General features: G+C 47.0%; 7 protein-coding genes and 3 non-coding genes across 21 annotated transcripts; 8 read left to right on the forward strand and 2 right to left on the reverse strand.

Moving 5' to 3' along the window:
• The first annotated feature begins 517 nt into the window (after positions 1-517).
• TUT7 (terminal uridylyl transferase 7) lies at positions 518-63,618 on the forward strand. Its single transcript, XM_038770115.1, has 30 exons — positions 518-604; positions 897-1,407; positions 7,151-7,329; positions 8,013-8,129; positions 8,393-8,570; positions 11,268-11,356; positions 13,752-13,803; positions 21,203-21,272; positions 22,394-22,520; positions 25,198-25,317; positions 33,122-33,271; positions 34,419-34,599; positions 38,356-39,137; positions 39,195-39,530; positions 39,675-39,825; positions 41,332-41,418; positions 42,152-42,252; positions 48,236-48,293; positions 51,596-51,699; positions 52,237-52,326; positions 52,598-52,711; positions 52,835-52,912; positions 54,182-54,359; positions 55,117-55,164; positions 55,272-55,363; positions 56,463-56,578; positions 58,402-58,715; positions 59,710-59,786; positions 60,243-60,300; positions 62,454-63,618. The coding sequence occupies exons 2-30, from the start codon at positions 930-932 to the stop codon at positions 62,519-62,521; spliced, it is 4,593 nt and encodes a 1,530-aa protein (XP_038626043.1). The 5' UTR covers positions 518-604; positions 897-929; the 3' UTR covers positions 62,522-63,618.
• Positions 63,619-75,987: 12,369 nt separating this feature from the next.
• On the forward strand, positions 75,988-97,675 carry ISCA1 (iron-sulfur cluster assembly 1). Its single transcript, XM_038770031.1, has 4 exons — positions 75,988-76,114; positions 87,727-87,780; positions 93,097-93,202; positions 95,945-97,675. The coding sequence occupies exons 1-4, from the start codon at positions 76,034-76,036 to the stop codon at positions 96,091-96,093; spliced, it is 390 nt and encodes a 129-aa protein (XP_038625959.1). The 5' UTR covers positions 75,988-76,033; the 3' UTR covers positions 96,094-97,675.
• A 2,568-nt stretch (positions 97,676-100,243) lies between these two features.
• LOC119948142 lies at positions 100,244-104,861 on the forward strand. 2 transcript variants are annotated; one of them, XM_038770056.1, is made up of 4 exons: positions 100,244-100,267; positions 101,667-101,744; positions 103,243-103,732; positions 104,609-104,861. In XM_038770056.1, the coding sequence occupies exons 2-4, from the start codon at positions 101,691-101,693 to the stop codon at positions 104,842-104,844; spliced, it is 780 nt and encodes a 259-aa protein (XP_038625984.1). In that variant the 5' UTR covers positions 100,244-100,267; positions 101,667-101,690; the 3' UTR covers positions 104,845-104,861. The 2 variants fall into 2 exon arrangements, with proteins under 2 accessions (XP_038625984.1, XP_038625985.1); XM_038770057.1 differs by lacking the exon at positions 100,244-100,267 and having other exon boundaries at positions 101,600-101,744; positions 104,613-104,733.
• A 32,402-nt stretch (positions 104,862-137,263) lies between these two features.
• Positions 137,264-207,934, forward strand: GOLM1 (golgi membrane protein 1). Its single transcript, XM_038769689.1, has 10 exons — positions 137,264-137,338; positions 159,365-159,514; positions 160,171-160,350; positions 186,871-186,925; positions 192,489-192,591; positions 200,308-200,437; positions 204,352-204,481; positions 205,014-205,259; positions 206,694-206,807; positions 207,740-207,934. The coding sequence occupies exons 2-10, from the start codon at positions 159,386-159,388 to the stop codon at positions 207,820-207,822; spliced, it is 1,170 nt and encodes a 389-aa protein (XP_038625617.1). The 5' UTR covers positions 137,264-137,338; positions 159,365-159,385; the 3' UTR covers positions 207,823-207,934.
• LOC119948504 lies at positions 169,598-169,735 on the reverse strand. The gene has a single exon (XR_005456895.1). It is a non-coding gene; the product is annotated as a small nucleolar RNA SNORA7 (small nucleolar RNA).
• LOC119948477 lies at positions 178,878-179,015 on the forward strand. The gene has a single exon (XR_005456870.1). It is a non-coding gene; the product is annotated as a small nucleolar RNA SNORA7 (small nucleolar RNA).
• A 2,519-nt stretch (positions 207,935-210,453) lies between the features above and the next one.
• Positions 210,454-232,447, forward strand: LOC119948017. The gene is made up of 3 exons (XM_038769812.1): positions 210,454-211,025; positions 231,412-231,554; positions 232,398-232,447. The coding sequence occupies exons 1-3, from the start codon at positions 210,550-210,552 to the stop codon at positions 232,412-232,414; spliced, it is 636 nt and encodes a 211-aa protein (XP_038625740.1). The 5' UTR covers positions 210,454-210,549; the 3' UTR covers positions 232,415-232,447.
• On the reverse strand, positions 212,156-260,311 carry NAA35 (N-alpha-acetyltransferase 35, NatC auxiliary subunit). 5 transcript variants are annotated; one of them, XM_038769808.1, is made up of 23 exons: positions 260,255-260,311; positions 259,458-259,586; positions 256,502-256,535; positions 254,607-254,721; positions 253,192-253,266; positions 252,548-252,715; positions 249,704-249,770; positions 249,559-249,602; positions 247,011-247,061; positions 245,669-245,752; positions 244,238-244,352; positions 233,385-233,563; positions 232,934-232,993; positions 231,573-231,679; positions 230,602-230,668; positions 229,037-229,135; positions 227,992-228,170; positions 224,839-224,975; positions 224,437-224,504; positions 217,897-218,037; positions 217,472-217,594; positions 214,466-214,546; positions 212,156-212,593 (listed from the first exon to the last, which is right to left on the reverse strand). In XM_038769808.1, the coding sequence occupies exons 2-23, from the start codon at positions 259,579-259,581 to the stop codon at positions 212,534-212,536; spliced, it is 2,178 nt and encodes a 725-aa protein (XP_038625736.1). In that variant the 5' UTR covers positions 259,582-259,586; positions 260,255-260,311; the 3' UTR covers positions 212,156-212,533. The 5 variants fall into 5 exon arrangements, with proteins under 5 accessions (XP_038625736.1, XP_038625735.1, XP_038625738.1 ...); XM_038769807.1 differs by having other exon boundaries at positions 259,458-259,797; positions 260,255-260,282; XM_038769810.1 differs by lacking the exon at positions 260,255-260,311 and adding an exon at positions 257,709-257,815 and having other exon boundaries at positions 259,458-259,517.
• Positions 260,312-262,300: 1,989 nt separating this feature from the next.
• Positions 262,301-469,016, forward strand: AGTPBP1 (ATP/GTP binding protein 1). 7 transcript variants are annotated; one of them, XR_005456615.1, is made up of 30 exons: positions 301,751-301,859; positions 303,046-303,119; positions 313,380-313,516; positions 318,039-318,113; positions 340,547-340,671; positions 354,801-354,868; positions 358,319-358,382; positions 359,829-359,975; positions 365,676-365,807; positions 367,431-367,524; positions 370,828-370,865; positions 374,508-374,716; positions 377,327-377,504; positions 380,069-380,151; positions 382,805-382,921; positions 386,058-386,135; positions 387,480-388,162; positions 397,272-397,355; positions 400,516-400,602; positions 400,690-400,838; positions 409,599-409,686; positions 411,211-411,355; positions 415,461-415,614; positions 417,572-417,752; positions 420,943-421,072; positions 422,069-422,200; positions 428,396-428,572; positions 433,770-433,930; positions 435,538-435,913; positions 467,720-467,799. XR_005456615.1 is itself a non-coding variant. In XM_038769831.1 (29 exons), exons 4-29 carry the CDS (start codon positions 318,082-318,084, stop codon positions 467,886-467,888), a joined length of 3,705 nt encoding a protein of 1,234 aa, XP_038625759.1. In that variant the 5' UTR covers positions 262,301-262,410; positions 303,046-303,119; positions 313,380-313,516; positions 318,039-318,081; the 3' UTR covers positions 467,889-469,016. The 7 variants fall into 7 exon arrangements, 6 of the variants coding, with proteins under 6 accessions (XP_038625759.1, XP_038625758.1, XP_038625760.1 ...); XM_038769831.1 differs by lacking the exons at positions 301,751-301,859; positions 435,538-435,913 and adding an exon at positions 262,301-262,410 and having other exon boundaries at positions 467,720-469,016; XM_038769830.1 differs by lacking the exon at positions 435,538-435,913 and having other exon boundaries at positions 301,752-301,859; positions 467,720-469,016.
• Positions 469,017-537,824: 68,808 nt separating this feature from the next.
• Positions 537,825-537,962, forward strand: LOC119948629. The gene has a single exon (XR_005457013.1). It is a non-coding gene; the product is annotated as a small nucleolar RNA SNORA7 (small nucleolar RNA).
• Positions 537,963-576,716: the final 38,754 nt, after the last annotated feature.

Raw genomic sequence — 576,716 nt, forward strand, 5'->3', positions numbered from 1 at the left:
CCCCCCGTGCGCGCCTTGTCACCGACCGATTGTGTTGTCACGAGTGTCGTGTGTGTGTGAGGGCCCCGAACACCCTGACGTTGTCATTGTCCCTCTTACCCCATTCTGCCTCCCCGGCCCTTTGGAAACGGGCCTTATCTGCCTCTGAGGCGTTTGGGGAGCTCGGTTGTAGGTAAGAAAGGGACGGGGGCGAGGAGGGTTGTTTTTCCCAGCTCCGTGGGGCTCTCGGCCATGTGCTTCAAGCGCTCTCCTTGGAAACAGAACGAGCTTTCAGGCAGCGCTCAGTCAAACGGCTCGTTCGCCCGAAAAACACACTTGGGGCTGTTGTGCCGCCGCCCCGCTTAAGTGGGTGGTGGCGTGAATAAGGCGGCTTCGGGGGAGGTGTTTATAGGGTAACCAGACAAACTGGGGTCGAGGATCGCGTGTAGTTGGGGGGGGGGGGGGGGGTTGCAGATCCGAGGGTGGTTTTCCCCAACAAGGTGTCCCTCTTGTCAGCTCCAAACGTAAATCAGAAACGACATAAACTCCCACCCGCTCCATCCGAACGACGCCTTCGGTGGCAAGTTAAGTGACCGAGGCTATTTTCGTTTACGTGCCTTGCGAGGTATGTTTTCGGTGCGAAACGATTTAGGGAAGATTTCCCCCGCTCCCCCCCCGGATGGTGGAGAGGTGGGACTAATGGTCAGCTGTCAGCGCTCCTAACTTTCAGTCCTCTGACCATTGTTCTCAAGTTTTTAAAAGAAGAGGGGGTGTGAGTGCCCGTGTGCGCGTGCCCTTGTTTTGGGGGGGCACTTGGTCGATCAACTTGCATTTTGTATGTGCAGCTCGATCGTCTGTTTCTTTCTTGAAATCAGGTGTTAATCAGAGTGCCCCTTTTCCCTCCCCCTTTCCCCTAGATGCAGGTTAAGGAAGCTTGAAGAGCAAATACAATGGGAGATGTAGTAAAACCTTGTCCGGTTAATCAAAATAAAGAACACGGAAATGTAGACGGTGGTGACGATGTTGAGTATGGAACAGTCCCCCCACGACAGAACTCTTTACGTCTGGACGACTGGGATGGCGGACAGAACGCTAAACCAGAGAAAGCCTCTCTGAAAAAAAAGGGAACCCCAGGGAACCATGGGAACAGCAGAGGACCACCCAATAGAGCGAGCAGCCCGGTCGCGTTGAAAAACGAGAGCCTCCACCTAGGAGCCAGGGTAAACGACAGCCCAAAAGATCGAGGTAGTGGAAGTTCGGACAACGGGAGAGACTTTAAAGGTGGAGTCGGGGTCCCCGCGGGAAGCCAGCCAAGAACAGATTCCGTTCACGAAGGCGAAGATGGCAGAGGATGCAAGAGCGGAAGGCGGCAGCTGCTGAAAGACCCAGCAACTATAGAATTGTCAGAAGTGCCAACAGGAGGGTCTGGTAAGACTGCTAAACTTCTGCTGTTTGAAGAAGGGACTGGGCGGGGGGGCAGGAGGGGAGGAAACAAAGTCCTCAAATGAAGGGTTTTGCTTTTTTTTTCCAATCAGCTTGCTGCTTTCGTGGGAATTTGAGCAAATAAGTTCTCTTTGTCGTAGCGCAGCGAATATTCTCCGTGAATAAGAGTAGTCATCTACCACTCTTATTCAGCGCGGCGATTCGCGGACTGCCGACTCTGTTGGATCATACTCACCCGAGTGCTTAGTGCAGTGCTCTGCACGCAGTAAGCGCGCCGTAAATACCGCCGACGGATGGATTGTGGGCTTACCTGGAAGATTATGATGAAGTTCAGAGTTGGTCCCATTTTAAAGTACAACTTGTCGTATTAGTCCTTTTGATTCCCTAAGTTAATCAGTTTAGAAAAGCAAATATACAAGTGGACTCAGTGTAAAGGTTCTTTCCAGGAGCGATTGGTTGTTCTAAAAGAATGATCGTCCCTTAACTTTTTTGTGTGTGTGCGTGGGGGGGTTAACCAGCGGTGAGATGCGGGTAATTTCTTTGGGTAGGAGAGGGGGAGATGGGGAACGGGGACATGTTTCGACTTAAGATCCACAAGGTAACTTTAGCCAGAGCGCTAAATATATGGGACAGATACACATTTCTCTTATCACCATAGCGACATTAAGTGCGACGTCAAGCCCTGCTAGTCGGAGAGTTATTTTGTGGAAGAAGTTGATTAGACGGAAAAAGCTCGCTTGGAAGGTGATTTATTGGCGGGCCGTGGTTTGGATGATTTTTCTAGGCGTGCGGCAGACCTCCTTCGAGAGCAGAGGAGGGCTGTGGGTGCATTGACTGGGTGGTTCCCCGGCTTCAGAAAGGTGTGGGTGCGTTTTTTCTTTTTTTGGTGTCCACTGGTAGCCGAAAGCAGAATAGTTCCAAATGACTTGAAGCAAGCGATCCACGGGAATGGGGGATTATTGGATTGCGGCAGACCGTGTGTGGAGCCAGTTCCCTTCCTGCCACGTTCAGGTCTGCTCTTGCTTCATTGACTCTCACTTGGGGAAACCCCGAGCGCTGGGAGGACGCCGTCCTTTCCATCTAAATGTATACCAGATGAATTTTTCCACAGTGGGCAATTCTCTGCTCTTTTCTCCACCCCCACCCCCCAACGCCAGGAGGCCCCCCACTAGAATCCTTCTCCCCCCTTCCCCTCCCCCCCTCGGGACCTATAATCTAAAGATTGGGCTGAGTAAAAACTCTTGGCCTAGGCTAGATGAATTGGTTCTGAGCCAAGCAAGGATTTTTGCCCCCCCCTCAGTTCCTAGACTGTTTTGGCTAAACTCTCCTGGAACAATCAATTCTTTGACAAGCTTTCGAAACTCCACTGCCTGCAAAGAACAAGGGATCCATTGGGCCCGTAGGAGCCGACCAACGGGGATTCGGGGTGAGGGGCGAAAAGCCTGGCCCAGCGTAGCCGGGGCCTCCCTTTCTCGGGGAACTCGGCTCCACTCCCGGCTCCGGCTCCTCCCCGCGGCGCCCCGAGAAGAAGCGGGAGAGAGGGCTTCTTTTTCCTGTTTCGTCGGGGAGGAAGTTGACGTAGAGAGGTCCAGGGCCAGGAACAAGGCGGCGAGTGTTAGCGGGAGAGTCTGACTCCAACCCCCAAATTCCTGGCTTTCAACCCACCCTGCCCGCAACTGACTCCCCTCCGGGGTCCGACGGCTCGTGAAATACGATCGGGGGCCGGTGGGGGGTGGGGAGGGACGGCGGCGGCCGCCACGCCGCCCAGCACACAGTCGGCTCCAGTCACTACCCCGGCTGCACGGATGGATGGATGGATGGATCGAAACTGGGCTACCAGTTGCCCGCTAGACATTACGGCTATTCATCCGCCGCCGGTGTCTCTGCGCCCAAGCCAAGTAGATGTTAGAGCCAGATTTAATCGTTGACCAAGGGTGGGACCGAGGCGAGACAGATGCGGGTTGTCAGTGCTTTATTAAGCAAAAACGTATTCCGGATCGAAAAGGCGTGTGTCTTAATGAACAAATTAGGCCACGCTAATGCACGAGTCATGTTTTGTGTTGGAGAAAATGTTACCCCAATTAAGCCATATTTCCCTGACAAATTGTGTTCTCCAATTCTCGAGTTCTGGCCCGTTTCCAACTGGAAGGCGATGTTTTTCGGAGGGCAAAGGAAAATGACAGATCGTCTTAATGTAAATGTTTCCAGTTTTCTTTGCAACGAGAAGACCCGAGGACCCCCCACCCCCCAAGCTGTATGGTAGCCCCTCCTTTTTCTGATCTCTTTTCGGCTGTCTGAGACGTTTAGGTGGCTTTTATTGTGATGGAAAATATTGATTGGTGCCTGGTCACAGCCTGGATCTGGAAACAGATGGCAGAGATGATGTCTCCTCCTGCCGATCCCGCTAATCAAACCTGAATTCTGGCGGTGACCCCCACTTGGAGAAAATGAAGAGCTCAATTTTGAAAATCACTCACCTGCCTGAGCCCTAAAACGCTTTTCGATCAGTCGTAGACCGAGCCCTAGGGGGAGTGCAGTGGAACGGAATCGGTAGACATGTTCCCTGACTGCCAGGAGCTTACAGTCTAGAGGGGGAGACGGGTCTTAAAATGAATGACGGACCCGGGTGCGAAGGCTGTGGGGCTGAGGGTGGGGTGAAGGAAGGGTGCGGATCTGAGGGCGGGGCGCCGTGGAAGGGAGAGGGAGTAGGGAAAATGAGGGCTTAGTCGGGGAAAGCCTCTTGGAGGAGATGGGATTTCAGCGAGACTTTGAAGGTGGGGAGGGCGATGGTCTGTGGGGGACGTGAAGGGGGAGGGAGTTAGAGGAGATCAAAGTACAGCGAGTAGGTCGGCGTTAGAGGAACGAAGTGAGCCTGCTGGGCTGCAGTGGGAGATCAGCGAGGTAAGATAGGAGGGGGCAAGGTGATTGCTTTAAAGCTGTTTTTCCTTCCCTGCGAGAAATATTTTCCTTCATTTTGAAAAGCATCTGACCTTGGGCTCCTTTCCCCTTCTACGTTGCTCCCTCCTCCTCTTTCTGTCCCTTAAGGTACTTTGTTCTCCTTGGACTCTCCCTTTCTACCTCTTTTCAACAGGGCTCGCTCTCCCCATACTTACTCGTCCTTGTGTTTCGAACCACCCGTTAGTTGGGTTTTTTTTTCTTCCCCCTAAATTCCATTTTTGTTAGCTTTGGGTCAGTGAGAAACCAATGCTTAGAACTCATGGCAACTGTTACTTCCATTTTTGGATTGGATCTGGGGGCCCCCTGACTCCCTCCCTCCCCTCTACCTACCGCAGACCTTTTCTTTGAAACCACCCACCCAACTCTAGTTATTGTAATAATGGTGGTGTCTTAATAACCGGGATATTTGTTAAGCGCCTACTCCCCGCCAAGCCCTGTACTAAGCGCCGGGGTGGATACGAGCTCATCAGGTCGGACGCAGTCCCGCTCCCGGTCCCACGCAGGGCTCACGGTCTGAGAGGGGGAGGGAGAAGAGGGATCGTAACCCCATTTTTCAGGCGAGGAAACTAAGGCACAGAGACTTAAGCGACTCGCCCAAGGTCTGGTGGCCGGCAGGGCCGGGATTAGAGGTCTGACCCCCAGGCCCCCGCCCGTCCCTCTAGGCTACACGTCTTCTCACGTAATGTACGTCTCTCCGCCAAAGGGTTCCTCCCGGCCAAGACTTGAAGGGGAAATGCCTTCTGGCTCTTGGGGAGCCATTGGACTGTTTTTGTTTTTAATAATAATAATGGTATTTGTTAAGTGCTTACTATGTGCCAAGCACTGTTCTAAGCACTGGGGTAGATACAAGGTAATCAGGTTGTCCCACGTGGGGCTCGCAGTCGTAATCTCAGATGAGGTAACTGAGGCACAGAGAAGTGAAGTGACTTGCCCGAAGTCACACAGCTGACAAGTGGCAGAGCTGAGATTAGAACCCACGACCTCTGACTCCCAAGCCCGGGCTCTTTCCACTAAGCTACGCTGCTTCTCAGCTACGCTGCTTCTTTTTAATTATCATTATTTAAAAACAACCCCCCCAAAAATGCCTTCCAGCTCTTGGGGAACCACTTGGACTTGTTGAGCCATTGGTATTTTTACTGAGCACTTAACCGTGTGCAGAGCGCTGTTTTTCACACTTGGGAGAGTGTGATAGAATAACTAGGTACAATCTCCGCACTCGAGCAGCTTACAGTCTAGAGGGGGAGATGGACATGAAAATAATCGACAGGTACAGACAGTGAGCAAATAGAAGGATGTGTACTTAAGTGCTGTGGAGGTGCAGACTAGGTGGGGAAAGGGCAGTAGGGTGGCGGGCTTGGGGGGTAAGGGAGAGATTAGCCAGGGAAGGCTTCCTGGAGGAGGTGGACTTTTAGTAGGGCTTTGAAGATGGGGAGAGTGGTGGACTGTTGAATGGATTCAGAACTTGATCTTTAAGAGCGAGAACCCAGTTTGGATCCCAGATTGCTCCCAGCGGCTCTATTTTCCCATCTGTTCCGCTTTTGGCCTCTCTGGGGTTTAAGTAAGATTCATGACTGCTTCAGGGCGATCATCACGGTTCCAGATCGACTCCCTATTCCGATCGGCCAACAATCGTTTGCCGGGCAGTGCTGTTTTCTAGGTGCGGAGGAGATAAGATGGAGTCGGTCGGTCAGTCGTATTTATTGAGCGTTGACTGTGTACAGAGCACTGTGCTAAGCGCTTGGGAGAGGACAGTCTAACAATAGAACAGTCACGTTCCCCACCCACAACGAGCTTACGGTCGACTGATGAAATTCGGACCCCTGTGCGTGTGCCCGAAAAGGCCGGCACGGGACGTGAACTCGTTATGGGCAGGGACCGCGCCCGCCGATTTGATCGTGTCGTCCTCTCCCAAGCGCCTAGTCCAGCGCTCTGCACAAAGTAAGAATTCTAGACCTACCTCCGATGGATCGAGTCACAGTCCCAGCCGCATGGAGCACAGAAAGATGTCGGGTTGCTGTATTTCACGTTTTCTCTTTTGCCCGCCTGTCTCTCTTTCTACGGGAAGCTCTCACTCAGAGAGAGCAGCCCCCTTCTTGACGGCATTGACTGGCAGTTTTCAGCTGGGACGCGGCCCCACCTGGGACTCTGACCGTGTCTCTAAACCGCTTCTTCTGCCCTCCTCGGTCAATCCGTACAGGAGAGAGGGGCGGCAGGTAGGTGTTGGGCTGGAGAGGGGGAGGGATTAACCAGGGCAGGGCTAGCATGAAAACCGTTTCTGGGGTAGACGGCCAAGAGCGCGGGCCGAGGGGCAGCGGGGACCCGAGGATCGGAAGCTCCTTCCTTGGCTCGCTCGGCTCTGGCCGCTCTCGGCTTTGAGTCCCCGAGCCGACAAGTCGCCCCTCGGCACCAGCCCTCCGGGATCCTCCCGGGATCCCCGGCGGTCAGTCCGGCCCTTCGGGGAGAGGGCGGGGAGGGGGACCCAGGGAAAAGCGGGGCCTCTCAGCTGCCCGGGGGATTTGGGTTTCGGGCTGATCTTTCAGAAGAGGAGAAGCGTTTTCCACCAACACAGGGCTGTCCTGGCCCGTAGTCTGCCAGGCTGGACTCGTGAGAGTGTCCCGCTCGTCCGGCAGCGAGGTGTGGACAGGGCTGTCGTCGAGTAGCTCACCCGAGGGGGAGCCTACTCCCCGCGGGTTCGGTCCGAGGGGTCACTTGGGTTCGGGCGGCTTGTCGGGGGATGGCGACTAACCGGGGTATCGGTTTTGATTCGAAGAAAACAAGAAGCAGAGGAAGGCTCGCAAGTCGAGACGAAGCCGAAAAGAAGAGTGTGATCCGGAGGAGGAGATGGAAGGGCCCGTCATAGATGAGTCCATGCTGTCCGTGAAGGAACTCCTGGGCTTACAACAGGCCGAAGAGAGGCTGAAACAAGATTGTATCGACAGGCTGAGAAGGGTAACGCCAGTGCGTTTTCTTCTGGGGGGGGGGAGCTTCGTTTCGAAGCCCGTCGATCGGAGGCGGTCAAAAAGAGAACGCTCCGCAGGTCCCCCGCCAGGCTCATCTGTAGATTTGACCATCTAATAATGATGATCATTTTGGTATTAGTTAAGTGCTTACTCTGTGCCAAGAACTGTACTAAGTGCTGGGGTGGAGACAAGCAAATCGGGTTGGAAACAGTCCCTGTCTCACATAGGGTTCACAGTCTCAATCCCCATTGTACCCATGAGGTTACTGAGACACGGAGAAATGCAATGACTCACCCGAGGCCACACAGCAGGAAAGCGTCGGAGCCGGGATTAGAACCCATGACCTGACTCCCAGGTCCGGGCTCTGTCAGCTATGCCAAGCCGCATTTGAGCTAAAAAGCGAGACTTGGTTCTCTTTGCTTAGGAACGAGGAGTTGTAAAAACCAGAATCGTGATTCCGTCCGTGAAATATTCCACTGGGAAATGTTTAGGCAGAGAGACTTTTAAGAATGGTGAAATGTTGAGGGATGGGCATGTGGAGTATCTTTTAGAGAGGAGAGAAGGGCTTCTTTATTTAAAAAAAAAAAAAAAGCCAAAAACCAGCAAACTCATTTTCAGGTGTCTAGAACAGTGTTACTGCGCTATGTCCCTAAAAATTTCTCCAAATTTCAGCGTCCGCGAAACTGCCCAACGGCCAAGTACACCTGCAAGCTCTGCGATGTCCTAGTCGAATCCATCGCTTACGCTCATAAGCATATTAAAGAGAAGAGGCACAAGAAGAACATTAAGGTAAGTTAAGATCATGTATATGTCCGGTCAGGTCCCTCTCCTCCTCGGCCGCTCGAGAGGAGCCAGGTCAGGCGACGAGTTGGTGGGAATCGATCAATCAGTCGTATTTGATCGAGCGCTTACCGCACACAGAGCACCATATTAAGCAATTGGGAGTGTCCTTTCCTGGCTCTCGGCCTCCTTGGAAGGGGAGGAGAAACCCGGCTCGGGTTTATCTCCTCTTGTTGAAAGTACTCTATGTAACTACCCTTCGTCTTTCCAAGGAGAAGCAAGAGGAACGACTGCTTACCACCTTACCTCCTCCAACACCATCCCAGATAAAAGCCATTGGGGTTGCGATTGACAAAGTAGTCGAGGAGTTTGGTTTAAGTGAAGAAGACTTGGAGCGAAGACTGGAAATCAAATGCGTCATGGAAAACCTGTTGAAGCAGAAGTTGCCAGGTATTCCCGGGATCTGCCTCGCGATTTTCCTGGTAGAGACCTCTTTCCCCGCTGGACTATTTATAAATGATGGATTTAAATTAATGTCTCTGTCCCCCTGGAGACTGGAAGCTCATTGTGGGCGGGGGTCGTGTCTAGCAACGCTGTTGTGTTGTGTTCCCCCAGGCGCTCAGTCTGAGTAAGCACTCAGGAGATACCACTGACAGTTATGATTTTTCGTCACATAGCTGAAGCGCTACGTTCTGCCCATGAGCTCCAGGGCCAAGGCGGTGTGGCATTTGGGCAAGCCCTAGTTAGGCGAGCGATTCGTTAATTATGGTCCACCGTGGCACCGTGCTCGCGGCTGGGATGGATCGGTTCGAACCCAGTTCCCGTCCCAAATGGGGCTCCCGGTTTAAGATGAGGAAATAGTGCCATACAGAGGTTCAGGGCCCGAGGTCGCCCAAGCAAGTCAGTGGCAAAGCCAGGAATTCAAACCCAGGTCTCCTGACTCCCAGCCTTGAGGTCTTTTTTTTTTCTTTTGTTTTATATAGTATTTATCAAGTGCTTACAATGTGTCAAGGTACTGACTAATCAGGTTGGACATTGTCCCCGCCCCACGTAGGGCTCACAGACTTAATCCCCATTTTTCTCCGATGAGGGAACCGAGGCCCAGAGAAGTGAAGTGACTTACCCAAGGTCACACAGCAGATGAGTGGCGGAGCTGGGATTAGAACCCAGGTCCTTCTGAGTCCTGGGCCTGGGCTCTATCCATACTGCCTCTCTTTCCACCGAGCATGCTTGTTTCTTCAGAGCGTTCGGTTTTCCAGGGTGGTGGAAAAAAACGTAGTAGGTGTTACTGTTTTCCATGTTTCTTTTTCACCCCAAGGCAGTCTTCCGGGTTTTTTTCTACCACTTTCATTTGGCGCCTAAATTAAGGCGACCGGTTTTGAGTCGAGCGTGTGGAGGAAAATCAGTTCTTTTTTAATTACCGGTGTGCAAAAAGACTTGAACAAAACCAGATTCATTCATTCATTCAGTTGTATTTATTGGGCGCTTACTGTGTGCAGAGCACTGTACTAAGCACTTGGGAAGTACAAGTTGGCAACATATAGAGACGGTCCCTACCCAACAGTGGGCTCACAGTCTAGAAGGGGGAGACAGAGAACAAAACAAAACATATTAATAAAATAAATAGAATAAATATGTACAAATAAAATAGAGTAATAAATACATACAAACATATATACATATATACAGGTGCTGTGGGGAGGGGAAGGAGGTAAGGATCAGCGTCACAAGTCTGAATGAGTTTGGAGAATAATTTGGAAGCAGTTGCAATTAAAAAAAAAAGACTTGTTTCTGTCGTAGGCACTTTTTCAGTTCTCAACAGTAGAGTCTCATCTGTCCCCCGCGGGGCTTTTTTTGTGTTCCTCTTGTGTGTTCGTGCGGGGTGTCCTACAGATGGCTGAAGGGTGGGCAGATAATGGGGTAGTTGAGCTCTCTTCCCCAGGAGAAGCAGAACCATCAAGCAGTATCCTTTCCCTCTCTTTCCCTTCCCCTCTCTTTCCCTTCCCCTCTCCTCTCTCCACTTCCTATCACCGCTGCCATCCTGTAGGCTCACGGAGGGAAGCGGGGGTCGGGGGCACCCACATTCCAGGGAAGACCAGAGGGGGAAATCGGGTTCTGTGGGGCTCATCCCAGCTCACTAGCACCTGAATGTGGCCCTGCAGCTGAGGCTGAGGGGAGCACGGAGACCCGGTGCATTTGGAGCGCTTAACAAATGCCATTATTATTATTATCATTATTTAAGCAGGAGTCCACACGACGCTTTTCTCTTTCTGGAACGTGGGCTTCTTAAGGGAGTTGGAAGGAAAAAGAACCGTTTCCGGAGTGGGTGGATCGTTCACGTTACGGTGGCAGATGGGGGTTGGGAAATGCCCGCGTAACGGTTCTCGGCATAATCCGTCTGAATCGTCTTCATTTTTTGAAACGTCGAGTTGCTGTTACTTTTTCGAACTCCGCCCAGGGAAAGGAGAGAATTTAAACAAAGAAGCACGGCTGGGCCATTGAAATTTACATGTTGGGGACGGAAGGAGGCTTGCTAGACTTCATCCCAAAACGAGGCAGCCCTCTGTTGAAAGTGGATCCGTGGGCAACCTGACCTAATCGGTCGTCCCTGTGTTCAGCCAATCGGTGGTCTTTATTGAGCGCTTACTAGGTGCAGAGCACTGTACTAAGCACTTGGGAGAGCACATCACAATAGTGTCAGTAGATACGATCCCTGCCCTCAAGGAGCATCCAGTCTGCTGTGCTGAGCACTTGGGAGAGTCCAGTAGAGCGAGTGGACCCGACCCCTGCCCTCAAGGAGCTTCTGGTCTAGTGGAGAAGACTGACATTAAAAGAAATGTCAGATGGGGGAAGCAGCAGAGGAGCAGTATCCTTTCCCTCTCTTTCCCTTCCCCTCTCCTCTCTCCAGCTCCTGTCACCATCGCTGTCCTGCAGGCTCACAGAGGGAAGCGGGGGTCGGGGGTACCCACACTCCAGGGAAGACCAGAGGGGGAAATCGGGTTCTGTGGGGCCCATCCCAGCTCACTAACGCCTGAATGTGGCCCTGCAGCTTGCTTTTTTAAAAATTTATGGTTCCTTTTTTTTTTTTTTTTTTTAACCCCCACAGCGCAATGTCCTCTTGACTGACCAGCGTGTTTTTGTTTGCAGGTTGTTCCTTAAGACTATATGGCTCCTCTTGCAGCAGATTTGGTTTCAAAGATTCGGACATAAACATCGATATCCAATATCCGGCTAGTGTAAGTATCCCATGTTTCTGAAATTGTAACACGGGGTGCTGGGCCGAATCCCTGCCGTACAAAAGCACGACGTCTGATACTACTGTACTGTTGGAAATTTTTTTTTTTTATTTGGTTTAGTTTTGTAGCAGAGGGGCTTCGCAGAGAGCCGAAGGAGCTAGGCCTGGATCTGAGTCTCCTGCAGAAATATCGGCTGTGGACAGTTGTGTTCGGGCCGCTGATAGTGTGGGCGTGGGCCTGGGAGACCCCATGCGCCCACTCGGTTAACAGATCCCATCCGTCGGGTGGGACGGGCCGCCCCTTCCCCCCGCCTAGGCTCAGAACAGCATATTGGGTTGAGATGAGAGAGCGAGCGACTACGGACCCTAAGGTCCCCCACATTCGGCTCTAATCCGGGGCACCATTTAGTTCCCTAGAAGAAGTCATGTTCTTGACCAAAGTACTTAGTCGCTGACTTGATCCCATGGTGCACCTCAAAGAAACTAGGCGGGGGGTGCCATCCTTTGAGCCCAGGCTCACCCCATGATAGAAGCTGCCCTTGAAAAATGCAGAGGCGTCGTGGGGTAAGTTTGCCAATAGATTTACACAAGGGTAGTTAGGTTCCACTCCTGATGGGGATGGTCAGGCTCGACTGGTAAGGGAAAATGTAAATCCATCCCTCCCTCTCCCCACGCACCTTCCCCTCCCCGGCTCCCACCAGCTGTGTGGTCCCGCTGCCCTCTCACGCTCCGGTTCAGTTTTTCCTCGGTTGGAATTTGTCGGAGCAGCGACCATAGCGACCTTGTGGAGAGGGACCGCTGGAGAGGTTGGATTGTCCTCTCCCGGGCACTCAGGCCAGCGCTCCGCACGCGGTAAGCACTCGATAAATGCCACCGAGTGATTGTCTCCGCATGCGCTCCCACCGGGGCCATGGTGTCCTCTTCTCTTCTCCCCCCCCCCCGCCCCCCTCTTTCCCCCAGCTGGTGCAGGGAGGCGGGGGGCGGGAGTGGACTGACTTGCGGTGATCAGTCACAACACCCCAGGCAGGGCTTTTTGATTCTGGGCTCGTTATGGGCAGGAATGTGTCCGTTTATTGTTATATTTTGCTCTCCCAAGCGCTTTGTACAGCGCTTTGCGCCCAGTAAATACAACCGAAGACAAAAGGAAGAGGAACCAACGGCGCCCAACGTATCTCCCACTTGCACTTACCCAGGGGGCGGGGTGGCCGGCAACCCTAGTGGAGCTTAGGCTGCATCAGCATTGATTTCATCATACGCTGTTCCGAGCGCTTAGCACAGCGCTCTACCTTCAGTAGGCACTCGATGATATCCAAAAAATGAGCAGCGGATTACAAATCCACGACCGAAAGGAATCTTGGGTTGACTTTTTTTCATGGTATTTAAGTGCCTACTATATGCCAGGCACTGTACCAGGTGCTGGGTTAGATCCAAGCTTCTCAGGTTGGTCACAATCCTTGTCCCACATGAGGCTCACAGTCTTAATCTTCATTTTAAGGATGAGGGAACTGAAGCAGAGAAAATAGTAATAATTGTGGTGTTTAAGTGCTTACTATGTGCCAGACACTGTACTAAGCGCTGGGATGGATACAGGCACATCGGGTTGGACGCAGTCCCTGTCCCAAGTGGGGCTCACCCTCTCAATCCCTATTTTCCAGACGAGGTAACTGAGGCCCAGAGAGGTGAAGTGACTTGCCCAAGGTCACACAGCAGACAGGTGGCGGAGCTGGGATTAGAACCCAGGTCCTTCTAACTCCCAGACCGGGGCTCTGTCCACTAGACCCTGCCGCTTCTCACGTACGGACCCGGCCTTCGTAACTTACGGTAAAATGGAGATTGGGTGATCATTAGTTCATGTGCTCCGAGGAGTCGGCCTAACTGGATTTATTCGCCACCACAGTATTCACTCGGAGGGGCCTGAAGATCTAGGGGAGTGAAATTAGCTTCAGGATGACCAGTTCTCTTCTCTTCCCACTGGTTATATGACCAAGATAGCCACCCCACCCTGCCAAAGCTTTTTCAGTCTACAGTTGAGGGTCCCCATTGCCTTTGAAACATTAAACTAAGCTTTCTCTCACTTGTTTGTGACTCTTTGGGTGGGCGGGTGGGGGGAAGGAGATGGGGAAGGGAAGAGGAGCCACCTGGTATTTAGTTACTGTTTTCCCCTGACCAGCCTCAGTCCCACTGAAAAAGGAGGGTTTGATTTTACTGCCTAACCAGGTAATGATACGGCCAATTAGCATCTGGGGAATTTTGGAGGTGGGCTAACGCTCAGCCATTTGGTTTTCAGAAAGCGGCGAATCCGCTAAACCCATGAGCATCGTCTTCCTTTCGCCTAAGCTGAAACTGTTTGCAAACCCGGCGGCTCCGTTGTTTCTCACACTTGGGTTATTTTACAGATGGCCCAGCCAGATGTTCTCTTACGTGTTCAAGAAAGTTTAAAGCACAGCGGTAAGCGACGCGTCCTCCCCGGTTCCGTGTCCCGCCCTGAGCCGTGTGGTGCCACACCCTGGTTTTCGGACCCTTCTTTCCCCGTCCCGTTGCCGAGTGTGGTCAAGTGTCTCTGTGGCAGAGCAGAAAAGAGGGAAGGTTTGAGGGGGTGGGGGAGAATTTAAAAAAAAAAAAGACAGTATCCCATCCTCCTCGGTGGGCCGTGACGTGAGCCAGTGTGGAGCTCACCTGATGCCAAGGTTGTCAAACTGCTTTTGGCGGTCCTTCCAGACTTGGCATGTCTGTCTTCCCAAAAGTGGTTCTCTTTATGAAATCAGGCTGTCCTACATTCAGTTCCACAGTCTGAACAGGAAACTGGCCAATCGAGTTAAATTCATTTAGTTTTACTAGATTCCTCCCCACCCCACCCAACCGCCCCCCTCACCCCCCCGGATGGCGCAGCAGTTTGAAAAGCTCCAATCTTTTTCTCCAGTGAATTCTGCCACCCGGGGTAATCAGGCCCCAGACAGGTGGCAGGAGGTAAATGGTATTACGGAAGCAGGGAACGGTACGTAATTGATTCCGGGCCTGGGCCAGCTGGATGGGGCTTCCGCCCGGGGTGATGTTCGTCCTGAAAGCGGAGCGGTTGCTCTTCCCCGGCGGCCAGAGGCTCCGCAGCGTCCGTTGCCCTCCCTGGCTGGGACAGGCCCACAGGAGAGGCCAGGGCATTTTGATGGCCAAGGCGGGGAGTGGCTTTTCTCCCACCGGCCCGTCATTTCCTGGCCGGTTGTGGCCATCTTTGCTCTTCACACCCGCATGCATGTATGTACGCTCGGTCTTCCTTGCTCTCTCCCTTTCTCTCGCCCTCCCTCTCCTTTTTCCTCCCTTTCCCCCTTCCCCTCTCCCCTTTCCCCTCCCCCCCATTCTCTCTCCCCCTCTCCTCTTTCCCCGCCGCCCCTTTCTCTCTCCACGTCCCCTCTCGCCCTCTCTTCCTCTCGCCCTCCTTCTCTCTCCCTTGGCCAGCTCAAGATCCAAGCCTTCTTCCTTTTGTACCATGAACACGCGATGCTCATGTGCCAAAGAGGCCGAAAATGAAGGTGACTTAAGGCCCTTCTCAGCACCCTACCCTAAGTGAGGGGTTTGTGTGTTTTGTTTTTGGTGGAGGTGGGGGGCGGGGGTTGGTATCTGTGTGTTCTCGTGTGTGGGGTTTTTTTGTTGTTTGGTTTTCTTAAATATCACTGGGCCTGGAGGTAGATAGAAGATGATTGGGTAGGAAATATTCCAGCGCTTAGAACAGTGCTTGGCACATAGTAAGCGCTTAACAAATACCATCATTATTATTATTCCCTCTCCCATGTGGGACTCAGTCTAGGAGGAAAAACGAGAATGTAATCCCCATTGTACATGAGAGGAAACCGGGCCCAGAGAAGTTAAGTGACTTGTCCAAGGTGACCCATTTGAGACCTGTGTAGACCTCTACCCAGGTTAGCACTTCAATAAGAATCTTTCTTTTAATATTAACAACAACAATAAGAAGAATTGTGGTGTTTAAGCGCTTTTGTACCAAGTGCTGGGGTAGAGATGAGATAATCAGGTTGAATGCAGTCCCACGTGGGACTCACGGTCTAAGGAAGACTGAACAGGTATTTGATCCTCATTTTGCAGAGAAGGAAACTGAGGCCCAGAGAAGCAAAGTGACTTGCCCAGGATCACGCTGCGGGCAAGCTGCTAGAGAAGCGGCGTGGCTCAGTGGAAAGAGCCCGGGCTTTGGAGTCAGAGGTCAGGGGTTCAAATCCCGGCTCTGCCAATTGTCAGCTGTGTGACTTGGGGCAAGTCACTTCACTTCTCTGGGCCTCAGTTCCCTCATCTGTAAAATGGGGATTAAGACTGTGAGCCCCACGTGGGACACCTGGATCACCTTGTATCTCCCCAGCGCTTAGAACAGTGCTTTGCACATAGTAAGTGCTTAACAAATACCATTATTATTATTATTATTATTGTTAAGTGGTGGAGCTGGGATTAGAACCCAGGTCCTCTGTTTTTCCAGGCCCGGGCTTTTGCCACAGGGTCCCGCAGCAAATCCCTAAGAGAGTAGAACGACTAAGAATGTATGGTGGCAGTGTTAAGCATTTGGTTCTCTCCTGAACACCTGGCGGAAGAGTGACTCTCTTCTGTAATATCCTGGGTGGAAATGTTTCACAGCAAGGCTTAATTGATCAAGATTCAGGAAACACAGAAGTTGGGAGGGAGAAGTGGGGGGGTTGCATCTGTGTTTGATGAAGCGGTGTGGTTTGTTTTGTTGTAGGGGAACCTGGGAGTGGCTGTTTGGTCTGGTGTGTTTTAGTCCTGTAATTATGGCCTCAGCGGATAAGGAGGAGTAGGTAAAGGGCTAATGGAAGTGATGTCAGTGGCCAAGTTGAGCAATCCTCACTGGATAGAGTAATCACTCCTTTTAGTTGGCATTTCCTTGGAATGTTCGGGACTCTTGCTATTTTTTGTTCATGGTATCTGTTCAGCGCTTATTAGGTGCCAGGCACTACTAAGTGCTGGGGTGGCTACAAGCTAATCAGTTTGGACCCAGTCCCTGCCCCGCATGGGGCTCACAACCTTAATCCCCATTTTGAGCACACAGTAAGCGCTCAGTAAATCCGACTGAATTTTGTGGGTGAGGAAACTGAGGCAGGGAAGTGAAGCGACTCTCTCACGGTCACACAGCAGACAAGCGGCAGAGCCAGGATTAGAACCCGTGACCTTCTGCCTTCAGGGCCTTATCCACTACACCGTGCTGCTTCCTGTCATCATTATCATCGTTAGAGGCAGCATCCATAAAGTCAGACACCGTCCATGCCCTCAGGACGTTACAGTTTAATGTCACCAGGACATAGGGGATTTATCTGAGCCTCTTCCAAGAAGCCTTCCTTGACGAATAAATACGGTTGATGATGATGATGAAGCCCTCATTTCCCCGACTCCCTCTCAATAAATCCACCAAGCATCCGTATTTTTGGAGCACTTACATGTGCAGAGCACTGCACTAAGCGCTTGGGAGAGTACAGTTTTATTAGAGAAGCAGCGTGGCTTAGTGGAAAGAGCCCTGGCTTGGGAGTCAGAGGTCATGGGTTCTTCCGCCACTTGTCTGCTGTGTGACCTGGGGCAAGCCACTTAACTTCTCTGGGCCTCGGTTACCTCGTCTGTAAAATGGGGATTAAGGCTGTGATCCCCACGTGGGCAATCTGATTACCTTGTGTCTGCCTTAGCACTTAGAACGGTGCTTGGCACATAGCGCTTAATAAATACCATCATTATTATTATTACAAGTAATAATAATTGTAATATTATTATACAAGTAGTAATATAGATTGTACAATTATATATATTATATATATTCAAATAATGATATATACTATTACTTGTATAATATATATATTTTACAAGTAATAATAGGCTGTGAAGTTGTCGTGAGCAGGGAATGTCATTGTTTATTGTTGTACTTTCCCAAGTGCTGCACACAGTAAGCACTTAATGAGTACAATTGAACAAATAAATACAATACGCCGATATTACGGACACATTCCCTGCCCGCAATCTTCCGCGTCTCCCGTGGACTGGGATCCGTCCCTTTGAACCACCTGGCGTTCACACCGCCCTCAGCCCCGCAGCACTTATGCCCTTTTCGGTGTCCGTCTCCCTCTCTGGACCGTTAGCTTGTCGTGGGCAGGGAACGGGTCAACCGCCTCTCCCAAGCTCTGTGCACAGCAAGCGCTCAGTAAATACCGTGGACTGATAGATCCCGTTTCGACTGCGGCGAATAGTTCCCGGGCAGCTAGGGGAGGTCCCCTAGTGTCAGAACTGGCCTTCTGCTGGGATGTGAAGTTTCTCAGCCCCTCATTCAGTCAGTTGTTTGAGCGCCCATGGTGTGCGGAGCACTGTACTGGGCCCTTGGAAGAGTACAATGGACTAAGAGGCTGATTCTTGTCGTCAAGGCAACGTGGGAGGCCAGCGGGCACAAGGGATTTACAAATTGGCGCAGGAGAACAAGAACGGGGAAGGATAAATGGATAAATAAGCGTAAGCTTATGCAAGTCAGGAAGGTGTCGAATAAATAAAGACTAAAATCTCCAGGGGCCACTCATCAGTCCATCTCCACATCAAGCAGAAACTCCTCACCGTCGGCTTTAAAGCGCTCCATCAACGTGTCTGTACTTCAGCCCAGCCCGCCCTCCTCGCTTCTCTAATGCCAACCAACATCCCGTGCCTCGAGCTCATCTCCCTCGCCCCTCGTTCTCACCCTCCCTCTTGCCGGGAGCTCCCTCCCCCTTCATATCTGACAGACCACCACTCTAAATGGGTCCAAAACGGAACTCCTCATTTTCCCACCCGAGCCCTGTCTCCCCACCCACCGCCCCCGACGGTTTTTCCATCACTGTAGACAACATCACTGATATCCCCGTCTCCCAAGCCCGTTACCTCGGCCTTATTTGTGACTCATCGCTCGCGTTCCACCCACACGTTCAACGTGTCACCTGATCCTGCCGGTTCTACCGTCACGACATTGCTAAAGTCTGCCATTTCCTCTCCATCCAAACTGCTACCACGTTAATCCAGAGCATTTATCCTGTCTTGCCTTGATGACTGCATCAGCCTCTTTGCCGATCTCCCCATCTCCTGTCTCTTCCCACTCCAGTCCCTACCGTACTCTGCCGCCTGGATCATTTTTCGACAGAAACGTTCAGTCCCCGTCTCCCCACTCCTCTGGAAACCTCCAGTGGTTGCCCATCCACCTTTCACAGCTAACTGGAACTCCTCACTCTCGGCTTTAAGACCCTCAAACCCCTCGCCCCCTCCTCTCTTACCTGGCTGATTTCCTACCGTTCACTTCACTCCTCTAATGCCCACCTCGCTCACGGTGCTCCAATTTCATCTATCTCACCGCCAACCCCTCGCCCACATCCTCCCTCTGGCTGGGAACTCCCTCCCCCTTCTTAGCCGACAGACCACCACTCTCCTTACCTTCATCGCCTTATGAAAATCACACCACTTCCAAGAGGGCTTCCCCTACTCCTTTTTGCTTCGGCATCACCTTCGCACTTGGATCTGTCCCCTTCAAGTGCTTGATATTCACCCCTTGGCCCTCTCGGAACTTAACCACATAACCATAGTTCATTTTAACATTCATTTGTTCATATTTGTCGTGCGCTTACTTTGTGCAGAGCACTGTACTAAGCGCTTGGAAAGCGCTTCTAGGCTGTGAGCCCGTTGTTGGGTAGGGACTGTCCGTTGCCGAATTGTACTTTCCAAGCGCTCAGTACAGTGTTCTGCGCACAGTAAGCGCTCGGTAAATATGATTGAATGAAAGCACAGTACAGCAATAAAATGGGGAACGTCTGTTCCGCACTCCAGACCGTTAGCTCCCGTTGGGCGGGGAGCGTATCTGCCACGTCAGTTGTATCGTCCTCTCCGAAGCACATAGGCCAGTGTCCTGCATCCAGTCAGCACTCGATAAATACCAGTAATTATTGATTAACAGGCTGAAGATGAGGGAGTCGAGAGCGGGGGCCGGTTAGGTGAACTTGGGAGCGGAGAAGGATAGTAATAATAATAATTAGTATTTGTTAAGCACTTACTACGTGCCAGCACTGGGATGAATACAAGCTAATCGGGTTGGACCCAATCCCTGTCCCTCTTGGGGCTCTCGGTCTTAATCTCAGTTTTACAGATGAGGTAAATGAGGCCCAGAGAAGTGAAGTGACCTGCCCAAAGTCACACAGCTGATAAATGGCGGAGCCGGGATTCGAACCCGTGACCTCTGACTCCCAAGCCTGGGCTCTTTCCACTGAGCCACGCTGCTTCTCTGCGAGTTGGGGTGAAGTGGCCCGAGGGAGAACAGGGGGAGAAGCTCCAGGGCCTCAGGTCTGAACCTTCTGCTTGATGTGGAGGGAAATGAGAAGGCGGTGGAGGTTTTCAAGGAGCGGGGCGTGAGGTTCTCCAAATGGCAGTTGGGGATGATGACCCGGGCAGCGGAGCAGTTGAGGCTAGATCGCGGAGGGGCGGGGCCAGTTGGGCAGTTGGGGGAGGTGTCGCCAACGAAGAAAAACGGCGGGATCTAGAATGCCAGGCTGGCTGCCAGAGGCCAAAGACAGAGGGGTCCCAGGTGACACCCTGGTTGGGAGGCGCCGGCAGGGGGGTCTTGCCCTTCTGCCCCCAAGAGCGGCCAGCCGGGGACTTGGCCTCATCAACACGCCATCGGTAGTTGAGTCCGTCCCATCCATCTCCAATTATCTGATTGGACTTTTCTGGCACTTCAGTCCGTATGCCTGGTTTCTGTTTTGGTTATTTTTTTATGGTATCTGTTAAGCGCTCAGTACGGTACTGAGCGCTGGAGTAGTTATTATTATGGTATTTGTTAAGCACTTATATGTGCAAGCACTGGGACAGATACAAGGTAATCAGGTTGTCCCACGTGGGGCTCACAGTCTCAGTCCTCATTTTACAGATGAGGTAACTGAGGCCCAGAGAAGTGAAGTGACTTGCCCAAGGTCACCCAGCAGGCAAGTGGCAGAGCCGGGATTAAAACCCAGGTCCTTCCGACGCCTAGGCCCGGGCTCTAGCCACTGGGCCGTGGTGAGATTTTTCTAGAAGTGCCTTCATCTCAGGAGGAGTTTTATAGTCCCCTTGTAGTTCGTTCGTTTTCACTCACTGTACTGAGTGTTTGGGAGAGTACAAGATGACGATATAACAGGCTCATTCCCTGCCCACAAAGCGGACAGGACAGGTTTCCGGTTCTCCGTGTCTGCAGGGGAGCTGGTCCCAATTTTTGCTTTCTTGCGGAAGTTAGGTAGCCCAGGTGAACTAACTCTCAAGCTGGGCGGCTCAGAATCCGCCTTCTGCACCGGTTAAACTTGCTTCTTGTGAGTATGGGGGAAAGGTTTATCAACAGGGATGGAGTGGCTTCCTCCAGTGCCCCCACTCCCCGCCCCCACCTCCCTCCAAGTGTTGAGGGGAGGGGGAGGCTCAGTTTGGCACCCCATTTCTCAGGACCCTCCAGGGGTCTGACCTGCGAGCTTTCCTAACCGACCTGTTCCTACGACACTTTTCCCAATTGGTTTTTGGCAAGGAGGGGAGCGGGACGCGTTATTGGATTTTTATGTTTGTCCAGTCATTTGAATGCTTATGTTCATCTCTGAATCCAGGGCTTGTTCTGTCTGGGGGCCTGTCAGTCGACAGCTCGCCTTACTGCTCTGCACACAGTAAGCACTCGGTGAATTCAACCGATCCACTCGACTGTTGGATTATTTTGACGGTGGCCCTTTTGCAAGCCAAACTGAGAGTCGTCTCCTAGTTACCACACTTGGTCAGGTTCCCCTTTACACTGAGCTTTCGGTATTAACGGGCTTCATTTTTTCCTCTTCTTTATCCACAGAGTCTTTTGTTGATGTGGATGCGGATTTCCATGCTAGGGTGCCAGTCGTGCTGTGCAGAGAAAAGCAAAGGTCTCCTGCTCCTTTCGAGGAATTAACCTCACCTTAGCAGTGGCTGCAGAGAAAGACCAGGGTTCTGGGGCATTGCAGCTTCCAGGATAGTAAAAACCGAGTGGCTCTGTAGCAGTTAGAGGAAACTGGGAAAGTCAACGTTGATGCAAGAGAACAGTCGCCTGGTCGAGTGACCAGCCAAGGCAGTCTGTAGGCCCAACTAAGAAACCTTAAAACCCTTGGAAGGAATGTCAGTTTTTTAAATCTTCATGGGGAGGAAATCAGCAAATGCCCTGGGCCGGTTGGAGCGCTGGGTTTGGAAGGGATTCCACTGTCTCTTTTCCTAGCTCTCTAACAACCTGCATCGGTTCACCTTTGTCCCGTTTCCTAGAAGCCCCGTGGGGCCGGGGGGAAGGCCAAAGAGCTAAGAGCAGAAGGCCAGCCACGTGTTTGCTCAGCGATCTCAGCCGCCCCGGTTGCTAAATCGAGCCGTCGGAAACTCCCATTTCCCTTTATCCTAAAGGCTCGAGTCCCTTTACGTTGCAGGCCCTGAAAACACAGGAGATCATGTAAATCAGAGTGGTTGATGATAATAATACTTGTGGCATTTGTTATGAGCTTACTGTGTGCCAAGCACTGTTCTAAGCAAATCAGGTTGGACACAGTCTCTGTCCCTCTTGGAGCTCACAGTCTTAATCCCCATTTTCCAGATGAGGGAACTGAGGCCCAGAGAAGTGAAGTGACTCACCCAAGGCCACACAACAGACAAGTGGTGGCGCCGGGATTAGAACTCATAATAATAATGATGGTATTTGTTAAGCGCTTACTATGTGCCAAGCACTGTTCTAAGCACTGGGGTAGATCCAAGGTAATCGGGTTGTCCCACGTGGGGCTCACAGTCTTGATCCCCATTTTCCAGATGAGGAAACTGAGGCCCAGAGAAGTGAAGTGACTTGCCCAAAGTCACACAGCTGACAAGGGGCGGAGGCGGGATTAGAACCCACGACCTTCTGACTCCCAAGCCCGTGCTCTCTCCGCTGTACCTTGCTCCTCGGACGGGGGAGGGGGTGGGTGGGAAGGAAACCCACAAGATGTTAGGTTTTTTCCCAACTTTTTATTCGTATTGATTTTTACCATTTTAGCACACTCCTCTGCACTGTGAGCGCGGGGAACGAAAGTGCTTATCTGACCACAAACCTCTTGACTCAACTCGGAAAGTTGGAACCTAACCTGGTCCCTTTGGTGATCGCCTTCAGACGCTGGGCAAAGGTGAGTTTGGGCACGTGCTAAGTAGGTCAATACTTGAAATAGCCACAACGTTTCTGCTCTGATAAATTGTAGGGCGGGGGGAGTTCAGTCGGTCAGTCGTGTTTATTGAGCGCTCACTGGGTGCAGAGCTCTGTGCTGAGCGCTCGGGAGAGTACAGTATATACTATTGTTCCCTGCCCACAACGAGCTTACGGTCTAGAGGAGGCGTTTCTACGTCTGGAAGTGTAAACCTGGCTCTGGTGCTGGGTAAGGGAAAGTGTTACAGTGAAAAGGAAAACTGGAAAATGGGAAAAAACAAACAAAAAACCCCATTGTGGTATTTAAGCGCTTACCATGTACCAAGCGCTGGGATAGATAGGAGATCATCAGGTCCCACATGGGAGGGAGAACAGTAGAAGCAGCATGGCTCAGTGGAAAGAGCACGGGCTTGGGAGTCAGAGGTCATGGGTTCAAATCCCGGCTCCGCCGCTTGTCAGCTGCGTGACTTTGGGCAAGTCACTTAACTTCTCTGTGCCTCAGTTACCTCATCTGTAAAATGAGGATTAAGACTGTGAGCCTCACGTGGGACAACCTGATCACCTTGTATCCTCCCCAGCGCTTAGTACAGTGCTTTGCACATAGTAAGCATTTAACAAATACCACAATTATTAACAGGGATCGAATCCCCATTTTGCAGGTGAGGGAACTGAGGCCCAGAGAATTGAAGTGACTCGCACAAGGTCACGCAGCAGGTTGGTGGAGGAGCCGGGATTAGAACACATGGACTCCCAGGCCTGGGTTCTCTCCTCTAGACTGTAAGCTCGTTGTGGGCAGGGAACGGGTCTACCGACTTGTAGATTGTATTCTCCCAAGCTTTAGTACGGTGCCTTGCATGCTGTAAACACTCAGTAAGTGCAACTGAGTGAGTGAATGTTTGATTTTCCCTTAGGCCAGGTTGTTTTCCAACCTGTAGTTGATGATAGTGGTAAGGGTTTTGATTGAGTACCCTCTCTCGCCCCCCACCCCGCACCAAGGTGAAAGGCACTGTTCTGAGTTCTTGGGACAGGAGGGAGAGTGGACAAGGAGGAGAAGCCGCGTGGCTCGGTGGAAAGAGCCCGGGCTTTGGAGTCAGTGGTCATGGGTTCAAATCCCGGCTCTGCCGCTTGTCAGCTGTGTGACTTTGGGCAAATCACTTAACTTCTCTGTGCCTCAGTTCCCTCATCTGTAAAATGGGGATTAAGACTGTGAGCCCTCTCTGGGACAACCTGATCACCTTGTAATCTCCCCAGCGCTTAGAACAGTGCTTTGCACATAGTAAGCGTGTAATAAATGCCATCATCATCATCATTATAGCTAGAAAGTAATCAGAAGCTCCCAAAGCACTCTAACTTACACAGTTCAAGTAGAGGGTACAATGTCTTCCCAATCTCACTACTTGACACATATTGTAATAATAATAATAATGGTATTTGTTGAGCGCTTACTCTATGCCAAGCACTGTTCTAAGCGCTGGGGTAAATACAAGGAAATCAGGTTGTCCAACGTGGGGCTTACAGTCTTAATTCCCATTTTCCAGATGAGGTAACTGAGGCACAGGGAAGTTAAGTGACTTGCCCTAAGTCACACAGCTGATAAGTGGTGGAGCCGGGATTGGAACCCACGACCTCTGACCCCCAAGCCCGGGCTTTTTCCACTGAGCCACACTGCTTCTCCAGCAACTCTCCCAAGGGCTTAGTATAGTGCTCTGCACACAGTAAGCACTCGGTAAATACAATTGATTGATTGATTGAGTGGGAAGAAAGCCACTCGGGCTTCTCCTTGGCTTTTAGATAATTACAAATCAGGGCATGATTGGACAATCCATTAGTCATATTTACTGAGTGCGTGCTATGTGCAGAGCACTGGATTAAGTGCTGGGGAGAATAGAATATAACGGAGTTGGTAGACACCTTCCCTGCCCACGGTAATAATAATAACTGTGGCATTTGTTAAGCGCTTACTGTGTGCCAAGCACTGTACTAAGCACTGGAGTGGGTCCAAGCAAATCGGGTTGGATGCAGTCCCTGTCCCACATGGGGCTCACGGTCTCTATCCCCATTTTACAGATGAGATAACTGAGGCCCAGAGAAGTACAGTGGCTTACCCCAGGTCACACAGCAGACAAGTGGCAGAGCCGGCATTCGAACCCATGACCTCTGACTCCCAGGCCCGGGCTCTATAATAATAATAATAATGGCATTTGTTAAGCGCTTACTATGTGCAAAGCACTGTTCTAAGCTCTATCTACTGTGCCGTGCTGCTTACTGTCTAGAGAGGATTCTACAGATATACATAAGTACTTCAATATGACCTAGCGGAGAGAACCCGGGAACCTGGAATCAGTAGATCTGGGTTCTAATCCCCTCCCTGCCACTGACCCGCTGTGTGACCTCGGGCGAGCCACTTAACAGACCTGCGCCTCGGTTTACTGATCTGCAAACCGGGGACCAAACGCCTTCTCTTCCCCACTCGTGAGCCCTGAGTCCACTCCGATTATCCCTCTTTCCCAGCACACAGCACGGCGCTTTGGTACAGAGGAACTGTTGAATCATTGCCATCAGTGGGAAATCCAGGTTCGACGAAAGTAACGTCAAGTCCGCACGGAAGTGTGAGGCAGAACTATCTGTTATTTTGTTGTCCTTTCGTTTGGCTCTTTTAGTTGTGTTCCACGGATCGGCCAGAAGAAGGAAGTTTACCGCCGTATGTGTTCGCTTTGATGGCCATTTTCTTCCTCCAGCAAAGAAGTGAGCCTGTGCTGCCGGTATACTTGGGATCTTCGGTATGATATATTTTTTTTCTTTCGATTGTGTTAAGTAAACATCGCAGGACTGTGGTAGGTTACGGCTTTGCTAGAAAATGCACCATCATTTACCTTTTCACCACCATCGCTTAAAAAAAAAAGGTATTTGTTAAGCGCTTACTATGTGCCAGGCACTGTTCTAAGCACTGGAGTGGTGACAAGCAAATTGGGTTGTTCACAGTCCCTGTCCCACGTAGGGCTCACGGTCTTAAGCCCCATTTTACAGATGAGGGCACTGAGGCACAGAGAAGCGAAGCGACTCGCCCAAGTTCACACAGCAGGCAAGTGGCGGAGCCGGGATTGGAACCTAGATCCTTCTGAGTCCCAGGCCCGGGCTCTGTGCAGTAGGTCACACTGCTTCCTGTCTTACCGTCTAGCAAGAGTACATCTCCTCCGGCTTTGTCCCAGAGGAAATGGTTCCCGACAAAAGTCCTGCCTATGCAGTCTGGAATTAGCTTCCCAGTGACCAGCTTGTTTCCTTATAGGCAAACTGCCCTTTGAGTAGATGAATGCTTTTCTAGCTCCTTGAACTATAAAGTATCAATTGATCAATCAGTCGTACTTATTGAACGCTTACTGTGTGCAGGGCACCGTACTAAGCACTTGGGAGAGTACGCCGCAAGTATGTAAAGATGCATTCCCTGCCCACAGCGAGCTTACAGTCTACAGGGGGAGACGAGCATTACTATAAGTACATAAGTTATGGCTACATATATAAAGGAGATCTGTGGGTCTTCATTTAAAGTCTCCCTCTGAAGAATCACTAGTGGCAAACCAAGAAATGATTTCACAAAGGGCTGTTTTCCCCATTCCGATCAATTCTGCATCATCTTCAAGACCGAATAAAGTAAAACAGCCTTTTCAGCGCTTTGAGGGGAGTATAAATTGAAGGAAATGAATGTGTTTTTATATCCGCTCTAAAATTGATGTGCAGTAATGTCAGTATTTTCTCTCTCGTTTCTGGTATATAGAGCCACCTCACAATAATGAGAAAATGAACTTAAATCACTGACATAACAGCATAGGAGGAAAACTATTTTGAGAGCCCTGGCAGACAAGAGATGTTATTAGCCTGGTGGCAAACCTAGAAGGTTCAAAACAAAGCCCAGATTGCAGTTTATAACGAAGCTTCTAGGACTAAGGGGCGGGTTGGATGAGGTCCCGGGGTGGTTTTGTGGGGAGTTTGGTTTTCAGAAGCCCCTCAATTTTTGTTCTGTTTTGGTTTTGTGTTGGTGTCATTTGACATTCGGCAGCCACACGTGCCATTTTGTAGCACCTCCAGCATACCTGGTGAGAGTGGAGGGGCTTTCTGTCTCGGAACAGGAAGTGTGGTGACGTTGGATTAAAAAAATAATACTAATGGTGGTATTTCTTAGGCTCACTATGTGCCGAGCACTGTTGTAGATGCAAGGTAATCAGGTTGCCCCACGTGGGGCTCACAGTCTTCATCCCCATTTTACAGATGAGGTAACAGGCTTAGAGAAGTGAAATGACTTGTCCAGTCACACAGCTGACAAGTGGCGGAGTTGGGATTAGAACCCACGACCTCTGACTCCCAAGCCCGGGCTCTTTCCACTAAGCCACGCTACTTCTCCCCTGCATCCAGACGTCTCCTTGGGGTGCCATTCCTTTGCTTCACGCATATTGTCCTTTCTCCCCGCTCCCCACCACAGCAGCACCACCGAACGTTCCAGAAGTGTATGTGGGAACAGGTGGCCTCAAATGAGTAGTAAGGCAAACCCATTGTTTTCTTATCTAGACTGTAAGCTCCTTATGGGCAAGAAATGTGTCTGCCAACTCTGTTGGACTCTCCCAAGCTCTCAGTTCAGTCCTCTGCACATAGTACGCGCTCAACAAATAGCGTAGGTTGAATGATTACCTTTTATTTTTTTCTCGAAAATTCGGTGTATTAAGATCAGTGGGCATTTAAAAGGGAAAGGAGACTCCCGGATTCGATCGATGGTATTTATTGAGCGCTTACCGTCTACAGAGCGATGTACTGAGGGAGAGGACAATCTAGCAGAATTGTAACATAAATATGAAATTTCACCTGACCTTTAAGTGCAGGGATTGGATTTAGCAGCTCTATTGTACCATACTCGCCCAAGCACTTAATAAATATTACTGATTGATCGAATGGAATTTTAATGCAATGGAAAATTGTATCCATGGTCCCACTCACTGAATAAGTTGCTCGTCCTATTTCGAGCCCTGGGGTAAACAGTCTGCCTTCCCAGCAGTCAATCAGATAGGCCACTAATTTTTCCAGCGAGCGTTCCTTAAATACTGCTGTGCCCCAATTTAGTTCTTAATTGATTCCTGGAAAATAGAAATCAGAAAAAGAGCACTAAACGGAATATTGTTCGCCCGAGGAGATGATGAGAAGTACATTCCGTGCGCCCTCAAGATTCCCCCAAATTGAACAAGTAATAGAAATATATTAAAGACACAACATAGTTTCCCAGCCTTCGCTCGGTGCTCTGCACACAGTAAGCTCTTAATATATTATTCCTACTAGATACTGTTCCTACTACTAGTTTAAATTAAATAAATAGCTGGGTGACTATGTACCAATGATAAAATGTCTTGAATTACGTGCGTTTTTTGGTGTACCTCCGTGAATGCAGCACTTCATTTTCAGTGTTATCTTTCTCCTCCTATTCCGTCATTCGGGAGTATTTATTGAGCACCATCTGGGTGCTGAGCACGTGGGAGAGGACAAAAGAAGCTAGACATGTGTTTCCTGCCCTCAACGAGTTTACCATTTAATGGAGGAGCCTGGCAGGCAAAAATGATCTACAGATTTTAAGAGCAGGGAAACAACACGGGAGAGCAGCTACAGTAGGCTAATAAATAATTGAATATACACAAGTAAATAACTGTTGAGGAGGAGAGTAAAATACAGTAGTCGATTGATCAGTGGTGTTTATTAGGCGCTTAATGGGTGCAGAGCACTGTCCTAACCAATTGGGAGAGTACAGTATAGTAATGACGGTATTTGTCAAGCGCTTAGTATATGCCAAGCACTGTTCTAAGGGCTGGGGTATATACAAGGTAATCAGGTTGTCCCATGTGGGGCTCACAGTCTTCATCCCCATTTCACAGATGCGGTAACTGAGGCACAGAGAAGTTAAGTGGCTTTCTCGAGGTCATACAGCAGACAGGCGACGGGCGGAATTAGAACTCACGTCCTCTGACTCCCAAGCCCGTGCTCTTTCCATTGTCACGCTGCTTCCCAGCCTAACAAGGCTAGGCGACACGCTCCCTGCCCACAAGGAGCTTACAATCTGGAGGGGGCGACAGACTTGAAAAGAAATTATGGATATGGTCATAATAATAATGGCATTTATTAAGCGCTTACTATGTGCAAAGCACTGTTCTAAGCGCTGGGGAGGTTACAAGGTGATCAGGTTGTCCCACGGGGGGCTCACAGTCTTAATCCCTTTTTACAGATGAGGGAACTGAGGCACAGAGAAGTGAAGTGACTTGCCCAAAGTCACCCAGCTGACAATTGGCGGAGCCGGGATTTGAACCCCTGACTTCTGACTCCAAAGCCCGGTCTCTTTCCACTGAGCCATGCTGCTTCATAAGTGCTGTGGGAATGAGAGTGGGGTGAATGAAGGGTGCAAATCCAAGTGCAAGGGTGACACAGAAGGGAGAAGGAGTAGGGGAAATGAGTCACCGTCCCTTCACCCCTACCATTCCTCTTGGCGAGAGTTGTCGAGACCCCCTGTCTCCACTTCCTCTCCTTCTCTTCTCTCCCTGGTCCCCTTCATTCTGGTTTCTGCTTCCCTTCACTCCACGGAAAACCCTCTCTGAGGTCACCAGTGATCATCTTCTCGCCAAATCCGACGGCCGCTACCAAATACTAATCCTCCTCTACCGCTCGGCTGTCTTCGCCACTGTGCTGATCCAAGGTCCTATCCTATTCATTCATTCAGTCGTATTTATTGAGCGCTTACTGTGTGCAGAGCACTGTATCCCACCTTGACTATTGCATCAACCTCCTCGCTGACCTCCCTGCCTCCTTTCTCTTCCCTGTGCCAGTCCATACTTCACTCTGCCGCTCGGATCGTTTTGCTAGAAAAAGTTTAGTCTGTGTTTTCCCCCTTCCTCAAGAATCTCCAGTTGGTTGCCCGTCCACCTCCATATAGAGAAGCAGCGTGGCTCAGTGGAAAGAGCACGGGCTTTGGAATCAGAGGCCATGGGTTCTAATCCGGCTCCGCCACTTGTCAGCTGTGTGACTTTGGGCAAGTCACTTCACTTCTCTGGGCCTCAGTTACCTCATCTGTAAAATGGGGATTAAGACTGTGAGCCCCCCGTGGGACAACCTGATCACCTTGTAACCTCCCCGGTGCGTAGAACAGTGCTTTGCACATAGTAAGCACTTAATAAATGCCATTTATTATTATCGAACAGAAACTTCTCACTGTTGGCTTTAAAGGACTCAGTCACCTTGCCCCTTCCTATCTTGCCTCGCTAATTTCCTTCTTACAAGCCAGCACTTTCACTTCATTCCTCTGATACCAACGTACTCAGTGTTGCGATCTCATTGCTCTCACCGCCAACCCCTTCTCCGTATCCTGCCTCTAGCCTGGAACGCCCTGACCCCTTCCTACCCAACAGATGATCCCTTTTCCCCCCCCCTCAAAGCATGGCTCAGTGGAAAGAGTCCGGGCTTGGGAGCCAGAGGTCCTGGGTTCTAATCCCGGCTCTGCCGCCTGTCTGCTGTGTGATTTTGGGTGAGTCACTTCATTCATTCATTCAATCGTATTTATTGAGCACTTACTGTGTGCAGAGCACTGTACTAAGCACTTAGGAAGTACAAGTCGGCAATGTATAGAGACGGTCCCTATCCAACAACGGGCTCACAGTCTAGAAGGGGGCTCAGTTCCCTCATCTGTAAAATAGTGATTGACTGTGAGCCCCATGTGGGACAACCTGATCACCTTGTATCCCCCCCCCCCCCCCCCCAGTACTTAGAACAGTGCTTGGCACTTAGTAAGCGCTTAACAAAAGCCATCATTATTATTATTATTAAAGTCACATAATAATAACAATTAATAATTATGGTATTTAAGCACTTACTATGTGCCAGGCACTGTGCTAAGCACTAAGAGGCCTTCCCCGACTTCCCTCTTTTCCCCTACTCGCTCTCCCTTCTGCATCATCCTTGCTCTTGGATTTGGACCCTTTAGTCGCCCCACCCTAAACCCCGTAGCACTTAGGTCTTTATCTGTAATCCATTTTAATGTCCATGTCCTCCTCTAGACTGTAAGCTCCTGGTGGGCTGGGAACATGTCTGCTAGCTCTGTAACATCCTACTCTCCCAAGCACTTAGTGCAGTGCTCTGTCCGCAGTAAGTACAAGTAAACAGGGAAGCAGTGTGGCTTAGTGGAAAGAGCCCAGACTTGGGAGTCAGAGGATATGGGTTCTAATCCCTTCTCCGCCACCTGTCTGCTGTGTGACCTTGGGCAAGCCACTTAACTTCTCTGGGCCTCAGCTCTTCTGTAAAATGGGGATTAAGACTGTGAGCCCTACATGGGACACGTGATTAACTTGTATCTACCCCAGTGCTTAGGACAGTGCTTGGCACATAGTAAGTGCTTTACAAATACCATTATTATTAAATACAATCGATTGGTTGATTGATTAAATAGATGCCGTTGCTAATTGCAGTGGGCTTTTTAAATCAGTAGTAGACTGTAAGCCCGTTGTGGGCAGGGGTTTGTCTCTCTTTATTGCTGTATTGTAGTTTCCAAGCGCTTAGTACAGTGCTCTGCACACAGTAAGTGCTCAGTAACTACAATTTAATGAATTGAATGAATGAATAGTTATGGCATGTGCCAAGCACTGTACTGAGCACTGGGGTTGTTAGAAGATACTCAGGTATCAGAGCACTGTACTAAGCACTTGGAAGAGTACAGTGTAATAGCATGTTCCCTGCCCAAATCAAGCCTGTGGCTAAAAGTCTCATTCTGACAGGTATAGATATAGATATATAGAGATATATATATTATTTAAGTGTTCACTATATGGCAGGCGCTGGGGTGGATACATTTGGGTTGAACACAGTCCCTGTCCCACATGGGGCTAACAATCTTGACCCCCATTTTACAGATGAGGTAACTGAGGCACAGAGGAAATGAAGTGACTTGCCCAGGGTCACACTGCTGACAAGTGGGAGCCGGGATTAGAACCCAGGTCTGATTCCCAGGCCTGTGTTCTAACCACTAGTCCACGCTATTTCCTCAACACAGTTGACGGTCTTATCTGGCAGGGACTGCTGAGCCCAGGGCTCCACAGTATTCATTCATTCAATCGTATTTATTGAGCGCTTACTGTGTGCAGAGCACTGTACTAAGCGCTTGGGAAGTACAGGTTGGCAACATATAGAGACAGTCCCTACCCAACAACGGGCTCACAGTCTAGCATTCCCAAAATGGCATTTGAAATGGCACTGTGTTGGCCTGCCGTCCTGTCTCCCCCTCCTGCAGTGGCCAGAGGAAATTTCTCCGCTGCAAAAGGAGTATGAAAATAAGCAATGGCATCGTCCTAACTGTGCTCTACGAAAGATCACTTGAAGTTACTTAAGGACTACTTTCTAGACTGTGAGCCCACTGTTGGGTAGGGACTATCTCTATATGTTGCCAACTTGTACTTCCCAAGCGCTTATTACGGTGCTCTGCACACAGTAAGCGCTCAATAAATACGATTGATTGATTGATTGACTAATGAATGGGTGAACAAACCTCATTCAAGTCTGGGAACCATTAGACACAGACCATAAAACAGCGTGGCTTAGCGGAAGGAACCCGGGCTTGGGAGTCAGAGGTCGTGGGTTCTAATTCCGGCTCCACCACTTGTCAGCTGTGTGATTTTGGGCAAGTCACTTCTCTGGGTCTCAGTTCCCTCATCTGTAAAATGGGGATGAAGATTGTGAGCCCCATGTGGGACAACGTGATTACCTTGTATCTACCCCAGCACTTAGAACAGTGCTTGGCACATAGTAAGCGCTTAATAAATGCCAGCATTATTATTATTATTAAAAAGTACCATTTCCACCGTTTCCAGTGCTCCCTCTTCAGCGATTATAGGTGAAAGGGAATATTTCATCCTGGGAATTGATGGTAAAGATTCACATAACTTGCTCATCTAGTCCTTAATTGAACTTGTATGTTGCTTGCAATGTAGAAGGCTCATGCAGTCCTCAGACACCTCGAGGGTGAGGATTGTGTCTACGAACTGTAGCGTCGTCCCCTCCCAAGTACTTAGTTCAGTGCTTTGCACACAGTATACAAGGGCCTCACACTCTAAGGGGGAGGAAGAATGGGTATTTCATCCCTATTTTGCAGATGAGGAAACTGAAGCCCAGAAAAGCTAAGTGACTTGCCCAAGGTCACACAGCAGGAAAGTGACCGAGTTGGAGTTATCATCATCATTATTATTATTTTTCTATTTGTTAAGCAATGACTGTGTCAAGTTCTGTTTAAGCTTGGGGGAAGATACGAGTGAATCAGTTGAGCGATTGCAAGCTCAGTGGATTTTGACTATTGGGTTTTTTAAGAACTCCATTTAAACTTGGGTCGGTGTTTCACGGAGATTGTGGATGTGATGCTTTGAGTCAACCTGGTGTTTCACGGAGATGCTTTTTGCCATGCTGTGGTCAGCATTTGTTTCTTTCAGATCAGCGAAACGTGGTTTGACAAAGCAGCGGAAGCTCTGAATTTGCAGAATTAAGATTACATTTGTCCTTTTCTTCCACCCCCTCACCCATCCCCAGATCGGAGGATTCTCAGTAAACAAATTAGTGGACTTTAACCTTCAGGAAGTTGAAAATAATGCTGTGATTTGGGAGCACACCATTGCAGTGGGCGATGCTGACTCTCCGAAGGAAGCTGCTCCAAAGGAAAACTTGCTTAAAAGGGGCAAGGTCTGAATCCTGTCCTATGTATGCTGGGGAAACTGAAATCGGCTAATTCTTGCTTTCCTCCGTAATGGAGGAGGCAATCTGTGGGTTGTTTGATTCATTATTTTTGATCTCTCACTCTGTGTCTCTCCCTTTCTCTGTTTTTGTCCCTCGTGCTGTGTCCATTTCTTTCTGTGTCTCTCCATTTCTCTTTGTCTCTCCCTCTCTCCCTCCCTCCCTCCCTCTTTCTCTCTCTCTCCCTCCCTCCCGCCCCCCCCCCCCCAAAAGAGAGCATCCATTTGGGGGCCTTTTTTGGCCCACATTTGTACCTCCCATCAAAGTTTGGATGGGGAGCGTGGGCGAAATGCCAGTTGGTTGACTCTGCTACTTTTAAACAGCCCTGCAAGAAAGTTTTAGGGTCAGGAGGCTAGGATTTAAGGATTATCTGTTCATTCAATTTACCCGGGGCCTCTTGGATCGGCCCCCATTGTGACGGGGCAGTGTGAGTTGGCCGTATGTGTTTATGGCTCAGAGAACATTTTCCTATCGATTCTCAAGCTGTTTCTACTTAGGTGGCCAGCAGCCTGAGAAAGCTTCATCCTAGCACAGTCATCTTTCTTCCATTCTTGGAGGGCTGCCCGGCCGGTCTGCTTTTTAGGTTCGATTTACCAGGAAGTCAGACCGGGCACAGACATTTTGATTACCAGACCGGAATAAGTATTTTATATTCTGAATTGTTGGAAGGCCCGGAGTGGAGGTGGTAATATAAACATTGGCGTGTTGGCGCTTGTGGGAGACTTTGGCGCGGCCACGCCTTCGCTTAGAACCGAGGTCGGCACACGGCGGCGACAACAGATACAGTGGTTCGGCCTTAGCGGATCAATTGAATTCTTCGCCCAAATATACTCCGTTAACTCTACCGACTCCTGTACGGTCCTCTGAGATTAGAACGTGGAGTAACTTGTTCACATCCAAACTAGATAACCAGCCGGGAATCCCGAGTCCCGAAGTAACGGCGACTGTCGTTTTTTGATTTGCCAAATGGAGCCGGATTCAGAATTGACCACAAAAACTCAGAGCTACAAATGGCAGATAGGAGAGTGTCGGGTCGGGCCTTTGGGGGTGGCGTGGACGGGAGGCTAACCCGTCCTTTCTCTTTGTCACCACTTAGGCTCCCTTGGTTTTTGAGGAAGAACGCCGGTGTGTGGTGCCAGTTGGCCAACTTTGGGTGGAAATGCTACGCTTCTACGCCCTGGAATTTAATTTGGCCGAATTGGTCATCAGTATCCGCGTGAAAGAAACGATATCCCGTGAATTGAAGGACTGGCCCAAGAAACGCATTGCTGTGGAAGGTATTTCAACTCATCTCCGGGTTCTGAAGAGCTGCAGAGTTGGCGGCGGGGATGGGTTTTGTTGGTTTTTCTTCCAGTGGTACCTGGTAAGCGCTTAGTATGTGCCAAGCACTGTTTCTAAGCTCTGGAGTAGGTAGGTTGGACAGAGTCCCTGTCCCACATAGGACTCACAGTCTAAGGGGAAGGGAGCTCATTGTGGGCAGGGAATCTGTCCGTTTACTGTTATTATTGTACTCTCCCAAGCGCCTAGTACAGTGCTCTGCACACAGTAAGCGCTCAATAAATACGATTGAACGAGGGAAAGCAGGAGTGCGAAGGCAGGTGTAAGTAAGTTCATAAGTGCTAGAGTTGATTGGAGAGATGATGCGACTCGGGGCTGGGGAATGAATCGGCCAAGCTTGTTGGAGGTGGGATTTTAGGAAGGGTTAGAAGGAAAGGAGAGCCCGGGGTCTGTCCATTGGAGGGAGGGAGGAGGTTCCAAGCCCGCAAAGGAATAATAATAATAGCATTTATTAAGCGCTTACTATGTGCAAAGCACTGTTCTAAGCACTGGGGAGGTTACAAGGTGATCAGGTTGTCCCACGGGGGGGCTCACAGTCTTAATCCCCATTTTACAGTTGAGATACTGAGGCACAGAGAAGTTAAGTGACTTGCCCAAAGTCACACAGTGACAATTGGCAGAGCCAGGGTTTGAACCCATGACCTCTGACTCCAAAGCCCGGGCTCTTTCCACTGAGCCACACTGCTTGAGTCGGGAGAGTCCAGAGCCAGGAGGTCATCTTGGGAAGAGCAAAGACGAAGAATTGAGAGAAAGGGTGGGGATGGTGTCTACCAATAATTATGGAATTTAGCACTTACTGTGTGCCAAGCACTATACTAAACACTGGGGTGGATACAAGCAAATCGGGTTGGACACAGTCCCAAGTCCGACGTGGGGCTCAGAGTCCCCATCCCCATTTTACAAATGAGGGAACCGAGGCCCAGAGATGTAAAGTGACTTGCCCAAGGTCAAACAGCAGGCAAGTGGTGGAGCCGGATTAGAACCCATGACCTAAATACCCTTGCAGGATTGGTAGAGTAGATAGGAAAGGAGGGGACAGAGGGTGGAGAGCCCCGAACCTGACCACCAGGAGTTTTTGTCTGATGCGGAGACACACGGGAAACCAGGTTTGGAGAAGGAAAAAGAGATGGGCCGAGCAACGATCAAGGATCTCCCCCTCCCCACCCCCTCCGCCTTACCTCCTTCCCCTCCCCACAGCACCTGTATATACGTATATATGTTTGTACGTATTTATTACTCTATTTTATTTGTACATATCTATTCTATTTATTTTACTTTGTTAATATGTTTTGTTTTGTTCTCTGTCTTCCCCTTCTAGACTGTGAGCCCGCTGTTGGGTAGGGACCGTCTCTATATGTTGCCAACTTGTACTTCTCAAGCGCTTAGTACAGTGCTCTGCACACAGTAAGCGCTCAATAAAGATGATTGAATGGATGAATTGAGAAGCAGCGTGGCTCAGTGGAAAAGAGCCTGGGCTTTGGAGTCAGAGGTCATGGGTTCAAATCCCGGCTCCGCCACCTAACAGCTGTGTGACCTTGGGCAAGTCACTTAATTTCTCTGGGCCTCAGTTCCCTCATCTGGAAAATGGGGATTAAGACTGTGAGCCCCATGTGGGACAACCTGATTACCTTGTTTTTTCCCCAGCGCTTAGAACAGTGCTTGGCACATAGTAAGCGCTTAACAAATACCAAAATTATTATTATTATTATTATGAATGAAAGGGTATTGGCACTGCTGAAATCGGCCATCTTGATGGCCACCCCCAACTCTTTCCATCTCCCCGTTCACTCCTGTTTCTTGTTAGAGAAAACGTGGAAACTAAATGCAAAGAAGTCCTATGGTCTGAAAAAAAATAATCAAGCTCAAGTCCCCACCCTCATGTGGTTGTTGGGGGCATCTTATATGGCATTTGGCATTGCCTGCCTTGCTGATTGATTTTTTTAAAATTATTATTATTATTTTTTAAACGTGTTGCATAGGATTTTTGGGGGTTTGTTTTGCGGGCAGTTCTGCGTTTAGTGGTGGGGCTCTCGCCTCTTTCTCTGGGCTGGCGCTGCAGGGAGCACCTCCCTCTCTCACCTCTGGAATTGGGGTCCGACCGGTTCCGCGATGTGGCGGGGTTGGGGAGGGGAGGCCTATCAGGAAGCAGCTCTTCCTTTCCTCAAAAGTCCAAGAGCCCAGTTGGTCTCTTATCAGTCCACAGTGAGTGAGCACTCACTGTGTGGCGACCGCTGTACTGAGCGCTTGGGCGAGTAAATTTGATCAGCGGCATACACCTTTGAGTTTCCATCATCATCGGTGTTATTCTTGAGAGCTTACGGTGCGTGGAGTGCTAAGCACTTGCAGGAGTCTAGTACAACAGAGTTAATAGACACGTTGCCTGCCCTCTAAGGAGCTTACAATCTCTTCTCTTCCGCATCTGCATCCCCCCACCCCAGACTGGTAGTAACAGCAGTGACAAAAACCACCACTACTAAAGGAGCCGCATAGCCTATTGGAAGGAGCCCGGGCCTGGGGGTCAGAAGTTGTGGGTTCTAATCCTGGCTCTGCCACGTGTCCACCATGTGACCTTCAGCAAGTCACTTCAGTTATCAGTGCCTCAGTTACCTCATCTGTAAAATGGAGATGAAGATGGTGAGCCCCACGAGGGACAAGGACTGTGTCCAACCTGATTACCTTGTATCTACCCCAGTGCTTAGAGCAGTGCTTGGCACATAGTAAGCGCTTAAGAAATAGGCATTAGCCAGTGGTGGATGAGACAGGTGGTGCTGCTAAGTGGTGCTAAGAACAGTGCTTTGCACATAGCAAGCACTTAACAAATGCTATTATTATTATTATTATTAATGGAAAGAGCCCCGGCCTGGGAACGATAAGGATCTGGGTTCTAGTCCCGGCTCTGCCACTTGTCTGCTGTGTGACCTTGGGAAAGTCACTTCTGTGCTTCAGTTCCCTCAGCTGTAAAATGAGGATTAAGACCAGGGGCCCTAAGGGGGATATGGGCTATGTCCAACCTGATTGTCTTACATAATAATAATAATAATAATAATAATGGTATTAAGTGCTTACTATGTGCAAAGCACTGTTCTAAATGCTGGGGAGGTTACAAGGTGATCAGGTTGTCCCATGGGGGGCTCACAGTTTTAATCCCCATTTTACAGATGAGGTAACTGAGGCCCAGAGAAGTGAAGTGACTTGCCCAAAGTCACACAGCTGACAGTTGGCAGAGCCGGGATTAGAACCCATGACCTCTGACTCCAAAGCCCGTGCTCTTTCCACTGAGCTTCTTTCCACGCTGCTTCTCTACTCTGCTTCTTATATCTACCCCAGCACTTCATACATTGCCTGGCACATAGTAAGGGCTTAACAAATACTGTTTAAAAAAGAGGGGATGGGGGAAGGTGAGTCTCTTGTCACCCTGTGTGTGCAACAGGAGACATTTCATATGTCTGTAATTTATATTAATGTCCATCTCTTCCTCTAGACCGTAAGCTTGTTGTGGGCAGGGAATGTGTCCGTTTATTGTTATATTGTCCTCTCCCAAGCGCTGAGTACGGTGCTCTGCTCCCAGTAAGTGCTCAATAAATACCACTGACTGACTGGCATTTTGCCCATCGTTGGCAAGAGGGATGGCAGGCTCCCCAATAGGGAGAAAAGGGAGGCGTGCCATGTTTCGGTTTCTTTCTGCTTTGTTTCAGACCCTTACTCCGTTAAGAGGAATGTGGCAAGAACTCTCAACAGTCAACTTGTGTATGAATACATCCTTCACTGTCTGAGGTCAACCTACAAATACTTCGCCCTCCCGCACAGAAGACCGACCAAAACCTCCCCCAGATCCCCCCTGAACGTGGATTCAGATGACCCTTCTCCAGCTCCGGAATACTCCCCGAGTGGCACGGAGCCCGACCCCTCCAGGAAAGCGAGATGTGAACTGCCGGCGTCCTTGGTTTGGAGCAACTGCTTCCAGCCTTTGGATCTGGCCGCGATGGAGCAGGATCGCAGAGATGGCTACGGAAGTCTGACCAAGGAGGAGCCGGGAGCCAGCCCGGAGGACTCCGACTGTGTCGTCGAAGAGGTCATCTCGGAGGAGGCTGTGGACACCAGACCACCCCACGAGACCCCCGCAAGATGGGATGGCGAAGAAGGGGAGAAGGACCAGGGAGCAGAGGAGCAGAAACAGCCGATGGCCGGCAATCCGGCTCTATCCAATGGCGGGGAGAGCCAGGAGCCGCTGGCTCCGCCCGAGGAGCCAGACCCGGAGGCGGACGGCATCTCCGACCCAGAGGGTTTTCAGAAGGTTCCGGCCCCGGCGGAGAACGACGAATTTGGCCCCCTGGACGACAAGGCTGACGGCGACGAGGAGAGCGCCGAGGAAACGGATGAACCGGACCATCCCCTCTGCGGAGGGGCCCCTCCCCCACGAGGCCAGGCCCGGGAAGTCACCAACTGGGAGGAGGAAGAGGAGGAGGAAGAGGAGGAGAGGGAGGAGGAGGAGGAAGAGGAAAGGGAGGAGGAGGAAGAGGAGAGGGAGGAGGAGGAGGAAGAGGAGAGGGAGGAGGAGGAGGAGGAAGAGGAGGAGGAGGAAGGAGAACCTCGCCTTGCCGGGAACCAGAGAGAGGCCGGGACTGACAGGACGGTAGCTGACAAGCTGGACGGTACTGACGCTGGATCTGGGATGGAGGATGCCCTGTTTGGACACGGAGATTTGGAAGAACTTAGAAAGGCTACAGATGAGTACCTGCAGTTGGAACTAGAGAACGACCTTTATTGGGAAAACGACTACTTCTGGGAGGACGGGTTTCTGCCGATCATTGAGGATGGAGACTACGATCTCTACTACGAGTTCAGTAAACTGGCCTTCACCAAGGGCAAGGTAAGAACCGCCTACCTCCCGGGGATGGCAACATACAGGGTTTCGCCATCTGAGCCTACTGTGTTTTTTCGGTTTCTCCGATTGGACACGATGGCCTGGCAGTCGATTTTATTTTTGCTGTCTTCCCCCCCCGGCCCTGTGCAGGTACCTACAGTTGTTTGCAGTTTATGCAAAAGGGAAGGTCACTTGAAGAAGGACTGTCCTGAGGACTTCAAAAAAGCCAAGCTGGATCCTTTACCGCCGCTAACACCCAAATTTTCCAACATCTTATCTCAAGTGTGCATCCAGTGTTTCAGTAAGTCGTCGGCGTTTTCTTCCCGATTGGTCCAAAAGAGACTCGCCTGGGCTTTACCGGTACTTGTGAAAATTGGCCTCATTAGTATAACTTAGTTTACTCCCTGGGGGTTGACGCGAACGTGCAGAGGCTTGATATCGAAAAGGAGTTCGTGTCATCCAGAGATAATGGTGTTGGGGGAGTGACAGCCTTCAGTGAGTCTTTTTTTTTCATCTCCAAACTGCACCTTGTCTCTCTGCTGGCTCTTACGAACGGGGCCGACCCCTTGGTCATAATGAAGCCGAGAGGTCCTGGCTCTGGGCTGTTGATGACGTGAGTGAAACAGTGGCTCCAAGTTGACCGTGAGCCGACCTCCCAGGCGATGACAGAAACAGAAGAGTCATGCGATGGCTCCATCTGAGAGATTTGGTTTAATGACATGCCCCCTCAGTCAACCAGTACCTCCTGGTGTCTTATCAGGGGAAGTCGCTTCCAAGGAATGGACACTGTGAAATTGGGGACAGACTCTCTCTTTGGGGGCAGGGCCAGCTGCCCTAGTTAGCCCATCCCACCCCTTGGAGCTGGAGGGGAATGGAAAGTGGATCCAAATAACAGTTGTGTTTCATGGTCCCCTTGCCTGCAGGGAGCCCCCCGACCCCCACAACCCACCTCTAAAATCTGGCAGGATTCCTAATAATAATAATGGCATTTATTAAGCGCTTACTATGTGCAAAGCACTGTTCTAAGCGCTGGGGAGGTTACAAGGTGATCAGGTTATCCCATGGGGGGCTCACAGTCTTCATCCCCATTTTACAGATGAGGTAACTGGGGCCCAGAGAAGTGAAGTGACTTGCCCAAAGTCACACAGCTGACAATTGGCGGAGCCGGGATTTGAACCCATGACCTCTGGCTCCAAATCCCGGGCTCCTTCCACTGAGCCATGCTGCTACACCATAATAATAATAATGGTTACGGTATTTAAGTGCTTATTATGTGCTAGGCACCGTTCTAATCCCTGGGGTGGATAAGAATAATAGCAACAACGTTGGTATTTGTTAAGCACTTACTATGTGCCGAGCACTGTTCTAAGCGCTGAGGGATATAGAAGGTCATCAGGTTGTCCCACGAGGGGCTCACAGTCTTCATCCCCATTTGACAGATGAGGTCACTGAGGCACAGAGAAATTAAGTGATTTGCCCAAGGTCGCGCAGCTGACAAGTGGCAGAGCCGGGATTAGAACCCACGACCTCTGACTCCCAAGCCCAGACTCTGTCCACTAAGCCACGCTGCTCCCATCCCCATGCCCGCGGCTTCTCTTGACCCCAGGCTGGACCTGGAGGCCAGTGGATGCTGGCCGGGAAGGGCTTGATGTCTGCTTTGCCCACAGCCCAGCGAGACTGTGAACACCTTGAGGGCGGGGACCTTGGCTAGTAACTTTGTCGCAAATGCTTAGTACAGTGCCCCGCACAGAGCCCGCGCTCAAAATATACTCAAGGTTTGGTTAAATTCTGTGTTTGTTTTAAACAGAGGACTTTGCTCCAGTTACTTTAGAAGATCAAGCCCGTGAAAATATCCGGCAGAACCTAGAATCTTTCATCAGACAGGAGTTTCCAGGTATATTTTATATTGCATATGGTTTCTTAAACTTGACTAGAATTTGGTTCAGAAATATCAAGGGTTTTCCAAACTCCCCAGTTTGGGGAAAGGTGGAACAAGTGTTTAAAAGAGAGCGACGTGCCCCTTCTCCCTCCCCCCCACCCCCCTGATTTTGAAGTCCGTCAGGAGAGAGAGAATGAGCAGCAACATAGGCTTGACGTTTGACGGCCCCATCTAGGTTGTATTTGAGCCGCCATTCAAAACCGTCTTCGAACCCACGTAGATCTCAGAGAGATGGTCCAGAACCTAACTTGGAGTTTTCTCCTCCTTTGAGGAATTGACAGAGAAGCCAAGACTGACATTACATCTTACACAGGGGCTGCGTTTTGTAAAAGAGCATTTTGGGGTGAACAAAGTAGATAATAGGAGGAACGATGGGGTTGGGAGGAGAAAAGAATGCTTCAGTGCAAAGACGGCGAGTTGCTAATGGGATAAGAGCCTAACTCGACTTTTCTGGTCTCTGAAAGCATCAATTCTCAATTGGAACTTGACTCTAACAGGTGGCCACTGAGTGGGACATCAGTTAAAAAACCAAAACTCCTCTGTTTTCAGAAGTCTCCCTACCACCCTCTCAAGAGACTCGCCGGTTTGCAAATTGAATTGGTTGCTCGCCGCATTTTGTGACTTCTTATATTATGAGACTTGGTCTAGCTCACTTATAGTGATCCGACTTATTATATATCCCTAACAGGAACTAAATTGAGCTTGTTTGGCTCCTCCAAAAATGGATTTGGGTTCAAACAAAGTGACCTTGACATCTGTATGACAATTGATGGACTTAAAACGGCTGAGGTACAGTGATTCCCGAAGACCTTTTCTTTTGATTTTGGCAATTTGCTAACTGTCGCCCATTCATTCATTCGTCCTTGGCCAGTCTCTGTGCCTTCCCCTAAGCTGATTCTCACACAGCAGGGAGCAACACCAAGACCTAGACGGTTTCCTAAACCAGGGGTTGGCAACATTTTTTGCTTTGGGGGGTTTTTTTTGAGAGGCGGGGGGAAGAGTCAAAGTGAAACCTTTGCACACTTGCTGTGCAAAGAGCTATGCACTTTCTGCCCCCCGCCCCCTCTCCCCTGGACGTCGTTACGTCACACTACACACGGCAAAATGCGATGATGTCACCGCGCTCGGCGGCTGCTTCGTAGCGATGACCGTCCGGCGGGGATGGGGAAGGAGATGATCTATCAGTGGTATTTATTGAGTGGCTACTGTGTGCAGAGCACTGTACTAAGTGCTTGGGAGAGTACATTGTAGCAGAGTCCGTAGGCACGTCCCCTTCCCGTGACGAGCTTGCAGTCCAGAGGGGGAGATGGGGCAAGAGAGGACAGGGGAGAGAGGAGAGTCTGGGGAGCCGAAGGCCACGCTCAAGAGCCACGTTTGGAGTTCCGAGAAGAGTCAGAATCGCCTCTAGGCCCGTCGGTTGCAGACCCCTTTCTTCGACCATACAGAACGCGCCCGAAGGCACCTGTAGAACAGGACTCGAGCGATCGGTACATTCCGCAGCCCCGAGAGGGTCCATCGAGATCACGAGGGAGATGGGGCAAGAGAGGATAGGGGAGAGAGTAGAGTCTGGGGAGCCGGAGGCCACGCTCAAGAGCCACGTTTGGAGTTCCGAGAAGAGTCAGAATCGCCTCTAGGCCCGTCGGTTGCAGACCCCTTTCTTCGACCATACAGAACGCGCCCGAAGGCGCCTGTAGAACAGGACTAGAGCGATCGGTACATTCCGCAGCCCCGAGAGGGTCCGTCGAGATCACGAGATGGCTCCGTGACGACACAGCTGATAGTGTCCGAGCTGGCAGTGCCCTCTCTGCGCCGTCTTCCCCGTCACCGAGGGAACGAACGAGGGCTGAGAAGCTGGTCTGCTCGGTCCATTTTCGGCAGTCGGGCTGGGGTCGGGGCAGATGTAGGAAAGGACCTTGGATGCGGCTGCCGTTAGACACCTTGGATCCTCTGGGGAACTCCTTCGACTCCGCAAGCCGCCGGCGTCATCCAGAGTCCCAGAGACGGCCGTTGGACAGTTGCAATCTGAAAATGACCGCACCCTGGAGACACGCTCCCAAGAAGATGTCCAGACGACCAGGAGCTGCTGCACGGGGTCTGCCTGGCTCCTCGTGGGCAGGAAACAGTAGCTTTTGCTTCTGTCGTACTTTTCCCGAGCATGTAGGCCGGTGCTTTTCACCCAGCAGGCCCTCGATAAATGGCGACGACCGCTACTACTACTGTGGACTGACCGACAGTTTGAAAAAACCAGAGACTGCATCAGCCTGCCCTTGGGAGAACCAACACCCACACCCAGGGAACTTCATTTGGCACCACAGAGTAAGTGCTGTCCGGGAATCCCGTTCTTAAGGCCACACCCTGGCCGGGGGGGCCCAGCCAGATCCAGGGAAATCGGAAGTCAGATCAAGAAGATCAACGTTTTCCCCCCTTCCCCCCGCCTTTGGGAGACCCGGCATGGTGGGTTGGCATCGTGGCATTGGGGTTCAGGCCCAAGCAAAGGTCTACCGAGCTGCGTGTGAAAGTCCAGGTCGCGTAGCGGAGGGCAACGCTGCTCAGAGCTGGGCTGTGGAAAAGAAGACCGTTAAAACGATCGGATTAGAACGCAGCGGTGGTTCATAGCTGAAGCTCTCCGCCGATCCTAGAAGATGACTCGTCGTAGAGTTTTTCCAGCTAACGGAGCTTGTGCCGAATAGAGTCATGAGACCCGGACCCCTCCCACCCCCACCCCCCACCCCCCGCGTCGGGGTCCTTGGGCAGTTCCGTCACCGGGCAGGCCGCGCGTGAAGCTGAAAGGCGACAGTGAGGTCACGGACGGACGGTGAAGTTCGATACGGCTACCCTAGATCCTAGGCTCGTCTCGACACCGCCTCTCTGGGCAGGAAGACCCGGGAAGCCGAGGCTGGGCGAGCTCAGACGGGGCACCCGAAAGCAAGGGGAACTGAGGGAATTCTCTCAGGATGCGGGGAAGCGCCGCTGCCTCAAAAGACCCGGTGGGATCACAGCAGCCGACAGCCCGCCCTGAGGCGCTGCGACGAAGGAAGGAGCAGCTCTTGGTGCGCCAGAGTTTCAAGAGGATTGTGAGGCAGAGGCAAAGGGGAAAACAGCGCCAGTCGCTGTCAGCAACAAACAACAAACAGCATGGCCAGGACCATCAGTCACACACGCACACACCATACACACACACTACGCACACAGAACGCCTTCCTCCCGCCACCTTCCCCCTCCCCTCACGTTCGAATTCAAGATGAGCTAGAGAACGCCCCTCCTGTCAACTCGAGCCCAGACCCATCTCCACCAGGAAGCGTACTCAGACTCGCGTCGGTCTGTGTACGAACCCTGCCGTGGCGGGGGTCTCTGGTGGGCCGGACTCGACACGGAGGCTTCATCTCCTGCCCGGCGCGTGCCTCGTGCAGGCGGCTCTCGGCGGAGCGGCGCCCGAGCCGACGCCTCAGCTGCCGGGGCCATCCCCCCCACTGGCGGGCACGCACCGCGGACATGGAGCCTCCCCCCCCACCCCGTGTCTCTCGAACCCTTTTAACTGTGTCTTGCCTGTGTTCTGTAACAGTAGTCGAAGCCCCCGTGGGTGGGGACCACATCTTGTTTTTGCTTTATACCTCCATCTATAGTGCCTCCACCTTGCAGCGCTAAGCGAAACTAGACTCCCGGATGAAGGACAGCTCACAGAGATAGGCGCTGCTGGATACACCCTTCTTTTGGAAAGACCTTCCCTCTTCAGAACGGCGGCCCTCAGGGGTCGGTCAGGCAATCAGACGATCACTAGTATCGGGCCTTCCCAATCTGCCCAGGGGTATAAGTGACAGTCTGATGATGCTCCGCCTGCCCCCGAAACAAAAATACTCGGGTTCTCCCACCCTCCCCACTGCCCCAGTGACGAGCAGCGGTGAAGTGAAAGAGCGTTTCTTCAAAGAGTCATGTAGGTCCATCCGCCCAGCTGATCGTAACGGGGATTTTTTTTATAAAGCTTGAGTTAGTAGCGATGCCCGGACGTGGAAATAAGTCATCGGACCTCCCCCCCACCCGCACGGTATTGGCAAACTCGACCACAGCGGTCTCGGCGGAGGTACTGACGCCATCGCAGGCTCGCCGAATACCGTCTTCCGCCAGCCCTCGCCAGGATGCTCCTGCCCTCGAAACGCTGGCGACTCACTGACCCGCGTGGAGTAGGACAGAGAGACCTTAAAGGACGTCCCGGTCGCAGCAACAAAGCGAGGAGCTTGCCGTGCAGCCACCGCATTGAAAAGCGTTCACCAGACTGACGGGGCAGCCGAGTGTTCGGTTCCTGGGAGATGAAGACCTCCGCCGAGAGCCCCACGCCAAAATGACACCCTCCCTGTTGGAAGATGAAAGCTAAACTCGAGGATCGCCGACAGATACAGCCGCTACCTACCAGGCGGCTGACGAGGTTTAGTGCAAGCGAGTCAAGAGAGATTGAAAAGGCCCCTTGCAGTGTGGAGATCTACAAGCCCGGGGGTTGAGGCGAGTGGGAGGAGGTCCGGGGGCGGGGGGCGAGGTGGGGGGGAGATGAATGGCCTGTTTACTTAGATAAGCTTTCCCTCGACTTACAATGACGGCTGAGGCGGTGCCATCATCACCTTCTTCACGAGGAAAGATGGAAGAACAGACTCCGGCATGTATCAAGGCATCTCGATGGGCAGACCACCCCTGGGTGGGGGCTCAGGGAGCAGCACCGAGGCCTGGCCATCATTTTCCTAGCCCTTAAATGACATTCGTCATCACCGGCAGGTGCGGACTCTCAGGAGGCATTCGGGAAGAGACCGCTGCTCCCCGACGGCGTGGTGCTGAGCTACTGGTGCCTCAGCTGATCCCTCCCTCGTCGCCCAGAGGCTAACGCGGGGACTTGTCGCGGGCCCGATCCCGTGCTTGAGGGTGCCCACGGGCAACCTGGAGCCGGAGGCTTGAGCCCTCCCCCGACCCGACAGGCCACGAGGATCATCCAACGGCCTGTCAGCTGAGACTCCGGAGTCACTCTAAGCAGGTGCCAGGTGCGGTGGGCCGGCAGGAAGGCCAGAACCAACTGAAGTAGTGAATCGGGCCACCCCAGGGAGAGCGCCCACCCAGCCGAGGATCTTCGTCGGCACCGGATGCAGGCGGTCAGCGCGGAGAGAGTCGGGGAGGGAGAAGACGCCCGTCGAGAAGGGTAGCACGGGGGATGGCAAGCGCCGGTGTTATAGGCTCCTGTCTCAACTGAAGGCCCCCGGAGCCGGCCCGCCTCCTCTCCTCCGAGTCCTAGATGCCCCGCAGAATCGGCCGGTCGCAGGGTGGTATTCGTCGAGCGCTTACTGTGGGCGATGCACTGTACTAAGCGCTTGGGAGAGTCCAGTCCAGCCGAGTTCCTGGGCCACACCGAGTCGAATCTGTGCATCGGTGACACTTTAGGGACCGTGCCCTCTGACTGCCCGGAAGGCGGGATCGCAGCCGACAACCAGTCACCTCGCGGCCCGAAACTGTCGTGGAGGGACGACGGGCAGAGGAGAGGCGCCAGCAGGGGACACCCAAACAGCTGCCACGTGGAGAGCTGAAATTGGAAAACCCAAAGCAAGGAGGGCAGAGCAGATGTCTTAGGGACACAGCGAGGCCAAGCCTCAGGCCACATTGTGGCCCGCGCTGGAGAAGGGAGCGGCTCTCTTTGGAGCAGAAGCCTCGAAAGGGTTGTGAGACAAAGAGACGGAGGGTGAAAACAAAGCAAGGCGCTGCAAAGAACAAACCCGACAGCACAACACAGGACAGTCTTTGAGTGTGCGTGGTGTGGTCGGGACCGTGGGTCCCCCGTTGGCCTTGTCAGCCCACACATGCACCTGTAGGTGAATCTCACCGTCAGTGGCCTCTTGGAGTACGAAGGACAACTATATAGTGCCTAATACAGCGGCAGGCACCAGGTGGGTGCTTAGTAAATGTGAATTGAACCAAGATGCTAATGAATTAATTCTCTTTTGGCGTTGTAGACGGCCAAGTTGAACAGCAGGCGATGTTGGTGGCCACTGATCCAATATGTTAGATTAACCTGGCTCGTTAAAGAGTTTTGTTTTTGTTTTCTTTAAAAATCCCGATTGGTAGAAAGAATGAAGAGAAAGCATCGTGTGTTCCCAGGTCAATAACCTAAGAAGAATGACGCTGTCCTCCGACGTCGGTTCTAATGTCTAGTTTTAGTCCGTAGAACCCAATCTGCTCGAGGCATCTTCCCCCTCCCCGCCCTTCCCTTCCCCAGTCCCCACATGGGTATATTTGGCTGCCTACATTGCGTGTCTCTCTCTCGTGTCCAAACTGGCTCATCAGCGTCTCGAAGAGAAGGATTGCGTTTTCTTTATCTCACAGCCCGCAACACTCAGTATAACGCTAGGCTAGCCCGGGTGGTCAGCGGTGATTTGAAATAAATGAAATGTTTCCGTGGGGGAACGTGGTCTCTTTTTAAGATAGGAAACGTAGACTGAGGAGATTTTGCTAGAGTTGTCTAGGAATGAAAGGGGTTGGTTGGGTTTTTTTCTGTGTCTAAAATTCATTAAGGCTCACTTAGTTTTAAAGTTTGCCCTAATGTTCAAAGTGTTTCAAAACTCTTAACAGAAGTGTACCTGAACAGAAGGGTTTGGGGGGGGTTGAACATTTCCTACTGGCGATAGAATAATTGGCGGAAAGGAGATCGAATGGCCGTTTCTGAATGTAAAGAAATAAGCTGTGCTAGAACATCAAGAGAGCGTCTCCATATTGGAGTCAACATCCTCTCCTATCTTCTTTGCAGACGCTGGATTGCATAAGAACTATTGAAGAGCTAGCAAGAGTCCTCAAGAAGCATTCAGGTACACTCTTCAGACCCTCTAGCTCTGGGGATTTTCTTCTCCTCTTTCCGCTAGCCCTTTGAAATAAATAGAGAAGAGAATCTCCAGGTCCCAAGCAGGCAGGACGGCATTTGTTGAGCACTTACTAGGTGCCAGGCACTGTTCTAAGTGCTGGGGTGGATACAAGCAAATCGAGTTGGACACAGTCCCTCTCCCAGTTACAGTCTCAACCTCAGAGAAGTGAAGTGATTTGCCCCAGGTCACACAGCAGACAAGTGGCAGAGTTGGGATTGGAACCCATGACCTTCCCAGGCCTGTGGTCTATCCTCTACCTCATGCTGCTTCTTACTAGTGTTAGGGTTTCGTCATGTTCGGGCGTCAGAATTCATCGGTGACCGCAGTGGTTTTAGAGGCCTGTGCTTTGACCTCGTCTCTGTTTTCCGTGGGCACGAAATGGCCTTCTCGTTGACCGCCGGAGAGTATTTACCAATTCGGCGGGATGATGTTTTCGAGTAGAACTGTAAGGTTTCCTCCATGCCAGGGGAAAGTGGTTTCTGGAGTCAGTCAAACCCTTGAGCACATAACGAGAACCATCAGTGGAGAAAGGCGGTTAGGAAATGTGTCGAGAGCGTCAGTCTCATTCGCGGGAGTTTTGAAGGGGGAGGAGGAAGGGGTTCAGCCACTAGACAGCATCGAGCTTACCGTTGGCGTCGTTTGGCCATAGTCTGGAACCTGTCGTTCCTCGAACAAACGGTGAATATTCCTAGTGGGATGGAAGCTGAATGGGCTATGGTCGTTATTCATGGCTACAGGATTCTGGAGGAAACCACAGGCGGTTGTATTCGCGTATCGTGTTCATGTCTGACGAGTGAGGTGCGGGACAAACTTGAGTGCAGACCTTGGGCTTCCTTTCTCTCACTCCCCACAGCACTGAACGTGGTAATGGAGTGGCAGAAACCACAGTGTGTTGACTGGCTAACCTCAAAGAGAGAGATTTTTATCTCTCTTTAGAGCCGGTTTTTCTTGGGTGGGGAAAATCTGGTGGCATCAAATAAAATCAAAGGAGGCAATCGATCAGTTGATCATATTGTTTTAGTGCTTACTGTGGGCACTGCGCTGAATTAAGTGTTTGGGAGAGCACAGTAGAACAGTCGGTAGACATGTTCCCTGCCCACAACGAGCTTACAGTCTAGAGAGGGAGACAGACATTAATGTGAAAAAATAAATTATGGGTATCAGTGATATTTATTGAGCACTCACTGTGTACAGAGCGCTGTACTCAGCGCTTGGGAGAGTCCCGTATAACAGTTGGTAGACACGTTCCCTGCCCCAAATGGGGAGAGACAGACATTAATATAAATAAATGATGGATACCAATCGTATTTATTGAGTGCTTACTGTGTGCAGAGCACTGTATTAAACGCTTGGGAGAGTACAGTATAACAGAGTCGATAGACACGTTCCCCGCCCACAACGGGCTTACATTCTGGAGGGGGAGACAGCTATTAATCTAAATAATAGAGAAGCAGCGTGGCCCAGTGGAAAGAGCCTGGGCTTTGGAGTCAGAGGTCATGGGTTCAAATCCCGGCTCCACCACTTGTCAGCTGTGTGACTTTGGGCAAAGTCACTTCACTTCTCTGTATCTCAGTTACCTCATCTGTAAAATGGGGATGAAGACTGTGAGCCCCATGTGGGACACCCTGATCACCTTGTAGCCTCCCCAGTGCTTTGCACATAGTAAGTGCTTAATAAATGCCATTATTATTATTAAATAAATATATGGTGGATAGGGACAAAAGTGCTGTGGGAAGGGGGATAAAAGGGTTCAGATCCAAAAGGCTGTTTTTGAAGGGGCCGTTGTCTGTGCTTAACAGAGCTTTGGTCTCTGTTCGCTAACAGACCTAATTAATGGGATCCACGCAGGGAAAATGAACGCCTTGAGGACCTCAAAGGATCTCCCCTCTGCAGGGTTTTGGTTCCTCAAAGTCATTCTCTGTTTGATGAGGTCGAAAAGGTGGGGCGAGGGTACGACGGCCAGCAAGGTTTCTCCACCTCAGGAGTTAGGATCCCAGGCGAGGGGGCTGGGAATTCTTGTAGGGCACCAGCACCGTGGAGCTCTGAGTGGTGGTTTGACCATGACGGCAGAGCCACTGGCTATTTAATAATAATAATAATAATGATGGTGATGATGATGGTATTTGTTAAGCACTTACTATGTGCCAAGCACTGTTCTAAGCTCTGGGATTTGATCAGGACTTGTCAGCCTTCTGTTCTCCCCCGCCACACGCTTTTTTGTGGAATTATTATTACTGTCTTCTAGACTGTGAGCCCGTTGTTGAGTAGGGACCGTCTCTATATGTTGCAAACATGTACTTCCCAAGCGCTTAGTACAGTGCTCTGTACACAGTAAGCGCTCAATAAATACGATTGAATGAATGAATGAATGAATTTGTTAAGCACTTATTAGGTGCCAGGTACTGTACTAAGCGCTGGAGTAGATAAAAATTTGTAAGGTTGGACAGGTTGGACTGTGAGCCCATTGTTGGGTAGGGACCATCTCTATATGTTGCCAACTTGTACTTCCCAAGCGCTTAGTACAGTGCTCTGCACACAGTAAGCACTCAATAAATACGATTGAATGAATGAATGAATTTGTTAAGCGCTTATTAGGTTCCAGGTACTATACTAATAATAATAATGATGGTATTTGTTAAGCGCTTACTATGTGTAAAGCACTGTTCTAAGTGCTGGGGGATACAAGGTGATCAGGTTGTCCCACGTGGGGCTCACAGTCTTAATCCTCATTTTACAGATGAGGGAACTGAGGCACAGAGAAGTTAAGTGACTTGCCCAAAGTCACACAGCTGACAATTGGCGGAGCCAGGATTTGAACCCATGACCACTGACTCCCAAGCCTGTGCTCTTTCCACTGAGCCATGCTGCTTAAACGCTGCAGTTGATGCAAATTTGTCAGGTTGGACACAGTCCCTGTCCCACATGGGGTTCACGGTCGTAATCCTCATTTTACAGATGAGGTAACTGAGGCCCAGAGAATAGAAGTGACTTCCCCAAGGTCACCCAGCAGACAAGTGACAGAGCCAGGATTAGACCCCAGGTCCTTGATGCCCAGGCTCTATCCACTAGGCCGTTCTGTGTCTCTGAGAGTCATGAGGGCCTCCGTTAGGGTTGCCGCGTAAAAAGCTGTGGGAACCACCGATGTTCGGCCACCCGGGTCTTTTCCATGAAATTCTAGACCGCCTGCCCGACATTCCCACTCTTGAAATGACCCTGTCAAATCACCCGGTTTTTCCCTCCCCGCACAGGCCTGAGGAACATACTACCCATTACAACAGCCAAGGTGCCGATTGTCAAGTTCTTCCACGTTCGAAGTGGCCTGGAAGTGGATATCAGTTTGTACAACACATTGGTAAGGTGATTTTCCAAGCTTTCCCCAAGCCACTTTGAGGGAAATCTGACTGGCTGAGACTTTGTCCCAGTTCGCTTTGGGAAAGGGGTGGTATTCCGAGCCATGATGTAACGCCAGGTCTCCGGGGATCTTGACTATCGCGTTCATTAGTTCATTCGATTGTATTTACTGAGCGCTTCCTTGTGCAGAGCACTGTACTAAGCAGTTGGGAGAGTGCAATAGAACAATAAACAGACACATTCCCTGCCCACAGCGAGCTTACAGTCTAGAGGGGGAGAGAGGTGTTAATATAAATAAATAATGTGGGTTCATGATTCTTACCATCGTTACTTGGGTCACTTGTAGTAGGATGCATTGGTTTGGGAATGGGTTGGAGGTTTTTTTGTTGTCGTTTGATTGGGTTTTTTTAAATCATGGGACAAAAACTGGCTAAATCCACGTGTTTACCGATCCCGCCGAAGGTAGACTTTAGTGTGTGGCTGTTCCCTGCCTTGTGATGCCAGCTTCCCTGAGACTGGTTTTTATTCTCTCTCCCAGGCCCTCCACAATACAAGACTTTTGTTTGCTTATTCGGCCATCGACCCCCGAGTGAGATATCTGTGCTACACCATGAAAGTATTTACCAAGGTGAGTAGTAGCTTCCACCGGGGGATGGGGCCAGCCGGCCCAGATCGGAACCTTGAATTAAAATCCTCTCCCCTAACAATCCCCCCCATCCCACCACCACCCCCGATCTCCTCCATGGCAGCAAGGGAGCCGCAGGTAGATTTGAGGGTACGGGAGCGGGTTCGTCGAACACCTAGAAGCTCCAGACTGCCAGCCCAGCTCGTAGACGCGATGAAGGTGTCGTGAGCCCGCACAAATACACGGATGCTAAACCTCACCTTCCTCCCTCCAGATGTGCGACATCGGCGATGCGTCTAGAGGCAGTTTGTCCTCCTATGCCTACACTCTTATGGTGCTATATTTTCTGCAGCAGAGAAAACCACCGGTTATTCCTGTTCTTCAAGAGGTAATACCGAAAGAAAAAAAAAATCCACCCTATTTAGCCTTTTCGGATCCACGATTCTGCAAGAGTTAATGGCAAATCACTGGCGTTTGACCATTCACACTCGTTTTTTCACAATGGTTTCAGATCAGCGACGAGGAAGAAAGCCCTGAAATCCTAGTAGATGGCTGGGACACTTACTTTTTTGACCAGATAGATAAACTGGTAGGTTGCTTGACACTCTTTTTCGCTCCCCCATTGAAAACTATCTCTGAACTTTGCCACCCATACCTGTAGTTTACTATTTCGCAGGTGGTCCGGCAGCTACTCGAGGGCAGGGACCGCGTCTTCTACTTTTTACGGCCACAATCAGTCAGTCGACGGTGATTTACTGAGCTCTTACCAGGTGTGCAGAGCGCTGAACTAGTCCTCGTGACTGTAAACTCGTTGTGGGCAGGGAATGTGTCTTATATTGTATTCTCCGAAGCGCTCAGTAAATACGATTGACTGACTGAACTAGGGCGAATACAGTCGAGTCGGTAAAAATAATGATGGTATTTGTTAAGTGCTTACTATATGCCAAGCACTGTTCTAAGCACTGAGCACAGTGAGAAGCAGCATGGCTCAGTGGAAAGAGCATGGGCTTTGGAGTCAGAGGCCATGGGTTCAAATCCTGGCTCCGCCAACTGTCAGCTGTGTGACTTTGGGCAAATCACTTCACTTCTCTGGGCCTCAGTTCCCTCATCTGTAAAATGGGGATTAAAATTGTGAGCCCCCCCATGGAACAACCTGATCACCTTGTAACCTCCCCAGCGCTTAGAACAGTGCTTTGCACATAGTAAGCGCTTAACAAATACCATCATTATTATTATTATTAAGCGGTAGACACGGTCCCTGCCCTCAAGGAGTTTACGGTGTAGCGTTCCCACCTGCTAGACCGTAATTTTAATTTTTAATTTTTTGCCTATGATATTAACTGTTAAGCACTTATGTGTTCTAAACCATGGGGTAGGTACAAGTGAATTACGTTGGACACAGTCCCTGTCCCGTACGGGGCTCCGCTCTCTAAGTAAGAGGAGGTAGGATTTAATCCTCATTTAACAGTCGAGGCAACTGAGGCCCAGAGAAGTGAAGCGACTTGCCCAAGGTCACACACGGCAAGCAATTGGCGGAGCGGGGATGAGAACCCAGGTCCTCCTATTCCCGGCCCCTTTTCAGTAGACCACAGTGCATCTCAGATGCCAGACTCAGGTTTGAGGCCCCGAAACTCCAGCCTGGGAGGGAGTTGAAGCGGGAAGGGTTATTTCCAGCTCTGTCTCTGGCAGGCCGTGGAACGAGAGGCAGAGATTGGACTGGAAGCATCCTGAAAGCAGGGAAAGGGGTGGTTCCCAAGCGTTGAGTTCCGTGCTCTGCTCTCTGTAGGTGCACGTAGTAAATGCCATGGGCCGATCGACTGACGTGCTGAGTTTTTGTTTTCCCCTCTTTGGCTTCCAGCCAGACTACTGGCCAGATTATGGAAAAAATACCGAGTCTGTTGGCGAGCTGTGGTTGGGCCTTCTTCGTTTCTACACCGAGGAATTCGATTTTAAAGAACATGTCATTTGCATCAGGACGAAAAGTCTCCTTACAACTTTCAAGAAGCAGTGGACCTCAAAGTACATCGTCATCGAGGGTGCGTACGAAAGCCGGGCCGCGGTTGCAGCGTAGCTCAGTGGAAAGAGCACGGGCTTTGGAGTCAGAGGTCATGGGTTCAAATCCCGGCCCCGCCAGCTGTCAGCTGTGTGACCTTGGGGGAGTCACTTCATTTCTCTGGGCCTCAGTTACCTCATCTGAAAAATGGGGATTAAAACTGTGAGCCCCCCGTGGGACAACCTGATCACCTTGTAACCTCCCCAGCGCTTAGAACAGTGCTTTGCACATAGTAAGCATTTAACAAATACCATCATTATTATTATTATTGTTATAGCCTTGGGGCCCGGCGTTTTCAGCCGCGCGACCGCCGTTATTTCCAAGTCCTCATCTCCCTCGGGGCTCCTAATAATAGTGACCGTGGTCCTTGTTAAGCGCTTCTGCCGAGCGCTGTACTAAGACGATGACCAGGTCAGACTCAGTCCCCGTCACACATGGGGCGCAGGTGGGAGGGAGAACGGGTATCAAATCCCCCATTTTGCAGCTGAGGAAACTGAGGCACAGAGCAGTGAGGTGACTTGCCCAAGGCTCCCAGGCCCGGGCTCTCTCTCCACTCGGCCTCCGCTGCCGTCCCCCATCTCCGACTCTCTGGGCCCACCCAGCCCCCTTCCCCTGGTTGACCAGCCACCTCTGGCCTCATCTCACGCTTGACTCGTGCGGCCCGAAGCCACCCCAGAGATCTTCATGCATGCACAGTCGTTCCCAGACTCCGGAGTCACCTTGACTTTCCTCGTTTTTAGATCCCTTTGATCTCAACCACAACCTTGGAGCTGGACTCTCCAGAAAAAGTAAGTTACCCTTTGGTTATCGATGCTGATATTGGCTATCGTCTTTCTATTTTTGTTTTTCTTCCTCCCGGCAAAGAGTCTGATGGATTATATTTTATTTTTACTAGTGACCAATTTTATAATGAAGGCTTTCATTAATGGTAGAAGACTGTTTGGTACTCCAGTCAAGGGATTTCCTAAAGACTATTACTCAAAAATGGTGAGTGTATTCTGGAGGTCTTCCAAAGATTGTTAATATTTGTTTAATTAGGACTAGATGAGCTAAAGGCTTAGGTTACTTCCCCCAAACTTTTCATTCATTCATTCAGTCGTATTTATTGAGTGCTTACTGTGTGCAAAGCACTGTTCTAAGCACTTGGGAGAATACAGTATAACAACAGACACATTCCTTCCCACAACGAGCTCACAGTCTAGCAGAGGAGACAGACATTAATATAAATAAATAACGAAATAAAGTACAGATATTAAATGTATATGTACACAAAATTTCCTGCTGTTGAGGATGGATGGGGTAGCCAGACCGTACCATACAATTGCAAATTTAACAAATACCATTTAAAAAAAATGACAAGTAATAATAATAATGGTATTTGCTAAGTGCTGTTATGTGCCAAGCACTGTTCTAAGTGTTGGGATAGATACAAGGTTATCAGGTTATCCCATTTGGGGCTCACAGTCTTGATCCCCGTTTTACAGATGAGGGAACTGAGGCCCAGAGAAGTTAAGTGACTTGCCCAAAGTCACACAGTTGACAAGTGGCGGAGTCGGGATTAGAACCCATGACCTCTGTCTCCCAAGCCCGGGTTCTTTCCACTAAGCCACGCTGCTTCTCTAAGAAGCATTAGCAGTGGAGTCCCCCGTTCATGCCGTGTGATTGTGCGATTTCTTTTGCCCCATGCAGACATGCTTACTTTGTCTTATGGTAAGAACAATAATAAGAATTGTGGCATGTCTTAAGAGCTTACTATGTGCCAGGCACTGTACTAAGTGCTTGGGATGGATACAGACAAATCAGGTTGGACACGGTCCCTGTCCCGCATGGGGCTTCCAGTCTTAATCCCCATTTTACAGATGAGATAACTGAGGCCCTTGCCCGAGGCTACACAGCAGACAGGTGGCGGAGCCGGAATTAGAACCCATGACTTTCTGACTCTCGGGCCTGTGCTCTATCCATTGCACCTTTGCGCTCACCTTAACGCTCCAAAGAAGCAAGCAACATGAGGCAGACCCAAAGGGCTTCAATTTCCAGGGCGGACTCTCTGACCCCTTGGGAATCTGACCACGCTTTGTCCTTCCAGGAGTATTTCTTCGATCCGGAAGTCCTGACCGAAGGGGAGCTGGCACCCAATGACAGGTGCTGCCGGATTTGCGGCAAAATCGGGCACTTTATGCGAGACTGCCCTCTGCGGAGAAAGTAAGTCAGCCCTGAAGACGGCTTTGACTCGGGTTGTCTTTCACCCCTCGTTGCCGGGGCTCATAGATGGGCTTTCGGTGTTTCCAGTCAAAGGAATTCAGCACTCAGAAGCAGGAGGATGGCTTTCGGAATTACCAAAGAGTTCGAGCTTGAAGCCCCAAGCCAGCTTTCCTTTTCAGTCTAGTCTCCCAAGCATATCGGCTCTGATTTGACACAGTCTGCCTATCTGCACAGGCCTTTGGACCCCCCTTCTTCCCATCCCCACTTTGGCTCTTTCACTGCCTGGTTGCATTTCCACCAGAGCTTGGGGAGAGATGGGAGGAAAGGGAGAAAGCTCGACTTTATTCCAAAAAACCACAGAGGTAATGACCCAAGGGCCAAGCCTTCAAAAGGAGAGCTCGGCTTCTCCGCGGAATGCCGCTAGGTGTTCTCCAAACAAACAAAACCACAAAAGCGCTCAATAAACACAATTGAAGGAAAAGCCAAGTGTGTTGTATCAGACTCTCCCAGGCACTTAGTCCGGTGCTCCGCACAAAGGGAGCGCTTAATACATACCACTAATTGATTGATTGACCGAGAGAAGGATCACTGTCTGAGAGACAATGGAAACATTTCATAGGGGAGAAAATCGTCTTCGGATTTGGCCTTATTTTCCTCCACCCAGTGTGGGAAAGGAGGTGTTCTCCCGTACGTGGTATTTTCACTCTCTCAGACGGTGATCGATCAATCCGTGGTGTTAATTGAGCGCTTACTGCATGCAGAGTATCAACTCAACGCTTGGGAGAGTCCAATACAACAGACTCGGCTCTTGTGGTTTCGGTCGTTTGGAAAAGCCGAGCTCTCCTTTTCAAGGTTTGGGGCTCAGGTGGCTTTCTCTGTGGTTTGGGGGTTTTCCACCCGGAGAGCTTTCAGAGTTGAATATCCAACACGGTTTGTGAGCCGGCCACATTGAAGTCACTGTCTGCCTACGGTCAGGTTCAGACATTGGGAAGTACAGAGCTCATTTGTCTTCGCTCAGCCTGACCCTGAATGCAGCCAGCAAGGGATGTGGGTGAGCCCCTCCCTGTCCACATTGTCTGCCTCCAGGGGTAGTGGTTTTTTTCGCCCTCCGTCTCCGAACCCCACTAGCCACACAACCGGGCACCCCCACCTAACAGCTCTTCAGTGGGATTCAGGGGGTCAGAGAGAGTCAGGAAGCAGAACTAGCCAAGTCTTCCAAGTGGAGGAACGAGACTCCTTTCTCTCTTCCCCCCTCGCCTGCCTCCAGCATCTTCCTCCTCCTCAGATCTTTTGAATCTCTCGGGTTTGTTTTGAGGGGGCGGTGCGACTCTTCATCTTAATGCCTTTTCAGGTTGATGTGTATTCATTCAGCCGTATTGATCTCTTACTGTGTGCAGAGCACTGTACTAAGCGCTTGGGAAGTACAATTCGGCAACAGATAGAGATAATCCCTACCCAACAACGGGCTCACAATCTAGAAGGGGGAGACAGACAACAGAACAAAACAAGTAGACAGGTGTCAGTACCATCAGAATAGATAAATAGAATTATAGCTATATGCACATCATTAATAAAATAGAGGAATAAATATGTACAAATATACACAAGTGCTGTGGGGAGGGGAAGGGGGTAGGGAGGGAGTGGGGACGATGGGGAGGAGGAGCAGAGGAAAAGGGGGGCTCAGTCTGGGCAGGCCTCCCGGAGGAGGTGAGCTCAGTAGGGCTTTGAAGGGAGGAAGAGAGGTAGTTTGGCGGGTGTGTGGAGGGCGTAGTCTCCTCCCCTCTAGAACGCCCTCTGAGCCCCAAACTTATATCCCGCTACAGGTTGAGGCGGCGGCGGGATCACGAAGACCCCAAAAGCCAGCGGTGCCCCGACAATAAAGAGAAGACGGTCCAAGAGGACCAAGAAGCTCAGAGCAAGATTGTTGAGAAAGAGCCGTCGGTGAAGGAGGGCCAGGCTCAGCAGAAACCCAGGCAGAGCCGGGGCGGGCCGGAAATGGGAAAGGACAAGATGCCCCGGCAGTTGACCGAGAAGTGGAAGCGACAGGAAGACAAAGAGCTGAGAGAGAAGCGCTGCTTCATCTGTGGGAGAGAAGGCCACATTAAGAAAGACTGCCACCTGTTAAAAGGCATCACAAGTACGGAGGGGTTGATTTTGAATCCGGGTTCGACGCTCTCTATGTGCCGAGCATGGTGCTTGGGGGCGATGGGAGCCGATTGGGTCGGACCCGGTCCCCGTCCCACGTCCCAGAGGGAGGGAGATGGGCGTTTTCAAGCCCCATTTCACACGTGAGAAAACCGAGGCCCAGAGAGGTTAAGTGACGAGCCCCAGGCCAGTGGCGAAGCCAGAATTGGAACCCAGGTCTCCTGACTACCATTCACTCGTTAATTCATTCAATCGTATTTATTGAGTACTTATTGTGTGCAGAGCACTGGACTAAGCGCTTGGGAAGTACAAGTTGGCAACATAAAGAGACGGTCCCTACCCAACAGCGGGCTCACAGTCTAGAAGGCCCGGGTCTCTCTCCACTCGGCACCCCTGCCACCCCGTTTATCAGGGGTCCGGAGCCCCTGGAGAGCTGAGAAAACTGAAAACGCTGCCGGGCGTCTGCGTTGCTGCCAGCTTGGTTTTGCTCCGGGGGCGAACGTAATGGAATCCTGCTAAGGGGAGAGAGGCCAGGGCCCAGCGCGTGGAACGTCCGTGAACGTTGCGACGGCTCCTGTCTCTTTCAGAAACTGAGGCCCAGAGAAGTGAGGTGACTCGCCCGAGTTCCCCCAGCGGGCCCAGGAAATGCTTGGCCCTCCTAACTGGGTCAGATTCGAAGGCGTTGGCTGAGGAGGCCTCCAGTGTATTTAGAAGCTCTCTCCCTCTAAAGCAGGATACTCTTCTTGTACCATGTAGTCTCCATGTGAGCCCCAGATTCTTAGTTCCTTAGGGGCAGGGATTGTGTCTCCAAACTCCATTGGGTTCTTCCTGGCGCCTAGTATGGTGCTCTGCACACAGTAGGCGCTCAATAAATGCCATCGATTGGTGTGCACTGTTACGGGTAGCCGTCACAGAGGCGTGCCGGGGGGGTGTTGGCGTTACCTTGGCTTAGTTTAAAAGCGTGGTGTCATTTTTCTTTTCTTCAGGTTTTTGCGCAGCAGATGGTCTTCAGGGACCCCTGCTCTCTTCTAGCCCTTTGAAACCAACTGGCAAATTCAGTCAGGTGAACTTTACAATTTCAGGGTATTTTTTTCTTTAAAAATGATGGTAAATGTTCAGCGCTTACTATGTGCCAAGCACTGTTCTAAGCCCTGGGGTAGATACAAGGTAATCAGGTTGTCCCCCGTGGGGCTCACAGTCTTCATCCCCATTTTTCAGGTGAGGTAACTGAGGCCCAGAGAAGTAAAGTGACTTGCCCAGAGTCACCCAGCAGACAAGTGGCAGAGCCGGGATTGGAACCCACGTCCTCTGACTTCCAAGCCCGGGCTCTTTCCCCTGAGCCACGCTGCTGCTTCTCTAAGTACCAACCGGAGCGTTTGACCCCGAACATAACGTCGCTTAAACTCTTTATTCCAACTCGGCGGCCGTCACCGCCGCCTGTGAATCGTTAGGCTCTGATAGTTCTGTTCCAAGGGGCTTTGTTCTTGTGGATTTTTTGATTTCTGGTTTGTTCTTTTAGGCAATGCAGGAAGACAAAAAGAAGCAAAAAGCCAAGTTGTCTGTGAGTCCCCAGTCAGGTGCGTACCTTTTGCAAAATGTCATTATAGTCCTCACCTTTCAAGTAAGTACAAACGTGCCAGTCTTAAGAGTTTTGACTTTGGGTGGCTTCTGTAATGGTAGAGGATTGGTCATGATTGACAAGTAGTCCATCGATGGATCGATCGTGTTTATTGAGCACCCCCTGTGTGCCGAGTACTGGGCTAAGCACTTGGGAGAGGACAGCCCTACAGAGTCGGTAGACACTCACCCTGCCTACAAGCACTTAGAGTCAACCAGGATATCAGCCAACTGCCCTAACTGCTGCTGTTGATGTGGCTGGCCAGTGAAAAATATTGTGTCGGCCAGCCCTAGTGCATTTTACTTTCCCAAGTGTTTAGCAGAGAGCTCTGCACACGGCAGTCTGTCATCGATACCGTTGATTGACTGGTAGAGTTTTTGAACCATGAGAAATATATTCCCAGAGGGCCAGCCCCCACCCCCACCCTACACACACACACTGTTCTAAGCGCTGGGGTAGATGTATGGTAATCAGGTTGTCCCACGCAGGGCTCGCAGTCTTAATCCCCATTTTACAGATGAGGGAACTGAGGCACAGAGAAGTTAAGTGACTTGCCCCAAGTCACACAGCTGATAAGTGGCGGAGCCGGGATTAGAACCCACGACCTCTGACTCCCAAGCCCGGGCTCTTGCCACTACTGATAGTGAGAACTATTATTATTCTTTGCATCAGTTGTCGTTCTTGACGTTCTGGTCAAGATTGTACTGAGCGCCAGGGTAGAGAGAAGATAACACAGCCCCGGTCCCATATAAGCTCATTGTAGGCAGAGAATGTGTCCATTTATTGCTATATTGTCTCCTCCCAAGTGCTTAGTACAGTGCTCTGCACACAGTAAGCGCTCAAGACATACGATTGAATGGATGACAAAATGAATGAATGAATGAATATGGGGCTCACAGTCTAAGTAGGAAGGAGGAGGATTTACTGCCCGTTTTACGGATGAAGAAACTGAAGCATAGAGAAGTCAAGTGACTCGAATAGAGTGTTTACTCCTCCCCCTTGCCCCCCATTCCTGCTCCCAAGCCTCAGAGGGGCCTGGCACTGGACCTTCTTGAGGCCCCCCCCTCCACCCTCTCTTGCCTTCCTGAATCGCCACACTGTCATTTCTGTCTAGTTTTCTGTCTCAGCAGCCCAGACGCGGCTTAATTATCCCAAGCCAGTTACGCCTTTGGAGAATAAGATGAGTGATGATGGTACTATTTGTTAGGCGCTTACTCTGTGCCAAACACTGTACAAAGCACCTGGGTAGGTACCAGTGCCTCAGGGCATTCATTCACTCATTCAATCGTATTTATTGAGCGCTTACTGTGTGCAGAGCACTGTACTAAGCGCTTGGGAAGTACAAGTTGGCAACATATGGAGACGGTCTCTACCCAACAACAGGCTCACAGTCTAGAAGGGGGAGGCAGACACTGTCCCCGTCCCACACGGAGCTCACAGAAAGAAGGAGATCAGGGATTGAACCCCCGTTTCACAGATGAGGAAACTGAGGCCCAGTTTCAAGGGCCCACTTCTCTGCTTGTCTCTGGGCCTCAGTTCCCTCGTCTGTGAAGAAGGGCTGAAGACTGTGGAGCCCCATGTGGGACAGGGGCCGTGTCCAACCCAAGTAGCTCAGGCTGACCCCAGCGCTTAGCCCAGTGCCTGGCACTTAGCTCTTGGACAGGGGGGCATGGCTACCAACTCTGTGCTCTTGTGGTCTCCCAAACGCTCAGTCCAGTGGTCTGCACAAAGTAAGCGCTCAATTGATACGATGGATTAACAAGTTCCATTTAAAAAAGGGTGGGGGGCACGACCTGGGATTAAAAGCCAGGTCCTCTGACTCTTGGGCCCGGGTTCTTTCCACTAGGGCCCCTCTGCTCTACCCAAGAAGCCGCTGCCCTCGGTTTACCTCGGTCAGAGCCCGAGCTTTTGCTCTCCACAGAGCGATCCCGGCGGAGGCCTTGGGCTTGCCTCAGCGAATCGCCTCTGCTTCTCTGCCGTCAGAGCAGGACAGTCGAGGAATCCCCCGATGCCAGATTGGGCCTTTGACCCCCAAGGGTGACTGTGTTCCATTGGAGCGCATCCGCGGGTTGGCTTGTTTGACGCCAAGTGGTTCTCTTTCTTCTCCCCCAGGAAGCCTTCCCAATAAATACATGACTCAGGGAAAAGCCTCACCGAAGAAGACGCAACTAGAATTCTGAGGGAGCCGGCACCCGCGTCGGATTTGGGATTGAAGCATCCGAGGTCCCCGGGCCGACAGCACATATCAGTATTTAACTTGTATTTCAAGAAAGTGGCTAGTTTTGCCTTTCGTGAACCATGTCTAAGAAAAGGTTATTTTTAATTAGGGACGTCTGCCTCACATACGCTCCCCTTACATGTGAACGTTTGAATAGAAAGCCATGATGTTTGAATTGGACGTTTAGCTACGGGTCAGAAGGAAAAATTACATTGTCATGGTTTTAACCCTTTCAAAATGCACTAAAAAAAAAAAAGCGGGTGTGCTTGCGCGTGTGTGTGTGTGCGTGCGTGGGTGCGCAATTTTCAATGAGGTTTTTCAAGAATTCGACCCCCTCATCGTGGAACAAGTGACTAGAGAATCAGCGGTTACCGGGAGGCCATTTTCACTTTGTTTTCTTCAAGATTTCAACCCCCACAGTACGGAACAGACGACTGACGAATCGGCGGTTACGGAGCTGCAGGCTTTTCGTCTCTTACCGCTCTTGCCGAAAGCAAGGTTTTTGAAGGGGGACACGGTATCTGTTGTTGTTTACCAAATCCTTGTGTAAAAGTCTTTCAAATATTTGTGAACTATTCCTACTGTATTTGCAAACATTATTTTCTTGTTATCTGTCAAAAGCTGATACCATTGGACAGTAGTGACCCTTTATGTTGAGTCTCTGTGGGGAGGGCAGTGCCATTGAGCTTTGCTTTCCCCTCCCTCCCCCGCCCCCCACCCCTGTGATTTTTAGAAGAGTTGATAATACTGCTGTGCTTGTGTACAAGACGAGACTGTGAAGCAGGTGATCCTGTTTGAGGCTGGAGAAAAACTCTCTACAAACCGCGACCGAGAAATGAAAGCACTTGACGGAAATGTTGGGCGAATCAGCTTGCAGGGGGGAGCGTGTTCCTCGCTCCCGAGGGACTTACTGCCCATCGGTGTCACCCTGGGTATCCCCCCCACGTCCATTAGGAATCGAAGCATCCGACTCCCCGTCTCGACTCCGCCGCTCGTATTCGTAACTGAAAAGAATTAAAGGTGGAAGTTCCAATTTTATTTTTTTTCCTCTCCCCCGCCCCCCCCCCCCCCCCCCGCCCCATTTTTCCTTCGATTGTACTCTAAGGAAACGCAATAGTGCGGAAACCGAACTGTCATTTGTGCCGATTGCACGATTTGGAGAGAACTCGATGGAGAACGAGGGAAGGCTCTTCCTACCGCAAGGGGCCATTCTCGTGAAACCCCGGGCCGCACATCGGCATGAGTCGATCTGGGCCAGGAAAAGGCAGTCATGCGCGTGCTTCAGCCTAACTGAACCGTTCCATACAGTTCTTTTATGTCCTTGCGACTTTCTGGTATTTAATACGGTAACCACAGTAAGCCGCCGGCATAAAAGCCTTCTGCCCAAAATAAGAAGCTTTGGATCCAAGAGATGCGAATCGGGGGGCTATTTTTAATGAGGTTTTTCAAGAATTCAGGCGCATATTGTGGAACAAGTGACTAGCGAATCGGTTTCCGAGATGTGGTCTCCGACGAGGTTTTTTGTGAATTTGACCTCCACATTATGGAATGAGTGACTAGCGAATCGGTGGTTTCCGCAGCGCGATTTTCAATGAGGTTTTTCCAGATTTTAACCCCCACGTTAATGGAGCGTTGGCCTAGCAGATCAGTGGTTACCGGGGTGCAATTTTCAATTAATTTGACCCCCATGTTGTGGAAAAAGTGACTAGCGAATTGGTGGTTAACTGGGATGCAATTATCAGTGAGGTTTTCGTGAATTTGACCCCCACATTACGGAACAAGTGACTAGATTGTAAGCCCTTTGAGGGCAGGGATCATGTTTACTTACTCTGTTGTACTCTCCCAGGCGTGTAGTGCAGTGCTCTGCACACAGCGTTCAATAAATACCATTGATTGATTAAAAAATCACCGTCCTTCATATCTGAAGATGCCGCTGACTCTGTGATTGTCATGAGTGCAGTCAGTCCGAGCCACGTTGGACACGTGCACGTAAACACGTACACACACACAGGTACACACACTGTTCCTCGCTTTGTCGTGTGTTGCAGTGTCTGTCATTGTTTTCACTTTTGCCTCCTTTGTCTTCTCTGAAGTGCACCATGCTGGTCTGTCTTGCCAGAATGATCTTCTGGGCTTTCAGCTGAGATGCCATATCGTCTGAGGTGGCACTTTAATAATAATAATAATTATTATTATGATGATGATATTTGTTAAATCCTTACTGTGTGCCAAGCACTGCACTGTACAGAGAGGCAGTGTTGCTTAGTGGAAAGAGCGTGCGCTTGAGAGTCAGAGGTCGTGGGTTCTAATCCCAGCTCTGCCACTTGTCAGCTGTGTGACTGGGCGAGTCACTTAACTTCTCTGGGCCTCAGTTACCTCCTCTGAAAAATGGGGATTAAGGCTGTGAGCCCCATGTGGGACAACCTGATTACCTTGTATCCCCTTCAGCGCTTAGAACAGTGCTTGGGACAGATACATGGTGATCAGGTTGTCCCACGTGGGGCTCACAGTCTTAATCCCCATTTTACAGAGGAGGTCACTGAGGCCCAGAGAAGAATAATGATGGTATTTGTTAAGCGCTTAATTATGTTTGCACTGAGCCACACAGTGACTTGCCCAAGGTCACACAGCAGACAAGTGGCAGAACGGGGATTAGAACCCACGTCCTGATTCCCAAGCCCGTGCTCTTGCCGCTAAGCCACGCCGCTTCTCAAGAAGCAGATAGAGCCCGGGCTGTGAGCCCGTTGTTGGGTACGGACCATCTCTATATGTTACCGACTTGTACTTCCCAAGCACTTAGTACAGTGCTGTGCACACAGTAAGCGCTCAATAAATACAATTGAATGAATGAGTCGGAGGACCTGGGACCTGGGTTCTTATCCCGGCTCCACCCCTTGGTTGCTGCGTGACCTTGGGCAAGTCACTTCACTTCTGGGCCTCGGTTCTCCTGTTTTCCTATTTAGACCGTGAGGCTTATGTGGGAAAAGGGACTGTGTCCAAACTGATTTACTTGCATCTACCCCAGTGCTTGGAACAGTGTTTGACACACAGTAAGCGCTCAACAAATACCATAAAAAAAGAATATTGGGAGGAGATTTTCCCCCTCCACAGCCCCAGCCCCATTCCTCTCCAGCCCGAAATGACCACCTCTCCTCAAAAGCCCCCAGCAACATTATTTTCTCAAGCTCTTAGTACAGTGTTCTGCACCCAGTAAGTGGCCTAGTGGAAAGAGCACGGGCCTGGGAGTCGGAGGATCTGGGTTCTAATTCTGGCTCCGCCGTGTACCTGCTGTGTGATCTTGGGCAAGTCACTTCTGTATCCCTTGGATCCCTTTATCTGCAAAATGGGGATCCATTCGCTGTTCTCCCTCCTGCTTAAGACTGTGAGCCCCTGGTGGGATGCAATTATGAGCATGTCTGCTAATTCTGTGGTTGTGTCCTCCCGTAAGTGCTTAGTACAGTGCTATGCACATAGCATTCAATAAATACCGTCGATCGACTGATTGACCTGTCTACCCCAGAGTTTAGTATAGCACTTGGCACCTAGTAAACACTTAACGAATACCAGTTATTATTAATAATAAATACCATTGTTTGATAACAATAATAACAATGACATTAAGCGCTTACTATGTGCAAAGCACTGTTCTAAGCGCTGGGGAGGTTACAAGGTGATCAGGTTGTCCCACGGGGGGCTCACAGTCTTCATCCCCATTTTCCAGATGAGGGAACTGAGGCCCAGAGAAGTTAAGTGACTTGCTCAAAGTCACACAGCTGACAAGTGGTGGAGTTGGGATTTCAATCAATCAATCAATCATATTTATTGAGCACTTACTGTGTGCAGAGCACTGTACTAAGCGCTTGGGAAGTACAAGTTGGCAACATGTAGAGACAGTCCCTACCCAACAGTGGGCTCACAGTCTAGAAGGGGGAGACAGAACAAAACCAAACATATTAACAAAATAAATAGAATAGATATGTACAAGTAAAATAAATAGAGTAATAAATATGTACAAACATATATACATATATACAAGTGCTGTGGGGAAGGGAAGGAGATAAGACGGGGGGGTGGAGAGGGGGACGAGGGGGAGAGGAAGGAGGGGGTCTGGGAAGGCCTCCTGGAGGAGGTGAGCTCTCAGTAGGGCCTTGAAGGGAGGAAGAGAGCTAGCTTGGCGGATGGGCAGAGGGAGGGCATTCCAGGCCAGGGGGATGACGTGGGCAGGGGGTCGACAGCGGGACAGGCGAGAACGAGGCACGGTGAGGAGATTAGCGGCAGAGGAGCAGAGGGTGCGGGGTGGGCTGGAGAAGGAGAGAAGGGAGGCGAGGTAGGAGGGGGCGAGGTGATGGAGAGCCTTGAAGCCCAGGGTGAGGAGTTTCTGCCTGATGCACAGATTGGTAGTCACTGGAGATTTTTGAGGAGGGGAGTAACATGCCCAGAGCGTTTCTGGACAAAGACAATCCGGGCAGCAGCATGAAGTATGGATTGAAGTGGGGAGAGACACGAGGATGGGAGATCAGAGAGAACCCATGACCTCTGACTCCAAAGCCCGGGCTCTTTCCACTGAGCCGCACTGCTTCTCTGCACATAGGGCACATAGGGGCTGCTTCTCGCCCCTATGTGCAATGTAGGGGCAAGACGGATGCTCCTTGTGGGCAAGGAACGTGTCTACCAACTCTGTTGTATTGAACTTTCCCATGCGCTTAGTACACTGCTCTGCACACAGTAAGTACTCAAATAAATACCATCGATTGATTAGCCCCATTTTAGAGAAGAGGAAACTGAGGTCCAGAGAGGTTAAGAAGTAATGATACTAGAAGCATTGACTGAGAAGCCATTGGGTGCAGTGCACCATACTAGGTGCTTGGAAAGTACAGAATAAAAAAGTTCCATGTTCCCTGCCCGCAAGGACCTTCCACTCCAGTGGGGGAGACAGACAGAAATAGAGTTGCAACTAGACTGGTCGATTGAAATAGAGTAGAAGTAATCACATCGCCCCAAGCCTTTTTATGCCCTCTCCACCCTTCCCTCTGCATAGATTGTTCTTTGCCACTCACTCCAGCCCCCCGTTACATTCTAGTATTTCCCCTATTCCTAATCTATTTTTAATGCCCGTTTCCCCCTGTAGACTGTAATAATAATAATGATGGCATTTATTAAGCACTTACTATGTGCAAAGCACTGTTCTAAGCACTGGGGAGGTAACAAGGTGATTGGGTTGTGTCACGGGGGGCTCCCAGTCTTAATCCCCATTTTACAGATGAAGTAACTGAGGCCCAGTGAAGTGACTTGCCCAAAGTCACACAGCTGACAATTGGAGTCAGGATTTGAACCCATGACCCCTGACTCCAAAGCCCAGGCTCTTTCCACTGAGCCACGCTGCTTCCCATAAGCTCCTTGTGGGCAGGAGTCGTGTCTATCAACTCTAATGTCTTGTACTGTCCCGAGTGCTTAGTCCAGTGCTCAGCACACAGTTCATTTATTCATTCAGTCATATTTATTGAGCACTTACTGTGTGCAAAGCACTGGACTAAGTGCTTGGAAAATACAATTCGGCAACAGAGATAATCCCTACCCAACAGGCTCACAGTCTAGAAGGGGGAGACAGACAACAAAACAAAACAAGTAGGCATCAATACCATCAAAATAGATAAATAGAATTATAGATATATACACAGTAAGGGTCTGACAGCTTCTCTCCCCTCTTCAAAGCCTTACTGAAGGCACGCCTCCTCCAAAAGGGCTTCCCTGACTAAGCCCTCCTTTCCTCTTCTCCCACTCCTTTCTGCATCACCCTGACTCGCTCCATTTCTTCATTTTCCCCCACAACTCTTATGTCCAGATGGGTCATTTATTTCTATGAATGTCTGTTGCTCCCTCTAAACTGTAAGCTCCTTGTGGGCAGGGAACCTGTCTGTTTATTGTTAAACTCTCCCAAGTGCTTAGTACAGTGCTCTGCACACAGTAAGAGCTCAATAAATACGATTGAATGAATGAATAAATGCGACTGATTGAATGAATGAAAGTGCTCAAGAAATCCCATTCATTGACTGATCGATGAATATACAGCAGTGCTAAAGAGGGGTAAATTAAGCCCATAAGTGTTAGAATTGACTAAAGTGATGATTTGGTTCAAGGCGCTGGAAAATTAAGCGAGAAAAGTTTTTTGGAAGAGGTGGGATTTTAGGAAGGATTTGACCTGGGGTCTGTCTGATGTGAGGAGGGAGTCCCAAGCCGGGAGAACGGCTCATACGAGGGCACGGAAGGGGGAGGGGGTTGAGAGGGAGGCACAGCTAGAAGGTTAAGGGTGACTAGCCCAAGGTGACAGCGGCAGGCCAGTGGCATTGCTGGACTAATAATAATAATAATAATAATAATAGTATTAAGCACTTACTATGTGCAAAGCACTGTTCTAAGCACTGGAGGTTCCAAGGTGATCAGGTTGTCCCATGGGGGGCTCACAGTTTTAATCCCCATTTTACAGATGAGGTACCTGAGGCCCAGAGAAGTTAAGTGACTTGCCCAAAGTCACACAGCTGACAGTTGGCGGAGCAGGGATTTGAACTCATGATCTCTGACTCCAAAGCCCGTGCTCTTTCCACTGAGCCACGCTGCTTCTCTTCTCTTCGAAGGGTATTTGCCAAGCATCATTCGAAGCACTGGGGTAGATACAAGGTCATCAGGTTGTCCCATGTGGGGCCCACAGTCTTAATCCTTATTTTACAGATGAGGTCGCTGAGGCACAGAGAAGTGAAGTGGCTTGCACAATGTCACAGCAGACAAGGGGCAGAGTCGGGACCCACGACCTCTGACTCCCAAGCCTGGGCTCTTGCCACCAAGCCACTCAGGCCTGTACCCTCTCTGAATTCAGAGTTATCTGAATTCACAAGGTCAAAATTCACATATGGGTGGTTGTTTTTTTTAAAAAAAAAATGTCTCAGAAAGATGGCTAGATGCTCTCCCGATTTGCTAGGAGAGAAATCACCTACATTTTCAAAATTCCAATAGGTTTTAGAAAAGGGTGTGGGTCCGTCCAGCTCATAGGACGTTGTCAATAATTTACAACCATCTAGCTAAAAAAAATAGGCTGTAGGTTTGGCATCCGACTGCGCGTGGAATGCTGAAATGCAATGTTGATTTTTTTCCCCCTCCCCGTCCCCCTTAAGCGCTTACCATTTCCAACAGCACATCTAGTCACAAGTACCTCACCACCAGGCTTACTCCACCCACCCCCACAGCAGCCTAACTCCAGCTGGGGCTCTGAGATAAAAGAGCCCTCTGTGAAGCTGGCTCCGGTTGATCCCAAGCCCACCATCTGGATAAATTTTGCACATCCTGGGCCATAATCTCTGAAGCTAATAACATAATTTGAGTGCTTTCTGTCTACAGAGCACCATCCCAGTGTCTTAGTAGAGTTATAAGGATGATGGTGTTTTATTTGTTGTTATAATAATAATAATGTTGGTATTTGTTAAGCGCTTACTATAATCATAATGATAATGATGACGGTATTTGTTAAGACTTACTATAATAATAATGATAATGATGGTATTTGTTAAGTGTTTACTATGTGCAAAGCACAGTTCTAAGCACTGGGGGGGATAGAAGGTGATCAGGTTGTCCCACGGGGGGCTCACAGTCTTCACCCCCATTTTACAGATGAGGGAACTGAGGCCCAGAGAAGTGAAGTGACTTGCCCGAAGTCACACAGCTGACAAGTGGCAGAATTGGGATTCAAACCCATGACCTCTGACTCCAAACCCCGGGCTCTTTCCACTGAGCCATGCTGCTTCTCTATGTGCCAAGCATAGTTCTAAGCGCTGGGGGAGGGGGGGGTGGGGGGGGAGATACAAGGTCATCAGGTTGTCCCACGTGGGGCTCACGGTCTTAATCCCCATTTTACAGATGAGGGAACTGAGGCCCAGAGAAGTTGTGATTTGCCCAAAGTCACACAGCTGACAAGTTATGGTATTTAACTGACAGTTATGACAGTTATGGTATTTAAGCGATGTGTCAGACACTGTACTAAGCGCGGGGTAGGTACAAGCTAATGAGATCGGACACAGTCCCTGTCCTACATGGGGCTTGCCATCTCGTGGTATTTGCTAAGCGCTATACTAAGTGCTGGCATAGGTAATAATAACAACAATAATGATATTTGTTAAGCGCTTACTACGTGCCAAGCACTGTCCTAAGCACCGGGGTGGATCCAAGCAAACGGGTTGGACACAGTCACTGACCCATATGGGGCTCACGGTCTTAATCCCCATTTTACAGGTGAGGTAACTGAGGCACAGAGAAGCGAAGTGACTTGCCCAGTGTCACACAGCAGGCACGGTGGAGCCGGATTATAACCCAAAATCCTTCCAACTCCCAGACACGCTCACTATCTGCTACTAGACCACGCTGCTTCTCATATGGACGTCATACCATTAGATCAGGCCCGGTCCCTGTTCCACACGGAGCTCACAGACCAAGTGGGGAGGAGACTAATAATAATAATGATGATGGCATTTGTTAAGCACTTACTATGTTCTAAGCGCTGAGGGGGATACAAGGTAATCAGGTTGTCCCACCTGAGGCTCACAGTCTTAATCCCCATTTTACAGATGAAGTAACTGAGGCCCAGAGAAGTTAAGTGACTTGTCCAAAGTCACACAGCTGACAAGTGGCAGAGCAGGGATTAGAACCCATGACCTCTGACTCCCAAACCTGTGCTCTTTCCACCGAGCCACATTGCTTCTCATCTAGGCATTTGATTTCCATTGTATGGATGAGGAAACCGAGGCATAGAAAAGCTAAATGACCTGGTTTCTAATCCCGGCTCTGCTGCTTGCTTGCTGTATGACCTTGGGCAATTCATTTCACTTCTCTGGGCCTCAGTTTGCTCTGTAAAATGGTGGTTCAATGCCTATACTCCTTCCTACTTAGACTGGGATCCCACTGTGGGACAGGGATCGTGACAGGCCTGATTATCTTGTATCTACCCCAGGGTTTAGAAGAGTGCTTGACAGATATCCGACAGATGATTACTCTGATGATTACAAGTTAATTAAGTTGGATGCAATCCCTGTCCCTGGCGGGGCTCACAGCCTCAGTAGGAGAGACAGCAGGTATTGAACGCTCATTTTGCAGTTGAGGAAAATTGAGGCCCGGAGAAGTGACGTGACTTGCCCAAGGTCACACAGCAAGCAACTGGCAGAGCCAAAAGTAGAACCCAGGTCCTGACTCTGACTTGCCTACTGTGTGACTTTCGACAACTGTGTACTTGTTTTGTCTGTCTCCCCCACTTCTAGACTGTGAGCCCATTGTTGGGTAGGGATTGTCTCTATTGGTTGCCGAATTGTACTTTCTAAGTGCTTAGTTCGGTGCTCTGCACACGGTAAGCACTCAATAAATACGACTGAATGACCTCTCTGGGCCTCATTTTTGTCCTCCATAAAATGGGGATTAAAGCACTACCTGTTCTTCTTTATTCTGGGAGTCCCATGGGGGACAGGGACTGTGTCCACTCTGATTGTACTGTATCTACCCCAGGGTAGCAGGCACATAGTAAGCGCTTAGTGAATACTATTATTATTATTATTTCTCCGAGCAGGTTTTTCAGGACTGTGGCCTGTCTGTCGTTCCCGATGAAGCAGAGTGGAGAGACACCAGGCCTGAGAATCAGAAGGACTTCATTCAATCGTATTTATTGGGTGCTTACTGTGTGCAGAGCAATGTATTAAGCGCTTGGGAAAGTACAATACAGCAATAAAGAGCTCACAGTCTAGAGGGGACCTGGGTTCTAATCCCAGCTCTGGCAGTTGTCTGTTATGTGACCTGTCCCATCACTTCTCTGGGCCTCAATTCCTTCATCTGTAAAATTCATTCGATCGTATTTACTGAGCACTTACTGTGTGCAGAGCAATGTACTAAGCGCTTGGGAAGTACAAGCCGGCAACAGAGACGGTCCCTACCCAACAACGGGCTCACAGTCTAGAAATGGGGGTTAAGACTGTGAGCCCCATGTGGGACAGGGATTGGGTCCAACCTGATTAGCCTGTATCTACCCCAGTGCTTAGTATAGTACCTGGCACATAGTAAACGCTTAAATACCATTGAAGAAAAGAAAAAAGAAGAAAAAGACTCAATCATGAGACAGTGTGCTGTGTCGCCTGCTCTATCACTAAGTAGCGTGGCTCAATGGAAAGAGCCTGGGCTTGGGGGTCTGAGGAAGTGGGTTCTAATCCCGACTCTGCCACTTGTCTGCTGTGTGACCTTGGGTAAGCCACTTCCCTTCTCTGTGCCCCAGTCTCCCATCCTCCTGTCTCTTCCCGCTTCAGTCTTTACTTCACTCTGCTGCCCGGATCATTTTTCTACAGAAACGCTCTGGGCATAATAATAATAATGATGGCATTTATTAAGCGCTTACTATGTGCAAAGCACTGTTCTAAGCGCTGGGGAGGTTACAAGGTGATCAGGTTGTCCTATGGGGGGCTCACAGTCTTAATCCCCATTTTACAGAGAGGTAACTGAGGCCCAGAGAAATGAAGTGATTTGCCCAAAGTCACACAGCTGACAATTGGTGGAGCCAATTGTCAGGGCGCATGCCACTCCCCTCCTCGAAAATCTCCAGTGGTTGCCTATCAACCTTCCAGTGAAGCAAAAACTCCTCACTCTGGGCTTCAAGGCTGTCCATCACCTCGCCCCCTCCTACCTCACCTCCCTTTTCTGTTGCCAATTTGTACTTCCCAAGCGCTTAGTACAGTGCTCTGCACATAGTATGCGCTCAATAAATACGATTGATTGATTGATTGATTCTCCAGCCCAGCCCGCACCCTCTGCTCCTCTGCCGCTAACCTCCTCACTGGGCCTCATCCTCTCCTGTCCCACCGTCCACCCCTGGCCCACATCCTCCCCCTGGCCCGGAATGGCCTCCCTCCACACATCCGCCAAGCTAGCTCTCTTTCTCCCTTCAAAGCCCTACTGAGAGCTCACCTCCTCCAGGAGGCCTTCCCAGACTGAGACCCCTTTCTCCTCTCCTCCTCCCCACCCCCCCCGCCCTACCTCCTTCCCCTCCCCACAGCACTTGTATATATTTGTACAGATTTATTACTCTATCTATTTTATTAATGATGTGTATATAGCTATAATTCAATTTATTCTGACGGTATTGACACCTGTCTACATGTTTTGTTGTCTGTCTCCCCCTTCTAGCCCGTGAGCCCATCGTTGGGTAGGGACCGTCTCTACATGTTACCGACTTGTACTTCCCAAGCGCTTAGTCCAGTGCTCTGCGCACAGTAAGCGCTCAATAAATACGATTGAATGAATGAATAGAATGGGGATGAAGACCAGGTGAGACAACCTGCTGACCCTGTATCTCCCCCAGCTCTTAGAACAGTGCTGGGCCCGCCATTGACGCCCGGGACTCCGTTCCTGAGAGGCCCGCCCGCCCGCCAGCCATCACACCGCGTGGCCCCCGCCGCTCCCGGAAGGCTCCTCTCCTCCGAGTGCCGCCATAGACGCCCCCTGCTTCCACCCCCTCGCCCCTTAAGCGACCTTCCTTATAGTGCCCCCCAAACCCCCTTCCCGGTCCGGTCCTGACTGACTCTCCTCCCCCACCCCGCACCCCGGGGAAAAGGCCCTTGTTATCACGAAGTTACATTAACGACAACCTCATTCGCACCTACTCAGCCTTCCTGTCCCGCCATCGACCCCCGGCCCACGTCCTCCCCCGGGCCTGGAATGCCCTCCCTCTGCCCATCCGCCAAGCTAGCTCTCTTCCTCCTTTCAAGGCCCTACTGAGAGCTCATCTCCTCCTGGAGGCCTTCCCAGACTGACCCCCTTCCTTCCTCTCCCCCTCGTCCCCCTCTCCATCCCCCCATCTTACCTCCTTCCCTTCCCCACAGCTCCTGTATATATGTATATATGTTTTTACATATTTATTACTCTATTTTACTTGTACCTATCTATTCTATTGATTTTATTTTGTTAGTATGTTTGGTTTTGTTCTCTGTCTCCCCCTTCTAGACTGTGAGCCCACTGTTGGGTAGGGACTGTCTCTATCTGTTGCTAGCTTGCACTTCCCAAGCACTTAGCACAGTGCTCTGCACACAGTAAGCGCTCAATAAATATGATTGATTGATTGGGCGCATAATAATAATAATAATAATGATGATGGCATTTGTTAAGCACTTACTATGTGCAAAGCACTGTTCCATATAGTAAGCAATTAACATATATCACAGTGTGAGCCCGTTGTTGGGTAGGGACCATCTCTCTCTGTTGCCGCCTGGTACTTCCCAAGTGCTTAGTCCAGTGCTGTGCAGCTGTATATATGTTTGTATGTATTTATTACTGTATTTATTTTATTTATACATATTTATTCTATTTTTTTAATATCATCATCAATCGTATTTATTGAGCGCTTACTATGTGCAGAGCACTGTACTAAGCGCTTGGGAAGTACAAGCTAGCAACATATAGAGACAGTCCCTACCCAATAGTGGGCTCACAGTCTAGAAGGGGGAGACAGAGAACAAAACCAAACATACTAACACAATAAAATAAATAGAATAGATAGGTACAAGTAAAATAAATATAGTAATAAATATGTACAAACATATATACATATATACAGGTGCTGTGTTTTGTTGTCTGTCTCCCCCTTCTAGACTGTGAGCCCACTGTTGGGTAGGGACCATCTCTCTATGTTGCCAACTTGGACTTCCCAAGCGCTTAGTACAGTGCTCTGCACACAATAAGCGCTCAATAAATACGATTGAATGAATGAATGAACGAACAGTAAGCGCTCAATACGAATGAATGATTCACCTCCTCCAGGAGGCCTTCCCAGACTGAGCCCCTTCCTTCCTCTCCCCCTCGTCCCCCTCTCCATCCCCTCCTTCTTACCTCCTTCCCTTCCCCACAGCACCTGTATATATGTATATATGTTAGTACATATTTATTACTCTATTTATTTATTTTACTTGTACATATCTATTCTATTTATTTTATTTTGTTAGTATGTTTGGTTTTGTTCCCTGTCTTCCCCTTTTAGACTGTGAGCCCTTTGGGTAGGGACTGTCTCTATATGTTGCCAATTTATACTTCCCAAGCGCTTAGTACAGTGCTCTGCACATAGTAAGCGCTCAATAAATGATGATGATGATTATTATTACGACCTCCTACAGGCCAAGCGTCTACCTCTCCGGCTCGCGCTCCCCCCCCGCCCCGCCCCCACTCCGCGCGCGACTGCGCATGCCCACGCGCCTCCCTCCCGCGGCCACGTCCCCGACCCTACGTCGTGCAACGGAATCGATCGAACGTCACGTCGGCTCCCCGCCCTCCCGCTGTCAATCAGCGGGTCTCACCCAATGGCAGGGGGCTTGGGGGCGCAAGGGGGCGGGGCCTGCGGCGGCCCGGGCGAGCGGCCGTTTGGGCCTGAGGCGGGGGAGCCGCGGCCGAGGTCGGGGCGGTGAGGGACAAGATGTCCGCCTCGTTGGTCCGAGCCACCGTCCGGGCTGTGAGCAAGAGAAAGCTGCAGCCCTCCCGGGCCGCCCTCACCCTGGTGAGTGTCTCCCGGCGGCGGGCCCGAGGAGGGAAAAGTCTCTAGCCTCCAGGGCCGGGCCCGTGACATTGGTTCACCTCAGTTAGGGCCCTCCTCCCCCGGCCCTGAGGCGGAGTCACCGTCCGGAGCTACGGAAAATAGGGGTTCGAGGGCGACGGGCTTCGCTCTTCCTTCCCCACTCACGACGATATGATAATAATAATGGCATTTGTTAAGCTCTTACTATGTGCCAAGCGCTGTTCTAAGCGCTGGGGAGGGTACAAGGTTGTCCCACGGGAGGCTCACAGTATTGTGTGCAGAACACTGTACTAAGCGCTTGGGAAGTCCAAGTTGGCAACATATAGAGACAGTCCCTACCCAACAGTGGGCTCACAGTCTAGAAGGGGGAGACAGAGAACAAAACCAAACATATTAACATATTAATTTTAGACTGTGAGCCCACTGTTGGGTAGGGACTGGCTCTGTGTGTTGCCAATTTGTACTTCCCAAGCGCTTAATACAGTGCTCTGCACATAGTAAGCGCTCAATAAATACGATTGATGATGATGATGATATTAACAAAATAAAATGAATAGATATGTACCAAGTAAAATAAATAGAGTAATAAATATGTACAAACATATAGACAGGTGCTGTGGGTAAGGGAAGGAGGTAAGACGTGGGGGGATGGAGAGGAAGGAGGGGGTTCAGTCTGGGAAGGCCTCCTGGAGGAGGTGAGCTCTCAGTAGGGCCTTGAAGGGAGGAAGAGAACTAGCTTGGTGGATGTTGGGAGGGAGGGCATTCCAGGCCAGGGGGAGGACGTGGGCCGGGGGTCGACGGCGGGACAGGCGAGAACGAGGCCTAACGGTGAGGAGATTAGCGGCAGAGGAGCGGAGGGTGCGGGCTGGGCTGTAGAAGGAGAGAAGACTTCATCCCCATTTTACAGAGGAGGGAACTGAGGCACAGAGAAGTGAAGCGACTTGCCCAAAGTCACACAGCTGACGAGTGGCGGAGGCGGGATGAGAACCCACGACCTCTGACTTCCAATAATAATGACATTTATTAAGCGCTTACTATGTGCAAAGCACTGTTCTAAGCACTGGGGAAGTTACGACGTGATCGGGTTATCCCACGGGGGGCTCTCAGTTTTAATCCTGCGAGCCCCCCGTGGGACAACCTGATCACCTTGTAACCTCCTCAGCGCTTAGAACAGTGCTTTGCACATAGTAAGTGTTTAATAAATGCCATCATTATTATTATTATTATTATTATTAATCCCCATTTTACAGATGAGGTTACTGAGGCACAGAGAATCAATGTCGTATTTATTGAGCGCTTACTGTGTGCAGAGCACTGTGCTAAGCGCCTGGGAAGTACAAGTTGGCAACATATAAGTGATGTGAAGTGACTTGCCCAAAGTCACACAGCTGACAATTGGCAGAGCTGGGATTTGAACTCATGACCTCAGACTCCAAAGCCCGGGCTCTTTCCACTGAGCCACGCTGCTTCTCATTGGCCAGTTGGTTGCAAACGGGCAGAGAAACAAGGTGGAGGGGAGAAGGGCTGTCAGCGACTACCTTTCCCAGCAGGCTGTGCGGTTCTGGGGGCCAACCCCCTCTTTTAATAATAATAATAATAATGGTATTTGTTAAGCGCTTACTATGTGCCAAGCATTGTAGTATTTATTAAGCGCTTACTATGTACCAGGCACTGTACAAAGCACTGGGGTGGATCCAAGCAAACTGGGTTGGACACAGCCCCTGTCCCACGTGGAGCTCAGAATCTCAATCCCCATTTCACGGGTGAGGTCACTGAGGCCCGGAGAATAATGATAATGGCCATGATGGTATTTGTTAAGCGCTTACTATGCACCAAGCACTGTTCTAACCACCGGGGTGGATACAAGGTGATCAGGTTATCCCACGTGGGGCGCACAGTCTTAATCCCCATTTTACAGATGAGGGAACTGAGGCACAGAGAAGTTAAGTGGCTTGCCCAAGGTCACATAGCAGACAAGCGGCAGAGTTGGGATTAGAGCCTGTGACCTTCTGACTCCCAGTCCTGGCCTGTATTCACTATGCCATGCTGCTTTCCTAGTTTACTTCCCTGTGTTTACTGGGCTGAGTTATTAATTACTAAGTGTTTTTCCCCACCCCTACTTCTGTTCTTAACAAAAACAGAATTATCCTGTTTTCAGCTGTGAGAAAAGGCAGAGCAGATGCGTGGCCTAAAGGACAAAGCACTGTTTCTGACACTGGTCTGCTGGTGACCTTGGGTAAGTCACTGCACTTCTGTGGGCTGCAGTGACTTCATCTGGAAAATGGGGATGGAGACTGTGAGCCCCACGTGTGACAGGGACTATCTGTCCACCCTGACATGCTTGTATCCACCCCAGCACTTAGAACAGTGCCTGGCACATAATAAATGCTTAACGAATACCATTATTATTATTGGAATAACTAGACATCTCCAAGCAACTCTTTTTTAGCCTAATTTGTCCAAGAGCATGACTCATCAGATGTTCTTGGAAGCTCCTTAATAATATTAGTAATAATTGTGGTATTTGTTATGCACTTACTATGTGCCAGGCACTGTACTAAGCACTGGGGTGGATACAAGCAAATCGGGTGGGACCTAGTCCCAGTTCCACATAGGGCTCACAGTTTTAGTCCCCATTTTACAGAGGAGGTAACTGAGGCACAGAGAAGTGAAGTGACTTGCCCAAGGCCACACAGCTGACAAGTGGCAGAGCCGGAATTAGAACCCATGACCTTCTGACTCCCAGGCCCGGGCTCTATCCACAACGCCACAAGTGAAAACCCATTCTCATTCAGTCGTATTTATTGAGTGCTTACTGTGTGCACAGCACTGGACTAACCACTTGGAAGAGGACAATACAACAATAAACAGATACATCCCCTGATCATAACGAGCTGGCTGGGCAAGATCAGTCAGTCAATTGGTGGTATTTATTGAGCTCCCAGTATGTACAGAGTGCGATACTAAACGTTCGGGAGATGACAGTAGCACAGAATTAGCAGACCCGTGCCCTGCCCAAAAAGAGTCTTTTGGGGGGCTGGGGGCTGGGGTGGAAGTATCGGGTGGGGACACGCTTCACCAGTGAAGCAGATGAACGATTTCAGGGCCAGGGAGCTGGTTCTGGAATTTTTGCTCTTTGTGGCAGTTTAATCAGCATGACAGGCCCACGGGGTACACAGCGTGCCCTTGAGTGCCCCAGAGTGCACATAACAGAGTAACAGACAACTTCCCTGCCCACAACAAGCTTTCAATCAATCAATCATATTTATTGAGCACTTACTGTGTGCAGAGCACTGTACTAAGCGCTTGGGAAGTACAAGTTGGCAACATATAGAGACGGTCCCTACCCAACAGTGGGCTCACAGTCTAGAAGAAATAAATAGAATAGCAATGCAGGTCCCGCCCCCGGGTGGGGCTCGAACCCGCGACCTTCGGGGTGGGCGGCCGAGCGCACTAATGGACAGAGCCACTGGGGCGGCGGTGGGACTCTCATAGTTTAGAGGGAGAGACAAACATTAATAGAAATAAATAAATGACAGATATGGACATAAATGTCGTGGGGCTGGGAGGGGGGAGGTATAAAGGGAGCAAATCAAGGCGATGCAGAAGGAAGGGGGAGAAGAGGAAAAGAGGGCTTAGGGAAGGCCTCTTGGAGGAGATGGGCCTAAAAGGAAGCTTTGAATAATAATGATCGCATTTATTAAGCACTTACGATGTGCAAAGCACTGTTCTAAGCGCTGGGGGGGTTATAAGGTGATCAGGTTGTCCCATGGGGGTTTACAGTTTTAATCCCCATTTTCCAGATGAGGGAACTGAGGCACAGAGAAGTGAAGTGACTTGCCCAAAGTCACACAGCTGACAATTGGCAGAGCCGGGATTTGAACCCACGACCTCTGACTCCAAAGCCCGTGCTCTTTCCACTGAGCTACACTGGGAGAGCGATCGTCTGTCAGCTATGAGAAGGGAGGGCGTTCCGGGGTGGAAGCAGGATGGGGGTGAGGTAGACGAGAGCCCCCCGGACAAGCTAACAGGCCCGCTGGAGAACATTGGCAGACTAGGCTTAAGGGTGGGGAGACTGACTGGCGATACTCATGAGCGTGGGAAAACCAACTCCCATTGGAAACGGTGGCTGTTGTGGGGACGCAGCAGGAAATCCAAAACATCCAGCTTTTTCTTTGGAATGGTCTCACCCATCTCCCTCTGCAGAGCCACAGGGGACCCTATCCGCAGAGGAGTCGCTGGAGGCGGGGGAAAAAGTTTTCCCCGCTGGAGATGCAGTCATTCATTCATTCAATCGTATTTATTGAGAGCTTACTGTGTGCAGAGCACTGTACTAAGCGCTTGGGAAGTACAAGTTGGCAACATATAGAGACGGTCCCTACCCAACAACGGGCTCACAGCCTTGAACAGGCGATGGCCTCATTGATAGTTGGAAGGAACAAGTCCTTGGGTGTCCTTGTGACCGATCTGCCAGTGCCAGACTCAGTTGAAAAAAGGCTAGTGTTTGGGCCACTCAGTCATTTTTTGTGAACATAATAATTTTGGTATTTTTTAAGCACTTACTATGTGCCAGGCACTGTACTAAGCACTGGAGTAGATACAAGAAATTGGGTTGGGCACAGCCCATGTGGGGCTCACAGTCTCAATCCCCATTTTACAGATGAGGGAACTGAGGCCCAGAGAAGTGCAGTGACTTGCCCAAGGTCACACAGCTGACAAGTGGCAGAGCTGGGACTAGAACCCATGACCATCTGACTCCCAGGCCCATGCTCTAACCACTAAGCCATGCTGCTTCCCTGAGCATCTACTGAGGGCAGAGCACAGTACTGTGTGCTTGGGAGAGTACAAGAAAATCAATAGACCTGATCCCTGCCCTCCACTAGTTTACAGTGGAGGGAGGGAGATGGGCCCCCGAATTTATTACAGTTAATAGGAGAGTGTTGCTGGTTGTTTTTTTTTAATACAACGTTTTTTTTAATGGAAAAGTGAATATATTTCTGTTGACAGTGAGTTTCCATCTTTAATGCTGAGTTGAATTACTCCTTCCTTGTGTGGTGTCCTTGTATGGGATCCATAATAGTGATAATTATGGATTATCTGTATATACCTGTATATGTGTATATATGTTTGTACATATTTATTACTCTATTTTACTTTTACATATCTATTCTATTTATTTAATTTTGTTAGTATGTTTGGTTTTGTTCTCTGTCTCCCCCTTCTAGACTGTGAGCCCACTGTTGGGTAGGGACTGTCTTTATATGTTGCCAACTTGTACTTCCCAAGCGCTTAGTACAGTGCTCTGCACACGTGCTCAATAAATACGATTGATTGATTGATAATAATAGTGGTATTTGTTAAGCGCTTACTCTGTGTCAAGCACTGTTCTAAGTGCTTCGATGGAAACAAAATAACTAGGTCCCACATGGGAGCTCACAAGTGTGAATAGGCTTAGAAGCAGTGTGGTTTAGTGGAAAGAGCATGGGCTTAGGAGTCAGAGGTCGTGGGTTCTAATCCTGACTCTGCCACTTAGCTGAGTGACTTTGGGCAAGTCACTTAATTTCTTGGGGCCTCAGTTCCCTCATCTGTAAAATGGGGATTAAGACTGTGAGCCCCACGTGGGACAACCCGATTACCCTGTATCTCCCCCAGCACTTAGAACAGTGCTCGGCACATAGTAAGCGCTTAACAAATACCAACATTATTATTGTTATTTTTTATTGTTATTAATAGGCGGGAGGGCAGGGATTGTCTCTCCATTTTGCAGTTGGGGAAACTGAGGCCCAGTGAAGTGACTTGCCCAAGGTGTCACAGCACGCCAGTGGCGGAGCTGGGATCGGAACCCAGGTCCTGACTCCCAGGCCCGTGCTCTTTCCACTGGGCCACACTGCTTCTCTGTCCCTTTTAAGCACTTGGTATTCACTCCACCCTCAGCCTTACAGCACCCCTGTCTGTGTGCGTAATTTATTTTGAAATCTGTCTCTCCCGCTAGACTGTAAGCTTCGGGCGAGCAGGGAACATGTCTACCAGCTCTGTTGGTTTGTACTCTCCCAGACACTGAGTACAGTGCTCTGCACAGTCAGCGCTCAATAAATACCATTGATGGAGTGATTGATGGGTTGAATTTGGAGTACATTCAGAATGGATCTTTCCAACAGTCAGCAGAAAGGAAGTATCCTGAGGAGTAGTTTGTAGAAAATACCGTGAGACACAGTGGGTAGAGCCCAGGCCTGGGTGTCCTAAGGTCATGGGTTCTAAACCTGGCTCTGCCACTTGTCTGCTGTGTGGCCTTGGGCAAGTCACTTCACTTCTCTGTGCCTCATTTACCTCATCTGTAAAATGGGGATCGAGACTGTGAGCCCCACATGGAGACAGGGATTGTGTCCAACCCAGTTTGCTGGTATCCACCCCAGTGCTTAGTACAGTGCCTGGTATATGGTAAGCGCTTAACAAATACCTCAATTATTATTATCATCATTAAGGAGCTTCCAAGAACCTCTAATGAGTCATGCTGTTGGATAAATTAGACTGAAAAGAGTTGCTTAGAGACAGTAGATAATGGAAGACTTCTAGTTACTGTACCTTTTCTCACAGTTGAAAAAATGATATTCTGCTTTGGCTAAGAATAGAAGTAGGCATGTGGAAAAATTCTTATTAGAATTGGGATCTTAGAAGGAGATCTTGAGAGTTCAAAGGTGCAGAATCAATGGTAGTTTCAGTTATGAAATGAAGAAAACGGGCTTCAACTGTTCCTCAGAAATCACTTCACAATATCTCTTCAACAATCTCCTGTTAAGGCTTTCCCTTCTAATGGCCTCTTCTATGTCTGTGTTCTCTCATTCAGCTTTTGTAAAGGCAAAAAAATAAAACTAATTGGGTCAAAAAATTGGGTCTTAGTCCCACAGTAGATTGCATCTTGATTCCCTTGAAAAGATTACCACGTTTATGCGTGACAAGGTGATGAGAAAACTGCGTTTGCTATTGCTTTTAACTTGTGTCTGAACCAAGTTTAGGCTGCCTTTAGAGCTATTATGCTGAATTTCCTCAGGTGTGTGGGGCTAAGAACCAATCCCCGCATTTTATTGTCAAAGACATGATTTGCATTTACATTCCTTGGTATAACACATTGATCTTTGTTTTTTGTTTGAAGTCAGTGAAAGGGAAAGAAACAAAACTCTTCTTCAGCTATTTAACTCGGCAGTTTGCTCCCAAGTCTGTAAACTTGGGCTGTTTTCTAAAGCTCAAGGAGCTTCCTGTGGTAGAAAATGGTCAGGGCCTGAAAATAGATTGCTAGCCAAAGTGACCCACTCCAGGTCTAAGTCCCAATTCTGCCTTAATGCTGTAATAAAGAAAGGGACCTGCAGCGATCAGAGTGTGGCCAAGAAAATATTCATCTTCTAATCTTCCTGCCCAACAAAACTTGTATTTTCAATCAATCAATTGTGATTATTGAGTGCTTACGGTGTACAGAGCACTCTACTAAGCACTTGGGAGAATACAATAGAACAGAGTTAATAGACATGTTCCCTGCCCTCAGTGAGCCTACAGTCTAGAGAAGGAGGCAGGCATTAATATAAAGAAATAAATTGCGGATGTAGACATAAGTGCTGTGGGGGCAATAAAGTGTGCAAATCCAAGTGCAAGGGTGAGGTAGAAGGGAGTGGGAGTATTTTGCAGGCAGGGAGCACACCATAAGTGCCCAAGAAATACCACTGATCAATCAATCAATCGTATTTATTGAGCGCTTACTATGTGCAGAGGACTGTACTAAGCGCTTGGGAAGTACAAATTGGCATCACATAGAGACAGTCCCTACCCAACAGTGGGCTCACAGTCTAAATTCTGATTCCTGATTCCTCCTGACCCCACTATTTTAGGCAAAGGGTGTCTGTGACCTGCTTTCAAGTGTAAGCTCCTCGAGGCCAGGTAGCCTGTGTCGGGTAGTGAACGTTTTACAGATATCGTCAGGTACATCCAGCAGCTTGGTAACTTGATTTAGGGGGCTGGGGAACCTAGAAAAGAATTATTTTGCCTTTACACATGTTTAGCACAGAAACAGAAGTAAACACAGAAATAGAAGAACACCCTTAGGGTGAAAAACAGCCTTATCTGGGGGTTTGGTGATGGGATGTTGTGAACCGATTTCTGAAGAGTTTGTTTCCATCCTCGCTGCAATTACCTCCATTTGTTTTGCCTCTTTGGCCTCTCAAGACCTCCTCCTCCGATTCTAATTCTATCAAGTGTTTTTCCCACAGCTACTTCTATTTTTAACGTGCCTGCAACTTCACTTTGAGGTATTGGGATCATTTGAGTTGAAAGGCGCCCGCGGTAACTAGGGCAGCCAAGATTTACAAGTGGAGAAGGATGCCTGATTCAAGCTCTTGGTTTTTGTGTAAAATCCTCTCAGTGAGGTGCGTGTTTTTTTACATAGGGCGATTTAGAGTAACTCGTGTTCCTTACGAACAGAAAAATCCAGAAGTTACGACGTTGGCCCTCCCTAGGATAAATGAAATCTATGTCCCGTTATCCTGTTCTTTTTACTCCTTGAGGGCAAGGACCATGTCTACTAATTCAGTTGCAACACAGACCCATCAGGCACACTCTGTTCTTCTACCGCCAGCCTATTCACTCTAACAAGGTTTCATCTGACCCACTGGCAACCCCTCACCCACGTCCTCCCTCTTTCATTCAACTCAATCAGCCGTATTTACCGAGTGCGTACTGTGTGCAGAGCACTGTACTAAGTGCTTCTCCGACAGCCCATCACCCTGCCCACCTTCAAAGCCCTCCTAAAATCACATCTCCAAAGGTCTTCCTTGACTCTCCGACAGCCCATCACCCTGCCCACCTTCAAAGCCCTCCTAAAATCACATCTCCAAAGGTCTTCCTTGACTAAGCCTGCATTTCCCCTTCTGCCTCACCTGTGCCCACAGATCTGTATACCCCTAAAGCACTTGATAGAGAAGCAGCGTGACTCAGTGGAAAGAGCCCGGGCATGGAAGTCAGAGGTCATGGGTTCTAATCCCAGCTCCGCCACTTGTCAGTTGTGTGGCTTTGGGCAAGTCACTTAACTTCTCTGGGCCTCAGCTACCTGATCTGGAAAATGGGGATTAAGACTGTGAGTCCCACGTGGGGCAACCTGATAACCTTGTATCTACCCCAGTGCTCAGAACAGTGCTTGGCACAGTGCTTAACAAATACCATTTTTTTTTGTATATTCAGCCCACAGCACACATCCTTGTACTCCGTCATTTCCTCTGTCTGTAATTTGTCTCCCCCTCTAGACTGGAAGCGCCTTGGGGGCAGGGATCGTGTCTACCAACTCTGTTGTATAGTCCTCTCCCAAGCGCTCAGTACAGCGCTCTGAGCAGTCAGTGTTTAGTAAATCCTATTCATCGATTGATGAGTACAGTTCTCTGCCCACAGTAAACATTTCAGGAATACTTTTGATAAATTCATTAAGAATCAAAAGCGGGCAGGTGTTATTACTATTATTGTTATTACTATTATTATGGTATTTGTTGAGCGCTTACTATGTGCCAGGCACTGTACTAAGCGCTGGAGTAGAGACAAGCAAATTGAGTTATTAGATTTTGAGCCCTCCAAGGGACAGGGGCCACCCCCAATTCCCACCTGTGTATTCTTTCCCAGTGCTTAGTACAGTGCTCTCTGCACTCAGTAAGGGCAGGTAGCCTGGTCTGATGGAGAGAACATGGATTCTAACCCTGGCTCTGTTGTGTACCTACTGTGTGATCTTGAGCAAGTCACTTTACTTAATAAATAATAGTAATGGTATTTGTTAAGTGCTTACTATGTGCCAAGCACTGTTCTAAGCGCTGGGGTAGATACAAGGTGATCAGGTTGTCTCGCATGGGGCTCACAGTCTTCATCCCCATTTTACAGGTAACTGAGGTAACTGAGACAACTGAGAAGAGAAGTGACTTGCCCAAAATCACACAGCAGACAAGTGGTGGAGTCGGGATTAGAACCCACGCTCTCTGACTCCCAAGCCCGGGCTCTTGCCACTAAGCCATGCTGCTTCACTTCTCCGTACCTCAGTTTCCTCAACTGCAAAATGGGGTTTCGATACCTGTTAATAATAATAATAATGGCATTTGTTAAGCGCTTACTATGTGCAAAGCACTGTTCTAAGTGCTGGGGGGATACAAGGTGATCAGGTTGTCCCACATGGGGCTCACAGTCTTAATCCTCATTTTACAGATGAGGTAGCTGAGGCTCAGAGAAGTTAAGTGACTTGCCCAAGGTCACACAGCAGACAGGTGGCGGGGCTGGGATTCGAACCCATGACCTCTGACTCCAAAGCCCGTGCTCTATCCACTGAGCCACACTGTTCTCCCGCCTGCTTAGACTGTGAGCCCCACGTGGGACCTGATGATCTTGTATCTACCCCAGCGTGCAGTACCATGCTTGCTACATAGTAAGCACTTAACAGATACCACAATTATTATTATTGTCAGTAATAATGGTAAAAATGATCTTACTGAGTGATCCACTTTTCCCTTCTGTCTCTAGGTAGTAACTCTTTCAGCTTGGGTGTGGATGTTGATGTGTGTGGGTGTTAGAACTAAATACACAATTCTTTTTGCTGTATCCATTTTAGTGTGGGTGTGGAGGAGGAGGAATGAGGATGTTTTCCGCAACTCTAAACTTGTAACAATTGTAACAAACTTGTAACTTGTAACAATTCCCTTCAAGGCCCTACTGAGAGCTCACCTCCTCCAGGAGGCCTTCCCAGACTGAGCCCCTTCCTTCCTCTCCCCCTCGTCCCCCTCTTCATCCCCCCCATCTTACCTCCTTCCCTTCCCCACAGCACCTGTATATGTGTATATATGTTTGTACATATTTATTACTCTATTTATTTATTTTACTTGTACATATCTATTCTATTTTATTTTGTAGTATGTTTGGTTTTGTCTCCCCCTTTTAGACTGTGAGCCCACTGTTGGGTAGGGACTGTCTCTATATGTTGCCAATTTGTACTTCCCAAGCGCTTAGTACAGTGCTCTGCACATAGTAAGCGCTCAATAAATACGATTGATGATGATGATGAATTTTCTGGACAACAGTGAATGCTTGTGACAAGCTGTAGTCTACTGAACAGCTACATTCTGAGACTTAACCAACTCTCGTTAATAGCCCGCGGACTGCAAGGTCCTTTTAGGCAGGAATCATGCCTCCTAACTTTACTGTAGTGTACTCGCCCAAGCGCTCAGTACAGTACTCTGCACACAGTAAGCATTCAAGAAATACCATTAACTGATTGAAGGGGTATCGTTGCCGACAGGCATTCAAAACAATGAAGACTCTAAGCTTTTAGCTCCTTACGGGCAGGGGACATGTTTGCTAAGTCTGTTGTATCATACTCTTCCAAGCACTTAGTACAGTGTTCTGTGCACAGTGAGTACTTAATAACTACCACTGATTGATAAAGAAGTGGAGTTGGAGCCCAAGGTGCAGTGTTTTTTCGCTAAGTATTGATTTTACGTGGCGCCTGGAAGCAGATGAGAGAAAAGCCTTGGCGAGTTTTCCCATCTTCTCTGAAGATCCACTCAACATTGCTTTTCCTCTTTCAGACTCCATCAGCCGTAAACAAGATAAAACAACTTCTGAAAGACAAACCTGAAAACGTAAGTACGACCGACGGCGTGACGTTTCTTCCCCAGCTTTAGAGGGAATTTTGGAAGCCACCGTACCCAGACGCTGCTAGGACAGACTGTAACGTAACCTGGGATTTTCCTGCCATCTGGGAGGCTCTCGTCTTAGTGGTGTAATGACAGGTTTGAACTCGAGCGTAGAAGGACTTGAAATGTCAGGGGTGCTTTCTAAAGTCCTGTGATCCAGACTAATGGGCACGACGACCCCGGGGCCTTCTTAGAGCAGCCGATGAACAGTGCTCCAGCGCTTAGAACGGTGCTTGGTACATAGCGCTTAAGCGCTTAACAAGTACCATAATTATTTACAAATGGTAACCTGGGATAGCATCGAGCTGTAGTTGGGGGGCTAGTCCCCACTCAGACACTGACATGGGACGTAGGACCTTGGGCCAACTCTGGGAACTCGAGACTTTAGTGGGTCCTCTCCAGATTGCTACCTACCGCTGCTACTTGAGAAGCAGTGTGGTTCAGTGGAAAGATCGTGGGCTTGGGAGTCAGGGGTCATGGGTTTGAATCCCGCCCGGCTCCGCCACTTATCAGGTGTGTGACTTGGGGCAAGTCACTTCACTTCTCTGTGCCTCAGTTGCTTCATCTGTCAAATGGGAATGAAGACGGTGAGCCCCACGTGGGACAACCTGATCACCTTGTATTCCCCCCCAGCACTTAAAACAGTGCTTGGCACATAGTAAGCACTTAACAAATACCAACATTATTATTATTATTATTAATAATCTATTTTGAGGTCCAACTATAGGCTCCTTGTGGGCAGGGATCAAGTCTACTGACTCTGTTAGACTTTCCCAAGTGCTTAGTCCAGTGCTCCGCACATAGTAAGCGCTCAGTAAATTCCATTGATTGGCTGGCGTTTACAAAGTGCCGGACCCCTTGATCGGGTGATGGGTGGGAGATTCCTCTAGAACAAACAGTGCCACGGTAATAGACACTCCCAATCCATGCCCTGGGTCGTAGAACTTCAGCGATTAGATTGATGGTGAGAACACGATGAATTTAGGCCACCTGATGTAACCAGTGCTGTCTTATCACCCCTCTGCACACTACAGTTTCCCTCTAGACTGTGAGCTCTTTGTGGGCAAGGACTGTCGCTGTTTATTGTTGTATCGTACTTTCCCAAGCACTTAGTACAGTGCTCTGCTCACGGTAAGCGCTTAATAAATACGATTGAATTGAAATTGAAAATACAGTTCTCTAATGTGCTTCTAGACTGTGAGCCTACTGTTGGGTAGGGACCGTCTCTATATGTTGCCAACTTGTACTTCCCAAACACTTAGTACAGTGCTCTGCACACAGTAAGTGCTCAATAAATACGATTGATTGATTGATGTCTGCTGTGTGACTTGGGACAATTCACTTCACTTCTCTGTGCCTCAGTAAAATGGGGATTGAGACTGAGCCCCACGTGGGACAGGGACTCCGTCCAACCCAGTTTGCTTGTATCCACCCCAGCGCTCAGTACAGTACCATTCCTTTCCAAACTCCTTGAACGAGTTGTCTACACGCGCTGCCTCGAATTCCTCAACACCAACTCTCTCCTCGACCCCCTCCAGTCTGGCTTCCGTCCCCTACATTCCACGGAAACTGCCCTCTCAAAGGTCACCGATGACCTCCTGCTTGCCAAATCCAACGGCTTATACTCTGTCCTAATCCTCCTCGACCTCTCAGCTGCCTTCGACACTGTGGACCACCCCCTTCTCCTCAACACGCTATCTGACCTTGGCTTCACAGACTCCGTCCTCTCCCGGTTCTCCTCTTATCTCTCCAGTCGTTCATTCTCAGTCTCTTTTGCAGGCTCCTCCTCCCCCTCCCATCCCCTTACTGTGAGGGTTCGCCAAGGTTCAGTGCTTGGTCCCCTTCTGTTCTCAATCTACACGCACTCCCTCGGTGACCTCATTCGCTCCCACAGCTTCAACTATCATCTCTACGCTGATGACACCCAGATCTACATCTCTGCCCCTGCTCTCTCCCCCTCTCTCCAGGCTCGCGTCTCCTCCTGCCTTCAGGACATCTCCACCCGGATGTCTGCCCGCCACCTAAAACTCAACATGTCCAAGACTGAACTCCTTGTCTTCCCTCCCAAACCCTGCCCTCTCCCTGACTTTCCCATCTCTGTTGACGGCACCACCATCCTTCCCGTCTCACAAGCCCGCAACCTTGGTGTCCTCCTCGACTCCACTCTCTCATTCACCCCTCACATCCAAGCCGTCACCAAAACCTGCCGGTCTCAGCTCTGCAACATCGCCAAGATCCGCCCTTTCCTCTCCATCCATACCACTACCCTGCTCGTTCAAGCTCTCATCCTATCCCGTCTGGACTACTGCATCAGCCTTCTCTCTGATCTCCCATCCTCGTGTCTCTCCCCACTTCAAGCCATACTTCATGCTGCTGCCTGGATTGTCTTTGTCCAGAAATGCTCTGGGCATGTTACTCCCCTCCTCAAAAATCTCCAGTGGCTACCAATCAATCTGCGCATCAGGCAGAAAGTCCTCACCCTGGGCTTCAAGGCTGTCCATCACCTCGCCCCCTCCTACCTCACCTCGCTTCTCTCCTTCTACAGCCCACCCCGCACCCTCCGCTCCTCTGCCGCTAATCTCCTCACCGTACCTCATTCTCGCCTGTCCAGCCATCGACCCCCGGCCCACGTCATCCCCCGGGCCTGGAATGCCCTCCCTCTGCCCATCCGCCAAGCTAGCTCTCTTCCTCCCTTCAAGGTCCTACTGAGAGCTCACCTCCTCCAGGAGGCCTTCCCAGACTGAGCCCCTTCCTTCCTCTCCCCCTCATTCCCCTTTCCATCCCCCCATCTTACCTCCTTCCCTTCCCCACAGCCCCTGTATATATGTATATATGCTTGTACATATTTATTACTCTATTTATTTTACTTGTACGTATCTATTCTATTTATTTTATTTTGTTAGTATGTTTGGTTTTGTTCTCTGTCTCCCCCTTTTAGACTGTGAGCCCACTGTTGGGTAGGGACTGTCTCTATATGTTGCCAACTTGTACTTCTCAAGCACTTAGTACAGTGCTCTGCACACAGTAAGCGCTCAATAAATACGATTGATTGATTGATTGATTGGCACAGAGTAAGCACTTAACAAATACCACAGTTATTATTATTACACTTTGGCTCTGCTTTGCCCAGAGCCTGATGTGGGTCAGATTGCCAGCTGGAGTAGGGTGGCTATGAGGCTTCATTCCCTTGGTATTTCTAATTTGTGACTGGAAAGGACTGTTCTCGGTAGCTCTGTCTCACAGCAGATGTCTCCCTGGAACTCACTTGAAAATCGAGGAGCTTGATAACATAGAAGGAGTTGGCAGGGACAGGAGTGGAAGGAGAGATGTTTGTTCTTACTACAGCTCTGGGATTTTCAAATTTCACCTTCACCTCAAGCATCCCAACTGCAGTTTTGTGCCCCCACCCCGGAGTGATTTTTCTTGGGGATTGGAAATAGGGGGTTATTCTTTTTCACTGTGGTGCCTGGAAATATGCTCTTTATCCCTCCAGCTCCTTTCGGGATCAATTTATCCAGGGCCCTTCGGGCCAGAGAAACAACTTTTAATGGAGAGGGAATGAGTCTGTTCTTGTATTGTCCTCTCCCAAGCGCTTAGTACAGTGTTCTGGGCACATAAGCACGCAATAAATACCATTGAATGAATGAATGAATGAATCTGGGCCACTACTGTAGGACTGACATTCCCACATACCTTTCAAAGCTTTATTAAAAACACATCTTCTCCAGGAGCCTTCCATGACTAAGCCCTCATTTCCTCTTCTCCCACTCCCTTCTGCGTTACTCTTGCACTTGGATTTGCTCCCTTTATTTACCCCTACCTCAGCCCCACTGCACTGGACTGTATATGTGTGTAATTCAGTTATTTATATCAGTGTCTGTCTCCCTCTCTAAACTGTAAGCTCACTGTGGGAACTCTGTTATATTGTACTCTCCCAAATGTTTAGTACAGTGCTCTGCACACAGTATGTGCCCAATAAGTACAGTTGATTGATTAAATGAATTGTCTACTCCTGCTAATTGACTATTTCAATCAATCATATTTAAATCGTATTTGTTGAGTGCTTACTATGTGCAGAGCACTATACTAAGCACTTGACAATGCTAAACCAAGCATATTATCATCAACAAAATATTCAGTTTAATAAATAAACAGATCAGAGGCCCCTCATTGAGTATATTATTTCCCAACAGCAAGAGCTGAAGTTCGTTCATATCACAGCTACTTCTTGTGGGACCAAGGACAGACTAATCATCATTTAATTATCTCCTTCAACCATCACTCTGGTTTAAGCACTTTTTTAAATGATATTTGTTAAGGGCTTACTCTGTGCCAGGCACTGTACTAAGTGCTGGGGTAGATACAAGCTAATCAGGTTGGGCATAGTCCATGTCTCACTTGGGGCTCATAGTCTTAATCCCCATTTTGCAGGTTGAGGTAACTGAGACATAGAGAAATAAAGTGACTTGCCCGGAATCACGCAGAGGACAAGTGACATAGCTGGGAATAGAACCCAGTGCCTTCTGACTCCTGGGCCCATGCTCTATCAACAAGGCCATGCTACTTCTCAAATTGCACATGAAGGCAATTACTTTAATTTTTCTTCAAAGGATCTTTTTGTTGAATTACGTACTCTACAAAGTGCTTACTGCAGTGCTCTGCACACAGTAAGCACTCAATAAATATAATTGATTTTGCCATTGTGTGCTTCATATCCATTGCAGACCTCTCTGCTTCCTCACCTTCCTTTATTTCTCACTTCACCTTGCTGCCTGGATCATTTTTCTGAAACATTACTCTCTGTCTAGACTGGGAGCCCGTTGTTGGGTAGGGACCGTCTCTATGTGTCGCCAACTTGTACTTCCCAAGCACTGAGTACAGTGCTCTGCACACAGTAAGCACTAAATAAATACGATTGAATGAATGAATGAACGAGTGAATTCCTGCAGCCCGGATGCAGCGTTCACTCTAAGCCCCCATTCCCTCTTCTCCCAGTGCCTTCCGTGTCACCCGTGTGCTTGGATTTTCACCCTGTATTCACCCCTCCCTCAGCCCAACAGCACTTATGTCTGTATCTTTCATTTATTTATATTAATGTCTCTATCCCCCTCTAGACTCTTAAGCTGATCGCAGGCAGGGAACGTGTCAGCCAGCTCTGTTAAATCGTATTCTCCCGAGTTCTCAGTACAGTTCTCCGCACACAGCGAGCGCTCCGTCGATACCACTGATTGATTGGTTTAAAGAAGACCTCTTATCTTTCAGGTGGGTGTGAAAGTTGGCGTCCGCACCCGGGGTTGTAATGGCCTATCTTACACTTTGGAGTACACAAAGACCAAAGGAGACTCTGATGAAGAAGTCGTCCAAGATGGTAAGTGTTTTCTCATTCTGGGTTCCGAAATAGCTTGCCGTGTGCCCTTTGTGTTGCTGGAGGTGAGATTTTTGTCCATTTTTGGGGGCACGTCAGGATGCCGAAGGGAAAAGAAGGTTGCATTTTTCCCCCCGCCCCCTCCCTCGGCAAGGTCCCCTTGGAGCAAACAACCTTTTGGGTTACAAGAGATTGCGAGTCAACCATGTCAACCCATGCCTCTAGAAAATTCTTGTCTTCCTTCATTGTCTCACCTCCAGTTTTTTGAGAATGGGAAAGATCGTGCTGCCCTATCCCGGCGGTTGGGTTGGCCAGCCATCCAACAGCTCTCAAAATTTGGGCCCCGTTAGACTGGTTCCAGAGTGGCTCCACAGCAGCCTGGCGGAAATCACTTCCTCTGGTGATTTGCGCTCGGCTTTCCGCATTTGCGGATTCTCCAGGTGAGTAAGTCCCTCCCCGCCCTTCACCCCCCATCCTCCTGAGGTCCAGGGATGGTTCCTGCCACCCCCCCACCCACCCTCCTCCCACCCTCATGGACTCCTTTTTTTTTTTTTTTTTTGCTATGTGCTTACTATGTGCCAGGCACTGTTCTAAGCACTGGAGTAGATACAAATTAATCAGGTTGCACAGAGTCCCTGTCCCACGTGGGGCTCACGGTCTTAATCCCCATTTGACAGATGAGGGAACTGAGGCCCAGAGAAGTGAAGTGACTTGCCCAGGGTCACACCGCAGACATGTGGCAGAGCTGGGATTAGAACCTGGGTCCTTCCGACGCCCGGGCTCTAGCCACTAGGCCACGCTGCTTCTCTGCTTCTTCTGGCCTTCCTGGGCCAGCCCATCTCTCTCTTCCCCCTTAACCAGCCTAGGCTTTTTAAACCTTTTTTTTTTTTCCTTTTTAACTTGAAGACCGTGCTTCCCCTACTGCCACCGCCTCAGTCCCGGCCCGGGCCAGAGAGCAAGGCGCTGCAAGCCAGGGAAGGGGAAAGCGGAGCATGGCGGGGCCGCGGCGACCATGCCGTTGAAAAACAAATGAAAAAAAAGCTGTGGGGAGCCGGTGGGGAGGGCAAGGAGTGGGGCGAGATCAGGGTATCGGGAGGGGGGATGCAGGAAAACCGTTGGAAAGTTGGGGGGGCAGGGGTTCTAAACTCGACAGGAAGCACCTCCGCCGCCTGTCTGCTGTGTGACCTTGGGCAAGTCGCTTCACTTCTCTGTGCCCCAGTTACCTCATCTGTAAAATGGGGATGAATACTGTGAGCCCCATGTGGGACAACCTGATTACCTTGTATCTACCCCAATTCTTAGAACAGTGCTTCGCACATAGTAAGCACTTAACAAATACCATCATTATTATTGTCATTATCCTCTGGGCCCCATTTACCTCATCTGTAAAATGAGGGTGAAGACAGTGAGTCCCTCGTGGATGTGGACTGTGTCCAACCTGATTAGCTCATAGCTACCCAAGCGCTTCAGTAAAGTGCCTGGCATATCGTAAGCGCTTAACAAATTCCATTTAAAAAAGAAAAAGAATGAAACACCACAGACTGAAGTAGTTTCAGTCCAGCTCTTCGGGGCCCAGACATTGTCCTTAGTGATGGCCCCGTAAGTCTGAACAGTACGGGCTTCACCTCCACAAGCCAGCAGGCTTGGTTTGGTCTGAGGTGTGCCTATCAATCAGTTGTATTTATTGAGCACTTATTGTGCACAGAGCACTGTACTAAGCACTTGGGAGAATACCACATAACAGACTTGGTAAACACATTCCCTGCCCACAACCAGCTCACTCTCTAGTCTTCATCCCTTCAAGTTTCAGCTTCAAATGCGACAAACTGGCATTGAGTCAGTCAGTCCGAGGGCATCCCGCCGGCCAGAATTCTCCAGTGAACCCCATCTGGTTAGAGAACAGGAGTGTCATTTAGAAAGAAAGGAAATGAGTGACCTAAAAGCTAGATTCACGGTTGAGAAACATTTTCGTGACTTGTAAGGAACTATCATTCATTTGGTGGTTACTTATTGAGCGTTTACTGTGTGCAGAGCACTGGACTAAGCGCTTGGGAGAGGATGCTACGACAGAGTTGGTAGACATGGTCCCTGCCCACAGGGAGCTTAGAGGCAAACTGTCTGAAAGCAGTTCAGCCTGGTTTCTTTTCTCCCAGTCAGCCTCTTCCTCAACCCAGTAGCCTACCTGCCTAGTTGCTGTCGAATTGCCTTACCGCTGATCTCGCCCAACACGAACCAGAACTGCCATACCTGAAGTTTTGGTGAAGGCGGTGAGGTAGCCTGTAATTTTTAACCACTGTGGGCCTCCCCCACTCCCCATATCTCTGCCCCCCCATCTCTAGACCGACGACTGCAGAAAATAGAAAATAGAAAAAGCTCCCGCCTTAATCTAACAGAAATTTCCAGTCTGGGCATCAGGTGGCAGATAAGAGTGCAGTTCTCTGTTTGGTCAATTGGAATTACTACCATGGGAAACTCAAGCCAAAGAGTGTGGTTTTGAAGCGTGTGTTTACAATGCCAAGATTGGGCGGGGGGAGGGAAAGGGAGAAGGGAGAAGAGGCCATTAGTTGAAAATCCAAGGAAGTGCTACAAGACATTCAAAGACTTCCTGTTTGACTTTTGTTTGTGACTGCTGTTTGAAGTTGTTTGTTTTTTTTTTTACTATGCCTTGGCAAGTTGAATGTAGGTTTTTTTCAGATTCCATGTAATGTTTGTTTTTTGTTTTGTTTTGTTTTTGTCTTCTTTAAGGAATTAGGGTGTTCATCGAAAAGAAGGCTCAGCTAACACTCTTAGGAACAGAAATGGACTATGTAGAAGACAAATTGTCCAGCGAATTTGTATTCAATAATCCAAACATCAAAGGAACATGTGGGTGTGGAGAAAGTTTTAACATTTGAGACTTCAGGACTGCTTGTTTGCCTTTAAGCCCCAGAAATACTCCTAGTGGCTTTCTAAACCGTCGTGTTTCTTTCAGGTTCTCGGCCTTTGTAATCTGGGGAAATAAAGTTCGTACCTTTGGAAATTGAAACCAGTGTGGTGAATTTCCGCACAGTGGCATTGAGTGACGGGAATAGTGAAGTGCTGGGCTGTTTATGCTGTTTGGTTCAGGACAAAAAAGAAAAAACAAATTTACCCTGCCTGAAAGATCCTTGTTGTTGGAATGATTTCCCCATCCTCTGCTTATTCCTGGGGGGTGGCTCTGGGTTTGTCAGCATCTGGGGGGCACCTCTTTAATGGGTAGTCCCCACGGTCCCACATTCATTGTCTTCCTGGAATGCGGGGGTTGAGTCCCGCTAAGGAAAACTCGTTGCTTCTGGCACTCGGTGCGGTATCCAGATAGGTGCGCGTTGGCGGAAGAACATTTCCGAATGTCGCCTTTGCCTTCTATCCAGAGACCATGTTCCGGCAGGATTGACTGTTCTGTCTCCCTGTTTTCGGCTTCAGTTTTCACAATCCAAAGGCCAGAAGATCCTCAGTCGGCCCCTCAGTCGTTGGTATTTTATTGGGTGTTTTCTGTGTGCAGGGCACTGTACTAAGCTCAACCAACCAAACGTGAAGAGCAGAAAGAAATGGGAGGCAGGGGGGATTTACAAAAGCATTTACTTAAGCTCTGCCAGGATGTCTCATCCCCATTTACCCCCTTAGAAACCCAGTCAAGGAAGAGGCAAGAACTCCTGCAGTGTGCCGGTTATTCTATTTTCAGGACCTCTCTCTGCTTCTGCTTCTTTGTCTCTGTCTTCACTCTGTCGTTTGCCTTTGGATAGCAGAGAGTTAGTTAGCTCCTAGCTCAAAGACTCCTGTTTGGTTGTATGCAGTGTCCCCAAAAAGGCTGTGGTTCGTTTCCCCCCGGCTCTTGAAGAGCAGGAGGTGGCCTTTATTGTGCCTCCCAAGTAGGCTGAGGCAAACCCTAGAGTTGGAGAGAACCTTATTTGTAAACATGTAAGCTGTCTTCTCTTATTCCCTTAGAGCCGGGGAGGAGGTCAGAGAAGTCCATATATTGGATTTGGCCTCAGCAGCGCTGCAATTGCCTTCCCTCAAGTTGGGTTGTCTTTTTTTTTTCCCCCTAAAACTTCCAAATTGAAGGACGTTTTCCAGATCCTGAATCAGAGTGCCAGAAGATTGAAGCGCCTAGCTGTTTTTATGAATGTAAGTGAGCCCTCTTTCCAGCAACTTTCCATAACAAGGCTGTATTTTTGACTTGTTTCTGTAGAGTTTTGCATAGTCAATGTTTGATTGCGTGTGGAGGGGCGTAGGCTTTGCGTTTGAAATCGGACACTGCCAGAAAACAAAGCAGCCCGAATTCTTTGAATATGGATGTTGTATTAACAAAACACACAAGCGCTGGGCTGGAAACGATGTAAATGCTAGCGCCTGCCTGTGTACAGTTGATTCTAATTTTGCTCTGTTCATAATTTGTGCAATACTGTATGTAGAGTTTTCAGTTGTTAATAAATTACAGCTTCTTGGTGATCATTCAAAACTACATTTTTCTTTGTGAAGGGGTGGGAGGAGCCGAAGAGTGAAACCTTCTGGTTTTTGCCAGTCGATTTTCTGTCTCACCAATAAAGCTGCTCAGTCAGATAGGAGGAGGAGGAGGAGGATTTATTGAGCACTGGATGTGATGTTCTACATTTCCCAAGCCAGGCAAAGATGTGACATTCCCTGCCCACTCTCTCTTCCCTTCCCCCCAACACATGATAGATCTAACGAAGGGTTATTAAGGAGAAACATTAGGGCTCAAAGCTAACTGTACAGGTAGATAATAATAATTATGGTATTTGTTAAGAACTTACTGTGTGCCAAGCACTGTTCTAAGCGCTGGGGTAGATACAAGGTAATCAGATTCTCCTGCGTGGGGCTCACAGTGTTTATCCCCATTTTTCAGATGAGGTACCTGAGGCACAGAGAAGTTAAGCCCTACTGAGAGCTCACCTCCTCCAGGAGGCCTTCCCAGACTGAGCCCCTTTTTCCTCTCCTGCTCCCCATCCCCCCCACCCTACCTCCTTCCCCTCCCCACAGCACTTATATATATTTGTACAGATTTATTACTCTATTTTACTTGTACATATTTACTATGCTATTTATTTCAATGATGTACATATAGCTATAATTCTATTTATTCTAACTGTTTTGACACATGTCTACAGGTTTTGTTGCCTGTCTCCCCCTTCTAGACTGTGAGCCCATTGTTCGGTAGGAACCGTCTCTATATGTTGCCAACTTGTACTTCCCAAGCGCTTAGTACAGTGCTCTGCACACAGTAAATGCTCAATAAATACGATTGAATGAATGAAGTTGTGACTTGCCCATGGTCACACAGCAGACGAGTCACTTGCTCAAGGCCATTGTCAGAGACAGATGGACCCTTGGGGTCTACCAACTCTGTTGTATTGTCTTTTTTTTTTAAATGGTATTTGTTAAGCGCTTACTATGTGCCAAGCACTGTTCTAAGCACTGGGGGAGATACAAGGTAAGCAGGTTGTCCCATGTGGGGCTCCCAGTCTTAACCCCCATTTTACAGATGAGGTAACTGAGGCACTGAGAAGTTGTGACATGCTTAAAGTCACACAGCAGACAAGTGGCAGAGGTGGAATTAGAACCCACTACCTCTGACTCCCAAGCCCGGGCTCTTTCCACTGAGCCACGCTGCTTCTCATTGTCCTCTCTCAAGTTGCTTAGTACTGTGCTCTGCACACACTAAGAGCTCAATAAGTGCAGTGGCCGAGCTGAGGGTAGAACCCAGGTCCTCTGACCCCCCAGGCCCATGGTTTATCTACTAGGCAAGAGAGGCAGCATAATTTAGTGGATTGAACACGGGCCTGGGACATATGTTCTAATGCCGGCTCTGCCGCTTGTCTGCTGTGTGACCTTGGGCTAGGCCATTTACTCCCCTGGGCCTCAGTTATCTCATCTGGAAAATGGGGGTTGAGTGAGCTCCATGTGGGTCATTGTTTAATTTTGTATTGTCCTCTCCCGAGCGCGCTTAGTACAGTGCTCTGCACACAAACAATACATATTTAGTGCTCAGTAAATATGATTAAATCAATGAGTGACAGGGACTGTACCCAACCTGATTGGCTGGGATCTCCCCCAGGGCTTAGTACAGTGCTTTACACATAGGCAATGTTTAGTAAGTAGCAGAGAAGCAGCATGGTGTAATGGATAGAACTTGGGCCTGGGAGTCAGAAGGTCGTGGGTTCTAGTCCTGCCTCCACCACTTGTCTGCTGTGTGACCTTGGACAAGTCACTTCTCTCTGCCTCAATTACCTCACGTGTAAAATGGGGGAGCCCATTGTTGGGTAGGGATTGCCTCTATTCGTTGCCGAATTGTACTTTCCAAGCGCTTAGTACAGTGCTCTGCACACAGTAAGCGCTCAATAAATATGATTGAATGAATGACGGACTGTGTCCATCCCGATTTGCTTGTATCTACCCCAGCACTTAGTACAGTGCCTTGCACATAGTAAGTGCTTAGCAAATGCCATTGATTCATTCATTCAATCGTATTTTGAGGGCTTACTGTGTGCAGAGCACTGGACTAAGCAGTTGGGAAGTACAAGTCGGCAACATATAATACGAGAATTATTATTCATTCAATCGTATTTATTGAGTGCTTACTGTGTGCAGAGCACTGTACTAAGTGCTTGGGAAGTACATTAATAATAATAATGGCATTTATTAAGCACTTACTATGTGCAAATAGCATACAAACAAAGCACTAGGCCACTCTGATTCCCATATATATTATTTATATCTTTATATTTTACACTTCGGTGTTGGGGGGGAGGGGTTCCTCCCCACAGTATGTAGGCAAGTGGGTCTGATCACGTGGTCCCTGATCCGTTGCCTCGAGGTGGGTAGAAATCCTGCCGTTGGGCACGCGCCCCCTCGGGGAGGGGGCGGGGCCCGGACGTCCGGAGGACCAATCAGAACAACGCCCGCTGCCGCTCCGTGAGCTAACAAAGGCTTCTATTGGCTAAGGCGGCGGTCACAGCGCATGCTGCTTTGAGGGGGAGGGGCTTCCGCTTCCCCCCGCCCCCCTGGCGCCTGAGGGAGGCGGGGGCGGGTTAGGTGAGTATGGAGTCTATTCCTACGCACTTGCGGGGGCTGGGAGCCTCTATAATAATACTGTGTGGTGTTTGTTAAGCACCTACTCTGTGTCAGGCACTGTACTAAGTGCTGGGGTGGATCCAAGCAAACTGGGTTGGACACAGTCCCTGTCCCACATGGGGCTCCACAGGCTCACTCCCCATTTTACAGATGAGGGAACTGATGTTTGGTTTTGTTCTCTGTCTTCCCCTTTTAGACTGTGAGCCCACTGTTGGGTAGAGACTGTCTCTATATGTTGCCAATTTGTACTTCCCAAGCGCTTAGTACAGTGCTCTGCACATAGTAAGCGCTCAATAAATACGATTGATGATGATGATGATTTACAGATGAGGGAACTGAGAAGTGAAGTGACTTGACCAAGGTCACACAGCACATGCGTGGCGGAGGAGGACTAGAACCCCCGACCTTCCGACTCCCAGGCCCGGACTCTATCCACTATGCCATGCTGCTTCAAATGCCTCGTCCTCCCCGGGACTGGGGTTGAGGGCCCAAATGTCTGGAAATAGGGTTAGGAAGGAAAAGACTACTTTTGGGGTCTTTTATAATAATGATAATAATATAATATAATAATAATAATAATAATGATTTGTTAAGCGCTTAGTATGTACAAAGCACTGTTTAAGCATCTTTTGCGCCCACCTAGGTGCCTCCCTTGCTCCGCCCTGCTCGCCAGCCCCAGAGCTGAGGGAACAAGGACTGGATCTCTGATTATCTGCTCAACGCCTTTCTTTTAATAATAATAATAATAATGATAGCATTTATTAAGCGCTTACTATTTGCAAAGCACTGTTCTAAGCGCTGGGGAAGTTACAAAGTGATCAGGTTGTCCCACGGGGGGCTCGCAGTCTTAATCCCTATTTAACAGATGAGGTAACTGAGGCCCAGAGAAGTGAAATGACTCGCCCAAAGTCAGCCAGCTGACAATTGGCCGAACCGGGGTTTGAACCCATGACCTCTGATTCCAAAGCCCAGGCTCTTTCCACTGAGCCACACTGCTTCTCACGCTGCTTTCTTGACCTTGAACACAGGGTATAGCGGGAGAAGCAGCATGGCGTAGTGGATAGAGCATGGGCCTGGGAGGCAGAAGATCATGGGTTCTAATCCCTGCACTTTTCTGGGCCTCAGTGACCTCATCTGGAAAATGGGGCTTGAGACTGTGAGCCCCATATGGGACAGGGACTGTGTTCGACACGATTAGCTTGGATCCACCCCAGCGCTTAGAACAATGCCTGACACATAATAAGCCCTTTAACAAATACCATAATTATTTTTATTATCCTTTTCATCAGGCCCGTCTACCTCTGCCAGTCCCGGAAAGGGCCCTTGAACATTAATTTCAGTTTCTCTTACCGATTGACAGTTTCCAGGTCCAATACAGCAAAAGATGGGGGATGAACCTCCCAAAGATGATGAGGCGGTGGAATTACCTCCTTGCACGGTGAGCCCTGAGACCCTAACACAATAATAATAATAATAAGAAGAATAATAAAGGTATTTGATAAGCACTTACTATGTGCCAAGCACTGTTCTAAGCGCTGGGGTAGGTACAAGGTAATCAAGTTGTCCCACGTGGGGCTCACAGTCTTCATCCCCATTTTCCAGATGAGGTAACTGAGGCACAGAGAAGTGAAGTGACTTGCCCAAGGTCGCACAGTAGACAAGTGGCGGAGCCAGGATTAGAACCTTTGACCTCTGACTCCCAAGCCTAGGCTCTTTCCACTCAGCCACGCTGCTTCTGATGTTGTTAGCTCCGAATACTTCTCCATTCTGCTTTCTGAGAGGACCTCTGATCTACCTCACCCCCATCTTGGCCTAGTGGAAAGATTAGGGGCATGAGAGTCAGGAGGCCTGGGTTCATTCATTCATTCATTCAATTGTATTTATTGAGCGCTTACCGTGTGCAGAGCACTGGACTACGTGCTTGGGAGAGGACAATACAACAACAAGCAGACACATTCTCCACCCCCAAGGAGCTCTGCTCTGCCCCTGTTCTGCCCATGGACTACTGGGTGACTTAGGGCAAGTCATTGAGCATCCATTTTCTCATCTGTATAATAGGAATAAGAGTCTGTATAAGGGGAATAAGATTCTCACTCTCTGTCTTCGACTTGGTGTGGGACAGTGATTGTGGCCAAACAGATTCTCTCTCTGTCCCAGCCCCTAGTACAGTACTGTGGCCCATAGGCAGCGCTTAATAAATACCATGATAATGATTACTGTTATCATTATCCCCCGGCCCCATGAAAGCTAAACCAGGCATGTTATCCTGGAAAGGAGCTCAGGAGAGGACAGTGAGGGGCTGAAAGGAGGGAGAGTTCTCCTTCATGCATCACCCTCTGGCTCTCCCAAGCTTCCCCAGAATGCAGTAGTACAATCAATCAATCATATTTATTGAGTACTTTCTGTGTGCAGAGCACTGCGCTAAGCGCTTGGGAGAGTACAATAAAAACGGAATTGGTGGATCCGTTCAATGAATGAATGAATGAATGTCTAGAGGGGGAGAGCTCCCAGAGGCAGCAAAGGAGAGGAAACAGGGTCGATCCCACCGCATCCATCACCATCCCTGCCACTTTCAATTCCTTCAGACCATCTAGAAAAGTTTGGACATGCAGTAGCAGTGGTGTGGGCTGGTCCTGTTTCCTATTCTCAAAATGTGAGCAGTTTCTGTGCAATGGGAACCTGGATTTCAGAGCTGTCCAGGTGTGGCCCTAAACATGGGGTGGGGGGAGAGAGGAGTGGGACCTCCCTCCCACCCTTCCTCCTTCCCTTCCTTCCTTCTCTTTCTCTCTCCTCATCCCACTGACGATCTTGTCAGCTGCTTCCTATTTCCATCCCACCTATTTCTGTTGTCCTTCATGGGTTTCCAGCTCATTTTTCCATGCCAGCCATGCTAGTTGTTCAATTCTCCTGCCCTTCCTCCGCCTTTTTTTCCCCAGGTGTCAGAACTGGTTTCCTCGGCTGAGAATTTTATCAAGCAGCAGAAGATGTCCCTCAAGGAAGCCCAGTACTCTCTCGCCCTCGCCCTAAATACCATAGATGCCAACTTGGAAATGGAAGCAAGTTCCCCAGAAGGCTCCATGGTCATCGAACCCAAAGATTCTACACTGTGGGATTCCAAAGACACAGACAGGACAGAGAGCGAAGCAAGCAAGGAGCCGCCCAGCGCCAGGCCACTGTCACCGGCCGACGAGGAAACGGAATGTTCAGATGAAGAATACTTCGAGGTCCCCGAGCCAACGAGAGTGGAGCCTTACCTGCTGCTCATCCGGAATCGGCTCCCTTACCTGTCGGCTGCCACCATAATGAGGAAAGTCGAGAACAACGAGATAAAGCTAAGGCTTCACCTCCTCTCCAACATGCCCATGGATGATGAACTGAAAAAATTTCTGGAGATGTTAGCTCGGGACGACCCCTGGGTGATTCCAGGTGGATAACCCATATGGAGGGCTTACTGTGGGCGGAGCACTGGACTAATAATAATTACGATGATGATGGTATTTATTAAGTGCTTACTATGTGTCCAGGCACTGTACTAAGCGCTGGGGTGGCTCCAAGCAAATCAAGTTGGGCACAGTCCCTGTCCCACGTGGGGCTCACAGTCTCAATCGATTTACAGATGTGGTAACTGAGACACAGAGAAGTGAAGTGACTCTCCCAAGGGTCACACGGCAGACAAGTGGCAGAGCCGGGATTAGAACCCATGACCTTCTGACTTCCAGGCCCGGGCTCTATCCACTATGCCATGCTGCTCCTCTGCACGTGGGAGAGGAGTTTCCTGCCCACAAGGGACTGGCAGTCTAGAGGAGCTCACAGCCTGCTGTGTGGCCTTGGACAAGTCTCTTAACTTGCATACCAATCGATCATATTTATCGAGTGCTTACTGTGTGCAATGTACTATACTAATCGCTCTATCTCTATCCTCGATCTCCTCATCTGGAAAATGGGTATTGAATACCCGTTCTTCCTCCTCCTTAGACTGTGTACCAACCTGATGATATTGTATCTACCCCAGTGCTTTAGAACAGTGCTAGGCACAGAATAAGCGCTTAACAGATACCACAATTATTATTATTCCGTGGGTGTATTAAAAAGACTCTTCTTCCTGGTGTGGATCAACAAAGTAGTTATGGAGGACAGGTAGCGACATCTGTTATGGTATTGTTTGATATTTTATATTCTACCCAAAGTGTCCCAGCCACCACAAGGGAACAATCAAGGCAGCAGATCTAGGTGGACCATTTCTGATTTGCTGCAGTTCTCTGAAATGGAAATTGTGATTTTAAAAAATGTAATTATTTTCAGAAAGACATTTCCCGTGTGAAGCTTGTCCGCCAGTGATATTGCCTGAAGAAACTGAGGAGCAGCGATCGAAGAAACCAGTTCAGTTGCGTGATGAAAGAGGCGTACCAGAGCCTGAAGAAGTTGAATATGAAATTCCATTAGTCTCTGTTCATGACGTGATTAAAGCCGTAGTACCAATTAATGTGGAGGGCTGGTGTGACAGGATGTGGAATGTAATAAAGGAAAAGCGTGGGTGATTGCCTTTTTCAGATGATAAAAATCCAATGCCCCATGCTTTTCAAAGTTTGTCAGCTGAAAGTGAAGATTCATTTTATAGTGTGAGTGATCGCTAGCTTTATTCATTCATTCAATCGTATTTATTGAGCGCTTACTGTGTGCAGAGCACTGTACTAAGCGCTTGGAAAGCTTATGAATCTAGGCGGTGGAAAGGAGGGCTATTCCTTGAATTAGACACTTTGAGAATTTGGATTGTACTAAAAAACACACCCAATAGCCCTTTATGTTCAAAGATCCATCAATCACTGGTATTTATTGAGCATTTGCTCTGTGCAGAGCACTGGCCTAAGTGCTTGGGAGAGTACAGTACACCAGAAATGGCAGACACGTTCCCTGCCCACAACGGGCTTACAATCTAGAAGGAGAGACAGACATTAATATAATTAATGATATAATATAATTTTAATAATAATGGTGATATTTGTTAAGCGCTTACTATGTGCCAGGCACTGTTCTAAGCACTGGAGAAGATGCAAGATCTTAGGGTTAGACACGGTCCTTGTTCCACATAGCATTCACAGACTTAATCCCCATGTTACAGATGAGAGAACTGAGGCCCAGAGAAGTGAAGTGACTCACCCAAGGTCACACAGCGGCCCAGCGGCAGAGTTGGGATTAGAACCCAGGTCCTCTGACTCCCAGGCACGGGCTCTAGCCACTAGGCCATGCTGCTTCTCTCAAGGCAGGCTTGACCTTTAATAGCAGTGAGGGTCACAGCAGAAGCAGCAGGCAGGGACAATGGATGTCTCAGCCCCATTTCCAGATGGGGAAACTGAGGCTCAGAGAGGTCAAGCGGCTTGTCAGAGCTCACATGGCAGGAACAGTCTCTGGAGAATGAATTCCACCAAACTCTCCAAGGAGAGAGAGATGGTGAAGCAGCATGCCTTATTGGCAAGAGCCCGGACTTGAAAGTCAAAGGTTGTGGGTTCTAAACCCAACTCCACCACTTGTCTGCTGGGTGACCTTGGGCAAGTCACTTCACTTTTCTGTGCCTCAGTTACCTCATCTGGAAAATGGGGATTAAGACTGTGAGCCCCACGTGGGTCAACCTGGTCACCTTGTAACTACCCCAGTGCTTAGAACAATGCTTGGCACCTAGTAAGCGTTTAACACATACCCTTATTATTATTATTATTATTATTATTATTATTACCTCATCTCCCTCAGCTCTAAGCACAGTGCTTGGCACATAGTAGGTATTTAACAAATACCGCAGAAAAGCTACAGACACCTATTAAGTGAAAAGCAAACTCAGAGACGCTCCTGAGGGAAGAGAACAGCCTAATGGGAAGAGGAGGGGCCTGGGAATCGGAGAACCTTGAGTCAGTTTGCGTCTCCCAGCCTCGGTTTCCTCATCTGTGGAATGGGGCTATGCTCCCTTTTCTTCCTCCTTTGTAGACTGTGAGCCCCCTGGTTGACCATGTCTGACCTGATTGATTTATATCTGCTCCAACGCTTAGTACAGTCCTTGGCGTATAGTAAGTGCTTAACAAATACCACAGTTACTATTATTATTATGATACTACTGATAGTTGTTACTGTCTGCAGATTCATTCATTCATTCAATCGTATTTATTGAGTGCTTACTGTGTGCAGAGCACTGTACCAAGCGCTTGGGAAGTACAAGTTGGCAACATATAGAGACAGTCCTTACCTGACAACGGGCTCACAGTCTAGAAGGGAGAGACAGACAACAAAACAAAACATGTGGACAGGTGTCAAGTCATCAGAACCAATATAAATAAAGCTAGATGTGCATCATTAACAAAATAAATACAATAGTAAATATGTACAAGTAAAATAGAGTAATAAATCTGTACAAACATATATACAGGTGCAGTGGGGCGGGGAAGGAGGTAGGGCGGTGGGGAGGAGGAGAGGAAAAGAGGGCTCAGTCTGGGAAGGCCTCTTGGAGGAGGTGAACTCTTAGTAGGGCTTTGAAGGGAGCAAGAGAGCTAGCTTGGTGGATGTTTGGAGGGAGGACATGGGCCAGGGGTCGACGGTGGGACAGGCGAGAACGAGGCCCAGTGAGGAGGTTAGCAGCAGAGGAGCAGAGGGTGCGGGCTGGGCTGGAGAAGGAGAGAAGGGAGGTGAGGTAGGAGGGGACGAGGTGATGGACAGCCTGGAAGCCGAGGGTGAGGAGTTTTTGCAAGGTAGCAGTTAGGATGTAGAGGAAAGGGTGGATCTTGGCGATATTACAGAGGTGAGACTGGCAGGTTTTGGTGACGGCTTGGATGTGAGGGGTGAACGAGAGAGCGGAGTCGAGGATGACACTAAGGTTGCGGGCTTGTGAGATGGGAAGGATGGTAGTGCCATCCACAGTGATGGGAATGTCAGGGAGAGGGCAGGGTTTGGGAGGGAAGATAAGGAGTTCAGTCTTGGACATACTGAGTTTTAGATGGCGGGCAGACATCCAGATGGAGATGTCCTGAAGGCAGGAGGAGATGTGAGCCTGGAGGGAGGGAGAGAGATCAGGAGCAGAGATGTAGATTTGGGTGTCATCAGCGTAGAGATGATAGTTGAAGCCGTGGGAGCGAATGAGTTCAGCAAGGGAATGAGTGTAGCTAGAGAACAGAAGGGGACCAAGAACTGACCCTTGAGGAACCCCTACAGTAAGGGGATGGGAGGGGGAGGAGAAGCCTGCGAAGGAGACCGAGAATGAACAGCCGGAGAGCCAAGATGCCAGTGTGACTGAGGCGACTGGTGTTTGACCAGTGAGAAGCAGCGTGGCCTGGTGGAAAGAACACGGGCCGGGAAGTCAGCAGGACCTGGGTTCTAATCCCAGCTCTGCCACTGGTCTGCTCTGTGACCTTGGGCGAGTCACTTCACTTCTCTGGGCCTCAGTTACCTCATCTGTAGAAAGGGGATAAAGACTGTGATCCCCATGTGAAACATGGACCGTGTCCAACCCGATTACTTTCTATCTATCTTTCATTCATTCAATCGTATTTGAGCGCTTATGTGTGCAGAGCACTATACTAAGCACTTAGAAGAGTACAATATAACAATAAACCAGCATATTCCCAGCACACAGTGAGCTTACATTCTAGAGGGGGAGACAGACATGAATATAAATAGATGACAGTAGTGGACATGTGAGAAGCAGTGTGGTTCAGTGGAAAGAGCACAGGCTTTGGAGTCAGAGGTCATGGGTTCAAATCCCAGCTCTGCCACTTAGCTGTGTGACTTTGGGCAAGTCACTTAACTTCTCTGGGCCTCAGTGACCTCATCTGTAAAATGGGGATTAAGACTGTGAGCCCCCCGTGGGACAACCTCATCACCTTGTAACCTCCCCAGTGCTTAGAACAGTGCTTTGCACATAGTAAGCGCTTAATAAATGCCATCATTATTATTATTAGATGCTGTGGGATTGGGGGGGAAGAATAAAGGGAGAAAGTCAGGGCGACGCAGAAGGGAGGGGGAGAAGAGGAAAGGAGAGCTTAGGGAAGGCCTCTTGGAGGAGATGGGCCTGCAATTCATTCATTCAATCGTATTTATTGAGTGCTTACTGTATGCAGAGCACTGTACTAAGCATTTGCAATAAGGCTTTGAAGGCAGGGAGAGTGATTGCCAGATTTGAGGAGGAAGAGCATTCCAGGCCAGAGGCAGGCTGTGGGTGGAGGTTGGCGGCGAGATTCCCCCACCTCTGGACTCTAAGCTCATTGTGGGCAGGGAATGTCACTGTTCATTGTTGTGTTGTACTTTAGAAGTGCTTAGTACAGTGCTCTGCACACAGTAAGTGCTCAATAAATATGATTGAATGAATGAATGAACATATGAACAAGGCAGATGAGGTTAAGGTACAGTGAGAAGGTAAGCATTAGAGGAGCAAGGTGTGCGGGCTGGGTCTTAGTAGCCTAGTGCTTAGTACAGTGCCTGGCACATAGTAAGTGTTTAACAATTACCATTTTAAAAAATGGCCCGGTCCCCCCTGTGCACCAATAATAATGGTGGCATTTATTAAGTACTTACTATGTGCAAAGCACTGTTCTAAGCGCTGGGGAGGTCATAAGGTGATCAGGTTGTCCCACGGGGGGCTCACAGTCTTAATCCCCATTTTACAGATGAGGTCACTGAGGCCCAGAGAAGTTAAGTGACTTGCCCAAAGTCACACAGCTGACAAGTGGCAGAGCTGGGATTTGAACCCATGACCTCTGACTCCAAAGCCCGTGCTCTTTCCACTGAGCCACACTGCTGTTGCTGCTAGCTCTCCTTCCTTGCCTACAGTCTTAAGTGGACATTTACCCCCCACAAAAGCCGCCTTCCACTTGAGGGCACGTTCCTGATGCCTTTAATCCGTCACTTCCCTTTTTTTTTTAAATGGTATTTAAGCGTTTACTTTGTGCCCGGCACTCTGTTAAGGGCAGGGGTAGATATAAGCTATTTGGGTTGGACACAGTCACCGTGCCACCTGGGGTATTTCTTAAGTGCATACTAAGTGCCAAGCACTGTTCTAAGCTCTGGGGTAGATGCAGGGTAATCAGGTTGGACATAGTCATTGACTCACCTGGGACTCACAGTCTTAATTCCCATTTTAGAGATGAGGTGTCTGAGGCCCAGAGAAGTGGAGTGACTTGCCCAAGGTCACACAGCAGACGAGTGTACTTTCTAAGCGCTTAGTACAGTGCTCTGCACTCAGTAAGCTCTCAATAAATACGATTGAATGAATGAATGAATGAAGTGGCAGAGCTGGGATTAAAACCCAGGTCTTCTGACTCCCAGATTTGGGCTCTTTCCACTAGGTCACGCTGCTCCCCACCCGCCTGTTCTGGTTCTGAGGTTAAATTAAAAAAGTACACTAGATCTAAGAAAAATGATGCCTAGTGGAATCCACCAATCAGTCAGTGGTATTTATTGAGCACTCAATGTATGCAGAGCACTGTACCAAATGCTTGGGAGAGTAAAGTGCAGCAGAGTTGGTAGACACATTCCCTGCCCACAAGGAGCTTACAAGTCTCGAGGCGGAGTGTACATGGGTTTTGGAGTCAGAGGACTTGGGTTCTAATCGTGGCTTTACCACCTGCCAACTGTGTTGACCTCGTGTAAGTCACTTAACTTCTCTGGGTTTCGTTTCTGCATCTGGAAAAATGGGGAGTCAATCAATACCCGCACTCCTTCACTGTTAGACTGTGCGCCACATGGGGTGCTTGGGAAAGTGGAGATTCCCGTTCTCCCTCTTCCTCCAAGGGTTCCCAGGGGCTCTGGGAGGGAAGGGATCTGGGCCTCTCCAAGATCCCTTCCCTCCGCTATTTACTACAAGTAGCACCTGCCTGTGGGACAATCAGCTCCTGTTTCGAAGATGGGATTTGCCTCTAAACAGGATGTCAGGAAGATAAAATGAGAGGACTTGTGTGAAAGTGATGATGATGATGATGATGATGGTATTTGTTAAGTGCTTACTATTTGCCAAGCACTGTTCTAAGCGCTGGAGGAGATACGAAGTAATGAGCTTGTCCCATGTAGGGCTCACAGTCTTCATCCCCATTTTACAGATGGGGTTACTGAGACATAGAGAAGTGAAGTGACTTGTCCAGAGTCACACAGCTGATGAGGTGCGAATCCGGGATTAGAACCCACGACCTCTGACTCCCAAGCCTGGGCTCTTTCCACTAAGCCACACTGCTTGGAAAACTTGAAAAGAGCGCTAAACATCCAAGGGATCATCATCATCTAGTACAGTGCTCTGCACACAGTAAGCGCTCAACAAATACGATTGAATGAATCAGGACAATTTTTTTTAAAGTGTTAGTTCTCGGGAACCCTTGTGCATTTTTCCTGCTCTTCAGGCTTCTCCCATTTTAGGGAGAAGTTGCTTTTCTCCAATATTCCAAGCTCCTGCACATTAGGAGTAATGTGCTCTTTGCGCCTCCTGCTGGTCATCTCGGGGAACTACCACCAGACAGATCCGTTTCCAACACCCTTTCTCATTCATTCATTCAATCGTATTTATTGAGCGCTTACTGTGTGCAGAGCACTGTACTAAACGCTTGGAAAGTACTAAGCGCTTACAAGGCCAATAATAATAATAATAATAGTATTTGTTGGGCTGTTATTATTTGCCAAGCACTATATTAAGCTCTGGGGGAGATGTAAGATAGTCAGGCCCCACATGGAGCTCACAGTCTTAAGTAGGAGGGAGAACGTTAAAAAAAAAAGCAAATAGTTGAATGAACGTGAGAGCTGAGAGGCAGTGAGGAGTCAATCGTGACTCCAAGGTGGTGGGCTTCGGGGGCCCTTCTAGACTGTGAGCCCGTTGTCGGGTAGGGACCGCCTCTATACGTTGCTGACTTGTACTTTCCAAGCGCTTAGTACAGTGCTCTGCACACTGTAAGCGCTCAATAAGTACGATTGAATGAATGAATGATAATGGCATTTGTTAATCGTTTACTATGTGCCAGGAGCTGTTCTAATCGCTGGGGTGGATACAGGCAGTTTGAGTTGGACATAGTCCCTGTCCCTGTTACAGTCTCAACCTCCCGTTTTACAGATGAGGGAACTCAGGTCCAGAGAAGTGAAGTGATTTGCCCCAGGTCACCCAGCAGACAAGTGGCAGAGTTGGAATTGGAACCCATGACCTTCTGACTCCCAGGCCCGTGGTCTATCCGCTAGGCCATGACGCTTCTCCTATAGTGATTGTCATCAATAGAGATGGGAAAGTTGGGAGGAGGAGTGGGATTAGAAGGGAAGAAGAGAAGTTCAGTTTTAGACCCGGTGAGCAGGAGAGGCAGGACAGAAGAGAGAAAGAGAGAGAAAGAGAGAGAGAGAGAGAGAGACAGAGACAGAGAGACAGAGACAGAGTGTGTTTGGTGCTCAGGGCTGGAGAGGCAGTTTGGGGAGTCGACTGCAAAGGGGTAGCTGAGACCGTGAGAGCAGATGCGCTCTAGTCTGTGAGCTCGTTGTGGGCAGGGAACGTACCTTTTTATTGTTGTAGTGTACTCTTCCAAGCGTTTAGTACAGTTCTCTGCACACAGTAAGCGCTTAATAAATACTACTGAATGAATGAATGAGCTCCCCGAGAGAGTGGGTGGGGGGAGGAGGGGGCGGGCAGAGCAGGGAGAGCCTTGGGGGACCCTCACAGTTAGAGAAGAAAGACCAGCGAATGAAACAGAGAAGGGAATAGTCTGAGTCAATATTTATTGAGTGCGTACTGTTGGCAGAGCATTGGAATGTGAGCTTGTTGTGGGCAGGGAATGTCACTGTTTATTGTTGTTTTGTACTTTTCCAAGTGCTGAGTACAGTGCTCTGCACTCAGTAAGTGCTTAATAAATACAATGAATCATAATAATGATGGGATTTGTTAAGCACTTACTATGCGCCAAACACTGTTCTAAGCACTGGGGTAGATACAAGCTTATCAGATTGTCCCACATGGAGCTCACAGTCTTCATCCCCATTTGACAGATGAGGTAACTGAGGCACAGAGGAGTGAAGTGACTTGCCCAAAGTCACACAGCTAACAAGTGGTGGAGCCGGAGTTAGAACCCACAGCCTCTGGCTCCCAAGCCCGGGGTCTTTCCACTAAGCCATGCCGAATTGAGTGAATAAGCACTTGGGAGAGTACAATACAACAATAAACAGACACATTCCATGCCCACAGTGAGCTTACAGTCTAGAGGGGGAGACAGACATGAGTATAAAGAAATAAACGACAGATATGGACGTAAGTTTTGTGGGGCTGGGAGGGTGGATGAATAAAGGGACAAGTCAGGGGCGACGCAGAAGGGAGTGGGAGAAGAGGAAAGGAGGACTTACTCAGAGAAGGCTTCTTGGAAGAGGTGTACCTTCAATAAAGCTTGGAAGGAAGACCAGGCTTTGAAGGAAGAGAAAGATCAGGACAGCACTGGCAAAACAAAGGTCTGGGAATGTTCCTACGAGGAGGACTTAGAGGAGCAGCGTTGCTTAAAGGATAGAGCCTGGGCCTGGGAATCACAAGGGCCTGGACTCTAGTCCTGGCTCTGCCACTTGTCTGCTGTGGGACTTTGGGCAAATCACTTCACTTCTCTAGGCCTCAGTTCCTTCATTTGTAGAATGGGGATTCATTCATTCATTCAATCGTATTTATTGAGCACTTACCGTGTGTAGAGCACTGTACTAAGCACTTGGGAAAGTACGATACAGCAATAAAGACAGACGATCCCTGCCCACAACTAGCTCACAGTGTGGGCGGGGGGTGGGGGGAGAAACAGACATCAATATAAATAGATAAAATGACAGATATATACATAAGTTCTGTGGGGTGGGGAGGGGGGGAAGAGCAAAGGGAGCAAGTCAGGGAGATGCAGAAGGGAGTGGGAAATGAGGAAAAGTGGGGCTTAGTCTGGGAAGGCCTCTTGGAGGAGATGTGCCTTCAGTAAGGCTTTGAAAAGGGGGAGAGTAATTGTCAGGTGGATTTGAGGAGGGAGGACGTTCCAGGCCAGAGGTAGGATGTGGGCCATGGATTTTTGAGGATTGGGGTGACATGTCCTGAATGTTTCTGTAGAAAGATGATCAGGGCAGCGGAGTGTAGTATGGACCGGAGTGGGGAGAGGCAGGAGGTTGGGAGGTCAGAAAGGATGCTGATGCGGTAAACCAGGCAGGAGAGGATGAGTGATTGTATTATCGTGGTAGTGGTTTGGATGGAGAGGAAAGGATGGATTTTAGCGATGTTGTGAAGGTGGGACCGACAAGATTTGGTGACTGATTGGATATGTAGGTGAGCACTGTGGGGAACAGGGACTGCATCCAGACATTAACTTGAACCTATCCCAGCACTTAATGCAGTCCCTGGCACCTAGTAAGTGCTTAACAAATACCATTAAAAAAAAAAGAGAGGAAATAGACAATAGGGCCAAAGGTGGTCATTCATTCATTCATTCATTCATTCAATCATATTTATTAAGTGCTTACTGTGTGCAGAGCACTGTACTAAGCACTTGGGAGAGGACATTACAACAATAAGCAGTGACATTCCCTGCCCCACAACGAACTCACAGTCTAGAGGAGGGGGAGACAGATATCAGTAAAAATAAATAAAATTACAGAAATGGGACGGTAGCCTGGTTCTGCGAATCAGGAGACCTGGGTTCCACTACCTCTACCCGCTTCTACCTCTTGAAGAAGCAGCATGGCTTAGTGGAAAGAGCACAGGCTTTGGAGTCAGAGGTCATGGGTTCAAATCCTGGCTCTGCTAATTGTCAGCTGTGTGACTTTGGGCAAGTCACTTCACTTCTCTGTGCCTCAGTTACCTCATCTGTAAAATGGGGATTAAGACTGTGAGCCCCCCATGGGACAACCTGATCACCTTGTAATCTCCCCAGTGCTTAGAACAGTGCTTTGCACATAGTAAGCGCTTAATAAATACCATCATTATTATTGTTATTATTATTATTATTGGGATGAAGACTCAGAGCCCCACGAGGGACAACCTGATTAGCTTGTATCTACCCCAGTGCTTAGAACAGCGCTTGGCACATAGTAAGCACTTAACAAATACTATTATTACTATTATTATTATTATTATTATTATTATTATTACCATTTGCTTGCTTTATGACTTTGGGCAAGTCACTTCACTTCTCTGAGCCTCAATTTCCTCATCTGTAGAAATTGGGGATAAAATATCTGTTCTCTTTCCCTCTGCTCTGATTATATCGAATTAATCCCAGTGCTTGGCCCATAATAAGCCTTCAGTACATATTATTAGTGCTAAACTGTCTTAGTACAGTGCTCTGCACAGAGTAAGTGCTCGAGAAATCCTACCAATCGATCGATTTAGAAGAGCCCAAACTCCAGCGCACTACCGTCAAGGCGTGGACCACTAGAGCAAGCTGTGGTACAGATCTGCTTCTAACGTTTGGCTTTGTTTCCTGCTAAAGGTCAGCGTTCTTGCCTCACTGTAGCATTCTGCAACCAGGATAACCCAACTATTATTCGGCAAAAACAAAATGACTGCAACCGATGACAGTGGATTCAAAACCGCTATTAAGGGAGTGATACACCAAGGAAACCAAAGAGATTTTCTAGTCAAATAATTCAAGAATAGAGCAGGTGGGCAGGAAAGGTGACCGTTTATTGTTGTATCGTGCTCTCCCAAAGGCTTAGTAGCAGAGAAGCAGTGTGACTCAGTGGAAAGAGCACGGGCTTTGGAGTCAGAGGTCATGGGTTCAAATCCCAGCTCTGCCAATTGCCAGCTGTGTGACTTTGGGCAAGTCACTTAACTTCTCTGGGCCTCAGCTACCTCATCTGGAAAATGGGGATTAAGACTATGAGCCCCTCCGTGGGACAACCTGATTACCTTGTAAACTCCCCAGCACTTAGAACAGTGCTTTGCACATAGTAAGAGCTTAATAAATGCCATTATTATTATTAGTAGTAGTATAGGGGTCTGCGCACAGTAAGCGCTCAATAAATATGATCGATTGAATGAATGACCTCGGCTGCCTCGGGGGAACGAGTCCTACAGTCGATGGGGAATGGATGAATGTAGAATGGAGGTAGAAACTCAATACCCTCCAATACCCCCAGATGTTTCTCTAGTGAGCTGGTTATTAGCAAAATGGGAATTTAAGAACTAATCAATCATATTTCATTCACTCAATCATATTTATCGAGTGCTCATTTTGTGCAAAGCTCTGTACTAAGTGCTTGGGAGAGGATGATGGAACAATAAACAGACACATTCATTCATTCATTCATTCAATTGTATTTATTCATTCATTCAATCGTATTTATTGAGCGCTTACTGTGTGCAGAGCACTGTACTATGTGCTTGGGAAGTACAAGTTGGCAACATATAGAAACAGTCCCTACCTAACAGCGGGCTAACAGTCTAGAAGGGGGAGACAAACAACAAAACAAAATGTATTAACAAAATAAAGTAAATAGAATAGTAAATATGTACAAGTAAAATAAATAGAGTAATAAATATGTACAAACATATATACAGGTGTTGTGGGGCCTGCAATGAGTATTTGTTGAGCAGTAATGGGTTCTAATTCCAGCTCCGCCACTTGTCTGTTGTGTCACCCTGGGCAAGTCACTTCACTTCCCTGGGCCTCAGTTACCTCATCTGGAAAATGGGGATTGAATCTGGTACAGTGCTCTGCCTACAGTAAGCACTCACTAAATACCACTGATTGATTGACTGAGGCACAGACTGGTCACAGAGAAGAAGCAAAGTTGCCAGCTGAACTTCCTATGCACAGTCAAGAGCGATAACCAAAAGACAGATGTCTTATTCACTGCCGGGTTGGATTATGCCACTGAAAATGTGCACGGGCCCAAGTCCTGACAGAAATCAATCCCGGAATGGATCTTTTGGAAAACAGATAGCAGGTCTCTTCTTTCTAGAGCAGGCAACCTGGTCTAATGGAGAGAGCCCAAGGCTGGAGTCGAGAGACCCATTTCTAATTAATCCCAGATCTGTCACTGACCTGCTGCGTGACCTTGGGCAAGTCACTGAACCTCGCTGGGCCTCAATCTTCTCCTCTGTAAAATGGGGAGAAGTTAGTTGCTCTTTCTTCTTATATTGTAAGCCCAGGTGGGATTCGTTTCATTGTAAATGCTCAAGAAGCAGCGAGGCCCAGTGGCTAGAGCCCGGGCTGGGGGGGAGGTCCGAAGGATCTGGGTTCTAATCCCAGCTCTGCCACTTGCCGGCTGTGTGACCCTGAGCAAGTCAATTCACTTCTCTGGGCCTCAGTTACCTCATCTGCAAAATGGGGATGAAGACTATGAGCCCCATGTGGAACAGGGACTGATTAGCTTGTATCAATAAATACGATTGATGATGATGATGATGATGATCTACCCCAGCAGTGCTTGGCACATAGCGAGTTGTTCTGGTCTCTGTGTTGTTTGCACTGTTTTCATCACTTGCTGCATAGATAGTGTGGTTAAACTCTCCAGGAAACTGTTACATAACTGCTCTTGTCTTGGTTGGCTACTTTTTAAATCATCCACTCTTTTGATCTATTAGTTCAAGTACTCAGAGAAACCAGCTTTTTAAGAGGCAAACAACTCAAACATACAGTATGTTGGGGCTTTGTGTTTCTTTTTTTTTTCCTTCCCATTTCCACCACCCAGCTATGACTATATGCCTTTGGCACGCTGTAATAAAAGGCTTTTTTTAAATAATGTAGGCAGCACTCTGTACTCAAAAGCCTTCAGGACACTAATTAAACATAGCTATAAACAAATCCAATTGAATAGGCCTAAGGCAACATGACCTAAATGAATACTTTCCCAAAGTCAGTGGAGGAACAGAACCGAAAAGCACTCTTCCAATCTTCTATGATACCCCTCCTCAACCTGCCGACTGAACCCCATCCCTTGAAGAACACCCACTTAGAATGGAAAATCCACCCTTCACGCCAAACTAGGAGCTAAGAGACTGTGCCTAGAGGGAAGTTGGCTTCTTGTGACCTCAATCAAGATATTACCTTTTTTATCTCTTCTTTCCATCTGTGAAAGACTTAGAGTAGCCAGTCATCTGTTTTCATACCAGACGGTCTAGTTTCCAGTTGGTAGATTTGGCACTGGGACAATCCATCGGTGATATTTATTGAGCTCTCACTGTGTGCAGAACACTGTAACAATAATAATAATAATAATGGCATTTATTAAGCACTTACTATGTGCAAAGCACTGTTCTAAGCACTGGGGAGGTTACAAGGTGATTAGGTTGTCCCACGGGGGGCTCACAGTCTTAATCCCCATTTTACAGATGAGGTAACTGAGGCACAGAGAAGTTAAGTGACTTGCCCAAAGTCACACAGCTGACAGCTGGTAGAGCCTGGATTTGAACCCATGACCTCTGACTCCAAAGCCTGTGCTCTTTCCACTGAGCCATGCTGCTTTTCTACTGTACTAAGCGCTCGGGAGAGGGCAATATACTAGAGTGGGTAGACATGATTCTTGCCCACAAGGAGATTCCAGTCTTTTCATGTCTGGTATTTTCATTTTCAGCATGCCGGTCTCCCTCCATCTCGGCTCCTGCCACCAAATTTCCCAGCTCAGAAATAGCGGCCGTGTTCACAGGAGCAAGTAGGTGTTGGTCAGAATGACCCGGAGAAATGCTTTACTTTGGAGCAGATTTCTGCAAAATGACATGATAAATAATTATAATTATGGTATTTGTTAAATGCTTACTATGTGCCAGGCACTGTTTTAAGCGCTGGGGTAGTTGCCGGATAATTGGGTTGGACACAATCCCTGTCCCAGTAGGGCTCACAGTCTTAATCCCCATTTTACAGATGAGGGAACTGAGGACTGGAAAAGTGAAGTGACTTGGCCAGGGTCACCCAGAAGACAAGTGGTGGATTTGGGATTAGAACCCATGACCTTCTGATTATTACTCTATTTATTTATTTATTTATTTATTTATTTTACTTGTACATTTCTATCCTATTTATTTAATTTTGTTGGTATGTTTGGTTCTGTTCTCTGTCTCCCCCTTTTAGACTGTGAGCCCACTGTTTGGTAGGGACTGTCTCTATGTGTTGCCAATCTGTACTTCCCAAGCGCTTAGTACAGTGCTCTGCACATAGTAAGCGCTCAATAAATACGATTGATTGATTGATTGATTGATTGATTCCCAGGCCCGTGCGCTGTCCGCTAGGCCAAGCTGTATGACATCATTTCTTCTGTTGCATGGTCCCTGCCCTCAAGGAGTTGACAGTCTCCGGTGTGTACGGTACTGTGCTGAGCACTTGGGAGAGTCCAATAGAGTTAGTAGACATGATCCCTGCCCTCGAGGAGTGCAGTCTACTGTGTGCAGAGCACTGTGCTGAGCTCTGGGGAGAGTCTGCTAGTAGACATGATCCTTGCCCTCAAAACCCTTTCAAACTAGAGGATGCTTCACTGGCATTCCTGCTGCCTGCAAGTTTTGGATGCGAGTCGATTACTAGGCCTTCCTACTCACCATCCAATTGATCAATCAATCAATCAGCTAATCAATGATCTGCAAAACAAAGAAACTGCCCAGGGTTAAGGTTGCAGCCCCGAATGAGAGAGGTTGATTAAAGACTTTAGCTAATTTTATCATTTGTTTTGTCTTGAAAGTTTCACGAGAACAACCTCCTTCATAATTAGGGTTCTGTTTGACTTTTGAAAACATTACTCGTGCAACGCCGAATCTGGTCGCATTTTTCCTGAAATTATTACTCTCTGGTATTTGTCGAGTCCTTCGGGGTCCTCGATAGCCATGCCAAGTCTGGGAGTCAGAGGACCTGGGTTCTAATTCCCGCTCTGCCATGTGACTTCTGTGTGACGGTAGGCAAGTCACTTCACTTCTTAAGTTACCTAATAATAATAATGACGATGATGGGATTTGCTAAGTGCTAGCTATGTGCCAAGCACTACTCTAAGCGCTGGGGTAGATACAAGGTAATCAGGTTATCCCACATGGGGCTCACAGTCTTCATCCCCATTTTAGAGATGAGGTAACTGGGGCACAGAGAAGTGGAGTGACTTGCTCAGGGTCACACAGCAGAAAAGGGGCAGAGCAGGATTGCAAAATGGGGATTCAACCCTACTCCCTCTTATTTAGACTGTGAGCCCCATGTGGGACAGGGACTGTGTCCAACCTGATTAACTCATATCTACATTTAGAAAAGTGCTTGGCACATAGTAAGCACTGAACAAGTACAATAATGGCAATAATAATAATAATAGTAATTATAGTACTATATATTACTAGTAATAATCGTAATTATTATTATTGTGTGGACATTCCTGATAACCTTCCAGCAGCCTACTTGCTTTCATAGCTCAACTCTTCCGACCTCCTGCTCCTTCCCACCACACCCGTCCACCAACCAAATTTGGGCACCCCCTTGATCTCATCATCTCTAGTCAGCAGCCAATCTCTAACTCGCCGATCACAGCCTCCCCACCTGGCTTCTCTCCCATATTCCCTTCCCACAAAACAGCCCAGCCCCCCGCAACAGAGATTTCCGGTCTCTCGACTCTCTCCGGTTATCTTGAGTCGTCATGCCCTGTTTGGTCTCCCTACCCTGCGTCCCCTCTCTCGACGCACAGATTCCCCACCCTCGGCACCGTCTTCTCCTCTGAACTGAACTCCCTCGCTCCCACCATCCCTCCTTCGACCCCAGATCACCGCCACGGTCCGCTCTTGTGCTCAAGCCGTGAGCGTGGCTGGCAGAAATCCAGACCCTGGGCCGACTCCGTCCATCTAGTCTGCTAGAACTCTGCCCTCTCCTCTGCCCAGAGACTCTCTTTTCCTCACTCGTGCCCTAGTGGATGGAGCCTGGCCCGGGGAGCCAGAAGGATCTGGGTTCTAGTTCTGATTCCACCACGTGCCTGCTGTGTGACCTTGGGCCAGTCACTTCACGAGAAGCGGCATGGTGTAGTGGATAGAGCACGGGCCTGGGAGGCAGAAGGTCATGGGTTCTAATCCCGGCTCCACCACTTGTCTTCTGTGTGACTTTGGGCAAGTCACTTAACTTCTCTGGGCCTCAGTTACCTCATCTGGAAAATGGGGATTAAGACTGTGAGCCCCATGTGGGACAACCTGAAAACGTCGTATCTACCACAGCACTTAGAACAGTGCTTGGCAGATAATAAGCACTTAACAAATACCATTATTATTATTAACCATAATAATAATAGTGTTATTATTATGATGATGATATAACGCTCATGCCGAATATCCATACCAACTGTTTCTGACTTTTAACTCCCTCCTTGAACTCTTGCCCCTGCTGACCTTGCCATTCCACTTCACTGACAAAGTTGAAACCAGATGTGAATTCCCCCTAAATCCCCCCTTCTCTTTCCCAGCTCCCTCTTATCCCACTCATCCTTCTTGCCGGTCTTTCAGGAGGAGATCTCCCACCTCCTTCTGAAATTTTGACCACTCTCTGAAGTATATACTCTCTCAAAACACTTGCCTCCCTTTTGCCTGGAACATCCATCCCCCTTCCGATTGGGCAGAACCCTGCTCTCCCCAACTTTAAGATCTTTCTGAAATCCGATCTCCTCCAGGAGACCTTTCCTGACTAATCTCTTATCTCGCTACCCTATTTGCTCTTAACTGCCACTTTGGCACATCTGCGTCACCTAAGCATGTATGTATTCATGCTCTGCACATCTGCGTCACCTAAGCATGTATGTATTCATGCTCTGCACACAGTAAGCACTCAATAAATGTGATTGAATGAATGTATTCATTCCCCCCATCCCCACCCCACACCAATGCCCACACACAATTGTATTTTGCACGTATTCTTATACTCTATTGTTTCCTCCTATCTGTAATTTCATTTCATGCCCATTTCCCCCAATAGGTCATAAACTCCTTGAGGGTAGGGATCGGGTCTCCTAACTATGGAATCATTGTGGCCGAGTGGATAGAGCCTGGGCCTGGGAATCAGAAGGACCTGGGTTCTCATCCTGGCTCCACCACGTCTGCTGTGTGACCTTGGGCAAGTTGCTTCACTTCTCTGGGCCTCAGTTTCCTCATCTGGAAAATGGGGTTGAAGAGTGTGAACCCCATGTGGGACAGGGACTGGGTCCAACCTGACGATCTTGGATCTACCCCAGTGCTTAGAACAGTGCTTGGCACATAGTAAACACATAACAAAAACCATTACTATTATTATTAAGTGCTTAGTATAGTACTCTGCACACAGTAAGTGCTCAATAAATATGATTGAATGAATCATTATTAGTACTGTTATCATTAAAGCATATGCCCCATGTGGGAAGGAACTGCGTCCAACCTGATTATCTTGTGTCTACCCCAGTGCTTAGTACAGTGCCTGGTACACAGCAAGTGCTTAGCAAATATAATAATAATAATAGTAAAAATAAAAAATGAGGTCTAAAAATCAACCTATGATAGACTCCTTGAGGGCAGAGATCATGCCTACCAACTCCGGTGTATTGTGCTCTCCCAAGCACTTAGCACAGTGCTCTGCACACAGTAAACACTCAATAAATACCACTGGGTGATGGAGAAAGAAGGCGCCCACACATGAGTTTTCTAGACAGGAAGCTCGCTGTGGGTAGGGAACGTGTCTACTAGCACTCTCTTGTATCAGATTCTCCTACTCTCCGAAACACTTAGTCCAGTGCTCTGCACCCAGAAAGCGCTCGTGATCGACTGATTGATTGGTGAGTCAATAGCTCCACCTCCAAAATCCCACACGTTAGTCACTGCCACAGTCCATGCATGTGTTTGCCGTCATCTGCCGACTAGAGGGGCAGTAGTGGCAATGAAGACATTGCACCCCAATCACAGATCATCTGGGACAGAATTAGACCCTGGCCATTAACGTTCCGGGTCACCTTCTAGGCCAGCAAGCTGACGACCTGGTCCTGAAGCCACCCGGGGCATTTCTGACCTAAGAAATCAGAACAGCAATTCCCCTCTTGAGATTACCAAGGGAAAATTAGGTTTGCCGTATTGCAGTTGCAGGGCAATAGGTCACTGCCTTCCTGACGGCGGTTGAGATAGAGGCGTTCCGCAGGGGACGGAGAAGTGTCTACGGTCTGAAAGGGAAATTAATGGTTAATATAGAGCTCCGATTCGCTCTGGAGCTTGTTCTTTGTTTCGAAAATGGGACCAAGAGCAAGGTGCATTTCCAGTTCAGTTCCCACTCTGGTTTTAAAAGGAAACAGTTTTAAAAGTTTTAACAGAGCAGCTGTTCTGGCTCTGGGTGGAGCCGGAACAGAATATAATCACATTGCACATATGGAAAGGCCCCTTGCAAATATGAATGAATGAATGAGTGTGTGTGTGTGTGTGTGTGTGTGTGTGAGACAGAGAGAGAGAGAGAGAGAGAGAGAGAGAGAGAGACAAAGAGAGCTAGAGAGAGTGAAGGAATTTCTACCTCTCTCAAAAGCACAATTCTATCAAAATGGTCCTGTTCTCAGGGGTAGGATCAGTTCATTCAATAATTCAATCATATTTCTTCAATACACTTGTATTTATTGAGCACTTACTGGGTGCAGAGCACTGTACTAAGTGCTTGGGAGAGTCCAATAGAACAATAAACAGACACATTCCCTGTTCACAACGAGCTTACAGTCTAAAGAGGGAGACTGACATTAATATCAATAAGTTTAAGTGAAATACCTCCTCACTTTCTCCAAGGGCTGGGGCTTTCAGTGACCAGGGGCCTTGTCATTTCCTCCCAGATTTCCTCTCAACCCTCCCTCTGGAGGCTCTTTTCCTTCTCCTCCCTGCTCCCCACCCCCAGTGGAACAGCACAGGGAAGCAGTGTGGCCCAGTGGATAGAGCACAGGCCTGGGAGTCAGAAGGTCATGGGTTCTAATCCCAGCTCTGCCACTTGTCTGCTTTGTGACCTTGGGCAAGTCACTTAACTCCTCTGTGCCTCAGTTCCCTCATCGGGAAAATGGGGATAAGCACTTAACAAGTACCATAAAAAACAAAACCAAAAATAAAACCCCCCAAAACCTGCAGTGTCCTACCAATAAGAAAATGAAACCCCCCAAATGCAGCTTACGCCAGCCATTGGGCACATGGGGTTCAGTGGATTGGCCTGCCAATGTTTGATGGCTGGTCAAAAATCACTTCACTTCTCTGTACCTCAGTTATCTCATCTGTAAAATGGGGATGAAGACTGTGAGCCCCATGTGGGGCAGGGACTGTGTCCAATCTGATCAGCTTGTATCTACCCCAGCACTTAGAACAGTGCTTGACATACAGTAAACACTTAATAAATATCATTATTATTATTACTATTTCAGGAACTCCCCTTTTCTGTCCGGGAATATGGTATTTGTTAAGCGCTTACTATGTGCCAAGCACTGTTCTAAGCAGCGGGGTAGATACAAGGTAATCAGGTTGTCCCACGTGGGGCTCACAGTCTTAATCCCCATTTTACAGATGAGGTCACTGAGGCACAGAGAAGTGAAGTGGCTTGTTCAAGGCCATATAGCAGACAAGTGGCGGAGCTGGGATTAGAACCCACGTCCTCTCAGGAAAGAACTGCAGCGATTGGAAATCAGGATTCCCTGTTGTGCGTGATCCTTCACTTCACTTCTCTGGGCCTCAGTTCCCTCATCTGTAAAATGGCGATGAAGACTGTGAGCCCCATCTGGGACAGGGACTGTGTCCAACCTGATCAGTTTCTATCTATCCCAGCACTTAGTACAGTCCCCACCACATAGTAAGTGCTGAACAATTCCATAAAAAAAAAGAGAGAGGGGCCCAGCTTGTCTAGCCTGTTAAAGAGATGGTTTCTCTGTGGACATAGCCTCTGTCTGTGACAGTGGAAGCTCTGTGAGAGTCTCTCTCCTATGGCATGGTAACAAGGCTTGTCTCCCCATCCTCAGTCAATCAATCAATCAATCAATGGTATTGATTGAGAGCTTACTGTGGCAGAGGCCTCCCCTGACTAAGCCCTCCTTTCCTCTTCTCCCACTCCCTTCTGTGTCACCCTGACTCCCTCCCTTTATTCATCCCCCCTCCCAGCCCCACAGCAATTATGTCCTGATCTGTCATTTTTATTTCTTTCTATTAATGTCTGTCTCCCCGCCAGACTGTAAACTTGTTACAAGCAGGGAATGTGTCTGTTATGCTGTCGTGTTGGACTCTCCCAAGCGCTTAGTACAGTGCTGTAAGTGCTCAGTAAATACGATTGATTAACTGACTGTGTGCAGAGCACGGTACTAAGCACTTGGTAGAGTACAACACGACAGTATATCTGACACATTCCCTGCTCATAACGAGTTCATAGTCTGGAGGGGGAGGCAGGCATTAATACAAATGAAGAAACAGCACGGTATCGTGGTTAGAGCACAGGCCTGGGAGTCAGAAGGTCATGGGTTCTAATCCCTGTTTCGCCACTTGTCTGCTGTGTGGCCTTGGGCAAGTCACTTAACTTCTCTGGGCCTCAGTGACCTCATCTGTAAAATGGGGATTAGGACTGTGACCCTCACGCAGGACAGGGATTGTGTCCAACCCTATTTGCTTGTATCCACCCCAGTGCTTAGTACAGTGCTGGTCAAATAGCACTTAACAAATACCACAATTATTATTATTAGAACAGAGTTGGTAGGCACGTTCTCTACCCACAAGGAGCTAACTGGATTTAGGGATGCATTTGCAAGATTTGGGGATTAAGGATTTTCTTTGCAGCCCCATTGTTCCACATTGATTCTTTGCCGGGCTGGATTAAAGCATGGGGCTATCAGGGCCCCCGGCTGAGGCCTTCCTGCTGCTGCAGACAAAATTCCACAATGAAATCTCTAGTCCATCGAGGCTATTCGATGCATTAATAGTTCGAATGGCAGAATTGTGATGATTTTGTTTTAAATTAGGAAAAAGACTTGAATTCAGGAGCCCCATGGTATGAAATAGCCCCGAGCCTTTAATTCAGTCCTGATTCTTTGATGTGCTTTTCTTTGCCTGCACTTGTGGCTCTTTCTTAACAAAGGTGTTATTAATATCAGTAATAATAATAATAATGGTACTTGTTAAACTCTTACTATGTGTCAAGAACTGTTCTAAGCACTGGGATAGATACAAGCTAATCAGGTTGCCCAGAGTCCCACATGGATTCACACGCTTAATCCCCATTTTACGGATGAGGGAACTGAGGCACAGAGAAGTTAAGTGACTTGCCCAAGGACACAAAGCAGACAAGTCGTGGAGTCGGGATTAGAACACAGGTCCTTCTGACTGCCAGGTCCGGGCTCTATCCACTAAGTCATGCTGCTTCCCAAACCTCTGCCAAAGGCCGATGCAGTAACAATGGGCTTCAGAATCAGCCAGCAAATATTGGTTTCTACATTTCTCGTTGCCTAGGTCGTTCCATCTGCAAATGAAAGGTGTTTCTTTTTTTGAAAGTAATTCTTCCAAAGATTGGTATTGCCCTTTAAATTTCTTTATTATTGTTTTATTTTATGGTATTTGTTCCCCACTTACTGTGTGCCAGGCACTGTACTTAAACACTGGGGTACTTAAGATGATTGGGTTGGACACAGTCCCTTGCCCACACAGGGGCTCATGGTCTTAATCCCCATTTTACCAATGAGGTAACTGAGGCTCAGAGGCAGTGAAGTGACTTGTCCAAGGTCACGTAGCAGACCTTTGGTGGTCCTTTGACTCTCTGGCCCGGGCTCTTTCTCCTCAGCCACACTGCCTCTCCGGTGAATGCCTCCTTTTTTGTTTGTTTGTTTCAGCCTTGAAAATGCTTTCCTTTATGGCCAGCTTGAAATGGTCCCATCACCCCAGCAATAGGACCACATTTTCTGAAAACAAAAGGGCAGGGGAAATCAGTGCCAGGAGAAGTAGGCAAAGTCACATGTTTTGATGTCATCTGGGTGAATATATGGGACGTTTCTCCAGAAATCAGAACAATCCCAACCGGTTCTGATAACCTAAAAGTTGCCGAGTTATTTTTGTTTCCTTTGAATGTGTAGCAATTCCTTCCGATGATTGCTAGTTTCCACTCTGCTCTTGGGAGGGAGACCTTGGTCGAAAGAACACTGCTTTTTTTCATAGATTCTCTTGCTCTGCACCCCTATCAAAACATTCTCACAACTTTCATATTCTGTGACCTTCTTAGTTCTTGTCATCTTGGTGAATTGTAGTTTTCTCAGAGCGCCTGCAAGGCTCCTTCTGTCTTTCACATCTTTGGCTTTCTCAGCCTGATTTTCTTGTATCTTCCCCAGCACTTAGTACAGTTCTGGGCACATAATAAGTGCTTAACAAAAACCGCAGTTGTTATTATTATTCACCTTCCTCTCCACCCAAGTGGCAGCCATCTTTGGTCTTGTCATGGCTAGACTATTGCATCAGCCTCCTCACTAGTCTCCCCTCCTCCAGCCTCTTCCCCCCGCTTCAATCTCTATTACCCACTCAGTCCACATCCCTCCTCTTAGAACCCATGACTTCTGACTCCCAAGCCTGGGCTCTTTACACTGAGCCATGCTTCATATCCGACAGATCACCACTCTCCCCACCTTCAGAGCCCTCTTGAAATCCCACCTCCTCCAAGAGGCCTTCGCTGACCAAGTCCTTATGTCCCCTATTCCCTCTCCTTTCTGTGTCACCTTGGATCTGTCCCCTTTAAGCTCTTGATATCCACCCATCCCTCAGCCCCTCAGTACTTAGGTACATATCTCAAATTGATTTTAATGTCTGTCTTCCCCTCTAGACTTAAAGGCAGGGAATGCGTCTACCAAGTGTATTGTGTTATACTCTCCCAAACACTTAGTATGGGCCCTGCACACAGTAATAATAATAATAATAATGGCATTTGTTAAGCACTTACTATGTGCAAAGCACTGTTCTAAGCGCTGGGGCGGTTACAAGGTGATCAGGTTGTCCCACATGGGGCTCACAGTCTTAATTCCCATTTTCCAGATGAGGGAACTGAGGCCCAGAGAAGTTAAGTGACTTGCCCAAAGTCACACAGCCGACAAGTGGAGGAGCCGGGATTTGAACCCATTACCTCTGACTCCAAAGACCACGCTCTTTCCACTGAGCCACGCTGCTTCTCCAAGTAAGCACTCTGTGCTTAGAGAAGCACTTAATGAATGAATGAATCAATCAATCAATCATATTTATTGAGCGCTTATTGTGTGCAGAGCACTGTACTAAGCGCTTGGGAAGTACAAGTTGGCAACATATAGAGACAGTCCCTACCCAACAGTGGGCAGAGCACTCAGAGAAGCAGCATGCCGAGCAGATAGAGCCCAGGCCGGGGAGTCAGAAGGACCTGGGTGCTAGTCCCAGCTCCGCCACTTGTCTGCCGTGTGACCTTGGGCAAGTCGTTTCACTTCTCTGGGCCTCAGTGACCTCATCTGGAAAATTGGGATGATGACTGTGAGCCCCATGTGGGACTAGCTTGTATCTACCCCAGCGCTTAGATCAGTGCCTGGCACTTAGTAAGCGCATAACAAATAACATTTTTTTAAAAAAGCATTCAATAAATACCAGTGATTGAGTGACTGATTGACTGTACTTCCCAGGTACCTAGTAGAGTGCACCAACCCAGTGGATGCTACTACTACTAACCTTAAATAATAATAACAATTGCGGTATTTGTTAAGTAATAATGATGACATTTGTTAAGCGCTTACTATGTGCAAAGCACTGTTCTAAGCGCTGGGGGGGTTACAAGGTGATCAGGTTGTCCCACGTGGGGCTCACAGTCTTAATCCCCATTTTACAGATGAGGTAACTGAGGCTCAGAGAAGTTAAGTGACTTGTCCAAGGTCACACAGCCAACAAGTGGTGGAGCCGGGATTAGAACCCATGACCTCTGACTCCCAAGCCCGGGCTCTTTCCACTGAGCCACACTGTTAAGTGCTTACTATGTCCAAGCACTGTGCTAAGCACTGGGATAGACGCAAGATAATCAGGTCCTACGTGAGGCTCACAGTCTAAGTAGGAGGGAGAACGGGATCATTCAAAAGGATTATCTTTTGGTTCTAAAATATTGCCTTCATTCATTCAATCATATTTATTGAGCACTTTGCACAGAGCACTGTACTAAGCACTTGGGAGAGACACATTCCTTACCCACAATGAGCTTACAGTCTAGAGTGGGGGAGACAGACATCAATACAAATAAATACAGATAGGTAAGTAAGTACCGTGGGGCTGGGAGAGGGGAAGAACTAAGGGAGCAAGTCAGGGTGACGCAGAAGGGAGTGGGAGAAGAGGAAAGGAGGGGCTTAATCTGGGAAGGCTTCTTGGAGGAGACGTGCCTTCAATAAGGCTTGTCATACTACAATCAGTCAATCAATCCGATGGTAAGGAGTTTCTGTTTGATGCGGAGGTGGATGGGCAACCACTGGAGATTCCTGAGGAGTGGGGAAACCTGGACTGAACGTTTCTGTAGGAAAATGATCTGGGCAACAGAGTGAAGGATGGACTGGAGTGGGGAGAGACAGGAGACAGGGAGGTCAGCAAGAAGGCTGATACAGTATTCGAGGTGGGATAAGGTAAGTGCTTGGATTAATGTGGTAACAGGTTGGATGGAGGAAAGGGCAGATTTTAGCGATACCGTGAAGGTTGAGCCGACAGGATTTAGTGATAGATTGAATGAGAGATGAGTCGAAGATAACGCCAAGGTTACAGGCAGAGGAGAGGTCGAGGCTGGAGAAATAGGTTTGGGAGTCATGTGAGCCGAAGAGCTCCCTGAGAGAGTGAGTGTAAACTCAGAAATCTTAGTTCTTGTTTAAGGGTGGATTTGTTCACCTTTTTGAACAGTAATTTTTTTATTAAACAGGGTATCGGATTCTAATGTTGTTGACGGTCCAATATCTTAGATGTCCATTTTAGATTCTCTGCCATTTGATTAGGGCAGTTTTATTCTTTTGCACTTAATCCAAAAAATGATTTCTAACTATTGTCCAAGGTGCTTAGCCCTTTTCCTTATCAATTAGTTTAAAGAAGTGCTAGCTTCGGGAATATTTTTCCTTTCTATTTGTAGGCCAGGAATGACGTGTAAATTGGGAGTATTATTTCCGTAGGTTTGATTGTAAATGCCTCGTGGGCAGGGATCATGTCGTCTTTCTCTATTGCCCTCTCCCGAGCGCTTAGCACAGTGCTGTGCTCAAAAAATACTATCATTCATTCATTCATTCATTCAATCGTATTTATTGAGCACTTACTGTGTGTAGAGCACTGTACTAAGTGCTTGGTAAGTACAAGTCGGCAACATATAGAGACGGTCCCTACCCAACAACAGGCTCACAGTCTAGAAGGGGGAGACAGACAACAAAACAAAGCATGTAGACAGGTGTCAAAATCGTCAGAACAAATAGAATTATAGCTATATGCACATCATTAACAAAATAAATAGAATAGTAAATATGTACAAGTAAATCAATCAATCAATCAATCGTATTTATTGAGTGCTTACTGTGTGCAGAGCACTGTACTAAGCGTTTGGGAAGTACAAGTTGGCAACATATAGAGACAGTCCCTACCCAACAGTGGGCTCACAGTCTAAAAGGGGGAGACAGAGAACAAAACCAAACATACTAACAAAATAAAATAAATAGAATAGATATGCACAAGTAAAATAAATAAATAAATAGAGTAATAAATATGTACAAACATATATACATATATACAGGTGCTGTGGGGAAGGGAAGGAGGTAAGATGGGGGGATGGAGAGGGGGATGAGGGGGAGAGAAAGGAAAGGTCTCAGTCTGGGAAGGCCTCCTGGAGGAGGTGAGCTGTCAGTAGGGCCTTGAAGGGAGGAAGAGAGCTAGCTTGGCGGATAGAGTAATAAATCTGTACAAATATATACAAGTACTGTGGGGAGGGGAAGGAGGTAGGGCGGGGGAGGATGGGGAGGAGGAGAGGAAAAAGGGGGTTCAGTCTGCGAAGGCCTCCTATCAATTTCTAGATTAGGAAAGAGAAGTTTCCCAAAAATTTTTCTCTGGGTGTCCTTGTTCAGAAGATTTGGAAAAAGAATGTCAACTTACACCGCTGATTAGAACCGATCTTTAAGAAAGAAAATAGTTGTTGTTGTCTTATGCTGTTGAAGCGTGTCCAACCCATAGCAATGCCACGGACACATGTCTCCCAGAACGCCCCGCCTCCATCTGCAATCGTTCTGGTAGTGTATCCAGAAGTTCTTTTGGCACGGTTTGGTCCTCTTAAAAAGCATCCTGCCCACACATGTCTAGAATGTCCAAGAAGCCTAGGTAATATCATTAATTAAAAAGACATCTAGCAGCCCCAATGCAGAAAAAATGAATGTTCTAATCTCATTCATTCATTCAATCGTATTTATTGAGCACTTACGGTGTGCAGAGCACTGTACTAAGCACTTATTACCATGACCCAGATTGAGATTGTACAATGATAAAGTGGTGACAAAATAATATGACACCAGTGGCAAGCAATTGGTCAAAAACACTTTAAAAACCAGTCTTAATTGAAATTTTTAAGGTTTGTAGCACTGAGACAATTCATTTCTCTCTGGTTCTCATGCACTCTTGATGGGGCATGTGCCAAAAGAAATCAAAGTTATGCAATAACCTTCATACGTGAACATTTTCTAGACTGTGAGCCCGCTGTTGGGTAGGGACCGTCTCTATATGTTGCCAACTTGTCCTTCCCAAGTGCTTAGTACAGTGCTCTGCACACAGTAAGCGCTCAATAAATATGATTGAATGAATGAATATTCAGAGAAGCAGCTTGATGCAATGGAGAGAGCACTGGCCTGGGAGTCAGAAGGTCATGGGTACTGATCCCGGCTCTGCCCCTTGTCTGCTGTGTGACCTTGGGCTAGTCACTTCTCTTCTCTGGGCCTCAGTTACCTCATCCGTAAAATGGAGATTGAGACTGTGAGCCCCATGTAGGACAGGGACTGTGTCCCACCCGCTTTGCATGTATCCACCCCAGCGCTTAGTACAGTGCTTGGCATGTAGTAAGCACTTAACAAATACTGTAATTATTATTATTGCCTCTATTCACGGGCATGTAAACCAAGTATGCAATAAAAGTAATAGAGGTTTGAGGAAATGCTCCCCTTAGCATATCAGTAAAAATTCCAAATTTGCTCGTAATTTGTGCCACCCCCAGTGTTAGCTAATTCCAACAAAACACTTTAACAGCTGGATCTTCTGAGCTTTCCTGTGTGCTTAAGAATCACAGTCTAAGCTACTGACAATTAGTAGCTAATAAATGAGACCTACTTAGAGGCAAATGAGATGAGATGAAAGTTATGGTCCACGAATCCAAGAATGAAAAGCTTAACTGGAAGAAATAAAAGAGCCATCATTAAGGGAGTCTACCAGGCATGGACAAATATCAATCCAGGTCTTAAGTCTAAAGAATGCTATAGAATTAGTGTTTGATTTACAGCATTCCTTGGAGACTTGTACATTTGTCGATAGTACATTTGTACAAATCTGGAATTCATGTATTTATACTGACGCCTGTCTCCCCCTCTAGCTTGTAAGCTCGTTGTGAGCAGGGAATGTGTCTGTTTATCGTTGTATTGTACTCTCCCCTGCGCTTAGTACAGTGCTCTGCCCACAGTAAATGCTCAAAAATAGGGTCGATTGATTTAACTCCCGTGTCTATGCAGCCGACTCCCAAACCTACCTCTCGCCTAATCTACATTCATTCATTCATTCATTCAATTGTATTTATTGAGCACTTACTGTGTGCAGGGCACTGTCCTAAATGCTATAGAGACGGTCCCTACCCAACAATGGGCTCACGGTCTACAAGGGAAGCGGCGTGGCTTAGTGGAAAGAGCACGGGCTTGGGAGTCAGAGGACGTGAGTTCTGATCCCAGCTCTGTCACTTGTCTGCTGTGTGATCTTGGGTAAGTCTCTTCACTGCTCTGTGCCTCAGTTACCTCAACTGTAAAATGGGGATGAAGACTGTGAGCCCTATGTGGGACAACCCGATTACCTTGTATCTATCTCAGCGCTGGGAACGGTGCTTGGCACCCAATAAGCTCTTAACAAATACCATGATTATTGTTATTACAAGCCCACATTTCTTCCTGCCTCCAGGACCTACCCATGTAACCAAGCACTGCTGTAAGCGCTGAAGCATGTTCTAGTTGGCCTGCGACGCCTCAAACTCAGCATGTCCAGAACCGGACTCCTGCTCATCCCTTGCACAATCAGTCCTCCTCCTAGCTTTCCCATCTCCGGTGATAACACCATTCAATCATATTTATGAGCACTTACTGTGTGCACAGCACTGTACTAAGTGCTTGGAAAGTACAGTTCGGCAACAAATAGAGACAATCCCTACCCAATAACGGGCTCACAGTCTAGAACGCTATCACTCTCCCTGTCCCAGAAGGCATCAAATCCTTGACTCATCACTGTCTTGTGGCCCTCGCAGCCATTCAACTGTTAAATCCATCTTGCCTGTTCTTTCACCTGAACATTTCCCAGCTCCACCCATTCCTCTCTGCTCAAACCACTACTGCCGGTTTTGGAAATCAGGTCACGACCTTTCCGTGATTAAAGTTCAGTCTCCCTTCTTCATATCCCCTCCCACATGTCACTTGGGCACTTTTGGGGCACATAAGCACTCCAGTGCAACAGGAGGTTGACAGCACTTATGTACACATCATGTATACCCTATTATTTAAGTCCCACTTCATGTAGTTTTGACACCTGTCTACATGTTTTGTTTTGTTGTCTGTCTCCCCCTTCTAGACTGTGAGCCCGTTGCTGGGTAGGGACTGTCTCTATATGTTGCTGACTTGTACTTCCTAAGCGCTTAGTACAGTGCTCTGCACACAGTAAATGCTCAATAAATACAATTGAATGAATGAATGAATGAATGTAGTTATATGGTTTTTTCCTTCTTCCTCCTAACTCCAATTTGTTTCAGTGCTTGATGCCAGCACTAGGTCGGAAACTCCTTGAGTATAAGAGTCATGTCTGCTAACTCTATTGTGCTTGCCTAAATGCTTAGTCCAGTGCTCTGCTTAGAGTAGGTGCTCCTTTAATACTCTCGATTGCTTGAAAGTCAGAGGCTCGGCTAAGCAGTGTGGCTCGGAGAAGCAGCGTGGCTCAGTGGAAAGAGCACGGGCTTGGGAGTCAGAGGTCATGGGTTCTAATCCCGGCTCCGCCACTTCTCAGCTGTGTGACTTTGGGCAAGTTGCTTAACTTTTCTGGGCCTCAGTTACTTCATCTGTAAAATGGGGATTAAGACTGTGAGCTCCTTGTGGGACAACCTGATTACCTTGTATCCCCCCCAGTGTTTAAAACAGTGCTTGGCACATAGTGAGTGCTTAACAAATGCCATCATTAGTATTATTATTATTTTATGTTTTTTTAACCATAACCTCCTCGAACGCCTCATAAACTCCCGCAGTTCTGCTTTCAGATCCTGCAGTATGAGTTAATCACTCGCCATTGGTCCAGAATCTAATCCCCACTTTACGTAAAACGGGTTCACTTTACACTTAATAGATTCCTACCCATTGTAAAGGGGGTGTTCTCAAAAATATACCCATAATTAGCATGAAATCTCTTAAAACGATAATTGAAAACATTTCAGCTCAACTTCTTTTATTCAGCGCCTCAGTAACCTTTTTCCCTTTTTGGAGGAAAGTAGTGTGCGTGTGAATAAGTGGAGGATATGGAAATGATTTACGCTGGGAGTCCTGATTGTATTTTGATGAAGTCACTATTTTTAAACCATTGAGGCCAGAAGCTTTTGAAAGTGCTTTCCGTGACCCTTTCTTTCCCACACCCATTTCCGCCCTTGTGAATAAAATAACAATCTCTAATATTTCATTTTGTAATCAAGGTAAGTCATTCAGGAAGGGAAGGGGTTCCGGGTGTTTGGTCGTGGAGATGAGAAGGATTCGCCCAGGCTTTTGGTGGGCCCCACAGGTATCTCTGGCTGGGTCCAGGGTTCTCTGAGAGGAAATGCTGATCTTGGTTTCTTTCCTTGGTGGAAAGAATGAGGGAATCCTCATTCCTCATTCCACCACCTATGCTGTCACTGGCAGACACCAGAAAGGAGGGAAGGCTTGAATGGGTTAATCAATCACTGGTATTTATTGAGCACTTACCATGTGCAGGGCACTGGACTAAGCACTTGGGAGAGGACAATCCAACAGAATCGGTAGACATGTTCCCTGCCCACAACGAACTGACAGTCTAGAGGGAGGGGCTAAGGCAAATGAGCTCTTCGAGGGCAGGGATCAGGTCTAGTTACTCTGATGGAATTCTCCCAAGTGCTTAGCACAGTGCTCTGCACAGAGTAAATACTCAAGAAATATCATTGATAGATTACTAGACAGGCAAGTCAGCTGGCTTATATAAGTGATACAACTGTAGTTCTTGCGGGTGGCATCTCCCACTCCCTTCTTCATCGCCCTTGCACTTGGATTTGCACAATCACAATCACATTTATTGAGCGCTTACTGTGCACAGAGCACTGTACCAAACACTTGGGAGAGTACTATTTAACAATATAACAGACAGGTACCCTGCCTAAAATGACTTTAGAGTCTACAGAGAGAGACAGACATTATATAAATAAATCAATTACAGATATGTACCTAAGTGCTGTGGGGCTGCAGCGGTGGGGTGGGGAGCAGGTGAATAAAGGCAACAAGTTAGGGAGATGTAGAAGGGAGTGGAATCAATCAATCAATCAATCAATCGTATTTATTGAGTGGTTACTGTGTGCAGAGCACTGTACTAAGCGCTTGGGAAGTACAAGTTGGCAACATATAGAGACGGTCCCTACCCAACAGTGGGCTCACAGTCTGGAAGAAAAGGAAAAGGGCTTAGGGAAGGCCTCTTGTAGAGATATGTCTTCAATAAGGCTTTGAAGGTGGGGAGAGTAATTGTCTGTCAGATATGGAGAAGGAGGGCTTTCCAGGCCAAAGGCAGGACGTAGGCGAGAGGTCGGCGACGAGATAGATGAGCTCAAGGTACGGTGAGGAGGTTAGCATCAGAGGAGCGATGTGTGCAGGCTGGGTTGGAGTAGGAGAGTAGTGATGTGAGGTAGGAGGGGGCAAGGGGATTGAGTGTTTTAAAGCTAATGGTGAGAATTTCTGTTTGAGGTGGAGGTGGATGGGCAACCACTGGAGGTTCTTGAGAAAAGGGGAAATATGGCCTGACTGTTTTTGTAGGAAAATGATCCGGGCAGCAGACTGAAGTATGGACTGGAGTGGGGAGAGACAGGAGGCTGGGAGGTCGGTCAGCGAGGAGGCTGATAGAGTACTCAAGGTGGGATAGGAGAAGTGATTGGATTAACATGGTAGCAGTTTGGATGGAGTGGAAAGGGCGGATTTTAGCGATGTTGTGAAAGTCGAACCGACAGGATAGATTGAATATGTGGGTTGAATGAGAGGGAGGAGTCAAGGATAACGCCAAGGTTACGGGCCTGTGAGACAGGAAGGATGGCGATGCCGTCTACAGTGATGGGAAAGTCAGGGGGAGGACGGGGTTTGGGTGGAAAGATAAGAAGCTCTATTTTGGACTTGTTAAGTTTGAGGTGACAGGAGGACATCCAAGTAGAGATGTCTTGAAGGCAGGAGGAGATGCGAGACTGCAGAGAGGGAGAGAGATCAGGGCTGGAGATGGAGGAGATTTGGGAATCATCCGCATAGAGGTAGTCATTGAAGCCACGGATGCGAATTACTTCTTCAGGGAAGTGGGTGTAGATGGAGAATAGAAGGGGGTCCAGACCTGAACCTTGAGGGACCCCCACTGTTAGGGGGTGGGAGGCAGAGGAGGAGCCCGTGAAAGAGACTGAGAATGAGCGGCCAGAGAGATAGAAGGAGAACGAGGAGAGGACGGCGTTGGTGCAGCCGAGGTTGGATAACGTTTCTGGGAGAAGGGGGTGGTCTCTGGTGTCGGAGGCAGCTGAGAGGCCGAGGACGATGGAGGAGAGGGCCTTGGATGTGGCAAGAAGGAGCTCATTGGTGACTTCTGAGGGGGCGGTTTCTGTGGCCTGAAGGGGATGGAAACCTCTCCCCCCCTAGACTGTAAGCTCTTTGTGGGTGGGGATTATGTCTACCAACACTGTTGCGTTGTCCTCTCCCTAGTGCTTAGTACAGTGCTCTGTGCACAGTGAGCGCTCAAGAAATACAATCGATTGTTTGATTGATCCACTGGGTGTCTGCAGCTGGAGAGGCCTATATTGCTGCCCCCTCGATGAGCATCTACTCAGAGCTGTGAATTGGGGGGGGGGGGGTCTTCCATTGTCCCCCATCCAAGAGGGGAACAGACATCAAAGAGAGGCCAAGCCCATTGCTCCCACGTCTCCTTCAGCACTTTTCCTCGTTGGAGGAATCTCTGGCCCTATCTTCCCCGGCCCCCTCCCGCCGTTTTTTCCCTGGCTTCCTCACACTCTGCTGGAGTGGAAGGCAGCTGAGGAGTTTGAGAGACTGGGGTGGCCCTTGGGGTTTTAGACTGTGAGCCCACTGTTGGGTAGGGACTGTCTCTATATGTTGCCAACTTGTACTTCCCAAGCGCTTAGTACAGTGCTCTGCACACAGTAAGCGCTCAATAAATACGATTGATGATGATGAGGGTGGGGACCGCCTGAGGTCGGTTGGTCCGCCCAAGACCTGGGGGCCCGGGCATGGCTACCAGCTACCCCTCCTCTCCCTCCCCCTCCTCTTCTCTCCCTCCTCCTTCTCCCCTCCCTCTCCCCCTTCTCTTCTCTCCCTCCTTTTCCCTCCCTCCCCCTCCTCTTCTCTCCTTCCTCCTTCTCCCCTCCTTTCCCTCCCGCCCCCTCCTCTTCCCTCCTTCCTCCTCCTCCCTTCCAGCCTCCTCTCTCTAACCGTCCTCCCTTCCCTCTTCGTCCTCCTCCTCCTCCCCTCCCTCGGCGTTCCTCGCGCGCGGCCCAGCGAGGGGGCGGGGCCCGGGCTGAGGCGGCCGCCGGGGCCGAAGGGAGCGCGAGCGCGAGCCCGAGGGCGAGGGGCGGGGCCCGGCCGCCGCCCCCTCCACTCAGTCCGCGGGGAAGGCGAGCGAGAGGAGCAGCCCACGGCGGCCGTTGGGGCCCCGCGGAGGTGAGTCCACCCACGGGGAGGAGGGCGGGAAGCGGGGAGACGCGCCCCCCCCCCCCGAAAGCCCAACTCGGAAAGTCCGGACTGACCCGCCGGGGCGGGAAAAAGAGACCTAACCCCCGGCCCGACCAGCGAGGCCCGGGGATTCTCTCCTCCGCCAGCTGCGGCTTCCCTCCACTTCCCACCGTCATTCCCGCGAACCTCCAAAGGAATGCCCCGGCCCCGTTCCCACCCTTCCTTTCATTCATTCATTCATTGAACGCTTACTGTGTGCAGAGCACTGTACTAAGCGCTCGGAAAGTACAAGTCGGCAACAGAAAGAGACGGTCCCTACCCAACGACGGGCTCACGGTCTAGAAGGGGGAGACGGACAGCAATAGCATCAAAATTGCTTCCTCCCCGCCCCCTGTCCCTCATGGCCTTCGGGCAGGTGAAGCCTTCTGGGTGTGTGGCCGCGGGGGATGCCTTTCTGCGACCCCTTGCTTTCGGTTGGGGAGTCCTTCCCTCTCGCATCCCCGTCTCCTCCCTCCAGCAGATCTCGACCAACATAAAGAACCTCTCTCAGGTGACATCTTAACGCCGCTCTGTGGGTGAGGCTGCCTTTTTGTTTTCCGACTTCAGGCAGATCCAAAGTTTCACCTAAACCCCACCCCCCCCGGGGTTGAAAAAAAATCTGCCGGTTTGAGAGTGGGGCTATCATAAGAATTACGGTATTCGTTCGGCGCTCACTATGGGCCAGGCACTGTCCTAAGCGCCGGGGTAGATACCAGGTGACCGGGTTGGCCACAGGCCCTGTCCCGCGTGGGGCTCGCAGTCTCCATCCCCATCTGACAGAAGAGGTAAATGAGGCCCAGAGAAGTGAAATGACTCGCCCAAGGTCTCATAGTAAGTGGCGGAGCCGGGATTAGAACCCAGGACCTTCTGACTCCCAGGCCCGGGCTGTAGCCACTACGCCGCATTCCTTCTCGGTATCCTCATTAGTGCACGCAGAATTTTGATTCGAGTTAAAGGAGTCGCACGTCTTCATTTGAACCATAATGCCCTGTCGTTGATGGACTGCAATCTGAGGACCGTGGCAAAGTAGACTAAAGAATGGAAGTGCTATCGTTATTGTTGTTGTTATTATTGTTTTAAGTGCCGTATTACAATATTAATGTGTCTGTTGTATTATCCCCAGCACTTAGTACAGTGCCCCGCGTTCATTTCATTCATTCGATCGTATTGGTCGAAATGGGGTTTAAGTCCATGAGCCCCAGGCAGGACAGGGACAGGCGTTAATATAAGTCGATCGATAAATAAATTACAGATATGTGCAGATATCTGTATGGCACACAGTAAGTGCTCAATAAATGTGATTGATTATTAATGAGGTGGCCATTTAAAGCATTACCATTTCAGCCTTTCCAGATTCTCTTACGAGACTTCTGGCAGTTCCTAGATTTGTAAAGACAGCCCGCGTGGGCGTATATGTTGAGCATTCCTTTGTCTGTTCCTTTGGTAAATGGGGCCTTGGAGCCGTACATTATGCAAATGTTGAAGAAAAATGCACGCGAATTGGTTTGAATAAATTACTTAGGTTCAATCCCTTTCTAATATGCTCAGCAGTTCAAGCTTTGCATTCTGTTGTGTTTCCTCGTTTACTTCCATCACTTGCGGTGCCGCCAACCTAAGGCTTTCCAATATTTACATGTTTTTCTGCTACAGTGAATGCATACCCATAGAGTATATGGCTATTACTTCACATTTGGGCAATTGTCTCCCCCTAGATTTCTTCACAGGTCATCCCATCTTTCCATTCCCAATCTCTTCTCTTATCGCTTATGTCCGCTGTATTTAAGAAGCAGAACCTTTTGTAGTATTAACCAAGCATGGGTAAAACAAAACAAAAAAATCATTCAGAGAAAGGAGTGGATTGGATGGTTTGGAGAGGACCGTTCAAGAGGGAAAACTTGAGTCCAAAGAGTAGGAACTGGAGTCCTTGTGCATCCTCCTCAGGTTTTGCATGGGCACGAGAAGCAGTGTGGCTCAGTGGAAAGAGCCCGGTCTTTGGAGTCAGAGGTCATGGGTTCAAATCCTGGCTCCGCCAATTGTCAGCTGTGTGACTTTGGGCAGTTGCTTAACTTCTCTGTGCCTCAGTTCACTCATCTGTAAAATGGGGCTTAAGACTGTGAGCCCCCCGTGGGACAACCTGATCACCTTGTAACCTCCCCAGTGCTTAGAACAGTGCTTTGCACATAGTAAGTGCTTAATAAATGCCATTATTATTATTATTATTATTATTATTATTATTAACTAGGAAGCAAGAGAGACCGTTTATTGTGGCTGTTTTCGGTGGGGAATGAACGCTAACTTTGATTCTAGGATCAAGCTGCTGTGAGATATTTAAAGGTAATAAGCTACCCTTTTCACATATTTATTTTTGGAGGTCAAGGAGAGTAAAACAGCATGAGGGTGATTTGGATTGACAGGGCTCAGTTTTATAAGTGTAAGCTTGTTCTGGGCAGGGAATGTGAATATGTCTGCTTATTGTTGTATTGCACTCTCCCAAGTGCTTAGTAATAATAATAATAATAATGTTGGCATTTATTAAGTGCTTACTGTGTGCAAAGCACTAGTACAGTACTCTGCACACAGTAAGCGCTCAGTGAATATGATTGAGTGAATAAATGAATGTCAGTCCGTAAATATCTCATACATGTCTCTTCTCCAGAGCCGGGAGCTAGTAATACTGACCTCATTGAAGAGCCATATGATAGGAAGTTAAAACGTGAGATAAAAGTTTGCTGTGGTGGGTTTTACTTGCATGAGAAGCCAAGGAAAACAAGTAAAATAAAAGAAAATTCATTTGGACCCAGTAGAAGCTAGTGATAACAACCGGAAAGATTATTTCCCTTCTTAAAGTTTTGACCAAATAGAAGCCGATGATGACAACTGAGAGCATAGTATCCCTTTTAGAGTAGATTTTGCTCAGATCAAGAGCGATAATGATAAAGCAACAGGGAAGATGAGGGACACTAGAGACTCTGATGGGGCATTTGGGACGGATGGGAAAGCATTCTTTCCTTGTGGTACCTAGGAAAAGAATCGTACATGGCATTTGTTGAATATGAGGTGCAAAGATCTCCCACTCCCTCTGTCATCAGTAAAGCTGTAGAGGTGTCATTCATTCATTCGGTCGTATTTCATTCATTCATTCAATCGTATTTATTGAGCGCTTACTGTGTGCAGAGGACTGTAGTAAACGCTTGGGAGAGGACAATACAGCAATAAACAGTCACATTCCCTGCCCACAATGGGCTTAAGGTCTAGAGTATCACTCCTCCTTTCTCTAATTTTAGACTTTCCTATTCTCCACTCACTATGTAGACCTTAGGGAAGCTTTTTTTTTTGGCTGGAGGGGGAGAAAGCGTTTCCTGAAACTCTGTTTTCTCCCCCCTCCCCTGCCCACCATCCAAAAATCTCTCCCATTTTTAGGGGAAAAACCCTGAAACCCTCTCTGTGGTTTGCATTTTTTAAAAGGAAATAAAGTTGATTGTCAAACAAGGATAAGTATTACATTTATTTCAGGTAAATAATAATGACGATATCTGTTAACCGCTTACTATGTGCCAAGCACTGTACTAAGCGCTGGAGGTGGATACAGGAGAATCAGGTCAGACACAGACCCTGTTCCACGTGGGGCCCACAGTCCAGAGGGGAGGGCGAAAAGGGAATCTCCATTTTACCGACGAGGAAACTGAAGCCCCATGAAGCGACTTGCCCAAGGTCACAGAGCAGGCACGTGGCAGAACCAGGATTAGAACCCAGGCCCTCTGACTCCTAGGCCTGTGCTCTTCCCGCTAGGACACGCTGCTTGTCCATTTTTTTCGTGAAGACATTGCTCCACCGCTTTTCCCCATTCCTGGGGGAGTACCTCTCCTTCCCCATCCTTGACTTTTACCAGGAGTTTGCTGTTGCTGCCAATACCAGAACAAACCCGTGTATTGCCCTTAGGAGAGACTATCAGGCTGACAGTTGGACTGCCAACCAAGTTTCTGGGCTGGGTGTGGTCTATCAGTATTTCTAATAGTGGTAACACTCATGGTTTGGGCCTGTTGGCCCGTTTTCAGAGACGGGTCTCCCACCCATTGCAGTTGGAAGCGTGATCTGCTTGGTAACGAGATGAGAGAACTGCCGTGGTGGACAGTTCAGCGGCCCCCCGGTGAAATTGGGCCGCAGGCCCCCCTTTTAACATGGATTTGCTCCGTGTCAGAGCCCGGCAGGAAGACTTTTCCCGATTTTGATGATTTGAATTCAGTCTGACTCGTTAATATTACTGTAGGTCTTTTTTGACCAGTGTGTGCTATCCTCCTTTCACTTGACAAGCTCTTTCAGGGTCACAAATAAGGATATAATTTTCTCTTATAAATGCTGCCGACAGACTGTCTGACCCGTTTAATTTTCCAAGACTGCCCACTAGTTTTAGGAAATAGCCGAACTGACCTTCTGAATGCTATTTAGGAATTTGCGTATCTTAATTTCTTTTTTTTTTTTTGCCTGATTCCCCATCCTTTGTCGACTCAGCACATTAAGTTCTTCTGAAACCCAAACAAGGCAACTATTATCTTTCCTTTTGGTAAATGATGCCTACTTTTTTTTAAGAGAATATAAAATGGGAAACTAGCGATAGAAACAAAAACCACCCCGCATCGGTCAGAGGTGTCCAAGGAGAGGTGAAAATGAAAGAGAAAAGCTGACTTGATTCTTCTGCCCCTGTGGGTTAGAGTGACAGTCACTTTCATTTTCTTACTTGCTTCAACACAGGGAGAGGATGGACCCATTGAAGTGGGGGTGGGGGGGAGAGAGGAAGAAACCAATGAATCTGCAGACCCAAAAGAGCAGAAGGCCTGAGATACCTAAAAGCCCAAAGAGGGAAATAGGTCCATAGAGGGTATTCAAGTTGAATAAGAGTAATAATTAATCATTGTGGTGTTTGTTGAGCGCTTACTCTGTGCCAGGCACTGTACTCAGCGCCGGGGTAGATACAAGCAATTCGGGCTGGACACAGACTCTTCCTTCGACACCAGCTACGCCTCAGATTAAGACAAGAGGAGAGGTTATGTCGGTGAGAGGCCTGGGGCAGGTTTCTTCTCAGACTTTGAGAAAGAGCGGGAGTCTGGAAAATCGGGAGGAAAAGTTAGGTCCTTCAATCAGGACCAGTCAATCAGTCCTCTGTATCGAGGGCTTACTTTGTGCAGAGCACTGTACTCAGTGCTTGGGAGAGGACAATCAAACAGAGTTGGTAGACACGTTCTCTGCCCACAACAGGCTGACAGTCTAGAGGCAGGGGAAGATAGGAACCCCATTTCCGTGCTGGGATCCAACCAGCGGGTGTTTGGCTGTACTCCTGGATCGGGGTAAATTAAATGGGGCATTTGAAGGGGATGTCCTTTCTCCCTCCGAGTCCCAGTCCTTCGAGATTCAGTCATGTGGCTTGATTGTGGTCAGCAAATGCACCAAATGCAAGAAGATTTCACCAGAGAGAGAGGTGTCCATATTTGTGTGTATGTGTGTGTGGAGGATGGGAGGAGCAGGGGGAAGTAGACGATGAGGACGTCCATTGCAAGCAACTCCCAATGGAAGTGTGCCATTTATTCTCTTTGAAGTTTTAACAGCCAGCTTTAGATAGGGCAGAGCCCAGTCTCGAGTCTTGAAAGAAAATGAAGAGCTCTGTCTCCAGTACTTAAAAGCCTCTAGAACCTTGAAGTTAGGGTGTCACCATTTTTCTTTGCTTATTGATTTGGCCTTTGCGCTTCCTCTTGAGCAACTGGCTTTTCTCAGTTGTCAGAAATGGAGTTCATGGACCCAATTCCTGATAGGAGGTAACAGGGGAGAGATTGGCCAGCCTGGTTTAGTTTCCTTTGTCCTCCTTGGAGTTTGGAGAGAATATTTTCTTTGGAATGCTTCTCCTTTGGCAAACAAGGTCATGTTCCTCTTTGATTCGTCAGTGTTTGAACAGTCTACAATTTGTTTAACAAGTTCTATAGCATAAGATAGGAAAGAAGGACAAAAGTGAAATTATTTCAACAAAACTGGATGCTTCAAGCGAAGCAGTGTGGCCTAGTGGAAAGAGCATGGGCCTGGGAGTGGGAGGATCTGGGTTCTAATCTTGGCTGTGTCATTCGTCTGCTGGGTGACCTTGGACGAGACACTTCCCTTCTCAGTGCTGCAGTTTGCTCATCTGTAAAAGGGGGACTAAATCCTACTCCCTCCTACTCAGGCTGCGAGATTTATACAGCACAGGGACCGTGTCCAATTTGATGATATTGTGTCTACTCTCAGCACTCAATACAGTGCTTGGCACACAGTAAGTGCTTAACAAGTACTATGGTAGAAGAGAAGTACCAGGAGGAGTACCAGAAAAGCTGTGTGGCTTAATGGATAGAGCATGGGCCTGGGAGTCAGAGGGGCCTGGGTTTTAATCCTGGCTCTGCCACAAGTCCGCTGGGTGGCCTTGCGCAAGTCACTTAACTTCTCTGAGCCTCAGTTACCTCATCTGTAAAATGGGTATTAAGAATGTGAGCCCCATATGGGACAGGGACTGCGTCCAACCGGATTAACTTGTATGTACCCCAGTGCTTAGAACAGTGCTTGGCACGTAGTGCTTAACAAGTACCATAATAATGATGATGATAATTATTATTACATAATGCTATATTATTATAATAATGTCCTATGGCCCAGCTCACACAGATCGAGCTATTAGAGGTCCTGACTTCAGAGTAACTATTTCTCTTTCTTCCGGAGCCGAAAGTTTGTATCCTAGATGCACAGTCTGTTCTCCCAAAGTCTCTTCTTGTAGTGGGTTGATTTACGTTGGGTAATGCTGTTTGAGCCAACTCAATTTTCCCAAACATTTTTTAGAAATTTGCTTGCATAATCTTGGTCATTCGTATGAAAGCAAAATGCAGCACACCCTGTTGTCTGTCATGCGGGGGTGGTATTCTCTCAGAATCCCGTGCTAAGGAAAACTCACGTTTTGGCATGGGTAGGGGGATTTCTTCATCTTGGGCTACTTCACTTGCAGTGGCATTTACAGTGGCATTTATCTCCAAAGCACTTTCTTGTCTTGTCTTATGCTGTCGAGTCCTCTCTGACCCATAGCGACGCCATGGACACATCTCTCCCAGAGTGTCCCACCTCCATCTGCAATCGTTCTGGTAGTGGATCCGTAGAGTTTTCCTAGTAAAAATCCGGAAGTGGTTTGCCATCGCCTCCTTCCGCGCAGTAAACTTGAGTCTCCACCCTCTACCCTCTCCCGTGCCGCTGCCACGCAGCACGGGTGACTTTTGACTTGTAGCAGATGGCCTTCCACTTGCAAGCCATTGCCCAAGATGAGAATGGAATGGATATGCCTCTACTTGACTCTCCCTCCCATAATCGAGACTGGTAGAGACTGGAAACTCTCCAGGTGTGACCCTGAGGGGAGCCAAAATACTTTACAGCTGGTACTCTCTCTGCCATCAGTGAAATGGTCAATAGTGTCCCAGTGGGCACGTGGGAAAAGTGAAGCTCAGAGTAGTTCTTAAACTATCCTCAAGTCACTGTGGGGATTGTTCTGGAACATCCTAAACCAATAGTAAATCTGGTCCTTTTCGTGTGGTACTAACCCCAAATGTCATTTTGTCTCTTGAAATTCCTTCCTCTCTATTCAAGCTTCTAGCATCCTTCCTCTGAGCCCACCCTTTTCTAACAAAGGCTTTTTCCAGATCCCTTTTTTAAATTAAGATTTGATTTCTTTTGCTTCTCTTCCTGTCCCTCATAAATTTGATCTCAAAAGCCAATTCTTATCAAATTTCTTTCCCCAAGAGGAGGTGCCGTGTCAGGCCATTATTGTGGGATGAGATTGGGATGGGACCCAATCACAGAGAGGCCTGGGGAGGAAGTCGGTTGCCTTGAGTGAGGTAAGTGCCACCTCCCTGGGAGATCAGGCTGTGTACTTTTACAGGTGTGACTGTGTGTTTAGACAAGTCTGCAGCTAAGCTATTTGGTTTCCAAAGGGTTTGTGATATTTACAATAGACGCAAAAGTTCTGGGAGTGGGTGTAATTGCAGGAAGTTCATATTATAGGCACAAAATTAGAGTGCCCACAAAGTATTCCATTCCCCCATTGGGTGTGTGTGTGTGTGTGTGGGTGTGTGGGTGTGTGTGTGGGGGGGGGTTTGGGGTTTTTTTTTGTTTTTTTTATAGAATTTATAGTTTTTTTGGGGGGTTTTAATGGCATTTACTAAGTGCTTACTATGTGCAAAGCACTGTTATAAGCGCTTGGGGAGGTTACAAGGTGATCAGGTTTTCCCACGTGGGGCTCACAGTCTTAATCCCCATTTTACAGGTGAGGTAACTGAGGCACAGAGAAGTTAAGTGACTTGCCCAAAGTCACACAGCTGACAAGTGGCGGAGCCGGGATTTGAACCCATGACCTCTGACTCCAAAGCCATTGCTCTTTCCACTGAGCCACGCTGCTTCTCTGTTTGCATTATTATTAACAACTAATGCATTATTACCTCATGGTCAGTTTTCCAATAGATAACACCGTTAAGCACACAGTACTTTTAATAAATTCAAAATTTATTGAAGGAAATCTTGATCAGTAGGGACAAAACATAAAATCCAAGCGGACTATTGGCTTGATGCTTTAAAACTGTGTACTTTTGAACCTTTCACGTTTTCCAGATGGGAAGGTGTGACCGGAATTTAATGTGTTTCCTTTTGCCATGTAAATGTCTTTATAGCTTTAGCCTCTTTAAGCTTTCTTTTTTTCTTAAAGGGAACCGAGTACCTTAACACTGAGACTTTTCTGAGCAAGTTTTAACTTCCACAAGTTGAGTATTGCACCTGTCTCTGGGGATGCTATCACAAATGAGACTGGGCCGATACTCCCAGGATTCCCCCACTATCACTTGGGGCCTCACCTGGAAAGTCAGGGCCCCCCCAGTTGCCTTGGGGTGCTGGGGCAGGGGGCAGCATGTGTCGGTTGCGGGGAGGAACACAGTCCACTCCTTGGGATGTCAGGCTAGCTAATAATAATAACAGTAATAATGATGGTATTTGTTAAGTGCTTACTACGTGCCAGGCACTGCACTAAGCGCTGGGGTGGGTACAAGCAAATCGGGTTGGACACAGTCCCTGTCCCACATGGGGCTCACAGTCTCAATCCCCGTTTGACAGATGAGGTAACTGAGGCCCAGAGAAATGAAGGGACTTGCCCAAGATCACCCAGCAGCGGCGGAGCCGGGATAAGAGCCCATGACCTTCTGACTCCCAGGCCCGGACTCCATCTGCTACGCTGGGACTTGTGCTCCAGTTGGGGCCTTTCCCGGTTTTTTTTTTTATGGTATTAAATGCTTACTATGTGTCAAACACTTTTCTAAGCGCCAGGGTAGATTCAAGTTAATTAGGTTGGACACGGTTCCTGCCCGCACAACGTTCTCAGTCTGAGTAGGAAGCAACAGTCTAAGAAGGATTTTCTTGGACTCTCACCCCCTACCTCCGTGCCCCAATCAAAGTCACCCCCATCAGCCTCTGCTCCCTCTCCCGCCTCTTCCATCGCACTCTCCTGCTGCCACTGACTTCCCCTGGCTCGCTCCCATTTATTCAGTCGTATTTATTGAATGCTTACTGCTTGCAGAGCACTGTACTAAGCACCTGGGAGAGTACAGTAGAACAATAAACAGACACATTCCCTGCCCACAACGAGCTTACAGTCTAGAGGGGGAGTCAGATATTAATAGAAAGAAATAAATGACAGATGTGGGCATAAAGTGGCGTGGGGCTGGAAGGGGGATTGAATAAAGGGAGCAAGTCAGGGCCATGCAGAAGGGAGTGGGAGATGAGGAAAGGGGGGCTTAGTCAGGGAAGGCCTCTTTGAGGAGATGGGCCTGCAATAAGGCTTTGAAGGTGGGGAGAGTCATTGTCTGTCCCCAGACACGGCCATCAAGTCTCCGCTGAGGTGGCCCAGGTGGGCATGGGCCCAGTTTGCCCGGCTCCGGTCTTCTCCGTCCAGGAAACGCAGCTCCGAGGCTTCAGACCGGGCCCCCGGAACAGGGCGGCGAGCAGGTAAAGCGGGCGTGTTCTCGGAGCGTTGGCACGAAAGGAACGGACGAAACTAAGTGGGATCTTTGCACTGTCCCTGGTGGAAGTCTTCTACCTTGGGCACCGCTGGCTCAGATATGGTTCTGGTGCCCCGACAACCCCTGTGAAGATTTCAGGTACAGCATGGCGTAGTGGATGGAGCAAGGGTCTGGGAGTCAGAAGGTCATGGGTTCTAATCCCCGCCCTGCTGCTTGTCTGCTCTGTGACCTTGGGCAAGTCACTTTACTTCTCTGGGCCTCAGTGTCCTCATCTGTAAAATCAATCAATCAATCAATCAATCGTATTTATTGAGCGCTTACTATGTGCAGAGCACTGTACTAAGCGCTTGGGAAGTACAAATTGGCAACACATAGAGACAGTCCCTACCCAGCAGTGGGCTCACAGTCTAAAAGGGGGAGACAGAGAACAGAACCAAACATACCAACAAAATTAAATAAATAGGATAGAAATGTACAAGTAAAATAAATAAATAAATAAATAAATAGAGTAATAAATATGTACAACCATATATACATATATACAGGTGCTGTGGGGAAGGGAAGGAGGTAAGATGGGGGGACGGAGAGGGGGACGAGGGGGAGAGGAAGGAAGGGGCTCAGTCTGGGAAGGCCTCCTGGAGGAGGTGAGCTCTCAGCAGGGCCTTGAAGGGAGGAAGAGAGCTAGCTTGGCGGAGGGGCAGAGGGAGGGCATTCCAGGCCCGGGGGATGATGTGGGCCGGGGGTCGACGGCGGGACAGGCGAGAACGAGGTACAGTGAGGAGATTAGCGGCAGAGGAGCGGAGGGTGCGGGCTGGGCAGTAGAAGGAGAGAAGGGAGGTGAGGTAGGAGGGGGCGAGGTGATGGAGAGCCTTGAAGCCCAGGGTGAGGAGTTTCTGCCTGATGCGCAGATTGATTGGTAGCCACTGGAGATTTTTGAGGAGGGGAGTAATATGCCCAGAGCGTTTCTGGACAAAGATAATCTGGGCAGCAGCATGAAGTATGGATTGAAGTGGAGAGAGACACGAGGATGGGAGATCAGAGAGAAGGCTGGTGCAGTAGTCCAGACGGGATAGGATGAGAGCTTGAATGAGCAGGGTAGCAGTTTGGATGGAGAGGAAAGGGCGGATCTTGGCAATGTTGCGGAGCTGAAACCGGCAGGTTTTGGTGACGGCTTGGATGTGAGGGGTGAATGAGAGAGCGGAGTCGAGGATGACACCAAGGTTGCGGGCTTGTGAGACAGGAAGGATGGTAGTGCCGTCAACAGAGATGGGAAAGTCAGGGAGAGGACAAGGTTTGGGAGGGAAGACAAGGAGCTCAGTCTTCGACATGTTGAGCTTTAGGTGGCGGGCGGACATCCAGATGGAGATGTCCTGAAGGCAGGAGGAGATGCGAGCCTGGAGGGAGGGGGAGAGAGCAGGGGCAGAGATGTAGATCTGGGTGTCATCAGCGTAGAGGTGATAGTTGAAGCCGTGGAAGCGAATGAGGTCACCAAGGGAGTGAGTGTAGATTGAGAACAGAAGGGGACCAAGCACTGAACCTTGGGGAACCCCCACAGTGAGAGGATGGGAGGGGGAGGAGGAGCCTGCAAAAGAGACTGAGAAAGAACGACCGGAGAGAGACTGAGAAAGAACGACCGGAGAACCAGGAGAGGACAGAGTCTGTGAAGCCAAGGTCAGATAGCGTGTTGAGGAGAAGGGGGTGGTCCACAGTGTCAAAGGCAGCTGAGAGGTCGAGGAGGATTAGGACAGAATATGAGCCGTTGGATTTGGCAAGCAGGAGGTCATTGGTGACCTTTGAGAGGGCAGTTTCCGTGGAATGAAGGGGACGGAAGCCAGACTGGAGGGGGTCGAGGAGAGAGTTGTCGTTGAGGAATTCTAGGCAGCGCGTGTAGACAACTCGTTCAAGGAGTTTGGAAAGGAATGGTAGGAGGGATATGGGACGATAACTAGAAGGTGAGGTGGGGTCAAGAGAGGGTTTTTTTAGGATGGGAGAGACATGGGCATGTTTGAAGGCAGAGGGGAAGGAACCAGTGGAGAGTGAGCGGTTGAAGATGGAAGTTAAGGAGGGGAGAAGGGATGGAGCGAGAGATTTCATAAGATGAGAGGGAATGGGGTCAGAAGCACAGGTGGCCGGAGTAGCACTTGAGAGGAGGGAGGAGAGTTCCTCTGAGGATACCGCTGGGAAGGATGGGAGAGTAGCAGAGAGTGTTGAGAGCCGGGGGGATGGAGAAAGGGAGGAAGAGACTTTGGGGAGGTCGGGCCTGATGGATTTAATTTTGTTAATGAAGTAGGAGGCCAGATCGCTGGGGGTGAGGGAAGGAGGAGGGGGAGGAACCGGGGGCCTGAGAAGGGAGTTGAATGTATGGAAGAGCTGGCGGGGGTGATGGGCATGGGTGTCAATAAGGGAGGAGAAATAGTTTTGTCTGGCAGAAGAGAGGGCTGAGTTAAGGCAGGAAAGGATAAACTTGAAGTGAACGAGGTTGGCATGGTGTTTAGACTTTCGCCAGCAGCGTTCGGCAGCTCGAGCATAAAATGGGGATTGAGACTGTGAGCCCCACATGGGACAGGGACTGTGTCCAACCCGATTTGCTTATATCTACCTCAGCGCTCAGTACAGTGCCTGGCACATAGTAAGCACTTTATAAATGCCATAATTACTATTATTAGCATGTGGACTGGGGAAGGGTTAGGGGGCAGTCACCTGACACCATACAAAACAAAGTCATCTCTCTGGGCCTCTAACATCTCTGAGCTTGCTTTTTCTCCTCTGGAAAAATCGGAACCATGTTTTTCACGGGATGGTCTTTCGATAGTCATCAGGAATAATATTTCCTCCAGGATGACCTCGTAAAGCATCTTGCTACTCATTTGTTCAGTCGTATTTATGGAGTGCTCACTGTGTGCAGAGCACTGTACTAAGCGCTTGGGAGAGTACAATACAGCAATAAACAGACACATTCCCTGCCTCGTATTCCCAGTTGAGAGTCACTAAAATTCCGACGGAATCTAGTGGAGCCAGAGCTTTTTCTGTCTAAGCACCGACTGCCGAGTTGACATTGCTAGATAGTTCAAAGTCCCATAGGGACCATAAGAACGATGGTCAACATTAACTTCATACTGATTAGTAACTTAGTGCTGAAAGTCTGATTTACGTGCCATTTCCCAAGTTCAGAGACATAGAGAAGCAGCATGGCTCAGTGGAAAGAGCCCGGGCTTGGGAGTCAGAGGTCATGAGTTCTAATCCCAGCTCCGCCACTTGTCAGCTGTGTGACTTTGGGCAAGTCGCTTAACTTCTCTACGCCTCAGTTACCTCAACTGTAAAATGGGGATTAAGATTGAGAGTCCCGCATGGGACACCTGATTACCTTGTATCTCTCCCCCCACCCCCGGCGCTTAGAACAGTGCTTGGCACATAGTAAGCGCTTAACAAATACCATTGTTATTAGAAAAAGCTAGTTCTTGGTGCTCTGAAAAGACAAAATGTTAGGTCTGTAGAAGAGTGTCTCACCCTTGAAGTCATGGCAACAGAGCCCCTCCAAAATCCCAGCTATTAGGCTTACCCCACGATCCAACTGGCTTATGGTTCTTGAAAATGTGGTTGTATCGTGGGGTAGGTTTTCCCGTGGACTAGATGATATAAAAATCAGTATCCCAGAACCTCTGGAAAAGAAAATATGAAATTTATGTTATATAGTATGGTGATGTGTCACTGAACTGTGGGTTGAATTTTTAGTCAATACATAAATGGAGTTGTAATTATTGTTGAGTCTCTGCTGTGAGATTAGAAACTTGTGCTGCTGAGCCTGGTAGTCGTTTTTCAACTTTAGTGGAGAATCTGTCCAGCTTTGATTGATCAACAATCTTCATGGGCAGGGAACATGTCAACCTACTCTGTTGAACTGAACTCTACCCAGTGCTTAGTACAGTGCTATGCATGTGGTAAGCGCTCAATAAATACCATCGACTGCTTCTTTTTCGAGCATCTTGTAGCTGGCTAACTCCTTCTGAACACCTTTGAACCCCTCTCTCCATTAGCGTCATCATCTTCAATCAATCAATCAATCGTATTTATTGAGCGCTTACTATGTGCAGAGCACTGTACTAAGCGCTTGGGAAGCACAAATTGGCATCACATAGAGACAGTCCCTACCCGATAGTGGGCTCACAGTCTAAAAGGGGGAGACAGAGAACAGAACCAAACATACCAACAAAATAAAATAAGTAGGATAGAAATGTACAAGTAAAATAAATAAATAAATAAATAAACAGAGTAATAAATATGTACAACCATATATACATATATACAGGTGCTGTGGGGAGGGGAAGGCGGTAAGGCGGGGGGATGGAGAGGGGGACGAGGGGGAGAGGAAAGAAGGGGCTCAATCTGGGAAGGCCTCCTGGAGGAGGTGAGCTCTCAGCAGGGCCTTGAAGGGAGGAAGAGAGCTAGCTTGGCGGATGGGCAGAGGGAGGGCATTCCAGGCCCGGGGGATGACGTGGGCCGGGGGTCGATGGCGGGACAGGCGAGAGCGAGGTACAGTGAGGAGATTAGTGGTGGAGGAGCGGAGGGTGCGGGCTGGGCAGTAGAAGGAGAGAAGGGAGGTGAGGTAGGAGGGGGCGAGGTGATGGAGAGCCTTGAAGCCCAGGGTGAGGAGTTTCTGCCTGATGCGCAGATTGATCGGTAGCCATTGGAGGTTTTTGAGGAGGGGAGTGATATGTCCAGAGCGTTTCTGGACAAAGATAATCCGGGCAGCAGCATGAAGTATGGATTGAAGTGGAGAGAGACACGAGGATGGGAGATCAGAGAGAAGGCTAGTGCAGTAGTCCAGACGGGATAGGATGAGAGCTTGAATTAGCAGGGTAGCGGTTTGGATGGAGAGGAAAGGGCGGATCTTGGCAATGTTGCGGAGCTGAGACCGGCAGGGTTTGGTGACGGCTTGGATGTGAGGGGTGAATGAGAGAGCGGAGTCGAGGATGACACCAAGGTTGCGGGCTTGTGAGACGGGAAGGATGGTAGTGCCGTCAACAGAGATGGGAAAGTCAGGGAGAGGACAAGGTTTGGGAGGGAAGACAAGGAGCTCAGTCTTCGACATGTTGAGCTTTAGGTGGCGGGCGGACATCCAGATGGAGATGTCCTGAAGGCAGGAGGAGATGCGAGCCTGGAGGGAGGGGGAGAGAGCAGGGGCAGAGATGTAGATCTGGGTGTCATCAGCGTAGAGGTGATAGTTGAAGCCGTGGGAGCGAATGAGGTCACCAAGGGAGTGAGTGTAGATTGAGAACAGAAGGGGACCAAGCACTGAACCTTGGGGAACTCCCACAGTAAGAGGATGGGAGGGGGAGGAGGAGCCTGCAAAAGAGACTGAGAAAGAACGACCGGAGAGATAAGAGGAGAACCAGGAGAGGACGGAGTCTGTGAAGCCAAGGTCAGATAACATGTTGAGGAGAAGGGGGTGGTCCACAGTGTCAAAGGCAGCTGAGAGGTCGAGGAGGATTAGGACAGAGTATGAGCCGTTGGATTTGGCAAGCAGGAGGTCATTGGTGACCTTTGAGAGCGCAGTTTCCGTGGAATGAAGGGGACGGAAGCCAGACTGGAGGGGGTCGAGGAGAGAGTTGTTGTTGAGGAATTCTAGGCAGCGCGTGTAGACAACTCGTTCAAGGAGTTTGGAAAGGAATGGTAGGAGGGATATGGGACGATAACTAGAAGGTGAGGTGGGGTCAAGAGAGGGTTTTTTTAGGATGGGAGAGACATGGGCATGTCTTCAGTTATCTTTATAAATTCATCTGCTTTCTTGACAATTTTTGCAAGGTGTTTTCTTAATCGATGGTGAAGAAGCCACTTCATCTGTTCCGCCACCTTGCTGTGATGCAGAGGATTGATCCTTACTGGACAAAGATTCTTGCAAATTCATTCATTCATTCAATCGTATTTATTGAGCGCTTACTGTGTGCAGAGCACTGTACTAAGCACTTGGGAAGTACAAGTTGGTAACATATAGAGACAGTCCCTACCCAACAGTGGGCTCACAGTCTATAAGGGGGAGACAGAAAACAAAACATATTAACAAAATAAAATAAATAGAATAAATATGTGCAAGTAAAATAAATAGAGTAATGAATACGTACAAACATATATACATATATACAGGTGCTGTGGGGAGGGGAAGGAGGTAAGGCCGGGGGATGGGGAGGGGAAGGAGGGGGGAGAGGGAGGAGGTGGCTCAGTCTGGGAAGGCCTCCTGGAGGAGGTGAGCTCTCAGTAGGGCTTTGAAGGGAGGAAGAGAGCTAGTTTGGCGGATGTGCGGAGGGAGGGCATTCCAGGCCAGGGGGAGGACTTGGGCCGGGGGTCGACGGCGGGACAGGCGAGAACGAGGCACAGTGAGGAGGTTAGCGGCAGAGGAGCCAAATGATCATCCATTTCTAAATCATTGCCTCCCCAGTTCTACAACTTCTTGGGTGACCTCCTCTGGGGTCTCCAACTCCTTGAGAAACTGGGACAAATGGTATTTTTTTATGGTGTTTGTTAAGTGCTTACTGTCTACCCCATACTGTCCTAAGCGCTGTGGTAGATCCAAGCTCATCAGGCTGGACGCAGTCCATGTGCCTCATGGGGCTCACGGTCTTCACCCCTATTTTACAGATGTGGGAACTGAGGCATATCGGGTTGGACATAGTCCCTGTCCCGCCTGGGGCTCGCAGTCTCAATCCCCATTATACAGATGAGGTAACTGAGGCCCAGAGAAGTGAAGCGACATGCCTGAAGTCACACAGCAGACAAGTGGCAGAGCCGGAATTAGAACCCATGACCTTCTGACTCCCAGGCCCGGGCTCTGTCCACTGTACCGTGTGCGTAAATGCTGTGGGGCTGAGGGTGGGGTATTGTCTCTCTTGCCTTTAGTCCCTCTTAAAATGTTTGCCTTAAAATGCAAACCATTAGAGTTCTGGCACTTCTGGAATTGAAATTGCCATGGCTTGTACCACTCAGATTTCATGAAGAATTGTCGCTATTGAGATTTGGGATCTTATTTCATTACATAGGTGCCCAACTCCATGGGCATAGCGGCACCTATAGCTTTTTGAACTAGACGGTCAAACCTGCTTATCCTAGAGCTCTTAGGAGATTCTTATTATTATTATGGTATTTATTAAGCACTTACTGTGTGTCAAGAGCTGGAGTAATAATAATAGTAATAATTACAGTATTTGTTTAAGCGCTTACTATGTGCCAAGCACTGTTCTAAGCTCTGGGGTAGATACAAGGTAATCAGTTGGTCCCACGTGGGGCTCACAGTCTTAACCCCCATTTTCCAGATGAGGTAACAGGCACAGAGAAGTCAAGTGGCTTGCCCAAGTTCACACAGCACACAAGTGGCGGAGCTGGGATTAGAACTCACGCCCTCCGACTCCCAAGCCCGTGCTTTTGCTACTGAGCCACGCTGCTTCCCTAATTTATCTGAGCTTTTCCCATTGGAGCAGAAAAGACCCCAAAGAGTGGCCCTCTGGCCGCATAAACTCTTCAAAGTTCGCTCTCTCCTCATCCCTCATGAGCTCATACCTCATGAGCCCTCTGCTCATCAGAGAAGCAGCGTGGATCAGTGGAAAGAGCCCGGGCTTTGGAGTCAGAGGTCATGGGTTCAAATCCCAGCTCTGCCAATTGTCAGCTGTGTGACTTTGGGCAAGTCACTTCACTTCTCTGTGCCTCAGTTTCCTCATCTGTAAAATGGGGATTAAGACTGTAAGTCCCAAGTGGGACAACCTGATCACCCTGTAACCTCCCCAGCGCTTAGAACAGTGCTTTGCACATAGTAAGTGCTTAATAAATGCCATTATTATTATTATTTTTATTATTAATATCCCCTGCCTGCCACCTTTTCACCCTCATGCTTAAAATAAGAAGTTGGCACTTAGGTTTCGTTGTGTCTTTTAAAGCATTTTTCTGCTCCGCTTTTTACAGCTTCCTCATTTCAGCTCACCACAGAAAACTTGCTTGGTTTTTTTTTTAATACCATGATTATTTTTTTCCAGCGCTTAGAACAGTGCTTGGCATATAGAAAGCACGTAACAAATACCATAATTATTACCTTGCTTTTTTCCATCCTCTCCTCCTGTCCTGACATCTAGATGTCAACTGAAAGAAGCAGTTCCCATGCCTCTAGACTGTAAACTCATTGTGTGCAGGGAATGTGTCTACCAACTCTGTTGTAGTGTCCTCGCCTGAGTGCTTAGTACAGTGCTCTGCCCACAGTGCTCAGTAAATACCAGAAATGATGAAAAGCAGACTTAGAGCTGTCCAGCCTCCCCACCCCATTCTCCCCGGGCCTGCATTCGGGTTGGTTGAATGTGAAGAGACATTGGGGTTCATCCTCATTAAAACCATTCCCAAGAGTCCTGCCTGGCGAGGGACAGGGTTGAGATTTTTTCTTCACCCTTTGAGTAGAGTAGAAATTTAAAAGCCCCGAAGAAACTTTATATGTATGAGTTTTATAATGAATATAAAAGGCATCTTTCTATGGAAAACCCCAAAGAGCCCATATGGAATCCCATTCCAGGATTATAGATGTCTGCTCTTTTACATTCCAGTCAAATTATGTGGCTTTCTTCTGCACTGCTCTCAGCAAAATGATCCGATAGATATTTCCTAAAAGCTGGGCTATGCATGAATGCTCAGATTCAAGTATGTCAGTCATAACTTTGAGTCATTGAAAAATTTCACAGAAAATGAGGAGCATGGTATTTTCGTCTGATTTTCTATCTATCGTACCAATAAATAGCATTGTTTTGCCTCCCTCAGCTCATCAAAGTTCGAAAAGACCAGGTGGTGAATGAAGCCTCGTTATCGGCATCACCTGAACTGAGCATCTGCAGAGCACTGTACTGAGTGTCCATTGTGCCCAGAACATCGCTATAGGCATCAGGCGTACATATAAAAGGGACTGGAGGTGCTCACTATGCCTCATTCTCATTTCTCCCTCTGCCAGCCTTCAGCTAGCCCTCTAGGCTTGGAAGAGGGCAATCCAACAGAGTTGGTAGTCCACAACGAGGTTATGGTCTAGAAGGGGAGACGGACGTTCATAGAAATAAATACATCATGGATACGGACATAAGTGCTGTGGGGCTGAGGGAAGGGTGAATAGAGGTCGCAGATCCAAGTGCGAGGGCAACGCGGAAGGGAGGGGAGAAGAGGCTCCCCAGTGGCTACCAGTCAACCTACACATCAGGCAAAAACTCCTCACCCTCGGCTTCAAGGCTCTCCATCACCTCGCCCTCTCCTACCTCACCTCCCTTCTCTCCTTCTACAACCCAGCCCGCACCCTCCGCTCCTCTGCCGCTAATCTCCTCACAGTGCCTCGTTCTCGCCTGTCCCGCCTTCGACCCCCGGCCCATGTCATCCCCCTGGCCTGGAATGCCCTCCCTCCGCACATCTGCCAAGCTAGCTCTCTTCCTCCCTTCAAGGCCCTACTGAGAGCTCACCTCCTCCAGGAGGCCTTCCCAGGCTGAGCCCCCTCCTTCCTCTCCCTCTCCTCCCCCTCCCCATCCCCCCGCCTTACCTCCTTTCCCTCCCCACAGCACCTGTATATATGTATATATGTTTGTACATATTTATTACTCTATTTTATTTGTGCATGTTTATTCTATTTTGTTTTGATAATATGTTTTGTTTTGTTGTCTGTCTCCCCCTTCTAGACTGTGAGCCTGCTGTTGGGTAGGGACCGTCTCTATATGTTGCCAACTTGTACTTCCCAAGTGCTTAGTACAGTGCTCTGCACACAGTAAGTGCTCAATAAATACGATTGAATGAATGAATGAATGAAGAGGAAATGAGGGCTTAGTCAGGGAAAGCCTCTTGGAAGAGATGCGCTTTCAATAAGGCTTTGAAGGTGGGGAGAGTGATTGCCTGTCGGATATGAAGACAGTGAATAGGTTGGCATTAGATGAGTGAAGTGTGCAGGCTGGGTTGGAAGAGAGTAACGAGTTGAGGTAGGAGGGGCAAGGGGATTGAGAGCTTTAAAGCCGACGACGAGGAATTTCCGTTTGACGGGGAGGAGGATGGGCAACTGCTGGAGGGTCTTGAGGAGTGGGGAAATGTGTAGAAAAAGGATCCGGGTGGTCTCTACCCTTAGGCTGCGGAGCCCAATTCGGGGATTTGTTCTTTTAAAAGACCGTGTGAGGTAGCTATCGCACTCTAGCTCTGGATTCCATCAAAGTCTGTTCTAAACCTTAGTTAGGAGACACACCATGTTATTACACACCGCAGAAGTACAATCTTCCACGGGGAGAGTACTGAATGTTAAAAAGAAATTTCTGCCATCTGGCTTGGCAGGGAGTGAATGCAATCTAGTGGTTAAAGCATAGGATGAGCGACATAATGCACCAATTGTGTTCCTGCTCCTGGAGCTGGATAACTTTCCCTGGGACTTAAGCCAATACCTCTTCCATTTTCCTACATCTCAGTGACCCCTGCCTTCCCTCTGTGATTGAAGCGTGGATTCCCAGGAGAGGTTTCATGCTAGAAACATTTTTAAAGGGCCACTGACGAGGGGCCCAAAGTAATTCGGCAAGAACAGTTTGCACAGTGAAATGCACTTCTGCTAGATAGCGTTTCCCCCCACCCCCAACCTGATCCCTTGGGAAAATGTAGTTTCATTGGTGTGGTCTCTTTGGCTGGCAAAAGGCCAAACTCCGAAAGTCCACTCTGAAAGTCCACAGTGAGCTGGGGAGGCAGCATGGATAGAGCCTGGGGCCTGGGAGTCAGAAGGCCATGGTTTCTAATCCTGGCTCCACCACTGGTCTGCTGTGTGGCCTTGGACAAATTGCTTCACTTCTCTGGGCCTCAGTGACCTCATCTGTAAAATGGGGATGAAGACCGTGAGCCCCATGCGGGACAGGGACTGTGTCCAACCCGATTTGCTGGTATCCACCCCAGGGCTTAGTATAGTGCCTGGCACTTAGTAAGCGCTTAACAAATACGACAGATACCACAGTTACTCTGAGGCCCTGGGCATTTCCAGTCAGGGAATTACCCAAGGATAAAGGGTGGGTCTAGCAGAAAGGTCCCGGGCCCGGGAGTCAAGATCAATCAATCGATCAGTCATATTTATTGAGCACTTACAGTGTGCAGAGCACTGTACTGAGCTCTTACAGTCCTCGAGCTGTGAGCTTGTTACAAGCAGGGAATATGGCCACTCAGTCTGTGGTATTGTCCCCTCCCAAGCACTTAGTACAGTGCTCTACACCCAATAAGTGCTCATCAAATGCCATTGATTGATTGATAATGTGTGTCTCCCCCTCTATAGTACTTGTTAAGCGCTTACTATGTGCCGAGCACTGTTCTAAGCGCTGGGGTGCATACAAGTTACAGGTTGGACACAGTTCCTGTCCCACATGGGACTCACACTTAATCCCCAGTTTACTGATGAGGTAACTGAGGCCCAGAGAAGTGAAGTGACTTGGCCAAGGTCATGCAGCAGACGCGTGGTGGAGCCAGGATTAGAACCCAGGTCCTTCTGACTTGCAGGCCCATGCTCTCTCTGCTGTGCCACGCCGCCTCACCAGTCAGTCAGTGGTATTTATTGAGCACTTTCTGTGTGCGTGGAACACTGTGCTGAGCGGTTGGGAGAGGACGCCACAACAGAGACCAGGGAGGGGGCTTATGTGCTTGTCTAATTCTGCTACATGACCTTTTATAAAGCACCATATCCCGGAATTATTAATATTATTGTTGTTATTACCATCCTTCCTCAATAGCAGGAAGTGGAGCAGGCCTCCTGAAAGATACACTCTTTCCATCTCTCTTCCTCCCTCCCTCTCCCCCCCACCCCATGACCACGTTGGCAGAGTCCAAGCCAGTTTCAGGATCAACGAAGCTGCCATTCCCCACTCTTCCTTTAAGCCGAGGGTGAAGGAGGACTTTTCATTTTATCTTGCAGATTCCCTGATCGGTTTCTGAGATGATGGGACTAGGGAACGGGCGTCGAGGGATGAAATCGCCGCCTCTCCTCGTAGCCGCCTTGGTGGCTTGTGTGATCGTCCTGGGTTTCAACTACTGGATCGCAAGTTCCCGCAGCTTGGACCTTCAGGTAGGGTTTGGGATGACTTTCCAGCTTCTAGTTAGGTCCCTCTAGACTGTTAGCTCCTTGTAAGCAGGGAAGGCGTCTGTTGTATCAGATGCTCCCAAGTGCTTAGTACAGTGCCCCAGTAAGCACTCAATAAATACCGTTGATTGATTGATAGTCAGTACAGCGGAGTGGGTAGATACGTTCCAAGCCCACGGCCAGCTTACAGTCAAGAGTTGGAAGATCGCTCTATCATGAAGGCCAATAAGAGCAGGGATCTTCTGCCTGGCTGGCTCAGTCAGTAGTATTCACTGAGCGTTTACTATGTGCAGAGCACTGTACTAAGCGCTTGGGAGAGTCCAATAGAATGGAGTTGGTAGACATGGTCCCTGCCTACAAGGAGCTTACAGTCTAGAGGGGGAGACAGCCATTAATGTATAGTAATAAATGAGGGATGTGGACGTAAATGCTGCGGGCTGAGGTGTGGGGGTGAAGAAAGGGTGAAAATCCAAGTAGAAGGGTGACGCAGAGGGGAGTGAGAGAAGAGGAAATGGCCTAGTCGGGGAAGGCCGCTATTCAATGGTACGGTCTCCCTAATATTGCACCTTTGGGCCCAAAGACCCAGACTCCTCTTCAGTGACGGTCTGGCATTTAACCCTAATTTGCTCGCTCCATTTTAGAGCCGTATAATGGACCTGGAAGGGCGAGTCCGCAGGGCAGCAGCAGAGAGGGGGGCTGTGGAGCTGAAAAAGAACGAATTCCAAGGAGAACTAGAGAAGCAGCGCGAGCAGATCGACAAAATCCAGTCCACGCACAACTTTCAGATGGAGAACGTCAACAGGCTGTACCGGGATGAGAAGGCAAGACCAGTTTTGTTCCCCTGTGCTCTGTCAAAAGCGTGCCGTTGAAGCGGGGAGCTTAGACACTGTGCTTGGATTCTTGTCCTTCTACAACGGTTCAGTATCCGTGCCTTCGTGCCTTCGTCAGCCTTGGTTTCTCTTCTCTCCCTCCCAGCACTCTCCTCTCTTTGCGCCTCTAGCCACAGTACCCTGCTGCGGGTGTTGATTTTCTCGCTAGGTGTTATTGTTTCATCTCGCCTGTAGCCAAGCTCCTCTCCACCCTCTGCTCTTAGGTGTGTCCATATCTGTAATTTATTTATTTTGATTAATTTCTGTCTCCCCCTAGACTGTAAGCTCTGTGTGGGCCGGGAATGTGTCTGTTTATTGTTCTGTCATACTCTCCCAACTGCTTAGTACAGTGCCCTGCACACAGTAAGTGCTCAGTAAATACGATTGAAGGAATGAATGAATTAGATTGTGAGCCCTGTCGGGGCCAGATACCAGGTGTAATTCCTACTGTGTGTTCTTTCCCAGCGCTTGGGACAGTGCATTGCACACAATCAGAGTTAGATACATTTTTTTAATGGTATTTAAATGCTTACTATGTGTCAAATGCTGTCCTAAGCGCTGGGTCAGGTGCAAGTGAATTAGGTCAGACATGGTCCCTGTCCTGCATGGGGCTCACAGTAATAATAACAATACTGATGGTATTTGTTAAGCGCTTACTATGTACCAAGCACTCTTCTAAGCGCTGGAGGAGATACAAGGTCATCAGGTTGTCCCATGTGGGGCTCAGAGTCTTAATTCCCATTTTACAGACGAGGTCACTGAGGCACAGAGAAGTTAAGTGGCTTGCCCAAGGTCACACAGCAAACAAGTGGCAGAGCCGGGATTAGAACCCTCGTCCTCTGACTCCCAAGCCCAGGCTCTTGCCACTAAGCCACGCTGCTTCTCTAAGTAGGAGGGAGAACAGGTATCCCTATTTTAAAGTTGAGGAAATGGAGGCACAGAGAAGTGCCTTCCTCTCCCCCTCGCCCCCCTCTCCATCCCCCCATCTTACCTCCCTCCCTTCCCCACAGCACCTGTATATATGTATATATGTTTGTACATATTTTTTTGACTCTATTTATTTAATTTATTTGTACATATCTATTCTATTTATTTTATTTTGTTAGTATGTTTGGTCTCTGTCTCCCCCTTTTAGACTGTGAGCCCACTGTTGGGTAGGGACTGTCTCTATATGTTGCCAATTTGTACTTCCCAAGTGCTTAGTACAGTGCTCTGCACATAGTAAGCGCTCAATAAATACGATTGATGAGGATGATGATGATTTGCCCAAAGTCAAGCAGCAAGGAATTGGCAGAGCTGGGACTGGAACTCAGGTCCTGCTGAGTCCCAGGCCCGGGCTCTTTCCACTAGGCCATGCTGCTTATTATTACTACTGCTACTAAGCTTGTTGTGGGCAGGGAATGTCGCTGTTTATTGTTGCATTGTACTTTCCCAAGCACTTAGTACAGTGCTCTGCACACAGTAAGCGCTCAATAAATACGATTGAATAAGGAAGGCCAAAATATAACCCTAGGCCTCCCTGTCCCCCTTCGCAACCCCCACTCCATGTAGTTTTACAGTGGATCCCTCAAAATATTGATCTGAGGCGGAGATGGAAGAGAACCAATCTCCCATGGAATCTCTCCTATCGGTCTTGAGTTGAGGATTTTGCATTTGCTATTAGTTGAAGAAAATGCTAATGGTTTATCCTGAAATTTCAACAGTCAATCCTGCTTCCTTTTTCATACACGTTTAGTAGATATTTTCTATTGTATATTCAATGATTTCCATTCAGTCATGGGAATCACGGGAAGCAGCGTGGCTTAGTGGAGAGAGCACGGGCCTGGGAGTCCGAAGGACCTGGGTTCTAATCCCCACCCCGCCACTTGTCTGCCATGCGGCCTTGGGCAGATCACTTCACTTCCCTGGGCCTCAGTCAGCTATGCTGTAAGCATTGGTTGATAGTAGTCTCTACTTTCCAACAGCGTATGAGAATAATTCCTACGGCTCGACTGGCTTTCTCCTTTACCTTTCCCCCTGACTGCCTTCTTCCTTTTCACTGGAAAGTTCAGGAGCGGCTTCTATTGAATCTGTTGAAGGTGGATGGGGCGGGTCAAGGAATCGTCAAGCCTGGTCAGTTGTGTTTTTTTCCAGCGTATCATAGTTTTGGTTTCCCCTTAAATTGTTGTTTGTTCTGAGCATTGGCTACTCACCGTTCCCTTTCTTCCTCCCTCCCGTGCCAAATCACTTGTGTTCATATCTTGATATTTTATTAGTTCTTCCTAGCTAGAACTTTATTTAACGCTTGTCTTCCCTGCTTGTTTGTAAGCTGCTTGAGGGCAGGGATCATGTCTGTTAGTATGGTCAAGTGAAAAGATAGGGGACTTGGTTGTCAGGGGACTTGATTTTTTGGGTTTTTTTTAAATGGTATTGGTTAAGCACTTACTATGCCAGGTGCTGTACTAAGTGCTGGGATCGATACAAGTCTACGTGCTGAGCACTGTACTGAACACTTGGGAAGACGAGTTAGTAAACACAGTCCCTGTCTTCAAGGAGCTCACAGTCACGGTCTCTGCCCTCAAGTAGCTTACCGTCTAGAGGGGGAGACAGACATTAACATAAAGTAAGAAATTATGGCTAGATGCATATGTTCTGTGGGGCCGAGGTTGGGGTGAATAGCAAGTGTTTAAAGGGTGACACAGAAGGGAGCGGGAGAAGAAGAAATGATGGTTTAATTGGGGAAGGCCTCTTGGAGGAGATGTGCCTTCACTAAGGCTTCGATGGTGGGGAGAGGGATCGTCTGTCGGATGTGAAGAGGGAGGGCATTCTAGATCAGAGGCGGGACGTGGGCGAGAGGGCAGCGGTGGCGGTGAGATAGATGAGAACGAGGCATGGCGAGCAAGATGGCTCTAGGGGAGTGTGCAGGCTGGACTGTAGTAGGAGATCAACGCTCTGCACACAGTAAGTGCTCAATAAATATGATTGATTGAATGAATGAATGAATCAGCGAGATAGAGTAGGATGTGGGGGTGAGCTGATTAAGCTCGTGGCGTGCAGGGATTGTGTCAACCAATTCTTTCATTCAGTCGTATTTATTGAGCGCTTACTGTGTGCAGAGCACTGTACTGAGCGCTTGGGAAGTACAAGTCGGCAACATATAGAGACGGTCCCTACCCAGCAATGGGCTCACAGTCTAGAAGGGGGAGACAGACAACAAAACATGTAGACAGGTGTCAAAATCATCAGAACAAAAAGAATTAAAGAATTAAAGCTATATGCACTTATCTGTCTGATATGAAGAGGGAGGGCATTCCAGGCCAGAGGTAGGATGTGAGCGAGAGGTCGGCGGAAAGATAGATGACATCGAGGCACAGTGAGAAGGTTAGCATTAGAGGAGCAAAGTGCGTGGGCTGGGTTGGAGTAATAGAGTAGTGAGGTGAGGTAGGAGGGGGCAAGGTGATTGAGTGCTTTAAAGTCAATGGTGAGGAGTTTCTGTTTGGTGTGGAGGTGGATGGGCAACCACGGAGGTTCTTGAAGAGAGGGGAAACACGGACTGAATGTTTTATACTATTTAGAAACCTAGCAGCAAAGAAGACAGGTTGAAATATTTTGATTTCCAACAAAAAATCACTTTATTAGGCAAGAATCTGCTTTAACGTGCAACCCTAAACTAGCCACACAGTCAGGGTGCCTGGAAAGATTGCCATGGAGCAGTAAGGCGTGTTTCGGAATATAAATTCCCTAGATAAAAAAAAAAAAATCAATCAATCAGTGGTGCTGAATGAGTGCTTACAGTGTGCAGAGCATGGTACTAAGCGCTTGTAAAAGTACAATACGAGTTCCTAGATGCAAAGAACAAAAGTAGCTTACAGTCTTCAAGGGGAAACAGACATTAAAATAAATTCCGGCTAGGGGAAATAGTAAAGTGTAAGGATATTTACATGAGTGCTGTGGGACTAGAGTGAGTATCAAAGTACTCTGCTAACTCTGTTGTCTTGTACTCTCCTCTAGACTGTACACTCGTTGTGGGCACGGAATGTGTCTGTTTATTGCTGTACTGTACTCTCCCAAGTGCCTAGTACAGTGCTCTCCACACAGTAAACGCTCCAATAAGATTGAATGAATACTCCTCCAAAGCTGCTGTGTGACTTTGGGCAAGCCATTTCCCTTCTCTGTGCCTCAGTTCCCTCATCTGTAAAATGGGGATTGATTATTATTATTATTAATAGTAATAATAATAATAATGGTATTTGTTTAGTGCTTACTATGTGCCAAACACTGTTTAAGACTTGAGCCCCACATGGGACAGCCTGATTACCTTGTATCTACCCCAGCACTTAGTACAGTGTTTGGCACATAGTACGTGCTTAAAAAATACCATAATAATTATTACAGTGCTTTGCACATAGTAAGCGTTCAGTAAACTCCAATGATGAATGGATTAATAAGTACAGCGTATTGTACACTCCCAAGCACTTAGTACAGTGCCCTGTCCATGGTAAGTACTCAATAAATACCATTGGTTGTTGGGTGGTAAGGAATAATGCCCATGTTCTTCCCCTCTCACCTCAGGCTTTCCTACAGCTTCTAGAGACAAAGCTCATTTCAGGGGTCCTTTCAAGCCTCCCCTAAGCACCCATTGTGGCATTCAATATGTTTCTTCACTTTCATCATAATAATGGTGATAATGATGGTATTTGTTAAGCGCTTAATATGTGGCAAGCACTTTTCTGAGCGCCGGGGTAGATACAAGCTAATCAGGTTGGACACAGTCCCTGTCCCCCGTGGGGTTCATAGTCTCAATCCCTGTTTTACAGATGAGGTAACTGAGGCACAGAGAAGTGAAGTGACTTGCACGTGGTCACACAGCAGACCGTGGTGGAGCCGGGATAAGAACCCAGGTCCTTCAAACTCCCATGTCCATACTCTATCCACTAGGCCATAGGAGAAACAGAAGCCCTCAAAGGGCGTATGTTCGGCACCAATCGATCAAACCATCACTTGTATTTATTGAGCTCTTACTGTGTACAGAACACTATACTAAGCACTTGGGAGAGTCCAATACAACAGAGTTGGGAGACAAGTTCCCTGCCCACAACAAACTGACAGTCTAGAAGACGAGTTTATTCTCTAGAATGGGGAAAGTTATAGAGTCCTGTTCTCCTCGCATATGATTTGATCTCTAGACTGTAAGCTTGTTGTGGGCAGGGAAACACATCCACTAATTCTGTTGTATTGTCCTCTTCCAAGCGCTCAGTACAGTGCTCTGCACCTAGTAAGCAGTGTATCTCAGTGGAAAGAGCATGGGCTTGGGAGTCAGAGGTCATGGGCTCAAATCCTGGCTCTGCCACTTGTCAGCTGTGTGACTTTGGGCAAGTCACTTAACTTCTCTGTGCCTCAGTTACCTCATCTGTAAAACGGGGATTAAGACTGTGAGCCCCACGTGGGACAACCTGATCACCTTGTATCCTCCCCAGCGCTTAGAAGTGCTTTGCACGTAGTAAGCGCTTAACAAATACCAAAATTATTATTATTATTATAGTAAGTGCTTAGTAAATGCCATTGATCGATCGATTGAAAGATCAGGCCAGTGTTTCCAAGCCAAAGGGAACTTGAGTTTCCCCTAGAGCTGCTGCAGAGTTACACGTTTTGTTGATTTGGCTCACAGGGTAAACCTCTTTGTCGGAAAGAAGCCAAAGAAGCCGGGCTTAGAACTGGGCGATTCCTCGAGGAATGCAGTAAATAGTAGTTGATGAGCAGGAAGCTGTGCCCTTCTCTCGACCTCCTGTGCCTGGGGAGGGTCGAAGGTAGCGGGAACCACTCACTAGGTTTAGTGCAGAGATTGAACCCAGGACACCGAATCTCGACAGACCAAAATTCCCCAAGGACATGTTGCCAGATGAAGCCATACAAGCAGGTTGCTGTGGTTCGGGTGTGCGGGCAAACCAGAAAGTTGCTCACTGTGCTGGGTTTTTTTCCGCCGTGAACGAGAAGAGGACAGAAACGAGGCACCGAAGTGTGCGACGAAAGAAAGAACTGCCACGTGAGCTGGGGCGGTTTGCCGTAGGCGTGGTAGAGTATGTAGAGAAGCAGCGTGGCTCAGTGGAAAGAGCCCGGGCTTTGGAGTCAGAGGTCATGGGTTCAAATCCCAGCTCCGCCAATTGTCAGCTTTGTGACTTTAGGCAACTCACTTCACTTCTCTGGGCCTCAGTGACTTCATCTATCAAATGGGGATGAAGACTGTGAGCCCCCCAGGGGACAACCTGATCACCTTGTAACCTCCCCAGCACTTAGAACATTGCTTTGCACATAGTAAATGCTTAATAAATACCATAATTATTATTATTATTACAGGAGAGATGCATTTAGAGGAGAGGGCGGTGAGGAGGTTGGAAACGCCTAACGCCTGCACCGACTTGGTTGGGATTGTATCCACTTAAGAAATCAAGTTTCAGACTCCTCCTCTCTGTCCTTTCTGTTCCCCCCCAAATTACAGGATCGCTGCCTCTCAGAGAGGGGCAAGGAGTGAGTCTCCAGATAAGAAAAATCTGGAGGAGGCTTGCTCTCCTCGAGAAATCTGGAAACAACACAAACGTTCCCTTTTAAATTCTTTAGAGCATTTAGCGGGTGGGGGAAGAGGGGCAAATCTTTGGGTTTCATTTGCTGGTGACATTCCAGGCCAGAGGCGGGACTTGGGCTAGAGGTCGGCGGCGAGATTGAGGTACGGTGAGAAGGTTGCCATTAGAGGAGTAAAGCCTGCCGGCTGGGTTGTAGTAAGAGAGCAGCAAGGTGAGGTAGGAGGGGGCAAGGTGGTTGAGTGCTTTAAAACCAACAGTGAGGAGCTTCTGTTTGATGCGGTTTGTTTCTGTACATTCAATACAAACCAAAAATGGTTTTCGATTCCTCCCCCAAGGCCTGGGGCCTGAAAAAATAGCAAGGACCCAATATTCATAGTTTGGAGCCCAAACTGTTGTGTCCACTGGAGTAGTTAGTGTTTAAAAAAAAATAGAAGAGCCAAAAGGAAAGTGATACCAGACCACAGAATGCCATTGTTTCTGACAAAGGGCTGGTTTTTAATGCAATAGACTGTTTGGCAAAGGGGAAAGAGGGCTTTTCAGCTACAGAACTGAAATCTCTAAAAACTATTTTTGGGTGCAAGGAATTAAAGCAAGAAAGGACTTGATTTTCAGACTCTGAATTCATGGCAAATTCAAAATAGCTCCCAGCAAACCACCAAGAATTGGCACCACCATAGCGCCTGCTGTGTGCACATCTCATCTTTTCTCTCCTCTCTACCTTTTTTCTGCCTTTTTTCAGCTTTCCCCACCCCAGTTCTTGGCTTCCCTGCTAATTCCACTAATTCTGTTTTATTGTCCTCTCCCCAGTGCTTAATACAGTGCTCTACACATAGTAAATGCTCAATAAGTACGATTGACTGACTGACTGACTGACTGACTGACCGACCGACCTCTGGCTCCGCACCGCTACCTATCTGATCCAACCAGACAGAAGCAGCGTGGCTTAGTGGAAAGAGCCTGGGCTTGGGAGTCGGAGGTTGTGGGTTCTAATCCTGGCTCCGCCACTTGTCAGCTGTGTGACTTTGAGCAAGTCACTTCACTTCTCTGTGCCTCAGTTACCTCATCTGTAAAAGGGAAATTAAGACTGAGCCCTACGTGGCACAACCTGATTACCTTGTCTCTACCCCAGCACTTAGAACAGTGCTTGGCACATAGTAAGCACTTAACAAATACCTTCATCATCATCAACCATGCAACTTGTCTTGGACTGTGGGAGTCCAAGATCAGATCAGCCGCAAGGAGCCGGAAACAGAATGTGCCTTCGCCCGGGTTTGGCATCAAAATCCAAATGAGGATCCTGACGTTCAGTAATTGAGAGCTTACAGCATAGCTAACTGAGGCCCAGGGAAGTGAAGTGACTTACCTAAGGCACACAGCAGACAAGTGGCAGAGTCAGGATTAGTTCTCTGGGGGAATGCTAGAGGATAAGGGTCTGGACAGAAGTGCTGTGGGGGCCAGGCCTTCTTCCAAGCCTCCACAACGTGGCCTGGTGGATGGAGCCTGGGCATCAGGAGGGCCTGGGTTCTAATCCCGGCTCTGCCACTTGTTCGCTGGGTGATCTTGGGCAAGTCGCTTCACTTGTCTGGGGCTCAGTTCCCTCATCTCTACAGTGGGGATGAAGACCGTGAGCCCCATGTAGGACAGGGACGGATTAGCTTGTAATCGCTTAGTACAGTGCCTGGCATATGGTGGGTGCTTAACAAAAAAAGGCAGTCAGGCCTGGTCTCTGGCAGCCAAACAGCCCCAGCCACTTGGCAACACCCTGCTAGTGTTTGACATCAATGCCAACCCAAACACTGTATTTCTGCTTCTGGGTCATCTGATGAAATTAAAGGTTCTGCTTCTTGGAGTTTTTCTTCCCCCCTGGGGTTTTTTTTTGTGTGTGTGAAACGCTAACATGCCTGGTAATGGAGACGAGCATAGTCTTCACTTAAGGGCAGGGTAAAATTAGCCCTTGTTCTAATTTTAAAAGATGCAGAACAACTGGCAAGAGAAGGGAATGGCACGCCCAGCCAAGCGCAGTTATGGTGCTCCAGTGACTTCTTTCAGGGTGGCTGTCTGTTGCTGGAGGGAAAGCGAGAGGCGTTTCCTCAGGTGAAGGTTTTCTAGCACAGAGAACGTTGGGCGGAAGGAGACAGCAGAGTCCAAAGAAGCCTTCCCTGACTAAGCCCTCATTTCCCCTCCTCCCTTTCCCTCCTGTATCACCCTTGCTCTTGGTTCTGTCCCCTTGAAGCACTTGGTATTCACCCCACCCTGAACCCACAACGCTTGTCCTGTCCTGTGCTATTGCATCTGCCCCCTCGCTGATCTCCCTGCCTCCTGTCTCTCCCCACTCCAGTCCAGACTTCACACTGCTGCCCGGATTGCTTTTTCTACAAAAACGTTCAGCCTATGTCTTCCAAGTCCTCAAGACTCCTCTTGTCTTGTGCCCTTGAGTCATCTCTGACCCATAGCGACGCCATGGATGCATTTCTCCTAGAACACCCCACCTCCATCTGCAATCGTTCTGGTTAGTGGATCCAGAGAGTTTTCTTGGTAAAAATCTGGAAGTGATTTACCATTGCCTCCTCCTGTGCAGTAAACTTGAGTATCCACCCTCGACTCTGACCCATGCTGCTGCTGCCCAGCACAGGTGGCTTTTAACTTGTAGCAGATTGCCTTCCACTCATTAGCCACTGCCCAAGCTAGGAACGGAATGGGTCTGCCTCTGCTTGATTCTCCCTCCCATAGTCGAGACTGGTAGAGGACTGGAAACTCTCCAGGTGCGACCCTGAGTGGGGCAAGACTCCTCAGTGGTTGCCCATCCACAGACATGATCTCTACGTTCTTTATATTCATATATCTCCCCCGCCAGACTGTAAGCTCTTTATATTCATATGTCTCCCCCGCCAGACTGTAAGCTCTTTGTGGGCAGGAAATGTGCCTACCGGCTCTGTCGTATTATCCTCTCCCAAGCACTCAGTCTAGTGCTCTGTACACAGAAAGCACTCAATAAATAATAATAATATTACAATATATATAATATAATATATAATATAATATATTAATATATTATTATTATGGTATATTTGTGGGTTCTAATCCCAGCTCCGCCAATTGTCTGCTGTGTGACCTTGGGCAAGTCACTTAACTTCTCTATGCCTCAGTGCCCTCATCTGTAAAATGGGTATTGAGACTGTGAGCCCCATGTGGGACAGACTGTGTCCAACCTGGTTACCTTGTATCTACCCCAGCACTTAGAACAGTGCTTGGTACATAGTAAGCGATTAACAAATACCATAATAATAATAATAATAATACTCTAGAATCTCTTCAATCTATGCTCAGTTCAGCTCCAGGGTAGGGAGGGAAACTGGATTTAAAGGTCTCACTTCCCCACTCCTTTGAACTTCCCTATATTCAGAGAATGCTTGCTTGGAGGGATTGTAATTGCTCTATCCTGCAGAAGGACTTGGGGATTTAAAAGAACCCAACAATCATGTACAAATTACGGACCCAGGCAACTTGTCCAATGGATTTACCCTCTCCTCCGAGGCTCACAAAACAGTAAACAACACCAAAGAAGAAAACCTGAGATGAGATTTCTATATCCTGCCAGATCACAGTTTGGTCATTCTCTCCAGTTCTATTTCTGATTCATTCTCTCTGGAATATCAGTGACCCAGAACAGAAAATTCTCTTTCATTCCTTCAGTTGTATTTATTTTATTTTACTTTAATGGCATTTTTATTAAGCGCTTACTATGTGCAAAGCGCTGTTCTAAGTGCTGGGGAGGTTACAAGGTGATCAGGTTGTCCCACCTGGGGCTCACAGTTTTAATCCCCATTTTACAGATGAGGTAACTGAGGCCCAGAGAAGTTAAGTACTTGTCCAAAGTCACACAGCGTGACAATTGGCATAGTCAGGATTTGAACCTATGACCTCTGACTCCAAAGCCCGTGCTCTTTCCACTGAGCCATGCTGCTTCTTGAGTGCTTACTGTGTGCAGAGCACTGTACTAAGCGCTCTACTTTGCACTGTACTAAGTTGGAATCTCTTGTGATACAATTTGTGCAAGTGCCCCATCTTGTCTGGGGTGTGGATTTTGCCACACACTCAAGAAATACCATTGATTTGATTAATTGATTGGGTTACGACAAAGACGAAAAAGGTCCTTTGGGTGTCTACCACCTGACCTAGCAGCGTGACTTAGTGGGCAGAAGCGCAGGCCTGGGAGTCAGAAGGACCTGGGTTCTAATCGCGGCTCCGCCACGCATCTGCTCTGTGACCTTGGTGAGTCACTAAGCTCAGTGCGGACAGGGAATGTCACTGTTTATTGTTGTATTGTCCTTTCCAAGTGCTTAATACAGTGCTCTGCACACAGTAAGTGCTCAGTAAATAGTCGAATGAATGAACTTCACTAATCTGGGCCTCAGTTACCTCATCTGGAAAAGGGGGTTAAGACTTTGAGCCCTATGTAGGACAGGGATTGGGTCCAACCCATTTAACTTGTAACTACCCCAGCACTTAGTACAGTGCCTGGTGCATTGGAAGCACTTAACAAATACCACAGTTATTATTATTAATAATAATTAGCCCTGAACCGGAGGGACCAAGCCCTTTTTTTCTGCATCTCAGTTGTCAACCTCCCGCTGTACTGTCACTCGCCCTGCTGACCTCACCATGAACTTTCAATTCCCTTGCTCCCAACTGCCATTCCCATTCCTCACCTTCCCCTTCCCCTCTCCCACCCAGCTTTTTCCCTCTCTCTCCCCTACCAAGACCCCTCCCCCTCACCCCCTACCAAGGATCCCTCTGTACCAGCTCCAATCCTCCCCTCCTCCCTCCCTCCCCTCCTCCCTGCCCCCACCCCATCCCAGTTCTCCTTTCCCATCACCACCCCACTTCCCACTCTCCCCGCCTAGGCCCCTGCCAACTCATCCCAATCCAAACCCTCCCCACCCCTCGCAGCCTTCCCCCTCCCTCCCCTCCCTCGACAGCTACTGCCAAGTGTGGCCTCTGGAGCCCCCTGCTCCATTTTAAGTAAGATCCCTTTCATCCTGGACCTATTCCTTTCCAGCTCTCTACTCCTCCTCGCCCTAACTGAAACATGGTTCTCTCCGGACGGCATGGTCTCTTCTGCTGCTCTCTCCAGTGGAGGCCTCTTCTTCTCCCACTCCCCCAGACTCACCGGAAAAAGGAGGAGGTGTCGGTTTCCTTCTCGCCCCCCAATGTCGCTTTCGCACTATCCCTCCTCCCCCTTCCCTTTCCTTCCCTTCCTTTGAAGCCCACATTTTTCGCCTCTACCACCCCCTCCAGATTCTTGTAGCCGTCATCTACCGCTCCCTCAGCCCCACCTCCAACTTCTTTAACGATTTTGACCCCTTCCTCACCTTCCTTCTCTCCTTTTCCATGCCCACTCTGATCCTCGGAGACTTCAACATCCACATGGATGTCCCTGATGACTCCTCTGCCGCCCGCCTTCCATCTCTCCTTGATGCTGCCAACCTCTTGCTCCACCCCACCTCGCCCACTCACCAATTTGGTCATACCCTCGACCTCATCATCTCCTACTGCTGCACTGTGTCCACCCTCACCAACTCTGAAATCCCTGTCTCTGATCATAATCTTCTTACCTGCCTCCTCACTCACACTCCTTTCCCCTGTAAATCCATATTACTCCCTCACAGAGATCTCTGCTCTCTTGACCCCATCCATCTTTCTGAGCGCCTCACACCCCACCTCGCCTCCCTCTCCTCTCTACCCAGTCTTGATGATCAGATTACTGCTTTCAACTCTACCCTTTCTACTCAGCTAGACTCACTTGCTCCCCTTTCCCTTCGCTGCTCTTGTACCACTTACCCACAGCCCTGGATCACTGTCACTGTCCGGCTCCTTCGCTCTTATGCTCGAGCTGCCGAACGCTGCTGGCGAAAGTCTAAACACCATGCCAACCTCGTTCACTTCAAGTTTATCCTTTCCTGCCTTAACTCAGCCCTCTCCTCTGCCAGACAAAACTATTTCTCCTCCCTTATTGACACCCATGCCCATCATCCCCGTCAGCTCTTCCGTACATTCAACTCCCTTCTCAGGCCCCCGGTTCCTCCCCCTCCTCCTTCCCTCACCCCCAACGGTCTGGCCTCCTACTTCATTAATAAAATTAAATCCATCAGGCCCGACCTCCCCAAAGTCACTCCCCCCACTTCTCCAACCCCCTGGCTTTCAACACTCTCTGCTACTCTCCCATCCTTCCCAGCCGTATCCTCAGAGGAGCTCTCCTCCCTCCTCTCAAGTGCTACTCCAGCCACCTGTGCTACTGACCCCATTCCCTCTCATCTCATGAAATCTCTCACTCCATCCCTTTTCCCCTCGTTAACTTCCATCTTCAACCGCTCACTCTCCACTGGTTCCTTCCCCTCTGCCTTCAAACATGCCCATGTCTCTCCCAACCTAAAAAAAACCCTCTCTTGACCCCACCTCACCTTCTAGTTATCGCCCCTACCATTCCTTTCCAAACTCCTTGAACGAGTCGTCTACACGCGCTGCCTCGAATTCCTCAACACCAACTCTCTCCTCGACCCCCTCCAGTCTGGCTTCCGTCCCCTACATTCCACGGAAACTGCCCTCTCAAAGGTCACCAATGACCTCCTGCTTGCCGAATCCAGCGGCTCATACTCTATCCTAATCCTCCTCGACCTCTCAGCTGCCTTCGACACTGTGGACCACCCCCTTCTCCTCAACACGCTATCTGACCTTGGCTTCACAGACTCCGTCCTCTCCCGGTTCTCCTCTTATCTCTCCGGTCGTTCATTCTCAGTCGCTTTTGCAGGCTCCTCCTCCCCCTCCCATCCCTTTACTGTGGGGGTTCCCCAAGGTTCAGTTCTTGGTCCCCTTCTGTTCTCGATCTACACTCACTCCCTTGGTGACCTCATTCGCTCCCACGGCTTCAACTATCATCTCTACGCTGATGACACCCAGATCTACATCTCTGCCCCTGCTCTCACCCCCTCCCCCAGGCTCGCATCTCCTCCTGCCTTCAGGACATCTCCAGCTGGATGTCTGCCCACCACCTAAAACTCAACACGTCCAAGACTGAACTCCTTGTCTTCCCTCCCAAACCCTGCCCTCTCCCTGACTTTCCCATCACTGTTAACGGCACTACCATCCTTCCCGTCTCACAAGCCCGCAACCTTGGTGTCATCCTCGACTCCGCTCTCTCATTCACCCCTCACATCCAACCCGTCACCCTCCACTTCTCTGCCGCTAATCAGTCAATCAATCAATCGTATTTATTGAGCGCTTACTGTGTGCAGAGCACTGTACTAAGCGCTTGGGAAGTACAAGATGGCAACATATAGAAACAGTCCCTACCCAACAGTGGGCTCACAGTCTAGAAGGGGGAGACAGAGAACAAAACCAAACATACTAACAAAATAAAATAAATAGAATAGATATGTACAAGTAAAATAAATAGAGTAATAAATATGTACAAACATATATACATATATACAGGTGCTGTGGGGAAGGGAAGGAGGTAAGATGGGGGGATGGAGAGGGGGACAAGGGGGAGAGGAAGGAAGAGGGTCAGTCTGGGAAGGCCTCCTGGAGAAGGTGAGCTCTCAGTAGGGCCTTGAAGGGAGGAAGAGAGCTAGCTTGGCAGATGGGCATAGGGAGGGCATTCCAGGCCCGGGGGATGACGTGGGCCGGGGGTTGATGGCGGGACAGGCGAGAACGAGGCACGGTGAGGAGATTAGTGGCAGAGGAGCGGAGGGTGCGGGCTGGGCTGTAGAAGGAGAGAAGGGAGGTGAGGTAGGATGGGGCGAGGTGATGGACAGCCATGAAGCCCAGGCTGAGGAGTTTCTGCCTGATGCGCAGATTGACTGGTAGCCACTGGAGATTTTTGAGGAGGGGAGTAACATGCCCAGAGCGTTTCTGGACAAAGACAATCCGGGCAGTGGCGTGAAGTATGGATTGAAGTGGGGAGAGACATGAGGATGGGAGATCAGAGAGAAGGCTGATACAGTAGTCCAGACGGGATAGGATGAGAGCTTGAATGAGCAGGGTAGCGGTTTGGATGGAGAGGAAAGGGCGGATCTTGGCAATGTTGCGGAGCTGAGACAGGCAGGTTTTGGTCACGGCTTGGATGTGAGGGGTGAATGAGAGAGCGGAGTCGAGGATGACACCAAGGTTGCGGGCTTGTGATACGGGAAGGATGGTAGTGCCGTCAACAGTGATGGGAAAGTCAGGGAGAGGGTAGGGTTTGGGAGGGAAGACAAGGAGTTCAGTCTTGGACATGTTGAGTTTTAGGTGGCGGGCAGACATCCAGATGGAGATGTCCTGAAGGCAGGAGGAGATGCTAATCTCCTCACCGTGCCTTGTTCTCGCCTGTCCCGCTGTCGACCCCTGGCCCACATCATCCCCCTGGCCTGGAATGCCCTCCCTCCCCACATCCGCCAAGCTAGCTCTCTTCCTCCCTTCAAGGCCCTACTGGAGAGCTCACCTCCTCCAGGAGGCCTTCCCAGACTGAGCCCCCTCCTTCTTCTCCCCCTTGTCCCCCCTCCATCCCCACCGTCTTACCTCCTTCCCTTCCCCACAACACCTGTATATATGTATATACGTTTGTACATATTTATTACTCTATTTTACTTGTACACATCTATTCTATTTATTTTATTTTGTTAGTATGTTTGGTTTTGTTCTTTGTCTCCCCCTTCTAGACTGTGGGCCCACTGTTGGGTAGGGACTGTCTCTATATGTTGCCAACTTGTACTTCCCAAGCACTTAGTACAGTGCTCTGCACACAGTAAGCGCTCAATAAATACGATTGATTGAATGATTGGGGTGTTCAAACATTTTCTTTTAAAGTCACATTCCCATTCCACCTATGGGTCAAATTCAGAGAGCTTTTCTTGAGGTTTTTTTTTTATTTTCAACCGAAGAAACACAGTAGCGCCTAAGGTAGCATCTAAAGATGGACAGCTCGGTTTTGAGTGGTTTTAAGTGGACAGCAGCTTTTAGAGGAAGAGGGTTATATGGTGTATCTAGAGATTTTTCTCGAGTGAGAGTATGGCACTCCACACCAAGTAGGCACTTGGGCACATTTTCTTTTTTAATGGTATTTGTTAAGTGCTTAGTATGTGTCAAGCACTGTTGGAGGTGTTGGGGTGTACAAGTTAAGGATGAGCTAATTTTGAAGGGCTCTTTAAAGGTTTTCTTTTTTTCCCCCTTCTTGTGAAGCTAACTGTTGCCTCTTCACTCAGTGTTGGAAAATGGTTTGTTGTGTCGCTGGAGCCAGAAGCAGCCTGGCTTAGTGGAAAGAGTCTGGGCTTGGGAGTCAGAGGACGGGGATTCTAATCCTGCCTCCGCCACTTGTCTGCTGTGTGACCTTGGGCAAGCCACTTAACTTCTCTGTGCCTCAGTTACCTCATCTGGAAAATGGGGATGAAGACTCTGAGCCCCACGTGGGACAACCTGATTACTTTGTATCTACCCCAGTGCCTAGAACAGTGCTTGGCACATAGTAAGTGCTTAACAAATACCATTATTATTATTATTTTTCAACCCTGAAATTGCCCTGCCCTCCTCTTTCTCTTTCTCTCTTTCTTCCTTTCTCTCTCTCTCTCTCTCTCTCTCCCTCCCTCCTCCCTCTCCATTTCTCTCTATCTCTCACCCCCTCTGTCTCTCCTCCAGTTTCTCTCTCTTTTTCGCCCACCCCTTTCTTTCTCTCCCTCCCTCCCTCTCTAGAGCACAGGGCTGGGAGTCAGAAGAAACTGGGTTCCAGTCCTGGCTCTGCCACTTGCCTGAGGGGTGACCTTGGGCAAGTCACTTCACTTCTCTGGGCTTCAGTGACCTCCTCAGTAAAATGGGGATTAAGACTGTGAGCCCCATATGAGACAGGGACTGTGTCCAACCCAATTTGCCTGTAGCCACCCCAGCACTTAGTATAGTGCCTGGCACATAGTAAGTGCTTAACAAATACCACAGTTATCATTATTATCATTATTATAATCTTGATCTGTCTTTCCCCTTAGATTATAAACTCCGGGAGGGCAGGGAATGTGCGTCTTGCTACTGGGTTACTCTCCCAAATTCTAGCACTCGGTGGCTTCTCAATCCATGCATTTGGTTGATTGATGGTGTAGATCAGGCATGCTAGGTTCTGATCCTGGCTCCCACTTGCCTGCTGTGTGACCTTGGGCAAGTCACTTAACTTCTCAGTGTCTCAGTTTCCTCATCGACAAAATAGGGATTCAATACCTCTTCTCTGGCCCATTTAGATCTTGAGGTCCAGGTGGGACAGGGACCATGTCCAACCTAATTATTGTGTATCTACAACAGTATTTAGTACAGTGCTAATCGATGCTATTTATTGAGTGCTTATTGTGTGCAGAGCACTGTACTAAGCTATTAGGAGAGGACGATATGGTAGAGTTGGTAGACACGTTCCCTGCCCACAAGGAACCTACAGTCTCGAGTCTACTTAGAGTCTACAGTGAAGCAGTGTTGCCTAGTGGATAGATCCCGGGCCTGGGTGTCCAAAGACCTGGGTTCTAATTCTTGCTCTGCCACTTGTCTGCTGCGTGACCTTGGGCAACTCACTATACTTCTCTGGGCCTCGGTTACCTTATCTGTCAAACGGGGGTGAAGACTGTGAGCCCCATGTTGGACAGAGACTGTGTCCAATCCGATTTGCTTGTATCCACCCCAGCGCTAAGTGCAGTGCCTGGCATGTAGTGAGCACTTAACAAATACCATAAAACAAGCAGTCTATTATGTACCAAGCGGTGCAGTCTAGCGCTTGGCTAATTGCACTTCATATGTACTGTTATTATTATTATTATTAGAGAAGCAGTGTGGCTTAGTGGAAAGAGCCCGGGCTTGGGTGTCAGAGTTCATGGGTTCAAATCCTGGCTCTGCCACTTGTCTTCTGTGTGACTTTGGGCAAATCACTTAACTTCTCTGTGCCTGTTACTTCATCTGGGAAATGGGGATAAGACTGTGAGCCCGACTTGGGACAACCTGATTCCCTTGTATGTACCCCAGCATTTAGAATAGTGCTTGGCACACAATGAGTGCTTAACAAATACCATTATTATTATTATTATTATTATTATTATTATTATTGTATTCAGGCAGGTGCTAGGTAGTGAGTGGCAATGACACCTAGGCAAACGCATGCTTTAAGATTTAATGATGATGTCTCACCCCCCTTCCCTCCCCCAAAAAAGTAAATGCTATAACAGAGGTCTTTGGGGAGATGACAGCATCAGCCTGGCAGGTGGCCATCGGGGAAGGATGACACATCTGGAAGACGAGGTGTTTGTTAGCACTTACTATGTGCCAGACACGCTTCTAAGCACTGAGGTAGATACAAGCTAATCGGGTTGGACGGAGTCCCTGTTCCTCCTAGGGCTCACAGTCTCAATCCTCGTTTTCCAGACGAAGGGACTGAGGCTCAGAGGAGTGAAGTGACTCGCTCGAGGTCACTGAGCAGACAAGTGGTGGAGCCGGGATGAGAACCCAGGTCCTTCTGACTCCCGGGCCTGGGATCTAGCCATTAGGCCAAGCTGCTTCTCTAAGTGGCCAACACATCAACCCACTGGCAATAACGATGGTATTCATTAGATGCTTCCAGGCACTGTACTAAGCGCCGGGGCGGTGCTTCCGGGCACTGTACCAAGCGCCGGGGTGGGTACAAGTTCATCGGATCTGATGCAGTCCCTAACCCACACGGGATTCATGGTCTAGAGCACCATGTTCATTCATTCATTCGTATTTATTGAGCGCTTACTGTGTGCAGAGTGCTGTGCTAAGCACTTGGGAGAGTACGGTACAACAATAAACACATTCCCTGCCCACAACGAGCTCACAGTCCGGGGCAGGGAAGAGACAGACATCGATATAAATAAATGAGCACCCCCTCCCCAACCCCCACCCACACTGGCCCTCTCAGGGTCGCACCTGGAGAGTTTCCAGAACTCTACCAGTCACAGCTATGGGAGGGAGAGTCAAGCAGAGGCCGGTCCATTCCATTCCTAGCTTGGGCAGTGGCTACCGAGTGGAAGGCCATTTGCTACAAGTCAAAACTCACCCACGCTGGGCAGCAGCAGCATGGGAGAAAGTCGAGGGCGGAGACTTTGTTAAATGCACGGAAGGTGGCTATGGTAAACCATTTCCATATTTTCACCAAGAAAACTGGATCCACCACCAGAACAATTGTAGGTGGAGAGCGGGGCGTTCTGGGAGAGATGTGTCCGTGGTGTCTCTGTGGGTCGGAAACCACTCGACGGCATAAGACAAGACCCGCAGTGGAGAGTAGAAGATCGATTGTGGGATGGTTCTTTAAAGCCCCACTCCTGCAGGGCCAGGACTCTTCCCGTCAGTACGAGGGATAGATGGATCGGACAAGATCTCTGATGAATGGGAGCCCTTAATTAAAATGCCAGAATGATGGCAGGAGGCCTGAAACCCAACCCCCAAGTGTCTCGGCTCTTTTCTTGAAGCAGGTCAGGTGGGTTTGGGCCAGCGATCACCGCCACAACTGCCTTCTTTAGTTTCAGCTGACGACCACGTCTCAGGTATCGGTGCAGGGCCCTGGCAGTCATTTCTCGTCTCGAGCGTTCGCTCCGATTGATCTCCAGGTAGGGAACCTGCAGGCCCGTAGCTGCAGCTCACTTTTAATGCTGCAGTTCAATTAGAGGTCAAAATAATAATAATAATAATTATGGTATTTGTTAAGCGCCAGGCACTGGGCTAAGCGCTGGGGTGGATACAAGCAAATGGGGCTGGACACAGTTCCTGTCCCGTGTGAGGCTCAGTCTCCATCCCCATTTTACAGATGAAGTAACTGAGGCACAGAGGAGTGAAGTGACTTGACCGAGGTCACACGGCAGACAAGTGGTGGGGTCAGGATTAGAACCCATGACCTTCTGATTCCCAGGCCCCAGGCTCTATCCACTATGCCATGCTGCTTCTCAAGTTACCCATCCTCACCACATCCAGCAGGAAGAAACTGTGGTTTGAAGGCACCCGATCAGCTCTCTCCCACCTACCTGTCTATTCTCTTCTCCCATTTACACCACAGCTAACAAGAATAATAATAATAATAATATAATGATGGTACTTGTTAAGTGTTTACTGTTACACTTCTTACCATTCTAAGTACCAGGGTAGATACAAGTTCATCAGGTTGGACACGGTCCCTGTCCCCCATGGGGCTCACATTCTCCTCTGCCCCTTTGTAGCTAGCCTATGCGATGGGCCTTGTTCTTATCTCTCCTCCTGGAGATCCCTTGCCCCCAACCCTCCCTCAATCCCAGAATTTGCTTCCCCTTCAAATCCAACAGACCGTAGCTCTCCCCTATCTTCAGAGCCCTTCCGAAAGCACATCTCCTCCAAGAAGTCTTCCCTGATTAATCTCTCCTCCCCTCATCCATATCCTCCGCATCTGCCACATCAGCACGCCTGTCCTGGCTCCTCACAACTGGTATTACAGTATTCGTTAAGCGTTTACCATTTACTGTGCACTGTCCTGAGTGCTGGGCATCAACAAAATTGAAACCATCAGGTGTGATCTCCCTAAAATCTCCCCTGCTCCTCTTTAGTCCCCGCCCCTCCACCCTCTTTGACTCTGTTCCCTGCAGTAACTCAAGATGAAATCTCTCGCCTCCTCTCTAAATTTATCTGTGCTTCTGATCCCATCCCATCACACCTTTTTGAAGCACTCGCCCCCGCCTTCTTCCCTCCTCGACCGACATCTTCAACTGTTCACTTTATAACGGCTACTTCCCCACTGCTTTCAAACATGCTCGTGTCTCCCCATCCTAAAAAAAAAGACCAGCAAACCTTCCCTTGACCCCACGGCTCACTCCAGGTTTGGCTCCATCTCCCTCCTACCATTCCTCTCCAGACTTCTCTAGAGAGTCGTCTACACCCGCTGTTTGGCCCAAGTTCTCGGGAAAGAAACACTGCCAGGAAGATGTTTTCATCCTTTGAGCGGCCTTGGATTGTTCAGTGGAAAGGGTGACAACCCACCTCTTTCCAGCTGGACAGAGCTGTAGATGCCCTAATTGTTGTTAATGAGATTCCCCACCTTTCCCCCTCTCCCTAACTCTTTATGCAGGCCCTCAGCAAAAGGCTCATCTTTTACATCTAGTGTATTTGTTTATTGTTTCTTTTGTCATGACCATAGAAGTTGGCCAGCCAAAATGAATGCTGCCAGATCTCCTCTCACCCAAGGAGAGACATGAGAAGTATTTATCAATAATATAATAATTACGGTACTTGTTAAGCATTTACTATGTGCCAAGCACCGTTCCGTTCACTAGGGTAGGTACAGGTTAGTCAGGTTGGACACATAAAGCTCACACTCTTAATCCCCAGTTTAGAGATGAGGTAACTGAGGCCCTGAGAAGTGAAGTGACTTCTTCTCCGGATGCTGCATCCTCCCCTTCTGGCTTGGCTCCCTACTCCGGTAGTAATAATGGTAATCGATCAATCAGTCGTGTTGATTGAACACTTACTGTTGCGCAAAGCACTGGACTAAGCATTTGGGAGAGGACAATATAACAGCACGGGTAGACACGTTCCCTGCTCACAAGGAGCTTACGGTCTAGAGGGGGTAATGATAATGATGGTATTATTAATAATAATGACAAAAATGATAATAATTGTATTTAAGTGCTTAATATATGCCAGGCACTGTTCTGAGCACCAGGGTCGGTACAAGCAAATTGGGTTGGACACAGTCCCTGTCCCAAATGGGGCTCCCAATCATAATCCCCATTTTGCAGATGAGGTAACTAAGGCGCCCCACTCTGGGGACGGCACCTGGAGAATTTCCAGTCCTCTAATAGTCTCGGCTCCAGGAGGGATAGTCAAGCAGAGGCCTACCCACTCCATTCCTAGTTCGGGCAGTGGCTAGCGAGTGGAAGGCCATCTGCTACAAGTCAAAACTCACGCATACTGGGCAGCAGCGGCATGGGAGAGAGTCGAGGGCGGAGACGTGAGTTCACTGCGCAGGATGGAGGTGACGGTAAACAACTTCTGGATTTTTACCAAGAAAACTCTCTGGATACATTACCAGAACGCTGGCACATGGAGGTGGGGAATTCTGGGAGAGATATGTCCCTGGAGTCGTGATGGGTCGGAGACGACCCGACAGCATAAGACGGGACGACTGAGGCCCGGAGATGTAAAGCGACTTGCCCAAGGTCACACAGCAGACAAGTGGCGGAGCAGGGATTAGAACCCAGATCCTTCCGACTCCCAGACCCGTGCTCGATCCGCTGGGGCATGCTGCTTTCCTAAGCACTATGGGCCAAGCACTGGAGTCTTCCAATCTCCCTTCTCACCCAGAGCACCGAAGCAGCGGGTGAGTAGGCAGAGAGTGGGCTGGTCTTCTGGTCTTGTGCAGATCACAGGTGATTTTGATGCACCATCCTAGTATACGACATCCCTAGATTATTATTGTTATTATTTTTTTAACTGAAGACGCAGAAGTTGCGAATCAATGGAGGCCTTCCTGGAAAGCCACTATCTTCACCAACAGGAAAGCGCATTTGGCCGTTAGCTTTTCAAACAAATGTCAAAGCTTTCATCTGCCCTCCCCGCCCACACTTCCTGTATCAAAACACATGTACGTGGTCTTTTAAGCACTGCACTCTCAACAGACACAGTTTGTCCGTTTGCAGCCAGAGCTGCTGAAAGCAAATAAATGGAGTCCGAACCTGCAACCTGCTTTGATTAATGCTGGGTTCTGAAGAAATCCAGAGAGAGCCCTTTGATCACACCAGAGTTCTGATCTTGGAGGCTGGGCTCCATGGCTGAGCGCAGTTTCCCCCCCCCCACCCCACCCCGCAATGTTCCAAATGGTTGGATGATTTTGCAGGGGTGGGGAGCCCTCAAAGATGGACTGCCCCACGTGCAGGGGATGGGAATTCTCCCGTGCCCCAGTTTTCCCATCTGTAAATTGGGGGTAGTAATACCTGAACCCTACCTCGCAGGGGTGTTGCGAGGAGTAAATAACTAAATAAGGTAAGGTGTTTTGGTAATAAAAGCACCACCTAGAAACACCGGTATTATTATTTCCAGCAGGTAGCACAGTGCCTGGCACACAGTAAGCGCTTAACAAATACCATCGTTATTATTAATTCTGAGGCCCAACCTGTGCTCACCTCCCAGAAAAAGGGTAGCCCGAACCCTCCAACTTGAACCTCCAACATGCTCACAACCCCAGGGGCTGGGGAGTGGGGAGAGTAGGCAACAGGAAGAGGCCGCTAGGGTTTATGGGTGAGTTACTTTTAAAAAAAAAAATAGTATTTGTTAAGTGCTTACTAGATGCCAGGCACTGTGCCAAGTGCTGGGGTAGATACGAGCTAATCAGGTTGGACACAGTCCCTGTCCCACATGGGGCTCACCCCCGTTTTACAGATGAGGAAATTGAGGCACAGAGAAGCGAAGTAATAATGATAATAATTGTGGTATTTATTAAGCGCTTACTATGTGCCAGGCACTGTACTAAGCCCTGGGGTGGATACAAGCAAATTAGGTTGCACCCAGCCCCTGTCCCACGTGGGGCTCACAATCCCCACAGATGAAGTTACTGAGGCCCAGAGAAGTGAAGTGATCTGCCCAAGGTCTCCCAGCAGACAAGTGGCAGAGCCGGGATGAGAACACGGGTCCTTCTGACTCCCGGGCCCGGGCTCCATCCACTAGGCTGCGCTGCTTCTCGTCAAGCGCTTAGTGCAGTGCTCTGCACACAGTAAGCGCTCAATAAATACGATTGAATGAATTTTTAGGGTAGCTGCCTGATCTCTTCCTGTAGACTTTCAGAGTGTGGTTTCCCTCGCCTCATGGGGAGCACAGTCTTCTCCCAGTCAATCAGTTGATCAGTGGCATTTATTGGGCGCTTACTGAGTGCTGAGCGCTTGGGAGAGTACAGTTCAGCAGAGTTGGGAGACACATGCCCTGCCCACATGCAGCTGACAGTCTAGAGGGAGAGACAAACGTGAAAACGAATAATGGATACGGACATAAGTACTGTTTGGGGCTGAGAGTGAGGTGAAGAAAGGGTGTAATTCCAAGTGCAAAGTGAGTTAATAATATTAATAACGATGATATTTAAGCTCCTACTATGTGCCAAGCACTGTTCTAAACACTGGGGTGGATACAAGCAGATCGGATTATTCATTTATTCATTCATTCAATTGTATTTTTTGAGTGCTTACAGTGTGCAGAGCACTGTACTAAGCACTTGGGAAGTACAAGTTGGCAACATATAGAGATGGTCCGTACCCAACAATGGGCTCACAGTCTAGAAGGGGGATTAGACACAGTCCCTGTCCCACACAGGGCCCACAGTCTCAATCCCCATTTTCCAGATGAGGGAACTGAGGCTCAGAGAATAATAATAATAATGGCATTTGTTAAGCGCTTACTATGTGCCAAGCACTGTTTTATGCACTGGGGTAGATGCAAGTAATCAGGTTATCCCACATGGGGCTCACAGTCTCGATCCCAATTTTCCAGATGAGGGAACTGAGGCCCAGAGAAGGGAAGTGACTTACCCAAGGCCACACAGCAGACAAGTGGTGGAGTCAGGATTAGAACCCGTGACCTTCGGACTCCCAGGCCCGGGCTCTAACCACTATGCCGTGCTGCTTCTGTGTTAGCTCCTTTGGGCCGGGAAACAACAGCTAGTGGTTTGAAGCCCTGTCCGTCCCTCAGCTCGGCAAACCATTTCTTTATTTACCCACCTAGTTCCGGGAAGCTTGGAGCAACATTCAGTCGTATTTATTGAGGGCTTACTGTGTGCAGAGCATTGTACTAAGCGCTTGGGAAATACGAGTCGGCAGCATATAGAGACGGTCCCTACCCAACAACGGGCTCACAGTCTAGAAGGGGGAGACAGACAACAAAACAAAACATGTAGACAGGTGTCAAAACCATCAGAATAAATAGAATTATAGCTATATGCACATCATTAATAAAATAGAGTAGTAAATATGTATAAGGAAAATGAATAGAGTAATAAATATGTACAAATATATACAAGTGCTGTTCAGAGCGGAAGGAGGTAGGGTGGAGGGATGGGGAGGAGGAGAGGGAAAAGGGGGCTTAGTCTGGGAAGACCTCATTCCGCCCTTTAGAGGCAGGTCAGGGTAGAGAAATCAGCCAAATGACAGAGTAGAAAACTTGGGCGAATGTGTCTGTTCTATTGTTCTAGTGTCCTCTCCCAAGTGCTAAGTACAGCGCTCTGCACACAGTAAGCGCTCAGTAAATACGATGATTGATTGATTAAATAGCATCGACCAGCCGAGAAGCGTGGTCACTCACTCAAGGTCACCTAGCAAGTCGGCATCAGAGGCCAGCAGCTAAGCTCATGGTTGGGACGGGGGGACACGTTATTTCAGACTCGCCCAAGTACTTAGAACATTCATTCATTCAATTGTATTTATTGAGCACTTACTGTGTGCAGAGCACTGTACTAAGTGCTGGGGAAGTACAAATCGGCAACATATAGAGACGGTCCCTACCCAGCAATGGGCTCACAGTCTAGAACAGTGCTCTGCACCCAGTCGGCGCTCAATAATCTCACCGATGGATTGATTGACTCCCCATGCAGTTGGCAAAATGGTCTGTTTATCATGTTCTGTTGGTGGGACACGTCAGTCTAGTCAGGCAGATTTTTTTTTTTTACCAGCCCCAGGTATTTGAAAGCAGCTTTTGTCAATGCTGTACTTTGCTTTCTTTGCGGAAGGAACATTTTGTGATCGTTCATATAATGTATAATTATATTTAATACATAATAGTGATATCAATCTATAAGGGAAGCAGCATGGCCTAGTGGAAAGAGCCCCGGGCCTGGAAGTCAGAAGACCCAGGTTCTAATCCTGGCTCTGCCACAATAATAATAATAATAATAATAATAATAATAATAATAGCATTTGTTAAGCGCTTACTATGTGCAAAGCACTGTTCTAAGCGCTGGGGGGGATACAAGGTGATCAGATTGTCCCACGTGGGGCTCACAGTCTTAATCCCCATTTTACAGATGAGGTAACTGAGGCTCAGAGAAGTTAAGTGACTTGCCCGGGGTCACACAGCAGACATGTGGCGAAGCTGGGATTTGAACCCATGACCTCTGACTCCAAAGCCCGTGCTCTTTCCACTGAGCCACGCTGCTTCTGCCACTTGCCTGCTCTGTGACCTTGGGTAAGTCACTTCACTTCTCTGGGCCTCGGTTCCCTCATCTACCGAATGAGGATTCAGTATATGTTGCTAGCTTGTACTTCCCAAGCGCTTAGTACAGTGCTCTGCACACAGTAAGCGCTCAATAAATACGATTGATGATGAGGATTCGAAACCTGTTCTCCCTCCTACTTAGACTGCGAGCCCCATGTTCACTAGCAGTTTTCTCTCCTAATAATAATTATTATGGTGCTTGTTAAGATCTTATTATGTGTCAAGTACTGTTCTAAGCACTGGGGTAGATACACGGTACTCAGGTTGGGCACAGTCCCTGTCCCACGAGGGTCTCAGAGTCTAAAGTGGAGGGAGAGGAATTTAATCCCCATTTTCCAGATGAGGTAACTGAGCCCCCGAGAAGTGAAGTGACTTGCCCCAGGTCAGACAGCAGACAAGTGGCAGAGCCGGGATGAGAGCCCAGGTCCTCTGACTTCCGTGCCTGGGCTCTTTCCACTAGGCCACCCTGCTTCCCTCCTCCCGATGATGACGGTATTTGCGAAAGTGAAGTGACTTGCCCGGAGTCCCACCGCAAGCAATTGGCAGAACCGGGATTGAATCCCCATTTTGCAGCTCCTCCTGAGCTGTGATGGTTCCCTACTCTCGACTCTTTTGCCTCTAATCCATTGCTCACGGGGTTTTCTCTGAGTGGAACTTCCTTCTCTTTATTTTGTGTTTCTCTTTGTCACAGGCCAGTTTAATGAACAATATCACGACCAGTGAGAGACTCATCCAGAATCTACAAGGTACCTTTTATGGCTTTTATACCTTTTATACCTTTTATGGCATATAGAGACGGTCCCTACCCAACGGTGGGCTAGCAGTCTAGAAGGGGGAGACAGAGAACAAAGCCGAACATATTAACAGAATAAAATAAATAGAATAGATATGTACAAGTAAAATAAATAAATAAAACATATTGTGGGGATTGAGTCGAACGAGCAGAAGTGCTTTAAGGAGAAAGAACCATTCCCTGGCGTGACGAAGTTCAGAACAGCAGAGGGCCAGTGTTCCCCACCTCCCCACCCCCTCTTCTTTCTCAGCTTCTCTTTGTTTAGAGCATCACCAATCAGCGTGAAAGACTTCAAGGGATTCTAAACTTCCAACACCATCCCGTCTTCCTGGGAAGAGTGTCCGGGAGGCTCCGTCTGTTCTAGCCATCAGATTTCAAGGGCTGGGGACCTTTTGGGGTCCCTGCCCTCCTGGAAAGTGCGGGGGAGGAAGGCAGCTGGCCTGACACAGCAAAGTGATCAATCGATCAATCAACGGTAACGACAGTAAGAAAGAGCCCAGGATGGGTTAGCCCACGAATGTCCACTGTACTGAGATCACCAAAGCAAAATTGATTGAGGGGCCAGAATGGGAAATGCTCAATTGATTGATGAGAATTTATTGAGCACCTACTGTGTGCACAGCACTGTACAGAGCACTGGGAACGGTACATTAAGAGTTGGCAGACTTGGTCTCTGCCCCCACCGACCCCAAGGAATTTATAATCAGTGGGAGGAAACAGATACTAAAATAAATTGCACCCAGGGACACCCGCCTGATCGAGTTCTGAACTGTCAGTTCAGAACTGGGCCAGAATCATGAAGAACTGATTTGCCTGGAATTCAGGGAGGAAATAAAAGCCTGCTCCCCAGCCTCTCTCTCCTCTGACTCAAAGAACCCCCCAAGGTGGCAGAAACACCAAGTACCCATCAGAACCCAAACTGCCCCACATATGGACATAACATACTCTTTTCAGATCCCATGCTTTCATCCATTTACGCTACCAACAGGGGAGGAACTCAAGAAGAAGTCACAGAGTGGCCAATGAAATTTCTCAAGTTAACTGTTTCCCATGACTCCTCAATCCTTTTTTCCTCCCCTCATAAAGAGCCGTCCACATTCTCCCCTTTCTAGACTGTGAGCCTGTTGTTGGGTAGGGATTTTCTCTATCTGTTGCTGAACTGTACTTTCCAAGTGCTTAGTACAGTGCCCTGCACACAGTAAGTGCTCAATAAATACGACTGAATGAATGAATGAATGAATGGATGGCTGCTTCTTTCAGGAACCCACCTTGCGGTCAATTAGTCAGTTGCCTTGATTGAGTGCTATGTTCAGAGCACTGTGCTAAGCGCTTGGGAGAGCATGATATAACAGAGTTGATAGATGTGTTCCCTGCCCAGTCATTCATCAGAGACTAACTTGTAAGGGGAGGAAGGAGGCGGAATTAGGGGCTTGTCCTCTAAATCAGTGAGTATTATGGTATTTATTAAGGGCTTACTATGTGCCGAGCACTGTTCTGAACACTGAGGTAGGTACAGCCTGATTACCTTGTATCCCCCAGCGCTTAGAACAGTGCTTAGCACATAGTAAGTGCTTAACAAATGCCATCATTATTATTATTACTATTACAAAGTAATCAGGTCAGAAAGAATCTGTCCCACATGGAGCTCATGGTCTAAGTAGTATTATCATCATTATGGAATTTGTTAAGCGCTTACTGTGGGTCAAACGCTGTTCTAAGTGCTGGGGTAGATACAAGTTAAGCAGGTTGGACACAGTCCCTGTCCCACATGGGGCTCACTGTCTAATAATAATAATAATTATGGCATTTAAGTGCTTACTATGTGCCAGGCACTGAACTAAACGCTGGGGTGGATACAAGCAAATAGGGTTGTACACGGTCCCTGTCCCATAGAGGGCTCACGATCTTCATCCCCATTTTTGCAGATGAGGTAACTGAGGCCCAGAGAAGTGAAGTGATTTGCCCAAGGCCACACAACAGACAAGTGGCAGAGCCAGGATTAGAACCCATGACCTTCTGACTCCCAGGCCCAGGCTCTTTTCATTAGGCCACATAGCACTGATTGAGGAGGAAGAATCCAGAGACTCCTTCAAGGCCACTTTTCACTAAGTGGAGTCCATTAAATGGGCCACCCTGCAAATGAAAAAGTAGCCTAACTGTCTTTCTCCTGACTTCCCCCAAGAAGCAGCCATCTCCACCTAGCACTCACCCCCTTCTGCCATTTGGAACTTCATTTAACAATAATAATATTAATAATAATAATAATAATAATGATAGTATTTGTTAAGCACTTATTATGTGCCAAACACTATTCTAAGTGCTGGGGTAGATACAAGGTAATCAGGTTGTCCCACGTGGGGCTCAGAGTCTTGATCCCCATTTTCCAGATGAAGTCACTGAGGCACAGAGAAGTTAAGCGACTTACCCAAAGTCACACAGCTGACAAGTGGCACAGCCAGGATTAGAACCCACGACCTCTGACTCCCAAGCCCGTGCTCTTTCCACTAAGCCGCACTGCTTCCCATGAGTCCTCTGTAAAGGCATGAAATTCTGTGAGTCCGAGCTGGCTCGGGGAGGCAGCGGGGTTTAGCAGATAAAGCCCAGACCTGAGAGTCAGAAGACCTGGGTTCTAATCCTGGCTCTGTCCCCTGTCTGCTGTGTGACCTTGGGCAGATCGCTTCACATCTCTGGGTCTCAGTTCTCTCATCTATAAAATAGGGATAAAGACTGGGAGTCCTATGTGGAACATGGATTGTGTCCAATCTGATGAGCTTGTATCTACCCCAGTGCTTAACAGTGCCTGGCACATGGTTAAGTGCTTAATAAATGCCATTAAAAAAATATGTCCCCCATCTGAGTGGCAGGCACCGCTCCTGAACTGTTAATAATAATAATAATAGTAATGGTATTTGTTAAGTGCTTACTATGTGCCGAGCACTGTTCTAAACAGTTTTGAGGGTTTTGTGTCACAAAACCCCACAAACTCTGCTCCTCCTTTTGCATGCCTGGTCGGGCTGCCCTTTCTGCTTAAACCGAAATTGGGTTTGGTGAGTGAGAAGATAGCAGATTAAGCCAGGGAATGAAATTAGCCCAGGCTCCTCATTCATTCATTCATTCATTCATTCATTCAATCATATTTATTGAGCACTTACTGTGTGCAGAGCACTGTACTAAGCACTTGGGAAGTACAAGTTGGCAACATATAGAAACGGTCCCTACCCAACAGTGGGCTCACAGTCTAGAACGGGGAGACAGAGAACAAAACATATTAACAAAATAAAATAAATAGAATAAATATGTACAAATAAAATAAATAAATAGAGTAATAAATATGTACAAACATATATACATATATACAGGTGCTGTGGGGAGGGGAAGGAGGTAAGGTGGGGGGATTGGGAGGGGGAGAGGAAGGAGGGAGAAGTTGGAATAGAAGTGGGAGAAGGATGATGATGATGGCATTTGTTAAGCACTTACTATGTGCAAAGCACTGTTCTAAGCGCTGATAATAATGGTATTTGTTAAGCACTTACTATGTGCCAAGCACTGTTCTAAGCGCTGGGGTAGATACAAGGTAATCAGGTTGTCCCACGTGGAGCTCACAGTCTTAATCTCACAGTGTTATTACAGATGAGGTAACTGAGGCCCAGAGAAGTGAAGTGACTTGCCCACAGTCACACAGCAGACAAGTGGCGGAGGCTGGATTAGAACCCACAACTTCTGACTCCCAAGCCCGTGCTCTTTCTGCTAAGTAAGGGATGCGGTGTAGTGTAGCTCGCTCCCACCAGCTCTGCGAGGGAAGATAGTGGGAAGGTAAAATGTCTGCACTGACCATACATATATGTGGTTCGTATGACCGTTTGCCGTGCTGTTCGGGTCACGGTCCACCTTAAAGGCCAGGCATTCTGCTGGGTCCGATGCCTCCCTCTGCTGGTGGCACAAGGGAAATGCACCTTCCGGGCTTTGCAGGGAAAAATTCGGGGCGCCTTCCAAGTCAATCAATCGATGGCATTTATTGAGCGCTTACTGTGTGCAGAGCACTGTGTCTAAGTGCTTAGGAGAATCGTACTGTATTGAAAGAGAATTGTAAGAGAATAGAGAAGCAGCCTGGCCTAATGGCTAGAGCCCGGGCCTGGGAGTCAGAAGGACCTGGGTTCTAATCCCGGCTCTGCCACTTGGCTGCTGGGTGACCTTGGGCCAGTCACTTCGCTTCTCTGGGGCTGTTTCCTCATCTGGAAAATGGAGATCAAGACTGTGAGCCCTAAGCGGGATGGCGGCAGAGAAGCAGCATGGCTTAGTGGATAGAGCACGGGCCTGGGAGTCAGAAGGACCTGGGTTCTAATTCCGGCTATGCCACTTGTCTGCTGGGTGGCCTTAGGCAGGTCACTTTACTTCTCTGGGCCTCAGTTGCCTCATCTGTAAAATGGGGATTGAGACTGTGAGCCCCACATGGGAACTCAATTTGTAACCACCCCAGTGCTTAGTACAGTGCCCGGCATATAGTAAGGGCTTAACAAATACCACAGTTATTATTTAAGCACTTAGTACAATGCTCTGCACACAGTAAGCGCTCAATAAATACGATTGAATGACAGGGACTGTGTCCAACCTGGTTATTTTGTATCTACCCCAGCGTTTAGTACAGTCCCTGGCATATCGTAAGCGCTTAATAATAATGGTATTTATTAATGACTTACTTAACAAATAACACAATACCACAACAATTAACATTTGCTTAACAATGACCACAATTATTATTATTATTGTTATTAGAATAAACAGGCACATTCCCTGCCCATAATGAGCTTACAGTCTAAGCCAACACTTTTGTAAATCGGGGTGCCTGTGAGGAGAACGAGTAGTGATGAGTGGAGGAGAATGATTTGAGGACTGAGAACCTTTCATGCACCAGGCACAGTACGAAGCGCCAGGGTAGATACCAGCCAATCAGGTTGGACGTAGTTCATGCCCCATTTTGGGGGAGGGGGAGCTCAGTCTTCCTCTCCATTTTCTAGATAAGGTAACTGAGGCCCAGAGAAGTGAAGCGACTTTCCCTAGATCACCCATCAGACAAGTGGAGGAGCTGGGAGGACCCAGCTCCTCTGAATCCCAGGCCCGAGCTGTTTCCACTAGGCCACTCTGCCCTTTTTCCTTCCTCTTCCCTTATAATAATCATAATAATAATAATGATGGTATTTGTTAAACACTTACTATGTGCCAAACACTGTTCTAAGTGCTGGGATAGATACAAGGTGATCAGGTTGTCCCACGTGGGGCTCACAGTCTTCATCCCCATTTTACAGATGAGGTCATTGAGGCACAGAGAAGTTAAGTGACTTGCCCAGTGTCACACAGCTGACAAGTGGCGGAGCAGGGATTAGAACCCACGACCTCTGACTCCTAAGCCCGGGCTTTTTCCACTCAGCCACGCTGCTTATGTGTTCCTTCTCTCAGGTCTTGCTATTTGAATTTTGAATTTTTTATCCTCAACTGACTCTTCCATCATTTGCATCCAGAACATTTTAAAGACCTGCAGAAGAATTACAGCAAAATCCAGCAGGAGGTGCTTCAGTTTCAGAAGAATCAGACCAACCTGGAGAGGAAATTTTCCTATGATCTGTAAGTTTGGTCATTTTAATTTTTCCCTTTCTCACCCTTTTCACCTGACTGGTCCGCTAAAGATGCTTTATGCTTAGTCGCTTATCAGTATTCATCCAGCGTTTAGAACAGTGCTTTGCACATAGTAAGCGCTTAATAAATGCCATTATTATTATTATTCTTTCATTCACTCAGTCGTATTTATTGAGCACTTACTGGGTACAGAGCACTGTACTAAGCGTTTGGGAAAGTACAATACAACAATAAACAGTGACATTCCCTGCCCACAGCGAGCTCACAGTGTGTGTTGTGGCGGGGAGGCCAGGGGGAGGTGGCGGTCGTGGGGAGAAGACAGACATCAATACAAATAAATAAAATGGCAGATGGTGATGATGATGGCATTTGTTAAGCGCTTACTATGTGCCAAGTACTGTTCTAAGTGTTGGGGTAGATACAGGGTAATCAGGTTGCCCCACGTGGGGCTCACAGTTTTAAACTCCATTTTACAGATGAGGGAACTGAGGCACAGAGAAGTGAAGTGACTTGCTCAGTCACCCAGCTGACAAGTGGCGGAGCCTGGATTAGAACTCACGACCTCTGACTCCCAAGCCCGGACTCTTTCCACTAAGCCATGCTGCTTCTCTAATGACATGATGATGATGTGATCTGGTGTGAGCTTAGTGCAGTGCTCTGCGCACAGTAAGCGCTCAATAAATACGATTGAATGAATGAATCTGAGTAGAGAAGTGGGGATTAGTCGGGGAGAGCCTTCCTGAGACATGGCTTTTGGGGAGGCTTAGAACCAGCATGGCCTAGTGGATAGAACCCGAGCCTGGGAGTCGGAGGACCTGGGTTCTAATCCCGGCTCCGCGACGTGTCGCTGGGTGACCTCGGGCAAGTCACTTCACTTCTCTGGGCCTCAGTTCCCTCATCTGTAAAACAGGGATGATGACGGGGAGCCCCTTGTGGGATTGTGTCCAAACTGATTTGCTTGTATACACCCCAGCGCTTAGTACAGTGCCTGGCACACAGTAAGCACTTAACCAATACCACAATTATTATTGATATTACTACTGAGCGGTGGGGGAGACACGAGTTGATCGGGACCCACGTGGAGCTCACGGTCCAAATAGGAGGGAGAACAGGGATTGAATCCCCATTTTGTATGTGAGGGAACCGAGGCCCAGAGAAGTTGGGACCTGCCCAACGTCACTTGGCAGACAAGTGGCGGAGTTGGGATTAGAACCCAGGTCCTCCGACTTCCAGGCCCGTGGTCTTTCCACTGGGCCACATTACTTCTCTCATTTCATTCATTCAATCGTATTTATTGAGCGCTTCCTGTGTGCAAAGCACTGTACTAAGCACTTAGCACTTATTTCTTCTCTTGTTCTTTCTCTGACCTTAAAATGTCACAACCATCCCACACTGGTCAGGCCAAAGACTCACCAGACCATGGTTTGGTCTCCAAGAACGAATGAATGAATGAATGAATTAATTAATTAATTAATTAATTAATTATGGTACTTGTTAAGCGTGTACTACGTGCCAAGCACTGTACTAAGCACTGGGGTCAGTGCAAGACAATCAGGTTGGACACAGTCCGTGTCCCACATGGGACTTACAGTCTAAGTGGGATGGAGAACAGGTATCAAATCCCTATTTTTTAGTTGAGGAAACTGAAGCACAGAGAAGGTAAATGACTTGCCCAGGGTCACACAGCAGGCAAGTGGCAGAGCCCAGAATAGGACCCAAATCCTCTGACTCCCCAAATCCAATGACTCCAGAGGTCCTCTCACCTCCAGCATGGGGCTCTCTGCACCCAGTAGGTGTTCAGTAAATACTATTGATGATCATTTTCCTCTTCACAACCTAAGTAAATGACCTAGCTGAGGTCACACAGCGGGCAAGTGGCAGAGTCAGGATTAGAACCCAGGTCCTCCGACTTCCAGGCCCGGGCTCTTTCCGTTTAGACCACGCTGTTTCCCACGGAAGGGCGTCCCTTCCTTGAGCTTCTCCTTTGTTTTGCCCAGGGATCAAAGTAAACGTAAGGATTCACTTGAGCAGATCTCCACCATGGGAATGTTTTTTTCCAGATACCGTCTTGATAATCTCTCAAGAGCATCCTCAATCCAATTCTCCTGGCTCACCAGTAATGACTCTCTTCCCTTCTGATCCCCTTGGTGACCTCATTCACTCCCACGGCTTCAACTATCATCTCTACGCTGATGACACCCAAATCTACATCTCTGCCCCTGCTCTCTCCCCCTCCCTCCAGGCCCACATCTCCTTCTGCCTTCAGGACATCTCCATCTGGATGTCTGCCCGCCACCTAAAACTCAACATGTCCAAGACTGAACTCCTTGTCTTCCCTCCCAAACCCTGCCCTCTCCCTGACTTTCCCATCACTGTTGACGGCACTACCATCCTTCCCGTCTCACAAGCCCGCAACCTTGGTGTCATCCTCGACTCTGCTCTCTCATTCACCCTTCACGTCCAAGACGTTACCAAAACCTGCCGGTCTCAGCTCCGCAACATTGCCAATATCCGCCCTTTCCTCTCCATCCAAACCGGTACCCTGCTCGTTCAAGCTCTCATCCTATCCCGTCTGGACTACTGCATCAGCCTCCTCTCTGATCTCCCATCCTCTTGTCCCTCCCCACTTCAATCCATACTTCACGCCGCTGCCCGGATTGTCTTTGTCCAGAAACGCTCTGGGCATGTTACTCCCCTCCTCAAAAATCTCCAGAGGCTACCAATCAACCTACACATCAGGCAGAAACTCCTCACCCTCGGCTTCAAGGCTCTCCATCACCTCGCCCCCTCCTACCTCACCTCCCTTCTCTCCTTCTACAGCCCAGCCCACACCCTCTGCTCCTCTGCCGCTAATCTCCTCACCGTGCCTCGTTCTCGCCTGTCCCGCCGTCGACCCCCGGCCCACATCGTCCCCCTGGCCTGGAATGCCCTCCCTCCCCACATCCGCCAAGCTAGCTCTCTTCCTCCCTTCAAGGCCCTACTGAGAGCTCACCTCCTCCAGGAGGCCTTCCCAGACTGAGCCCCCTCCTTCCTCTCCCCCTCCTCCCCCCTCTCCATTCCCCCGCCTTACCTCCTTCCCTTCCCCACAGCACCTGTATGTATGTATATATGTTTGTACGTATTTATTGCTCTATTTATTTATTTATTTTACTTGTACATATCTATTCTATTTATTTTATTTTGTTAATATGTTTGGTTTTGTTCTCTGTCTCCCCCTTCTAGACTGTGAGCCCACTGTTGGGTAGGGACTGTCTCTATATGTTGCCAACTTGTACTTCCCAAGCGCCTAGTACAGTGCTCTGCACACAGTAAGCGCTCAATAAATACGATTGATTGATTGATTGATCCTCCCTCCCCTTTCAAAAAGGACAGATCTCAGTCTGTTCTTTCTCCCTCCCGAGCAAGAGTCATTCTTTCTCCATTCAGTTTTGATTGGCTGGAAACTGGCCCGGCTGAGTCTGGCAAGTTCCGGGTTGAAATTAGATTCATTCGGTCATATTTATGGAGCGCATACTGTGTGGAGAGCACTGTACTGAGCACTTGGACAGTACAATGCAGCAAGAGAGACAATCCCTGCCCACAACGGGCTTACAGTCTGGGGGCGGGGGGGCGGAGACAGACATCAAAACAAGTAAACAGGCATCAATATAAATAAATAGAATTATATGCATATATTCACAAGTGCCGTGGGGCAGGGAGAGAAGGGGAAGGGCAGAAGGGAGGGGGAGCTGAGGGAAAGGGGGCTTAGTCTGGGAAGGCCTCTTGGAGGAGGCGTGCCTTCAGTAGGGCTTTGAAGGGGGAAGAGTGATTGGCAGATTTGAGGAGGGAGGGCATTCCTTTGCACTGTGTTGTTCAAACATCACCAGGGGGTAATAACTGTCCTTGGTGTTTAGATGGTGAACCCCTGAAGGGCTGAAGTGGGTCTAGATTTCTAATCCTGCTTGCCACTTGTCTGCCGTGTGACCACGGGCAAGTCACTTCACTTCTCTGGGCCTCAGTTCCCTCATCTGTCAAATGGGGATTGAGACTGTGAGCCCCACGTGGGACAAGGACGGTGTCCAACCCAATTTGCTTGGATCCACCCCAGCGCTCAGTACAGTGCTTGGCACACAGTAAGCTTTCAACAAACACAACAATTATTATTATTATTATTATGCAAGCAATAGAAGCAAATGCTTGGAATTCATAAATAAATGAGGGCAGGGAGCTGTGGAGAATAGATTGCATTAAGATGGAAGGAATCTTAGACTCCCTTGCCCGCCAAAGGAAGTGGGGATGTAACAGAATTATAGGAAGGGAAGGGTGATTAGATGGAAAGAAATAATTTGAGCCAGAACCGAACCTTCCGTGCTTTGTAAATGCAATTTGGTCACGGCAAAATCATCTGAGCTAAATTGTTGTTGATGCCCTGTTCAGCAGGCACCTAAAAGAATTATCAGTCAGTCAGTCTAGGTGCAGAGTTCTGTACCAAGCACTTGGGAGAGTTCCCTGTGCTGAGTACTGCCCTAAGCAGTAGGGCAGGTACAGGATCATTGGACCAGATTTAGCTCCTGTCGCAGGTGGGGCTCCTTGTCTCATAGGGACAGGCGAGAGCCCCATTTTGTGGATGAGGAGATTGAGGCGCAGAGAGCTTAAGCCAAAAGAACCAGGACCGGGGTACGAGTGATGGGAAAGTGACTTGGAGCCCGTTGCCCCGGGGACTGCTGGGAAGCCCAGGCTTTTCACCCTTGGCCTTGGAACTTTGGGGATTATAAGGCTGATAAACCATCCAAATTCTTTCCAAGAATTGGAGCCAAGGCATTGCAGGGATTCCTCTGTTTGTTTGGGAGGCAGAAACTTTGTGGCTTTGACAGAGCCAGCTGGGCCATAAAAGGCTCTTTTGTTCTCTGCTGTGCAGGAGGTCGGCAGTAGGTGGAAAAAGGTCTTTATTTCACACTGGGTTTGGTTTCCCTTTGGAAAGCGGCTAAGGCAGCTGTTCATTTTGTAACCCGGAGATGGCAGAGCGGGTCTTCTGAAGCTGGGAAGCAATGGCGCCTGGATCTGCAGTGGTTCTGTGGGGGTTGGTTAATAATAATAATAATAGTAATAAAAGATGGTATTTGTTAAGTGCTTACTATGCACCAAGCACTGTACTAAGCTCTAGGGCAGACACAAGCTAATCAGCGTGGCTCAGTGGAAAGAGCATGGGCTTGGGAGTCAGAGGTCGTGGGTTCAAATCCCGCCTCCGCCAACTGTCAGCTGTGTGACCTTGGACAAGTCACTTAACTTCTGTCATGACTCAGTGAAAGAGCACGGGCTTTGGAGTTGGAGGTCATGGGTTCAAATCCCAGCTCTGCCAATTGTCAGCTGTGTGACTTTGGGCAAATCACTTAACTTCTCTGGGCCTCAGTTATCCCATCTGTAAAATGGGGATGAAGACTGTGAGCCCCCCGTGGGACAACCTGATCACCTTGTAACCTCCCCAGCGCTTAGAACAGTGCTTTGCACATAGTAAGCACTTAATAAGTTTCATAATTATTATTCTCTGTGCCTCAGTTACCTCATCTGTAAAGTGGGGATTAAGACTGTGAGCCCCACGAGGGACAACCTGATTACCTTGTATCTCCCCCAGCGCTTAGAACAGTGCTTTGCACGTAGTAAGTGCTTAACAAATGCCATCATCATCATCATCAGTTTGGACACAGTCCCTGTCCTACATAAGGCTCACCATCTTAATTGTGACTGTGATTAAGAGAAGCAGCGTGGCTTAATGGAAAGAGCCCAGGCTTAGGAGTCAGAGGTTGTGAGTTCTAATTCCAGCTGTGCCACTTGTCAGCTGTGTGACTTTGGACAAGTCACTTCACTTCTCTGGGCCTCAGTTACCTCATCTGTAAAATGGGGATTAAAATTGTGAGCCCCACCTGGGACAGCCTGATAACCTTGTATCTCCCCCAGTGCTTAGAACAGTAATTGGCAAATAGTAAGTGCTTAACAAGTACCATCATCATTATTATCGTGATTATTATTATTATTAATCAAGCCTAAGCTCCTCTGTGACTCTATTCCCCAAAAAGGGTAGCAGGGGACCTATGGAGAGGTGGGATGGTTGTGTGTCTGCTTGATTGTAAAACTATTCAAGGGCAGTAGTCGATTGTATCAACTCCGTCCGACTCTTCCAAGCGCTCAGCACAGTGCTTCACCTGCAGTAGACCAGAAGCTCCTTGAGGGCAGGGGTCGTATCTGCTCACCCTGTTAAACTCTCCCAAGCGCTGGGACGTGGGAAAGCGGTCGTTGACGAGATAGAGGAGGTCGGGGCACAGTGCTAGAGGAGCAGAGCTTGTGGGCTGGGCTGGAGTAGGATTATTTTCCTCTTCTCCCACACCTTTCTGCATCATCCTGACTCGCTCCCTTTACTCCTGTCTCTTCCCAGCCCCGCAGCACATAGGCACAGATCTGTCATTTTATTCGTTTGTATTCATGTCTGTCTCCCCACCTCTCGACTGTGAGCCCATTGTGGACAGGGAACGCCACTGTTTATTGTTGTATTGTACTTTCCCGAGTGCTTAGTACAGGGCTCTGCACACAGTAAGCACTCAATAAATATGATTGATTGAATGAATTAATGAATTAGGAGTCACCCGTTTCGAAGTGCTCGCTGAAACCGAGGGTGGGGATGGGCCCCGAGAGAGCGAGTGCAGAGAGAGAAGAGGACCCAGAAGGAAGGCTCATGGGGTCCCCACGGCTAGGGGATGGGAGGTGGGAAGGACCCAGAGAATAGGAAAGAACTGGGAAGTGGCTTTTCCTAGTGGCTAGAGCCCGGGCATGGGCGTCAGAAGGACCTGGGTTGTAGTCCCAACTCTGCCCCTTGTCTGCTGTGCAACTTTGGACAAGTCACTTCACTTCTAGACTGTGAGCCCGTTGTTGGGTAGGGATTGTCTCTATTTATTGCTGAATTGTAATAATAATAATGATGATGGTATTTGTTAAGTGCTTACTATGTGTCAAGCACTGTTCTAAGCACTGGAGTAGATTATAAGGTAATCAAGTTGTCCCACATGGGGCTCACAGTCTTAATCCCTATTTTCCAGATGAGGTAGCTGAGGCACAGAGAAGTGAAGTGTCTTGCCCAAGGTCACACAGCTGACCAGTGGTGGAGACGGGATTAGAACTCATGTCTTCTGACTCCCAAGCCCGTGCTCTTTCCACTGAGCCACACTGCTTCTCTTGCACTTTCCAAGCGCTTAGTACAGTGCTTTGTGCACAGTAAGCATTCAATAAATACGATTGAATGAATTCTCTAGGCCTCAGTTCTCTCATCTGTAAAATGAGGATGAAGACTGTGACCCCCATGCGGGACAGGGATTGGGTCCAACCTGCTTATAACTTGGATCTGCCCCAGCGCTTAGAACAGTGCTCAGCACATAGTAAGTGCTTAATAAATGCCATTATTATTATTCTCTTTTTTTAAAAAGGTATTTGTTAAGCACTTACTATGTGCCAGGCACGGTAGATACAAGTTAATCAGGTTGTCCCACATGGGGCTCGCAGTCTTAATCCCCATTTTCGAGATGAGGTCACTGAGGCACAGAGAAGTCAACTGACTTGCCCAAAGTCACACAGCTGACCAGTGGCAGAGCTGGGATTAGAACCCATAACCTCTGACTCCCAGAAGAAGTTCCTGTAGTGGGGACTGACTGGTGTCGTTCTGTGCCGTTTCCCCCCTAGGAGCCAGTGCATCAGCCAGATGAAGGAGTTGAAGGAGCAGTGTGAAGAAAGAATAGAAGAAGTGACCAAAAAAGGCGGTGATGCTCCTGGGACCAAAGTCCCCAAGGAAAAAGAACAGCAAAATATTCAGGTAATTCTGGAGTCTGCCCTCCCCCGCAATGTGCGGTCATCCCTCTCTCCCTCCCTCCATCCTCTCTCTCTTCCCGCCAGCCTTTTGGTCTGTCCCGTCCCGCTGGCCACAGGGTCGGTGTGACCGCCTGACCCTGGTGCTCGGCAGTTCGTCCTCCCTGCCCGCCGGAGGAACGGGGACTTCGGTTCAGGGCCTGGACGACGGGATCGGTGCCTCACTCCTCCCCAGCCATGGCCCTCAGATTTTGGACCCTTCCTGCCTCCTGCTGCTGGCCGCAGCTCGCCCACCAGATTTGGGCGAGAAGCCTCTTTCTGCAGAAATGTCCCTTTCTCCTCTCTTCTTTTCTCTACTCTTTCTCTCGCTTCTCTCTCCTCCCTCTCTCTCCATCCTAATAATAACAGTAACAATTGTGGTATTTGTTAAGTGCTTACTGTGTGCCAGGCACTGGACTAAAGTGCAGGGATAGATACAAGTTTATCAGGTTGGATGCAGTCCCTGTCCCTCCTGGGGCACTCAGTCTCGATCCCTGTTTTACAGATGAGGTAACTGAGGCCCAGAGAAGTTCATTCATTCTTTCAATCATATTTATTGAGCACTTCCTGTGTGCAGAGCACTGTACTAATCACTTGGAAAATACAAATCGGCAACATATAGAGACGGTCCCTACCCAGCAACGGGCTCACGGTCTAGAAGGGGGAGACAGACTGCGAACAAAACAAGTAGACCGGTGTCAATACCATCAGAAGTGAAGTTACACAGCAGACAAATGGTAGAGCTGGGATTTCCTCTCCTCCCTCTCTCCTATCTCTCCATCCCAGGAAGGTGCCAGACTTTTCAGTGGGCAGGATGAAAGGGCTGTGGCCAAGCAGAAGGGACAGTGGCTTGTAAAAGGCACATTTCTATGGCCCCGCTATCAGGGGATGGGATTTGTGGTGAAGGACCAGCCAGTCTTCTCTCTCCTGGAGGGCTCTCAACTCAGGCGACTCAGGGGGAGGGGTGAGAGCCTAGGGGAAGCAGCATGGCTCAGTGGAAAGAGCCTGGGCTTTGGAGTCAATGGTCATGGGTTCAAATCCCGGCTCCACCAATTGTCAGCTCTGTGACTTTGGGCAAGTCACTTAACCTCTCTGTGCCTCAGTTACCTCATCTATAAAATGGGGATTGACTGAGCCCCCTGTGGGACAACCTGATCACCTTGTAACCTCCCCAGCGCTTAGAACAGTGCTTTGCATATAGTAAGTGCTTAATAAGTGGCATTATTATTATTATTATTATCCACCTGGGAGCAGGGGCAGAAGGGCGGGAGGGACCCAGGAAAGGGAGATGAGAAGACAAGCAGTCGCTCTGCTGCTGAAATGGCAGAGCTCCAGTATCAATAACAATAATAATAATAATTCCGGTATTTGTTAAGCGCTTACTATGTGCCAGGCACTGTTCTAAGCACCGGGGTGGATATAAGTAAATCGGGTTGGGCACAGTCCCTGTTCCACATGGGGCTCACAGTCTCAAGCCCCATTTTCCAGATGAGGGAACTGAGACTCAGACTAGTGAAGTGACTTGCCCCAGGTTACAAAGCAGACAAGTACAGTATGGCTTAGTGGAAAGGGCACGGGCTTAGGAGCCTTCTTGCCAAATCCAATGGCTCCTACTGTATCCTAATCCTCCCCGATGTCTCAGCTGCCTTCGACACTGAGGACCATCCCCTTCTTATCACGCTATCCAACCTTGGCTTCACAGACTCCGTCCTCTCCTGGTTCTCCTTTTATCTTTCCGGCTGTTCATTCTCGGTCTCCTTCACGGGGCTCCTCCTCCCCCTCCCATCCCCTTACTGTAGGGGTTCCTCAAGGGTCAGTTCTTGGTCCCCTTCTGTTTTCCATCTATACTCACTCCCTTGGTGAACTTATTCCCTTTCAAGGCTTCAACTATCATCTCTACGCTGATGACACCCAAATCTACATCTCCACCCCTACTCTCTCTCCCTCCCGGCTCGTATCTCCTCCTGCCTTCAGGACTTCTCCATCTGGATGTCTGCCCGCCATCTAAAACTCAACATGTCCAAGACTGAGCTCCTTATCTTCCCTCCCAAACCCTGCCCTCTCCCTGACTTTCCCGTCACTGTAGATGGCACTACCATCCTTCCCGTCTCACAAGCCCGCAACCTTGGTGTCATCCTCGACTCCACTCTCTCGTTCACCCCTCACATCCGATCCGTCACCAAAACCTGCCGGTCTCACCTCCGCAACATCGCCAAGATCCGCCCTTTCCTCTCCATCCAAACCGCTACTTTGCTGGTTCAATCTCTCGTCCTATCCCTACTGGATTACTGCATTGGCCTCCTTACTGATCTCCCATCCTCCTCTCTCTCCCTGCTTCAGTCTGTACCTCACTCTGCTGCCCGGATTATCTTTGTACAGAAACACTCTGGGCATGTCACTCCCCTCCTCAAAAATCTCCAGTAGTTGCCTGTCAACCTTCGAATCAAACAAAAACTCCTGACTCTCGGCTTCAAGGCTCTCCATCACCTCGCCCCCTCCTACCTCACCTCCCTTCTCTCCTTCTCCAGCCCAGACTGCACCCTCTGCTCCTCTGCCACCGCTAACCTCCCCATCGGGCCTCGTTATCGCCTGTCCCACCGTTGACCCCCGGCCCGCATCCTTCCCCTGGCCCAGAATGCCCTCCCTCCACACATCAGCCAAACTAGCTCTCTTCCTCCCTTCAAAGCCCTACTGAGAACTCACCTCCTCCAAGAGGCCTTCCCAGACTGGGCCCCCCCCTTTTTCCTCTCCTCCTCCTCCCCTCCCCATTACCCCCCCTTCTGTCCTACCCCCTCCCCTCCCCACAGCACTTGTGTATATTTGTACGTATTTATAACTCTATTTATTTTATTAATGGTATATATATATAGCCCCTTCCTTCCTCTCCCCCTCGTCCCCCTCTCCATCCCCCCATCTTACCTCCCTCCCTTCCCCACAGCACCTGTATATATGTTTGTACATATTTTTTTTACTCTATTTATGTATTTAATTTATTTGTACATATTTATTCTATTTATTTTATTTTGTTAGTATGTTTGGTCTCTGTCTCCCCCTTTTAGACTGTGAGCCCACTGTTGGGTAGGGACTGTCTCTATATGTTGCCAATTTGTACTTCCCAAGCGCTTAGTACAGTGCTCTGCACATAGTAAGCGCTCAATAAATACGATTGATGATGATGATGATAGCTATAATTCTATTTATTCTGATGGTATTGACACCTGTTTACTTGTTTTGTTTTGTTGTCTGTCTCCCCCTTCTAGACTGGGAGCCCATTGTTGGGTAGGGACTGTATATGTTGCCGATTTGTACTTCCCAAGCGCTTAGTACAGTGCTTTGCACACAGTAAGCACTCAATAAATATGATTGAATGAATGAGAGGATGTGGGTTCTAATCCCGGCTCTGCTGCCCATCTGCTGAGTGACCTGGGCAAGCCACTTCACTTCTCTGTGCCTCAGTTACCTCATCTGGAAAATGGGGATGAAGACTGTGAGCCCCATGTGGGACAACCTGATTACCTTGTATCTACCCCAACTCTTAGAACAGTGCTTGGAACATAGCGCTTATTAAAACCATAATAATTATCATTATTATTATTAAGTGGCGGAGCCAGGATTAGAACCCAGGACCTTCTGATTCCCAGGCCCGGGCTCTAGCCAGTATCCCTCCGAGGGCCCCGCCGGGCCAGGCATTTTGGACATCTGGAGGTTGCCCTCCCGCCGAGTCTGCCTTCTCTGAGCGGGTCCTGGGCGCCTTTGCTCTCGTTTGATTGCCCGAGCGGCCGCAGGCCAGTGAACTGTGGGGGCTCTTCCTGGCCAGCTAAGGCGGGAAAGCGGCAGGCTGTATGCCACCCGGTGTCTGGGTCAGCTCCTCTTCTTATTCAGTCAGAGCCCGGACCGCATGATCCCGTACTCCCGAAAGGAGAGAAGAGCCTGGGAATTCCAGCCGAAGGATCCCGGCCCTCAGTTCCCGGGACGGAGAAAGCCCCTGTCATCAGGAGTCTGGGAGATGGAGGTAAGGGGAGGGCTTAGACCTCCCGGCCTCACCCACCGTGACCACTAGAAATGGCGGAGATTGGGCATCGGGCATGCTCTCTCAAGCTTTCGGTGCAGCGTCCTGCATCCAGAAGGCACCTGGACCTTGCCCTCGATCGATTGATTGATTGGTGGAGAGGCAACAGAAAAGAATGCAGTTTTCCCCCACTGGCAGGTTCAGGGTTCGCTGGGGGCGGTAGAGAAGGTCGATTCCGGCAGACGCATCAGTGCCAAGGTGGGGGTGGTGAAGGGATGACCATGGAGAGAGAAGGGGTGCTTGACCGCTGAAGGCCTCCTGGAGGAGGTGGCTTTTCATGGAAGGGCCTGAAGGTGTGCCTGGCCAAGGCGGAGGTTGGTGGGGAGATGGGAGGGAGCGGTGAGAGGAAAGCCGGCCCCACCGGGCATCATCCCGTCCTCTCTGCTTCCCAGAGAGTTACTCTGCGCTGCCTTGAGCGGGGTTCACTTGCGGGCCTGGGGCGGCCTCCACTGCCTTGTCCCATTTCCACTTGCAGAAGGGACCCACAGCGTCCTGACCGTCAGCCGGGAGGGGAATCAGGAGGCCCCTCTGCCCCTGGACCCTCAAGAGCTGGGCCGCGAGCAGGCCTCCTACAAAGAAGAGAAAAATGGAGGGGAGCCAGGAGGCCTGGCCCCCGGGCTGCCCGACAAGGCTCCGGTGGGGCCGGAAAGTCCCGGAGACGAGGAGCCGGAGAGGGAGCAGCTCATCAATGATGAAGGGCAGCAGGATGGTGCCGGGGAAGGTCTGTACCGAGGTGCCCTTGCTGGGATGGATAGATATGTGGAGGAGGAGGAGGACGAACATGGTGACAATCCATTTACTCTAGAGAGGCCTCCTTCTCCCTCCCCCCCCCTTCTCCCTCTTTCCCCCTTCTTCCTCTCTCTCCCTCTCTTCCCCCCTCTGCTTTTTCTGAGCTCAGACACCAGCCCTTCAAATGCAGACCCAGAGATCAGCGTTCTTCCATTTAGCATCCATCTCCCCCACCCAGGCTGCCAGCTCCTAGAGGGCAGTTCATTCATTCATTCATTGAGCACTTACTCTTGTGCAGAGCCTGATACTAAGCGCTTGGGAGAGGACGATAGAACAATAATCGGGTCTACTGACTCTATTGTTTTGGACTCTCCCCGGCTCTCAGTACAGTGCTCTGCTCTCAGTAAGCGCTCAGTCAATACCGTTATTGATTGATTCCATTCGCACACACACCCATCCTCTCAGGATTCTACCCATGGGCCATGGAGTGGGGGTGGGGTAGGGGTGGGGGAAGCCACCAGTGGGAGCAAAGGCGTTGAGAGGGTAGTATTGTCCTGGCTTTCCCCCTTTAGAGAATGTTTCCTGCATGTTTAACAAGGATTCTTACAGTAACAAATGCAATCTGGGGAGAAGGGGCCACAGTAACAGTAATAGTGGCATTCATTAAGCGCTTACTCTGTGCCAAGCACCGGACCAAGTGCCTAGGGAGGTAGCACACAATCAGGTTGTTTCTCTTCTCTTGCTCCCTTCTGTGTCCCCCTTGCAGTTGGATTTGCACCCAGTCTTCATCCCCTCCCCTCCCAGCCAGGTGGCAGAGCCAGATTTAGAACCCAGGTCTTTCAGACTCCCGGGCCTGGGATCTTATCCGCTCAGCCACGTTGCTTCTCTGCGGGAGAATGAAGGAGTGCAAGCCCTTTCTGGAGGTCATGGTGATGATCAATCGATTGATTGAGCGTCCGGTCGAGTCCAGCGTTTGGAATACAGATGCCAGATGAGGCCTCGCTCTCTGCCTCTTGGGGCTCAGGCTACAGCCGACTTCATTCTGATCGAAAGCTAGACGGGAAGCTCCCCTTGGCCAGGGAAGGGGGTCTACTGACTCCGTTGCATCGTGCTCAGTCTGGTGCCCCCCCCATGGTGAGCGTTCAGTACATAGTGTGGAGCGGTACGGCAGCACATGAGAGGATGCAGTTAGTGGCGGGTAGGCCTTGTCAACCGGCCTCGCTCTTCAACCGAGTGGCTTCTTCCCCACCTGTCATCCAATCGTCCGTTCAGTCGTTATTTATTGAGCGGTTACTGGGTGCACTGTACTAGCCAGACAGGACCGAGTGGCATCTCAACCAGCACTTCTACTTCCCCTCCTGCCTCCAATCTCCCTGCCCGGGGCGGATGCTCAAATAACCGCTCCACGACTTCTCTGCCGCGACAGGATATAATCCACACAAGCGGGAAGCGGACGCAGACTACAACATGGACGGAAACGAGGCTGAATCCGAAACGGAAAAGCAGGCGGCTCTCGCCGACCCCGAAGACGCGGGCAAAGGTAAGAACGTTGAATGGGGGCCTCGCCCTCTTCTCTCTTGGTATTCCCAGGGCCAGGTCCCAGCTGGGAGTCCACTTGGGGGTCTTGCCTGCCTGAGATACTCGTCTTCTCTGGCCCGGCCAGGATTTTTGACAGGAGAGAGGATGGCGAACAGTGTTTCCCTCTCAAGGCGACACCGAGACCACCCCCCACTGCCAGTGCTGAAGAGCGCCTTCCAAAATAGAAAAACTTAAATCGGCACAATTCCACTCCAATTTCTTTCAGAAATTCTACATGCTGCCTGCTCCCTGACACACCCCTCTACCCCCCGGTCTTTGGAAATGCTTTGCGGCTTTTAATGCCGACCGAAGACTCGTTGAATGGGGGAGCCGTTTTTAAAGGCCTCTGAGGGAAAATCTGTTGAAAATCCAGGGCTAGGATTTTCAAAGATCACCCGCTGGGTCTTCTGGGTGGAGGACCTGGCTCTGGGACACCACGGTTTTATAAACTCGGGGTAGCCAGCGGGCTCCTCTCGACGTCCCCCATTGGGGTCGCTTCCCTCGTCGGGTCTGACCCGCAGCACACCCCTACCCAGGCCCTGCCCTGGTTACCGCACTTCCTCCAGCAGCCCTTATTAATAATAACTGCGGTATTTGTTAAGCGCTTACCGTGTATCAAGCACTTTCTAAGCGCTGGGGTGAATACAAACAAATCGGGTTGGACATAGTCCCTCTCCCACATGGGGCTCACAGTCTTAATCCCCATTTTACAGATGAGGGAACTGAGGCACAGAGAAGTGAAGTGACTTGCTCAGGGTCACATAGCAGTGGTTCATGCACTTTGACTCAAAGAGATTTGGCATGTTTTGGGGGAAAGAATTTGTGGTTGCTTAAAACAGTGTCTTAAAACTCAGTGACATTTTTAGTTAATATTAAACTTGGTTTTCCCCTTAGATCCAAACCCTGAAGATCAGAACAGAGACAACACAGACAATAACTTATTTGACCTCCATGACAAAGAAAATCCCACCCTGTGAATCAGACCTGAACTGACCCACCACCAGAAAAGATCCATGAGAACTGGAATGTTGGCAATTAAGGCCACTGACTTCTAGCTACAGGAAGGTCCCCCCCCCCCCCAAAAAAAAAAGCAAAGAAACAAAATCCGATAATCGAAGATCTCTGTTGTGCTGAACGTCAAATAGTAGGGAGATGTCAGGCACGTCCACCATAAGCCCTTTCCTGGAATAGTGTTGGAGAGACTTGATTGTGTAACATTTTTCCAGGCTTCCCTTTTAAAGCTAAAACGTGAAAGTGTAAATATTGTGTGAAAAGAAAGCCTCTCCCAAGGACACAGAAGTCAAGCGTCAAGTATGATTGTCTGTAACCGTGGGTTTTGACTGTTCTTGACTGTCGTAAGCAAAGTGTTGTCTAGAGCGGGCTTCTGGGCCATTAGTGTGGAAACCAGTTCACTCCTGTGTAACCACCTTTGTATGTCTTGTCTTCACTTGAGGGTAGGTTTTTATTTTCCCCCTCTTCCCTACCTCCTGCTGCTCAAAACTATTAAAACACACACACACACACACACACACACACACTCTCTCTCTCTCTCTCTCTCTCTCTCTCTCTCTCTCTCTCTCTCTCTCTCTCTCTCTCTCACTCTCTCACTGTCTCACATATAGTTTAGATATTTGCTCGAGTAGTCGACGAGTTGAGCCCTGCTCCACTAAGGGCTAGGGTGGAAGAAGGCACCATCTTGAAACATGGACCCCTGGCCGATCCCTCCGCACAAGTTTAGAGGGAAAGGCTTTTGTCAGAATTCTTGAGGGTTCTGAGCACCCTGCCCAGAATAGAAAATGCAGCTTTCCCTTTCCGGGGCACCTAACTTTAGGGAAAGGTGTTGGGTGTACTTCCTGTCCAGGTGGGCTTGGGGAGAACAGGGGAACCCAAAGCCCTGAAGTGTTCTTGGCTGCCTTTGTCTTGGTGTATCCGGGCCCACCTTTGTTTGCCATTCAGCTTCAGGGTTCAAGGACTCCTGATTTTGGTCTGGAAGATTAGAGGGGGGAGGGAGGCAACCTAGGGGCGGGTCAATGGCTGCTTTTGTTCCACAAGTCCCATAAAATCGGAGTGTGTTTTATTGGTAACGGAAAGGAACATTTTGGCTGTGGAACAGACAAGTGGCTGCCGAGTGACTTGCTTGACTGTAAACTAGACTGGGAAAGAAGAGCTGAAATTTGATGCCCCAGTACCCGTAGTGCTCCTCTGCAGTAGTGGGTGATCACTTTAGCTCACCCAGAATTGGAGAACTCAGTTTATGCTGTGGACACTGACGTCTCACCCTCCCACCCACCCCCACCACCCTTGCAATGCTCACTTTAAGTGACTTTAATGCAGCTGCTAAAAAGCAGAGCGCTCAACTGAGGCTGTTGTCTGTCACTCGGGCTCACAAGCGGATGCCGCGGCCCCTCACGGTCCAGCCTCAGAACCAGAAGTGCAAGGTCTCTCACCGATGACTAAGTGTAAAAAAAAAAAAAAAAAAAGGCAGAAAAGCGGGCAGGTGGGTTGGGCTGCCTGATCTGCTGTGAGAGAGAGCATGTGTGGATGAGGCCTGTCCGTCCGTTCCCCCCCCCCCCCCAACTCCAATGGATTTTCATGAGGAATGGGTTCAGGTTACTCTAGGGGATGGGGAATGAGGTTTCTGCCTCTTTCAAAGGAAACTCTGAACCCCCCCGCCCCCAAACAAAAGCAACTTCATTTGATTGAGGCCAGAAATTCAAGCAAAAAGTCCACAGCTGGAGTGGTAGTGTGGGGTTAAAAGAAACCATCATTCCCTGTGGAAGTAAATCCGCAATGGACCGTGGGTTGCTCAGCTGGAGACTGCCAAATCCCATAGAGCTTTATAATGACCGTGTTTTCGCATTAGTGATGTCCCTATGACCTGTAGTAACTAGCAACTGGAAATCAAGTGTACCAGAGTAGAATGTGGAAAAGTAAAATGCAACTGTGAAAAAAAACCCGTTTGAAAATGCAGGGTCATTAGTGGTAGAGGGATTAGATGCTGTCTCATATGGATTAATTTATACTTATAGCTTTAATCAAGGGTGGGGGCGGGAGGGTGACGTGTGATCTGGACAAGCATTTTGAAGGTGCGCCTGAATATTTTTTGTTTGAAATGAAGGTTGATTAACTTTAGAAAAGATATTTAATACCTTAAAATAAAGCAAAAATCAATTCCACTTGGAATGTATATGTTTGTTTTTTGTTCTTTTTTCCCCTCATCAGTATGAGGCGTACGGGGTTGCTGGAAGGCGGGGGAAAATAGGGTATCTGTTTTCTCTTAACGACGTCGATTCGACCTGACCTTGGCGCTCGGGCACCAGAGGAAACGCCTGCGTGTTTCTCCGGTCGGCTGGGAAACATGCACACGGGGGGGGCGGCTTTAGCTCCCACCGTGTTAGGCCGTCTTCATTTCACCGCGGCCTGCAACTAGTAATTCACTCTTGGTGAGTAGCCGTTTGTAAAGATCATGATTTTCCTTCATGTCAATCCGCGTGAAGGAGGGGGCGGGGCGGAGGTGGGGAGAGGAGGAGGAAGGAGCTTGGCCACAACAAAAAAAAAGCGGGTCAGTTTAAGCTGCGAACAACTTATTTCACTTCATTTTACGCTTTTCAAGGAGTTTCTTCACACCTCCTTTGGTCTTCTCCAGCGTTCCTACTGTCGCCCTTCCCTCTCTGAAGTGGCACCCTTTCAGTCCTAATTTAGTCATGCTGGAATGCATCAGCTTTTCTCATCACCACCCCAGAGGGGAAAGCAAACCCCATTGTCCAGGTCCCATTGAAAAGATTTTCTTTGTTTTTGTTTTTTCCAGCCGCACAGCCCAGCATGGTGAAGGAGGCAGAACCCAAGGCACTTTCACCGTGCTCCTCGCGGCTTTGGGTGCTGCAGAGGAGGAGGGGCGCCCCAGCTACCCCCAATTTCCTCAGACACATAGTGGTCAGCTTCCTTCAAACCGTCTTCTTCCCCATCGCCGTGCTGTTGGGGCGCGAGAAGACAGCGGGAGAAAGGCGGTCCTGGGGCTCCACTGCACAGTTGCCGTGGAGATGAGCAAAGGTCGGCACTTGGAGGATGGACGGAAGCCGGGGGGAGCACCCCTCCATTCTCCTGCCACCCATCGGAGAGGAACGTCCTCCTTTTGGGAATTTCTAAGCAGCTGCAGGATCAACCAGCCCAGGCCATTTAAGTAAGTTTTCATTCATTAATTGATACCCACCTGATAACACTTCCTTTCATCTCACACCCTCCAGGATGCCTCTCTTGTCCAGTTCATACACTGCATTGGTTTGTGGTGCAAGTGACGAAACCCGTCAAAACCCTCTAGACTTCAAATCGATTTAAATCACTTTACTTGTGCACTGAAACCCAAGTTCCAGTTTCCCAGTTTGGTCCCCAAGGAGGCAGACCTTCAAAATCACTCAAACCTCCAAGCTGCCTTTAAAGCAGAGATGGTAGGGGCTGATCTCCACCCGGAGGTGTCCATCTCTAGATCTAGAAAGTCACATCTCCTCCAGGAGGCCTTCCCTCCTAAGGCCCTTCTGCTTTGTCCCTTATGCATTTGGATTTGTGACCTTTGGGCATTTGGTATCTGCCCCCACCCTCAGCCCCGCAGCACTTAAATGCATATCCGTAATTTGTTTATATTAACGTCTGTCTCTCCCTCTAGACTGGGTTTGTTGTGGGTAGGGATGGTGTCTACCAGCTTTGTAGTGTCCTCTGCCAAGTGCGTAGTTCACTGCTCTGCACACAGTAAGTGCTCAATAATACCACTTATCCACAGAAGTATGTCACACACACACACACACACACACCCCACCCCCATTCAAAGACAAGGCCGGTTCAGCGCTTACTGCATGTCTGTGAGGCGTTTGCAATGCCCCGCCCTGTTTCTGATCGTGATCGTCATGAAATTTCTGCTCCCCAGGGAGAGGCCTCCTCCTTTCTCGATGACGTTGCTCTTCTGTGGCAACAAAATACCAGCTTTCAGCTGGGGTGAAACTCAAGTCTTTAAAGGCCCCGAGCAGATGGCTCAGTGGAAAGAGCACAGGCTTGGGAGTCAGAGGTTATGGGTTCTAATCCCAACTCTGCCGCTTGTCAGCTGTGTGACTTTGGGCAAGTCACTTAACTTCTCTGTGCCTCAGTTACCACACCTGTAAAATGGGGATTAAGACTCTGAGCCCCATGTGGAACAACCTGATCACCTTGTATCCCCCCAGCGCTTAGAACAGTGCTTTGCACATAGTAAACCCTTAACAAATATCATCATTATTATCATCATCATCTCGGACAGCAATCAACTGCACACCAACACAGTTCTGGGGTATTCTGGCATAATCAGCACATTGCCCATCATTAGTTTTATTAATCATGACCGTCATTTTTTTTCATTCAGCAGTTATTTAAAAAAAAATTCACTCATTTAAATCTGTAACAAACCAAATAAAATAATGTTGTTCAGAATGCATTCCATAAAATCACTTTTACCCATGGAACCATAGCACAAACCACTTTAAAAGAGCAGCTTCATTCAGGTCCTATTACATGATGAGGTTAAAAATACTCCACAGAATGGCTGGATCTGTGTCTAGATGTCCATTGCAAGTGGGGTACGCTTGAGAGTCGAATGAATGCCTGCTTGGAGTGGGGTCCGGAGTACAAGTTCTACCCCTCTTCAGGATCAGTTTTTGAGTCCTTTCAAAGCAACTTCACCACGGGAAAGTACTTGTGGGCGGAGAAGTCAAATTCTGGCGGTACCTGGAGGGAAACCAAAACGAAGGATTTCATCAGCTCTATGGCCCAAAGCGGCAGGGTGAGGGAAGACTTTTATCCATTGTGAGGGCCTCCAGGGGGTTTCCGGCCAGACTCGGACAGCTGAGTGGCGGGGAGGGAGCGGAAAGGACCTCTAAACCACCTCAGCCGCAGAGCGGCATAGTTCCGCTCGGTGTGTGTGGTTCCGGGGCAGTCCGCTGACTGGCTGCCTCCCCGTCACCAGGGTCGGCCCAGAGTTGAAGCCTGACAGGAGCGATCCCGTCTCTGTTACCCCGGGGGCTTGGCTAGCGGTTTGGCTTCCCGCCTCAGAGTCAGCAGAGTGGAAGGATGCCCACTCCCGGGGGCCTGGCTCTTGAATGGGCCCAGATGAATGAAACGTCCTCCACAAGCTGGAGGGAAGCAACTTTATAAAGACAGGAGGGTGCTCCCTTGGCATCCCGAACCCTAAGGTGGTGGATTTCAGGGCCCCCAAGAAACCCTGGCCCTCTGAAACCCATGGAAAGGGTGTGTTTCTTTCATGAGTCGCAGTGGATTTCACTTGCCTTCACTCAGAATCGGGTCAGACCGGAGAAATGTGCTCAGGGAGAAACTCTTCCACAGGGCTAAGATTGCTGCAGATTTTAACTCTGGCCTCACAGCCCAACAAAGGCACGTGTTTACACGCACACGCACACTTTATTTTCCCATCTCATTTATATTGTTCAAGTCATTCACACATGCCAAAATGGCAAACGATCCCCACTTTGCTTTTGCAGACATGAGGGAAAGCCAGAGTTTCTGTGAGGTGAAGTGTGGGCGTTCCTTAAAAGCAGGGATCACGTTTACTGACTCTACTGGCCTCTCCCACATGCCCAGCAGTGTTCGACCCATAGTAGACTGTAATCTTACTGAAAACGGGGATCGTGTCTACTAACTCTATTGGGCTCTCCCAGGTGTTCAATACAGTGCTCCCCAGAGTATTCATTCATTCATTCATTCAATCGTATTTATTGAGCGCTTACTGTGTGCAGAGCACTGTACTATTATTATTATTATTATTACAAGTTGGCAACATATAGAGACAGTCCCTACCCAACAGCGGGCTCACAGTCTAGAAGAGTAGACTGGAAGCCCCTTGTGGGCAGGGATCGTGACTACTATCAAATTCTCTCATTCGCCCGATCCAGTGCTCTGCACAGGAGGCAGTCACTAAATACTTTTGATCGACAGCAGGGGAATTCCTCTGGGCCTGAGGAGCTAGACGAGGGTGGAGGGGAGACAGAATAGCCAAGGTCAGCAGGTTTTACTGTTAGCCAGGCTTTGTGTCATCCAAGGACCTACTAGTCTCCCCCTCTAGAGTGTAAGCTTGTTGTGGGCAGGGAACGTGTCTACCAACTCGGTTGTACTGGACCCTCCCGTGCGTTTAGTTCAGTGCTCTTCACACAGTAAATGCTCAAAACATGCTACTGAGAGTGAGAATCTCTTGCGCGTCTGGGGCTCTACTGTATGTTTCTGTTTTCCGACTTTCCATTTTCACTTCCCTCCTTTCTATCTTCCTCTGTGTTTTCTTTCCTTTTTTTCCTCCCTCCCCATCACACACTCATTCTCTTCCTCTCCAACGCTCAGCTTTCTCACCACGGGGCTCATAGGCTCCTCTGATGTTCACCTCCTGCTCAATTCCACTCTGCCTTTCCAGCCCTTCCTTGAACTTTCCCCCCATGCCCCTTCCAACAATGCAAGTTCCCCCACCCGACTATTTCCACTCCCCACTTGGCCAATTTGTTATAGGGGAAGGCAAAAGGAACCGGCCACTATTAAAAGATGAAAATCAGCAGGCCTGGTTTAGGCCAATTCAGCTTGTCAGTCATTGATTTTTACCTTGGATTCCTTCTTGTGTCCTCCAGCCAACAACTTCATGACCACAATGTTGGGTTTGGCAACTTTTAAAATTCGATTGATCTAGACAAGTAAAGTGGAGAAAAAGCGATCAAACCCCCAAACTTTCCGTCAATGAAGATTATTTCGAGTTGCTAAAACAAAATGGCACCTGTTTCCAAACCTGTCTCTCCCTGTAGACTGTTAGCTATGGGGGAGACAGCAGCAGCATGGCAGAGTAGATACAGCAATGGGCCTGGGGATTAGAAAGTCATAGTTTTTAATCCCAGCTCCACTACTTGTCTGCTTGAGCAAATCATTTCACTTCTCTGGGCTTGAGTTCCCTCATCTGTACAATGGGGATCGAGACTGTGAGCCCCATAGAGAACAGGGACTGTGTCTGACTCAGTTTGCTTGTATCTACCCCCGCGCTTAGTATGGTGCCGGGCACATAGTAAGCGCTTAAAAGATACCGCAACGAAACAGCCCGAGTTTGGGAGTCAGAGGTCGTGGGTTCAAATCCCTGCTCCGCCACTTGTCAGCTGTGTTACTTTGGGCAAGCCACTTAACTTCTCTGTGCCTCAGTTACCTCATCTAGAAAATGGGGATTAAAACTGTGAGCCCCATGTGGGGCAACCTAATAGATGACCTAGTATCTTGCACAGTGCTTGGCACATAGTAAGTGCTTAACAAATATCATTATTATTATTATTATTATTACTAGCTCTTTGTGGGCAGAGAACATGCCTACCCACTCTGTTCTGTCAGACTCTCCAGTTCAATACAATGTCACCGTGGCGTGCCCCCCCACCCCCACCCCCCCCATTTCCAGCCAACAGCCTGAATCCCCGACCGTTAGAACACTGGAAGACGGGAGCCGTTTGGAAGCAAAGCCTCATGGGTACACACCCGTAATCTATTTTAATGTCCGTCTCTCCCTCTAGACTGTGAGCTCCTTGTGGACGGGGAATGTGTCGACCAACTCTGTTCTACTGTACTCTCCTCAAGCGCTTAGTACGGTGTTCTGCACAGAGTAAGCGCTCAATAAATACCGCCGATTGATTGGTTGGCACTGCTCCCTCCCAGTACCATTCAGCTATCGTTTTGGATTCTTGGGTTTTTGAATACTCGTTTTGTCTCTAATTTATCGATCTCTTCCACGTGCCTCTCCTCCCGCTGCCCCATGCGGGACGGGGTCTGTGTCAGAACTGTTCATCTTTCCTTCATTCCAGCACTTAGCACAGTCCTCAGCACATAATAAGCACTTAAGGAGCAGCATCGTGATTGATCAATCAATGGTATTTATTGAGCGCTTACCATGTGCAGAGCACTGTACTGAGCATTTGGGAGAGTACGATATAACAGAATTGCAGAAGAAGCAGTGCAGCCTAGCCGATACGGCATGGGTCTGGGAGTCGAAAGGACCTGGGTTCTAATCCCGGCTCCACCACATATCTGCTGTGTGATCTTGGACAAGTCACTTCACTTACCTGGGCCTCAGTTCCCTCATCGACGAAATGGGGATTGAGACTGTGGGCCCCATGTGGGACATGGATTGAGTCCGACCTGATTACCTAGTATCTACCTCAGTGCTCAGAAGAGTGCCTGGCACATAGAAAGCACTTAACAAATGCCATAAGAAAAAATAGAGAAGGAATTGGCAGACAGGTTCCCTGCCAGTAACGAGCTGACTCCTGCAGTGTCGTCTGAGGCTAGGTTTTTGCCGTATCCTTAAAAATGTTTCCTCGGCCTCGTTGCCTGTGGTTTCCCGATCGGTTCGCCCGAGAGCAACCGCGTGGATGTTCTTGCTGTTGTCTGTTCTCCTTACGGGTCCCGCCCAGCACAACTGTGTGGCGGTGAGCAGAGTGTCAAATACCGGGTGCCTGACTTTGTTTGAGGACATAATTGTTTGGCACCCCATCCCACAGCCTAATGTTGAGAAAGGCCTGGAGGTGGTACTGGCTGGAACAGGTCGTGGAGCCAAAGGTGGCGTCTACGGGGAAGCCAGTTCTCGTAGAGGGTGTGGTGGCACTTGGGCTTGAGGCCTTGGCTTTCGCCCGGAGCCCAGACTAATTCCATCACATGGGCTCCCAGGAGATGGGCCCAGCGTCCCCATTTGGTTTTTGGCTTCCTTGCCTAGTCGCTGTGTCGTCGTTCGGCATACTGCCCAGGGAAACGGATTTCTTGGGCGGCATTGAGCTCCGGGTGGACAGTTGAGATTTTCAGTTACACGTGCGGTTTCCCAGATGCCGGCTGATCCGTCACCTCGGTTTCCTTCAGATTCGTCGCCAGCCCGGGGCACCTGGCTGATTCGATGACGCACGGTCTTCATCCCCATTTTCCGGTTGAGGGTACTGAGGCCCAGAGAAGTAAAGCGAGTTTGCCCACGGTCTTCTGGCAGACAAGTGGCGGAGTCAGGGTCGGAACCCAGGTCGTTCTGACTCTCAAGCCCGGGCTCTATCTGCTTGACCGCGCCGCTTCCCTTGGCGTCCCCTGGCCCGTGCCAGAATGAATCCAACAGGACCGGGCCCGCTACACATCCCTGCTTCCTCCTGTCGGCAGTGGGCAGATGGGTCAGGCTGGGCCCCTTGGCTCTGATCCAGCCAGCTCTGCTGGCATCTCTGAACCGTGACCAACTTTTCTGTTGGGGCCGGGAAAACCACGCTGGCATTCTCGGGGCCGCTCCCTGCACCTGACGTGCTGTGTCCGCCAGGTCTGCGCCATGACTCCAGGGGCCTTTGGGCAACGGTGTTCTTGAGCCGCCCACCCGGGATGGGTGCGGCCGCCATCTTGCCGGCAGTTGAGAACGCTTTTTCAAAATAACCGTACAGCTTCACTGGGAGGGGCCGACGGGGTAACGTTGGCGCTGAGATTCCCCCGGGGGGAAAGTTAAGCTGAAACGAGCCTCGACATCCCTGCTTAGGAGTGCGTGTTCCCTTTCTGGCTAACGAGAGAGAAAAACGGTTTCTGCAAAGTGCTTTCGAACGTCGCTGAGTGGCCAAGCCTCACCTCATTGTCCGGGCTCGGAATGTTCTCCAGTATCATCTTGGCCTGCTGGAAGTGCTTGCTGGCGGCCATATACAGATCGGCAGATTGAGGAGGAGGACTGTACTTATTGAGGTCAGACATTTCCTAAACAGAAAAACAACAGAAAACATGCATCACCCCACCAGATGGGCACAGCGAGCCATGAATCCCCATCCTCTGTAAAATTATCTCTATGATGTTGAAGGCCAGAAGAAGCCTGATCGTTTTCAGGCCACTCAACTGGACAGGGCCATTCAGTTTTAGGATCTTGGCACTGTATTCCCACAAGAATGGGGGAGGGCAAGGGGGGCTCATTGCGGGGCTGGGGGGGGGGGGGGAGGGTCTCCACTCTAAAAGTGCTTGGGAATAAGTGCGGCCAAGGAATCAAAGCAGGTGCAGAGGTTCACCTTGAACTGCAAGTAGTGTACCGGGGGTGGGGTGATGACACTGTTGAACGGAGCAAATCTGTGTTCGTATCGGACTTGCTCGCTGTCCAGTTCAAACTTGGGTTTTCTCACTTTGCCATCCATGTCAAAAGCTATCATGGTCTAGAGAAAAAAAAAAAATTGATGCTTTGTGCCAAGCGATAAGCAGTCCAATCCCATCGACGGCAAGCAATATTATAAAAAAAAAAGTGCGGGCTCTGATGTCCATCTGTCACCTTATACCGTTAGCTTGCACATCCTCAAATGACACCGTACCAAAAGATTTTCCCCCAAATCCCATCAGGAGATAGATTCTCACATCTCACTTTGCTGCTGAAACTATCCTAAGTTTGTGTCCTGTGCCAAAGGAAGATCATTCTAACACGATCCTTGGGTAAGATAAATCCTTGGGGCCCAAGGTATTCATTCCCCGCCCCCTGCCCCCGCCCCCCTCCCCGGCAGTTAGGACAATCAGTCAATCCATCAATGGGTACTTTTTGAGTGCTTGTGAGCAGAGCACTGTACTAAGTGCTATAGGGAGAGGACAGTGAAATGGAGTTGGTGGACAAGTTCCCTGCCCTTGAGGAGCTTCTGGCCTAGTGGGGGAGACAGACATTAAAATCAATTAGAGGTAGGGAAAGGAAAGCAGGAAAGCGTATGGAGATATGTCGGAGTGCTCTGGGGCTGCAGCCAGACCCAAGTGCATATATAGTGCCATAGGAAGGGCGAATAGGGTGGGGAAATGAGAGGTTAGTCAGGGAAGGCTTCTTGGAGGAGATGGGATTTTAGAAAGGCTTTGAAGATAAGAGCGGTGGTCTGCCAGCTATGAAGGGAGAGAGGGTCCCCAGGTAGAGGGAAGCAGTGTGGCTTAGTGGCTAGAGCATGTGTCTGGGAGTCAGAAGGACCTGGGTTCTAATCCTGGCTCCACCACCTGTCTGCTGTGTGACCTTGGGCAAGTCACTTTACTTCTCAGGGGCCTCGGTTCCCTCATCTAGAAAATGGGAATTAAGAGTATGAGCCCCATGTGGGACAGGGACTGTGTCCAACTGATTAACTTTTATCTACCCCAGCACTTAGAACAGTGCTTCATTCATTCATTCATTCATTCATTAATCCAATCTTATTTATTGAGCACTTACTGTGTGGAAAGCATAGTAAGTGCTTAACAAGTACCATAACTATTATTATTAGAGGGAAGACGTGAGTGAGGGGTTGACAGCGAAAGAGACAAGATCAAGGAACACTGAGCAGATGAGGTTGGCATCAGGGGTGAAGCAAGTGGGCTGGGTTGGAGGGGGTGATGAGTGAGGCTACATAAGCGAAGGAGAACGGATTGCGTGCCTTAAAGCCCATGGTAAAGAGTCTGTCTGAGGCAGAGATGAATAGGCAACGATTGGAGATTTTGGAGGAGTGGGGAGATGTGCAGAGAAGAATCTTTAGAAATCAATTATCTGGGCAGTGGGGTGAAGGGCACTGACTGGACCAGGGAGAGACAGGAGGCAGGAAGGCCAGCGAGGAGGCAGATGCAGCAGGGTGTGACGAGCGCTTGGATCAGCGTGGTAGCAGTTTGGATGTGTTGTGCGGAGTCTAGATGTGTTGTCAAGGTAGAACCGACAGGATTTGGGGACCGACTGAATAGGCGGGTTGCATAAGCGAGACGAGGATTTGGGGACCGACTGAATAGGCAGGTTGCATAAGTGAGACGAGCTGAAGAAGATGCCCGCATTCCGGGCTTGTGAGACAGGGAGGAAGGTGGCGTTGTCTACGGTGATGGGAAAGTCGGAAGAAGGAGAGGGTTCGGGTGGGAAGGTGAGGAGTTTCCATTTCGGACGTGTTAAGGTTGAGGTGCCAGGGGACATCCGGGCAGAGATGTCCTGAGGGCAGGAGGAAACAGGAGACCGCAGAGGAGGGAGGTCAGGGCTGGAGAGGGAGATTTGGGGACCGATCCTCAAAGAGGTGGGAGTTGAAGCCATGGGAGCAAATGAGTTTTCAGTGGGTGTAAATGGAGAATAGAAGGAGACCCATAATTGAACCTTGAGGGACCCCCAGAGTTAGGGGGTGGGAGGCAGAGGAGGAGCCCACGAAAGAGACCGAGGAGTGGCCAGAGAGATAGGAGAAGCGCTAGTATGAACACGATCGCAACTTAATAAATACTATTACTACTAGGGAGTAAAGTCCAGCTATATTTTTTTCCAAGTCAAACAGACCTTGTCTATAATTTGCTCATCAAAAGCCAGTCAGAAGATGCTGAGAAAGAGGTTAGAAAGAGATGTCTTTGAGGGCAAAGCCCATTCAGATGCTATACCATTCCATATTTATGGGTCAGAGGTTCCCACTATGTTACTTCTCCAGACGAACGGAGGGAATGAGAGGAAGAGCTTCATCTCTCTCTCTTTTTTTTGGTCTGAATGACACTCTTCTGCATCCATATTATTAACTATGAAAACCGTCCTAATTTCAGTCACCCTCATCTAGCTCTCAGCCGATACCAAAGGCAGGCAGGTGCTGACCTACAGAGGCAGCATTTGATTTCCACTGGGTTTAATAATCCCTAGTTAAGTAAGAGGTCACGGGGAGTTAAAGCTCTCCTAGTTCCCCTAGGCAGTTTGTCAACTACAAGGTCCTAACCTTGGTGCACAAATGCAGATTCACAGAAAGAAATGCATAAAATTGTGGTAAAAATCACATTTAAAAAAAAACAACCAAAAAAACCCTCTCTCAATTCCCTTGTCACTCCTCCACAGTCCAAGTCAGTGAACGTAATCAATCGATGGCATTTACTGAGTGCTTACTGTGTGCAGAGCACTGGACTAAGCGTTTGGGAGAGTCCAATAGAGCAGAGTTGGTAGACATGTTCCCCTGTCCACAACAAGCTCCTGGGCTAGAGGAGCTGACAGTCTATAAATTCATTTAACCTTGTAGCTTTCGATCTAAGCAGTTGGTACACATCCGTAATTAATTTAAATCAATGACTTTCTCCCCCCCGTAGACTGTAAGCTCCTTGTGGGCAGGGAACAGGTCTAACCCTCTCTGTTGGACTGCCTTCCCCCAGGCGCTTGGACCAGTGCTCTGCACCCAGTAAGCGCTCGATAAATACCACCGATTGCTTGACTGATGGAAAGGAGGCGCCGAGCCAAAAACACATTTCGAGGTTAACTGAAACAGATCTGTGCTCACCAGTTGCACCGCTTCACGAGAAGCAGCATGGCTTAGTGGATAGAGCACGGGCCTGAGAGTTAGAGGTCATAGGTTCTAATCCTGGCTCCACCACACGTGTGCTGTGTGACCTTAGGCAAGTCACTACACTTCTCTGTGCCCCAGTTACCTCTTCTGTAAAAAGAGGGTTAAGAGTGTGAGTCCTGTGTGGGACAGGGACTGTGTCCAATCTGACTAACCTGTATCTATCCCAGTGCTTAGAACAGTGCTTGGCACATAGCAGGTGCTTAACAAGTACCATAATTGTTATTATTATTATTCATGAATAAGAAAGGAAGGAAAAAAAGAAAGGCTGGCAGACCAGCAGGCACTCAGACTTGGCCTCTCTCTGCCAAAGAGGTGAGGGTTTGGCAGACCCAAAGAGCCCATTTGGCTGGTTGTGATTAGAGTCTATTTAAGGAGCAAGTGGTGGTTAGAAAAAGAGGTATTCATTCATTTATTCAATCGTAGTTTTTGAGCGCTTACTGTGTGCAGAACACTGTACTAAGCGCTTAGAAAGTACAATTCAGCACACAACGGGCTTACAGTCTAGAAGGGGGGAGATGACATCAAAACAAGCAAACAGGCATCAATAGCATCAATATAAACAGAATTGTAGCTATGTACATATATACACAAGTGCTGCGGGGGGAGTTAGAGCAAAGGGAGCAAGTTGGGGCGATGGGGAGGGGAGGAGGGAGCTCAGTCTGGGAAGACCACTTGGCAGCGAGCCTTCAGTAGGACTTTGAAGTGGGGAAGTGTAATTGTTTGGCGGATTTGAGGAGGAAAGGCGTTCCAGGCCAGAGGTAGGACGTGAGCCAGGGGTCGACGGCGGGACAGAAGAGAACGGCGGGACAGAAGAGAACGGGGCCCAGTGAGAAGGCTAGCACCAGCGGAGCGGAGTGTGCGGGCTGGGCTGTAGAAGGAGAGAAGGGAGGTGAGGTAGGAGGAGGCAAGGGGATGGAGAGCTTTGAAGCCAATACTGAGGATTAAGGGTTACAACAAAATGGCATCCAGGGGGGCAGCAGGAAGCAGCGTGGCTCAGTGGAAAGAGCCTGGGCTTTGAAGTCAGGGGTCATGGGTTCAAATCCCAGCTCTGCCAATTGCCAGCTATGTGACTTTGGGCAAGTCACTTCACTTTTCTGGGCCTCAGTTACCTCATCTGTAAAATGGTGATTAAGACTGTGAGCCCCCCGAGGGACAACCTGATCTCCTTGTAACCTCCCCAGCGCTTCGTATAGTGCTTTGCACATAGTAAGCGCTTAATAAATGCTATCATTATTATTACCAGTGTGGGTCCATCCGAAGACGGGGTCCCTGGAGTCCCCCCGGTTAGTCACAGAGTGACCTTTGAGAGTTGGTTTCTAGGTCGCACCGACTTCTGATGTGGCGGTGCTAGTGGTGAGCCCGGAGACCTTGCTGCACTGCAATATGGCTGGCCAGCGTGCCACCAGGAATGGCTAACGGCCCCTGAAACAGTCCGTCCGTCAGTCGTATTTAATGAATGCTTACTGTGTGCAGAGCTCTGTACTGAGAGCTTGGGAGACTGCAATAGAACAATCAACGGACACATTCCCTGCTCACAACAAGCTTAATCTAGAGGGGGATAAATAAATGGGAGATATGGATATAAATGCCGTGGGGCTGGGAGGGGGGGCGATGAATAAAGGGAGCAAGTCAGGGTGACACAGAATGGAGCAGGAGAAAAGGAAAGGAGGGCCTAGGCAGGGAAGGCCTCTTGGAGGTGTGCCTTCAATAAGGCTTCAAAAGCGGGGGAGAGTCGTCTGTTGGATATGAGGGAGGGCGGGCGTTCCGGGCCAGAGGTAGGATATGGGCCAGAGGTCGGCGCTGAGGTAGACGAGATGGAAGTCCAGTGAGGTTAGCATTAGAGGAGTGATGTGTGTGGGCTGGGCTGTAGTAGGAAAGTAATGAGGTGAGGTAGGAGGGGGTGAGGAGATTGAAGGCTTTAAAGCCAACAGTGAGGAATTTCCGTCTGATGCGGAGGTGGATGGGCAACCACTGGAGGTTCTTGAGGAGAGGGGAAACAATGGCCTGAACATTTTTGTAGAACAACAATCCGGGCAGCAGAGTGAAATATGGACTGGAGTGGGGCGAGAGAGAGGAAGCTGATGCAGTACTCAAGGTGGGATAAGAGAAATGACTGGATTAATGTGGTCGCAGTTTGGATGGAGAGAAAGGGCAGATTTTAGCCAGGCTGTGAAGGTCGAACCGACAGGATTTAGTGATAGGTTGAATATGTGGGTTGAATGAGAGAGAGGAGCCAGGGATAACGCCAAGGTTGAGGGCTTGTGAGATGGGAAGGATGGCAGTGCCGTTTACAGTGATGGGAAAGTCAGGGGGAGGACGGGGCTTGGGTGGGAAAATGAGAAGCTCTGTTTTGGGCATGTTAAGTTTGAGGTGACGGGAGGACATCCAAGTAGAGATGTCTTGAAGGCAGGAGGAGATGCGAGATGGCAGAGAGGGAGAGAGAGGGAGGCCCCATTGCTCCGGCTCCACTGGCAACACATTAACTAGGGATAACTTCTAATAATGATAGCAATAATGGTGCCACTTGTTAAGCATACTAAGCACTGGGGAAGATGTGAAATAATCAAGTCGGACACAGTCCTTGTCCCACAGGGGGCTCACAGTCTAAGTAGGAGGGAGCCCGGGTAGCAAATCCCCTTTTTACCGAGGAGGAAACTGAGACCCAGAGAAGTGAAGTGACTTGCCTGTGGTCACACAGCGGATGAGAGGCGGAGCGGGGACTAGAACCCGGGTCCGCTGACTCCCAGGCCCGGGCTCTTTCCATCGGGCCACACCACTGCTTCCCTCCTAGGCTGTGCTCCGTGTGAGGGTACAACCCCATTGGACTCCAGAAGCCAGAGGAGCTCCACAAACAGAAGGGAAAACAAGGACCCCTCAGGACCCCCAAGAGCACTAGTAAAGTGGAAAGCAGCGTGGCTTAGTGGAAAGAACCCAGGTCCTCATCCCAGCTCTGCCAACGTGTGTGCCATGTGACCTTGGGTGAGTCGCTTCACTTCTCTGGGCCTATTTCTTCCTCTGTAAAATGGGATCCAATCCTCCTCCTTCCTACTTAGACTGGGAGCCCCATGAGGGACTGAGTCCAACCCCAGTGCTTAGCGCATAGTAAGTGCTTCCCAAGTACAATAATACAAACAAAAAAGGACAGACCAAAATTGACATCCTGAATCATGATGGTACTTGAGTTTTAATTACAAGCTCCTAGTCAGTCAAAACATAGCAATTACATAACCTGTGCTTTAAAAATGAGAAGAGCATACAACTTTAGAGACACCCAATTACCTTGTACATCCCAGCGCACATGTTCTGATAGGCCTGGCTCATGGTGATTTCTCGGCTCAGTGGGCGAACTGTTTGTAAGGGAAAAACAAAAAGCAAAAAATCAAACAAGACAAAAAAAATTGGACTCCTTTCTCCCTTATCTTAAGGGAGAAAAGTCAACGTTAAATCATAAACCTAGGTAAATGCAGTAATCTTCCTAAGGGTGTTGGAAAGATGGTTCTAGTCTCCCCGGGGTCCAAAGCTGAACGGAGACCCGATGAAAGGCTAATCGGACGACACAAGCTCTACACGTTAAGACTCTAAAGCACATCTCCGTTGAACGGCTGAATCTGAGGAAAAGTCCCCTGCCCCACCACAACATACCCTTCTGCTTGCTTAATTTGGCTCATACCCCTACTGTACCTTTCTTCTTTTTCTTGGTTTTTTTACTACTTCGACCTTTCTGCTGCTCTTCCATTATCCTTTCTTCCGCCATTTGAGAGCTATCAGCACGACTCAAAGTTGACATCAGCCAGGCATAAAGAAACTCGGACAGATACCTAGAGTCGACAGTGCTTAGTTATTACGAGATCCAAAAAGGCAAGGCCAGTCAACCGGAGGGACTCGAGGGGGCTCGGTTCGAAAAGATTCGAAAGTCCAATTTGAAATCATTTTTCAGTTGTAGCCAAATTGACACCCCTGAAGTCAATTCATTCAATAGTACTTATTGAGCGCTTACTGTGTGCAGAGCACTGTAATAAGCGCTTATGTCCGAATAGCTTCAATTCACGAAATGTCTCAGAGGTTGAAAAAGGTGAATCGAGCGTCCAGTGACATACGATTTCAAAACATCAATCGATTGGTGGCATTAATCGCGCGCTTACCGCATGCAGAGCACTGGACTGAGCGCTTGGGAGAGGACGACAGAACTGGGAGACATGATCCCTGCCCCGACGGGTCTTACAGTCACGTAGTGGGGAGACAGACAGTAAAATCCATTACAGAGAAGGAAAGCAGCAGAGCCTGAGGAGCTGTGCATAAGTGCTGTGGGGATGGGGTGAGGAGTAAAGTGCCTTAGCGGCTTCGGACTTAAGGGCAGAAGTGATGCCAAAGGGAGGGAGAATAGGATGGGGGAGGCGAGCAGTTAGTCAGGGAAGGCTTCCTGGAGCAGACAGATTTCAGTACGGCTTTGAGGAGCAGCCATGGCTTGGGCCTGGGAGACAGAGGACCTGGGTTCTAATCCTGACTCGGCCGGTTGCTTGCTGCGTGACCTTGGGCAAGTCACTTTGCTTCTCTGGGCCTCAGTTTCCTCATCTGTAAAATGGGGATTCACTTAGCCTATTCTCCCTCCAACTTAGACTTGCGAGCCCCACGTGGGCCAGGGACCGTGTCCGGCTTGATTAACTTGTACCTACCCTGGCTCTTAGGTGTTTGACACATAGGGAGTGCCTAACAGATACTATAATAATAACAATAACAGTAATAACGATAATAATAATATGGGGAGAGTGGTGGTCTGGCAAACGTGACTACTGCACTAGAGTAGTGAATAAAACTAGTTCTGAGCTGGCCACTCGGGAAGAAAGCTTGACCCACCAGTTTGGTGCTTGACTTATTGTGGCGCACTTAATCCTTCACTGGGATGCAAGGTTACAGTGAAAGCCATGATTTTTATTTACAATATGGCAAAGACGTATTCTGAAACTGAGACCTTTCAGGCTTGAGTACAAAGCATCGGTTTTACCCTACGTTCAGTCTCCGGCCGAATGAACAAGTCAACTTATCCTACTGTGCTGAAAAAAACCTCAAACCAGAGACAGAGTCCTCTGTGAAGCCAAAGAGCATCATTTTTAAGGACATGAGCCCTCGGAATTGAGATCCGCCACAAGTCAATCAATCAATCAATCGTATTTATTGAGCGCTTACTGTGTGCAGAGCACTGTACTAAGCACTTGGGAAGTACAAGTTGGCAACATATAGAGACAGTCCCTACCCAACAGTGGGCTCACAGTCTAAAAGGGGGAGTCTAAAAGGGGAGTCTAAAAGGGAAGTCCTTCAGTCTTTCAAATGCAATCCTTTTTTTTCCCTCTAGTCATGCCTCTTTTTAAATGGTATTCTCCGGGCTCCCTGTTAAAGAAGATATATTTTCATTTTTACACCAACGGAAAGGAGCCACCAACAAAATGGAAACCTTTAACGAATCATGGCTGGGGGCTGGAAACGGTCACTTCCACAGCATTGGTGTGAAAGTTTAATAATTCAATAGAATGCAATGGGCTTCATAGCAAGAACTTGGTAACAGGGAGAGAAGTCAAAGGCCCCCGGGATGGTCGCGTAATGATCTCAGGCTTACAGAGTGTATTTTTTTGCTGGTTTGTTCGGCATTTGATGAGCCCGGATCGAATCGAAGCCTTGACTCAGGGTGCCACAAGATGGCACTCTTGCCCACGGTATTTTTGTTTCGCCCCCATCTCACCCTTCAGACAGCAGAACTGACCCCAATATATTCCCGGAAATGTCTTTTACACTTCACCTGACCACTAAATAGAATAAACAGGGCCAAATTCATTAGCTCCCAGGGCGCTCCCTAAATTACAGTCGACCTCCTCTGACTACGCTGCTGACCTACTTCGCCGAGCTCCCCAAATGGAATGGAAACATCCGCCCAAGGCAACATCTTCTAGACGTCCCCCCGGTTTCTGCTGGGGGTGAGGGCTAGCGATAGGAGATGGGTGCATGGGGGAGGGGGCCGAGGGAAGTGAACCACCCGGCCACTTGGTCTCTCTTTTCCCTGGTCTCCAGAGCCCCTGGCGGGCTTCGGTCGTGCTGTGTTTTCATTAAGCAGTCGGATTCCTCCGTTCCGAGTCAGCCACTGGGCATCTGGAAATAGATTTGCTTGCCCAGCTAAATTCAGGCGCTACCACCTGGGGACCCATCAAAACTTGCCAGGGAGCGCAAACCTCTTCACCAGGCTTCCCTGCGTCGATCGCCCGGAGAAGCTGGAAGCCAAAGCGGGGTTTGTGTACGAACGAGCCGACCCGAGTCTGGGCCTTCCCTCTCAGGGAACGGCTCCACTCCTAACTTGGGGATGGCCGAGGCCGTATCTCACTAGCCCCCTAAGGTCAAGAGAGGAGGCCGGGGAGGAGTTCCGGACCTGAACGTTCTCGTGGCCTCCCGGACGGGTTTCTCCCCTACCTAAAGCCTTCTCTGTGAATATACTGGGCCAGATGTGCGGGGGGAGCAAACGAGCGTCTCGTGACCGCCCGCTGCCCACGTGGCACTAAGAGATTCATCCAGGCCCTGCCTCCAGGGGTTGCCTAGGCTCCAGAGCTGCTCGCTCAGAAAGCCGAGCGACGGCCAGACGGCCGGTGAAGACCATCGGGAGCGACTCTCAATCGGCACCGGAAGGAATTCACCAAATCCACGCCAGCTCGTACCTTGCCTGCTCGCCTTGTCGAGGCTCTAAGGGACGATGGAGAGGAAAAGCAATCGGAGACCACCTGGAGAGCATCCTCCGCCCTTGACGCCACTTCTCTCTAGCCCTCACCCTGCATTTAGAACAATGTGTCCTCTTACCAATAGATGTAGTAGTATTCGTGCATGCTGTAGAGCTCCAATTCAAAGCCACTCAGAAGGTATTGTATCATGATGCGGAGGTTATGATAAAGAACCCAAGTACCTAAGCAAGCCAAATGTTGCCTTTGGGGTTCTTGTTTCAACAGCATACTGTGAAGGGCTGCATCTACCTTCTCTGCCTATCAGAACACATGAACACATTAGCTCGTAAAGTGGACTTTCCTTACAGCAACGGAGGTATCTCTCCCCGGACGTCGCCTCTATCCCCATGGCCAGGGGTGCTGGCTGGTCGGGAGATGGTTCTAAACCCAGCCCCGCCAACTGGTCGCTTTCTCGGCCCGAGGTGTGGGGCGGAGCGACAGGCGAGTCGGTTAAGGGGAAGGGGGAGCGGGGGAGGGGTCGCTCTCCGGCTGACCCACCTCTCTACCCCATGGCTCCCCCGGCCCCTCCCCAAGGCCCCCCACCCCACCCCGCCCTCCACCCACCCCTCACCATGCAACAAAGCCCCGGGCTACTTTTGCACAGAGCAGTTATCCCCTTTAGGCTCTCCTGGGTTTAGGCCGGTCCGACTGCCACCAGGGAGAGGTATGATAAGTTTGGAAGCAGTCACCCTCGCTCCCTGCTCAACCTCCCTGCTATCCAACTTACAGAGGCACCTGCGTGAATATTCCCCATTTTTAAACACTAAGACAGCTCAAACCACCACCCCATCTTCACCCTTCACTAGCCCCGGTGTGGTGGTGTAAAAACGATAGGACGTTCTGATGTTTACTTGCACTGTGAGTTTTTCCATCTCCTATGGTTTTTGTTAACTTTATCTTCCTGGGAAGAAGGTACATTGTATTGCCAATGACAGCATTGTATTTAATCAAACGTCTCTCCTGATTTACTGTCTACAGTCTCAGTACTCCATCAGAAAGACTGAATTAAGAGGGCCGATCCTTTGGAATAGGATCGCAACAAATGGAAGAGAACACTGGCACAGAAATATTTCTACTATCGCCTGGATCGACTCGTTTTAGATAAAAAGTCAGCTGCCTCTTACCTCATCCTGCAAAGTAGCAAATTCCTCAAGTATATGGCCCAGTTTATCTCTCTGTCGAGCCCGGTTATGTCCGTGGATCTGAATGAGGCTGCAGAACGGCTAAAAAAAACCAAAAAAAACCTACGGCGGTTAACTGTCAATTGGACATGCCCTGTGGATTTCAGTCCCGGCTCTGACGCCCCCGGTGAACTGCCAAGGGGCAAATCTTGGACGTTATGTAGCTACCGTGTTTATAACTTTACCTAACGCACACGAGGTGCAGTACTCATCTGAACCACTTAAGCTTGCTCTGCCGTCCGGATCATTTCTCTAAAACAATGCTCAGTCCACGTCTCCCCGCTCCTCAAGAACCTCCAGCGGTCATCCATCCACCTCCGCAGCCAAGAGAAACGCCTCATCGCCGGCTCCAAGGCGTTTAATCGGCCAGCCCCCTCCGATCTTACCCTGCAGATCTCCTTCTCTGCCCCAGCCCACGCCCTTCACTCCTCTGGTGCCGACCTCCTCGCCGTCCCTCGACCACGTCTACCTCTCGCCCACGTCTACCTCTCGCCCACGTCCTCCCTCCGGCCTGGAGCTCCCTCCCCCTTCACATCCGACAGACTGCCACCCTCCCCGCCTTCAAAGCCCTCCTAAAATCCCTTCTCTTCCAAGAGGTCTTCCCCTCCTCCCTCTCCCCTCCCCTCCTCCCTCTCCCTTCCGCGTTGCCCCAGCACTCGGATCTGTCCCCTCCAAACACCTGCCATTCGCCACACCCTCGGCACTCATGTTCTACTCGTAATTTCTTCGAATGTCTGTCTCCCCCCATTAGACCGTCAGCTCCCCATGGGCAGGGATCGTGCCTACCAACGCTACTGTGCCATCCTTGCCCAAGTGCCGAGGACAGTGCCCCGTGCACTGCAGGTGCTCAATAAGTTCCGTTGGTAATGGCTGACTGCTTAGCGTGGGTGGGATTTTCGGTTTAAATGGCATCGAAAGCGGCAAGGCAGTGGTCCTCGGGCTCTAATTCCTCTCTTTCCGCTTCCCTCTGGGGAAAACTCCATCCACCTTTCGGCATCTGCTCAGGCTGGAGCATCGACTGCCCCCACTGCCAACCACTTTAGCGACGCATCCCCCGTTCTGGTCTGCTGTCAGTCAGTCACTCGATGGGATCCACTGAGCGCTCGACTGAGTGTCGAGCAGCGTCCTAAAGCACGTGGGGGAGTACGATGCACCTTCCCCGCCCACAAGCAGCTGACTCTCTCAAAAACAGTTATTGAGGGAGAAAGAAAACTCAAATCTAGGAGCTATGGGGAGTTTGGGAGAAAAAACTACTTCCATCGGCGGGCCCATCCTGTCATTAAAAAGGGCTTCCTCCACCGCAGGGCCAGAGGGGGTTTTCAGGATGGGAAGAGGAGCATGTGGTTGCCCCCGCCTTCTCTTTCACCCTACCTTACCTGGGCTTCTCCAAGCCAGAGAACCAGGGCTTAAGGGGCAACATTTATCAAATCGGTGGGCCCAGAGGATCGTAGCTCTTGGGAGCCAAATCCCAGCCCCGTCATCTACGTGTTCATGTTGCCGACTCTTACCCGAACACAGTGAGTAACAAAGGAGTCGATGCAGTCCTTAGCCTGGTGATTATTGTATAGACAACACCTGGAAAGAGATAAATTGGGAGAGGAAATGACACAGTAAGAGGTGGGACAAGCTGGCCCAAGAGAGCACACCACTGTCCTGGGAAACAGACGTAGACTGCGCCATGATCCACCTCCTGGGGCCGAGCTTGGCTCTTTGGACGTGGCCTCTCTGTCCGCTCTCATTTTGCGGGGAGGGCCTCGACGGGAGTGAAACCCAAAATCGTCAAGGCTGGGCAATCCAAACTTAGTGGAATAAATGGATCGGCCCCCCATTTCGTGGGCTCCGTGTAGTAGCAGCATCCATGGAGTGGCAGAGTGACACTTGACGGTGGCGGAGAGAAACGGTCCCCTCCGTCTAACAGTGCAGGGCGGGGAGGGAAGAGATGGGACTTGGGAGGAGTGGAATCTAACCCCATTTTCTTTCCTCTTTGTGGCAGATCTGAACAGGTCGGTCTTCCGGCTATGACTAAGCAGCGACGGGGCACACACCCTTACTGGGCAATGTTTCAAAGTTCAGGGCTCTTTCTGGGTCCCGCCAGAGTCAGGGCAATTGAAATGTGGTAGCACCATGCAAGCGGGACCCCGAGGTTCCGATTTCCCCACCCTATGAAACTCCCCTCCGACTCCGCTCCCTAAAATACCCCCAAGCAAGCAGGCGAATCCCCTTTGCCAGTATCAGAAGAGAGATTTCAAAGGGACGCTGGCAGGGAGGACTCTGAAGACCAAACGAGGGCTTGCATTTTCTCTTCCCATGCGATCCAGACACGGAACGATGCTCTTCGTGCTCTCCACCCACCCAACCACCCAGCTCCCAAAACGTCCGTCGTTCTCGGAGACCGGTTTGCCTGCAGCTCCCGCCCCGCCTCCCAGAAAAACGGTCGACTGCCTGGGAGCGCCTTCGCCAGGTATCTTGAGATACTTACTTAGGAGACAGCACTGGGGGGCTGACGAAAGACCGCAGTGCATCTCTGACCATGTCTTGCATGAGGTGAGTCCCAAAGACCTTTTTGTTATCCACAAGGAAAGTCGTCTTAAAGGAAGAGATACTTAGCAGTAAGACCTGTCCAATTAGTCCACTGTCCGGGGCGGGCGGGCAGGGGTCAGGGGTCTACAGAGGGGCCCGCTAATGGCTTCTCCCACCAACCGCCATGGGGAGATTGGGGCTGTTTAGTTTAGGGAAGTCTGAGGACCATTCTCTCGAACCAGTAATGAGCTATTATTGTAGAATGGTGGCGTCTTGTTTTTTAAATTTTATTTGTGCTCATTTTCTCCTGCCTCCAGTCCCTATCTGTCTGTCCTTCGTTCCTCTCATCCCCTCCCTCTGGATACCGTTGGCCCTTAGTGGGCCAGGACAGGATGGCGTGGCCTGGTGGAAAGGGCCCGGGCCTGGGAGTCAGATGACTAGGGTTCTAATCCTGGCTCCACCACTTGTCTGCTGAGTGACCTTGGGCGAGTCACCTCACCTCTCTTAGAGAAGCAGCATGGCCTAGTGGAAAGAGCCCAGGAGTCCGAAGGACCTGGGTTCTCATCCCGGCTTCACTGCTTGTCCGCTGGGTAACTCTGGGCAAGTCACTTTGCTTCTCTGGGCCTCGGTTTCCTTGGCTGTAAAACGTGAGCCCCACTTGGGACAGGGACTGTGCCCAACCTGATCATCTTGGATCTATCCCAGCGCTTAGTTCAGTGCCTGGCACTTAAATACCGTAAACAACAAAACCAACAAAAAACTAATGTCCATGTATTTTCCTCAGGGCTCAATCGACACTAGGGCTGGCTGGTCACCAGGGGCCCATGTTGACACTCGTCTCAGGAAATCTATTCCAGACCGTCAGGGAGTCAAGGTACCCGATTGCAGCCACATCTTGCTTTTAAGCGGTCGCTGCCAGGAAGCGGTACATGATTGCCCTTCTGTTTAGACAGACTACCACATCCAGATGACAAATAGCTCATGCCAACAGAGCTGGGACATGAGACTAGATGGAGTGGAGCGCATTCTGCCCTGCCTCAATCTTGGATTATTTTGGTACCAACAGCAACATGGCAATTCTCTCGACCGGGTCGAACGTAAGTTTTCGAATGGGACCCGATATTTTGCATGGACACTGACATTAACAAAGCGTCTGGGGACTTTCTTGAGCCTTTCTAAGTCAACCCTTGTATTCTAATTGCTTTCCTATCAATAGTCACGGAATTGCAACACTTTAAATGTCTTCCTGGCTTTACTTAGTACTCAGACAAAAGTACGACAGTGATTAGGGGAGACTTTGCATTAAGAACTGAGACATACCTGTAATAGCGATCTAGACAGGACACAGGGTGATTGTTCGCTAAATTCGCAGAAAAAATCCTAATTCATATTAAAGAAAAAAGAAGTAGAGTTATTGTCAGTTTTAGGCTCAAGTGCAAAAACCACCTGACAAAAAACACAGTCCTTCAAAACGCATGGACATCTGAGTTTATAATGCGCCTCCCCAGATGATTTTAAAATTAGCTACCGTGCTGCAAAATTATAGAAGCCAAACTATAAACACCAGAAGTACTTCAGCAAAGTCAAGGATAGGTTGATTTTCAAGAGGAAAATGACATAGAAAGGACAGATCCAAAGAACCAACTACAAGCCAAGGACAACTGAAGGGAAATCGTCCATTTGTTTCCGAAATGTCCTCTCTTCAATAAAAGCGGTGCCCAGCATTGCCTAGGCTTGCCCTATTTTCCAAACCTGCGGTTTGTATACTTACCAGTATGCAGTGTAAATTAATTAGGTTGACCACTTCACAGACTGTTTTTATCCTGTCTATAAGTTTGGCAAAATAGTGGACCATTTCTTCCCGTTTAATGATCTTTGCATATCGAGGGAAGGTCGGAGGAAGCAGCCTCTGGTTGACGAGAGGTTCGAACCCCATCATGATCGGATGATCTGAAAACAAAGATTTCATAAAAAGACCACTGGGTCAAACATTTGGGACTTTCGCCTCTCCTCTGTTTACCCCCCACCTTGTCATTAAAGGGTCTGAAACGTAGTCCACATACTCCCGTAGAGCAGAACAAGAGGCCACATTCAAAGATTCCCAATATACGTTCAGCTACATAATAGGCTCTTCACAGTTGAGGTCATTTCCTCTTATTAAAGTGAAGCTGAAAATTTGATATATGTAGGATTATTACTACGACTCGGGCGTGGCCACCGAGCTATTCTCTGGAAGTACATTTCCTCCTGAAAGGGGCATAATAAGCTCTCACTTCAGGAAACAGCCGGCCCCAAAGAAGATACAGAATGCCTGTGTTTACACAGCACAAAGTGAAGTGGAGATTTGGCCATTATTTGTTATTTTGGTCCATTTGAAGAGCCAAACTGGATTACTAAGACCGTAAAGTGCACTTGGAATTACCCAATTTAGTGGTCCAAATTGGCCAAATTAGCTGGATAATTTACAAATTTCCACTTCCCTTTGTGCTGGGCAGACAAAGCCTAGGGGTTCTTTTGGGACAGGACAGTTATTTTTGCTTTGTTCACATCATTACATGAAAAGCAAACAACATAAAAGGATGATCTTATAAGCATGTATTCACCACTGCTGCTGAAAGCTTCATTCGAATAGCCTCTTGAAAATGTCAGGTGCTTAACCATTAATGCATAGGAAACCGATATCCTCGGACAGACATTTTTCTAAAGCATTTTCCAGACCTTTGCCTCTAAAGAACCGTTGACCTGAACTGTTTATTTTCATCTTCGTTCCACCATTTTTAAGACTGGAACTACTAGGAATGAACCACCATTTTCCTCAACTGGACAGAAAAATCAGAGAAAGCAGCACCTTTTAATAGTGACAAGAGAAACCCACTGTCCTTTTGACGCAGGATCCGCATTAAATGCCCGGCCTGCAATCAATATGCAATTTTCAAAAGCAATGCCTTAAAAGTATAAAACGAGTCATTCTGCTTTCCCTACTAGAAATGCAGGTCACACCAACAAAACGAGTCTGGTTTCTTATGTGTACTGCTTCGCTCACAGAGTTCTGGTTCTGATTAGTCCTCCTCTACCCCAATTATATAAATTCACCTCAGCCCAAACGTTGGCAAATAATTAGGTAGAGAAAGGTCAAATGTTTGGATTCCAATTACGTCTGGGAGAGTTCTGGAGGGGAAAAAAAACAAACCACAAAAACATTTTTGCTGCACTCAACTTTCTAATTCTCCGTCTCTGTGGAAACTTGGTTTTTCAATCCAAGATTTAGTTGTTTTCTTATCTGAAATGACATCTCAGTCACTTTGCCAAGCTAATGTTCTTTCCTAATTGGAGTTTAAATACTAACCTCTTTCCTCCTTCCTTAACTGAGAGATCCGTCACACCTACATAAATCCAAAGTCCAGGATACTCAACTAGCCAATTATCTGATTGAACTCTAACGTCTTAATGTCCCTCATCCTCCGTTTGCCAGAGGTTGAGTTTCTCAACCCCTGGGTGCTGGGAAGACCTTTTTTAATAAAAGTTAAAAAACTGAAAAAAAAATGGCATTTGTTAAGCGCTTACTAGGTGGCAGGCACTGTACTAAGCACTTGGGTAGATATAAGATCAACAGGTTGGACACAGTCCATGTCCCACATGGAGCTCAGTCTTAATCCCCATTTTACAGATAACAACAATAATCAAGGTACTCATTAAGCACTTACTATGTGCCAAGCACTGTTCTAACCGTTGGGGTAGATATGAGATGATAATAACAATAATAATAATAATAATAATTGTATTTGTGAATTGCTCACAATGTGCCAAACACTGTTCTAAGCGCTGGGGTAATAATAATAATAATAATAGTAATGATGGTATACAGGGTAGGGGTAGATACAGGGCAATCAGGTGGGGCTCAGTTTTAATCCCCATTTTCCAGATGAGGTAATTGAGGCCCAGAGAAATGAAGTGGCTTGCCCAAGGTCACAAAGTAGACAACCAGCGGAGCTGGAATTAGAACCCATGTCCTCTGACTCCCAAGCCCGTGCTCTTTCCACTAAGCCACACTAATTGGGTTGGACACAGTCCCTGTCCCACGGGAGGCTCACAGTCTTCATCCCTATTTTCCAGATGAGGGAACTGAGGCCCAGAGGAGTGAAGTGACTTGCCCGCTGTCCCACCGCAGACAAGTGGCAGAGCTGGGATTAGAACCCAGCTCCTTCTGCCTCCGAGGCCCAGGCTCTAGCCATTAGGCCACGCTGCTGGTCAGGCTGGAATGGAGATTGAAAACCGGGGTAAGACCTATGAGGGATCAGGTCAGTCGAGGGCCCTTTCTTTGCCCCGACCCCCAATTTGGGCCGCAACCTGGTAGCTCGACCACTGCAGTGCGTGTATGACGCACGCCCTGAGTACTCTCCGTGGGCGGCCGAACCACCATCCCCCCTCTCCCCGGGAAAGTCAAGCCTTCCCAGTCCCAACTGAACCTCGATCGGAACGGCTGCCCCAGTTCCGGGCCCAGCTCAGACTAAGCCAAAGATGTTTAGCCTGGGCAGGACTCTAGGTTGGGGGTGGGGGCCAAGCAAGAGAAGGGGGATTGTTATATTGGACTCTCCCCAGTGCTTAGTACAGTGCTATGCACACAGTAAGCACTCAATAAATATGACTGACTGACTGGAGGGCTATGAGGGAATTTGCATTTGATTTAGACGGGAGCGGGAGAGATTCAAGCAAGGGCTTCGAATCAAGTCAGTTGTTACAGGTCTAAAAGCAGCATGAGAAGCGGCATGGCAGAGCGGATACAGCACAGGTCTAGGAGTCAGAAGGTCATGTGTTCTAATCCCTGCTCCGCCGCTTGGCTGCTGTGTGACCTTGGGCAAGTCATTTTACTTCTTCGTGCCTCACTTACCTCATCTGCAAAATGGGGATTAGACCATGAGCCCCAGATGGGACAGAGACTGTGTCCAACCCGATCTGATTGTATCTACCCCAGCGCTAAGTACAGTGCCTGGCACATAACGCTTAATGAATATCACCATCATTATTATTAAGACACTGGAAGATGATCAGAGCGGCAAAATGCAGGATCCAATGGAGGCTCAGATATGAAGGAAGCCGGGTTAATCGAAGGGCAGGAGGACAAGGAGACGGAAAGAAGCAGCTTCACATTGATGCTGTCAAAAACCAAAGGCCTTTCCTTCCCCTGGAAAAATCATCACTACTATCACGGTTTATTGGGCGTCCACTAGGACCTCTGAAACGTTCACTAAGAGTAGAAAACAAGGTCCCTAGTATCCTCAAGGAGCTGACAATCTAAAGTGGGAGATAGGGAGAAAGGGGAAACAGAATTGGCAACAACAAAAGTAGTCAAAAAAATGAAACAGATACACTCAGGAGTTCTAAGGGTGACCGAGTGGGAGATGGATAATACCTCTGGGGGGAGAATGGGGAAAATGATTCCAAAAGGCACAGGAAGCCAGGAGATAATAATATGATAATGGTGGCATTTGTTAAGTGCTTACCATATGGCAAGCACTGTACTAAGCACCGGGGTAGATACGAGATAATTGGGTTGGACACAGTTCCTGTCCACATGGGGCTCACAGTTAAAGTGGAGGGAATAGGCTTTATAATTCCCATTTTACAGATGGGAAACTGAGGCCAAGAGAAGTGACTTTTCCAAGATCCCATAGCAGACAAGGGGCGGAACAGGGATCAGAACCCAGGTCCTCTGCCTTCCGGGCTTTTTGCTAGGCCATGCTGCTTCTCTAACAAGTAGGATTCTGGGCTGATGCTGCATAGAGAAGTACCGTGGCTTAGTGGAAAGAGCCCGGGCTTCGGAGTCAAAGGTCATGGGTTCTAATCCCCGCTCCGCCACTTATCAGCTGTGTGACTTTGGGCAAGTCATTTAACTTCTCTGTGCCTCAGTTCCCTCATCTGTAAAATGGAGATGAAGACTGTGAGCCCCACATGGGACAACCTGATTACCTTGTATCTAACCCAGCGCTTAGAATCTATCAATCAATCAATCGTATTTATTGAGCGCTTACTGTGTGCAGAGCACTGTACTAAGCACTTGGGAAGTACAAGTTGGCAACATATAGAGACGGTCCCTACCCAACAGTGGGCTCACAGTCTAGAAGGGGGAGACAGAAAACAAAACCAAACATATTAACAAAATAAAATAAATAGAATAGATATGTACAAGTAAAATAGAGTAATAAATATGTACAAACATATATACATATATACAGGTGCTGTGGGGAAGGGAAGGCGGTGGGGATGGAGAGGGGGACGAGGGGGAGAGGAAGGAGGGGGCTCAGTCTGGGAAGGCCTCCTGGAGGAGGTGAGCTCTCAGTAGGGCCTTGAAGGGAGGAAGAGAGCTAAGTTGGCGGAGGTGGGGAGGGAGGGCATTCCAGGCCAGGGGGATGACGTGGGCCGGGGGTCGACGGCGGGACAGGCGAGAACGAGGCACGGCGAGGAGACCAGCGCCAGAGGAGTGGAGGGTGGGGGCTGGGCTGGAGAAGGAGAGAAGGGAGGTGAGGTAGGAGGGGGCAAGGTGATGGAGATCCTTGAAGCTGAGGGTGAGGAGTTTCTGCCTGATGCGTAGGTTGATTGGTAGCCACTGGAGATTTTTGAGGAGGGGAGTAACATGCCCAGAGCGTTTCTGGACAAAGACAATCCGGGCAGCGGCGTGAAGTATGGATTGAAGTGGGGAGAGACACGAGGATGGGAGATCGGAGAGGAGGCTGATACAGTAGTCCAGACAGGATAGGATGAGAGCTTGAACGAGCAGGGTAGCGGTTTGGATGGAGAGGAAAGGGCGGATCTTGGCAATGTTGCAAAGCTGAGACCGGCAGGTTTTGGTGACGGCTTGGATGTGAGGGGTGAACAAGAGAGCGGAGTTGAGGATGACACCAAGGTTGCGGGCTTGTGAGACGGGAAGGATGGTAGTGCCGTCAACAGTGATGGGAAACTCAGGGAGAGGGCAGGGGTTGGGAGGGAAGATAAGGAGTTCAGTCTTGGACATGTCATTTAACATGTCATTTAACTTAACTTAGAACAGTGCTTGGCACATAGTAAGTGCTTAACAATAACGTTCTTGATTTTCTGCTGATGGTTTTGTTTGCTTGCGACCATCTCAATCCTACATAAAAGATGCACTAATGAAGTGCAGGTTTTCCTCGCCGAAAAAATGAGGGGACAGTTTTCAAAAATTACATCTGGCATATACAAGAAGCCAATTTTTAATCTTCCAACGCAGGAAACCATGATAAAATGTACCAGAAAACACAGTGTTGCAAACCTGATGCAGCACAGTACCACACACTTTAGAACTAGTTGACACATATTCAGTCATCACAAAACCCTGCCAGTTCCATCCTCACTCCACCTCCAGCATCCATCCAGCATCCAGCACTTGCCCGGACTTCACTAGCATATCAGCCTCTTCCCGGACCTTCCCGCCTCCAGCCTCTCACCTCTCCAGTCCCTACTTCATCCTGCTGCCCAATCGATCAATGGTATTGAATGAGCGCTTTTTGTGTGCAGAGCATTGTACTAAGCGCTTGGAAGAGTACGCTACAATAGAGTTGGCAGACACGTTCCCTGCCCACAATGAGTTTACAGTCTAGAGGTGGAGACGGACGTTAATATAAATAATCTGTCATCTATAAATTAAATACTAACCTACTCACTGTACCTCATTCTCATCTCTCTTGTCGTCAACCCTTTGCTCATGCCATCACCCCCCCACCTGCCCTACTGCTCTTGATCAATCAATCAATTGTATTTACTGAGCGCTTACTGTGTGCAGAGCACTGTACTAAGCGCTTGGGAAGTACAAGTTGGCAACATATAGAGACAGTCCCTACCCAACAGTGGGCTCACAGTCTAAAAGAGGGAGACAGAGAACAAAACCAAACATACTAACAAAATAAATAGAATAGATATGTAAATAAATAGAGTAATAAATATGTACAAACATATATACAGGTGCTGTGGGGAAGGGAAGGAGGTAAGATGGGGGGATGGAGAGGGGGGCGAGGGGGAGAGGAAGGAAGGGGCTCAGTCTGGGAAAGCCTCCTGGAGGAGGTGAGCTCTCAGTAGGGCCTTGAAGGGAGGAAGAGAGCTAGCTTGGTGGATGGGCAGAGGGAGGGCATTCCAGGCCCGGGGGATAACGTGGGCCGGGGGTCGCTGGCGGGACGGGCGAGAACGAGGTACGGTGAGGAGATTAGCGGCAGAGGAGCAGAGGGTGTGGGGTGGGCTGTAGAAGGAGAGAAGGGAGGTGAGGTAGGAGGGGGCGAGGTGATGGACAGCCTTGAAGCCCAGGGTGAGGAGTTTCTGCCTGATGAGCAGATTGATTGGTAGCCACTGGAGATTTTTGAGGAGGGGAGTAACAAGCCCAGAGCGTTTCTGGACAAAGACAATCCGGGCAGCAGCATCAAGTATGGATTGAAGTGGGGAGAGACACGAGGATGGGAGATCAGAGAGAAGGCTGATGCAGTAATCCAGATGGGATAGGATGACAGCTTGAACAAGCAGGGTAGCGGTATGGATGGAGAGGAAAGGGCGCATGTTGGCAATGTTGTGGAGCTGAGTCCGGCAGGTTTTGGTCACGGCTTAGATGTGAGGGGTGAATGAGAGCAGAGTCGAGGATGACACCAAGGTTGCGGGCCTGTGAGACGGGAAGGATGGTAGTGCCGTCAACAGAGATGGGAAAGTCAGGGAGAGGGCAGGGTTTGGGAGGGAAGACAAGGAGTTCAGTCTTGGACATGTTGAGTTTTAGGTGGCGGGCAGACATCCAGATGGAGATGTCCTGAAGGCAGGAGGAGATGCGAGCCTGGAGAGAGGGGGAGAGAGCAGGGGCAGAGATGTAGATCTGGGTGTCATCAGCGTAGAGATGATAGTTGAAGCCGTGGAAGCGAATGAGGTCGCCAAGGGAGTGCGTGTAGATCGAGAACAGAAGGGGACCAAGAACTGAACCTTGGGGAACCTCCACAGTAAGGGGATGGGAGGGGGAGGAGGAGCCTGCAAAAAAGACTGAGAATGAATGACCGGAGAGATAAGAGGAGAACCAGGAGAGGACGGAGTCTGTGAAACCAAGGTTGGATAGCATGTTGAGGAGAAGGGGGTGGTCCACAGTGTCAAAGGCAGCTGAGAGGTCGAGGAGGATTAGGATGGAGTATGAGCCGTTGGATTTGGCAAGCAGGAGGTCATTGGTGACCTTTGAGAGGGCAGTTTCCGTGGATTGTAGGGGACGGAAGCCAGACTGGAGGGGATCGAGGAGAGAGTTGGTGTTGAGGAATTCGAGGAAGCGCGTGTAGACAACTCGTTCAAGGAGTTTGGAAAGGAATGGTAGGAGGGATATGGGGCGATAACTAGAAGGTGAGGTGGGGTCAAGAGAGGGGTTTTTTAGGATGGGAGAGACATGGGCATGTTTGAAGGCAGAGGGGAAGGAACCAGTGGAGAGTGAGTGGTTGAAGATGGAATTTAAGGAGGGGAGAAGGGACGGAGCGAGAGATTTCATGAGATGAGAGGGAATGGGGTCAGAAGCACAGGTGGCCGGAGTAGCACTTGAGAGGAGGGAGGGGAGCTCCTCTGAGGATACTGCTGGGAAGGATGGGAGAGTAGCAGAGAGTGTTGAGAGGCGGGGACAGACCGCCAGTTCCCCATCTTCAAAGTCCTACTAAAACCACATCTCCTCTGGGAAGTCTCCCCTGACTATGAGAAGCAGCTTGGTTTAGTGCAAAGACCGCAGACTTGGGAGTCAGAGGGTATGGGTTCTAATCCCGACTCCGCCACTTGTCAGCTGTGTGATTTTGGGCAAGTCACTTAACCTCTCTGTGCCTCAGTCACCTCATCTGGAAAATGGGGATGAAGACTGAGCCCCATGTGGGATAACCTGATACCTTGTATCTACCCCAGGGCTTAGAATGGTGCTTGGCACATAGTAAGTGCTTAACAAACACCATCATTATTATTATTATTCTCTTTCTCCCCACCCAATTTTTCCTCCCTACTGTGTCACCTTTGTGGACAGGGAATATGTCTGTTTATTATTATACTGTACTCTCCCAAGCGCTTAGTACAGTGCTGTACACACAGTAAGCACTCAATAAATATGTTTGACCGACCTTTGCCCTTGAGTGGGTGTCCCATCCCCGCACCCCCCTCCCCACCCTCCCACTTTGGTAGTCATCCCACCTCCACAGCCCTTATGCATGTACCCTTATACTTAGTCACTCCCCCTTTCATTTATTTTAATATTTGTCTCCCCAGCTAGATTGTAAACTCTTTGAGAACAGGAATCATGAATGTCCTCAGTCTGTTCTACTCTCCCAAGCGCTGAGTACAGTGCTCTGCACACAGTAAGCGCTCAATAAATACTGCTGATTGAGCTTCCAAATCAAGGACAGATATTTCACCAGAAATGTGAAAACCAAAAAACACAAATGAAAACAGACCCTTTAAAAGCAAAATGGAACAAGAGTCAGCAGAGAGGCAGCATGGCCTAGTGGAAAGAGCGTAGATCTTGGTTCTTATTCCGGCTCCACCATTTGTCTGCTGAGTGACCCTGGGCAAGTCACTATGGGCCTCAGTTACCCCAGCTGTAAAATGGGGATTAAGACTGTGAGCCCCATGTGGCACAGAGACTGTGTCCAACCCAATTATCTGGTATCTACCCCAGTGCTCAGTACACTAAGCACTAAACAAATACCACAGTGAATTAATAATTAATTGAAAAGCGACCAGCATGATTTCAAATGATAAAGGAGTCTCTTGGAGCCAAAGCTCTACCCGACCCTGACAGGGGCTCCAAATGATGATCAAAATAAAACACAAAGGGGGATGATGGTTCAATTATGACCACTTAAATGCCCAGTTTTTAAGCACATCACAAAGTCAGGCAGACAGTAGCATCTGTTGATAACCTTCCAGGTTTCATCGCCCCTCTTCCTCGAAAAAACCATTAACGGAACTTTTGTCATCCATTAACTCTAGGGTTTGTTGTTTACGAGTCAGTGTTCAGGCCCAAACCCACTGATGACCACAAGAAATTGTCTAGTCTACAAAAACGGTTTGAGCAATTTAACTAACCAACCAACCAAAGTGAAAGACACCGGATCAAGAGTACAGTCAGCACTCTTTTCTCTTGGCTGGGCAATTAATAATAATAATAATAATAATAATAACAACAACAACAGTATTTGTTAAGCGCTTACTATATGTCAAGCACTGTCAATTGTTTCCCATTCCTAACAAGTGTCTATGAGCAAGATTCCAGCTTAAATCAGAGCTTTCCAGAGGCCTTGCTACTTCAAGAGGTTTCAGTTAGGATGCTGGCCTTCAGTTAAAAGTACCAAAGATGAAGCACCACAAAGAGACTCCCCGTGCAAACAACAGGTGGATTTACAACAAAATATTCCCATTACACCTGAACAAAACAAGACATTGACATCCGAAGTTAAGTCCTCCAAATTGACGCTCTGGCCACTTCCTTCCTAAAATGGAGTTATGATTTATCCTCAGGTATGAGAAAGGAAAAAACCCAAATCTTATGATGCTCCATCTTCAGGTGAGTGATTTATCCAAGTTAGGCCTGCAATGAAAAACAACGACCCGGAATTTCTCCAGAGACTACACTGGAAAGAATTTGGGGCAAACAGTTCACAGGTCGCCAACACCTCATTAGCCTGCCAGTTCCTGTCTGTTTGATTGCAACCAGAGATTTCCTTGATGAAAACATTTGTGCACGGGACACTGATTGTAACTAAATATGATCATAAAGACAAGGCCAGAACAATATGCTGCAAAGGGCCAAATTCTGCACAGATTGCTCAACCATTCTCAGAGGGTGACCAACGCCTCCGGGCGCCTAATTTCCCTCCCAGCCTGTGGAAGCCACATGAACTAGAATGAACTTTCTCTTGCAGTTTCAAGAGGAACGGTCGTTAGGGCCTGAAATGGATATCTGATGATTTCATGCTTCGCTCGGCTACACTTTCATTTTTAATTTCAACAGAACTGGAAGCAACAGGATTTACAGGTAAACCAGAAGTAAACCACAGGACTATATTCTCCCTTTTGCACATCAGTGGGGGTAAAAAAAAAAATCCAGCTTTCTCTGCATCATAAAAGTTGTTTGATTATAAGAGTTGTGTCATTTTGCTGATACTCTTAAGCCCAGTGGTTGATAGAAAAGGAAGAATGAGGAGGATGTGAAGTTGGCCTCCTAATGGCTGGTTTATTTCAACCGTTAACTCTCATATAACTGGAGTTAAAATTTGCTGAAGAGTCACTCAAGAGGACCACTTCTCCCTCACCGCCCAGACAGAGCCGAGAAAGCATTTAAAGACCGCCTATTTGGACTGTGATTTTGCTGAAGAGAGGCCTGGCCTAATTTGATACCAATCCCCCGTTGAATGGCTCTGCCTATTTTGGTGTTTTGTACCAGTTCCTATGCATACATAGGCATACCGTTAGCACTCAAACGCTTCAGAACAGTAATTCTTGAAGTCAAATGGATCTGGTGTTGGGGCTTTCGACCTAGTTCTGAACTGCAGAGCGTTAAACCTATCTGCAAAGACATTAACTTTATCCTGGGGAAATCATAGGGGTGGTTAAAAAAAAAAAGAGGATTACCTCCTTTTGTGGTATCATTCTGAGCCTGGATGCCGTGATGTAATGAGTTGTGAACCGCACAAAGAAGATCTGCTGCTTGATTCATCAGTTTCTGGGCCTCTGAGACAGCACTCGCCTGGGGGGAACAACCCCGCAAGAAATATTTATGCCTGATGTGCTTTAAAATCCCCAATCTTTCAATGGTCTACACAAACGAGGAGGGTTCCAAAACTTCGGCCGTTCTAGGAAATCTGACGACACCAACAGCCCAACCCTAGCTTGACCAGGGGCTTAATTTCTAGTCGCATCTATCTCTCGGGCTTTATCTACCTCCTCCTCCTGCCACATAAAACCAAGCCCAAATAAGAATATGAAATGGTGGCCAACGCCAGTTGGAATTGGAGGACTTGGGCTTTGTTTCTGCTTTCAGAGATGGGAGTCAGACTGCGGAGGTTGAGCGAAGTGCGGTTGGTACTCTCCGCTGTCTGTCCGGGCCAGGTTTAGTATGGGGCTACTTCCTTAGGAGCGGCTTGGGGGGTGGGGAGAGGGTAGGATCATTTCTAACCCCAGCAAATCGGGGGGGTGGGGGGGGCCTAAATGGAAGAGTTCAAAATAGCCTGGCTCAGTCCGGCCATTGCTTTGCCGCTCCACCAGTCCGAGGACATGGGGTAGACTGTAAACTCATTGTGGATGGGGAATGTGTCTGTTTATTGTTCTACTGGCCTCTCCCGAGGGTTTAGTACAGTAAGCGCTCAATAAATACGACTGAACAAATGAATTTTTAAAATCCAAGCTAGCTCTAAAGCAGAGGCTGGGTTAGAGTATTTGTTAAGTGCTTAGTATGTGCAAGGCACTGCACTCAGTGCTGGGGTAGATACAAGTGCATCAGATTGGACACAGTCCCTGTCCCATATAGGGCTCCCAGTCTTAATCCCCATTTTCCAGATGAGGTAACTGAGGCCCAGAGAAGTAAAGTGACTTGTCCACAGTCACAAAGCAGGCATGTGGCAGAGCCAAAATTAGAACTCAAGTCTGACTCCCAAGCCCGGGCTCTATCTACCAAACCACACTGTTTCTACGATTCCCAGAAGGTACCTGATAATCAGGCCCTTCAGGACCCTTCATCTGAGGCCCAAGTCAACGCCCAATCTTGAATTGCACTGAAGCCTCGGGCATGCTCAAAGAAATGTTCGGCTTGACCACAACTCTAATCTGAACTCCTGAACAGTAGAATTTTACAACTTCTTCCATATACTCTGAGCCATGAGAAATACACATAATTTTTGGGGGGATGTAGTTCCGCTGTGCTGAAAAATTGTTTTGAATATCGCCAATGATACACAGCATAATTATGCAATCTTTCAGAGCTAAATAATGAATCTGAATAAAATAAACAAACCAAGGTATTTGGGAAAACAATAAAGCTAAGGCCAAACCAGGAAAACTTCTTACCTCTTTTTTAGTAAAAGCTATGAGAACTGTCAACAATACCCGGGTAAATTTCATTCTGCTGAAAACTGCCAGACACTGCTGATGCTAGAAGAAAAGAAAGACCTTGAAGTTAACACATACACTGCCTTCCGAAACCGAGGTTTTATTATATGCAATATTTCTACACTGGTCTCTAATAGAGAGCATCTACTTCCTTCCAACAGGAGAAACCCAGCCAAATTCATTACTAGAAAATGTATTAATTACTCAGCGATCTTTGATCCTGAACTACTTAGCAATACAGCAGCACTAAAAATCCACAAGAGAAAAGAAGGAAAAAAAAAACCCAAAACCCCAGAGCTCCCAATTATAAAACTGATCTTTTTCTTGTGCTCGAAAGTGGTACAGTCTCAGAATCTAGTTCACACAAGAACAAGGAGGAGTATCTGATGGAAGGCCCACTGTCCGAGCCCTTGGCTTTAAATCCGGTTCTGCTACCGACTGTGTAACTCCGGGGAAGTCCTCGAAAGAAAATGGCCCAAATCCAACTTCTCCCTCCCTCACATGGCCTTTGGTCTACTTGACCCTATGGCTAATACCAGCCAGTGTATTCCAGTGGGGTCAATTTTTCATCTTAGCCTGGCAGGGAATTTCAGGCAGGATAAAAGGGGAGAGGGGAAACACAGGGATGGGGGAGGAGGAGAGAACAGGGAAAAGAAGGGAGAGGAGGAGGAGAGACTGGGGAAGAGAAGGAAAGGCAAAGGGAGGGGGAGGAAGGGGAGGAGACAATAACAAGGAAGGGGGGGAAAAGAAGGAGAAGGAAGAGGGGGAGGAGGAGAGAACAGAGAAAGGAAGGGAGAGGAGGAGAGACAGGGAGGAGAAAGAAAGGCATGAACAGTAGAACCTCCTCCAAGCGGGATCCTGAGCTGACATTGCTGCAGTTCAGCAGGGTCTTAAAAGTTGCCATAGTGGCTCCAATCGATCAATGGTATTTACTGAGCACAGGGCACTGAACTAAGCACCTGGAGAGCGCAATACGATGGAGTCGGCCGGCCCGATCCCTGCCCTACGTACGACGCTGGGCTCGGGATGGCTGTTGATCAATGGCACCTCTCGAGTGCTCGCTGTGAGCAGAGACCCGCACCAAGCGCTTGGAGAGTACAAGAGAGTCAGTAGACCCGATCCCCGCCACAGCCAACATCTTGGCTCTACCTCCAGCCCCTTTCTGCCCAAAACACTTCTCCCCATCTTTGAAGAGTTCCTTTACAACAGCTTCCCTATACGAGCCCCCGTTCACATTACGATGTCAGCATTAAAAGGAAAGCCACTCGGATAGTCTCTCCCGAAAATTAAGTTCAATTACTTCCAGTTCAACATCCGGATCTCTCTCTTCTCCTTGCCGACTTCGAGTGCTCTAAAATGAAAGGATTTGGAATTACGACCAAAAAGTAATAGTATTACGCAGAAATACGGAGGAATCTCCTGCAAGTTTTGGTCAAAAGAACTAGGCTAGATGAGCATTCACTTTAAAATTCTAAATGAAACCACTCTGCCTAAAATGCACAAAACTAGATGTCGGCGTGGACCAGATAACGTGAAATCTATTCCCGCTCTTCTCTTTTTGATTTACCTTGGGTAGTCGTCAGAAAAGCCAAGGACAGTGGCTGATTTTTCACCTAGTAGCCTAGGAAGTTTTTGTTTCCTAATAGTTTTGTCCCTTTGGGGCTCTCTGTACCTTTTTTAAGTACCTCTGTACCTGGTTCCATAGGCAAGTGGTTTTAATGTGCCAAAAGCACAAAACTATCAGGAAGTCAAAACATCAAAGGCTAGTAGGTTCAAATTCACAGTCATTCACAGCCGCTTCCTGATGCGGCTAGCCGACAGATGTCGAAAATAGATTCTGTAATGAACGTTCAAGTGTTCAAATAAATTTCAAATGATCTGATGTCTCAAACAGATGGAGGAGCTCAAAAGACTGCCCTTGGTTAAAAAACAAAACAAAGCAAAACAAACAACCAACAAGCAATCCACGTGGTGTGGATTGTAAACTCTCTGGGTCAGCAATCAACAGAGCTTTCAATTAACCTCAGCATCTACTTTGCAAAGCTCCCTCTCCCTGCCAACCCACCTTCTGCACAGAGACATGTCAGTCGTCTTTCGCACCAATGGTGAAATTCACCTGCCGGGCATATGGGTGACCGAAGAACCCGACGCGGGATCCGCGGTCCTGACTGTACCTGGCACGCCAAAAGGCCGCCTCCTTTTGTGTTGTCATGTTGGATGTCCGTGGCGGCCGGCGTCTATTTTCGCCTTGGCCTCCTTCTTACCTCACTCTCCTCGCGCTCCTTTTCTGACCGTCCTGCGCCACGCCGCTCTATTCATTCATTCAATTGTATTTACTGAGCGCTTACTGTGTGCAGAGCACTGCACTAAGCGCTTAAGCTCTATCTGCGCATGTGGCGATCACTTGGAGGCGGGGCTAGAGTGGCCACTCCTCACTGACGGTAATTCTGTCCTCGCCCGGCAGCTGGGCAATACACCTTAGCCCACTGCTAGCAGGCCTTCTCTGCCGCCTTTCTGAGGTCCAGGGGTCCCAAGCTGCATGGTGACCTGGGGGGTGGTGTCTCTCCCGTACCCAGTGCCTGAAAGGAGCTTGGGTCTTCCCTGGGGAACTTGCAGAACTTGCATTAGATGACAAATAATAATAATAATAATAATAATAGTACTTGTTAAGTGCTTATTATGTGTTCTAAGCATTGGGGTAGATAATAGTTAATCGGGTTGGACACGGTCCCTGTCCCACACGGGGGCTCACACTCTTCAACGCCATTTTCCAGATGAGGGAACTGGGGCCCAGAGAAGTGACTCGCCCAAGGTCACACAGCAGAAACGAGGTGGAGTCGGGCTGAGAACCCAGGTCCTTTGGACTCGCGGGCCAGGGCTCTAGCCACTGAGCCACTCTGCTTCTCTTTCACAGATCGCCCAAAGGGGCTAAGACCATTCTTCAGCATCATCCCAGTACTGTACTCTGGGCCTCCCCTCCCCCTGTGCCCCCAGCTTCTTGGGGCAGGGTCCTCCTCTGGGGGAGCCCAGGGCCTAGTAGACACCCCAAGGAGATACCCTAAACCCTGACAATTGGGGACCCCTGGCCAGACTGGCACAGGCACACTGTCTTTCTCCACCAGCAAGGCAGGACGGAGAGTGCCCTCGCCAGTTCCACCATTCTACTCTTAAAGCAGTTTTGTGCCAGTGGCAGAAACGATGAGTTCCTTATAGATGCCTAGGGGATTCTAGATGCACAGAAGCACCTACCAGACACTGAAACTAGAAAAATCGGGCTTACTATTAATAAGGTTATCTAATGAGTCACCGGTTTGGTGACGGTGGAGGTTTGAGTTTTTGGAACAGTTTTTGCTCTTGACTTATAAAGAAAATTCAGTCATCACTGCTCCCCGATTTGCTGGGAAATTTTAAGCTACACTCAGGGATGCCTAGACTTGCTACCCTGAATGTAGTCGCACACATGTGTGTCTGTGTGCGCGCACATACAGAAATAACATAGCACCTATCAATGAGGAGTACAGAAAAAATATTAGACTGTAAATTAATTCATTTGGTCAGACCTTCTAAGAGTACAGAAGGGATAGGAGGGTTCAACATTTCACTAACGAACAGAAATGAAATTCTCTATGTGGCTATCGGCAATCAGTTTACCAGAAGCATTCAGTACTAACATCCTTCATGTTTAAAGAAAAAGGCGTAGCGTGTGAATTCTACCTCTTTGTACGAAATCAAGTGAAAGACAAAGTCAGATTTCCAAAATGGATGATGAAAATTTGCACGGTGGAAAAAATGGGGATACTGTAAGGAAAAAACAACCTCCAACAACCAGGAAAAAAATATATATGTACCTTTACTCTTCTTTGCATGTCATCTTCTACATCTTTTAGCATGCCTATAATTGAGACATCAAGTTTAAAAGGTGACAGAACTACTCTCCCAAAGAAAACACACAAAATGCAGAGCACAAAGTAGGATTCTTGGAGCAGGTTTTACCTGTTACTCGCAGATCTGTTACATTGTTAGCCATTTTAAACCCATAAGTCATGGACTGGAAATCTTCCTGAAGAGAAAAGGAATAAAATGAGAGGGTCAACTCAAACCACCTGAGCAGGAGGTAAGAGCCAAACTAGTCAATTATCTTTTTTAGAGAGTCACTGCTTATTGAGGGGGAGGCTCGGCCCATTTATCCGAAGCCAGAATTGGAAGTCTCAGCTTGTCTCGATGCCCTTATCACATTAATATCCACGAGGCATCCGCCTGAAATACAGACTGCTGATTCAAACTGTGCCCTGTCCTTGGGTCAGCTATTTTAAACACATCTGCCATTTAATGTCGTCTTTTTTGGTGAGGCTACTTACGGTGCCGAGAAAATTCGTATTTATATCGAAGCACTCAGACCCATGGATGCAAGGAGACTCTAATGATCCACTGCTGCTCAAGTTAGGGCAAGATGCCTTAGGGACAATCTGCAAATACCTCACTGCGCCCTGAGCTTTGTGAAAGGGTATGCCACCTCATAGCCAAGGCTCATGACCCGAGGAGCCACAAACCAAAAAACACAATCTGACCAAAAGCCGCAGGCCCCCTACCCCCCAGCCCTGCCAAAGAACAGTGGGCAGGCATTCTTGGGGAGAGGAGGCAAATGGCAGACAGAATTGGGCAAGGGGGGAGAGTGGCAGCGACAGCAAGCAAGAGCCAGTCGGGGCACGGGTGCAACAGTGAGAGTGGAAGAATGATAGTAAACTGTGAGCCTCCCGGCAGCTGAGGCTTAACTACCTCCGCCACAGAGCAACAACAGCATCCGTTCCAAAAGCCATGGCCCGGAATAGTACCGGGTATCTCGTAGCAGGTGCCAGAGTTTGTTTGGAGTTTCTCCCTGTGTTTTCGCGATCCTCCTTTCGATAACTATCCCCTGGTTCCGTTTTCAAAGTTAAATGCTGGCTTGGGCACCAGACTGCAAACCTGATCCATTTAAAATGGTCATGTGACATACTGAATTCCTGATTTATGACATTCCAAATGGTGGCTTTGATTTCCCAGATCTAAACAGGGTGGACCTTGGTTACTTCTCTCCCCACAAAACCCCAGGATAAATCAACTAGACCTCTCCGGGGAATGGCCGGTTTCCAGCTCTAGGTATTCAGGAGAAAGGTGATGGTTGCTTATAGTGCCACTAGAGTCATTCCAGGCAACCCCATCATCAGGATGCTGTGCAGAAGGAGGGATTTCTGCCATCCTGTTGCTGACGTTGGGATGACGTGAGATAATTCTGTCGCCTCTGGGTCCAAAATAGCCTTTATGTAAAAACCATGGTTCCTACTAAACTGGATAGTCTGGATGATTGGGTTTCATCTTCCTAAGTTGCATCCCTGCTTAAACTATGAGCTGTATCATTTTGAAAATGGCCGGGACTTTTAAATGTCTGAGAGTGACCAGGATTTTTTGGGGATAAGACCTCCGTGAGTTGCTAAGAGATGAATTTTGTTTCACCCGAAAAAAGAACATCACCTCTGATTCACCCAAACACTCCTTTCTCGCCTGGACTCTCCTTAAACCCTCTTGCCCAAATACCAAAGGGATAACATTTCTTGATACAAAGAGGGCAAGATGCAGGGGTGTAGATTTCACTTCAAGCGTGGAGGCTTAGCACAGTGTTCTGCACATAAGAAGTGCTCAATAAATCCTACTGTTTGGAGGCACACTTGGAGCAGGACTCTGAGGGGACAGGGTGGGGTGAGGGAGTGAGAGTCAGGTAGATGGACACACACACAAACATGGAAAGCAATCAGGGCTTGGCAGGGGGTGGGTGGGTGAAGGGGATCTCAACTTTGGTCCCTTTCTTACTGAAGCCCACAGACCCAATTCCGTGGGGGCGATGGCTCCATCACCTTTGTGGAGTTGAGACCCCAGGCATGAGGTAAAACCCAAAGTCCTTTCTTAAAAGGTTGCAAGTAAACGACTCCCTTAAAAGAAAAAAAAAACACTCCTCTAATTTTGCCCTGCTCTTCACCTTCGATTTCTTTTGTCTACTTATTGATTAGCTGTTCTTCCACAAAAAGAATGAAAACAACATTTGCATTAAAAGGAATAAAGTAGCAGCAGGAGTGCCGACTTTTTGTTTTGAGCTGGGGGAGGGGGGTATGGACTGGAGGCATGGTTTTGGAGGGGGGAAAGGGGAGGAAGAGGAACAAAAGCCAATGAGAGAAGTGGGGGATGGAAGGAGTAGAGTAAGCTCACCAACAACTACGCTGGGGTGTGCTGGGAGTCACCCCATGTCCTGGGCAGCTCCCCCCACCCCTACCAACTCCATGGGATTGCAGACCCTGTCCCCTGCAGAAGTGTGTAGGGGGAGGGAGGAGGTGGAGGGAGGAGAGAGACACCTGAAGTGACCTGGAGCAGTTTAGACTGTCCCCTCCAAATACTGTTTAACACTCAAGTGCTCCCATCATCAGTTATCCCCTACCTAGATTGTGAGCCTCTTATGGGACAGGAATTGGGTCTGAACTGGGTATTTTTGATTTAACAAAGTGCTTAAATATACCATTTCTAAATAACTAAGGTGCAGGGAGGAGGGAGGGGGGAAGAGGAAGAAAGGAGAGAGGGAGGAGGAAGAAAGGAGAGAGAGAAAGGAAGAAAGGAGAGGAAGAAAAGAAAGGGAGGGAGGAAGAAAGGAGAGAGAGAGGGAGGAGGAAAGGGGAGAGAGACAGGAAGGAAGGAGGAAGAAATGAGAGAGGGGGGGCGGGGGGAGGGTGGAGAAAGAGAGGAAGATCAAGGTACTAATTCCTCAGCCATACTGGCTCCTTGGCCAAACCACTGTAACAGGCTACAGAGACTTACCTCTTCAAAAACAGCAGCTTTGTTTACTTTTTCCCTTGCAATATCACAGATTTTTAAGACTCCCAGAGCAAAGGCTTTCATGGCAGGATCATCTATGACGTCTGGATTGTGGATGTAAAGACATGTGAACACCGTCTGGGCCAAGGAATGACCTTCTAACCACGTAATCTATGAAGAGATGAAAACTTGTTCATTGTTTCTGTGGGGGCGGGAAGCCAGGGAAAGATGTGTAGTTCATGAAGCCCAAATTGCCCCAATATTATACCTCAATAGGGATTTTACCCTAGGGAAAAAATACAGGCTTCCCTTGAGGACCCATGTTCAATTTTCTTGGTTTTTGTGTGTGGCAAGCAGTTTTGAGGTACCATGGTTTTCCATGGCTGTGGAAAACATACAGTCATTTCACTGCAAGCAGGTGGCCAGGTGATAGCATCATGCTTCTCCATTACTGACTATATCAGTATATCGTTAGCTTTACATGGGGAGCTTAAGTGAAACGGTAAAGTTACGGTAACAGTGAACTTTAGACAGTTGCATTACATTTAATTTAATCCCCACAATTGACAAGGGAAGCCTGCACATATGTATTTTTAAAATAGAGTTTTGAGAATGAACAATCACTTGTAAATAGACCAGATTCTTACCAAGCAGCAAAAACACGTATCCATTATCCCTATTAACTCGGGCAAGGTTAGGTCTTTAATTTTAATTGTACCATCCTAAAAATGTTAAAGAAAAAGAAAGAGGTTGGAAAACTTAGAAACATCAGAACAACCTTCTCCACCGCCCCCCACTCCTTTGCCGCCCCCACAAACTGAAACCAAAGTGTTTTTTCCTAGATTCAATCCCAAGGGAGACAGCTGAATTTTGGACTTTGCATTTAGTGGATTCTGTTCATCGTTGGTACCAACAATCACTCGAACAATTGTATTTATTGAGCACTTCCTGTGGGCAGAGCACTGTACTAAGAGCTTGCTACAATGAGAAGTAGCATGGCTCAGTGGAAAGAACACAGGCTTGGGAATCAGAGGTCGTGGGTTCTAATCCTGGCTCTGCCACTTGTCAGCTGTGTGACTTTGGGCAAGTGACAACTTCTCTGTGCCTCAGTTACCTCATCTGGAAAATGGAAAATGGTGATTAAGACTGTGAGCCCCATGTGGGATAACCTGATTATCTTTTATTTCCCCCCCCCCCCCCCGCCCCGTGCTTAGAACAGTGCTTGGCACATAGTAAGCACTTAACAAATGCCATTATTATTATTATTATTATTACAATATAACAGAGTTGGTAGACACGTTCCCTGCCCATGACAAGCTTACTGTACCCAAATCTACGGAAAACGAGTATTATGTAGCAATTTTAACCATTAAGAGAAACATCATCATCGTGATATTTATTAAATGCTTACTAGGGGCCAAGCACTGAGCTAGGATACAAAAGAATCAGATCGGACACAGCTCCTGTCCCTCCTGGGGCTTAACGACCCAAGAGGTGAGTGGGTAAAATGACTGATCTTTCCTAATATCTGACACAATTGTGAGCCCGCTGTTGGGTAGGGACTGTCTCTACGTGTTCCCGACTTGTACTTCCCAAGCGCTTAGTACAGTGCTCTGCACACAGTAAGCGCTCAATAAATACGATTGATTGACTAAAAAGACTTTTATCCCTAGAAATGGCCAGCCCAGGATAGAAATATCATCAAAGCTAACGGAAAAACTTCTATACAACTTATATTACTATACATTTTGTACCAACAACGGGCTTCAATCAATGGTTTTGGGTTTCTTTTGTTTTGGGTTTTTTTTTCCCCCAATAATCTATTGATGTACATATATTATGAAAGAATGTTCACGTGTTGATAAACGGGGCAAACGTTCAGGTTTCAAAATGCAACACAAAGCAATATCCGAAGACCTTTTGACCAGCTCACTGAAATACTCTGGAGCTCCTGGGCTGAAAACGATTTTCCCGAGTAAGTGCATGATTAATCTATTTCCTCCTCAGATTTGCTTTGTGTTTAAAATGTGGAATTGGCCGAAATAAAAGCAGGTGACTTTACCTTGACTGCCTGTTCAAAATTGAGAACTTTTCTATTGACCTGATTTCCGATCATACCAGCATCCATCTTGGGATCCATCATTTCAATAGCAGACATGGCTTCAAAAAGTCCAAAGCTGGGGAAAGGGAAGTGACATATCACTAAATAATCCCCTTTCACCATGACCACGCCTTTTTATTGTTGGCACTGCTCTCTGACACTTCATTTGAAATGCATTTCCCTTCTCTGTATAGACATAAGCATGCATGTGCATAAGATAAATACGTATCAGTAAATGCCCTTTCCAAACCATAAGATCCTTCCATTTAGTGGCTTTCCTTGATTATTCCACAAACGGGGGAAAGAAAAGAATTTTTTAAAAAGGATGCACTATTACATTCTCTCAAAACCCTGGCTATGTCAGAGAAAGAATATATTTTCTGCCAAAAGGAGACAATGTATGAATATTTCCATTCAAGAATGCAGAACTAATTTTATTAATTTTCCAAAAGAAAATGCACTGACCTATATCTGACTCCACTCTGTCATCCTTCCCCATTCAATAATTCCTAGAACTGTTCCATGGTCCAAATTGCCTTTCGTTTTGATTAATGTTTATGTTGAGCGTACCCATTTTTATGCAAAAATATAACATACTTTAACGGCTGACAAAGGCATTCCTTTCATTTTCTTTGCTCAAGCACGGCATGCTCATAAAAATATGTCCTCAACATATGAATGGAAAGGTGAGAAGCATTAAAACAATATATTGGCTCCATTTTAATGTAATAATATTGAGACAGCAGTCCTGCACAATTACGGAAATAGGCAAAGATTTCTAAAAGCATTTCATCTGAAATACATATCTTCCTACAGCATAAACAGCCTATATATATATATATATATATATTTATACATTCAGAATATATGTGTTCTTCTTCTCTCTCTGTCTCTCTCTCTCTCTCTCTCTATATATATATACACACATACACACATATGAAACCCGAGCCGCCAACACGGCTCGGCTAGCATACCCTCCGCCTTCTTCCATCTCTAGGCCCAGCAGGGGAAAGGATGGAGGAGACAGAGGGGCAATATGTTTATGTGATCAGAAATGGTTCCTCAGCACTTGAAATTCCCTGGCAACCTTTTGGGGTTGCCGGTGGCTATGAGGAGCTCTCAGATGGAGCTAGGAGTTGAGTTGGGCTGAATCCCCCCCCCCCCCCCACCCTGCCTAAAGGATATTAAGTGGCCCCAGCCAGGGGGCATGAGACTCAATAACAGGAGAGATGCTGGTTTCTCCAGTCACTCGGTCAATCAATTGAACAATGCTATTGCCCGCTGACTGGGTGCAGAGCACTGCACTAGGGCCTTTGGAGAGTCTGGCCCAATCCAGTAAGTGGACACGTGCTCCCAGCTCACAAAGAGTCAGAGAATCATGCCCACTCTGCTTTGCCCCCCCAGTTTTTCACCCAGTCCCCTGCTACCCAGGCCACAGCCAGGTAGGACCGGGGGGAGGGGAGGAGGGGGAGAACGGGACCTGGGGAGACCCAAATACCTCCCTTCCTCTTTCCCCTCCTCACTCCGACCCCCCTCTTCTGGAGTCTCCACTTTGGGCCTTCAGGGTAGGACAGAGAAATAGATACTGATCAAATGGCCAGTGCCCCCTCCAAACAGCTGCACCACTGAAACTGGCTCATCTCTAACACCCCACCCCCTCCGGGGGGTCGATATATGGGGGCTTTTAGTAAAACAAACAAAACAGGAAAATGAATTTACGGTGTACAATGCCTACCCCAGTGCTTGGCCCATAGTAAGTGCTTCACAGATACCAAAATTATCATTATTCTTGTATACAATTAAATGACTCGGATCAGCACTCGAGGCGTTAGCTAATCGCTCGGCGATATACTCACAGTTTGTCATGAAGCAGTTCACCCAACTTCAATTCTAAAACAGACAAGATATACCATTACTGGAAATAGCCAAAAGCAAACGGGCATTTGCAGAGCACCTTTGTAGAGTGCCTCTCGCTGATTTCACCCAACAGTTACAGCACCAGATCCTCGGATGAGTGCCTAGCTGTTTAATATAGATTTGGGAAAAAGCAATTGCAAGGAAGCAGCATGGCCTACTGGAGAGGGCACGGGCCTGCAGTCAGAAGGTCTAATCCCGGCTCCTCCATGCCTGCTTTGTGACCTTGGGCAAGTCACTTCAATTCCTCCAGGCTTCTGTTCCCTCACCTGTAAAATGGGGAATAAGACTGTGAACCCAATGCAGGACAGGGACTGTGTCCAACCTGATTTACTTGTATCCAGCCCAGTGCTTAGTGCAGTGCCTGGCACATAGTAAGCACTTAATAAATACCATTATTATTATTATTCTACCAAGTGCCAGAATCCCCACACAAAGTAGGGCCTCAATACACCTTCTGGACATATGACTGTGACTCTTCTTGCTGCACGCAGGAAGCTCCCTTAAATTAAGAGCATTTGGTGGGGGAGGGTGACGCCTACTCCAGCACCTGGCCTTATTATCTGAACCCCAACCAACAGTCAAAAAAGAAACATCACCCATTAAAAAAAATAAAATAAAAACGGCCCTTCCGGGCAGACCTCTCCACCGAAACTCCCACTCTGCCGATTACAGTGCTTCGAAAACATTTGCTGCTCCATGTAATCGCTTTTTTAAAATAGCAGTAACAAAGCCACTTGAACCTTACAAAATGGTTGATCTATGTACTGTTTGTCTCACATCACCGTGAATTGGCCTTAAAGAGAGAAACGTGTACACATTTATTAAAGGTGTGGACGCTTTTATCTAAGCAGGAATGGTGGCTGGTTATCAGAGACCCCCGCCTCCCCCCTCCCCAGGTCGGGGGTTTCTGACCAATCCTCTCCCATCCACATCCCCCCCTCCCCTTCACATCCCCTCCCGCATACAAAGCAGCAGAAAGGCCATCTAAAACAGAGGGGCAATCCTCACATGGCACATATATAGGTACAGTTCGGCATGTATCTCAAGCCACATACACACGAACATACACACCCCCACACACCACAGACTCCACGAAAAAACTAGCCGTAGAAACCTAAGACCCAGCACAAAGTGACGTCATCTTACCGTGCATCAAAGGCAGATTCAAATGTTCTTTCAGAACAGTATAAAATCGCTTTAGATATTAAAGCAGGCAGATGGAGGATTGGCAGCACATTACAAATCCAGAAGTACTGCAACAAGGCAGAAGAGGATGTGCACTACTATCCACGCTAGTATCAGAGACTACTGTTACATTCAAAACCTGAATGCCAAATACTTTCAACCGGCTTAAAAATAAAACAAACGGCGGCAGGCACTACTTAGAATCCTGACTGTTCTTATAAATTGGATCTCATCGAGAAATTGGAGAGGATCAAAAACAAATGAATTTTCTATGACATTTATTACTGGGGCTTACCTTTTTAATAAATACATTAAAACTGCACCCACTGCTTAAACGTTCTGGGCACACACGGAACACTGCAAATTTCATTGGACGCTTAAAAACAGGCAGGCAAACACCACGGTAGAAAAAAGGAAACCACCAATGCTGGGCAATGATTGGGATCCATTAGACACAGTGGGCTGTGCACCTTCTACTGAAGGCAGGATTCTGCTGGATCACACCAAAGAGGAGATTATAGACAATCAACCAAAAAATACTCTGTGTTCAGTGCTCAACTCAAATCTCGGTGGGCCCGGCTCACATGTTTTTACTTAGTTGCTAACAAACAGAAGGAAGATGACACAACGTAACATCCTCAAACAAGACTAACTTCAATACTCCACGCTGGTACCGTCCTCAAGCAGCTAAACTAGGCCAATTTTCCCGGCCTGGCCAACTCATCAAATCTTTTTGGCCCTGGTTCCGGCCCCGACTCCAGGACTCTGTTGCTACAGAGTCTGGCCTTCGGCTGGAACCAAAAGTGTGTGCATGTTGGGCAACTGTGTTTTTTTTTTTAAACGATTGTGCTTTTGAAATTTGCCAACCTGTACAAGACACTAAGCTGGGCAGTATCTTGATCTTCCTGGTCACTTCCTGGGAGTCAGACGGGCGCTGGGAGAGGGGACGGGGATGTGATCAGGCCTCTAGGATACCACTTAATTGTCCGGGGACTGTTTGGAGGTATTAAACGAAGTCAAATCTGACAACACTGGAGGAACCGCAGAATCAGGAAGGTGAACCATAGACAGCCGCGGGAGACAAACTGCCATTTCCTCGGTTTTTTTTTTTTTAAGAGTCCTGCATTGGTTTAGGCCAGCCTGCAGGCCAGGTTACGTAGCAAAGCCAAAAACCACCCCCAAAATCAAAATGCACAATCAAATCCAGATACCTTCACCAAACCAGTGACTGCTTAGGTCACAATGATCATTAGTTAAATAAAATGGGAGGGGGGGAAGGAGGCAACCCCTCCTAGCAGTTAAAATCAACATACGGTCATAGATCACATGGAAAACTCCACAATGACCGTGTGTTTATCGTTCTATGGGTGTTTATCGTTCTATGGGCTTTAGTGTTTTTACGGTTCTCACATCCGTGTGTTATCCATGCTTTTTTAATTATGAAACCACGGGGCGGGGGGAGCAGGGGAGAAGGGAAACCGGCTTAATAATCCTCACTTCTCCTGAAAGACCACTCGCTTTATTTTTTTCCAATGGTGTCGAGTCCGGTTTTGCACGCAAGCTAAATCACAAGTGGCCGACAAATCATCGTTCCACAGCCCTCTTGGGGAGAAAATCCTCCCCCGATCCGCGGGTTTCCGAGTCGCGCTCCAATTTTCCCGTATTCTCTTGAGGAATTTTGGATCCCCAGCCCCGAGAGCTCCGACCTACCTCGACAAGCCTCTTCGAAATCCTGGGTGATGTCTACCCAACTTGCATCGTTTTTTTCCAGCTTTTCGGGAATGCTGAGCTCCCATTCCGAATCGTCCTCTTCCAATGATGCCTTCATGACCATGATACCTGGGAATCCCGCGATGAAGAGGATGAACCCGAGGGCTAAACGCCGCCTCTGCCTTTCGATTCTTTCGGGGGCGTTTTAGGAAGAAGGGATTCAAGCGCACGCCTTAGCGCTGACAAAGGGCTGCTTTTTTTGCTTGTATTTTTGGAGATCGGAAGCCCCACGGAGGGAAATGGCCCTTTTCCTGGACTGACCCGGGTTGCGATCTGCACGCTTTGGCCAAAAATGGAAAAAAAAAAACATAAAAAGTCCTGGAAGGCTCATTGGGAAAAGCTCTTCTCCATTGCGCCTTTGTTGGCTCTGAAGGACGGAGGAACCTTCCTCATGGTGCGGGTCGGTCCGGGATTGGGGGGGGCGGGGGAGAGGGGAGGGGGAAAGGCGCCTCCCAAAAGGACAAGGTGCCTTTCACCAGGGGGGCTAACGAGAGATCGTGGAGCCGGCCCTTTCCAGGGCCGGGCAAGCCGAGCTCGCTCGCCCCGCACCGAGCCCCCAAGCCGGCGGGGGCCACGGGGTGGGAGATCCCCCTCGGCCGGGGCAGCTTCGGGGGCCCCGCGGGGGGTCCCAGGGGGCCGGGGATTTAGAAAAAGGGTGCGGGGGAGGCGGAGCACACCCGCACGGCTTCAACTACAGGGTGCAATCCCCCCCGACCCCCGTCTTTGCCAGCACCTACCAATTCGGCTCCCGCCGCCTGCCACCGTCCCAGCTCCGGAAACAACACGCCTCCGCCGTCCCCTTCCCCCCTTCCCTCCCCACTTTCCTCCCCCTCCCCACTCTCCTCCCCCTCCCTCTTCCCCCGCCCAGCCGGGGCCGGGCCGGCCAGGAGCGCGCATGCGTACGCACTGCTCACGGGGGCTCCGCCCCTCCGCTCCCCCCCGCCCGCTCGGCCGCCGCGCTCGCCTACTCCAAGGAGCTTCGCTTGCGCGCTAACTCGCTTGGCTCGTTCGTCCGCTCGTTCCGTCGCCCACCCCGTCCGCCCGGTCTTCTGCGTCTTCGCTTCAGCTCTCGCGGGAACAGTCGCGCGGAGCCGGCCGCTGACCACACGGCTGGACGAGGCGCCGGCCCGCTTTGCGTTCCTCCACACTCCCACAGAATTGCCCTCAAAGAAAGGGAGAAAAAGGAACCCCGTCCGTCGATTGGCTTTTTAAAATAATAATAATAATAATGATGATGGTATTTGTTAAGCGCTTACTCTGTGCGAAGCACTGTTCTAACTTTGGGAGTCGCTCGTATGTGAGGCGTCTTTCGTGGTGGTTATCGTGGGCCGACGGGGCCATCCGGCCGGTTTTCAGCAGGAGCCGAATAAAGGGCTGGACTCTGGTTGGAACATTTTGGGGGATTCACCGGAGCTCTCCCGGATCGAGAAAGGGAGGGGGGCTAGGATGACTCCGAGGTGGACTGGTCCAGTTGGGACTTTATCGGCCAAAATGGCTTGTGTGATGTCATCGCGGCCCATAATGTGGCTGTGACTTAAACGGGGTCTCCTCGGCCCTGGACTCCTGTACTAAGCGCTTTGGAGAGTACAATAGAACAATGAATGTAACAGACAAATTCCTTATCCACAAGGTTGCTTTGGGCAGCATCTAATCAGTTGGTAAATCAATCTATATTCATTCAATTGTATTGAGCGCTTACTGGGTGCAAAGCACCGTACTAAGCACGTGGGAGAGTACAGTGTAACAGTAATAATAATGATGGTATTTGTTAAGTGCTTACTACATGCCAAGCACTGGGGGAGATACAACTTTATCAGGTTGGCCCAAGTGGGGCTCACTGTCTTAATCCCCATTATATAGATGAGGTAACTGAGACACAGAGAAGTGAATTGACTTGCCCAAGGTCACACAGCTGACAAGTGTGACAAGAGGCAGGATTAGAACCCACAACCTCCAATTCCCAAGTCCGGGCTCTTTCCACTAAGCCACGCTACTTCTCTAGAAATAATAATAGTGGTATTTGTTAAGTGCTTACGCTGTGCCAAGTACCGTTCAAAGCGCTGGGATAGTTACAAGGCAATCAGGTGTCCCACGTGGAGCTCACAGTCTTAATTTCCATTTTACAGATGAGATAACAGGCTCAGAGAATACCTATGGTATTTGTTAAGCGCTTACTGTGTATCAAGCACTGTTCTAAGTGCTGGGATAGATACAGGGTATTCAGGTTGTCCCACGTGGGGCTCACAGTCTTAAACCCCATTTTATAGAGGAGGCAACTGAGGCCCAGAGAAGTTAAGTGGCTTGCCCAAAATCACACAGCCGACAAGTGGCAGAGCCGGGATTAGAACCAACTCCCAAGCCCAGGCTCTTGCCCCTAGACCATGCTGCTTCTCCAACAGCAAACAGACACGTTCCATGCTCACGATGAGCTCACGGTCTAGAGACGAGCTCACAGTTTATAGAGGGCTCTCTGTGTGCAGGGCACCGAACTAGGCACTTGAGGAACATACAGTAGATGTGAAAGTAATCCTTTGCCCCTGAGTAGCTTACAGTGCATTGGGTGATGGGATGGGAACATCATAATAACAATAATAATAATAGTAACAATGGTATTTATGGTGTCATGGACATGCCCCGCAATAGCAGTAGTGGCACAGCTAGAAGCAGAAGTGGAGGAGGAGAGGCCAAAGTATCTAGCTTCAGCTCATCCTGGACTGTTACCTGGAGATTCCAGCAAGCATTAGAATGACGTTTCCAACAGCTCCATAAGGTTCTGCCAAGTTCCATAAAAAGGGCCAGGAATGAACAGCACAGTTGGGCCCGTAACATTCCAGCGGCAACGTTTCTGTCCGGACGGCAGCATCCGTCAACAGCAGCTAGAAACCACCTTTTGGTGAGTTGTCCCTCAATCTCCTCTTTCTCCTAGTCTCTTTCTTCTTCTCTCTCTGTCCCTCCCTCTTTACCTCTCTCTCTGTCTTCTATCTTTCTCCTTGGGGGTTTATCCTTCTCACTCTCCTATTTCTCCCAGTCTGTCTACTTCTCTCTCAAAAAGTCTCTCCCCCACCTTCAATAAGGTTTTCCTTCTCCTGCAAGAAGCCTTCCCCGACTAAGCCCTCCTCTCCTTCCACTCCCTTCTGTGCCACTCTTACTTGCTCCTTCATTCATCCTCCCTCCCATAACCACAGCAAATATGTATAGATCTGTATATATCTACAATCTAATAATTTATAATAAGGTCTGTTTCCCCCTCTAGGCCGTGAGCTTGTCACAGGCAGGGAATGTGTCTGTTGTTATACTGTACTGTCCCAAGTGCTTAGCCCAGTATTTTGCACACAGTAAGAGCTCAATAAGTACGATTGAATGAATGAGTCTCTCTGTCCCTCCCTCCCTGCCCTCTCTCTCTCTCTCATCTCTCATTCGCTCCCACGACTTCAACTATCATCTCTATGCTGATGACACCCAAATCTACATATCTGTCCCTGCTCTCCCTCCCTTCAGGCTCGTGTCTCCTTCTGCCTTCAGGACATCTCCATATGGATGTCTGCCCACCATCTAAAACTCAGTATGTCCAAGACTGAACTCCTTATCTTCCCTCCCAAACCCTGCCCTCTCCCTGACTTTCTCATCACGGTAGACGGCACTGCCATCCTTCCCGCCTCACAAGCCCGCAACCTTGGTGTCATCCTCGACTCCGCTCTCTCGTTCACCCCTCACATCCGATCCGTCACCAAAGCCTGCCGGTCTCACCTCCGCCACATCGCCGAGATCCGCCCGTTCCTCTCCATCCAAACCACTACCCTGCTGGTTCAGTCTCTCATCCTATCCCGACTGGATTACTGCATCAGCCTTCTCTCTGATATCCCATCCTCCTGTCTCTCCCCACTTCAGTCTATACTTCATGCTGCTGCCCGGATCATCTTTGAGCAGAAACGCTCTGGGCATGTTACTCCCCTCCTCAAAAATCTCCAGTGGCTACCAGTCAACCTACGCATCAGGCAAAAACTCCTCACTCTCGTCTTCAAGGCTTTCCATCACCTCGCCCCCTCCTACCTCACCTCCCTTCTTTCCTTCTACAGCCCAGCCCGCACCCTCCACTCCTCTACCGCTAACCTCCTCACTGTACCTCGTTCTCGTCAGTCCCGCCGTCGACCCCCGAGCCCCGTCCTCCCCCTGGCCCGGAATGCCCTCCCTCCGCACATCCGCCAAGCTAGCTCTCTTCCTCCCTCCAAAGCCCTACTGAGAGCTCACCTCCTCCAGGAGGCCTTCCCATACTGAGCCCCCTCCTTCCTCTCCCCCTCCCCATCCCCCCCACCCTACTTCCTTCCCCTCCCCACAGCACCTGTATATATGTTTGTACAGTTTTTTTACTCTATTTTACTTGTACATATTCATTATTCTATTTATTTTGTTAATGATGTGCATCTAGCTTTACTTCTATTTATTCTGATGACTTGACACCTGTCCACATGTTTTGTTTTGTTGTCTGTTTCCCCCTTCTAGACTGTGAGCCGGTTGTTGGGTAGTGACCGTCTCTATATGTTGCCAACTTGTACTTCCCAAGCGCTTAGTACAGTGCTCTGCACACAGTAGGCGCTCAATAAATATGATTGAATGAATCTCTCTGTCTCTTCAGTGGGTTGTCCTTCTCATTCACCAGTTTCTCCTAATCTCTTTCCACTTCTCTCTCTGTCCCACCCTCTTTGCCTTCTCTCTGCTCTCTCTCTTTCTCTTTGCCTCTGTCGCTGTCCCATCCCCCTTCTTTTAGTCCCTCCCTCCTCACCTCCTCCTCATCATAATGATTAATTTTTTATGGTAATTGTTAAGTGCTTACTAGGTGCCGAGCATTGTCCTAAACCCTGGAGTAAATACAAGATGAGCAGATCAGACACAGTGTCTGTTCCACATGGGACTTGTGGTCTAGGGGAGAGAAAACCGGTACATTATCCCCATTTTACAGGTGAGGAAACTGAGGCCCAGACAAGTTAAGTGACTTGTCTGAGATCCCACAGCTGGCAAGTGGTAGAAGTGGGATTGGAACCCATGTCTCCTGACTCCCAGTCCTGTGCTCTTTCCACTAGACCACAGTGTTTCTCTTTATTCAGTTGTGAATTATTTATTTCAACTACTCTCATTGTAAATATTTTATGTCTGTCTCCCCATTATAGTTTAAGCTTCCTCATGGGCAGGAAATGTGCAACTTCTTTGTTTTTTGGAGCTCCCAAACTCTTAGCACAGACCATTGCCCTCAGTAAATGCTCAAAAAATACTACTGCTGCAACTACTTCTAATACGACTACTAGTGCTACTACTTCTGGTACTACTACTTCTAGTACTACTTCTGCTACTGTTACTGCTACTGCTTCTAGTACTACTTCTACTATTATGCTGCTCCTTCTACTATTTGTATTACTACTTCTACTACCACAACTTCTAGTACAATTACTGATATTACTTCTAGTAGTGCTTCTGCTATTACTACTACTACTACTAATAATAATAATGATGGAATTTATTAAGTGCTTACTATGTGCAAAGCACTGTTCTAAGCACTGGGGAGGTTATAAGGTAATCAGGTTGTCCCACAGGGGGCTCACAGTCTTCAACCCCTTTTTTTTTACAGATGAGGTAACAGGCACAAAGAAGTGAAGTGACTTGCCTAAAGTCACACAGCTGACAAATGGCGGAGCCGGCATTTGAACCCATGACCTCTAACTCCAAAGCCTGGGCTCTTTTCACTGAGCCACGCTGCTTTTCTAAAATTTTGGTATTTGTTAAGCATTTACTATGTGCCAAGCACTGTTCTAAGTGTTGGGTAGATACAAGGTAAACAGGTTGTCCCCCTTGGGGCTCACAGACTTAATCCCCTTTTTACAGATGAGGGAACTGAGGCTCAGAGAAGTTAAGTGACTTGCCCAAGGTCATACAGCTGATAAGTGGTGGAGTGGGGATTAGAACCCATGACCTCTGACTTCCAAGCCCGTGCTCTTGCCACTGAGCCATGCTGCTTCTCTACTACTTCCACTACCACCACCCCTACTACTACCACTAGTGCTACTATCACTTCTGCTGTTACTTCTACTACCACTACTGCTACTACTTCTGGTACTATTTCTGTTACCACTACTGCTACTACTTCGTGGCTTAGTGGAAAGAGCACAGGCTTGGGAGTCAGAGGACATATGTTCTAATCCCAGCTCCGCCATTTGTCTACTGTGTGACCATGGGCCAGTCACTTAACTTCTCTGTGCCTCAGTTACCTCAACTGGAAAATGGGGATTAAAAGTGTGAGTCCCACGTGGGACAGCCTGATTACTCTGTATTTACCCCAGTATGTAGAACAGTGCTTGGCACATAGTAAGCCAAGCTGAGCCCCTTCCTTCCTCTCCCCCTCGTCCCCCTCTCCATCCCCCCATCTTACCTCCTTCCCTTCCCCACAGCACCTGTATATATGTATATATGTTTGTACATATTTATTACTCTATTTTACTTGTGCATATCTATTCTATTTATTTTATTTTGTTGGTATGTTTGGTTTTGTTCTCTGTCTCCCCCTTTTAGACTGTGAGCCCACTGTTGGGTAGGGACTGTCTCTATATGTTGCCAATTTGTACTTCCCAAGCGCTTAGTACAGTGCTCTGCACATAGTAAGTGCTCAATAAATACGATTGATGGTGATAGTAAGCGCTTAACAAATACCATAATTATTATTACTTCTGCTACTACTATTTCTGCTACCACTACTGCTACTACTTCTAGTACTATTACTACTGCTGCTATGACTGAAAGGAGCAGTCCTTGAGCTACTTGCTGCACAAAGCAGGGTCATCTTTGGTCTAAACAGTTACAACCTTTCCAGTGCGCAAAGAGCCACAGGACAGGACTTCTCCCAGGGGGTGGAAAATAGAAAGGGAGAGGGAGGCACTGCAGTTGTAGGTGCCACCCTATGACCCCCAGAACTCTGTTGGGCGGGGGGTGGGAGGGGGAGAGTAGCAGACTCCATATGGCTGGATCTAGGTTTCCCCGGTTGACGTTTTAAAATCCATCTTTTGTGAATGGTCAGCTTTTGTCTGAGACCTAGTGAGCCTAGAATTGGACTTCACACAGAGAGGGGCGAAGCGGGTGGTGGTGGAGAAGGGTACTGGAAATCTAGACAATTCTGGGAGCACAGATCAGCCCAGGAATGGGGAAAGTTGCATGTTTTTTTAAGGGGAAAGGGAAACACGTAACACCGTATGAATCAGTGAGGGAGGGCAGCAAGAGTGTTTGCACAGCAGACTCACTGTCTAGTTTCCGTTCTGGACAGCGTCCTAGAATTGCCCCGATGCCATTCCACCCAGATAGCGAGCGTAGCTCACTGCCCTATGGGGGAATCACAAGTGTAGATACAGCGGCTCCTCAACGTTTTATTTGTGTTGTTTAATAAATAAAGGAGCAGAAAGAGACTTTGTGGCAAGCAAGCAACTGTAATGAGTTCTCACATGATCCCGTAGCCCCAGTACTGGTTAAGCATTTATAACTTTCTGAGTAACAGAGAACAGCACTTCTGGTGTTTCTGGATTTTTATGCCATTCCAGATTTTTTGTTTTGTTTTTTATGACACCAGGCTCATGAGGTCAGAAATCCCTTGTCCTCCCTCTCCCATCTCCGGTTCCTAACCTGTATCCTCAGCTCCCAGTTTTCCCTCTCCTCCTCCCCCAGCTCGTACCCCCCTCCCATCTTTCCTTCCCCCTTCACCCACCCACATTCAGTTTCTGTTCTTTTGATTGTACTGGATTTGTCAGTGATGGAGGAGGAGGAGATTGCCACTTTAGACCTTCTGATTTCCTCTTCCCCCTCTGCTGCCTCCCCCACCCGATCCATCCCCCTCAAAGCCCTGCCTGGATCTTCTCCCCCCACTCCCCGGATATTAGGAGTTGTGGCGGAAATGGTCACAGAAAAGCTCAGAAACAAAATAGGCTGGGGGAGAAGGGAAAAGGTGGGAGGGAAGGGGAAAGTGAGGTGGGGGTCATGTTATGTGGGGAGGAAAGGGCTAAGGGGGATACTGAGTAAGGGCTGAATAAAGGAGAAGCAGCATGGTTTAGTGGAAAGAGCCCGGGCTTGGGAATCAGTAGTCGTGGGTTCTAATCCCGTTCCTGCCACCTGTCAGCAGTGTGACTTCGGGCAAGTCACTTTCTCTGGGCCTCATTTAACTCATCTGTAAAATGGGGATGAAGACTGTGAGCCCCACGTGGGACAACCTGATTACCTTGTAGCCACATCATCCCCCTGGCCTGGAATGCCCTCCCTCCCCACATCCGCCAAGCTAGCTCTCTTCCTCCCTTCAAGGCCCTGCTGAGAGCTCACCTCCTCCAGGAGGCCTTCCCAGCCTGAGCCCCCTCCTTCCTCTCCCCCTCCTTCCCCTCTCCATCCCCCCGCTTTACCTCCTTCCCTTCCCCACAGCACCTGTATATATGTATATATGTTTGTACATATTTATTACTCTATTTATCTTGTACATATCTATTCTATTTATTTTATTTTGTTAATATGTTTGGTTTTGTTCTCTGTCTCCCCTTCTAGACTGTGAGCCCACTGTTGGGTAGGGACCATCTCTATATGTTGCCAACTTGTACTTCCCATGTGCTTAGTACAGTGCTGTGCACACAGTAAGTGCTCAATAAATACGATTGATTGATTGATTGCTTAGAACAGTGCTTGGCACATAGTGAGCACTTAAATACCGTTACATCTGGCTTTCATTCAGGAAGCAGTCTGCCATTTAGAACACTGTTTCTATGTACAACGTTTCCATTTAAGACACAGTTGTCAGGAACTAATGATGTCTTATGCCTGAGGACTGCATGTTGTCTTCCTTTAGAAGTCAGTGACTCTTCCCCTGTAGACACCACCACCACCACCATCCCCTCTTGGCGTCACCTTCGACTCGCCTCTCTTTCCCAACCGGCATATTCGGTCTGTCACCAAGTCCCGTAGGTTCTTCCTTCACAGCATCTCTCCATCACGGCCGCTTCCTCTTCATCCAAACTGCAACCTCGCCGATCCCTGATGCCGCCCTGACGACTGTATCGGCTTCCTCGCTGACCTCCCTGCCTCCTGTCTCTCCCCTCTCTGGCCCCTACTTCACTCTGCTGCCCGGATCGTTTTACGAATTGTTCAGTTCACGTCCCCCATCTCCTTAAGAATTGCCAGGGGTAGACCATCTATCTCCACCACCTAGTGGAGAGAGTCTGGGCCTTGGAGTCAGAGGTCGTGGGTTCTAATCCCGGCTCTGCCACGTGTCTGCTGTGTGACCTTGGGTGAGCCGCTTCGCTTCTCTGGGCTTCGGTTGCCTCATCTGGGAAATGGGGATTAATAATAATAATAATAATGGCATTTGTTAAGCGCTTACTATGTGCAAAGCACTGTTCGAAGCACTGGGGGGATACAAGGTGATCAGGTTGTCCCACCTGGGGCTCACAGTCTTAATCCCCATTTTACAGATGAGGGAACTGAGGCCCAGAGAAATTAAGTGACTTGCCCAAAGTCACAAAGCTGACAAGTGATTAAGCGATCACTAGTGATCACACAGCTGATTAAGACTGTGATCCCCACATGGGACAGGGACCATGTCCAACCTGATGACCTCACATCTACCCCAGTGCTTAGAACAGTGCTTGGCACATAGTAAGTGCTTAAGAAATACCACAATTATTGTTATTATTAAGGAGCTGGCCCTTAACATCCCTCCCTCGGACCATAAACTCGCTTCATGTCTATCAACTCTGTTATATCATCGTATTGAACTCCCCCAGGAGCTTGGTGAAGGGCTCTGCACACAGTAAGTACTCAAGTACTCGCTAAACACGACCGATTGATTGATTGTTCAGCCGTAATGGATGATTGAGCGGTAGCATTGGCGGCTGTCACTTTCGAGACCATGAAATTACCCGCATTGGATTCGACGTTTGTATTCAAGAGAATGCGGTAATCCGGTGATGTTTTTCAGCAGGAGTCCTCCTCAGTCAAGGTGGCAGTCTCCTCTTGGATGAATTATTCTTTCTGTATTTAGAACGCATACAATTGTTTTTAGTGATTTATCCTTCCAGACCAATCTCATTAGTTAACCTCAATTAGGAAATGAACCAGGTTCATGTGCAGAATTAAAGGAGGGTAAATGATGAACAGTTAGGTGCGTGGAGATGGCTATTAATCTTCTCCGGCCTCTAGGACACCATTTAGTGCATTGCAATAGAAATGTCTTCTGTCTTCCTAGTCCTTCTGGTTTTCTGTGCCATTCTTCTGTTGGAGTCTCCCAAGCGCTTAGTCCAGTGCTGTGCAACACAGTAAGTTCTCACTAATAATAGTAGTAATGGTATTTGTCAAGCGCTTACTATGAGCCGGGCACTGTACTAAACTCTTGGATAGATACAAGCTAATCAGGTTGGACAGAGTCCGTCGCACATGGGGCTCACAGTCTTAGTACAGTGCTCTGCACACAGTAAGCGCTCAATAAATACGATTGATTGATTAATCCCCATTTTACAGGTAAGGGAATTGAAGCCCAGAGAAGTGAAGCGACTTGCCCAACGTCACACAGCAGATGAGTGGCAGAGCCGGGATTAGAACCCAGGTCCTCTCACTCCCAGGCACATTCCACTAGGCCACGCTGCTTATGATCGGTTGACTGATTGATTCCGGGTGCCATATCTTGAGGATAGAATAGCGGAGCCCAAGAAGAATTGACCGTAAATTCTTCCTCCTTGTGAGCAGGGAACGTGTCTATGAACCCTGTTGTAATGGACTCTCCCAAGAACTTACCAGTGCTCTGCGCATAGTACATGCTCAATAAATAGTATTGATCGATTGATTGAAGGAGGGATTGTGGGGAAGACTGATTCTCCCACCCTTGGCCTGTTACACAGAGTGTCCGCACTCAGCTTGGAGGATGCGGGCGAGGGAGGTCAGATTTGAGGGGTGAGTCGGGAAACTAAGGGAAGAGCACCTTTCATCGGACTCAGACCCAAATCCACAAAGCACGTAGTAAGTAGGTAATAATGAGCATAATAATTATTGTGGTATTTGTTAAGCGCTTACTATGTGCCAGCCACTGTACTAAGTGCTGAGGTGGTACAAGCAAGTTGGATTGTACACATTCCCTGTCCCACGTGGGGCTCACAGTCTCAATCCCCATTTTACAGACAAGGTAACTAAGGAACAGAGAAGTGAAGTAACTTGCCCAAGGTCACACAGCAGACAAGTGAAGGAGCCAGGATTAGAACCCATGACCTTCTGACTCCTGGGCCTGTGCTCTATCCACTACACCATGCTGCTTCCCCAGCCATGCTGCTTCCCGTCGTTTGTCTGTGCCTCAGTTTTCTCAACTGGAAAATGGGGATTGAATCCCTATTCTCCCACCTACTTGGACTGTGAGCCCTAGGCAGGACAGGGATTGTGTCTGACCTAATTGACCCGTATCTACCCCAGCGCTTAGGACAGTGTTGGACATATAGTAAGAGCTTAACAAATACCCTAAAGTAAAATTTGCTTTGCATCAATTCTAAGGAATCTGGAGACACAGAGCTCCTGTTAAAGCTTAAAAGGCCAGCCAACTGAAACGAAAATACAGGAAATGCTATTTATAGCCGGTTACATTTCCATCTTGCTGTGCTGGGCTCACTCATTCTTAAAACACATCCCAAGAAACAGAAATGAAAGAACGCAGCCTAATTGGGGATGCTAAAGGGAATCCTGCAATGGGAATGCAAGGCTTAGAGGAAAGATGAACAAAGAAATGCCAAAACAGGACTACGTTTTACTTACAGAAGAGTTCCCGAGAAGTTTACCAGTTACCACGTGGAAAAAAAGCAGTCCAGTAGTAGGGTTTTTGACCTGCTCCTCTCCTGACAGACAAGCTTCCCTCGTGTCAGGAAGTAGCATTATTTTTCCATGTCGTGGTTGGCCATTCCATTTTCAGAAGGCAGCCAAAATAACACTTAGGAAAATCCTGTTTATGGGGCCCGACCTGAAGAAAACAAGTTGCCAGAGAACCATATATGTCAAGGTTGAAGTGGCCAACAGGCAATTCACTGTTTCTCCATAAGTTAGGCTAATTTGCACGGCGACAATGTTTTCCCTATAAGGGCCTCAGAATCCTTTCCGCATTATTAGCCAATTTGTCCTCGAATCACCCCTGAAGAGATGTTCACTGAGATGAACTCAGTGTTCGTCGGTGGAGAAACGAAGCATGGCCAAGTTGAATGAGTTAAGTGAATATTCACAATGCCCTACTTGCAACCACCCTTTTCTCAGCACTCTTCGGGACCAAACAGCGAACGAATGATAGCGTATGCAGAAGTATATGTGAATAATATCTAAATAAATAAGAACATGCAGAAAGGTGAACTTCAAATATGTAAGTGCTAAGAGTTGGGTTTACTTACCTGGCTCTGGGGTATTGTGATTCAGTGGGGAAGACTTCCTGGAGGAGGTGGCTTTTGGGGAGGGATTTGAGGATGGGGCAGGCTGGGAGCTGGTGGATTTTTGTGGGAGAGGGAGTTCCGGTCTGGGGAAGCAGCAGGATTGGGGAGTGAGAAGCAGAGACTCAAGAGAAACAGCCTGGCTTCGTGAAAATGGCTTCCTTAAAACACCAGTTCTAATTCTGGCTCTGCCATTGGGAGAAGCAGTGTGGCTCAGTGGAAAGAGCACGGGCTTAGGAGTCAGAGGTCATGGGTTCTAATCCCGGCTCTGCCACATCAATCAATCAATCGTATTTATTGAGCGCTTACTGTGTGCAGAGCACTATACTAAGCGCTTGGGAAGTACAAGTTGGCAACATATAGAGACAGTCCCTACCCAACAGTGGGCTCACAGTCTAAAAGGGGGAGACAGAGAACAAAACCAAACATACTAACAAAATAAAATAAATAGAATGTCTGCTGTGTGACCTTGGGCAAGTCACTTAACTTCTCTGAGCCTCAGTTAACTCATCTGTATAATGGGGATGAAGACTGTGAGCCCCACGTGGGACAACCTGATCACCTTGGATCCCCCCCAGCGCTTAGAACAGTGCTTTGCACATAGTAACCGCTTAACAAATGCCACTGTTATTATTATTATTTGCCTGCTGTGCAACTCTGGGAAAGTCCCTTAACTTCTCTGGGCCTCAGTTTCCTCATCTGTAAAATGGGGATTCAATACCTGTAATCTCTCCCCCTCATATTGTGACCCCCATGTGTACAACCTGTTAAACCTGCATCTATCCCAGCACTAAGTACAGTCCTTGGCACATAGTAAGTCCTTAATGACTACAACAATTATTACTCAGATTGAGGTAATAATAATAATTGTGGAATTTGTTAGGTGTTTACCATGTGCCAGGCACTGTACTAAGCACTGGGGTAGATAATAATAATAATAATAATGATGGTATTTGTTAAGCACTTACTATGTGTAAAGCACTGTTCTAAGCACTGGGGAGGTTACAAGGCGATGAGGTTGTCCCACAGGGGGCTCACAGTTTTAATCCGCATTTTACAGATGAGGTAACTGAGGCCCAGAGAAGTTGTGACTTGCCCAAAATCACACAGCTGACAGTTGGTGGAGTCGGAATTTGAACCCATGACCTCTGACTCCAAAGCCCGTGCTCTTTCCATTGAGCCATGCTGCTTCTCACAGTCTTCTAGACTGTGAGCCCACTGTTGGGTAGGGACCGTCTCTATATGTTGCAAACTTGTACTTCCCAAGTGCTTAGTACAGTGCTCTGCAAACAGTAAGTGCTCAATAAATACGATTGATTGATTGATTGATTCTCCAAGATGCAAGGTAATTGCAAGGTAGATGCAAGGTAATTGGGTTGGACACAGTCCTTGTCCCACATAGGGCTCACAGTCTTAATCCCCATTTTCCAGATGAGGTAACTGAGGCCCAGAGAAGTGAAGTGACTTGCCCGAGGTCACACAGCAGACATTTGGCGGGGCCGGGATGAGAACCCAGGTCCTTCTGACTCCCGGACCTGTGCTCTACCCACTAGGCCACGCTGCTTCTCTACAGTTAAGTGGTATGTTAAGAGGTATGTTTGGGAGGAGAGAAGAGTATAAACTGGGGAGTAGCAGGATGTAAAATGGTAGAGAGCAGGGAATAATAATGATAATAATAATGATAATAATATTTGTTAAGTGCCACTATGTGCCAAGCACTGTCCTAAGTGCTGGGATAGATATAAGACATTCAGGTTGGACACAGTCCCTGTCCCATGTGGGGCTGATAGCTTCACGTTTACCCCTCCTTTACTTGAATAGCTTCATCACATCAAAGTCACCGAAGCAATGTAATAATAATAATAATAATAATAATAATTATGGTACTTGTTAAGCGCTTACTATGTGCCAAGCAGTGTTCTAAGTGCTGGGGTAGCTACAAGTTCATTCATTCATTCAATCGTATTTATTGAGCGCTTACTGTGTGCAGAGCACTGTACTAAGCGCTTGGAAATTACAATTCAGCATCATCATCAATCGTATTTATTGAGCTCTTACTGTGTGCAGAGCACTGTACTAAGCGCTTGGGAAGTACAAGTTGGCAGTATATAGAGACAATCCCTACCCAACAACGGGCCCACAGTCTAGAAGGGGGAGACAGACAACAGAACAAAACAAGTAGGTGTCAATACCATAAAAATAGAATTATAGATATATATATATATACATATTAATAAAATAGAGTAATAAATATGTACAGATATACACAAGTGCTTTGGGGAGGGGAGGGGAAGGCGGTAGGGCAGAGGGAGGGAGTGGGTGCGATGGAGAGGGGAGGGGCAGAGGAAAAGGGGGGGCTCAGTCTGGGAAGGCCTCCTGGAGGAGATGAGCTCTCAGTAGGACTTTGAAGGGAGGAAGAGAGCTAGCTTGGTGGATATGTGGAGGGAGGGCATTCCAGGCCAGAGATAGCCTCACCCTCGGCTTCAAGGCTCTCCATCACCTCGCCCCCTCCTACCTCACCTCCCTTCTCTCCTTCTACAGCCCAGCCTGCACCCTCCGCACCTCTGCTGCTAATCTCCTCACCGTGCCTCGTTCTCACCTGTCCTGCCCGTCGACCCCCGGCCCATGTCAACCCCCTGGCCTGGAATGCCCTCCCTCCCCACATTCGCCAAGCTAGCGCTCTTCCTCCCTTCAGGGCCCTACTGAGAGCTCACCTCCTCCTGGAGGCCTTCCCAGACTGAACCCCCTCCTTCCTCTCCCCCTCCTCCCCCTCTCCATCCCCCCGTCTTACCTCCTTCCATTCCCCACAGCACCTGTGTATATGTATATATGTTTGTATGTATTTGTTACTCTATTTTACTTGTACATTTTTATTCTACTTATTTTATTTTGTTAATATGTTTTGTTTTGTTCTCTGTCTCCCCCTTCTAGACTGTGAGCCCACTGTTGGGTAGAGACCGTCTCTATATGTATGTTGCCAACTTGTACTTCCCAAGCGCTTAGTACAGTGCTCTGCACACAGTAAGCACTCAATAAATACGATTGAATGAATGAATGATGTGGGCCGGGGGTCGACGGCGGGACAGGTAGGAACGAGGCCCAGTGAGGAGGTTAGCGGCAGAGGAGTGGAGGGTGCGGGCTGGGCTGGAGAAGGAGAGATGGGAGGTGAGGTAGGAGGGGGCCAGGTGATGGAGAGCCTTGAAGCCGAGAGTGAGGGTTTTTTGCTTGATTCATAGGATGACAGGCACCACTGGAGATTTTTGAGGAGGGGAGTGACATGGCCAGAGCGTTTCTGTACAAAAATAATCCGGGCAGCCGAGTGAAGTATAGACTGAAGTGGGGAGAGACAGGAAAATGGGAGATCAGAGAGGAGGCTGATGCAGTAATCCAGTCGGGATAGGATGAGAGATTGAACCAGCAAGGTAGCGGTTTGGATGGAGAGGAAAGGGTGGATCTTGGCGATGTTGTGAAGGTGGGGTAGATACAAGGCAATCAGGATGGACTCAGTCCCTGTCCCACATGGGGCTCATAACTTCACGATTACCCCTTCTTCACTTGAATAGCCGCATCTCATCAAAGTCACCGAAGCCATGTAATAATAATAATTATGGTACTTGTTAGCACTTACTATGTGCCAAGCAGTGTTCTAAGTGCTGGGTTAGCTATAAGTTAATCAGGTTGGACACAGTCCTTGTCCCAAATGGGGCTCACAGTCTGAATCCCCAATTTCCATATGAGGGACTCATATGTGGAATTTGTTAGGTGTTTACCATGTGCCAGGCACTGTACTAAGCACTGGGGTAGATAATAATAATAATAATAATGATGGTATTTGTTAAGCACTTACTATGTGTAAAGCACTGTTCTAAGCACTGGGGAGGTTACAAGGCGATGAGGTTGTCCCACAGGGGGCTCACAGTTTTAATCCGCATTTTACAGATGAGGTAACTGAGGCCCAGAGAAGTTGTGACTTGCCCAAAATCACACAGCTGACAGTTGGTGGAGTCGGAAGAGAAGTGAAGTGACTTGCCCAGGGTCACACAGCAAATAATGTGTTAGAGCTGTGATTAGAACCCTGGTCCTTCTGACTCCCGGGCCCGGGCTCTATCCATTAAACCATGCTGCTTCTCTAGAGAACTTTTGTTTTACGCTGTCACTAAATGACTTTGTTCTTTGAGGGCAGGGAAGACATCTAATTGAGCACGGCTGGTGGAAATCTGGACACCAGACTGATTTCTGTCCTTTCAATCCCCTAGACTAAGCTCCTTGTCAGCTGGGAATGTATCTGCCAACTCTGTTTCATTCTCCTCTCCCAAACGCTTAGTAATAATTATGGTATTTGTTAAGAAGTCACTATTTGCCAGGCACTGTTCTAACCACTTAGTACAGTGCTCTGCACATAGTAAACACTCTATAAGCACCATTGATTGATTGATTGACTTCAAATTCACCCTTGTTTGCTACACCTCTCCTGTTTCTTCTGCTCAATCACACACCCTTTCCTTCTTCATTGTCTTCCAGACCTTTAAGATCCCAGGGCCCACCTCTCCTTGTCTTTTCCCTGGTAATAATAACAATAATAATAATAATGGTATTCGTTAACCGCTTAGAATGTGCCAAGCACTGTTCTAAGTACTGGGGGAGATATAGAGGAATCAGGCTGTCCCACGTGGGGCTCACAGTCTTGAGCCCCATTTGACAGATGAGGTAACTGAGGCACAGAGAAGTTAAGTGTCTTGCCCGAGGTCACACAGTAGACAAGTGGCGGAGCCGGGATTAGAACCTACGCCCTCTGAATCCCAAACCCGGGCTCTTTCCACTAAACCAAGCTGCCTCTCTTGACTTTGCCGACTATTTAGTTGGTCAACCAATCAATCGGTGGTGCAGAGCACTGTATTAAACGCTTGGGAGAGGACAATACAACAGAATTAGCAGCTTGTTCTCGGCCCATAATGAGGTTACAGTCTAGAGGGATGTTGATAAAATTGAAAAAGTCAGGCAGGAATTTCCCCAACTCCTCCTCCTCCTCTAGACTGTGAACTCGTGGGCAGGAAATGTGTCTGTTTCTTGTTCTATTGTCCCCTCCCAAACGCTTAGTACAGTGCTCTGCACAAAGTAAGCGCTCAATAAATACAACTGACTGACTTGCACCCTTTTACTCTCTTCAGGCACATCTCCAAAAGTGGTCTCTCATCTGAATTCAATTTTCCCTCTCACCGGTCTAAAGACGTTTGCTTCCCCCCACTTTCTTCTCTACCATCTTAAACCACTTACTTTCACTTGTATATATCTGTACATATTTACTACTCTATTTTATTAATATTGTGTATATAGCTATGATTCTATTTATTCTGATGGTATTGTCACCTATCTACTTGTTTTGTTTTGTCATCTGTCTCCCCTTTCTAGACTGTGAACCCGTTGTTGGGTAGGGACTGTCTCTATATGTTGCTGACTTGGACTTCCCAAGCGCTTAGTACAGTACTCTGCACACAGTAAGCGCTCAATAAATATGATTAAATGAATGAATGAATGAACATTCCAATGTCTTTCCAATGTCTCCTTCTTTCTGCCTTTAAATGCAGTCAACTCTCCTCTTTATTATTATTATTAATAATTATTATTATAGTATTTTGTTAAGCGCTTACTATGTGTCAGGCACTGTACTAACTGCTGGAATGGATACAAGCAAATCGGGTTGGATTCCTTCCTCTCCCCCGCCCCATCCCCCCTGCCTTACCTCCTTCCCCTCCCCACAGCACCTGTATATATGTATATATGTTTGTACGTATTTGTTACTCTTTATTTTACTCGTACATATTTATTCTATTTATTTTATTTTGTTAATATGTTCTGTTTTGTTGTCTGTCTCCCCCTTCTAGACTGTGAGCCCGGTGTTGGGTAGGGACCGTCTCTATATGTTGCCGCCTTGTACTTCCCAAGCGCTTAGTACAGTGCTCTGCACACAGTAAGCGCTCAATAAATACGATTGAATGAATGAATGAATGCTGCCCCTGTCCCACATGGGGCCCGCAGTCTCATTATCCCCATTTTCCAGATGAGGTAACTGAGACCAGAGAAGTGACTTGCCCAAGGTCATACAACAGACAAGTGGCAGAATTAGAACTCATGAGAAGCAGCGTGCTCAGTGGAAAGAGCGCGGGCTTGGGAGTCAGAGGTCATGGGTTCTAATCCTGCCTCCGCCACTTCTCAGATGTGTGACTTTGGGCAAGTCACTTAACTTCTCTGGGCCTCAGTTACCTCATCTGGAAAATGGGGATTAAGTGTGAGCCCCATGTGCGACAACCTGATTACCTTGTATCTCCCCCAGCACTTAGAACAGTGCTTGGCACATAGTAAGCACTTAACAAATACCAAAATAATAATAATAATTATTATTATTATCATTCTGACTCCCAGGCCCGTGCTCTGTCCACTACGCCATGCTGCTTCTCATTATTATTAAATGCCGTCGAGTTGTTTCTTATTCATAGCAGCTCTATGGATATATATTCTCCAGAACATCCTATATCTTCTGCCATACTCCTCTTTATACAAAACAATAAAACAAAAGGCTTCTCTGGATCCATGCAAATTCCAGTGCAAATTTCGACCCATTATATCCTAGTTTCCACCTCATTAACGCCTTGTCTATTGTGTGACCTTACCTTCTCTGTGCCTCAGTTACCTCCTCTATAAAATGACTGTTGAGTCCAGTGTGGGGCAGCAACTGTGTCCAACCTGATTAACTTGTATAATAGTGATGGTATTTGTTAAGTGCTTACTATGTGCCAAGTACGTTTTGTATCTTTCCCAGCGCTTAGTATAGTGCCTGACAAATACCTTTAAAAAAAAGGGTAGGGTTATTGTCCTGTTCTCATGAAGGAAGTGGTTTATGTTCTAGGTCTTCATCCTTGGGAGTTTTTTCAAAAGTAATGAGGAACATATTAGCAAATTGTGTTGGGGGGCATTGAATAAGAGCAGCAGCATGGCTTAGTGGAAAGAGTGTGGGCTTTGGAGTCAGAGGTTGTGGGTTCTAATTCTGCCTCCACCACTTGTCAGCTGTGTGACTTTGGGCAAGTCACTTAACTTCTCTGTGTCTGTTACCTCATCTGTAAAATGAGGGTTAAGACTGTGAGTCCCACGTGGGACAAGCTGATTACCTTGTATCTACCCCGGTGCTTAAACAGTGCTTGGCACAGAGTAAGCATTTAAGAAATAACATCATCATCAATAAAGATAATAATGATAATGATAAAAAGAAGAATGAAGCCTTGCTTGACTATGCCCCTCATTTCCCCTAACCATCCTCCCCTCTGCATCGCCTCTGCACTCCAGTCTGTAAGAGAATTGAAGTGACTTGCCCAGGGTCACCCAGCAGACAAGTGGCAGAGCTGGGATTAGCACCCAGGTCCACTGACTCCCAGGCCCGGCCTCTTTCCACTAGGCCACGCTGCTTCCTACCCAAGAAGAGCAATTTTGTTCCAGTGGCCTGGGTTTTGACCAAGTCTGTATTACTGAGATAAAAACCAGCCAGCAGGCCTTGCCTTTGCCATTTCTGGGACATTTTCATGATCTGTTCCGACATGATAACGCTATCTACTGCCCTCATGTACCACCGAATTAGAGCCAGCATTAACAGGCCTAAACAATGGGACCCTATCATTCCAAGAAAAGTTTCTTCAAGTCTCCCCACACCCCCAGAGAGGGTACTGCCTGATTGGATCCAGATCCTGTGTCTTTTTAATAAGTTTTTTTAATGGGATTTGTTAAGCATTTATTATAATAATTATGGTATTATTATGTGCCAGGCACTGTATGAAGCGCTGGCTGGGTGGGGGGGGTTCATACAAGATCATCAGGTCACACATAGTACCTGTCCCACATGGGGCTCACACTCTTAATCCCCATTTTCCAGATGAGGGAACTGAGGCCCGGAGAAGTGAAGTGACTTGCCCAAGGTTACCCAGCAGACAAGTAAAGGAGCCAGGATGAGAACCCAGGTCCTCTGACTCCCAGACCCACGTTCACTCCACTAGGCCACACTGCTTCTCTTAGGGGAATAGAGCTGGACAGGAAATGAGGGCAAGTGTCCAGTCAACATTCAACATACACTTACTATGTGCCAGGCACTGTACTAAATGCTGGGGTAGATACAGGCTAATCCAGGTCCCACTTGGGGCTCACAGTCTTAATCCCCATTTTACAGATGAGGGAGCTGAGGCCCAGAGAAGTTACACTGTTTGCCCAAGATCACGCAGCAGACAAGTGACGGAGCCAGGTTTAGAACCTAGGTCCTTCTGACTCCCAGGCCCGGGCTCTATCCACTAGGCCTTGACTTCTTCCAGTTCAGCAAGAGTCGATTCCTATCTGGCAGCCTTCTAGCGAACACAAACTGGATCCTTTTCCAAAATGGGAATGGCAGAAGGTAAGGGATGAATTGGGTCTATGGCTGATCCAAACCTGGCCCAGGGCCTTAGAGTCGTGAAGAAGCTTGAAGCCCCAGCACCATCTCCTTGCCAACTTTAAGTATGCTTGCAAGGCTGTGGTCGGTGATGGTGGCTTTTAGACCCCCGGCCTGGGAGTCAGAAGGACCTGAGTTCTAATACCAGCTCTGTTGCATGTCTGCTGTGTGACCTTGGTGCTGCAGGAGCAGCGTGGCTCAGTGGAAAGAGCACGGGCTTGGGAGTCAGAGGTCATGGGTTCTACTCCCAGCCCTGCCATTTTCCATTGTGTGACTTTGGCTAAGTCACTTAACTTCTCTGAGCCTGTTACCTCATCTGTAAAATGGGGATTAAGCCTGTGAGCCCCATGTGGGACAACCTGATCAGCTTGGATCCCCCCAGCTTTTAGAACAGTGCTTTGCACATAGTAAGCACTTAAATGCCATCATTATTATTATAGCTATAATTCTATTTATTCTGATGGTATTGACACCTGTCTACTTGTTTTGTTTTATTGTCTGTCTCCCCCTTCTAGACTGTGCCCGTAGTTGGGTAGGGACTGTCTCTTTATTTTGCCGATTTGTACTTCCCAAGAGCTTAGTACAGTGCTCTGCACACAGTAAGTGCTCAATAAATACAGTTGAATGAATGAATGAAAGTCACTTCACTTCTTTGGTCCTCAGTGACCTCATATAGAAAACGGGGATTAAGAGTGGGAGCGCATGTGGGACAGGGACTCTGCCCAACCTGATGAACTTGTATCTGCCCCAGGGCTTAGAACAGTGCTTGGCACATAGTAAATGCTTAACAAGTACCATTATTATTATCATTATTATTATTATAAAACAGAGTTGGGAATCCCATTTTACAGATGAGGAAACTGAGGAATACGGGACTGTGGCTGAGCTGATTATCTTGTATCTACCCCAGATCTAAGCATATGGTAAGGCACTTAATATATCTTGTCTTATGCTGTCGAGTCTTTTCTGACCCGGAGCAATGCCACGGACAAATCTCTCCCAGAAAGTCCCACCTCCATCTGCATACTTCTGGTAGTGTCTCCAGAGAGTTTTGTTGGTAAAAATCCAGAAGTGGTTTACCATCACCTTCTCTGCCCTTTGACTCTCTCCCGTGCCGCTGCTGCCCAGCACAGGTGAGCTTTGACTTATAGCGGATGGCCTTCCACTCGCTAGCCACTGGCCAAACTAGGAATGGAATGGGTGGCCTCTTCCTAACTCCCCCTCTCGTAGTCGAGACTGGTAGAGGACTGGAAATTCTCCAGGTGCCGTCCTGAGAGGTGGGGAGCGATCCTGAAAGGTGGACTTAATATATACTATAAATAAATAATAGCTGTTGAACTGCAGGACAACTCTATCGCTCTCCCAAGCACTTAGTACAACATTCTCCACATAGTAGGGGCTCAAAAAATACTATTGATTTTATTAGGATGGCAAGAGTGTAAGCTCTTCCACTAGACTGTAAACTCCTTGAGGGTAGGGGTTGGGTCTACCAACTCTGTTGTACTCTCCCAAGTGCTTAGAACAGTGCTCTGCACACAGTAGACTATAAGCTCTTTTGAGGGCAGGGATCACGTCTACTAACTCTATCGCATAGTACTTCCCCAGGTGCTTAGTACAGTGCCCTATCATTATTATTAAGTCCCATCAAGTTGTTTCCAACTCATAGCGACCCTATGGATGTATTTTCTCCTGAACATCCTGTCTCTTGCTATGATCCGCATAACGGATCACAACTGTAACGGAAAAACCATTAGAAAAGTTACGGATAATAATAATAATGGCATTTATTAAGTGCTTACTATGTGCAAAGCACTGTTCTAAGCACTGGGGGGGGGGGCGGTACAAGGTAATCAGTTTGTCCCCCGTGGGGCTCACAGGTTTCATCCCCATTTTACAGATGAGGGAACTGAGGCCCGGAGAAGTGAAGTGACTTGCCCAAAGTCACACAGCTGACAATTGGCAGAGGCGGAATTTGAACCCATGACCTCTGACTCCAAAGCCCGGGCTCTTTCCACTGAGCCATGCTGCTTCCTCCTTCTCTGCTCCTGACTGTTGCCAGGGACCAGGCGGAGAAGCTGAGAGTCACCAAGGGAAAGGATAGATGAGGCCAATCCAATTCTGGTTCTTTGAGTCAACAGGAAAAAAATAGAATCTTTCTTCTTTTCCAAATGTAATTTTCCTCTTTTCTTTTCAACATCATTACCTCGGCTAAAACTCACTTGGGGTGCCCGGCACTAATGCGGGAACCAAAGAAAATTGCATCAGGGGTAATATCCTATTTGAAATTATACCAGTAAAAATCACTGTTCTATTCTCAACTGTTTGCCTTATTGTATTTTTGTCATGTGTCCTGTAATGGGCAATGAGGCGTGAGTGGTGTATGTCCTTTTTAGGTTTTCTTTGAGTGAGCCGCAGTAAAACAGGATCTGCAATCATAAGGGAAGAAAAATGTCTCCATCGTCTACCCCAATGGATAAATGAAATCCGCAGATAATCCCTCAAACCCATTTTAGTCATCAGTTTCAACCTCCTACCCTACCAAACCTGTCACCTAAACGGCAAATAAACAACAAAATATCCTCTCTCCTTCCCTCTCTCCATCTCCATCCTGTGGAAGAGATGCTAGCTAGCAGAAGAAATCTATCAGCCCCACAGGAACCATTTTATTAATGATGTGTATATATCTATAATTCTATTGATTTATATTGATGCTATTGATGCCTGTCTTCTTGTTTTGCTGTCTGTCTCCCCCCTTCTAGACTGTGAGCCCGTTGTTGGGTAGGGATTGTCTCTATTTATTGCCGAATTGTACTTTCCAAGAGCTTAGTACAGTGCTCTGCACACAGTAAGCATTCAGTAAATACGATTGAATGAATGAATGAATGAATGAACTGGGGGTTAAGCATCAATTTACACAATTTACGCAACATCAATTACAGGTGGTAGGAGGCGATTCACCACCTGTATAAGGAGCAGTGAAATGCCTAGTGCTCTGCACATAGTAAGTGCTTAGTAAATACGATTGAATGAATAGTGGAAAGATCCCAGGCCTGGAAGTTCAGACGAACTGAGTTCTAATCCTGGCTCTGCTACTTGCCTGCTGTGCAACCTTGGGAAGGTCACTTCACTTCTCTGTGCTTCAGTTCCCTCCTCAATAAAATGGGGATTCAATATCTGTGTCCCTTCTACTTACAATGTGAGCCCCATGTGGGACCTGATGATGTTGTATCTATCCCGGAGCTTAGTAAAGGATTTGAGCACTTAAAACATGCCTCAATTATTATTGTTATTAAAAGAGGAGGAGAAGCAAAGGGCCTGGATAATTCAGAAACTGGATAAATACCACCAGAAAAACTGTCCATATTTCTTTTTTATTCACTGAGAGTAGTCAAATTTCAATAAGAAATGCATGGTTCAAACACTCCCTGGGACTGTGGAGGGCCAAGGTAGGCCTCAGAGAGTAAATGAGGTAGGCCACCGCCTCAGAGGACTGATGCGGTGGAGTGGGGCCAGTCAGTCAGTCAATCGTATTTATTGAGCGCTTACTGTGTGCAGCGTACTGTACTAGGCGCTTGGGAGAGTACAATAGAACAAGAGACACATTCCCTCCCCACAACAAGTTTACAGTCTAGAGGGGGAGATGGACTTTAATGGAAATGAATCGATTACAGATGTGGACATAAGTGCTGAGGGGCTGGGGGGGATTAGAACCCAGGTCCTTGGACTCCAAGGCCCGGGCTTTTTCCAAGAGAAGCAGCGTGGCCTAGCAGATGGAGCCTGGGCCTGGAAATCAGAAGGACCTGGGTTCTCAGCCCAGCTCCACCGCTTGTCTGTTGGGGGTGGAACGGATTCTTCCCAAAATGGTGGCGGGATGGACGCGATCAGGCTCTTGGCCAAAAAGTGGTGTGGGATGGTGTGGTCCAGAAACACGCTTCCACAAAATATTGCATGTATTATGTTTTTGTGTTTCCACGTGCACTCAGTTTGACGCGAGGACATCATACAGTCTGCAGGGAGAGACCTATTAACTCCTGTCTCAGGACAGCTGATCAATCCATTAATCCATCAGTTGTATTTATTGAGTGCTTCCTGTGTGCAGCGCACTGTACTAAGTGCTTGAGAGAGGACAATAGAACGGAGTCAATCAATCAATCAATCGTATTGAGCGCTTACTGTGTGCAGAGCACTGTACCAAGCGCTTGGGAAGTACAAGTTGGCAACATATAGAGATGGTCCCTACCCAACAGTGGGCTCACAGTCTAGAAGGGGGAGACAGAGAACAAAACCAAACATATTAACAAAATAAAATAAATAGAATAGATATGTACAAGTAAAATAAATAGAGTAATAAATACGTACAAACATATATACATATATACAGGTGCTGTGGGGAAGGGAAGGAGGTAAGGCAGGGGGGTGAAGAGGGGGAGGAGGGAGAGAGAAAGGAGGGGGCTCAGTCTGGGAAGGCCTACTGGAGGAGGTGAGCTCTCAGTAGGGCCTTGAAGGGAGGAAGAGAGCTAGCTTGGCCGATGTGGGGAGGGAGGGCATTCCAGGCCAGGGGGATGACGTGGGCCCGGGGTTGACGGCGGGACAGGTGAGAACGAGGCACGGTGAGGAGATTAGTGGCAGAGGAGCAGAGGGTGTGGGCTGGGCTGTAGAAGGAGAGAAGGGAGGTGAGGTAGGAGGGGGCGAGGTGATGGAGAGTCTTGAAGCCGAGGGTGAGGAGTTTCTACCTGATGCATAGGTTGATTGGTAGCCACTGGAGATTTTTGAGGAGGGGAGTAACATGCCCAGAGCGTTTCTGGACAAAGACAATCCGGGCAGCGGTGTGAAGTATGGATTGAAGTGGGGAGAGACAAGAGGATGGGAGATCGGAGAGGAGGCTGATACAGTAGTCCAGATGGGATAGGATGAGAGCTTGAACGAGCAGGGTAGTGGTTTGGATGGAGAGGAAAGGGCGGATCTTGGCAATGTTGTGGAGCTGAGACCCGCAGGTTTTGGTGACGGCTTGGATGTGAGGGGTGAACGAGAGAGCAGAGTCGAGGATGACAACTAAGGTTGTGGGCCTGTGAGACGGGAAGGATGGTAGTGCCGTCAACAGTGATGGGAAAGTCAGGGAGAGGGCAGGGTTTGGGAGGGAAGACAAGGAGTTCAGTCTTGGACATGTTGAGTTTTAGATGGCGGGCAGACATCCAGCTGGAGATGTCCTGAAGGCAGGAGGAGATGCGAGCCTGGAGGGAGAGGGAGAGAGCAGGGGCAGAGATGTAGATTTAGGTGTCATCAGCGTAGAGATGATAGTTGAATCCATGGGAGCAAATAAGGTCACCAAGGGAGTGAGTGTAGATCGAGAACAGAAAGGGACCAAGAACTGAACCTTGAGGAACCCCCACAGTAAGGGGATGGGAGGGGGAGGAGGAGCCTGCAAAGAGACTGAGAATGAACGACCGGAGAGATGAGGAGAACCAGGAGAGGACGGAGTCTGTGAAGCCAAGGTTGGATAGCGTGTTGAGGAGAAGGGGGTGGTCCACAGTGTCGAAGGCAGCTGAGAGGTCGAGGAGGATTAGGATAGAGTATGAGCCGTTGGATTTGTCAAGGAGGAGGTCATTGATGACCTTTGAGAGGGCAGCTTCCGTGGAATGTAGGGGACGGAAGCCAGACTGGAGGGGGTCGAGGAGAGAGTTGGTGTTGAGGAATTCGAGGCAGCGCGTGTAGACAACTCGTTCAAGGAGTTTGGAAAGGAATGGTAGGAGGGAGATGGGGCGATAACTAGAAGGTGAGGTTGATCATCATCATCATCAATCGTATTTATTGAGCGCTTACTATGTGCAGAGCACTGTACTAAGCGCTTGGGAAGTACAAATTGGCAACATATAGAGACAGTCCCTACCCAACAGTGGGCTCACAGTCTAAAAGGGGGAGACAGAGAACAAAACCAAACATACTAACAAAATAAAATAAATAGAATAGATATGTACAAATAAATTAAAAAAATAAACAGAGTAAAAAAATATGTACAAACATATATACATATATACAGGTGCTGTGGGGAAGGGAGGGAGGTAAGATGGGAGGATGGAGGGGGGACGAGGGGGAGAGGAAGGAAGGGGGATGAAGACTGTGAGCCCCCCGTGGGACAACCTGATCACCTTGTAACCTCCCCAGCGCTTAGGACAGTGCTTTGCACACAGTAAGCGCTTAATAAATGCTATCGTTATAATTCTGTTGCACTGTACCCTCCCAAGCGCTTAGTACACTGCTCTGCAAACTGAAAGCACTTACGAAATACCCTTGTTTGATTGAGTTCTCCCTTTCTCCCCCCATCAGACTGTAAACTCCTTGAGAGTAGGGAACAAGACACTGTACTAAGCACTGGGGTGGATACAAGCAAATCGGGTTGGACAAAAAGTCCATGTCCCACTTTTGAGGCTCACAGTCTTAATCCCCATTTTACAGATGAGGTAACTGAGGCACAGGGAACTTAAGTGAGTCGCCCAAGGCCACACAGCAGACAAGTGGCAGTCAGAGTTAGAACCCATTCTAATGGGTTCTAATAGAGAAGCAGCGTGGCTCAGTGGAAAGAGCAAGGGCTTTGGAGTCAGAGGTCATGGGTTCAAATCCCGGCTCCGCCAACTGTCAGCTGGGTGACTTTGGGCAAGTCACTTCACTTCTCTGGGCCTCAGTTTCCTCATCTGTAAAATGGGGATTAAAACTGTGAGCCCCCGGGGGACAACCTGATCACCTTGTCACCTCCCCAGTGCTTAGAACAGTGCTTTGCACATAGTAAGAGCTTAACAAATGCCATCATCATCATCATCATTATTATTATTATTAACCCATGACCTTCTGAGCTCTATCCACTACCCCTGTTGATACGTTCCCTCTCCGTAAGGAGTTTACAGTCTACAGTCTTCTAGACTGTGAGCCCGTTGTTGGGTAGGGACCATCTCTATATATTACCAACTTGTACTTCCCAAGCACTTAATACAGTGCTCTGCACACAGTAAGCACTCAATAAATATGGCTGAATGAATGAATACAGAGGAACTTATGGTCACAGCCAAATTCTAAAGCCGACCTATCAGCCCATCAGTCAGTCAATCGGTTGTACTTATTGAGCGCTTGCTGTGTGCAAAGCACTGTACTCAGCACTTGGGAGAGTCCACTAGAAAAGAATTGGTAGAAACGTACCCTGCCCACGACGAGCTTACAATCTAGTAAGCGCTTAATGCCATCATCATTATTATTAGTGGGGGAAACAGACAGATAGAAATAAGTAAATGATGATTAATGGGCATGAGTGCTGTGCGGCTGAGAGGGGTGAAGGAAGGGAGGAAATCCAAGTGCAGGGGGCGACACAGAAGGGAGTGGGAGAAGAGGAAATGAGGGTTTCGTTGGGGAAGGCCTCTTGGAGGAGATGGGCTTCTAGGAAGGTTTTGAAGGTGGGAAAAGTTAACGTCTGGGACACATGAAGAGGGAGGGCGTTCTATGACCTAGGGTCAGGAAGAGGGCCTTCAATAATAGTAATAATAATAAAATAATAATGATAGTATTTGTTAAGCGCTTATTATGTGCGAAGCACTCTTCTAAGTGCTGGGGGGACCCAAGGTGATCAGGTTGTCCCACATGGGACTCACATCTTAATCCCCATTTTACAGATGAGGTAACTGAGGCACAGAGAAGTGAAGTGACTTGCCCAAAGTCACACAGCTGACAAATGGCGGAGCTGGGATTAGAACCCATGACCTCTGACTCCCAAGCCCGTGTTCTTTCCACTGAGCCATGCTGCTTCTCTGACTGTACACTGTAAACTCATTGTGGGCAGGGAATGTCACTGTTTAGACTTTCCTAAGCGCTTAGTACAGTGCTCTGCACACAGTAAGTGTTCAATAAATGCGATTGAATGAATGAATATGGTAGGACATTGTTAATGAGTGAAGAAAAGCAAGAATAGAAGCCCTTTCCAGCTGGCATTTGCATAGGGCACCTGCTCTGAGTGTACAGTTTGGCAGTCACCCAACCTAAATTTAGAAATTCTAAGTACACAAAACATCCTGATTCTCATGCATAACCTCCAACTCCTCTCGCCCTTGAAACTCTTTTGGAGTCGGAAGTCCTGGTGACTTTAAGGAGAACACTCCTGGTGAAAAGAGAATGTGGAGTTTAGACAATATTTCACCTTGCTTCACTGAATCTTAATGAATTTTAAATATCTTCTCTGAACATGTAGCCACGGCATTTTCACTTCCTTTATCCATTGGCCCTGAAGATCGATTGAATCATGTTAGACTGGTTTTGCAGAATCTGTTTCTGTGAAACTACGATGCTTATTATTACCAATGTTATTTGTGCCAAAGAAACTTATTGGTAGATATAGTCCACTGCTCTGCACACAGTAAACACTCAGTAAATACCATTGATGATATACATTTTTGGTAGTATTTAATCTTGTGGCTGGCCAGTCATTTTCTTGATTTCCTTCCTTAGCATTATAGCCATAATCAAATATTTTACCAAGGAAATAATACTGCTAATAAAAGTGGCATTTGTTAAGTGCTTACTTTGTGCCAGGAACTGTTCCAAGCTCTGGGGTAGATACAAGATAATAGGGTTGGACACAGTCCCTGTCCCACAGAGGGTTCAGAGTCTTATCCCCATTTTACAGATAAGGTAACTGAGGCAGAGGGAAATGAGGTGACTTGCCCAAAGTCACACAGCAGACAAGTGACAGAGCCAGGATTAAAACCCAAGTCCTTCTGACTTCCAGGCCTGTGCTCTATCCACTAGGCCATGCCAAAATACTCTCCCAAGGGCTTAGTACCATGCACTGCATTCGTTCATTCATTCATTCAATCGTATTATTTGAGCACGTACTGTGTACAGGGCACTGTACTAAGCGCTTGGGAAGTACAAATCGTCAACATATAGAGACGGTCCCTACCCAACAACAGGCTCACAGTCTGCACACATTAAGCGCTCAAAAAATACTATCGATCGATCGATTGGTTGATAAATTTGCTTATAAAGGGGTTTGCAGGAAGGTAATATTTAAATTAATACATGCAAGAGTATAGTATTTTAGTCCAAAAGAGTTTATATTCTATTTTTTGGCTGTGTTTTCTACCAAACATCCCCTCAAGGAGAGGACGAAAGTGTTTGACTTAGAATCCTCCTCAAAGAGACAACGTTCCTAAATAGAAATTTGAAATAGAAAGGCCTCCTACAAAAATGACTTTTTCTGAAAGACTCAGAGCTATTTCCTTAGGCAAGGATCAGAAATAGCAAGATAATACGGAGAAAAACTTTCTGGGTTTGTGCTGCTGTCTTGGTTTCATGCTGCTGCCTTTGTCCCTGAGAAAAGGCCTTTAATAGTACCATTGGTATTTGTTAAGCGCTTACTATGTGTCAGACACTATACTAAGCGCTGGGAGGATGCAAGCATATCTGGTAGGACAAAGTCCCTGTCCCACATGGGACTCACAGTCTTCATTCCCATTTTCCAGATGAGGGAACTGAGGCACAGAGAAGTGAAGTGACTTGCCCATGGTCACACAGCAGACGTGGTGGAGCTGGGATTAGAACCCAGGTCCTTCTTATTCCCAGGCCTGTGCTCTATCCACTAGGCCATGCTGCTTCTCACAGTAGTGGTGGGAGTAGGAGATCATCAGGTCCCACATGGGGCTCAGAGTCAAAGTAGAGGGAGAACAGGGATTGAATTCCCATTTTGCAGATGAGAGAACCGAGGCACAAAGAAGGGAAGTGATTTGCCCACGATCACCCACAGAAAGGTGGTGGATCCAAGATTAGAACTCAGGTCCTCTGACTCCCGGGCCTGCGCTCTTTCCACTAGGCCATACTGCTTCCAGTAGTAGTGGTAGTAGTAGAAGCAGCGAGGCCTAGTGGTTAGAGCATGGGCCTGGGAGTCAGAAGGACCTGGATTCTAATCTCGGCTCCACCAGTTGCCTGCTGTGTGACCTTGGGCAAGTCGCTTCACTTCTCCATGCCTCAGTGACCTCATCTGTAAAATGGGGAATGAGACTGTGAGCCCCAGCGGGGACAGGGACTATGTCCAACCCGATTTTCTTGTATCCACCCCAGTGCTTAGTAAAGTGCCTGGCACTAGTAAGTGCTTAACAAATACCACAGTTATTATTATTATCCATGCTTTTGAGCACCTACTTGGTGCAGTGCAAGAATAACGAGTTCCCATGTTTCCTGTCCATAAGGAGCTTACACTCTAATGGGATAACGAAACTGAGTCCAAATGCTTAGCTTATGCTAAATTCATAAGCGCTTGCGTTGACTGAAGGGATGAGAGGGCTCAGGATGCTGGGAAAGCAGCATGGCCTAGTGGACAGAGCCCGGGTCTGGGAGTCAGAAGGTCATGGGTTCTTATCCCAGCTCTGCCACCTGTTTGCTGGGTGACCTTGGGCAAATCACTTCACCTCTCTGGGCCTCAGTTACCTCATCCGTCAAATGGGGATCGACACTCTGAGCCCCATGTGGGACAGGGACCGTGTCCAACCTGATTACCCCATATCTACCCCAGCACTTAGAACAGTGCTTGACACATAGTAACGTGCTTAACGAATGCCACGATCATTATTATCATTATTATTGAATTGTCAGGAGCTTGTTGGAGGAAGTGGGATTTTAGGAGGGATTTGACCGCGGGGTGAGCCGCGGTCTGCCCGCCATGGGGAGGGAGGGGGTTCCGAGCTGAGGAAGACAGAGGCGGAGGAGTCGAGAGTGAGGTACAGCTGGAAGGTTGGCTTGCTACCGTGGTCATTTCCCAGTGGGCAGTCCCTTAATGCCGTTGATGGTGATAGCTGTTCATTTCTGAGAAAAGCCACTGGCTGGATCCCAAATTTGCACTTAAAGACAAAAATAATGGGTCCGAGCTTTTCAGTGATGACTTCAAAGAAGAGACTGATTCTTGTTCACTTCTGACTTGCATAGGAGGTAATTTGGAAATGAAAGGGATAATGGAAAAACTGTACTGTGAAAGCAGGAGACAAAAATCAAGCCAGCAGTTAAATTCGTATTCCTCTTTGTGACCTTTGGTGGAAATTTAAAACAAACTCCCCAGATGTGAGGCATTTAGATCCATCGTGTGCTCCAAAATCGATGCAAAAATGGAACACTCTCTCATGTATTCATTCTCTGCTGCTTTCAGTCCTCTGTCCTCTAACCTTGTCCCGTCGGATATCTTCTCTTTGAGCTAGAAATGCTATGAACATCAGACGGAGAACCCTGACAAGACTGTCATTCATCTGAGGAACAATTTTCGTTACATGTACTAAGTTTGAAAACAAGGATTCATGCCTCTCCCACTCATCATTATTATTATCATGTTTTTAAAGCACTTATTATGTGCAAGCACTGTTCTAAGCACTGGGGTAGATATAAGGTTATGAGGTTGGACACAGTCCCTGTCCCACCTGGGACTCACAGTGTAGGTAGGAGGGAGTAGAGTTTTAATCCCCATTTTACAGATGAGGAAACTGAGGCACAGAGAAGTCAGGTGATTTGCCCAAGGTCACGCAACAGATGAGTGATGGAGCCGGGATTAGTACCCAGGTCCTCTGACTCCCAGGCCCGGGCTCTTTCCACTAGGCCACGCTTCCCTTTGATTAAAAATGAATTCATTCATTCATTTGTATTTATTGAACACTTACTGTGTGCGGAGCACTGTACTAAGAGTTTGGAAAGTACGCTACAGCAATAGACACAATCCCTGCCCACAACAGGCTTACAGTCTAAAAATCATACACAATCCCTGCCCACAACAGGCTTACAGTCTAAAAATCATCCTCATCAGTGCCAAATTTCAAATTCTAGAGTTAAAAGCAACAGCGGTTAATGGGAAAGCCTTTCTGAACCTGTGGAGACCCAAATTTCTTTCATTATTCTGGTATTCGTTAAGCACTTACTATGTGTCAAGCACTGTGCTAAACACTGGGGAGCGATACAAGTTAATCAGGTTGGACATAGTCCCTGCCGCACATGGGACTCACAGTCTAGACTGTGAGTCCAAGTAGGAGGGACAACAGCATTGAACCCCCATTTTGCAGATGACGAAACTGAGGGCCAGAGAAGTGAAGTGACTTGCCCAAGGTCTCACAGCAGGCAACTGGCAGAGCCGGGATGAGAACTCAGGACTTCTAGCTCCCAGGCCTGGACTGTTTCCACTAGGCCACACTGCTCCAAAACCCAGCTCACTGCTCCTAGAATGCAGCTGTTCAGATGCATTGAGAAGCAGCATGGCTTAGTGGAAAGAGCCCGGGCTTGGGAGTCAGAGGTCGTGGTTTCTAATCCCGCCCCTGCCACTTAGCTGTATGACTTTGGGCAAGTCACTTGACTTCTCGGGCCCTCCGTTACCTCATCTGGAAAATGGGAATCAAGACTGTGAGACCCAAGTGGGACAACCTAATAACCTGGTATCTATCCCAGCTCTTAGAACAGTGCTTGGCACATAGCAAGCCTTTAAATACCATCATCATTATTATTATTATCCTTGGCAGTGGCTCCTAGTTCTGCTGGTCTGCAAGTCATGTATGGTATTCATAATTTCCAAATGAAAATCAATATTTTTCTCTTTGTGGTTAAAATTCCTCAGGTAGGGTTTATTGGTTCCTGGAGCAACAGACTATATACCTTTATCATTTTTTTAATGGCATTTATTAAGCGCTTACTCTGTGCAAAGCACTGTTCTAACACCATCATGCATCCAAGCTGGTTCCTTGTGGTTATGAAAATTTTCAGGCTGTACTGTGGTTTTATCGTCCATGGGACTGTGTTTGCCTGATATACAGAGAGCAAAGTACAAAATGTAAAAGCTTTATGTAAAACAAATTTGAAAATTAAGAATTTCAGGTGGGGAAATGTGGATTCCTAAGAAAAGTAATTTATTTATGTTAATGTCTGCCTCCCTCTCTAGTGTGTTTATTTTGTTACGGGCAGGGAATGTCTGTTTATTGTTATTTTGTACTGTCCTAAGCACTTAGTACAGTGCTCTGCACACAGTAAGCGCTCAATAAATACAACTGAATGAAGGAAGGAAGGAAGGAATGAAAAGAGTCTTGAAAAGCCCAATTCATAGCACTTAGTGAATGAAGAAGTGGAGACAAGTCATTCATTTTTATAGCTCATTTCAAATGATCTGCAATCAATGGTAATAACAATAATAATAATAATAATTGTGGTATTTGTTAAGTGCTTACTATGTGCCAAACACTATAGTGAGCGCTGGGGTAGATACAAAATAATTACGTCCCAAGAGGGGCTCACAATCTACGTAGGAGGAAGCACCGGTATTGAGTCCCCATTTTGCAGATGAGGGAACTGAAGCACAGAGAAGGTAAGTAACTTGCCTAAGGTCACCGAGCAGTTAAGTGGCAGAGCCAGGCTTAGAACCCAGATCCTCTGACTCCCAGGCCTGTATCCTTTTCACTAGGCCCTGCTGCTTCTTAGCAGTACTAAGCGCTCCTCTAGACTGTAAACTCATCATGGATAGGGAATGTCACTGTTCATTGTTGTATTGTACTTTCCCAAGTGCTCAGTACAGCGCTCTGCAAACAGGAAGTGCTCAATAAATATGATTGAATGAATGAATGAATAGCCCAGTACAACAGAGTTGGTAGACACGTTCCCTGCCCATCAGGAGCTTACTTATAGTCTGGAGGGGGAGACAGACCATGGGTATCGTGCACAAGTGCTGTACGGCTGAGGGTGAGCTGAATATCAAGTGCTTAAAGGGTAAGCAGCGTGGCTCAGTGGAAAGAGCCCGGACTTTGGAGTCAGAGGTCATCGGTTCAAATCCCGGCTCCTCCACTTGTCAGCTGGGTGACTTTGGGCAAGTCACTTCATTTCTCTGGGCCTCAGTTCCCTCATCTGTAAAATGGGGATTAAGACTGTGAGCCCCACATGGGACAACTTGATCACCTTGTAAACTCCCCAGCGCTTAGAACAGTGCTTTGCACATAGTAAGTGCTTAATAAATTCATTATTAAACAGTGCTTTGCACATAGTAAGTGCTTAATAAATGCCATCATTATTAAAGGGTACAGATCACAGTGAAGTGGGAGAAGAGGAAATGAGGACTTAGGGAAGGCCTCTTGGAAGATGTGCCCTCAATAAGGCTTTGAGAGGGGGGAGCATCATCGTCTGTTGGATATGTAAAGGGAGATCGTTCCAGGCCAGAGGCGGGACGTGGGCAAGAGGTCGGCAACAAGATAGACGAGATGGAGGTACAGTGAGTAGGTCGGCATTAGAGGAGCGAAGTGTGCGGGCCGGGTTGGAGTAGGAGAGGAGCAAGGTGAGGTAGGAGGGGGCGAGCTGATTGAGGATTTTAAAGCTGATGGTGAGGAGTTTCTGTTTGATGCGGAGGTGGATGGGCAACCACTGGAGGTTTTTTTGAGGAGTGGGAAGACATGGACTGAGTGTTTTCTTAGAAAAATAATCCGGTCAGCCGAGTGAAGTAAGAGCATGAAGTGAGAAGTGAGTGGAACATGAGTTTATATATTTTTAAGTACCTCAGTTCTGAAAAGGTTTATGGGGCACAGATGTTTTCAAATAGAAGTCATTTTTCATTTGTAAGTAATATTTCAATTCGGGGGTGGATTTGTTGTTTTTCCAGAAGTTATGGAAGAATTGGAAAGGGGCAAAATCAGGTTACATTATGGAAGCAGAGCGGTTTAGGGGATGAAGCCTGGGCCTGGGAGCCAGAGAACCTGGGTTCTAATTCATTCAACTGTATTTATTGAGCGCTTACTGTGTGCAGAGCACTGTACTAAGCGCTTGGGAAGTACAAGTTTGCAACATATATAAATGGTCCCTACCCAACAGCGGGCTCACAGTCTAGAAGACTGCTCTACCACTTCAAGCAATCAAATCAATCATATTTAAAAAGCGCTTACTACATGCAGAGCACTTTATTAAGCGCTTGGGAGAGTACTTGCCTGATGAGTGGCTTGGACAGCTTGTCTCTAGATTGTACATTCATTGTGGGCAGGGAATGTGACTGTTTACTGTTGTATTGTACTCTCCCAAGTGCTTAGTACTGGTGGTCATCAGACAGTAAGTGCCCAATAAATACGATGAAGTCACTTGGCTTCTCCGTGCCTCTGGTTCCTCATCTGTAAAATGGGAATTTCATACCTGTTCTCCCTCCTTCTTAGACCTAGAGCACCATGTGGTAAAGGCACTCTGATTAACCTAGAACAGTGCTTTGCACATAGTAAACGCTTACTAAATGCCATTATTATTATTATTAGGAAGTGGGCAGTGGGGAGGTAGATGAGATGGAGGCACAGTGAGTAGGTTGGCATTAGAGGAGCAAAGTGTGTGGGCTGGATTGGAGTACTAATAATAATTATGGTATTTGTTAAGGTCTTGCTATGTGCCAGATGCTTTGTACAGTGCCTGGCACAAGTAAGTGCTTAACAAATACCATTAAAAAATGCATCATTCAGGAAAGGGGTTGCTCTTCAATGAAGCCATGTCTGTTCTTGAAATGATGGATCCCAAGATGGATGCTGGTATGTTTGGCAATCAGGTTAATAGAAAAGTTCTCAATTTTGAATAAGCAATCAAGGTAAAATCACCAGATTTTATTTTTGCCAGTTCCAAATTTTAAACGCAAAGGAAATCCAAATAGAAGATGGATTAATCATGCACTTTCGCGGGAGAATCATTTTCATCCTAGGAGCTTCAAAGTATTACAATGCTCTGGTAAAATGTTCTTTGGATATTTCTTGTTGTTGCATTTTGAAACCTGATTGTTTGCCCTGTTTATCAATATGTGAGCGTTCTTTCATAACTTATGTAAGTCAATAGAGACTTGTAGACAAACAACCCCAAACCATTGGTTGGGGTTGATTGGAGTAACACATACATGTGTAGCAATGTTGGTGGAATAGAAGTGTAATAGTTTTCCCATAAGCCTTCACAAGGTACCACTGTCTTGGGCTGGCCATTTCTAGGGATAAAGTTCAATCAATCAATCAATCAATGGCATTCATTGAGTACTTACTATGTGCAGAGTGCTGTACCAAGCACTTGGGAGCGTTTAATACAACAGAATGAGCAGACATGATCCCTGCCTATAATGAGCTTACAGTCTAGATGGGGAAACAGAAAATAAAATGAATAAATAAGTACTTTATAAATATAATTTAAAGATATGTTCATAAGTGCTGTGGGGTTGGGGATGGGGGGAATACTAAGTATCCAAAGGTCACAGAAGTGCCTAGACAACGCAGAAGGGAGAGTGAGACGGGGAAAAGATGGCTTAATCGGGGAAGGTTTCTAGGAGTACAGTGCTCAAGCACTTGGTACAGTGCTTAGTAAGTGCTCAATAAATACAATTGATTGATCGATTGATTACCCGCCCTCCCCACCTCCTGGGTTGTTGAGCCCAATGAGGGGCTGATTTTCTTGTATCCTAGCCTCATGCTTGGCACCTAGTAAGTGCCTAATAAATACCACGATGATGATGATGTTTCTTTTAACGGTTAGAGTTGCTATGTAATGCTTGTTTACCATAGATTTGGGGATAGTAAGCTCGTTGTGGGCGGGGAACGTGTCTACCAACTCTGGTATATCGAACTCTCTCAAGGGTTTTGTACAGCACTCTGCTTGCAGTAAGCACTCAATAACACCATTGATTGATTCATGAGCAGAGAGTTTGGCAAGATTGAGGGATCAAGAAGTAGATTTCAATACAGCAGAAGTTGCTGTACAGGACAATCTTTTTATGTTCAGTGTGGAATGAGTTGTCAGTCAAATCAATCAATCAGTGGTATTTACAAAGTGCAAGAGGATCAAGAAATTTACAATCTAGCAGAGGAGACAGGTCCTAGGATCATTTACAGATAGGAGGACCAAGGAAAAGGGGAGCGCTATGTGAGGCAGTTCTTAAATGATAGGGTATGTGAGATATGTACAAAAATGACACGGGAGGTTTTTGAGTACAGAACCTTAAGTGCTTAGGTGGCTCAAAAGTGCTGAAGTGGGAGTTGAAGAGATTAGAAATTAATTGGTGAAGGTCTGTTGGAGGAGATATGATTTCAGGAGGGGTTTGATATGGAGAGAGGTGTGGGTCAGTCAGATTTGCAGGGAGGAAGGTCAGGAGCAAAAGATCGACAGCCGGAGAAACGAGAACGAAACCTGAGAGGAGTGAAGAGTGAGAGCTGAGGTGAGGTGGGGGCCCTCCTTTCCTCTTCTCCCTCTCCCTTCTGTGTCGCCCTGATTTGCTCCCTCTATTCATCTCCTCTCCCAGCCTCACAGCACTTCTGTCCACATCTGTCATTTATTTATTTCTATTAATGTCCATCTCCCCCTTTAGAATGTAAGCTCGTTGTGGGCAGGGAATGTGTTTGTTTATTGTACTATCATACTCTCTCAAGTGCTTAGTACAGTGCCCTGCACACTGTAAGTGCTTAATAAATATGATTGAATGAATGAATGAGGGAGAGAACTGACTGAGTGCCTTAAAGACAAAAGTAAAAGTTTCTGTTTGATTAGGATGGGGTGGCGGGGCATTACTAAGGGCACTAATAATAATAATAATAATAATAATAATAATAATGTTGGTATTTGTTAAGCACTTACTATGTGCAAAGCACTGTTCTAAGTGCTGGGGAGGATACAAGGTGATCAGGTTGTCCCACGGGGGACTCACAGTTTTAATCCCCATTTTACAGATGAGGTCACTGAGGCATAGAGAAGTTAAGTGACTTGCCCAAAGGCACACAGCTGACAGTTTTTGGAGCCGGGATTTGAACCCATGACCTCTGACTCCAAAGCCCGTGCTCTGTCCGGGACACCTGCTTTCTGACTCCCCCAGTATTTGTATTTGAGAGAACAGCCACTACCCATAAACATGGATCAACGCTTGCTGTCAGTACTGTGGATTTGAAGGATTTTATATTTGTGATATGGATTGAGAGTATACGTATTTCTTTTCCATTTAATTCTTTAAGTTCCTTTTGGGCAGAGACTGTTTTCTAATCTTTATGAACACCCCACCCATGCACTTAATCTAGGCCTTCTGGAAATTTCTAAAATTTGTTGGATTGTATGTCTTTACCTAGGTTGGCCACTGATGGCCATTGTGAATACTGGGCAAAGAGACACATCAATCAATTAAAGATAGTTATTAAGCTCTTATATTGTGCAGAGCACTGCACTAGTGCTTGTAATATGTGACATCATCCACATTGTGCTGGGCATGCACTGTAATGGGATCAATCAATCAATCAGTAAATCAATGGTATTTATTGAGTGCCTACTGTGTGCTGAACACCGTACTAAGCGCTTGGGAGAGTACGATGTAACAGAGCTGGTAGACACATTCCCTTCCCACAACGTAGCGTGGCTGAGTGGATAGAGCATGGGCCTGGGAGGCAGAAGGTCATGGGTTCTATTCTCTGCTCTGCCACTTGTCTGCTGTGTGACCTTGAGCAAGTCACTTCACTTCTCTGGGCCTCAGTTATCTGTAAAATGGGGATTAAAACTGGGAGAGGGACGGTGTCCAACCTGATTAGCTTGTATCTACTCCTGTGCTTTGAACAGTGCTTGACACATAGCGCTTAACATGCCATCATTATTATTATTATTATTTTTATCCCCCTTCAAAGCCTTATTGAAGACACACCTCTTCCAAGAGGCCTTCCCTGACTAAACCTTCCTTTTCTCCTCTCCCTCTCCCTTCTGCGTCACCTTGACTTGCTCCATTTATTCATCCCTCCCTCCCAGCCCCACAGCACTTATATTGATGTCTGTTTATTTGTATCCATGTCTGTCTCCCCCCACCCCCCCACACTGATTGTGAGGCTCATTGTGAGCAGGGATTGTCACTATTGTTGTATTGTACTTTCCCAAGTGTTTAGTACAGTGCTCTGCACCTAGTAAGCCATCAGTAAATACAATTGAATGAATGAATGTACATATCTCATTCATTCATTCAATTGTATTTATTGAGTGCTTACAGAGAAGCAGCATGGCTAGAGAAGCAGCGTGGCTCAGTGGAAAGAGCATGGGCTTGGGAGTCAGAGGTCATGGGTTCTAATCCCGGCTCTGCCACTTATTGGCTGTGTGACTTTGGGCAAATCACTTAACTTCTCTGTGTCTGTTACCTCATCTGTAAAATGGGGATTAAGATTGTGAGCCCCACGTGGGACAACCTGATCACCTTGTATCCCCCAGCACTTAGAACAGTGTTTTGCACATAGTAAGCACTTAACAAATGCCATTATTATTATTATTATTATCATAACTAAGTGCTTGGAAAGTGCAATTCAGGAACAAATAGAGACAATCCCTACCCAACAACGGGCTTTATTTCTATTCATATCTGTCTCCCCCTCTAGACTGTAAGCTCACTGTGGGCTGGGAATGTGTCTGTTTATTACCATAGTGGGCTCTCCCAAGCGCTTAGTCCAGTGCTGTGCACCCAGTAAGCTCTCAATAAATATGATTGAATGCATGAATGAATGTCAATATCTATCATTTATTTCTTTCTATTCATGTCTGTCTCCCCCTCTAGACTGTGAGCTCACTGTGGGCAGGGAATGTGTCTGTTTATTGTTGTATTGTTCTCTCCCAAGGGCTTAGTCCAGTGCTCTGCACCCAGTAAGCACTCAATAAATACGTTTGAATGAATGAATGAATGTCCATATCTGTCATTTATTTTTTTTCTATTCATGTCTGTCTCCCCCTCTAGACTGTGAGCTTGCTGTGGAAAGGGAATGTGCCTGTTTATTGGTATAGTGGGCTATCCCAAGTGCTTAGTCCAGTGCTCTGCATCCAGTAATAGCTCACTAAATAATAATAACAATAATGGCATTTGTTAAGCCAAACAAGAAGCATTTGGGAAGCAACGTGGCTCACTGGAAAGAGCCCGGGGTTGGGAGTCATAGGTCATGGGTTCTAATCCCGACTCTGCCACTGTCAGCTGTGTGACTTTGGAACAGTCACTTCACTTCTCTGGGCCTCAGTGACCTCATCCGTCAAATGGGGATGGAGACTGTGAGCCCCACGGGGGACAACCTGATCACCGTGTAACCTCCCCAGCGCTTAGAACAGTGCTTGGCACATAGTAAGCGCTTAAATTCCATTATTATTATTATTATTATTATTATTATTATTATTATTATTATCATTAACTTCTCTGGGCCTCAGTGACCTCATCTGTCAAATGGGGATGAAGACTGTGAGCCCCACGGGGGACAACATGATCACCTTGAATCCCCTCCAGTGCTGAGAACAGTGGTTGGAACAAATACCATCATCATTATTATTATTAAGCACTTACTAGGTGCCAAGCACTGTCCTAAGCGCTGGAATCCGAATGAATGAATGAATGAATGAATGAGGGTCTTCTTCACTGTGAGCCAGTTGTTGGGTAGGGACCGTCTATATGTTGCCGAATTGTTTCCTAAGCGCATAGCACAGTGCTCTGCACACAGTAACGCAGAAGCAGTGTGGCTCAGTGGAAAGGGCCCGGGCTTTGGAGTCAGAGGCCATGGGTTCGAATCCTGGCTCTGCCACTTGTCAGCTGTGTGACTTTAGGCAAGTCACTTAACTTCTCTGTGCCTCCGTTACCTCATCTGGAAAATGGGGGTGAAGACTGTGAGCCCCCTGTGGGACAACCTGATCACCCTGTAACCCCCCAGCGCTTAGAACAGTGCTTTGCACATAGTAAGTGCTTAGTAAATGCCATCAGTAATAAATACTGATAAACACTGAGCAGCGTGGCTCAGTGGAAAGAGCGTGGGCTTGGGAGGCAGAGGTCATGGGTTCGAATCCCACCTCCCCCACATGTCTGCTGTGTGACCTTGGGCAAGTCACTTCACTTCTCTGTGCCTCAGTCCCCTCATCTGTAAAATGGGGATTAAGACTGTGGGCCCCACACGGGACAACCTCATCTCCTTGCGTTCCCCCCAGCGCTTAGAACAGTGCTTTGCACATAGTAAGCGCTTAACAAATACCAACATTATTATTATTATTAAATACGATTGAATGAATGAGGGTCAAGGGAGCCGGTGTGCATGCGCGAGGCGTTCGCTCGCCAATTCGCGCTCGGCGCCGAGGACCACGGGACCGCTGGGCCGTCCAATCATCTGCCCCTCCGGCCTCGCTCCGCCCCGCGCGCGCCTCGCCTTCAGTCTGCCGGTGCGGCCGGCGCGCGCTCCTCCGCGCGCCAGCGGGGAGGCCGGTCGGTTGGGCGGCGTTGTGACGTGGTGGGGATGCGGACAGGTTCCGCCGTCGCCGCCGCCACCACCAGTACTACCACCGCCGCCGCGGCGGCCGCCACCACCACCGTCACCGCCGGCTTGGGATTTGGGTGGAAAACACCGGCCGGATAACGCCGGGGGACCGGCAAGTGTGGTGGGCCAGTGCCAATGCGGCGGCTCCGTCCCGGTAAGAGGCTCAGGGACGGGGAGCGGGGATGAGGAACCGAGGCCCCGGGCCGGAGGGCGGTCAAAGGGAGGTTTCGGGGTCTCCCGCTCCCTCCCCAGCCCGAAGCTCCGAGCTCTCCCGCGATCTGTGTGTGTGTATGTGTATGGATGTATTTTCGTGTATATGCATCTATGCATGGATGTGGGGAGGGAAAGCAGGTCCAAACCGTCTGTCCTTCCCCGCCGGCCCCTCCCGCCAAGAGCTGGTTGTCAACGTCACCCCTTCTTCCAGCGACGGGCTCCCCCGGGATCTGGGCCCGTGTGTGTGTATGCATGGATGCATATACGTGGACATGGATAGATTCATGGATGTGTGTAGGGAAGGCAGATCTAAGTGGGCTTTCTTCCCTCCCCCTCCCGCCAAGAGCTGATGGTCAGCGCCCCGCCCTTCCCTCCAGCGATGAGCTCCCCTGGGATCCAGGCCGTGTGTGTGTGTATGCATGGATGTGTGTAGGGAAGGCAGTGCTAAGTGATCTTTCCTCCCTCCCCCTCTGCCGGCCTCACCTGTCAAGAGCCGATCGTTTACGTTCTCCCTCCCTCCAGCTACGAGTTCCCCTGGTATCCGGGCCTTGTGTGTATGTATGCATGTATGTAGGGAAGGCAGGTGTAAGTGTCCCCCCCACCAAAAAGCTGGTTGGCAGCGTCCCCCCTCCCCTGGACACCCCTGGACAGCTCAGGGTCAGAGAAGGACTCTGCCCGCTCCCTTTCTTGAATGTCCTTTGTGAACCTGCTGGTGAGACCGTGGCACAGGCCGGAGGGGAGTGGGGACACGTGGAGGCAAGTTGGGTGGCTTCCCAGGGTGGCTCTGACTTTCCCTAGTGGGGCAGGACCGGGTGGGTGCAGATATGCCGCTTACCCAGTTTGAGCAATGATCCGATGCCTGTACATGACAGGGCAGAGTCTCCCCTCCTTCCCACCCCGGCCACGAATCATCTGTTGAAAATGGCAAGTACAGAAGAGCATTCCAGTAATGAGCTCCTCACCCTATAATGACAGTGCAGAGCTTCCCCAACTCTGGGACTGCGTCCAACCCAGTTTGCTTGTAGCCACCCCAGTGCTTAGTACAGTGCCTGGCTCATAGTAAGCACTTAACAAATACCTCAGTTATTGTTATTTAGAGATGATAAGACCCAATTTCTGCCCTCCAGGAGCTTCCAGGCTTGGAGAGGAACATCTCAGCTCCCTGTGACACCTCAAGCGGTTCTGTTTTAAGGTAACCATGGTGAGTGATCACTACCTTCACTGTGCCTCAGTTACCTCATCTGTAAAATGGGGATTGAGGCTGTGAGCCCCATGTGGGACAACCCGATCACCGTTTATCTACCCCAGCGCTTAGAATAGTACTTAATGAATACCATAAAAAACAGCATTGTACCTCTCCTAACTGCATGCAGATCTGTTTGCAGCCCCCTGGAACAGCTGGAATTTTTTGATCCGGGAGCAGTTCGGATGCCACAGGAATGCCCGCAATCCCCCTTTCGATGTTCTTAGCATCATACTTGGGCAGTCTCTCTGATCACTCAGTGGTATTTATTGAGCGCTTACTGCATGCAGAGCATTGGTCGAAGCGCTTGGGAGAGGACAGTGCGGCTAGAGAAGTAGCGTGACTGAGTGGGTAGAGCCCGGGCCTGGGAGTCAGAAGGTCGTGGGTTCTAATCCTGGCTCCAGCACTTGTGAAGTGACCTTGGGCAAGTCTCTTCACTTCTCTGGGCCTTTGGTGAACTTTGCTGTGTTTAGCATTCTTTAGCTTAACATTTATTTTCACGGAACTATTTCTTTTAAGGTTGATTGGTTTAAAAAAGATCAGTAAATTTCAAGAACTGAAAACCTCCTATGTCTTAATGTTTACCATCTCTGGATGAGTTAATGAAGGGGAAACTAGATGGGGAAACTAAGGCATGGAGTGACAGAGTGATTCAGTGGCAGTGGAAGAACTCTTTGGTTGAGGGGGCTTAATGTGGTACAGGGACCATGTCCAACCCAATTCGCCTGTATCCACCCCAGTTCTCAGTACAGTGTTTGACACATAGTAACAAACCCCATAATTACTATTATAAGGTTATTTACACTTTTAAATGTTAACATAGTATAGATTTTTATTACACAAGTGTCCTCGTCAAAAGTTTTAGAAACATTAGTTAACTTACCTGAGTCCAGACACTTCAGCACATCTTGGCCAAACTGGTTAACTCTTTCAGTGTCTGTTACTTGTAGCACCTCTCTGTCTTCCAACAGTCATCTGATTCCTGCCAACCAGGCAATAGAGCCCTGTTGCTTCACAGCAGAATGTTATTATGTTGTATTATTCTAAATCAAAATATACTACACTGTACCCTGTCTCTCTGAGGGGTAACTTTAAAGCAAAACAGCAGCCGTGCACTTGCCCAACCCAAGAACGCACCTAAGAGGCTCACAGCATTTGATATCGGGCTTAGCCCATAAGAAGTACTTGAACAGATGCAGTAATAATGCTAATAAAGATTCCTGTCTGTATTTACCTGGTTAAAAAAAAAAAACCCTAGGACTTAAAAAAGGCTGATTTCCCTGACAGAAGAGACAGACAAATCATGGACCGCGTCCAAATTGATTAGCCCATATCTACCCCAGTGCTTGGAACTGTGCCTGACACATAATAAGCGCTTAACAAATATCAATAAAAAACAAAAAAGACGGATGCGGAGTCCTCAAAAGTGGGAGAACGGTGCAAACGTGCTTCCAAAAAAATCAGTCTGCGTGACATTTCTTCTTGTCCTTTCCAGAGTTGGGGCTTAATGGGTTTGGTTGGCCACCGTCTGCTACTGTAGAGTTTCCTCTCACAGACTCTTCTGGTTCTTCCTTAAAGTGTCATTGGCCTTTCACGTTCAGTGATCTCGGAGCCATCGTTTGAAATGCCTCAGGAACCGTAAACTTAAAATTGCTGCTTCACCATCAGTTCACACAAAATGGACAGGCAGCTGTATTTTTTCTTGGCTCCTTTATAATTAGCAAATGTAGGAAGGCCTGGGAGTCAGAGGACCTGGGTTCTAATCCCTGCTCCACCACTTGTCTGCTTTGTGACCTCGGGCAAGTCACTTCTCTTCGCTGGGCCTCAGTCACTTCATCTGTAAAATGGGGAATTAAGATTTTGAGCTCTGTGTGGGACAGGGACCGGAACCTGATTCTTTTGTATCTACCCCAGTGCTTAGTACAGTGCTTGCCACCTAGTAAATGCTTAACAAAAAAACATAGAAAACGGTAAACGCTTGGTTTTAAATATTGGTGAGAGTTTCACGTTGTAGAAACAATTGCTTCAAAAACACAGACCGTTGATTTATTCAGTTGTATTTATTGAGTGCTGTGTGCAGAGCGCTGCGCTGAGCACTTGGAAAGTACAATTTGGCAACAGAGACAACCCCTACCCAACAATGGGCTCACAGTCTAGAAGGGGGAGACAGACAACAATGAGTGTCTAGTTAAATAAAAGGTTATTAACAGGGCCATCTGAAGACATTGCACTGCTGGAGGCAGAAGGCAGTTGAGCCATGAGGTGAGAAGCAGAAATCAGTAACCAAGACGGGGTTCTACCCTTTAGGCAAACTCATGCCTGCATTCTGGGCCTTTGTTGCATCCTTGAGCGTCAATTGGTCAATGGTATTTACTGAGCACTTACAGTATGCAGAGCGCTGGACTAAGCACTTGTGAAAGTAGGATGCAACAGAGGGTTGATTGTCATGATCCCTACCCTCAAGAAGCTTACCTTCTTCAGGGGGAGACAGGAAAAATGGGGATAGGAAAAAATAGGAGAGTTTAAGAATATTTACGGAACATTCTGAGATGGCTCCACGACACTGTGGCTGTGCCGTTTCCCATCACTGATGGGGTAAAGCAGCCCCCTTACTTGTTGTGAAGCCGTCTCAGAATATTAATGTCTCTGGGCAGCCAAACGTACTAATAATTTCCTGAGCCCGGATCTCCTGATGGTGTCAAATGCTTTCTTAAAGTCTACGGAAGCTGAATCAAGGTCTAATTTTGCTGCAGGCCTCCCCACAGGTGGCTTCGTTCTCCAGGAGCCGAGCACGTAGCCGTGAGCAGCTCACTTCTCTATGCAATGGCCATGTAATCGGTGGCAGCTTCGCTCTTATCAGATGGCCCTCTACACCGTAAGCTCGTTGTGGGCAGGGAACGGGTCCACTAACTCTGTCGTGTTGCACTGTCCCGTGTGCTTAGTACGGTGCTCGGCACGCTGTAAGCGCTCGGTAAATATCATTGATCGATGACCATCTGCCCTGGATTCTGCCGCATGCAAGGCTCTTGTGGGGGATACATCCCTAAAGTCCCTCTGATTCATTCAGTCGTATTTATTGAGCGCTTGCTGGGTGCAGAGAACTGCACTAAATGCTTGGGAGAGTACGATGCCACAATAAACAGACACGTTCCCTGCCCACAATGAGCTTACAGCCTAAAGATGTACTGTGATGTAACAGCAGGTGGAAGTTGGCGTTGATGATTGATTTCTATTAATGTCTGTCCCACCCTCTAGACTGCATGCTCGTTGTGGGTAGGGAACGTGTCTGTTATATCGTACGTTCCCAAGCGCTTAGTACAGTGCTCAGCACACAGTAAATGCTCAAGGAATAGGACTGATTGACTGATGAGATGGTGTTCAGAATATTCACTGAGCCTAAGTGGCCATGGAGTTGTTTAATCCTTTTTGAGCCTTTTTACATTCCTAACATTTTCCTCTAACCAATGCATCAGGGACCTCTCAGTCGTGGTCTTATCCCAACCCTGACAGGATTTTCTGGGTGCTAGAATTCCATATGCTTGCTGCTTGTTTTTCCTGGTGGAAACAAATCCACCACCTCAAACTACAGTGGTTGCTGTCTGGTCTTGGAGGTGTAAGATCTTGTCAACAGCCATACCACATCCTTCATCATCAGTCAGTCACTCAGTGGTATTTGTTGAGCACTTACTGTGTGCAGAGCACTGTACTGAACACTTGGAATGTAAAATACAGCAATAGAGAGAGACAATCCAGTGACCAGAACTGCAGGACCCGGGTTGTCGGCCCAAATCCGCCACGTGTCTGCTGCGTGACCTTGGGCCAGTCACTTCACTTTCTCTGTGCTTCAGTTACCGCCTCTGTAAAATGGGGACTGTGAGCCCCATGTGGGACAGGAACCACGTCCAACCCGAGTAGTTTGTATCCACCCCAGAGCTTGGTACAGTGCCCGGCACATAGTAAGCGCTTAACAGACACCCTAAAAAACAAACGAAACACTGCAGCTGAGATGAAGACCGTGCATTTATATAATGGCAGAACTGTGCCTTTTATTTCCTATCCCCTTTTGGATGCTGCCCGCACGGCGATAGGTTATCAGTCAACCCTTTGGTGTTGGTATTCATTTGGAATGTCTCACCCTCCTGCCCTGATTCTTCATCACTCTCCAAGGGCCGCGCCCGCATTTTCTGGCCACCCCCATTGACTGGAATCCAGGAATGGAGTAGCAGTAGCTTGACCCCTCACTGCCTCCAAAAGGGGTCTTTCTTATTAGACAGGGGAGCTCAGTTAACTTATTTAACAAGGAGGGAGGAGGAGTGCTCTGCACACGGTAAGCGCTCAATAAATACAATTGAACGAATGAATTGAAAGAATGAGTGGCATCTCTTGAGGGGTCACTGGTGTTTCCAGCATAGCCCCCCGCCCCTCCCCGACGCTTTCGCGAACCTTACGGCTTAAGCCACGTGTAGCTTAGAGCTGGACAGTGCAATAAATGTTGCCCTGTGGCCGGGCTTTGGCTGTTGCCAAATTGTTGTCGAGTTGGCTTGTGTTTTGACCCTCTCCTAACTGCATGCAGATCTGTTTACAGCCCCCTGAAACAGCTGGAATTTTTTGATCCGGGAGCAGTTCGGATGCCACAGGAATGCCCGCAATCCCCCTTTCGATGTTCTTAGCATCATACTTGGGCAGTCTTTCTGATCACTCAGTGGTATTTATTGAGCGCTTACTGCATACAGAGCATTGGTCGAAGCGCTTGGGAGAGGACAGTGTGGCTAGAGAAGTAGCGTGACTGAGTGGGTAGAGCCCGGGCCTGGGAGTCAGAAGGTCGTGGGTTCTAATCCTGGCTCCGGCACTTGTGAAGTGACCTTGGGCAAGTCTCTTCACTTCTCTGGGCCTCAGTTCCCTCATCTGGGAAATGGGGATTGAGACTGTGAGCCCCATGCGGGACAGGGACTGTGTCCAACCCAGTTTGCTTGTAGCCACCCCAGTGCTTAGTACAGTGCCTGGCTCATAATAAGCACTTAACAAATACCTCAGTTATTGTTATTTAGAGATGATAAGACCCAATCCCTGCCCTCCAGGAGCTTCCAGGCTTGGAGAGGAACATCTCAGCTCCCTGTGACACCTCCCTGCGGTTCTGTTTTAAGGTAACCATGGTGAGTGATCACTACCTTCACTGTGCCTCAGTTACCTCATCCGTAAAATGGGGATTGAGGCTGTGAGCCCCATGTGGGACAACCCGATCACCTTTTATCTACCCCAGCGCTTAGAATAGTACTTAATGAATACCATAAAAAACAGCATTGTACTAAGTGCTTGGGAGAGTACAATACAACAGAGTTGGTAACCACGTTCTCCATCCTCAATAATAATAATAATAGTGGCATTTGTTAAGCGCTTACTATGGGCCAGACAAGGACCTTACAGTTTAGAGGAGGAGATGATGACTTCTGTTGTCCTCTCCCAAGAGCATAGTAGAGTGCTCTGCCCAAAGTTAGCACTCAATAAATACCAATGATTAGATATGATGGAGCTCAGTTTCTGGTTTCAAGCAACTGTGGTAAAGTTGATCTGTAGAGGTTGCTACCATTTGATTTAAAGAGGATATTTGAGTGGGCTGGGGTCATTGCTTTCTCTTTTGCAGTCAATAAGAGCCCTGAGCTGTGGCATGAAAAAAAAATAAGCTTCTTGCTCATCGGGCAAGCCCATCTCCTCTTGGGTGTTGTGCTTTGATTCTCCGCTTGCCTTGCCCTCCTGAGAACATGCAATACTCTTTTGTTCTCTCATAAGCGCTCAGTACAGTGCTCTGCACATAGTAAGCACTCAATAAATACCACTTATGGATTGATTCATTCATTCAATCGTATTTATTGAGTGCTTACTGTGTGCAGAGCACTGTACTAAGCGCTTGGGCAGTACAAGTCGGCAACATATAGAGACGGTCCCTACCCAACAACGGGCTCGCAGTCTAGAAGGGAGAGACAGACAACAAAACAAAACATGTAGACAGGTGTCAAAATCGTCAGAACAAATAGAATTATAGCTATAGTCACATCATTAACAAAATAAATAGAATAGTAAATATGTACAAGCAAAATAAGAGATCTGTCTGCTGGTGCAGTAAGGAAGGAGGGGACCCCATGTTCTTTAAAACAAAGGCAAAAAAAAGTGAGGTCTCCCGCCCCCGACTTGCCTAGGGACCCTGATTTCTGTACCCTCTGTGAGACTCCTTTCAGCTGGTCCACCCTCCCCATCTTAATTCCACCATCAGTGTTAATGTCGGGCTATTATTTTTTCCCTTTTGTCTGCTCTGAGAGGGAATAAGGTAGCTGCCCTGGTAGGTTTTAGATGTCTGAGGGAGGCAGCTAGCGGCCTCAATTGCCGTGGCTGGGTTGACACCCTGCATCTTCCTGCTGTGTGTTCTGTACTAGTTGGCTGGAAGGCCGTTTCGGTTAAGACTATCAAGCTGCCCCTAAAGGCCAAGTAAAATCAACGTCAGGATATTCAGGAGGACTTAGACTAACCCATCTGGTTGGAATGACAATGAATTCCATTTGAGCCAACTATGCTTTAGACATAGCAGTTGGTCAAGTGGTAAATTAATGAGACTGAAAATTGGTGTGTCCAAAGAAAGGCTTGAGAAGGATATTTTTTAGGCGTTATTGAGAAGCCGTTCTACTAAGATGGACTTTGTTTAGAGAAGCAGTAGTAATGATTGTGGTATTTGTTAAGTGTCTGCTATGTGGACAGGGACTGTATCCAACCCGATTTGCTAGTACTCATCTCTGTGGTTATTATAGTGCCTGGCAAATGCATTCAGTCGTATTTATTGAGCACTTACTGTGTGCGGAGCACCGTACTAAGCACTTGGGAGAGTACGATACAATAAACAGACACATTCTCTGCCCACAACGAGCTTACAGTCTAGAGGGGGAGGAGACAGACATTAATAGAAATATATAAATGAGGGATGTGGACATAAGTGCCATGTGGCTGGGAGCGGGGAATGAATGAAGCGAGTCAGGATGACGCAGAAGAGAGTGGGAGATGAGGAAAGGGGAGACTTAGTCTGGGAAGGCCTCTTGGAGGAGATGGGCCTTCAGTAAGACTTTAGTGGGGGGAGAGTCATTGTCTGTCAGATTAGAGGAGGGAGGGCATTCCAGACCAGAGGCGGGCTACGGGCCAGGGGTTGGTGGCGAGACAGATGAGATGGAGGCATAGTGAGAAGGTTAGCACTAGAGGAGCGGAGTGTGCTGGCTGGGTTGGAGAAGGAGAGAAACGAGTTGAGGTAGGAGGGTGGACTGCTTTAAAGCCTCAAAAATCTCCAGTGGCTACCAATCAACCTACGCATCAGGCAGAAACTCCTCACACTCGGCTTCAAGGCTGTCCATCACCTCGCCCCCTCCTACCTCACCTCCCTTCTCTCCATCTCCAGCCCAGCCCGCACCCTCCGCTCCTCTGCTGCTAATCCCCTCACCATGCCTCGTTCTTGCCTGTCCCGCCATCGACCCCCGGCCCACATCATCCCCCTGGCCTGGAATGCCTTCCCTCGCCACATCCGCCAAGCTAGCTCTCTTCTTCCCTTCAAGGCCCTACTGAGAGCTCACCTCCTCCAGGAGGCCTTCCCAGACTGAGCCCCTTCCTTCCTCTCCCCCTCCTCCCCCCTCTCCATCCCCCCGCCTTACCTCCTTCCCTTCCCCACAGCACCTGTATATATGTATATATGTTTGTACGTATTTATTACTCTATTTTACTTGTACATATTTATTCTACTTATTTTATTTTGTTAATATGTTTTGTTTTGTTCTCTGTTTCCCCCTTCTAGACTGTGAGCCCACTGTTGGGTAGGGACCGTCTCTATATGTTGCCAACTTGTACTTCCCAAGCGCTTAGTACAGTGCTCTGCACACAGTAAGCGCACAATAAATACGATTGAATGAATGAATGAATAAAGCCAATAGTGAAGAGTTTTTGTTTAGTGAAGAGTTTTTGTTTAATGCAGAGGTGGATGGGCAACCACTGGAGTTTTTTTTGAGGAGCGGGGGTGACACGTCCTGAATGTTTTTATAGAAAATTGATCCAGGCAGCAGAGCGAAGTATGGCATGCAGTCGGCACTTAATGAATACCACAGTTGTTATTATTAGCCCGTGCGCACGTCCCTCGCTGATTTCCTGGTAAACGGAGCCCAGCAGCCTCTGGCGGCTTTGCCTTCTGCCGAGCGGCCGGCCACTTTGCCATCAGGAAGCGTGGTGGTGCCCATCCCGAGCTGTTTGCAGTGACTGCAGAGAGGGGGATGACAGGGCTGGGAACCGGAGTTTATGAGACACCCAGTCTGGGAGCTACCACAGCTTCCCCAGAGGAGCCTGGGAGGGCCAGGTTGTATTTGGTTTGGCACCCGTTACTCGCCCATCCCGCAGTTCCACAGCACTTATGTCCAGATCTGTCATTTATGTAAAGAAGCAGCGTGGCTTAGTGTAAAAAGCCCGGGCTTGGAAGTCAGAGGACGTGGTTTCTAATCCCGGCTCCTCCACCTGTCTGCTGTGTCACCTTGGACAAGCCACTTAATTTCTCCATGCCTCAGTGACCTCATCTGTAAAATGGGGACTAAGACTTTGAGCCCATGTGGGACAACCTGATTACCCGGTATCTACCCCGGTGCTTAGAACAGTGCTTAGCACATAGTAAGCACTTAACAAATACCATCATTATTATTTATTGAGCACTTATTATGTGCAAAGCACTGGACTGAACCCTTGGGAGAGGGCAAGCCTACAGAGTTGGCAGGAAAATAGCTGGGAAAAACCACAACAAACCGTGTTAAGACTTGACTAGGGCATTAAGGAATTTGACCCAAAATATCAGACTCTTTGCTAGCTAAAAATGGCCAGGGCTTGTAATTTGCAGATTTCAGAGGACGGCACTTGGAAAGCCAGCACCACATGAGGCCATTGGCTAAACAAAAATTGTAGTTTCGCATAGAAAATTAGGGAAAGTGCATTCGTGGGTTCCCAAGATCCATAAAATTGACCCAAGCTGTATAGATTGTTTTTTTAACAGGATAAACACAATACAGCGCTTACCATTAACCTGTATGATCAAATAGCAATGTCAGTATGTACTAATAATAATAATCAACTAAAGCAATTAAATAACATGTATATGTAAAAAACAAAATCGTCTATCCTGTTGACCCGCCAAACCAAAAGTTTTACTTATGTCGATTGAACCGCCAAACTTAAAACTCTTAGCCCCATTACGCTTAGGTACATATCCACAATTTATTTTAATGTCTCTCCCCATCTCTAGACTGGAAGCTCCCCCGTGGGCAGGGAATGTGTCTAACTCTTTTTTGCAATCTCCCAACTGCTTAGTACAGTGCTCTGCTCTAGTAAACGCTCAATAAATACCACTGATTGACTGATGTTTTTCCCCGCCCTGGGTACCTTACCATATTTATTTCAGGGCTAGCTTCAATGGAAAACACAGCATTTGTGTGTGTTGGCGCCCGGTAACTGTGCAGTGGGCCGGTGTATGCCCAACACTCCTGCACCTGTATGTTTGTACGTATTTATTACTCTATTTATTTTATTTGTATATATTTATTCTATTTATTTTATTTTGTTAATATGTTTTGTTGTCTGTCTCCCCCTTCTAGACTGTGAGCCCGTTGTTGGGTAGGGACCGTCTCTATATGTTGCCAACTTGTACTTCCCAAGCACTTAGTACAGTGCTCTGCACACAGTAAGTGCTCAATAAATACGATTGAATGAATGAATGAATAAATACGAATGAATGAATGAACACTCAGAACACATGTAGCCTGCTCAGAGCCCATACATGACAAAACCCATGCTATTGTGACGTGTGAGAACGCTTGAAGAAAGAGCAACATGAAAACTCAACAGCACTGTTCCAGAAAGGAGACACTTTATAACTTCAGTGAATGAATGACTGAATAGAATGGTGCCTACATAGAATCCCTGATTTGTGAGGTCATTTTTTTTTTAATTAGAAGTGTTTTATTTGTTGTCATTTCACATACGGACAGTGTTTCGTCAGAGTTTTGGATCCTGAAAGTTGCATTTCTTCTTAGAGGTGGTTAGTAAAGAAATTCTGTTGCTTAATAAAACCGATCCTGTAACAACTTCCTCTTCAAAAATGTCAAACACTGCTGTGTTGTCTTCCCTCCCCTCTTCCCCCATCCCATCCCTCCATTTCAGAAAGCATTGGTGAATGCGAAGCACCTCTGGCTTGCAGTGATGTGAAGAAATACCAATGGGGAACCCCAGTCAGTTGGCAGATATCTCTGTTCCAGGACGAAAGAATCCTTTCAGACGAGATTCGGCACTGGAATAAAGTAAGTGTACAGCTTTTCAAGGAGAAAATGTTTTGGGGACCCTAATGAATGGCTTAGGCTGTCTTCAGCCTGTTGTTGCTTGGCAGTGGGTTTCTGCTTTTAAAGCTATTTGATAAACTCACAGAGTGCTTCCGGGCTAAATATTTATAGAAGCTGTTTACTTGTTAGGTGACAGGTAAGAGCTCTTGACCCTCTATTTTTCTGTGGGGAATTTGGTTTTATCCAGCAGTCTTTTTCTGGGTTTGTTACCCTCTAGCTTTTGGAGTGTTCTAGGTTATGAGCACCTAAAATGCTTTTCAACTTCCTTCATTTTCCTATTTCAGTGCTCTATAATCAAACATAAGTGGAAGTCCATTAGGAGAAATGAAGTGCTGTAGGATATAGCATTAGTGATTCAATAAAGGATGCTCTTTCTGTGTTTGTATTAAAGCCAGTGGCCTCTTGTGTTGTTCGCTTTCAAAGCGCTAGCCTTTGAAGTCTGTAAATTTCAAGCCCTGGATATTTGTGGCCAATAAAGAGCCCGATATTTATTTTTCTCAAATGTATTAGTGCCCTAGACAAGTCATAGCTTTGGGTAGTTGCATTTTTCTCGCCCATTTGCCTCTTGGGTTTCTGGTAGATAAGGAATCCTGTAGTTGGGTAGTGAGGGCGAGGAGGGAGATGTTAATTGGACAGATTCTCAGGCAGTACACAGGAGAAGTAAAGTACAGAAAGAATGCCATGTCGAATCTACCAACCCCATTATATTGTGCTTTCCCAAACATTTAATACAGTGCTCTGCATGCAGAAAGCACTCGGTAAATTCCATCGACTGATTGCACTAGCTCAGGCTAACACTCGGGTCCTACTGTGATGAGCTGCGACATTATTATTATTATATTTAAGTGCCTACTATGTGACAAGCACTGTACTAAGTGTGGGAGTAGGTACAAGATAATCAGTTCCTACATGGGACTCACATTCTAAGTAGGAGGGAGAACAGGGATTGAATTCCCATTTTGCAGATGAGGGAACTGAGGCACAGGGAAATGAAGTGACTTGCCCAAGGTCACACAGCAGGTAAATGCAGAGCTGAGATTAGAACCCAGTTCCTTTGACTCCCAGGCCCAGGCTCTCTCCACGCTGCTTCTCTTTATCCTTTGACATAAAGGACCAGTATCAAATCCTCCTTATATTAATTGGGTGACGTGGGACGTAATTGGGCAATTAAAATCTATGCCGGGATTCTGTGTAAGTACCATTCTATTCAGTCATTCGTTCATTGAATAGTTATAAAGTGCTTCTTTTCTGGAGCAGTGCTGTTGAGTTTTCATGTTGCTCTTTCTTCAAGTGCTCTCACACGTCACAATAGCGTGGGTTTTGTCATGTATGGGCTCTGAGCAGGCTACATGTGTTCTCAGTGTTGGGTATACACGAGCCCACTGCCCGGTTGCCAGGCGCCAACACTCACAAATGCTGTGTTTTGCATTGAAGTTACCCCTGAAATAAATACGGTAAGGTACCCAGGGCGGGGGAAAACATCAGTCAATCAGTGGTATTTATTGAATGTTTACTAGAGCAGAGCATTCGTATTTATTGAGTGCTTACTGTGTGCAGAGCACTGTACTAAATGCTTGGGAACATATATATCTCTATATTGGCAACATATAGAGATGGTCCCTACCCAACAGCAGGCTCACAGTCTAGAGCACTGTACTAAGCAGTTGGGAGATTGTGATACAGAGTTGGTAGACACATTCCCTTCCCACGGGGGAGCTTGCAGTCTAGACATGGGGAGAGAGAGACATTAAAATAAATTGTGGATATGTCTGGAAGCAGCGTGGCTCAGTGGAAAGAGCACGGGCTTGGGAGTCAGAGGTCATAGGTTCTAATTCCGGCTCTGCCACATGTCTGCTGTGTGACCTTGGGCAAGTCACTTAACTTCTGAGCCTCAGTTACCTCATCTGTAAAATGGGGATTAAGACTGTGAGCCCCACGTGGGACAACATGATCACCTTGTGTCCCCCCAGTGCTTAGAACAGTACTTTGCACACAGTAAGTGCTTAACAAATGCCATCATTGTTATTATTATTATTACCTAAGCGTTATAAGTGTTATAATAATTATAGTACTTGTTAAAGGCTTACTATGTGCCTAGCACTCTTCTAAGCATTGGGGTAGATTGGATTGATATCTGTTTCCCCCCACCCCCACTCTAGGCTGTGAGCCCATTGTGGGCAGCTGTTGTCTCTCTTTATTGCTGTATTGTGCTTTCCAAGTACTTAGTACAGTGCTTTGCACACAGTAAGCACTCAATAAATACGATTGAATGAATGAATGAAGCTAATCAGGTTGGACACCGTCAGTGTCCCCCTTAGGGCTCACACTCTTAATCCCCATTTTCTGGGTGAGAGAACTGAGGCCCAGAGAAGTGAGGTGACTTGCCCAAGGTCACACAGCAGACCCGTGGCAGAGGTGGGAAGAGAACCCAGGTTCTTCTGACTCCCAGGCCCGGGCTCTACCCGCTAAGCCACGCTGCTTCAGAGATCCTGGGCCCAAAAGCAGGTAAGATGTTCATTTATTAGTGACCACTGATTTATCGATGAGGGTAATAATAATGATGGCATTCGTTAAGCGCTTACAATGTGAGGAGCACTGTTCTAAGCACTGGGAGGAATACAAGGTGATCAGGTTGTCCCCCGTGGGGTTCACAGTCTTAATCCCCATTTTACAGATGAGGTAACTGAGGCCCAGAGAAGTAAAGTGACTTGCCCAAAGTCACACAGCTAAGTGGTGGAGCCGGGATTAGAACCCATGACCTCTGACTCCCAGGCTTGGGCTCTTTCCACTGAGCCACACTGCTTCTCAGTATTTGTTAAGCGCTTACTATGTGCCAAGCACTGTTCTAAGTGTCGGGGGAGATACAAGGTAATCAGGTTGTCCCACGTGGGGCTCACAGTCTTAATCCCCATTTTACAGATGAGGGAACTGAGGCCCAGAGAAGTGAAGTGACTTGCCCAAAGTCACACAGCTGACCAATGGCGGAGCCGGGATTAGAACCCGTGACCTCTGACTCCCAAACCCGGGCTCTTTCCACTGGGCTACACTGCTTCTCCAAGAGAGGCTGCCCCCAAGAAGCTGGCAGTCTAGAGGGGGAGAGAGACCTCGGTGTAGATTCAGGAGAATGAGACAGGGACTTAACCCAGACAGAACAAGGGCAGAAGTAATAGCAGTGGTATTTGTTAAGCGCTTATGATGTGCCAAGCACCGTTCTAAGCACTGGGTTAGATACAAGCTAATCAGGTTGGATGCAGTCCCTGTCTCACATGGGGCTCACGGTCTTCACACCCATTTTACAGGTGAGGTAACTGAGGCTCAGAGAAGTGAAGTGTGAGCCCCATGAGGCACAAGGACTGTGTCCAACCTGATTAACTTGTATCGTCCCCAATGGTTAGAACAGTGTAAGTGCTCAACAAGTACCATTATTATTATAGAACAGTACTCAGCATTTAGAACAGTGCTTTGCACATAGTAAGCGCTTAATAAATGCCATTATTATTATTATTATTATTATTAGGCATCCTCAGAATCCAGCATGGGCCCTGCCCAGAGTCTTTAAACTTGTTTACTCCCCCACTGAACAGAAGCAGTGTAGCCTAATGGGTAGAGCACGGGCCTGGGAGTCAGAAGGATCTGGGTTCTAATGATGATGATGATGGCATTTGTTAAGCACTTACTATGTGCAAAGCACTGTTCTAAGTGCTGAGTCCCAGCTCTGCCACAAGTCTGCTGTGTGACCCTGAGCAAGTCACTTCACTGGACCTCGGTTCCCTCATCTGGAAAATGGGGATGAAGACCATGAGCCCCGTGTGGGAGAGGGACTGTGTCCAATTCAATTTGTTTTTGTCATTGCTTGTATGCTTAGTATAGTGCATGTCACATAGTAAGGCACATCTCTTCCAGGAAGACTTCCCTGACTAAAAGCTCTCCTCACCTCTTCTCCCACTCCCTTCTGCGCCACTCTGACTTGCTCCTTCATCCTCCCTCCCACCCCCACAGCACATAGGTATAGATCTGTCTTTAGCTGTAGTTTATTGATTTATCTATTTATTTATATTAATGTCTGTCTCTCCCTCTAGACTGTGAGCTCGTTGTGGGCAGGAATGTGTCTGTTATATTGTCTTCTCCCAAGTGCTTAGTACAGTGCTTAGCACACAGTAAGCACTCAATAAATAGTTGAATGAATGAATAGTAAGCACTTAACAAATACCACAATTTTTATATTTAGGAAGGAGAAAATGTTGTTAATGTCTGGTCTAGAAGTTTGCCACTTAAATTGGCAGATGCAGGAATGAATGTGAAAGGCCTTATTATTTTGGGTTCAGTGTTTTGCTTTGTAATTTCACACCTGAAATGCACTATTCAGAACTTTAGAATGTTTCCTTGAAAATGCGACAAGCCCTATGCAGCCTGATACAGAGAAAATGAGTATAACAATACCTTTATTTAAAGGTATTTAAAATACCTTTTTTCCCCCCTTTAGATTGTTTCCAACAAATGTTGAAATAAAGAAGTAACTTCTCAAGATGAGCAAATTGAAAGTGGTATCAGACAAAAGGTACAGTAAGTGAAGTTCTTATGCAAGCTACACAGCAAACTGTTGGCAGAGAAAACTGGAATGAGACCAGTGATTTCTTACATATTGAGAGCAATTCAGCAAAAGCATAAAATAATATAGCAATGTTATAATATAGCAATAAAACATAAAATTGCTATAAGTATAAGAAAAATAACCTTACCATTTTCAAATTTTTGGAAATCACCTCATTTTAGTTTTTCACTGGCTTTCACATGTTTGATTTCTTTTTTGTGGGGGGGGATTTTTTGTGTTGCTTTTCCCCTTGGCTTTTAAATATTCCACTGTATATCTGTCTCTCTTGCAGTTGTTTATTGTTAATTGTAGCCCAACTTAATATGTTTAGAGTATACATTTTAAATCAATCATGTAGTTAGTAAGTGCTAAATAAATGATTGAGCAGACATTAGATTGTGCAACATGTTTGTCATCACAAATTCTACCTTTGACTCATGTAGAATTTCCTTATGAGAGAATAATTTGGCACTAAATGTGTTCTTTTTATAAGAAGTTAAATCAATTCGTTTCAAGCCAAAATTGTTGCTGAGGAAGGCAAGCCGTGTAGGTCTCAAGGGAAACTTGTCTAAGAGGCCATCTATGGAATCACAGGAGAGTTAAAGCCTGTCTCTTGTTTTTAAATAGCTTGGAAAAAAGGGTTATGAGAGAAATTATTCTTTGACCCAAGTTCACAGTACCTCGTTTTTTCAGTTACTTCCCAAATCATAACACATTAGGAAAAGGAAGATTCCTCCCCCTTTAAATAAAACAATAACCTTCCTCCGCCTGACAACTCTTTTATTCTTTCCTCATCGACTCTCATGCTTATAACTCCCATCAACTATTCTGGACATTTAAATCTCTGCCGAAGTCCTCTGGACTGTAAGCTTGTTGTGGGCAGGGGATGTGTCTGCAACTTTGTTGTATTGCACTCTCCCAAGCGCTTAGTACAATGCTCCACACATAGTAAGTGCTCAATTAATACAATTGATTGACTGAAGCGCCCTGTGCCCTTCTTACCTCCCCCTCTATTCCCCACTGACCTCACCAACTACTTTGTTAGTTACACAAACACCATTAGGTGTGAATCCTGGTTCTGCCACTTGTCTGCTGTTTGCCCTTGGGCAAGTCACTTCACTTTTCTGAGCCTCAGTTACCTCATCTGGAAAATGGGGATTGAGACTGTGAACCCCACATGGGACAGAGACTGTGACCAACCCAATTTGCTTGTATCCACCCCAGCACTTACTACAGTGCCTGGCACATAGTAAGTGTTTAACAAATACCGTAATAATAATAATTATTATTATTAATAATAATTTACCAAAGTCACTCTTACCTCTTCACCACTCTCATTGCCCCAGCTTTCTCTTTTTCCTCCTTCCCAGCTCTCTCTCAAGCAGTTTCCCCTTTTCACTCTCTAAAGGCCACGTCCTCCCTCTGGCCTGGAATGCCCTCCCTCCGCACATCTGCCAAACTAGCTGTCTTACTCCCTTCAAAGCCCTACTGAGAGCTCACCTCCTCCAGGAGGCCTTCCCAGACTGAGCCCCCTCCTTCCTCTCCCCCTCCCCATCCTCCCCGCCCTACCTCCTTCCCCTCCCCACAGCACCTGTATATATGTTGGTACAGATTTATTACTCTATTTTACTTGTACATATTTACTATTCTATTTATTTTATTTTGCTAATATGTTTTGTTTTCTGTCTCCCCCTTCTAGACTGTGAGCCCACTGTTCGGTAGGGACCGTCTCTATATGTTGCCAACTTGTACTTCCCAAGCGCTTAGTACAGTGCTCTGCACACAGTAAGCGCTCAATAAATATGATTGAATGAATGAATGAATGAATAAATCTAACCCCTCAACGTGGCCTAATGGAAAGGGCACGGACCTGGGAGTCAGAGGGCCTGGGTTTCAATCCCAGCTCTGCCACTTGCTCTCTGTGTGACCTTGGACACGTCACTTCCCTTCACTATTGAGAAACAATGTTCTAGCAGATAGAGCATGGGCCTGGGAGTCAGAAGTTCATGGGTTCTAATCCTGACTCTGCCCCTTGTCTGCTTTGTGACCTTGAGCAAGTCACTTCACGTCTCTGGGCCTCAGTTCCCTCATCTGTAAAAAATGGGGATTAAGCCCGTGAGCCCTATCTGGGACAGGGGTTGGGTCCAACCTGATTATCTTCTATCTACCCCAGCGCTTAGAACAGTGCCTGGTGCCTAGTAAGTGCTTCACAAATACCATGATTATTATAATTATTATATTCTCTGGGCCTCAATTATTTTGTCTCTAAAATGGGGATTAAAACTGCGAGCCCCATGTGGGACAGGACTGTGCCCAACCTGATTAGCTTGTATCTACCCCAGCGCTTAGTACAGTGCCTGGCACATAGTGAGTGCTTTACAAATACCATAAAAAACCCCCAAAATCTTCTCACCTCCTAAAAATTCCTATTCTCCTCCTCTCCCTTACGTTTTTTACTTCTTCTCAGATTCATCTTTTCCCTCTGCCCTCAGAGGGCCCTATATCGAAAAGCTCCATCCTCCTCATCCTTGACGTATTGATGTATCTCTCTGTAGCCGTTCATGCTGCGGGCCATTACCTACTCTCGAATGCGACCGACACAGTCCTCATCTGGCCCGCCTTCTCTCTCCCGCCATCTTTTCAGTTTCATCTGCTGACTCCTCTTCTACCTCCTCTCTAACTGGGGGGTGGGGGTGGGGGGTCTCACAGAGCTCCATTCTGAGTCTTCTACTCTCTTCATTTTACCCTCTCTCGGGGAGCTAATCTACTCACCTGGTTTTAACTACCACAGCTCTAGGGGCATGCAGGTGACTCCCAAATCTACTCTAGCTCTGAACTCTCACGTTATCTACAGTTCCGCATTTCCATCTACCTCCAGGAAATATCTCCACGTGGCTATCCTCATTGGGTCCCAAACGGAACTTCTTTCCTCCCCAAACCTACCCGCCCAACTTTTCTTTCTCTCTGTCAAGTCCACCTAGTCCAGGAAGCCTTCCCTGATTGATTCCTAAACATCCCCTGCTGCCTCAGATAGATGCTCACTCTTGGCACTGGTGTACTTTAATTGTTGGTGATACTCTCTCAGTTGCTTAGCCCTCACTGGTACCTAATGTCATTGACGGAGAAGACGATGACTGAATTCAGCTATACCCTGCAGACTTTGGCTGGCGTCACGGATGGTGGATTGTGATGTCGAGTAGGAATTTTGTGGTGATGATGCAAAAGCAGAACATCTAGGCTATGTAAGCTCCACTTCTGAACAGTCTGTGGACGCTGGCAACCATTAGACAAGGTATTTGGATCCCTGCTTTTTAGAGCCTGATGACCTTATAAAATCTGGTCAGAAAGGGAGGTAGACTAGAATGTTATTGTTCTCCTTTATCGATAGTTTTTACATGTAGACGTCAGTTTGGGAAATTTCAGTGTGGTTTCCAACTGTTTGGTTCGGCTATGTTTTAGGTTAAAGTATTCGGGGGATGAGTTGGGCACTTCAAGAAAAAAGTAGAACAAGACATTTTTCGGCCCAACAGATCTGCCCATGACTTTGTGTGGCAACGTTGGTAGTTGTTAGCCTTCGAATAGGTGAATTCTCGTTGCTATTTGTAGAACATGACAATTTTGTTTTTGTATTTTATTTCTCAGAACAGACAAGTGTTCAGTCTCCCGTGATGGGTGGCTTTTACTTGTAATTTTAACAACAGAAAAGTGTTTGTTGTCTGTTAAAAGGGTATCCATTAAAGTGACTAATTCAAATAGAGCCAGGCTTAGGAAATTGAATGCTTAGTTGATTCCCACAGCAGGTAAAAAACTCAACTTGATTGAAATACGTACGTGGCTCTGTAAATATTATGCTGGCGTTTATGCCCTTCCAAGTTATGCGTTAATTTGGCATCAGCCTAGAGAATACAATAAATGAGTATCAACAGGAGGTACATTAGGATAAACTACTTATCCTAACAAAGATTCAACATTCCTGTTGCCCCCAACTTTTATTCTTCTTTGTTGGGAAGCAGCACGGCCTAGTGGAAAGAGCATGGGCTCGGGAGTCGGAGGACCTGGGTTCTAATCCCAGCTCTGCCAATTGCTTGCTGTATGACCTTGGGCAAGTCACTGAATTTGACTGGGCCTCAGTTCTCCTGTTCTCCCTCCTATTTATACTGGGAGCCCCATGCGGGCCGGGGACTATGTCCAACCTAATTCACTTGTAGCTACCCCAACCCTTAGAACAGTGTTTGACACATAGTAAGTGCTTAAGAAATACTGTTAAAAAAGCCAAAAAAGAAACAAATTTTATTTTGATTTTGGCATAGGGACTGCAGTCACCCAGAACCACAGTGTGAAGAGAAAAGAGATAGCTATATTTCATTGTCGCATTTATTGAGCACTTACTGTGGGCAGAGCACTGTACTAAGCACTTGGAAAGTACAATTCAGGAAGAGAGAAACAAACTGTGCCCACCATGGGCTCAGAGTTACAGTGCTATCTATTATTTTCAGATCCAGCTAGGGTTATTTTGGCAGTGACAGGAAGGTCTAGTTGCAAAGACAAATCTTCCCTTCACTGCAAGAATAATCCTTGAGGTGGGGGGAGTAGTTGAACGATAATTATGTTATTTGTTAAGTTCTTACCATGTGCCAAGCACTGTTCTAAGTCCTGGGGTAGGTACAAGATTACATAAATTCCCACATGGGGCTCACAGATTAAGTAGTGGAAAAAGCCCCAGCCTGGGAGTTAGAGGACCTGGGTTCTGCTCTCAGCTCTGCCACTTACCTGCTGTGTGACCTTGGGCAGGTCACTTCATTTCTCTGGGCCTCAGTTCTCTCATCTACAAAATGGGGATTAAGACTGTGAGCCCCATGTGGGACATGGACTGTGTCCAACTTGATTATCTCGTATCTACCCCAGTGCTTAATACAGTTCCTGGCCCAAAGTAAGCGCTTAACAAATGCCATTAAAAAAAAAGGGAAAGTGTGGATTCAGGAGATATTTGTAGATGTGTTAGGACTTCATAATTGTACCAATAGATTAAGGGATAGTGTTGGAATGAAAATGATTCCAAGATTTCTTATTTGGGAATTAAGTGGTGTAACGGTGCTTGTTCCTAGGTGGGGAAACTAGGGTTTTTTTTTTCATTTAATATGGTATTTGTTAGGTGTTTACTATGTACCAGGCACTGTACTAATCAATCGCTGGACTAAATACAAGGTTGGACACAGTCCCTGTCCCACATGGGGCTCACAGTCTTAATCCCCATTTTGCAGATGAGGTAACTGTGGCACAGAGAAGCGAAGTGACTTGCCCCAGGGTCACACAACAGACAAGTGGTGGAGTCAGGGTTAGAACCCAGGTCCTTCTGGCTCCCAAGCCCGGGCTCTTTCCACTGGGCCCCGCTGCTTCTCTAGGTTGAAGGAGTGTAGAGGGGAAAGGGGGAATTCTGTCTTCACATCCTATAGTTCGAGTTGACTGACACAATTAAATGGGGGATTTGACTGAGATTGTTGGTAGATTGTGTGCACTATGTAAATGTATCTATGATGGTTGAACTCATGGGAGCTGATCAGTCATTTATTGAGCGCTTACTGTGAGCAGAGCACTGTACTAAGCGCTTGGGTGAGTACAATATAACAGACACATTCCCTGCCCACAGCCAGTTTATGGTCTAGAGAGAACCACAACTCAGAGTCTTGGTATGCCAAAAAGGATATTTTTTGACTTTATGAGTACTAAGGCAGTTAATCAGTTGTATTTATTGAGCCCTTACAGTGTGCAGAGCACAGTACTAAGCGCTTGGGCGAGTCAATATACCAATAGAACAAACACATTCCCTGCCCACAGCTTACAGTCTAGAGGATGTGTGCCAATCATATTTTAAATTTAAGCAAGTGTGCAGTGCAAGGGAAGCAGCATGGCGTAGCGGGTAGAGCCCGGGCCTGGGAGTCAGAACGTCATGGGCTCTAATCCCGGCTCTGCCACTTCTCTACTGTGTGGTCTTGGACAAGTCACTTCACTTCTCTGGGCCTCAGTTACCTCATCTGTCAAATGGGGGTGAAGACTGTGAGCCCCATGTGGGACAGGGACTGTGTCCAACCTGATTTCCTCATACCCACCCCAGTGCTTAGGATGGTGCCTGGCACACAGAGCTTAACAAATACCACTATTATTATTATTAATAGGTAGGCCTAAGGAGAAGCAGCATGGCTCAATGGAAAGAACTCGGGCTTGGGAGCCAGAGGTCATGGGTTCTAATCCCGGCTCCGCCACATGTCTGCTGTGTGACTTTGGGCGAGTCACTTCACTTCTCTGAGCCTCAGTTACCTTATCTGTAAAATGGGGATTAAGATTGTGAGTCCCCCGTGGGACAACCTGATCACCTTGTAACCTCCCCAGCGCTTAGAACAGTGCTTGGCACATAGTAAGTGCTTAACAAATGCCATAATTGTTATTATTATTGTTACCTTTGTTATTTTCCCCCCTTTAATAAAGGGTTTTGCAAGGGGGTTTTTGCTGCCACCTAGTGACTACAGTGAGTCCTCACCCGATTCATTCATTCAGTCGTATTTATTGAGCTCTTACTGTGTGCAGAGCACTGTACTAAGCACTTGGAAAGTACAATTTGGCAACAGAGACAATCCCTACCCAGCAACGGGCTCACAGTCTAGAAGGGGGAGACAGACAACAAAATAAAACAAGTAGACAGGCGTCAATACCATCAAAATAGAATTATGGATATATATGCATCATTAATAAAATAGAGTAATAAATATGTACAAATATACACAATATATTGAGTGTTTGACCTGGCCTTTAAATGCAGCTACTGATTTCTGCCCCCCATACCTGGGTCAAGAATAATAATTATAATTGTGATATTTGTTAAGCGCTTACTAGGTGCCAGACACTATATTAAGCGCTGGAGTGGACACAGTCCCTGTCCCACGTGGGGCTTACAGCCTGAATCCTCATTTTACAAATGAGGTAACTGAGGCATGGAGACGTGAAGCGGCTTGCCCTAGGTCACACAGCAGACAGATGGTGGAGCCGGAATTAGAACCCAAGTCCTTCTAAACTTCTAGGCCCGAGCTCTGTCCACTAGACCATGCTGCTGACACCTCTGGGAGGGTTAAAGGGTATTCCTTCATTCAGTTGTATTTATTGAGCACTTCTTGTAGGCAAAGCACTCTACTAAGCGCTTGGGAGAGTACAATACAACATATAGATACATTCACATTTATTTATATTGATGCCTGCGTACTTGTTTTGATGTCTGTCTCCCCTCCACCCCAGACTGTAAACCCATTGTGGGAAGGGATTGTCTCTCTTTATTGCTGTATTATGCTTTCCAATTGCTTAGTACGGTACACTGCACACAGTAAGCGCTCAATAAATATGATTGAATGAATGAATTCCCTGCCCACAATGAGCTTACAGTTTAGAATCTGGGATAGTGGTTCCAGTGAAAGATGGACTAAGAACTGGGATTGGACTGGATGTAATCCCCCCCACCCCTTGGGCGGTGCCCTCTTAATAATTTTGTTTTTTATTTCTAAATGATATTTAAGCACTTACTATGTGTCAGCAATATACTAAGCCCTGGGGTGGATTGAAGCAAATTGGGTCAGACACAGTAACCATCCCCATTTTCCAGTTGAGGTAACTGAGGCCCAGAGAACTGAAGTGACCAGTCCAAGGTCACACAGCAGACAAGTGGCAGAGTCGGGATTAGAACCCAGGTCCTTCTGACTCCCAGGCCCGGGCTTCAGCCACTAGCTGCTTCTCTTTGTTCTTTGCTGGAGCCCTTCCAGCTCTTCCTCCACCTCTCTGCAGCAACGGCCCCACTGCCTCTCACTGGCCCGGCTAAGGTGGGGTGATTTGGCCTCTGGTTGGTTTCAGGGTGTTTGTTCCTGTCCCTGAGCCACGCCCAAACCAGCAGCCCCAGTTTAAAAATGCAAATCCACCTTCTTTTTTTTTTTTGGTAGTTTAGTTTGCATCCCAGTTTTTCATTGATTTTTCTCCCAGACCCTGATCAGTATGGTTTTTTTTTTTTTGCTGCTTCACAATAATAATAATAATAATAGCATTTATTAAGCGCTTACTATGTGCAAAGCACTGTTCTAAGCGCTGGGGAGGTTACAAGGTGATCAGGTTGTCCCCTGGGGGGCTCACAGTCTTCATCCCCATTTTACAGATGAGGTCACTGAGGCACAGAGAAGTTAGGTGAGTTGCCCAGAGTCACACAGCTGACAATTGGCGGAGCTGGCATTTGAGCCCATGACCTCTGACTCCACAGTCTGTGCCCTTTCCATTGAGCCACGCTTCTCCACCTAGAGGGATGTATCTGCTCCACTGAGGGATTTTGAGGGAGTTTTGAAGGGGTCATGGAGTTTCTGCAGGACCCCTTTAGATGCCGATTCCCAACAGTGCTTCCCAACCTTTACAACATCACTAAAATCTGCCCTTTTGTCTCCATCCAAACTGCTATCACGTTAATCCAAGCACTTATCCTGTCCCGCCTTGATTACTGCAACAGCTCCTCACTGACCTCCCCGCCCCGTCTCTCTCCACTCCAGTCCATACTTCACTTAACTTCCCTGTGCCTCAGTTCCCTCACCTGCAAAATGGGGATTAAGACTGCAGTCCCTTCCCAACTTTTGCACTGGAATGATAATAATAATAATAATAATAATAATGATGTCATTTGTTAGTGCCAGGTACTGTACTAAGTGCTGGGGTGGATAAAAGCAAATTGAGTTGAACACAGTCCCTGTCCCACGTGGGGCTCACAATCTCAATTCCCATTTACCAGATGAGGGAACTGCGGCCCAGAGAAGTGAAGTGGCTTGCCCAAGGTCACACAGCAGACAAGTAGCAGAGCAGGGAATAGAACCCATGACCTTCTGCCCCTCAGGGCTGGGCTGTATCCACTATGCTATGCTTCTACTTTACTGGAAGTACAGAGACTCATTCAGAGTACTTATCCAGCAAATTTCCAAATCCTCTTTCAGTATGTGTGGAAGATATAATTATGAACTCAAGCTCTAGGCATGAACAATACTCGGTTTAGTTTTATGAGTCAGATTTCATTGCCATGCTGCTGTCTTTGCATTAGCATAGGAGAACAGAAGATTTACCCTCCTGGGTTTGACATTGGCAGTCATTCAATCAGTAATATTTATTATTGAGCGCTTCATCAATCAGTGGCTTTTATTGAGGGCTTACTGTGTGCAGAGCACTGTACTAAGTGCTTGGGAGAGGGCAATAGAGTTAGTAGATGTGATTCCCTACCCTCAGGTAGCTCACCATGTAGCCAGGAAGACTACCACTAAAATCCTTTAAGGGTAGGGAGAATAATAACAATAATTATGGCATTTGTTAAGTGCTTACTATGTGCCAGGCACTTTACTAAGCTCTGGGAGAAGCAAGAGAGTTTAAAGATTTGTAAATATGTGCTGAGAGGGAGAGGGGTGGAGGAGCTTTGAAGGCTTGGACTCAAGTGCATAGACAATAGGGTGGGGAGATGGGAGATTAGTCAGGGAAGGCCTCTTGGAAAGAGATGTGATTTTAGAAGGGCTTTGGAGCCGGGGAGAGAGGTGGTGTGCCAGAGGTGAAGGGGAGGGAGTTTTTGGTAGGAGGGAGGGCGTTAACAAGAAGTCGGTGGTGGTGGGAGAGACAGTGTGAGGTGCAGTGAGTATGGTAGCATTATTCATTCATTCATTCATTCATTCAATCGTATTTATTGAACACTTACTGTGTGCAGAGCACTGTACTAAGCCCATGGAAAGTACAGTTCGGCAACAGATTCATTCATTCATTCAGTCGTATTTATTGAGCGCTTACTGTGTGCAGAGCATTGTACCAAGTGCTTGGAAAGTACAAATTGGCAACATATAGAGATGGTCCCTACCCAACAGCGGGCTCACAGTCTAGAAGGGGGAGACAGACAACAAAACAAAACTTATTAACAAAATAAAATAAATAGAATAAATATGTACAAGTAAAATAAATAGCGTAATAAATATGCACAAACATACATATATACAGGTGCTGTGGGGAGGAGAAGGAGGTAAGGCGGGGGGGATGGGGAGGGAGAGAAGGGGGAGAGGAAGGAGGGGGCTCAGTCTGGGAATTAACTTGTATCTACCCCAGAACGTAGAACAGTGTTTGGTACTTAGTAAGGGCTTAACAAGTACAATTATTATTGTAATATTACTACTCTCCTCCATGGTAAACATGCGGAACCCATTCTCACAGGAAGACAGGCCTAAGAATAAGAAGCCGCGGGGTCTAGTGGTAAGAACCCGAGCCCAGGAGTCAGAGGACCTGGGTTCTGACCCTTTCTCTACCACTTGTCCGCCGTGCGACATTGGGCAAGTCACCTACGTTTGCTATGCCTCAGTCACCTCATCTGTAAAATGGGGATCAAACAGAAACTCCTTACCATCAGTTTTAACGCTCTCCCTCAACTCGCCCTATCCTACCTCACCTCACTGATTTCCTACTACAACCCAGTCTGCACGCTTCTCTCTTCTAGCACTACCTCGCTCACTGCTTCAATCTCGTCTAGCTTGCTGCCAACCCCCTTCCCATATCCTCGCAACCTTGGTGTCATCCTCGAATCCGCTCTCTCATTCACCCCTCACATCCAAGCCATCACCAAAACCTGCCTGTCGCAGCTCCGCAACATTGCCAAGATCTGCCCTTTCCTCTCCATTCAAACCGCTACCCTGCTCATTCAAGCTCTCATCCTATCCCGTCTGGACTACTGCATCAGCCTCCTCTCTGATCTCCCATCCTTGTGTCTCTCCCCACTTCAATCCATACTTCACGCCACTGCCCGGATTGTCTTTGTCCAGAAATGCTCTGGGCATGTTACTCCCCTCCTCAAAAATCTCCAGTGGCTACCAATCAATCTGCGCATCAGGCAGAAACTCCTCACCCTTGGCTTCAAGGCTCTCCATCACCTCTCCCCTTCCTACCTAACCTCCCTTCTCTCCTTCTACAGCCCAGCCCGCACCCTCCGCTCCTCTGCTGCTAATCTCCTCACCGTGCCTTGTTCTCGCCTGTCCTGCCATCGACCCCCAGCCCACGTCATCCCCCTGGCCTGGAATGCCCTCCCTCCGCACATCCGCCAAGCTAGCTGTCTTCCTCCTTTCAAGGCCCTACTGAGAGCTCACCTCCTCCAGAAGGCCTTCCCTCCTTCCTCTCCCCCTCGTCCCCCTCTCCATCCCCCCGTCTTACCTCCTTCCCTTCCCCACAGCACCTGTATATATGTATATATGTTTGTACATATTTATTACTCTATTTATTTTACTTGTACATATCTATTCTATTTATTTTATTTTGTTAATATGTTTTGTTTTGTTCTCTGTCTCCCCCTTCTAGACTGTGAGCCCACTGTTGGGTAGGGACTGTCTCTATATGTTGCCAACTTGTGCTTCCCAAGTGCTTAGCACAGTGCTCTGCACACAGTAAGCGCTCACTAAATACGATTGATTGATTGATCCTCCCTCTGGCCTGGAACTCCTCCCTGCTCCATCTACACCAGACAGCTACACTCCCCACCTTCCAAAGTCAGTCTCCTCCAAGAGACCTTCCCCAATTGAGCCCTCTTTTCCCCAGCTTGCTCTCCATTCTGCGACATCTCTGCACTTGGACCTGTGAAGAATGTGCGCCTAAGATCCTACCTGGAGGTGAAATAGGACCAATGTCTGCTGTAGGGTGAGGGAAAATAGTGCAAGTATTTGGTTGAGGAGGATGGAGGAGAATCGAGGGGAAGGGAATAGGGTCGGTGTCTGGTGTGGTCCAGGATTATGAGCCCATTATTGTTAATAATAATAATAATTATTATTATGGTATTTGTTAAGCGCTTCCTATGTGCAAGGCACTATACTAACTGGATTGGATACAAGCAAATAGGCTTGGACACAGTCCCCATCCTGCATAGGGCCCACGGTCCCAACCCCCACTCTACAGATGAAGGAACTGAGGCACAGAGAAGCAAAGTGACCTGCCCAAGTCCACGCAGGAATCGAGTGGCAGAGCCCGGATTAGACCACACAACCTTCTGACTCCCAGGCTCGTGCTCCATGTGCTACAACCAGCCAAACTCCCATCCCTTCAGGATAGGATAAGTGCTTGGATTGTCTGCCCGCCACCTAAAGCTCAACATGTCGAAGACTGAACTCCTTGTCTTCCCTCCCAAACCTTGCCCTCTCCCTGACTTTCCCATCTCTGTTGACGGCACTACCATCCTTCCTGTCTCACAAGCCCGCAACCTTGGTGTCATCCTCGACTCCGCTCGCTCATTCACCCCTCACATCCAAGCCGTGACCAAAACCTGCCGGTCTCAGCTCCACAACATTGCCAAGATCCGCCCTTTCCTCTCCATCCCAACTGCTACCCTGCTCATTCAAGCTCTCATCCTATCCCGTCTGGACTACTGCATCAGCCTTCTCTCTGATCTCCCATCCTCGTGTCTCTCTCCACTTCAATCCATACTTCATGCTGCTGCCCGGATTATCTTTGTCCAGAAACGCTCTGGGCATATCACTCCCCTCCTCAAAAATCTCCAGTGGCTACCAATCAATCTGCGCCTCAGGCAGAAACTCCTCACCCTTGGCTTCAAGGCTCTCCATCACCTCGCCCCCTCCTACCTCACCTCCCTTCTCTCCTTCTACAGCCCCTCCCGCACCCTCCGCTCCTCCACCGCTGATCTCCTCACCGTACCTCGCTCTCGCCTGTCCCGCCATCGACCCCCGGCCCACATCATCCCCTGGGCCTGGAATGCCCTCCCTCTGCCCATCTGCCAAGCTAGCTCTCTTCCTCCCTTCAAGGCCCTGCTGAGAGCTCACCTCCTCCAGGAGGCCTTCCCAGACTGAGCCCCTTCCTTCCTCTCCCCCCTCGTCCCCCTCTCCAACCCCCCCACCTTACCTCCTTCCCTTCCCCGCAGCACCTGTATATATGTATATATGTTTGTACATATTTATTACTCTATTTTATTTGTACATATCTATTCTATTTATTTTATTTTGTTAGTATGTTTGGTTTTGTTCTCTGTCTCCCCCTTTTAGACTGTGAGCCCACTGTTGGGTAGGGACTGTCTCTATATGTTGCCAATTTGTACTTCCCAAGCGCTTAGTACAGTGCTCTGCACATAGTAAGCGCTCAATAAATACGATTGATGATGATGTGGGGTAGCAGTTTGGATGGAGAGGAAAGGATGGATTTTAGAAATGTGAAGATGGAACCTCCAGGATTTGGTGATAAGTTGAATATGCAGGTTGAATGAAAGATGAGCTGAGGATAATGCCAAGGTTACCAAATGAGGGATAAGCTGAGCACCATGTCAAGGTGACAGGCTTGAGAAGCAGCATGGCTCAGTGGAAAGAGCACGGGTTTGGTAGTCAGAGGTCATGGGTTCTAATCCCGGCTCCGCCACTTGTCAGCTGTGCCTCAGTTCCCTCATATGCAGAATGGGGATTAAGACTGAGCCCCACATGGGACAACCTTAATTACCTTGTATTTCCCCAGAACTTAGAACACTGCTTGGCACATAGTAAGCGCTTAACAAATACAAACATTATTATTATTATTATTATTAATAATAATAAGGGGCAGGGAGGATGGTGGCATTGTCTACAGATGGGAAAGCAATTGGAAGAGGAGTGTTTGGGTGGAAATAAGGAATGTTTGGGTGGGAATGCAAGGAGTTCTATTTTGGACATGTTAAGTTTGAGGTGTTGGCAGCACATCCGAGTAGAGATGTCATTCAGATAGAGGCAATCCCTACCCAACAACGGGCTCACATTAGTACAGTGCCCTGCACACAGTAAGCGCTCAATAAATACGACTGAATGAATGAATAGAAGGGGGAGACAGACAACAAAATAATAACATCAATAACATCAAAATAGATAAATAGAATTATAGATATATACACATCATTAATAAAGTAAATAGAATAATAAATATGTACAAATACACACAAGTGCTTTGGGGCGGGGGGGTAGAGCAGAGGGAGGGAGTCGGGGCGATGAGGGGGAGAGGAGCAGAGAAAAGGGGGCTCAGTCTGGGAAGGCCCCCTGGAGGAGGTGAGCTCTCATTAGGGCTTTGAAGGGGGGGAAGAGAGCTAGTTTAACATGTGGCTTGGGTCATAGTGGGAGAGAAGTGAGGAGAACTAGGTGGGGAGAGAGCTAATTGAGAGCTCTGTAGCTTATGATGAGGGGTTTTTGCTTGTTATGAAGTGGGAAAATACTAATAAGAGCTGTGGTATCTGTTAAGCACTTACTATGTGCTAAGCACAGTACAAAGCTCTGGGACAGGAAGTAGATGGTCAGGTCCCACATGGGGCTCACATTCTAAGTAGGTGAAGAACAGGGATTGAATCCCCGTTTTGCAGATGAGGGAACTGAGGCACAGCAAAGTGATTTGCCTAAGGTCACACAGCAGGCAAGTGATGGAGTCGGAATTAGAACCCGGGCCCGGGTTCTTTCTCATAGGCCACACTGCTTCTCTGCTCCTTCAGTGAGCAACCGATGAAGGATTTTGAAGAGTGGGGAGATGAACAGCATTTTAGAAAAGCGATCTGGACAGCAGGGTGAAGTGTGGATTGGACAGGGGAAAGGCTGGTGGCAGGGAGGTCAGTGAGGAGGCCGATGCGATAGTTAAGACCATATATGACAAGCTCTTGGACCAGTGAGGTGGTGGTTTGGATAGAGAAGAAGGGGTGGGTTTTGAACCTGTGAAGAAAGAATTGACAGGATTTGGTGAATGATTTCAAATGGTGGTTGAAAGAAAAGTCAAGGACAGTGCCAAGGTTACAGGCTTGTGAGACAGGAAGGATTGACAACAAAGAATGCCTGGTGCAGCAGGGTGACCATTGCTGCCTTTAATTCTTATCCTCAAGTTTAGGGATGACTCATCTAACATTGCTAGCTTCTAATTCATTTATTGTCGTATTTATTGAGCACTTACTGGGTGCAGAGAAGCAGCATGGCTCAGTGGAAAAGAGCCCGGGCTTTGGAGTCAGACGTCATGGGTTCAAATCCCAGCTCCGCCAGTTGTCAGCTGTGTGACTTTGGGCAAGTCACTTAACTTCTGTGGGCCTCAGTTACCTCATCTGTAAAATGGGGATTGACTGTGAGCCCCCCTGGGACAGCCTGATCACCTTGTAACCTCCCCAGCGCTTAGAACAGTGCTTTGCACATAGTAAGTACTTAATCATTATTATTATTATTATTATTATTATTATTATTATTATTAAGCTCTTGGGGGAGTATAATGCAACAATAACCAGACACATTCCCTGCCCACAATGAGCTTCCATCCGTCTTCTAGACTGTCTACTCTGTTATATTGTACTTTTCCAAGCACTTAGTATAGCACTAGGCACACAGTAAGTGCTCAGTAAATACCATTGATCTATCCATCTTTGGCTTATTGCCTTTATATCTGCAGATACTGAACTCTCCATGAGCCTCGTAACCTCCCTAACTTTTCTTTCTACATCCTTAAAACTTCTCTAATAACCTAGGAAGATGGTTCAAATAGTGATCAGTGAAGACTTTTACAAGCATTTCCTTAAAGTACTTTTGTTATAGGATTGATAAATAATAGAAATAATCAACTCTACAAATCGGGGGCTAATGATGAGAACATGACACTGCCCCTACCATCAATCAATCAGTCATATTTATTGAGCATCTACTGTTTGCAGAGCGCAGTACTAAGCACTTGGGAGAGACAGGGAACATGTCTACCAACTCCCTTATATTGTCCACTCCCAAGCGCTTAGGACAGTGCTCCGCACACAGGAAGCACGCAATAAATACGATTGATTAATAAAATATTACAGAGTTGGTAGAGATGTGCCCTGCCCCCAGATGAGCTTACAGTCTAACTGTTCATTCAGTCGTGTTTATTGAATGCTTACTGTGTGTGGATCACTGTACTAAGTGCTTGGGAGAGTACAAGAGACCAATAAACAGACATATTCCCTGCCCACAATGAGCTGACAGTCTAGCTGTTGAACAATCTTGTTGAAGAATCTTTGGTTGAAATTTCTATGAGCCTCACTCATTGGAAAAGAAGATGGTAATAGGTCATTTTATATAGTAACAGTCCGGCCTGTAGGCAGAGCTAATGACTTTGGAGCCAGATACCTTGAGTACTGGCTCAGGGGTCATCCCTGAAACTCTGACATCAGCCCACCTGACTGATTGACTTACTGCATGTCAAGATTCCTCATCCAGCGCTTTGAACAGTGCTTGGCACATATTAAGTGCTCAACAGATACCATCATCATCATCACCCATAGCCTTTCCTGGTTGCCATCCTGGAACTTCTCTGAGAAAGGAAAGACCCAGTCAAATTATTATTAGTAGTAATAATGATAATTATCTTAAGCGCTTACTATGTGCCAGGCACTGTACAAAGTGCTGGGATGGATGCAAGCAAATGGGGTTGGACACAGTCCCTGTCCCTCATGGGGCTCACAGTTTCAATCCCCATTTTACAGATGAGGGAACTGAGGCACAGAGAAGTGAGGTGACTTGCCCAAGGTCACACAGCAAACACGGGGCCGTGTCAGGATTAGAACCCATGATTTTCTGACTCCCAGGCCCTGGCTCTATCCACTGCGCCATGATAATGCTTTTGGGCAGGGTAACAAGGTGAGCTATCTGTAAACCTTTGCGATTTGGCAATGTTTAGTACATTGGTAAAACTAGTAAAATTGGGAGGGAATGTGTCTATTGTAGCGTGCCCTCCCAAGCGCTTAATACAGCGCTCTGCACACAGTAAGCGCTCAGTAAATCCGATGGAATGAGTGAGTGAATGAATACTTTTCATACCTTCCTTTCAATCAATCAATCAATTGTATTTATTGAGCGCTTACTGTGTGCAGAGCACTGTACTAAGCGCTTGGGAAGTACAAGTTGGCAACATATAAAGACAGTCCCTACCCAACAGTGGGCTCACAGTCTAAAAGGGGGAGACAGAGAACAAAACCAAGCATACTAACAAAATAAAATAAATAGAATAGATATGTACAAGTAAAATAAATAAATAGAGTAATAAATATGTACAAACATATATACATATATACAGGTGCTGTGGGGAAGGGAAGGAGATAAGATGGGGGGATGGAGAGGGAGATGGAGAGGAGAGGAAGGAAGGGGCTCAGTCTGGGAAGGCCTCCTGGAGGAGGTGAGCTCTCAGTAGGGCCTTGAAGGGAGGAAGAGAGCTAGCTTGGCGGATGGGCAGAGGGAGGGCATTCCAGGCCCGGGGGGTGACGTGCGCTGGGGGTCGATGGCGGGACAGGCGAGAACGAGGTACGGTGAGGAGATTAGCGGCAGAGGAGCGGAGGGTGCGGGGTGGGCTGTAGAAGGAGAGAAAGGAGGTGAGGTAGGAGGGGGCGAGGTGATGGAGAGCCTTGAAGCCCAGGGTGAGGAGTTTCTGCCTGATGGGCAGATTGATTGGTAGCCATTGGAGATTTTTGAGGAGGGGAGTAACACGCCCAGAGTGTTTCTGGACAAAGACAATCCGGGCAGCAGCATGAAGTATGGATTGAAGTGGGGAGAGACACAAGGATGGGAGATCAGAGAGAAGGCTGATACAGTAGTCCAGACGGGATAGGATGAGAGCTTGAACGAGCAGGGTAGCGGTATGGATGGAGAGGAAAGGGTGGATCTTGGCAACGTTGCGGAGCTGAGACCGGGAGGTTTTGGTGACAGCTTGGATGTGAGGGGTGAATGAGAGAGCGGAGTCGAGGATAACACCAAGGTTGCGGGCTTGTGAGACGGGAAGGGTGGTAGTGCCGTCAACAGAGATGGGAAAGTCAGGGAGAGGGCAAGGTTTGGGAGGGAAGACAAGGAGTTCAGTCTTGGACATGTTGAGTTTTAGGTGGTGGGCAGACATCCAGATGGAGATGTCCTGAAGGCAGGAGGAGATGCAAGCCTGGAGAGAGGGGGAGAGAGCAGGGGCAGAGATGTAGATCTGGGTGTCATCAGCGTAGAGATGATAGTTGAAGCCATGGGAGCGAATGAGGTCACTAAGGGAGTGCGTGTAGATCATTTCTTTCAAACAGCAGTGTGGAGCTGGCTATATTAAAACAGCAGAAAAGCAGTCTCATATGTCTTAAAACCTTCTCACCCTTAGTTCTATAATGAGGATTCACAGATAAGGTAGAATTAGTAGAGTAGCATATTAGCACATCAGAAGTAAAATCTCAAGTCCATCAGCAGTCAGGCAGTCAAGCCTGGGGATGCAATCTTACGCAGAAACAAAAGCCAGAAAAATTCTGACAGAAAGATCTTGTTTGCTTGACAGTAAAACTCAAGCATTTAGGCTGTTAGGGAACCTGTCACTTTGAGAGGTTTCTTTGTTTTTTGTTTTTTTTTTCCCCTTTCCCTATTGGATCTGCCCCGTTCAGAATCAGCTATCATCTTGAAAGTGCTTTCTGCTGCTTAAAAAGATGTTCTAAGTGGACGAGAGCAGAAGAGTTGAAATGGTTTGTTTTTTTTTGAAGGCCAGGCTGCTGCAGACTTAATATGAGAGTGTTTTTAGATAGGGTACATCCCTTTGATAATTTGAAATTACTGAGGATGATGACGTCTCCTGTCGGGAGCGACCAGTGGAGCCCCAAGACTTCAGGGCAGTGAACTTGTGTGGAGACCTGTGATAACGCGACAATAATAATAATAATTGTGATATTTGATCAGCGATTACTATGTGTCAAGCACTGAGTTAAGCACTAAGGTAGATACACGATCATCATTTTGGACACAGTCCCTGCCCCATGTGGAGCTCACTGTCTAACTAGGAGGGAGAATGGGTAATAGTAGTATTTGTTAAGCGTTTACAATGTTTCAGACACTGTACTAAGCACTGAGGTAGATACAAGGTAATTGGTTTGGACACAGTCCCTGTCCCACGCGGGGCTTGCAGTCTCAATCCCCATTTTACAGATGAGGTAACCGAGGCCTGGAGAAGTGAAGTGACTTTCCCCCTCTGTAGTTAATCTCTGTTTTGCAGTTGAGGAAACCGAGGCCCAGACCAGTGAAGGTGACTTGCCCAAGGTCACATAGCAGGCAAGTGGTGGAGATGGGATTAGAACCCAGGTCCTCAGGCTCTGATTATAGTGATAGCGATTTGTGCAGCCCCATTCACGTTCTCCCATCCAGGCCAGTTGCATTAGAAACGGGGCAGACATGTGGGTTTTTTATGCGCAAGACCCATTCGTGGCCAAAGCAACCACTGCTGTGCCATAGCATGGGATCTGGCAAGTGGTGGCCTTGGTAGCCCCTAAGATCTCTGCTGTCACGTGAGCCTGCCATTTTTCAGACTATGTCCAGGATAGCTGCAGGTGGTTCTTTGGTCAGAAACGTTCCCCAGTCGCGACATAGCCCCAACAGGGAGAGTCGTTTTTCTACAAAACCATTCAGTCCATGTTTTCCCACGCCTCAAGAACCTCCGGTGGTTACCCAGTCACCTCTGCATCAAACAGAAGCTCCTCACCATCGGCTTGAAAACGCTCAGCCCCTCCTACCTCACCTCACTACTCTTCCACTACAACCCAGCCCACACACTTCGCTCCCGAATGCTAACCTTTTCATCATTCCTCGATCTCTTCTGTCTTGCCGCTGACCTCTTGCCCGTGTCCTGCTGCTGGGCTAGAATGCGCTCCCTCCGACAGACAATGACTCTTCCTGCCTTCAAAGCCGTATTAAAAGTACATCTCCTTCACGTGGCCTTCTTTGACTAAGCCCTTCTTTCTTCTTCTCCCACGCCCTTCTGCATCGTCCTCGGCTTTGCTCCCTATATTCGCCCTTCCCTCAGCCCCACGGCACTTGCATACATATCGGTATTTTATTTACATTAATGTCTGTCTCTCCCTCTGGACTGCAAGCTCATTATGGGTAAGGATCACGTTTACCAGTCCTGTTATATGAGACTCTCCCAAGTGCTTTGCACACAGGAAGTGCTCAATAAATACGATCGATCGAAGATAATATAAATTCATCCACATTGTTTTCTTGATGTGTTCATATGTACCCAATTCTCTTGGTAAAAGACTTTGGAGAGTCTTTTGTTCTCCAGTTTCAGAGTAGAAGTGTTGTCTAAAAAACTCTCAGAACTTTGGCTGTAGCTTAATGGTCCTAAAATGGGATGATTCTGTACGTGAGCCAGCTGTTGCTACTTCTTTGCTTCTTTGCCTTTAATTTTAGATTCACGGCCTAAATTGTATTTGCATCATGATGCATTCACTGCTTTCTAAAATCTTTTCAAAGACAGTGCTGCCCTCCAGTGTTCTTAGGATAGCTGTCTTGACACTCATTTAGCGGTGGAAAGGAAAATATTTTACGATACCAATTCGGAAGGAAGAAGATTCCTTTTTTACAAATCAATCTATCAATCAATCGTATTTATTGAGCGCTTAGTGTGCAGAGCACTGTATTAAGCGCTTGGGAAGCACAAGTTGGCAACACATAGAGACGGTCCCTACCCAACAGTGGGCTCACAGTCTAGAAGGGGGAGACAGAGAACAAAACATATTAACAAAATAAAATAAATAGAATAGATATGTACAAGTAAAATAGAGTAACAAATATGTGCAAACATATATACATATATACAGGTGCTGTGGGGAAGGGAAGGAGGTAAGGCAGGGGGGATGGAGAGGGGGAGAAGGGGGAGAGGAAGGAGGGGGCTCAGTCTGGGAAGGCCTCCTGGAGGAGGTGAGCTCTCAGTAGGGCCTTGAAGGGAGGAAGAGAGCTAACTTGGTGAATGTGTGGGGGGAGGGCATTCCAGGCCCGGGGGATGATGTGGGCCGGGGGTTGACGGCGGGACAAGCGAGAACGAGGCACGGTGAGGAGATTAGTGGCAGAGGAGCGGCAGGTGCGGGTTGGGCTGTAGAAGGAAATCTATCTTGTATAAAGTTACTCTGTGAGTTGGTTTTCTTTTATTACTTTTGGAACATTGAACTGTTTTTGTTTGAAACCAATATTCCCAGGTTTTGAAGAGTGGGTAAATTCTTCTAGACTGTCAGCCCGTTGTTGGGTAGGGATCGTCTCTCTATGTTGCCGACTTGTACTTCTCAAGCGCTTAGTACAGTGCTCTGCACACAGTAAGCGCTCAATAAATACGATTGAATGAATTTGTGGGGATCAGATGGGGAAAAGATTTTTTAAATCCGGGCAAGTCGCCACTCTGCTCCTGTTTGGGAGACTTCAGTTTGTTGTTTAAATAGATGAACCTGTGGGATATGGACTGTGTCCAACCTGATGAACTTGTATCTACCCCAGTGCTTAGTACAGTGCCTGGCATGTAGCTAGCACCTAACAATCCCATAAAAATAAAAAAGAACAAAACCTGGCACAAATCAGTGAGCAGAAACTTTCCTCAATAATAATAATAATAGCGCTTGTTAAGTGTTTACAATGTGCCAAGCACTGTTCTAAGCATGGGGTAGATCCTAATCAATCAGGTTGGGCACAGTCCCTGTCCCTCGTGGGGCGCATACTTTTAATCCCCATTTTACAGATGAGGGAACTGAGAACCAGAGATGTGAAATGACTTGCCCAAGGTCACACAGCAGACAAGTGGCGGAGCTGGGATTAGAACTCAGGACCGTCTGACTCCCAGGCCCGTGCTCTATCCACTAGGCCACCCTGCTTTTCACTAAGCCATACTTGCTTCTCAATGAAATGAAAGTATGAAAAGACTGTTTTCAAAACAATTTCAATTTTTTAGAGCATTTTAGTGGCACAGCAAATACATCCGTTTGTACACAGTAGCGTTTTAAGATAGTATTTGAGTTCTTCTTCCCTGCCACATAACACTGCTTTTTCCAGACTCATCTCCCTTCACCAGATTAGTTCTTATATATAACAGGTACCAGATGTGAAATCCTACGATTTAAGATTTGCCTCTAGAAACCTGACTTTCCTTTTAGCCTGAATACTAACACTGAAACTAATAAAGTACAATACTTCTTTAACAGTGTTGTTTAAGTGTCAGTAATAGAATCAGATGGCCACTCAAGTCTGAATAATTAACTTGTGTGCAAACTCCTAAGAGACCAGAGAATAATTAGTAATACGTAAAAATTATTTTTTGTACTAACAGGTTAGTGATGGAATTTTCAAAGCCTCCGTTTTCATCCAGTGTTTTTATATTGGTTACTAGAGAGGAGTCTCTTCTCATACTCTTGAGTATGTACACCGAGAAATCTAGTGTAAGGAAACTTGAGAAATGTCAGATGATGACAGGAAAACTGCTAATTGATGTTCTTTGATAACAGTAAAGTTTTGGACGTTCTTACCTGATATGTTTTTTTTTTTTTAAAGTAATTAAAATGGACAAGTACAGCGTCAAGCCTAAACACAAAATGATATTCTTTCCAGTGTCACTAACAGTTCGCGGATTGTGAGTCTTCTGGCTCAATTGGAGAAGTTTAATTCAGGTTCTTTGGAGACGGATAATGCCAGAAATGTTACAGCAAAGATTCTTCAATTGACACAAAGTCAAGGTAAGTGGCATTTTCTTTTTATTTTAAACCCACGCATTTTGTATAACAATTGGATTGGCCTATCACTGTCCTCGTTATTTCTGTTAGTGCTTGATATAATTATCTTGATGAGGAGAGTTTTGCCAGGTATGCATGCTGATTAAAAATACTCTAGTTAAAAAATAAAGATTTGAATAATCCTTTTTTTGTTACACAGAAAAGTCAAAATACCTCAGGAAAAGTGGTTTAACATGGGACACGATTTCATCCCTGCGAATTGTGTATCAGTATCGATTTATAAGCAAGGAGGACTGAGGAAACAGTTTTAATATTTGTTCTCCCAGCTACTTAGACTCTGAACCCCAGGCCGGACGGGGACTTTGTCCAACCCAATTAAGTTATATCTTCCCCAGCGCTAAGAATAGTGCTTGTCACAGAGTAAGTGCTTAACAAATAGCATTCAAACAAAAAAGACACAGTAATACAGAACCTCAGTGTTCCATCCTGTGAACATGAATGAGAAGCAGCGTGGCTTAGTGGAAAGAGACCGGGCTTGGGAGTCAGAGAACGTGGGTTCTAATCCTGGCTCTGCCACTTGTCTGCTGTGTGACATTGGGCAAGTCACTTCACTTCTCTATGCCAGTTACCTCATCTGGAAAATGGGGATTAAAAGTGTGAGCCCCACGTGGGGCAACATGATTACCTTGTATCTACTCCAGAGCTTAGAACAGTGCTTGGCACATAGTAAGTGCTTAACAAATGCCATTATTATTATTATTATTATTATTTGAAAACTGGGGGTCATTTGCCAAAGATAGACCAGCGTGGCATACTGCTACCAAGGAAGGAGCAGCTATTTTTGAGCCTAAGTGTCGTAAGGATCGAAAGGCAAGGAGGCAAAAGGGAGAAGTAGTGTGGTCTAGTGGCTAGAGCACGGGCCTGGGAGTCAGAAGGATCTGGATTCTAATCCTGGCTCTGCCACATGTCTGCTGCGTGACCTTGGGCAAGTCACCCAACTTCTCTGGACCTCAGTTACCTCATCTGGAAAATGGGGATTAAGATTGTGAACCCTGTGGGGGGCAGGGACTGTGTCCAAGCTGATGAGCTTTTGTCTACCCCAGCCCTTAGTAATAATAATAATAATGATGGCATTTATTAAGCGCTACTATGTGCAAAGCACTGTTCTGAGTGCTGGGGAGGTTACAAGGTGACAGCTTGTCCCACGGGGGGGCTCACAGTCTTCAACCCCATTTTACAGATGAGGTAACTGAGGCACAGAGAAGTGAAGTGACTTGCCCAAAGTCACACAACTGATAGTTGGTGGAGCCAGTATTAGAACCCATGACCTCTGACTCCAAAGCCCAGGTTCTTTCCACTGAGCCACGCTGCTTCTCTGCTGCTTCCTATGTGCCCAGCACTGTTCTAAGCGCTGGGTTAGATACAAGTTAATCAGGTTAGACACAGTCCCTGTCCCACATGGGCATCCCAGTCTTAATCATGACAACGCAACTCTGGACATCTTTTTTGTGGGCATGATGTGTTCAGGACTATGTGTCCAACATTTGCCTTTTCAGTCACCCATAGACTCATGGGTAAATTTCACTCCTGCTCATCAAAAGCAAAGGAAAACTATCATCTTAAGTGATAAAATCATAGGGCTAGAGGGTCTGCAAGGTCAGGTAGCACCACACGTCTACAAAAATGATGATGATGGCATTTGTTAAGCGCTTACTATGTGCCAAGCACTGTTCTAAGCACTGGGGTAGATACAAGGCAATCAGGTTGTCCCCTGGGGGGCTCACAGTCATCATCCCCATTTTACAGATGAGGTAACTGAGGCACAGAGAAGTGATGTGACTTGCCCAAAGTCACACAGCTGACAAGTGGCGGAGCCGGGATTTGAACCCCTGACCTCTGCCTCCAAAGCCTGTGCTCTTTCCACTAAGCCACGCTGCTTCTAAAAATAAAAAAGAAGTTATGGTATTTGTAAAGCACTAGGTACTCTGTGCCAGGCACTGTACTAAGCACCGAAGTGGATACAGGCAAATAAGGTTGGACGCAGTCCCTGTCCTGCGTGCGCTCACAGTCTTAATCCCCATTTTCCAGATGAGGTAACTGAGGCACAGAGAGTGATGTGACTTGCCCAAAGCCATACAGCAGACAAATTCATTCATTCAATCGTATTTATTGAGCGCTTACTGTGTGCAGAGCACTGTACTAAGCACTTGGGAAGTACAAGTTGGCAACATATAGAGACGATCCCTACCCAACAGCGGGCTTACAGTCTAGAAGGTAGACAAATGGTAGAGCTGGGACTAGAACCCATGACCTTCTGGCTCCCAGGCCCGTGCTCTATCCACTATGCCATGCTGCTGTACCTATGTGCCAAGTACTGAACTAAACTCTGTGGTAGAGACGTGATAATCTGGTGGGACATCGACCTTGTCCTCGTGGGGCTCACAGGCTTAGAGGGAGAGAGAGCCAGGGATCTGATCCCCATTTTCCAGATGAGGGAACTGAGGCCCAGAGTGGTTTAGTGACTGGCCCAAGGTCACACAACAGGCAAATTGCGGAGCCAGGCCAAGAATCCTGGTCTCCTGACTCCCAGTTCACTGCTTCTCAACCTGCTACCTCCCCTGGGACCTAAACCGTTGAAGAGCTTTAGAAATCTAAAATGGTTTTCTCACACAAAGCAATAGACACTTGGGGGCTCCCAGACTGAGCCCCCTTCTTCCTCTCCCCCTCCTTCCTCTCCCCCTCCTCCCCCTCCCCGTCCCCCCCACCTTACCTCCTTCCCCTCCCCACAGCACTTGTATATATGTTTGTACATATTTATTACTGTATTTTACTTGTACATATTTACTATTCTATTTATATTATTTTGTTAATATGTTTTGTTTTGTTGTCTGTCTCCCCCTTCTAGACTCTGAGCCCACTGTTGGGTAGGGACCGTCTCTATATGTTGCCAACTTGTACTTCCCAATCGCTTAGTACAGTGCTCTGCACACAGTAAGCGCTCAATAAAAACGATTGAATGAATGAATGAATTATATAATGATAATAATAATGATGATGGTATTTGTTAAGCGCTTACTCTATGCCAGGCACTGTACCAAGCACTAGGGTGGATTCAAGCAAATCGGGTTAGACACAGTCCCTGTCCCACGTGGGGCTCACAGTCTCAAACCCCATTTTCCAGATGAGGTCACTGAGGCCCAGAGAAGTGAAGTGACTCACCCAAAGTCCCACAGCAGACAAGTGGCGGAGCCGGGATTGGAACCCATGACACCACTTGTAAGCTCCTTGTGGGCAAGGAACATGGCTATTGACTGTGTTCTAATGTCTCCCAAGCACTTAGTACAGTGCTCTGCACACAAGAAGTGCTCAATAAATTAAGTACTCGAGAAGCAGTGTGGCCTTGTGGCACAGATTACTGGGGAAGCAGCAGCTACTTTCCTCCTTTGCCAGCTCATAGATCTTTAATCAGATGAGAGAAAAACAGACCTATCTTTGCAGCATGGAGCTGTAGCCATTAGGAGCCGGGTTGAGCTCTAAAAATAATAATAATTAATAATAATAATTATGGTATTTGTTATGTGCTTAACTCTGTGTCAGGCACTGTACTAAGCGTTGGGGTGTATACAAGCAGATCGGGTTGGACACAGTCCCTGTCCCATGTGGGGCTCACAGTCTCAATCCCCATTTTCCAGATGAGGTAACTGAGGCCCAGAGAAGTGAAGTGACTTGCCCCAGGTCACACAGCAGATAAGTGGCAGAGCCTTGTGTCCTTCGTGTCTTGGAAGAATGGGGGATTAGGGGCCTAAAGGAGTACTCCCAGGCCTGGGCTCTAGCCACTAGGCAACGCTGCCTCTCGGGCCAGGAAACGTCTACCAACTCCGTCATATTGTCCTCTCCCAAGTACTTAGTGCTGTGCCCTGCACACAGTAAGTGCTCAATAAATACTGTGGACTGATTATGTGAGACAAAATTTATTCATTCAATCATTTATTGAATGCTTACTGCGTGCAGAACACTGTACTAAGCGCTTGGAAAGTCAATTCAGCAATAAAGAGAGACAATCCCTCTGCCTCTGAATCCCAAGGAGGTGGAAAGGGGCAAAGGTTTAGGTATCTGGGGATTTTTCAGTCCCCAAGAAAACAAAGAGGGGCAATCCTGAGATGCATAGAGAAGCAGCGTGGTTTAGTGGAAAGAGGATGGGCTTGGTTGTCAGAGGTCGTGGGTTCTAATCCTGGCTCTGTCACTTATCAGCTGTGTTACTTTGGACAAGTCACTTCACTTCTCTGGGCCTCAGTTACCTCATCTGTCAAATGGGGATTAAGACTGTGAGCCCCACGTGGGACAACCTGATTACCTTGTATCTACCCCAGTGCTTAGAACAGTGCTTGGCACATAGTAAGTGCTTAACAAATACCATCATCATTATTATTATGCTGGGCTGCTCCCCAACTGCATTTATTCAGTCATATTTATTGAGCGCTTACTATGTGCAAAGCACTGTACTAAGCGCTTGGGAGAGTACACTATAACAACAGACACATTCCTGCCCACAGTGAGCTCACAGTCTAGAGAGGGAGACAGACATCAATATACGTGAATGAATAAATAGATAAATAAGTAAATAAATAAAGACCCAACTGTTACCTGCCTGGATTTGAGAGGAGATGGAGAACCCTCCTCAGCAAAGACTTTTGGGCTCCCTTCTCTCCTTCTACTGCCCAGCCCGCAACCTCCGCTCCTCCACCGCTAATCTCCTCACTGTACCTCGTTCTCGCCTGTCCCGCCGTCGACCCCCGGCCCACATCATCCCCCGGGCCTGGAATGCCCTCCCTCTGCCCCTCCGCCAAGCTAGCTCTCTTCCTCCCTTCAAGGCCCTGCTGAGAGCTCACCTCCTCCAGGAGGCCTTCCCAGACTGAGCCCCTTCCTTCCTCTCCCCCTCGTCCCCCTCTCCATCCCCCCATCTTACCTCCTTCCCTTCCCCACAGCACCTGTATATATGTATATATGGTTGTACATATTTATTACTCTATTTATTTATTTATTTATTTATTTTTTTACTTGTACATTTCTATCCTATTTATTTTATTTTTTTGGTATGTTTGGTTCTGTTCTCTGTCTCCCCCTTTTAGACTGTGAGCCCACTGTTGGGTAGGGACTGTCTCTATGTGTTGCCAATTTGTACTTCCCAAGCGCTTAGTACAGTGCTCTGCACATAGTAAGCGCTCAATAAATACGATTGATTGATTGATTGATTTTAGGTAAATAGTATAATAATTATAGTATTTGTTAAGACCTTACTTTGTGCCAAGCACTGTATGTTCTAGTGGAAAGAGCCCAGGCCTGGGTGCCAGAGGACTTGGGTTCTAATCCCAGCTCCACCCACTTATCTGCCGGGCAACCTTGGGATATCACTTTGTTCATTCATTCATTTTAATTACATTTATTGAGCACTTACTGTGTGCAGAGCACTGTACTAAGCGCTTGGGAAGTACAAATCAGCAACATATAGAGATGGTCCCTACCCAAAAACGGGCTCACTTTACTTCTCTGGATCTCAGTTCCCTCACCTGCAAAATGGCGATTCATTCATGCGTTCATTGTCGTGTTTATTGAGCGCTTACTGTGTGCAGAGCACTGTACTAAGCGCTTGGGAAGTATAAGTCGGTAACATAGAGACGGTCCCTACCCAGCAACGGGTTCACAGTCTAGAAGGGGGAGACAGACAACAAAACATGATTCAGTCCCTGTTTCCTCCTACTTAGACCATGAAGCCCCATATAGGACCTGATGATTTTGTATCTAGGTCAGAGCTTAGTACAGTGCTTGGCATGTTGTAAGCGTTTAGCAAATACCACAGTTATTATTTTCATTGATTTGGGGTGGAAGGCAGCTTGGTGCAATGGAAAGAGCCCAGGGCAGGGACCTGGGGGACTGGGTTCTAGTACCAGAAACAGCGTGGCTCATTGGAAAGAGCACGGGCTTTGGAGTCAGAAGTCATGGGTTCAAATCCCAGCTCCTCCAGTTGTCAGCTGTGTGACTTTGGGCGAGTCACTTAACTTCTCTGGGCCTCATTTACCTCATCTGGAAAATGGGGATGAAGACTGTGAGCCCCCTGTGGGACAACCTGATCACCTTGTAATCTCCCCAGCGCTTAGAACAGTGCTTTGCACATAGTAAGTGCTTAATAAATGCTATCATTATTACCAGTTCTGCCCACTGCTTGCTGAGTGGTCTTGGGCAAGTCACTTAACCTTTCTGGGCCTCAGTTTCCTCATCTGCAAAATGGAGTCAATAATTCTCTTGCCTCTGCCTTGTTTTCCTCACAAGGATGCTGTGAAGATAAAATGAGATAGTTAATGTGAAAGCAGGGAATGAAGAGATGCCTGTATATCAACCAAATAACACAGAATTTCAGTGAAATTTTAGGGTTCATGTCCCACTAAATACAACAGATTTATAATACTTTTCTCTTTTCCCCATACCTTCCTATGGGGGCATTTTTGAAGATTTATTTGGCAGCTGTATTGATGTTGAATGTAATCTTTTTTTTTCCTCCAAGAAACTTAGGTGAGCTCCATTTCTTAAAGATGTTAGTGTGTAGTGTTAAATTTGAAGAAGGAATAGCCCTTGAGGATCGAGTGCCAGTTGCATTTAAATTTGTTTTAAATTATCCTTTGTGGTAGATACTGACAACATTTTCCATTAGGTTTTCGCTCATGGTTTACTGTTCATTTAAGCGTGAAAAATATAACCCATTTTCTTTTAAGTGACAATTTTGCTATTAATGATTTTTGCTTTCATTTGTGAAAATCATTTCCAATTTCAATTCTCCTAAGCATTAGCAAGATGGCAGCAAAGAGCAGAGATTTGCAGTTTTGCGGTTCCGCGATTCTACCAAGGGTGAATGCTTTCTGTAAAATTAAATTAATTGGCCCGCCACACATGGATATATGCCGAAGAGGGAGTTTTGACATTTTCTCATCTCCTAGGAGATGCTAGAAACGACCCGTAGCTTTGCCCTAAGACATTAGCCCCAGCAAATGGCTACAGGCCGTTAGATGCAGCAACTAATCGTAGCAACTGGTTAAAACCTCCAGGCTGCGGCATCACCCCTTACATCCTATAATTATTATAATTGTGGAATTTGAGCACTTACTGTGTTCCAATCACTGTACCAAGTCCTGGGGTAGATGCGAGGTATTCGTGTAGATTCCCTGTCCCACATGGGGCTCTTAGTCTAAAGGGGAGTGAAAACAGGGTTTGGACCCCCGTTTTGCAGTTGAGGAAACTGCGGCCCAGAAAAGTGAAGTGACTTGCCCAAGGTCACACAGCAGGCAAGCGATAGAGCTGGGATTAGAACTCAAGTCCCCCAAGGCCCAGGCCTATGCTCTTTCCACTAGGCCATATGGCTTCTCTGTTCTGGCCTGTGGCAGTTGTGAGAATCTTTGGCTCTCCAGGGCCTTAGCCTTGACTTAACCTTTCTGGGCTTCAGTTTCCTTATCTGGAAAATGGGGTTTCAATACCTGTTCTCTCTCCCATTTTGAATGTGAGCCCCATGTGGGACAGGGACTCTGTCTGACCTGATTAACTTGTATCTACCCTAGTGCTTAGAACAGGGCTTGACACATAGTTAGTCCTTCACCAATACCCCAGGTATTATTATAATTATTACTACCTTGCTTGATACTCCTCACCCATTGCCCAGAAGCAGCAGGGTGTAGTGGATAGAGCCATGGGCCTGGGAGTCATAAGGTCATGGGTGCTAATCCCGGATCCACTACATATCTGCAGTGTGGCCTTGGGCAAGTCACTTCACTTCTCTGATCCTCAGTTACCTCATCAGTAAAATGGGGATTGAGACTGTGAGCCCGTTGTTGGGTAGGGACCATCTCTATGTTGCCAATTTGTACTTCCGAAGCGCTTAGTACAGTGCTCTGCACAGTAAGCGCTCAATAAATACGATTGAATGAATGAATGACAGGGACTGTGTCCAACCTTGTCCTCCACTTGTCAGCCGTGTGACTTTGGGCAAGTCACTCAACTTCTCTATGCCTCAGTTATCTCATCTGTAAAATGGGGATTAAGACTGTGAGCCCCAAGTGGGACAATCTGGTAACCTTGTATCTACCCCAGCGCTTAGAACAGTGCTTGGCATATGGTAAGCTCTTGACAAATACCATTATTATTATTAATAACCTGATTTGTTTGTACCCACCCCAGCGCTTAGTACAGTGCTTGGCACATAGTAAGCACTTAACAAATACCGCAAGTTGTTATTATTATTATTTTTATTATTATTACCCTTGCCTGTCCCACTGCATGGCATGACCCACTACACCCCTCACTCTTCTGAACTAACAGTTCTAACCATGAAAATGCGACCATCACCCTCGCAGTCTATTCAATTCATAAGGCGCATGATCCGAACATGGGGAAAAGACTGGAAAACAGGTGGAAGTGAAGTGACTTGCCTAAAGTCACATAGCAGACAGGTGGCAGAGCTGGGATCAGAACCCAGGCCCTCTGACTCCCAGGCCTGGGCTCCTTCCAGTAGAGCTTAGTCAGTGAGACGTGCAGGTGTGCAGGCAAATGCTGCCATAAGCACTTTCTCCTCCGTGCCTTTCAGAGGGCTCTGATAGTGCCTTCCCAGTTCTGTTTTTTGATTTAGTTTTTCCCCCCTCCCACCATGTCAACCAATCAATCAATGGTATTTATCGAACTCTTACTGGAGAGTCCAATCCAAGAGTATCGAGTGGTTCGATGGATTGATTGAGTGCTGAGGGAGGTGGGACTTGCTGTGAAGCTCCACAGGCAGGAGGACGTTGCCTGCGGGGAGAGGACAGGGGATGTGAGCGAGCGCTTTCCTTCAAAATGGCGGCGGGTGTGGCTTAATCTGGAGCCGACCCCGCAGCAGGGGTGGGGAGGGGCTGGAAACCCAGCCTGAGCACCTGTTGCCAGGCCTCTCCTTACCTTCCCACCCAAACCCTGTCCTCCCCCTGACCTTCCCATCCCTGTAGATGGCACCATTCATTTGTTCATTCAATCATATTTATTTTGCGCTTACTGTGTGCAGAGCACTGTACTAAGCACTTGGAAAGTACAATTCGGCAACAGATAGAGGCAATTCCTACCCAACAACGGGCTCACAGTCTAGAAGCGGGGAGACAGACAACAAAATAAAACAAAGCAAGGAAACAGGCACCACCCTCCTTCCCATCTTACAAGCCCGGAACCTTGGCGTTATCCTTGACTTCTCTCTCTTATTCAACCCACATAGTCAATCCATTACTAAATCCTGTTGGTCCCACCTTCACAACATGGCTAAAATCCACCGTCTCCTCTCCATCCAAACTGCTACCATTTTAATCCCGTCACTCATCCTCTCCCACCTGGATTACTGCATCGGCCTCCTTGCTGACCTCCCAGCCTCCTGTCTTTCCCCTCTCCAGTCCATATTTCACTCTGCTGCCCCAATCATTTTCCTACAGAAACGTTCAGGGCATGTTTCCCCACTCCTCAAGAAACTCCAGTGGTTGCCTATCCACCTCTGCATCAAACAAAAATTCCTCACCATCGGCTTTAAAGCACTCCATCAACTTGCCCCCTTCTCCCTCATTACTCTCCTACTACAACCAGCTTGCAAACTTCTCTCCTAATGCTAACCTTCTCACCGGGACTTCATCTCATCTCTCTCACCGCTGACCCCTCTCCCACGTCCTGCCTCTGGCCTGTAACGCCCTTCCTCCTCAACTCTGACAGACAATTACTCCCCCCCCCCCCCCCCCCCCCCCACAAAGCCTTATTGAGGGCATGTCTCCTTCAGGAGGCCTTTCTTGACTAAACCCCCCTTTCCTCTTCTCCCACTCCTTTTTTCATTGCCCTGACTTGCTCCCTGTATTCATCGCCCCACAGCACTCTTGTACGTATCTGTAAAAAAAAATGGGGATTAAGATTGTGAACCTGTTGTGGGACAGGGACTGTTGTCCAACCCGATTAGCTTATATCTACCCCAGCTCTTAGCCTGGCACATAGTAAGCGCTTAACGGATACCACAGTGATTATTTTTGTCAGCCCAGGTTCTGGAGCGAGGAAGTGCTTTTTCCCTCCACTTAAAGTAGAGAAGAGATGCAAACTCGATGTAGGGTAGGGATTGTCTCTATTTGTTGCTGAATTGTACTTTCCAAGCGCTTAGTACAGTGCTCTGCACACAGTAAGCGCTCAATAAATACGATTGAATGAATGAATGAACAAATACCCCAGCTCCTCGGGAGGTTTCGTGCCGCCCGAGGTCCGTCTCCCCATGGGAGGGCTGAGGAGATGAAACGAGAAGCCTCCTCGTTGTTTTCTTTTTCTTTCCGAAACCGATAAAAAATAAATCCCCCGAGGCCAGCAGCAGTCTGAGGCACGGGAGACTACAAGACAGGGGAGCACTTTGGCCACTGCCCCCCACGCTGGGGGTGGGCACTCTGCACTTAGTAAGAGCTCGATAAATCCAATCCACTGACCTCCCCTCACCCCCAACCCCCAGACCAATTCGTAAATTCCTCTTAGGCCAATCACACCCTCTGCAATGGTCCTAATCGACATATCAAGATGGCTTCCTGAATTGGTGGTTTTTATTGAGCGCTTACCACGCCATATAGCAGGCACAATTTGATTTCTTGATAGAAATCTAGAGTCGTTTTTATTTTTCCAGCGTTTGATTGGAAAAATTGGTAACACTGCAGGCTGTAGAACCCTTTGCTCTGTTAATCTCCCTTCCTTCTTTGGGATTCAGAATGCATGGCCAAGGTTTTGCCTTCTTGCCAGCTGAGATTGGCTGCAATTTAGGGGTACGGGAAAAATGAGAGGCAACCACAAGAAGAGAGGAAATACAATTGTCATTTTTTTTCCATATAGATGAGACCCAGATTTGATTTTAAACTTGAGGTGGTGCAGGGGGTGGGGTGGGAAGCAAGTGAAGCAGAAGCATTTTGGGGGTTTCAAAGTCAATTTCAAGGACCTTTGCCAACCATCCCTCCAAATCCCCCAAATGACTTCTTATGTTTGCTATAGATCTTTCAAAGGATCTGCTAAGCAAGCAGATATTTCAGACACTTATCTTCTATTTTTAACTAAAGAATTTGAATCAAGCCTTCTTTCCTGCAAAGTTTTACTGCCATTTGGCCCTGCACCAAGTGGAAATTGCAACTTTTCAAATGAGCAAGCATCTGTACTATACATAGAAAATCAAGCTGTATTCTTGCCTTCTCTACTTCATTGTTTTGAAGTGCTGTGATTGAACATTCATAACATAAATATTCGTGCTTTCATTCAACGCCAAAATAATAAGAGCCTGATTGTCTTGAGCTGCAATAAACATGCATTTTAAGGGCAGTAAACTTTTTATTTTCTGGTGTGTCGAGGTAACATAATATGGAGAGCGGTACTGCTCTACATACTGAAATAGATTCTTATGTCAGAACTGCTTCCCTTAGCCTTTGTCCTTGGCTGCTTCCCTTCTGGGCCCAGAACTATTTCCAGAGGTAGGAGATTGCCGATATAGTCCCTCCCTCACCCCTCCATGGTATTTGTTAAGCGCTTTCTATGTGCCAAGCACTCTCCTGAGTGCTGTGGTAGATACAAGAAAATCAGATGCTGCCTAGGTCATTTTTTTACAAAACAGTTCGTTCCCGGTTTCCCTGCTCCTCTAGAATCTCCAGTGATTGTCCATCCACATCCTGCCTCTGACCTGGAACACCCTCCCTCTTCATATTTGACAGATGATCACTCTCCCCATCTTCCAAGCCTTATTAAAAGCACCTCTCCTCCAAGAGGCCTTCCCTGACTTAGCCCTCATCTCCTCTTTAATGTCTGTCTCCCCCTCTAGACCGTAAGCTCATCCTGGGCAGGGAACATGTCTACCAGCTCTGTTATATTGTATTTTCCCAAGCCCTTAGTACAGTTCTCTGCACACAGCAAGTATTCAATAAATATGATAGGGTGGAACGAATTTGTCCGGAAATAATCAACTTAGTAATGCAATGTACAAATATATGTATATTCATGTATATATAGATAGCAGCGAGATTTAGTGGAACGAGCACGGGCTTTGGAGTCAGAGGTCATGGGTTCAAACCCCGGCTCCACCACATGTCTGCTGTGTGACATTGAGCAAGTCACTTAATTTCTCTGAGCCTCAGTTACCTCATCTGTAAAATGGGGATTAAGACTGTGAGCCCCATGTGGGACAACCTGATCACCTTGTATTCCCTCCCAGCACTTAGAACAGTGCTTTGCACATAGTAAGCACTTAACAAATGCTATTATTATTATTATTATTATTGTTATTATAGGCAATTATATAGAAATAAATATGTACCAAATGTGGCTATAGGGTTGGTATGATCGGCAGTATTGGGATTTATTCATGGAAGATTTCCCGAATGAGATGGGATTTTAGGCGTGCTTTGCCGGTGAGGTCCAGCAGATTTGGGGAGAGAGGAAGATGGTCTAGCATGAAGCAGTGTTGCCTAGTGGGTAGAGCACCGACCTGGGCGTCAGAGGACTTGCCTTCTAATCCTGGCTCCACCACTTGTCTGCTGTGTGGCCTTGGGCAAGTCACTTTACTTCTCTGGGCCTAGTTCCCTCATATGTAACATAGAGATGACGACAGTGAGCCCCATGTGGGTCAATGTCTGTGCTCAACCTCATTATCTTGTATCTACCCCAGTGCCTGGCACACAGTGAGCGCTTAATAAATACTTTCATTCTTCTTCTCCTCCTCCTCCTCTTTCTCCTCCTCCTCCTCCTCTTTCTCCTCCTCCTCCTCCTCCTCCTCTTCTTTGCAGGGGGATGGAGGTGGGTGAATAGAGAGAGGTGTGCACATAGAGGGTGAGCTTGGGAAGAGCAAAGTGTGAGCTAGTGAGTAGTGGCTGAAGAGACCAAGTATGTGAGGTGGAAAGAGTTGTAAGGGAGACCTGTAAGATAGGTCTTTCAGCAAATGAATCAGTCATATTTATCGAGTGCTTACTGTGTGCAGGGAACTGTACTAAGCACTTGGGAGAGTACAATAGAATAATATAACAGATACATTCCCTGCCCACAACGAGCTTAATAATAGAATAATAGTGGTGGCACTTGTTAAGCGCTTACCGTGTGCCAGGCACTGTACTAAGCGCTGGGGAAGATACAAACAAATCAGGTTGGACACAGTCCCAGTCCCACATGGGGCTCATAATCATCATCATGAGAAGCAGCATGGCTCAGTGGAAAGAGCACGGGCTTGGGAGTCAGAGGTCATGGGTTCAAATTCCTGCTCTGCCATTTGTCAGCTGTGTGACTTTGGGCAAGTCACTTCACTTCTCTGGGCCTCAGTTACCTCATCTGTAAAATGGGGATTAAGACTGTGAGCCCCACGTGGGACAACCTGATCACCTTGTATCCTCCCCAGCGCTTAGAACAGTGCTTTGCACATACTAAGCGCTTAACAAATGCCATTATTATTATTATCATCCCAGAGAGGGAACTGAGGCCCAGAGAAGTGAAGTGACTTGCCCAAGGTCAAACAGTAGACAGGTGGCAGAACCAGGATTCGAACCCAGGTCCTTCTGGCTCCCGGGCCCGGGCTCGATCCACTAGGCCACACTGCTAGAGGGCGCTTAAGGTCTAGAGGGAATGAGAGTTGGGTACAACAACGATGGTATTTGTTAAGTGCTTACTATGTGCCAAATACTGTTCTAAGCACTGAACAGGGTACCAGGATGGAGTGTGAGTAAAGGTGGAAAGAAACAGCGGGGGCAGGGAAGAGGCGCCGTGTAAAATTGTATCGAAAGTAATAGACTGAACATGGAAGGTAAATGACAGAGGGAATCAAAGATAACACCGAGTTTGTGAACTGGTGGGACAGGACAGTGGGGTTGACAACAGCGTTGGGAAAGTTGAGGAAACGCTTTAGGAAAAAAGATGAGACAGAGGCCTACAAAATAGCATTATTCCAAATACTTACACAGAGGTATCACTTTCCCCTTAGTCCAAGGAAAATTTGACATGTTCCCTGAGTGTTCAGGAGAAAATGAATGCTTCCATTTCAGGAAACTGAAGCAAAATATTGTTCTCAAGTTGTAAGAAAAATATTATTCTCTAACTTGCAGAAAAAACAAGAAAAGAAATGACTGCCAAAGGATCTAATGGTGTGGAAGTACTTCTAGCAACATTAGAGGTAAAGAATTTTAATTTGGGAGTGATATTTTGAAGGTAGTATTTAGTGTATTTGCATATACGTATGTATATATATCCACTAGACCATAAGAAATAGTAAGTAGAGTATACAGAACAATTAAGTGCTGCATAATATTTCCTCTTATTTTTTTTTGTTCCCCAAGTAAGAAAATAATTCTTTTTTGGTCTGCGATCTTGACCTAGAGGTGAAATGAAAAAAGGATAAGTTTAACTTAAGCCTTTTAGGCCATTATTAGAACTGCATGGTGCAAGGACCATATTAAGTTGTAAATGAATCCTCTGCCTTTTTGTTATTGTATAACTCTGAATGATTGAAGCCATAACATTTAAATGTGGCATGACTGCAATTCTAATCAAGGAGTAAAATGAAACCATATCTTGAAAAAATAAATGGAGCATTTAAAAAGTCATGAAGATTCAAAACAGTGCTCATTAAAGTGCTGTGTTATGAAGTGGTTCTGTTCGGGAGTGACTTGCCTTAAATCTAGATTATTAATCACATTTATTAAGAGCTTACTGTGTGCCAAGCACTGTACTAAGTGCTTGGATTATTATGAATACATAATTGGTTTTCTATATTCATGGAAGTAATTTAGGAAAGTCAGCAGAGGGTGCGTCCAGAATTAGGGTTGTGTAATAATAGTGTAATAATAATAATAATAATATGTGTAATAATAGTATGTCAATGATCATGACATTAGGTGCTGGATCTCTTCTTGTGGAAAAAAAACAAACTCAAAAACTATGTGTGTGTATCTATATCACCTATATCTATATCATCTATATCTAACTATATCTCTATCTATATGATATCTCTATATATGATATATATATCTCAACCACATATATATCTACACTTGCTCTAAACTTTGTAAACTTCCTCTCTTATAACTTGCTAGAAAGAGCAGTAGGGATGTAGATTGTAAGCTTGTTGTGGGCAGGGAACATATCTACCAACTCTGTTATATTGGACTGTCCCAAGCGCTTAGTACAGTGCTCTGCACACACTAAGTGCTCAGTAAATAGGATTGATTGAACTCTGTTGTACTCTCCCAAGCACTTAGTACAGTGCTCTGCACACAGTAAGTGCTCAGTAAATACGATTGACTCATTGATGGATGGGGAAAGTTTTGGGTCCAGTCCAGTGTTACATCTTCGACAGTGGCACAGGATGCTTAGAAAAACCTTGTGATCATTGCCCTCCCTGACGTCCATTTTCATGCTTATGTGTGGACCCTTTAACATCCCTAATTTTCCCCTTCTGTATGTCTAATTCCCCATCGAGGAACCCTCTTCGGACTGTTTGTCCGTGAAATTGTCCAAGCCCTCCCCTTCCTCTCCCTTTACCCTCTGCCTTGAACCTGCTGATATTTTCAGACTTCTTGGGGAAACATTTCATATGTAGAATTGCTTCCTTAGGTTTGTTTTGGGATTTAGTGAACTGGAATTCTGTCTTGTCACTGTCTAAACAGTTAATAATAATAATAATAATAATAATAATGGCATTTATTAAGCGCTTACTATATGCAAAGCACTGTTCTAAGCGCTGGGAAGTTTACAAGGTGATCAGGTTGTCCCATGTGGGGCTCACAGTCTTAATCCCCATTTTACAGATGAGGTAACTGAGGCCCAGAGAAGTGAAGTGACTTGCCCAAAGTCACACAGCTGACAAGTGGCAGAGCCGGAATTTGAACCCATGACCTCTGACTCCCAAGCCCGTGCTCTTTCTACTGAGCCACGCTGCTTTTGTTCTGTTCTGTTCCTCTACACCATAAGCTCATTGTGGACAGGGAATGTGTCTGTTATAGTGCACTCTCCCATGCGCTTAGTACAGTGCTCTGCACATAAGCGCTCAGTGTATGCAATTGATTGATTAATTCATGATTTTGGATGAAGGCATTTGGTGTCTGATTCCTAACCCTTCCTAAGATACCAGTTGAACCACCCCTACCTTTTCTTTTCATATAATTGCTCTTGGAATAATGCAGTTGGGTCAGTGGTATTTATTAAACACTTACTGTGTACAGGCAATGGTAAAATTTGACCAAAAATTGTCCTGAATCCCCTGAAGTTAATTTGAACAAGAGTTGACTGGAATGAAATGAAGAACTTATTGATGATCGGATACCATCTTTATTAGTGATCTTAAGACTGTGAGCCCTGTGTGGGACAGGGACTGTGTCCAATCCGATTATCTTGTATCTACCCTGGCGCTTAGAACAGTGCCTGGCACATAGTAAGCACTTAACAAGTGCCATAATAATAATAATTATTATTATCATCATCATCTTAAGAGGTAGTGACACCCTTGGAGAACTCTTTCATTCCTATGGCTTCAACTATCAACTCTATGCAGATGATTCCCAAATCTACATCTCCAGCCCTGACCTCTCTTTTTCTCTGAGTCTCTTATTTCCTCCTGCCTTCAGGACATTCCAGCGCTTAGAACAGTGCTCCAGCACTGTTGCCCATTCATCTCCGTGTCAAACAGAAACTTCTCACCATTGGTTTAAAAGCACTCAATCTCTCTGCCCCCTCCTACCTCACCTCGCTGATTTCCTATTCCAGCCTGGCCCGCACGCTTCCCTCCTCTAATGCCAACCTGCTCTCTGTACCTTGATCTAGTCTATCTGACCGCCAACCCCTCGCCCACCTCCTGTGTCTGGCCTGGACTCCCTCCCCCTTCATATCTGGCAGACTATCATTCTCCCCATCTTCAAAGTTGTAATAAAGTCCCATCTCCCCAAAGAGGCCTTCCCCTAATAAGCCAAGACAGATACAATAATAATAATAATAGCATATAATATACGATATTATAATAATATAGTATACAGTAAATAATATAGTAAAGTAATATTATTATATATAATAATACAATAATTATAATTATTAAACATTATTATTATTACTATTAAGCCCTCATTTCCCCTACTTCCTGTCCCTCTGCATTGGCCTTGCACTTTGATTTGTACCCTTTAGGCACTTACTATTCACCCCACCCTTAGCTCTCCAACAGTTTTGTTCGTATCTGTCTTTTATTTCAGTGTCTGTCTCCCCGTCTAGACTGCAAGCTCCTTGTGGGCAGGGAACATGTCTAACAACTCTGTTATAGTCACTCAAACGCTTAGTACAGTGCTGTGGGTGCAGTAAGCGCTCAATAAATACCATTGATTGATTGATTGCTAGGTGTTCTGGGAAAGGAAAGGAACAGGGGATGGGAATTGATTGGGTGGGTTAAGGGTGGGAGAAGCTGGACAGCTTTTAGGGTTTTAATACAGGTATAAAAATGTATAAACAAGTGTATAAAAAGTGGGCATGGGCAGGCCTGAAAATGCTGTAAAATTTACTAAATACCAAAAGAATAAAACATTTGCTGGGGGGGGGCATGATATGGTATTTTAAATTCAGAAAATATAACATTGTATTTCAGAGTACGAAAGATCTTCAGACCACTCTAAATGTCATAGGCACTCTTGATGAATTGGTGTCTGTCGGTAAGTTTCCCCATCAGCCACAGCGATTCTCATCACTCTATGAGTACAGCCTCTATACTCCATGCCTTCATTGCTTTGAGTCAGAAATTCAACTGGGGGATTTTGCCAGCACTATTTAAGAACTTTTGACCTCCCGAGCCTGAACTTGGAGCACCCTCCCTCGTCCCCTTCTGGCATCTGTAGTTATGTTGAGGGAGGGAGGGAGGGAGGGATGGATGGATGAAGAGAGAACTCACCTGGGAGTGAATTGCTGGCCCAGAAGGGAAGTGGCAGCAAAAGTAATAATAATAATAGTAGTTGTTAAGCTCTTACTATGTGTCAAGCACTGTTCTAAGCGCTGGGGTAGATACAAGGTAATCAGGTTGGACACAGTCCCCGTTCCACGTGGGGCTCACAGTCTTAATCCCTATTTTACGGATGAGATAACTGAGGCCCAGAGAAGTGAAGTCACTTGCCCAGGGGCACACAGGAAACAAGTGGCAGGTTAGCTTGGGTCTGCCCCAGTGCTTAGTAGAGTGCCTGGCACATAGTGAGCACTTACCAAATATCATAAGAAAAAACAATAAAAACAACTAGATTTCCAGTCCATGCAGATGTGGTTCATTCCCTAGTGAATCAGAAATTCACTTCAATTCAATCATATTTATTGAGCGCTTACTGTGTGCAGAGCAATGTACTAAGTACTTGGAAAGTACGTTTCAGCAACAAAGAGAGACACTCCCTGCCCACGACGGGCTCACAGTCTAGAAATGGCCCTCCATCTCTGAGATTCATTCGTTTGTTCATTGTCGTATTTATTGTGTTTACTATGTGCAGTGCACTGTACTGAGCACTTGGGAGAATACAATATAACAGTAAACAGACCCATTCCCTGCCCACAATGAGCTTACAGTCTAGAGGGGGAGACGAACATTAATATAATTAAATAAATGACAGATATGGACATAAGTGCTGTGGGGCTGGGAAGGGAGAAGAGGAAAGGGAACACTTAATAAATAAGAATGAATGAATGAACTCTCTTGTGCCCACCCTTCAGGGCAATGTAAAGCACCCTAGGGCCCAGACCAGGTGACATCCTAAGGCCTGCTAGCTCTCCTATTGGCCATTAGTTTCATTGTCCATCAGACTTCCTTCTGACAGCATGCCTCATGTTAAAATGTTTCAGAGTTCCCTGGGGAATTTTTGGGAAAGTCTATGCCTTCCTCCAGCCACTCCCAGGGCTTTGCCCCAAAATGCAGTGAGGTAGAAAAACGAACTTAATGCCTGGTTGCCTCCATGTCAGTCGATAATAAGTAGGTATTGGAAGCATTTGGAGTTGTATTTGAATGTCGACACACATCACCTGCAATTTTATCCACCCTCTCCCCCTGAGAGAGCGTGTGTGCCGGGTAACGGAAGCTATGGGCCGAGGGTACTGTTTCTCTCTGACTCTTTCTCAATGTCTAGGTGGAGGTCGAAAAGCCAGCTTCCTCGTCACCAAAGGTGGGACTCAGATCTTGCTTCAGTTGCTTTTAAGTGCCAGCAAAGACAGTCATCGCAACGAGGAGCTTCTGGTTCAGGTTCACTCCCTGCTTGCCAAGATTGGACCAAAAGGTAGGCGTTCTAAATGGGTCTATATTTTAAGTGACTCATTGGGATGGAGGGGACCTGAGAAGCATAAGAGCCAGGGCCTGGGCGTCAGAAGGACCTGGGTTCTAATCCCAGCTCCACCACATGTCTGCTGTATGACCTCGAGCAAGTCACCGAACTTCTCTAGACCTTGGTTCCCTCATCTGTAAAATGGGGATGATGATGGTGAGCCCTGTGAGGGACAGTGACTGTGTCCAACCCGATTTGCTTGTATCCACCCCAACGCTTAGGACAGTGCCGGGCACATAGTGAGTTCTTAGCAAATGCCACAATTATTATTATGATTACTACCTTGATGGAATGGAGGCACAGCCTCCTCAGTCACAACTGCAGCCATGGCAGCCCTGCCCTTGTGTGAAGGCACTTTCTCGTTCAAGTATTTTGGTTTGACTGATGACAAAAAGAAGAAAGAAAATCCCACCATTTTTGTGTGTTGTTTTTTTTCAAATGGTGTTTGTTAAAGGCATTTACTAGGTGCCAGGCTCTGTACTAACCGCTGGGGTAGATGCAAGCTCATCAGGTTGGACACAGTCCACACCCCACATGGGGCTCTCAGTCTTTAATCCCCCTTTTCCAGATGAGGGAACTGAGGCCTCCCCCTCCCCATCCCCCCGCCTTACCTCCTTCCCCTCCCCACAGCACCTGTATATATGTATACATGTTTGTACATATTTATTACTCTATTTTACTTGTACATATTTATTCTATTTATTTTATTTTAATATGTTTTGTTTTGTTGTCTGTCTCCCCCTTCTAGACTGTGAGCCCCGCTGTTGGGTAGGGACCGTCTCTATATATTGCCAACTTGTACTTCCCAAGTGCTTAGTACAGTGCTCTGCACACAGTAAGTGCTCAATAAATACGATTGAATGAATGAGGCCCAGTGAAGTGACTTGCCCGAGGTCACACAGCAGACAAACGGCAGAGCCGGGATTAGAAACCAGGTCCTTCTGACTCCCAGGCCTATGCTCTATCCACGAGGTCACACTGCTTTCTGTGGTTTAATTTTCCATTCAGTCTTGGCATGTTTTCTGCACTCTCTTCGTACCTTGCACCTTTATCCCTTTTGTTTTTCATCATTATTGATCACTCGATTCTCTGTAGATGGTTGATTTTGACACCTCAGTTGAGAAAATGATTCTCAGCCTTGCAAGCAGCTGTTAATTGAGGATTTTCGTATTTTCTTGCCGTGTACAGTAAGTTCAAGACTTAAAGGAAAATTAACCTCAAATGGCTACATCCTGTTCCAGGAGGAGGCTGGTAGACTGGGTCTTTCTTTTCTTTGGAAAAAAGGTTATATAAATATTTGTATGCTTCGTACAGGTGGGTAGTAGCTTTTGAGTCAGAGCAATTTCAACTGCAGTCAGGCTGAAGCTGACATTGTATTGTCACCTAATAGTGTGGAAGCAGAGCAGACTTAAATCACTGACAGATTGGACCTAACTGTTGCAGTGAAACTCCGGGTAGTTTTGAACACATTGAAGGTGTCATTTTGGATCCCTAATGCAAACCTTACCGTTACTGTTTTATGGGACAGCGGACACTCTGCTGTGTCGTGTGATTCTCGCTTTCTGACGCTTGAAAGTGTCCAAGTTTGGACATAAAGAAGCATAACTTGTTCGGTGGGCAAGTCTCTTCACCTCTCTGGGCTTCAGTTCCCTCATCTGGAAAATGGGAATTAAGACTGTGAGCCCCATGTGGGACAGGGACTGTGTCTGACTTGATTAGCTTGTATTCATTCAATCGTATTTATTGAGCGCTTACTGTGTGCAGAGCACTGTACTAAGCACGCTTAAATACAGTGCCTGGCACATAATAAGCTCTCGACAAAGACTGTAAAAAATCAAGATAGGCTTTTCTAGTAATGTGATGCCATTGGTAGTCATTTTCACAGAGACCTAAATGTTTGACAGAAATTATGTGGTGTCTGAATTTTGACTATTGTGTGTTCTTGCTCTAGGAAGTTCTCTAGGAGATCCTCCGCCTCCATCCCCATTTAGAGATTTCTTTATCACTTGCCAATTGGCTTATCTAAGAAAGCTTTCACCACTTTATTCCCTATTTATCTCTGACTTTCTCCCCTACCACCCCAGGCATCTCTGAGTTTAATTTTCAGGTCCTAACAGTCCTTCTTTGTGGGGACTCCTTGAACGAGTTGTCTACACTTGCTGCCTAGAATTCCTCAACAACAACTCTCTCCTCGACCCCCTCCAGTCTGGCTTTCGTCCCCTACATTCCACGGAAACTGCCCTCTCAAAGGTCACCAATGACCTCCTGCTTGCCAAATCCAAAGGCTCCTACTCTGTCCTAATCGTCCTCGACCTCTCAGCTGCCTTTGACACTGTGGACCACCCCCTTCTTCTCAACACGCTATCTGACCTTGGCTTCACAGACTCCGTCCTCTCCTGGTTCTCCTCTTACCTCTCCGGTCGTTCTTTCTCAGTCTCTTTTGCAGGCTCTTCCTCCCCCTCCCATTCTCTCACTGTGGGGGTTCCCCAAGGTTCAGTGCTTGGTCCCCTTCTGTTCTCGATATACATGCACTCCCTTGGTGACCTCATTTGCTCCCACGGCTTCAACTATCATCTCTACGCTGATGACACCCAGATCTACATCTCTGCCCCTGCTCTCTCCCCCTCTCTCCAGGCTCGCATCTCCTCCTGCCTTCAGGACATCTCCATTTGGATGTCTGCCCGCCACCTAAAGCTCAACATGTCGAAGACTGAACTCCTTGTCTTCCCTCCCAAACCTTGCCCTCTCCCTGACTTTCCCATCTCTGTGGACGGCACTACTATCCTTCCCGTCTCACAAGCCCGCAACCTTGGTGTCATCCTCGACTCCGCTCTCTCATTCACCCCTCACATCCAAGCCGTGACCAAAACCTGCCGGTCTCAGCTCCACAACATTGCCAAGATCCACCCTTTCCTCTCCATCCCTACCGCTACCCTGCTCATTCAAGCTCTCATCCTATCCCGTCTGGACTACTGCATCAGCCTTCTCTCTGATCTCCCATCCTCGTGTCTGTCTCCACTTCAATCCATACTTCATGCTGCTGCCCGGATTATCTTTGTCCAGAAATGCTCTGGGCATATCACTCCCCTCCTCAAAAATCTCCAGTGGCTACCAATCAATCTGCTCATCAGGCAGAAACTCCTCACCCTGGGCATCAAGGCTCTCCATCACCTCGCCCCCTCCTACCTCACCTCCCTTCTCTCCTTCTACAGCCCAGTCCGCACCCTCCGCTCCTCCACTGCTGATCTCCTCACTGTACCTCGCTCTCGCCTGTCCCGCCATTGACCCCCGGCCCACGTCATCCCCCGGGCCTGGAATGCCCTCCCTCTGCCCATCCGCCAAGCTAGCTCTCTTCCTCCCTTCAAGGCCCTGCTGAGAGCTCACCTCCTCCAGGAGGCCTTCCCAGACTGAGCCCCTTCCTTCCTCTCCCCCTCGTCCCCCTCTCCAATCCCCCCATCTTACCTCCTTCCCTTCCCCACAGCACCTGTATATATGTATATATGTTTGTACATATTTTTTACTCTATTTTATTTGTACATATCTATTCTATTTATTTTATTTTGTTAGTATGTTTGGTTTTGTTCTCTGTCTCCCCCTTTTAGACTGTGAGCCCACTGTTGGGTAGGGACTGTCTCTATATGTTGCCAATTTGTACTTCCCAAGCGCTTAGTACAGTGCTCTGCACATAGTAAGCGCTCAATAAATACGATTGATGATGATGATGATGATGATATAGGTAAAAAAAACCAAACACACAAAAAACCCATTTCCCCCAAATGACCTTCCATTTTGAAGCATGTCTACCAACTCTGTTCTATTTAGTGCCCTCTCCCAAGTGCTTAGTGCAGTGCTCTGCACTCAGTAAGCACTCCGTAAATATGACTGATCAATGTATTTACCTCCCACCATTGATTTAGCATTCACATCTTGGTACAAGGGGGAGCCTCGGTCTTACGGCTACCAGGCCTGAAAATCTGCACGCGGCAATTGCTCGCTAGCGGTGGTGTTTTCCCCAACACCAACTTGCACCCTCTCTCGTTCTTGGTAAGTGGGAAGAGGGGGCAAGTACAGCACGTCGTGAAGGGTATGCCAAGATTTGTTTAATCACAGAGAAGCAGTGTGGCTCAGTGGAAAGAGCCCGGGCTTGGGAGCCAGAGGTCGTGGGTTCTAATCCCAGCTCCGCCACTTCGTTCATTCAGTCGTATTTATTGAGCGCTTACTGTGTGCAGAGCACTGTACGAAGTGCTTAGGAAGTACAAGTTGGCAACGTATAGAGATGGTCCCTACCCAAGAACGGGCTCACAGTCTAGAATGGGGAGACAGACAACAAAACGAAACAAGTGGACAGGTGTCAAGTCATCACTTGTCAGCTGTGTGACTTTGGGCAAGTCACTTAACTTCTCTAGGCCTCAGTTCCCTCATCTGTAAAATGGGGATTAAGACTGGGAGCCCCACGAGGGACAACCTGATCACCTTGTATCCCCCCAGCACTTTGAACAGTGCTTTGCACGTAATAAGCACTTAACAAATGCCATCATTATTTATTATTTATTTATTCTTCGCTCCGTGCAGGCCTCGTTTACAGCTTAAGTGACCACAGCATGGCGCTGTAGCACCATATTCCGGCAAGGCCTTTTTTTTTTTTTAAGTGGTATTTGGTCAGCACTTACTCTTTGCCAAGTACTGTACTAAATACTGGGGCAGATGCAAAGTAATCAGGTCGGACACAGTCCGTGCCCCATGTGGGGCTCCCAGGCTTCACCCCCCTGTTTCAGATGAGGGAACTGAGGCCCAGAGAAATCAAGTGACTTGCCCAAGGTCACACAGCAGGCAAGTGGAGGAGCTGGGATAAGAACCCAGGTCCTCTGAATCCTGGGTAAGGATTATGTCTACTGACTCTTTTATAGCTGTAATTCATTTATTTATATTAATGTCTGTCTCCTCCTCTAGACGGTAAGCTCATTGTGGGCAGGGAATGTGTCTGTTATAGTGTACTCTCCCAAGCGCTTAGTACAATGCTCTGCACACAAGTAAGCACTCGATCAATATGATTTACTGACTGACTGCACTCTCCCAAATGCTGTGCTCTGCTCTCCCTCCCCCATCTGCATTTCCCTCTTCCATTTGCGTCTCCCTCTCCCTTCTGCATCATCTCTCCACATGGATCTGTGACCTTTGGGCATTTGGTATTTGCCCCACCCTCAACCCCACAGAGCGACTGTCCATATTTATAAATTACATATTGTAAACGATCTATCTTAATGTCTGTCTTCCCCTGTCGACTGTAAACTCATTGTGGGCGGGAATCGTGTATTGTATGCTTCCATGTGCTTAATACAGTGCTCTGCACATAGTAAGGGCTCAATAAATCGATTGATCGATTTATGTTCCTGAAGTGAGCACAAACTCTCATTTTCTTAAGACTCTAAGTGTTCTCTTTATCTCATCAGAGACCTCATTTGGTTTAATGAAAATGTTATTAGAAGGCATCTCAAGGAATTTTTAATTTCTTTTTTTTAAAGGCTTTGTCCTTCAAGTAGTTGCTATAATTCTTTTGGGGTGGGATGAGTTTGGTTTAATATAGAATGATTACAAAACTTTCTCCGAACTTATTCTCACATTCCTTCTGAACACCATTGTTCTCTTTTGTTGCAGATAGGAAATTTGGAGTAAAAGCCAGAATTAATGGAGCCTTAAATGTAACATTGAATTTAGTGAAACAGAATTTGTCAAATCAGCGGCTACTACTACCTTGCCTAGAGCTATTAAGAGTCTATTCTACCAACCGTAAGTAGTCCAAAAGGCTTTATTTAAAAAGCAGGGCTGTTTTATGTAATTATTTCCCGTGAAACTCTGAAGTTATCAAAGTTGAAAATTTTTTCACAGTGCTTTAAAAGATTTTAAAAAGCTGCACAGTGGTTTTTATTCGTATTTCTTGAATGCTCATTCTTTGGAAGCTATACTTCCTTTGTCTCCTTGCTGTCAAAATAGCAGCGGTGGTATTTGTATATATTATCTCTAATTAGATGTTGGAGGGCCTAATGAGAAAATGCTCTATATTAAAATTGGATTATGGAAGTCAGTTTGTGAAGGGTTTATCATTATTGAAAGTCCTTATGTTTAATTATTCTTGATAAATGCACCAATATGCGCTCCCCCCCCTCCTTTCCCAAATGATTTAGAGTTTTGTTTTTTAAGAATTGACTCCTTCCGAGGTGGTAGAGATTAGCATTTCCATAGCTCAGTTAGCATTTTCAGAGCACCAGTGCTTTGCCGTAAGTTACGTTAATAATCATTGCTATATTTTTAGGAATCTAAAAATATACAGTCACCAAAGAGTTTGGGAGTTGTGGTTCACTCCAGCATAGATAGTTGTGTTTTCATTGCTTTAAAATTGCACTTCATTTATTTGAGTCCTTTCATAAAAGACACTCGTCAATCACCAAATCACTGATTTGGCCGTGGCACCAAACCTATGTAGAAAGGCATCTGTTTGAAGAGACCGCCTTTTAAAAAGTCTGTTTCGAGCCATTCATATAGCTTGGAATCAAATTCTAGAAAACCGTCGAGAATAATGGTATCTCGAGAGCAAAGGTAGCCAGATATTCCAAGACGCATCTTCCCATTTCTGCATTCAGGTTGACCCTTTGGTTCTTTGTGCCCCTGCAAAAAGAAGAGACCGAGTCTAGCCATTCTTGATGGCAGTTTTTACATGAAGTATGCGGTCCTAAATTGGAGAAGGCTGAGCTAGTTTTGGATTCCCATTGCCTCCAACTAAGAGAGATTTGTGTCTCAGCTTGTAGCCCTACTAGGCACTTTAGCTCTTTTCAAAATCTCTTTGGGGGATGTTATTATTTTTAGGCTTGCAGTTGGCATTCTTGATTATTTGTGAAAGGGCTGACACCCGCTCCGTAGGGTAGAGAATGAGTGGGTACGTCTGGTTCTGATTTCCTGCATGAGAAAAGAGATGAGTCTTTTGGCTTGAACAAATGCAAGGAAAAGGGATGTGTTCCTTATTGACTGCTCAAGGGCAGGTGGCTTTTTCTGTGGGCTTATGTGCCAGTTGTTTTTCTGTAAACACGTGGGCTTACTCTCAGTGGCATTTCAGGTTATCTCATAGCCTGAAATGGGTCCTGCTTTGGCATCTTAGTGCCTGATTCTTCTCCATAAACTTGCCTTCAAGTTATTGCACTGAACTTGAGTACTTGCCATCCTATGAACAGTAGGGTGCCCAGCTAAATTGATTGTTTCTAGTAATGATGACTGAACCCATGAAGTGCTCCTCTCTGACAAGTGGCTTTATTCCTAGCCCCAGTTCAGTCCGTCCAGCTTTCATTTGTAAATTCATTTAGCTGGCCATCAGCAAGTAAGGGGAATTAAGCCTCTCATCTGCCTCTCTGATTCTTTCAGCCGTGAATGCAGTTTCCTTGGGGAAAAGTGGAGTTGTCGAACTGTTGTTTAAGATTATCGGTCCTTTTGGTGGGACGAGTACAAGCACCATAAAGTAAGTAGCTGTTGAAAGTATAAGTAAAAGGGAGGAGAATTTTCAGATTGACCATAACCTTCCCCGATTCAGCCCTCTTTTCCCTGGCTCACTCTCCCTCGGGCAGTGTCTATGCACTTGGATCTGTGACCTTTGGACACTTGATAGTCACCCCACCCCGGACTCCCGTGGTGCTCATGTACATATCTTTATATTTTATATCATACATTACATATTCATTCATATATTCATATTCATAATTATATTCATAAATGGGGATTGAGTGTGAGACCCACCTGGGACAACCTGATTACCTTGCATCTCCCCCAGGGCTTAGAACAGTGCTTGGCACATAGTAAGCGCTTAACAAATGCCATCATTATTGTTATTCATATTCATATCATTATTGTCGCCCTGTGTAGACTGTCAGCTTGGTATGGTCAGTTGTATTGTACTCTCCCGAGTGCTTAGTACAGTGCATATAGTAAGCACTCAATACGATTGAAACAAGTTTAAAAAATTGGAAGAAAACCCCACCCGGTGATCAAATGAGAGATTATAGTTCAAATTTTACTCAACCTGGACTAAAAAATACAAAGCAAGACAAAGCAGCAGCAGAATACCTCAGCTCTGAAATCCGTTGATATTATTAAATTGTTATAAAAGTTCATTCGTTGATCAAACCAAACGTCAGAATGGGAAGAAGGCTAAGTCACACCCAGTCCAAAAGAACTGTCGATCAATCACAGCGGCATTTACTGGGCACTTACACTGTACAAAGCTGTAGTAAGCGCTTGGGAGAGCGCAGTACAGCAGATTTGGTCGACACGATCTCTGCCCTCAAGGAGCTCTCAGTCTAGATGGGGAGACAGACGTTAAAGGAAATTACAGATAGGGGATGAAGCAGAGTATACGGATAGGAGGCCTTCCCAGACTGAGCCCCCTTTTTCCTCTCCTCCTCCCCATGCCCCCTGCCCTACCTCCTTCCCCTCCACAGCACTTGTGTATATTTGTACAGAATTATTACTCTATTTATTTTACTTGTACATGTTTACTATTCTATTTATTTTGTTAGTGATGTGCATATAGCTATAATTCTATTTGTTCCGACGATTCTGACACCTATGTACATGTTTTGTTTTGTTGTCTGTCTCCCCCTTCCAGAGTGTGAGCCCATTGTTGGGTAGGGGCCGTCTCTATATGTTGCCGACTTGTACTTCCCAAGTGCTTAGTACAGTGCTCTGCACCCAGGAAGCGCTCAATAAATACGATTGAATGAATGAAATGAATGTATGGGTCAGCATGCCTTCCCAGAGATAAGTCAAACCCTGCTAGTCTTAGGGGCTATCAATCAGTCAATCAGTGGTATTTATTAAGCGCTTACTATGTGCAGAGCAGTGCTTAGTACAGCGCTTTTGCACACAGTAAATGCTTAATAAATATGAATGAACGAATGAATGGCCTAAGCGCTTGCCACTTCTTCCGGAGATAACACCAATAATTATGGTACTTGTTAAACGCTAACTATGGGCCAAGCACTGGTCTAAGCACTCGGGTAGATACAAGTTAATCAGGTTGGACGCAGTCCCTGTCCCACATGGGGCTCACACTCTTAATCCCCATTTTACAGAAGAGGGAACTGAGGTCCAGAGAAGTGAAGTGATTTGCCCGAGGTCACACAACAGACATATGGTGGAGCCGGGATTAGAATTCAGGTCCTTCTGACTCGCAGGCCCGGGCTGTTATGCTTTAGAGGGGGCTCTTGGGCAAGAGTCCTGTGAAATGCAGTACAGATGAGAAGGGTGGAAGAAACGTGATCAGAAGCTGCTACCTCCAGAAAAGGCTAAGCACTGCTTCTAGTAGAAGCAGTAGCAGTGGTATTTACTGAGCACCCACTGGGTACAACAGACTGTACTAAGCACTTGGGAAAGTATGACAGGAGCATGAGCCATATTTCTTGCCCTGGCGGTGCTTGCACTCTAGTGGGGGAAACAGACCTAACTAATTCCAGATGTTGTAATTGGGATAAATAGATTGACTATCATTGATATTCAGAAGTGCCGAAAAAGGTAAAAAATAAATAAGTGCTGGAGATGGCTGTTGATAGGACGCAGGGTGTTGGAAGTTAATCAGGGAAGGCTTATTGGAAGAGGTGGGATTTTTAGGAGGGCTTTGAACATAGGGAGAACTCTCAGTTCTTGTGTTTTCTCAGGAGTTCCTAAATATCAGTTCATTGACCAAACTAATAAAGCCTGGATATTTTGGACTTGGCAAGCCAGTGAAATTTTGACAGTCTTCCTCTATTTCGATCAGTTCACTTTAGAGAAGCAGCGTGGCCTAGTGAAAAGAGCCCTGGCCTGGGAGTCAGAGGACCTGAGTTGTAATTCCCACTCTGACAAATGCTTGCTGTGTGATCTTGGGCAAGTCACTTCACGTCTCCGTACCTCAGTTCTCCTGTTCTCCCTCCTACTTAGACTGTGAGCCTTCTGCAGGACAGGGACTGTTCTACCTAATTTACTTGTATCTACTCTAGCACTTAGACCAATACTTGACACATAGTAAGCACTTACAAGATACCGTAAAGAAACACCAAAACCCAAAATGCATGACTTGCCTTGCTCCTAAAAAGAATTTAGGAGTCGTTCTAATAGGCACAGAAGACTGTTGAAGTTCCAAAGCTTGCGTTTCCTCTTTGGGAACCAGGGATTATTTTTTTTTTTTCTTCGTATGGTATTTGTAAAGCACCTACTACTTGTTAAGCACTATTCTAAGCTCTGGGGTAGATACCAGTTAATCAGGCCGGACCCAGTCCCTACCCCACATGCGGCTCGCGGACTGAGAGGGAGGGAGAACATGTTTTGAATCCTTTTTTTACAGTTGAGGAAACTGAGGCCCAGTGAAGTGACTTGCCCAAGGTCACACAGCAGGCAAGTGGCAGAGCAGGGATTAGAACCCAGGTTCCCTGACTCCCGGGCCCAGGTCTTTTCCACAAGACCATGCCGCCCTCCCAGATTGTTGGCAATAAGGCTTCGTGGAAGACTCTTGCAGACCCGGTGACCTGCAGAGGGAGAATCCACCACTTGTTAGAAACATTATACATTGCCATTTTCTTTTCTGGCCATTGTCTTGTTGGCATTCCTATCTGAGGCTGTCAGAGTTCTGAACCAAAGGGATGCATGTTGGGAAAAAGAATGTTCAATTGAAAATCTCAGATAATGATTCCTTCAAATAACACAAATACTTGGTGTAAAAACTTTTCAATTGACCATGTTTTCAATGACTTTTACTAGTTTTCATGTTGTTTTTGTTTTCTTGTGTTGACAGGGTGGCCTTAGACGCTCTTGCCGCATTGCTAAAGTCAAGTAAGTTTTTAAATTATAGACATTTCTCCTAGAATATTCCAGTAAATGGGAAAATAGAATCACTTCATGTGTCTAAGCTTTGGCTAATGGAAAATCAATTTATCACATTATTGTAAACCGGTATAAAAGCCCTGTCAAATTAGAAGCCAAAGTAGGGAAGCCATAGCAACGATCACAGGAGCTGTGATACAATAATGGTGGCATTTTTTAAGTGCTGATCTAAGCACTGCAGTGGATATGTGTTAATCGGGTCTGACACACTCACCCTTACTGAGCTCGCAATCCAAGTAGGAAGGAGAATGGGTTAGTATGCTTAGTACAGTGCCTGGCACATAGTGAGCACTTAATAAATACCATAATTACTGCCCAGTTTGATGAGACCATCTATCCAACACTGAGTAGAATTGATATGGGGAAGCAGCGAAGCTCAGTGAAAAGAGCACGGGCTTGGGAATCAGAGGTCATGGGTTCTAATCCCAGCTCCGTCACCTGTCAGCTGTGTGACTGGCCAAGTAACTTAACTTCTCTGTGCCTCATTTCCCTCATCTGGAAAATGGGGATTAAGACTGTGAGCCCCACGTGGGACAATCTGATTACCCTGTATATCCCCCAGCGCTTAGAACAGTGCTTGACACATAGTAAGTGCTTAATGCCATCATCATTATCATTATTATTATCTAAGCAGAGGAGCCTAAATCAAGACTACATTTCCCAAGTGAGGCCAGAATGAATCATTTTGATTGAGTTCACCTCTAAAAACTTATGTGATTGGATAGCGTTATGTGGCACGGAAAGCAAACAAATGGAATGGTGGGTCTGTTGGCTATTTAAAAAAAAAGCTAACTGACATTGCAATCACCTCATGCTGGATTTTCTTACTAGCACATAAAAATGTATCTAAAAGTATATAGATGCTGTCTATAAAATCCACATAAAGCTCACCACAGACCTTGAAAGTTACTGTATTAAATAGGCCATCTGATGAGGATGTGAAAGATCTGTCTGGGTTCTCTTTCTGTCCCTTTCCTATTAAATCCAAAGTAATGGAATTATTCAAATAAAATAAGCTAATGGCCTGCATCTTTTCATGTGGATGAATCTCAAAGCCACATCTGAGGAGAAAATAATCGCTAATCCTAGCTACCCAGATGATAAAAGGAAATTTCAGGTGGCAAGGTTAACAGCTGAAGAGAGGCTCTCTGGCTCCTCCCCTCTGAAGCTTCTCCGTCTAGCTCTCTTCTCAGCCTTTTGTCAGGAGGGATACCATTTGGAAAGAAAGTCCGGGGTAGAAACTCCTGTCGTCTCCACAGCAGTTTCTGATCACCGGTTGTATTAATGTAATAAATGAAAATTGATCTTGACTCTCCTGGATGAAATCAGTTGCAGGACCTGTGATAACTGATATCAAGGGATAACATGTGTTCATTCAATCGTATTTATTGAGCACTTACTGTGTGCAGAGCACTGTACTAAGCATTTGAGAAGTACAAGTCGGCAACATATAGAGACGGTCCCTACCCAACAACGGGCTCACACTCTAGAAGGGGGAGACAGACAACAAAACAGAACAGAATGGATTTTATTATAGTTTAATAGACTTTTAATTTTCTGTGGGAAGGGCATCAGAGCTGAAGTACCAACAGAGGAGATTTTAAAAAGGAAACTTTCCATTGTTCAAAAAAAATTGTCTGAATGAGGCCATCCTTTTTTAAAAAATGATATTTGTTATGTGCTTACTCTGTGACAGGCACTGTCCTAAGCGCAGGGGTAGATACAAGCTAATCAGGTTGGACACAGTCCCCGTCCCACACGGGGCTCACAGTCTTAATCCCTGTTTTATAGATGAGGAGCTGAGACCCGGAGAAGTGAAGTTACTTGCCTAAGGTCAAACAGCAGACAAGTGGCAGAGCTGGGATTAGAACCCAGGTCCTTCTGATGCCCAGGCTTTATCCACTAGACCATACTGCTTTATCTCTAGATATTAGTAGTACAGCGTCATCACTCAGAAGCCATTTACTTGAAGTCCAGTGATTCTTTTCAAAAACTAAAATCTTCACTAATTGGAAAGAATACAACAGGCAAAACTGTTGGAAGAAAATGGTGTGTACTATTCATTTACATAGAAAATCGCACTCTCCACCATTTTCCTCCTGATTTTTCAAATGGAAGGAGGCTCAGTTTGTCCTCCCATCCAGGATAAGGACTTCTACCAGGATCGGCTGCCTGACTCCATGGCATCCTGTTGGCCCCTGTCAAAGACAGAATCCTGGGCCTGGATCTGGGCCACCTCCCCCAGCAGTGGCACATGGTGTGGGCTCGTGCCCCTGTGTTCTCAAAGAGCCACTTCAGCTCCTGGCTCCTGGCAACCCACATGGCCCCTCCTTGAGGAGTTTTTGGTGCAGGGTGGTATTTGGTGGCTCCAAAGTGAAAACACATGGACAGATTTGGGAGGGCTTAAGGGGAGGAGCTCATGGGATTGAGGGGCAAAATTTCGGCCCCCCCCCCCCCCCTTTACCCTCCCAAAATTGGCTCCAAGCCAAAGAGCTGCTCTGCCACCTGACTCCAGTGGCCTAAAAGGAAATCTGGAGACCATTCGGCCAGATGTGGCCGACACCGGTGCTTTTAAGCACCTGCTTCGGGGTCCCTAGAGAAGCAAGTCAATCCTGAATGTTATTTCTCAAACTGCTAATTTCCCACTGGGGAGCAGTTTCTTCTCTGGAAGAATCCGGCTTGATGTCCGGGGAGAAGCGACTTCACTGAATTCTATCTATCATTTGTAGCAAAACACATGCAAACAGGAGGGGCTGTTCAGGGTCAAGAATAATCTTGAATTTCTGGGCCTCTTCAGACATCAAAATCAAGTTGTGATAGGAATGTATCATTGACTAAATTCCCTTTGAAAGGTTCACACTCAAATTTTCTGTTTCAGTTTAGGGAGATTTGTTTTAAGCAATCTAATATTTGGGAAGTAGCATTATTCCAACTTTTCTGGTTCTTGGATTTCAGTTCTTCAAGCATTTTTCTGTCCTGGAAGTTTATAATTTTTTGGAACCAAAGATCAGTCTGGCATAAATATTTATAGAATAATTAAAAACCTTAGAAGGATTAGGGTTTTAGTGGAAATATGCTCACAAAGTCAATCGTAGAAGTGCCAACTGCATCTATAACAGTCAGTTTGGATAAACTGTGAAGGGTATTGACATCTAGGAAATTAATGGTTGTCGATACATTCCGATTCACTGCAACTGAAGTAGGTGAGGTACAGTATTTTCACATTCCTAATACACAGAACTTTTACCTATGTAAATATTTTTGGAGACCTAGCCCTTATTTCAATAAGGAGACTCCAATGCTTATAAACAACTGAATAGCCTCTGAGGAGATTTCTGGGAAATGTAGAAATGTGCTTATTGGAACCTGTCAAATTTACTTTCAAGGATCAAAAAAAAAAATTTAAAAATGGGGTTGAGATACACTTTTGGGTTGTTGTGGTTTTTTTTTTTTTTAGAAAAAAATGCAACTGGAAATGTGCCACATGATTCTGACTAGGCTTGGCAGAATAAAAGTGCAATCTATTTAGCTTGGGTTTTCTTCCACCTCTTTTCGTCACTTTTAATGATCTTTAATTTTCTTTTGTTAAAGAAACAAATGCCAGGAAAGCCGTAGACAAAGGCTATGTCCATGTGCTTCTAACAATCTATATAGATTGGCACCGTCATGATAGTCGCCATAGTAACATGCTCATCCGAAAAGGAATTTTACAAAGCATAAAAAGTGTTACCAACATCAAGCTGGGAAGGAAAGCATTCGTTGAGGCAAATGGGATGAACATTTTGTACAGTACTTCGCAAGTGAGTTGTTTTTTTTTCTTTCCTCTTTTTGCTGTAATTTTATACTAAAGATATTAGTTTTAAGAGATGAAGGAGAGGGGGCGGGGGACTGGGAATGGGGAATGAATTTGGGGAGGGATTTGTGGAATAGCCAATTGCTAAGGTTTGGTTAAAAAAAAAAAAATAATAATAATGTTGGTATTTGTTAAGCGCTTACTAAGCGCTGGGGGGATACAAGGTAATCAACGTTGTCCCACGTGGGGCTCACAGTCTTCATCCCCATTTTACATATGAGGGAACTGAGGCACAGAGAAGTTAAGTGACTTGTCCAAAGTCACACAGCTAAGTTGACAAACTGACAAGCTGACAAAAAGCATCCAAGAATGAAACTCCAAAACAGTTGAATGACTTAGTCTGACACGATGATTTTTGTTGAAAACTGGGACAACGGGGCATGTATGCACCCCTCCCCCTTCCCTCTTGGTCATTAAAGCAAAGGAGGAAGGGAAAAGATGGGGTTAGCATCCACAAGTATTCTTCGATCTCTGTACCACAAGTGCCAGAAACCCGAGTTGGCATTGAGCAGGCTCCAGCTTGTGTGGGAATGGCTAAGTTTTGAAAGAAGAGCATGATCATGGAGCATTGTTGCAAGTATAGTTGGGATAACCCTGTTTCTGAGACATTTGGATCCTTCTTTTTTATTTTCAAATTGCCCCAGATCATTTACAGATATTGGGAACTGTTTTGGTTCAGTCAGGCTCTCCTGCCAGCTAAATCGCATGCCCCCAGAATAATATTCCCTTAAATTGGAATTTCATTGTACTGTCAATATTGGCCGTAAAATGTCCCCTGCTGAGTAAATATCTGATGAAAAAATATTGGTAAATGGACCCATCCACATTTCAGGAAAATACCTGAAACAAGATGGCAAGCAGCCTGGCGTAGTGGGTGGAACCCGGGCCTGGGAGTCAGAAGGCCATGGATTCTAATTCTGGCTCTGCCACTTGTCTGCTGTGTGACTTAACTTCTCTTTGCCTCAGTGATCTCATCTGTAAAATGAGGATTGAGACTGAGCCCCACAAGGGACAGGGTCCAACTAAGTCCAACCCGATTTGCTTGTATCCACCCCAGCGCGCAGTATGGTGCCTGACACATAGTAAGCGCTTAACAAGTACCATCATCATTATTATTATTATGCTTTGGAAGATTTTTATACAACATTTTAGAAAGCTTGAAAGAAATGTACCTCTCCTTTCAAAGTGCTTTCAGAAACACATTATTTAAAAGAACTGATGTGCTCTGCCCCATCTCCCCCAGCAGCCAAAGTGTGCACCAGAATTTTCTCCTGTCTATATTGCAAAATGAATGTAAGTTCACCAAAGGAGTCATAATTCCACTACCATTTCACTAGTGAAAAGTTATTAGAGAAATTGTTCCAATATTTTCAAAAGGCTATGTAAACAGTCACAATTTGGAACATTTACCGTTTAAATGACAAAAGTAGTTCATGCAGCCGTTTGATAACCACACCTAAACAATAATAATTATGGTATTTGCTAAGCATTTATTATGTGCCAAGCACTGTTCTAAGCACTGAGGTAAATACAAGTTAATCAGGTTGGATGCAGTCCCTGTCCCACATGGAGTTCACACTCTTAATCCCCATTTTGCAGATGTGGTAACTGAGGCCCAGAGAAGTTAAGCAGCTTGCCCAAGGTCACACAGCAGATTTTTGGTGAAGCTGGGATTAAAATGCAGGTCCTTCTGACTGCCAGGCCTGTGCTCTATCCACGAAGCTGCATTGCTTCTAACAATGTGCACATTATTATTTTAGTTAAGTCTAAAAATAAAAAATCTATTTAACCTACTACTTGCTATATTTTAGCAGACCTGCCAATTGTTTTCAAGCATTATTGAAAAGACCTCAAATTTTTATAGTGTCTTTATTTTTCCCTATCACCATTATATTAATGATCCCATTGTCATCCTCCCAATCACCCCCGTGGGGTAGGGAGAGGCGGGTATTATCACCATTACAGGTGAAAAAACTGAGGTCCAGAGAGTCGAGCGCTGGTGAAGATACAGTATGATCAGGTCAGAGACAGTCCATGTCCCACACAGGGCTCACTCCTAAGTAGGGAGGAGAACCGGTATTGAACCCCCATTTTACAGATGTGGTCATTGAGACACAGAGAAATGAGGTGACTTGTCCAAGGTCACACAGCAAGTACGTGGCAGAAGTGGGATTAGAACCCAAATCTCCTGGCTCTCAGACCTGCCCACTCCCCCCAGGAGATCAGATAGCCTAGACTCACACATGTTCTCTCAAGCCATATCCCTCTTCAGTTCCCTGAATCACCAGGCCAAGAGAAACTTCAGAGTTCCCTCCCAAATCTAAATTCTTTGCATTGATATTAAGGAACGTCTCCATCGGAAACTGTCAAAGGTATTTAAGATAAAAGATGGATTTAACATCAAACTGAAAGCACATTTTAAAAAGTGAAAATTTGGTTTTAAAAATCTAGCCTCCTGCCTTGGAGGCAGATTGATAAGTGTGATTATTCCTAGGGATGACAGAGTTTGTGTTTTGTCTTTTTTTTCTTCCTTTTCTTCTTCTCCTCTTTGCAATAGGATTGTTTGCCAGTAAGGGCACTTGATTCTTTAGTCAACACATCTAGCCTGATCATGCGGAAGTGTTTTCCAAAAAATCGCCTTCCATTACCGACTATTAAAAGTGCATTTCACTTCAAGCTGCCAGTTATTCCTGTGACCGGGGCTGTAGCCCAACTCTACAGTTTACCCCCTGATGGTATGATGAATCTCTTTGGCTTCTGGAAACATAATTGATCTGCGGGTTTTCCTTGGGACCGACCAACTAGCCGCTGAAAGCCCGAATGAACAAACAGCGAGCACCCCGTCTTCTTGAGTTTAATCTCTAAAATGTCATGATCATCATCATCATCGTCAGTGGTATTGATTGAGCACTTCCCGTGTGCAGAGCACTGGACTTCTAGACTGTGAACCCGTTGTTGGGTAGGGGCTGTCTCTGTCTGTTGCCAAATTGTACTTTCCAAGTACTTAGTACAGTGCTCTGCACACAGTAAACGCTCAATAAATACGATTGAATGAATGAATGACCAAGCTCTTGGGAGAGTCGAATGCAACAGACTTGTTCCCTGCCCGCGACGAGCTTACGGTCTAGAGTAATTTTAAGAGAAGCTGGGATTCTAATCCCGGGTTTGAATGGGCCATTGAGAATTGTTTGGAGCGTCACTGAGGTGTTTTGGAACCCAGATACTCTCCCTAATAAGCGTTTTTGAAAGCCCTCACAATAATTAGTCTACAGTACATACCTGATTAAATACAAAAAAACCCCACCTAAATCCTTGAATTTCCAGATAATTAGATTCATACTTCATGTTTTTAGCTATTTTATGAATCACCAGAAGCGATGTGACTTATGCTGCCCCCTCCAAGGCTTGTATTTCTTGAATCGCATTCAACTCGATCTGACGAAAATACAAAAATATCTGTTCTTGGTCTAGGCATAAATGAATTGCCGAAAGTGGGTTAGCAATTTCGAGCCATTCTTTTTGTGTGGTGCAGCATATGGGCAACATTTGTTTTCAAATACTCACAGAATCCCTGGAATACTTAAGGCCAAGAAGAAAAATCTTTGGCTACAGAAGGTAGTTTGCTGCTGAGCTTCCCGATTAGGGGTTACAAATGAGAGAGCCTGTGGAGAGAAGTGATAGCCGATATCCACAAAAAACCTAAGGCTGCTTAGCAGGGCTTTCAGCCAACAGGAGTGTTCAGTCCATTCAGCTCTCAAATTGTGGGTTCCTTTGTATTCGCTTCTGGGTTTGTGAGAACTTGGAGTTTTGAAGTGCAGAACAATCTCAAAGGATGATGGGGGCGTGATTAAACTTTCTCCTGCACAGTCCAGGTTCTTAGGGGATTTGTCTCGATAGCCCTCTGATTCCAGTCAAGCTTGTTTCCCTGTGAGCAGGGAACGTGACTGCTGATTCTGTTGGACTCTTCCAAGTGCTTAGTACAGTGCTCTGCACATAGGAAGCGCTCAATAAATACCATTGGTTGATTGGGTGTAAACTTTTGACCATGGCTTATTGTTGAAGAAATGATAATTGATGGCCATTATAGAGCAGGAATGTGCATTTTTTTTCTTCCCCTTGATACTGGTCCCTTGGAAACATATCATGAGAAGCAGTGTTGCCCAGTGGAAAGAGCAGAGGCCTGGGAATCCGAGGACCTGCATTTTAAGCCCGGCTCTTGCCACTTGTCAGCTGTGACCCTGGGCAAGTCACTTATTTCTCTGGGCCTCAGTTCCCTCATCTGCAAAATGGGGATTCAATCCCTGGTCTCCCTCTTACCTAGACAGTGAGTCCCATTTGGGACCAGATGATCTTATGTCTATCCCAGTGCTTAGTCCAGGGCTTGGCACATAGTAAGTGCTTAAGAAATACCATTCATTCATTCAATCGTATTTTTTGAGTGCTTACTGTGTGCAGAGCACTGTTCTAAGTGCTTGGAAAGTACAATTCGGCAACAGAGACAATCCCTACCCAACAGTGAGCTCACAGTTTAGAAGGGGAAGATAGACAACAAAACAAGTAGACAGGCGAGCACACTACCATATGCAGAGCACTGTACTAAGCGTTTGGGAGAGTATATTACAACAATAAACAGTCACATTCCCTGCCCACAATGACCAGAATTAGTATTATCATGACTTGATTTTACCCAATCTTTTTCATTTGTCATTCTTCCCTGTCCTTAGTGCTGCAACTTGGGTAACTTTATCTGTAAAATGCCAAGCTCCAGTTTTTTCCTCTTCCTCCTTGTAAGAAAAAAAACCAACTTCCAGCCCCTCTATCCCTGATTTCTCCTTGAACAACTTCCAGATTTGTGGATCCTCCCAGGATCCATGGAAAAACCCCGTGGTGAAGACGTCATTAAGGTTCAAATTAAGCATTTTTGGACTGTCCCTCGTAGGCCATGGTTTGAAGGCCTCGAGCAAAAGCCTTGGGGTTGGGAACTCTTGGCATTCTAGAGAAGCAGCGTAGTGGTGGATAGAGCCTTCTAAGCTCCTCCTAAGCAGCATGGGTGTGGCTAGTCAGGCTGACCCTTCCATATTGTGTATAAATCAATTGTCCACGTGATTGCATTTGGTAGGTCCAATGTATACCAGAAGCATATTGCTAAAAGTTAATACTTCAAGTTTGTATTTGCTAAGTTGAAAAAAATGAAGGTGATTAATTGAAAGTCTTTCTGGGTAGTATTTTTTTTCTCCCTGGCACGTACGTGTTATAGAAAGGTTACTGGCTGCCCTACTAATAGAGAATTTTGTTGCAGTGGATGATGTAGTGGATGAAAGTGACGATAATGAAGAGAACGACGTAGAAGCCGAACACGAGGATGAGAAGCAACCATTTAAGGTTTGTGTGGATTCCCATTAAAGTCGGTCATATTTTCGCCTTGCGCCTTCCAGTTTGCAGAACCAGTTACGCAGTGCAGGTTCGGTTGGGAGGTCAACTTTGTCTCCCCCCCTGGACTGGCAGCTCGTCGTGGGCAGGGAATGTTTCTATTTATTTTTATATGGTAGTCTCTCAAGCGCTCCGTAGAGTGCTGTGCACACAGTTAGTGCTCAATAAATACGATTGAGTGAATGAATGAATGAATGACAAAGTGAACTTTATCCTTCTGGGTAAATGGCAAGAGGAAACTGTGGGAGAGGTAATTCCATTGTAGGACCATGTCAGAGATCCGGAAGTAATCCAGTGTAAATCTCTTACTCCTTTCCCACACCTCCCAGGTCAGGCTTGTGAAACGGTCTAATCTTAAAGGTCTCGATGAAAATCCATCCCTAGTTTCCTTTGGCAACTTGACGAGTGTGCTCCACCACTTGTCTGCTGTGTGACCTTGGGCTAGTCACTTCACTTCTTTGGGCTTCAGTTACCTCAGCTGAAAAATGGGGATGATAATAATAATGATGATGGTATTTGTTAAGTGCTTACTATGTGTCAAGCACTGTTCTAAGCACTGGGGTAGATACAAGGTTGTCAGGTTGCCCCACGTGGGGCTCACAATCTTAATCCCCATTTTACAGATGAGGTAACTGAGGCCCAGAGAAGTGAAGTGACTTACCCAAGGTCACACAGCAGACAAGTGGTGGAGCTGGGATTAGAACCCACGACCTCTGACTCCCAAGACCGGGCTCTTTCCACTAAGCCATGCTGCTTCTCATGCTGATTGAGACTGTGATCCTCATGTGTGTTTACCCCAGTGTTTAGTGCAGTGCCTGGCACATTATTATTATTATTAGCCCCAAATGGCCAGGATGGTTTTCTTGGGATTGCTTCTTGAAGTGTTGTTCAGTCAGTCAGTGGTATTTATTGAGCACTGTACTAAGAGCTTGGGAGAGGACAATATAAGAATAAACAGATTTATTAGTCTGACCTAGTCAGATTTATTAGTCACTAGTCCTCTGGTTGTCCCACCTGAGGCTTCAGGCCCTCTCCCTTGGCAAAGCTTAATAGGAGGGCCAGGAGCCAGGGTGCTTAACCTGAGAAGCACCTGAGAAGCAGCAGGGTGGCTTAGTGGCAAAAGCCCGGGCTTGGGAGTCAGAGGTCGTGGGTTCTAATCCCAGCTCTGCCACTTGTCTGCTGTGTGACCTTGGGCAAGCCACTTCACTTCTGTACCTCATTTCCCTCATCTATAAAATGGGGATGAAGACTGTGAGCCTCATGTGGGACAAGCTGATGACCTTGTGTCTACCCCAGTGCTTAGAACCATGCTTGGCACATAGTAATCGCTTAACAGATACCATAATTATTATTAACGTGGTGGCCCAGAAGGGACTGACCAGGAACCAGAATTCCTGTCAACTGCCCTGGCCCTTTTCTCCAACAATAATAATAATATTGATAATTATGGTTCTTGTTATGTGCTTACTATGTGCCAAGTACTCTTCTGAACACTGGGGTAGATACAAGCTAATCAGGTTGGACACAGTCTCTGTCCCACTTGGGGCTCACACTCTTAATCCTCATTTTACACACATGGTAACTCTGAGGCCCAGTGAAGTGACTTGCCCAAGGTCACATAGTGCCCATTTATGGTAATGAGATAATTTTATGTATTTACTCTGTGCCAAACACTGTTCTAAGCACTTGGGGAAATACAAGATCTTCAGGTCCCACGTGGGGCTCACAGTCTAAGTAGGAGGGAGAACAGGGATTGAATCCCCATTTTACAGGTGAGAGAGCTGAGGCCCAGAGAAGTGAAGTGGCTTGCCCTGGGTCACACAGCAGGTACATGATGGAGCTGGGAATAGAACCCAGGTCCTCTGACTCCCAGGCTCCTTCCACCAGGCCATGTTGCCACTGCTTGCTTATATATTACCACCTCTCACTTATTCACCAACTAATTCAGGGCAATAACAGAAAGCTTGAGGGACCCCAAGGCGTACATAATGGACCGAATCTGCTAATTGGATACCAATTCATAGCATTCGTTTGCTTCCCATTCACCCGCTGTCAGAGGTCTATCCAACTGTAAATGTAGAGATCAAATTGGGTAAATTAATTTTTAAACTGGACTTTTGAGAATGTTTTCACTTTAGTGAAACTGGAATAGATGAAAGGACAATTTTGTGTTGCTCTAAGTAGGCCAGTAAAATCCCTAAATACTTGACGGACGTGGTGTGACTGATCCAAGATTCAGAAGGACTACCTTAACAACTTGAATCATATCTCTTCTCCTGCCGGCTCTTGGTTAGATGCTGAAATTAGGTTAATCAGATTTTTAAAAATCCTGAGCAATATGTGTGGAGGGGGGAACTTCTAACCTGTTGCCATGCTTATCTTAATGCATCTTTTCTCTGTATTTAAAATATGAAACTAAAAGTGCTTGGGAAAACAAAACAAAAAAACCCCATCACCCTTGAGTCCTAGGAATCAGTCACGGCAGGTCTGTCTTGTGATTCTAACTCCAACAATGTAAAACCGTGGGCAGATGGAAAATGAGAAGGCATTTTGTCATTACTTCCTGTTCCTAACAGTTCTGTTGGATACACTCTTGTTCTTACAGAATGATGATCTCGAGACTGATATCAACAAATTGAAACCCAAACAAGAATTGGGGAGACCAGTAAATGAATTAAAAATGTATGAACGTTTTTTCCCTGAACTTGGGGATGACTTTCAGGTAAATTACATGAAACAGATAAGGTCCAAACAACTCCTTTATCTTACTCAGAGTAGCTTCTCTGCTTAATGAAAAAGACTTCTCTTCTCTTGGAACAAACTTTATTGCCTAGGTTTTTCACTTCTAACAATAATAATGACAATGAGGATAATTGTGGTATTTAAGTGCTTACTATGTGCCAGGCACTGTACTAAGGGCTGGGATTGCTAATATTATAGCTAATCAGGTTGGACACTGTCCATATCCCACTTGGGGCTCACAGTCTTAATCCCTATTTTCCAGATGAGGTAACTGAGGCCCAGAGAAGCGAAGCGACTTGCCCAAGGTCACCCAGCAGACAAGTGGTGGAGCTGGGATTGTGATTCCCAGGCCTCTGTTCTTTCCACTAGGGCACACACTTGTAGATGATATTACTCCTTTCATTTTTTATTAAAATCGTAAAGAAATACAATGCATGAGTAATCTCTTCCTCCCCAGCCCCTTTCTTTGAAAATGTTTTAATAATCATCATAGTATTCATTAAGCCCTTTCAATGTGTCAAGCACTGTATTAAGTCCTGGGGTAGATACAGCGTGAGTAGCTGATCTGCGACTATCTCTTTCACATCAGCTTCAGTTCAAAGAGCTGGAAAAGGTCACTCTTATGATAGAGAGCAATCATTGGTATTTATTGAGTGCTTACTGTGTGCAAGGCACTGTACTAAGTGCTTGGGTGAGTACAGTATAGCAGAGTTGGTAGACCTGTTCCCTGCTTACAGTCTGGAGAAAGAAATGAGATTAACCAAAATGTATTTTAAAGAACTGTTAGTATTGTAATGGGGGAGACAATTGTAGCCAAAAAGCGCAGCCAAAGTTGGAAAAGATAGTCATTAAAACAGTATTTGAATTTCTGCTCTGACAGTGTCCTTCTTTATGGAAATCTGTATGTTTGGATATTTTTTCAAGAATCCACAGAGATAGTATAGGGGTAGTAAGGAGGAGCAAAATTCTTCCCGTGCCTCTGATTCTGTTGGTTCCTAACCAACATGTGTGACTTTGATTGAGAAGCAGCCAGATTTGTGAAGATTGTGACTCATGGTGAGACATCGGGCAAAGAAATAAAGAAGCAGCTTGGCTCAGTGGTTAGAACCCAGGCCTGGGAGTCAGAAGGATCTGGGTTCTAATCCCAGCTCTGCCACTTGCCTGCCATGTGACCTTGGGCAAGTCACTTGACTTCTGTGTGCCCCACTTACTTCATCTGTAAAATGGGGATTAAAACTGTAAGCCTCATGTGGAATGGGAACCATGTCCAACCTGATTAAGCGCTTAGTACAGTGCTCTGCACACAGTAAGTGCTCAATAAATACGATTGAATTGGCTTGTACCTGCCCCAATGCTTAGGATAGTACCTGGTGCCTATCAGATACCATTTTTTAAAGAAAACAAAAGAAAATAGGTTTAGTTGCCCATTTTGAAAATCAGGGCCGAAAATGATTCGGGATAGGGGCAGAATTAGTTGTTCAGCTTCTTCAGGCAGAAAATCAGGTACTCTGGTTCTTGTAAATTCCACTGTGTCCAACTCGTTTTGCTTGTATCCACCCCAGCGCTTAGTACAGTTCCTGGCACTTAGTAAGCACTTAACGAATACCATAATTATTATTATTATTGTTGTTGTTGTTATTCACAGTTGTTTCCTCTTGCCAAGCGGGTGGTGATGGTAAAAGGAGAGCATTACATAGCATCTGAAAAAAACAAAACAAAAGGTCTTAGTCCCTTTTAGGAACAACAGTCAAAATATATATGTTTGGTGTTCACCCAGTCTAACCCCGAGCGATTTATTAATGAGATACTTGCCTGCAGGATTTATTAAAATTCTTAAAAACAAATCAAAAATGGTCAGTGCTAGCCCGAATTCAGGTGGGCAGCCATACTTTTCATAAAAAGAGAAGGGGACTTGGTTGCATATTTTCCTGCTCCACATTTCTGATTGTAATAATGATGATGATGATGATGATTAGAATGGTATTAAGCATTTACTATGTGCCGGGTGCCTTAATAGCCACGAGATAATCAGATCAAGTCATGGTCCCTGTCCCTCATGGGGCTCACAGCCTTAATTCCCATTTGACAGATGAGGGAATTGAGGCCCAGAGAAGTGAAGCGGCTTGCCCGAGGTCACACAGCAAACAGGTAACAGAGCCGGGATTTAGGACCCAGGGCCTCTGACTCCCAGGCCTGGCTTCTAGCCACTGGGGCCACGCTGCTTCCCCCACAGTGAAGTTCTGTTCCTCATCTACCGCTAAGTGTCCTGAGCAGGAATAATGACCGTAAGCTCCCAGTAGGCAGGGGACGTACTCTGTTGTATTGGACTCTCCCAAGTGCTTAGTACAGTGTTCTGCCCACAGGTTAGGCCTCAATAAATATCAGTGATGATCGATTATAAAAATAACCATGGTATCTGTTAAGCGCTTACTCTGTGCCAAGGCCCAGGTGGGACAGGTACTGCGTCCAACCTAATTCGCATGTATCTACCCCAGTGCTTAGGACAGTGTTTGACACGTAGTAAGCACTTAACAAATACCATTGAAAAAAGGTGCCCATCTGAGCATTGGGGTAGATACAGGTTAATCAGGTCGGACACAGCCCCTGTCCCACAAGAGGCTCGCAGTCCAAGTTGGGAGGGAGGACGTTTTGCGGAAGAGGAAGCCGAGGTACAGAAGAATGAAATGACTTGCCCAAGGTCACCCAGAAGGCAGTTGGCAATGCCGGGATTGCAGCCCAGGTTCTCTAACTCCCAGAAAGGATGTAGTCTGAAAAGTCGAGGGCTGATGGAGAGAGATCATTAAGTCTTTTTGTCGACAATCCATGCACATATTAATGTAACCTACTTTGTGCCATAAAAAAATCTTCTTTTAGGTGATCAGCTTTCTCCTGTGACAGGTGTTATTTGAAAACAGTTGATCATCATTTAATTGCCAAACTGGAAAAATATTTCCAATATGAAGCAGATGTGCTGGCGCCTGGCTAACTTTCTCAATTTTGAATCTCAAGAGGCTCCCTCTCCTAATGTAGCAATTAGTAAGCATTTGATGTGTTTGCAGAATGGGCCGTGACGCCACCATGATGTTTTTCAGTGATATTTTTTATCTTCCATCCAGCTTTCAGAAGAGTCCTTTGGAAAAGTTTCCTGGCCTGCAAAGAAGGATGCTGGCTCGGCTCAAGAACTCGTACATCAAGTAAATTAATTTTGACCGCCCTTTCCTCCCTTACGTTTGCCTGTCTCCCACTGGAGACCGTAAGCTCACTGTGGGCAGGTAACATGTCGACCGACTCTGTTGGATTGTCCTCTTCCAGGCGCTGAGTATAGTGCTCTGCACATAGTAAGATGCTCAGTAAATGCCATTGATGGACAATGTCAGTCTCCCCTCTAGAATGTAAGCTTGTTGTGGGCAGGAAATGTTTCTACCCTCTCTGTTTTATTGTCCTCTCCCAAGCGCTTAGTCCAGTGCTCTGCACACAGTAAGCGCTCAATCAGCACCAATGATTGATTAATTTCTAACACCAGGGATGCGGGTTAGAAACTGCTTAAGTCTCTTTGACCCTTAGCAGTCCATTCAGCTTCCCGAAGATGAGAAGCTGACTGGCCTGAAAAATATAATACCTTTTCCAAGGCAAAATAGGGTGGCCCAATAATAGTGAACAACCTTTTTGGGGCGGTTCCCCCAAATTGCAAAGGTGTAACCTAGTGAAAGGAGCCCAGAATCGGAACCAGAACATGATTGGGCCACGGCAAATAGTATGCTGTATAATATAATTGGACTTTCCCAAGCGCTCAGTACAGTGCTCTGCACCTAGTAAGCGCTCAATAAATAAGATTGAATGAATGAATGAATGAATAAACAGAACCTCACACAGATTAGTTGGGGATGGCAAAATGTTTGTTCATGCAGGGCCTTCTGATGCCTTTATAGTGTGGCCTAGTGGACAGAGCCCGGGCCTGGGAGTCAGAAGGACTTGGGTTCTAATCCTGGCTCTGCCACCTGTCTGCTGTATGACCTTGGGCAAGTCACTTCACTTCTCTGGGCCTCAGGTACCTCATCTGGAAAATGGAGATGAAGACTGAGAGCTCCATGTGCAGGGACTGTGTCCAACCCGGTTATTCTGTATCTCCCCCAGAGCTTAGAACAGTGCCTGGCACAAAGTAAGCGCTTAACAAATATCATATTAAAAAAAAATTCTCTGAAGCCTAAATCAGTTGGGAATAGCAAACCTTGAATGAGAAAAGTTCCAGGGCTGGACTATGTTGGTCTGAGCCCGCCTCAGATGGATCCCAACTCTGTCCTATCTTGTAGTCTCCCGAGTGCTCAGTACAATGCTCTGCACACTGTAAGCACCCCAAAGATACGATCAATCGACTGATCTTTTATCATGCCCCAGTCTGACGGTGGCTAAAGGAAAACACTTCCCTCCTCTTTCTCCCCCGGACGAAACTCAGATTCCCCAAAATGTGGTGTTTACTGTCTCAAGAGCCTTTCGATTTTTGCCGACTGCATGTTTTCTCATGACGTTTCTTTCCGAAGGACTGCGACTCAATCTCTAAAGAACCGAAGCCGTTCGGCGCGGAGGACAGGCCGGGCGCGCCCATCGTCGTGCCCACGGCGGAAGCGGGGAAGCCATGGGAAGGCAGCAGGTCGACAAAGGGCCCGGCCCCGAAGCAGAGAGCCGCCCCGGGAGGAGCCCGGGACAAGCGACCGGCCTTTCTCGAGCTGACCAAGAGAGAGTCAAAAGAGATCCCCAGCTCATCCCGCCAGGTGCGGGACGAGAAGAGGAAGATGGTGTCCTGCCAGTGCCTCGACAGCGACGTGATGAAGGGGTTGGAGAGCCTCACCCTCCAGAGCGCCTCCAAAGTCTCCCAGAGTTACACCGAGGGGAACAGAGTCAAGAAAGAGAGCAAGAAGAGCCTGCCAGGTCCTAAGACCAGCCCCCAGGTGACCCCCTGTGGCCACCTCCTGTGGGAGGAGCCCTCCGTCCAGCTGGGCCAGGTCTGCTCCTCCAGGGCCGACCCCGACGAGGCCGACAGCCCCGACTCCCCGCCGGAGCAGACATTCACCGAGGCGCTCCACGATTCCGACCTCTACGTGACGCTCATGAAGGAAACCAAGTCAGTGCCCCGGTATTCGGAGGTGGCCTACCCCGACTACTTCGGTCATACGCCGCCCCCTTTTAAAGAGCCCATCTTAGAAAGGCCCTATGGAGTCCAAAGGTGAGGTGATTTGCTTGTTCCTTTCCTTTGAGAGAGAGCACTGGTACCTCTCTGTGCCTCAGTTACTGCGTCTGGAAAATAGGGATTAAGACTGTGAGCCCAGTGGGGGACAAGGGACTGTGTCCAACCCGATTACTTTGTATCTACCTCAGCGCTTAGTACAGTGCCTGTCACATAGTAAATGCTTAACAGATACCACGGTTGTCATTACCGTTATTATTATTATCGAAGCAGCATGGCCTAGTGGCAAGAGCCTGGGCTTGGGAGTCAGAGGTCGTGGGTTCTAATCCCAGCTCTGCCACTTGTCGGCTGTGTGACCTTGGGCAAGTCACTTCACTTCTCTGGGCCTCAGTTACCTCATCGGTCAAATGGGGATTGAGACTGTGAGCCCCATGTGGGACAAGGGGCTGCGTCCAACCTGATGAGCTTGTATCTACCCCAGTGCTTAGAACAGTGCTTGACACATAGTAAGCGCTTAAGAAATACCATAATTGTTATTATTATTTATTATGTTTAGTCTGTTTGGAAAGAAAGTCACTCAGGAGGTAAGTCCTTTTTCCCCCCGAACTTGACATAACTGAACATTTTCTGGATTCTAAACCTAGAAGTAGGCGCTGGTCAATTTTTGTCTAAAAGTCAGAATCATGACTTTTTCCATGTGGTACTAACTATTTGATAAGGGGCAGAAAAATCTCCATGTCGAACTTGTCGCAAAATCGATTAATCGGTGGACGTAGCTAAATTCCTCTAAAGCTGGATTTGCAGTAAATTGTCTCCATCTGGATTTCAGCCTCAGGTGTGTGCTTTGGAAACAGGCTCAGGCAAAGTGACATGAACTGTATTTAGTCGCCTCATTTTTAACTCTGAACTCCGTCAGCTAATAATGCAGAAGGCAATTTTGGGGGAATATAAGCAGTACTAGGTGTGCTTTGACAGTCGCCATCAGAAAAAGATTGTGATTTGGTTGGTTTTGCAAGGAGCTGGCCCATGAAGCTGTGGGATTGTTTTATTGAGACTTCTGGGGATATGATTTGGGGTGGTGGAGGGTTAGAGAGGAGGGTAGGAGGTTTGAATCATTTTCATTAGTGGGAGTGTTGTGCATAAGGGAAACGTAGTCTGACACCTAATCACAGGCCAGTAGATACTGGAGAATACATTTGCTACAGTTCCCTAGACTTTAAGCTTAGAACAGTGCTTCAAACAGTCACTGATTGATATTAATGTCTGTTTCCCTCTCTAGACTGTAAGCTCATTATGCCCAGTCAATTGTAGTAATAATAATAATAATGGCATTTGCTAAGCGCTTATGTGCCAAGTTACAAGCAAATAGGGTTGGACACAATCCCTATCCCGCATGGGGCTCACAGTCTTAATCCCCATTTTACAGAGGAGGTAACTGAGGCCCAGAGAAGTGAAGTGACTTGCCCAGGGTCACACAAGCAGACAAGTGGCCGAGCTGGGATTGGAACCCAGGTCCTTCGGGCTCCCAGGCTTGTGCTCTATCCACTAGGCCATACATCGTAGTTAGAGTGCTTACTGTGTGCAGAGTCCTGTACTAAGTGCTTGGGGAGAGTCCAGTATAGCAGTATAACAGACTCGGTCCCTTGCCCATGAGGAGGCTCTCTATTATGCCCTAGGGCTGACCCAGTAGCCCAGAGGTATTCACTGTGACACTTGTTAGAAACACAAATCACTAGACCACTTTTGAAGTCCCTTATATCGTCCTCCCCCAAGTGCTTCGTACAGTGGCCTGTACACAATAAGTGCTCAATAAATAGCATTGTTGGGAGTGATTTGGGGGAGGAATCGTGGGTGTCCATCCCCTGCTTTACCAAATACCTTTCTCACTGACGTGGAGGCTTGAACCAGAATACACTGGACACATTTTAGGCTTTTTGACAGAATAACTTGCTAGCCTTCCCTAAAAAGATACTTCTGTTACCTCATGTTTTATATTTTTCAGGCCTTCATTAACACCTTTATTTTTTACACACATGACCAGAAAGCAGCCCGACCTAGTGAAAAACAAGTCGACCGACTCGATTTGTATTGTGCTCTCCCAGGCACTTAACGCAGTGCTCTGCACGCAGTAAGCGCTCAGTAAATCCCATTGATTGATTGAGAAGAGCATGGGTGTCCATATCCTTACATTCTGCACATAGTAAGCGCTTAACAAATACCACAATTATTATTACTATTTCCCCTAGCTGTAATTTCTTTGAAAATCTGTCTCCACTGTGGATTGTAAGTTCCTTGTGGGCAGGGATCCTGTCTCCCAACTCTATTAATAATGGCATTTGTTAAGCGCTTACTATGTGCAAAGCACTGTTCTAAGCACTGGGGAGGATACAATCAATCAATCAGTCAATCATTCATATTTATTGAGCGCTTACTGTGTGCAGAGCACTGTACTAAGCGCTTGGAAAGTACAAATTGGCAACATATAGAGACAGTCCCTACCCAACAGTAGGCTCACGGTCTAGAAGGGGGAGACAGAGAACAAAACCAAACATATTAACAAAATAAAATAAATAGAATAGATATGTACAAGTAAAATAGAGTAATAAATATGTACAAACATATATACATATATACAGGTGCTGTGGGGAAGGGAAGGAGGTAAGACGGGGGGATGGAGAGGGGGACGAGGGAGAGGTGGCTCACAGTCTTAATCCCCCTTTTACAGATAAGGTAATGGAGGCCCAGAGAAGTTAAGTGACTTGCCCAAAGTCACACAGCTGATAAGTGGTGGAGCCGGGATTAGAACCCATGACCTCTGACTCCCAAGCCTGCGCTCTTTCCACTGAGCCATGCTGCTTCCCAACTCTATTGGATTGTACATTCCCAAGCGCTTAGTTCAGTGCTCTGCACGCAGTCAGCGCTCAGCAGATTTCATTGATTGATGGCTTCCTCACCTTGGCTTCCTCATTTGTCAGCTAACGGGGATAAGCGCTCCACTCTCCCGAACTGTCTGTTCCGTGTAGGTCAGGGACTGTGTTCAATCCGATTGTCTCGTATCCACCCAGGTGCCTAGCACATAGTGAGCACTTAATAGAAACCATAACTATAGCGAGAGGTTAGAGGCTATTTCCGACTTCTGGTAGCAGCTGCATGAAAAAAAAATCAATCAACATTTTTTTAAAGCATTTCGGCATTCAAGTATTGTACTAAGCCCTAGGAAGAATACACGGATGTTCGATTCAGACACAAATCATTATCTAAGCAGGGAGAGGAGGGGAAATATACCTAAGGAAAGGTCAATAATTAGAATAAATCAGGTCTAAAGGAAAAAAAGGGTAAAATTCAACTGGTGGAAAATTTCAGCATCCAACAGCAGTACAGTTTATTCATCGGTCAGTGGTATTTAGTGAGCACTGACTGTAAGTGGAGCACTGTACTAAGTGCCTGGGAAGAGTAGCGGCTAGTGGTGGAAAGCCATCTGCTACAAGTCAAAACTCCCCTGTGCTGAGCAGCAGCGGCACTGGAGAGAGTCGAGGGCAGAGACTCAAGTTGACTGTGTGGAAGGAGGCGATGGTAAATCACTTCCAGATTTTGACCAAGGAAACTCTGTGGATCCACTACCAGAGTGATTGCGGGTGGAGGTGGGGCGTTCTGGGAGAGATGTGTCCACGATGTCGCTATGGGTCGGAGATGACTCGACAGCATAAGACAAAGGAAGCAACAGAGTGTTTGGGAAATGCGCACCATGACTCAAGTTCCCTCATCTGTAAAATGGGGATGAAGACTGTGAGTCCCATGTGGGACATAGACTGTGTCCAGCCCGATTAGCTTATATCTACCCCAGAGGTTAGTATGGTGCCTGGTACATAGTAAGTAAGGGCTGGATAGAGCATGGGCCTAGGAGTCAGAAGTTCCTAGGTTCTAATCCTTGGCTCTACCACTTGTTTGCTGTAGGACCTTGGGGAAGTCACTTCACTTCTCTGTGCCTCAGTTACCTCATCTGTAAAGTGGAGATTGGGACTACGAGCCCCACGTGGGACAGGGACTGTGTCCAACCTGATTTGTTTGTATCCATGCCAGTGCTTAGTACAGTGCCTGGCACATAGTAAGCACTTAACAAACACTACAGTTATTATTATTATTATTATCAACAAGTACCATCAAAAGCAAGCAGTCTTGGGTGTTAAAGAAGGTCGCTTCCTCCCAGGAACTCTGCTACTGCTTAGTGTGAGCAGAGGTGATAGTAATGATAATTATTGTGGTATTTGTTAAGTGCTTACTTTATGCTAAGCCTTGTACTAACAAGTACCATCAAAAGCAAGCAGTCTTGGGTGTTAAAGAAGGCCGCTTCCTCCCAGGAACTCTGCTACTGCTTAGTGTGAGCAGAGGTGATAGTAATGATAATTATTGTGGTATTTGTTAAGTGCTTACTTTATGCTAAGCCTTGTACTAAGCTCTGGGGTAGTTTTGGGTAGAGAATGCATCTGTTTATCGTTATATTGTACTCTCTCAAGCGCTCAGTACTGCGCTCTGCACACAGTAATCACTCAGTAAATACTATTGAATGAATTGACTGAATACAAGATAATCCGGTCCCACGTCGGGGGCACAGTCTGAGGAGAGAGGACAGGTATTGACTCTCCATTTTGCAGGTCAGGGGACTGAGGCACAGAGAAATGAAGTGACTTGCCCAAGGTCACGCAGCAGGTCTGTAACGGATCTGGGATTAGAGCTCAGGCCATCCGACTCCCAGGCCTGGGCTCTTTCTGCTAGGCTGCACTGCTTCCCCTAGGTGCAAGCAGTCACACTAAGAGACTACTGGCCTATATCGGGTTTTTTGTTAAGCGCTTTCTACGAGCTAAGCACCGTATTAAGTGCTGAAGTCCTTTTAGACTGTGAGCCCACTGTTGGGTAGGGACTGTCTCGATATGTTGCCAACTTGTACTTCCCAAGTGCTTAGTACAGTGCTCTGCACACAGTAAGTGCTCAATAAATACGATTGATTGATTGATTGATTGAAGTAGATAGAAGTTCATTAGGTCCCACATGGAGCTCACAGTCTAAGTAGGAGGGAGATTAGGGGTTGAATCCCTATTTTGCAGATGAGGGAACTGAGGCCCAGAGAAGTGATTTCCCAAGGCCACAACAGGCAGGTGGCAGCGCTGGCATTAGAACCCAGGTTCTCTGACTTCCAGGCCCGGGCTCTGACCGTGAAGCCACGCTGCTTCTCGCTATCTGCCACTGAGCCACTGTGCTTCTGAATTTTAATCCCTTTACTTCATCTTCTCAAACCTGAGATTCCCTCTTCATTCAAGTCGTATTTCTATGTAAGTTGATTTTTTTTTACATTTTTTTATAAGTTGATTCCGTATGCACTCCTCCACCGAGCAGAGTTTTTCTTCTCCCTACTTGTGTCCTGCGCATTTCAAAATTTTCCGATAGAATGAGAAAACATCCGGGTGAGGAACCGAAACATTATTCCCTTCTTGGTGCTATTTTGTCTTGGTTTTCGTTCCTTTTTGGGTCACTTCAATATCTGAAGCTCTTTGGAGGGTCCAACACACACACATCTATCCTTTGGTTTGAAGCTATGGATGGCGAGGATTTTCTTTGTGTCGGAAGAAGCTGTGCCAATCCCTTCCGCCTTGTGCACTTGCAAAAATTGTTCTTTTTCAGTTGTGTTGCCTTGATAATTGCAGGGCCTGGCCTCCCTATCTTTCCTAAGCCACCCCGTTCCGGATTATTGCCACACGCTTGCCTCCTTTGTCTCTGGCTGTTGTTTCACAGGGTTCCATGGCTAGCAGCGTGGCTTAGTGGCTGGGAGTCAGAAGGACCTGGGTTCTAATCCCTAACTCTGCCATGTGTCTGCTGTGTGACCTTGGAAGCAGCGTGGCTCAGTGGAAAGAACACGGGCTTGGGAGTCAGAGGTCATGGGTTCTATTCCCGGCTCCACCACTTGTCGGCTGTGTGACTTTGGGCAAGTCACTTGACTTTTCTGGGCCTCAGTTACCTCATCTAGAAAATGGGAAATAAGATTGTGAGCTCCTCGTGGGACAACCTGATCACCTTGTATCCCCCTGCGCTTAGAACAGTGCTTTGCACATAGTAAGTGCTTAACAAATACTATTATTATTATTATTATTATTCTCCAGGCCTCAGTAGCCTCATCTGGAAAATGGGGGTTAAGAGTGTGAGCCCTATGCGGGACAGAGACTGTGTCCAACCTACTTAACTTGTATCTACCCCAGCACTTAGAACGGTGCTTGGCACATAGTAAGCGCTTAACAAATACCATTATTATTATTATTATTTTTATTATTATTATTATTACTTAACTTCTCCTGACCTCAGTTGCGTCATCTGGAAAACGGGGATTAAGACTGTGAACTCCTTGCGGGACAGGGACTGTGTCTAACCTGCTTAACTTGTATCTACCCAGTGCTTCGAACAGTGCATGGCACATAGTAAGCACTGAAAAAGTACCATTATTATTATTATTATTATTATTATTATCATCATCATCATCATCATTGGAGCATACTGGCCTCCTCAATTGAGTTTTCTCTTTTATTGTCCATTAATCCATCAGAAGTATTTATTGAGTGCTCAGTGGGGAAAGAGAACTGTACTAAGTTCTTGGAAGAGTCCAGTATCACAGAGTGGACATGTTCCCTGCCCACAAGGAGCTGACAGTCTAGAGGAGGAGACAGACATTAATCTAAAGAAATAAATTATTCATATATTCATTCATTCAATCTAACAATACAATAGAGTCGGTAGACACGTTCCCTGCTCACAACGAACTTACAATCTAGAGGGGGCCCCGGGGATAGGGTTGGTCTCTTGGAAGACCTGATAAGGAGGCTAACCCTAGTTTTTATAAGACTCCCTCCCTCTTCAACCCTGGGACACGAGTATTATACAACCTTCGATAGGATAAGCTTCTTTTCTGAAGAGTGCTTCTGAATCCTGTTCCTCTTGTCTTGTGAATTGATACGGTTTGAATGAGTGTTTATGAAGTTCTCTGGAGACTGTAGTCACCCTCATGATTTATAATTCCCCTCTGGAGAAGAAAGCAATTATTTCTACATAGTTCATGTTTCCTAAAGGTAGTAATTAAGTCCATATTTCACCCTTTCCTTGAGATGTGTGGATCATGGGGTTGGTTTTTTTTTTTTTTTAACCTGCTGGATTTTCTTCCATTAAAGCGCTTCTCTCTGGGCCCAATAGCCCCATGATCTATAATGTTATCCAGAAGTTTGAAATAATTTTGCTTGTAAGTCAGTTTCCAACTGTCATGCCTGAGGCTGAAATCTAGGATGTTCTTGTAATGCCTTCCTTTCCAGAACCAAAATTAAAGGTAATTTTCTCCTTTTTGTTTCTCTCTTGAGTTTTTTTTTGTGTCAGACTTATTTCCTTTTTCTACCCTATTAGTAAATTTAATAATGAGGTTATGTCTGGCATTACCTCTTTCCTGCTTTTTTTCCTCATAGCTTTTCCTCTTTGTACATATTTCTGTTTCTCTACCAGATCTTCCAGCCGCATCCCTCACGATTTTTATTAATGGATAGAGAAGGGTTTTGTCTCCCTTTGAAGCCAAGGTTATGATACTAGCTAACACCCCACTGTCCTCTCCATCCTGAAACCACAAGGACTGTGCCAGCCTCAGTGATTCATTGATTCATTCAATCAATCATATTTATTGAGCGCTTACTGTGTGCAGAGCACTGTACTAAGTGCTTGGAAAGTACAATTTGGCAACAGATAAAGACAATCCGTACCCAACAACGGGCTCACAGTCTAGAAGGGGGAGACAGACAACAAAACAAGTAGATAGATATCAGTAGCATCAAAATAGCTAAGTAGAATTATGGATATATGCATATTAATAAAATAAATAGAATAATAAATATGTACAAATTATGCACCAGTGCTGTGGGGCAGGGAAGGGGGTAGAGCAGAGGGAGGGAGTTAGGGGCGATGGGGAGGGGAGGAGGAACAGAGGAAAAGGGGGGGCTCAGTCTGGGAAGGCCTCCTGGAGGAGGTGAGCTCTCAGTAGGGCTTTGAAGGGGGGAAGAGAGCCAGTTTGGCAGATGTGAGGAGGGAGGGTGTTACAAACCAGAGGTAGGACCTGGGCTCAGTCATTCCCAGTCATGCTGGTGGTTCCCCCAAATACCAGTTGGCTCCTTCTGTTTAACGTGGCTTCTTCCGTTTCCATTCCAGGTGTCAGGCGAGGTTTCTCACGTAGCTTTGTCAATCCGTCTCAGTCCCGAGACGTTCTCCCACCTGGGTTTTGCCGATCCCGGGCTTTGCCAAACCCAAACGCCGCCCGTTATGTAACTCTTGGGACTGGGGTGACGGAAATCATCACACTCATTCCTGTTTGTGAGCGAACCAAGTTAGGAGCATTACGTCTCCAGCAGTGAAAACCCAGTGCGTTAAACCCTGCTCCCTGGATGTTAAGGCTTATCCCGTCGCTTCTTAGAGGGGGCGTGGCATAGTGGAAAGAGCATGGGCTTGGGAGTCAGAGGTCATGGGTTCTAATCCTGGCTCCGCCACTTGTCTGCTTTGTGACCTTGGGCAAGCCACTTAACTTCTCTGTGCCTCAGTTACCTCATCTGGAAAATGGGGATGAAGACTGTGAGCCCCACGTGGGGCAACCTGATGACTTTGTATCTACCCCAGTGCTTAGAACAGTGCTTGGCATCTAGTAAGCGCTTAACAAATACCATTATTATTATTATTATTGCTATTCTTAACAAGGAAGTTCCACTGGGCTGCTTAAATTAGTTTTGATTATAATCAAAATGTATAAATTGCCTCTTCTAGGCGCTAATGTAAAATGTTTCTTAGCAATGGGAAATCTTATCGCCTGCTGCTAAAACTAATTGTTTACTTAGAGGAAATCACTCTTATTGGTAGTAAATGTTCTCTAAATTCTCTGGATTGCAATTTGCATACAATCTACATTCCACACCAGACAAGTTAGTGTCTGGAAAAAAAAAGGCAAACAGATTAGGAGGGATTTTATAGTCGTTGACATTTCGTTTTTGTGCTTTATTTTGAAAATGAGAATTTACTTCTTTCAAAGCAAGATTTTGACGTGTACTTTTCAGTTTTAATCAAAGATTCCTCTCTGTGATCACAGGACCAAAATTTGTCAGGATATTGAGAGACTGATTCATCAAAATGACATTATAGACAGAGTTCTGTACGATCTGGATAATCCCAGGTAAATATATTATTGTAGTAGCCTCTAACTGGATATTTTTATTTTTGCTTTTATAAATTGTCTTTTTATTGACTGCATTTCACATTGCAATTTTCAATCGAGAAATGTAGCCGTGAATCTTGATAATTGGAAGAAATGTATTCCAACATCATCAGCTTCCAATATCTTGTTCTAAATTGTATGTTTTAATTGCACTAGTGTTAAGTTATTAATGTACTGAGACAATTTTGAAGCACTTGAAAATTTTAAAATATGCAATATATTCTTTTGTCGACGTTGTTTGTTTTTGATTAAGAGATGATGAAGTACCCTGTCAAGAATAGTGGAAGATCCCAGGTGCAGTGTGGCCTAGTGGAAAGAACCTGGGCCTGGGAGCCAAAGTACCTGGGTTCTAATCCCGGTTCCCCACCATATTCCTTCCCTCTTTCTCCATCTCTGCAGTAATACTACTCTGCACTCCTCCACTCCTCTAGACTGTGAGCTTGTTGTGGGCAGGGATAGTCTCTCTTTATTGCTGTATTGTACTTTACCAAGCACTTAGTACAGTGCTCTGCACACAGTAAGCGCTCAATAAATATGACTGAATGAATAATCCTCGGGGACTTCAAGATCCACGTGACTGTTCCCGATGACCTTGACATTACCCGCTTCCTCTTACTCTACTTCACCCATTCACCAACTCGACCAAGTGCTCGATCTCAGTTATTTTTCATTTTTTTCATTTAATTGTAATTTATTGAGCACTTACTGTGTGCAGAGCACTGTACTAACCTCTACTCAACTCAACAATCTCCACCCTCCACTGACTCTGAAATCCCACTCTCCGGCCACAACCTGCTTCCTCTCTCATACTCCCCTTCCCCGCAGATCTGTCTTTTGAGGATTCAATCCCTATTCTCCCTTGTGAGCCTCACATTCATTCATTGTCATATTTATTGAGCGCTTACTCTGAGCAGAGCACTGCACTAAGCCCTTGGAAAGTACAATTCGGCAACAAATAGAGACAATCCATACCCAACAATGGGCTTACAGTCTAGAAGGGGGGAGACAGACAACAAAACAAAACAAACAGACAGGCATCAATAGCATTGATATAAATAGAATAATAGATATATGCACATCATTAATAAAATAAATAGAATAAGGAGCATGGCTCAGTGGAAAGAGCACAGGCTTTGGAGTCAGAGGTCATGGGTTCAAATCCTGGCTCTGCCAATTGTCAGCTGTGTGACTTTGGGCAAATCACTTAATTTCTCTGGGCCTCAGTTACCTCATCTGTAAAATGGGGATTAAGACTGTGAGCCCACCGTGGGACAATCTGATCACCTTGTAACCTCCCTAGCACTTAGAACAGTGCTTTGCACATAGTAAGCGCTTAATAAATGCCATCATCATTATTATTATTATTATATGTACATATATATACAAGTGCTATGGGGCGGGGGGTAGAGCAGAGGGAGAGATTTGGGGTGATGGGGAGGGGAGGCAGAACAGAGGAAAAGGGGGTGCTCAGTCTGGGAGATTCCGTGTCTCACACGAGGTAGGGCTGTGTCTCACCTGATTGTCTTGTTTCTATACAAGTGTTTAGTATGGTGCTTGATGTAGAGTAAGCACTTAAATATGACTAGTAATAATAATAATAATAGTAAGAAGAAGAACCCGCACGAAGGAATTGATTCTAGTGATAGTAGTTTGAGCGGTGCCAGTTACATGCTCTTCTCCCTGCCATCTGTGTTCCCCCTGGAACACAGCCAATCAATCCGTGCTGTTCATTGAGCGCTTACTATCTGCAGAGCACTGTCCTAAGTGCTTGGGAGAGGACAATACAACAGAACTAGCAGACATGCAGTGTGGCTCAGTGGAAAGAGCACGGGCTTTGGAGTCAGAGGTCATGGGTTCAAATCCTAGCTCTGCCCCTTGTCTGCTGTGTGACTTTGGGCAAGTCACTTCTCTGGGCCTCAGTTTCCTCATCTGTAAAATGGGGATTAAGACTGAGCCCCCCGTCGGACAACCTGATCACCTTGTAACCACCCCAGTACTTAGAACAGTGCTTTGCACATAGTAAGTGCTTAATAAATGCCATTATTATTATTAGACATGTTACCTGCCCATGAAGGCAAAAGTGAATTGATGCGCAAGGAATGCTTGAGCCTGGATTCTGCTTCTGTAGCAATGGGTTCAGACTGTGGCCTAGTGGAGAGAGCCTGGGAGTCAGAAGGACTTGGGTTCTAATGCTGGCTCTGCCACATGTCTGCTGTGTGACCTTGGGAGAGTCTCTTCACATCTCTGTGCCTCAGTTACCTGATCTGGAAAATGGGGATTAAGACTGTAAGCCCTAGGTGGGACTTTAAGCCCTAGCCTCTAGACTGTAAACTCGTTGCGGGCAGGGAATGGGTCTGTTTATTGTTGTACTGCCTTTTCCCAAGAGCTTAGCATAGTGCTCTGCACGCAGTAAGTGTTCAATAAATGCTGTCGAATGAATGAATGACAGGGACTATGTCCAACCTGACTAGTTTATATCTACTCCAGCCCTTAGTACAGTGTGTGACACATAGTAAGCTCTTAACAAATATCCCCCCCCCCAAAAAAAATACCACACAAAGACCTCTTCTTTGGTTCCAACAACCAAAAAAAAAGAATACCACACAAAGATTTCATCTTTGGCTCCAACAGCCATGTTGGAAATGGAGTGGAGACAGCAGGGAGTCAAAGTAAGTGGACTGTAAGCTCGTCGTGGGCAGGAAAAGTGTCTGTTTATTGTTATATTGTCCTCTCCCAAACGCTTAGTACAGTGCTTTGCATACAGTAAGCAACCAATAAATATGACTGACTGACCGACTGGACTGCTCCCCTGTTTCAGCCTCCGCTTCCCCTCATTTCACCTTGTGAAGAAGTCTGAATGAACGGACATGAGTAAATGCTCTCCTGAGTTTAATTTTTACAGTAGAAGTTTGTCTCTCTAAAGTTGAGGGAAATCGTCATATTTTGGGAGAGGGAGCAAAAAAGAAGGGAGCAAAAAAGAAGGTTTTGTTATTTTCCTGGAATGCGTACCCACTCTGTGAAATAAATATGTGCATAATTTATTTGCAAGTCTTCGATTAGTTTTGTTTACCGCTTTAAGTCTGAAAGTGTCTTTGACGTATTGCTTGTTTTCTTAAAGCTTTTCAGTTCCAAAAGAGGGAGATGTTTTGAAGTTTAATTCCAAATTTGAGTCCGGGAATCTGCGCAAAGTTATTCAGATTAGAAAGTAAGCTATTTTTCCGTTGCTCATTCAGCGTTTGCGTGGGACATTAATTCCTCTTCAAGAAATTGATTTATCTCTGTTCATCCTCAGAAACGAGTACGATCTTATTCTGAACTCCGACATTAACAGCAATCATTATCATCAATGGTTTTACTTTGAAGTCAGTGGCATGAGAACAGGTGTTGGATACAGGTTTAATATCATCAACTGTGAAAAATCCAACAGCCAATTTAATTACGGTAAGACCATTTTCCTCCCCCTCCTGATTCAATCAGTCAATCCGTGATTTTGATTGAGCACATACTTTGCGCAGAGTGCTGTGCTAGGTGCTTGGGAAACTACAGCAGAGTAGGCAGAGGGGATCGTTTTTTTCTAATTGGATTAAGCATTTACTATGTGTCCAAGATTTTTCTAAGCACTGAGGTAGGTACAAGTTAATTGTCGGACAGACACAGGCCCCGTCCCTCATGGGGAGAAGCTCCGTGGTGTAGTGGAAAGAGCAGGGGCTTGGGAGTCAGAGGTCATGGGTTCTAATCCCAGCTCCGCCACTTCTCTGCTGTGTGAACTTGGGCAAGCCACTTAACTCCTCTGGGCCTCAGTTACTTCATCTGTAAAATGGGGGTGAAGATTGTGAGCTCCATGTGGGACAACCTGATTACAGTGTATGTACCTCAGTGCTTAGAACAGTGCTTGGCACATAGTAAGTGCTCAACAAATACCATGATTATTATTATTATTATTTCAGCTCTGCGTTTTCACATCCAAACCCTGTGACCAAAATAAAATTACTTCGATTCCCAAATTGGGTCTGTGTACTGAAGTCGGGGAATGATCTACCTTCGAAGGGGACATCTAATAACAATCATCTTAATTATGGTATTTGTTAAACACCTGTTATTTGCCAGGCACTATACTAAGTGCTGGGGTGGAGACAAGCAAATGGGGTTGGACACAGTCCTTGCCCCACGTGGGGCTCACAGTCTCAATCCCCATTTTCCAGGTGAGGTAACTGAGGCCCAGAGAAATGAAGTGACTTTCCCAAGGTCACACAGCAGATGAGTGGCGAGGCCGGGATTAGAACCCATATCCTTCAGGCTCCCAGGCCTGGGCTCTAACCACTATGCCATGCTGCTTCCCCACTGAACTCGGGAAACAAACCCCGTGGAATGTAACAGGGGTTAAAGTGATGCTGCTTGACACCATTAACTTGAGGTCATCCTGGGGCTCCTGGGATTTTAAGAGATCTCTTTTATTGAAGGAAAGAGTGAAGCTCTCACATTTGTTGTCAGGCAGCGTCTAAATAGTATCTGGGCTTTAAAAAGCCAAATGACAGGTCACTGGGAGATAAACTCAAATGGAAAATGAGCTGCCAATATTTCGTGAAATGAAAACCTCAAGTCTCAAGCATTTGCTACACCGTCCTCTCCTGGTTCTCCTCTTATCTCTCCAGTCGTTCATTCTCAGTCTCTTTTGCAGGCTCCTCCTCCCCCTCCCATCCCCTTACTGTGGGGGTTCCCCAAGGTTCAGTTCTTGGTCCCTTTCTGTTCTCGATCTACACTCACTCCCTTGGTGACCTCATTCGCTCCCATGGCTTCAACTATCATCTCTACGCTGATGACACCCAAATCTACATCTCTGCCCCTGCTCTCTCCCCCTCCCTCCAGGCTTGCATCTCCTCCTGCCTTCAGGACATCTCCATTTGGATGTCTGCCCGCCACCTAAAACTCAACATGTCCAAGACTGAACTCCTTGTCTTCCCTCCCAAACCCTGCCCTCTCCCTGACTTTCCCATCACCATTGACGGCACTACCATCCTTCCCGTCTCACTAGCCTGCAACCTTGGTGTCATCCTCGACTCCGCTCTCTCATTCACCCCTCACATCCAAGCCATCACCAAAACCTGCGGGTCTCAGCTCCGCAACATTGCCAAGATCCGCCCTTTCCTCTCCATCCAAATCACTACCCTGCTCGTTCAAGCTCTTATCCTATCCTGTCTGGACTACTGCATCAGCCTCCTCTCTGATCTCCCATCCTCGTGTCTCTCCCCACTTCAATCCATACTTCATGCCGCTGCCCGGATTGTCTTTGTCCAGAAGCGCTCTGGGCATGTTACTCCCCTCCTCAAAAATCTCCAGTGGCTACCAATCAATCTGCGCATCAGGCAGGAACTCCTCACCCTTGGCTTCAAGGCTCTCCATCACCTCGCCCCCTCCTACCTCACCTCCCTTCTCTCCTTCTACAGCCCAGCCCGCACCCTCCGCTCCTCTGCCGCTAATCTCCTTACCGTGCCTCGTTCTCGCCCGTCCCGCCGTCGACACCCAGCCCACGTCATCCCCCTGGCCTGGAATGCCCTCCCTCTGCCCATGCGCCAAGCTAGCTCTCTTCCTCCCTTCAAGGCCCTACTGAGAGCTCACCTCCTCCAGGAGGCCTTCCCAGACTGAGCCCCCTCCTTCCTCTCCCCCTCCTCCCCCTTTCATCCCCCCAGTTTTACCTCCTTCCCTTCCCCACAGCACCTGTATATATATATGTTTGTACATATTTATTACTCCATTTATTTTACTTGTACATATCTATTTTATTTTATTTTGTTAATATGTTTAGTTTTGTTCTCTGTCTCCTCCTTCTAGACTGTGAGTCCACTGTTGGGTAGGGACTGTCTCTATATGTTGCCAACTTGTACTTCCCAAGTGCTTAGTACAGTGCTCTGCACACAGTAAGCGCTCAATAAATACGATTGATTGATTGATTGCTACCACTGCAGCTCCCTGCAATGGAAATTGGCCCCAAAGAAACAAATCATTTGCTTTCCAGGATACATAAACTTGCATCTTTGGAAAATTCTTATCCTAGCCAGCTGGAAGTTGTCCATTGGCAACTTCAGGCAAACTGAGAGGTCTCAATCGGCGCATACCAAAGTTCACTTGACCGGACAAGCTTTTTATGTATCAAGTAATACTGCAAGCTGCTGAAAGCAAACAAACTGCTGATGGTCTTTGCCTTCATGAGGTGAAGAGGTTATAACTTGCTCCCAATTGTCAGAAGCTTGACAGTCTTGCACAGAAAATGTGAAACTGACACTCTAAAATTTGTTTATGAATAATCGAAGACTCCTTAAGTTAATGTAATAATAGCACATAGATGGATTTGGAAAGGTTAATGGGATGCATTTGGTTCAGCCGCATAAACAGAATTTTCCAGCACATTTGAAAATGTTCAATAAGCTTTTTTGTTACTATAAAAACATTTTGCCTTCCAAAAGGCATCTTTTTTTTTAAAAAAACCCCATAGTTATCTTTAAATGGGTTGATAAAAGAGCTTAATAAGTGTATTTTTGTATGCTTTTATGTTTGACTAGAATTAGACGGTATTGCACGCAATGTTCCACATTAATGGAAATTTGTAGTTGAGCCAAAATATTCAGGGGCTTGAAAAGAATCAGTTGTCAGTTAAAAGTGCTAGAAAAAATAAGTTAACATAAGCTGTGTTTTATCTTTTGGTTTGGCTTTTTTCGAAAATGAAATTCTGTCAATCTACAGTATTTGAGATTTTTCTGAACTGCTGTAACCAGGTCAAAAATGGCACCTTCCTTAAGATTTAAGTGTAGCTCTCCCCACAGAACGGTTTTAAAGTGAAGCCGACAGATTCATTAAGTCTAATTTTGGACATGAGGATCCAAGCCGAGGAAAATGTCAAAATGCCTCAATTTTCCTCGCTCAGACATTTAAAAAAGTGAGTCGGGTTCCATGCACATGAATATTGCCAGCCGTTCCTTCATTTTAGTCACAGTGCTGCATTAATTTAATGTAAATCTACGCAGGACTTACTGACTACTTAGGAAGCTAGAGGCAAACAATCCAGTTTTTAGTGACCTAAAGCACACCCGCAGCAGGTTGAAAGCTGCCTGGAAAATTAATACTGATTTTTGAACCGAGAGTTTGCTCCTTAGGGAGGTTTCATTTGGAAGTACTGTTGTCACTTGCATTACATTAGTTTTATTTACAGTGATTTGAACTTGCCCAGGTTTTGGGGGTTTTGGGTGTCTGTGTGTGTTTGTTTTCTCCCCAGAGGGAGAAGGCGTCAGCGAAAGGATGGCATCTGAGACCTTACTCCTAAAACTGGGGTTTTTTTACCCAGATTCACTGGATCCGACCAGTGATGTGAAGCAGCGTGGCGTAGTGGCCACAGTCCGGGCCTGGGAGTGAGCAGGTCATGGGTTCTAATGCCCGGCCCTCCCCCAGCTTGCCTGCTGTGGGACCTTGGGCAAGTCACCTTTCTGTGCCTCGGTTATCACATCTGTAAAATGGGGATTGAGATCGTGAGCCCTATGTGGGACAAGTCCAACCCAATTAGCTTGTATCTCCCCCGGTGCTTAGAATAGTGCCTAGCACGTAGTAAGTGCTGAGCAAATTCATTCATTCATTCATTCAATTGTATTTATGGACTGCTTACTGTGTACAGAGCACTGTACTAAGCTCTTGGGAAGTACAAGTCGGCAACATATAGAGACAGTCCCTACCCAACAACAGCTCAAAGTCTAGAAGGGGGATACTGACAACAAAACAAAACATGTAGACAGATCATTCATTCATTCAATTGTATTTATTGAGTGCTTACTTGTGCAGAGCATTGTACTAAGTGCTTGGGAAGTCCAAGTTGGCAACATACAGAGACGGTCCCTACCCAAAAGTGGGCTCACAGTCTAGAAGGGGGAGACAGAGAACAAAACAAGACATATTAACAAAATAAAATAAATAGAATAAACATGTACAAATAAAATGAATAGAGTAATAATAAATAGAGTAATAATAGATAAATAGAGTAATAGTAGAGTAATAATAAATAAATAAATAGAGTAATAATAAATAGAGTAATAAATAAGTAGAGTAATAATAGAGTAATGATAAATAGAGTAATAATAAATAAGTAGAGTAATAATAAATAAATAGAGTAATCATAAATAAATAGACCCATCAGACTCCATGAGTGTGTGTTTGGGTGTTTATAATGTTTGTGTCTGCATCTTTGCATCCCCCTCTAGACTACAAGCTCGTGTGGGCAGGGAACACCAACTCTGTTACACTGTACTCTCCCAAGTGCTTAGTTCAGTGCTCTGCACACAGGAAGTGCTCAATAAAGATGATTGATTGCTTGATCAATCATGTTCAAGACTGTCCACGACTGAACTCCTTGTCTTCCCTCCCAAACCCTGCCCTCTCCCTGACTTTCCCATCTCTGTTGATGGCACTACCATCCTTCCTGTCTCACAAGCCCGCAACCTTGGTGTCATCCTCGACTGCGCTCTCTCATTTACCGTGCACATCCAAGCCGTCACCAAAACCTGCCAGTCTCAGCTCCGCAACATTGCCAAGATCTGCCCTTTCCTCTCCATCCAAACTGCTACCCTGCTCGTTCAAGCTCTCATCCTATCCCGTCTGGACTACTGTATCAGCCTTCTCTCTGATCTCCCATCCTCATGTCTCTCTCCACTTCAATCCATACTTCATGCTGCTGCCCGGATTGTCTTTGTCCAGAAACGCTCTGGGCACGTTACTCCCCTCCTCAAAAATCTCCAGTGGCTACCAATCAATCTGCGTATCAGGCAGAAACTCCTCACCCTCGGCTTCAAGGCTCTCCATCACCTCGCCCCCTCCTACCTCACCTCCCTTCTCTCCTCCTACAGCCCAGCCCGCACCCTCCGCTCCTCTGCTGCTAATCTCCTCACCGTGCCTCGTTCTCGCCTGTCCCGCCATCGACCCCTGGCCCACGTCATATCCCGGGCCTGGAATGCCCTCCCTCTGCCCATTCGCCAAGCTAGCTCTCTTCCTCCCTTCAAGGCCCTACTGAGAGCTCACCTCCTCCAGGAGGCCTTCCCAGACTGAGCCCCTTCCTTCCTCTCCCCCTCGTCCCCCTCTCCATCTCCCCCATCTTACCTCCTTCCCTTCCCCACAGCACCTGTATATATGTATATATGTCTGTACATATTTATTACTCTATTTATTTATTTTACTTGTACATAGCTATTCTATTTATTTTATTTTGTTAGTATGTATGTTTGGTTTTGTTCTCTGTCTCCCCCTTTTAGACTGTGAGCCCACTGTTGGGTAGGGACTGTCTCTATATGTTGCCAACTTGTACTTCCCAAGCGTTTAGTACAGTACTCTGCACACAGTAAGCGCTCAATAAATACGATTGATTGATTGTGTGAGGCTTTGTGGCTGACTGATCTGTTTACAACTGTGTGGGTTTTAAGTAATAAAAACAATAATAATAATAATGGAATTTGTTAAGCGTTTACTATGTGCCAAGCACTGTTCTAAGCGCTGGGGGAGATACAAGTTTATCAGGTTGTTCCAGGGCTCACAGTCTTAATCCCCATTTTATAGATGCAGTGACTGGGGCACAGAGAAGTTAAGTGACTTGCCCAAAGTCACACAGCTGACAAGTGGCAGAGCTGGGATTAGAAACCACGACCTCTGACTCCCAAGACCATGCTTTTTCATTCATTCAGTCAGTCGTATTTACTGAGCACTTACTGTGTGCAGAGCACTGTACTAAACGCTTGGGAAGTACAAGTTGGCAACATATAGAGACGGTCTCTATGCAACAGCAGGTTTCCACTAAGCCATGCTGCCCAGGTCTTTCTTGCCATGCCTCTGCCAGAAAATTCTGGTAATTTTTCTATAAACCAGTCCCTAGGGAGTGTCATGCATTTAGACAACTTTCTTATACGGACCCACTTTATCTCTAAAGTACAGCACGTTCAAACTACAATTTTAAGATTAGTGCAAATATGCGTTCTTTTCCAGCCTTGACATGCTGCTTATCAACTTCCTCTATGATAAGACAAAATGTAGCTCTGCTTAAGTCCTTACTGACAAAAACAGCTCCCCTCCTGCCACAATCCCCAGAACCAAATCCCATGTTCCTCCTGCTACTGCACTGGACAACCTCGGGGAAATTGATAAAGTCCAGGCTAGTAGACTGGTAACAGGTCTAAGAGCTGTAGTAATCCTTGGTACACACGATGTAATCTCACAGAAAATATACCTTCCATCTACAGAACCTTAATCTAGTATGCCTCATCTGATTTGTGACAAAACTACTGTTTTGTCAGAAAATAAATGCTATTATCAAATCTTCTTAATGCTAACTCATTTTAACAGATAGCTGCACTAATCCTAAGCACTAAGCACTGAGGTTTATAGAATAAGTGATTTAGTTGGTCTGGACTCACGAGAAGATAGCTCTATCAGGACAAAGCCAAGTCTATTTAGGTACCTGAATAACTTCCTGGAGAAGCATAAATATTTGTGGTGAATCCGGATGCATAACCTAATCTTTAGATACTGAGAACAAACTTACAGAATAATGTCATATGACAAAACATGTAGACAGGTGACAAAACATGTAGACAGGTAGACATGTAGCAAATGCCACAGTTACTATTATTATTATTAGACTGTAAGCTTGTTGTTTTGTCTTCTCCCAAGCGCTTAGTGTAGCTCTCTGCAGCAGGTAAGCGCGTAGTAAGTACGACTGACTGATTGCAAAGTACCTCTGTATTCATGAGCCGTGGAGTGCTTTGCAGATACTCAAGAGCCAGAGGCATTTGAAGGCCTGAGACTTGGATTTTGGGACCTGACATTGTAATTTAGATCCACTAGTAATAATGATAATGAATTAATGATTGTGTGTGACCTCTCTGGACCTCAGTTTCCTCATCTGTACAATGGGGACTCAGTATTCTGCATGGCTTAGTGAATAGAGCACAGGCTTGGGAGTCAAGGTTATGGGTTCTAATTCCGGCTCTGCCACTTGTCAGCTGTGTGACCCTGGGCAAGTCACTTCACTTCGCTGTGCCTCAGTTCTCTCATCTGTAAAATGAGGATTAAGACTGTGAGCCCCACGTGGGACAGGGACTGTGTCCAACCCAATTTGCTTGTATCCATCCTGGCGCTTAGTACAGTGCCTAGCAAATGCTTAACAAATACCATTATTATTATTATTATTATTATTCAGTTCAATATAATGGAGAAGATGTCACTGAGACCTTAACCCTTACTCCTCAAACTGGGCTTCTTTACCCAGTTTGCCTGGATCTCACCTTTGCTCCTGTTCATCAGTCACATAATTTTCCCTAAAAATTTCCTATTTCAAAGCAAATGGAGATGGTCGCTTTATTGGCAATGAATTCTGCCAGTTATATTGATGCCTGTTGTACTTGTTTTGATGTCTGTCTTCCCCCTTCTAGACTAAGCCCGGTATGGGCAGGGATTGTCTCTGTTGCTGAATTGTACTTTCCAATCACTTAGTACAGTGCTCAGCACACAGTAAGCGCTCAATAAATATGATCTAATGAATGAATTGAATGAATGAATCGCTGCTGTATCCTTCAGATACTTCTGCGGTCAAAAGGGATCCCCCAGCTGAGTCCGACGGAGAGAAACTTCCTTGTATCTACCCCAGTGCTTGACACATAGTAAGCTTAACAAATACCGTTATGAATAATAAATGAAGCTCCTTGTGGTCAGGAAATGTGTCAACTCATTATTCGGTACTGCCCTAGTGTAGTTCACTGCACCAAATGGGCGCTCAGTCAGTTCTGCTCCTCTTCCTCCTCCTCTTCTTCCTTCTCCTCCTCCTGCTACTACCGCTCCCAATCAATCATACTACTGTTACTAATGATTAGTAATAATAGTCATGGCATTTGTTAAGCGCTTAACCCTGTGCCAGGCACTGGCTTGGATCCAAGTGAATCAGGTCGGGCACAGACCGTCCCACGTGGGGCTCACAATCTCAATCCCCATTTTGCAGATGAGGTAACTGAGGGCCAAAGAAGTGAAGTGACTCTCCCAAGGCCACCCAGCAGACAAATGGCAGAGCCGGAATTACCACTCCTCTTAGTACTACCATTTTTATGGTTAAATGGAGGCATAATCATTTCCTGATTTTGGTATTGGGAATTTTATTTCTAATAATGGCATATTTTTCTCTTAAAGGTATGCAGCCCCTGATGTATTCAGTCCAGGAGGCATTAAAGTCCAGACCATGGTGGAGTCGTGTGGGTGTCGATATCTGTTATTACAAGTAAGTCATTTAAGAATATGTAGGTGCGCTAATGTTTGTAGTTGCTATCGGAAGAGATGAAAGGAACACTGTGCTCATACTTTTCACTCATCATTAAAGGATTATGCACACACATTTGAAGGGTTACTATAGTATGTTTGAAAATCAATGACTGTCTTCAAACTCTTCATTATTATCTATCAGGGTTTTTAGGGGAAGGCTGCTGACTGACCATTTTTCACGTCCACCATGGATCGAGCCTGAGGATCTTAAAGCCATAGCAATTTTGGTTGGATATTCGAAAGAATTTCTGACTGTGAAGGGGCTAAAACCCTGGAATAGGATAGCAGAGATGGTAGTGGAGTGGCCAGCCCTGGAGGGGCTCCCCCTCTCCATCCCCCCCCGCCTTACCTCCTTCCCTTCCCCACAGCACCTGTATATATGTATATATGTTTGTACGTATTTATTACTCTATTTATTTTACTTGTACATATCTATTCTATTTATTTTACTTTGTTAATATGTTTTATTTCGTTCTCTGTCTCCCCCTTCTAGACTGTGAGCCCACTGTTGGGTAGGGACCGTCTCTATATGTTGCCAACTTGTACTTCCCAAGCGCTTAGTACAGTGCTCTGCACACAGTAAGCGCTCAATAAATACGATTGATTGATTGGAGGGGTTTAGGCAAAGAGGGTCTCTCTGGGATAATAATAATAATAATAATAATTGTGGTATTGAAGCACTTACGATGCTCCAGGCACTGTACTAAGCTCTGGGGTGGGTACAAGGTAATTGAGTTGGACACTGTCCTTGTCTCACACAGGGCTCACAGTCTTAATCCCCATTTTATGGATGAGGGAACTGAGGCCCAGAGAAGTGAAGTGACTTGTCCAAGGTCACACAGCAGACAAGTGGTGGAACCGGGATTAGAACCCAGGTCCTTCCGACTCCCAGACCCGTGATGTATCCACTAGGCCAGGCTGCTTCTCATGCTGGGTTCCCTCCGGGGCTATTTTTCTCTGACCGTGTGATACGGAAGCCACTTATAACAAAAGGAAGACCCTAAAATCTGTTGAAGAAATGGACACATTTCCATTGTGAGGCTTGTGTAGATGGGCGAAGTTTGAAAAGAGATTGCTTCTTCAATGTAAGTCAGAAGCATGACGAGCTTATTAAGGGAGCTCGTTATTCACTCATTCATTCATTCAATTGTATTTACTGAGTGCTTACTGTGTGCAGAGCACTGTACTAAGCGCTTGGGAAGTACAAGTCGGCAACATATAGAGACGGTCCCTACCCAACAACGGGCTTACAGTCTTGCGGCATCGACGTATGCCATAGAAATGTGAAAATGTTGATCCCTGTTACTTTGGTCTTTGGGTGTACCTGGTGGATTCTCTGTTAGAAGTGCATTTTGGTCTGTTAAAATTGGTTAAGGAGTCTTGACTTTTCTCTTTTGGGCTTTTCAGCGTTTTGGCCGTAGTAAAAAGAGCACAGAAGATGAAAAATGTTGGAAATCAAATTTCTTGTTCTCTCTCCTTGCAGGAATCATTTCTCAAGAAGTTCCATTGCGGCTGGCGGGCAGAAAGGAAAATCTTACTATACAATTACATTCACAGTCAATTTCCCTCACAAAGATGATGTTTGCTACTTTGCTTACCACTATCCATATACATACTCAACTTTGAGGGTGAGATAATCATTGATCTGGGTTACTTTAATTTGCATATATAGCAATATATTATATACATGAGCATCCCATAATTTAAGCATCATTTTTCCTTGTAAGGTAACATTTGTTCCCAAATAATCACCTAAAAGAATCATGAAAAAAAAACCACTCGTGTAAAAAATCAACTAGATAATATTGGAAACTAGTAAAAACATTCAGTGAAAAAAAATTAAGGAAGGAAATACGGGTGATTGAAAATTCAATGCAGCTGTTTTCATTTTTCTCATAGAAAATTCTTTAAAGAACTTGATACAGTGTTCTCCGTTTCCTACTATTTTTTTCATCAGCACCCAATAGGAGTCCCACCTATAATTTATTTGATTTCCCCATATTTGGTATAATGTATTGCTTGGCTTTGAGGTTGGGTATGGGGTTGGATAGAAAGCCAAGGGTGCAGGAGAGAACTTTCCTCTCGTTAGTTATGATATGTCACTGTATTCAGTAATACCTTATACTACGTAGAATATAGGGTGTTCTGGGCCTTTTTGATAGTTCTGAAAGTGTCTAAGAGTAATTTCTGTGAAGAAAGCATGCATTAGTTAAATATATGAATACACACAGACTTTCTCTCCATATACAGAGAGAATGTGTGAATATGTGTGTGTGTGTATAATTATTCATAATTATCAGATTTGTTAAGGACTTAAAGTACATGCCAATCACTCTTTTAGGGGTGGATACAAGGTAATCAGGTTGGACACAGTCCCTGTCCCACTTGGGGCTCACAGTCTAAATTGGAGGGAGAACAGGGATTGGATTCCCATTTGACTGATGAGGAAACTGAGGCTTAGAGAAATGAAGTGACTTGCCCAAGGTCATACAGCAGACAAGTGGGAGAGCCAGAATAGAACCCAGGTGCCCCAACACTCAGCCCTGTACTCTTTCCACTAAGCCACGCTTCTTCAAAATTGTCAGATGAAATTGTGAGCTCCAGAGCGTGGAGGAAGTGGGAAAGCTTCCCGAAGGAGGCAGGGTTTCAGAAAGGCTCTGGAGCTGGAGAGGGCTCCAGGTCTGGCTGAGGGGAGGGGAGAGGTTGAGGTCAGGTGGGACGGTTGAGAACGAGTTCACAATGGGAAGGGAGAAATGGTGCGTACCAGCTGGGGAAGGAGAGAGGAGGGTGGATAGGTTAAAGGGAGAAAGTTGAAACTTGAAAGTTTCTGCTTGATGCGGAGAGGAATGTCTACTCTAGGGCCTGGCTTCTAATCCCAGATCCACCACTGGTCTGCTGGGTAACCTTGGGCAAGTCACTTCACTTCTCTGGGCCTCAGTTCCCTCAGCTGGAAAATGGGGATGAAGATTGGGAGCCCCATGTAGGACAGGGACTGTGCCTACCCTGCTTAGTTTGTATTTACCCTAGCGCTTAGTACAGTGGCTGGCACATAGTGCTGAACAAATACCCTAACAAAAGTCATTAAATGCGTTTGAGGACTGGAAGATGAGTGTAGAATGGCAGTCTTGGAAGATGACCCAAGCAGCAGTTTGAAATCTAGAATGAAGAAGGGAGAAGGTTTTGTATGGTACTTGTTTAGCGCTTACTATGTGTCAAACACTGTTCTAAACACTGGGGTAGGTACAGGTTAATCAGGCCAGATACAGTCCCTGTCCCACATGGGGCTCCCAGGCATGTAGGATGGAGAACAGGAATTGAATTCCCATTTTGCAGGTGAGGAAACTGAGGCACCGAGAAGTTAGGTGACTTGTCCGAGTTCACACAGCAGGCAAATGGTGGAGCCAGGATTAGTCGCAGAATCCTCTGTTGTATTGCACACTTCCAAGAGCCTGGATCAGAGTGGTGGCCATTTGAATGGAATGGAAGGAGCGGATTTGGGAAATGCAAAACCGAAAGGATTTTGCGACAGACCAAATGTAAGAGTTGAGAGAGAGCGGGGAGTGGAGGATAATGGCAGGTTAGTGAGCATGGAAGATAGGGAGGATGACGACGTGATCAACTGAAAAGCAGCATGGACTAGCAGTAAGAGCCCAGGCTTGGGAGTCAAAGGATGTGGGTTCTGTTTCCGGCTCCGCCACCTGTCTGCTGAGTGACCTTGGGCAAGTCACTTCACTTCTCTGGGCTTCAGTTACCTCATCTATAGAATGGGGATTAAGACTGTGAGCCCCACGTGGGACAACCTCATTACCTTGTGTCTACCCCAGCGCTTAGAATGGTTCTTGGCACATAGTAAGCACTTAACAAGTGCTTACTCACAAGCCCGCAACCTTGGTGTCATCCTCGACTCCGCTCTCTCATTCACCCCTCACATCCATGCCATCACCAAAACCTGCCGGTCTCAGCTCCGCAACATTGCCAAGATCCGCCCTTTCCTCTCCATCCAAACGGCTACCCTGCTCGTTCAAGCTCTCATCCTATCCCATCTGGACTACTGCATCAGCCTCCTCTCTGATCTCCTATCCTCGTGTCTCTCCCCACTTCAATCCATACTTCATGCCACTGCCCGGATTGTCTTTGTCCAGAAACGCTCTGGGCATGTTACTCCCCTCCTCAAAAATCTCCAGTGGCTACCAATCAATCTGCGCATCAGGCAGAAACTCCTCACCCTGGGCTTCAAGGCTGTCCATCACCTCGCCCCCTCCTACCTCACCTCCCTTCTCTCCTTCTCCAGCCCAGCCCGCACCCTCCACTCCTCGGCCGCTAATCTCCTCACCGTGCCTCGTTCTCGCCTGTCCCGCCATCGACCCCCAGCCCACGTCATCCCCCTGGCCTGGGATGCCCTCCCTCCCCACATCCGCCAAGCTAGCCCTCTTCCTCCCTTCAAGTCCCTACTGAGAGCACACCTCCTCCAGGAGGCCTTCCCGGACTGAGCCCCCTCCTTCCTCTCCCCCTCGCCCCCTTCTCCATCCCCCCCATCTTACCTCCTTCCCTTCCCCACAGCACCTGTATATATGTTTGTCCATATTTATTACTCTATTTTGCTTGTACATATCTATTCTATTTATTTTATTTTGTTAATATGTTTGGTTTTGTTCTCTGTCTCCCCCTTTTAGACTGTGAGCCCACTGTTGGGTAGGGACTGTCTCTATATGTTGCCAACTTGTACTTCCCAAGTGCTTAGTACAGTGCTCTGCACACACTAAGAGCTCAATAAATACGATTGATTGATTGATAAACAAGTGCCATTATTATTATTATTATTATTATTATTAGTGAGCTTGGGAGATAGGGAGGATGATGATGTGGTCAACTGAAAACATCATGGACTAGTGGCAAGAGCCTGGGTTTGGGAGTCAGAGGAGGTGGGTTCTGTTTCCGGCTCCGCCACCTGTCTGCTGTTTGACCTTGGGCAAGTCACTTTGCTTCTCTGGACCTCAGTTACCTCATCTGGATAATGGGGATTAAGCCTGTGAGTCCCACGTGGGACAACCCGATTAGCTTGTGTCTACCCCAGCGCTTAGAGCAATGCTTGGCACGGAGTAAGCATTTAACAAATACCATAATAATAATAATTATTATTAACTGTGTTGAGTAATTTAGGTGGAGGTGAGGATTTGGGAGGGAGGGGGAGAAGTTCAGTTTTAGATTTTGTTCGCTTAAGGTGCCATTAGGACATTCACGGGGAGTGGTCCTGAAGATTAGAGGTAAAAAGAGATTGCAGAGGAGGTGAGCAAAAATCTTGCTTTAAAGAAATGTGATGTTTAAACCAGGCTGCAGGTTGAAGTGGAGTACAATGGTGAACACCAACTTGAATTAATCACCTCCCCTACTGGTCCTCCAGGGGGAAAGGTCTTATTCATGCCTCGAAATGATGTGTGGGAAAATCGTGAAGGAGCATCCTCACCATTCATTCATTCAGTTGTATTTATTGAGCACTTACTGTGTGCAAAGCACTGTAGTACGCGCTTTGTGAACCACGAGCTGTTGGAACAGTGCTTTGCACATAGTAAGCGCTTAACAAATACCAACATTATTATTATTATTATTATTGGAACCCAATTGCATCTGATGATGCGTCCATCCACCATTTCGAGGCCTTGATACTTAGCTTTTTGTGGTACTCAAAAACTGTCCCTTATCGGTTACTCTCCTCTTTTTATTCTTCATTTCAAGATGCATCTTCAAAAATTGGAATCAGCTCATAACCCTCAGCAAATCTATTTTCGCCAAGATGCATTGTGTGAAACTCTATCCGGAAACATCTGTCCGTTAGTGACTATAACAGCCATGCCGGAGTCAAATTATTATGAACATATTTGTCAATTCAGTAAGTATGACTTCTTCAACGCACAATTTTTATAAAAGTTTGCTCAACCCATAAAAATGTCCACTCCCTATCTGCATTGGCCATATTATAGTCTTTAGTAATGGCAAGGTTAAATTGTGTTAATTCGTGCTTTGAGTGTGCATTGTTTTTAAGAGTGCAAAAGCATTGCCTTGGGATTGTTAAAGTGATTTTGCACATTGCTAAGGAAGCAAAAAGCCATCCAAGTGTTGCGTTGAGAGCAAGACGTATTTGGAAGACAGGAGGTGTAATGGAAGAAATTACAGTTTTAAAGGTTATTCACCACACAATTTGAACACATTTCCCTTGTGACCCTCCTTTGTGAGTCATTATGTTTGAACAGAGGGGAGAAGAGTAGTGGTGGTCATAGCATTTATTGTCTACCGGATGCTCGAGAAGCAGCGAGGCCAAGCAGACAGAACCCGGGCCTAGGTGTCAAAAGGATCTGGGTCCTAATCCCGGCCCCGCTGCTTGTCAGCTGTGTGGCCCTGGACCAGTCACTTGACTTCTCTGGGCCTCAGTTCCCTCATCTGGAAAATGAGGATCAAGAGCATGAGCCCCACATGGGGCGGGGGACCATGTTCAACGGGATGAGCTTGTTTCTGCCCCAGTGCTTAGTACAGTGCCTGGCACATAGTAAGCGCCTAACAGATACCATAAACAACCCCAGGGGAAGCGGGTCGAGCTCTTAGGAAGTAGAAAATGAACCAGCTGTTCTAACGGAGGAGCTTAGACTGGGATCCAGGTGAGGGTGGTGAAAGGAGAGAGTGAAAAGAAATAGAGGGAGGTCTGGGAAGAGGGAGAGGGTAGAACAAAAGGTTTGAAAAGGTGGGAGGGTGTTGGACTGTGTGGTGAAAATTCTGCACTTTGGAAGTTAGAGGGCAAGTCTAGATATGTCTCTATTCACTCTCATGGTTTCACCATTGGTAAGCCAGAAATCAATGTGCCGTTCTCTTTCCTTCTCCCCATGGCTTTTTCTAGGAGAATGAATGAGATTTAAAAAAAATGTGTAATGTACTTTTGAGGTCTCCAGTCATAGGTTCTGATAAATGTAAGTGGCATTCTAATGTGCTCCTCTGAAGTAACGGTAGACTAAAATAGCCTTCAAGCTGGGAGCTAAGTAATGTAAATCTCCTTTCCCCCCTGAACAACTAGGATTTATTGATCATCATGCTAGGTGGTTGGGAAGAGTACAATGGAAGGAAAAGGCAAAGTTCTGTTCTCAAGGAGCTTACAATGATGATGATGGAATTTAAGCACTTACTTTGTGCCAAGCACTGTTCTAAGTGCTCTAACAATGTGAGTTTTTTTCTTATTTAGTTGTCTTTAAGTACTTACTGTGTGCCAGGCATGTTTGTGGCTCAGTGGAAAGAGCTCAGGCTTGGGGGTCAGAGGTCGTGGATTCAAATCCTGGCTCCGCCAATTGTCAGCTGTGTGACTTTGGGCAAGTCACTTAACTTCTCTGTGCCTCAGTTACCTCATCTGTAAAATGGGGATTAAGATTGTGAGCCCCACATGGGACAACCTGATCACCTTGTATCCTCCCCAGTGCTTAGAATAGTGCTTTGCACATAGTAAGCACTTAACAAATACCAAAATTATTATTATTATTATTATTACAAGCTAATCAGGTTGGACGCAGTCCCTGTCCCAGGTTGACAGTCCTCAATCCCCATTTTCCAGATGAAGTAACTGGGGCCCAGAGAAGCGAAGCGACTTTCCCAAGGTCACTCAGCAGACAAGCAGCGGAGCCAGGATGAGAACCCAGGTGCTCCATCTCCCATGTCCGGGCTCCATCCGTTAGGCCACGCTGCTTCTCAACCCAGATTTTATAAAATCCCGTACAGGTTTAGAACCTAATGACTATTTTCGAGTCCCATTTTTCAGTCCACAGTCGGTCGTCATTAATTTTAACTTGTGCTTTCTGCGTGTGCTCTAGGAAATCGTCCTTACATTTTCTTATCTGCTCGCGTCCATCCCGGAGAGACAAATGCCAGTTGGGTCATGAAGGGAACTCTGGAATATCTGATGAGCAATAACCCAACGGCTCAGACTTTGAGAGAATCTTATATCTTTAAAATTATCCCTATGCTAAATCCAGATGGTGTCGTCAACGGCAAGTAAGTTCAAGTGCATATATGGAGCTGTCCTTTGGGAGCGAAGTAGGCATGCCTGATGGGCTTCACTTGGGAGCGCCTATGTGGGTATCAGGGGCAAGGCAGGAGCCACGGTTCCAGCCAGCCAGATTTTGCCCGCACAAAGACTGCCAAACCAGATTTATGAGAGTGGAACGAATTGTTGTGAGACGATTCGGGGCAGAAGTGTTCTAAGAGTGTCTGGGTCAGTTGGGAATCCAGGAATTTTTCAAAGCAGAATACCTACTTTTCATGTGGAAATGTTCCCCATTTACATTGATAATAATTATGCTACTTCATTCATTCATTCGTATTTATTGAGTGCTTACTGTGTGCAGAGCTTTGTACTAAGAGGTTGGGAAGTAGGAGCTTACTCTGTGCCAAGCACTGTTCTAAGCACTGGGGGAGGTACTAGTTCATGAGGATGGACACAGTCTCTATCCCACATGGGGCTCATTAATACTACTACTACTACTACTACTACTACTACTACTAATGATTATTATTATGGTATTTGTTATGTGCTTACTATGTGCCAAGCACTGTATTAAGTGCTGGGGTGGTTACAAGCAAATCAGGTTGGACACAATCCCTGTCCCACAAGGGGCTCACAGTTTCAATCCCCATTTTACTGAAGAGGTAACTCAGGCCCTGAGAAGTGAAGTGACTTGCCCAAGGTCACACAGCAGTCAAGTGGCGGAGCCAGGATTAGAACCCATTACCTTCTGACTTCCAGGGCCGGGCTCTATCTACTAGGCCATGCTGCTTCTCATTCCTCTGTTACTCTCAGGCTGACTGTTTTATTGCTGTTGATACCCGGGACTCTAAAGTAATTACCCATGCCTCAGCGATACTTATTGAGCGCTTACAGGGTGGGCAGAGCACTGTACTAAGCACTTGGGAAAGGACAATGCAACAGAGTTGGTAGACGTGTTCACTACCCACAACGAGTTTAACAGTCTAGAGGGGCAGATAGATGTTAAAGGAAATTACAGATCACTCAATTCGGGGTATTTATCGAGCACTTGCCGCATGCAGAGAGGTGTTCTAGGAGCTTGGGAGAGTACAGTTTAACAGAGTTGGTAGATGTGTTCCCTGCCCAGAGCGAGCTTGCATTCTAAAGGGGGGGACAGACAACACTGTAAAGAAATAAATGATGGGTGTGGACATAAGGGATGTGGATGTAAGTGCTGTGGCGTTGAGGGAGAGGTGAATAAAGGGTGCATATCCAAGGAGTAGTAGACACAGTAGGAAGAGAGAGTAGAAGAAATAAGAGCCTAGAAGGGGAAGGCCTCTTGGAGGAGGTGCCTTCAAGAAGGCCTTGATGGTGGGGAGATAGTGAGAGTTGGTAAGGGAGAGTAGCATGGGGTGAATCGCCTAGAACTCTGGGACCTAAATTGAGCATATACTGAGCGTGTTCTTGCTTGGATGTAGGAGGCCAGACATTTAAAGTGAGCAGAAGGAGCTGCAGAGTGGTGCAAAGTTGGATGACCAGATCATTCAATCTTATTATTTATGGTAATAATAAGTATTATGTGCAGAGCACTGCCTTAGGCACTTGGGAGAGTTAATACAACAGAGTTGATGGCCCATCCTTCGAGTTTTCTCTCCTGTGGTCTAGTGGATAGAGCACGGGCCTGGGAATCAGAAGGACCTGGACTGTAATCCTGGCTCCACCACTTGCCTGCTGTGTGACTTTGGGCAAGTCACCTCACTTCTCTGGGCCTCAGTTCCCTCATCTGTAAAAATGGGGATTGAGACTGTGAGCCCCATGTGGGACAGGGACTGTGTCCAACCCGATTTGCTTTCATCCACTCCAGCGCTTAGTACAGTGCCTGACACATAGAAGGCAGTTAACAAATGCCACAATTATTGTTAGTAGTATCATACATATGTCACCTGCCCACATCGTATATATCTTTAAATTATAATAAATTATCATTATTATTGTCTGTCTCCCCGCTAGACTTTAAGCTTATTGTGGGCAGGGCACGTGTCTGCTAACTCTGTTGTATCATGCTCTCCTAAGCATTTAGTTACAGTGTTTTCTGCACATAGTAAGTGCTCCATACTCGATTGACTGATTAACTTGTATCTATTCCAGCGCTTAGAAAAGTGCTTGGCACGTAGTAAGCACTTACCAAGTATTATTATTATTATTATTATTATTATTATTATTATTATTATTATCCTGAGACTTTCTACATTTCCTGATCAGACCATTAGTTGGAACCTTCACTTTGCTAAGGTAGAAATTGCCTAAACAATGTTCCCATATTTAGAATATCAAGGAATTAGCTAAGTGGAATTTTACAGAATAGCAGAATGGAAATTTTAATCATTCTGAAGTCTGATACGGGGACAGTATTACTTCACCCAATCCTCCTACCCATTTGCATTTGTTGCAGTCAACGAAGAGACTGGTGAAAGCTTTCATTTGAGAGCATTTTAGAGAAGCAGTGCGGCCTAGTGGCTAGAGCCTGGGCCTGGAAGTCAGAGGACCTGGGATCTAATCTCGGCTCTACTGTGTGACCTTGGGCAACTCACTTCACTTCTCAGGGCCTCTTCGGGAAAATGGTAATGAAGACTGTGAGCCCCATGAGGGACAGGGACTGTATCCAAACTGATTAGCTTATATCTACCCTAGCGCTTAGTACAGTGCCTGGCACAAAGTAAATGCTTAACCAATACCTTAAAAAGTGAATAAATTCATTGTCATATTTATTAACAATGATGGCATTTGTTAAGCACTTACTATGTGCAAAGCACTGTTCTGAGCCCTGGGGTGGATACAAGGTGATCAGGTTGTCCCACGTGGGGCTCACAGTCTTAATCCCCATATTACAGATGAGGTAACTGAGGCACAGAGAAGTTTTGACTTGCCCAAACTCACACAGCTGACAAGCGTGCAGCTGGGATTAGAACCCATGACTTCTGACTCCCAAGCCCATGCTCTTTCCACTGAGCCACACTGCTTCTCTTGAGCACTTACCGTGTGTGAACCACTGTACTAAGCGCTTGGTAGAGTACAGTATAACAGACGCATTCCTGCTCACAGTCTAGAGGGGGAGATGGACATTAATAGAAATAGATAAATAAATTACAGATATATATATATAGGTATATGCATAATGAGGGCTTGTGGGGTGACAAGGTTTATCATTTGTATTTGCAGTCACCGCTGTTCTTTGAGTGGAGAGGACCTGAATAGACAGTGGTTATATCCCAATCCAGATTTGCATCCGACCATTTATCATGCCAAGGGGCTGCTACAGTACCTGGCTTCAATAAGGCATTTACCTCTGGTGAGTGTCAGCTCTTACTTTTCATCTGCCTAGCCTAGGAAATGCAATTTTCAGTCAACCGGCCAAACACTTGGTTTTCTAGAGTGACAGACTCCACTGTAAATGACCAATGCGGGTATTCTTTCATTTCAGGTATTTTTAAGCCGAAGCACATGAGTTTTCAGTCTTTGGGATCCAGCTACTCCTTAACCGATGCTTGAAACACACTCATTTCCCTCGTCCACCTTCACACGATAGGGTTTTCAATTTCCCTTTTAAGGCCAATGGAATTTTCTGATTTTCTCTGCTTGAAAAGATAGAGAATTTTAGGTTGTCTATTTTCCTCTTAATTTGTTCTGTACATTTTAATGACACCAGCTTATTGGTTGTAATACGCCACGGGTCTCATGGCCTGGGGCCTGAGAATCTCTAGACTAACCTCTATATTGTCTGAATTCTTCAATTCCCAGATCCATAGAGTCATTATTCCATCTGTGCTGAGAATTCTCTTGGGTATAAAAGTGAAGGATTTCTGGTCAGCACTCAAAATTAGAAAGCCTCTGACACACCCAGGCCCCCCACCCCCACCCTAAGCAGTGACATTTATGTAGTGAGTGAATATATTGGCTTGCATTGTCCTTTCCATTTCTTTTGCATACCTGGGTTTTCAGTGACTTCTTAAAAAAAAATTACCAGGTTCTTATAATTCTATAAATGATTGAATCCACCTTTTGGAACAGTCTCTCTACAGATGGCTCGTGATCTCGGTACCCGTTTTCAGTTCAAAAGTGAGTTACTCTGAGCATTTGGATGTTACGTGCATATTCATTAAACTTCCAGCATCTCTTTTAAGGAGAGCTGCATCATATGTCCTGGAATTTTAGCTGAACTAGAGAGCTGCAGAGAGACGACTGTATTGTTATACTCTGGTGCGCAAAATCCAGAGTTGTTCAGGACCAAGTCCGCTTCTTCAAACTTGGAGGTTCTAGTCATTGAATCCAATTTTCTCATCCGCAGGTTTTCTGCGATTATCATGGTCATTCTCGCAAGAAGAACGTATTTATGTATGGCTGCAGTATTAAGGAGACAGTGTTGCATACTAACAGTGGTTCTTCCTCCCGTGATATGATCGAAGACCTTGGATACAGGGTGAGAATTATAGTGGCTTGGCTCCCAAAGGAGAGTCTATAATTTATTTATTCCTTGGGCAGGACAGGAGGGAACTAAAGCCGTGGATAGGGAAGCGGCGTGGCCTAGTTGAAAGAGCACAGACCTGGGAGGTGGAAGGACCTGGGTTCTGATCCCAGCTCTGCCATGTGCCTGCTGCGTGACCTTGGGCAAGTCACTTCCCTTCTCTGGGCCTCAGGTACTTCATCTGTAGAATGGGGATTAAGACTGTGAGTCCCAAAGTGGGACATGGACTGTGTCCAACCTGATTAGCTTGTATCTACTCCAGCGCTTAGTGCAGTGTCTGGCACAGAGTAAGGACATAACAAATACCATAAAAAAGAGACAAACAACAAAAAAACCAAAGGTAGGTCTAGAGGCCCCATCGTTTGACATGGAAAAGTACATGGAAGTACCTGGACACCTAAGTTGTTAATAATAATTGTGGTATTTAAGTGCTTTCTGTGATTGCCGAGTCCTGTTCTGAGTGCTGGGTTAGAAACAAGTTAATCAGGTCAGAAACAGTCCCTGTCTCACAAGGAGAAAGAACTGGTATTTAATCCCCATTTTGCAAGAAAGGAAACTGAGGCACAGAGAAGTTCAGCGACTTGCCCAAGTTTGCCGAGCAGCAGAGCTGGAATTAGAACCTCTGACTCGCAAACCCAATGTTCTCTCCACTAGGAGCCCTCCCTTGTCCCTTTAGTCTTGAGTCCCCAATTCATCCCATCTTCTTTCCCACAAGGAAGTTTCACACCATCAGACTTAGCTGGATGATCCCTTTTGACCTTGGAAGTATCTGAAGGACACATCAGAGATCTATTGGGAGAATTCATTGCCACTTAAGCGACTGTCTCCATTTGCTTTGAAATAGGAAACTTTTAGGGAAAATTATGTGTCTAATTAGCTCTCCATCCATGATCTATGGGTGGAAGAAATTGTTAAACGGACAATCATTCTTTTCTCAAAAGGTCTGGGCCCGAATTTAACTTCATTTGCGACAGATTGTCTCCTATTGCTAATCAATATATATATGCGTGTGTATATACATACCATATTTATACTAGTACAGTGTGTTGCACACAGTAAGTGCTCAATAAATACAATTAATAATAATACTATATATAAATGATATATTATGACTTATATTAGCATCTGTCTCTCCCTCTAGGATGTAAACTCATTATAGGCAGGGAGTGTGTTTGGTAATTCTGTTGTATTGGACTCTCCCAAGTGCTTCAGACAGTGCTCTGCACATAAGTGCTTACTAAGTACTATTGATTGATTGATACTATTACTTGACTTAACCTTGTTTATCCTAAAACGGTGCTTGAGAGGCAGGTCCTTTGATGGTGGAGATCACTTTTCTACCGCTATCTGTGCTTTTCTCGGGAATTATGCTGCTTAGCTTTTTCCTGATCCAGATCCCTCAGATTTCCTAAAATTTCTTAAGGAATTCTTGAGTAATTTTCTTTTATCAAAGTGAATCGTATTACCGAAGTTCCTATGGCGCTTTTCAGTTTCCATTCATTTGCTGGAAGGTATACTGACCTTCCTCTGTTGAAATGAAAGAATCTTTGCCTCTCTTTTCAGGAAAAATAAGTAAAGTTAACTAGACTAGTTCCTGGGGCATTTCTCAAAGTGTCAAAGTGAGTTCATTTTTCCAAAAAAATGCACTACATTCATTCAATCAATCGTATTTATTGAGTGCTTACTGTGTGTAGATCACTGTACTAAGCGCTTGATGGTGAGGATTAGAACTAACCAGGATTAGAACCGAGGCCCTTCTGACTCCCAGGCCTGGAATCTATCCGTTAGACCATGCTGCTTCTCATAATTTTTTATCATTATTATTGATAAGTCATGGTTTATATTGTGCCATTCTTTAAAGGAGCTAACGCCACACCAGTAGTGTGATACTGGTATTTATTGAGCACTCACTTGCTGCAGCCTACTGGACTAAGTGCTTACCAGTCAGTCATGTATTTATTGAGCACTTACTATGTTCAGAGCAGTGTACTAAGCTCTTGAGAGAGTACTGTATAACAGTATAGCAGACACATTCCCAGCCCAGAACAAGCTTACAGTCTAGATGGATCAATCTATCGATGACATGTTTTTCTTATGTTATTTGTTAAGCACTTACTGTGTGCCATGCACTGTACTAAGCACTGTGGTAGACAAACTAATCAGATTGGACACAGTCCCTATCCCACATGGGGCTCACAGTCTTAATCCCCATATTACAGATGAGGTAAATGAAGCACAGAGAAATGAAGTGACTTGTCCAAGGTGACATAGCAGACATGGGAAACAGCGCAGCTTAGTGGAAAGAGCGCGGGCTTGGGAGTCAAAAGTCATGGGTTCAAATCCCAGCTCCACCATTTGTCTGCTGTGTGACTTTGGGCAAGTCACTTAACTTCTCTGTGTCTGTTACCTCATCTGTAAAATGGGGATGAAGGCTGTGAGCCCCATGTGGGACAACCTGATCACCTTGTATCCTCCCCAGCACTTAGAACAGTGCTTTGCACATAGTAAGTGCTTAACAAATGCCATCATTATTATTATGATGTGGAGAGCTGGGATTAGAATCCACGTCCTTCTGACTCCCAGGCCCATCCTCGATCCACCCTGCTTCTCATAATTATTATCATGGCTGTTATTATTATTATCATATTACTATCATTAGGGATAATTCATGGCTTATATTGTGCTGCTCCCTAAAGGAGCTAACTCCACACCAAGAAGCTTGCTGTGGGCGGGGAATGTGTCTGTTTATTTTTATATTGGACTCTCCCAATCGCTTAGTACAGTGCTCTGCTCACAGTAAGCACTCAATAGATGCGATTGAATGAATAGATAGTATTGCTAGCAAATGGATACTTTTAGATGAAGATAAAATGGCAATACGTCAAGCTATGTGGTGATGTTTTGAATATTACCTACTTTAAAAAAAAAAAAAAAAAACTATGAAACTGTAGTTCCCCCTAGTGGTGCATTCAAATTCACAGCCCTCATGTTTTTGCTGTTGAATAACTGCGTCCAAGACACTCAGATCCTGCTTCCAAACATAGATTAAATCGAATTTGGAGCCTTTTCTACTCATACAATTTATGGAAATCAGATCTAGCGTGGTATTAGACTTTCTTAATAGCCATACATTGAGCATTAGAAATTTGGGATTGCTACCACCAGGATTATCCCTCAAAATTGCGTCCGTCCGAAAGCCGGTTCATTTCATTTTTAACCTCTCAGTTTCCCACAGTCACAATGATAAAGGAAAAATAAGATAGTACCAGAGGCAAGCACTTAGTACAGTGCTCTGCACACAGTAAGCGCTCAATAAATATGATTGAAGGAATAATGCTCAGTATACTTTTATGTACGCTAACACGCCCATCAGTGTATATGTTTGGGACAGAAAACACTGCGATGTCATGCCCATATAAATTAGTTTAGAATACTAAATGCCATGATATTTCCCTCCTAGAAGAAAATAAATGGATGCGATCCAATGCAATGAATGCCAGTTTGGAACCTGTCCCCTACATTGCTCTAAAATCACTGAGAGTACAAGAAGCGGTGTGGCCTAGTGGAAAGAGCCCGGGCCTGGGAGTCAGAAGACCTGGGTTTAAAACCCGGCTCTGCTACTTTTCTGCTGTGTGACCTTGGGCAAGTCACTTCACTTCTCTTGGCCTCAGTTCTCCTATTCTACCTTTTATTTAGGCCATGAGCCCCACATGGAACGGGGACTGTAATTTATTCATATTAATGTCTGTCTCCCCCTGCTCTAGACTGTAAGCTCATTGTGGGCCGAGAACACGTCTGCTTATTGTTGTATGGTACTCTCCCAAGTGCTCAGTGCAGTGCTTTGCACGCAGTAAGCACTCAATAAATACGAATGAATGAATGAAAGAAAGATTGGGTCCAACCTAATTAATGTGTATCTACCCCAGTGCTTAGAACAGTGTTTGACAAATACCATTAATATAAAAAAAAAAATCACCAAGCAAATTGTTGGCCCTGCATTCAATCTGTTGGGTTTTCTAAGCAATAGTTTTGGAGCCGTTCCACCTATCTCAGGTCCAGGTTTCCCTGCTTAGACCTTAGAGGAGCAGCATGGCCTAGCGGCAAGAGCATGGGCTTGTAAGTCAGGTCGTGGGTTCTAATCCTGGCTGTGCCACTTGTCTGCTGTGTGACCTTGGGCAAGTCAGTTCCCTTCTCTGGGCCTCAGTTATCTCATATGAAAAATGGGGATTGAGACTGTGAGCCCCATGTGGGACAGAGACTATGTCCAACCTGATTACCTTGTATCCAGCGCTTTGAACAGTTCTTGGCACCTAATAATGATGGCATTTATTAAGCGCTTACTATGTGCAAAGCACTGTTCTAAGCACTGGGGAGGTTACAAGGTGATCAGGTTGTCCCCTGGGGGGCTCATAGTCTTAATCCCCATTTTACAGATGAGGTAACTGAGGCACAGAGAAGTGAAGTGACTTACCCAAAGTCACACAGCTGACAATTGGCAGAGCTGGGATTTGAACCCATGACCTCTGACTCCAAAGCCTGTGCTCTTTCCACTGAGCCACGCTGGTGCTCTAAGCACATAGTAAGTGCTTAACAAATACCATAATGAATATTATTATTATTCTCATCCTTCTGCTATTTCTAGCATGAGGCGATCCCAAGGTGGCTGTAATGGGGAGCCATTGAGAATGCGGGGCTGGGAGCATGCCTTCTTGAACCCGTACAAGATTCGAGGCTTTTCATTTCGGTTTTGTTCTACTTAAACTGGCTTAAAAGCCCGAACCTATTCCAGTGGAAATATAATGGATAATTTGATTTTAAATTTAACTAAGATAAGTTTTAGGATGAAATTCAGAATTAATGTATTCAAGTGCCGGAAAGGGTGGAAGTTTTGGCGCATGCGTTAGCAGAGTTAGCAGCCCCGGAAAATATTTCTAGATCATGTCCCGGACAGAGCCAGTGGCGTTGAATTTCTCCATTATGGTGCTTCATTTCGGCAGTTGGGCATCACCGTTGGGAGGCCTGAGGCTCAGTGGAGTTTTTTTTGGACATAGCGTAGACCTTTTTTTAATGGTAATTGTTAAGCACTATTATGTGTCAGGCACTGTACTAAGTGCTGGGGTAGATGCAAGCTAGTCAGGTTAGACACAATCCCCATCCGAAATGGAGCTCATAGTCTTAATCCCCATTTTATAGATGAGGGACCTGAGGCACAGAGAAGTAAAGTGACTTGCCTAAGGTCACACAACAGACAAGTGGCAGAGCCAGGATTAGATCCCATGACCTTCTGACTCGCAGGCCCATGTCCTACGCCACGCTACGCCATTCTACCCCACCCTCAGCACCAAAGCACTCATGGAGAGTTCTATAAATTATGTAATATAAATTGCTTATATTAATAGCCGTCTCCCCCTCTAGACTGTATGATCATTGTGGGCAGAGAATATGTCTGCCAACTCTGTTGTATTGTACTCTCCCAAGTGCTTAGTAAAGTGCTCTGCACACAGTAAGCACTCAATACCATTGATAATGCTCTGCACACAATAAGGACTCAATAAATACCATTAATTGATTGATTATTTCTAATACTGAGTCACAGAGCTAACTTTTTCCTTTAGGCAGGAAAGATGGGAAAAGGAACAACGATGGAAGGTTTTGCTTGTGATTTAGCTATTTTTCGAAGTTCCCAACTGGCAAAGCACTTCTCCACGTTCACTTTCACCCTTTTTCCAATCCCGTCTGGCATCAGTTTTTGTCTGTCTTCACTCTTCCTAATAGGATTTTTTGGGATCTATCCCCAGAGGATTCAGCATACTAGTGATTGTTAAGAGCTTAGTTCAGTGCTCTGCACATAGTAAGCACTCAATAAATATTCAGTCGTATTTATTGAGTGCTTACTGTGCACTGTACTAAGCACTTGATACCATTGATAAATACCACCGATTATGATGGTTTAAGTTGTCCCTATCTGGGATGCGTGATATTGTACTTCTTCAGTTGGGCTAGAAACTCTGTCCCTAGTGAGAGAGGAGGAAAAGTAGAGTTCTAAATGTAAGTCCCAGTTTCATATAGAGCTCTTTATTACACACTGCAGGCACCTCACGTTGGAAAGAAGAAGCTCTGACTGTATTTTTTCACATTACCATTCCATAGAATTTACCAAAGATTCTGAGTCACATCGCCCCGGCCTTCTGCATGAGCAGCTGCAGCTTTGTGGTGGAGAAGTCCAAAGAATCTACTGCACGTGTTGTTGTCTGGCGAGAAATAGGAGTAAAGAGAAGCTACACCATGGAGAGCACGCTGTGTGGTTGCGACCAGGGAAAATACAAGGTAAGACAATCTGATGGACTCAAAAATTCGGCCTTCAGTAGAGAATTGAAATGCCAATTTTTCTCGCCTCCTGTTTGTGGTGTAAAAACACTCTATTAAATGTAAAGGAAGCAGTCTGGGAAGCCGGCTCTTTATTACTTAATCCGACTTCAAGGATTTCCTCACTTTGGCTGATTTTGCTAGAGTTTGACTGCTCTGGAGGGTATTTAAATAGAGTTCTGATGGTAAAATTTGGCTTCTGGGGCCTAAAGTCAAGGCTCCTTCCAGCTCCACGATCACAGGTGAGAGCATTACAGCCGGATTCTAAAAAGGCATTTTGGGGCTATTTAGAGCTTTAACTGGTAGTTGGTAGTACATATCAATCCATAGGCATCAAGCGTTCATCGGTAAATTTATCCATTGTCTTATTACGCTGGGTGTAGAAATGTGGCCAGGAGTAGACATCATGAAGATAATGATGGTATTTAAGCACTTACTATGTGCCAAGCACTGTTCTAAGCGCTAGGGGGATACAAGGTCATCAGGTTGTCCCACATGGGGCTCACAGTCTTAATCCCCGTTTTACAGATGAGGTGACTGAGGCACAGAGAAGTGAAGTGAGTTGCTCAAAGTCACACAGCTGACAAGTGGCAGAGCCGGAATTAGAACCCATGACATCTGACTCCCAAGCCCGGGCTGTACCCCCTAAGCCACACTGCTTCTCAATGTGTTTATTAGGCTTTCCCTATGAACACCTGAAGCACTTTGGCCTAGTGGAGAGAGCACGGACCTGGGTTCTAATCCCGACTCTGCCACTTGTCTGTTGGTGACCTTAGATGAGTCACTTCTCTGTGAGTCAGTTTCCCCAACTATAAAATTGGGATTCTATACCTGCTCTCCCTTCCTCTTTTTTTTATGGTATTGGTTAGGCGCTTACTATATGCCAGGCACTGTACTAAGTGCTGGGACAGATACAAGCTAATCATGTTGGACGCAGTCCCTGGCTCACTTGGGGCTCTCAATCTTAATCCCCATTTTACAGATGAGGTAACTGAGGCCCAGAGAAGGGAAGTGACTTACCCAAGGTCACACAGCAGACAAGAGGAGGACCCGAGATGGGAAGCCAGGTCCTTCTGATTCCCAGGCCTGTGCTCTATCCACTAGGCCATGCTTCTTCTCTAGACTCTAAGACTGTTTGCTCCATGTGGGACAGGGACTGTGTCCAACCTGATTATCTTGTATCTACATCAGTGCTTAGTACAGTGTTTGACACATTAAGTGCTTAATACATGCCATGGATATTATCATAATTAATAGCAGGCTGAATAGCACAAGGTCACATCCTCGAATACAGTACCCTGGTGACTTAAACAGTGGGGAGATTTTTCTCATCCATCTTTTCTACAGTATGTGGGAAATTATAGATATTTGAATATGAAAGGGAAATGGTACTGTTTTCTTTGTTATTTATACACCAAGCTTCTTTACTAGGTTTGCTGCTTTCAATTTCCTGAAATTAAAGACAGTGCACTTGCCTAATATCAGGCCCGTTCTGAAGTTGTTTCTTGGGTCAAACTTCAGTTGCCATGACTGAGGTTAGGACACACAAACCCTGTCCTGAAACTTGGGGAGAAAAGGTGATTGTCAAAACCGCTTCACAAAATTCTTCTTCCCCCTACCCCCAAGCCTTCTCTTCCTTTATCTGAAAAGGCAAAACTGAGAGGATAGGTCTCTTCTGGCCCAGTTTTTCTACCCCAGCAACTGGCCTATTTGGGGATTTTGAACATTGACAATTTTAGACTCCTGATGCATGATAAACCTTTCAAAGCAGGTTGTAGCTTTCCTGTAGTTGAGGGGAATGTGGTGGAATTAATGGACTAGCAATCATGTGGCCTTGGGTAAGTCACTTCACTTCTCTGTGCCTCGGTTCCCTGGTCTGTAAAATAGGGATTGAGACTGTGAGCCCCACATGGGACAGGGACTGTGTCCAACCCAATTTGCTTGTATCCACCCCAGTGCTTAGTACAGTGCCTGAGTAAATGCTTAACAGGTATGATTGAAATACCATAATAATAATAATTATTATTAGTAGTAGTATTAATAATAATCAGGCGACAGCTAGATTCCTTGTCCTCCCCCACCCCCACAGTCAGTCTGTGGACAGGGTACTTCTCTGTGCACTTCTCCATAGGGAATATGGATCTAATGAACACAGTATTAAAACATTTTTGAGAGTCTCGGATAACAGATTGTCGCAAATGGGATCTCAGATGAGGGTTGGATTCCTTCCAAATGGCTGGCATTAAAAATTGAAATGTACGATAATCAGTATCTAAAAATGCGGCATCGACAGAGCCAAAATGATGACCCCCAGATTGTAATAAAAAGAAAGAAACCACGACTCTACCCCGTGACTGTTACTTTCAGATTGTAGCACATAGCTTCAATATACGACTGTAGAGACAAACTTAATCACCTGTATTTTTGAAAACGATCTTATGCGCACCGCCAGGCACTATTTTCCTTTTGGCCTCTTTGTCTTACAAAAGGCAAACAAATAAGACACCACCACAAAGGATCATCTTTGTGTGAACTTGGTGTGCTCAGAAGGTTTCAGCCACACACCGTCTCCTTGGGTGAATTTCACCCACAAGGACATCTTCATTTGACTAGGAAGGACAATTAGGTGTGCTTATTTAGAGAATTAAGGAACAGAACCAAAGAGTGTCTAAATTGATCTCTTCTGAAGAAGTAATAAGGTACAGATCACTTTTCAGAAAATTGTCCTCATTATCACCTTCACCAGCGAAGGTAATAATAAATAAATACGAATGATTGATAAGCATTGGCAGAACTCTTGAGGGCCGAAGTGGGGGTGGGAGAAACGTACAATTGGTTAAGATAGTGATTTAACTGTCGTAGCACTGCTTTTCCTTAGGAATAGTTCTCCTTGGAATGGATACGTTCAATTCATTAATGCTGATAATCCTGGGAGAGACTAACAAGAGGCCAAGAAATGATTATCCCTTCCCTCTATCAAATGTTTTTTTAATGCTGCTTTTAGGCGGTAAAAAGAGCTTTCTTTTTAATTACTCCAATCTAATCCGGATAGAGGCTACTGGAAGTCTGAACCATTTTAAGTTAAAAAGCCAAATGATTGCTTTCATGAAAGCATTTAGGTAGAACTTCCTAGCAACATCTGGGTGATGTCCAAAAACTCTATTTAAACCAAAGGATTTATTACCATGAATGCATGTGCTTTGAAGGGTAAGTAGTAGCTTGATTTGCTCTCTTGAGTCGCAAGGCAATGATACGGTTTTTCAGGCGCTCAGTGAGATAGTCATGGTCATGACACGATCTCTAGACTGTGAGCTTGTTGTGGGCAGGGGAATGTGTCAGTTTATTATTGTATTGTACTCTCCTGAGCGCTTAATACAATGCCCTGCACACAGTAAGCTCCCCTTTCCTCAGCCCCACAGTCCTTATGTCCATATCCGTAGTTTATTTACTTATATTAATGTCTGTCTCCCCCTCTAGACTGTTAGCTCACTGTGGGCAGGGAACGTGTTTACCAACTCCATTATGTTGTACTCTCCCAAGGGCTTAGTACAGTGCCCTGCACACAGTAAGTGCTTAATAAATACCATTGATTGACTGAGCTACAGTCTTCACAAATTTCCTTAGTTTCTACAGATGCATTTTTCTTTTTAGCAAAGGATATATATATATATATGTATATATATATGCTTATATATTATATTAATATATCTATAGCTATATCTGTATATATGTATAGATATTTATACACACACTGGAAAAAAATCTATCACCATGTCACAGTGCTACCCATGGGCTTATTGATTCTGCACTACCTATATTTTCAGTTTAGTCAGATGTGATTTGAATTATATTTTGATGTGTTTACTTATTCTCTAACAATGTTTTTGTCTTTAGAGTTAGAAATAGAAAGCAATGGCAGACTTATTCCTTACTGCGATAGTTCATTCGTATCATGCTTTCCTTTCGGCATCTTTAAGTTTGATGGGTTTCTTTTGAGCATTCCAGCATTAATAATTTCAAGTCTGCACTTTGGCATAATGAAAACTGTTTTTGGAGAATTGAGGCTATATTTTTGCCCCAAATCCTAGTCACTTAAGGTTCTGCCTTGTGTTTCTATGTCACCATACTTGAACTATTTCATTCAGCCTCCAGTAGCATAGGGAAACTTAGGATCAGAGCCTTCAAAAGACTTGTCTAAACTGACCCAAGTTGGTTGCTTAAGACAGTTCTCAAAGACTACATATTTCCAGATTAATTCCCATTCATCCTAATAAAGGATGGCATGGGCTATAGTGAGAACAGAAAGGAGCTCCCTACAATTATCTGCCAGGATGGACAGCCTTACCTGTGACCTAGATGCAATGCGATATTGATAAATCTTGTGGGCTCAACCAGCACGTTTACCAACTCCCTTGCATTGTCCTCTCCCAAGGTCTTAGTACAGTGCTGTGCACACAGTAAGCACTCAGTAAATACCATCGATTGATTGATCAATTCAGAATCAACTTTTTGGTGCCATCCTCAACCCTGATGCCGTTCAGTGAGCCGCCAAACAAAATTCAGTCTCTGCAACTAGTTTTCTCTGCTGTACTTTCCTCTTATGCTTTCAAACCAAGTTTCAGGAACTTTAGTTCATTTAGATCTGTGGCTTTGGCCATTTGATATCCGCTCCACTTTCAACCCCACAGCATTTATGTATGTATCTTTCGATGACATAGTCCGTAAGCTTGTGAATGTGATTGCCAATGCTGTTGCATTGTCCTCTCCCAAGTAGTATGGCATAGTGGATAGAGCACAGGTCTGGGAGTCAGAAGGTCCTGGGTTCTAATCCCGGCTCTGCCCTTATCTGCTGTGTGACCTCGGGCAAGTCACTTTACTTCCTGTGCCTCAGTTACCTCATCTGTCAAATGGGTATTGAAACTGTGAGTCCCACGTGGGACAGAGACTGTCCATCCTGATTTGCTTGTATCCACTCCAGCGTTTAGTACAGTGCCTGGTACATAGTACGCGTTTAGCAAATACCACAATTATTATTATTATTATGCACTTAGGACAGTGCTCTGCTCACAGGAAGCACTCAATAAATACCACTGATTGATTGATTGAGTTGAAGAGTATGGAGTACTCAACCAACTGTGGTTTTGGTTTCATCCATTAGGGTTTGCAGATTGGAACCAGAGAGTTAGAAGAAATGGGAGCCAAGTTCTGTGTGGCTTTGTTGCGTTTGAAAAAACCGACCTCCCCCCTGGAGAACACTCTGCCTACCAGCGTGCTGGACATAGACCAGGACTCGATTGAATCCAGCTGCAAAGTGACAAGGTAGTACAAACCTCCTTTATTGTTGCATGGTAAAAGATGTCAACCCTATCCACAGCATCCAAGTGGGTTTAGGGGTGGAGATATTTTAGAAGGGTTTGTAATTTCAGTAAGACTTTCTCTGAAAAAGATAATGTTTTCTTAAATCTCAGTTGACTGAGATGGGTCATTTCACAGGCTCCATTCTCCACCGTGGTAGGTGAGAATAGGCTAGCGGTAGTTAAACTCTCCACGGCTTTATGCTGAGAAGGAAGAGCGCTTTTCAGTTGATGACACTTCTTGGTCCTTCCGTCCTTTATCGTGTCCTTGTGTTGTTAGCCAAGCTCTGGCATTTCAGGCCAATGACCTGCTGTTTTCCCTCAGGTCTCTGGCTTTCTCTGGGTTTCGTCAGGCCTTGACTCTACATTTCTGCCAAAACTTTCTGCTTGGGCTTTCCAAGTGACTTTTTCAAGCTTCTCAGAGGCCCGAGTTAGTTGGCGGAGGCAAAGGCTGCCACAACCAGTTGAGATTTCCTCCCTGCTCAACTCCACAGAAGCCTGGTCTCAGCTGTGACAATGGGAGAATGGGTGACGCTTTCGTTGAACTAGTCTCTTTGAACTAGTTTCTTTGAAGAGTCTCCACAGCCAGAAGGGAGGTTGGGGGGAAATGCAATTTACCTGCCCAGGCAGTGTATCATTTTCAGGACTCTCCGGCATCAGTGAGAATACAGTAATACACATTCACCATAAGTAGAAAAACCAGAAAGTGGATCCCTACCACTTGTATCTAGACTGGTTCCTCTTTTCCCACTAACCCTTAAATTTGTCCGGTGTCCAGAATGGAATCGTTCCAGCCTTTTGTTGGGTAAATGCCTGCAAGTATTGAATACCTTTTTAACCACCTTTCAGTTGTCGCTGCTAGAAAATGGTTCTGATGTAGAATTAGGGGCAGAATTACTTGGTCCCCCCGTCCCCCCCCCCCCCCCGAAATTGGTGGGCTTTTAGGAAGATCAGGCCCTCCAGTCGGCTACTCCAGTTGTCCAAAGTGGGTCTGTTCAGTTATTCTGTCAGTGATATGTACTGAGTGCCAAGCACCATATTAAGCACTTGGGAGATACCACAGAAGCAAGACAGATGTACCCTGCCCTCAAGGAGCTTCAGTCTAGTAAGGGAGACAGACGAACAGCGTATTTACAATTAGCGGGGCCAGAAGGGAGAACCAGGGAAGCAGTGGGCTGAAACACGAATGTGGCGAGATGAAGTAACAATAAATACTTTAACGTCTGTAAGCATTTAAAAGGCCGAGGTTGGGCATAAGTACGTAACTGCCGAGGGTGGCTGTTGTGTTGGTCTGATTGGAGCGCCGGGATGTATTCCCGGTGAAGGGGAAATTTTCAGAGCTTTTTAAAGATGAGGAGGGTTGTGGCTTCGGGAGGGGAGGGAGATCCCGACTAGGAATAAACTACGTAACTTAAAGGGTCAGATGGCAGGAGGGTTAAGAGCAAAGGCATGGCCAGTGAGGAGGAGATCCCGGGAGGAGCGGAGAGTCCCCACTGGGAAATAGTAAGTGAAGAGAGCCACCATGGAAAGTGGGGAAAAGCCGATGCTAAAGAGTTTTTCCTCCGTGTGGAGGGAGATGGGTAACCGCTGGAAGGTTCAGGAGGAGTGGCGAGACATCGGCCCAGTGACTGCTCAGGAAGATGAGCCGGGGAGCGACACGGAGGATGGACGGAAGCGGGAAGAGGCCGAAGGCTGGCAGAACGGTCGGGTGACTGAAACGGTCGTCTCACCGTGATGCGAGGAGAGCCCAAACCCGGGGGCCGTATGGGTGGAGAGGAAGGTGAGGATCCAGGGACCATTCTGGAGGAAGAAGCGGTGGGACGTAAGGAGGGAAATCCTCAACTTCTGACTGGCTGAGCAACAGTAAACACCGCTTTCGACGTCTCCAAATTCACAACCCGTTCGGGGGTCGCGACGTCGGATCCGGCTCTGATATCTGGCTGGTAAGGTAAGTATTACATAGCCCCGTTCCCCACCCCCACCCCAGCTCCCCCCTCGGCTCAGAACAGCTCCTGTTGACCCCACCCCGCCCCCACAGCCAGCATCCCCCACGCTCAGGGGCCCCAGAGCTGAGTGGAACTGCTTGTTGTTGTGACACCTTGGGTCACCCCCACAGCAAACTCCGGCTGGTATCCCCCCCCCCAACCCCATCTCGGCCTTTTTCCACACAGCCCACCGCTAAACAATATTTATGGAGACGCTACGGTGTGCAGAGCACTATATGAAGGGCTTAGGAGAGGACAATAGAGGGAAAAAGACAAAATCCCCAGAATCCGCCCAAGACACCTCTGCATGGGGGCAGGGGGGGAGTCCTTGTTGACTTATGGGCTTTCCCCCATTTTTCCCCCCCCCTTTGCTGCCATTGGCCTGGGTCTGAAGGGATCTCATAACGAAAACAGACCAACACCAGAACACCTGTTTTCTTGTCTTAAAGGGATAGACAAACCTTGGGTATGGGGTGATTTTCAGCAACTATAACAGAGGGTTCAGCAATCCACAATTGCCGGTCACTCCTGTTAACTACATGTCTGTGCTCATCAGCGCTTAGTACAGGGGGAGATACAAGGTTATCAGGCTGTCCCAGGTGGGGCTCACAGTTTTAATCCCCATTTTACAGATGAGGTAACTGAGGCCCAGAGAAGTTAAGTGACTCGCCCAGAGTCACACAGCTGACAGTTGCCTGAGCTGGGATTTCATAATAATAATAATGTTGGTATTTGTTAAGCGCTTACTACGTGCAAAGCACTGTTCTAAGCACTGGGGAGATTACAAGGTGATCAGGTTGTCCCACGGGAGGCTCACAGTCTTCATCCCCATTTTACAGGTGAGGTCACTGAGGCACAGAGAAGTGAAGTGACTTGCCCAAAGTCACACAGCTGACAATTGGTGTAGCCGGGATTTGAACCCATGACCTCTGACTCCACAGCCCATGCTCTTTCCACTGAGCCACGCTGCTTCTCCATGAGGCGTTTGAGAGAGTACAATAGAATACAAAATAATAAAAACATGATCCCTGCCCACAAGAAAGGGAAGACAGACATTAGAATAAATTACAGCTGTAGATATATATGTGCAAATACAGTGGGTTTAGGGGAGGGGTGAATATCAAAATGTGTAAGGGGTATAGACCTAAGTGCACAAGCTTAATCAGGGAGGGCCTCTTGGGGGAGGTAAGATTTTTAGTAGAGCTTTGAAGATGGGGAGGGAGTTCCAGGCCAGAAAGAGGAGGTGTGCTAGGGTTCGGTGGCGAAATCATTCCATTGTATTATCCTTTCCCAAGTGCTTAGTATAGTGCTCTGTACATAGTAGGTGTTCAATAGATACCATTCAGTGATTGATTAAGGCTGATGGTAAGGAATATCTGTTTGATGCAGGGGTGGATGGGTTTTTTAAGCAGAGGAGAGATGTGGGCCGAGCAGTTTTTTAGAAAAAATGACATGGACAGCAGAGTTTGAGGCAATGGCAGGACATCCCCATCTATTAATGGGGATTAATGCTGCAAGCCCCATGTGGGACAGGGACTGTGTCCAACCCGCTTACCTTGTGTCTACTCTAGGGCTTGGGACAGTGCCTGGCATATAGTAAGCGCTTAACAAATACCATAATTGTTATTGGTGGAGATGTGATTTTAGTTGGGTTTTGAAGCAGGGTAGAGTGATAGTCTGTTTTCTTTGGATAGTAATAATAATAATAATAATGATGGTATTTGTTAAGCATTTACTATGTACCAAGCACTGTTCTAAGCGCTGGGGTAGATGTAAGGTAACCAGGTTGTCCCACATGGGGTTCACGGACTTAATCCTCATTTTACAGATGAGGTAACTGAGGCCCAGAGAAGTTAAATGACTTGCCCAAAGTCATGCAGCTGACAATTGGCGGCGCTGGGATTTGAACCCATGACCTCTGACTCCAAAGACCGGGCTCTTTCTGCTTGTTGGCATCAATTGTCATTGCAACTATTAGTTTTGAGCAGTGAGTTGTATCATAGCATTGGGAGGGCTGGTAAATAATAATAATGCTTATTGTGGTTTCAGTTAAGCCATTTACTTAGGTGACAAGCACTCTACTAAGCAGTGGGGTTGGTACAGAATAATCAGCTGGGACACAGCCACCGTCCCACATAGGGCTCACAGTCTGAAGGGAGGGAGAACAGGTATTGAATTCCCATTTTCCACATGAGGAAACTGAGGACTGGAAAAGTGAAGTGACTTGCCCAAGGTTACACAGCAGACAAGCAGCAGAGCTGGGATTGGAGCCCATGTCTCTCAACTCCCAGAGCTGTGCTTTTTCCCCAAGGCTATGCCGCTGGCACAAAATGCAGAAGAACCTTTTGCGTTACTCTTTGACCCATTTGATTGAGAGCATTTCCATGAACAATATTGGTTTTAACTTGGTTCATTGATTTAGAGGAATTTGAATCTTCATAAGTTAGAAAAGGGTAAATGCTAAATTTGCCAGGGCTCCAAATAAATGTTTTTTAAACAATGTACAAGAAAATTCTGTAAAATTTGAAGGCTAACCTTCAGTTGTAGAGAAATGAAATTGTTTGTTTAAATTTGAATAGGTTAGAAGGAAGAAGCAATGTGGTCTAGTGGAAAGATCTTTTATTCAATCGTACTTATTAAGCGCTTACTCTGCTCAGAACACTATGAGCCTAGGAGTCAGAGGACCTGGGTTCTAATCTCGGCTGTGCCAGTTGTTTGCTCTGTGACTTTGGGCAAAGCACTTAACTTCTCTGGGCCTCAGTTTCCTCAACTGTAAAATGAGGATTAAATCCTACTCCTACCTACTTAGACTGTAAGCCTCATGTGGAACAGGGACTCTGTCCAACCTGATAACCTTTTATCCATCCCAACACTTAGAACGCATAGTGAGCTCTTAAATACCATTTTTTTAAAAAACTAGAAACCCCCAAATTTAGCAATTTTGGATTTGAAACAAAAAAAAATCTACAAGTGCCCTTGATTTGTGTTAAATATAGGAAAATTTGAAGATGTGAAATTCTTTAGAGATTTAATATTCTTCAGAGAATTCAAAGCCACGGATCTTGAGAGGAGAGGGTCTTTTTCTTTTACTGGCATTTATTAAGGGCTTACTATGTTCAAGGCACTGTACTAAGTGCTTAGGTAGATATAAGCTCATCTGGTTGGCAGAGCCAGGATTAGAACCCATGATCTTCTGACTCCCAGCCCCGGGATTTTTCCACTAGGCCACGCTGCTTTCAAACAGTGTTCATTTGCTTCCCTTGTCGTCATCTTCCTCCTCCTCCCCCCTCTTCCTTCTCCTCTTCCTCCTCTTCCTTCTCCTCCTCCTCCTTCTTTTCCTTCTTCTTCTCCTTCTTCCTCTTCTTCTCTTCCCCCCCCCCCCCCCCCCCGCCCCCATTCTATGGCCTTTTCCTCTTTGCTTCTCCAAGTCTCATTCCATGCCCCGCCTTCTGCTTCTCTCCTTTTCCCTTTCCCCAGGCTTAGATCCCTTCCAGAATATGAGGCAGAAGCCACTAGAGGGTGATATGCTGATAGCCTCAAACACATCTTGGAACAGCATCCCAGTCTGGACAGGGCAGTGTTTGGAATGTCTGGCATTTAAGTAGCAAGTCATCACCAATATAGTAAAACCAGGTTCAAAGGGAAAATAAAGCCATCAGATGCCAACCAGGAAAACCTTTTTTAGGCTGCACTCTAGTGGCCAAGTAAATGGAACCATCAGTGCTGCCAATCAGTCGATCAATCAATCTGGTATTTATTGAGCGCTTTACTGTGTACTTAGTACACAGTGGTACTTGAGTGCTGTGTGCAGAGCACTGTACTAAGCACTTGGGAGAGTCCAGTAGAACGCTATAACAGACATATCCCCTGCCCACAATGAGCTGAAATAGACATTAATAGAAATAAATAAAATGACAGATATGGATATAAGTGGTGTGGGGCTTGCAGCGGAGATGATTAAAGGGAGCAAGTCAGGGTGACGCAGAAGATGGTGGGAGGAGAGGAAAGGAAGGCTTAGGGAAGCCCTCTTGGAGGAGATGTGCATTCAATAAGTCTTTGAAAGGTGGGGAGAGCAATTGTTTGGGTACTTAGAACTTTACTGAACTAAACTCTTGCGAGAAGACAGTACTTGGTAGACACGTGCCCTGCCCATGAGGACCTTCCCATTTAGAAGGGGAGACAGACGTTAGTAGAAATAAAAGAATGACAGCTGTGGATGTAAGTACTGCTGGACGTAAGTGTCTCAGATAGTGGTTAGTGATGTTGGCCTAGAGTGAGCAGGAAATGTGTCTGTTATAGTGTTATTGTCCACTCCCAAGCACTTAGTACAGTGCTCTGCACACAGTACACATGCTCAATGAATACCATTGACTGACTGGCGTGAGTGAATAGCAGCAGAGCCCAGAGGAATTGGGGAAACCAGTTTGGAGCTCTGCACCTGAAGGAAGAGGGTCCAGAGGAGAGCGATGAAAATCATTCGCAATGGGTCTTCTGAGGAAAGGATTGTCTCACTGGGAGAACAGAAGGGTGAGGTAGCAGCTGAACAGAAATTGTCAAAAAAATCTGTGAGTGGTGGCGAGTAGCCATTCTCTGTTTCCCATGTAAACAAGGGAAAGGGGCATAGGGGCATGGTGGACGAGAGCGGCGGCGGCAGCGGCGTTGGGCGGGCCGGGCCCGGCGAGCCCGGAGCCTCCCGGAGGAAGAGGGGCCCGGGCCCGCTGGCCACCGCCTACCTGGTCATCTACAACGTCGTCATGACCGCCGGGTGGCTGGTCATCGCGGTCGGTCTGGTCAGGGCGTTCCTGGCCAAGGGGGACTACCACAGCCTCTACTACTCCGTGGAGAAACCGCTCAAGTTCTTCCAAACAGGAGCTCTCCTCGAGGAGCAGCATGGCCTAGCGGATAGAGCACAAAAATCTCCAGTGGCTACCAATCAATCTGCGCATCAGGCAGAAACTCCTCACCCTGGGCTTCAAGGCTCTCCATCACCTCGCCCCCTCCTACCTCACCTCCCTTCTCTCCTTCTACTGCCCAGCCCGCACCCTCCGCTCCTCTGCCGCTAATCTCCTCACTGTACCTCGTTCTCGCCTGTCCCGCCGTCGACCCCCGGCCCACATCATCCCCCGGGCCTGGAATGCCCTCCCTCTGCCCCTCCGCCAAGCTAGCTCTCTTCCTCCCTTCAAGGCCCTGCTGAGAGCTCACCTCCTCCAGGAGGCCTTCCCAGACTGAGCCCCTTCCTTCCTCTCCCCCTCGTCCCCCTCTCCATCCCCCCATCTTACCTCCTTCCCTTCCCCACAGCACCTGTATATATGTATATATGGTTGTACATATTTATTACTCTATTTATTTATTCATTTATTTTACTTGTACATTTCTATCCTATTTATTTTATTTTGTTGGTATGTTTGGTTCTGTTCTCTGTCTCCCCCTTTTAGACTGTGAGCCCACTGTTGGGTAGGGACTGTCTCTATGTGTTGCCAATTTGTACTTCCCAAGCGCTTAGTACGGTGCTCTGCACATAGTATGCGCTCAATAAATACGATTGATTGATTGATAGAACAGTTTCAAATGGGGGCTTAGGGTAAGAAAAGATGTCAGGGCACTAGAAAGCGATAGCAACAGAGATGGGATGTTTGCGAGGAAAGCAGATGAGATTCAGTTAAAGTGCAATCCAGCCAAGGGGCAGGTGGCTACTCTCCAGGTTCCTTTCAGCCCCACGAGTCTGTGGCCAAATGGAAAAAGGCTCTCTGATCAGATTTCTTACTGCTAGCAAGAAGGTGAATGAGATTCCAGGATGAAACAGAAAGCCAGAACGATCATCTAGTTCTTATCCACTGAAACCCAGAGAGCAGCAAATCCTTTTTGAACTGGCTTCATTTCTTGTCAGCTTTCACTTGTGGAAACTAGGAGCAGCTTAGATTTCCAAGCAGGGGCTTCCTTCCGCTCAGAGTGGACGCTGATTGCGAGTGGGAATCAAAGAGCATCCCTTTAGAAAAAAAAAATGGGTGAATATTGGGAATGACACAAAACTGCCAGTTCTCTTTATTGCAATGAATTCTTGGGAGGAATTTGCATTAGATTGATGAACTGTAGAATTCCCGCATGAAACCAGTACAAGGGTTTTGGGAAAACCTCTGTTGGCTCCGGATTACCGAGACTCAGCCTGGCCCATTGAGGAGCAGTCCTGTATGTGGGTTTAGTAGTGCATCCTTGCACCATATGAATTCAATAGATTTGAACCTAGTAATTCAGGATTAGCCAATACCCGTTCCTGCAGCGTCCAACCGCAGCCATTTCTCAAGCATTTTCGGGCAGGCTGTTGTGTTTTGCTTTGTAATGGGGTAAGCAAAAATGCAAACATTATCCAAAGAGGAACAGCCTGGCACGGTCTCTTTTAAGGTTGTGGAGCTTTTTGTCTCCAGGCCGGGGTGGGGGCGACTCCGGAGGTGGTGACAATTTCCCAAGTGTTTTGAGGACAGCTGGGGCGTGCCTGCTTTGTGTAGGGATCAAGAAAACCCTAAATCTTATCCAGGGGGCTGTCTTTGTGGTCTCTTTTAACACTGTGGGGGTTGGTCATTGTGAGACAGTGTAGCTTTGTAGCAAGGGAGCTGATTGTTCGGAGAATGGCCTAGTTCGATCAGAGACTGTTGCTGGATCTCCACAGCAGTGTGAAGGGGCAGAGGAGTAGAGAAGCAGTGCGGTCTAGTGGATAGAGCCCGGGCCTGGGATTCAGAGGCTGTGGGTCCTAACCCCTGCTCTGTCACGTGCTTGCCATTTGACCATCATTTCACTTCTCTGGGCCTCACCTCATCTGTAAAATGGGGATTCCATACTTTTATCCCTTGCCATTTCAATTGTGAACCCCCCGTGTGGGTCAGGGCTTACTTCAGTGCCTGGCACATAGTAAACACTTAACAAATACTATAAAAAAAACAAACAAGTGCCCAAATGGCAAGAATAGGAAGTTGAGGAAAAAAGTAAAAGCAATGAGGTGGTCCTTAGGGAAGCAGTGTGGGCTAGTGGAAAGAGCATGGACCTGGGAGTCAGAAGACCTGAGTTCTGATCCTGTCTGCCACTTACCTGCGGTGTGATCTTGGGCAAATCCCTTCGCTTCTCTGAGCCTCAGTTTCCTCAGTTGTAAAATGGGGATTCAATCCCTCTTCTCCCTTCCTACTGAGACTGGGAGACCTATGTGGGACCTGATGATCTTGCAACTCCCCCAGCTCATAGTACAGTGTTTGATACATAGTAAGCACTTAAAAAATACCACAATTATTATCATCATCATTAAGCTACCAATCCTATGAATATTTAGTTTGTTTTAAGTCCCAAGGCAGCCCGTCCTAGCTATCTCTTATCTCCAGTCATGGGATCCGATTACTTCCGACATTCTTATCCCTTAGTTCCTCAGTCAGGGCTTCTCCCACTGGGAGTCCCTGCTCAGGCATTTCCAGTTTTGCGATACTGGCTGTTGGGTCTCCAGACCCGAGGATCTCCTTTCGATGGGAGCTGGTCCCCATCCCGCCCCTCGACTCCTCTCAGTCCAGTCCCCAAAGAGCTTCCTCCCCACATCAGAGGATTCCCTATCCCCACCCTTGGCCAGGCAAGCTAGGAACTGAGCCTGGGGTCATCGCTGGGCAGGGCTAGAGGGAGAAGGATCATTTTTCCCAAAGGAGAAAGTCATCTACATCCGTCAGACCTGGGTTCTAATTCCGGCTCGGACGCTTATCTGCTCTGTGACCTTGGGTAAATCACTTCACTTCTCTGGGCCTCAGTTCCCTCATTTGTAAAATGGGGATTAAAATGGGACAGGGACTGTATCCAAACTGATTACCTTGGGAGCCCCATGTGGGACCTGATGATCTTGCACCTCCCCAGCACTTAGTACAGTGCTTGATACATAGTAAGTGCTTAAGGAATACCATAATTATTATCATCATCATTATGCCACCAATCCTGTGAATATGTAGTTTGTTTTAAGTCCCAAGGCGGCCCAACCTTGCTATCTCTTATCTCCAGTCATGGGATCCGATTACTTCCGACATTCTCATCCCTTAATTCCTCAGTCAAGGCGTCAGCTGTGTGACTTTGGGCTAGCTACTAAACTTCTCTGGACCTCATTTGCCTCATCTGTAAAATGGGGATTAAGACTGTGAGCCCCACATGGGACAACCTGATTACCTTGTATCTACCCCAGCACTTAGAACAGTGCTTGGCACATAGTAAGTGCTTAACAAATGCTATTATTATTATAGTGGCACATAGTGAGTGCTTAACAAATACCATAATTATTATTATTCATTATTATCTCTGATCTCAGGCTGGTTTGGTCTCCCGAGGATGGTAGTAACATCAGCATTCATAGAGTAATGGACCACGTGTTTGGGGATAACTGAAGCAAATTTCCTTCCCACAGGTAGCTTCCAATTGAATGGGGATAGGCAGGCGGACATATATGGACCGATAGAATGCCAAGTTTGAGAATAGACCTAAATTAAAAAAACCCAGTAGATGAATCAGTTAGTGGAGAATAAATGTATAGCACATAAACAGTTAAGTACAGAAATATTCTGAAGTGTCTGATGGGAGGCCTGGGAAGCTGGAGAAATAAATCAGGGAATAAAAATAATCGTATTTTATTGAACGCTTACTGTCTGCAAAGCGCTGTACTAAGTGCTTAACGCCTTCCTGGAGCTTCCTGGCTTTTAGAAGGAGCTCTGAAGAATGGGGGAATCGTGATTTGGCCAAGCTGAGTAGGAGAGAGTTGTAGCTGGGGGGAAAAGACAGGAGGAGTGGGTTGAAAGGGGGAGTATTGGAAGCGAAGTATGGTAAGGAGATTGGCTGTGGAAGAGTGAAGAGTAAGTACTCAGTAAATACGATTGATTGATTGAGTTGAATGATAGCAGGAGCAGAGGTACAAGAGCCAGCTGATGGAGAAACTTGAAACTAATGGTCAGGACTTTTCATCTGAGGTGAGAATCTGTTGAGGTTTTCAAGGAGGGGAGATTATAGGCACACTGATCAGCTTTTAGCAGAAATGATTTAGGCAGTTCTACATATGCTAAAAAGAAGAGTGAGAAGCTGAAGTGAGGGAAACTAGAAAGAAAGCTGTTAACAATAATCCATTCTGGAGGCCTGAACAGGGTTGGTTGTTGTAAGGGTGGAGAGAAAGGGCTGGGAAATATTATTGAAGAAGAACCAGCAAGACTTTGAAACAGATTGAATGTAGGAGGTAAATGAGAGAAAAGAGTCAAAGATGTCACCAACATTGCCAGATGGCGAGACAGGAAAGAGTTGGAGTTGGCGGCGGTGATGGGAAAGTTGGGAAGGGGAGAAGGTCTTGGAGGAAAGACGGATTCAGTTCTGGATATATTAAGTTTTAAGTGGTAATCAATCAATCATTCAGGTGGAGTTGTTCCAGAGGATGGAGGAACTCTGACCCTGTAGAGCAAGTGTTCTAATCCCGGCTCTGCCACTTGGCCGCTGTGTGACCTTGGGCAAGTCTCTGGGCCTCAGGTACCTCATCTGTAAAATGGAGATTGAGACTGTGAGCCCCACTTGGTACAGGGACGGTATCCAACCTGATGTGCTCGTATCCACCCCAGCACTTAGTACAGTGCCTGGCACATAATAAGCGCTTAACACATACCATCATCATCATCATCATAAGCAGCAGGATGTATCTTGACAGTTACTGCCTGAGAGAAAAAAACATAGTCCGTTTTGCAGGTTCTACACCTCTGTTGTAGCTGGTTTATGCTTGAAGATGATTGGTATGATTTTCCAAGGAATATTCTGGAAATATCTCAATGGGCCAGAGTTGAGGATTGGATTTTGGAGGCATGCTTGACCAGTATTTCCTTGGCCTTCCCTCAATATTTTCACGCTTTCTGTTTTGATAGTTTTCTCCGCTGTGATCATTTTTCAGGGTCTTCTTACATATTTTCCAGGATTTATGCTAAATTATTCATAATAAAGCATTCTCTTGAGAAATCTGTGGGCAAGAGAAATATGTTTACTTCCACAACCTGGTAGGGGTTTGTAAAAAGGCCTTTAACTTCGCAAAACGATCTGCCTATTTGAGAAAAAATAATCCATTTTATCCTCTGCTCATCCTTCAGTTGAGGCAAGCAATTCCAAGTCACCAAGCATAAACAGACAATATCGGTAATAATGAAGCTATATTTCTTTTTGGTCCAGTGAACCAAAGACCCTTTCTAGTTATCACATCAATTCTCATAACATACCTGTCAGGTAGGTATCTGGCAGTGTTAGCTTTTCCATTTCCCAGATAATGATAATTCCAGTGTTTGTTAAGCACTTATTAAGCAGCATACAGAGCGCTGGGAGTATATATGACAAAATCAGATCAGACACAGTCTGTGTGTCATATAGGGGCTCATAATCTAAGGGGGAGGAAGGACCAATATTCATTCAATCGTATTTATTGAGCGCTTACTGTGTGCAGAGCTCTGTACTAAGCGCTTGGGAAGTACAAGTTGGCAACATAGAGACACGGTCCCTACCCAACAGTGGGCTCACAGTCTAGAAGGGGGAGACAGAGAACAAAACAAAACATATTAACAAAATAAAATAATTAGAATGTATACAAATAAAATAGAGGAATAAATACGTACAAACATCTATACATATATACAGGTGCTGTTGAATCCCCATTTCACGAATGAGGAAACTGAGGCACAGAAAAGTTTAAGTGACTTCCCCAAGGTCCCACAGCAGGCAAGTGGCAGAGCTGGGCTTAGAAGCCAGGCCTCCTGACTCCCAATAAACTGAGGCAAGGAAGAAGATAAGCGACTTGTCGAAAACCAAAAGTAGCTCTGCTTTAGGTCTTCCGTCTCCCAGAAATCCTTTGTTTCTCTCCCAGCTCAGTCACCGTTTCTCACTGTGCACCGGCCAGTTTAAAAAACAATCCAGTCCATCCAGTTTAAGAAAGAAATAGGCAAAATCCCCATTTCTGTGTCCGTTTCCACCCCCAACAACATTGGCTTCCGTCCCCTACATTCCACGGAAACTGCCCTCTCAAAGGTCACCAATGACCTCTTGGTTGCCAAATCCAACGGCTCCTACTCAATCCTAATCCTCCTCGACCTCTCAGCTGCCTTCGACACTGTGGACCACCCCCTTCTCCTCAACACGCTATCCGACCTTGGCTTCACAGACTCCGTCCTCTCCTGGTTCTCCTCTTATCTCTCCGGTCGTTCATTCTCAGTCTCCTTTGCAGGCTCCTCCTCCCCCTCCCATCCCCTTACTGTGGGGGTTCCCCAAGGTTCAGTGCTTGGTCCCCTTCTGTTCTCGATCTATACTCACTCCCTTGGTGACCTCATTCGCTCCCACGGCTTCAACTATCATCTCTACACTGATGACACCCAGATCTACATCTCTGCCCCTGCTCTTTCCCCCTCTCTCCAGGCTCGCATCTCCTCCTGCCGTCAGGACATCTCCATCTAGATGTCCGCCCGCCACCTAAAACTCAACATGTCCAAGACTGAACTCCTTGTTTTCCCTCCCAAACCCTGCCCTCTCCCTGACTTTCCCATCTCTGTTGACAGCACTACCATCCTTCCTGCACAAGCCTGCAACCTTGGTGTCATCCTCGACTCCGCTCTCTCATTCACCCCTCACATCCAAGCCGTCACCAAAACCTGCCGGTCTCAGCTCCGCAACATTGCCAAGATCCGCCCTTTCCTCTCCATTCAAACCGCTACCGTACTCGTTCAAGCTCTCATCCTATCCCATCTGGACTACTGCATCAGCCTTCTCTCTGATCTCCCATCCTCGTGTCTCTCCCCACTTCAATCCATACTTCATGCTGCTGCCTGGATTGTCTTTGTCCAGAAACGCTCTGGGCATGTTACTCCCCTCCTCATAAATCTCCAGTGGCTTCCAATAAATCTGCACATCAGGCAGAAACTCCTCACCCTCAGCTTCAAGGCTCTCCATCACCTTGACCCTTCCTACCTCACCTCCCTTCTCTCCTTCTACAGCCCAGTCCGCACCCTCCGCTCCTCTGCTGCTAATCTCCTCACTGTGCCTCGTTCTCGCCTGTCCTGCCATCGACCCCCGGCCCACGTCATCCCCCGGGCCTGGAATGCCCTCCCTCTGCCCATCTGCCAAGCTAGCTCTCTTCCTCCCTTCAAGGCCCTACTGAGAGCTCACCTCACCCAGGAGGCCTACCCAGACTGAGCCCCTTCCTTCCTCTCCCCCTCGTCTCCCTCTCCATCCCCCCATCTTACCTCCTTCCCTTCCCCACAGCACCTGTATATATGTATATATGTTTGTACATATTTATTACTCTTTATTTATCTTGTACATATCTATTCTATTTATTTTATTTTGTTAGTATGTTTGGTTTTGTTCTCTGTCTCCCCCTTCTAGACTGTGAGCCTGCTGTTGGGTAGGGACTGTCTCTATGTGTTGCCGACTTGTACTTCCCAAGCGCTTAGTACAGTGCTCTGCACACAGTAAGCGCTCAATAAATATGATTGATTGATTGATAGTCAGGGCCCCCAGGGAGAGCTGCAGTTTTTGCATTTTTCCAGGAGTTGGCGGGAGAAGGGTTGGAGGGGTAGGGAAAAGGAGCATGCCCCTTGCCCTTCTTTTAATCCCACCCCAGTGATATCCTACAGGCCTTCACCCACCCCAAAAAGCTTCCCTCTTGGGTGTGGTCTGGCATTCCTGTTTAAGGAATATGGCTATGACATGCTAAATTCATGAAGCCTTCCATATTTTTCTTCAAAGCCTTATTGAAGACACATCTCCTTCAAAAGGCCTTCCCTGACTAAGTCTTCATTTCCTCTTCTCCGGCTCCCTTCTGTGTTACCCTTGCACTTGGATTTGCTTCCCTTTTCCACCCCTCCCTCAGCTCCACAGCGCTTATGTCCATATCCATCATTTATTTATAGTCATGTTTATATCTCCCTCTAGACTGTAAGCTCGTTGTGGGCAGGGTATGTGTCCGTTATATTGTTCTACTGTACTCTCCCAAGCACTTAGTAAAGTGCTCTGTGCACAGTAAGTGCTCAATAAGTACAATTGATTGATAGATACGGGCCCACCCTCCGTAAAGGGAGGCAATCCAATAGTGCGCAGTAGAGGCTGGGAAGCCTGACAATGAGCCCGTTGTTGGGTAGGGACCGTCCCTATATGTTTCCAACTTGTACTTCCCAAGTGCTTAGTACAGTGCTCTGCACACAGTAAGCACTCAATAAATACGAGTGACTGAATGAATGACAGATTCCCAGTTACAGTGGTGAAAAGATGCTATGCGAGCTAGTTTTGAAATGCTAATTCCTGCATTTGGAAAAGGGAATTGAGGACTCAGTAACGAATCACTATCTGTGGTAAACATATAAACCTTGGGCAAGTCACTGCATTTCTCTGAGCCTCAGTTTCCTCATCTGTAAAATGGGGATGAAGACTTTGAACCTCATGCGGGACATGGACCGTGTCCAAACTGATTGGCTTCTATCTACCCCAACACTTAGTGCCTGACACAGAGTAAGCACTTAAAAAATACCACTTAAAAAGAAAGTAACTTTGGGTGGGATTCCAAGGGATTTGATTAGGGCAAAAAATGAAAAAAAATTTGGGTATTTTATATGGGAAGCCAAATAAATGTTTCTTCCACAGGTGTCCCCAATCAGGGTCACCTTCAGTTTGCTCGAACTATGTCAAGAACAGTGCTTTGCACATAGTAAGTGCTTAATAAATGCTATTAAAAAATGATTGTAAATAGAGCTGGGCAGTTCTCTGAGGAGAGTGATGAGATTGAAATCTTTGATTATTTTTGGGGTAGGGGGGTGGGCAGTGTGTTTATGGTATTTGTTAAGTGTTTACTATGTGCCAAGTATTGTACTAAGCACTGGGGTCGCTACAAGCTAATCAGGTTGGACATAATACGTGTCCCACATGGAGCTTCTGGTCTTAATCCCCATTTAACAGATGAGGGAATTGAGGCCCAGAGAAGTGAAGTGATTTGCCCTAGGTCAGCCAGCAGACAAATTACTGAGATGGGTTTAGAACCCAGGTTCTTCTGACTCCCAGACCCATGCTCTATCCACTAGGCCACGCTGTTTCTCTTGGTTGAAACTGAAATAAATTTTGCGCCCTCAAATTAATCACCAGATCACCCATTGGAAATCCATCACACAGAATTTATTGTAATTTGAGGTGTTGCCATTTAATTGCTTAAGAAAAATTTCCTCTGATAGAACACAGTCTGGATTAATCTGCAGAGCATCTACCAGAGATGCAGACAGCACTCATGTCCAGATCAGTAGTTTATTTCTTTTTATTGTTTGTCTCCCTTTCTAGACTGTAAGCTCCTTGTGGGCAGGGATCATGTCTACCAACTGTACTATATTGGACTCTCCCCAGTGCTTAGTAGTGTTCAGCACACATTAAGCACTCAATCAGTAGTATTGATTGGAAATCCATCGCACAGAATGTATTGTAATTTGAGGTGATGCCATTTAATTGCTTAAGAAAAATTTCATCTGATAGAACACAGTCTGGATTAATCTGCAGGGCATCAGTAATTAAATCAGTAGTACTGATTGAGTGACTGATAGGACACCTGGAGACAAAATGGACAGGATGGTCTTCGGGGAATAAGGAGAATAACTTCTGCTATATTACTACCACTGTATTCATTCAATCATATTTATTGAGCGCTTACTGTGTGCAGAGCACTGTACTAAGCACTTGGGAAGTACAAGTTGGCAACATATAGAGACGGTCCCTACCCAACAGTGGGCTCACAGTCTAGAATTCTGTTTTGTCTTCCGGTCAAACTCTCCTTCTGAGTCAGAGATGGAGTTTTGGTTGGATTTCAGTTGGATGCTTGGAGTTTGGATTTAGGCAAAGCCATGTTCGAAGAAGGTAGCGATCCTCAACTCTTATAATTTCTTTTCATTCAAACTGCCGTCATGTGTCTTTCCTGTTGATTTTAACTTGCTTGAGTGACCTCAGCAATTCTAATTCATCCTCAATTCAGAGGATCTGGGCTGTAGTATTTAAGGGCCCTTCTTATCAGGATTGAGTGAGAGTAACTAAAACTGTTTCATTCTGGACAGATGGAGGGGGGATTACGTGGGGTTCAAGCATTTTAGAATCCTTCTGGAGAAGTGTGTTTGTTAATTACCAAGCTCAAGATGATAATTCATTACCCTAATTGAAAACCAAATATTTAGATGAAAGATTATCACTCTGTCATAAAATAAAATATGATGATGTGATTTATGTTCATCTAGCAATGAAGTCAGATTTGGTTTCAGACTCCCCCAATGCAGTTTGTGGTTTTGGAACGTTTACATGGCTGCAGATACATTTTATAAACAAGTTTTATCATTTTGGATTTTTTGGTCATCAGGTCTATTTACAAATAGTATTCCTTCCTTATCAGATCCATGTGAAGGATTGTTAAAAGTCTATTCAGGGGGGTTGACTTATCCTTTTATGAAAGGCATTCTAGTTGCATTTTTGGAATTTCTGCATTTGTATGAAAATTATTCAATTCTTTACTGAGGATTGGAGATTTACCCTTCTCCCCGCTTCTAGACTGTGAGCCTGTTATGGGCAGGGATTGTCTCTCTTTATTGCTGAATTGTACTTTCCAAGCATTTAGTACAGTGATCTGAAGTTCTGAACAGTTGAAAGTGTTTGGAAAAAAACAATTCAGGGCACATTCCAAAATAAAGAAAGTCTATTTTGGTGAACTTTCAGGATAAAACTAAGTGGAACAAAATAGTTTCAGGCTCAATTTTACCATGAAATAAAATGCTGGGAAATTTCCTCTGCCTAGAATTAAATTCAAAATTCTCACCCTCTTCCCCAACCTTACGATTTTCTTCAGCCTCTCACTTTCCTCTGGCTCCTCCTCCCCCTATGCCTTCAACATGCTCTACGTCTCCTCCATACCCCCTAGTCGTCACCCAATCTCCCTCCTCCAATTCCTCCAATGTTCTTGAACAGGCTCTCTCTGTGTCTCTAGATTGTAAGCTTGTTGTGGGCAGGGAATGTGTCCATTTATTGTTCTGTCGGACTCTCCCAAGCACTTAATAGGGTGCTCTGCACACGGTAAGTGTGACTGAATGAGTGTGCACTGTCTTCACTTCCTCCCTACCAAGTCTTCTCTACCCCTTGCAGTCTGGCTCGTGCCTATTTCCCTCACCAAGGTCTCCAGTGACCTCTCTTGGGTTCGGGCACTACTCTCTCCTGACCTTTGGCTTCAAAACCCTACATCTGTTTTCTCCGTCTTTACGTTTTGGTTCTCTTTACCTGTAAATTCATTCATTCATTCAATCGTATTTATTGAGCGCTTACTGTGTGCAGAGCACTGTACTAAGTGCTTGGAAAGTACAGTTCAGCAACAGAGACAATCCCTGCCCGCAACGGGCTCACAGTCTAGAACGGGGGAGAAGGGTAAATCCCCAGTCCTCACTTCAAACTGTACTCTGCTCCTGACCTTCTCACCACCATTCATTCAGTTGTATTTATCGAGCGCTTATTGTGTGCAGAGCACTGTACTAATCGCTTGGGAAAGTACGCTTATAACACATTCCCTGCCCACAACAAACTTACAGTTTAGTCCCTCTCTCCCAAGCTCCCCCTAGCCTGAACTTTCCTCTCCCCACCAAATCATCTTCAAAACCCTACTAAAGCCCTACCTAATTATCCCATACCTGCCCCAGTGCTTAGAACAGTGCCTGGCACGTAGGAAACACTTAACAAATGCCATCATTATTATCATTATTATTATTCATTCATTCAATCGTATTTATTGAGTGCTTACTGTGTGCAGAGCACTGTACTAAGCACTTGGGAAGTACAAGTTGGCAACATATAGAGACGGTCCCTACCCAACAGGGGGCTCACAGTCTAGAAGACTATTAAATACCATTTCCCTCTAGACAGCTCACTGTGGGCAGGGAATGTGTCTGTTTATTGTTATATTGTATTATAATAATAATAATAATGGCATTTATTAAGCACTTACTATGTGCAAAGCACTGTTCTAAGTGCTGGGGAGGTTACAGGGTGATCAGGTTGTCCCACGGGGGGCTCAGTCTTAATCCCCATTTTACAGATGAGGTAACTGAGGCACAGAGAAGTTAAGTGACTTGCCCAAAGTGTCACAGCTGACAATTGTCAGAGCTGGGATTTGAACCCATGACTTCTGACTCCACAGCCCATGCTCTTTCCACTGAGTCATGCTGCTTCTCCAACTCTCCCAAGCGTTAGTACAGTGCTGTGCAAACAGCGCTCCATAAATATGATTGACTACCTATTCAAGGAAGCCTTCCTTAGTTAATTCACAATACTCCAGTTGTAATAACCCTGCAAACAGTAAGCGCTCAGTAAATACAATGGAAAGAACCCCAAGTACTTACCCTCAGCACTTAGGTATTTTATACCGAGCCTCAGTGCATGTGGACATTTTTGAGTATTTGGGTATTTATTTGTACATTCACATATTTACTCAACTCTTAATGTTGCCTAGTGGAAAGAGCATGGGCTCGGGAGTCAGAGGACCTGGGTTCTAATCCCAGTTCCACCCCCTAAATGCTGTTTGATCTTGGGTGAATCACTTCACTTCTCTGAGCCTCAGTTCCCTCATCTGCAAAATGGGGATTCAATGCCTGTTCTCCATCCTACTTAGACTCTGAGCCCCATGTGGGACCTAATTCAATCGTATTTATTGAGCGCTTACTACAGTGCTTGGCCTAGAGTAAGCAATTAACAAATACCACAATTATTATTATTATCATCATGCTACATTTGCATTACTTCCCAATAATAAGAATTAAGATATTTTTTAAGCACTTACTATGTGCCAGGCACTGTACTAACCGCTGGGGTGGATACAGGCAAATCGGGTTGGACACGGTCCCTGTCCCGTGTGGGGCCACTCCAAGTTTCAATCCCCATTTTACTGATGAAGTACCTGAGGCACAGAGAAATGAAGCAACTTGCCCAAGGTCACACAGCTGACAATTGGAGCCAGGATGAGAACCCATGACCTCCTGACTCCCAGTCCCGGACTTTCTCCACTATGCCATGCTGCTTCCTGCTATATTCTTTTCCTTCCTCCTGCTCCTATTATTTGTTCATCACATTTGTCTGTCTCCCCACCTCAGATTGTAAGCTCTCTGAAGTAGGAAGTGCATGTTTTGCCTCTGCTGTACTCATTCATGAGCTGGGTAATACCATTGATTGATTGATTGATGGATCGATTGCCTCCTTGAACTCTCAGCTGCTTTTGACCCTGTTGGCCAATCCATTCTCTTAGAAATTCTCTCCAACCTTGGTTTTACCCACACCGACTGCTCTGTCTCATTTTTCTTGGCCAGACCCTCTTTTTCCCATTACCCTTCAACTGTGGATTGTTCACAAAGTTCCGTTCCAGGTCCTCAACTCTTCTTTTATTTATTTATTTGTTTAGTGGTATTTGTTCAGCACCTACTATGTGCCCAGGCACTGTACTAAGCACTAGAGTAAACACAAGGTAATCAGATTGGACACTGTCCCTGGCCCACAAGGGGCTCCCAAGTCTTAATCCCCATTTTGCAGGTGAGGGAACTGAGGCCCAGAGAAGTCAAGTGACTTGCCCAAGGTCACGCAGCTGATAAGTGGCGGAGCAGGATTAGAACTCAGGTCCTTCTGACCCCCCCCCATTCATTCATTTATTCTCAGTTGTATTTATTGAGCATGTGCTGTGTGCAGAACACTGTACTAAGTGCTTGAAAGAGTTCAATATACAATAAACGGACACATTCCCTGCCCACAATGAGCTTACAGTGTAGAGGGGGAGACAGACATTAATATAAATGAATAAATTACAGATACATGCATAAGTGCTGTGGGGCTGGGAGGGGAGGTGAATAAAGGGAGGGACGCCCAGGCTCTATCCACAATGCCACACTGCTTCACTGTGTGACCTTGGGCAAATCACTTCACTTCTCCATGCCTCAGTTCTCTCATCTGTAAAATGGGGATTAAGACTGTGAGCCTCATGTGGGACATGGACTGTGTCCAACCTGATTATCTCATATCTACCCCAGCACTTAGACCAGTACTAGGCACATAGTAAGTGCTTAAATGCTATTAAAAAAAACTAGGGATGAATACAAAAATAAAATAAAAACTAGTATGGGTAACGCGTCTAGAAGAACACTGTGTAGGGCTTTCCGGGTTCACAGTGCAGCAATCAGAGCCGGAGCCAAAGTAACCACCACCGCTACGGTCTGTGCAACGTTCTGTAGCCACCACAGCTTCGGCCTTCCCAGCATTCTACAGTCACAGCTGGATCCAAAGTTTCCAACACAGCTACATCCTTCACAAAGTTCTGTAGCCACCACAGCTACGGCCTTCCTGACGTTCTGTAACCACTCCAGTCATGACCTTGACTCCCCCCTTCTCCATTTTGTGCTGCTTCTGCCTCCATCCATGGCACAGGGTTGGAGCAACTCTGGGCGGGATCAAGGTCACAGGGAGACAGAGAGGTGAGCGGCACACGCCCTCGGCCTCCCAGCCCGCCGTGTTGGAGCACAGCTTAAAGCCATGGAAATTTCCTCCAAAATACCGTTATCGATGGCCACCCCTTGAGGCGCGTCGGCACGGCCGGTCCAGCATTTGGGAAGCCGGAATGTCGGCTCCAGAAAGACAGGGCAGTCAGCTGAGAGACAGAGATCAATGCCTGCCGTTCCCTGGTAATCGGAACATCGTTCTACAGCCGTGAGGTGTGGACACCAGACCAATAGCAGATATAAAACCTCTCCACCGGTTCCATCTACATTGTCTGAGCTGGATAGCTGATATAAAACTGCAGGGGCTGATCCCGAACCCTGATTTCCCGCAACATTGTGGGGCCATAGGTGGTGCGCAGATGCCACAGCATGGAATCAAATACAAATGAACGAGGAAACGATTCCCAAGATGCTGTCTCCTGGAGAGGTCAACACTGGGTCACGCTCCAGCGGTGATCAGAGGAGAAGGTCCAGTGGTATTCTGAAGGCCACCTTCAAAATGTCCTCCACTGAGAACTTTTAGCCTGCGGCAGGCCCTCTTGGGATCAGATGTACCCCTAGAAGGAGAACAAACTCTTCGTTACAATCTCCTCAGTCTATCTTACACTCGGCGGCCCACCTCATCATCTTCAGATGCCATTCCGAATGCATCTCCAGCTCCTCCTCAGAAACTTCCAGCAGCCATCCATTTCTTTCCACATCCAACCAAATCACCCCACCATTGGTTTTCAAGGCCCGCCTCCTTACTTCTCCACTCGTTTGTTTTGCTCACCCTTTGCGACTTCTCCCAAGCTAGCTTGCTAAGCATATCACAATGTCACCTCTCCAGGGTCTGACCCATTAAGCATGCTTTGCCCCCCGCCTGGAATTCCCTCCCCTATCAAGTCCACCAAACCACCATCCTGCCCCACCTCACCTTCAAAGCCCTCCTTAAAAGGCTACCTCCTTCAGCGGGCATTCACCCAACCAGAATTGTGTGCAGAGCACTGAATGAGAGCCCAGGGGAGTGTGGTAACAATAGAGGAGACAGACCCTGCCCTCAGAGAGCTTCCATTTACCGAGCTAATTGCTGCCTCCTTAGTCCCATTATCTCTTAGTCTGTATCTGTTTCTTCTATTTATTTACATGTTGATTTATGAAGTTTTGCTTATTTTGGGATATTCCCTTTGTATCTATATTATCAGTCTTGTTCCTTTTAAGGGCATACAATTTGTTCTGCCTTTCTCCTTCATGATGAGGAGGGTGGTAATAGTAATAATAATAATTATTATTATAAGGATGGTATTAGTTAAGTACTTACTATGTGTCAAACACTGTCCCAATCACTGGTGTAGATATAAGCTAATCAGGTTGGACCCTGTCCCTGTCCCACACGGGGCTTACAGTCTTAATCCTCATTTTCCAGATGTTGTAACTGAGGCACAGAGAAGTTAGGTGACTTCTCCAAGGTCACACAATAGACAAATGGTGGAGGCGGGATTAGAACCCAGAAGGTAGAGGATGTGCATTCTACTTTTGCCGTATACCTTGCCCCTCAGGAAGCACTCAGTAAATTCTGAGGATAACAGTAGAAGTACGGAGACATGGGCTTCTAATGAGACCACCTGTCTGGAGATTTTTTGCAACAGAACTATTTCTTAAAAATAAGTCATCGTGTACGCTTTCTCATACATAAGCAGTCAGTGGTATTTATTGAGAGCTTACAGTGTGCAGGGTGCTGTAGTAAGCGCCGAGAGAGTACAGTATAACAATACAACAGACCCATTTCCTGCCCACAGTGAGCTGACGGTTTAGAGGGGGAGACAGACATTCATATAAATAAATCAATTACAGATATATAAGTAAGTGCTATGGGGCTGGGAGAGGGGATGAATCAAGGGAGCAAGTCAAGGTGGCGCAGAAGGGAGTGGGAGAAGAGGTAAAGAGATGAACATTCTGGAAGACCTAGGTTCAGGGAAAAAGTGAACGGTTATTGGCAAGTGTAATTGTTGCAACAGGGACCTCAAATGCCTTAGTCGAAATGGCAGAAGTAGAAAGGTCATTGTTGTGGAAGCTGTTTTTTAATTAATAGTTGTGGTATTATGTGCCAAGCACTGTACTAAGCACTGGGGTAGGTATGAGATAATCAGCTCCCACATGGGGCCCACAATATAAGTAGGAGGGAGGACAGGGATTGAATTCCCATTTTGCAGGTGGAGGGAACTGAGGCACAGGGAAGTGAAGTGACTTGCCCAAGGTCACACACAGCAGGTATATGGTAGAGCTGGGATCATCACCCAGGTCCTCTGACTCCCAGGCATGGGCTCTTTCCACTAGGCCTTGCTGCTTCCCTATTACTACTGTGTTTACTATTGTTATTATTATAGGTCATTTCTTGAAGAGACTTTTGGTAAGATTTTCAAGTGTGGATGATGTAGTTGAATTCAAACATCCTGTGAAAAGTAATGATCTAGTCATTAAATTGATTCCCACCTGGCTGCTTTTTTAAAATATCTTAAGTGAGAAATTAAACCAATTGGTTGGTGTATTTCCCGTCAATTATTTTGAAATTTTTTGCCAATATTTTCCCCTAGTCTCCCCCCAAATGAGAACCATTAGCCTAAATATAACATCGATCCTGGAGTAAGAATTACAGTTTCGACGTTACGGTTTTGATGGGCTCAGAGTGCAGTGCAGAATAAACCTACGGCGCCATTCCGATCGACCAAGACTTATTAGCTCGTCCCTTCCTGAACTTCTGGTTCCTTGCTGGCACTGAACTTCTGGTTCAATGTTTTCACCTCAGAAATGAAGTGGTGTATGAGATTGAAAGAGGGGAACGGATTTTAAGGAACTGCCCCAACAGGCTTGCTCACCATTTGCAACATCCCATTTTTAAGTCATGGTAGACCAAAACCCCAATAGATTAGCATCTCTACATCATTTCTGTCTATTTTAGGCAGATTACAAAACAAAGGGAAAGGGAAAAGAAAGGAAGTATTAGAAAGGAACCTTAAAATGAGGAAATGGTAGACGGACATGTCTGAGCCCTACTCCTCCTCCGAGCTGCGAATGTTTGCAGTGGTTTAGTCGTGTAAAGATAGGAGCCCCATGTGAAGCGGGCGAGGGTCCTAAGAGCATTGCCGGGGTCTGTCAGTATTGAGACAGTAATTAAATGGGATTGGTCAATGGAAGACTCAGTGGGGAATTCAGCAGGAATTATTATTATGGTATTTGTTAAGCGCTTACTATGTGCCAAGCACTGTTCTAATGCAATGGACAGTGGAACAGGTTCAGTTCTTCCCATGCAGGACCAAGAGTCACTGACAAGGAGGAAAAAAAAGAGTCTTCCTTTTTTTATTAATGGAATTTAAGTGCTTTCTACATGCTTTCTGTGCTTTCTGCTTTCTACATGCTTTCTACTAAGCACAGGCGTAGACAAAAGCTCATCAGGTTGGATTTCTCTATATCTCCTTATCTATCAATTCATATCGCTCAATTCAGCGATTTAGCGCTGAATTGGACTTTCCGAGCACTTAGTACAGTACTCTGCACCCAGTAAGCGTCCCTTCTAATAATTATAATAATAATAATGGCATTTATTAAGCGCTCACTATGTGCAAAGCACTGTTCTAAGCTCTGGGGAGGTTACAAGGTGATCAGGTTGTCCCACGGGGGGCTCACGATCTTAATCCCCATTTTACAGATGAGGTAACTGAGGCACAGAGAAGTGAAGTGACTTGCCCAAAGTCACACAGCTGACAAGTGGCGGAGCTGGAATTTGAAATAGATTTTGGAATTTGAAATAGATACCAATGATTCACAAATCACTAAATGAATATAATAATATAATATAATATAATAATATAATAATGAATATAATAATAATAATAATGATGATAATAATAATAATAGTGGTACTTGTTAAGAGCCTACTATGTGCCAATCACTGTTCTAAGTGCAGGAGTAGATACAATTTAATCAGGTTGGACACAGTGTCCAGTTACAGATGAGGGAATTGTGGCCCAGAGAGGTGAGGTGACTTGCCCAAGGTCACACAGCAGATGCCTTCCCAGATTGAGCCCCTTTACCTCTGCTCCACCTCCCCTTCCCATCGCCCCTACTCCCTTCCTCTGCTCTACCCCCTTCTCTACCCCACAGCATTTGTGCATATTTGCACATATTTATTATTCTATTTATTAATGATGTGTTTATATCTATAACTCTATTTTGATATTATTGTTATTATTATTTTGTTTTGTTGTCTGTCTCCCCCTTCTAGACTGTGAGCCCGTTGTTGGGTAGGGATTGTCTCTATCTGTTGCTGAATTGTACTTTCCAAGCGCTTAGTACAGTGCTCTGCACACAGTAAGCGCTCAATAAATACGATTGATTGAATGAATGAATGAACCCATGACCTCTGACTCCAAAGTCTGTGCTCTTTCCACTGAGCCACATTGCTTCTAGACTGTGAGCCCATTGTTGGGTAGGGATTGTCTCTATTTGTTGCCAAATTGTACTTTCCAAGCGCTTAGTACAGTGCTCTGCACACAGTAAGCGCTCAATAAATATGATTTAATAATAATAATGAATAATGACACAGTTCCTGTCCCAAATGGGGACCACAGTCTTAATCCCCATTCTACAGATGAGGGAACTGAGGCCCAGAGAATTGAAGTGCCTTGTCCGAGGTCACATAGCAGACAATAATAATAATGGTAATAATGATGGTATTTGTTAAGCACTTACTACGTGCCAAGCACCGTTCTAAGCGCTGGGGTAGATAAAAGGTAATCAGGTTGTCCCATTTGGGGCTCACAGTCTTATTCCCCATTTTCCAGATGAGGTAACTGAGGCCCAGAGAAATGAAGTGACTTGCCCAAGATCACACAGCAGACAAGAGGCGGAGTCAGGATTAGAACCCAGGTCCTTCTGACTCCCAGGCCCAGGCTTTGTGCACTAGGCCATGCTGCTTCCTCTGGCCTTATGCCACCTTCTCTGCGAGAACTCGGCTTAGGCCAGCCAAACCTCTCCTATTCCCAGGTCTTTCCAGGGCACGTGGCAGATGTTGACTGGACCAAAGCGGTAGTTGTCCTAGCAGAACCGCAGGTCATTTAAGTCTGCCTCTGCTTTCCCCACCCCCGACATCAGCCTTGCCCCCAGATGACTCTCCGGGGCCAGCACAAAGATACGGCTGAGCATTTTTGGGCTGAACATCCTCGGGAACAGATCCTTCCGTCTCTCTGTGGATGGATGAGCTGTTTCCCTCTCCTGCTGAACGAGAGCAGGGGCCCTTCTCCTCAGCATCTTCAAGAGGAAATGGGGCTACTGAAACTTGGGGAAGTAAGAGATATGGAGAAATGATTTGCCAACCCGCCTTATGCCAAGCAAGTGATGGATCCCGGAAGCAGCATGATCTAATGGCTAGAGCACGGGCCCAGGAGTCAGAAGGAACGCCGTTTGTCTGCTGAGTAACCTTGGGCAAGTCACTTTGCTTCTCTGTCCCTCAGTTCCCTCCGCTGGAAAATGGGGATTAAGATTGTGAGCCCCACGTGGAACAGGGACTGTGTCCAACCCGATTTGCTTGTATCCACCCCAGTGCTTAGAACAAGGTGCTTGGCACATAGTAAGTGCTTAACAAGTGCCTTATTATTATTATTACTATTATCCTATAGAACCCAATCTAGGGGTTGCAGTTGGAGTAATCATTTTCCACTGGCCCTGTTCCTGAATCCCTGGAGCTAAGAATAGCAATAAATTTGGTATGTGTTAAGCACTTAGTATGTGCCAAGCACTGTACTAAGCCCTAGGGTAGATACAAGATCTTCAGGTCCCACATAGGGCTCACAGTCTAAGTAAGAGGGAGAATCTCCTTTTTGGAGATGAGGGAACTGAGGCACAGAGCAGTGAAGTGACTCAAACAGCAGGTAAGTGGAGGAGCTGGGACGAGAAACAGCATGGCTTAGTGGAAAGAGCCCGGGCTTGGGAGTCAGAGGACGTTGGTTCTAATCCTGGCCCTGCCACTTGTCTGCTATGTGACCTTGGGCAAGCCACTGAACTTCTCTGGGCCTCAATTATCTCATCTGTCAAATGGGGATTAAGACTGTGACCCCCACATGGGACAACCTGATTATCTTGTGCCTGCCCCAGGGCTTAGAACAGTTCTCGGCACATAGTAAGCGCTTAACGAATATCATTATTATTATTATTAATTATAATAATAATGACATTTATTAAGCACTTACTATGTGCAAAGCATTAGAACCCAGTTCCTCCAACTCCCAGGCTGGAGTACTCTCCTTCTATTGTATTCTACTCTTCCAAATGTTCAGTACAGTGCTCTGCACATTTTAGGTATTTATTTTTAAATGGTATTTGTTAAGTGCTTACTATGTTCCAGGCACTGTACTAATACTAAGTACATAATAAGCACTTAATAAATACCATCGATTGATCGGTCTGTCCAGCAGAGAGAGCAGGAACCTCAACAGCAAGAAGAGGTCGAGTGGGTGGGAAGCATTAAATTACCTATCTGTAACTTTTTCATTTCTGTTAATGTCTGTCTCCCCCTCAAGACCAAAAGCTCATTGTGGGCAGGGAGTGTGTCTGTTCTGTTGTTATGTTGTACTCTCCCCTCAAGACCGAAAGCTCATTGTGGGCAGGGAATGTGTCTGTTCTGTTGTTCATTCATTCATTCATTCATTCAATTGTATTTATAGAGCGCTTACTGTGTGCAGAGCACTGTACTAAGTGCTTGGGAAGAACAGGTTGGCAACATATAGAGACGGTCCCTACCCAACAACGAGCTAACAGTCTAGAAGGGGGAGACAGACAACAAAACAAAATATATTAACAAAATAAAATAAATAGAATAGTAAATATGTACAAGTAAAATAAATAGAGTAATAAATATGTACAAACATATATACAGGTGCTGTGGGGAGGGGAAGGAGGTAAGGCGGGGGGATGGGGAGGGGGAGGAGGAGGAGAGGAATGAGGGGGCTCAGTCTGGGAAGGCCTCCTGGAGGAGGTGAGCTCTCAGTAGGGTTTTGAAGGGAGGAAGAGATCTAGCTTGGCGGATGTGCGGAGGGAGGGCATTCTGGGCCAGGGGGAGGACATGTTGTTATGTTGTACTCTCCCAAGTGCTTAGTACACTGCTCTGCACACAGTAAGCGCTCAATAAATGCAACTGACTGACTGATGGGAGGCAGGGAAGAGGCAGTGAGGAGCACATCACAGGGGAGGGGCAAAAGTACCTAATGGATCTAATGGGTAGAATACAGGCCTGGGAGTCAGAGAACCTGGATTCTAATTCTGCTCTACCACTTGTCTGTTGGGTGATCTTGGGCAAGCCATGTCACTTCTCTGGGCCTCAGTCCCTTCATCTGTAAAATGGGGTTTAAGATTGTAAGCCTCATGTCGGGCATGGACTGTGTCCAACCCAATTAGCTCGTATCTACCCCAGTGCTTAATATAGTGCCTGGCATTTGACAAATACCTTTTTTTAAAAAAAAAATAGAAGCAGCATGGCTTAGTGGAAAGTAGACATGGGTTCTAATCCTAGCTCCGCCACTTCTCAGCTGTGGGATCTTGGGCAAGCCACTTAACTTCTCTGTGCCTCAGTTACCTCTTCTGTAAAATGGGGATTAAGACTGTGAGCCCCATGTGGGTCAACGTGATTACCTTGTATTACCCCAGCACTTAGTACAGTGCTTGGCACATAGTAAATGCTTAACAAATACCATTATTATTATTATTATTATTATTATTATTATTATTATTATTATGTGGGGCTGAGGAAGGGGTGAAGAGAGGGAGCAAATCCAAGTTCATTCAACAAGACTGTTAGGTTGCCTTGGTAAGCTCTAACAGTTTGGGACTTCCTGGAACGTAAGTTTCTTTAAGACTGTATCTCTGTCCTTTGCTTTCATTTTATATGCTATCTAACCCAGCGATAGGCTCATGGGATCATTCAGGAAATTCACTGAGAGTGAAGCAAAAGTTGGAAGGTCTCCGTCCAGTTCCCATTAGAAATCAGTCCAGATTGTAAAACCAACACAGTGTCGTTTGGCAGAAAAATTAACTTTTGCCCTGACTAATCCCAGAAGGCAATGAAGTGAAGATTTCAGACTCTTTTAATCCCGTGGGATCACCCCTGTAGCTGATGGGCTTAATGTGTTTTTGGAGACAGCTGTGGGAGGGTCTGCCCTTGGGGCAAATGGGGGGCTTTTCCTGAGAATGAAGCTTTTCTTTTAAAATTATCCCCTTTTCTCCCGTCCTCCCCCCCACCCCACCTTAGAAAAGAATCTGATGTGATGTTTCTGTTAGAAGAGTGAGGGTCTTTGGTATAGTACACCTCCTTAAATGTTTCTTTCCAAACTTTGAAATTTCCAATAGGCAGTATTCCTGTCCCCCTCCCATCTCCCCAGTCTCATGGGATGTGACCCCGTTGAAGATTTTTTATGTGAATATGGGGGCATAAGGCAGCCACCAATGGATGTTCAGAATAATTGTGGTATTTAAGTGCTTACTCTGTGCCAGGCACTGTACTAAGCACTGGGAAGGATACGAGCAAATTGGGTTGGACACAGTCCCACGTGGGGCTCACAGTCTCCATCCCCATTTTCCAGATGAGGTGACTGATGCCCAGTGAAGTGACTTGCCCAAGGCCACACAGCAGACAAGTGGTGGAGTTGGGATGAGAACCCATGACCTGCTGACTCCCAGGCCTGTGCTCTATCTGCTACACCACACTGCTTCTAGGACGAGGGAGGACAGACGGAAGAAGACGAGGCGGGGGCAGGGGAGAGGAGTAGTCAGGGGATGTTGCGAGACCAAGTGCCAGATATGGCGACAGATTGGACTGTTTTCCCCCGTGACAGAAGAGATTTGAATTCCCATCTGCTGAAAGGACTTGAGAGCAGAGTGGAAGTACCAGAGAGAGAATTTAGGCAGATCCCGGGAGGGGGCAGGGAGGACTTATGTAACGAACTGCTCGCCTGACACTTGTCCACAAGGAGATGGGCGCAGCCATGCCTCGGGCCTGCCCCTCAGCACTCCCCTTGTCTTAGCCCACGGGACACCCCCAATCCACAGAAGCTTCACTTCTGGAAGCTCTGCCAAGTGGCTTGGCAGCACGAGACTTTGCTGGGTCCGGGTGGTTCGACCTTGACTCACAGCCTTAATCCCCTTGGCCAGTTCTCTCTGTTTCAAGCAAAGGCATATTGTAGCAGTTGGCTTTACACCCTGAAAATTTTCAGCCTGGTTTGGGGGAGGAAATAACATCACATTGCTGTAGGGTCATTGCCATTCTTGGGGAAGGAAGGGGTTTAAAATAGCAGAAGGACTTTTGGTTGCAGGGCTTCCACTCCTAAAACCTTTCGTTCAATCATATTTATTGAGTGCATAATAGTAATAAATAATAATAATCTGTGCAAAGCACTGTACTAAGCACTTGGGAGAGTACAATACAACAGTAAACAGACACACATTTCATCCTCCTCCTCATCTCTCGTATTTATTGAGCACTTGGCATGTGCAGAGCAACAATAAACAGACACATACCCTCCCTCCTCCTCCTCCTCCTCCCTCATATTTGTTGAGCACTTACCATGTGCAGAGCACTTGAGAGAATACAAGAGAGCAGGCTTGGTAGACACATTCCCTGCTTACAGCGAGCTTACACTCTAGTGGGGGAGACAGACATTAATATAAACACCCATCGACTGATTAAATATCGCTGTAGCACTAACCAAGTTTTTGAGGTAAAACCTGAAACTTTTTTTTAACTTTTTGCAAGATAAAATATGAATAGGCAGGTTTTTCCCCAGACTTATTTTCTGGGCCAAGCTTGGAGGGTGAGGTCCATTAAGCCTGGAAGCCCCTTGAGGGCAGCCTGACCAGGTCTTAGCCTCTGTTGTTTTCTCCCAAGGGCTTAGCACACAGTCAGCACTCAGTGAGTACTATTGATGTGGGGCAGGAGGCTTGGTGAGAAATCCAATTCAAGAGGTTGATTCATTTTGACCAAATCCTTGGTTTTAGAAATTTTCTGAGCAACATCACGTTACCTCATCTGTAAAATGGGGATTAAGACTGTGAGCCCCACATGGAACAACCTGATTAGCTTGTATCTACCCCAGCGCTTAGAACAGTGCTCAGCTCATAGTAAGCACTTAACAAATACCATAATTATTATTATTACCGGCCTTTCCCCTTTCCTCTCAGCTCTGTTATTTTCTGCGGTAGAACTGAACACCATTTTTCTAAGTATGGTATGGTATCACTACCTGTACGCAGTTCCTTTTCATTGCCTCTCCTGTGTCAATTAGGCCTAGTTTTGTTCCAGGAATTTGACCCTTGGGTGGGTGGGGGGCACTGGGGAGAGGGCATCACTGGAGGAGGTCAGAGATCCAGGAATCTCCTCGAGAGTCAAATCTTCTTCGTCATGAATAACTCCGATTGTGCCTATTTACGAAAATGCCCAAATGGGCATTTGGCAGCATAGAGTAGAGATTTTAAAGCTCCCTGAAGGCAAGGACACCGTCCCTGCAAACTCTGTTGGGCATTCCCTAGCGCTTAGTACAGTGCTCAAGAAATCCTTGATAAAAAAGCATTGGTCCCTACCCTTGAAGAGCTTCCGATCTATTGGAAGTCTCTTATCCCTTGGGGTCCTGAGGTCAGGGCAGGCTCCTCTGGACAGGGCAGCCAGGGTTCGGGCTCTACGGCTCTCAGAGCCCCATTAGAAAAACTGGATTGGGTTCCAAGTCTCTGATTAGGAATTCAGGGTCATCCCCTGTTGATTATGCCATGGACTTTGGACTATCTTAGCAGAACAGATCCTGTAGTTTTGTTTTTTGTTTTTCCAAAGCTTACGTAGAATGGTAAACAGGACCATCCCCAATCTTTTTCTTCTGAGATTGAAATATTTGGTTTTGAGCCCAAAACGGGTGTATGGAGCTGTGGGTCACCCTCTTCTCCCCACCCCGCAATGTTTGGGAAGGTGATTTTGCAGTGATCCAAAGATAATAGGCATGAAATTTGAAAGTCATGCTGGTTGAACAATATATTATTCAATTGACTCATCTCTAGTTGAGAAGTTTGTTTAATTCCCTTATCGCAAAAAGCCAGAACGACGTCTCCTTTTTTTTTATGGCTTAGTCAATCTTGAGATTATTACTGCAGAAAAAGGGAATGGATTGTCACATTCTGAATCTCACCCAGAATCGCAGCAAGCCCCGAACTATTAGGTGCCAAATCGGTCAGGCTCTTTGTGGCTTCACTATCCAACCCTCGTCGTTTCCCAACTCTGTATTTCAGCGGTCTCTGTAGGGCAGCAAAAACGTTGGATTGTTGAGAGGCTGGTGTGGACGGACCCTCAGACTCGGTTCTCCTCTAACAATCTGTCAGATTGGGAGGCATCGGAATAATTTGATTATTAAGTAAAAGGATAGGTTACAGACCCTAAGAGAGAGCTTGTCTCAATTCAAAGCTACTTATGTAATGAAAAATTTAGAAGCACTTAGTGCTTTTAAGCAAATATCCAGGTCCTAGGGGAGAGTAATTAAACTGGGTGTGGATGGTTCACTTGTTATTTTTCCTCATCCTAGGAAATGGCAGGGTTGTGTATTTTTTCCTTCAGCCTTCAATTTTCTCAAATAGCAGATAATCACTTTAAGATCCTGGACCAAGTGATTTTAGCACATTACTCAAGAAACCAATTAGGATATCCATAGTTGCTTTATAAAGGCCCTTGAAATTACCTACTACACAGGGAGCCACTGTGCCTAAAATAGGGCTTCCAAAATAAACCTTTGTTGTCTGCAAAGAGGATTCATGATTGTCTGCAAAGGGGAATGCCTTTTTTTTCCTACTAGATATTGGCAAGTTGGTTTTCTACCAGGAGGCACATGGGTGTTTCTTGCAGTGTAATGAAAAGTTAACGTGTTTACCTTCTAGTCACCATGAGGGTCTTTCAGTCACCTGGTAGCTTTTACAGGGAAATTCAAACATTCTATATACAGGTCGTGGGCCATTTCCTTGGTCGGTGTGGGTTTTTCTCCTAAATGCTCCCTACCTGTATTACATTGGGACTAAAGATTTTTGTATAAAGGCACTGGTGTAGATTGGTAGAGCTAGGTCCCCATTCTGAGTGGTTTATTTGAGACTTTTAAAAACTAATGCCATCTTGTGTGTGTGTGTGTGTGTGTGTGTGTGTGTGTGTGTGTGTATGTGTTTTGGCTACAGTCCTACTACTTACGTTATGGATGAAGATGAACCTCGTTTCCCCGAAGAAGTCGATTACAGCGCAGAAAGTAATGACGAACAGGACATCGAATTAGCCGAAAACACTGTGGATTTTGAACCGTCTGTTGAAGAAGACTCGGCTTCTGCCTCAGGATCCTCAAGAACATAACCTCCTGGAACCTTCTGCCATATTACATTAAAAGCATCAAAGAAATCAAATGTCTCAATTTCCATTCAACGGGGAACCTGAGGGATTGCCTTTTCGAAAAGGCTGCCTCCAAGAGACAAGTAACCGGGACCGGGGGCCAGTATAATCGAATGGTTAATAAACGTGCTTCTGGTTTCCCAATCCGATTGACATATGTTCTGGTCGAGGGAATCTGGTGCTCTCATTTAGCATTGAACGATCAAAGATTGATCCACTTTTTAAAAACACCTTTATATTTGATCATTTGACACTCTGTCTCCTTATCCTCGTATCTTCTAGCAAATGGATGGCCGTTGGTATCGTGTCAGAGCAGAGAATCTAACTCCAAATTCCTCGTGGTCCTAGATTCTTGAAAAGCAATGTATATGAACAGGGATTTCACGGGGGTGTGTTTATTTGTGGCTCCATGGCTGTCAGAGATAAGATGTTTAATTCTTTGGATTCCTGTTAAATGTTTGATTGCATTTGAAGAAATCCAGGGCTTGCTTTGAAGCTGTTTCACTCTACAGTTGCAACATTAAGCAGATGAAAATTTAATTTATACAATGTTGCACTTGTTTCTTCCCTCCCTTAATATTCAGCTGATGTGGTTTTCAGCAGAATTGATGCTAAATTTATAAAGAAAGCCACACATGAGCACACATTTGTAAAAATTTACGTGTGCAAAAGGATACAATTACTGCACTCGTTGGAGGCTTTTTATGGTAGTGGTGCACCTGTGCCTACCATGAATTATACATTTGGGCAGCTCTCTTCTCTGAAACTACATCTCGTGAGAGACAGCTGAAGTTGATCACTAGAGTCATGAGAGTTTGTTTAATATGAAGCTTAAGAAAGAAACCCCACATTTACCCAGTGAGGACATCACTAAGCTGTGGTTAAATGTGCATGTTGTTGTTGTCTGTTCAGCTCCACATTTGTTTACACATTTTCTTCTTTAATATTGCATGTGTATATACTCCATCAATATAATCTAACTGGTGTAAAGAACTGCATCTGTGTCGGGTAGAGAAACAGGATGGACATTTTGTGTTGGGACACAGATTTATTGAGCACCGGCTTGGTGCAGTGCCACTCTACTAGGCACCTGGGAGGTACAGAATAATGATAATAATAATTGTGGTATTTGTTAAGCACTTACTATGTGCCAGGCACTGTACTGAGCGCTGGGGTAGATACAAGCTAATCAGGGCTGGACACAGTCCGTCCATGCCCCACATGGTGCTCACAGACTTAACCCCCATTTTCCAGATGAGGTAACTGAGGCCCAGAGAAGTGCAGTGACTCACCCAAGGTCAATGGCTGACCAGCAGCAGAGCCGGGATCAGAACCCAGGTCAGAACCAAGGTCCTTCTGATTCCTAGGACTGTGTTCCGTCTGCTTGGCCATGCTGCTTCATGAGCACAGACTTGTTCTGGGCAGGGACCATGTCTGCTTATTCTGTTGGACTGTCCTCTCGCAAGCGCTTAGTCCAGTGCTCTGCCCATAGTAAGCGCTTGATAAGTAGACGTTGATTGATAGATAGATACATGAGTGCTCAGGAAAGTGCCCTTAAGTTCATGTGGGAGACTGTTATGGTCCTGAATTGTATATTCATTCCTCATCATTGAATCATTAACATTTCTGCCGAAGTGTTTTTCGAGTTCGGCTTTTGTTACAGCACACAAGATCTGATGGGTTTTTGATAAGACTTTTGCACTGAGTTGGACACGATAACTTCTTAAGTCACTTGGAACTGCTTGCACCAACTCCAGCTAGAATTCTATGGTGTTCCAGTCCATCTCCAGAGATTTTTCTGGGAACTCCTGGAAGCGAACATTTTTAGACTTAGGTCTAAAGGAAAGACTTGTTTGTATTTCAGGTTCTCTTTCGTTTCCCAGTGAAAAATGGATCTTGTATTCATTTGCTATGTATACCCACAAAGTGGAGTAAAATTGTTTTAAGGCTTTGGAGAGGAAGAACAAATGGAGACGGAATCATCTGCAACTATTTGCTCCCCCGTGGATTTTTCCCCACTGCTTTCAAATGACTCATGTCTCCCCTATCCTAAAAAAACCCTCCCTTGGCTCCACGGCTCCCTCCAGGTTTCACCCATCTCCCTCCTACCGTTCCACTCCAAACTCCTTGAGCTAGTGGTCTGCTGTCTCAAGTTCCTCTCCTCCAATTCCCTCCCTGACCCCCTCCAATCCGGCTTCCGTCCCCTTTGCTCCACCGAAACCGCCCTCTCAAAGATCACCACTGAGCTCCTTCTGGACAAATCCAATGCTCTCTACTCCATCCTCATCCTCCTCAACCTCTCAGCTGCCTTCGACACAGTCGACCACCCACTTCTCCCGAAAGCATTGCAATCCACCGGCACTGTCCTCTCCCGGTTCTCCTCCTCTCTCTCTGATCATTCTCATGCTCTTTCGCAGGCCCCTCCTCTGCCTCCCACCTCCTAACTGTGGGGGTCCCTCAAGGCTTAGTTCTGGGTCCCCTTCTATTCTCCATCTCCACCCGCTCCCTTGGAGATCTCCTTCTCTCCCCTGGCTTCAACTTCCACCTCGATGCATATGATTCCCAAGTCTCCATCTTCAGCCCTTATCTCTCTCCTTCTCTGCAGTCTTGCAGTTCTTCCTGCCTTGAAGACATCTCTGCTTGGATGTCCTGCTGACATCTCAAACTTAACATGTCCTAAACAGAACTCCTTATCTTCCCACCCAACCCCTATCCTCCCCCAGATTTTCCCATCACTGACAGCACCGTCATCCTTCCTGTCTCCCAAGCCCGTAACTTTGGCATTATCCTTGGCTCCTGTCATTCAACCCACATATTCAGGCTAGCATTAAATCCCGTCGGTCCAACCTTCACGACATCCCTAAAATCCACCCTTTCCTCTTCATCCATTTCTGCTACCACATTAATCCAGGTGTGCATCCTCTCCCACCTTGATTACTGCATCTGCCTCTTCACTGACTCCCCTGCCTCCTGTCTCTCCTTACTCCAGTCCATACTTGACTCTGCCGCTTGGATCATTTTTCTATAAAAACGTTCAGTCCATGTTTCCCCACTCCGCAAGAACTTCCAGTGGCTGCCCATTCACCTTCACATCAAACAGAAACTCCTCACTATCAGCTTTAAAGCATTGTCTCCTCCTACCTTACCTTGCTGCTCTCCTACTCCAACCCAGCTCACACACCTTGCTCCTCTAATGCCAATCTACTCACTGAACCTCCATCTCCTCTACCTCACCACTGACCTCTCGCCCACATCCTGCTTCGGGTCTGGAATGCCCTCCCTGTTGATATCCGATGGACTCTTCTCTCCACCTTCAAAGCCTTATCGAAGGTACGCCTCTTGGAGGAGGCCTTTCCCAACTAAGCCCTCCTTTCCTCTTCTCCCACTCCCTTCTGCGTCACCCTTGCCCTTGGATTTGCTCCCTTCCTTCACCCATGCCCCCTCTCCCCACCCCGGCCCCACAGCACTTATGTGCATATCCATAATTTATTTATTTATATTCATGTCTGTCTCCCCCTCACTGTAAGCTCGTTGTGGGCAGGGAATGTGTGTCCCCACTCTTACAGTGTACTCTCCCGAGCGCTTAGTACAGTGCTCTGCACCCAATAAGCGCTCAATAAATACAATTGATTGATGGATTTTCTTGTATCTACCCCAGCGCCTAGTACAGATATGATTGTTATTATTAGTATGCGCTTGAATGATTTGGGGGAATCAGTGAGGAAGGAGCCTTGATGAATTGCAGAGTGAAATGAGTTCCCCCTGCACACACTAGGAGCTCCCTAATGGAGATCTCGTTGGATGAGAGGAGGTTGAATTGCCCACTCATCACACCGATCCAATTGAATCAGACGTGGAAACTCATCTGGGGTGTAAAAAGATGACATCGCCGCTTCGCCCAACCCTGGAATAGACAACAGATTGGCAGATGACCTGCTCTCTCCCCTCCCCACCCCTAACTTATGAAGTATTGAAAGATTAGGAGTGGAAAAGCACTCTTTATTCTTCATTCATTCTTTATGAATGAAAAGTAGCCAATTTAGAACAAAGGGGGAATGAGTCAGTGGCTTTTTATTTGTAAACATTGTGGAAGCTCCATTGAGACTAGCATGGAATTCGTCTATTTTTGAGTGTTTTTAGCAAGAAGATGTGATTATAGCTTTACTGAACCAAGATGAGTATGTTTCCCTTTCCAAATATCCCAGGAGATTAAAAAACAGATATGTTCAGGAGTGGCTGCAAAAAGTAAAACTTTGTGTTTTCTAGAGGCTTAAGAAAGGCACAGAATTTATTTTCCCGTTCTTTTCCTTTTCTTATTTTTTAAGGGTCACCCAGAAGCCAGTCTCTCGGAGACAGTAATGATAATGATGATGATAACTGTGGTATTTGTTAAAGCACTTAATATGTTTTTGTTTGTTTTAAATGTTATTTGTTAAGCCCGTACTATCTGTTAAGCACTGTTCTGAGCACAGGGTTAGATACAGGTTCGTCAAGTTGGACAACAGTCCCTGTCCCACAGGGTGCTCACACTCTTAATTCCCATTTTATAGATGAGGGACATGAGGCCCAGAGAAGTGAAGTAACTTCCCAAAGGTCACACAGCAGGCAAACGTGGCGGAGCCGGGATTCAAACCCAGGTCCTTCTGACTCCCAGACCCGGGCTTTCTTCTCTAAGCCTCACTGCTTCTCAGCCCAGAGTTTATAAATTGAATTCTGCTCTCAAGCTCAGAAGAAAAGAGACCCCATTCTATGCCAGAAGCATTTTAATGAGAAATAAGTCGGCTCTTCCTTTATAGTTTTATGTGATGGGCAACCACTAAGTCTTGCAGGAGGTGTGGATAGTGTATATTGTTTTCAAACCTGTTTCTTTGGGGGACTTTTAGTCCCCTAAGGCTAATGTATTTGTTAGCTGGGAACCCCAAGTGACACCTACCCCTATTCCCCATCTGCAGGCGAGACCAGTTTTATGTTGAATAGAGCTGTTCATTGCCAGGACTGAGGGTCCCTCTCTTCCGAAGCACCCAAAGACCAAGACACCCAAGACCTTGGCATGGGGAGAGCGAGGGAGATCCCGGTCACACACTCAGGCGCCCATTTCCCCCACCCCCCCACCACCCGCGGTTCACGTGTGATATTGCTTACTTCCTTCTCCACCCAAACTGTCTACTGGACAAGCCTAGGATGCATCTGTGTGTTTTACACGCTTGGCATGACCATTCAAACGAGTGCCTCACTACCTAAAAATCTGCCACTGCACATATCCAATCTTTTGATCAGCTCCTAGGTGACCAGCTACACCGTTGTGGTGTGTATCGGCGACTGGTTCTGGGGTGTTCCTTGTCGATTTCCAATTGGGGCCCACGAGTCTCTCCGGTTAATTGTCGAGAGGTCTTCAGCGTTCCACATGCAACCCGGCCGTCATCTTGCGGGAACCTCCCCTTAGGATAATCTCAACATAGATTTAATGTTGAAAAAGTTAATTTCTTCCCCCAACACTGCTGTTTGTTTTCCATGACAAAATGGCGGGTTCTTGAGAAGGGCATGGCATCAGGATTTGATTAGCTCCCAGAAGTCAGTGGTAGAGGATCATTCCATTCCCTAACCAGTTGCAACGCACACCACTGGCTTATTTTTCCTTCTTGTACACGTATACGGGATCCTGCCTCATGTTCAGTATCTCTCTACCACTCCCTTATCACGTGCCAACTTTTGTATGTTGTCAACACATGTGGAAATTATCCATGTCCTTCCCGTAAGGAATTGGTGTTCATTCGAACAGTGCTGCAAGCACTCCAGTTGAATACGACTCTTCAATGTAAACTCTCGTAATGGATATAATTGTGGAAATATTGTTATGCATGCCCCAGGAATAAATTGAACAAGAGCGACTCACTGTACAATAAAGATCTCACAATCTCTGTGGCCATATACTTTTCATCATATGGAAAATAAAATATTTGTTTAACTTGGCTAATTCTTATTTTGTGAGCGTTTAACATTGGAAAATAAACTTCTAGCTATTTGGATTCTGAAAGCAAATGGACATTTTCCTTCAGTTGCCTGTCGAGATTTGTGGTAAACAGTAGAATGACACTATCAAAAATAAAGAGAATTTGGTGGTTCTAACAGTAATAACAGTCCCTTCTAGACTGTAAGCCTGCTGTTTGGTAGGGACCGTCTCTACATGTTGCCAACTTGTACTTCCCAAGTGCTTAGTACAGTGCTCTGCACACAGTAAGCACTCAATAAATACGATTAAATGAATGAATGAATAATAATACTAATGGTATTTATTAAAGTGCTTACTATGTGTCAGGCACTGTACTGAGATCTGGGGTAGGTACAAGCCAATTGGTTGGACACAGTCCCTGTCTCACATGGGGCTCACAGTCTTAATCCTCATTTTAACCGATGAGGTAACCGAGGCCCATAGAAGTGAAGTGACTTGCCCAAGTTCACATAGCAGGCAAGTGGTGGAGCCAGGATTAGAGCCCAGGTCCTTCTTACTCCCAGGCCCATGCTCTATCCACTGGACCAGAGGAGAGGAAACCAGAAGGATGGGCCACCATCTCTGTCATATTAACTCTCCCAAGCGCCTAATGCAGTGCTCTGCACATAATAAGCTCTCATAAATGCCATCATCATAATTGCTTACCATTTAAGTGCTTACCATGTTCCAAGCACTGTACTAAGTCCTGAGATAGATGCAAGATAATAATAATAATAATGATGGCATTTATTAAGCGCTTACTATGTGCAAAGCACTATTCTAAGTGCTGGGGTGGTTACAAGGTGATCAGGTTGTCCCACAGGGGGCTAACAGTCTTAATCCCCATTTTACAGATGAGGTAACTGAGGCACAGGGAAGTTAAGTGACTTGCCCAAAGTCACACAGCTTACAATTGACAGGGCTGGGATTCAAACCCATGACCTCTGACTCCAAAGCCCATGCTCTTTCCACTGAGCCATGCTGCTTCTCATCATCAGATCAGATCATCAGGTCAGACAGTCTCTGTCCCACTTTGGGTTCCCAGTCTAAGGGGGAGGGAAAACAGGTATTCGTTCATTCAATCTTATTGAGCACTTACTCTGTGCAGAGTACTGTACTAAGTGCTTGGGAGAGTACAATACAACAATAAACAGACACATTCCCTGCCCAATTGAATCTCCAATATATAGCTGAGGAAACGGACAGAGAGAAGTCAATTATCATGCCCAAAGTCACACAGCGGGCAAGAGGTGAAGAGGCAAGCCGGGATTTGGAATCCAGGTCTTCTGACTCCATTCGGGCATGCTGCTTTTCCAAAAATGTGGCTTGGGAGTCAGAGGTCATGGGTTATAATTCTGGCTCCGCCACCTATCAGCTGTGTGACTTTGGGCAAGTCACTTCACTTCTCTGTGCTTCAGTTACCTCGTCTGTAAAATGGGAATTAAGACTGTGAGCCCAACCTGGGAAAACCTGATTACCTTGAATCTACCCCCAGTGCTTAGAACAGTGCTCAGCACATAGTAAGCGCTTAACAAATACCATCATTATTATTATAAAGAGGAAAGGGGCTTGAGGTAGCTGAAAAATAATCATTTTAAACTCTGAATTTAAATGTGGTTTCAGGTTTTCAGGACTCACCTTTGAGTAATTCCAGGCAGTAAAACGTGTCCACTTTGGAGGAAAAAATGTGAGGAAGTTCTGAGGCATTTTAAAATGAGTTACAGTGGAAGGTCTGTGTGGGAGAACAGACCGAATACTCGTCACGCCCTGACCTTTTTCACTCAAATCCCATAAAACCTGAGTGTAATGGCAAATTCCAAAGTTCTAACCAGGCAACGGGCACCCATTGTTAGAGAAGCAAGCATTAACGGCTGAGCTTGGCTCCCATAAATTAGCCGATCCCAGGAAAGCATTGAGAAACAGCATGGCCTGGTGGAAAGAGCACGGTCCTGGGAGTCAGAGGACCTGGGTTCTAATCCTAGCTCCGCTTTTGGTCTTCTGTTTGTCCTTGGGTACTTCTCTGGGCCTTGGTTTCTTCACCTGTAAAATGGAGATTCAAAATCTGCTTTCTCCCCTACTTATACTGGGAGCCCCATGAGGGACAGGCACTCTATCCAAGCTGATTATCTTGTATTTAACTTAGGGCTTAGTACAGTCCTTGGCACTTAACAACAATCAATCGATCATATTTATTGAGTGCTTTCTGTGTGCAGAGCACTGTGCTAAGTATTTGGGAGAGTACTATGGTAGACACATTCCCTGCCCACAAGCAACCTACAGGATAGAGGGGAGCTTATTATTATTATTAGAGTGATACCACTTTTCTGGCCCCTTTCCATACAGAGTGAATATTATTCCAACACCTGTGGTTTGAGAAGCAGTGTGGCTTAGTGGAAAGAGCCCAGGCCTGGGAGTCAGAAGACCTGGGTTCTATAATAATAATGATGGTATTTGTTAAGTGCTTACTGTGTGCCAGGCACTGTCCTAAGCTCTGGGATGGATACAAGCAAATCAGGATGGACACAGTCCCTGTCCCACGTGGGGCTCACAGTCTCAATCCCCATTATACAGATGAGGTAACAGACCCAGAGAAATGAAGTGACTCACCCAAAATCACACAGCAGACAAGTGGTGGAGCCAGGATTAGAACCCATGACCTTCTGACTCCCAGGCCTGGGCTCTATCCATTACGCCATGTTGCTTCTCCACCTTGTTCCACTACTCATCTGCTGTGTGACCTTGGGCAAGTCACTTTACTTCTCTGTACCTCAGTTACCCCATCTGTAAAATGGGGATTAGAGATTACTCCCTCTTACTTAGACCATGAGCCCCCTGTTGGAGAGGGACTGTGTCTGACCCGATTAACTTGGTCCAGCACTTAGAACAGTGCTTGACACATAGTAAGCGCTTAACAAATACCATCATTATTATTATTATTACCCACCCCAGCACTTTGCACATAGTAAGCGCTTACCAAGCACCATACTTCTTATTAATGATTAAAAGGGGAAAGGTGTGTTCCTCTCACATTTCCCTATAATGATCCATTATGGACTGGACTGTTCCTGTGTGAATTTACCCAAAGAGGTGGTAGTTGAAGCCATGGGAGAAGTATTATTATGGTATTTGTTAAGTGCTTACTGTGTGTCAAGCACAGTTCTAAGCTCTGGGGCAGATAACAAGGTTATCAGGTTGGAATCAGTCCTTGTCGCACATGGAGCTCACAGTCTGAGAGAACCCATATTTAATCTTTAAATATAAACCTATATTTAATCATATTTAATCCCTCTAGACTGTAAGCTCATTATGGTCAGGGAATGGGTCTGTTTATTGTTCTATTGTCCTCTCCCAAGAACTTTACAGTGCTAAGCACACAGTAAATGCTCAACAAATATGATTGAATGAATGAATTAATCCCCCTTTGGTAGATGGAGAAATTTAAGCCCGGAGAAGTAGCAACTTGCCCGAGGTCACACAGCATGCAATTGGTAGAGCTGGGATTAGAATCCAGGTCCTCTGACTCCCAAGTCCATGCTCTTTCCACTGGGCCCTGAATCTTCCCTATTCCCTTGGGGAGTAGATGACCTTCCCAAGATAGCAGAGCAAAGTAGAAACAGAACCCCTTGTGAACAGAACCAAAGGGAAGCAGCATGGCCTAGCAGCTAGAGCCTGGGCTTGGGAGGCAAAAGGAGCTGGGTTCTAATCCTGGCTCTGCCACTTGTCTGCTGTGTGACCTTGGGTAAGTCACTTCACTTCTCTGGGCCTTGGTTACCTCATCTGTAAAATGGGGGTTAAGACCATGAGCCCCATGTGGGACAGGGACTGTGTCCAACCTGATTGGCTTGTATCTACCCCAGTTCTTGACATTTTAGACACTTAACAAATTCCACCATCATCATTATTATTATTATTAGAACCCATAGCTCCCCTGACCTTCCCTCTGCATATGCCCCTGAACTGGAAAAGGCAGGACCCCCTACCCACACCCCAAAACAGCCCCTGGACCAGAAGCAACACAGCAGCCTTGAGCTTAGCTCCTGATAGAGGAAAATATTTCACTGAGGAAGAGGAGAGGTATTTATTTGGGCTGGTCACAGCCAGTCAGAACATCAAAACAACCTTGTCATTTGCCTTTCTGGGAAAGAGTCGCTTCTATTTTCAGGGTGTTCCCAATCCATTTCAGTTTCATCCAAACTCAAAAACAATGCTATTAAGTACTAGAACAACACCAAAAAAGGCTCAAAGGGGACGCGACAGATTCTACAAAATAACAAAGGAAGTAGACGGGGCAAACACGAAATTATGGCTCTCCACTGCCCCACAACAACAGGATGGGTTTGAAGTGTATCCATTCACAACAAACAAGAGCTACACATCTTTCTCCAGTGGGAGGGCGGGGATGACTATATGCAACCCATTACCCCCAGGAGGCTGTACCAGCCGAAAATATCAGCAGGTTCAAGAGAAGTAGGGATAAATTTGTGGAAAAGAGGTCCGTAGTGGGCTACCAGAAGGAAAGGTAAGGACATAGAGAGAAAATTGGGGTGTTTTGATGGCCCATCTCTAACCATGCAGTTGAACATCTAGGAAATGAGGGGAAACAACTGGCACCTGATTATTATTAATAATGATAATAATGGTATTTGTTAAGCACTGACTATTTGTCAAGCACTGTTCTAAGCACTGGGGAGGTTACAAGGTGATCAGGTTGTCCCCTGGGGGGCTCACAGTCTTAATCCCCATTTTCCAGATGAGGTAACTGAGGCCCAGAGAAGTGAAGTGACTTACCCAAGGTCACACAGCAGACATGCAGCAGAGCCAGGATTAGAACTCAGGTCCTTCTGCCTCCCAGGCCCATTCTGGGTGTCCTTGGGTGCCCACGTCAGAGACAGAGTCCTGGGTCAGAGAGACTATTGCTATGATCCAATGATGGCATTTATTAAGCACTTACTATGTGCAAAGCACTGTTCTAAGTGCTGGGGAGGTTACAAGGTGATCAGGTTGTCCCACGGAGGGCTCACAATTTTAATCCCCATTTTAAAGATGAGAGAACTGAGGCACAGAGAAGTTAAGTAACTTGCCCAAAGTCACCCAGCTGATAAGTGGCGGAGCTGGGATTTGAACCCATGACCTCTGACTCTAAAGCCTGTGCTCTTTCCACTGAGCCACGCTGCTGATCCAAACACTCAGTACAGTGCTCTGCACAAAGTAAGCACTCAGAAAATGGTATCGACCGATTGATTGATCCAGGAATGGTGCTGTGCATTAAAAATAATAATAATGATAATGATGGTATTTGTTAAGTGCTTTCTGTGTGCCAGGCACTGTACTAAGCACTAGGGTGGATACAAGCTAACCAGGTTGGACACAGTCCCTGTCCCGCATAGGGCTCACAGTCTTCTTAATTTCCTATGTTCTAAGTGAAGATCAGTTAATTTGACACAGGCAAGATGGTGTCATTATCAAAGCTCTCCATCCCCTTGCCCCCTTCTACCTCACCTCCCTTCTCTCCTTCTCCAGCCCAGCCCACACACTCTGCTCCTCAGGTGCCGCTAACCTCCTCACTGGGCCTCATTCTTGCCTATCCTGCCGTCGACCCCTGGCCCACGTCCTACCTCTGGCCTGGAATGCCCACCCTCCTCACATCTGCCAAACAAGCACACTTCCCCACTTCAAAGCCCTACTGAAAGCTCACCTCCTTCAAGAGGCCTTCCTGGACTAAGCTCCCCTTTTCCTCTGCTCCCCCTCCCCTCCCCATCACCCCCACCTGCTCCCTCTGCTCTACCCCCCCCCTCCCACCCCACAGCACCTGCATGTATGTATGTACATATTTATAATTCTATTTATTTTATTAATGATATGTATATATCTATGATTCCATTTATATTGATGCCATTGATGCCTGTTTACTCATTTTGATGTCTGTCCCCACCCTTCTAGACTGTTAGCCCGTTGTGAGCAGGGATTGTCTTTGTTGCTGAATTGTACTTTCCAAGCACTTAGTACAGTGCTCCGCACACAGTAAGCGCTCAATGAATACGACTGAATGAATGAATCGTACTGATTTTCAAAAGGCTAACATTGAGTTAGAAGGAGGCTCTAGCAGCAGAAGCCTTGAGTGGCTCTTACATCTCCTGGCTCTTTGTCAGTGCTGCTTCCAAAACCACACTCTACTCTGTCTTGAGCCTGGGGTAATCTTCAGGGTTTTTTTTTTTTTACAGCACTTACTATGGGTCAAGCACTGTCCTGAGTGTTAGGATGGATTCAAATTCTGAATACAGTTCCTGTCTCAAGAAGGCTCCTGATAAACTAACAAAAGAACAGAAGTTGCTGCTACCGCTCCCAGAGAGGTGCCATGTCGAGAACACAGAGACCACAGCTCATTCATTCATTCATTCATTCATTCATTCATTCATTCAATCATATTTATTGAGCGCTTACTGTGTGCAGAGCACTCTACTAAGCACTTGGAAAGTACAATACAGTAATAAAGAGAGACAATCCCTGCCCACAACGGGCTTACACTCTAGAGGGGGGGAGACAGACATCAAAACAAGTAAACGGGCATCAATATAAATAAATAGGATTATACCTATATAAGTGCTGTGGGGCGGGGAGAAGGGGGAAAGAGCAAATGGAGCCAGTTGAGGTGATGCGGAAGGGAGGGGGAACTGAGGAAAAGGGTATTTAGTCTGGGAAAGCCTCTTGGAGGAGGTGAGCCTTCAGTAGGGCTTTGAAGCAGTGAAGAGTGATTGTTTGGGAGGGCATTCCAGGACAGTGGTAGGAGGTGGGCCAGGGGTCAGTGGCGAGACAGGCGAGATGGAGGCCCTCCCAATCAGGGTCCTTTAATCCCAAACCCTCAGGTACTGAGCACAGGCCGTTTACACCGGTGACAGTTTGGACACATCCTCTCATCCTCATAAGCCCATCCCTAACGGACAGGGCCAGCTCCCCTCAGCCCTCCCCAACCCCCCTCAGTCCCCATGCCGACCGTTGGGTTCCATGGCTTCTCGTTGGTTATTGCACCGACGTCGGCCTCCTTGGAAGCCATACATTGCTCTTAGTCCCTCCTCCAGTGGTCCATTGCTCTCCACCTCATGGCCCCATCTGCCATCTTGGAGCCCTGTGGCCTTGCAAAGAGAACAGGGGTGCCCTCAAAATGTCAAGGCTCTGGGAAAACCTGAACTGTGACAGGGCGGGGGTTGGAGATGACCTGTGGTGGCAGCGGGTCCAGGAGCTTTTGTGGGCTGCCCTCTGGGGCTGGGGCTGGGGGACGCGCCATGACACCTCGTTGTTGGTGGGCCTGACTCCCAGTGAAGCTGGGCCCCGGGACTGGTAGGGGGAGGGAGGAGGTGCTGCATGCAGGTACAGAGCCACTCCCCGAACACCACAGAGGTGCTCCGGCAGCAGCTCAGACCCTCCCCGGGCACTGCTAGACCAGAGGGGACGGAGGAGGGGAGGGTGAATATCAGCAGGTCGGAGCTCCCTCTCTGCACTGAAGGGGCCACCTCGGTCTGCAAGGACGACACTGCGGCTGGAATCTCCCTCCCCACACCGCGGAGCTAAACCCAGACTGCGGTTTGGACATGGGGCGGACAATCTGTATCCCCATTTTACAGCTGAGGTGACTGTTCCCCTGGCCCTGCTCAGGCTCAGGTTCTGGGCCTCAGTTAACGCTCTCTTTCGATTAACGTGAGTGACCACAAGGCTGTTTTGATAATGATGGTATTTGTTAACCACTTACTATCTGCTAGGCACTGTACTAAGAGTTGGGGTGGATGCAAGTAAATCGGGTTGGACACAGTCCCTATCCTACATGGGGCTCATAGTCTCAATCTCCATTTTATAATAATAATAATGATGGTATTTGTTAAGCGCTTACTATGTGCCAAGCACTGTTCTAAGCACTGGGATAGATACAAGGTAATCAGGTTGTCCCACGTGGGGCTCACAGTCTTAATCCCCATATTACAGATGAGGGAACTGAAGCAAAGTGAAGTGACTTGCCCGAGGTCACACAGCAGACAAGTGGTGAAGCCGGCATTAGAACCCATGTCCTCTGACTCCCAAGACCTGCTTTTTCCACTAAGCCACGCTAACAAGGTAATCAGGTTGTCCCACATGGGGTTCACAGTCTTAATTCCCATTTTACAGATGAGATCACTGAGGCACAGAGAGTAATAATAATTATGGTATTTGTTAAGTGCTTACTATGTGCCAAGCACTGTTCTAAACTCTGGGATAGATACGAGATAATCAGGTTGTTCCACGTGGGTCTTGCAATCTTAATCCCCATTTTACAGATGAGGTAACTGAGGCAGAGAGAAGTTAAGTGGCTTGCCCAAGGTCACACAGCAGACAAGTGGCAGAGCCGGGATTAGAACCAACGTCCTCTGACTTCCAAGCCCTGGCTCTTTCCACTAAGCCACGTTGCTTCACATGGTGTTTTCTGCTGAGCCCAGTGATCGACAAAGAGTCAAGTGACAGAACTATCCATCCACTACCTAATTCGTTCTTTATGGAACCGGAGCATTGCCGACCTGGAAGGAGTTCGAGGAGTCTTCTTGTCTATCACCCTGCCTTTGGGAAGGGCTGCATCCATAGGCCAGCCTTACTGGGCGAGAAGCTCTCCTCATTGAACGAGGGGGTCTGCTCTAACGTCCAATGGTGATGAGACACCCTCGTCTCAGGTCTCAGCCATCTATCGCTCCAGTAATTCTTTTTAGGGGTACACACTGGGTGAGAAGGTAGATGAGGCTCAGCTCATCATCGTCTCGCCCCTTCAAGCAGGGAGCACTGAACTTTGGGATAATAATAATAATAACAATAACAACAGCAACAATAATAATAATAATAATCATAATGGTATTTTAAAAATGCTTACTATGTGCCAAGCACTGTTCTACCTTGTATCTACCCCAGCAGTTAGAACAGTGCTCGGCACATAGTAAGCACTTAACAAATACCATCATTATTATTATTATTATACAAGGTAATCAGGTCATTCCACAAGGAGCTCAAGGTCTTTATCCCCGTTTTACAGATGAGGTAACTGGGGCACAGAGAAGTGAAGTGACTTGCCCAAAATCACACAGCTGATAAGTAGTGGAGCTGGGATTAAAACCCACAACTGCTGACTCCCAAGCTCATGCTCTTTCCACTAAGCCACGGGGGTCAGGCAACTCACATTCGACACCTGTTGGATCAAACGCTCCAGACATGTTGCTTAGATAATAATAATAGTAATAATGATAATAATGGTGGTACTTGTCAAGCACTTCCTATGTGCCAAGCACTGTTCTAAGTACTAAACTAATCAGGTTGGACACAGTTGCTGTCCTATATGGGGCTCACACTTTTAATCCCCATTTTACAGATGAGGGAACTGAGTCCTGGAGAATTGAAGTGACTTGTCTGAGGTCACACAGCAGACACATGGTGGAGCCGGGATTAGAACCCAGGACCTTCTGACTCCCAGACCCGTGCTCTATTCACTAAGCCACATTCCTAGTCCGCTAGCCCGACTTTGCCTGCCTCTACATCCATGAGCTTGATCTTGGCTGAATCACTAGACCGTCGAAGGAGGCTCAGTCAAATCAATAAAAACCTTATAATAACGCTCCCTGAAAACTCACCAGGCACTCAGGGAAGCATTGGCCAATAGGAAAGCCCTCTGAAGATATAATCCTGCTTTGGACAATAAAAGAAAAGATGCGCCCATAAAGTGGATCACTGCAGCACAGTGGAGATGGGGAAAGTCCCAGGGAAAGGGCAGCTAAATGGAGCCTACATAATCCTCTCTCACATAAAGTGGGCTCTAAAGCAAAGCGAGGTGCAGAATTTGACAAGAAGAATTGTGTGCTTCTTTCCTAGGACAGGCAAGCCCATCTCCAAAACATCAGGATTCGAGAGTGACTAGGATATAATTTTAATGACATCCCTCACATACTCAGGTCTCCAAGACACTGACTGATTTCCCTGACTAACAATCTATCAGTGGCTTGAAACTGTTGTCTGCTTGGAGATTGGGCACTTCAAATACTTACTCCCACAAGGAGAGGAGAGCGGGAGGGAGAAAGGCAAGGGTAGGGGGAAGAAAATATGAAAAAATCTTTAGTTTTTCCCTGATTGAAGTAAGTTCTATTAGCAGGAACTCACTTCCTCTCAGTAATGGAAGCAGGGCGACATGGCCTAGTGGAAAGAGCAGAGGACCAAGAGTCAGGAGAACAGGGTTTATTATTATTATCATTATTATTACATTAATATGTTAAGCATTTACTATTTGCCAGGTACTGTACTAAGCGCTGGGGTGGATACAAGCAAATCGAGTTGGATGCAGTCCCTGTCCCACATGGGGCTCACAGTCTAATCCCCATTTTACAGTTGAGGTAACTGAGGTATAGAGAAGTAAAGCGACTTGCCCAAGGTCACACAGCAGACCAGTGGCGGAGTGAGGATTAGAACCCAGGTCCTTCTGACTCCCAGGCCCGGGCTCTATCCACTAAGTGATGCTTCATTCCAGCTCTGCTGCTAGCCTGCTGGGAGACCTTGGGCAAGTGGTTTTATTTCTCTGGGCCTCACTTTTCTTACCTGCAAACTGGGGATAAGGATACCTGGTTCTCCCTTCACAGGACTGTGGTAAGGATTTCATCAAATGATTGATGGGAAAGTGTAGCGCTCTTTGGGAATGAGGTATTATTACCACTATCATCAGATTGGCATGGGCCCAGGTGAAGAAGGAGTCAAGTCAGGAAGGGGCTGGGGATAAAAACTGGGATCAGCTGGACCTAAATTTTCATGTCATAATAACAATAATAATTATGGCATTTGTTAAGCACTTACTATGTGCCACACACTGTTCTAAGCTCTGGGGTAGACAAAAGGTAATCAGGTTGTCCCACGAGGGACTCACAGTCTTAATCCCCATTTTACATATGAGGGAACTGAGGCACAGAGAAGTTAAGTGACTTGCCCAAAGTCACACAGCTTTGGGTCAGGATTAGAACCCACAACCTCTGACCTCTGACTCCCAAGCATATGCTCTTTCCACTTAGCCACGCTGCTTCTCTGTCATGATGTCATGATCCCCTCCAAGCAGGAAGGCCATTTGGAACATTTAGTGCTTGTCACAATGCTTGGCACGTAAAGTGCTTCTTAATAAATACGAGTATTTTAATTGTTGATCACTTGGACCAAGAAACTAGGGACAAATCATTCGTTCAATGTATTTATTGAGCGCTTACTGTGTGCAGAGCACTGTACAGAGCACTTGGGAGAGGACAAAATGATAAACAGACACGTTCCCTGCCAATGCTTAGCACATTGCTTGACCCGTAGTAGTGCTTCTTAACAAACACGAGTATTTTCCTTTCTTGGACCAAGAAAGGAAAGGGAGGGAGGTGTGGCCCTATTCATTCATTCATGCATTCATTCATTCATTCAATTGTATTTATTGAGCGCTTACTATGTGCAGAGCACTGTACTAAGAGCTTGAAAAGTATAATTTGGCAACAGAGACACTTCCTTAACGTGGGCTTTGTCAGAGATGCCACAGACCCAGACCGGGTTATAGAATGGAACAGCCTCGGGGTGGGAGAAAAACCCTTTCTTTATTCAAACCATTAGGTGACTAGCTCCAAAACAGCCACACCTTCAATGGGTTAGGGAATGGGTTAGCTCAACTTTGGTGAGAAAATGACGAGAAGGGTGACTCTCGTATTTCCGTTGGATTTATTTGCATTATTTATATTTGTAAGCGCCTGCTATGTGTCAAGAACTGTTCTAAGTCCTAAGGTAGGTACAAACGAATCAGGTCAGACAGAGTCCCCATCCCCCATGGGGCTCATAGTCTTAATCTCCATTTTACAGTGGAGGAAACTGAACCCCAGAGAAGTGAAGGGACTCACCCAAGATCACACAGCAGGCAACTGGCAGAGCTTGTATTAGAACCCAGCTCCTCTGACTCCCAGATCTGGACTCTTTCCACTAGACAAAGCATGGCGTAGTGAGAAGCAGCATGGCGTAGCGAATAGAGCACAAGCCTGGGAGTCAGAAGATCATGAATTCTAATTCTGGCTCTGCCACTTGTCCGCTGTGTGACTTAATTTCTCTGTGCTTCAGTGACCTCATCTTGAAAATGGGGATTGAGACTGTGAGCCCCACGTGGAACAGGGACTGTGTGCAACCTGATTTGCTTGTATCCACCCCAGTGCTTAGTACAGTGCCTGGCATGTAGTAAGTGTTTAATAAATACCATAATCATTATTATTATTTCTATTACTTCCAACCATTTCCTGGGTTCCAACAGGCAAACTTCTGAAGGCAGTCCTTAAAACAAACCATCATCCAATTTGTCTGAGAAGGGGTGGGTGCTAAATTTAACCAAAACAGACCCAGCCCCTGCCCCTTAAAACCTTACAATCCAAAGCAGATAACGACATCGCAGACCAAAATGCAGAAGGACCCAGGGCCAAGAGGAACATTACAACTGACTGAGGACAAGAGGCCAACTCACGAATAAATAAATAAATAAATAAATAAATAAATATTTCCACGATCGATAGTGATTAGTGTCAAACTGCAGAAGGACTTCAGATTTTATGGAAAAGGGCAAAATAAATTTTCCCAGCCTCGTTTAGCACAGCTGTGAACAGTAAATCATCTCATTCTGCAGGCTAATTGCAAAGGGATATCAGTCTGTTCCCTAAGCACTCTCCTCCCTCCCCCCCCGCCGCCAAACCGCCCCCCATCTACCTTTACCTCACCCCGTCCACCCCCCACCCCCATCCCTTTGCCCCTCCCCCAGGCTCTTCACCCACTGCATCCACCACTCCTTTGCTGGGTGACCTTGGGTGAGTGACTTCCCTTCTCTGGGCCTCATTCACCTCATCTGCAAAATAGGGATTAAAACCGTGAGCCCCATGTGGGACACGGGATGTGTCCAACCTGATTAGCAGGCACACAGTAAGCGCTTAACAAATACCATAAAAAAACCCACCAAAAAGAGAGGAAAGTTTCATTCATTCAATTGTATTTATTGAGTGCTCACTGTGTGCAGAGCACAGTACTAAGCACTTGGAAAGTACAATGCAGCAATAAAGAGAGGCAATCCCTGCCCACAGTGGTTTTATGGTCTAGAGGTTGGAAGGCATCAAAACTCAGGTGCCCTAGGGTTATAATCCTGGCTCTGCCGCCAGTCTACTGTGTGATCTTGGACAAGTCGCTTAGCCTTGCTGAGCCTCAGTTTCCTCCTCTATAAAATGGGGAGAGGATCCCTGCTCTTGGATAGCGAACTCCATGTGGAACAGGAACAGTATCTGATTTGATTACCTTGAATCTGGCCCAGCACTTAGCACAGTGCTTTGTTGTATTTCACTCTCCTGAATGCTTAGTATGGTGCTCCACATATCAATCCATCAGTCGTATTTATTGAGCGCTTACTGTGTGCAGAGCACTGTACTAAGTGCTTGGGAAGTACAAGTTGGCAACATATAGAGACAGTCCCTACCCAACAGTGGGCTCACAGTCTAGAAGGGGGAGACAGAGAACAAAACCAAACATATTAACAAAATAAAATAAATAGAATAGATATGTACAAGTAAAATAAATAAATAGAGTAATAAATATGTACAAACATATATACATATATACAGGTGCTGTGGGGAAGGGAAGGAGGTAAGATGAGGGGGATTGAGAGGGGGACGAGGGGGAGAGGAAGGAAGGGGCTCAGTCTGGGAAGTATGGGCATATAGTAAAGGCTCAGCAAATTATGGGCAGGGAACATCAATCAATCAATCAATCAATCGTATTTATTGAGCACTTACTGTGTGCAGAGCACTGTACTAAGCGCTTGGGAAGTACAAGTCGGCAACATATAGAGACAGTCCCTACCCAACAGTGGACTCACAGTCTAAAAGGGGGAGACAGAGAATGAAAGCAAACATACTAACAAAATAAAATAAATAGAATAGATACAAGTAAAATAAATAAATAAATAGAGTAATAAATATGTACAAACATATATACATATATACAGGTGCTGTGGGGAAGGGAAGGAGGTAAGATGAGGGGGATGGAGAAGGGGTCGAGGGGGAGAGGAAGGAAGGGGCTCAGTCTGGGAAGGCCTCCTGGAGGAGGTGAGCTCTCAGTAGGGCCTTGAAGGGAGGAAGAGAGCTAGCTTGGCGGATGGGCAGAGGGAGGGCATTCCAGGCCAGGGGGATGACGTGGGCCGGGGGTCGACGGCGGGACAGGCGAGAACGAGGCACGGTGAGGAGATTAGCGGCAGAGGAGCGGAGGGTGCGGAGTGGGCTGTAGAAGGAGAGAAAGGAGGTGAGGTAGGAGGGGGCAAGGTGATGGAGAGCCTTGAAGCCGAGGGTGAGGAGTTTCTGCCTGATGCGCAGATTGATTGGTAGCCATTGGAGATTTTTGAGGAGGGGAGTAACATGCCCAGAGCGTTTCTGGACAAAGACAATCCGGGCAGCCGCATGAAGTATGTCTTAGCATACTTAGCATACTTAGACTTAGCATGTCTGCTAAGTCTGTTGTATTGTCCTCTCCCTAGCGCTTAGAACATTGTTCTGTACATAGTAAGCACTCAGTAAATGACAGTGATTGGTTGAATCAATCAGAGAAGCAGTGTGGTGTAGTTGATAGAGTCTGGACTCTAGGCTCTATCAACTCCTCACTCTCGGCTTCAAGGCTCTCCATCACCTCTCCCCCTCCTACCTCACCTCCCTTCTCTCCTTCTCCAGCCTAGCCTGCACCCTCCACTCCTCTGCCACTAACCTCCTCGATGTACCTCGTTCTCACCTGTTCCGCCGACAATCCCCGGCCCACGTCCTTCTCCTGGCCCGGAATGCCCTCCCTCCACACATCCGCCTAGCTAGCTCTCTTCCTCCCTTCAAAGCCCTACTGAGAGCTCACCTCATCCAGGAGGCCTTCCCAGACTGAGCCCCCTTTTTCCTCTCCTCCTCCCCATCCCCCCGCCCTACCTCCTTCCCTCCCCACAGTATTTGTATATGTTTGTACAGATTTATTACTCTATTTATTTTACTTGTACATATTTACTACTCTATTTTGTTAATGATGTACATATAGCTTTAATTCTATTTGTTCTGACGATTTTGACACCTGTCTACATGTTTTGTTTTGTTGTCTGTTTTCCCCTTCTAGACTGTGAGCCCGTTGTTGGGTAGGGATCGTCTCTATATGTTGCCGACTTGTACTTCCCAAGCACTTAGTACAAAGCTCTGCACACAGTAAGCGCTCAGTAAATACGATTGAGTTGAATGAATGAATGAATGGGCTTGGGAGTCAGAAGGTCATGGGTTCTAATCCTGGTTCCGCCACTTGTCTGCTGAATGACTTTGGGCAAACACTTCACTTCTCCATGCCTCAGTTTTCTCATCTGTAAAATGAGAATTGAGACTGTGAGCCCCATATCAGACAGGGACAGTGTCCAACCCGTTTTGCTTGTATCCACCCCAGCGCTTAGTATGGTGTCTGGCACATAGTAAGCGCTTAATAAATACAATAACTATTATTATTATTATTGAATAAATGCCATTGTTGGTGATGATGATGAGGCACATGGGATAAGCGCTTAATGCAGTGCTCTGCACACAGTAATGCTCAATAAATACGATTAAATGAATGAATATCACCTGTGTGGCCTGGGACTTCCTCAGGCCCCAGTCAGCTCATCGAAATGGTAGAAACGAAGCATCTGCTTCAGTCACCAGGGGTGATGTAACCCAGAGTTTAGAACAGGGCTCGGCCCCATAGCAACCGCTTAACAGGAACCCCAGTAAAAATAATATCCGAACACAGCGGTTCTCCTCTCTCAGATTTCGGTTGCTTGTGCAAAAGTCTATCATTGGCACTCAGGAATTGGAACTCAGGCATGGCATAGTGGAAAGAGCCTGGGCTTGGGAGTCAGAGGTCGTGGGTTCTAATCCTGGATCCGTGCCTTATCAGCTGTGTGACTTTGGGCAAGTCACTTCACTTCTCCGTGCCTCAGTTCCCTCATCTGTAAAATGGGGATTAAGTCTGTGAGCCCCATGTGGGACCATCTGATAACCTTGTATCTAAACCAGCACTTAGAACAGTGCGTAAGCACTTAACAAATGCCATTATTATTATTAGAGAAGCAGCATGGCTCAGTGGAAAGAGCACAGGCTTTGGAGTCAGAGGTCATGGGTTCAAATCCCGGCTTCGCCACTTGTCTGCTGTGTGACTTTGGGCAAGTCACTTCACTTCTCTGGGCTTCTCTGGAAAATGGGAATTAAAACTGTGAGCTCCCAGTGGGACAACCTGATCTCCTTGTAACCTCACCAGCACTTAGAACAATGCTTTGCACATAGTAAGTGCTTAATAAATGCTATTATTATTATTATTATTATCTTCCAGCTGAACCTGGGTGGGCTTTGGATGAGAAGGATTTAGGAAGAAGCTGCTGGGGCTAAGGCTATCTCAGATGTGTTGTTTTCAGAGCGCATTGGAAGCTTGTTGGAAATTGATATACTAAATAGTAGGCTGGGTGTGTGTGTGTTTGTGTGTATATGTGTGTGTGTGTCTGTGTGTATTTAGTTCAAGTTGGAGAAGGCTTTGAATTTCCCCTGGGAATCAACTAGTATGGCACAACAGATTGTCAGCATGTATAGTGTCACAAGGCTTTGCTTCAAAGCAGTAAACAAACACATAATCCATGTTGGTTTGTAACAAGACAATTGATTCATAGAGTTTGAGTGGCTATTTTTAACTCGACAATCTGGAAATGAAAATGGTGTCACACTCCGGCAGAAGTTTCGAGAGATTTAAACCAGACTGTGACTTAATCCTCCCCAACCCCATCCCCTGCCCCTCCCACAAAAAAAAAGCACACGTAATAAACCTGGTTTGCATTTGGGAACCATTCTGGTTTTAGAAGGGAAGCTTCTCGTTCTAAGTACAGGGTCCTTGAAAAAGGACTCTCTCTCTCTCTCTCTCTCTCTCCCTGACTTATTGTTTGTTTTCCCTCATTGTTTTGACCACTTGTCCTGTCACTAAAGGGAAATACCTTTAGAAAAGATGGCCCTTGTTCTGTTATGACCTTCTGCAGTTTTGTGGGGAAGGGGTCGAAAGGGGGATAAGTGTGGGGACAGCCCAAGGACTGCTGCAGGGCGGGGTGGGTGTGGGGGCGGACTCGAGGAGTAAATAGAATCTAAAGAGGGTTCTTCCTCAAACGAGATGTTATGTAAGGTATTCTCTGCAAGCGTCCCCCTTCCCACTGACCCTGATCAGGAAATTGTGGCTTTTACATCCAGATGAGTGAGGTCCTGATTCAATCCCCACACAGGCCGGGGCCTTGGGGATGGAAGGAGAAGTCTCCTTAGGCTAATAAACTGAAGCAGCTCAGGCCCGCTTAGGGACCTGTACTCAAAACAAGCTCTGCTGCTCACTGGAGTGGTCATGTGAGGAATAAACCAAGTGAACAGCTTTCACAGGCCATCGAGAGACAGATGCAGAGAAATCATTCGATCGGTGGTATATTTGGTGTGCTAAACGCTGGAGTAGGAACAAGCTAATCAGATTGGACACAGTCCCTGTCCCACATGGGGCTCACAGTCCAAATTGGAGGGAGGAGGATTGAATCCCCATTTGATAGATGAGGTAATTGAGGCCCAGAGAAATGAAGTCACTTGTCCAAGGTCACACAGCAAGCAACTGGCAGAGCTGGGATTAGAATTCATTCATTCATTCATTCAACCCTATTTATTGAATGCTTACTATGTGTAGAGCACTGAACTTATCACTTGGGAGAGTACAATAGAACAACAAACGGACACATTCCCTACCCACAGTGAGCTTGCAGACTAGATCTGGGGAGATCAATCAATCAATCAATCGCATTTATTGAGCGCTTACTGTGTGCAGAGCACTGTACTAAGCGCTTGGGAAGTACAAGTTGGCAACATATAGAGACAGTCCCTACCCAACAGTGGGCTCACAGTCTAAAAGGGGGGAGACAGAGAACAAAACCAAACATACTAACAAAATAAAATAAATAGAATAGATATGTACAAGTAAAATAAATAAATAGAGTAATAAATATGTACAAACATATATACATAAATACAGGTGCTGTGGGGAAGGGAAGGAGGTAAGATGGAGGGATGGAGAGGGGGACGAGGGGGAGAGGAAGGAAGGGGCTCAGTCAGGGAAGGCCTCCTGGAGGAGGTGAGCTCTCAGTAGGGCCTTGAAGGGAGGAAGAGAGCTAGCTTGGTGGATGGGCAGAGGGAGGGCATTCCAGGCCAGGGGGATGACGTGGGCCGGGGGTAGATGGCGGGACAGGCAAGAACGAGGCACGGTGAGGAGATTAGCGGCAGAGGAGCGGAGGGTGCGGAGTGGGCTGTAGAAGGAGAGAAGGGAGATGAGGTAGGAGGGGGCGAGGTGATGGAGAGCCTTGAAACCGAGGGTGAGGAGTTTCTGCCTGATGCGCAGATTGATTGGTAGCCACTGGAGATTTTTGAGGAGGGGAGTAACATGCCCGGAGCATTTCTGGACAAAGACAATCTGGGCAGCAGCATGCAGTATGGATTGAAGTGGGGAGAGACATGAGGATGGGAGATCAGAGAGAAGGCTGATGCAGTAGTCCAGACAGGATAGGATGAGAGCTTGAATGAGCAGGGTAGCGGTATGGATGGAGAGGAAAGAGCGGATCTTGGCAACGTTGTGGAGCTGAGACCGGCAGGTTTTGGTGACGGCTTGGATGTGAGGGGTGAATGAGAGAGCGGGGTCGAGGATGACACCAAGGTTGCGGGCTTGTGAGACGGGAAGGATGGTAGTGCCGTCAACAGAGATGGAAAGTCAGGGAGCGGGCAGGGTTTGGGAGGGAAGACAAGGAGTTCAGTCTTGGACATGTTGAGTTTTAGGTGGCGGGCAGACATCCAGATGGAGATGTCCTGAAGGCAGGAGGAGATGCGAGCCTGGAGAGAGGGGGAGAGAGCAGGGGAGATAGACATTAATATAAATAAATGAATGACAGATATGTACAGAAGTGCTGTGGGGCTCGGAAGGAGGATGAATAAAGGGAGCAAGTCAGGGTGACGCAGAAGGGAGTGGGAGAAGAGGAAAGGGGGGCTTATGGAAGACCTCTTGGAGGAGATGGGCCTTCAATAAAGCTTTGAAGTTGGGGACAGTAATTGTCTGTCAGATTTGAGGAGAGAGGGCATTCCAGGCCAGAGGCAGGATGTGGGTAAAGGGTCGACATTGAGATGGACGAGATGGAAGAACAGTGAGAAGTTTAGCATTCGAGGAGCAAAGTGTGCAGGCGAGTAGCAAGGTGAGGTAGGAGAGGGCTAGGTGATTGGGTGCTTTGAAGCCAATGGAGAGGAGTTTTTGTTTGATGCAGAGGTGGAGGGACTGTGACCAACATTATTAATTTGCATCTACCCCAGCACTTAGCACAGTGCTCGACACATAGTAAGTGCTTAATAAATACCATAAATCATCAGTGGGCAAATCTGTACATCAGAGATGGGTATTTGAGAGGGAAGCATCTATCCCCTAAACTGGAAGCTCCTTGTGGGCAGGGAAAGTGTCTACCAACTCTGTTATAATGTCCTCTCTCAACCACTTAGTACAGTGCTCTGCACATAGTAAGCACTCAATAAATACCATGGATTAATTGGTGGTTAGAAGTTGGGGGCAAAAATCATATGCAGGTGAGATTAAACTGCAAATGCATCAGAGAAAACACCATTTCTTCATTCATTCATTCAATCGTATTTATTGAGCACTTACTGTGTGCAGAGCACTGTACTAAGTGCTTGGGAAGTACAAGTTGGCAACATATAGAGACGGTTCCTACCCAACAGCGGGCTCACAGTCTAGAAGGGGGAGACAGAGAACAAAACAAAGCATATTAACAAAATATAATAAATAGAATAAATATGTACAAATAAAATAGAGTAATAAATACGTACAAACATATATACATATATACAGGTGCTGTGGGGAGGGGAAGGAGGTAAGGCTGGGGGGATGGGGATGCTATGCTATCTGGGGATGCGTTCACATGAGCTGATTTTTTTGGAGGCCCTGGGGTTGTTATGCTGACAAAAATAGAGTTCAGGCTCTATAACAGCCCAAGGACTGCTGCAGGGCTGGGTGGGGGTGGGGGGCGGACTCGGGGAGTAAATAGAATCTAAGGAGGGTTCTTCCTTAAATGAGATGTGATGCAAGATATCCCCTGCAAGCATTGAGTCATAAAGGCTCTGGCTCCTGAAGAACAAATACAGGAACAGACTTGGAGGCTAAGGGGATCCAATATTGGAGGGAGAATTCATTCTGAACAGAATAACCAATCAATCAGTGATATTTATTGAGTGTTTACTGTTTGCAAAGCACTGTACTATGCATGTGGAAGAGTACCATGCAATAGAGTAGGTAGGCCCGAAACCTGCTCTCAAGGAATATATAATCTAGTAGGCAAGACAGACGTGAAGCAGCATGATTTAGTGGACAGAGGCCGGGCCTGGAAGTCAGAAGGACCTGGGTTCTTATCCCAGCTCTGCCACGTGTCTGCCGTGTGACCTTGGGAAAGTCACTTTACTTCTCTGGGCCTCAGTTCCCTCATCTGGAAAATGGGGATTAAGAGTAGGAGTCCCATTTGGGACAGGGACTGTGTCCAACCTGATGAACTTGTATCTACCCCAGTGCTTAGAACAGTACTTGGCACATAGTAAGCACTTAACAAGTACCATAATAATAATAATTATTATTATTATTACATTAAAATCAATTTCAGAGTCTAAGGATATGGACAGGAAATTTGGGCGGGTGCATTTCTGTAGGGCTTCAAAGATGGGGAAGAGCGGTGGTCTGTCAGATATGAAGGGGGAGGAAGTTCCAGATTCATTCATTCATTAATTCATTCAATTGTATTTATTGAGCGCTTACTGTGTGCAGAGCACTGTACTAAGCTCTTGGGAAGTACAAGTTGGTAACTTGTTGGCAGATAGCAGGGAGGACTTTGCTCCTCCAAAGCCAACCTACTTTCGGTGCCTCAGTCTTGTCTATCTTGCCACTGACCCCTCGCCCACGTCCTGTCTCTGGCTTGGAAAGCCCTCCCCATTTCCTAGCTGACAGACAACCTTTCTCTCCAACTTCAAAGTCCTGCTTGAGTCATTTCTCCTCCAAGAGGTCTGCCCCGACCAAGCCCCCATTCCCACTATTTGCCTTCTGTGTCACCTGGGCACTTGGAAATGTACCCCTTGACCACTTGATAATCACCACACGCTTGGGCCCACAGCACTTATGTACATTACCCTATACTCTCCCATTTCCCCGCTCTGTAATTTATTTGAACATCTCTCTCCCCCTCTAGACTGTAAACTCCTCGGGGACAGGGATTGTGTCTGCCGCTCTATTGTATCATACTCTCCCAAGTGCTTAGTACAATGCATCGCACCCAGTAAAATTCCTTTACTGCTACTACTGCTACAAGGATTCAGGGGAATGGACACTGTGGAAAATGGAACATGTCTCATGTCTGTGACAGAGACAGAAAGTGTGAGTTAAAAACTCTGACTACCTGGACAGCAGACTGGGGAAGGGAGGGGAGGGCAGGGCTTCAAATAGCAGTAGTAATGAAAATGGTATTTTGTTAAGCGCTTACTATGTGGGAGGCACTGTACTAAGCACTGGGGTGGATATAAGCAAATCGGGTTGGATACAGTGCCTATCTCCCCATAGGGTTCACAGTCTCCATTCTCATTTTGCAGATGCGGTAACTGAAGCCCAGAGGAGTGAAGTGACTCGCCCAAGGTCACGAAGCAGACAGGCAACAAAGCCGGGATTCAAACCCACGACCTTCTGACTCCCAGGCCTGGGCTCTATCTACAAGGCCATACTGCTTCCCTAGGTATAGCCCAACCAGAAACAGGTGTGTCACTTTTCCCTCAGACTTCTGTCACCAGAATCTGATTCCCATGTTGGTGTTTTTTTATCTTGATTAACTTGTGGTGGGCTGCAGTGAGTGTATTGTAGGAATCCCTGGCCCATAGGGTTTGCATCCTTATTGACTCAAACAGCTGTTTCTGTCCTCTGGACAGAATTTTCCTGCACTTTGGGTCTGTTTTGTATCACCCGCTTTGATGCCTTACTTTGCTTCTAATAACTGATCTGTGGGCTGGGTAACAGAGTTGTTCTGGCTTCCATACATGTTGAATCCATCATGGTTTGGTTGTTACACTCTACAGTGTTTATTTTTCTTCCTAAAAACTGCAAGCTGTGCTCTTCCAAATGCTGGAAGCTCAGACTATTCCATTTGTTTGTAGATAAACGGGCCGGATGGCACTATTTCAATCAAACCCTGAATGCCACATGCCAAAAGAGAACTCTAATAACAATAACACAATACACTCTGCTGGTCTCCTCTTTCTGGGCAGTCTCCGCTGCACACATCCGACATTAACCCCTTGGTCCTTGGGACACATCTAGGGAGAGAATATTGCCAACTTCCTCTCCAAAGGACCTATGATGGAAGGATGAGATGTCCAGCATTGGTGGATAAATAGATTTCAACACCCTGGGTGTGACCCTGGGCAAATCACTTCACTTCTTTGTGCCTCAGTTCCCTCATCTGTAAAATGGGGATGAAGACTTTGAGCCCCATGTGGGACATGGATTGTGTTCAACCTCATTATCTTGTATCTACCCCATCGCTTAGTACAGTGCCCGGCACATAGTAAGTGCTTAACAAGTACCACTATTATTATTATTATTAATATACTAATTATTACATAATCTTATTGTTAATAACATATAGTAATAACAATAATAATAATGGTACTTGTTAAGCACTTGCTATATGCCATTAAAAAGCAAACCCCCCAGAAAGCACAAAAATCACCATTAAAGGGTAAAAAATGATGGTATTTGTTAAATGCTTCCTATGTGCCAGGCACTCTACTAAGCACTGGGGTGGATACAAGCAAATCACGTTAGACACAGTCCCTGTCCCACGTAGGGCTCAGTCTTCAATCCCCATTTTACAGATGAGGGAACTGAGGCCAAGAGAAGTGAAGTGACTTGTCAGAGGTCACATAGCAGACAAGTCGTCGCTCAGTGGAAAGAGCATGGGCTTTGGAATCAGAGGTCATGGGTTCAAATCCCGGCTTTGCCAATTGTCAGCTGTGTGGCTTTGGGCAAGTCACTTAACCTCTCTGTGCCTCAGTTACCTCATCTGTAAAATGGGGATTAAAACTGTGAGCCCCCTATGGGACAACCTGATCACCTTGTAACCTCCCCCGCGCTTAGAACAGTGCTTTGCACATAGTAAGTGCTTAATAAATGCCATTATTATTATTATTATTAAGTGGCGGAGCCGGGATTAGAACCCATGACCTTCTGACTCCCAGGCCCTATCCACTAGGTCACGCTGCTTCTCAATGACCTTACAGTTGCATGGACTATCCCTTACAGTGCTCTGTCTCTGACTGAGGTAACGGGATGCTTAGAGGAACTACCCAGCCAAGTATAGACCATTCACCATCCCTAACTTTCCCTAAAGACTGCTCATTCAATCAATCGTATTTATTGAGTGCTTACTGTGTGCAGAGCACTGTACTAACCTGAATTCATCCAAGCCCCTCCTGAACCCATTCATATTTTCAGTCTGCACAACTTCCTGTGGGAATGAATTCCATATGTTTACCAGTTGCTGGGTGAAGAAGCATGTCCAATTGGAAGTTTTGAACGCTCCTCCTTCAAGATTCAATGGGTGTTCCTTCCTCCTTTCCTTGTGGGATTTTACGAACAACAATTCCACATTGGCCGTGTCGACACCATTCAGGATATTGTAGACTTCAATCGCATTCCCTCTCTACTTTCCTCATTTCAGCTTGGAATCCCAACTTTTTAATTTTACACTCATAAGGAAGTTTTTTCATTGCCCCAATTGAAAGAGGGCAGAGACAGAGGTAAATACTTAGAATCCAAGTCCTTCTAACTCTTCTAACTAGAGGAGCAGCATGGTGTAGTGGATACAGTCCAGGCCTGGGAGTCAGAAGGTCATGTGTTCTAATCCTGACTCTGCCACTTATCTGCTGTGTGACCTTGGGCAAGTCACTTCACTTCGCTGGGACTCAGGCTCATCTGTAAAATGGGGATGGAGACTGTGAGCCCCATGTGGAACAAGGACTGTGTCCAACCCTATTAGCTTGTATTCACCCCAGTGTTTAGTACGGTGCCTGGCACATAGTAAGCACTGCAGCGTGGCTCAGTGGAAAGAGCACGGGCTTGGGAGTCAGCGGTCATGGGTTCGAATCCCACCTCCGCCACTTGTCAGCTATGGCCTTAGGCAAGCCACTTAACTTCTCTGTGACTCAGTTACCTCATCTGTAAAATGGGGATTAAGGCTGTGAGCCCCACGTGGGACAACCTGCTCACCTTGTATCCCCCCCCAGCGCTTAGAACAGTGCTTCATACATAGTAAGCGCTTAACAAATACCATAAAACAACCTAGTGCCATAACAGTAATAATAATAGTAACTCCCAGGCCCTTGCACTATCCACTAGGCCATGCTGCTTCTCGTGCTGGGTTCGTGCTCTCGGTTGTGAACTAGGGACATCTTAACTCTGTTTCGGATGGCGTGCAGGTAGCAAATGATGATGATGATGATGATAGTAATAATAACAATTATCGTGGGTTTTTGTTAAGCCCTTACTATGTGCCAAACACTATACTAAGCACTGGGAGAGATACAAGATTATCAGGTCCCACATGAGGCTCACAGTCAAAGTAGGAGGGAGAATAGGGATTGAACCCCCATTCTGCAGATGAGGGAACTGAGGCCCAGAGATGTGAAGTGACTTCCTCAAGCTCACAGCAGGTAAGTGGCAGAGTTAGGATTAGAACCCAGGTCCTCTGATTCCCGGACCCAGGCTCTTTCCACTGGGTTACGCCGCTTCTCCAGAGACCTCAATGCCAGGCAAGTCTGGTGCATTTAGGCCAGGAAACTGCCTGGGTTGACACCGACAAGCTTAATGAACTGGTCCTAGTAAACATTGTGGCCCGTTTAATAGTATCATTTCCATGGTCCTAGTGGCAATAACATCCTTGATTTTATTAGCTCCCAGCTATAGGCAAAGTTACACAAAGCTTCCTGACTCGCAGCACTTGGAAATAATGGTTTACGTTTATGAAGGTATTTTTTAAATAGCCTCCCTGCCACCCTTTACAGTAAATAAGTATTGAAAACCAAATTTTAATAGCAGTGATGTTTTTTTTCCCTCATTCTTTCCATGGAAAACTAGGTTCTGAGGAAAAGCCACTTAGGTTATATAAACTGAAGATTTCTTTAATGAGATAAGTGATGCCAGCATAAAGTTGACACCCACTCAAGGACACACAAGAGCAAGGGAAAAGAATTCTTTTTCTCATTTGGAAATCCTGCTGCCACTTTCCAACTCAATATGTCCAAAACTGAACTTCTCAGCTGGCCTCTTACACAATCTTTTCTTCCTAACTTTCCCTTCACTGTCAACAGGCTCACAACCCTTTTTGTTTTCTTTTTTTAATGGTAATCACTGAAGCACTTACTTTGTTCCAAGCACTATAGTTAAGTGTTGGGGCAGATGCAAGATAATCAGGTTGAACCCGGTCCCTATCCCATATGGGACTCACAGTCTAAGTAGGAGGGAGTAAAATCCCCATTTTACAGATGAGGTCACTGAGGCACAGAGTAAGTTTTTTTGAACGGTATTTTTTAATCAATCAGTGGTATTTATTGAGTACTTACTGTGTGCAAAGCACTGTACTTGAGAGAGTACAATATAACGGAGTTGGTAGACATTTTCCTCACCCTGGTAAACTCCTCACCCTGGGCTTCAAGGCTCTCCATCACCTCGCCCCCTCCTACCTCACCTCCCTTCTCTCCTTCTACAGCCCAGTCCGCACCCTCCGCTCCTCCACCGCTGATCTCCTCACCGTACCTCGCTCTCGCCTGTCCCGCCATCGACCCCCGGCCCACGTCATCCCCCGGGCCTGGAATGCCCTCCCTCTGCCCATCTGCCAAGCTAGCTCTCTTCCTCCCTTCAAGGCCCTGCTGAGAGCTCACCTCCTCCAGGAGGCCTTCCCAGACTGAGCCCCTTCCTTCCTCTCCCCCTCGTCCCCCTCTCCATCCCCCCCATCTTACCTCCTTCCCTTCCCCACAGCACCTGTATATATGTATATATGGTTGTACATATTTTTTACTCTATTTATTTATTTATTTATTTTATTTGTACATATCTATTCTATTTATTTTATTTTGTTAGTATGTTTGGTTTTGTTCTCTGTCTCCCCCTTTTAGACTGTGAGCCCACTGTTGGGTAGGGACTGTCTCTATATGTTGCCAATTTGTACTTCCCAAGCGCTTAGTACAGTGCTCTGCACATAGTAAGCGCTCAATAAATACGATTGATGATGATGATGATTTTCCCTGCCTAAAACGAGCTTACAACACTATGAGGTGTTGTGGGTTTTACGTATATCTACCGCTTATGCTCATGTACTTTCTCTAGTTTTAAGTTTGGCCTCTGATGTTTGCTTATTTCTACCAATGGATCGCAAGCTTCTTGAGGGCAGGCCCCTTGTTTTCTTCTTCCTTTAAATATTTCCCTCCACACCTAGTCCAGCCCCCAACCCCTAGAGCTCTTCTTGAAGACAATGGCCACGGCTGCAGCTCAAATACAATCCGAGACAGACCTCTCTACCCGCATTCGACCCCAGAGGACGTTTGTTCCATGTGACGTGAATATCTGAATCCTCTCGGCTTCTTTTTCAGTTGGCTTTATGCAAATCGGGAGATGTTCTTCTCCTCTGGAAACTAACCTCATGATTAATCGGAAGCAGGAAATTTGGTAATTAACATGCATTATGCTGTTTTTTTTCTCCTTTTCCATTAGAGCTGTGACCCAAGAAATTCCATGCATAAATGCAAATGGGGTGGCTTTGTCAAGAGCTGCTGTTGTGTGTGGCCTTGGGCAAATCACTTCATTTCTCTGTGCCTCAGTTCTCTCATCTGTAAAATGGGTATTAAGACTGGGAGTTCCACGTGGGACAGGGACTGTGTCCAGCCCAATTTGCTTGTATCCACCCCAGTGCTCAGTACAGAGCCTGGCAATAAAGCGCTTAATAAATACCACAATTATTATTATTGTGTGATTCTTAGTGCTAACTACACAAGGCATGCTCTGGGGTCAGACTCGGGGGCCGGAGGCGGGGGAGGAAGACGTGCAAGCTAGCCTGCGCTTTTCCAGTTTTCCAATGCAACAAGCTCATAAGGAATGGACATTATGAACCCCAAAGCATGCAAGAGGACTATCCTGAAAATTGAAGAAGCAGCATGGCCTTGTTGATAGATCCCGGGCCTGGGAGTCATAAGGACCTGGGTTCTGATCCCAGCTTGGCCAGTTGTCTGCTGTGCGACCTTGGGCAAGTCACTTCACTTATCTGTGCTTCAGTTACCTTATCTGTAAAAAGGGGATTAAGACTGTGAGCCCCAAGTGGGACAGTCGAGGGGGTGCTGGGGGACGGCGCCTACTGAGTGTCACCCGTTCGCCCGCCCGTCTGTCCGCCATGACTGGCCGCCGCCACCACGGCGGTATTCCCGGGGGCGGGGCCGCAGGTGCGTTCCTCGGGGGGCCGCGTTATAGAGGGACGGACGGGGGTTGAGGCGGGGCGCATTATAGCCGGGGGAGGGAGCGCTCAGGGGAAGCGCTACATCCCCCTTTTAGACTGTGAGCCCACTGTTGGGTAGGGACTGTCTCTATATGTTGCCTGTTTGTACTTCCCAAGCGCTTAGTACAGTGCTCTGCACATAGTAAGCGCTCAATAAATACGATTGATGATGATGATGACAGGGACTGTGTCCAACCTGACAATCTTGTCTCTACCCCAGGGCTTAGTACAGTGCCTGGTGCATAGTAAGCACTTAACAAATACCATTATTATTATTATTATTATTATTATTATTATTATTATTTAATTATTGTCTCCCAGCCCAAATGAAGCATTTGGCGATGTCTCCCTCATCCTCTGGTTAAGACCTGGTTAACACACCTTAACAGCTAAGCTCTGAACGCACAGAAAAGCCCCAAAGCCCGTGTTAAAACATTCTGTTCATTTTCCATCCCCAGGAGTAGAGATCGCCAGCAGTCTACCGACAGCAATAAGCATGTTTCTCATTATCACGTCAAGCCTTTGATCTCTTTTAATTATTTGTTTCACAGAATTCTGAGTCATGGGTGCTGGGTGCTTTGAGGTGCTCAGCTAAGGTCCATAAAAGTTTTCCAAATGAAACAGAAAGATGCTCCACAATATTCTCTTTCTAGTTCCTTTGGGACAAGGGATGATTTTTTTTCTTTAATGCAATGAATTATGCCCAAATGAAAAGCCTTTGAAAGCTTTATTTGATACACAAATAGGGAGGGTTTCCACCTCTGATTTACAAAACAGTACTCCCCCTCCCCCCGATTAAACTTTTGAAAAATGCCAAGTCAAATTTCCCTGTCCAGAGCACTCAGGAGAGAGTGGAACTTGAAGTTTCTCCATATAATAATAATGGTATTTGTTAAGCGCCTACTATGTGCCAAGCACTATTCTAAGCTCCATATCTGATCTTTAGGAGGCTCTGGTCTCCAAGGTTATCTCCCCCATCATTCCCTCTTCCTTCCCGCCTTTAATCAATCAACTGTATTTATTGAGTGCTTACCGTGGCAGAGCACTGGACGAAGCGCTTGGGAGGGGACAATACAGCAGAGTTGGTAGATGTGTTCCTCTTGATTGTAAGCTCGCTGTGGGCAAAATGTGGCTGTTGTTGTACGGTCCTCTCACAAGCGCTTAATATAGTGCTCTGCACACAGAAAGTGCTCAATAAATACGATTGACCGACTGACTGCCCAGCTGCTCCCCAAAAGATGCCTAAGTAAATCGCGCTAAAAAAGGAATATTATTATCTTGAAAATATTCCAGATTATTTAGAATTCAACTGTTCATTTGGATTTCTCTATTTGCAACTATCCCCTCTCAGGGCCACACCTGGAGAGTTTCCAGTACTCTACCAGTCACAACTACAGGAGGAGGGAGAGTCTAGCAGAGGCCTTCCCATTACATTCTTAGTTTGGGCAGTGGCTAGCGAGTGGAATCTGCTACAAGTCAAAACTCACCCTCAAGCTGGGCAGTAGTGGTATGGGAGAGAGTCGAGGCCAGAGACTCGCTTACAGCGTGGAAGGAGGCAATGGTAAACCACTTCCGGATTTTTACCAAGAAAACTCTATGAATATGCTAGAATGATTGCAGATGGAAGTGGGGCATTCTGGGAGAGATGCATCTATGGCATCTCTATGGGTTGGATATGACTCGACAGCATAAGACAACAACAACAACATTTGCAACTATATTTGTCTCCTCTGTTACGATGGAAGCTCCTTGTGGGCAGAGAATGTGTCTTTTCTCCCAAGGGCTTAGTCCAGTGACCTGTAATTATATCTGTAATAACTGTAATTTATTTATTTATATTAACATCCATCTCCCCCTCCAGATCATAAGCTCACTGTGGGCAGAGTATGTGTCTGTTTATTGTTTGATTGTACTCTCCCAAGTGTTTAGTACAGTGCTCTGTGCACAGTAAGCACTCAATAAGTACAATTAACTGACTGACTGACCTCCACCCCATAGCTGCTCAATTAATGCCATTACTACAACTACTAGATTCCCTGGTGTATCTGCTTCAAAAAGACAACAAACTGATCAAACTGGGAAAAGTAGTAATAGTAAGTGCGTACTGTGTGCCAGGCACTGTACTAAGTGCTGGGGTGGATCAATCAATCAATCAAACAATCAATCAATCAATCAATCAATCGTATTTATTGAGTACTTACTGTGTGCAAAGCACTGTACTAAGTGCTTGGGAAGTACAAGTTGGCAACATATAGAGACAGTCCCTACCCAACAGTGGGCTCACAGTCTAGAAGGGGGAGACAGAGAACAAAACCAAACATATTAACAAAATAAAATAAATAGAATAGATATGTACAAGTAAAATAAATAAATAGAGTAATAAATATGTACAAATATATATATATATATATATATATATATATATATATATATACAGGTGCTGTGGGGAAGGGAAGGAGGTAAGACGGGGGGATGGAGAGGAGGACGAGGGGGAGAGGAAGGACGGGGCTCAGTCTGGGAAGGCCTCCTGGAGGAGGTGAGCTCTCAGTAGGGCCTTGAAGGGAGGAAGAGAGCTAGCTTGGTGGATGGGCAGAGGGAGGGCATTCCAGGCCAGGGGGATGACGTGGGCCGCGGGTCGATGGCGGGACAGGCGAGAACGAGGCACGGTGAGGAGATTAGCGGCAGAGGAGTGGGGGGTGCGGGGTGGGCTGTAGAAGGAGAGAAGGGAGGTGAGGTAAGAGGGGGCGAGGTGATGGAGAGCCTTGAAGCCCAGGGTGAGGAGTTTCTGCCTGATGCGCAGATTGATTGGTAGCCACTGGAGATTTTTGAGGAGGGGAGTAACAGGCCCAGAGCGTTTCTGGACAAAGACAATCCGGGCAGCAGCATGAAGTATGGATTGAAGTGGGGAGAGACACAAGGATGGGAGATCAGAGAGAAGGCTGATGCAGTAGTCCAGATGGGATAGGATGAGAGCTTGAACGAGCAGGGTAGCTGTTTGGATGGAGAGGAAAGGGCGGATCTTGGCAATGTTGCGGAGCTGAGACCGGCAGGTTTTGGTGACGGCTTGGATGTGAGGGGTGAATGAGAGAGCAGAGTCAAGGATGACACCAAGTTTGCGGGCTTGTGAGACGGGAAGGATGGTAGTGCCATCAACAGTGATGGGAAAGTCAGGGAGAGGGCAGGGTTTGGGAGGGAAGACAAGGAGTTCAGTCTTGGACATGGATACCAGCTAATCGGGTTGGACACAGTCCCTGTCCCACGTGGGGCTCATAGTCGCAATCCTCATTTTACAGATGAGGTGACTGAGCCACGGGGAAGTTAAGTGACTTGTCCAAGGTCACACAGCAGACAAGTGGCAGAGCCAGGATTAGAACCCATGACCTCTGACTCCCAGGTCCGGGCTCTAGCCAGTATGCCCTGCTGCTTCTCACTACGCCACGTAGACCTACAGGCCAAGAAAAGGGAACATGGTGATGTACACTGAAGGTAAGAAGAGGGACGGTGCAGAGCAATGCTCAAGTGGAAAAAGCAGGAAACAGCCAGTCAGTCGATCATATTTATTGAGCGCTTACTGTGTGCAGAGCACTGTACTAAGCACTTGGGAGAGTATGATAGAACAATATAACAGACACATTCCCTGCCCACAATGAGCTTACAGAGTAGAGAGTGAGATAGACATTAATAGAAATAAATACATTACATAGAGGGGATTCCTCTTGACATCACTCCTGCTGCCTGAAATAACAATAATGGTATTTGTTAAGCGCTGTGTGGCAAGCACTGTTCTAAGCACTGGAGCACTATTGTCAATATCTATGTCATGCCAGTTAACAATAATCGTGGTATTTGTTAAGCACTTACTATGTGCTAGGCACTGTTCTAAGCACTGCAGTAGATAGAAGCTAATCAGGTTGGACACAGTCCCTGTCCCACACAGGGCTTGCAGTCTTAATCCTCATTTTACAGATGAGGGAACTGAGGCAAAGGGAAGTGATTCACCTAAGGGTCACAAGCGGCGGAGCGGGGATTAGAATCCATGACCTTCTGACTCCTAGGCCTGGGGTCTGTCCACTACACCGTCTGCTGGTCAGAAGCAACAGGGGAGCTGCAAGCCATGCTGTTGCAATGAGGTAGTCCTAAGGACTAAACTGCTGCTTCTCTGATGGAGGTAGTGGAATGCCTAGAAGCGGCATGGCTTAGTGAGAAGGAGCGTGGCCTAGTGGCTAGAGCTCAGGCCTGGGTTCTAATCCCAGCTCCACCACATAATCTGCTGTGTGACCTTGGGCAAGTCACTTCACTTCTCTGGGCCTCGGTTACCTCATCTGTAAAATGGGGATTAAGAGTGTGTGCCCCATGTGGGACAGGGACTGTGTCCAATCTGATTAACTGATAGGAACCCAGGTCCTTCTGACTCCTAGGCCGGGACTTTATCCACTAGGTCAAGCTGCTTCTCACAGATTGACCATTCATTCCATTCATTCAATCATATTTATTGAGCGCTTACTGTGTGCAGAGCACTGTACTAAGTGCTTGGGAAGTACAAATCGGCAACATATAGAGGTGATCCCTACCTAACAATGGGCTCACAGTCTAGAAGGGGGAGATGATGGGATTTTGGAGAACTTAAATGTTTTGCCCACACACTGAATTACTTCATGTTAAGGTGGAGTTGAAATAGATGCTTTGCCACTAGCAGGAAATGTGCATCTGAGATTATTATTATTATTATTGTTATTACTAATCATATTTATTGAGTGCTTACTGTGTGCAAAGCACTGTAGTAAGCACTTGGGAGAGTATAATATAAAATCAAACACATTCCCTGCCCACAACGAGCTCACAGTCAGAGAGCGTGGCCAAGAGGTATTTCAGCTGAGACAGAGAGGGAAGTGTGTTTTATTCCTCTTAATCACTATCCTAAGCGATGGGGTGGTGAAACATGCTTAGACTGTGAGCCCCATGCGGGACAGGGACTATGTCCAACCTAATTAACTTGTACCTATCGCAACGCTTAGAACAGTGGTTGACACAAAGTAAGCACCTAATAAGCACCATTTTTAAAAAATGGTAGATTGTTCTTTCACTGTTCATAGACTGTGCTCCCCAGGTAGGACAGGGGACTGTAGCCAATCTGATTAGCCGCATCTACCCCAGGCCTTTAGTACCATGCTTGGCACAGAGTAAGTACTTTGAAGTGCCACAATTATAATAAGTGTTGTAACTAGACATGGCAGAGGGGAGGTGCCCTCTTGTAGCACGTGGCTTCGGGAAGATCCAGAGACTAAGAAGAGTCAAAAATGCTAAGTGCCATGAATAACAAATGCATCGAAGCAACAGGGGATAATCTCTTTTAAAAGAGCCCTAACTTGTTAAAAATGATTTGGCATTTTTGTGTGTCTCCAGTTGAATTCTCAATGGGCTCAAAGACCCACTGGATTATTTTTTTTTAAGGTTGCATGGATAGGGGAATGGGAAAGTCACCTCTGGAGAACATGAGCCTCCAAATTCCTTATATTGGCAACTGTTATAATAATAATAATTATGGTACTTGTTAAGTGGTTACTATGTGCCCAGCACTGGTCTACATGCTGGAATAGATACAAATTGGAATAGATGCATCACTTGTCTGCTGTATGACCTTGGGCAAGTCACTTCACTTCTCTGTGCTTCAGTGACCTCATCCCCAAAATGGGGATTAAGACTGTGGGACAGGGACTGTGTCCGACCTGACAACTGTGTATATTTATCCCCTTAGTACAGTGTCTGGCACATAGTAAGCACTTAACAAATACCATTAAAAAAACTCCAAAACTCTGTCAGTCACCTTCACTGCCGCAGTTATGGAATCAGTCAATCAGTTGGTAAATATTTATATTTAATATTTAAAATAGTATTTATTGAGGCTTTGTGAGCACTGACCTCTGTACTAAGTGCTTGGGATAGCACAACAGAAAATAACATGATCTCTGTCCACAGGGAGCTTACAGTCTACTGGGTGAGACAGACACATACAAATTTACAGTTAGGATGAAGAAGTGCTTCAGTAATAGAGAATGTAAACTGACACCTACAAAAGTGTGACAGACACTGTCCCTTTCAAATGCTGATCAATCAGGCGGTGGTATTTATTGAGCACTTACTGTGTGCAGAGCACTGTACTAAGCGCTTGGGAGAGTACAATATAACGATAGGATGGAGTTGGTAGACACAATCCCTGTCTACAATGGGCTTGCAGTCTAGAGGGGGAGATAGACATCAATATGAATTCATAAATGATGGATATGGATGTAAGTGCTATGGGGCTGAGGGAAGGGTGAATGACAGGCACAAATCAGGGTGATGCAGAAGGGAGTGGGAGAAGAGGAAATGAGGGTTTAGTCGGGTGAGGCCTCTTGGAGGAGATGTGTCTTCAATAAGGCCTTGAAGAGGGGAGAGGGATGTGAAGGGGGAGGGTGTTCCGGGCCAGAGGCAGGACGTGGGTGAGAGGTCAGCGGCGAGATAGATGAGATTGAGGTACGGTGAGAAGGTTGGCAATAGAGTGTCACAAACCCAGTAGGAGGTGGTCATGGTGACAGAGGAGGACCCGGCCAAAGAGGTTTCAACCCAAGGTACTTGTGGGTAGGCCAAATGGCTATGCTGCAGAGGGAGCAGATGTCAGGAGCCCCGGGCTGGCAGGCGAGAGAGAAGCAGCAGGGCCTAGTGGATGGAGCCTGGGCATGGGAGTCAGAAGGTCATGGGTTCTAATCCCAGCTCTGCCACTTGTCTGCTGTATGTGCCCTTGGGCCAGTCACTTCACTTCTCTGCGCCCCAGTTACCTCATCGGTAAAATGCGGAGTGAGAAGGTGAGCCCCATGTGGAACAGGGATTGGGTCCAACTCTATTTGCTTCTATCCATCCCAGCACTTAGTACAGTGCCTGGCACAAAGTAAGTGCTTAACAGATACCACAATTATGATTATTATTGTGGGTGAGGAGGGGCTGGCACTGGGTGAGAGTGGGTGGTGGGAAGGTTGTGCCAACAGGCCCGGAGGAAGGCAGGGAGGGAGTGTGGGTGGATGAAGGGAGGATTATGCCGACAGGAAGCCCCAGGGTAGGCAGGTATGGGGAAATGGGCCACGAGAAGCCGGTGTTGGAATAGGAGGCTCCCTTCAAAGCCTTATTGAAGGCCCATCTCCTCCAAGAGGCCTTCCCTGACTGACCCCTCCTTTCCTCTTCTCGCACTCCCTTCTGCATCACCCTAACTCGTTCCCTTCATTCATCCCCCTTCCCGGTCCCACAGCACTTATGACCATATCTGTCACGTATTTATTTCTAGTAATGTCTATCTCCCGCTCTAGGCTGTAAGCTTGTTATGGACAGGGAATGTGTCTTTAATACTTTTATATTATACTCTCCCAAGAGCTCAGTATATTGCTTTGCACATGGTAAGCGCTCAATAAATACTATTGACAGACTGAGCTCACTGTGGGCAGGGAATGTTTCTATTCTATTGTACTCTCCCAAGTGCTTAGTACAGTGCTCTGTACACAGTAGGTGCTCAATAAATACCTTTGACTGACTGATGGGTTGTACTCCTCTCTCTATATAGGATAGGAGAAGAAGAGTGTTTCATGCAAGGCACACAATCCACCAATCCCCATTTTAAAGAGGAGGAAACTGAAGTCCAGGAAGGTAAAGTGACTTGCCCAAAGTCACACAGTAGGCCAGCAACAGAGCTAGGATTCAAACCCAGGACTCCACGTGGTTCTTTCCACACTGTCTCATTTCCCTCTGTAGCATTGCTTTCAATCCTGTCTGTGAGTATTCTTTCTCTTAGTAGTATGAAAGTTTCCTTTTCACATAGAAAGCTTCTTTTGGGGAACAGTACAGCAGTCTGGGCTGTCCTCATCTGGGGCAACTTCATATCAACCCCAGTGCTTAGTACAGTGTCTGGCATTTAGTAACCACTTAACAAACACCATTAACCCCCCCACCCCCCCAAAAAAAAACCCCTTTCATCTGAACTGGGCAAGATTCCACAAAACATCCGACGACCTCGTCAAATTTGATTTCTGGAATTCATCAAAGGCAGAAACCACAGGCTCTGGGGTTATTGGAAAATTTATTAAAATAGATGAGAACTGGGTGTGGTGTATTTACTGTTAGCATCATGGGAATAGATATCTCCCATTGCTGCCAAGTCGGGTTTTTATTTCTTCTTCTTTTAGCTAGAGGGTTTGGGTTTAGTGCTTTAAGCATCAACTTGGAAACACCTGGAGTCCTTAAAGTTTCAATTTAATCAGTTCTTTGTTCTTCTCATATTGATAAACAGGGCAAGAGGGGGGCCTTGCAGATGGTCCAGCTACAACAGTGAGAACCTGGTGACATTTCAGCTGTGTCTGCCCTCGGGTATGACTATGAATTTTCAATGGTATTTGTTAAGTGCTTACTATGTTTTAAACACTGTTCTAAGTGCTGGGGTAGAGACAAGTTAATTGTCTTGGTTAATTGTCTTAATTAGTTACAGTCCCTGTCCCAAACGGGCTCACAGTCAAGTAGAAGGGAGAACAGGAATTGAATCCTCATTTTGCATTTGAGGAAACTGAGGCAGAGAGAATAATAATAATAATAATTGTGGTATTTGTTAAGTGCTTACTATGAAGCAGGCCCTGTACTAAGCACTGGGGTGGATACAAGCAAATTGGGTTGGATGCAGTTCTTGTCCTGCATGGGGCTCACAGTCTCAATCCCCACATTACAGATGAGGTGACTGACACAGAGAAGTGAAGTGACTTGCCCCAGGCCACAAAGCAGACAAGTAGCAGAGTCAGGATTAGAATCCAGATTCTTTGGCTTCCAAACCCAGGCTTTATGCACCAGACCATGCTGCTTCTGCAGTTATTGGGATATTTTAAGCCCCAGTTTGAAGGTGGGAGTTTTAATAAGAACAATAATAATAATAATGATATTTGTTAAGCTCTTACTATGTGCCAAGGACTCTTCTAAGCACTGGGATAGGTATAAGATAATCACGTTATCTCACGTAGGGCTCAGAATCTTAATCCCCATTTTACAGATGAGGCAACTGAGGCACAGAGAAGTTAAGGGACTTGCCTGAGGTCACACAGCAGACAAGTGGCAGAGCCGGGATTAGAACCCACGTCCTCTGACTCCCAAGCCCGTGCTCTTTCCACTAAACGCTGGGGTTAGGGTTGCTTGGGGTAAGGGGTTGAGGAGAGAAGCCAGGATTGGAGGTGAATTAAGGATGACAGAGAAGATGAGGAGGGAGAGGATTAAAGGGAGAAAAATAGAAGCAGGATTGGACTACCCCTAACAGCAGAAAGGCATGACTTCTGACATCACTAGGAGAGGGGTTGGAGGGATGCCAGAGGTCAGTCAATCATATTTATTGCACGCTTACTATGTGCAAAGGACTGTGCTGAGCGCTTGGGAGAGTTCAATGCGCCAGAGTTGGTAGACATGTTCCCCACCCGTAATGAGCTCACAGCCTGGAGGTGTGTTGCTCCTCGGTTCCCTTCCAATCAATCAATCAATCAATCGAATTTATTGAGCGCTTACTGTGTGCAGAGCACTGTACTAAGCACTTGGGAAGCACAAGTTGGCAACATATAGAGACAGTCCCTACCCAACAGTGGGCTCACAGTCTTTTCCACCCAGAAAAGAGCCAAGAACCTTCATCTAGACTGTAAGCCCATTGTGAGTGGGGCATGTTTCTGTTTATTGTTGTATTGTACCCTCCCAAGTGCTTAGTGCAGTGCCCTGCACACAGTAAGTGCTCAATAAATATGATTGAATGAATGAACAAATGAACCTGTTTGACCTCACAGGTCCTCCTGACAGTTCCCTGATCTCCTCACTGAGATCTCTGCGCCAACCGCCCAATGTCTGCCTCCCCCCTTCTAGACTGTGAGCCCATTGTTGGGTTGGGATTGTCTCTATATGTTGCCAAATTGTACTTTCCAAGCATTTAGTACAGTGCTCTGCATGCAGTAAGCACTCAATAAATATGATTGAATGAATGCATTTCTCTTTTTTTCCCTCAAGGAAGCCCACGTTATTCCTATCCGTATCTCCCTGGGCTCTCCAGGAGGGACTGTCAGCTGCAGTGGTGGAGAGAAAGGTGGGGCTTCCCAGGACGGAGCAAGTCACTTCACTTCTCCTGGCCTCGGTTCCCTCGTCTGGAAAATGGGGATGAAGACCATGAGCCCCATGTGGGACAGGGACTGTGTCCAACCCGACTGGCCTGTACCGTCCAGTGCTTAGTACAGTCCCTGGTACATAGTGAGCACTTTACAAGTACTACAGTTATGATTATAATCTAATCAATCATTGATTGACTCATTTGTGACCCCTGAAAGATTCAGCTGAAAGGAAACCTTTTTATTCACAGACTCCCATTTCTTAGCTTCATTGATAAAAGGTGTTTGGGGTAAAATGTGGTTCAGACTCGGGGACGGCTCTAAGACTTGCTTATGCAACTAGCTGAAATGATGGAGAAAGCAAACTTTTGTTTTCCCAGACTGCCATTTAGATTTGACCTACATAGAGAGTGTCTTTGGGCACACGTGGAGAAGCTAAGGTAAGGGTTTTTCTCCATCCATCAGGTATGCACAAATGGGAAGGAGTGCCTGCTTGTCTGCTGTGTGACCTTGGGCAAGTCACTTCACTTTTCTGTGCCTAAGTTCCCTCATCTTTAAAATGGGGACTGAGAGTGTGAGCTCCACATGGGACAGGGACTGTGTCCAACCTGATTTGTTTGTATCCACCCCAGAGCATAGTACAGTGCCTGGCACATAGTAAGCACTTAAATACCATAAAAAAAGGGTTAGGCAGGGATGGGGTTAAGCCCAGAAGGGACCAGTTGAAACAGGTTTGGGCCATTAACCACCACTAATAGGTTCCCACTGGCTCCTCACAGGAAGGCATAAAGAGGGCAGCAAACTGCATTCTCCTCAGGTTGTGAGGCTACTGTTAGTGTTGATTGGTTGATCAGTTATATTGATTGAGTGCTAACTCTGTACAGAGTATTGTACTAAGTGCTTGGGAGAAGCAACCTGCCTTAGTGGATAGAGCATAGGTCTGGGAGTCCGAAAGTCCTGGGTTCTAATCCTGACTCTGCCACATGCCTGCTATATGACCTTGGGTAAGTCACTTAACTTCTCTGTTCCTCAGTTACCTCATCCATAAAATAGGGATTAAGAGGGTGAGCCTCATGTGGGCAGGGACTGTGTCCCACTAAATCAACTTATATCTCTCCCAGTGCTTAGAACAGTGCTTGGCACATAGTGTTTAACAAATACCATTATTATTATTTTTACTGGGAGAGTCCAATGCAACAGAGTTGAGAGATGCTTTCCCAGCCCATAGTAAACTTAATGGATCCACCTTGGTATTTCTGCATTTGATCGCCAGTATCTGCACCTCTTTTCTCAGCCTGTGGCGTGGGTCCAAGGTGAAGAGGGGATGGAGGAGGGGTAGGGGTAGGGGTGGTCTGGCCTTGAAGATGACCCTAGGGTGACCAGGGAAACAGCATGTCGTAGCGGATGGAGTACTGTTCTGGGAGTTAAAAAGTCATGGTTTCTAATCCTGGCTCTGCCACTTGTCTGCTGTGACCTTGGGTAAGTCACCTCACTTCTCTGGGCCTCAGTTACCTCATTTGTAAAATGGAGATTGAGACGAGGAGCCCCACGTGGGACAGGGACTGTATCCAACTCGATTGGCTTGTATCCGCCCCAGTGCTTAGTACAGTGCCTGGCACACAGTGAGTGCTTAACAAATACCATCATCATCAGCTCTCACACTCCCCTGCTAAATCCTGCCTCTATTGCTATATTGGCTCTCCCAAGTGCTTAATACAGTACTGCACAGTATAAACAGCATGACTCAGTGGAAAGAGCATGGGGAGTCAGAGGTCATGGGTTCAAATCCCGGCTCCACCACTTGTCAGCTGTGTGACTTTGGGCAAGTCACTTCACTTCTCTGTGCCTCAGTTCCCTCATCTGTAAAATGGGGATTAAGACTGTGAGCCCCCCGAGGGACAATCTGATCACCTTGTAACCTCTCCAGTGCTTAGAACAGTGCTTTGCACATAGTAAGCGCTTAATTAATATCATTAAAAAGAAATAAGCATTCAGTAATCTGACTGGATTATCCCCAAACTGCTATCACCCAGGTACAAGCTTTGGCTTTGTCATGGCTTTTTTTTTTTTTTAATGGGATTAAGTGCTTGCTATGTGCTAGGCACTGTTCTAAGTGCTGGGGTAGATATAAACTAATCAGGATGGACATAGTCCATGTCCCACATCGGGCTCCCAGTCTTAATCTCTATTTTACAGATAACTGAGGCCCAGAGAAGTGAAGTGACTTGCTCAAGGTCACATAGCAGGCAAGTGGCAGAGTCGAATTAGAACCCAGGTCCTCCTGACTCCCAGGCCTGTGTTCCATCCACTAGGCCATGCTGCTTCTCTAAGCTATTCCATTGAGCTCCTTGCTGGCTCCCCAGCCAGAATCCTCTCATATTTCAAATCTATACGCCACACTGCTGCTGCACTAATTATCTCCCTTGGGCTTTGCTTGGCCCATCTCTCTCCTCAAAACCCTCCACTGGCACCCTGTGCCTCTCTGTGTCAAGCAAAAACTCCTCATGATTGGCTTCAAAGCTCACCACCATTTTCCCTCCACCTCACCAATCTTTTCTCTTCACCCACTGTTCTCCTACTCATTGTTTTTGCTCCTCCCAAGCCACCCTTCTAGCAGGGGGTCACTCTTGACTCTCCCACCTTCCCACTCTCCCTACAGCAGACAGACCCCAGCTTTAAAGCCTTCCTAAAAGCCCATTTCCTTGTCGGCTGCATGCCTGCTGTGCGACCTTGGGCGAATCACTTAGCTTTTCTGTGCTTCAGTTCTCTGGTCTGTAAAATGGTGGCATCTTGAGTAAGCGAGATGGAAGCTGATCAAATGTAGATAGAAAGTTGAAGGTCCAGGGCTGTTTTGTGCATTGTACTTTCAACAATGTTGAAGATGGCATTAAAAATCCATTGCATTCTAGTTTGGTGCATGCATTTTGTACCTAGAAGGAGGGCAGGTCGTAAGATGCTTTGGATGTCAGCGAATGTGAATTCTCATGCAAATACTTATGCGGATTCTGCAGTATCTGCACCAGTGTGTGATGCAAAATGCAGCTGGCTCTCCTGTAATGCGAGGCTTGCATTCTTGGCAAAACCCAAGTTGTCTTACCCACGAGTTCAACCCATGTGATCTGTTTGTGAACAACCACTTCATCTCTCCCTCATGATTGTAAGCATAATTGTGGGCAAGGAATGTATCTACCAACTCTGTTCTATTGTATTTTCCCAGGCACTTTGCACATAGTAAGCACTCAATAAATACCACTGATTGGTTGATTATCTGACATTGAACAATCCCTCGCCCCCCAGCAGCATTTTAGTTAAAGCAGTGAAAACACGCATTCTAGGAGAACTGACTGTACTGTACAATGAAGAGGATCTTCAGCCTCTCGGAGAGGGTTATATTTGGTTATGTGAAATCACAAGTGGAAAAATGGGAGCTAATTTAGGTAAAGTGTTAAGCAATATTACCGCCAGTGCTTTGTACAGAGCAGTCTGCTGAAAAGAGCGCAGGTTTATCAGTCAGGAGACTGGGAGTTCTAGTCCTGGCTCTACCACAGGCCTGCTCAGTCACATAATAATCATAATCATACTAATAATAATAGTATTTAAGTGCTGTACTAAGAACTGGGGCAGATACAAGGTAATCAGAAGCAGCGTGGTTTAGTGGCTGGAGCGCGGGCCTCGGAGTCAGAAGGCCTGGGTTCTAAGCCCTGCTGTGCCACTTGTCTGCTGTGTGACATTGGGCAAGTTACTTCACTTCTCTGGGCCTCAGTGACCTCATCTGTAAAATGGGGATTAAGGCTGTGAGCCGCAGGTGGGACAACCTGATTACTTTGTATCTCCCCTGGCACTTAGAACAGTGCTTGGCACATAGTAAGCACTTAACAAATGCCATAATTTTTATTATTATTATTCACTTTTCTAGGCCTCAGTTACCTCATCTGGAAAATGGGGATTAGGACTGTGAGCCCTATGTGGGACAGGGACTGTGTCCAACCCAATTACCTTGTATCTACCCCAGTGTTTAGAACAGTGTTTGGCACATAGCACTTTGCCATAATTATTATTTTTATTGTTAGGTCCCACAGCAGGCTCAAAATCTAAGTAGGAGGGAGAAAAGGTACTGAATTCCTATTTTGCAGATAAGGGGACTGAGGCACAGAGAAGTGAAGTGACTTGGCTAAAGTCACATAGCAGACCTCAAGTGGTAGAACTGGAATTAGAACCCAGCTCCCCTGACTCCCACATCTATGCTGTTTCCAATAGGTCATGCTGCTTTTAATCTCACCTATAAAAATGGGGTTATAATACCTCTTCCTTCCTCCCAGGAATCTTAAGAGGATAAAATGATATAACGGATGTGAAAGTGCTCTATAGCACCTTCAAAATTCAGAGTGGTACTTGAGTACAGATAAACCGAAATTTAGGTAAATGTACTAAAAAATACTGCCCCTACCCCAGTGAGTACAAGAATAAAAATCTAACCCATCAGGAAACAGCGTGGGGCCTAGGAGTCAGAAAACCTCGGGTCTAATCTCGGTTCTGCCAATTGTTTGCTGTATGACCTTGGGCAAGTCACTTAACTTTTCTGTGCTTGTTTCCTCAACTGTAGAATTCATTCATCATCATCATCAATTGTATTTATTGAGCGCTTACTATGTGCAGAGCACTGTACTAAGCGCTTGGGAAGTACAAATTGGCAACAAATAGAGACAGTCCCTACCCAACAGTGGGCTCACAGTCTAAAAGGGGGAGACAGAGAACAAAACCAAACATACTAACAAAATAAAATAAATAGAATAAACATGTACAAATAAAATAAATAAATAAATAGAGTAAAAAATATGTACATACATATATACAGGTGCTGTGGGGAAGGGAAGGAGGTAAGATGGGGGGGGATGGAGAGGGGGACGAGGGGGAGAGGAAGGAAGGGGCTCAGTCTGGGAAGGCCTCCTGGAGGAGGTGAGCTCTCAGTAGGGCCTTGAAGGGAGGAAGAGAGCTAGCCTTGCGGATGGGCAGAGGGAGGGCATTCCAGGCCCGGGGGATGACGTGGGCCGGGGGTCGATGACGGGACAGGTGAGAGCGAGGTACGGTGAGGAGATCAGCGGTGGAGGAGCGGAGGGTGCGGGCTGGGCTGTAGAAGGAGAGAAGGGAGGTGAGGTAGGAGGGGGCGAGGTGATGGAGAGCCTTGAAGCCCAGGGTGAGGAGTTTCTGCCTGATGCGCAGATTGATTGGTAGCCACTGGAGATTTTTGAGGAGGGGAGTGATATGCCCAGAGCGTTTCTGGACAAAGATAATCCGGGCAGCAGCATGAAGTATGGATTGAAGTGGAGAGAGACACGAGGATGGGAGATCAGAGAGAAGGCTGATGCAGTAGTCCAGACGGGATAGGATGAGAGCTTGAATGAGCAGGGTAGCGGTTGGGATGGAGAGGAAAGGGCGGATCTTGGCAATGTTGTGGAGCTGAGACCGGCAGGTTTTGGTGACGACTTGGATGTGAGGGGTGAATGAGAGAGCGGAGTCGAGGATGACACCAAGGTTGCGGGCTTGTGAGACGGGAAGGATGGTAGTGCCGTCAACAGAGATGGGAAAGTCAGGGAGAGGGCAAGGTTTGGGAGGGAAGACAAGGAGTTCAGTCTTCGACATGTTGAGCTTTAGGTGGCGGGCAGACATCCAAATGGAGATGTCCTGAAGGCAGGAGGAGATGCGAGCCTGGAGAGAGGGGGAGAGAGCAGGGGCAGAGATGTAGATCTGGGTGTCATCAACGTAGAGATGATAGTTGAAGCCGTGGGAGCGAATGAGGTCACCAAGGGAGTGCGTGTAGATCGAGAACAGAAGGGGACCAAGCACTGAACCTTGGGGAACCCCCACAGTGAGAGAATGGGAGGGGGAGGAGGAGCCTGCAAAAGAGACTAAGAAAGAACGACCGGAGAGGTAAAAGGAGAACCAGGAGAGGACGGAGTCTGTGAAGCCAAGGTCAGATAGCGTGTTGAGAAGAAGGGGGTGGTCCACAGTGTCAAAGGCAGCTGAGAGGTCGAGGAGGATTAGGACAGAGTATGAGCCGTTGGATTTGGCAAGCAGGTCGTCATTGGTGACCTTTGAGAGGGCAGTTTCCGTGGAATGTAGGGGATGGAAGCCAGACTGGAGGGGGTCGAGGAGAGAGTTGTTGTTGAGGAATTCTAGGCAGCGAGTGTAGACAACTCGTTCATTCATTCATTCAATCGTATTTATTGAGCGCTTACTGTGTGCAGAGCACTGTACTAAGCTCTTGGGAAGTACAAGTTGGCAACATATAGAGACGGTCCCTACCCAACAACAGGCTCACAGTCTAGAAGCGGGAGACAGACAACAAAACATATGGACAGGTGTCAAGTCATCAGAATAAATAGAAGTAAAGCTAGATGCAGAATGGGGATTGAATACTTCTCAGCTGTATTTATTGAGTGCTTACTGTGTGCAGAGCACTGCACTAAGCACTTGGGAGAATACCTATTCTCCCTCCTACTAAGACTGTGAGGCCCTTGCATGACAAGAACTGTGTCCAACCTCATTAACCCGTATCTACCCCAGCGCTTAGAACAGTGTCTGACACATAGAAAGTGCTTACAAATCCAATAAAAAAATTGACTGAAAAGGAATAATGGAGCACATAACACTGGATTAGCTATTGATGACTACATTTTAGAATAATTTCCCATTTTTCCACTGCAAATACGGCAGTTTCTGAAATGGAAGGGATTGGTATGAAAGCAGTCTAGTGTGTGCCTGCCCCTTCTCCAGGGTAGGGTGTGTATCTGCAGTAGATTTTGAAATGAATCTGATCCAGTTTCCTTGTCCTTGCCCCAAGCGGCAGGCCTTCTGGCTCTTCTTTACGATAGCAAAGTTCCACACCGCTAACCACAGCCTTGCCCCGAACCATCTCTTTCCCCAGCTGCCTCTGAAACAGAATCTTTGCTGATGCCCAGAACCGGGGCATCTGCCTCAATCTGCTGTAACCTGCAGCTTGTTTTTGTGGGTAAAGAGGAGTAGCTTCTCTGTACAGGCCTGCTAGAAGAAAATACCACCGTGTGTTCAGTTTGGGAGCTTTCTGCCAAGGAGCTCAAAGCACCTTATGTGAAGTCCTCCCATTTCTCCTCAGAACATCTGCGAGGTGGGCGTGGGACAGAATTTATTATCCTCTTTGCACATGGGAATCTTTTTTATATAAAGCAAGGAGTACAGATAGAGGAATTGTCTTTTTTCGTGCGACACCCCTAGGGCATGGGAAGTTTGATATAAGCTGTGACACCAGATATTCTTGATGCCTGAGGGGCCAATGAGAGGATTGAAATGGCCCAAGAGGCCACTCAGGAAGGAGCTTGGATTACCATTGTTCAGTAAATGAGACCAGAGTGTGGCTACTCTTCCAGATGAGCTAGACTGAAGAAGCTGAGGTGGTCAGTTTAAACCGAGGGAAAGAGGGCAATCCACAGGCCCTGGCTGAGGCCTCTAATCCCAGCTCCACTGCTTGCCTGCTGTATGACCTTGTGCAAGACACTTCACTTCTCTGGGCCTCAGTTCCCTCATTTGTAAAATGACTGAGGCCTCTCTCCTATTCCTTCCCAGATCCTCCCTAGAAAAAGGCTTTTGTATTTAGGCAAACAGCATGGCCTAGTGGATAGAGCACGGGCCTGGGCGTCAGAAGGATCTGGGTTCTAATCCCAGCTCCAGCACTTGTCTGCCGGGTGACCTTAGGAGAGTCACTTCATTTCTCTGTGCCTCAGTTACCTTGTCTGTAAAATGGGGATCAAGACTGTGAGTCCCATGTGGGACAGGGACCATATCCAACCCAATTACCTTGTTTCTACCCCAGCGCTTAGTACAGTGCCTGGCACATAGTGCTTAACAAATACCACAATTATTATTATTATTTTTTTTTATTATTTAAAGATCAAGGAAACCCAATGCTGTCTGGGCTTTCATTACCTCTGGATCAGCTAGATTTCTGTAAAGGCCACCTAAGTCACTTGACACCTCTCCTAAATGCTTAGTGCAGTAAGCGCTCAATAAATGATTGATTGACAGTAGGTGCTTAATAAATAATGTGGATGGTAGGGAATGTCTACCAACTCTGTATTGTACTCTCCCAATAATAATAATTATGGTATTTGTTAAGCACTTACTATGTACCAAGCACTGTTCTAAGTGCTGGGATAGAAACAAGGTAATCATGTTGGATACAGTCCCTGTCCCACATGGGGCTCATGATCTCAATCCCCATTTTACAGATGAGGTAACTAAGGGCCAGAGAAGTGAAGTGACTTGCCCAAGTCACACAGCAGACAAGAGGCGGTGCTGAAATTAGAGCCCACGTCTTGTAATTCCCAAGCCCGTGCTCTTGCCACTGGGCCATGATGCTTCTGAAGCACCTAGTACAGTGCTCTGCACATGGTCAGTGCTCAATAAATTCCACTGATTGATTGATCAAGAATTCTGTAATTGGCCTGGGACCCTGACTTGTCTGGCTGAGTCCCCTACCTCTAGATATACTTAAACCTCAATGATCTAAAATAGATGGTTTCCAAAAATCCCCACTAACTGCCTGACACAGTCTTTATCATCATCAGTGGAATTTATTGAGCAACTTACTGTACACACAGCACTGGACTAAGTGCTTGGGAGAGTCCAGTACAACAGAAGTGGTAGACACGTTTCCTGCCTGCAACGAGCTGACAATCTAGAGGGATTTCTAATCCCCTAAGAAAGTTCTTCCTTAAATGACTCTGACCCTTTTGCTACAATTTCACTTTTCTTTCATCTCATCTGGAGAGGAGCATGTCCTCATTTGAATGCTCTTTAGACTGGAGGAGAGTTATCATCACCTCTCAGCCTCCCCCTTTTGTAGGCAAAACCACCCCAAATCCACAAGGGATGTGCCCGGTGTGATTCGTCATCCCCAAGCTGATGGCACTTCAGCTCTTGTCATGAGGAGTCTCTTTGATCTCTGTACCTCAAGACACTTTGAGTTCAAAGACATCAGGCCCTTAGGGAACTAGGGTGGAGAAGAGGAGAAATGTGAAGTCTTTTTGTCTGCAGAGATGGATCGGCTGAACCTCTGGCTACTGGGGCAAGAAAGAATAGGAAAAAGAGCAGGCTTCCTCCCTATTCAGTGCTTTAGCTGGGCAATCCCCCTGGCTTTGGGCGAGCTCCACCGGAGGGGGCTGGAATTTCAGAAGAGAGAAGGAAAGACTTCAGATGGAACCTATGGATTCCTGGCCTCTGCTTGAAGTCATCTGCTTTGCAGTGGGCTCCCTGTCGGGGAGTGATCACAGTTCTTGGAAGCAGCGTGGCCTAGGGGAAAATGCTCAGGTCTGGGAGTCAGAGGACTTGGGTTCTAATCTTGGTTCCACCACTTGACTGCTGTGTGACCTTGAGCAAGTCACTAAACTTCTCTGTGCCTGTTCCCTCATCAACAAAATGGGAATTAAAACCTGTTCTCCCTCCTACTTTGACTGTGAGCCTCATCTCATCTCTACCCCAGCACTTAATACAGTGCTCAGCACAGAAAGAGAAACAGCGTGGCTTAGTGGAAAGAGCATGGGCTTGGGAGTCAGAGGTCTTAGGTTCTAATCCCAGCTCCACCGCTTGTCAGCTGTGTGACTTTGGGCAAGTCATTTAACTTCTCTGTGCCTCAGTTACCTCATCTGTAAAATGGGGATTAAGACTGTGAACCCCATGTGGGACAATCTGATTACCTTATATCTACCCCAGCGCTTAGAACAGTGCTTGGCTCATAGTAAGCACTTAACAAATATAATTATTAGAGAAGCAGTGCGGCTAAGTGGAAAGAGCATGGGCTTGGGAGTCAGAGGTCATGGGTTCTAGTCCTGGCTCCGCCACTTGTCAGCTGTGTGACTTTGGGCAAGTCACTTCACTTCTCTGTGCCTGTTACCTCATCTGTAAAATGGGGATTAAGACTGTGAGCCCCATTTGGGACACCTGATCACCTTGTATCCCCACCCCAGTGCTTAGAACAGTGCTTGGCACATAGTAAGTACTTAACAAATACCATAAAAACCCCAAATATCACAGTTATTATTATTATTAGTTTTTGTGAAGGTCTTATGCTTATCACTTGGGGAGCTCTCTCTTGCATGTGCTTGCATTTACCTCTTAGCACTTATACAAGAAGACATCCCCACCACTTGTCTGCTTTGTGACCTTGGGCCAGTCACTTCACTTCTCTGTGCCTCAGTGACCTCATCTGAAAAATGGGGATTAAAACTGTGAGCCCTACATGGGACAACCTGATTACCCTGTACCTTCCCCAGCACTTAGAACAGTGCTTGGCACATAGTAAGTGCTTAACAAATACCATTATTATTATTATCTCATTTAGAATAATAATGATAATTGTGGCATTCGTTAAGCGCTTACTATGTGCCGAGCACTGTGCTAAACTCTGAAGTAGATGCGAGATAATATGGGGCGCACAGTCTAAATAGGAGGGAGAAGAGGTATTGAATCCCCATTTTGCAAATGAGGGAACTGAGGCACAGAGAAGTCAAGAGACTTGCCCAAAGTCACACAGCAGACAAGGGGGGAAGCTGCGATTAGAACACAGGTCCTTTTTCCACTAGGCCATACTGTTTCTCTAGTAGGCTGAATAGAAAGCCCTGGTGTGTTCAGTGAAGGCAGATTTATGTGGGCCTACCTGCAGTGGTTTTAAATTGAGAAGCAACATGGACTAGTGCCAAGATCCCAGGCCTGGGAGTCAGAGGACCTGGGTTCTAATCCCAGCTGGGCCACTTGTCTGCCTTATGACCTGGGGCAAGTCGCTCAAGAAGCTCAGTTTCCCCACCTGCAAAATGGGGATTCAGGGCCTGTTCTTCCTCCTGCTTTGACTGCAAGCCCCATGGTAACCATTTAATAAGTATCGTCGACTGGTTGATCATTTGATTATCTTGTATCTACCCCAGAGCTTAGTATAGCACTTGGCTTTAAGCATTTAACAAATACCGCAATTATTAAATTAGGTCTTCTAATACCTAAATTAGGTCTTCTTAATTAGGCCTTTCTGAGGGCTTAAGGAACATCCAAGAATGAGAACCAATTAAGAATTTTACCCTTAGAGGGGTTGGGAATTCGAGGCCTTCCCCAATTAAGCCCTCTTTTCCCCGACTTCCTCTCCCTTGTCACCTATGCATCAAGCGCTTAATACAGTGCTCTGCACACAGTAAGCACTCAATAAATACAATAGAATGATTTTGGATTTATACCCTCTGGGCACTTGGTATTCCCCCCATCCTCATTCCCCCAGCACTTTTGGACAAATCTGTAATGCATTCATTTATATTAATTCTGTCTCCCCCCTAGACTGTAAGTTCACTGTGGACAGGGAATGCATTTATTCATGTATTGTACTCTCCCAAGTGCTTAGCACAGTGCTCTGCACACAGTAAATGCTCAAAAAGTACTGTTGATTGATTGACTCTGCCCCAAGCTACTGGAGGCAGGTGAGAGAGACTAAATGGGGAATTTCCATGAAACATTTCAAAGCCCCAGGCTGCTGCAAAAACTTCCCCAATAGAATGTGTGTGCATGAAGACCTATCCCGGCAGAAATCTTTCTTTCTAGATGATTGTGGCTTTTTTTTTTGGATGCTTAATATCTCATTACCTGAAGTAGCATTTATTTTCTAGGCATCTGAGCATTCTCACTTGTACTTAACATTAATATGTATCTACTGCGGCTTCCTGGGAGACCTACTTTGAATGAGGTTTCATACTTTGCCTCATCATACTCATCAATGGTATTTATTAAGCGCTTACTGTGTGCAGAGTACTGTACTACGTGCTTGGGAGAGGACAGTACCATGGAGTTAGTAGACTCATTCTCTGCCCACAACAAGCTTACTTAGTAAACTCTAGACTGTAACCTTATTGGTTACAAGTCTAGTTATAAGTTTCCAGCATAGGGAATGTGTCTGTTATGCTGTATTCTCCCAAGTGCTTAGTACAGAGCTCCGCACACAGTAAGTGCTCAATAAATACAATCGACTGACTACCATATTTAAGCACACAGGATGGGTTTGCTCTGCTGTGAGATGTAACCTGGAATTCAGAGGTAATTTAAAAGAAGCATCACCTGAAGAGAATGGGAAAGTTGGAAGTGAAATGTGGTCCACATGTATAATAGAAATATCCCTCAAATAACACGATCACTGACCTTTCCATCCACCCAAGGCCCAAATTCCTTTGTGGGGCTACACACCAAACCAATCAAGAAGCAGCAATCCCTAGAAGAAAGAGTATGGGCCTGAGAGTAGGAGGATCTGAGTTCTAATTCCAGCTCTGCCGATTGATTGCTTTGCTGTGTGACCTCGGGCAATTATTTTCACTTTTCTGGGCCTCAGTTTCCTCACCTGTAAAATGGGGATTGAGACTGTGAGTTCCATGTGGGACAGGGACTGTGTCTGACTGGACTGACAAGTATCCACCCCAGTGCTTAGAACACTGTTGGACACATAGAAAGTGCTTAACAAATACCTTTAAGGAAAAAAAAATCTGATGCTATTGCTCCTGATCACCTCCATTTTCCTTCACTAGTCACTACTCTAGTCCAACAAAGGCAACAAAGAAAATGCACATTGACACTCCCAGCTCTAAAAATTTCCTTGGTCAGATGCTTTCTTGGTCATAAAATCTTCCTAAATGGATGAGTGTATAGAGGCTGCAGGAAAAAGGGGTACAGCTACTGAGCACATTACCGCATTTTAGTTGGAAGCTGGGATAGCAGAGGAGGAAACCTGGGAATGTGGGAAGGGAGAGAATGCTCTGGCGATTGTATGGGAAGTATCCTCTGGTGTAATAATAATTATGATATTTAAGTGCTTCCAATGTGCCAGGCACTGTTCTAAGTCCTGGGGTAGATACAAAATAGTTGGGTTGGACACAGTCCCTGTCCCACACAGGGCTCTGTCTTAATCCCCATTTTCCAGATGAGGGAACTGAGGCCCAGAGAAGTGAAGTGACTCACCCAAGATCACACTAGAGACAAGTGGTGGAGTTGGGATTAGAACCCATGACCTTCTTACTCCCAGGCCCCTACTCTTTCCACTACACCCGTGCTACTTCTCATGCCATGAGCCTCGTGTGCTACAGGGACTGGGTCCAATCTGACAATCTTGTGTGGCTCATATATAAACAATCGATTAATTGATTGAGGTTCTCAGAGCTGGGCCTGTTCCTAAATTAGAGGCAATGGCCTTGCCTTAATATCTCTTCTGTGGGAATGCTCCCTGGGCGAGGAGTCCTGGAGAAATGACATGCGCTTGGGGGTTGAGGTTGAGGAGGGGCCAATAGGTTTTACAGATAATAATAATTATGGTATTTAAGCACTTACTATGGGCCAGGCACTGTTCTAAGTGCTGGGGTAGATACAAGATAATTGGGTTGGACACATCCCTGTCCCACATAGGGCTCACAGTCTTAATCCATCAGACCATTAGAATCCATCATAAAATCAGAAATGGATTTTACAGATGAGGGAGCTGAGGGCCAGAGAATTAATTATTTATTTAATTATGCTATTTATTAAGTGCTTACTATGTGCCAGGCACTCTACTAAGTGCTGAGGTGGATACAAGCAAATCTGATCAGACACAGTCCCTGTCCCAAGTGGGGCTCACAGTCTCAATCCCCACTTTAGAGATGATAATAATAATTATAATAATAATGATGGTATTTGTTAAGTGCTTCCTATGTGCCAAGCACTGTTCTAAGTGCTGGAGGGAACTGAGGCTCAGAGAAGTGAAGTGATTTGCCCAAAGTCACACAGCAGACAAGAGTATCTTCAGACTCCCAGGCCCGTGCTTTATCCAATATGCCCTGCTGCTTCTCTGGTGCTTCTTTAGGACATCTGAGTGATCAGGTGAGCGGCTGGTTTCACCTGTGTGAGAGAAGGCCATAGAGGGAGGTAGGATGGCATGCTGAGTCATGGCATTAGGACCCCAAAGTTGAATATTTTTGGCTCAGTAACTGACTTTATAAATCTGTTTCCTCACCCAGAAATCAGTCAAGCAGGGCTATTTATTGAGCACTTACTGTGGGCAGAGCTCACAAGGAGCTTACAGTCTAGAGGATAAGGCAGCCATAATGTACCCCTCTAATAGGGACTCTGTGGTGAATAAATGAGGTACTAATTTATCAAATTTCATGGGGGATCATCTTGAGGGGGCAACAGGGTCCTTGGTGGGCTCATTAATGATGGTACTTGTTAATCTCTCTCTTTGTATCAAGCACTAGATCCGAAATTTGGAGTAGATACAATTTCATCCTATTGAACACAGTCCCTGTCCCACATGGGGCTCATCATCTAAATAGGAGGGAGGACAGATATTGAATCCCCATTTTACAGATGAGGAAACTGAGGTCCAGTGAAGTTAAGGGCTTTGCCTAAGGTCACATAGCAGGTAAATGGCAGAGTTGGGATTAGAACTCAAGTCCTCTGGCTCTCAGGTCTGTACTCTATCCACTAGGCCATGCTGCTTCTCTAACATGTGATGTGGGATCATACCCTCATAACATCCTTCCTCCTTTTTTTATGGTTTTTGTTAAGCGCTTATTATGGGCCAGGCACAGTACTAAGTGCTGGGGTGGACACAAGCTAATCAGGTTGGACACAGTCCGTGTCCCACATGGGGCTCACGGTCTTAATTCCCTTTTTGCAGATGAGGGGAATCATCAGAAAGCCCATCTTGTTGTTTTTAGTGAATTTTCTCTGTCTAGGCTTCAGCAGGGGACTTGGGTAAGCAGTGGCTTACCCAAGGTCACACAGCGGACAAGTGGCAAAATTGGGATGAGAACCCACGTCCTTCTGACTTGCGGGCCCGTGCTCTATCCACTAGGACACACTTCTCCGACTAGCTTCTCCTTGCTATGCCCAGCACCTGGGTAGCAACTGAATAAATTCGCAGAGTACTCAGGCAGCAAGGAAGCAGGGATTTTTTTTTTTTTTTTTTTTTACAAAAGAGGAAAGCGAAAAGCATACAGGAACTCTTAGAGTGTCCTTTTATGGCTTTGCTAACTGATTACAGCCCCCCCCCCCCGCCCCTCCCCAGAGCATCTTGTCGCCAACCCCTCGCCCACATCCTGCCTCTGGCCCAGAATGCTCTCCCCCTTCATATCTGACAGATGATCACTCTCCCCATCTTCAAAACCTTATTAAAAGCACATCTCCTCCAAGAGGCTTCCCTCAATCCTTCATTTCCTCTTCTCCCACTCCCTTCTGCTTCACCCTCGCACCTGGATTCGCCCCCTTTATTCACCCCACCCTCAGCCCCACAGCCCTTATGTCCAAATCCATTATTACTAAGCACCACTGAGTCATTTCCGATTCATGGCAACTCTATGGATATAGTTTCTCCAGAATGTCCCGTCTCCTGCCATGATCTGTAACCTTTCTAAGGGTTCTTCTGTCATCATGGTTACGGTCTCTCTCCATCTAGCTGCCAGTTTGCTTCTTCCATGTTTTCTCTGGACTTTTCCTAGCATTCGTGTCTTGTCCAATTTATATTATTGTCCATCTCCCCCTCTAGACTGTAAATTTCTTGCGGGCAGGGAACACGTCTACCAACTCGTTTATTTTGTCCTCTCTCAAGCACTTAGTACAGTGCTCTGCACACAGTAAACACTCAATACGTACCATCGATTGATTGTTCCATAAAACATGCCACTGCTAGATCATACTGTTGGTCTATGCAATTTTGCATTCTTTCACTGCTGTCATCTCCCAACCACACCTGTCCACTGAACAAGGGTGTGTGCAGGTTTAGGGGGGAGGGATGGGGGCATGGGGTTCACACAAGGGGAAGAGATGGAAGAGAGAGAATTGAGCTAAACTGATGCACACATATTTTCTGTCCAGTCCTCCGACCTTTAAATGTAGCTCCTCTTATTTAACACTGGCTCCCTTGGGCATTTACTATGACTCCGTATTTGAACACACGGGACCTGTTCCCAAGCAAAAAGTACAGATTGACCGGAGATGAAGGTGGATCAGAGCCTGGTAGGGATAATCAGAGGAATCGGTGATGTCAGCCACATATGACTCAGTCAACAGTGGAAAATTTGAGAATTTATTTTCCTCTGTCCAAAAAAATGTGAACTGCCCTATGGTTTCCTTGCTACAGAGTATTATCAGAGTCAAAATAGGCAGTACATTTGCTGACAACTGGCTACAAGCAAATCAGTCAGCACAGCTGCAAAGCTTAACAAACTCGGCCAGTAACCTCGTCCGTAGGTTCCCGGGGGCGGGGAGGAGAGATTGAGTATTTGATGCTGGAGTCCTGTCAGCTTTGTAATTAAAGGGAGCCATTATTATTTGCAGGACTTTGCCTGGGAGAGGTAGGAAGGAAGAAAGAAAGCCTGGGGATTTTGGTGAGTCTGAAGACTGGAACCTATTAGAAGGGCCAAATTTCTTTGAACTCTGCTGTCTATAGCTTCTTTTGTCTAAGGGTTAGCTAGAGATTTTTGGAAAAAACCTACATTATCGCCTTCCTTGCCATATTTCGCCCGAGAAGGGATACACTGATAAATCCCACGTTACTAACGAGGAGAAGGTTATTTAGGTTCTAGACCTCCTAGGCAGTGACTGCATTTGACCTCTGTGTATCGAATTGTACCTCATGCAGTGTAGGTGCTTAATATTGCAGAGCAACAATACAGCTCATTATAATAATGGTATGGGTTAAGTGCTTATTATATGCCAAGCACTGTGCTAAGAACTGAGATAGATACAAGGTATTCAGATGGGGTACAATCCCTGTCCCACAGTCCTAGTGGAGGGGGAACAGGTATTGAATCCCCATTTTATAGATGAGGAAACCAAGGCCCAGAGCAGTTAAGTGACTTGCCCATGGTCACATGGCAGAGCTGGGATTGGAACCCAGGTCCTCTGACTCCCAGGCCCTTGCTCTTTCCACCAGGCCATGTCATTTTCTGACTTCTCCCAGGTCACGCAAAGCTGGAACAAGAAAAAGAATATTGGTGACCACTGGCTGAGGCATTTGAGGGCCTTTCTTGGTTTTCTTCTTCTCCCAGTATTGCTGCTGCCCATGGAACTTTCCCAATGGAAAGGAGGGGGTTCAGAGGTTTGACTCGACCTGGGCAAAACAAATTCCCACAGTCCTCGCTTTATGGGGACTGATGGGAAGGAGATAGGAGGCTTCCTGAAGGCAGCTGGTTTGGAGAAGAAGGGTGAAAAAGAGGGTCATCTGGGGGAGCTACAGAGCAAACAACTTGCTGGCTTCTAGAGGCACAAATCATTATCATCGATGGTATTTATTGAGTGCTTACTGTGTGCAGAGTGGAAAGTACAATCCAATAGAGTTGGTAAGTCCATTCCCTGCTTACAGTCTAGAGGGGGAGGCAGACATTAATGGAAAAAAAAATCATTTATAACATACCGATGTGCCCAACCTAAACACCCCAATGTCTAGAATAGTACTCCGCACACAGCACCTGTCTAGTAGATACCGGAGAACATAGTCCCAAGCGTCATGAGGAGAGGGATTCTGCTTAGATGGAATGAAACTAGCTCTCTTCCTCCCTTCAAGGCCCTACTGAGAGCTCACCTCCTTCAGGAGGTTTTCCCAGACTGAGCCTCCTCCCATCCCCCCATCCCCCCCGCCTTACCTCCTTCCCTTCCCCACAGCACCTGTATATATGTATATATGTTTGTATGCATTTATTACTCTATTTTACTTGTACATATTTATTCTATTTATTTTATTCTGTTAATATGTTTTGTTCTCTGTCTCCCCCTTCTAGACTGTGAGCCCAATGTTGGGTAGGGACCATCTCTATATGTTGCCAACTTGTACTTTCCAAGCACTTAGTACAGTGCTCTGCACACAGTAAGCACTCAATAAATACGATTGAATGAATGAATGAATGAAACACACATTGGTGGGTGAACCCTGTCTGCGTGTGATGTTCAGAAGACATAATAATAATAATAATAATGATGGCATTTATTAAGTGCTTACTAAGTGCAAAGCACTGTTCTAAGCGCTGGGGAGGTTACAAGGTGATCAGGTTGTCCCATGGGGGGCCCACAGTCTTAATCCCCATTTTACAGATGAGGGAACTGAGGTCCAGAGAAGTTAAGTGACTTGCCCAAAGTCACACACCTGACAATTGGCAGAGCTGGGATTTGAACCCATGACCTCTGACTCCAAAGCCTGTGCTCTTTTCCACTGAGCCATGCTGCTTCTCTAAGACATGATGATAATAACAAAAAGATGAATAGTGGTATTTTTAAAATGAGGTGCTAAGTGCTTGGGTAGATTCAAGATGATCATGTTGGACACAGTCCCCTTCCCACGTGAGGCTCAAAATCTAATAGGGAGGGAGAGCGGGGATCTTTTCCCTGTTTTGCAGATGAGGAGATGGAGGGCCAGAGAGGCCAAGCGACTTGCCCAATATAATAATAAGAATAGCATTTATTAAGTACTTACTGTGTGCAAAGCAGTGTTCTAAGTGCTGGGGGTGGTACAAGGTAATCAGGTTGTCCCACGGGGGGCTCACAGGCTTCATCCCCATTTTACAGATGAGGGAACTGAGGCCTGGAGAAGTGAAGTGACTTGCCCAAAGTCACACAGCTGAAAATTGACAGAGCCGGGATTTGAACCCATGACCTCTGACTCCAAAGCCCGGGTTCTTTCCAGTGAGCCACGCTGCTTCTCCAATATCACACAGCAATCTGTCAGCAGAGCAGGTACCAAATCCAAAGGGCTTGAACTGACCTGGGTTCTAATCCCGGCTCCACCACTTGTCTGCTGTGTACTTGGGGCAAGTCACTTCATTTCTCTGGGCCTCAGTTCCCTCAACTGGAAAATGGGAATTGAAACAGTGAGTCCCATGGGGGACAGGGACTGGCACATAGTAAGCACTTAACAAATACCATTGGAAAAAAAAACCAACTGGAAATGACATCAGGTTGGGTGAACTGTCCAGTCCTCATCCGGGGTCCTCTTAATAATAACTGTGGTATTTAAGTGCTTACTATGTGCCAAGCACTGTTCTAAGCCCTGGTATAGTTACAAGGTAATCAGATTGGACCCAGTCCCTGTCCCATATGGGGCTCAAAGTCTCAATCCCCATTTTCCAGATGAAGTAGCTGAGGCCCAATGAAGTGACTTGCCCAAGATCACACAGCAGACATTTGGCAGAGCCAGAATTAGAACCCACATCCTCTGACTCCTAGGCTTGGGCTCTAACCACTAGACTATGCTGCTTCTCCAAAAAACCAACACTCTATAGCATCTCCTCCTGTGTTTGACTACTCTGTAGTTGGACAGGGGCTGCCCCTCCTTTCCTTTCAGCCCCCCCCCCACCCTACAAATAGCACCCCCTTCTCCCAGACCTCTCCCAGGGCTAAGTCTTGACATGTGGTGGATGCTGAGTTGATGGCACGGTCCACTTTGGTTCCTCCAAAGGGGGTGAATTAGGGACGAGGAAGAAGGTGTGAGGGTCGTCTGAGCCCGGGGCTTCTCCGCCCTCCACAGGCAGACTTGTTAGTGACAAGGGGAAAAGTGTGCAGGGGGCGAGCTCCTTCGGCGAAAGCACACGCGACCAGGAGGGATTTATTTCCAGTCTGAGATGACGTTCACACCTTGTTTGCAGGGACACATTTTGCTCTTTCCCCGGCAAGTGCGGTTGGTAAACAACCATTAGCATGCTGAGCAGCTCCACGTGGCTAGCGGCAAACACTCTCTCAGCAGCTGTAGCCCATCTTCTCTCAGCAGATGGTGGTTAATAATAGTCTTTGTTCCTCAGGTTCTTCTATTTGTAACCCCAAAATATGATTTAAAAAAACCCCGCACTTACAATTATAGAAAAGGGTGCAGTTCTGACCCACAGGGAGCAGGTTGTCATGGTGATGGCAAGCTATTATTTTCTAAAGGCCAAGCTGAGAGGAACCCCCCCACACCCTACCATCCCCTCCTCCTGCCTCCCCACGTATGCCTTGTTATTGCAGCTTTCCAAAATAAACTTGCTGCCTAATCGTAATAAATCCCATCTAATTACAGATGATCTAATCACTATCTGCTACCTTTGTGCAGCCTACTCCTCCTGCCAGCAGTTTCTGTGGAGCAGGGCTGTGTTGACAGATTCCTTTGATGTAGGAGGGATGGACCAGAAACCCACGTGCCCGGAGGGACTTTTCCACACCCCATCCCTGACCAATTCCCCCCAAGATCTGGTGGGGCACTCGAGTTTCACTTCCCCACAGTTGGCCGGGTAGAGACTTCAGCGGGCCAACTCTCACAACACTTGTCGTTTGGTCAGGGAGCAGGCCAGCCGATGTGGAGGAGCCCAGGGGGAATGAACCATTGGGTGTCCTCGGAGAGAGGTTACCAAGAGACATTGATTCCCCTCCACCCCCACCTGCTCTGGCCCCGAACCTTCTTTCCCAGAATGAACGATGATTTCTCTGTTGGTGGTGGTGGGGGGTTAAGTCTTGTTTCTCTCCTTGCCGTGAGGGGACATGGCTGGGCAATGGTTCTGGTCTCCGAGAGGTTGGGATAGATTAGTCGGAGAGGGCAGTCGGTCTTGACAGAAATGATGATAGTGATTATCATAGCGTTCGTTAAGCACTTTCCACATGACAAGCGCTGGGGTAGAGACAATGCATATGAATCGGACACAATACTTGTCCCACACAGGGCTTGTCGTAAAGGGGGAGAGAGAATGGGTATTTAACCCCCATTTGACGGAGGGTCACTGAGGCCCAGAGAATAATAATGATGGTATTTGTTAAGCACTTACTATGGGCCAAGCACTGTTCTAAGCATTGGATTATGGTATTTGTACTATGTGCCAGGCACTGTATTAAGCGCTGGGGTGGATACAAGCAAATTGGGTTAGACACAGTCCCTGTCCCAAACAGTCTTCATCCCCATTTTCCAGATGAGGTCACTGAGGCACAGAGAAGTGAAGTGGCTTGCCCAAGGCTACACAATAGACAAGTGGTGAAGCCGGGATTAGATCCCATGATCGTTTGACTCCCAGACGTGTGCTCTATCCACTACACCATGCCGCTCCTTTAAGTGACGTGACTTGCCCAAGGTCACACAGAAGGCAGGTGGCGGAGCTGGGATTTGAACCCAGGACCTCTGACTTATAGGTCCGTGTTCTTTCCACAAGAACCACACTGCTTTTCTGTCTTCTGTCAGACAGATATCAGACATATCTGACGTATATGAGACAGATTATTTCTCTCCCCCACTTCAAATCATTATTGAAGGAAGCTTTCCCTGACTAAACCCTCCTCTTCTCTTCTCCCACTCCCTTCTGTACCACTCTTACTTGCTCCTTCATTCATCCTCCCTCCCATCCCCACAGCACATATGTATAGATCTGTAATTTATTTATATTAATGTCTGTCTCCCCCTTTAGACTCTGAGCTTGTTGGCAGGAATGTGTCTATTGTTACGATGTACTCTTCCAAGCACTTAGTACAGTGCTTTGCACACAGTAAACGCTCAGTAAATATGATTGAATGGATGTATGAATGAATGATATTTCCTCCTTGGGCCAAGGGTGCTTTCCCATCTTGGGGGTGGGGGGCGGGGGGGCGGCCTGGTTCATGGAGTCCTCTCCCCCAGTGAAGAATGCTTTCCCCTTGGGTTAGAAAGAATCGAAACATGGCCGGTCTATATGAGAGCAGAGAAGAGGACAGTCGACTATTCGCAAGAGACACAAAATCAGTTTCCTCATTCGTAAAATGGGGATTCAATCAATCATATTGATTGAGTGCTTACTGTGTGCAGAATGCTGCACTAGGTGCTTGGGAGAGGACAATACAGCAGGGATTGGTAGACATGTTCCCTGCTCACAACAAGCTTGCAGTCTAGATTCCATCCATGTTCTCCCTCCCTCTTAAACTGTGAGCCCCATGGGGGACAGGGACTTGGTTCAATCCGCATATATTGTTTCTACCTCAACACACTTAGCACCTAGAAAGAGCTTAACAGCGTGGCTTAGTGGAAAGAGCTCGGGCCTGGGAGTCAGAGGACGTGGCTTCAAATCCCAGCTCCGCCACTTGTCTGCTGTGCGACCTTGGGCAAGCCACTTTGCTTCTCTGTGCCTCAGTTCCCTCATCTATAAAATGGGGATTAAGACTGTGAGCCCCACATGAGACAACCTGATTACCTCGTATCTACCCCAGTGCTTGGCACATAGTAAGCGCTTAACAAATACCATAATTATTATTATTACGATCGACAAAGACCACAGTGGTCATTCTTATTGTCTCCCTCCCTAAAAACTTTTAGGCTTCACTCAAAATGAAAAGTTCACTCATTCATTCAATTGTATTGATTGAGAGTTTACTGTGTACAGAGCACTGTACTAAGCACTTGGGAGAGTACACTATAAGAATAATGGCAACTAGGCACAAAGGGGTTTAGCTGAGAGACACTTAGCACTGTAAACCTGTGGGGCTATCTTGCTGCTGTAGAGTCCAGAGTCCAATTGGCCCAGGGCATTCATCTTGAGGGAAAAAAAATGTGCCGTATTGCTTGCCACCAGGCAATCGTGCTTCAAGCTTTCAGAGCTAGTAATAGTGTTTCAAATTTTCAGTTATTTAAAAACCTACACACCTCCCGAATAAACTCACATTTCTTCCGAGAGGCCTTCCCTGACTAAACCTGCCTAATCACCCTCCCTTCTAGGTTGGCTAGGCACTTGGATTTGTACCCCTTGAGCACTTGATATTCACCCCAGCCCCGTAGCTCTTACATCCATATCTTTATGCTCTTCCCCCTTCCCTCTCCTGTAATTTATTTTAATGTCTGTATCCCCTTTTAGACTGTAACCTTCTTGTGGGTAGGGCTCATGTCTACCAAATCTATTGTATTATACTCTCCTCAGAGCTTTGTAAAGTATTCTGCACACAGTAAGGGGTAAATAAATACCCTTGATAGATTGATTTAGTGAATGCATATTGTATTCATCTAATTGTATGTATTGAGGGCTTACTGTGTGCAGAGCACTGTACTAAGCACTTGGAAAATACAATTTGGCAACAATATTGTATGTATTAAACTCTCCTTGGACAGTGCTCTTAACACAGGAAGCACTCAATAAATACCACCGATTACTATTGGAGAAAATAGCTACACAGAATACCGAGCTTCCTAGCCTTGTCAAAAGGAAAAGTTGATCCAAAAATCTGGCTCCACTTTTCTAGAGAGAATAATTGCAGGAGGAGGACACAGTGTTTCTGAAAAATGCTATAATTGGGCCCACTCAGAAGTCCATAATGGCTGTGGTAAAGAACAGTGGCCCTGAATGTCCTTCCAGTGAGAGTCTTTGGGAAATGGATAGTGATTCTAATGTGGCAGTTAAAAATGCAGAGTACTAGCACGTGAGCATAATGCTTATGCTTTCCCCGGACAAGATACCCCACCAGGCTTTCCTTTCATATATCTAAATTCATCGCATGTTTGAGTAAGGCTGGCTTTAAGGACCTCCACTGATCTCATTGGGTCTTTCAATTGGGCATAAAAAAATAAAAAAGTGGCTTGTTTTATAAACTGTTGCACAGAAAGGAGAGATATCCTAGGGGGATGTCCAGATTTTGAAACTGAGAAAACTGCTCACAAAGGGTGCAGATTTCCCAAATCTGACCATACTGATTTTTTTATTATTATTATTAATTGTGGTAATTGCCTGTTGAGTGTCTGTGGGGAATTTAAATCTCTTTGCCTCTTTACAAATGGGTTTTATAAACAAAATCTTATTAAAAAACATTCCACCATATTCTAAAATCCACTTTGCAGTCATGTGATATGAAGCAATAGCACATCAGTTTCTTTGGACTTTGGCACTCGTGGTAATTTAAGGTTTCCTCAGGGTGGAATGGCTTTCCAATAAGTGATCTATAAGAGCTGAGCAATTTGGGCAGTCCAGTAACATATGGCCAAGATTTTTTCTGATAGTTCTCACCACTGAAGCCAATTTAGTCACGTAAATCCCTATTCACGGGAACACACTCAGTTATGACCATGGACTCACATCAGAATGTTGTTTTCGATACAATCTGGGGTGAAAATCTAAATTTAGCTCTCCTTATTTCTTTGGTTCTCCAAAGGCAAGTGGGCAGAAAAATGTGATTGTTCTTGGATGGGAGAGACCTCAGGGAAAAATAATATGTATATTTATGAAGGGGCATTGGTGATTTGGAAGGGATTGGGAGGAGGAGGCAGGATCTTTTCTGAAGTCAGTACTAAAGTATGATGGGAAACTTGTGTTGGAATTGCTGATTTTTGCATAAAATCTCAGATCTCCGGGCATGGATTTGTCATAAACTCTATTACCCTCGATCTTTGTCATCCTGATAGTCAAGAAACTCTTTTATATCCATGTGAACTTTCTTCCCCTGGACTTGAGACCCTCTTTCTTTTATTTGATAGTTCTGGAAACCCCGAGAATAACTGGGGTATTCATTCATTAATTCAGTCATATTTATTGAACACTTACTGTGTGCAGAACACTGTACTAAGCGCTTGGGAAGTACAAATCGACAACATATAGAAACAGTCCCTACCCAACAACGGGCTCACAGTCTAGGGACACCCCCCCATAAAAACCCTTCACATAGTTCCTTATAAGACCTATTTTCCACACACATGATTAAGGACCATCCCACACCCAACCTTATTTGGTTAAGGCTCTGGTGATCTAATTCATACTACTATCTACTTTGTATCTTCCTTGAGACTTCCTATAAATAGTTATCTTCATTTTGTGGGAAATTATGAAGTCTAATTGCTTCCGGGAAGCAGGTACTGAAAGGGAAAGAGGGTAAAGGGAAAGAGGGTGTCTCTTTTTCCTCTCCCATGTCCTATCACCCAGGTTATACAACTCTCTTGTCCCAAGAGGGACAGGGAACGTGTCTACCAACTCTGTTATAATGTACTCTCCCAAGTGCTTAGTACAGTGTTCTGTGCACAGTAAGTGCTCAAGTGCTTACAACAGTGCTTGGCACATAGTAAGTGCTTAACAAATACCATTATTATTAGTAGTAGTAGTAGTAGTAAATATGATTGATTGCAGAGCACTGTACTAAGCACTTGGGAGAATACACTATAGCAGAGTTGGCAGACATATTCTCTGCCCACAAGGAGCTTACAGTCTAGAGGTAAGTGCTACCAATCAATCAATGGTATTTATTGAACACTTACTGTGTGCAGAGCACTGTATTAAGCACTTGGGGGAGGACAATGCACCAGAGTTGGTAGACGTGTTTCCAGCCCTAGTGGATAGGGCACGGACCTGGGAGTCAGAAGGACCTGGCTTCTAATCCCAACACTGCCACATGTCTGCTGTGTGACCTTGGGTAAGTCACTTCACTTCTTTGGGCCTCAGTTACCTCATCTGGAAAATGGGGATTAATAATAATAATAATAATGGCATTTATTAAGCACTTACTATGTGCAAAGCACTGTTCTAAGCACTGGGGAGGTTACAAGGTGATCAGATTGTCCCACATGGAGCTCACAGTCTTCATCCCCATTTTACAGATGAGGGAACTGAGGCACAGAGAAGTTAAGTGACTTGCCCAAAGTCACACAGCTGACAATTGGCAGAGCCGGAATTCGAACCCATGACCCATCTGACTCCAAAGCCCGTGCTCTTTCTGCTGAGCCACGCTGCTTCTCATAACCCCACTTGGGACAGGGACTGTGTCCAACCCGATTGATCTGTATCTATCCTTGTGCTTAGAACAGTGCTTAGCACCTAGTAAGCGCTTAATAAATATCACAATTATTAATTATTAGTATTATCAAGGAGCTCACAGTCTAGAGGTGCTACCTATCAATCAATCAGTCGTAATGAGCATTTACTGTGTGCAGAGCACTGTACTAAGCACTTTGAAGAGTACAATATGACAGAGTTGGTAGATTTGGGAATCAATAACTACTACTGATTGAAAAAAGAAAAGGGAGGGTGGCATATGGAACAGGCAGGGAGAAGCCAACTGAAAAGTAGTTCAATTTTCTCAGTTCTATGGCATGGCCCCCCTTCTCAGGAAGGCACCTGGAGAGTTTCCAGTACTCTACCAGTTTTAACTACAGGAGGGAGGATCAAGCAGAGGCCTACCCCTTCCGTTCCTAGCTCAGCCAGTGGCTAGCGAGTGGAAGGCAATCTGCTACAAATCAAAACTCACCTGTCCTGGGCAGCAGCAGCACAGGAGAGAGTCGAAGGTGGAGACTCAAGTTTACTGCATGGAAGGAGGCCATGGTAAACCAATTCCGGATTTTGACCAAGGAAACTCTATGGATCCATTACCAGAACAATTGCAGATGGAGGTGGGGTGTTCTGGGAGAGATGTGTCCACGGGTCACTGCGGGGTGGAGACGACTCCACAGAATAAGACAAGAATGGCAAGGCTCAAATGGATGCTAACTCTTCTTCCCTCCCAGGAACCTGCACTGAGAGTAGCGAAGAAGCTTCTGTCATTTACTCCAGCTGCCAGGGTAAAGCTGAGAGAATCTCACAAGTACCAGCCCCCTCTTGCTCTGTGTGGGGCTAAGGCCCCCCCTATTCCCAAAAGAAAGCCCAGAACCATTCAAAGTTGTTTCAATTTTACCACACAATTTCATAATGGCTAAAGCAAGGGGCACTAAATAAATAGTGTTTTTAGGACTGCTTCCCCACCCAGGTACAAAAAAAGAAGAAAGAAAAAACCAACAAAAAATCGATCCTACATGGTCCAGATGGAAGGACTTTGCCTTTGAACAGGAAGAAGCGAGTGTTTTTATGTCCTTGAGTCTTGACCCTGACCATTATCCTCCTTTATATGTGGTGCTATTCACTGCTGAAGTGTTCCATTTGGTCTCTCTTTTTTTTTTTCCTCCCTTGGTTACTGTTGTACTTAAAGATCTTCTTCTGATCCCTCTTCCATTTTCAGGGGCTGCAGGAAACCTAGGCTGACCTCCTCCCCCTCCATCCTCCTTTCCTCTTCCTCCTTCCCCCTCCTCCCTCCCTTATTCTCCTCCCCAATCTTCTTCCCTCCTGCTCCTTGATTATTTTTCCATTCTTTTTTATGTATTCATGCATTTGTTTTATTTATCTGTACTTGTTAAGCACTTATTATGTGCCTGGCACTGTTCTAAGCATTGGGTTAGATCAAGATAATCAGGTTGGATACAGTCCCTGTCCCACATGGGGCTCATAGCCTTAATCCCCATTTTACAGATGAGGTAACCGAGGTCCAGAGAAGTGACTTGCTCAAGGTTACATCAGGCAAGTGGTGGAGCCGGAATTAGAACCCAGGTCCTGTGACTCTCAGGCCCATGCTCTTTCCACTAAGCCATGCTGCTTCCCATTATTCCCTTTAGAAAAGTATTATGAAGCTTTGCACTTGCAAAACTTTTTCAAACCTTGACTCCTCTACCCATCTTAAACCTATGTCCTACATTTTGGTCTTGTTTGGGGGATCAGAGCGATGTTGTTTAAAACAACACAAGAAGCAGTGTGGCCTAGTGGAAAAAGCACGGGCTTGGGAGTCGGAAGACCTGTGTTCTAATTCCAGCTCTGCCAATTGCTTGCTGTGTGACCTTGGGTAAGTCACTTCTCTGTGCCTCAGTGTCCTCTTATGTAAAATGGGGATTCAATCTTACTCCCTCATGTGGGACAGGGACTGTGTCTAATCTGATTGACTCATATCTACCCCAGCGCTTAGAACGGTGTTTGACACATAGTAAGCGATTAACATAAACATTAACATTAAAGATTGCTTTCCATTTGCCTTTAGTGATTTACTGTTCTGGTTATGTAATTTAAGGCCCAGAAATGCAGGTTTCAATTCATGTGTGTGGTGATCTCCTAGTGATTAGCATGTGAGTCAAGATCACAATAATCTCATTCCCATCACCCACTTACTGAAAAAATGCCATCCAGGCAAGAAGTAAGCTTAAGAAGCCGATCAGATTTCAGGCCCTAGTTGTGCAGAAACCTGGCTTTGGTCTGGAGGAGACCAGAATTGTATTAATTGAGCCCTTACTGTTTGCAGAGCACTGTACTAAACACTTGGGAGAGTATGATATAACAGAGTTGGCAGACTCCCTGCCCACAAGGAGCTTACGGTCTAGAGGAGGAGATGGATATTAATATGAATGAATAAATTATGGCTTTATAAATATGTGCTATGGGGCTGAGGGAAGGGTGAATAAAGGGTGCAAATCCAAGTATGAGAGTTGGAAAAGAGGGTCTTCAGACACTGACTCCCTCATTCTAGGCTTGCCTCCATCCTCTTATTTAAGCCGTACGGCCCCAAGAGATTCTGGGACCACAGAGGCAGCAGACAAGCCCCACTGTCTCCTTTTCTCCACCATACTTCCCGCAGCAGAACCGGCTGTGGCTGGTGGGAGGAGGAGAGATGGCCTGCTTTTTTTTGTTGTTTTTTTTCTTTTGACTGTAGAGCAGTGCTTGACACCTAGTAAGTGCTTAACAAATACCATCAAACATAATAATAATAATTATGGTATTAGCTAAGTGCTTACTATATGTGCAAGGCACTGTACTAAGCACTGGGGTGAATACAAGCAAATCGAGTTGGACACAATCCCTTGTCCCACACGGGGCTCACAGTCTGAATCCCCATTTGACAGATGAGGTAAATGAGGCCCAGAGAAGTGAAGCGACTTGCCCGAGGTCACACAGCAGACAAGTGGTGGAGTCGGAATTAGAACCCAGGACTTTCTGACTACCAGGGCCGCGCTCCATCCACTAGGCCATGCTGCCTCTCTAAAGAAGGGGATGGAAGGGAACCAGTCCTTTGGTGGCTCCAGCTTCCATCTAGCCCTCTTCTTAGTCCTAATATCCTATCCTATCAGGCAGAAACTCCTCACCCTCGGCTTCAAGGCTCTCCATCACCTCGCACCCTCCTACCTCACCTCCCTTCTCTCCTTCTACAGCCCAGCCCGTGCCCTCCACTCCTCTGCCGCTAATCTCCTCACCGTGCCTCATTCTCACCTGTCCCGCCGTCGACCCCTGGCCCACATCATCCCCCTGGCCTGGAATGCCCTCCCTCCCAACATCCGCCAAGCTAGGTCTCTTCCTCCCTTCAAGGCCCTACTGAGAGCTTACCTCCTCCAGGAGGCCTTCCCAGACTGAGACCCCTCCTTCCTCTCCCCCTCGTCCCCCTCTCCATCCCCCCGTCTTACCTCCTTCCCTTTCCCACAGCACCTGTATATATGTATATATTTGTACATATTTATTACTCTATTTTACTTGTACATATCTATTCTATTTATTTTATTTTGTTAATATGTTTGGTTTTGTTCTCTGTCTTCCCCTTCTAGACTGTGAGCCCACTGTTGGGTAGGGATTGTCTCTATATGTTGCCAACTTGTACTTCCCAAGTGCTTAGTACAGTGCTCTGCACACAGTAAGCGCTCAATAAATACAATTGATTGATTAATAATAACTGTGGTATTTGTTAAGCGCTTACTGTGTGCCAGGCACTGTACTAAGCGCTAGGGTGGACACAAGCAAATTGGGTTGGACATAGTCCCTATCCCACATCACACTCACTGTCTCAATCTGCATTTTCAAGTTGAGGCAACTGAAGCCTAGGGAAGAGAAGTGACTTGGCCAAGGTCACACGGCAGAAAAGCAGTGGAGCCGGGATTTTAAACTGCAACCTTCTGACTCCTGGGCCCGTGCTCTACACCATGCTTCTTCCCTATGCACCATAGCAGGGTAGGCAGAAGCAGCATGACTCAGTGGAAAGAGCACGGGCTTTGGAGTCAGAGGTCATGGGTTCAAATCCCAACTCTGCCAATTGTCAGCTGTGTGACTTTGGGCAAGTCACTTAACTTCTCTGTGCCTCAGTTCCCTCATCTGTAAAATGGGGATTAAGACTGTAAACTCCCCATGGGACAACCTGACCACCTTGTAACCTCCCCAGCACTTAGAACAGTGCTTTGCACATAGTAAGTGCTTAATAAATGCCATCATTATTATTATTATAGATCACTTAGAAACCATCAAACTGGCTTCACCACTGGTCTCACCGGTTTCTGCCTCCCCGAGGACATTGCCATGTGCAGGCCAGGTTTTGCTAAAAGGCTCTTCCTTCGCTGATCCATTTTCATTGTAGTTGTCAATCAGGACCAGGGGAGCCATCCAGAATGTTCTCCTAAGCTACCGCCAAGCCCTCAATGGCTCAATCCTTAAACATTCTCATCCATCCTTACCTTTGTCACTGATGCAGACTTTGGGGAACAGCAGCAAGCCACAGAGATCTAAAATGGAAGTTACCATTCATTCATTCAGTTATATTTATTGAGCTCTTCCTTTGTGCAAAGCACTGTACTAAGCACTTGGGAGAGTACAATATAGTCAGAAGCAGTGAAATCCTTAGCTGCCTCATTTATTCATCAGTCATTGGTACTTACTGAGCTCTTCCTATGTACAGAGTATTGTACTAAACATTTGGGAGAGTACAATTTAACAGAATTGGTAGACACATTCCCTGCCCACACCAAGCTATATTCTGCAACCAATTAAGTGTATTTATTGAGCGCTTACTGTGTGCAGAGCACTGTACTAAGCGCTTGGGAGAGTATGATAGACATGTCACCTGCCCACAGGGAATTTACAGTCTTGAGGGGGAGATGGGCATTAATAGAAATGAATAAATGACAGATCTGGACATAAGTGCTGTGGGGCTGGGAAGGGGGGATGAATAAAGGGAGCAAGTCAGAGTGACGCAGAGGAGAGTGGACCTGGATTCTAATCCCAGCTCTGCCAGTTAGTGCCTGCTGTGTGATCTTGGGCAAGTCACTTCTGTATGCCTCAGTTCCCTCCATCTGCAAAATGGGGATGCAATAGCTGTTCTCTCTCCTACTTAAGCTGTGAGTTGTGGAACTTCATGGTCTTGTATCTACCCCAGGAGTAGGGGCAGGAGAGAGGAGGGAGGCAAAGAGGCTGTATACTTTCTGTTCATCAACCATGAAAATGAATTTAGGTTCACAGCTGAAAGGGCATCAGGAAACTAATGTGAAGAAAATCAGGCAGTAGTGATAAAATGATGGGGCTATCTATTCTGCCTTTCTCATTTAGACTGTGAGCCCACTGTTGGGTAGGGACTGTCTCTATATATTGCCAACTTGTACTTCCCAAGCGCTTAGTACAGTGCTCTGCACACAGTAAGCGCTCAATAAATACGATTGATGATGATGATGATTTTTCCCTGTTTGGCTTACTGGCATTTGGTGGATTGGATAAGCAGATGCTTATGTTTTCTGAGCCTGGTGATGAGGGGGAATGGTGTGTTTTGGGGGGGGGGGTGTGTGTGAGAGGGTGACATGAGTAAAAGAGAGATGGTCCATGTGGATTTAGAAACATTTTGACTGCTTAATGATTTTTGAAACCTATTTGCAAAGGCTACAGGGCAGCGTGCTCTTTCAAGTGACTATGAGCGTAATGTGGCATATGATTGTATCACAAAGGAGTGAAAAACAAAGTTACCTCAACACCTTTCTCCCCCAATTCCCCATTCATTCCCTCATTCACTGGAGAGTTGTCATGCTTCAGAGCTGACTCCTGAAATGCTCCTTCATCTAAAAGAGTTAATGGCTTGCCCTTTTGACTGTGCAAGCTCCATTTCCCTCCTTCATTTCAATGTTTAAGGAAGGAAGCATGAGAGAATTGAGCTTTCAGTTTAAACCCAAATCTTTCTAAGAACTAGGCAACAGTTACCCGTATATGAGTTGGTTAGTGGAACAGACAGGTTGATGGGACATTTTAAAATGTGTCAGGTCCTGGGTGTAATTTCCCATGATCCCTTCTGCTTCTCATTGTTTATTTTTCTTCAGAGGAAGGGGATGCGAGGAAGGGGGGCTGGGGAGAGTTTGCTATCTTTCAGTTTTATGTAGCTTAACATCCCAGTCAATTGTGTGTTGTGTTTTTGCCACTTTAATTTTGTAACCATTTAATACAAAGGAAATTTTTAAAAAAGAACATTTGGAAGGATTTTAAAATCCAATCTGGGCCACAGTAATTTGATTTGTAGGAAACTGGAGAGGGGAACGTTTCTGGAGAGAGTGCTTTTAAATGGATCATCATTGCTTTCTTGCGCAAGGACAGTGCTTGGACCGAGATTGGTTTGCCCCTCTAAATATCCGATTATGAAGGAAATGCAACTGCAGGCCTAATAGATCACCAAACCCCCTTCCCCCATCCTAGTATATGTGTATTTGGGCAGGGATAAATGGCCCCCTCCTGAAAAGTCAGATCAGGGAACACTCTTCTCCTGGCCCTTACTGCCCTGAAATCCCAGGGATGGAATGAAATGTAGAAGATCTCCAATTCTTCAGGTGGGGCTTCCTTAAACTGTCCCAGGCAGGTGGCAGAGCAGATAAGAGCCCAGGCCTGGGAGTCAGAAGGACCTGGGTCCTAATCTCAGCTTTGCCACTTTTCTGCTGTGTGACCTTGGTTAAGTTACTTTATTCCTCTGGGCCTCAGTTCCCTCATCTGTAAAATGGGGATGAAGACTGTGAGCCCCATGCGGGACAGGAACTGTGTCCAACCTGATTTGTTTGTATCCACCCCAGTGCTTGGAACAGTGCCTGCCCCATAGTATGTGCTTATCAAATGCCACAATCATTATTATTATTACATGGCTCCATTCATCTAGCAGTCATTCATTTTAGTAAGGAACTCAGTTTACTGAAAGATTGTTGGGAAATCATTAAAGATAATGGGAAGCAGCATGACCTAGTGGAAAGAGAACAGGCCTGGGAGTCAGAGGACCTGGGTTCTATTCTTGGCTCTGCCATTTGTTTGCTGTGTGACCTTGGGCAAGTCACTTCACTTCTCTGTGCCTGTTTCCTTTTTTCTTTTTTTTAAATGGCATTTAAGTGCTTACTATGTGTCAAACAGTGTTCTAAGCACTAAGGTAGGAAAAAGTGAATTAAGTTGGACATGGACCCTGTCCTGCATGGGGCTTGCAACCTAAGTAGGAGGGAGAACAGATATTTAACCCTATTTTACAGTTGAGGAAACTGAGGCCCAGAGAAGTAAAGCAACTTGCCCAAGGTCACATAGCAGAGAAGTGGCAGAGCCAGAATTAGAACTCAGGTCCTCTGATTCTCAGGCCTGGGTTCTTTCCATTTGGCCATGCTGCTTCTCTGCATTGCTCAACTGAAAATACCAGCCCCACTCAGACCGTGAGCCCCACGTGGGACAGGGACCATGTCCTATGAATTAACTTGTATCTATCCCTGTGCTTAGAACAGTGCCTGACACACAGTAAGTGCTTAACAAATATAGTAATAATAGTAATAACAATATTGGGCTTCTTCTGGGGTCCCTCAGAAGTTCCAGGGGTGGAGAGGCATTGAATCTCTCTCTATTGGCAGCCCATCCCTGTGCTTAACTAATCAGTGATATTTATTTGAGTGATTACTGTACACAGAGCATTTCATTAAATACTTGGATGATTTGGTAGGCAAAGACCCTGCCCTCCAGTAGTTTACAATCTACTATAATGATGATAATGATGATATTTGTTAATCGCTTACTATGTGCCAAGCACTGTTCTAAGCACTGGGGTAGATGCAAGGTAATCAGTTTGTCCCAAATGGGGCTCACAGTCTTAATCCTCATTTTACAGATGATGTAACTGAGGCACAGATAAGTTAAGTGGCTTGCCCTAGGTCACACAGCAGATAAGTGGTAGAGCCAGGATTTAGAACCCATGTCCTCTGACTCCCAAGTCTGTGCTCTTTCCACTAAGTCACATTACTATGTGTGGAGCATTGTACTAAGAGCTTGGGAGAGGACAATAGAATTAGAAGCTGAATCCCTGCCCTTGAAGTGCTTACTGTCTACTGGTGCAGAGCACTCTACTAAATGCTTGGGAGAATATAATAGCAATAATAATAGTAATAATAACTGTGATATTTCTTAAGCCCTTACTCTGTGCCAGGCACCGTTCTAAGCGCTGGGGTGGAATACAAGCAAATCAGGTTGGACGCAATCCCTGTTCCACATGGAGCTCAATATCTTAACCCCCATTTTACAGATGAGGCACAAAGAAGTGAAATGATTTGCCCAAGGTCACAGAGCGGACATGTGGTGGAGCTGGGATTAGAACCCAGATCCTTCTAAGTCCCGGACCACAGTGGACCACACTGCTTCTGATGGATACGATCCCTACCCTCAAGGACTTTAATGTCTTGCTCACATTATGGAAATTCTCCCTTACTTCTATCCCAAATGCCTTAGGCTGTTGCTCCTCTTCTGCCCTCATTCGGGCTCAATAACAAGGAATCACCCTTCTTCTTAGAATAATTGTCTGCATTTCAAATCAGTTCAATTCCCCCCGCCACCCCGCCACCCCCCACCGCAGTATTCTCATTTCGAGTTTGAAGAATCTCCATTCTTTTAACCTGTGGTCACTGGTATTCATTTCACCCTTTGCATCATCCTCAGGCCTCTCTCTCCTCTGAACCCAGAGGAGGACTCCTTAATGAAAGCTTGGTCTTTGTTTTACCTTCCTTTCTAAATTACCGCACCATTTCCTCCCGAAGGTACATGTCCTGGCTTTCATCTGGAGCTCTGGCTTTGTAATCTCTTCAGCCATTGATCTAGAACAGCCAGAAGGGAAGGCCCGGATCTGAATCGGGAAGGAGGAGGGTGAAATAAGGAGACCTAGAGGCCCAGTTTCCTTCTCCACCAGAGAGGAGCTGAAATGAAAAGCTGAAGTTAGCCAAGCGATCCTGAGTCATGAAATCACCCCACAAGTGATCTATGTTTCCTCCATGGCCTGGGAAAACTGGATGAGAATGCCAGAAGGAGAAGTCTGTGACAGACTCCAGAGTACCGAGTTCTAATCCAGCCCTGGCTCCTTTGGAGGTCTCGCTTGTCTGGGAGCAAGTCTCACATTTCAGTTTCCTCCCGTCCCACGGGACGGCCGCTCATGGATTAATGGCATCGACAAAAGGCAAGAACTTTAGGGCTCCAAGGTTGCAGAAGTGCCTGAAAGCAGGGGAGGAAGAAAGAGTGAGCTCTAAGAGGATGTTTTCTTTCCTCCATGCTTTTTCCACTTCCTGTTCCTTCTCATTCCTTTGCTTGTCCCTCTTTCCTCCGGAAGTGACCACTTCCTCTCTCATCCCTCAACTCCCTCCCCACTCCTACACCTCCATAGGACGCATCACCCACACCGCCTATTCTTGCCTACCGAAGCGTAGGCCCGGTACCTGCCTTGCGTGCTTCAGACATCTCTGCACAGCATCACAGCACAAGCACCTTTGTTCAGACTTCTTTTTAAAGTGATTTTAAAAAAAGAAACAGATACGCACTGTGAAGCCTGAATAGCAGCATTTCTATCATCTGTTGTCATGACACACAGCTGACGTGAGAACCCTCCCTTGGCAACGAGGCTGCTGGTTAGATGGGTTTAATTTCGGTGCAGATTTCTGCAGGAGGCGGCTGTCAGGAATATATGCAGGGGTGGGAGGGGGAGGAGGAAAACAAGTGGAGAATAATGATGATGACAGTGATGCTTTCATCCAGCCTCTCAAATCCCACTGCCAACATTAATCAAGGCTACCAGCCTCCTGCATGGAGGCATGGTCCTTGTTTGATGGGGAAACTGAGGTAGCCAGGCTTCTAGCCACTCAGTGGCTCAGAGGGAGCTGGGCTCAGCAATCTCGTTCCTGGTTGGGGGCTCCAATTGCTCATCTCCCCGGGGCTGGAGAGGCTGATCTCATCCCCCTCCTCTCCCCGACTTTCCCTGACTTGACTTACTTTGGGTGGAAATTCCAATCCCTGATCATCCTGATAGAGGAGACTTGCTCTTTCCTGTCTCTCCTCAGGGAGCAGAGCAAAGAGCCTGCCTTTGCCCTTCACCCCAATTCCATCTTCTACTTTCTTCCTCTTTTTCTCTGAGGAATTACTTCATCCTGAAGGACAAGGAAGACACAAACCCATTCTCGAGGGTTGAATTGCACAGACTCCTGGATTGACTAAAATTCAAATAAGGGGATGAGTTCTTTCAACCCTCTGATCTGGCTGGGTAATTCTCCCCAAGACTATCTTCCCAAACTGATGAACCATCACTGGATGAAGAGTGGGGGAGATTAGAGAAGTTTTTAAGGGCTGTGATGAATAGAATGGGATGAAATAGAGTTTCCCAAGACTTCACCCTGGTATTAATTGATCAATCATGTATTGAGTGCTTACTTTGTGCAGAGCACTGTACTAACCACTTGGGAGAGCACAAAATAAGAGAGTTGGTTGACATGTTGCCTGCTCACAAGCTTACAGTCTATAGTAAGTGCTCAATAAATGTCATTATTATTATAGAGGGGGATACTTTATTATCCCCCTTTATTATGCTTTTATTATTAATCAATCTACTTGTGGTATTTTTTGAGTGCTTAATACATGTACAGCACAGTATTAAGTGCTTGTCCAATACAGGCATTCCTGAATAAGGCCAATGTCATGCACCAACTTGTACCAGGGAAGGCCAACATACAGCTAAGGAATTTAAGAAATCAATATTAAAGAGTTGATGGTTGTTTCTGAATTCTGCTACCTAGGCAGCATCCTGTCGATGGTAACTGACACAGGAGTAAAGGATAACCCTCCACAGCTCTCTTCATTTTGCTTTCTCTCATGAGAGCGCTGTTGGATTTTAATGCTGGTATCCCTTAGAGCACACTCATTTGACAATAACACTTAGAACAGTGCTTGGCACATAGTAAGTGCTTAATAAATGCCCTTAAAAAAATAGAACTCTGATTTTGCAGCATGCCAAGTTTACCCTCACTCATTCATTCATTCATTCATATTTATTGAGCACTTACTGTGTGCAGAGCACTGTACTAAGCACTTACTAACTCAAACACCTCCAACTTTTCACAGTGTCTCCATCTCAGAAGCATTTTAAGAACAGGGATTGTATTCTCCCCAGCACTTAGTCCAGCACTGAACACAGTAGACTGTAAACTCCATTAGGGTAGGGATTATGTCTACTAACTCTATTATACTCTCCCCAGTGCTTAGTACAGTACTAGGCACACTATGCTCATTGAATGCTATTGATTGGTTTTAACAGATTTGAATGTAGTTATCCCATTTAAATAACTATTGGTTTTCTGTTTGACCTTAAAGCTGGACTTCCAAATGATAGGACAAGGTATCTTTATGCTGGATAGCATGGGAAAGAACATAAAAATTAAGTATTTCCTTATTCATTCATTCAGTGTATTGATTGAGTGCTTATTGTGTGCAAAGCACTGTAATAAACACTTGGAAGAGTACACTATAACAATACACGGAGACATTTTACACCTAAATCAAATTCAAAATCTTTTATTATTGCTACAAATTTATATCTGATTTTGTAACTGTATTGTGTTTTTTAATTATCTTGGAATATATTTATATTGTTTTGGTCAATTATTTGAAACTTGAGAGTACATGAATGCACTTGATATTTTTGCAATGGGAAACTTAGCACTCTTTTGCTTAACACTCCATTTTTGTGGAACCAATTCGAAGTGCTAACTGGGGAGCCTCTATTGTACTCTTCCAAGTGCTTAGTACATTGCTTTTGCACACACTGAGTGCTCAATAAATACGATTGACTGACGACTGTAATGGCATCGAGGAGTTTTCATTTCAGCCAGTATCACCATCATCAATGGTACTTACTGAGCACTTACTGTGTGCAGAACACTGTACTGAGCACTTGAGTGAGTACAATACAACAGAGTTGATAAACATGTTCCTGGCCCAGGACAAACTTCAGGCTAAATTGAAAGTCTACAGAGCAGTGGTTGTTTTTTAAACCTTCTACATGACTTGGACCTCCCATAATAATAATAATAGTAATGGTATTTTTTAAGCACTTACTATGTGCCAAGCACCATTCTAAGCACTGGGGTAGATACAAGGTAATCAGGTTGTCCCACGTGGGGCTTACAGTCTTCATCCCCATTTTATAGATGAGGTAACTGAGGCACAGAGCTAAGTGGCTTGCCCAAGGTCACAGAGCAGACAAGTGATAGAGCTGGGATTAGAACCCACATCCTCTGAATCCCAAGCCCATGCTCTTTCCAGTAAGCCATGTTGCTTCTCATGCTTCTCATATTTCTCCCATGCATATCATATATTAAATAATGATAATGATATTAATGATGGTATTTGTTAAGCACTTATTGTGTCAAGCATTGTTGTAATCACTGGGGTAGATAGAAGCTAATCAGGTTGGACACAGTCTCTGTCCCACTTGGGGCTCACAGTCTTAATCCCCATATCACAGATGATGTAACTGAGGCATAGAGAAGTGAAGTGACCTGCCCAAGGGCACACAGCAGAAAAGTGGCAGAGCAGGAATTAGCCAGTCAGTCATTCATATTTTTGAGAGCTAACTGTGTGCAGAGCACCGTACTAAGCACCTGGGAGAATACAATACAATAAGCAGACACATTCCCTGCCACAATGAGTTTACAGTCTAGAGGGGGGAGACAGAAATTAATATAAATAAACAAATTATAGATATGGACATAAATGCTGTGGAGCTGGTTGGGTGGATGAATAAAGAGGACAGGTTAGGGCGATCCAAAAGTGAGTGGGAGAAGAGGAAAGAATGGCTTAGTCAGGGAAGGCCTCTTGGAGGAGATGGGCCTTCAATAAGGCTTTGAAGGGCTGGAAGAGTAATTGTTTGTAAGATTTGAGGAGGGAGGGTGTTCTAGGCCAGAGGCGGGACGTGGGCAAGGGGCCGGTAGCTAGATAGAGATGAGATGTTGTGGTAGAGTGAGGTTAGCATGAGTGGGCTGGGTTGTAGTAGGAGAGCAGCGAGATGAAGTAGCAGGGGGCAAGGGGATTGACTGCTTTAAAGCCAGTGGCACGGAGTTTCTATTTGATATGGAGGTGGATGGGCAAACACTAGATTTTCTTGAGGAGTGGGATGACATGGCCTGAACGTTTTTGTAGAAAAATGATCTGGGCAGCAGAGTGAAGTATTGTCTGGAGTGGGGAGAGACAGGGAGGTCAGCAAGGAGGCTGATGCAGTAATCAAAGTGGAACTGTAAGCTTGTTGTGAGCAGGGAATATGTCTGTTTATTGTTGTCCTCTCCCAAGAGCTTAGTACAGTGCTCTGCAGACAGTAAGCATTCAATAAATACAAATTAATTTATAGGATAAGTGACTGGATTAATGTGGTAGCAGTTTGGATGGAGGGGAAAGGGTGGATTTTAATAATAATAATAATGATTCATTCATTCAATCATATTTATTGAGCGCTTACTGTGTGCAGAGCACTGTACTAAGCTCTTGGGAAGTACAAGTTGGCAACATATAGAGACAGTCCCTACCCAACAGCGGGCTCACAGTCTAGAAGGGGGAGAAAGACAACAAAACATATTAGCAAAATAAAATAGAATAGTAAATATGTAAAAGTAAAATAGAGTAATAAATCTGTACAGACATATATACAGGTGCTGTAGGGAGGGGAAGGAGGTAGAGCTGGGGGGATGGGGAGGGGGAGAGGAAGGAGGGGGCTCAGTCTGGGAGGAGGGGACTCAGTCTGGGAATTGTTAAGCACTTACTATGTACCAAGCACTGTGAGCCCATTGTTGGGTAGGGACCGACTCTATATGTTGCCGACTTGTACTTCCCAAGCGCTTACTACAATGCTTTGCACACAGTAAGTGCTCAATAAATGCGATTGAATGAATGAATGAATGTTCTAAGCACTGGGTTAGATACAAGGTAATCAGGTTGTCTCTCGTGGTGCTTACAGTCATTAATCCCCATTTTATAGACGATGTCACTGAGGCATAGAGAAGTGAAGTGACTTGCCCAAGGTCACACAGCAGACATGTGGGGAATCCAGGATTAGAACCCATGACCTTCTGACTCCCAGGCCTGGGCTCTTTCCACTAAGCCACGCTGCTTCTCAGTGATGTTATGAAGGTTGAACCAACAGGATATACTGATAGACTGAATATATGGGTTTCGATTAGATTAAATTACATTAGAACACAGGTCCTTTTGATGCCCAGGCTCTATCCCCTAGGCCGCACTGTTCCCTCCATGCCACATTCAGCAGCATGTATCAGGACTGGATCACCAGTGATAAAAAATCCGGGAATGCCGTCACATCCCAGTTTCACCAGGTAGAACCTGAGGGTTAAAGCAAGGAAGCAGGGTTCCCAAATAGTGGCTGAATGGTAAATCAAAGTAAAGAAGGAGGATAGAGGCAGCGCATTAAGGACACAAAGGAGTAAAGCCTGAGACGATCGCTGAGGACAGCTGGGAGATGCCAGCAGATAGACTGGCCTTTAGAAGAGGAATTAGAGTGGAGGCTCTGAAGGGATTGGTGTACAGAGCGAGAGGAACAAAAATGGCTCCAGAAAAACATGACAGTCAGCCCCGCTTCTCACACGTAGTCGAAAGAACAGCCGTAGATCCGAAGAGCGGCTCAATGAATACTGTGGGTTGATCAGAGAAGCTGGTTGGCCTAGAGGAAAGAGCCCGGGCCTGGGAGTCTGAGGATCTGGGTTCTAAACACGGCTCTGCCATGTACCTGCTGTGTGACCTTGGGAGGGTCACTTCACTTTTCTGGGCCTCAGTTCCCTCATTTGCAAAATGTGGATTCAATCCCTGTCCACCCTCTTACTTAGACCCCATGTGCAACCTGATGATCTTGTAACAGCCCCAGCACTAAGTATAGTGCTTGGCACATAGTAAGCACTTAACAAATGCCAAGATGATCATTAATTATTATATACACTATACGTATGTATTGATCTATGAAAATAAATCCATCTATCTTTGGCAGATATTTATTTATATATTTATTTACATTAATGTCTCCCTCCCCCCTTAGGATCTAAGCTTGTCGTGGACAGGGAATGTCTGCCAACTCTGTTGTATCATCCTCTCCTAAGCACTTAGCACAGTGTTCTGCACATAGTAAGCGCTCAGTAAATACCATTGATGGTGCTGATGATGAAAGATCTGTAGAGAAAGAGATAATAAGGGCCAATTCAGAAGCAATCAAACTTACTTCCGTTTGGCAGCTAGGGAACATTAAGCAAAAAGGTATTTGTCAACAAAGCTAGGGCTTCTCAACAGTGGCAATGGTGAATGGCTTGTGGGCATAACTGGAAACTCACTAGCCAAAGCCCCCACATTTCCACATGTTGCCATTCTTTACACTCTCTACTTTCTCTGGAGCAACTCTGTCGTATTGTACTCTCCCAAGCGCTTAGTACAGTATGGTCTAGTGGATAGAGCACGGGCCTGGGAATCAGAAGGGAGTCAGAAGGTTCTAGTCCCAGCTCTGCCACGTGTCTGCTGTGTGACCTTGGGCAAGTCACTTCACTTCTCTGGGCCTCAGTCACCTCATCTGTAAAATGGGGATTGAGACTGTGAGCCCCACGTAGGACAGGGGCTGTTTCCAACCCAATTTGCCTGGATCTACCCCAGTGCTTACTTAAGTGCCTGGCACAGAGTAAGAGCTTAACAAATACCACAATATTATTAATAAATACCATGGGTTGATTGAGTCCTGTGGTAGGGAGGAGTGGGGACTAGAAGGGGGTGAGGAGGAAACTCAGGTTTACCTGCCCCTGGCCAACTCAATCAGGGTATGTGAGGAGACTTCCTGGTGGTGAGTGTGGGGTAAAAGTCCATTTTCTCCACCGGAACAGCCCTGGCAAAAGCCTACAGTGGTTTGATTTTTGATCGACTCTAAAGATCTCAAAAGAAGATCTTGAAAGAAGATCTCGAAAGAAGCGCAATTTTCCCAGGGCTCTGGTTGGAGTTGGCCGTGAATGGTTTTTGAGGTGATTTTTCTGAGTCACTTAGCGGGCCACCTTCCCCACAATTTGGGTAGTGCTGAGTCTAATAGCAGATGAAGCACGCACACACACACATATACACACTGAAGAGCGGGGGTTAAGATTCATTTTGGATGCCTCATTTTGGAGCTGCGACAGTTTGTGTAAGTAAGGCCAACGCTCGGAGTATGCAGGCATAAAATCCCGATTTGCTCAACAGTGGAGGCCTCGCCGTCAGTCGGGTAAAATTACATACTTGCCAAATTAAACACTTTTCAATGAGTAAATAGGATGAAAATCTAAACAACGTCCTAAGGCTCGTTCACCTGTGAGAACTGTTAAGCAGCGTGGCCTAGCAGAAAGAACATGGGGCCAGGAGTCGGGAAACTTGACGTCTGATCCCGGCTCCATCGTTTGCCTGCCACGTGACCTTGGGCAAGTCACGTAACCACACTGGGCCTCAGTTTCCTCATCTGTAAAATGAGAATGAAATATCTCTCCTCTCTCCCCCTTTTACTAAGCCCTCTGTGGTACAGGACTATATGTAATCTGATCTTAACATGTCCAAAACAGAATTACTTATCTTCCCACCCAAACCCTGTCCTCCTCCTGACTTTCCCATCACTGTAGATGGCACCACATTCCTTTCTGCCTCACAAGCCCATAACCTTGGTGTTATCCTTGACTTGACAGCACTAATGTACATATTCATAATTTATTAATTCATATTGATGTTTGTCTCTCCCTCTAGGCTGTAAGCTTGTTGTGGGCAGAGAATGTGTCTGTTGTATTGTTGTGTTGTACTCTCCCAAGGCTTAGTACAGTGTCCTGCACACAGTGAGCACTCAATAAATACAAGTGATTGATTGATCTGATTGTACTGTATCTCCTTCCCCAACCTGCAGCACTTCACCCAATGCTTGGCACATTGCAAGCGCTTAACAAATACCACAATTATTATTATTGTTAAGCCCTGTTTTAGGAAGTTCACTTTTGTTATGGGCAGGGAACGTCTCTGTTAATTCTGTTGTATTGTACTCTCCCGAGTGATTAGTACAGTGCTCTGCACATAGTAAGTTTTCAATAAATACCACTGATGGATCGACTGATTGGTAAAAGGGAAGTTTTGTTGCAGAAGGGGAGAGTTTCAGTCTTTGGATTTATCAGGGAAAAAGATCCAGGTTATTAGGTTGGAAGTATCTCGAGGGCCAGACTTCGTCTTTTACCTCTGTTAGATGCTCCCAAATGTCAAGTTCAGTGCTCCAGACACAGTAGGCTTCAGTAAATGCCGCTGCTGATGTTGATGATCTGTTGAACAGCCCCAGAAATCTGACTGTTTTCAGATGCCTAATTAGATGCTAATTTAGCTGCTTGGGGAAAACATTCTGCTTTTTATAATCTGCCTTGAGAAGCATCATCCTTTCCTCTGAAATGCCAAAATGAAACCCAGACAAGAGAGTTGGCTTTTCGACTTGGGCAAAGAGACTCCCTTCTCCCCCACCCCAAACCAAACCTTAGGAAATTCAGTCCTTGTCTCCATTCACTCTTGGAGGCCTGTTCTTTTGCTGCACGTATAATGTGCCAAACGGTCAGAAGTCTGGGTGAATACGAGCTGTGGTTGTGAACTCTCAGTCTCTGACAATATTCTGCCTTGAAATGACAAGTTATTTCATCATTTCTGATGAAGGCGTTTCCATCGAATCATTTTGGGTTTGTTTTTTTTTATTCCCACAAAAGGCCCAACCCCATCCCACGCAGATAAATGAATGAGTCACTGCCAAAAATCTGTGTTGCGGTTGACATAGGAAGAGTCCAGAGGGAAAAGACTGAAGAAAGAGTTATTTGTGGAACTTAAATGAAATCTTCGGAGGATCTAGGAAATGGGTATGCTCTGTGAGATTTTCTAGGAAACTTTTGTGCAAATCCATTTACTTGGATGGAAGTCTCCATGATAACTTGAAAGGAATAAAAGGCCTCCTAGCCTTAAAAGATTTTCCTGGCACCATAATCTGGAGCTATTGCATTTTTAATTTGAAAGGCTTCTGCTAGGATATAGGCCAATTATTTTTTCATTTCCATCCAGCCTGGACCCCTCCCCTCTTGAAATTTGACTCTCTGTGGGAATTTCATCTGCGTTATTCCATTTAGCCTGGCAAAACTATTGTTCCTTTGAGAAATGTCTCCCTTGGGTGAGAAACGTATCACCCCTAACCATTTGCCAAGTATCCTCTGAGTCAGAGATCTCCAAACCCTTGACTGAAAGTAAATCGTGGGACTGGGTTTATCCATAAATTACCTGACCCAGGGTCAATGTCGACGTTCAAATGCGACCCATTCGTTTTGGTTCCTGGCTTCCTGTTTTCCCTGATGAAAGAGTACCACCTCCTTTAGAGCAGGAAATTCCCTAGATTGGCTCTTGCCATGGAACTGATTAATAATGGCCATTCCTGTTTCTGCATTCTAGCAGCTGCAGCACAGCTTGCCTCTTGTTTTAGCTTTGAGGGTTACTCTCCTCCCTCCCTCACTTCGTCCCTCTCTGTGAGAATTGGGATGTGAGAACAAATTCAAGTTCCAGGATTAGAAGGAGTATTTTAATACAGCGCACACATTTATGTAGCTCTGGTGTATATTAAAAGGAAAGGAGCTGATTGGGAGGGGAGGAAGTCATGGTATCTTTCCCTCTACTCCAGCCAACATTTGCTCTATCTGGACATGCAGCTGCTAGAATAATAATAATAATAGTTGCGGTATCTGTTAAGTGCTTACTATGTGCCAGGAACTCTACTAAGTGCTGGGTTGGATACAAGCAAATCAGGTTGGACACAGTCCCTGTCCTACAAGGTGCTCACAGTCTCAATCCCCATTTTACAGATGAGGTAACTGAAGCACAGAGAAGTAGCATGGAGAAGCAGTATGGCTCAGTGTAAAGAGCACGGGCTTTGGAGTCAGAGGTCAGGGGTTCAACTCCCGGCTCCACCAGTTGTCAGCTGTGTGACTATGGGCAAGTCACTTAACTTCTCTGTGCCTCAGTTACCACATCTGTAAAATGGGGATTAAGATTGTGAGCCCCCCCGTGGGACAATCTGATCACCTTGTAACCTCCCCAGCACTTAGAACACTGCTTTGCACATAGTAAGCACTTAATAAATGCCATCATTATTATTATAAGTAAGGTGACTTGCCCAAGGTCACACAGCAGATGAGTGGTGGAGTGGGGATTAGAACCCATGACCTTTTGACTCCCAGGCCCGGGCTTCAGTGAGGCTGTTTTAGGGAATTACAGAGAGCAGGAAGAGACTGACTCTGGATGGAGAGATTAAGATCAAGTAGGTGGAATGAGATGGTCAAGACTACTGATACTCAGGTGACATGTGGCATTCGATCACTTGAAGGGCTCTCAAGCCCCTAGCAGATGTAATAGGCAGATCATCATCATCATCATCATCATCATCAATCGTATTTATTGAGCGCTTACTATGTGCAGAGCACTGTACTAAGCGCTTGGGAAGTACAAATTGGCAACATATAGAGACAGTCCCTACCCAACAGTGGGCTCACAGTCTAAAAGGGGGAGACAGAGAACAAAACCAAACATACTAACAAAATAAAATAAATAGAATAGATATGTACAAATAAAATAAATAAATAAATAGAGTAAAAAATATGTACAAACATATATACATATATACAGGTGCTGTGGGGAAGGGAAGGAGGTAAGATGGGGGTGATGGAGAGGGGGACGAGGGGGAGAGGAAGGAAGGGGCTCAGTCTGGGAAGGCCTCCTGGAGGAGGTGAGCTCTCAGCAGGGCCTTGAAGAGAGGAAGAGAGCTAGCTTGGCGGATGGGCAGAGGGAGGGCATTCCAGGCCCGGGGGATGACGTGGGCCGGGGGTCGATGGCGGGACAGGCGAGAGCGAGGTACGGTGAGGAGATCAGCGGTGGAGGAGCGGAGGGTGCGGACTGGGCCGTAGAAGGAGAGAAGGGAGGTGAGGTAGGAGGGGGCGAGGTGATGGAGAGCCTTGAAGCCCAGGGTGAGGAGTTTCTGCCTGATGCGCAGATTGATTGGTAGCCACTGGAGATTATCACAGCCCTATAAGTAAACAACTCTCTCCATACCCTGGGTACCTAAAATAATCTGGGGAGCCACGTAGCCTAATGGAAAGAGCCCGGGCCTAAGAGTCAGAGGACCTGGGTTCTAATCCTGGCTCTGCCGCTCGCCTCCTGTGTGATCTTGGGCAAGTCACTTAACTGCTCTACGCCTTGGTTTCCTCAACTGTAAAATGGGGACTCAATCCCTGTTCTCCCTCCTACTTAGACTGTAAGCCCCATGTGGGACGGGGACTGTGTACGACCTGATTAACTTGTATCTACCTCAGTGCTTAGAACAGTGCTTGACACATAGGAAGCACTTAACAAATACCCATAATCATCATTAGCAGCAGAGCAGCATGGCTTAGAAAGAGCACAGGCCTGGAAGTCAGAGGACCTGGGTTCTAATCCTGGCTCCACCACTTGCCTGTTGTGTGACCTCGGGCAAGTCATTTCACTTCTCTGTGCCTCAGTTACCTCATCTGTAAAATAGGGATTAAGACTGTGAGGCCCTTGTGGGACAGGGACTGCGTCCAACCCAATTAGCTTGTATCTAAGCGCTTTGAACAGTGCTTGACACAAAGTAAGCACTCAGCAAATACTGTTATTATTATTATTATTGTTATTATTACTATAACAACCATTTTAAAAATGACCTTGGAAAAAGGATATCAATCAATCGTATTGAGTGCTTACTGTGTGCAGAGCACTGTACTAAGCACTTGGGAAGTACAAGTTGGCAACATATAAAGACAGTCCCTACCCAACGGTGGGCTCACAGTCTAGAAGGGGGAGACAGAGAACAAAACCAAACATATTAACAAAATAAAATAGAATAGATATGTACAAGTAAAATAAATAAATATATAGAGTAATAAATATGTACAAACATATATACATATATACAGGTGCTGTGGGGAAGGGAAGGAGGTAAGATGGGGGATGGAGAGGGGGACGAGGGGGAGAGGAAGGAAGGGGCTCAGTCTGGGAAGGACTCCTGGAGGAGGTGAGCTCTCACTAGGTCCTTGAAGGGAGGAAGAGAGCTAGCTTGGCAGATGGGCAGAGGGAGGGCATTCCAGGCCAGGGGGATGACGTGGGCCAGGGGTCGACAGCGGGACAGGCGAGAAAGAGGCACGGTGAGGAGATTAGCGGCAGAGGAGCAGAGGGCGCGGGCTGGGCTGTAGAAGGAGAGAAGGGAGGTGAGGTAGAAGGGGGCAAGGTGATGGAGAGCCTTGAAGCCGAGGGTGAGGAGTTTCTGCCTGATGCGCAGATTGATTGGTAGCCACTGGAGATTTTTGAGGAGGGGAGTAACATGCCCAGAGCACTTCTGGACAAAGACAATCCGGGCAGCAGCATGAAGTATGGATTGAAGTGGGGCGAGACACGAGGATGGGAGATCAGAGAGGCTGATGCAGTAGTCCAGACAGGATAGGATGAGAGCTTGAATGAGCAGGGTAGCGGTTTGGATGGAGAGGAAAGGGCGGATCTTGGCAATGTTGCGGAGCTGAGACCGGCAGGTTTTGGTGACGGCTTGGATGTGAGGGGTGAATGAGAGAGCGGAGTAGAGGATGACACCAAGGTTGTGCGCTTGTGAGACGGGAAGGATGGTAGTGCCATCAACAGTGATGAGAAAGTCAGGGAGAGGGCAGGGTTTGGGAGGGAAGACAAGGAGTTCAGTCTTGGACATGTTGAGTTTCCTGAAGGCTGGAGGAGATGCGAGCCTAGAGGGAGGGGGAGAGAGCAGGGGCAGAGATGTAGATCTAGGTGGCATCAGTGTAGAGATGATAGTTGAAGCCGTGGGAGCGAATGAGGTCACCAAGGGAGTGAGTGTAGATCGAGAACAGAAGGGGACCAAGAACTGAACCTTGGGGAACCCCCACAGTAAGGGGATGGGAGGGGGAGGAGGAGCCTGCAAAAGAGACTGAGAATGAATGACCAGAGAGATGAGGAGAACCAGGAGAGGACAGAGTCTGTGAGGCCAACGTTGGATAGCGTGTTGAGGAGAAGGGGTTGGTCCACAGTGTTGAAGGCAGCTGAGAGGTCGAGGAGGATTAGGATAGAGTATGAGCCGTTGGATTTGGCAAGCAGGAGGTCATTGGTGACCTTTGAGAGGGCAGTTTCCATGGAATGTAGGGGACAGAAGCCAGACTGGAGGGGGTCAAGGAGAGAGTTGGTGTTGAGGAATTCGAGGCAGCGCGTGTAGACAACTCGTTATAGTAGCCTTTCAGTTTTTTTACCTCCCCGAGTTCAATGAATGCCATGCCCAGAGTGGACACCTAATGATTTGTTTGTGCTCTGAAATGTGCTTTGCTATTTTTGTTCTATACATTGTCTCCAGGGGCATGCAAGGACAGGGAGAATGTGTATCCAGCAGTAAGGGCTGTGGCTCATAGGAGGCTCAGGTGTGCAGCAGAGAGAATCATGTCGGTGGAGGCTGAATTTTTTCCCCTCGGTTGTCTGGATCCTCTCTACTCTCTCCCAGGTTCCGTCAATAGGGTATAACTCTATTTTGCCAGAGAGGAGCAGGCACGGCTCTGAGAAGATGAGTGTGTCCACCATTTCAATGTTTGAAAGGCCAGGGTTCACAAATGTGACACATCATTTTCCAAGTTGGAGCTCTTGAAGGTGAGGTCCTACCTATGGGTCTGAATTGGGCTGAAAAGCCTGAAAATAATAATAATGATGGTATTTGTTAAGCACTTAATATGTGCTAAACACTGTTCTAAGCCCTGGGATAGATATAAGGTTATCAGGTTGTCCCACATGGGGCTCACAGTCTAAATCCCCATTTTACAGATGAGGGAACTGAGGTACAGAGAAGTTAAGTGGTTTGCCCAAGGTCACACAGCAGACAAGTGGCAGAGCAGGGATTAGAACTCATGACTTCTGACTCCTAAATCTGTGCTCTTGCGTGGAAGAAGCGTGGCTCAGTGGAAAGAGCCCGGGCTTGGAGTGAGAGGTCATGGGTTCAAATCCCAGCTCCACTACTTGTCAGCTGTGTGACTTTGGGGAAGTCATTTCACTTCTCTGGGCCTCAGTGACCTCATCTGTAAAATGGGGATGAAGACTGTGAGCCCCTTGTAACCTCCCCCCAGTGCTTTGCACATAGTAAGCGCTCTTCTAGACTGTGAGCCCACTGTTGGGCAGGGACTCTCTCTATATGTTGCCAACTTGTACTTCCCAAGCGCTTAGTACAGTGCTCTGCACACAGTAAGCGCTCAATAAATACGATTGATTGATTAAGCCATGTTGCTTCTCTAATAATATTCTGATGATAATGATAGAAGCAGCATGGCCTAGTCGAAAGGGCAAGGGCCTTGAAGTTAGAGGACCTGGGTTCTAATCCTGGCTCTGCCACCGGTTGACTGTGTGACCTGGGGAAAGTCACTTGACTTCTCTGTGCCTCAGTTTCCTCATCAGTAAAATGGGGATTAAGACGGTTAGCCCCACGTGGGACAGCAACTAATGTCCAACATGATTTGCTTGTATCCACCCCAGTGCGTAGTACAGTGTCTGGCACATAGTAAGTGCTTAACAAATACTGGAATTATAATAATAATTATTATTATTATTATGCTATTCACCCTTGGCTTCGCCTCCACCCCTGTTCGCCCACTTCTCTTTTGGCTCCTTTTTCGTCTCATTAGGAAGCACTTTATAACATTTTTAAAATAGTATTTGTTAAGCACTTACTACGTGCCAGACACTGTACTAAGGGCTGGGTAGATACAAATTAAACAGGTTGGACACAGTCCATGCCCCTTCTTCCCCATTTTACAATCAGTCAGTCGTACTAAGCACTTGGGACAGTACAATATAATTTTACAGATGAGGTAACTGAGGCCCAGAGAGTTGAAGTAACTTGATCAACGTCACACAGTAGACAAGTGGCAGAGCTGTATTTGGAATCCATGACCTTCTGACTCCCAGGCCCGGGCTCTATCCAACAGGCCACATTGCTTCTCAAAAGCTCTTCTTGTGTTCTTATGCCTTTTATCCATTTACTGCCAAGCTCCATCCTGGATTCCCCTGCTCCTCTCTTTCTTTCCCTCTCGAAGCTCATCCAACTCTCACAGTTTCAGCTCCCACCCCTCTGCATTCATTCATTTAATTGTATTTATTGAGCTCTTACTGTGTGCAAAGCTCTGTACTAAGTGCTTGGGAGAGTAGAATACAACAACAAACAGACACCTTCCCTGCCCACAATGAGCCTGCAGTCTGACTCCCACCTCTATCTCTCCAGTTGTGATCTCTCTCTTGTTATACAAACTCCCATTTCTTGTTGCCTCCTTGGCACTTTTAAGTACAGTGCTAAGCACTTAGTACAGTGCTCTGCACACAGTAAGTGCTCAATAAATACGACTGAATGAAATCAATGTCCTGCCAGCCCAATGTCTAAATGTCTAAAACTGAAGCCCTCATCTCTCCACCACAGCCTATGAATACCATGAGAACAGGGACTGTGTCTGACCTGATTATCTTGTATATACCCTTTCGTTCATTCGATCGTATTGGGCTCTTACTGTGAGCAGAGCACTGTACTAAGCACTGTACCTAAGTTCTCAGAACAGTGTTCGGTACATAATAAGCACTTAAAAACTGCCACAGTTCTTCTTTTTATTAGTATTATTCTTTCCCAAATCCTGAATTCCTCATCTCTGTTGACAGTACCAACAAACTCTCTCTTCCGGAAACCTGGAGCCTTGATTTAATCTTTGGCTCTTTGCTATCTTTCAGCTCTAACTTTCAGTCTGCTGATAAATTTCTTTTGTTTTTTCCTCCATAACATCTCCCAGATCCTCCCCTTCTTCTCCACCCAAAAGACCCCAGCCTGGTTAATAATAATAAATCACTGTGGTATTTGTTAAGCTTTTACTATGTGCCAGGCACTGTACTAAGCCCTGGGGCTTACAAGACAAGACAATCAGGTTGGACACAGTCCCTGTCTCAGGTGAGGCTCACAGTCTCAATCCCCATTTTATAGATGAGGTAATGAGGCATAGAGAAGTGAAGCGACTTGCCCAAGGTTCGGTCTTTCGTTGTATTGCAATCGGACTACTGATTTTCGACCTCTTCACTGGCTTTCCAGCCTCTCCTCCCTTCTGCCTGGGCTACATGTCGCTTACATATCCCTGTACTGCATGGGGCTCACAGTCTCCATCCCCATTTTCCAGATGAGGGAACTGAGGCCCAGAGAAGTGAAGTGACATCACACAGCAGACAAGTGGCAGAGCCGGGATTAGAATTCACGACCTTCTGACTCCAGACCCGAGCTCTGTCCGCTACGCCACCAGTGACGGTGGGGGAGAATCCAGAAATAGAAGGAAACCCTGGATATTGCATGGAGGACACAGAGTGGGGATGGATACTTAGGGACTCACAGACAGAGGGTAAAATATGGAAGCCTGGCAATGGAAGGAGTGAATTGTGAACCTGAGGAAATAGGGGAATGGACAGCTGGGGCACAGGGGTGGAGGGAACCTACCCACCGGGATGAATGGATGGGTGGACAGTCAGAGGTCACTCAAAATCTGCCAGAGGGAAGAGGAAGCCGGCCGGGTCGAATTCTTCTCTGCTTTTTCTTGTACCGAGTGATGGATGAACGTGTCACTTGGTGGCACTGCTGCCTCTCTTTCTGCAACTCTCTGTTGATTCACCCAACCTCCAGTCAGCCAAGGAGTTACTTTCTTTTTCTCCCATCTCCCCATCTTCTCCGAGGAACAAGGTGGAAATGATGCTCATTTTTAACACCGTGTGGAACAGGGACACTGTCCAATCTGATTATCCTGTATCTACTACATTACTGTAACTGGTAGTCATATTTATTGAACACCTGTGCAGTGAGATGCACTGTATTAAACACTTTGAAAGAACAGATTAAAGAAATGGTGCATTCCCTGCCCACAAGGTGCTTGCATTCTAATGGGGAAGATAAACATGGAGTAGTCAAAATAAATGTTCGAATGTACAATTGAATAACCATATCTAAAGAGTGCTGAGAATGAGCAAAAATTAGTTCCTAAGTGCTATAGTTGCCCGATGGGTTTATGCAGCATAGGATCAATCAGTCAATGTGAGGGATGAGATAAAACACTCCTCTTTAGCAGGCAAAAAGTGGTGGAATGGAGGGCCCAGCCCAGTTTAGGGAATAATAATAATAATAATTGTGGTATTTGTTAAGCGCTTACTATGTGCCAGGCACTGTACTAAGCACTGGGTGGGTCCAAGCAAATTGGGTTGGACACAGTCCCTGTCCCAGGGGAGGCTCACAGTCTCCCCATTTTACAGATGAGGTAACTAAGGCACAGAGAAGTGAAGTGACTTGCCCAAGGCCACACAGCAGACAAGTGATGGAGCTGGGATTAGGACCCAATACCTTCTGACTCCCAGGCCCGTGCTCTATCCATTACGCCGGAGAGTCCGTGGCAAGAAAGCAGGGGGACTCTTTTTCATCCAATCAGTCCCCTGTCCTGGTCTCCATGTCTGGGATGAAGGAGATGGCCAAGGGGTGTCCCTGACATTAGTCTGAGTACCAGGAGGAGATGGAGCAAAATATTCCAGAACTCTCATTGTCAGGATGAGGCTCAGATATGGGAGTAATAATAATGATTGTGGTATTAGGCACTTCCTATGTGTCAAGCATTGTACTAAATGCTGGATTAGACACAAGTTAATCATTCAATCATGCAATAATATTTATTGAGACCTTACTTTGTGTAGAGCACCGTACTAAGCGATAAACAGACACATTCCCTGACCACAATGAGCTTGCAGTCTAGAGGTGAGGAGACAGATACTGATACAAATAAATTACAGATATGAACATCAGTGCTGTGGGGCTGGGAGGGGAGAAGAGCAAAGGGAGTGTGTCAGAATAACGCAGAAGGGAGTGGGAGATGAGGAAAGGTGGGGCTTAGTCTGGGAAGGCCTCTTGGAGGAGATGTGCCTTAATTGTTTGTCAGATTTGAGGAGGGAGGGTGCTCCAAGCCAGAGACAGGACACAGGCTAGGGGTTGATGGCGAGATAGGTGAGATGGAGGCACAGGAAGAAGGTTAGCAAGAGAGGAGCAGAGTGTGCGGGCTGGGTTGTAGAAGGAGAGAAGCAAGGTGAGGTAGGAGGGGGCAAGGTGGTGGACTGCTTTAAAGCCAGTGATGCACATCCCCTGTCCTACATGGGGCTCACAGCCTTAATTCCCATTTTTCAGATGAGGTCACTGAGGCACAGTGAAGTTACTTGCCCAAGGTCACAGAGCAGGCAAGCAGCGGAGCCAGAATTAGAACCCAGGTCCTTCTGACTCCCAGGCCTGTGCTGTATGGGAGCAGGCAGAGATGGGGCTTTGAAAAAGGAATAATCTCATATCAACATACAAACGTTCTGAGGGGTTTAGGGTTTAAATGGGACAAGATCTTTCAGAATCTCAGATGTAATACTTGAAAAATGAAAAAATTCTCCTTTGAGGGAGGCCAAGGAGAAAGAAGCAGGGAAATGGACTGTTGGCAGACATAAAAGGGAAGGCGTTTGAAGGGAAATCTCCTTTCATTTTATTTTTCTTATCATAATAGCCCTGATTGAATTTATTATAGAACACTTTTCTTCCAGGGAGCATAAAGCATCTCCTTGGAAACTCCTGCCCCCACGGGCCGTCCCCATACGGTGGCTTGGCACAAGCATTTGCCCAGCTGGTTCTATGGAGATTTTCTTACTGTCCCCTTGGGAGCAACTTTGCAGGATCTTTGGGTAATTGGGAGCCATCGGGGGCTACCGAGCAAGGCACTGACATTACTGCAACGGGCCTGTAGGGATTTGGAGCCGAATTCAAGGGATTTAAGTCACCCCCACTCCTCTGACATTGCTGTATACCGGAGATCGAGCAAATGAGACCTATGGCTTCATACATACCTAGAGAAGAGGCCACGGCAAGTACTCGCCACCCTGGTTTCTGGTCTTGAGAAGCGAATCGGCTGATGGTCAGAGCTGATGTGATGTACTGATAATGATAAGTGTGGTATTTGTTAAGCATTTACTATGTGTCAAGCACTGTACTAAGCGCTGGGATGGAGACAAGCAAATCGGGTTGGACACAGTCCCTGTCCCAAGTGGGGCTCACAGTTTTAACCTCCATTTTACAGATGAGGTAACTGAGGCTCAGAGAAATGAAGTGACTTGCCCAGGGTCACACAGCAGACAAGTGGCAGAGCCGGAATTAGAACCCATGACCTTCTGACTCCTAGTCCCATGGTCTATCCACTATGCCATGCTGTTTCTCTTTGAGTGTGAACTAACAGTTGTTTAGAGAAAATAACCCCCAAACTGAAGGCATGCAGTTTTTTTCCCCTTCATTCTTAGAGCCCCTTTGTTGATTAGACAGCTTAGTTGTCGTCTGCTTTCTCACCCTGAAATCTACCCCTTGGTGGTTGTTTATTGTTTTCCTGGGTTGTACAGAGCAGATTCCCAACACCTGAAAGTGATGATTCTGGGAAACAGGTCTCAGATGTGTCGTATGTTCTCAATTGGCCCTCCTGACCCCATCCTCAGACCAACCTACAGCTCACCTCCTGCAGATCTAATCCTGCCTGGTGAACAGATTTCATGGGCCATTCATTCATTCAATCGCATTTATTGAGCGCTTACTGTGTGCAGAGCACTGTACTAAGTGCTCAGGAGAGTATACTACAACAACAAACAGACACATTCCCTACCCTCATAGAGCTCACATTCTAGAGGGGGAGATGGACATTAATGTACATAAATAAATCAATTACAGAGCTATGCATATATGTTGTGGGGCTAGGAGGGAGGATGAATGAAAGGAGCAAATCAGGGTGATGCAGAAGGGAGTGGGAGAAGAGGAGAGGAGGGCTTAGCAGGGGAACGCTTCTTGAAGGAGATGGGTCTTCAATAAGGCTTTGAAGAGGGGGAGAGCAATTATCTGTCTGATATGAGGAGGGAGGGCATTCCGGGCCAGAGGTAGGATGTGGAAGAGGTCAGTGGCGAGATAGTTGAGATTGAGGTACAGTGAGAAGCCACTAGCTCCATAAACCATTCTGTTCACGTGTGCCCCAGATCACATTTTCCCATCTCTTCCCCATCTCTCTTGATAATGATAACTGTTGTATTCGTTATGTGCTTACCATGTGCCAAGCACTGTACTAAGTGCCGGGGCAGGGACAAGAGAGTTAGGTCGAACACTTCAAGCGAGATCAGTAAGGAGAACAGATATTGATATTTTGATTTCCTCAAAAATCTCCAGTGGCTACCAATCAATCTGCGCATCAGGCAGAAACTCCTCACCCTGGGCTTCAAGGCTCTCCATCACCTCGCCCCCTCCTACCTCACCTCCCTTCTCTCCTTCTACTGCCCAGCCCACAACCTCCGCTCCTCCACCGCTAATCTCCTCACTGTACCTCGTTCTCGCCTGTCGACCCCCGGCCCACGTCATCCCCCGGGCCTGGAATGCCCTCCCTCTGCCCCTCCGCCAAGCTAGCTCTCTTCCTCCCTTCAAGGCCCTGCTGAGAGCTCACCTCCTCCAGGAGGCCTTCCCAGACTGAGCCCCTTCCCTCCTCTCCCCCTCGTCCCCCTCTCCATCCCCCCATCTTACCTCCTTCCCTTCCCCACAGCACCTGTATATATGTATATATAGTTGTACATATTTATTACTCTATTTATTTATTTATTTATTTTACTTGTACATTTCTATCCTATTTATTTTATTTTGTTGGTATGTTTGGTTCTGTTCTCTATCTCCCCCTTTTAGACTGTGAGCCCACTGTTGGGTAGGGACTGTCTCTATGTGTTGCCAATTTGTACTTCCCAAGCGCTTAGTACAGTGCTCTGCACATAGTAAGCGCTCAATAAATACGATTGATTGATTGATTGATTGATATTGCATCCCCATTCTGCAGATGAGGGAACTGAGGCACAGAGAAGCTAAGTGACTTGCCCAAGTCACACAGCGGGTAAGCGACAGAGCCGGGTTAGAATTTAGGTCCTCTGACTCCGTGGTGTCGCTATGGATCGGAGACAGCTCGACGGCATAAGACAGGACAAGACTCTCAGGCCCATGCTCTTTCCACTGGGCCACTGCTGCTTCAACTGATTGATTGACTGACACCTCTTTCCACTACTCCTCATATCAATAGGGTGAGATATCCCTGGAAGCAAAATCCAAGAAGGAACAAGAGACAAGGAGGCAAAAGAGAAAACAGCTTCAGGCTACTGCAAACATTAAAGGTGACCACATGACAAAGGGGTAAGGGACAATCTTTTTGTGTGCCCAGTGTGGTAAGGCCTGCAGAGCCCACATTAGCCACATGCACTCAAAGGCGAGCTTCTTTTTTTTTTTTCATTCATTCATTCAATCAATCGTACGTATTGAGTGCTTACTGTGTGCAAAGCCCTGTACTAAGTGCTTGGGAGAGTACACTATAATAACAGACACATTCCTGCCCACAGTGAGCTCACAGTCTAGAGGGGGAGACGGACTTTAATATAAATAAATAAATCGATTAAATAAATAAATTACAGATATGTATGTTTTGTGGGGATTGGAGGGAAGATGAATGAAGGAGCAAGTAAGAGCAGCACAAAAGGGAGTGGGAGAAGAGGAAAGGAAGGCTTAGGGAAAGCTTCTTGGAGGAGATTTACCTCCAATAAGGTTTTGAAGTGGGGGAGAGCAATTATCCATCTGATAATGAAAAGGAGGAGGTGTCAGTTTCCTTCTCCCTCCCCAATGTCACTTTCCCACTATCCCTCCTCCCCCTTCCCTTTCCTTCCCTTCCTTTGAAGCCCACATTATTCGCCTCTACCACCCCCTCCAGATTCTTGTAGCCGTCATCTACCGCCCCCCGGCCCACCTCCAACTTCTTTAACGATTTTGACCCCTTCCTCACCTTCCTTCTCTCCTTTTCCATGCCCACTCTGATCCTCGGAGACTTCAACATCCACATGGATATCCCTGATGACTCCTCTGCCGCCCGCCTTCTATCTCTCCTCGACGCTGCAAACCTCTTGCTCCACCCCACCTCACCCACTCACCAACTTGGTCATACCCTCGACCTCATCATCTCCTATCGCTGCACTGTGTCCACCCTCACCAACTCTGAAATCCCTCTCTCTGATCATAATCTTCTCACCTGCCTCCTCACTCACACTCCTTTCCCCTGTAAATCCATATTACTCCCTCACAGAGATCTCCGCTCTCTTGACCCCATCCAACTTTCTGAGCGCCTCACACCCCACCTCACCTCCCTCTCCTCTCTACCCAGTCTTGATGATCAGATTACTGCTCTCAACTCTACCCTTTCTACTCAGCTAGACTCACTCGCTCCCCTTTCCCTTGGCCGCTCTCGTACCACTAACCCACAGCCCTGGATCACTGCCACTGTCCGCCTCCTTCGCTCTTATGCTCGAGCTGCCGAACGCTGCTGGCGAAAGTCTAAACACCATGCCAACCTCGTTCACTTCAAGTTTATCCTTTCCTGCCTTAACTCAGCCCTCTCCTCTGCCAGACAAAAGTATTTCTCCTCCCTTATTGACACCCATGCCCATCATCCCCGCCACCTCTTCCGTACATTCAACTCCCTTCTCAGGCCCCCGGTTCCTCCCCCTCCTCCTTCCCTCACCCCCAACGATCTGGCCTCCTACTTCATTAACAAAATTAAATCCATCAGGTCCGACCTCCCCAAAGTCAATCCCCCCCTTTTCCAACCCCCCGGCTCTCAACACTCTCCACTACTCTCCCATCCTTCCCCGCAGTATCCTCAGAGGAGCTCTCCTCCCTCCTCTCAAGTGCTACTCCGGCCACCTGTGCTTCTGACCCCATTCCCTCTCATCTCATGAAATCTCTCGCTCCATCCCTTCTCCCCTCCTTAACTTCCATCTTCAACCGCTCACTCTCCACTGGTTCCTTCCCCTCTGCCTTCAAACATGCCCATGTCTCTCCCATCCTAAAAAAACCCTCTCTTGACCCCACCTCACCTTCTAGTTATCGCCCCATATCCCTCCTACCATTCCTTTCCAAACTCCTTGAACGAGTTGTCTACACGCGCTGCCTCGAATTCCTCAACACCAACTCTCTCCTCGACCCCCTCCGGTCTGGCTTCTGTCCCCTACATTCCATGGAAACTGCCCTCTCAAAGGTCACCAATGACCTCCTGCTTGCCAAATCCAACGGCTCACACTCTATCCTAATCCTCCTCGAACTCTCAGCTGCCTTCGACACTGTGGACCACCCCCTTCTCCTCAACACGCTATCCAACCTTGGCTTCACAGACTCTGTCCTCTCCTGGTTCTCCTCTTATCTCTCCGGTCATTCATTCTCAGTCTCTTTTGCAGGCTCCTCCTCCCCCTCCCATCCCCTTACTGTGGGGGTTCCCCAAGGTTCAGTTCTTGGTCCCCTTCTGTTCTTGATCTACACTCACTCCCTTGGTGACCTCATTCGCTCCCACAGCTTCAACTATCATCTGTACGCTGATGACACCCAGACCTACATCTCTGCCCCTGCTCTCTCCCCCTCTCTCCAGGCTCGCATCTCCTCCTGCCTTCAGGACATCTCCATCTGGATGTCTGCCCACTACCTAAAACTCAACATGTCCAAGACTGAACTCCTTGTCTTCCCTCCCAAACCCTGCCATCTCCCTGACTTTCCCATCTCTGTTGACGGCACTACCATCCTTCCCGTCTCACAAGCCCGCAACCTTCGACTCCGCTCTCTCATTCACCCCTCACATCCAAGCCATCACCAAAACCTGTGGGTCTCAGCTCTACAACATTGCCAAGATCCGCCCTTTCCTCTCCATCCAAACCGTTACCCTGCTCGTTCAAGCTCTCATCCTATCCCGTCTGGACTACTGCATCAGCCTTCTCTCTGATCTCCCATCCTTGCGTTTCGCCCCACTTCAATCCATACTTCCTGCTGCTGCCCGGATTGTCTTTGTCCAGAAACGCTCTGGGCATGTTACTCCCCTCCTCAAAAATCTCCAGTGGCTATCAATCAATCTGCGCATCAGGCAGAAACTCCTCACCCTCGGCTTCATGGCTCTCCATCACCTCACCCCCTCCTACCTCACCTCCCTTCTCTCCTTCTACAGCCCAGTCCGCACCCTCTGCTCCTCTGCTGCTAATCTCCTCACCGTGCCTCGTTCTCGCCTGTCCCCCCATCGACTCCCAGCCCACGTCATCCCCCTGGCCTGGAATGCCCTCAATCAATCAATCAATCAATCGTATTTATTGAGCGCTTACTATGTGCAGAGCACTGCACTAAGCGCTTGGGAAGTACAAATTGGCAACACATAGAGACAGTCGCTACCCACCAGTGGGCTCACAGTCTAAAAGGGGGAGACAGAGAACAGAACCAAACATACCAACAAAATAAATAGGATAGAAATGTACAAGTAAAATAAATAAATAAATGAATAGAGTAATAAATATGTACAACCATATATGCATATATACAGGTGCTGTGGGAAAGGGAAGGAGGTAAGATGGGGGGATGGAGAGGGGGACGAGGGGGAGAGGAAGGAAGGGGCTCAGTCTGGGAAGGCCTCCTGGAGGAGGTGAGCTCTCAGCAGGGCCTTGAAGGGAGGAAGAGAGCTAGCTTGGCAGAGGGGCAGAGGGAGGGCATTCCAGGCCCGGGGGATGACGTGGGCCGGGGGTCGACGGCGGGACAGGCGAGAACGAGGTACAGTGAGGAGATTAGCGGTGGAGGAGCGGAGGTTGCGGGCTGGGCAGTAGAAGGAGAGAAGGGAGGTGAGGTAGGAGGGGGCAAGGTGATGGAGAGCCTTGAAGCCCAGGGTGAGGAGTTTCTGCCTGATGCGCAGATTGATTGGTAGCCACTGGAGATTTTTGAGGAGGGGAGTAATATGCCCAGAGCGTTTCTGGACAAAGATAATCCGGGCAGCAGCATGAAGTATGGATTGAAGTGGAGAGAGACACGAGGATGGGAGATCAGAGAGAAGGCTGGTGCAGTAGTCCAGACAGGATAGGATGAGAGCTTGAATGAGCAGGGTAGCGGTTTGGATGGAGAGGAAAGGGCGGATCTTGGCAATGTTGCGGAGCTGAGACCGGCAGGTTTTGGTGACGGCTTGGATGTGAGGGGTGAATGAGAGAGCGGAGTCGAGGATGACACCAAGGTTGCGGGCTTGTGAGACGGGAAGGATGGTAGTGCCATCAACAGAGATGGGAAAGTCAGGGAGAGGACAAGGTTTGGGAGGGAAGACAAGGAGCTCAGTCTTCGACATGTTGAGCTTTAGGTGGCGGGCAGACATCCAGATGGAGATGTCCTGAAGGCAGGAGGAGATGCGAGCCTGGAGGGAGGGGGAGAGAGCAGGGGCAGAGATGTAGATCTGGGTGTCATCAGCGTAGAGAAGCATCTACGTAGAGAAGCATCCCTCTGCCCATCTGCCAAGCTAGCTCTCTTCCTCCCTTCAAGGCCCTACTGAGAGCTCACCTCCTCCAGGAGGCCTTCCCAGACTGAGCCCCTTCCTTCCTCTCCCCCTCGTCCCCCTCTCCATCCCCCCATCTTACCTCCTTCCCTTCCCCACACCACCTGTATATGTGTATATATGTTTGTACATATTTATTACTCTATTTATGTATTTATTTTACCTGTACATATCTATTCTATTTATTTTACTTTGTTAGTATGTTTGGTTTTGTTCTCTGTCTCCCCCTTTTAGACTGTGAGCCCACTGTTGGGTAGGGACTGTCTCTATATGTTGCCAACTTGTACTTCCCAAGCACTTAGTACAGTGCTCTGCACACAGTAAGTGCTCAATAAATGTGATTGATTGATTGATCTGATATGAGGAGGGAGGGCATTCCAGGCCAGAGGTAGGTATTTTTAAATGGTATTTGTTGTAAAATGGGGATTGAGACTCTGAGCCCCTTGTGGGACAGGGACTGTGTCCAACTTGATTAACTTGTATCTACCCCAGCGCTTAGAACAGTACCAGGCATGTCATAAGTGCTTAACAAATACCATCATTATTATTATTATTAAGCACTTACTATGAGCCAGGCACTGTACAAAGCACAGGGGTAGATGTAAGCTAATTGGATTGCTCACAGTCTTAATCCCATTTTCCAGATGAGGTAACTGAATCAATCAATCAATCAATCAATCATATTTATTGAGCACTTACTGTGTGCAGAGCACTGTACTAAGCGCTTGGGAAGTACAAGTCGGCAACACACAGAGATGGTCCCTACCTAACAGTGGGCTCACAGTCTAGAAGGGGGAGACAGAGAAACAAACAAAACATTTTAATAAAATAAATAGAATAGATATGTACTACTTCCCAAGCGCTTAGTACAGTGTTCTGCACACAGTAAGCGCTCAATAAATACGATTGATTGATTGATTGATGTACAAGTAAAATAAATAAATACAGTAATAAATACATAAAAACATATATACAAGTGCTGTGGGGAAGGGAAGGAGGTAAGGTGGGGGGTGATGGAGAGGGGCACAAGGGGGAGAGGAAGGAGTGGGCTCAGTCTGGGAAGGCCTCCTGAAGCCCAGAAAAGTGAAGTGAATTGCCCAAGGTCACACAAAAGACAAGTGGCAGAGCCGGGATTAGAATCCAGGTCCTTCTGACTCCCAGGCCCGGGCTCTGTCCACTAGGCCATGCTGCTTCTCACCAGTCTCTATATAGGGTGAGAGAACCCAACTCTTTCAAACCACAGAGTCTTTTTATAAACAAAAGCTAAGACATCCCAAGGGTAAAAAAGGGATAGAAAAAAGAGGTCCTGTTCTCCCCACCCGCTCTTTGCCCTCCCTGGGCTAGATCAATTTCACCATCACCATAACTCTATCTAACAATAATAATAACTGTGGTATTCGTTAAGCACTTACTATGTGTCAAGCACTGTTCTAAGCGCTAGGGTAGAAACAAGGTAATCAGGCCAGACACAGTCCCTGTCATTCATTCATTCAATTGTATTTATTGAGTGCTTACTGTATGCCAAGCACTGTACTAAGCGCTTCGGGAGTACAAGTTGGCAACATATAGAGATGGTCCCTACCCAACAATGGGCTCACAGTCTAGAAGGGGGAGACAGACAACAAAACATGTGGACAGGTGTCAAGTCATCAGAATAAACAGAAATAAAGCTAGATGCACACCATTAACAAAATAATAGAATATTAAATATGTACAAGTAAAATAAATAGAGTAATAAATCTGTACAAACATATATACAGGTGGTGTGGGGAGGGGAAGGAGGTAGGGCGGGGGGGATGGGGAGGAGTAGAGGAAAAAGCGGGCTCAGTCCCACCTGGAGCTCACCATCTTAATCCCCGTATTACAGATGAGGTAACTGAGGCCCAGAGAAGTGAAGTGACTTGGCCAAGGTCACACAGCAGACATATGGCAGAGCCGGGATTAGAATTCAGGTCCTTCTGATTCCCAGGCCCAAGCTCTATCTGCTAGGCCATGCTACCTCTCATTTCCTTCTGTTATTTTTTTTAATGGTATTTGTTAAGTACTCACTATTGTCAAACACTGTTCTTTTTTATTCATATTAATGTCTGTTTTGTTCATATTAATGTCGGTCTGCCCTTCTAGACTGTAAACTCGTTACGGGCAGGCAACGTTTCTCCTAATTCTGTTGTATTCTCCCAAGTGCTTAGTGCAGTGCTCTGCACATAGTAAGGGCTCAAAAAATACCACTGGTTGATTGATTGTTCTAAGGACTGGGGCAGATACAAGATCATCAGGCACAGTCCCTGTCCCACATGGGCCTCACAGTCTAAGTAGGAGGGAGTAGGATTTAATCCCCATGTTACAGATGAGGTAACTGAGGCCCAGAGAAGTGAAGTGACTTGCCCAAGGTCCCCCAGCAGACAAGTGGCAGAGCTGAGGTTAGAACCCAGGTCCTCTGGCTCCCAGGCCTGGGGCTCTTACCACTAGGCCATGCTGCTTTCCTTCTTTTCTTCTGAAGCACACCCCGAATCTAGATAGCAATGTTTTTTCTTTTTTTTTTCAAGTCTGTAGTTGGGTGACAGCTCTTTCTTAAAATGTAAAATAACTCATTGAGGATATAAAGAACATTGCGACCCACCCAAGGGAACCTTTCTCTTTTGTGTAATCCGGTTAAACAGGGAACTTTTTTTTCTTTTTTGCTGGCTCTCAAGAATTACAATTTCCATATGTTTAGTTTAAATGAGTCACATTCAGAAATCTTTCAAATTATTTGTGTTCGCAATTATTTCTCTTTCAATCATGGATTATAAAGTTGGGAGTCGGAGGGGGTGGGGGTGGGGGCAAAATGGTGCTATTCTAACCTTGCCAATTCTCAGTTCACCAGAGGGAGGAGGTCATGGCTAACTAGGAAGATTATTCAATTACAGAATAAACATCCTTAAAGGGAAACTGCACTTTTTATTCAGTCCCGTGACACAATTTCTCAAAATGTAAGAATCCCTTCTCACCACAGACAAGAGGCTTTAAATCACTATTTTCTCTCAGGAAACAAATATCAAGCACAGTCTTTTTCCTAAGAACTGCCATCTGTGACACATCGTGAAGGAGACAAGTCGAAGACTTGGTAAATGGCCTCGAACCGTTTTTGAGGTTGATTGAAAAATCTTATACCTTTGATCTTGATCTTGAATAGATCAACATGTCCCTTCGTTATTTGAGGTTGCTGTTGGATTTTTGCACTTAGGGGAACTTTTGTTTCTGGGTCTCAGGTGTATCTTAAGACTTACAGGGTCCGAAGGAATAAGATCCCTTTTAAAATGACTTGATCAATCAATTAATGGTATTTATTGAGTGCTTACTGTGTGCAGAGCACTGCATTAAGCACTTGAGAGAGTATAATACAGTAGAGCTGGTAGACACAATCCCTGCCCATGAGGATCTTACAGTCTAGAGGATATTTGTGGTATTTGTAAGCACTTACTATGTGCCAGGCACTGTTCTAAGCACTGGGATAGATACAGGATGATGAAGTCCATGGAAGCAGCATGTCCAAGTGGATAGAGAATGGGCCTGGGAGTCAGAAGGTTATGGGTTCTAATCCCAGCTCTGCCACTTGTCTTTTGTGTGGCCCTGGGCAAGTCACTTCACTTCACTGAGCCTTAGTGACCTTATCTGTTAAAAGGATATTAAGGCTCTGAGCCCCATGTGGGACAGGGACTGTGTCCAGCCCGATTTGCTTGTATCCACCCCAGCACTTAGTACAGTGACTGGTACATAGTGAGCGCTTAAAAAGTGCCATAATTATTATCATTTAATTATTATTATTATTGTTATTAAGTCAACATGGTCTCTGTCTAAGATGGGACAGTCTAAGTAGGAAGGAGAACAGGTATTGAATCCCAGTCAATCAATCAGGGGTATTTATTGAGCACTTACTGTGTGCAGAGCACTATACTAAGCGCTTGGGAGAGTACAGTACAACAATATAGCAGACACATTCCCTGCCCACAGTAAGCTCACAGCCTAGAGGGGAGCTGTCCCCTGAGAGATGAGGAACCTGCAACACAGAGAAGTGAAGTGACTTACCTAAGGTCCCACAACAGGCAACCAACAGAGCAGGGATTAGAACCCAGGTCCTCTGACTCCCAGACCTGGGCTCTTTCTGCTAGGTGCCTTTTTTAGGAAGGCTTTGAAAATGAGGAGAGCTGGATTTGGTGGATTCGGGAGAGGGGTTGAGTTTCAAGCCGCAGGAAAGGGGTGAGCAATAGTTTGAGTAGAGGAGAATGGCAAGCAAGGTGAGAGGAGACATGGGAGCCCGTTGTTGGGCAGGGATTGTATTTATTCGTTGCTGAATTGTAATAATAATAATAATATTGATGGTATTTGTTAAGCACTTACTATGTGCAAAGCACTGTTCTAAACACTGGGGAGGCTGCAAGGTAATCAGGTTGTCCCTTGGGGGGCTCACAGCCAATCCCCATTTTACAGATGAGGTAACTGAGGCACAGAGAAGTTAAGTGACTTGCCCAAAGTCACACAGCTGACAATTGGCGGAGCCAGGATTTGAACTCATGACCACGGACTCCAA

This window comes from Tachyglossus aculeatus, chromosome X4 (genome assembly GCF_015852505.1).
Source record: "Tachyglossus aculeatus isolate mTacAcu1 chromosome X4, mTacAcu1.pri, whole genome shotgun sequence".
NCBI classification, from domain to species: Eukaryota; Metazoa; Chordata; class Mammalia; order Monotremata; family Tachyglossidae; genus Tachyglossus; species Tachyglossus aculeatus.

Excerpts from the sequence above, each read along its gene's own strand:
- NAA35 (XM_038769808.1), bottom strand. The coding sequence starts at position 259,581 with ATGGTCATGAAGGCATCATTGGAAGAGGACGATTCGGAATGGGAGCTC. Across the intron at positions 249,771-252,547 it reads AAGCTGCTGTTTTTGAAGAG|GAAGATTTCCAGTCCATGAC; the intron begins GTAAGTCTCTGT and ends TTTTCTCTTCAG. Across the intron at positions 217,595-217,896 it reads TACACTACTTGCAGTTCAAG|GAAATGTCTGACCTCAATAA; the intron begins GTGAACCTCTGC and ends TTTTCTGTTTAG.
- ISCA1 (XM_038770031.1), top strand. The coding sequence starts at position 76,034 with ATGTCCGCCTCGTTGGTCCGAGCCACCGTCCGGGCTGTGAGCAAGAGA. Across the intron at positions 76,115-87,726 it reads CCCGGGCCGCCCTCACCCTG|ACTCCATCAGCCGTAAACAA; the intron begins GTGAGTGTCTCC and ends TTCCTCTTTCAG. Across the intron at positions 93,203-95,944 it reads TGAAGAAGTCGTCCAAGATG|GAATTAGGGTGTTCATCGAA; the intron begins GTAAGTGTTTTC and ends GTCTTCTTTAAG.
- GOLM1 (XM_038769689.1), top strand. The coding sequence starts at position 159,386 with ATGATGGGACTAGGGAACGGGCGTCGAGGGATGAAATCGCCGCCTCTC. Across the intron at positions 192,592-200,307 it reads AGGAAATTTTCCTATGATCT|GAGCCAGTGCATCAGCCAGA; the intron begins GTAAGTTTGGTC and ends TTTCCCCCCTAG. Across the intron at positions 200,438-204,351 it reads AAGAACAGCAAAATATTCAG|TCAGAGCCCGGACCGCATGA; the intron begins GTAATTCTGGAG and ends CTTCTTATTCAG.
- LOC119948142 (XM_038770056.1), top strand. The coding sequence starts at position 101,691 with ATGGGGGATGAACCTCCCAAAGATGATGAGGCGGTGGAATTACCTCCT. Across the intron at positions 101,745-103,242 it reads TGGAATTACCTCCTTGCACG|GTGTCAGAACTGGTTTCCTC; the intron begins GTGAGCCCTGAG and ends TTTTTTCCCCAG. Across the intron at positions 103,733-104,608 it reads CGACCCCTGGGTGATTCCAG|AAAGACATTTCCCGTGTGAA; the intron begins GTGGATAACCCA and ends AATTATTTTCAG.
- LOC119948017 (XM_038769812.1), top strand. The coding sequence starts at position 210,550 with ATGCTGGAATGCATCAGCTTTTCTCATCACCACCCCAGAGGGGAAAGC. Across the intron at positions 211,026-231,411 it reads AACCAGCCCAGGCCATTTAA|ACACGGAACGATGCTCTTCG; the intron begins GTAAGTTTTCAT and ends CATGCGATCCAG.
- TUT7 (XM_038770115.1), top strand. The coding sequence starts at position 930 with ATGGGAGATGTAGTAAAACCTTGTCCGGTTAATCAAAATAAAGAACAC. Across the intron at positions 25,318-33,121 it reads CGGTATACTTGGGATCTTCG|ATCGGAGGATTCTCAGTAAA; the intron begins GTATGATATATT and ends ACCCATCCCCAG. Across the intron at positions 52,327-52,597 it reads CCATGAAAGTATTTACCAAG|ATGTGCGACATCGGCGATGC; the intron begins GTGAGTAGTAGC and ends TCCTCCCTCCAG.
- AGTPBP1 (XM_038769831.1), top strand. The coding sequence starts at position 318,082 with ATGAGCAAATTGAAAGTGGTATCAGACAAAAG. Across the intron at positions 386,136-387,479 it reads CTCAAGAACTCGTACATCAA|GACTGCGACTCAATCTCTAA; the intron begins GTAAATTAATTT and ends TTCTTTCCGAAG. Across the intron at positions 400,603-400,689 it reads AAAGTTATTCAGATTAGAAA|AAACGAGTACGATCTTATTC; the intron begins GTAAGCTATTTT and ends GTTCATCCTCAG.